At 43.3% G+C, this 576,716-nt stretch overlaps 7 protein-coding genes, 2 long non-coding RNA genes, 2 other non-coding genes and 5 pseudogenes across 31 annotated transcripts; 8 read left to right on the top strand and 8 right to left on the bottom strand.

Moving 5' to 3' along the window:
* Positions 1–15,681: 15,681 nt before the first annotated feature.
* On the top strand, positions 15,682–22,887 carry LOC122235399. Of its 2 annotated transcripts, none has more exons than XR_006213461.1 (4): positions 15,682–15,759; positions 19,470–19,616; positions 20,470–20,676; positions 20,835–22,887. It is a non-coding gene; the product is annotated as an uncharacterized LOC122235399 (long non-coding RNA). The 2 variants fall into 2 exon arrangements; XR_006213462.1 differs by having other exon boundaries at positions 19,470–19,750.
* A 30,131-nt stretch (positions 22,888–53,018) lies between these two features.
* Positions 53,019–54,841, bottom strand: LOC102969105 (small integral membrane protein 10-like protein 2A). Its single transcript, XM_015542640.2, has one exon. The coding sequence runs from the start codon at positions 54,625–54,627 to the stop codon at positions 54,400–54,402; it is 228 nt and encodes a 75-aa protein (XP_015398126.2). The 5' UTR covers positions 54,628–54,841; the 3' UTR covers positions 53,019–54,399.
* Positions 54,842–81,945: 27,104 nt separating this feature from the next.
* Positions 81,946–82,018, bottom strand: TRNAR-UCU. The gene has a single exon. It is a non-coding gene; the product is annotated as a tRNA-Arg (tRNA).
* Positions 82,019–111,338: 29,320 nt separating this feature from the next.
* On the top strand, positions 111,339–133,449 carry MOSPD1 (motile sperm domain containing 1). 5 transcript variants are annotated; one of them, XM_042975300.1, is made up of 8 exons: positions 111,339–111,467; positions 122,446–122,938; positions 123,616–123,873; positions 123,985–124,060; positions 126,203–126,420; positions 130,980–131,141; positions 131,236–131,243; positions 133,137–133,449. In XM_042975300.1, the coding sequence occupies exons 3-8, from the start codon at positions 123,720–123,722 to the stop codon at positions 133,281–133,283; spliced, it is 765 nt and encodes a 254-aa protein (XP_042831234.1). In that variant the 5' UTR covers positions 111,339–111,467; positions 122,446–122,938; positions 123,616–123,719; the 3' UTR covers positions 133,284–133,449. The 5 variants fall into 5 exon arrangements, with proteins under 5 accessions (XP_042831234.1, XP_042831235.1, XP_042831233.1 ...); XM_042975301.1 differs by lacking the exon at positions 122,446–122,938 and adding an exon at positions 113,113–113,188; XM_042975299.1 differs by lacking the exon at positions 122,446–122,938.
* On the bottom strand, positions 126,950–218,997 carry PABIR3 (PABIR family member 3). 5 transcript variants are annotated; one of them, XM_042975290.1, is made up of 12 exons: positions 218,891–218,997; positions 215,861–216,047; positions 210,106–210,184; positions 207,931–208,017; positions 189,454–189,522; positions 179,835–179,878; positions 179,677–179,731; positions 178,108–178,197; positions 177,621–177,709; positions 176,954–177,018; positions 173,085–173,181; positions 126,950–127,530 (listed from the first exon to the last, which is right to left on the bottom strand). In XM_042975290.1, coding segments are annotated over exons 1-12 (912 nt in total). In that variant the 5' UTR covers positions 218,940–218,997; the 3' UTR covers positions 126,950–127,529. The 5 variants fall into 5 exon arrangements, with proteins under 5 accessions (XP_042831224.1, XP_042831220.1, XP_042831222.1 ...); XM_042975286.1 differs by lacking the exon at positions 126,950–127,530 and adding an exon at positions 146,364–146,470; XM_042975288.1 differs by lacking the exon at positions 126,950–127,530 and adding an exon at positions 151,622–151,984.
* On the top strand, positions 148,874–149,153 carry LOC102963594 (annotated as a pseudogene).
* On the top strand, positions 159,873–160,469 carry LOC102963322 (annotated as a pseudogene).
* Positions 174,766–174,872, bottom strand: LOC122235663. Its single transcript, XR_006213689.1, has one exon. It is a non-coding gene; the product is annotated as a U6 spliceosomal RNA (small nuclear RNA).
* On the top strand, positions 199,726–200,760 carry LOC122235543 (annotated as a pseudogene).
* Positions 215,265–242,999, top strand: PABIR2 (PABIR family member 2). 8 transcript variants are annotated; one of them, XM_042975298.1, is made up of 10 exons: positions 215,265–215,559; positions 223,682–223,760; positions 227,807–227,863; positions 228,198–228,241; positions 228,343–228,397; positions 228,669–228,770; positions 229,099–229,184; positions 229,896–229,960; positions 232,204–232,300; positions 239,787–242,576. In XM_042975298.1, the coding sequence occupies exons 2-10, from the start codon at positions 223,743–223,745 to the stop codon at positions 239,929–239,931; spliced, it is 669 nt and encodes a 222-aa protein (XP_042831232.1). In that variant the 5' UTR covers positions 215,265–215,559; positions 223,682–223,742; the 3' UTR covers positions 239,932–242,576. The 8 variants fall into 8 exon arrangements, with proteins under 8 accessions (XP_042831232.1, XP_042831231.1, XP_042831227.1 ...); XM_042975297.1 differs by having other exon boundaries at positions 215,265–215,674; XM_042975293.1 differs by having other exon boundaries at positions 215,265–215,803.
* Positions 243,000–245,685: 2,686 nt separating this feature from the next.
* On the top strand, positions 245,686–423,227 carry PLAC1 (placenta enriched 1). The gene is made up of 3 exons (XM_007093583.3): positions 245,686–245,807; positions 393,382–393,453; positions 422,407–423,227. The coding sequence occupies exon 3, from the start codon at positions 422,465–422,467 to the stop codon at positions 423,101–423,103; it is 639 nt and encodes a 212-aa protein (XP_007093645.1). The 5' UTR covers positions 245,686–245,807; positions 393,382–393,453; positions 422,407–422,464; the 3' UTR covers positions 423,104–423,227.
* LOC102969403 lies at positions 309,704–310,091 on the bottom strand (annotated as a pseudogene).
* LOC107180667 lies at positions 372,843–403,018 on the bottom strand. Its single transcript, XR_001511423.2, has 3 exons — positions 402,962–403,018; positions 374,270–374,392; positions 372,843–373,057 (listed from the first exon to the last, which is right to left on the bottom strand). It is a non-coding gene; the product is annotated as an uncharacterized LOC107180667 (long non-coding RNA).
* A 48,133-nt stretch (positions 423,228–471,360) lies between the features above and the next one.
* Positions 471,361–522,663, bottom strand: HPRT1 (hypoxanthine phosphoribosyltransferase 1). 2 transcript variants are annotated; one of them, XM_042973726.1, is made up of 9 exons: positions 522,561–522,663; positions 495,182–495,288; positions 493,106–493,289; positions 482,451–482,516; positions 478,448–478,465; positions 476,435–476,517; positions 472,804–472,850; positions 472,558–472,634; positions 471,361–472,047 (listed from the first exon to the last, which is right to left on the bottom strand). In XM_042973726.1, exons 2-9 carry the CDS (start codon positions 495,187–495,189, stop codon positions 472,000–472,002), a joined length of 531 nt encoding a protein of 176 aa, XP_042829660.1. In that variant the 5' UTR covers positions 495,190–495,288; positions 522,561–522,663; the 3' UTR covers positions 471,361–471,999. The 2 variants fall into 2 exon arrangements, with proteins under 2 accessions (XP_042829660.1, XP_042829659.1); XM_042973725.1 differs by lacking the exon at positions 522,561–522,663 and adding an exon at positions 506,223–506,431.
* LOC102968800 lies at positions 489,490–490,481 on the top strand (annotated as a pseudogene).
* Positions 519,104–576,160, bottom strand: PHF6 (PHD finger protein 6). 4 transcript variants are annotated; one of them, XM_042973723.1, is made up of 11 exons: positions 576,013–576,160; positions 571,876–572,059; positions 571,550–571,651; positions 557,649–557,782; positions 557,338–557,381; positions 544,453–544,622; positions 544,132–544,275; positions 542,666–542,770; positions 539,985–540,118; positions 532,853–532,982; positions 519,104–519,172 (listed from the first exon to the last, which is right to left on the bottom strand). In XM_042973723.1, the coding sequence occupies exons 2-10, from the start codon at positions 572,011–572,013 to the stop codon at positions 532,853–532,855; spliced, it is 1,101 nt and encodes a 366-aa protein (XP_042829657.1). In that variant the 5' UTR covers positions 572,014–572,059; positions 576,013–576,160; the 3' UTR covers positions 519,104–519,172. The 4 variants fall into 4 exon arrangements, with proteins under 4 accessions (XP_042829657.1, XP_007093647.1, XP_007093648.1 ...); XM_007093585.3 differs by lacking the exon at positions 519,104–519,172 and adding an exon at positions 529,341–532,526; XM_007093586.3 differs by lacking the exon at positions 519,104–519,172 and adding an exon at positions 529,341–531,996.
* Positions 576,161–576,716: the final 556 nt, after the last annotated feature.

The raw sequence follows: 576,716 nt of genomic DNA, 5'->3' as shown, positions 1-576,716 counted from the left end.
TGAACCTTCCATGAGGCAGGGGACCTTTAGAATATCAAGGACATTTGCTAATGAGACTTTGTGGTTACCAGCCTCCATTTTCAGGCTCTTGATTTCACTTGATTAGTGAAATCTGGGGCCCACAAAGGCTCTGAGGACACTCTGGGAAGAGAAGGAATCTTGACCTTGGGTGGGCCGAGGGACTTGGAGTGAAAGTTGTGGTAGGCATTGTGGGTTCAGGGGTGTGTCCCCTGCCTTTCTCCCTTCTCACGCACTACCCTGGGGCAGCATAACTGGGGGCGAGGAGACAATGGACATTGGTGGATGTGACATGAGAAACTATGCCAGTCTTGTTGAGTTGACACATTCATTAGGAGAAGAGGGTGTTGTTTTCCACGTTCCACGTGGAGTGTGGGTTTGCCAGCAGGCACGGCTCTGCTGTTTCATCCTTACTCTGTGGTACCGTGGGCCTGTGAAGGAAGGCCACGGGGTAGGGTGCGTCGTCCTTCCCCCTGCTGTCTTGTTGCAGGTGACAATAACCTGAGGCCCTTCTGAGAAGGAACTGCTGTTGCTTATGCCTCTTTTATCCTCCAGGGACATCTTCTTCCATTGTCCCGGATCTGTGTTGGCTCTTGGGCACTGCTTGTGGTGTTTGCTTCCCCCTCCATGTGTCAGGAGGCTGGGTTTTAAAACTGGCAAGAGGCTTGTTTAGCTTTTCAAAAGGTTTGCGAAGAGGCAGAGAGCGCCCAAGGACAAGTTTTCCAAAGTCCATGTTCCCAGAGAAGGGAAGGGGGAGGTCGTGTCCCCCTTTTCAGTGGGGATAGTTTAGCTCTTGTTTCTTATTTTCTTTGCCCTGATGCCATGCTCCCATGAGACACCAGGCCCCATTGGTACCTGCACCCCTTGGGACCTGCACCCTTGGTACCTGCACCTGCGTGGGTGCTGTCAATGAACCTTCCATGAGGCAGGGGACGTTTCGATTCTCATGGACATGTGCAGATGTTTCTGGATGTGCGGGAACCTCCTGGGTCAGGTGTCCAGGTTAGAGGATTAATCCTTCCTATTTTGTTTCCTTGTTACATTTCAGGCTCTTGATTTCTCTTGATTAATGAAACCTGGGGTCCAGAAGGGATATGAGTATTTAATGAAACTTGACAGCGGGGGGTCGAGGGTCTTAATGTGAACGTGTGGTAGGCATTGTAGGTTCAGGGGCAATGGCAGCCTCTGGGGCATGACAGATATTAGGTCCCAGGGAAGAAATGGGCCATGTCTGGTTCTCAGGCTTCCAATACAAAGAAGCTAAAAGAGTTTGTCTACCATACAGAGAGATGGCCTACTAGGAATCGTTAGGAATCCTCATTTTGTGGATGGGAATGTGGTTGGAATTGTATCCAAGCGTTTCCATCTAAGCTTTCTGCACTCTTCTGCTGACCATACTCTGCACATGGCGGGAAGATGAGCGGCATGTGGGTGCTGTCAATGAACCTTCCATGAGGCAGGGGACGTTTAGATTGTCACGGGCATGAGCTGATGAGCTGGATGTCCGGGAGCCTCCTGGGTCAGGTGTCCAGGGTGGAGGATTAATCCTTCCGCCTTTGTTTCTATACACCATTTCAGGCCCTTCATTTCTCGCAATTAGTGAAACCTGGGGTCCAGAAGGGATATATGAGTAAACTCTGGGAGTGTAATGAAACTTGAAAGGGGGTGGGTAGAGTGTCTTCGTGTGAAAGTGTGGTAGGCATTGTGGGTTCAGGGGCAATGGCAGCATCTGGCGACTGGGCAGATATTAGTTACCAGGGAAGAAATGTGTCTCTGGCCTCCAATGCAAAGAAACTAAAAGAGTATGTCTACCATGGAGATCAATGGCCTCCTAGGAATCCTTAGGAATCCTCATTTTGTGGATGGGATTGTGGTTGGAAGTGTATCCAAGCGTTTCCATCTAAGCTTTCTGCACTCTTCTGCTGACCATACTCTGCACATGGCGGGAAGATGAGCGGCGTGTGGGTGCTGTCCATGAACCTTCCATGAGGCAGGGGACGTTTAGATTGTCACGGACATGAGCTGATGAGCTGGATGTCCGGGAGCCTCCTGGGTCAGGTGTCCAGGGTGGAGGATGAATCCTTCCGCCTTTGTTTCTATACGCCATTTCAGGCCCTTCATTTCTCGCGATTAGTGAAACCTAGGCTCCAGAAGGGATATATGAGAAAACTCTGGGAGTGTAATGAAACTTGAAAGGGGGTGGGTAGAGTGTCTTCGTGTGAAAGTTTGGTAGGCATTGTGGGTTCAGGGGCAATGGCAGCATCTGGCGACTGGGCAGATATTAGTTCCCAGGGAAGAAATGGGTCATGTCTGGTTGTCTGGCCTCCAATGCAAAGAAACTAAAAGAGTATGTCTACCATGGAGATCAATGGCCTCCTAGGAATCCTTAGGAATCCTCATTTTGTGGATGGGATTGTGGTTGGAATTGTATCCAAGCGTTTCCATCTAAGCTTTCTGCACTCTTCTGCTGACCGAACTCTGCACATGGCGGGAAGCGGGGCGGTGCGTGGGTGCTGTCAATGAACCTTCCATGAGGCAGGGGACCTTTAGAATATCAAGGACATTTGCTAATGAGACTTTGTGGTTACCAGCCTCCATTTTCAGGCTCTTGATTTCACTTGATTAGTGAAATCTGGGGCCCACAAAGGCTCTGAGGACACTCTGGGAAGAGAAGGAATCTTGACCTTGGGTGGGCCGAGGGACTTGGAGTGAAAGTTGTGGTAGGCATTGTGGGTTCAGGGGTGTGTCCCCTGCCTTTCTCCCTTCTCACGCACTACCCTGGGGCAGCATAACTGGGGGCGAGGAGACAATGGACATTGGTGGATGTGACATGAGAAACTATGCCAGTCTTGTTGAGTTGACACATTCATTAGGAGAAGAGGGTGTTGTTTTCCACGTTCCACGTGGAGTGTGGGTTTGCCAGCAGGCACGGCTCTGCTGTTTCATCCTTACTCTGTGGTACCGTGGGCCTGTGAAGGAAGGCCACGGGGTAGGGTGCGTCGTCCTTCCCCCTGCTGTCTTGTTGCAGGTGACAATAACCTGAGGCCCTTCTGAGAAGGAACTGCTGTTGCTTATGCCTCTTTTATCCTCCAGGGACATCTTCTTCCATTGTCCCGGATCTGTGTTGGCTCTTGGGCACTGCTTGTGGTGTTTGCTTCCCCCTCCATGTGTCAGGAGGCTGGGTTTTAAAACTGGCAAGAGGCTTGTTTAGCTTTTCAAAAGGTTTGCGAAGAGGCAGAGAGCGCCCAAGGACAAGTTTTCCAAAGTCCATGTTCCCAGAGAAGGGAAGGGGGAGGTCGTGTCCCCCTTTTCAGTGGGGATAGTTTAGCTCTTGTTTCTTATTTTCTTTGCCCTGATGCCATGCTCCCATGAGACACCAGGCCCCATTGGTACCTGCACCCCTTGGGACCTGCACCCTTGGTACCTGCACCTGCGTGGGTGCTGTCAATGAACCTTCCATGAGGCAGGGGACGTTTCGATTCTCATGGACATGTGCAGATGTTTCTGGATGTGCGGGAACCTCCTGGGTCAGGTGTCCAGGTTAGAGGATTAATCCTTCCTATTTTGTTTCCTTGTTACATTTCAGGCTCTTGATTTCTCTTGATTAATGAAACCTGGGGTCCAGAAGGGATATGAGTATTTAATGAAACTTGACAGCGGGGGGTCGAGGGTCTTAATGTGAACGTGTGGTAGGCATTGTAGGTTCAGGGGCAATGGCAGCCTCTGGGGCATGACAGATATTAGGTCCCAGGGAAGAAATGGGCCATGTCTGGTTCTCAGGCTTCCAATACAAAGAAGCTAAAAGAGTTTGTCTACCATACAGAGAGATGGCCTACTAGGAATCGTTAGGAATCCTCATTTTGTGGATGGGAATGTGGTTGGAATTGTATCCAAGCGTTTCCATCTAAGCTTTCTGCACTCTTCTGCTGACCATACTCTGCACATGGCGGGAAGATGAGCGGCATGTGGGTGCTGTCAATGAACCTTCCATGAGGCAGGGGACGTTTAGATTGTCACGGGCATGAGCTGATGAGCTGGATGTCCGGGAGCCTCCTGGGTCAGGTGTCCAGGGTGGAGGATTAATCCTTCCGCCTTTGTTTCTATACACCATTTCAGGCCCTTCATTTCTCGCAATTAGTGAAACCTAGGGTCCAGAAGGGATATATGAGTAAACTCTGGGAGTGTAATGAAACTTGAAAGGGGGTGGGTAGAGTGTCTTCGTGTGAAAGTGTGGTAGGCATTGTGGGTTCAGGGGCAATGGCAGCATCTGGCGACTGGGCAGATATTAGTTACCAGGGAAGAAATGTGTCTCTGGCCTCCAATGCAAAGAAACTAAAAGAGTATGTCTACCATGGAGATCAATGGCCTCCTAGGAATCCTTAGGAATCCTCATTTTGTGGATGGGATTGTGGTTGGAAGTGTATCCAAGCGTTTCCATCTAAGCTTTCTGCACTCTTCTGCTGACCATACTCTGCACATGGCGGGAAGATGAGCGGCGTGTGGGTGCTGTCCATGAACCTTCCATGAGGCAGGGGACGTTTAGATTGTCACGGACATGAGCTGATGAGCTGGATGTCCGGGAGCCTCCTGGGTCAGGTGTCCAGGGTGGAGGATGAATCCTTCCGCCTTTGTTTCTATACGCCATTTCAGGCCCTTCATTTCTCGCGATTAGTGAAACCTAGGCTCCAGAAGGGATATATGAGAAAACTCTGGGAGTGTAATGAAACTTGAAAGGGGGTGGGTAGAGTGTCTTCGTGTGAAAGTTTGGTAGGCATTGTGGGTTCAGGGGCAATGGCAGCATCTGGCGACTGGGCAGATATTAGTTCCCAGGGAAGAAATGGGTCATGTCTGGTTGTCTGGCCTCCAATGCAAAGAAACTAAAAGAGTATGTCTACCATGGAGATCAATGGCCTCCTAGGAATCCTTAGGAATCCTCATTTTGTGGATGGGATTGTGGTTGGAATTGTATCCAAGCGTTTCCATCTAAGCTTTCTGCACTCTTCTGCTGACCGAACTCTGCACATGGCGGGAAGCGGGGCGGTGCGTGGGTGCTGTCAATGAACCTTCCATGAGGCAGGGGACCTTTAGAATATCAAGGACATTTGCTAATGAGACTTTGTGGTTACCAGCCTCCATTTTCAGGCTCTTGATTTCACTTGATTAGTGAAATCTGGGGCCCACAAAGGCTCTGAGGACACTCTGGGAAGAGAAGGAATCTTGACCTTGGGTGGGCCGAGGGACTTGGAGTGAAAGTTGTGGTAGGCATTGTGGGTTCAGGGGTGTGTCCCCTGCCTTTCTCCCTTCTCACGCACTACCCTGGGGCAGCATAACTGGGGGCGAGGAGACAATGGACATTGGTGGATGTGACATGAGAAACTATGCCAGTCTTGTTGAGTTGACACATTCATTAGGAGAAGAGGGTGTTGTTTTCCACGTTCCACGTGGAGTGTGGGTTTGCCAGCAGGCACGGCTCTGCTGTTTCATCCTTACTCTGTGGTACCGTGGGCCTGTGAAGGAAGGCCACGGGGTAGGGTGCGTCGTCCTTCCCCCTGCTGTCTTGTTGCAGGTGACAATAACCTGAGGCCCTTCTGAGAAGGAATTGCTTATGTGTAGTTTATCCTCCAGGGACATTTTCTTCCTTTGTCCCGGATCTGTGTTGGCTCTTGGGCATTGCTTGTGGTGTTTGCTTTCCCCTCCGTGTGTCAGGATGCTGGGTTTTAAAACTAGCAACAGACTTGTTTAGCTTTTCAAAAGGTTTGCAAAGAGGCAGAGAGCACACAATGATAAGTTTTCCAAAGTCCATGTTCCCAGAGAAGGGAAGGGGGAGGTCGTGTCCTCCTTTCAATGGGGATAGTTTAGCTCTTGTTTCTTATTTTCTTTGCCCCTATGCCATGCTCCCGTGAGAGACCAGGCCCCCTTGCTACCCACAGGCCCACCCCGACTGGTGAGTCCCGAGGACTGGCCAAAGTTAGGCCTGTGCATAGAGCTTCCTCTAGAGCATCTGTGCCAAGAGTACCTTCACCTGAAGGTTAAGATGCATGAGTAGTGGCTTGTACTCTGGCCTGCTTCTGTTCCTGCCCGTGCCTGTGCCCTCAGGGGCTTCTCTGTGATCCAGAGAGTCAACTGCAATGATCAAGGAAAGTACAAACCTTGTTAAGAGAGGATTTGAGTTACTATGCTGGTGTCAGTGGTCCGCTGGAAGTTGAGCTGTACTGTCCCTCTCGCGACCTCTCTTTCTTGAGTGTCCTGGAGGAGCTGAGGTGTGATCTGTCTTTCTTGTGGCACACAGGACCTGACAGAATACTTGGTGGGAGGGGAGGACTCGGAGCCTGTGTGATGGATACTTAGTGCACAGGCCTCTCGAAATGGGCGGGAGGAACGTGCAAAACGTGTGCACTCCTGGACAGTTTACGTGGTGGCATCTAGGCCCGTCTGCATTTGAGCTTACCCCCTCATCCATTGTGCCCACTCAAGGAGCAGCATATATGGATTGGACCCCTGCCAAGCAGACCACCTGCCGGGTGAGATTAGGGTTGGCCTTCTGAGCTTGCCTGGTCTCTTCTCATTCATATGCAGACCCACTGTAAGGCTTCTTTCCAGCTTCGGAAAAGAATATCAGTGGGATGAGGTCAGTGACTCTGGAGGAGACTCACTGACTGCCTCAGTCTCCCCCATCAGTCAGACACAGCGGCCTCACAGAATGCCGAAAGGCCTGGTGTAGATGCCACTCTACCCTCCGGGTAGATGACGGGTTGTGCCGTTGGGGTGCCGACCCGTAGGATGTGGGATATGGTTAAAGCCGCAAGGAGACACCAGGAGTTCTCCTCCAGAGCTCAGAGTAAATGCATACGGAAACAGTTGCCCTCTTAGGGTAGGTCTTCTGCCTTTGGTTGTCTTCTTATTACAAAGAAAAATACTGATTAGTGAGGGTGAAATGTAACATTGGAGGGGGCAGTTACGCTTATGATATAATTGATGGTGATGGTTGATACATGGATGTATACTGATCCCTCAACTCATTAGGTTGTATACATTAACTATGTACAGCTTATCGTATGTCACTCGTACGTCTCCATACCTCAGTAAAGTGGTTGAAGAAATAATAAAAAAAGAGCCTCCCATGAGTACAGATGAGTGTTCCCCTCCAATGGTTTTAGATCTTCAAAGTGAAGGGGAAGGAAGTGTCTATACAGGGAAAAGGGAGATTACTGCTCCTTTCTTATTGTTTTGCCTTGCTTGTTCCCTTTATATGTCGCATTTGCATTGGCGATGTACAAGGGTGACCTTTATTGTCCATAGGATTTTAAATTTCATTGACTTGCAGCAGTGCTACAGAAGCCATGAACTTCCCCTGGAGGATTTGGACTCAAGGAGTGGCCCCGTGACATCAGCAATTCGTCATATGACAAGACATGGACAGTGGGTTAATGTGATTTTGGTATTGGCGTGCGTTTGGTATGTTGTCATTGTTTACAATTTGTGTTTTTGTGCTTGTGCAAGTAATCTTGCAAACTATTTTGCATATGAGAACATGTCAAACCATGTATGTACAGTGTATTTTTCTCCTACGGGGTGGAGGGCCGTAGTTTCAGGCTGATTGGTCTTTCCAGTCGGCACATTTTCTCTGAGCGTGTCCCAAACCCTTCTGTCTACTGTATGACCCAGTTCACTTGCCACAGCTACTTGCTTTGATGCTTTTCACCTATCATAGTTGAGCCAATGATACTTTTGTTGTATTTAGAGTTTGGGACTAGACCCCAAGAATGTGTGATCTCGTGGGGGCGCCTCCCTGGCTCAGTCAGTAGAGCATGTGACTGTGGATCTTGGGGTTGTTAAGTTCGAGCCCCACATTGGGTGTGGGGATTACTTCAAAAAAAAATTATTACAGGGGCACCCGGGTCACTCAGTCGGTTGAGCGTCCAAGTCTTGATCTGAGGTCAATTCTTGATCTCAGGGTCTTGATCTCAGGGTTGTGAGTTCATGCCTCATTTTGGCTTCCACTCTGGGCATGAAGCTTAAATTAAATAAATAAGTAAACAAGTATCGTTATAAAAAAAGAATGAGTGGTATCTTTTTCTTTTTAATTTTTTTAATGTTTGTTTATTTATTTTTGAGACCGAGAGAGATAGAGCATGAACGGGGGAGGGTCAGAGAGAGAGAGGGAGACACAGAATCAGAAGCAGGCTCCAGGCTCTGAGCTGTCAGCCTAGAGCTCGACGCGGGGCTCGAACTCACGGACTGTGAGATCATGACCGGAGCCGAAGTCGGACGCTTAACCGACTGAGCCACCCAGGCACCCCACGAATGAGTGATATCTTGAAAAGGCTAGTTAATATCCTTTCACTGCAAGCAATATCATTGAGAAGACATACTGTTGAGTTTCCCTGAGCTATGCTCACTTCCGTCTTTAAAATGTATTTCTTGCTTAAGTATCTTGCATTTTGTAAAATACTTGTGTTCTTCCAATAAAATTTATGTGCTTCAGAAAATCTCTCTTGTAGAATTCTTTTATTATTCACACGAACGCCAGCATGGTCACAGAGTCTGTAGCTCTGCTGTGTGCATCATCGCCTGAACCAGGGCAGAGCTCTGAAGTGTGGAATTTGATGCATTAACAACAGGGACTTGGTGCCAGGGGAACGGGGTCTCCAGGCCACAGTGGAAGTTCCCTGTCTTTGTTAAGGTCTCCCCTTTTTCATGCAAGTAGTCCCCTCAAGCGATTAGGTAATCTACTACCTCCCTAGGAAAAGTGACCCTTTCGGGCACTTCACGAAGGCCATAAGCACGTATGTGGGGATTGTGGCAGTTGTGGGGGAATTTGCTGATACTCCCAAGGGTAAGTCAGAAGGAGCAGGACCAGCATGGTTGTACAGAAGGTCAGTCCAGAAATCAGTAGGACCAAAACTAGAAGCAGCAAGCACACAGTGGATGCCCGGCGAAGCCAGCAGTAGAATCTTGGTCCCTTGCATCTGGGGCATCTTTCATGATGGGTCTTACTTCTAAAGGCTCTGTCAACGCAGAGTTAAATTAGTTAAGTGGGTAGTAACGTTTTTTGGCAGCTTGTTCTTTAAACACATGCACACTTTCCAGTTCTTGTATAAAATTTCCAGTAGCTAACATTGCGTGTCTCCCACACAGCTTACCACGGCTGAAACATCTCTGTGGGGCGCCTGGCTGGCTCAGTCTGTAGCCCCACGTTGGGTGTCGAGATTACTCGAAAATAAAATATTTTTTAAAAAACCCAACACATCATCGTGGTCGTTAAAATCTCCCGAGAGGGGATCGAGACCCGGGCAGTCTGTTCTGCCTGTAAATACACTGGGTGGTTGGGCACACGTGTCTCCCTAGGGTTTCATAAAGACTTTGGGTGCAGGTGTCAGCAGCTGTGTTCCTGCCATCCAGTCTAGAGGGGCCCAAGCTGCAATGTCTCACTGTCCTGCCTGAGAGGTTCAGCGGCACGCGGAATTTAAATCACTTCTCCTTTTCTCCACCTGCAGCTGAACTTTATATCCCTTATAGGATCCTCTCTTGTGGTGCAGGCTGGGACCCAATTCCTAGTGGTTCTATTTTAGGTCGGTGGGTATGATTTTACCTGAGGTACTTACTTATTCACTCTTACCTTACCAAACACCACGACATCCCGTTACTACAGTACTACACTTCTAGGCACCAGCAGAAGCGCATTCCCTGGACGCGGGCCCAGGGCAGGAGTTGGGGGGGGCCATGGGCGGTACCCGACGTCTGCGCAGGCTCTGCCCACAAGACAGCTAGCGCACAGGCGCAAGACGAGAGAGGGGAGGGAGGAGCGCCCTGGCCAGAGATTCTGGGGGGAGGGGCGGGCCTAAGGTTCGCGAGAGGAGGCGGGGTCGGAATCGAGGGGCGGGGCCGAGGGGGCCCCCGTTGGACGGCCAGTGAGGGGCGTGGCTGAGGGAGGAGCCCAGGACCCCGGTCTTCTGGGGATGAGGGCGGAGCCTGCTACACGTGGCGAGGGGAAGGTCCCAAACCTCTGGAGCTGGGGTGTCCTTAGCTGACTCTAGGCCTCTGGACGCCCCTTGCGTGAGGTTCTGTGACCACCTTTTCCTGCTTATTTATGTGTCTCTCAGCCAGCGGTTCTTGGCACCAGGCTGCAGATGTTGCCTGCAGCATTAACCCCCATGTTAGCCAACATACACCCGAAATATTAGCCAACAGAATCCAGAGCAGCACATTCAAAGAGTGATGCACCATGATGAGGGGACGAAAGGAGGATTCCATGTTAAGAAATCGCTGAATTTGCTGTATCGCGAGACCAGGAGAAACTCATGTCACCTTCACAGATATTGAAAAGATAAAAATGAGGGATCATTTGATTTTACGAGAGGCCTTTGCTTAGTATATTAGCGATTCGTATATGACATGACTGGGGCATCTAAGAAGAGTTGGAAGAAAGCTAATATGCTATATTAAGAGGCCAAAAGAGAGTAATCTATATGGAAACTGAAAGGCAAGTGAAAGAGTGGTTGGATGCTTTCCAACCATGACTTTTTACATGTTCATGCATCAAGAAAAAAGGAAGAGAATAGGTAAGATTTTCACAAATTGGAAAAGAGTGGCACCTGGCTGGCTCAGGCAGTATAGTATGCAACTCTTTTTTTTTTTTAAGTTTATTTATGTATGGTGAGAGAGTGAGCGAACAGGAGAGGAGCAGAGAGAGGGAAAGAGAGAATCCCAATCAAGAGCCACACTATCAGCACCGAGCGGGGGGGGGGGGGGGGGGGGGGGGGGGGGGGGGGGGCTCATCTCAGGAACTGGGAGATCATGATGCCAGCTGACTGAAATCAAGGGTGATGCTTAACTGACTGAACCACCCAAGCAGTCCACAGGATGCAACTCTTGATCTCAGGGTTGTGAGTTCAAGCCTCACTTTAGGCTTAGGGTGTACTTTTAAATAGTTGGAAAGGATACGGGGAGATTTGCCATTTCAGATTAATATAAATGTATCACCACCTTTCATATATACAGGAAATAATTGGATAAAATGTAAAATGATATTAAACACCCTATTCAGAATAATTCAATGTTAGTAGTACCAGGAATGTATTTTTTACTTGTAAAGAAAACGCATGAGGAAGTGTCTTAAGCTAAAGATGGATCCAAAATAATAGTCTAACAAATGGACTGATATCCCAGATCTGGGATACAATGACTCCACATCCTAAAGACATTAAATTTCCCTAAGTTAAATTATACTTCCAACACGTGCCTAGTGATGGGGTCAGGCTATGTGCGAATACTGCGTTTAATCCAATTATGTGCAGCATTCGCTACCCCCTCCCCCCAAATAATCTTACCAGAAACTCAAAGAGGATATTTTTGATCAGATGAGTTGATTTTGACGTTCATATGGAGCAATGAAGACCCAAAATCAGTGTGGAAATTTTTGAAACGTAAGGGCAATGCGGTGTTTTAACAGATATTCAAAAATATGTTATTATTTACTAGTTGGTGTTTCCTATCTCTTACCCCACCTACAATACAAGATGCCAGCGACCTCAGGTGACCTTGCTGTGAAACAATCCTCTCTGATTTTGTTCTCCCAGGAAATCCCTGATGATAGGGCTTTCCCACACCTACCTCCCAGTCTGGTGAAATAAGCAATGTCCTGGAAGGGGACTTTTTCAGGGATCTGTGCCAGGTGAAATAGTGACAGTGGTCTGGGTGGGGACTTTCACCCTGGTCTGTCACATCCACATGCTTGTACTTGTGAGGCTGTTTCCTTCACTAGAGCCTGCTGCACCCAGATTCCCCTCAGCGGACCTCCGCCTGCCTGCCTCACGGCTACACCGTCATCCTCTTGCCCGGAGCCTGGAGAGCTAACCCCACACGTCCAGGATGAGAGTCCTTTCCTCTCTCCCAGGCTCCACACGGGAGCAAGCCTCAGCCACCCTCTGGGCTTTGGCCTTTCAGGCTGGCAGACACTGACCCAGGAGTCGGTGACAGGGACTCCCTCCTTCAGTGGATATGTCTAAGCATAGGTGATACAAGCTCAAGAGGTAAACAGTGGACCAAAAGACGTGTCATAAGAAAATATCCAGAATGAAACACTGAAAGATAAACATATGAAAAATACAGATTAAGTAAGACACAAGGAGGATCGTATGAAAGAAAGAGATGATATTTCCTTGGGGTTCCAGGCAAATAGGAAAGAGAACGAAGCAAAGCAGTATATGAGCAGATATGAGCTGAGAACAGACTCCTCGTGGAGAAAAATGCAAGAAATCTACACGTGAGCACATTGTAGGAAAGCTATTGAGAACCAAAGGCAAATAGAGTAGTTGTAAGCTTTCAGAGGATGAAAGCAAATTAGCCTGAGAGCTGCCGTCTCAAGTAAAAAATAGAAAAAGCAAAAGAATAGAAAATGAAATATCGTCTTCTATGCGCTGAAAGAATATACTTCCCAGTGGGAAACTCCTCCCCCTGCCACAACATATTTCAAGAATGAAGATGAAATAAAGGTCTTCTTATAAACACCGAAGGGGAAAACCTGAGAGACTTTGTCACCAGAAGATAGTACTTGCAGAAAATACTAACCGATATTCCTCAGGCCGAAGACAAATTTTACATGAGTGAAAAGTAATGAAAAGCTGAATAGTTATGGAATCAAGCTTAGTCAGTGAAACTAAACAGAAAAGGAAGAGATTATTAGGGAAGTCAGGAGATGGTGACCTTTGAGTGGGGGGAAGAATACTGTGATTAGAAGGGGCCAGGTGTGGGCCTCGAGGTTGTTGGCAAGTTGTATTTCTTCTAGTGGACGATAGGGGCAGGCGTTCTTTGTGGTAAGTCAGCGAGTTGTGCCCGTCTGTGAGGTCCTGAGATCTCCGTCTATCACAGTGTCACAATTACATGCGAGTGTGTGTGCATGTGTGGGCGCTCAGGACTTGGAGGCCGACTTGCCTTTCTGGACCACGGCGGGACAGGTACAGCACAGTCTCAGCCTTCGATCTGGTGACTTCTCCCAGCACTCAGCACCCACGGATCCTACCAAGGAAAGTAAATGACTTCCTCGTGTCCTTGGAAAGGTCCCTAGTCCGTTAACCTACCTCCTCTCTCACAAGCCACAGCAAGTCTCAGGGGTACGCACTTCAGCCCGGGGCACGTTCCTGAGAGACTGGCCTGAGATAGGCAACCACATCTTCCCGAGCCCTTTGCCAACTCCTCTATGGGAGCACCTCTCCCATTGTGCCTTCGGGCACAACCCGACGTTGGACCAGAGGGTTTAGGAACTCCTCAAGAGGGAGTATTTCTGGAGATCTCCCGGGGAAAGGTTCTGTTTCAGGACCTACATAGGTACATATTGGATCCCCATATATACCATGCTGTGTACTGAGCTATATTTTATGATTATATATGGGAAACTGGTGATGCATTTAGAAAGGAGATATGAGACAGATGTAGGATCTGTGCTGCTAAAAGGAGCACGTGCTATGAGACATAGGAAGGTGAAAAAATTAGGACTGGTTGATTTATTCACTAGCATGGAGAAATTACCGCAGACGAAAGCAGTAAAGCTGTGGACCCAACAATCGGAGACCTAGGTAGTGTGTTGTAAGATGCGGATTATGTGCTCCGAATAGTGTTTAGAAACTACAGATTTATATGGGCTACATTGGGATGGGAAGGCTCCAGGCAGCAGGAAAGGGCTTTGCGTGAACTCAACGAATATTCCATCAGCCGAGTGAGCTGGTTCTTACTGGCACATTCGTGTACCCGAGGAGAAAATTGAAGCACAAAAGTCATCTGAAGTTACCCAGCTGATAGGAAGAAGAGCTGGTGTATGAATCCCAGCAGCAAAGGTGCAGCCCACAAACGCAACCACTGGCCGTAATGCACAGCAGGGAAGTAGTGATTGCTAGCGCTTCCCGCACAGGTAGAAGCAGCCCAGGGCATTGGCCTGGGATTGAGTGTGAATGGGACAGGAACGATTGGTGACCCAAGGACGAGGGAGACGTAGGCGATTTGAGAAACAGGACGTGTGTGTTATAGGTTATCACGTGCCAGGCACTGAAAGGATCCAGCATGTGTCCATCCACAGAACCAGTCAGAGGGACAAGCCTTAGAGACAAGTGTTGAAGGGGGGTTGGCAGATCCTGGGACGGCATTTACATCAACAGCTCCAGGCTATCTTCCTGTCTCCCCTCTCGTGGATTAACTGCCCCAAACCATCCCTTCACTGGTTGCTGGACAAAGCCTGCGACCACTCTGCTGCCCTCTAGATCTTTGTTAGCCTGTTGCCCCCAACCCAGCTCAACCATAAGCTCTCACGGAGTTTGTAAATGAGCAGCCAGACTCCGTGGATAAGACACCCATCCGGGCCAATGGCTGTGTCCTTAACACTGCCCAACTATCAGGCTGTCTGCTTCTGGTGTCTTCCTTTCATCCCCCGTAGTTTGGAACTCATTTTACTTTATTTGGGTTTGCTGTTGCTCCAGAGTTCTATTTGAGGCCTATGAAGCCATCTGTGACAGCTGCAGCTAGCTGCGATATTCCCAATTTATTAGTCAGCATTCTGCAGACAACAGAACCAATGGGAATATATTATGAAGACTTTGGTTCATACATGTATGGAGGCTGAGAAGTCCCGCGATCTCCTATCTACAAGCTGGAACGCCAGGAAAGACAGTGGGGTAATTCAGTCTGAGAATGAAGGCCTGAGAACCTTCAAACCAGGGGAGTCAATGATATGAATCCCAGTCTAAGAGCAGGAAAAGTGGGGCACCTGGCTGGCTCGGTCACTAGGGCATGACTCTTGATCTCAGCGCCATGAGTTCAAGCCCCACAGTGGGTGTGGAGCCTACTTAGAAAAGAAATAGGAGTAGGAGGAGATGCGATGAAATGTCCCGCCTCAAGTAGTGAGGCAGAAGGAAAGGGGACCATTCTTCCTTCCTGTGCCTTTTGGTATATTCTGGCCCTCGGTGCCTGGGATAATGCTCACTCACAGTGGGCAAGGCAAACCACTTTCCTGAGTTACCGATTCAAATGCAAACCTCATGCAGAAACAGCCTCCCAGACACAACCAGAAATAATGTTCAACTTGGGCACCCACGGACGGTCCAGTTGACACCGAAAATTAACCATCGCAGTAGTTAGGGCAACCTCACAAACTATCGTGTGACAGTATTTACACAATAAAGCCTCGCAACACCCCCGACCCGCCTGACAAATGGGGGAAGGATAGTGCTAGCATGAGAGGGTCTTTGTCAGGGGTGATGTGCACTATGTGAAGATGGGAGGAGTAAGCATGGAAGGCTTCCTGGAGGAGGACGCATTTAGCTAGGTCAGGATAAACTAGGTGAGCCAGATTTCCGAAGTGCGAGATGACTAGAAACAAAGGAAAAGGTATGTGCAAAGGTCTAACAAGGCGGGGGGGTCGGCCTTGAGGGACAGACACGGATGTACAAAGACAAAAATATGAACAAATATTTGAGTAATTTATTTGGACCTGGAAGTATGGCGGTTTCCACTCCTAGACCTAAGAGAATGGACAGTCTGGCTGTCAATCACTGCAGGCCCTCCAAGCTGATGTCTGAAGGCGGGGCCACTGAAGGATGGCAAGCACCCGGCCATGAAGCCCTACCACGTGAGCAGGCCGATGACGGTTTGGATTGTGCAACGAGGCTTCCGTAGACCGTTCCCCTCAGTGATGGCAAAATATGGCGGGTACTGTGGATATATGGCGGTTGACAATGCTCCGATCTCACAAGTGTAAGTTTAATTGACTTTCTCTCATAATTGGCTGTTTGAAGTGTGAGTTTAAGAGAATGGGGGGGGGGGGGCGCAGATGGTGTGTCCTAAGACACGTTGACAGATGTGTCTCATGGGCTTCCGGATTGATGACAAGGGAAGGGCCCTTAGCTGCCTTTGGGGACATTGTTGTGCTTTATGTAACAACACGATGAGTCTTTCAGATCATTTCATTTGTCTGAGTGTGGGTCTCGAACCCCTCCCCCCCCTCCCCCCCGGATTCGTGGTCTTCATGTTTTGTGGTGTTTGCAGCTTAAAAATGCAGAAAAAGGGGTGCGGTTGGCTGAGCCTGAGTGGGTCCCAGACAGGACGATGGCTGTTGGCTGCCTGGGAGCCGATTTTGGTTTCCACGGTACAGTGTTTGGGGACGGGACTTGTCACCGACTATTGTTTACATCTGGGTCTTGGCCATTTGTGTGAGGTGTCTTGGTGACAGGCTATCTCTTATCTTGATCTGAAACGAAAGGAGAGTGAAAGTAAGGAAAGGGGAGCATGTGTGTGATTACGACAGCCGATGCCTGCCTTTGAGGGCAGTTTTGTCTTTCATTTAACATGACTGTGTGTTTCCTATCAGTTGTTCAAAATTTGGAATGGTCTTCTGCATATGCTGCCTTGAAAAGGCGGGGGGAACCCCCTGATAATTCCAACGTGAAAGTGGGGAAACAGATGGCGTGGTGGGCTCGGGGCTTGTTCACTGACCACCGGGAATTGTCTTCAGTCACCACTGAAAGCTGCATTTTTCTGTAACGTATTCGTGTTTTTCCTATCATTGTATCCAACCAATAGCGGTCCGGAAGCTTTTCACGTGTTTTCCATAAAAAAAAAAAAGGTGTTCTATTAATTGCCGTCTTCGAATAAGAAGGTAGTCTATTGGGTCTGCTTGGCAGGGCCCTGGTGCTTTAAGTCCCCGATGGGAATGATCTGCTCGGGATCTTATTTCTTGTTTTTCCTGTGATAACGTAATGGCAGTGGGGTGTGTTTTCCCTGTGATATTGCAACATTGCATCCATTTGAGTTTGGTTTTTTATTTTGACTGTGTTTCATACGTGTTCTCCAAATGTGAAAGTACTTTCAGCGTGCACTTTGGAACAATTTGTCCGGCTGGACACGTGAAAGTTTCACACGCCGAATGTCTCCTAGCGGCTCTTGTTAGCCAAGACTGAACACTGTTTTGGCATTTAATTTTCCATGTTCGTCTTAAGGCAGCCAATTGAATTTTGATGTTGGCGCTCCTCATATATTTCCTTTAAAGTGCTTGGTGTAAATTTCAATTTACAGAGGAGGCATTCAACGTCTAATGGGGTGCCTTATGTTTCCAGTATAATGGCGTGTTTGACATAATTTGTTTTGCTAAATCCTGGTCTTGTTCCCTATGGATAAATTCTCTTAAAAACAAAGGTTTTCTGGGGAAACTGCCTGGCTCAGTGATAGAACCTGTGACTCTTGATGTGGGGGTTGTGATTGCAGGCCCCACACTGGTGTGGAGAGTGCTTAAAAATAAAGTCTTCAAAATGAATAATAATAAACGTTTTGAGGTGATCTCAAATTACAATTCAAAACAATCTGGTGAATGCTTGCCTCTCATACAGTTGGGGATTTGGGTGTACAAAAGAATTGGGTCTCCTGTGACTTTGTTCCATTAAATGTTGTTCCAGGCCCTTTGCGTAAGCTTTGTGTTAACCATTTTTGGCGTTATCGTTACTTTACAAACGAGGAAGAGATTGTTTTAATTATGTGTGTGCTTCTTGCTTTATGACAGTGACTGGCTCCCGGTGGCCCGGGAGCCCAACCTTTCGTCTTATTTGCTATTAAAATGTTTCTGAAAAACTGGCTCTGTGTGTTTTATTTCATGGGCCTACTTAAAATTTTCTTTTCAATGTAAAAAATAGCAGGTATTGACCATCAGGCTGACGGTGCTGTTTCCTGACCGCGAATTCCGGGAAGTGCCTGTCACCGGCCATCCCGGAATTCCGTTGGCTTCGTTCTGGGTTTCATTTCTCATAATAATTACATGACACTTATCAACTTTATTCAGGTCAATTCTGTACTTCGTCTTTAGTGCCTTTGCTTTGAACGTCACGGGGCATTTTCAATTTATTTACAAGCAAATTCACCCCCAGAAGTATTGCTCTCTGTGTTCTAGAACTGAATGGCCCTTGCTGGTCACAGTGCATACTTTTGAATATTATATTAGAACCCTGATTGTGCACGTGACATAGTGGTATTTCTTTTCTTTTCTTTTTTTTATTGTTGTGTCTTTAAATGCTGACCCAGGTGCTCCTTCCTAGGTGTTCTGCCATAGAAAAAATTACTTTGTGGTATCCTATTTACAAACAGTCTGTTCCCTGACACCTCCAGTCCTCCTTGTTAGGGGTCCTGGGCTAGACTGGACATGCTGCTCTCCCTGCACCCTACTCCACCCCAATCGCAGAGGGTGCTGTCCCTGCCTCTTGAGCCACAAGAGCTGACCGTGCCTTAATGCCCCAAGGGCTAGCATATTGGCTTAGGAAATAGTCAGTGGCTGCCTGCTTCTCCTCATACACCTCCCTTCCTGTGTCAGACCTAATGTGTATGCAAGGGGAGAATTCAATGAGAGGGAAGCTGTTGTTTTGCTCAAAACCCTGAGCGCCCTAATCCCTGAGAGTAATCTGATACTTGGTACAACAGGGACTTCCTTTTGATAATGGTGATAGCTGGGTTTGCCTTATCAGCCTTTTTGCTGATTGATTCTTGATATTGACTTGAATTTGGTATCTTAGCTCACATAGAAACGATTTAATGACTCATATCGGTGACACGTTGAAGGTCTGTAAAATGTACTTTGATTACATTTAGACCTGTGAAAGATCCACTGCTGGTATTTGGGTTTTACTGTCTTCGGTACTGACAGCAAAGCAGACTTCAGGAACTGGGACACTCAACTAGCCTCACCAATCCTGACTTTTGAGACAGAGTCCTAGATCTTGAACAAAATCTAAGTGTGGAATGAAGGTGCTTTCATTACTTGCCCATTCCATTGCCTGTAGTATCCTAGGGGCATTCTTGCACACTGAGAGCAGATTCTCCAGTGTGTATGTAACCAAATGTCCAATTTGTTCCCGTTGTTTCCTCCTCGGAGACCTGTGTTCAGTGTCAGCTGGTAGGGACATTATGCAATGTGTGAAATGCTTCGTGAATTTGTTGTGATTAACTTAGCTCATTTTGCTTTTTAGCAGTTTTGGAACTTACTGTGTTACCGATTAAGAAGTCTAGTATAACAGCCCAGCCATTGTAATGTGCATTTCGTGGTCTATTAAGTAGAGCACAAAACCCATTTGAATGATTTGTTACCCATCGTGTCTTGCGTGGTATGTCAGTGTCAGCAATTGGTAACAAAGTGAGAACACCACCACCCATTCCAAAGGTTTGTTACCCCCAATTGTGTACGAGTGGATGGCTTCATTAGTGAAGAGCGACATGGGAGTTCTGAGACACCCCTTCTCGCCACTGAGGGGCGATACCTCTTAACATAATATTTAATAATTCCCCTGTGCTGGTTGATGAAGGCGGGATGCACCACGGTTCGTGCTGAGGGGACAATCAGCCTCTAAAGCCGCAATCTCACCTTGTGGGTTGATTCATGCAGTTCCTGCCTTACATTCTCTTTCACTCTTTTGGCCTACTTCACACAGGCTGCATGATTGGGTCCTCTGGCCCCACCAACCACTTTGAGAAATTGCTCTGGATGAGGGAAAGAGGAAGTTTGCCCCATCCACTCGTGTTGTGAGTTTCCAAGTGGCCTAATTTTCCTGCAGTGGTCCCAAGCTGACCTTCCACAGGTAAGTCTCTTTGTAGATTTGTACAATCATCACCTCCCTCAGGATCTGTGATGGGAACGTCCAGTTCTGGTCAGCCGGTGGGCCCGTTGTGAGAGGAGAGGACCCTGAACCAATCGTCAAGGCCAGCCGTACAGGTAAGAGCAACCTTAGGCTGTGCGAGGCCAGAGGTGTTGGGTGAATAGCACTTGTCTCCTGTCAGCTGTACCTTTATTCCAGATGGTGTGGAAATCCCATCCCTGAGTCTCTAACATGGGCGCTTCCCACAAGGTCGGGGTCACCGCCTAGACACTACTTGTTAACTCCGTGGTAGAGACTCCATGTCTTGAGTCAATTTCCTCAAGGAGTCAGTGGCATCTTTTTCCCAGACCTTCTTCGCGTTCCTCTGCTTACTGTTGCGTGCCACTGTTACACACACGTTGGCTTTATTAGAATGTCAGATGTCCAAAAAACCCTGATCTTGAGCCTTTTTATCCTTTTGGTAATCGCTTTCTAATACCATGCATGCAGAAGCAGGATGGCCTGGATGGGATGGTCAGACACAAACTTCAGGAACTCAGAGATTGTGGGAGCACTGCTCAGGTGCATTTCTTCAGGTCTGGGTGTAACTTTTTTAAGTCATGGATCTGAATTAATTGAAAGCCAGGCGTACCTAGGAGAGGCGAGAAAGATGAGACCTGTACACCAAGCGGGTGCCAGAGGGTGACAGTCTGCCGGTCCACCCCCGCTGGGGTGGGTGGGCATTTATGTGGCAGCCGTCCTAGAAGCACAGGCTAACAGTTCAAGCAACATGTGGGTCAATACTTCTTTGCGGGTTTCCCCTTCCGTACATTCTAGCGATTTTTTGGCTTTGCAGATGTCGCCGAGACCGTGTCACCCATCGTGTTTCGTTCACAATAAGTTTCCAGCATGTGAGTCTGAAAGACCCTCGGCCCTTTCTTCCTGTCATCTCTGAGCCTCAGCTTCCACATCTGCAAAATGGAAATGACACCTTGCTCTTGCTCTCAGGCGTGGTGTGAAAATCAAGCGTGATCATCTTTATGAAGTGCTCAGCACACAGGAGGTACTGAAGAAATCGGGACACCGTTTCCAGAATGTGTTGAGGGGAGCAAAAGATCATGGCTTGGTTTAGATCCTCTTGCCACCTGTGCAGACCCCACTTGCACTTCGTTTCTTGAGCCTTTTGCTGTAATTTCAGCTACGTTTTGTTTCCTTTCACAGGGCCAGCCACTATTCTCAGAGGGTCTTGGGCATCTCTTTGGAAATGGACCTCTTTAACTCTGCTGTGATGCCAGGAGGTAGCCCAGCATCCCAGACCCTGCCTTTCTCTGAGCTGCATTCTTTCCTGGCTGCCTTGGACGTCTGACATTGAAGCTGATGTCACTCAGCGTCAAGCTGGGGCTGGAGGGTGCCTGGTAACTGGCAGTGCCCAAAGGTCTCCTCTCTTTCCTTCTCTGTATAAAGTTACTTCTTTTCTGGGCAGTGGTTAATTTGGGGAAAATCAGGTGAAGACTTTGACGGTTGGGTGTGAGAGTGTTAAGCATAAAGACGAATGGCTCTAAGGTGCATTCAAAGACCCTTGTGACCTCTAGTGTCAGACACACCTCTGGTTCCTCTGTTGCTTTGTTCGCACCAGTTCTATCCAGAAGGTGGCATCACAGAGCCTGATGTGCACTCCCCAAAGTCCAAACGATCCACATTTCTATGTGGTTAGACACTAACGTATGTAGCCTTTACACAACATGTTGACATTTCAAAGACTTTTCATTTATCCCTGTACTTGGTTCGGTTACTTTCAAGCCGTGGGAGATGGGGGTCATTACGACTTCCTACCCAGTGAAAACCTGAGACGTGAGGTACTTGCAAAACTCTGTGCCCCAACGCATGTTCCTTCCCCAGGCGGTAGGTACAAAAGTGAACAAGAATGGCTTGTCTGCTTGTCAAAAGCAGTTGTACAACTTAATAACCGTGATGCCTCCTCCTTCTTCCACACACACTTGTGCCCACTGCCCATCAAAGTCATGTTGGGTCATTTCACTGGGGGGAGGGATGCGGAAGACGTAGATGAATGTTTTGTGGGTAAGACTTCTGAGTACTGGCACTTAACAAAATAAGACCCAAGGTTGAAGCTTCCTAAAGGGTGACTGTTTAATTGGTGGCATCTCAAACTCAGGACCCTGAGGGAAAGACAAGGTGACCCTCTCAATTTAAGGTGGGGTCTGGCTTGGTGGCTCTTTCCCAGGAGTCCACTCTGGAGCCTGCCACATCAGTTGCGTTATGAGGCCTGTACTCCGTGAATGTGTACTTCCCAGCGGGGATGTTAATGAGTTATGAATTCTTGGTGTGAAGTATTTCATGTCAAACCCTGTTAGCCTGAAGTGGATTTTCATTCCTCTTATGGATGTGGGTGACAGAAGGGGAATGGATATCGAACACCTGAAGGTAAGGCCTTTGCACTTGTGCTGCCGAAGGAGCACGAGGTAAGGCCTTTGAAATGCAGTGTATTCGTTGCTACACTGGTTCCCTGTTATAGGCGCACTTTTCCACGGATGAATATTATTTCATTGGATACATGTACCACATATTCTTTATCCATTTATGCTGTTGATGGATGCTCACAAGTCTCTCATGTCTTACATATTGAGAATACGACTGTAGTGAGTATATGGGATGAGTATGTGTCTTTGACATAGTGGCTTCCTTTCCTTTATATAAATGCCCAGATACGGGATTGATACATCATATAGGAGCTCAATTATTAATTTTTTGAGAGGCCATCCTACTGTTCTCCGTAGTGCTACCTAATGTAGTGCTGTCAGGTGGTCAGACTCCCTATACAAAGAAGCTGAAAGAGTACGTCTACCATGCAGAGCAATGGCCTACTAGGATTCACTGGGAATCCTCATGTTGTGTATGGGAATGTGGTTGGAATTGTATCCATGCGTTTCCATCTAAACTTCCTGCGCACTTCCAGTGATCATACCTTGCCCGTGGCAAGAAGACGAGTGGCATGTGGGTGCTGTCAATGAACCTTCCATGAGGCAGGGGACGTTTAGATTGTCACAGGCATGAGCTGATGAGCCTGGATGTCCGGGAGCCTCCTGGGTCAGGTGTCCAGGGTGGGGGATTAATCCTTCCGCCTTTGTTTCTATACGCCATTTCAGGCCGTTCATTTCTCGCGATTAGTGAAACCTAGGGTCCAGAAGGGATATATGAGAAAACTCTGGGAGTCTAGTGAAACTTGAAAGGGGGTGGGTAGAGTGTCTTCGTGTGAAAGTGTGGTAGGCATTGTGGGTTCAGGGGCAATGGCAGCATCTGGCGACTGGGCAGATATTAGTTCCCAGGGAAGAAATGGGTCATGTCTGGTTGTCTGGCCTCCAATGCAAAGAAACTAAAAGAGTATGTCTACCATGGAGATCAATGGCCTCCTAGGAATCCTTAGGAATCCTCATTTTGTGGATGGGATTGTGGTTGGAATTGTATCCAAGCGTTTCCATCTAAGCTTTCTGCACTCTTCTGCTGACCGAACTCTGCACATGGCGGGAAGCGGGGCGGTGCGTGGGTGCTGTCAATGAACCTTCCATGAGGCAGGGGACCTTTAGAATATCAAGGACATTTGCTAATGAGACTTTGTGGTTACCAGCCTCCATTTTCAGGCTCTTGATTTCACTTGATTAGTGAAATCTGGGGCCCACAAAGGCTCTGAGGACACTCTGGGAAGAGAAGGAATCTTGACCTTGGGTGGGCCGAGGGACTTGGAGTGAAAGTTGTGGTAGGCATTGTGGGTTCAGGGGTGTGTCCCCTGCCTTTCTCCCTTCTCACGCACTACCCTGGGGCAGCATAACTGGGGGCGAGGAGACAATGGACATTGGTGGATGTGACATGAGAAACTATGCCAGTCTTGTTGAGTTGACACATTCATTAGGAGAAGAGGGTGTTGTTTTCCACGTTCCACGTGGAGTGTGGGTTTGCCAGCAGGCACGGCTCTGCTGTTTCATCCTTACTCTGTGGTACCGTGGGCCTGTGAAGGAAGGCCACGGGGTAGGGTGCGTCGTCCTTCCCCCTGCTGTCTTGTTGCAGGTGACAATAACCTGAGGCCCTTCTGAGAAGGAACTGCTGTTGCTTATGCCTCTTTTATCCTCCAGGGACATCTTCTTCCATTGTCCCGGATCTGTGTTGGCTCTTGGGCACTGCTTGTGGTGTTTGCTTCCCCCTCCATGTGTCAGGAGGCTGGGTTTTAAAACTGGCAAGAGGCTTGTTTAGCTTTTCAAAAGGTTTGCGAAGAGGCAGAGAGCGCCCAAGGACAAGTTTTCCAAAGTCCATGTTCCCAGAGAAGGGAAGGGGGAGGTCGTGTCCCCCTTTTCAGTGGGGATAGTTTAGCTCTTGTTTCTTATTTTCTTTGCCCTGATGCCATGCTCCCATGAGACACCAGGCCCCATTGGTACCTGCACCCCTTGGGACCTGCACCCTTGGTACCTGCACCTGCGTGGGTGCTGTCAATGAACCTTCCATGAGGCAGGGGACGTTTCGATTCTCATGGACATGTGCAGATGTTTCTGGATGTGCGGGAACCTCCTGGGTCAGGTGTCCAGGTTAGAGGATTAATCCTTCCTATTTTGTTTCCTTGTTACATTTCAGGCTCTTGATTTCTCTTGATTAATGAAACCTGGGGTCCAGAAGGGATATGAGTATTTAATGAAACTTGACAGCGGGGGGTCGAGGGTCTTAATGTGAACGTGTGGTAGGCATTGTAGGTTCAGGGGCAATGGCAGCCTCTGGGGCATGACAGATATTAGGTCCCAGGGAAGAAATGGGCCATGTCTGGTTCTCAGGCTTCCAATACAAAGAAGCTAAAAGAGTTTGTCTACCATACAGAGAGATGGCCTACTAGGAATCGTTAGGAATCCTCATTTTGTGGATGGGAATGTGGTTGGAATTGTATCCAAGCGTTTCCATCTAAGCTTTCTGCACTCTTCTGCTGACCATACTCTGCACATGGCGGGAAGATGAGCGGCGTGTGGGTGCTGTCAATGAACCTTCCATGAGGCAGGGGACGTTTAGATTGTCACGGACATGAGCTGATGAGCTGGATGTCCGGGAGCCTCCTGGGTCAGGTGTCCAGGGTGGAGGATTAATCCTTCCGCCTTTGTTTCTATACACCATTTCAGGCCCTTCATTTCTCGCAATTAGTGAAACCTGGGGTCCAGAAGGGATATATGAGTAAACTCTGGGAGTGTAATGAAACTTGAAAGGGGGTGGGTAGAGTGTCTTCGTGTGAAAGTGTGGTAGGCATTGTGGGTTCAGGGGCAATGGCAGCATCTGGCGACTGGGCAGATATTAGTTACCAGGGAAGAAATGTGTCTCTGGCCTCCAATGCAAAGAAACTAAAAGAGTATGTCTACCATGGAGATCAATGGCCTCCTAGGAATCCTTAGGAATCCTCATTTTGTGGATGGGATTGTGGTTGGAAGTGTATCCAAGCGTTTCCATCTAAGCTTTCTGCACTCTTCTGCTGACCATACTCTGCACATGGCGGGAAGATGAGCGGCGTGTGGGTGCTGTCCATGAACCTTCCATGAGGCAGGGGACGTTTAGATTGTCACGGGCATGAGCTGATGAGCTGGATGTCCGGAAGCCTCCTGGGTCAGGTGTCCAGGGTGGAGGATTAATCCTTCCGCCTTTGTTTCTATACACCATTTCAGGCCCTTCATTTCTCGCAATTAGTGAAACCTGGGGTCCAGAAGGGATATATGAGTAAACTCTGGGAGTGTAATGAAACTTGAAAGGGGGTGGGTAGAGTGTCTTCGTGTGAAAGTGTGGTAGGCATTGTGGGTTCAGGGGCAATGGCAGCATCTGGCGACTGGGCAGATATTAGTTCCCAGGGAAGAAATGGGTCATGTCTGGTTGTCTGGCCTCCAATGCAAAGAAACTAAAAGAGTATGTCTACCATGGAGATCAATGGCCTCCTAGGAATCCTTAGGAATCCTCATTTTGTGGATGGGATTGTGGTTGGAATTGTATCCAAGCGTTTCCATCTAAGCTTTCTGCACTCTTCTGCTGACCGAACTCTGCACATGGCGGGAAGCGGGGCGGTGCGTGGGTGCTGTCAATGAACCTTCCATGAGGCAGGGGACCTTTAGAATATCAAGGACATTTGCTAATGAGACTTTGTGGTTACCAGCCTCCATTTTCAGGCTCTTGATTTCACTTGATTAGTGAAATCTGGGGCCCACAAAGGCTCTGAGGACACTCTGGGAAGAGAAGGAATCTTGACCTTGGGTGGGCCGAGGGACTTGGAGTGAAAGTTGTGGTAGGCATTGTGGGTTCAGGGGTGTGTCCCCTGCCTTTCTCCCTTCTCACGCACTACCCTGGGGCAGCATAACTGGGGGCGAGGAGACAATGGACATTGGTGGATGTGACATGAGAAACTATGCCAGTCTTGTTGAGTTGACACATTCATTAGGAGAAGAGGGTGTTGTTTTCCACGTTCCACGTGGAGTGTGGGTTTGCCAGCAGGCACGGCTCTGCTGTTTCATCCTTACTCTGTGGTACCGTGGGCCTGTGAAGGAAGGCCACGGGGTAGGGTGCGTCGTCCTTCCCCCTGCTGTCTTGTTGCAGGTGACAATAACCTGAGGCCCTTCTGAGAAGGAACTGCTGTTGCTTATGCCTCTTTTATCCTCCAGGGACATCTTCTTCCATTGTCCCGGATCTGTGTTGGCTCTTGGGCACTGCTTGTGGTGTTTGCTTCCCCTCCATGTGTCAGGAGGCTGGGTTTTAAAACTGGCAAGAGGCTTGTTTAGCTTTTCAAAAGGTTTGCGAAGAGGCAGAGAGCGCCCAAGGACAAGTTTTCCAAAGTCCATGTTCCCAGAGAAGGGAAGGGGGAGGTCGTGTCCCCCTTTTCAGTGGGGATAGTTTAGCTCTTGTTTCTTATTTTCTTTGCCCTGATGCCATGCTCCCATGAGACACCAGGCCCCATTGGTACCTGCACCCCTTGGGACCTGCACCCTTGGTACCTGCACCTGCGTGGGTGCTGTCAATGAACCTTCCATGAGGCAGGGGACGTTTCGATTCTCATGGACATGTGCAGATGTTTCTGGATGTGCGGGAACCTCCTGGGTCAGGTGTCCAGGTTAGAGGATTAATCCTTCCTATTTTGTTTCCTTGTTACATTTCAGGCTCTTGATTTCTCTTGATTAATGAAACCTGGGGTCCAGAAGGGATATGAGTATTTAATGAAACTTGACAGCGGGGGGTCGAGGGTCTTAATGTGAACGTGTGGTAGGCATTGTAGGTTCAGGGGCAATGGCAGCCTCTGGGGCATGACAGATATTAGGTCCCAGGGAAGAAATGGGCCATGTCTGGTTCTCAGGCTTCCAATACAAAGAAGCTAAAAGAGTTTGTCTACCATACAGAGAGATGGCCTACTAGGAATCGTTAGGAATCCTCATTTTGTGGATGGGAATGTGGTTGGAATTGTATCCAAGCGTTTCCATCTAAGCTTTCTGCACTCTTCTGCTGACCATACTCTGCACATGGCGGGAAGATGAGCGGCATGTGGGTGCTGTCAATGAACCTTCCATGAGGCAGGGGACGTTTAGATTGTCACGGGCATGAGCTGATGAGCTGGATGTCCGGGAGCCTCCTGGGTCAGGTGTCCAGGGTGGAGGATTAATCCTTCCGCCTTTGTTTCTATACACCATTTCAGGCCCTTCATTTCTCGCAATTAGTGAAACCTAGGGTCCAGAAGGGATATATGAGTAAACTCTGGGAGTGTAATGAAACTTGAAAGGGGGTGGGTAGAGTGTCTTCGTGTGAAAGTGTGGTAGGCATTGTGGGTTCAGGGGCAATGGCAGCATCTGGCGACTGGGCAGATATTAGTTACCAGGGAAGAAATGTGTCTCTGGCCTCCAATGCAAAGAAACTAAAAGAGTATGTCTACCATGGAGATCAATGGCCTCCTAGGAATCCTTAGGAATCCTCATTTTGTGGATGGGATTGTGGTTGGAAGTGTATCCAAGCGTTTCCATCTAAGCTTTCTGCACTCTTCTGCTGACCATACTCTGCACATGGCGGGAAGATGAGCGGCATGTGGGTGCTGTCAATGAACCTTCCATGAGGCAGGGGACGTTTAGATTGTCACGGGCATGAGCTGATGAGCTGGATGTCCGGGAGCCTCCTGGGTCAGGTGTCCAGGGTGGAGGATGAATCCTTCCGCCTTTGTTTCTATACACCATTTCAGGCCCTTCATTTCTCGCAATTAGTGAAACCTGGGGTCCAGAAGGGATATATGAGTAAACTCTGGGAGTGTAATGAAACTTGAAAGGGGGTGGGTAGAGTGTCTTCGTGTGAAAGTGTGGTAGGCATTGTGGGTTCAGGGGCAATGGCAGCATCTGGCGACTGGGCAGATATTAGTTACCAGGGAAGAAATGTGTCTCTGGCCTCCAATGCAAAGAAACTAAAAGAGTATGTCTACCATGGAGATCAATGGCCTCCTAGGAATCCTTAGGAATCCTCATTTTGTGGATGGGATTGTGGTTGGAAGTGTATCCAAGCGTTTCCATCTAAGCTTTCTGCACTCTTCTGCTGACCATACTCTGCACATGGCGGGAAGATGAGCGGCGTGTGGGTGCTGTCCATGAACCTTCCATGAGGCAGGGGACGTTTAGATTGTCACGGGCATGAGCTGATGAGCTGGATGTCCGGAAGCCTCCTGGGTCAGGTGTCCAGGGTGGAGGATTAATCCTTCCGCCTTTGTTTCTATACACCATTTCAGGCCCTTCATTTCTCGCAATTAGTGAAACCTGGGGTCCAGAAGGGATATATGAGTAAACTCTGGGAGTGTAATGAAACTTGAAAGGGGGTGGGTAGAGTGTCTTCGTGTGAAAGTGTGGTAGGCATTGTGGGTTCAGGGGCAATGGCAGCATCTGGCGACTGGGCAGATATTAGTTACCAGGGAAGAAATGTGTCTCTGGCCTCCAATGCAAAGAAACTAAAAGAGTATGTCTACCATGGAGATCAATGGCCTCCTAGGAATCCTTAGGAATCCTCATTTTGTGGATGGGATTGTGGTTGGAAGTGTATCCAAGCGTTTCCATCTAAGCTTTCTGCACTCTTCTGCTGACCATACTCTGCACATGGCGGGAAGATGAGCGGCGTGTGGGTGCTGTCCATGAACCTTCCATGAGGCAGGGGACGTTTAGATTGTCACGGACATGAGCTGATGAGCTGGATGTCCGGGAGCCTCCTGGGTCAGGTGTCCAGGGTGGAGGATGAATCCTTCCGCCTTTGTTTCTATACGCCATTTCAGGCCCTTCATTTCTCGCGATTAGTGAAACCTAGGCTCCAGAAGGGATATATGAGAAAACTCTGGGAGTGTAATGAAACTTGAAAGGGGGTGGGTAGAGTGTCTTTGTGTGAAAGTTTGGTAGGCATTGTGGGTTCAGGGGCAATGGCAGCATCTGGCGACTGGGCAGATATTAGTTCCCAGGGAAGAAATGGGTCATGTCTGGTTGTCTGGCCTCCAATGCAAAGAAACTAAAAGAGTATGTCTACCATGGAGATCAATGGCCTCCTAGGAATCCTTAGGAATCCTCATTTTGTGGATGGGATTGTGGTTGGAATTGTATCCAAGCGTTTCCATCTAAGCTTTCTGCACTCTTCTGCTGACCGAACTCTGCACATGGCGGGAAGCGGGGCGGTGCGTGGGTGCTGTCAATGAACCTTCCATGAGGCAGGGGACCTTTAGAATATCAAGGACATTTGCTAATGAGACTTTGTGGTTACCAGCCTCCATTTTCAGGCTCTTGATTTCACTTGATTAGTGAAATCTGGGGCCCACAAAGGCTCTGAGGACACTCTGGGAAGAGAAGGAATCTTGACCTTGGGTGGGCCGAGGGACTTGGAGTGAAAGTTGTGGTAGGCATTGTGGGTTCAGGGGTGTGTCCCCTGCCTTTCTCCCTTCTCACGCACTACCCTGGGGCAGCATAACTGGGGGCGAGGAGACAATGGACATTGGTGGATGTGACATGAGAAACTATGCCAGTCTTGTTGAGTTGACACATTCATTAGGAGAAGAGGGTGTTGTTTTCCACGTTCCACGTGGAGTGTGGGTTTGCCAGCAGGCACGGCTCTGCTGTTTCATCCTTACTCTGTGGTACCGTGGGCCTGTGAAGGAAGGCCACGGGGTAGGGTGCGTCGTCCTTCCCCCTGCTGTCTTGTTGCAGGTGACAATAACCTGAGGCCCTTCTGAGAAGGAACTGCTGTTGCTTATGCCTCTTTTATCCTCCAGGGACATCTTCTTCCATTGTCCCGGATCTGTGTTGGCTCTTGGGCACTGCTTGTGGTGTTTGCTTCCCCCTCCATGTGTCAGGAGGCTGGGTTTTAAAACTGGCAAGAGGCTTGTTTAGCTTTTCAAAAGGTTTGCGAAGAGGCAGAGAGCGCCCAAGGACAAGTTTTCCAAAGTCCATGTTCCCAGAGAAGGGAAGGGGGAGGTCGTGTCCCCCTTTTCAGTGGGGATAGTTTAGCTCTTGTTTCTTATTTTCTTTGCCCTGATGCCATGCTCCCATGAGACACCAGGCCCCATTGGTACCTGCACCCCTTGGGACCTGCACCCTTGGTACCTGCACCTGCGTGGGTGCTGTCAATGAACCTTCCATGAGGCAGGGGACGTTTCGATTCTCATGGACATGTGCAGATGTTTCTGGATGTGCGGGAACCTCCTGGGTCAGGTGTCCAGGTTAGAGGATTAATCCTTCCTATTTTGTTTCCTTGTTACATTTCAGGCTCTTGATTTCTCTTGATTAATGAAACCTGGGGTCCAGAAGGGATATGAGTATTTAATGAAACTTGACAGCGGGGGGTCGAGGGTCTTAATGTGAACGTGTGGTAGGCATTGTAGGTTCAGGGGCAATGGCAGCCTCTGGGGCATGACAGATATTAGGTCCCAGGGAAGAAATGGGCCATGTCTGGTTCTCAGGCTTCCAATACAAAGAAGCTAAAAGAGTTTGTCTACCATACAGAGAGATGGCCTACTAGGAATCGTTAGGAATCCTCATTTTGTGGATGGGAATGTGGTTGGAATTGTATCCAAGCGTTTCCATCTAAGCTTTCTGCACTCTTCTGCTGACCATACTCTGCACATGGCGGGAAGATGAGCGGCATGTGGGTGCTGTCAATGAACCTTCCATGAGGCAGGGGACGTTTAGATTGTCACGGGCATGAGCTGATGAGCTGGATGTCCGGGAGCCTCCTGGGTCAGGTGTCCAGGGTGGAGGATTAATCCTTCCGCCTTTGTTTCTATACACCATTTCAGGACGTTCATTTCTCGCAATTAGTGAAACCTGGGGTCCAGAAGGGATATATGAGTAAACTCTGGGAGTGTAATGAAACTTGAAAGGGGGTGGGTAGAGTGTCTTCGTGTGAAAGTGTGGTAGGCATTGTGGGTTCAGGGGCAATGGCAGCATCTGGCGACTGGGCAGATATTAGTTACCAGGGAAGAAATGTGTCTCTGGCCTCCAATGCAAAGAAACTAAAAGAGTATGTCTACCATGGAGATCAATGGCCTCCTAGGAATCCTTAGGAATCCTCATTTTGTGGATGGGATTGTGGTTGGAAGTGTATCCAAGCGTTTCCATCTAAGCTTTCTGCACTCTTCTGCTGACCATACTCTGCACATGGCGGGAAGATGAGCGGCATGTGGGTGCTGTCAATGAACCTTCCATGAGGCAGGGGACGTTTAGATTGTCACGGGCATGAGCTGATGAGCTGGATGTCCGGGAGCCTCCTGGGTCAGGTGTCCAGGGTGGAGGATGAATCCTTCCGCCTTTGTTTCTATACACCATTTCAGGCCCTTCATTTCTCGCAATTAGTGAAACCTGGGGTCCAGAAGGGATATATGAGTAAACTCTGGGAGTGTAATGAAACTTGAAAGGGGGTGGGTAGAGTGTCTTCGTGTGAAAGTGTGGTAGGCATTGTGGGTTCAGGGGCAATGGCAGCATCTGGCGACTGGGCAGATATTAGTTACCAGGGAAGAAATGTGTCTCTGGCCTCCAATGCAAAGAAACTAAAAGAGTATGTCTACCATGGAGATCAATGGCCTCCTAGGAATCCTTAGGAATCCTCATTTTGTGGATGGGATTGTGGTTGGAAGTGTATCCAAGCGTTTCCATCTAAGCTTTCTGCACTCTTCTGCTGACCATACTCTGCACATGGCGGGAAGATGAGCGGCGTGTGGGTGCTGTCCATGAACCTTCCATGAGGCAGGGGACGTTTAGATTGTCACGGACATGAGCTGATGAGCTGGATGTCCGGGAGCCTCCTGGGTCAGGTGTCCAGGGTGGAGGATGAATCCTTCCGCCTTTGTTTCTATACGCCATTTCAGGCCCTTCATTTCTCGCGATTAGTGAAACCTAGGCTCCAGAAGGGATATATGAGAAAACTCTGGGAGTGTAATGAAACTTGAAAGGGGGTGGGTAGAGTGTCTTTGTGTGAAAGTTTGGTAGGCATTGTGGGTTCAGGGGCAATGGCAGCATCTGGCGACTGGGCAGATATTAGTTCCCAGGGAAGAAATGGGTCATGTCTGGTTGTCTGGCCTCCAATGCAAAGAAACTAAAAGAGTATGTCTACCATGGAGATCAATGGCCTCCTAGGAATCCTTAGGAATCCTCATTTTGTGGATGGGATTGTGGTTGGAATTGTATCCAAGCGTTTCCATCTAAGCTTTCTGCACTCTTCTGCTGACCGAACTCTGCACATGGCGGGAAGCGGGGCGGTGCGTGGGTGCTGTCAATGAACCTTCCATGAGGCAGGGGACCTTTAGAATATCAAGGACATTTGCTAATGAGACTTTGTGGTTACCAGCCTCCATTTTCAGGCTCTTGATTTCACTTGATTAGTGAAATCTGGGGCCCACAAAGGCTCTGAGGACACTCTGGGAAGAGAAGGAATCTTGACCTTGGGTGGGCCGAGGGACTTGGAGTGAAAGTTGTGGTAGGCATTGTGGGTTCAGGGGTGTGTCCCCTGCCTTTCTCCCTTCTCACGCACTACCCTGGGGCAGCATAACTGGGGGCGAGGAGACAATGGACATTGGTGGATGTGACATGAGAAACTATGCCAGTCTTGTTGAGTTGACACATTCATTAGGAGAAGAGGGTGTTGTTTTCCACGTTCCACGTGGAGTGTGGGTTTGCCAGCAGGCACGGCTCTGCTGTTTCATCCTTACTCTGTGGTACCGTGGGCCTGTGAAGGAAGGCCACGGGGTAGGGTGCGTCGTCCTTCCCCCTGCTGTCTTGTTGCAGGTGACAATAACCTGAGGCCCTTCTGAGAAGGAACTGCTGTTGCTTATGCCTCTTTTATCCTCCAGGGACATCTTCTTCCATTGTCCCGGATCTGTGTTGGCTCTTGGGCACTGCTTGTGGTGTTTGCTTCCCCCTCCATGTGTCAGGAGGCTGGGTTTTAAAACTGGCAAGAGGCTTGTTTAGCTTTTCAAAAGGTTTGCGAAGAGGCAGAGAGCGCCCAAGGACAAGTTTTCCAAAGTCCATGTTCCCAGAGAAGGGAAGGGGGAGGTCGTGTCCCCCTTTTCAGTGGGGATAGTTTAGCTCTTGTTTCTTATTTTCTTTGCCCTGATGCCATGCTCCCATGAGACACCAGGCCCCATTGGTACCTGCACCCCTTGGGACCTGCACCCTTGGTACCTGCACCTGCGTGGGTGCTGTCAATGAACCTTCCATGAGGCAGGGGACGTTTCGATTCTCATGGACATGTGCAGATGTTTCTGGATGTGCGGGAACCTCCTGGGTCAGGTGTCCAGGTTAGAGGATTAATCCTTCCTATTTTGTTTCCTTGTTACATTTCAGGCTCTTGATTTCTCTTGATTAATGAAACCTGGGGTCCAGAAGGGATATGAGTATTTAATGAAACTTGACAGCGGGGGGTCGAGGGTCTTAATGTGAACGTGTGGTAGGCATTGTAGGTTCAGGGGCAATGGCAGCCTCTGGGGCATGACAGATATTAGGTCCCAGGGAAGAAATGGGCCATGTCTGGTTCTCAGGCTTCCAATACAAAGAAGCTAAAAGAGTTTGTCTACCATACAGAGAGATGGCCTACTAGGAATCGTTAGGAATCCTCATTTTGTGGATGGGAATGTGGTTGGAATTGTATCCAAGCGTTTCCATCTAAGCTTTCTGCACTCTTCTGCTGACCATACTCTGCACATGGCGGGAAGATGAGCGGCATGTGGGTGCTGTCAATGAACCTTCCATGAGGCAGGGGACGTTTAGATTGTCACGGGCATGAGCTGATGAGCTGGATGTCCGGGAGCCTCCTGGGTCAGGTGTCCAGGGTGGAGGATTAATCCTTCCGCCTTTGTTTCTATACACCATTTCAGGCCCTTCATTTCTCGCAATTAGTGAAACCTAGGGTCCAGAAGGGATATATGAGTAAACTCTGGGAGTGTAATGAAACTTGAAAGGGGGTGGGTAGAGTGTCTTCGTGTGAAAGTGTGGTAGGCATTGTGGGTTCAGGGGCAATGGCAGCATCTGGCGACTGGGCAGATATTAGTTACCAGGGAAGAAATGTGTCTCTGGCCTCCAATGCAAAGAAACTAAAAGAGTATGTCTACCATGGAGATCAATGGCCTCCTAGGAATCCTTAGGAATCCTCATTTTGTGGATGGGATTGTGGTTGGAAGTGTATCCAAGCGTTTCCATCTAAGCTTTCTGCACTCTTCTGCTGACCATACTCTGCACATGGCGGGAAGATGAGCGGCGTGTGGGTGCTGTCCATGAACCTTCCATGAGGCAGGGGACGTTTAGATTGTCACGGACATGAGCTGATGAGCTGGATGTCCGGGAGCCTCCTGGGTCAGGTGTCCAGGGTGGAGGATGAATCCTTCCGCCTTTGTTTCTATACGCCATTTCAGGCCCTTCATTTCTCGCGATTAGTGAAACCTAGGCTCCAGAAGGGATATATGAGAAAACTCTGGGAGTGTAATGAAACTTGAAAGGGGGTGGGTAGAGTGTCTTCGTGTGAAAGTTTGGTAGGCATTGTGGGTTCAGGGGCAATGGCAGCATCTGGCGACTGGGCAGATATTAGTTCCCAGGGAAGAAATGGGTCATGTCTGGTTGTCTGGCCTCCAATGCAAAGAAACTAAAAGAGTATGTCTACCATGGAGATCAATGGCCTCCTAGGAATCCTTAGGAATCCTCATTTTGTGGATGGGATTGTGGTTGGAATTGTATCCAAGCGTTTCCATCTAAGCTTTCTGCACTCTTCTGCTGACCGAACTCTGCACATGGCGGGAAGCGGGGCGGTGCGTGGGTGCTGTCAATGAACCTTCCATGAGGCAGGGGACCTTTAGAATATCAAGGACATTTGCTAATGAGACTTTGTGGTTACCAGCCTCCATTTTCAGGCTCTTGATTTCACTTGATTAGTGAAATCTGGGGCCCACAAAGGCTCTGAGGACACTCTGGGAAGAGAAGGAATCTTGACCTTGGGTGGGCCGAGGGACTTGGAGTGAAAGTTGTGGTAGGCATTGTGGGTTCAGGGGTGTGTCCCCTGCCTTTCTCCCTTCTCACGCACTACCCTGGGGCAGCATAACTGGGGGCGAGAAGACAATGGACATTGGTGGATGTGATATGAGAAACTACGCCTGTCTTGTTGAGTTGACACATTCATTAGGAGAAGAGGGTGTTGTTTTCCACGTTCCACGTGGAGTGTGGGTTTGCCAGCAGGCACGGCTCTGCTGTTTCATCCTTACTCTGTGGTACCGTGGGCCTGTGAAGGAAGGCCACGGGGTAGGGTGCGTCGTCCTTCCCCCTGCTGTCTTGTTGCAGGTGACAATAACCTGAGGCCCTTCTGAGAAGGAATTGCTTATGTGTAGTTTATCCTCCAGGGACATTTTCTTCCTTTGTCCCGGATCTGTGTTGGCTCTTGGGCATTGCTTGTGGTGTTTGCTTTCCCCTCCGTGTGTCAGGATGCTGGGTTTTAAAACTAGCAACAGACTTGTTTAGCTTTTCAAAAGGTTTGCAAAGAGGCAGAGAGCACACAATGATAAGTTTTCCAAAGTCCATGTTCCCAGAGAAGGGAAGGGGGAGGTCGTGTCCTCCTTTCAATGGGGATAGTTTAGCTCTTGTTTCTTATTTTCTTTGCCCCTATGCCATGCTCCCGTGAGAGACCAGGCCCCCTTGCTACCCACAGGCCCACCCCGACTGGTGAGTCCCGAGGACTGGCCAAAGTTAGGCCTGTGCATAGAGCTTCCTCTAGAGCATCTGTGCCAAGAGTACCTTCACCTGAATGTTAAGATGCATGAGTAGTGGCTTGTACTCTGGCCTGCTTCTGTTCCTGCCCGTGCCTGTGCCCTCAGGGGCTTCTCTGTGATCCAGAGAGTCAACTGCAATGATCAAGGAAAGTACAAACCTTGTTAAGAGAGGATTTGAGTTACTATGCTGGTGTCAGTGGTCCGCTGGAAGTTGAGCTGTACTGTCCCTCTCGCGACCTCTCTTTCTTGAGTGTCCTGGAGGAGCTGAGGTGTGATCTGTCTTTCTTGTGGCACACAGGACCTGACAGAATACTTGGTGGGAGGGGAGGACTCGGAGCCTGTGTGATGGATACTTAGTGCACAGGCCTCTCGAAATGGGCGGGAGGAACGTGCAAAACGTGTGCACTCCTGGACAGTTTACGTGGTGGCATCTAGGCCCGTCTGCATTTGAGCTTACCCCCTCATCCATTGTGCCCACTCAAGGAGCAGCATATATGGATTGGACCCCTGCCAAGCAGACCACCTGCCGGGTGAGATTAGGGTTGGCCTTCTGAGCTTGCCTGGTCTCTTCTCATTCATATGCAGACCCACTGTAAGGCTTCTTTCCAGCTTCGGAAAAGAATATCAGTGGGATGAGGTCAGTGACTCTGGAGGAGACTCACTGACTGCCTCAGTCTCCCCCATCAGTCAGACACAGCGGCCTCACAGAATGCCGAAAGGCCTGGTGTAGATGCCACTCTACCCTCCGGGTAGATGACGGGTTGTGCCGTTGGGGTGCCGACCCGTAGGATGTGGGATATGGTTAAAGCCGCAAGGAGACACCAGGAGTTCTCCTCCAGAGCTCAGAGTAAATGCATACGGAAACAGTTGCCCTCTTAGGGTAGGTCTTCTGCCTTTGGTTGTCTTCTTATTACAAAGAAAAATACTGATTAGTGAGGGTGAAATGTAACATTGGAGGGGGCAGTTACGCTTATGATATAATTGATGGTGATGGTTGATACATGGATGTATACTGATCCCTCAACTCATTAGGTTGTATACATTAACTATGTACAGCTTATCGTATGTCACTCGTACGTCTCCATACCTCAGTAAAGTGGTTGAAGAAATAATAAAAAAAGAGCCTCCCATGAGTACAGATGAGTGTTCCCCTCCAATGGTTTTAGATCTTCAAAGTGAAGGGGAAGGAAGTGTCTATACAGGGAAAAGGGAGATTACTGCTCCTTTCTTATTGTTTTGCCTTGCTTGTTCCCTTTATATGTCGCATTTGCATTGGCGATGTACAAGGGTGACCTTTATTGTCCATAGGATTTTAAATTTCATTGACTTGCAGCAGTGCTACAGAAGCCATGAACTTCCCCTGGAGGATTTGGACTCAAGGAGTGGCCCCGTGACATCAGCAATTCGTCATATGACAAGACATGGACAGTGGGTTAATGTGATTTTGGTATTGGCGTGCGTTTGGTATGTTGTCATTGTTTACAATTTGTGTTTTTGTGCTTGTGCAAGTAATCTTGCAAACTATTTTGCATATGAGAACATGTCAAACCATGTATGTACAGTGTATTTTTCTCCTACGGGGTGGAGGGCCGTAGTTTCAGGCTGATTGGTCTTTCCAGTCGGCACATTTTCTCTGAGCGTGTCCCAAACCCTTCTGTCTACTGTATGACCCAGTTCACTTGCCACAGCTACTTGCTTTGATGCTTTTCACCTATCATAGTTGAGCCAATGATACTTTTGTTGTATTTAGAGTTTGGGACTAGACCCCAAGAATGTGTGATCTCGTGGGGGCGCCTCCCTGGCTCAGTCAGTAGAGCATGTGACTGTGGATCTTGGGGTTGTTAAGTTCGAGCCCCACATTGGGTGTGGGGATTACTTCAAAAAAAAATTATTACAGGGGCACCCGGGTCACTCAGTCGGTTGAGCGTCCAAGTCTTGATCTGAGGTCAATTCTTGATCTCAGGGTCTTGATCTCAGGGTTGTGAGTTCATGCCTCATTTTGGCTTCCACTCTGGGCATGAAGCTTAAATTAAATAAATAAGTAAACAAGTATCGTTATAAAAAAAGAATGAGTGGTATCTTTTTCTTTTTAATTTTTTTAATGTTTGTTTATTTATTTTTGAGACCGAGAGAGATAGAGCATGAACGGGGGAGGGTCAGAGAGAGAGAGGGAGACACAGAATCAGAAGCAGGCTCCAGGCTCTGAGCTGTCAGCCTAGAGCTCGACGCGGGGCTCGAACTCACGGACTGTGAGATCATGACCGGAGCCGAAGTCGGACGCTTAACCGACTGAGCCACCCAGGCACCCCACGAATGAGTGATATCTTGAAAAGGCTAGTTAATATCCTTTCACTGCAAGCAATATCATTGAGAAGACATACTGTTGAGTTTCCCTGAGCTATGCTCACTTCCGTCTTTAAAATGTATTTCTTGCTTAAGTATCTTGCATTTTGTAAAATACTTGTGTTCTTCCAATAAAATTTATGTGCTTCAGAAAATCTCTCTTGTAGAATTCTTTTATTATTCACACGAACGCCAGCATGGTCACAGAGTCTGTAGCTCTGCTGTGTGCATCATCGCCTGAACCAGGGCAGAGCTCTGAAGTGTGGAATTTGATGCATTAACAACAGGGACTTGGTGCCAGGGGAACGGGGTCTCCAGGCCACAGTGGAAGTTCCCTGTCTTTGTTAAGGTCTCCCCTTTTTCATGCAAGTAGTCCCCTCAAGCGATTAGGTAATCTACTACCTCCCTAGGAAAAGTGACCCTTTCGGGCACTTCACGAAGGCCATAAGCACGTATGTGGGGATTGTGGCAGTTGTGGGGGAATTTGCTGATACTCCCAAGGGTAAGTCAGAAGGAGCAGGACCAGCATGGTTGTACAGAAGGTCAGTCCAGAAATCAGTAGGACCAAAACTAGAAGCAGCAAGCACACAGTGGATGCCCGGCGAAGCCAGCAGTAGAATCTTGGTCCCTTGCATCTGGGGCATCTTTCATGATGGGTCTTACTTCTAAAGGCTCTGTCAACGCAGAGTTAAATTAGTTAAGTGGGTAGTAACGTTTTTTGGCAGCTTGTTCTTTAAACACATGCACACTTTCCAGTTCTTGTATAAAATTTCCAGTAGCTAACATTGCGTGTCTCCCACACAGCTTACCACGGCTGAAACATCTCTGTGGGGCGCCTGGCTGGCTCAGTCTGTAGCCCCACGTTGGGTGTCGAGATTACTCGAAAATAAAATATTTTTTAAAAAACCCAACACATCATCGTGGTCGTTAAAATCTCCCGAGAGGGGATCGAGACCCGGGCAGTCTGTTCTGCCTGTAAATACACTGGGTGGTTGGGCACACGTGTCTCCCTAGGGTTTCATAAAGACTTTGGGTGCAGGTGTCAGCAGCTGTGTTCCTGCCATCCAGTCTAGAGGGGCCCAAGCTGCAATGTCTCACTGTCCTGCCTGAGAGGTTCAGCGGCACGCGGAATTTAAATCACTTCTCCTTTTCTCCACCTACAGCTGAACTTTATACCCCTTGTAAGATACTCTCTTGTGTTACATAATGAGCCTCACATTAGGTTGGGACCCAATCCCCATTGGTCCTATTTCAGGTGGAGGGTATGATTTTACCTGAGGCATTTATTCACTCTTACCTTACCACACACCACGACATCCCGTTAGTACAGCACTACATTGCTAGGCATCCGCAAAAGTGTATTCTGCGGACGAGGGACCAGGGCAGGAACTGGGGGAGAGGTTATGGGCGGTACCCGACGTCTGCGCAGGCTCTGCCCACAAGACAGCTAGTGCGCCGCGCAGGCGCAACACGAGAGAGGTGCGCCAGGGCCAGAGATACGGGGCGGGGGCGCCTAAGGCTCGCGAGAGGAGGCGGTTTCGGAATCGAGAGGCGGCCGAGGGTCCCCCCCGCGTTGGACGGCCAGCGAGGGGCGGGGCTGGGGGAGGAGCCCAGGGCCCTGGGTCTTCCGGGATGTGGCGGAGCCTGCCACACGTGGAGAGGGGGAGGTCCCAAACCTCTGGAGCTGGGGTGTCCCTGCTGTTGTCTCAGCCTTTGTAATTCCTTAGCTGACTCTCGGCCCCTGGACGCCCCTTGAGTGAGGTTCTGTGACCACCTTTGCCTGCTTATTCATGTGTCTCTCAGCCAGCGGTTCTTGGCCCCAGGCTGCAGATGTTGCCTGCAGCGTTAACCCCCATGTTAGGCAACATACACCCCAAATATTAGCCAACAGAATCCAGAGCAGCACATTCAAAGAGTGATGCACCATGATGAGGGGACGAATGGAGGATTAGATATTAAGAAATCGCTGAATTTGCTATATGGTGAGATCAGGAGAAACTAATCATGTCACCTCCACCGATGTTGAAAAGATAAAAAGAAGGATTATATGATTTTACGAGCGGCATTTGCTTTTAGTATATTAGCAACACCACAACATTGAATCAGCACTCTGATGATGTCATTACCTTCTCTAACATCATAATCACATGTATGCACATAACTTAATTAGGGCCGTGACACTCCAGTGTCCTTCAGAAATCATGTGTTTTTATGAGATAATGCTACAGGTCATGCCCCTTCCCCGCTGCCAAAACAGCTTGGCCCAAACATGATGTGGCTCCTGATGTTCCAACTTAAACTATGCAATCGAATCATGGGTTTGGAGTTGGAATTTTAAGTAGAACTCTTACTAAGTTTTGATATTGCTTGTATATTGGAACATTTAAGGGAAACTTAGTTTCACTGATTTCATAGGCTTACTTTTTAAAATAAGTTGAATTATTTAGTATTTGTGATAGTTTTATTCAACGCTCTGTTTTTTTCCCTCCCATGCTTGCTCTTTCTGTTTTCCCTCCTTGGTAAATGGTAACTACTTCCTTTCTATTGCTCAAGACAAACACTTTGGTATCTTACTTGACTCTGTTTCTTTCATGCCCATCAGCAAATCCTCAGCTCTGCCTTCAACATGCAACCAGAATCTGACCACTTTCTTACACCTGCACTGTTACTACCCTTGTTCAGACTCCCTTTACCACTCTCCCGGATTCTTCTAATAGCCTCCTTACTGGTCTCTCTGCTTCTTTCTGTGCTCTGCACAGTCAGTTTTTGCACTCACGTTTTGCTGAATACCTGTACATATTTCTGTACGGTAAAGAACTTAGAGTTACACTTGCTGGGTCACAAGGGATCCTTGTGTTTAGCTTTGGTAGATACTGCCAGTCAGGTTCCCCATTTGTTGGGTCAATTAACACGCCTATTTTCAGTTTAGCTTCACAGTAAGGAGAACAGGAATTGGTGAGGAAGAAAACCCGACCACGATCCCACCTCATCAATGCATCAAGTGTATTCATTTTTCCTCAGTCCTTTATATTTGGGACATGATTTCTTTGTGCCATTGGGATGACACATTGGCGTCTAGAAGATGTGTATGCAGCCATTGGTGGTAGATCATGAGGAGTTCCAGACCATAAAACAGAGCAGATCAGGTCCTGTGAGCCAAGATGGGTAGGGCTGCCTCTTCTGGGATGTTAGGGTCAAGGCCTAGTTTCAGGGAGGGCAGAGCCCAGGCTGACCACCATGTGTACTCCTTCTTTCCTCTCCGCCCTGCCTACTCATGCACACATTTATACGATGGATTTCTGGTGATAGTAAACCTGCAGGGCAGCTTTGATAGCAAGAATCCAGAAAACAGCAACGGGCAGCCTGAAAAATGTGTATGGGAGAGAGCCCGGCCCCAGCTCTGCACCTCGCCCTGAGGAGGGTTTGTGGACTGCTTCTATGAAGGTGGGGATCAGGGACGTCTCTCTGCCCTCCTGGAAAACTCTGAGTCACTGCCCAGCTGCCAGCAATATGGGGCCCTGGAGAACACAGGGCCAAGAGCCATTGGTCCTTTGTGTCAGATCCAGATAGCAAGTCAGTATTTTCCAGGGTAGCTTTAGACGGGGGGTGGGGGTGGGTGTCATGGGTGAACATGCCTGGCCCAGCCTTGTGCTCAGTAGCTCCAGTCGCACTGTGGCTCAGGACTGTATATATTTCACAGCTCCCAGGAGATTTAGGCTCCCAGGCTTCTTAACATTGAGGTCTTGGGGCTCCAGGAGAACAAGAATGGAAGCTTCCAAGTCTCCTTGATGAGGCTCCGAAATCCCACAGTGCCCCTTCCACTGCCTTCTATAGGTCAAGGAAGTCACGGGCCACCCCAGATTCAAGAAGGTGGAGAAATAGATTCCTCTTCCCAATGAAAGGAGTGGTGAAGTCCCAGCGCTGTGCACTCCGAAGGATGGGAGGGACTGCTGTGGCCTTTGTGATCAATCTACCACAGTCTGTGTATGGAAATATGAGCCAATACCTAACGCAGAGTCTCAAAAGTAGAATGTGGACTCACGAAAGGACATGAGCTAATACATAAGAACAATGTGTGTGGGATATGAGCTTACTCAAGGTGTGTGAATCCCTTCTGTGGGTGAAAATGGAATAAAAAACTGGATGTAAAGGAACCATCTGTGAATTTGCAAGGAGTTGGAATTTCAGCTCGGTCTTTTCTCTTTGGACCCAAAAAGGAAGAAAAAATAAAGGGAATCTCCTGTCTATCCTCCAGGAGAGCGGAAGGGAAAACGAATATTTAGCCCACAACTTGAATGTTGTGCAAAGTTCAGATGCAGGAATGGGGTTTTATTTTTTTAATTTTTACTATTTAAAAAAATTTTCTTGATGTTTATTTTTGAGAGAGAGAGACAGAGTGCTAGCAGGGGACAGGCAGAAAGAGAGGGAGAGACAGAGTCCAAAGCAGGCTTCGGGCTCTTAGCTGTCAGCACAGAGCCCGACACGGGGCTCAAACCCACAAACCATGAAATCATGACCTGAGCCGAAGTCAGATGCATAACTGACTGAGCCACCCTGGTGCCCCACAAATAGCGTTTTAGACCACTGTCTGGGATCAGTAAAACTTGTTGCTTTGTGATGATAAATAAGGCATGGCTTGGCTCCATCTAGGTTAGAAGTGAAGATGGGATATGGACCTAGCACTCCGAGCAGGCTTAGAATATTGGTTCCTGTTGGTCATCACAGTAATACATTGTTCTTTGGCAATATCCTTCATCAGAGGCAATGAGAACACTGAAAATACACTCCTGTGGGGTCAGTTGATGCTATTTTCCCATGGGAAGTTCCTTAATATCAGGAACAATGATTCATCAAAACATAATAGTTCACTGAGAATCCTAAACTGGAGACTCAGAGTAGCCTTGGATATCTCCTACTACTATAGCTTGACTTGTGTCCCCCACCCCCAATTTCATATGTTGAAGCCCTAACCCCAACATGATTGTATTTGGAGATAAGGCTTTTAGGAGGGAATTGAGGTTATATGAGGTCATAAGGGTGCTGTCCTAATCAGATGGGATTGGTGTTCTTATAAGAAGAGGAAGAGAGGGGCACCTGGTTGGCTCAGTCGGTTAAGCGTACAACTTCAGCTCAGGTCATGATCCCGTAGTTCGTGGGTTCAAGCCCCGCATCGGGCTCTGTGCTGACAGCTCAGAGCCTGGAGCCTGCTTCAGATTCTTGTCTCCCTCCCTCTCTGTCCCTCCTCCACTTGCACTCTATCTCTCTCAAAAAATAAACACTTAAAACAATTTTTTAAAGAAGAGGAAGATATCTCTCTCTCTCTCTCTCTTTCTCTCTCTCAGCTCACACACATGGAGGAAAAGCCATAGAGAACATAGCTAGAAAACAGTCATCTACCAGCTAGGAAGAGGGCTATCAACAGGAACTGATTTGGCCAGCACCTTGATCTTGGACTTCTAGCCTCCACAACTGTGAGAAGTAGATTTCTGTTGTTTAAGCCACCCAATCTATGGTATTTTGTTTTGGCAGCCCGAGGTCACCAAGACACCTAATCTAGGGTTTTCCTGTGATCTGAGAAACACTGGTGTGTCTGAACTATTAGTAGGTGTTGGTTCTGTGGTCAAACACCTCTGAGAATGCTGCATACCATTAACACCTATTGGAAATCCACAGTGTACATTCGAAGAGTAAAGGTTTCCAGAGCCCAAGACCAAGGAATTATGGTTGGCATTGTTGGAGAAGCACCTATTCCCATGTACATCACAGATTTCTAACATAGGAGTACTTTGGAAGCACCTGTGGAATGTTTTTTGTTTTTGTTTTACACATGTGTCCAGGCCCTGACTCTGCCCCATGCTTAGTGAACCAGAATATTTAGGGGTAAAGCATGGACATATATATATATTTTTTTTCAAAGATCATAGGTAATTCTGATGAGCAACCCAATTACAAACCACTAAAGGAATAGATGCCTTGTGGGGGTGAGTTTGGGAACCAATGATCTAGGACCACACCCTTATTTTATGGGCAAGGAAATTTAGGTTTGAATAGGGAAAATGATTTGCCTAAGTGTGAACACAGCAAATGCTTGAACCCTTTTTCCTCTGCTATAAACGACCTCAAGATGGCAGTCTATTTCTTGGTTTAGTCAGTGCTTGAAGGGAGAAAAGTTGAACAGTTACTGGATGAACTTGAGTGTGGTAGTACACGGTCTAGTCAAATGAGTGTCCTTCATGATATGTTGCCTTGGACCAGGGAGTTCCTGGGCTGTTTCTGTGTATTCCTCACAGGCCAGGTTTCCAGCCTGGGAAGTGGAGATCTGAGGGAAAATGATGTGTAACCAGGGAGGGGAGAGGTGAGAGGGCAGCCATCCTTTTCCCATGGAGCCTCTTGTGGCCATGAAGCCAACTACTCTCCCCACAGCACCGTCTCCTCAGACCTGACTGACGGGCACAGAGATATGTCAAGCCAAGACAGCCGGGTTTTCCCAGACCACCCACCAGTTGATACATTCTTCGAGAAGGACTACTTTGAAAACTATATCTGATGAAGAACTATTTAGAGAGATGCTTTCTGAAATCCTGTCATTTCAAGAAACCTTTTCTCTCATCCCTACTGTTCGTCATTAGAATCCTAAGATATTTGGAGAGTTTCAGACTCTCCCAGGCCAATAACAGGATTCTCATCTAGCTGCTAACTTCCAAAGTGACGTTGGGCAAGTCACTTCCCCTTCCTCAGCCTCAGTTTCATCGTCCTATTTTCATTAAACGCCTTCAATAAATCAGTGACAATCTGAATGCTGGTTTCAACTTCAGCAACTCAAATAATTCGTGTTGGGCAAGATCCAGCATCTCACACACACTCATCTTACACACTTAGTAAGAGCTTCTCTTTTTTTAGTATCATCAGGGAATTATTCCAGAAGTATAGCAGGCTCCAGACACAGAGCTCCAGCTCTAGCTCTTTGCCATTCCTTTGGATCTGTCACCCTCCAGGACTGGGTTCCATTGTCGGCTCTTAGTAAGATGGCTACAGCAGTTCCCAGGGGCCATATTCAGATCTAAGATGTCTGCAGCGGGGGTGGGGGGGCGTGGGGGGGGGTTGTGGAAACCATGCCTCCTTGCATTTACTTCTTAGGAGAGAGGAAAGCTTTCTTGGTAGCACCGTAGTGCACTTTTCACATTTCACTGGTCCTGATTGGATCAGTGGGGCTTTTTTCCATCTTCTGACAAAGGGAATGGTAGAATCATTATTAGCTTGCATTAATCATTGTGTGTGTTGGGGGGACAATGGATATTGAAGTCAACTACTTGTAACCGGGACAAGGTTTGGACAGGGTTGTTCCAAATCCCCCGAGGATTAAATGGTCATTTAATTCACGATGTCAGTCAGTAATTGCTGTCTGTTCTGTGTTTTGTGTGTGGAGAGGGAGGAGCCACCTTATGGAGAATATAATTACTCACGATCCAAAGATTCTGTCATCTTTCTAGATCGACTCAAGGCATGTCATCCAGGGGTCGGAAGTGAGATGCAGTGTCAGTCAAGGAACAGAGTTAAATGCAGAATGAGTGGTAGACATTCATGAATTTTGTTCGCTGTGATGGGCTTAAGCAGCAGGCTGTGGTTCTATTTTCTGGGCTGTCTAATGCCAATCTGGACCAGATGCTAGCCTGTGATATGTGGCATTGAGGGGCTAGGACCCACTGGCATCATGTAGGGGAAGAAATTCAAGACTTCTGAACATGAGAGTACAGTATTGGGTCCCATGAGCATCTACCCATTCACTCCCTGGCTTTGCCCTCCAAAGAAATGTAAGTGTCTGTCCTGTAACCTTGGCCTCAAGAAACTAGTGAATAAGTGAAGCATCAGAAGCTTTCAAAAGCACTTCTGCTAGCTGTCCTCTCTAGACTGAGGATGCCAGCGAAAAGTAGGTGCCATTAAAATGGGCTCTCTGGTTTGTAGTGTGCTAGAGCCAGGAATAGAGTCTAGGAGGTGGCAGTTAACATCAGCAGCAAAGTGGGTATTGTTACCCTAACAGACATCCGGGAGTCTTCTGCCATGCTGTTATACACTGAATTGTGTCCCTCTGGCCCCCTCAGTGTGAATGTTGAAGCCCTAACTCCCAATGTGACTCTATTCAGAGATAGGGACTCCAAGGAGGTAATTAAGGTTAAATTGAGGTTATAAGGGTGGGGCCCTAATCCTATAGGACTGGTGTCTTATAAGAAGAGGAAGAGACACCAGAGATCCCTGTCTGCGCACACATAAAAAAAGAAAACACCATGTAAGGACACAATAAGAAGGCAGCTGTCTATAAGATCGCGTTGGGAAGAATTTTTCTCTCCTTCAAGGGTCTTTCTAGATGGATTAAGAATCAAATTAACAGGGGCGCCTGGATGGCGCAGTCGGTTAAGCGTCCGACTTCAGCCAGGTCACGATCTCGCGGTCCGTGAGTTCGAGCCCCGCATCAGGCTCTGGGCTGATGGCTCGGAGCCTGGAGCCTGTTTCCGATTCTGTGTCTCCCTCTCTCTCTGCCCCTCCCCCATTCATGCTCTGTCTCTCTCTGTCCCAAAAATAAATAAAAAACGATGAAAAAAAAAATTAAAAAAAAAAAAAAAGAATCAAATTAACAAGAGACAGATTGACAGGAGAAAATCAAATTGAATAGAAATATGAATGGGGAATCCACACAGACATGGAAATTCCAAAGGCAGTCAGGCAAAATGAGGTATACATGTGATCCTGAACTAAGGAGAAGGGGCAGGGGTCTGGGACTTCAGAGAGAAGCAGTGCACTTCACAGGGCGATAAGAACAGCAGATGTTGGTAATTAGATATTTGCCTGCCATACAGATGGGTCACTCAGATAATATTCATCTCTGGTAATAACCCTCATTGTGGGAAAGACCCCCAATTTAGATTCTTCTGTGTAGTTAAAGGAGGGACAAGAATTTCTCTTGAGCCCCCAGGGTCTTGACTGCCTTCAGCTTAGAATAATCTTCATACCAGGGTGGCCCATCTTGGGATGGCCTGCCTTCAGTTTCTGTAACAGAAAGAGAGGCCTCACCAGAAACCAACGTGCTGGCACTTTGGTCTTGGACTTTCTGTCCAAGAGGGGTACGAGAAAATAAATGTTTGCTGTTTAAGCTACCCAGGCTGTGATATTTTGTTATGGCAGCCTGAAGAGACTACTACCCACGCAGAGATCTCTGACTATGGGTAATTAAGCTTGGAGTTCCCAGGAATGAAATCTATAGACATTCCGCCAAGGATGATGGTTGATTTGTATAACCACAAAGTTTCTTAAGCCTGGCCAGCAGAAGTGTCTGGTATTTGAGTCGCCATACCAGCCTAACAGCTAGAGGAATAGCTCACATACAATTCCCATGCATGAATCATAATTACACAGATCCAGAATCCTTAGAATGGGGAGACAGTCAGGTGCAAGAAATTTGTTATCACACTTGTGAACATTTCCCTTGGCCTTGCCCTGAAAGTGCCTGTACCCACTGACCTTGGCAACTTGCAACTGGGAGCAGGACAGCCCCAAACCTTTCAGAGGCTAATGTAACTTCCTTTAAGTCAATGCTAGTGTCCCGGGACCCAGAGAACCCCTGCAGTGGTACCTACCACAGAGTAGAGGGGGTGCTGATGGAGGTTAGGGGAAAATGGAGTTCTTCCCTGGGTCTGCCACTCAGCAGGCCGAGTGAGACTCTGTACGCCTCCTCTGGGATGATTCTACCAGTTCCTGGGTATACTTAGCATCGGGCAGCATCTACACATTTCTGAGTCCATACTTTTTGTTATTGTTGTTGTTGATGTTCAATCTCAGGGCATGCCCCTCACCCCCTACTGTGGCTGAGAACCCTCTCAGAGGGGGTACATTTTGGTGTCTGTTTGTTTGTTTAAGCTCTATGCCCAACGTGGAGCTTGACCTCACAACCCTGAGAGCAAGAGTCACGTGCTTTACCAACTGAACCAGCCGCCAGCCAGGTGCCCGGGTGTCCTTTGAAACCCACCAGACCAAGTCCCCCAGTCCTCTCTCCAGATGGAGTGAGTGTTCCTTCTCTGGCTGGTAGCTGTCAGGGTTACCCTGAGGTTCTGTTGGTTCTTCTAACCTCCATGCTACAGCACATGGTGTCACGGAAAATACTAAGGTTATCTTCTGCACCCCCAGAGGGTTGCAGAGGCATGGAGTGGAGGATTGTCCCACCCTTTTCTTCCTATTCACCCCGCTGGTACAGGTGGCTCCAGCAAGTCTCCTGACTTCAGAAATCTCCAGCCAGAGACCAGTGCCTGCCTCCTATATACTGCCACATTGGTTACCTGGCCCCTGGAGAAGGGGGTAGAGGGGAAGAAGGGGCAAATGGAATCAATTAGAGCTCCACCTCCTTATGAACAGAGCAAGTAAAATTGATAGCTAATCCTTATGGGAATTGCAGAGATTTTTGCCACCATCCCAGACTTAAACAGATGTTAGCCCTACCACCCAGGGGCTAATGTGGGCCGACTGCTAAAACAGGCTCTCCAAGCTGGTGTAGGCAACCATGCCAGTAAGTCTGCACCTTGGCCTTTATCATCTAGCTGATCCAATGGTGCCCAAAATGTTTGGGGGTAAGTCAGTATGTTGTATGGAGCCTGTGACACACCCTGATAGGAGAATCACAGCAGAGACTGCGAGGATGTAATAAATAGTATGAACCAGCCGCCAATAAATAGTATTGTTTCTCCCACTACCGAGATTTGCAAGCCGGGGAATGAGGGGGTGGAAATAAAGGTCATTACACCTGGCTCCTCTGCAACATTTTACTTCTAGCTCCTACAACTCTGCTAGTTTAGAGGTTTTAGTTCCCTAGAAGAAACACACCCAAAATGCTACGAGACCTTGGTTCCACCAAATTTGAAGCCACTCTTAGCTCCTGAAGCCACTCAAAACAGGTGATCATGGTGTTCATGCTATAGAATGAGGACGAGGAGGAATATGGATGAGACTCAGGGAATCCCTACATGCATTGCAACCCTACCAAGGACCATCAAGGGCTCAGACTCCTCAGGAATGAAGGACTGAGCTTCCCCCATAAGAAAGACAAAAATAACGTGAGATTGATAGAGAAATCATAAATGACAGGACCTCGTGGCCATCGCAGAACTGAGGACTTTACTCTCTACCTGTATTTCCCTAATGATTACCCTCTACCTGTATTTCACTGATGATTATTTGCTTTTTCAACTCTCTCACCTCTTATTTAGTCTTGCAAATAGGATAGAGTGGTGGTGATGAATTCACCATTTGGCCATAGAATTGCAGAATATCAATATCCTGTTGGGATAATGAGAGAGCTAGAGAAGAGTCATCACCGGGAGAAACTGAACTATAAACAGAGGCCCCATGACCTCACCTACAACTAAAAATGTTTGTATGGGTAGTTCTTGGTTGTACATGGAGTAATTAAGTTATGCCAGGAGGGAGTATTTTTGGAATCCTTTGAATGGAAGAAGGGTGTTTGTACATGCTAAGAATCCAAGGAGTAGAAGGTTATTACTGTCTACATTATCTTTCTACTTAACATCCCCACCTTTTGGGAACTGCCAGAAATCACTGGGATTCAGTACCCCACACCACAGGAGTACTTGGGGTAGAAATACAGGTGATGGAAAGACATTAGCATCCAGTAAAGCCCTGGAATATTGGATATCCTTGCTCGTCCTGGAGCCTCCACCTTATGAGACTTTGGTTACCTTACCCAGGATCATTTAGATTCCTTGGTTCAACAAAATTTGGCTTTATAAACCCGACCTCCAGGTTCTCAAGCACTTTTCAGGGAGGATTTGAAGTGAAGCTCTTAGATTTGCAGTAAAAACACCCAAAGGGGGACTTATGGTAAGTCATATCTTGAAAGACAATGCTTACAACTCTCCAACTATTTCCACCCTACACTGGAGACAAGGGTTCTAGAGACAGTGTCTTTGGGTTGCTGGAGAAGAGTGTCAATGCTAGTCGTCATTCAAGTGACCAAAACCAGTGTGAGTCTGAAGGCAGTCATGGAACTGCATCCAAGGAAGGGGGTTCAAGGGTCACAAAAGAAAGCCCAGGCTGAAGAAGTCCAGGGTCTGGAGTCTGCCATCTGTGTCTGTAAAGTCAGATGCTCGGTCTTATCAGGAGAGGACGTGGAAGGGGGAAATGATAGAGTCAAAGTAGAAAATCGTGGGCATTAAGAGAGGCACTCCCTCCCATCTGGTGCTTTCAGAGAATTGCATAGAAAGTTTGGGTGAAAGGATATTTTCTGTTGCTCTACGGTAGTATTAGCAGAGCTCAAGAGAACTGCATCTAACTCTACAACAAGCCTATGCTAAACGATGCCAGAGATATTCAGCTCTTGAAGGTCTGAGGAGCATGGAAAGAGGTTAATAAATCGGAGGATGCTGTCCTTACACTCGTTTTTTTTGTTTTTTTTTTTTAATCTGTGGGATGAGAGAAATTATCCCTGCAGTGAATTAGGAGAAATAATTTGAAAAGTGAAACCAAAAGCCCTGCTCTTTGCAAGTTAAAATTTTAAACTGTGACTGTTTAGAAATGTGCATATTTGATCTTTGATAATGGGCAAAAAGATGTGTTTTCTGAGAAGTGGTCTATAACTAGTTACACTTTCTACATTGAAACCAATTTGCTTTCATTTGAATATCTGCTGTAAAGAATGCTTTTTTAATGTGTATTTTATTTTTGAGAGAGGGAGAGACAGAGCGTGAGTGGGGGAGGGGCAGAGAGAGGGAGACACGGAATCCGAAGCAGACTCCAGGCTCTGAGCTTTCAGCACAAAGCTCGAAGCCGGGCTCGAACTCACAGACTGAGAGATCATGACCTGGGCCGAAGTCAGACACTTAAATGACTGAGCCACCCAGGCGCCCCCCAAGTATTCTTATTTCTATATAAGCGGAGTGCGCAAATGTACACACATATATACATGTGTATATGTGTGTGTGTGTGTGTGTGTGTGTGTGTGCGTGCACTTCCCCCCTCTGGTTCAATCATAAGCCATTTGTGACATGACTTCCCATCTATTAAATTCCTTCCACTTCTATAAAATAGAATTCTTTATTTTTTTTAAGTTTATTTATTTTGTGAGAGAGATTGCGAGCATGAGCAGAGGAGGGGCAGAGAGGGAGAGGGAGAGAATCCCAAGCAGGTTTTACGCTGTCAGTGCAGAGCCTGATGTGGGACTCGAACTTATGAACCGTGAGATCATGACCTGAGCTGAAATCAAGAGTCAGATGCTTAACCTACTGAGCCATCCAGGCACCCCTAGAATCCCTTATTTTTGATGGTTACACAGTACTCCATTATATAGTTGTGCTATTTTTATTCAACCAAGCTTACAGTTGGGAAGTTCCTCTGCCCTTCAAGGTCCTTCTTGCCAGACGAAGAATCAAATCGATAGGAGACAGGTTAACAGAAAATCAAATTTAATAGCAGATATATGGGGAATCCACACACACCTGAGATTACAAAAACAGTGAGGCAACATGTGGCTTATAGGAGCTAAGAAGAGGGGTAGGGCCTAAAAATAAAAGGGGAGAAAGACCATTAGCTGGAAGCAGGGAGGAGATGTTTGGAAAACAAAGGTCACCCTGTTATGCAGAGAAGTTTCTTAAGTAAAAAGGAATCTCTGTTCCCAGCTCTCTTCCCGGTACAGACAGGCAGTTGAGGGGGAGGTGAAGAGTTTTTCCTGCATGCGCTGGGTTTGGATTGCTTTTGACTCAAAATAATGTTCATGCCAAAGCGGCCCATCTTGGGGCGGCCTGCCCTGCGCCCCTACACTAATGGTGGACATTTAGTTAATTTCCACTGTCTCGCTATTATGACCAATACTAAAATGTAGGCATCTTGTCTAAACATCTTGAGGCACTCGTCCAAAAGGCCATCAACATTCTGTATGATCTCAAATGGGGAATCTAAAACAGCCAAACCCACAGAAACAGAATGGGATGGTGTTTACTGGGGGCGGGGATGGGGGGGGGGTGGGGGAAGTGAGGACCTCCGTGTTGGTCCAAAAACACGAACTCCCAGTTAGAAGATGAACGAACTTTAGGGAGCTAAGACAGAGTTGTGATTACAGTTAACAATATTCTGTCATATACTTGAAGGTTGAGAAGAGACTAATCTGGAATGTTTTCACCGCAAAAACAGTAATTATGTGATGTGATAGAGGTGTCAGCTAATGCTGATGGCAATCATATCACGATATAGGAGTGTATCAAATCAACGCACTACACAGCTTACATTTACACAATGTTAGATGTTCACTTATATCTCAACAAAACCGGAAAACAGTTTTCAAAAATTATAAGTTTTATAAAATAAATCTCTCTCTCTCTTTTTTTTTTTTTTTTTTTATCTTAACTGCGACACTGCAGAAATTTGCCTGTGCAGTTTCAGAGAGTGAGGAAGCTCTGGGCTACCTGAAGATTACTGGCCATTTTTGGTTTTAAAGTTTTGCCTTGGGGGTCTACCAGCTCCCCCTCCCCCAAATTTCCTTCTAATTGCAGTAAATGCAGTTTTTAATAAGTTTTAATTTTTTTAAAATGCAGATTCTGATTTAGGGGACTGAAGATCTGCAATTTTTTTTTTTTTTTTACTTTAGAGAGAGAGTGAGCAGGGGAGAGGGGCAGAGGGAGAGAGAGAATCTTAAGCAGGCTTCACCCTCAGCATGGGCCGGACACAGGGCTCGATCCCTTGACCCTGGGATCATGACCTGAGCTGAAATCGGAGTTGGACGCTCAACCGACTGAACCACCCAGACGCCCCAATATGTTTTAATTTTGAATCAAAGCAATCCACACACAGTTTTCAAAAAATCAAATAATAAAAAAGGCATATAATGAAAAGCAGTAAATCCCCGCCCATCCTGTTCAACGCAGTTCCCCCCAGCCAGCAGCAAAAAACGTTTACACGTCTGTTTAGTGGTTACCTTTTTTCTTCCTTGAGAATATGCTTTTGTTACTATTTTTTTACTTGATAACAGGAGGAATTTTTTGACTTCCTGCCCTCCCAGAACCTCCTACCCGCTCAAAATGGCTGAATCACTATTTTTAAATCTCCTGTTAGCTACTTTGTTGACTTTAATAATACAATCCCCAAACCTGCCTTATTCTTTCAACTAGAGGCAGAATCTGGACTTCCTGCTTTCTGAGAATAACACCACTGTTCTATTTCCTCCTCTCTGCCTGCCTGCTTATTGCCTGGACTCCCACACTGTCCGAGTGGCTAACATTGCCGTCTGGTTCTACAACCATAACTGTCTTCCCTTCTTAGCTGACAGATTCAGTCTAAAAATGGAAAACCGTAACTTATATTTCCACTGAAATGATTATTCCGATATCGTTCACTTTAGAGCTGAGTTGAACCGGGTGACTGGTCTCCTCTGTGACCGCAGAGTCATGGTGCACGTGCCAATCAGTGTCCAAGCGGATTCCCTTTCTTCCACTCCTGGCAACTGTTCAAAACCAGGCCCCGTCCGAGGTTGCTTTATATTTGAAGCATGCCTTCCTTGTACATTTTGAAAGGTTCGTTCTCCTCTGCAGTTTCCGTTCGCCATTGGCTTCTCTTTGGGGATGAAGAAATGTATGCCTTCCAGATCATATGCATTTCCTCCAGCTTCTAACTCAACCCATCTATTGCTCAGAATTCATTCCCTTCCGTTGAAAGTCCGTTTACCCCTTTTTCTCGTTTGGAAGATTTGCCTCCTAGTTGGACCACTACGGTACAGTTAGTTTACCTTTAAGTTCTTAGCAACCTTTCCTCTTGTTTTCCCCCTTCGGGCATTCTGTGACCATTGTCATTTCCTACCGTTTGGGCTGTTTTGTGTTTTTATGGATGCAAGAGCCTCTCAAGTATTTGTGAGGATTTTCCGAGTATAAAGTTCTTTCCTTGTTCCTTGAATTATCTATTTCCTAGAGAATCACCTTTTCATTCTACCTTAGGCTTTCCTGGTTGTACTGTGAGCTTGGGGCAAACGATGATTTCTAGCCGCCCATTTACATTAAAAGATAAGGCAGTGGAAAAGCAGACCGGCAAGTCTGCGTGCGGGAGAGTCGAACTGGCCGCTTTGCTCTAGGGCTGGCGAGCCGGTGGGTGGAAGCCAGCCATCCCGCCGGGCCCCCCACCCCGAATGCCACAAAGTTAGTTGCTCTAAATATGTACCTGCAGGCGGACGTTGAGAATCACCGAGGCCACCACGTAGAAGTAGGGGAAGTTCGTACGCAGCCGCCAGGCCAGGTCGAAGAAGGTGATGAGGGTGCGCGTGAGCCCCTTGCAGAAGGCGCCGTATGAGCCGCGGGCCGCCGCCAAGGGCGACAGCCGCACCCCCGGGCCCGACAGGGCCGCCGCCGCCGCCATCGGTCTGGTGTAGCCTCCCATTTGGTGCCGGGAGCCCAGGGCTTTGAGCCGGCTGCACGGACCCACCGATCGACTCACGGAGGGACGCACGGGGCCGCTCTCCGCGCGGGAGGCCGACCCCGTGACCGCAGATGTCACCCCGTGACCGCAGATGTCAGCCGCGCTGCCCGGCGGACGCCCTCCTTCCCCACCGCGTTCGGGCCGCGGCGATCCGCGATCGGTCAGTCCTCCGCGAGGGCCACCAAGCTGAGCTGCCTCGAGGCGGGCGGAGCGCCGGAGATCGCGAGCCCCCGGACGCGGAGGGGAGGGGGACGGGGGAGGGGGGACTCGAGCTGGGGGAGGCGGGGGAGGGAGGGGGAGGGGCGCGCGGCTTTCCCGGGAGACCCAGCTTCCACCTCCCGGTGGGTCCTTTTTTTTTTTTTTAAGTGTTTTAAATTTCAACGGAAGCAAAACAAAACTTGCTCAAAACGTTAGAAAATTTCCTTCATAAACGTGATCTTGAATAGCTTGGAAGCGTGAACCCGTTTTCTGTTGCCTCACATCCCTTTAGGAATTTTTTCAATCCTCAACTGGGAGCGAGTACGAACACACAAAACCTACCCATTTTCTCCACTGTAAAATGTGTACATTCTGTTTTAATGATTCAAGCGACTTTGGAAAATTTTGTTTTAGATCTTTACTATTCTTCTAACGGGAAAAGTTATACAAACAAGTTGCTAGAGGTTTTCAACAGCACAATTAGAACAATGGAAATCAGAGTCCCTGCTAAGTTGCACATTCCTCACCCCGCCCCCTCCATGAACTCCTGTTGGGTTTTCTGTATATACTTTCAAACCTGATATGTTCATGTAGTGCTCTTACCATGTCAATAATGTATAAGTACCTCACTCTCTTGGACGACTGATCACTACCCCAATATATATGCTGACTAATAATGTTCAATAATTTATTTAACCAGTCCCCTATTGAATGAACATTCTGAATGTTTCCAGTTTTTCTTATGCGGTATGCATCATTGTATGCATGAATTTTCAAGTGGCAGAAGAGAATGAGGAATATAAGCCCATCTTTATTTATAAAAAAATCATATAAACATATATGTATATATATAGAGAGAGAGTGCTCAAGGTCAAAAAGTTTTACTTTTTAATATATGTGCTTGATCAAAGAAGTTTAGAGACCCGGGCTCTACGAAACATTGAATTGGAATTTTTTCTGCCAATATGAAAGGCAATAATTATGTCTCATTGCTCCTCTAATTTGCATTCATTCAATTATCAGTGAAGCTGAGCAAATTTTCTAAACTTCTTAATCTTTCAGTATTATTTTACTCATTGCTTGTAAAACATTAAAACATTGTAAATATGTATTATGAGAAAAGTACAATTCTTCAGATCACAACCCCCAGAAAGACTATTAACGGATTGGTATATGTTTTATCAATTATTTACATTTTTAATAGCAAGGCATATATACATATATCACACACAAATCACAAAACAAGAAATGGAATCATAAACATACTGCCCTGACAATTGTTTTTAAACGTAACGATGTATCTTACATATCTTTCCATGTTGATACCTTATGGCAACTGTGTATTATTCCTTATGGGTGGCCAATAATTAACTGATGGATATTTGGATGGTTTCAAATTTTTCACTAGCATAAACAATGTTGAGATTAATATTTTTGCGTGCACATTTTTGTATGCTTCTCTGATATTTCCCTGGATTACATTCCTAGAGGTGGAATTCTTGGATCAAAAGGTTTTCATCTGGGGTGCCTGGCTGACTCGGTAGACCATGCCACTCTTGATCTCGGGGCTGTGAGTTTGAGACCCATGTTGGGTATAGAGATTACTTAAAAATAAAATATTTACAAAAAGGTTTTCAATAAGAGACTCTTAAATATGGAGAACAAACAGAGGGTTACTGGAGGGATTGTGGGAGGGGGGATGGGCTAAACGGATAAGGGGCATTAAGGAATCTACTCCTGAAATCATTGTTGCACTATGTGCTAACTAACTTGGATGTAAATTAAAAAAAATAAAATAATAAATAAAATAATAAATAAATAAAGGTTTTCATCTGTTTATGAATTTTGATACATGTTGTTAGAACTGCCTTCCACACAGCTTGTACTAATGTACCTATGAAAACTTTCAACTTTCCTAATAATGGGCATTCACTTTCTTTCAAATCATTGATACCAAGATATCTCACTGTTTTCATTTGCATATTGTGATTACTAGCAAGGTTAAACATTATATGTGCATATATCCTTGCATGTTTGCATAAAAGGAATTACCGTGCCAAAGTTTTGCAGGCTTAATTTTATTCAGTATTTCCCACTCCCCAGTAAAAAGGTTGTACCAATGAACACTCAGGCTAATGGATCCCGGAGACCTCAGGGTCAGGGGTGACAGTGAGGAAGGGGATAGTTAGGCAGGCTTCTCCTCCCTTTCCCTTGTCTCCCTGCCCCACAGGCTGCCCAGGTCGTGACCCCTTTGTTTATTTTTATATTAAATTTTTTCCTAAGGCAGGCAGGACAGCACAAGCAGACTGATCATGATAAAATCTCAACCATAGCCCTATGAAAAACCAGAGTAGACAAAATAGCCTCAGGTGATGTATTAAGCAAAATGCCTCCTCCCTCACACCACACACTAAATATGAAATAGTAGCAATGGGCCAAAATTATTGTCTTTAGGAAATTATACAAGTCTCCTGGTTCTTCTTACCCACAATAGAAGGCATATGCCTTAATTCTTCTCTCTGAATCACCCACTCTTAACGTATATGGAAAGAACACATTAACTGCTATATTGGTCTAGAGGTAATAGATTTAAATGTAATCAGAGGCTTTTGTAGCAGAAGGCACTGAATTGAACGCAGGTGTTTCCCCCTCCAAATCAAATAGAAACCATTAGAAAGAAGTGCAAAGTAAATTGATTCATAAAATTAATGAAAGGGGTGAGGATAAAGGACCAAGAGTTTGAGAAATTCCCCAGATGAATGCGGATTGGCTCAATCTGAAGACTCAGTCCTGGTGGAGGGCACCACAGCCCAGCGAATCTCAGGCAAAGCCTGGGTGGGGCAGGAGCAGAAGTCGGTTTCATGGAAGAAGCACCCTCACATTGCCTGGTATGGAGGGTTGAAGTGGGAGGATGGCATTAAGGGAGCTGTTTATGCTGAATAAGGGCATTTCCACCACCTCCCCTCCACTGCCCCCCACCTAGTGGAGGAGTTTATCTCCTGGATGAAAATGGACAGTGTTTCTCTAAAGAAAATGAGTGGGGCCACTTGGGTGGCTCCGTCAGTTAAGCAAGTGACTCTTCATTTCAGCTTAGGTCATGATCTCATGGTTCATGGGATTGAGCTCCGTGTAGGCACGGAGCCTGCTTGGGATTCTCTCTCTCCCTCTCTGTCCGTCTCCTGCTTGCTCTCTCTCTCTCTCTCTCTCTCTCCCAAAATAAATAAATAAACATACAAAAAAAGAAATTAAGTGATGTGTTTAAAAGGGCAAGGGCTCTGGAATGGGGTGGGGTGGGGTTGGGGGGGTGGAATTGGTGACTGTGGCAGAGAGTAAAAATAGAGACAAATGTTTCCCCTCCCTGAATCCCCTAACTTTGCATTGACTTTGCAGATCCTCTCATCAAGAGGTGGCCTGTCTTTTTTTCTTGAATCCGCTATATGACTTGCTTTGGTCCATAAGACCTTGGCAAAGACAGTGCAAGCAAAAGCGAGGAAGGTGTTTACGTGCTGGGGCATGTACTCTTGCTAGTCTTGGAACCCCGGCGCCACGTGATCAAAGCAGATGAGCCTTATGCCCCAATCATCCCTGTAGCCCCAACTGATGGCCAACCAACCCCTAGAGGTCGTGTCGCCAAGACCACCAGCAGCAACTGACCACAGACACGTGACAGTCCAGCCAACACGAGCAGAATAGCCCAGCCCAAGCTGTCAATCACCAACAACTTGTTAAGTAAATGAATGGTTGTTTTAAGCCTCTAAACTTTGAGGCATTGTTTTCATAGCAAAAGCTAACTGATAGCCATGCTCGGGAAGAGAGCTACAGGGCAGACTGTCAATCAAAATGGTTTGGTCAACAGTGATCTTTGGTGGTGGTTACTAGATCATGGGAGCCCTAGGACTGAAACAGAAGCATGGCCCATTTAATGAAAAGAATTCTGGCAAACAGAAAGTTGGGTCACCAACCCCGCAGGTCATATCCCCAGAGTCCCTAGGATGAAGTGGAGGCCAGGTACCACAAGGAAGGCTGCTATGGTAACATCATAATTATGTACTGTAAATCTTCCTAGCTATCCCCCAAAGGACCTGCAGTGATTTCCCAAGGTAACTGTTCAGTGGAGAAATAAAAATCCATACTGTCCAGGGATTATTGGACTATGGCTCTGGGCTAGCACTAATCCAGGGGACTCAGAGCAACACTATTGCCCACAGAGCAAGGGCTAAAGGAGGGCAAGTGATAAATGGAGTTTTGGCTTAAATCCAACTCATAGTGGGCCTAGGGGGCATACAAATTCACTCTGTAGTAATTTCCCAAGTTCCTGGGTTTTCTTTTTTTTTTTAATGTTTATTTGTTTTTGAGAGAAAGAGAGCATGAGTGGGGGAGGGGCAAAGAGAGGGGGACAGAGCATCCAAAGGCTGCTCCCCGCTGACAGCAGCAAGCCCAACTCGGGGCTCAAACTCACGAACCGCGAGATCATGACCCCAGCCGAAGTTGGACGCTTAACTGGCCGAGCCACGCAGGCACCCCTCAAGTTCCCGGGTTTTCAGTTGTAACAGAGGTAACCCCCAACTGGCAAAACACCCCAACTGGCCTCCTGACCTGTGGGGTGAGAATTTTTCTGTTAGGAAGGCCAGATGGAAGGCTGGAACTTACTCTCCTTTACAATCCTAGCAGTAATAGCAAACATACATTATTTTGTGTCAGTCAGTCTTCCAAACCCTTTACATATACTAACATATCATTCCTCAGAACAACGTTACCAAAACAACAACAACAACTATAACAACAACAACAACAACAACAACATTACGAAGTAGACACTATTGTACACATTTTACAGAAAATGAAATCAAGGCATTGAAAGTTTAAGCAACTGGCCCAAGGTTGTTTGTAATTGGTGGAACCAGAATTTAAACCAGAATCCATGCTCTTAACCACTATGCTGTCCTCTCCAAAGAGCAGACCAAAACCAATATATATGCATGGAGGACTCCCAGAAATTAGGGCTACCATCGAGACTAAAAATTCCACGGTAGTGATCCCCATCACATCCTTGATGGATGTACTTGTTTGGCTAGTGGAGGATACAGGAGGATCCTGAAAAGAAGTGGTGTATATGACTTGGCCTTCAGCTGGTTCTAGGGGCACACGTAAGGTTCATGAGCAATGGTTCACACTCCTCGTGTGTCTTTGTCTGCCACACTGCCTTCCTTTCCTCGACCCACACTTATGGTTTCATGGGGACTCTAGCGGACTGAATTGTGTCCCTGCCACATTCGTACGTTGAAGTCCTAACCTCCAGTATCACAGAATGTGACTATATTTAGAGATGAGGCCTTTAAACAGGTAATTAAGGTGAAACGAGGTCATCAAGGTAAGTGATAATCCAACACGACTGGTGTTCTTATAAGAAGAGGAGATTAGGGCATAGATAGGCCCAGAGGGAAGACTGTGTGAAGATACATGAAGAAACCAGCCAAGGAAAGAGGGCTTCAGAAGAAATCAACTCTGCCGATATCTTGATCTCTGACTTCTAAGCTTCCAGAACTATGAGAAGATAAATTTCTGCTTTTTAAGCCACCCGGCATGTGGTACTTTGTTATGGCCACCCTAGCCCGCTAATACAGGGACCTCTCTATAACCAGTTGTATTAGTCAGGGTTCCCTAAAAATTTAACCAATAAAAAGTCATATGTGATGGGCCCTCTAATGGCCACAGGGTATAAACACATTTGTGTTCCATATAAATGCCCACCAGAGGTCATGAACTGTTGACGAGGACTCACAATTATCATGTGAACAATATGGCTCGCTCAGGAGCCCATGTACAAAGTGGCCATGGTTGCAGAGACAGAGGCTTTCCATGGGCTCAGTTATATGGACTTCCCCTCACCAAGTCTGATCTAGCTATCAGAACAATTGAGTGTCCAATTCCAACCTGCCAAGAGCAGAGGCCAACGCCGACCACCCCCCACCTCCTCCAAATGTACCATTTTCTTTTGGCGGGAGGAGGCTCCAATCAGCCATCTGCTGGGAGGGTGATTACAATGGGCCCCTTCCATCACGGAGGGTGCTGCAGTGTGGATTTATCTTCCATGCCTACAACACCTCAACAGATACCACGTTTGTGGGCCTACGCACAATCACGATATCCCATACAACACTGCTTCTGCCAACAGAACTCATTTTACAGCAAAATAAGGCAAGAAAGAGCTCAAGAGAATTCACACTGGTCATACCTTATCCCGGCCATGTCTTATTTTTCATCATCTGGAATGGTGGATTGCCTGCTCAACATCCATTTGCAGGTAGTTCCTTCCTGTTCCCTTGATTTTAGCCTCTGCTGATTTAGGGGTCTGATTATTAGTCTACCAGTAGAAACTACAAGACTCCATTGAACTGAATGAATGTTGAGACTGCAGCCGAGCTATTTAAGCTACACATGTCACTGGACCAACGGGAAAAATAGGACTTTGATTGGTGTGATTGATCCTGATCATCAAGGGATGTTTGGTTGCTTTTATGCAATGCAGGCAGGGAGGATTAAGCCTGAAGGTGCGCCCCCCCCCAATACTGCAATGTTCAGTGGTAAAAGTTGATGAAAGATTACAGCAACACCATATAGGCAGGACTACAAAGGGCTCATATCTCTCAGAAATGAAGCTTTACCTCAGTCCACCAGGCAAAGAGAACTTGGTAGCTGAGAGACTGGTTGAGGGCAAGAGAAAACAGAATGGGTAGTAGAAGAAAAGTTATAAATATCAACTACGGCCTTGTAACTAGTTTCAGAAACAAAATGGAAGTGGTTGTTCATATGTTTTTCTTTCCTTATTTTGGAGTGTGTGTGTGTGTGTGCGTGCGCACGTGCGTGTTGATGGTATGTTAATGTATTCTCTTTGCCCCGCCCCTTATATAGGGTGTGTTGATGGTAGTTGAAATTTACAGTTTAGCCCACAAATGACAGAATATCAGTACACGATTGTGACAAACTTAAAGAAGGATGAACATTGTTCAGCTATCATTTTTACATTTTTTTTTTGAATAAGCTCTATGGCCAATGTGGGGCTTGAACTCTGGACCCCAAGATCAAGAGTCACATGCTCTACTTACTGAGCTAGCCAGGCGCCCCGCCCCTCAACAGTCTTGAATTTAGAACTGGATGTGATCATGTGTGAGACTTTTGAGAAGAAGTTGAGTGGGATTTGTTTTGTACAAAGCATAGTTGTACAATGCGAAGTGGGAGCATGTGATTGTAGGAGAGGAAAAGTTTTCCCTTCTTCCCTTCTAGATTCCTGGGCTGGTCTAATAATTAAATTGACATAAGACAGATTAACAAGAGAAAAACAAATTTCATTTCATACATACAGGAGCTCATAAAAACACAAGACTCAAGAAATGACCAACGTAGGCAGCTTTTATACCTTTTAAAGAAACAATACATTTGTGAAGAACCTGATGAGACAAAGAAGTTTGGGATTAGGGTAGTGAATTGGTGAAGTAACAGAGTTTGTTTAAAAAGCCTTCTTGGCTCTGAATTCCCTACTTCTGGGGATAAGGATGCCTTCTACTCTCCTGGTACAGGGATGGTACCTTTCACATGGGAAATTAATTTCCTGTTTTCAGGGGGGCAGAGGGGGGTCAGAGTGTACTTCTCGCACTGGCTGTTTCTTAAGTGACTTTATTATTTCTTCCCTCCCACCTCCCCTGCCTATGTCCTCTTTTATTTTTCACTAGGTTTTCACGCCCAACATGGAGCCCATACCCCTCTCTTAAGTAACTTTAATTCAAAATAATCAATATGCCAAAGTGGCATATTTTAGGGCAGACTGCCCTGAACCATACCTTTTTTAAAAAAAGTAATCTCTACACCCAACATGGGACTTGAACTCACAACCCCAAGGTCAAGAGTCACATGCTCTACCAACTGAGTCAGCCAGGCACCTCTGAACCCCAACATTGTTGTTGCTGTTTGTTTTATTTAGAATTTTAAGTGTGGAAAAAGACTGTATAGGCACTCCTCATTATTTGAAACTAATCTATTACTGGAAATATGTTGGATGCCACATTTTTGGATGGCAGAATTCTATCTTTTGTTCATTTATTATTTTTTAATTTTTTTAAATGTTTTTATTTATCTTTGAGACAGAGAGAGACAGAGCGTGAGGAGGGGAGGGGCAGAGAGAGAGGGAGACACAGAATCCAAAGCAGGCTGCAGGCTCTGAGCTGGCAGCACAGAGCCCGACTCGGGGCTCGAAATCACGGACCGTGAGATCATGACCCGAGCTGAAGTCGGACGATTAACCGACTGAGCCACCCAGGCGCCCCTCTTTTGTTCATTTAAATGGGAAAAATAATAATGCTTCTCATCTCATCCAAAACAATTTTCCCAAATATCACCAAAACATCAAAGTTTTCTGCATAATATAAAGCATTTATAACCCAACCGTCTAATTATTTAATATTTCATGGCGATTTCATACAGTGTGCAATGTGAATTATATTCTCCTTCCACACTGCAAGAAACACATTCTGTAACATAAATAGGACGAAGTCTTATGTTTGCATTTTATCTATTTTATTTTGTAAACTACCATACCATAATGTAACAGCGTGGTATTGAAGAAGAGATAAACACACATATCAATGGAACAAAATAGAGTCCAGAAATCGACTTACACATATATGGCTAGCTGATACTTTACAAAGATGAAGAAGCAATTCAAAGCTTTTTTGCCTTTCAGCAAACATGTTGAAATAATTGAACGTCAATAGTCAAAAAAAAAAAAAAAAAGAAAGAAAGAAAAAGAAAAATTGTGCCTTGACCTAAAAAATAACACCTTATTCAAAAATTCATCCAAACTGGATTACAAATCTAAATGTAAAACATAAAGCTGCAAACATTCTCAGAAGAAAGCACAGGAAAAGCTGTGTGTGACCTGGGATTGAGCAAAGAGTTTTTATACATGACATAAAAGTATGATCCACAAAAGAAACAATTGGTAGATTAGACTTTATCAAGATGAAAAACCTGTGCTCTTCGGAAGTCGCTGGTAAGGAAATGAAAAGACAGGGTGATGTCAAGAATTCTACCAGCTCTGAGAGTTTACCATAGGTATAGGCTAAAAAGTTAACTTGTTACTGCTTCGCCGATATTGGCAAAAGACTCCCAGCAAAGCAACTTCCAGGGGATCTGCCGAGAGCCCGTGCTGGCTTCCCACGCTCCCGAAGTCCCACGGAGGTGATGCAGCAGGCTTATCATGGGTGTTGGCGCACGCAGTGGACTCCAGTATCGGACAGCAAGTGGAAACAAGCCTTGTCTGTGTGGGGGGGAGACATCACCTCATCCCTCAAGGCTGTTTGCCGTGACGCGAAAACAATCTCGAGAAAAGCCAGGTAAAGAGCAGTCAGGGCCTTCCAGTCTTGGCATGCCCGGCAAAAAAATGTGCGAAGGCACCGACGGCCCGGCCCGTGGTGGATTGTCTCCCCCAACACTGCACCCTTTAGCCCATCACATTCTTAGCCAAATTTGAATTTTTACATGAGCATGCCACTGATTCATCAGAACACCAGCGTGTGGGGTCAAATCTGCTTAATTTGTCTTATAAACGATTTTCATCCCTGCCTTCCAGAGTCCTGGTCTCACCCAATTCTGAAAAAGTCCCCGGGGACTAAGTCTACTTTGAAACTGTAAGGATATAGTGCAAGGCCAGACTGTTAGCCATCACACATAACCCAGGGCCACCCAAGTGTCACAAGCATAGGAATTGTACTGCATCCCGTGTTGACACGTGTGACTTTTCAGGAGCTGCCATTCATGGCATCAGGAATAAAATAGTCTCCGGCCAGCATAGGCACACGAGTTTTTCTGTTTTCATAGCACGTGGAAGGAGACTACAGACTCAGCAGCAGGTCGGAGTGCCAGTGCAGCTGCTGTTTGACTCCAGTGGCAATGCCGGACCCAGGGAGCAAAAGCAGTATTAATTGCCCCCTATCCTTCAGAGGTCTAACGGAATTCTCTCCCAAGCTCCTAGCGTTGGCACTTTTCCTCCACCGCTACACAGTCGCTATGTCCCGTACAAACACCTGTAACTTCGTCTTACCTTCAATCAGCCCCTGCTGTTTTCATCCTAAGCGTTGCCAAGAGATCCCTTGCTGGGGACCTGCATTCAGTGATCAAATTGCCCCACTAAGGTGTGAGGACCCAGAGGAAGCAGAGGCAGGTAGCGTTCCAGAGCTCCACGATAGCAGATACTAATGCAGTGCAGAAAGTGCATCAAACTGTTTTGACTATTGGCCCGTTCCGGGGTGACGCCTGAGGAAAAAAGACGCACCGTTTGTCAGGCTGCAAGTGGATTGGAGAGCGGAAAGCACGCCACAGATAAGACTGACGGAAGCCGCAACAGCGTGCTGGGAGTCAGCTGATCAGACCAGAACGGCAACGTGTGACCTGAAAACGTATCAAAAGTGGTGAGACCATTGGTAGCACCGAGAGGTACACACAGTCCGAGGTCTGATGTAGTCAACCTGTCAGGGTCAATGCTGAGTGCAACGTGGTCTCCTTAGTTGCAAGAGTCACAAATGTGGCCTGTCGCAGTGGCTTCTGCATCAGAAACATAGGGTCCTGTACTTTGTGCCCAGTCCCTGATGGTAGATGTGCCACCGTGTCTGATGGCAATCTGGGTAGTGCAGGCTTGATCAGCAGCTTGATTTTAGTTGGTCTCATTGGAGAACGGCCCTTTACTGTGGGCATCTCTGTGAGTGACCCAGACAGTCCCATAAGCATCCGTAGTTGGTTTCCACACTCTGTGACTCCAAAGAGAGGTGTTTTTTTTTTTAAGTAGTCTCTACACCCAAAGTGGGGCTCGTACTCACAACCCAGAGATCCAGAGTCACATGGTTTTCCAACCGAACCAGCCAGGTGCCCCAAGAAAGGTGTCTTTTTAAAAAATAAAGTTTATGTATTTATTTTGAGGTGGGGAGAGAGAGAGAGAGAGAGATAGTGAGCTCAAGTGAGGGAGAGGCAGAGAGAGGGAGAGAGAATCCCAGGCAGGCTCTGCACTGTCAGCGCAGAGCCTGACGTGGGGCTCAAACGCACAAACCACGAGATGACCTGAGCTGAAGTTGGACACTTAAGTGACTGAGCCACCCAGGTGCCCCGAAAGGTGTCTTTAATCTGCCAGTCTAACTCTTTCAACTGGCAGATTAAATGGCTAGGCCATCAACAACAGCCCCAGAGTCAGTAAAAATGTAACAGGTTTCATCAAGGGAAGGATTGGCCGGACTTGTGAGAGCAGCCGAGTCCTGCCCATGGAGCGGGAGTGTGGAGCCAGGGAGTTGATCACGCTATATACTGACAGCCACCCCCTCACACGCACTGTAATAAATCACAGGGGAATTTGTCGACTTGTGTCAGTGCCCTGAGCGGGAGATTCTCTTCTGATGCCTTGTGAGCATTTGTAGTACAAGCCTGGAACACATCACTGTCCTTATACATTTTCACAACAGTAGATTGAATTGGTACAGAGGGCCCCATCCACAGGGTCACTTGAAGTGCTTTTCTTCACTGAGAGCTTGATCCAGACCCTAATCAGTTAAATTCAGCAGCTCTGGGCATTTCTGCCTGGGAGGAGGGAATGGGGAGGGGACAGGACTGGAGGAGGTCAGCGTGAGGGAAAGGGCTGGAGGCTTTTCCTCCTTCCTCTCCTAGCCCCAAGAGGTACCTGCACATCTCTCTCCTCCCCCTGTGTCTCCTCACACACGGACACCTCAAGCAAAGGCCACGTCTGTGACCAGCGCCCTTTGCTGGGGACTCGGATGCTTGTTGCCAACAGTCGTAAAAGCTGAAGTCCTCCCCCCTGCAAGTTCCCCTCTGTACCCCTTTATAAAGCAGCTGAAATCCTGGTGGAGGAGGAAGCAGTCATCCGGGGGTGTGGAGGGAGACAGAGGTCTGCAACAGTAAGCCAAGCTTCCGATTCTGAATGGCTGCCCACTTGGGCTCAACAAATGAACATCTGATGTTTTTCATTATTTACCTACCTACCTGTTCATCCTTGGTTCTGACACTGTATTTCGACTTCGGTGACCCCTTTGAATCAGCCACCATAGTCATAGTCACTTCTACGTAGGGCTCCATGGCTTGCTGTACTACTGTCATGGTAACAACCCTTCCTCTGCCCACCCAGAAGGCAGGGATCAAGAACTAAGGTACTCAAGTTCCAGAAAAAGAGATCACACTTGTAATTACCAGAGGCAGGGGTGGTGGCAGGGAGGTGCCCTTGGGGAAGGTGCTCAAAAGGTGCAAACTTCCAGGTATAAGACAAGTAAGTACTAGGGATGTAATATACAACATGATGACTACAGCTAACACAGCTGTGCGATAGGGAAGTTGTTAAGAGAGTGAATCCTAATTTTACTGACTGATCCATCATGGCTACTAACTCTGGAAATGGAACAGGTGAGCCCTTGTGCTGTGGGGCCAACTGCTCTGGCCCAGAGAATCCTGAGGGTGCTGGACAAATCGAGACCACAGCTCCTGGTAGGGTTTGCCAAATTGTTGCCAAACAAACTCTGATAAGTTCATCACGAGAGAAGCCAAATAACTCAAGAGACAAATGTTTGGAAAAGAGAAAGAGAGAAATGTATTTCAGGTGCCAGCATCGGCGGGTGGGAGGGAGGTATGGGGGTGGGGGCGCGGTCCGTATGTATTCAGCCCATGATCACGGGCAGGGAAGGGGATGCTTTGGGTGTGGTCTTCTAGGCATTCATTCCACTGCTGTCGGGGCTTTTCTGGTCTGGCGGTTGGAATGTTCCAGTCGTTGTCAATGCCCCAAGAAAATGCAGTAAGAAATAAGCGCAATGGGTTCTAGTTGAAGCATGAGTTAAGCGGTCTTGTCTCTTTTTGATTGTAACTGTTGGGGTCTACAGATGAGCAGGAGGGCTCGCTAACACTAAGAGTTCTGTCGTCACAAAGAAAACATTTTTTTCTCCATTTCTTTCTATTGTATCTATATGAGATGATGGATGTTAACTAAACCTATTGTGGTAATCATTTCACAATATATGTAGGCCAAGCCTTTATGCTGTCCACCTGAAACTCATACAGTGATCCCACTAAAACCACAGGAGCAGAGGGAGAACTATGATACCCAGTGGAGTTTTCCACAGTTGGAGTGTGCATTGATGTGGGAAACAAAGGCAAGACAAAAAATTCAATTTCCTTACTACTTACAGCCCACTGACAAGTCCTTGAAACAGGCAGACTGACCTCCCTCTAGGAGCTCAGCTGCCTCGATGTTGACACTTTGCTAAGGGCAAAAGGCAATCTTAGCTTACCATTATCCTGATCTCCAGGATCCTGTTAAGTCTTCTTTTTTTTTAATTTTTAAAAAATGTTTATCTTTGAGAGAGAGAGAGAGAGAGATCGAGCAGGGGAGGAGCAGAGAGAGGGAGATACAGAATCCGAAGCAGGCTGCAGGTTCTGAGCTGTCAGCACAGAGTCCGATGCGGGGCTTGAACCCACAAACTGTGAGATCATGACCTGAGCCGAAGTCAGACGCTTAACCGACTGAGCCACCCAGGCGCCCCATAATATACAAAAACCCTTTGGAAACTTCCTTTATCTCTACACGCCCCCCCCCCCAGATATATGTGAACAATTATCCTCCAAGCATACGGCCCACTGACATATATCTGAAGGGTCTCATGACTAACAGTTTACTAGACACTAGTAAATGACCCCTCAAGGTCCTGGAAACCTTGCTTCCAAATTCCTTAAAGACTTAGGCTATCCCTAACTCCCTCCCAACTTGCAAGTATATAATCAGCCATGCCTCACAACCCCAGTACAGCTCTTTCTGCCCACAAGTCCTGTGCCTGTACTTTAATAAAACTGATGGGGTTTTGGAGTGGTGGGGGTCAGGAGCTGACAGCCAAAAAGAACTTTGGAGACGTCTCTGGTGCAAAAAGGTGATCTTATTAAAGCACGGGGACAGGACCCTGGGGCAGAAAGAGCTGTACTGGGGTTGTGAGGAGGGACTGATTATATACTATGGAATTGGGAGAGAGGAAGGTAAAAGAGAGGCCTCCAGAAGGCTTTGATATGCTAAAGAGGACTCCTAAGGTGCCAGAGGCCTTGCTATTGTCAAGAAGCTAAGGTTGTTTTCTGGGTGGTAAGGTATTAACATTAAGACAGTAGGGAGTTCTGGAGAAATGTTATACTCTGCCTATCTCAAGGATGTGTCAATGGGCTGCAGGCTATAAGGAAATTTGATTTTACCTGCTATTTCCTTCTTGCCTTTGTTCCCCACATCACTATGGAGGGGAAGGTGATATTGGAGCTCCAGAAAACTGAGTCTGTAGGTTTCTGGAGATTAAGCTATTGACAAGATTGCCTTTTTCTTGTAATGTACTAAGACATTTGTAAACGGATGGAGACTTGTCCTGCAGGACTGTGAACTCTATCAGTTAACTATTGGTTTTTCCCTTTCCTTAGTTCTTGGGCAGCCAGGAGTGCCCGAGGAAAGTCACATATATCCCACCTGGGCAGGGGGAGGCGGGTTGCGGGGTATCAGCTTGCCTTATGCTCCCTCATCAAAACCGCCTGTTTGCACCGAAGATGTCTCAATAATTCTTTCCTGACCTCTGAACCCCAACCTTTCCACATCATGCGCTGTCGTTATAATTATAAATGTTCAGGCTTAAAGCCTCCCACCTGTGAGTCCGTGTGAGGATGAAGAGAGAGCCCGGGGCTTCTGCTCAGGGGCTTGGGGTGATCATTTCCTTCTGGCCATCCCTCATCACAAGCAGTGGCTTACCCTGGGTGTGTGTGTGTGTGTTGGGGGTGGTGTGTACCCATTATGGGCCTGATGCACTTGTGTCTGCTTTTGCGGTGAGACAGGAGGCAGGCCACCTCAGCATTTCACTGTTGCAGCCCAGAGAGAATGGCCGAGGAGTGGAGCGTGCACTTTCCAAGATGTAGGGCATCCTTATCATGGCAGCAAGCTTCTTGTCAGCTTCCCTTTACCCCCACTCCCCACCACACCCCAGTTCACGATAGAAGAAACAGGGTAGCTGAAGAGCCTAAGGGAAGGCAACGTTTAACCTCATCAGCAGTGACGGGCAGCAAATTTTGCCACCCCAAAAGATGCTTCTTTGGCATATTTATTATTCTCCCCAAACCCAGTTATAAGTTACCATTTTGTGATGAGGTTTTTGGGGTGACGGGGTTGGTTCGGAGCCGACGGCCAAAAAAAGAATTCTTGAGACGTCTTTGGTGCAAAAAAGGTGATTTTATGAAAGCACAGGGACAGGACTCGTAGGCCAGAAGAGCTGCCCTGGGACCATGAGGAGAGACTGGTTCTATAGTTGGGAGTTGGGGGACCTAAAACCTAGGGGAAGTTTCCAGAGATTTTCATATGCTAAAGAAGACTCCCAGGCTACTGGAGGCCTAGCTATTGTCAAGCTAAGATTGTTTTTCCCTCTAGTTAGGCATTAACATTAAGACAGTAGGGGGTTCCCGGAGAAAGGTCACACTCCGTATTTGCCTCAAGGATGTGTCAAAGGGCTGCAAGTTATAAGGAAATTTAATTTGACTGCCATTTCCTTCTTGCCTTTGTTCCCCACATCACTATGGAGGGGAGGGTGATGTTGGGGCTTCAGGAAACTGAGTCCACAGATTTCTGGAGATTAGGCTATTGATAAGATTGCCCATTTCTTGTAGTTTACTGAGATATTTGTAAACTGATGGAGATTTCTGTCCTGCAGGACTGTGATCTCTATCAGTTAACCATTCGTTTTCTTTCCTTTCCTTTGTCCTTGGGCAGCCAGGCGTGCCTGAGGAATATCACACATATCCCAAGGCAGGGGTGGCGTTTGTGGGGTATCAGCTTGCCTTATCCCCCTCATCATTTTGTATCAGACATTTCCATTTATAGGAGAAATCTCCATTTGTAAGAGTGTCTCCTCTGTTCCAGGAAGAGGGGGATGGCTCGAAACCTATAGAAACTTTTACCAGTGGAAAGGGTAACGATTTAAATCTGCATAACAAACTTAACAAACTTACCCTTGTCCACTGTACTTTTCCCCACTGTTAGCCTCCCCAAACTGACTCCCCACCCCCAACATCTTCCTCTTTTTTAGTTTATTTACTTTTTTTTAATTTTAGTAATCTCTATACCCAATGTGGGGCTTGAACTCACGACCCTGAGATCAAGAGTCACATGCTCTCGTAACTGAGCCAGCAGGCACTCCCCCCTTTTGTCTTCAGATGAAGGCGGTAGTTAAGGTGATGCCTTCAGCCATTTTGCAGAGTTACCTTGGTTTCCTGGGTCTCTTCCCACATACACCAGAGATACACATTGTTAGTAACAAAACACCAAGTCCATGTAAAAGATTCAATTGGCTTTATTAAACGATTCATGAATTGGGCCCCATCCCATCTAGCAAATAGAGGGCGCTTCAAGGAGTCCCACAACGTGGAAGGTTTTAATAGGGGGGTGGGGCAAGATGTCACTAGGGAAAAAACAAAACCAAAAAAACCCAAAAGATTGTTCCAGACCAGGTGGCTTTACTTTCGGGGGGGGGGGGGGGGGGGAGAAGCAAGGGGTCTTATCATGCAGATTACCTCACCTTTCTTTGGAGAATCTGGACGCTGACTCTTTGGTGCTGACCGAAAAATTCCTGACTGTTTAAGACCACATTTCTGCCGGGAGGCTGAAACTGCTGTTAGATTAGGTATTCACCCCAGTTCGGGAACTCGGTCTACGTGACACCAATTTGGGCCTGGGATTTTCTTGTTAAAGAACATGTTATTAAACTTTCGTTTTTTCTCCTGCTAGTCTGTCTCAACCAAGAAAGAATCCACTGAGAATATAAGCAAATGGGCATTTAGTTGGGCAACTAAAATTGCAATTTGGGAGACACAGACTCCGGTAGAGAAACTAGATTCGTGTTCGCAGGAAGATTAAGAGGGGGCCGAGTTCCAACGGCGAAGTGACAAGCCTAGTTCTCCTGTAGGTCCTCAAAGCAAAACAGAGATTGAAACTAGGTTAACTGGGATTGGTTGGGTTAATATGTAAATGTGGGACTGAAATTTGTTGCCGGGTTGGCTTTCACAGTGGAGAATGTGGAGGGAGTTAAGTCCAGGCTGAGGGCTGCACCCGGCTTGAGAAGTTTATCGTTTACAGTTTCACCCACTGAGGACGCGCATAAATTCTGCCTCCTTCGTGGCCTCCCTACCCTATTTTAAGAGAGATTCTCTTCGGTAGGCTGGCTTGCTCGGTTTGGAAATCTACTTTTACATCTGTTTTACATCAATTGAATTAATAGACCAGCCAAAGAACCTAGAAGGTGGAAAGGAATTTTTGTTTTCTTCCCAACAGTAGCTAAGGAGCATGCCCCTTACATTCTATTACACACTACCCGGTTTATTTCCTCTGCAACCCGTATCTGCTGGCTTATTGGTGTCTTATTCCCTGGGTTTCCAGTGTCCGGAGCGTGAGACCGAATCAACGCTCAGTAAATATTTGTTCCACGTCTGATTGTTGAAGAGGTGCAATTTAAACCAGCTATGATGTAATATGTTGCCTGTCAAATTGGCAGAGATTTCAAAAGATAGTGCTACAAAGAAAACCGCAGGGCCATAATGGAGCCACTAAACTAAGGCCCCAAGTCAGTAAACCCAGGATTAATACCCAACCCGACTGCAGCTTCCACCATCCTAGGAATGTAACCTTTCGCCAGTCAACACGGGAATTTCCCGGTCAGCACTAGGAAATTTACTGATAGACGCTTTCCGTTTCCTTTAGGAGGATGACCTTGCCTAAAACAATGGATTCTTTGCTAATAATTTCCTTTTTTCCCCTGCTCCCTCTTTACTTTTAAAAACCTTTCCCGTTCCGTAGCCCTCTGGATCTCCTTTCTGTTTGCTAGATGGAATGCTGTCCGATTCGTAAGTAGTTTAATAAAGCCAATTAGACCTTTAAATTTTACTGGGTTGAATTTTGTTGTTTTAAAAATAGGAACAGCGTTGCAAATGACAGGGCAAAGAGTATCTGTCACCCTCTTTGTGGAAAGTAACTTGGCAATGTGTGTCCCAAACCTAAAAGGATGGCATTGCCTTTGAGTCGGCAATCCCTCTTAGAGTCATCGATAACTTACAATGAAGGGCTTATCAATGATGTTGAAGGGGAGCAGACTTTGCTATCCCCAATTATTTTGCCTCTTTGGCATATTTATTTTGGGCTGATTATTTTTGAGAGGCTGCAGACATAGGAGAGGCTCTGAAAACAAAGAAGTTACCCCTTCATAAAAGACATTTACATTTACTTATTTCTAAATGTTTATTTATTTATTTTGAGAGAGAGAGAGAGAGCACAAGCAGGGGAGGGGGAGAGAGAGAGAGAGGAGAAAGAGAATCCCAAGTAGGCCCTGCAATGTCAGCGCAGAGCCCGACAAGGGGCTCGATCCCACGCACTGTGAGATCATGACCTGAGCCAAAAGCAAGAGTCAGATCCTTAACTGACTGAGCCACCCAGGAGCTGCAAGAGACATTTACATTTATAAGAGAAATCGCCATTTTGGAAAATTTTTTTTTATTTTTTATTAAAAAAAATTTTTTTTTAACATTTATTTATTTTTGAGACAGAGACAGAGCATGAACAGGGGAGGGTCAGAGAAAGAGGGAGACACAGAATCTGAAACAGGCTCCAGGCTCGGAGCTGTCAGCACAGAGCCCGACGCGGGGCTCGAACCCACGGACCGTGAGATCGTGACCTGAGCCGAAGTCGGACGCTTAACCGACTGAGCCACCCAGGCGCCCCAACATTTTTTTTATTTTAGAGGGAGCACGTGTGTGTGTGGGAGAGGGGCAGAGGGAGAGAGAGAGAGAGAGGGAACTCCAAGTAGGCTCCATGCTCAACATGGAGTCCAACATGGGGCTCGATCCCATGACCCTGGTATCAAGGCCTGAGCTCACATGCAGAGTCACTCAACCAACTGAGCCACCCAGGCACTCTAGAAATCTCCATTTGTATGGGTTTCTCCTTCGCTGTACCAGGAAGGGTATGACTCTGAATCTCCAGAAACTTACCAAAGGAAAAGACAGCAACTTAAATCTGCATAATAACCTTATCCTTGTTTACTGTGCTTTTTCTCATAGCCTCCCATAACTGGCACCTCCTACCTCCAACATCATTATCTTTAGCTGGAGATAGTATTTAAAGTGGTAGCTTAGGCCATTTGGGGGAATCAGTCCATTTTCCTGGATATACATATTATTTAAATTGTTTGTTTTTCTTCCGTTAATCTTTTATTTTTTTAAGGTTATTTATTTGTTTTGAGAGAGAGAGCACTAGCAAGGGAGGAGCAGAGAGAGAGGAGAGAGAGAATCCCAAGCAGCCTCCACACTGTCACTACAAAGCCCAACTTGGGGCTCGAACTCACAGACCGTGATATCAGGGCTTGACCTGAAATCAAGAGTCGGATGCTTAACCGACTGAGCCGCCCAGACACCCCTCTATCTTTTGTTATCAGGGAGAGTTCTGAACTTATAATCTAGAAAGTTGGAGGGAAAATTTTTCCTCCCCTTCTGTATGTACAAAAATTTAACCACAATGATGTTAGATAGGGTTTTTTTTTTGGATAATTAAATAGCAAATAATGCCATAGAAGGATACATAACACCTAGGAAAGATTTTTACAAGATTTTGTTACAGAGTAGAAACAAGATAGTATGTAGAGAAATAGTACATTTAAAAAGTTTTATTTACATTTAGGTAAAGGGGAAAAAGAATGTAAACAAAATGTTGTAATGTTCTGAGTGGTTATCAGAGGTATGGGCTATCAGGTGATTTTTATTTTCTACTCTTGGTTTATCTATATTTTCCAAATGTTGCATACTTTGTCATAAGAGACAGTTAGTGGGGTGCCTAGGTGGCTCAGTCGGTTGGGCAACCGACTTCGGCTCAGGTCATGATCTCACGGTTCATGGGTTCGAGCCCCACATGGGGCTCTGTGCTGACAGCTCAGAGCCTGGAGTCTGCGTCTCCCCTTCTCTCTGCCCCTCCCCTGCTCATGCTCCGTATCTCTCTGTCTCCCAATAATAAATAAATGTTAAAAAAATTAAAAACGTGGATATTTCTCAAGACATTAAAAAAAATATTAAGAAAAAAAAAGAGAGGGAGACAGAATTTACTAAACTAAGGCAGTTTTGCCCCCTGGTGGCTCATTCAGTAATCGTCTGTCTTTAGTCCGAGGGAGGAATGCCGTCATCCACCCAAATTAGAGAGTAGACAAAACTGCAGGCTTTAATCCCAAGGCAGAACTTTCAAGATTCACAAGTCCTTTGGTAGGACAAGTGGTTGGGCCCTAAAAGAGTGGTTCCGTGGAAGTCTAATTGTTACCTTTGACTATATGACAACATGCTCTCAGCTGCCATGAGACAGAAGGAGACACCAACAGCAGGCAGAGAAAAAAGGTTCCTGAATCAGCCGGGCACTTGCTCCGGGGCCCCTGCAATCCCCGGATAGAGGGGACAGGAGATCGGAATTGGGGCTGGTGCCTTGGGGCTGGAGAAGAGGGGACCCACTGAAGTGAAAGCGGGGCAGAACGGATTTGGGGACTGTCTATGAGGCACCAGTAAGAGCGTGGGCATGAAGAGCACTCCCCCCGAGTGCTCTAATATAGGCCACAAAACTGGGGGCTGGTGGTGGAACCAGCAAGAGAACCGATGGGAGCAAATGGGAAGGTAAGGAGCTCAGTTAAGGACCAGAGGCCACTGAATCCGGTCACGCAACCAAAGCCTTCTCACAGACATGTCCTACATCATCATGATATCAAGGGCCACCTTCCTCTCCTCCAGGTTCTTAGGGGTCCATGGTTCCTCTTCAGGGGCCCAGGGAGACCCTCACATTTTCCATAAATAGTGATTTTCCAGCTGATCTCTCCTTATCCATCGAGTGTAACAGGAAACGGTTAGCACTGGGTCCAGGTCTAGGCCTGGGGATGCCCCTATCTTAGGACTGTCAGGTTTTCCCAGGGGGGGAAACATAAGGGGGAAAGGAGAGAACTCATTGACATAGGAGCACTCTCCCAGGGTTCAAGGTTTAATGTCCTGGCAATGACCTGTGGATCCAGTCCTGCTTGAACCTGGAGAACAGGGGAATGGGGCGGACAAACAATGGCTGCAATCAATGAAGTGAACACGCCAGAACAGATTACATATTGGGGAAGGAATCAGAAAGTTCAAGGTGTCACAGATGTGGCAATTTTATAGTGAAGTTACAATGTGAGCCCAGATAATCTGCTACCTGGCTATGTTCCCTGGAGGGCCCAGGAGACAGTCATTCACCAGGAAGGCACCAGTAAGCAGGGACACCAGTTTCCCTGTGAAGGTCAATGGTGGTTGTCGTCTGTAGACCAGGACTGACAGTAGGAGATGCTGTGGTGGAGCTGGGCCCCCTTACGTCAATGAAGGTTCTGGCAGGAGCCAATGACGATACTTAACTGGCCTAGGCAAGATTGAAGTCATTATCAAAACAGGCCCTGTCGTGGGCTGAATTGCGTCCTCCCCAAGTTCATGTGTGGAAGTCTTAACCCCTAGTACCTCAAACGACTGTGTTTGAAGATAGTGTTTTTGAAAAGATAATTAAGGCAAAATGAGATCATGGAGGTGGGTCCTAATCCAATATCTGGTGTCCTTACAGGAAGAGGAGATCAGGACACAGACACCCACAGAGGGAAGACATGTGAAGACACGGAGAAAGCAGCCATCTATAAGCCACGGAGAGAGGCCTCAGATGAAACCAAACCTTGTGACACCTTGATGTCAGATTTGTAGCCTCCAGAGCTGTGAGGAAATACATTCCTGTTGTTCAGTCACCCAGTCTGTCGTACTTTAATATGGCAGCCTGAGTAGACTAATACAGGCCACAAAACTGGAGAAGCAACCAGAATGCCTTGACCTGCAGTAATCTGTAGTGATGGTAAATAGACATGGTATTCTTTTTTTTTTTTTTTTTTAGACATGGTATTCTTAGGGACAAGCGAGAGTGTGGCCAAGTAGGGTGATAGTTGACTTGTACACGCCCTAGAAATTTCAATGTGGGGAGCAAAAGGCCGGTGTCAGCCATTGCAACAGAAAATCATGATCCTTCGTCCAGTTTTGAGATCTAAGTCAGTTCACAGACCCAGAGTCCAGCAATTGAAGGGAAGGATGAGTACCTTTGGGGAAGCACTCTGCAGTGCTATGGAAATCATATGTAATGAATATTCCCCCAATGCTTCTCCAAAGGTTCCAGTGTCCATTTACCTTCAGTTACACTGGGAAGGAGGTTCAAGCAAGCTGGTTACTCACCAAGGCCAGCACTCATATGACGAGGAGAACAAAGAAGCTGTAGGTGGAAACAGGACAGTAGTATGTTGCCATGGACTGAATATTTGTGTCCTCCCACAATTCATATTTTGAAGCCTTCACTTTCAAGGTGATAGTGCATGGACCAAGAAATGGCTATGTAAGGATATAACCAGGAAGAGAGCCCTCACCAATCACCACCAGAATCTGGTCATGCTGTCTCCGTGATTTGGGACTTCCAGCCTCCAGAGCCATGAGAAATACATATTTGTTGTTGTTGAAGCCACCCAGTCTATGGTATTTGTTATGGCAGCCTGAACCGACTAAGACTTATCTCAGAGTCAGACAAATCATCATCAGTGAGTATCCAGAAGGCAGACATCAAGGTGAGACAGTGCGTCAAAACCAGTTAATACCCAGCAGCACAGAAGTGCGCGTAATTCTTGGCAATTCTGTTACCCGATCGTTTAAGCTCGACTTGTGATAACTTTAAAAAAATATTTGCATGAATTCCTGAGTCTAAAGCTGTCTGATTACATTCTTTTCTATCATTGGTCTCTTGGTTGCTATCAATACCAGGGTCCTGGACTATACAAACTTGAGTGTTGACTCATTTGCAGTCCTTTTGTTTCTACAGTTTGGTTTTTTTTTTTTTTTTGGAATGATGCCACATTCTATGATATCTCAACTGCCTAGAAAGTATCATCATTTAATAAAACCATCTTGTTCATTTAAAATGCAAGCCTGGGTGGTTCAGTCAGTTAAGCATCTGACTCTTGACTTAGGTTCAGGTCATGATCTCATGGTCGTGAGGTGGAGCCCCGTGTCCAGCGCTCTCTCTCTCTCTCTCTCTCTCTCTCTCTCTCTCTTTCCCTCTGCCCCTCTCCTCTCCTGCTTGCTCTCATCCCCCCTCCCCCCGTCTCAATCAATCAATCAATCAAATAAAATGCAAGTAGCTGGAGAAAATAGACCCACAGCATCAAGATGTGGCTTGGCCAATATCTTCACCAAAGAAACAAAGATTATACACAGTGGCTGCAGCATTTTTGCTAATTCATATCAGCTTAACAAAGTTTTATGGCATTTCCTGGCACCCACCTTTTAACACAGAAAATCCTCAGGCCTAGTGAATCCTGATGAGATGATCTTAGCATGGCTTTGGGAGCACCCGTGAAACTGGATTGGCTTAAAGGATGGTGTTGCTCGCAGCTTAAAATCTTCGTAAATGAATGCTGAGTGTTTGTTGTTATTCTTACACGAATGCTCTGAAGAAAGGAATTTTCATATTGACATTAATGGAATTCCTGCAACACTTTAATAAGTCGTGCAGCAGGCACTTAGCAAGGAGCTTAAGGTGGAGTTTTTTTTTCCCCTTCTTCTAGGGCTACAGTAACCATATATATTTTTGAAGATTTTATTTTTAAGTAATGTCTACACCCAACATGGGGCTCGAACTTACAATCTTGCGACCAAGAGTCGCAGGCTCTGCCGACTGAGCCGGCCAGGTGCCCCTATCATAACCATATTTTTAAGATTATTGTTTTCTATCACGGAAGAGAGTTTTGTGCTGTACATAAACTGAGTACCACGTTTGTTTGTTTTTTTAAACCTGTCGACTCATACTGAGTTATGCCCTCATACGGAAGGGAAAACCTTTATGTTAGATCTGAGGGCCAAGGCCCAGTTTACTGCAGTGGGGACACCCAGAAAGTGAAGATCTGGGAAGTAAAGCTGGAGTCTTCCCATAAAGAGTGGCAACAGGCATGAGGGACGGATACAGCTGTAGAGTCCCAAGCAAGGAGGTGGCTTTCGGTTAGGGTGTGTGGTCAGAGTGAGTTGAGGGGTTCCAACTGGAAGTGACAAGAAGTTTATCTTTTTTTAATGTTTATTTTTGAGAGAGAGAGAGAGAGCAGGGGAGGGGCAGAGAGAGATGGAGACACAGAATCTGAAGCAGGCTCCAGGCTCTGAGATGTCAGCACAGAGCCCGATGTGGGGCTCGAACTCACAAATCATAAGATAGTGATGTGAGTCAAAGTGGGACGTTTAACCTACTGAACCACCCAGGCACCGGGAAGTATATCTTGACAGAATCTTAAAGCAGGGAATGAACCAGAGCCTGTGCAGATTTATTCTGAAGAAGCAGGCCCCTGGTAGCTAAAGAGGGAGGAAAGTCACCAAATGGGAAGGATACAGACACCTAACACACTGGACGCCCTTGAGTCTCCACTGGAATCTCACTGTTACCGCATGATGACGTCTTCTCCTCCCCACGTCCTTGACACACACATGTCATGGACGGCACATAGGTCTCAGGGTTGAGTGGACCTGCCTTCAAGTCATGGTCCTGTCATTTATTTATCTCCTCTGTGACTTTGGACACACTACGTGCCCTCTCTGTTCTTCAATTCCTTCATCCATAAACTAGGAATAACAAGAATACTTACCTTATAAGGTGTTTTTAGGATTAATAGAGGCATTGAAAGTGTAACAAATTGGGATGCCTGGGTGGCTCAGTCGGTCAAGCGTACCGCTTCAGTTCAGGTTATGATCCCACGGTTCGTGGGTTCAAGCCCTGCATCAGGCTCTGTGCTGACAGCTCAGAGCCTGGAGCCTGCTTCAGATTCTGTCTCTCTCTCTCCCTCTCTCTCTCTCTCTCTCTTCCCTTACCCCACTCATGCTCTATCTCTCTCTACCTCTCTCTCTCAAGAATAAATAAACATTAAAAAAAAATTTTTTTTTAAAGTAAGTGTAACAGTTTATTGAGGTGTCTCAACTCACTGGGGTTCATATGTAAAATGGTTTCATTTTATTTATTTCCTATTTCCCAGTAAATATCCCTCAACTGCGCTGTGCCCCTGATGGAGGCATAATACCACATTCTGTTGAGGTGTGAAACTCATTGCCCTCATACTATGGTAGTTTTTGGCCAGACCATGGGTCAATCTGATCTATCCTTTTGGGACAATTCCTGGCCTTGCAGACATAAGCCATATACGCAAGAATCAGGACATCCAGGGGCCTATTCTTAGCCCTGCCTGCCAATCCCCCAGGCCTCCACTGCTCCAGAAGCTTCTTCCTCTCTGCCCCGGCAGCAGCAAGCACAGTGCCAGCGCGTTCTCTTCACAGGTTTCAGGGAAACCCCGTCTTAGTAAGACGCTGGGTCACTTCCAAGCCTTATTTTTATGAGCAGGTCTCTTGGAGTGTCTCCTCTCTCTGCTTGGGGAAGGAAAACATTGTGAAGCCCCAAATTAGACCTCTTATATCAGCTGGACACTGGGGCAGAGAGCTGGTTTCTCCCCAGCGAGATCGGGGGGCTGGTGGCTGGTCCTAACAGCTGCTGGTCCTCTGAACTCAGAATATGGGGTGATGAGTGTCTTTTGCCTCAAGTTTTGGGCCCTGAGCTGCAGTCCCTGAAATATAGGCATCAGACCAGTAGTCTCCAGGGGCTCCAGATGGGGCTAGGGCATTGACTGGGAAGGGGTGTGCAGAAACTTCTGGAGGTGATGGAACATTCCACATCTTATTCTGGTGGCGATTCTGTGATACAATTCACGGGACTGTGCACCTAAAAAGGGTGAATTTTATTGAATCTAAATTATACCCTAATCAAAGGGAAATAAAAAGCCAGGGGACAGGGAAAATCGTCTCTTCGGAGAACAGTATCCTATCACAAGGGCAAGTGCTTGCACCTGGCACATAGCAGTCAAGAAATGGTGGCTCTTGTCCCCGGTGTGGGCCAGCTGTACTCCTCAAACTACGCATCTAGTCACCCTGTCGCTGCCTCTCCTGGGCTGTCCTGTGATTGTGAGAGTGGCACCTCTAATGCCCACGCTGGTGAGGTTCCTATTTCGGTGTGTCTCTGGCAGAGGGAGGGCCGCTTCAGCGTTCCTGCAGGGGGTTCCTGAAGGCTGGGAGCCGGGCGGAGGTGCAGAAGCCCTCCAAAGAGGAAACAACCCTGCCTACGACCTCCCGGGAGACCGGCCGGGTCGGTACTTTGGGCCCTGCCCTCCACGCTGCCTTTCCCGACCCTCCTGCAGAGACGCAGGACCTCACCCTGAGCCAGACCCACTTATTCTCATATGGAGCATGCCGTTTTCAACGGAAAGTTTAAAATATTTTATTTCCATATTTCAAGCTCTTGAGGCTTGACACTTTGGAAAAGGAGGCCTTGCCCAAGGCTTTCGAAGAGCAGTTATAGAGGAAATGAGTGACCGCCTGGGGCGGCCAAGGGGTCCGTAAAAGTCAGATGTCAACTGGGATCACCCTGTCACGTGAGATTCTCATATAATTGGCTTAACCCCCTGTCCCACATCCACAGGGACCCTACCATGTGTCTGCGCACTCTGAGGAGAACCTGCTTTTCTCCTAATTATACGCCTCTGGCTCCAAGTTCTTGCTCGGGCTGAGTTAGCTCAGGGAACAGATGTTCTCACCATCTCACCCACACTAACCCTGTTCCCCGCCCTGGTGACTGGGGACTGTAGAAATTAAGAGCTCTGCCCTGGCTGCACATGTGCGTCACCTGTGGAGCTTTTAAAACTCCCAATGCCAAGGCTGTAACCTGAGCCGGTTCCATCAGAATCTCTGGCAGTGGAACCCAGGCATCGGTATTTTTTAAAGCTCTCCAGATGCCAGTGTTGTGCAGCCAAAGTTGAGAAACAGTGGTTTCGAAGTTCAGACAGATTTGGGTTCTGTTTTTTTTTTTTTTTTTTTTTTTTTTTTTTTAAGTAGGCTCCGTGCCCAACATGGGGCTTGAACTCATGACCCTGAGATCAGAAGCCACATGCTCTACCGACTGAGCCAGCCAGGCGCCCCGACCTGGGTTCATTTCTTACAACTACAAGTGAATCTATAATTAAGTCAAAGTGAAAAGTTCTTTAGAAAGCCAATTTCACAGAGAAATAAGTGTGGGATGATTGATTCGCTTTCTATTCATGCCCTCAAAAGGATACACACATAGATATGTGTTTCTCTATGCTTAAAATTTTCCAGAAGGCCATACAAGGTATGATTAGTAGCAGTAGTTTTGTGGCCCTGTGGTAAGAAGGAGACCTCCTTTTCAATATATATCCTCTTATACTCTCAATTAGTTTAACAATGTGTATATTTCCTTTTTGATTTTATCCATTTTTTAAAGATTTTTTTAAAGTAATCTCTGTACCCCAAGTGGGGCTCAAACTCACAACCCCAAGATCAAGAGTCACACGTCCCCCCCCAACTGAGCTGGCCAGGTGCCCCTCCTTTTTAATTTTAAAGAAAACTTAGGGACGCCTGGGTGGCTCAGTCGGTTGAGCGTCCGACTTCAGCTCAGGTCATGATCTCCTGGTTCGTGGGTTCAAGTCCCACGTCAGGCCCTGTGCTGACAGCTCAGAGCCTGGAGCCTGCTTCAGATTCTGTGTCTCCCTCTCTCTCTGCTCCTCTCTTGCTCATGCTCTGTCTCTCTCTGTCTCTCAAAAATAAATAAATGTTAAAATAAAAAAAGAAAAATTAGTTGCAGAGAAGAAATTGTTGTAGTCACTGGAGTCAGATGTACTGCATCATCAGAGTACCGGCATCTGATTCCCCTTGCTTTGCTGCACCCTGAGTAGTAACTTTCATTTTTGCATTGTTGGATGAGACTCTGACGGCCTGCTGACGCTCTATGGGCTGAGACCCATCTCTGATAGATAGTTTTAATGTAACCTATGCCCTTTATGGTTAAAAGTAGTAACCCTCTGGGGTGCCTGGGTGGCTCAGTCGGTTAAGCGTCCGACTTCGGCTCAGGTCATGATCTCGTGGTCTGTGAGTTTGAGCCCCGCATCGGGCTCTGTGCTGACGGCTCAGAGCCTGGAGCCTGCTTCGGATTCTGTGTCTCCCTCTCTCTCTGACCCTCCTCCGTTCATGCTCTGTCTCTGTCTCAAAAATAAATAAACATTAAAAAAAATTTTAAAAAAAAGTAGTAACCCTCTTCTGTTTAAGTGGATAAAAATATTGGGTGGTTCTATAAAGGATGTTATTAAAAAATATATATATATGAAATTTATTGTCAAATTGGTTTCCATACAACACCCAGTGCTCATCCCAACACGTGCCCTCCTCAATGCCCATCACCCACTTTCCCCTCCCTCCAACCCCCCATCAACCCTCAGTTTATTCTCAGTTTTTAAGAGTCTCTTATGGTTTGCCTCCTTCCCTCTGTAACTTTTTTTTCCCCTTCCTTTCCCCCATGGTCTTCTGTTAAGTTTCTCAGGATCCACATAAGAGTGAAAACATATGGTATCTGTATTTCTCTGTATGACTTATTTCACTCAGCATAACACTCTCCAGTTCCATCCACGTTGCTACAGGGATGTCCACTCTCACCGCTGTTGTTTAACACAGTGTTGGAAGTTCTAGCATCAGCAATCAGACAACAAAAGGAAATCAAAGGCATCAAAATTGGCAAAGATGAAATCAAGCTTTCACTTTTTGCAGATGACATGACACTATACATGGAAAACCCGACAGACTCAAAATATATATATATATATTTAAATTTTTTTAATGTTTATTTATTTTTGACACTGAGAGAGAGACAGAGCATGAGCAGGGGAGGGGCAGAGAGAGAGGGAGACACAGAATCCGAAGCAGGCTCCAGGCTCTGAGCCATCAGCCCAGAGCCCGACGCGGGGCTCGAACCCACAGACTGCGAGATCATGACCTGAGCCCAAGTTGGACGCTTAACCGACTGAGCCACCCAGGCGCCCCTCAAAATATATTTTTAATCGAAGAAAAAATAAAGTTACAGAACCATGTTATGTTTAAAAACATCTGCATATGTGCATGAATTGTGAGCACTGCACATGAATGAGCACTTGTATATACATAAAACATTTCTGAAAAAAACTATGAGCGGCCACCATTAAGGAATAGTGTGGTAGGCAAAATAACGTCCCCTCAAAGATGTCCATGCCCTCATTCCCACAACCTGTGAATATGCTTTGGTACATGGCAAGGGGCAGTTAAGGTTCTAGATGGAATTAAGGTTGCTAATCAGATGACCTTGAGATGGGAGATTATCCTGAATTTTTCAGGCACGCCCAATGTAATCACAGGAGTCCTTATGAGTCAAAGAGGGAGACAGGAGAATGGGAGTGAGGGTGAGAGAGACTTGAAGATGGAAGAAAAGGCCACGAAGCAAAGGATGCAAATGGCCTCTAGAAACAGGAAAGGCAGGCGAACAGATTCTCCCTAGAGCCTGCAGAAGGAATTCATTACCTTGATTTTGGTCCATTGAGAGCCATTTTGGATTTCCAACCTACAAAACTATAAGATAATGAATTGTTGTTTGAAGCCACCAAGTTTGTGGTAATCTGTTACAGCAGTGATAGGAAACTAACATAAATGGACATCAAGGCAAGAGGATACACTGGGATATTTTTACTTTTCGATTTATATCCTTCTTTAAGAGAAAACGAAACACATTCATCAAATTTAAGAGCTAAGTGGTGACCTGAGACAAATGGTTTTCATCAAAGCTCTGGGGCCCAGAAGGAGACAGGGGCTCTGAGTGGATGGGTCTGTAGACCCACTCAACCGTGTCAGAGCTGAAGCATTTTCACTGGTATCTGTTATTTATATTGGGCTTTGGTGGCCGTATTAGGCCAAGTTCTCTAGGTAGAGGGGGAGAGAGAGAGAATTGGACAAACCTACAGTTTTCCTTTTCTCCTTCTGCGTCTTTCCTTACTATCATACAGAATATTCACAACACCTCTGACACCAGATATGGTGGGGTTTTCCCCTACCTAGCAACTCTCTGTGACACCAGCTGGGTGTCCTACAATTAAACTCAATTCTGACACTATCTACCTGGATGTGGCATTATATCCCACAGGTTAAGGGCTTAGTCTCACAGGACTGCTCGTATCCCACTTCAGATACTGTGCTTTTAACAACTAGGCTATAAATTGCGGGTTCCAAAGACTCCCTTCCTTGGGTTTGATTAATGTGCTAGAATGGCTCATAGAGTTCAAGAAAACATTTATATTCACCAGTTTATTAATGGATATGATAAAAGGACACAGAGGAACAGCCGGATGAAGAGATACATTGGGCCAGGTCTGGGAGAGTCCTGAGCACAGGCACTTCTGTCCCTGTGGAGTTGGGATGTGTCACCTTTCTGGTATGTGGATGTGCTCACTGACTTGGGATTTTATGGAGGCTTCCTCATGTAGCCATGATCAATAATTAACTCCATTTCCAGCTCCTTTCTCCTCTCTGAAGGATGTGGGGGTGGGGGGTAGAGTGGGGCAGGACTGAAAATTCCAAGCTTCTAATCTTGGCTTGGTCTTTCGGGTGACCAGTCCTAATCCAGGACCCCAACCAGAGTCATCTCATTAGAACAAAAGATACTACTAATGCTCAGGAGCTTCAGGAGCCCTGTGTCAGGAATGGGGACAAAGACCAAATATATATTTCTTATTATGAATCACAATATCAGAGACATCTGGGTGGCTCAGTTGGTTGAGTGTCTGACTCTTGATTTTGGCTCAGGTCATGATCCCAGGGTCATAGGATGGAGCCCTGCATTAGACTCCGTGTTGAGTGTGGAGCCTGCTTAGGATTCTCCCTCTCTCTCTCTCTCTCTCTCTCTCTCTCTCTCACCCCCTCCTTTTCCCCCTCCCCCCACTTGCACAATACTCTCTCTCTAAAATAAAAAAAAATCACAATATCAGCAAGAGAGAGATTTATCATAAGGAATTGGCTCACATGAATATGGAGGCTCATCAGTCCCAAGATCTGTGAGTTGACAATGTGGAGTCCCACAGGAGCTGATGGTTTAGTTCCAGTACATGTACAAAGGTCTGAGAACCAGGAGAACCAATGATATACTTCTCGTCCAAAGGCCAGCAGGCGTGAAGCGTAGAAAGAACAGCTACTTCAATTTGAGTCTGAAGGCAGGGAAAAAGCCAATGTCCCAGCTCAAAAACCATTAGGTAGGAAGAATTATCTCTTACTTGGGAAGGGTCAGCCTTTTTGGTCTATTCAGGCTGTCAGCTGATCGGGTGAGGTTCACCCCCACTAGAGAAGACAATCCGATTTTATCAGTCTACCGATTTAATATATGTGCTGCTGAAGCAAGCACTCAGTCTACCAAATTAAATGGTAATCTCATCCAAAAGTATCCTCACAGCCACATCCAGAATAGTGTTTGACCAAATATCTGGGCATCCTGGGGTCCAGTCAAGTCAATACATAAGATTACCCATCACAGTGACTAAAAAAGATTTGAACATCATTGATCTATTAAAAATCCACCATTTTGCTGATGAGAAATTTGAAGCCAGAGAAAGGAAGGCCCTTGATCTTCTGAATCTTCCTTACTGCATTTACTTTTGCCGATTCAATTTAGGTGCCCAGCTTCATTCCCTTGTGGAGGTTCCAGGGTAGAATCTGTTTCCTTGCTTTCTCCAGCTTCTAGAGCCCATCACATTCCTTGGCTTGTGACCCTCTTCTTCTATCTTCAAAGGTAGCAAGATGGGTTGAATTTTTCTCATACCAAATCACCCCAACACAGACTTCCCTGACTCCTCCTTTCACTTATAATCTTGTGATTACTTTGGGCCAACCTGGATAATCCAGGATAATCTTCCCATCCCAAAGTCAGCGAATTAGCAACCGTAATTCTGTCTACATCTTAATTCCTCCTTGCCAAGTAATATAACATATCCCCAGATGCTGGGGATTGGGAACTGGACATCTTTGGGGGTACATTATTCGACCTACCACAATACTACTGCCAGAAGTCTCTGCAAGAACCCCTCTCTTCACACTGCTGACCTGCGTCCAGAGGGACACTAGCTCCCTGGATCAACACTGAACCCTCCCAGGGCACCTGGGTGGCTCAGTCGGTTGAGCGTCCAACTTCGGATCAGGTCATGATCTCAGAGTTCGTGAGTTCCAGCCCCCCACATCGGAGCCCGCTTCGGATCCTCTGTCCCCCTCTCTCTCTGTCCCTCCCCCACATGTGCTCTCTCTCAAAAATAAAATAAACATTAAAAAAAAAGACAACCTTCCCAACTCTCTAGCGTCCAGGTCCCTGCTTAGCCAGCATTACCTTCTCAGAATTTCTTCTTGTAGTGATTGCCTGCCTGGAGAGTGGTTGTTTCTTTTGGGGCCAAGATTATAGAACCCAAACCAACCAGCCAACCTAAGGGCAGCTGACCTGCATTAAATGGCACATCTAATCAAAAACTTGGCGTTGAGGCTTTCCATAATTTGGTGCCCGTCCACTTGTCATTTGATCATGAATTAAGCGCTTCATGAGCACCTACTCAATGCCAGAAGCCGTTCTAGAGGCACAATAGTGAATGCAACAGAAAGCTCATAGGACTAGCTCATAGGTCCTGAAATTAACAGATATGGAAAACTGAGTGCGTTGAGGGATGGAAGTCAGAGTGGAATGGCTGAAACAGAAGGTGTAAGAAGTAGCATTGGTAACCAGCACCCACCCCAGTGACTGCTTTCTTTACAAAGCAAAAAATATACCTTGGGGGGGGGGCTCAAGAATGAGTACTGGGACCAGGGAGAGAGGCAGAACAGAGCCTTCTGACCTCCACAGCAGCCCCAGAATTAAAGAAGAAAAGAAAGCAGCACTCAGGGATAAAATGAACTAAGAATCAAGTCCACCTCTCGTCAGCAGTGCGGTGTTGGGAGAATGACCCGAGCTGGCTGCTCCGCCCATTACCCAAAGGAAAGCCTGCTTGCTGGGGACCCATTTACTTATACAGAGCCTGCAGTCAGGCCGTCCTTTCAAGGCAGATGATCTTGGGGTAAATAGTTCTATTCAAAGGCAAAGCTGTATCTCCTATTCATCAAAGTCCCCCAGTCATTAATACATAAATATAAATATAAGTATAAATAGCCAACGAAGGAACACCAAATATTTGAAAGAAATGGCAACATAAAAGAAGTCCAAGATGGGGCACCTGGGTGGCTTAGTCAGCTAAGCGTCCAACTCTTGCTCTGAGCTCAGGTCACGATCCCCGGGTCATGGGATCGAGCCCCACGTCGGGCTCCACACTGAGGGTGGAGCCTGCTTAAGATCCTCTCTTCTCTCTCTCTCTCTCTCTCTCTGTCTCTCTCTCCTTCTGCCCCTATCCCCTGCTTTCACTCTCTCTCTAAAATAAAAAATAAAAAAAGAAGTCCAAAATAAACAAAGAAATATCCTGAAGGGAGCAGATCAAAGGATCTAAAGGATCAAAAATGATCTTTAAAAAGATCCTTTATTGGGGCGCCTGGGTGGCTCAGTTGGTCACGTATCTGACTTCGGCTCAGGTCATGATCTCGCAGTTTGTAAGTTCGAGCCCGACGTCAGGCTCTGTGCTGACAGCTCAGGGCCCGGAGCCTGCTTCGGATACTGTGTCTCCCTCTCTCTGCCCCTCCCCCGCTCATGCTCTGTTTCTCTTTCCCTCTCAAAAAATAAACATTAAAAAATTGTTTAAAAGATACTTTATTTAGCACCCCCAGAGAGATTAGAAAACACATCACGTGGATAAAACCAAAAAGAGCAATCAGAAAACAAGAAAGCTCTTAGATAAAGATATGATCAGAAGGTACAACAAATATGTGTGAGACAGCACAAGAGCGAAATTGGATTCTCAGGGAGACATAAAAAGTATGAAATAGATTTTACCTGTAACATCGAGCTCGTGGAAGGGAAAAGTATTTTCCAAGCTGTTGCCACAATTGTTCGGAAAATCCCTGCTTCTGTACTCAGTGTTGATGGACTCTTGCCATTAACTTTTAGGCCTACAACTTGTTTCCATATTTGATGACACAACACATCATTGTGAAAACCAGCATCCCTTAAATCCTGAAGATCTTTTTGACAGTTTCACTCCTCGTATCACAGGCAATATTTAGAATTAGTAACTGGTAAAACAAAAATTAGCCATGTATAAGGAGTAGAATTATCCAAGTATTTAAGAGAATCCAGGAATATTTCAATTTATACCAGTAGGTCTGGACAAAATCTTACTATCTCAGTTTTAGGAAAAGAAAGCTGAGGACCATAGAGAGTAGTGCTGAGACGGGCTTTCAAATTTCTAGCCCACTGCGGAATGGAAAACAGTTTAAAGTTAGCTTAAAACTGTCTCAGAGTTTCTAAATCATATGCTTTTCAAAACTTTGGGGACTGATTCAGTTGAACAGACTTTTAGTAATAGAAAAAACAATAGCTACGTTACAAAATAACTTCTTAAAAAATGGTTTTATTTTTTTAGGTAATCTCTACACCCAACATGGAGCTTGAGCCCACAATCCTGAGATCAAGAGTCGCATGCTCCACGACCAAGCCAGCCAGGTGCCCCCAACATAAATTTTAAAAAGGACCCATACAGGGATGCCTGGGTAGCTCATTCAGTTAAGCATTTGACTCTTGATTTCGGATCAGGTCATGATCTCATGTTTCATGAGTTCGAGCCCCACATCGGGCTCTGTGCTGCCAGCGCAGTGCCTGCTTGGGATTCTCTCTCCCTCTCTCTCTCTCTCTCTCTCTGCCCCTCTCCCACTTGCACATGCGCGTGAACACGCACTTCCTTTCTCTCTCTCTCAAAAATACTAAACAAACTTAAAAAAAAAAAAAAAAAAAAGAAGGACCCGAAGCACCTGGGTGGCTTAGTTGGTTAAGTGTCCAACTTCAGTTCGGATCATGATCTCGCGGTTTGTGGGATCAAGTCCCGCATCGGGTTCTCTGATGTTAGCACAGAGCCAGCTTGGGATCCTCTGTCTTCCTCTCTCTCTGACCCTCTCCCGCTTGCTCTCTCTCTCTCTCTCTCTCTCAAAAATAAACAAACATTTAGGTGGTGCCTGGGTGACTCAGTTGGTTAAGCGTCTGACTTTGGCTGAGGTCGTGATCTCACAGTTCATGAGTTCAAGGCCCGCGTTGGGCTCCCTGATGACTGTGCAGAGCCTACTTGGGGTTCTCTCTCTCTCCCTCTCTCTCTGCACCTCCCCCTCAAAATAAAGAAAGAAAGAAAAAGAAATAAACCCTTTTTAAAAATGTAAAAAACTTTTCAAAGGACCCATACGGATAGTGTTAGAGAAACAGAAACAATTCAGCTCAACTGTTATGGGGCTGACAGGGATGCCAATAGCTCTTGATCAGGAGTTATTTACATATTTTTTCACATAAGTTTTTACTCTAATTTTGAGAGAGAGTGAGCAAATGTGAGCAGGTGAGAAGGGCAGAGGGAGAGAGAGAGAGAATCTTACACAGAACGTGACCCGAGCCAAACTTAGGAGTTGGATGCTCAACCAACCGAGCCACCCAGGCGCCCCTTGACCAAGATTGAAACGTCTGTTCTCACATAAATGTGCACATTCCATATGACATTCTAGGGCTTGTGGTCACGAGTTCCCACAGAACTATGATGTCCTGTGAGAAATCACTTGTCAGTGCCTTTCACATTTTACGAGTGATGTCTGTATAAGCTCATCATGTGGGCTCTACCTCTGGGTCTGATGTTAAAGACTATGAAGACTGGGCAAGTGACCTCTCTGAGCTGTTAGACAGTCAAGAAGTTGTAGCTGTTAGTATTATTACTATTATGATAAATTCCTGCTTCAACTGAGGATAATTAAGTACCTACCTCAGAGGATTGTTCTGGTTGTGACATGATGCACTTAGCACTCTGGTGTGTAGTAATCGCTCAGTAAATGGTAGGAGTTATTAGTAGCAGTAGCAGTGTTCTATCTAATGCCAAGGTTAAGTTACAAAGTCAGCATGTCAATTCCAAGTCACATTAAGACTATTCTTGAAGAGTCCTACAAATTTCCCAAAAAGCGTGCTTTTGTGTGTGTCCTGTCCAGATGTTTTGCTTCTATCTCCGGCTCATCCTGTGGCATCCACTTACGGAATAGGATGGCAAGTGGAATTGTTTTTGTATTTCTTTTCTTTTCCTGCATTGGCTGGAGACGGAGGGGCGGCATGAACCCACAGTTAAATTTGCATAAATTAAATGCAGTAGATGGGACACCACTGGTTTATTAGTATTAGGAAGCTGGCTCCCTTCGGTGTCATCTACGTGAGAGCCCTACACTTTGTTACTTTCTTGTGCTCTGAGATGAAACAGACTAAACGTTTTAAAAGGCTGGCCATGAGACTCCTTTCTATAGACATCACAGAATTTTAGCACTGGAAAGGATCTTGAAGGTGTTGACCAATGCACCACATGGCAGAATATCAGAGCTCCAGATGTGAGCGTGCTACTTATAAGTAGAATTAATAAGTATAATAATTAATTAGTAATTAATAAGTAATTAATAAGTAGAATTAATAAGCCATTTAACCCCTCTTTCACTATGCTCACAGGCGAAATGTTAGCCTATGCTGTCTGCTTTCCAAGGCTGGGGAAAAGACTCTCTGAGATAGCAGTTATCAGTAAAGACACCAGCAATAACTAACACTTACTGAAGGCTAAGTTATCTCATTTAATTCTTACAATACTCTTGGGGTGCCTGGGTGGCTCAGTTGGCTAAGCGTTTGGCTCGGGTCATGATCTCACGTTTCATGGGCTCGAGCCCCATGTCGGGTTCTATGCTGACCCAGGAGGCCTGTTTGGGATTCTCTCTCTCCCTTTCTCTCTGTCCCTCTCTCTCTCTCTCTCTCTCTCTCTCAATAAATAAATAAACATTAAAAAAAAAGAAAAGGAGGGTGGAACACTTTCAAGGTCCATCTAAAACTGCAAGGGTCTAAATACAAAAGCTTGCAGTAAGGTCTGTTACCTGTACACCATAAAGTAAATTATTTCAAGAACAAATCCTAATAAAGTCACTTGTCAAGGTCTCTGCAGCAGGTCTATTAGGTTCACGTGTTGAAGCATGCATGCCATTTCACCCATTGCCAAATAGCCCCTTTCTTTTATGTTTAATTGACAAGCATGAATGCTTCAAAATGTTCTGCATATTTCCTCCTTAGAGCATAATAAAAGGACCCAGGAACATTCCCAGTAAAGCCTGCTTAGTGCCGGATTATACTTTAATAATACATCCTTGGTTCCTTTGGTGTGCCTTACTGAAATATTTACTGTGCATTTTTCTGTAAGACCGACAGAATGTCTTTATTTTCCCATGTTTTAATTATAAATGAAACAGTAAAATTTTTCAGAGAGACAGACAAGAGGGAAAAAAGGAAGAAAGGAGAAAGGAAGGAAGGACAGAGGAAGGTGGGGTGGGGGGGAGAGAGAGAGAGGGAGAGAGAGAGAAAGAGAGAGACCAAGACCCTCTGCTCTAACACATTCCCAATATTTTTCATTCACAGATGCTTCCTTCAGTCCCTGTTCAGCTGCTTACAGATTTTTCCACAGTTCGTTCGTTCATTCCACAGGTATTTATTAGGCCATATCATGTACCAGGCACTCACTGTTCTAGGAACTGAATATGCAACAGTGAGCACCACAAAGTCCCAGCCCTGACTGTAAGCCCTGGGTCCAAATGCTTTTCCTCCCCCACACCTTTCTTGGGGGGGTGCTTAATATGACACCATAAGCATTTTTCCACGTGTCTGCTTTCTGGTTCTTCCTTAGGGAGCTTTGATTTGGTTCCATTTCTTTCTCTCTCTTTTTTTTAAATTAAATTTAATTTAATTTTTCTTTTTTTTTAATTTTAGAGAGAGAAAGGGACAGAGCACACGAGTGGGGGAGAGAGGCAGAGGAAGAGAGAGAGAGAATCTTCAGCAGGCTCCATGCTCAATGTGGAGCCCGACGTGGGACTTGATCCCATGACCCCAGGATCATCACCTGGGCCGAAATCAAGAGTGGGACGCTCAACTGACGGAGTCACTCAGGCGTCCCCGCGTCATTTTTATTTGGATAAATAAGTGAGAAAATAGTACAGTCTACTACCAGTGGCAGAAAACGCAAATTACTAAGATATGGTAACTAGACTCGTGAGTTGAGGAATGCCAAAGACCCACAGCTGCATTGCATACAAGTACCAGTGGTTGAAGAGGCCAGGGTCACCTTGCACCCTTGAGATATCTCCAAGGTAATGACAGCAACAAAAACAAAATTCCAATCGCAGGGATCCCTGGACACTCATGCAACTCTTTACAGTCTTTAACACCCTGTACGGCAGCTTCTCAAATATGAGCAGTGTGTGGATGCTTTCTATTGGGAAAAAAAAATGCTTCGGACCCTTGGTGTTGATTTTTTATTATAATATTACTTAAATATACGCTAACGTAAAATGAGACATACTCCTTATGCTTACAATAGTTAAACAACTTTAAAACCAGAAGGATTTTGCATATTAAATGCAAACAAAACCATAAAATCAATAAAATTCAAAGTCACTAACATTAACTTGATGGATGATGGTGTTTTGCTGAAACTACATCACTTTCCCCAAGTGTATATTGGTATGTGCATTATTAAAACACTGCCTCTGAATTAACTATGATATTATCTGCCTTTGTTTGGAGCAAATACATCATTTACACTTTAGATCTGTTATTTTCTCTTGGATCCAAAATAATTAAGACAGTACTCTTTGTATTATTATGACTGTAGATAGAAATGCAAATTATGAGGCTGAAATTGCATGACAGTACAGTTGACCCTTGAACAACGCAGGGGTTAGGGGCACTGATTCCTGCACAGTCAAAAATCCACATGTAACTTTTGACTCCCCCAAATTTAACTGCTAATAGCCTACTATTGACAGGACGCCTTACTGATAATGGGAACTGTTGATTAACACATATTCTGTATGTTCTATGTATCACATTGTATTCTTACAATAAAGTTAGCTAGAGAAAAGAAAATGTTACTGAGCTAGAACAAACAATCTCAAAATCTGTATGGAACCACAAAAGACCCCAAATAGCAATCCTGAAAAAGAAAAACAAAACTGGAGGCATCACGATTCCAGAATTCAAGATATATTACAAAGCTGTAGTCATCAAGACGGTATAGTACTGGCACAAAAACAGACACTCAGATCAATGGAACAGAATAGAAAACCCAAAAATGAACCCACAACTATATGGTCCACTAATCTTTGACAAAGCAGGAAAGAATATCCAATGGAAAAAAGATAGTCTTTTCAACAAATAGTGTTGGGAAAACTGGATGGTGACATACAGAAGAATGAAACTGGACCACTTTCTTACACCATTCACTAAAATAAATTCAAAATGAATCAAAGATCTGAATGTGAGACAGGAAACCATTACAGTCCTGGAGGAGACCACAGGCAGCAACCTCTTTGACCTCAGCAGGAGCAACTTCTTGCTAGATATGTCACTGGAGGCAAGGGAAACAAAAGCGAACATGAACTATTGGGACGTCATCAAGATAAAAAGCTTCTGCACGGCAAAGGAAACAATCAACAAAACTAAAAGGCAACCTATGGAATGGGAGAAGATACTTGCAAATGACATATCTGATAAAGGGTTAGGATCCAAAATCCATAAAGAACTTATCAAACTCAACACCCAAAAAACAAATAAGCGAGTTAAGAAATGGACAACATATATGCTAACTAATTTGGATGTAAATTAAAAAAAATAAAATTAATAAAAAAAAAAAGAACTGGGCAACAGACATGAATAGACACTTCTCCAAAGAAGACATACAGATGGCTAATAGACACAAGAAAAGATGCTCATCAGGGAAATACAAATCAAAATCACAAGGAGATACCACCTCACACCTGTCAGAATGGTTAAAATTAACAACACAAGGAGCAACAGGTATTAGCCAGGATGCAGAGAAAGGGGAACCCTCTTGCACTGTTGGTGGGAATGCAAACTGGTGCAGCCACTCTGGAGAACAGTATGGAGGTTCCTCAAAAAACTGAAAATAGAACTACCCTACGATCCAGCAATTGCGCTATTAGGTATTTACCCAAAGGATACAAAAATGCTGATTTGAAGGGATATATGCACCCTGATGTTTATAACCACATTATCAAACTATGGAGAGAGCCCAAATGTCTATTGACAGATGAATGGATAAGGAAGTTGTGGTATATATATTATATATTATCGTGTATATATTGTATACACAATGGAATATTACTCAGCCATCAAAAAGAATGAACTCTTGCCATTTGCAAGCACATAGATGGAGCTAGAAGGTATTATGCTAAGCAAGATAAGTCAAACAAAGATGAATACTATATGATTTCAGTCATATGTGGAATTTAGGACACAAAACAGATGCATATAAGGGAGGGGGGAAGGAGAGAGGGAAACAAACCTCAAGAGACTCTGAACGATAGAGAACAAACAGAGTTGATGGAGGCAGGTGGGTGGGGGATGGGCTAGATGAGTGATGGGTACTAAGGAGGGCGCTTGTGATGAGCACCGGGTGTTGTATGTAAGTGATGAATCACTGAATTCTCCTCCTGAAACGAACATTGCACTGTATGTTGGCTAAGTAAAGTTTAAATGAAAACAACAACAACAAAAAGAAAATGTTATTAAGAAAGTCATAAGAGAAAATCCATTTCCAGTACTGCACAGTATATTTATAAAAAAAAGGGGGCGCCTGGGTGGCTCAGTCGGTTGAGCGTCCGACTTCAGCTCAGGTCACTTCAGCTCAGATCTCGCGGTCTGTTGAGTTCGAGCCCCGCGTCGGGCTCTGGGCTGATGGCTCGGAGCCTGGAGCCTGCTTCTGATTCTGTGTCTCCCTCTCTCTCTGCCCCTCCCCCGTTCATGCTCTGTCTCTCTCTGTCTCAAAAATAAATAAAACGTTAAAAAAAAAATCTGTGTATAAGTGGACCCGTGTTGTTCAAACCTGTGTTGTTCAAGGGTCAACTGTACTTGTTTATGAGGTGGCCACCCACTTAATACAATTCTGGGAGACAAGTTGAGGACCACAGGTTTAGAAACACTAGTGATCAAGAGCATAAGTTTTGGAGTCCACCAGATCTGAGTTTGTACCCTGGCACTGGCGTTGCCACTTTCTAGCTGCTTCCTTTGACTCAGACAAGTTATTTAACCTCTCTGTTCCTCAGGGTTCCTCCTCCATAAAATGGAGATGATAATAATAGTCCTTTAATTTTGCCAGCAGAAACAGACACCATGACCCACTTTCTAGACATGCATGATGTTGAAGCCTGAGACTGTAGAGACACTTCTGAGCAGCTCTAACTTATTTCGGAGCTCCTCTGTAACTTGAGCACTCCACGGAGTTGGGCAAGTTGAAAAACAAAATGTTTCTCTGGCCTCCCACTCTCCCCTCCCGATATCTGCATTCACTGTCCCAGGTTCACGCTTAGAGAGGGAACGGAAAATATGATTGAGCCTAAAAAGGGAAACAACTAGCAATGCCAGTAAACGGACAGTCGAGACTCAGCTGAGGCCATGCCACAAGACAGCTGTTTTTATCTGAAGCCCACCGATAAGGGCTTGCTTTTTTGCTTCCTGGTCTGGCATGAATCCCTTGATTCCTGAGGCCCCCAAGGTTGAAAATAGCCTAGCCACCTGCCAATGGTCGGTATATTTTTAGGACCAGCAGGATCGGAAACAGGGCTCTGTATGCCTGGAACTCGAGCCAGGCTGCTGGGTGGGTCTCTCACCTCCATTGGGTCACTAGGTCCAGAGCTGTTGGATCAAATCCAGCCAGTCACGGAAGAGAAGAGGGAGTTCTGAGAGGAGGTGAGGTTTGTCCATGTTAGTGGGGGGAACGCAGGGAGAAGAGGGTGGGTAGGAGCCCTTCGCTGGTGGATATTTGGATAAAGGATGTAGGAAGATTGTGTAAAGGGTAGGACCCCACAGCAAGCAAAATGCACAGCATTAGACACTTTCTTTGTTTAAAAAAAAGTATAGTTAGGGGTGCCCGGGTGGCTCAGTCGGTTAAACGTCTGACTCTTGATGTCTGCTCAGGTCATGATCTCATTGTTTGTGAGTTTGAGCCCCGTGTTGGGCTCTGTGCTGATGGCACCAGAGCCTGCTTGGGATTCTCTCTCCCTCCCTCTCTCTCTTTCTGCTCCTTCCCCACTTATGCTCTCTCTCTCTCTGTCAAAAAAAAGTTAAAAAAATGTAGTTAAAATTGATCTTATTGTCTTTTACCAATCTCTCAAACAAAAAGGCCAATGCACTTGAAACTGTCCAAATACTGGGTGTTTGTCAAATTATAACAGACGGATCCAAAGATTTTGTTCTCTGCTTCCTCTTATCCCCATCTCGCTCAGGAGAAAAACGAATCCTTCTGGTCTCACCGTGGTGATTTATCTCATGAGCGATTTCTCCAAGTCATTCGCCCAAACCAACATAGTCCTCGTAAGCAAACACACATTTACAGAAAGGGAAGACATGAATAAATGAGAGTAGAACAGGAGGGCCGCAGTTAATCTGGGAGATAGAACACATTTCCAAGAAAGTAATAGGATTAAAGCTAATTGTACACAAGTGTTCATGGCAGCTTCAAACTAGAAACAGCAGCTTCAAACTAGCTTCAAACTATAAACAGCAGAAATGTCCACCAACTGGTGAATGGATAAACAAGCTGTGGTGAGTACATACGATGAAATACTACTCGGCAATAAAACGGAATGAACTATTGATACACACAACAACACAGGTGAGTCTCAAAATAATTACGCTGTCAAAGAAGCCAGAGCAAAATAAAAACAACACACTGCATGACCCCGTTTACGTAAGTCTCTAAAAAAGGCAAACTATGTATATTAAATATGTACAGTATTTTGTATGTCAATTACATCTCCGTAAAATCATTTAGAAAAATTTTCATTCCAGTCGAGTTCACGTAGTGTCATATTAGTTTCAATAAAGTCATTTTTCTTTTTCTTTTCTTTTAGAGAAAGAGAGAGTGAGCAGGGGAGGGGGCAGAGGGGGACAGAGAGAGAGAGAGAGAGAGAGAGAGAGAAACTTAAGCAGGCTCCATGCTCAACATGGAGCCCAATGAAGGGCTCGGTGCCCCCGAGTCATTTTTCTAAAATGCAAACTAATCTACAGTGACAAAAAGCAGATGAGTGGTTGATTGGAGAGTGGGGGAAGCAGGGAAGCAGGGACTAAACAAGGTCATGAAGAAATTTTGGGGCGGATACATATACGTTCATTGTCTTGATTGTGCGGATGGTTTCATGGTTGTGTACAAATGTCAAAACGTGTCAAACTGTACACTTGAAGTAAGTGCGGTGTATTGCACACCCATTATACTTTAATGGATCTATTTGGAGAACATTGTTTTTAAATTGACTTTGACCCCCGAAGGATGCATAGTGGGAAGTCATGGTGCTGATGTGTAGCATAGGGTGACGTGGGAAGAGAGCACTCCAGGCAGAGGGAAGGACACGCGAAGTTTCTGGGTGGGGGACCGGGGATTGACACATCTGAGGAGTTCAGAAAAGTTCCGTCTGGAAGGAGTTGAGAGATCCAGGGGGAAAGTGGCAGGAGATGAGGTGAGTGAGGGCAGCAGGGGCTGGGTCGCGGAAGGCGGCACATTCATCTCTTCTTTTAGCGAATGTTTGCCGAGTGCTTCCTATGCGCCGGGAGCTCTTCTGTTAGGGACTGTTTCAGTTTTCTAGGGCTGCCATAACAAAGCACCTCAGGCTGGGGGCTTAGATCGCAGAAATTTAATTTCGCAGGTTTCTGGAGGGAGAAGTTGGATGTCGGGGCGTCAGCAGGGTTAGTTGCTTCTCAGGCCTCTCTCCTTGGCTTGGAGAGAGCGGTCTCCTCCCTGTGTCCTCACGTGGTGTTCCTCTGTACACATCTGTGTCTTAATTTCCTCTTCTTGTGAGGGTACTAGTCATGTTGGATTAGGGCCCACAAATGTGACCTCATTTTACCTTAGTTACCTCTTTAAAGGCCCTCTCTCCAGTACGGTCACGTTCTCTGGTACTGGGGGTCAGGATTTCAACATACGAATTTTAGGCAGGGCACACTTCGGATCGTAACAGGGATAAAGCTGTGTACCCAACAAAGATTCAGGGTCTCCTAGAGGGGGTATCATTCTACAGGTGGGAGACAGAATAAACAACAGTCATAATAAAGTACACGGACTGTTGGAAAGTGATAACCACGATGGGGGGAAAAAGCAGGGCAGCAGGATGAGAGATTGGGAACATGAGCTGTGTAACAGAAGGTGGAGGGGGGACGGAAGTAAAGGAGAGTTACAAGTTTTGTTTTTTATCCTGGAGGAAAATGGGAAGCTATTGAAGGGGTTTACACGGCAGTGTGACATGATATTTGTTTGTTGAAAAAGATCACTCTGCTCATAGAAAATAGAATGAAGACTTGGGGAGGCAGGTGGGAGAATATGGCAATAGCCCAGATTCAGGGTCATACCGCCCTGAATCAGGGTGGTAGTAGGGGATGGGATGATGTGAATAGATTTAAGATATGTTAAGAAAATTGAACTAATAGGATTTGGTGATTGATTGAATGTGGAGGGTGAGGAAAATGGACTAAACAAGGATGATTCCTAGGATCGTGTCTTCCATAACCATCTGGATGATGGTGTCATTCACTGGGATCAGGAACACTGAAAGAAGACCTGGTTTGGGAGCGAGGATCATGAGTTTGATTTTGGATGTGGTGAGTAAAACGCCTGTATTTGGATATCCCAAGTGGAGATATCCGATGGTCAATTAGATATGTGGGTCTGGGGGTGCCTGGCTTGCTCAGTCGGAAGAGCATGTGACTTGGTCTCAGGGTTGTGAGTTCAAGCCCCACGTTGTGTGTAGAGACTACAAATAAATACAACTTAAAAAAAAAGAAGATACGTGGGCCCGGAGGTCAGAAGAAATGCATGGACTGGAGGCATAGGTCTGGGAACCAGCAACATAGAAATGGTAGAGGCAATGGGAATGGATGAGATCCACCATGCCTGGCAAGACTACTCTATTTCTCTATTCTACTTGCTTTCCCAATTTCAGCAATGAAAACTTCACACTTTCTCCACCTTCTTCAAAACTCCTACTACCCCTGCTCAACCAACACACAAACACACCACCTCCATCATCAACTGAGTCCCAGATCCCAACCTCTTCTCCTGAATCTTGCCCACTACTCCCTCTCTCTTCTGTATCTTCAGTCAATACCTCTTAATTTTCTCCATGCCATCATGATTTATACATGCTCACGCCTTTCACGTGTCTAGAACAATTTTCCTTGACCCTACTTCCCCCTCCAGCTATTATTCTATGTTTTCCCCTTCATTGTTTTTTTTTTTTAAATGTTTATTTATTTTTGAGAGAGAGAGAGACAGAGAGATGAGGGGAAGGGCAGAGAGAGAGAGGGAGACAAAGAATCCCAAGCAGGATCTGTGCTCGAACCCACAAATTGTGAAATCATAACCTGAACCGAAATTAAGAGGTGGATGCTTAACCGACTGAGCCACCCAGGCATCCCTCTTCATTGTTAAACTTCTCCCAAGAGCTGTCTATTCTCACTGCTTCCTTTTTCTTTTTCATTCGCTTCTCAGCCTACCTTAACCTGTATTCCACCCCCACCATTCACCAAAATTTTTCAAGAAAGATGGCAGGACCTCCATGTTCCTACATCTACTGGGAATTGTTTGATTCTGATCTTTGATATCTCAGGGGCATTTGTCACAGTCGATAGCAGTTCAGAACAAAGACTGTTCTCTGAAAGTACCAGACGCACACTATTAATTTATGCAAAAAAGTATCTGACAAATACTCAAGTCCAAATGACCACAGCTTGTCATTCTTTCAGGTGAAAGTCAAGTTACATGAAGAAAGCAGCCAGTGGAGTTTGCAACTCCACTGAGCCAGTTCTGTTTTTTTGAGACTACCATCATACTTTCTATTTTTAAAAGATTATATTTCGGGGGCGCCTGGGTGGCTCAGTCAGTGGTTGAGCCGCTCAGTCGGTGGTTGAGCGTCCGACTTCGGCTCAGGTCATGATCTCACGGTCCGTGGGTTCGAGCCCCGCATCGGGCTCTGTGCTGACAGCTCAGAGCCTGGAGCCTGCTTTGGATTCTGTGTCTCCCTCTCTCTCTGCCCCTCCCCTGCTCATGCTCTCTCTCTCTCTCTCTCTCAAAAATAAATAAACATTAAAAACATGTTTTTAAAAATGTCCACACAGGAACAAAAAAAAGACTACTATTATGCAAATAGTTTCGACCTTGTGGGACTTTGGAAAGGGACCTCCTGGGGACAACAATTTGAAAATCATTCTTTTGGATTCATCAAGGTTTACCCCCAAACTGATGAGTCACATTCCCTGAGAAGTGGATAGTGGAAAACAGTGGGTTCTGTTAACATGGAAGAAGGAACAGGATCGTGTTGATAGTGTTAAACAACAAAAATTCAACTGAGTAAACTCAAGGATGTAATTGGCTTTACTCAGCGATTTCATGAATCAGGCAGCATCCTTCTAGCAAACAGAAGCATGCTCCGGGTAGTAATACAAAATGGAAGGCTTTTATAGGCAGAAATGGGTGGGACAAGGAAGTTATTAGCAAAAGAAGAAAAGATTTATTCCAAGCAAAGTCACTTTTATCGTGCAGATTACCTCACTAGTGCTGATCAGGACATTCCAGACTGATTGGTTTAAAACTCCACTCCCGGGAGAGGTTGAAACTGTAATTAGGTGTTAAGGCCTGGTGGAGCTTAACATAAGTGACTTCATTTGGGACCTTTGGGCTTTTGTTTCTTTCTAACAACAGCCACTCAAACGTCCCTTCATTGTGAAACAAAACCAAACAAAACAGGTGGTGTGGGATAATTAAGGGGACAATGGCCTAATGAGATGTTTGAATTAAGATATATTTCTGCTGCTTACAAGAGTAATCTAGAGCATAACTGTTGGAGTGGGTGGCTGAGTGGAGGAGAGGGGTCTTTGGAAACAAGGAGATCAAAGGTAATGGGTGGGTTGGCCATGTGGACGTTGGAGGCCCCCAGGAAAATGGCGGCAGGGCTTACAGTAGTAAGGAAGACTAAGAGCCAGTCGTTAAAGTCTCCAGTGGATATAGAAGAGTGGCCAGAAGTTAAGTCAGTAACAGGGACCAAGATGAGGAGGCATTAGCACAGCTGAACAGAATGGACTTCAAAGGAGGGAGCAATGTTTGACAGCGGTGTTCCCCAATGTGGAGGACACTAACCCCACCTCCCAGCCTATGGACTATGTTGTGTTGTGAACGCTGCAAGGGAAATGGTGTCCTCAGAGGGAAATTAGGTTTCCATTAAGGTAAGGGGGTGGTGGGGCGCCTGGGTGGCTCAGTCGGTTGAGCCTCCGACTTGGGCTCAGGTCATGATCTCACGGTTTGTGAGTTCGAGCCCCGCGTTGGGCTCTGTGCCGGCAGCTCAGAGCCTGGAGACTGCTTCAGATTCTGGGTCTCTCCTTCTCTCTGCCCCCCGCCCCCCCATGCTCATGCTCTGTCTCTCTCTCAAAAATAAATAAACATGAAAAAATTAAAAAAAAAAAGGTAAGGAGGTGGAAAAAATTGTTCAGAAAAGGTGTTGAGAATATAAAGAGTGATAGTTATGTAGCGGCCATTCCAGAATAGGCATGATGGAAGTTTTTGGTTGCTGAAAGAAGAGTAGAACTTTGGGTAACAAGAGAAGAAACAGTATTATGTTGAGGAGTATACTTGGGAGATGGGGGAGAGGGAATACATGACTAGAGAGACTTAGATTTGGGAAAACACCTCTGAAAATAAGTCTGTAACTACCCTAGATTTAGCCCTGACAGCCTCCGGGAGGACCAGACTATAAAAATTAATAAAGGGAAACCTCACTAAACTAGGGTCAGGAGGTTGGACCGGGTGGGGGTGGGGGGCTCTCACGCCCTACCATTCCTCTCAATTACAGGCTCAACAGGAAGAGAAGGACCTTGCACATGGCTGCTGGTTTACTACCCCAGCAGGAGGAAGGAAGTCTTCCTCTTCCCCTTACACCCCGGCAACAGCCCAACCAATGAGAGGCAGTCACAGCTCAACCAATGAGAAGCCACTATACTTCCAACTCCCAGTTTACTCCAATGGACTTCTTGTTTACAACCGCCCTTCCAACTGCCCCCTTTACTCTATAAAAGAGCCTTCCTAAGCTCTGTTCTCCGGACTTGCCTATGGTTTTGCTGCAGCTTCCTTGTCCCAGATTGCAATTCTCTGCTATTCCTGAATAAACACATTTTTTTTTTTTTTGCTGGTAAAATAACTGGCAGTTTATTTTTTAAGGTTAATGAGACAGACCTCCAGAATTCAGCCTAGATTTGGAGAAAGAGGCCATGAGGTTACCAAGGCCTGAGGATTTTGGGGTGGGATGGAGTGGGATAGATGGGAGCTGACAGGCTTGTATTTTGTTAGACTGAAGGACACTTCATTTGTTTTTTCAGAACAAAGGAATATCTGCCTCAGAGAAGTATGCAAATTCATACCTCTTAAAAGATGGAAATGTTTCCAGCTTTGAAATGAACTTGTCCTGTTTCTAACAATCTCATTCAAGTTATTTAAAATTGTAGGGGCTTCTGCCAGAGCACTTATTCAGTTACAACAAATCACCATTAAGTGCTATAAATTGTTTTAAGACAGACTATGAGACTATTGTCCTCAGTGGGACCAAAAAGATCCAGGATTGTCGTCGGTTTAAATATTTTAAGATAGTGCTCCAACCTACCAAACAAACAGACAAAAAGGATTTGTTACGTATATCTAAATCATCTCTACAGATTTAGCCTGAATAAAGTCACTTGGTTTGTCATGATGCTTTAAGGTAATATGACCACAACTAATTACTTCCATAGTGGTCAATGTTACCTAAAATGCTGCTGCACTGGTAGATGACTAAAGGCAAGGAAGTGGTTTGAGTTCCTGATGAGTAAATTACCATAGCAGTGTTTTCTTGCTTATTTTCAGAGGCTTGCTAATGTGGCCACAGATGAGTAGCAAAGAACCCAAAACTCCTTGGTCCTTTGCAATCACAAACAGACAGGCAATCATGGGCTCTCCATCACTGCCAAGAATATACAGTTCCGGAAGCTTGAATACCACTGGCCAAAGTGTATTTTGATGACATAATCATTTGTAATTTTGTTTTTATGGGTTAAATATAGTTTTATTTGGAGGTTTTGCTTCAAAGACTAGGTGCTTATTTGGGTATGCGTAACCAGATTAAGCCAGAATTGGCTTCATTTTTTTTTTTTTAAATGTTCATTTATTTTTGAGAGAGAGAGAGAACATATGAGAGTTGAGAAGAGGGCAGAGAGAGAGGGAAACAAAGGATCCGAAGCAGGCCCTGCGATGACAGGACAGAGCCCAATGCCGGGCTCAAACTCATGAACCATGAGATCATGACCTGAGCTGAAGTCGGACACTTAACTGACTGAGCCACCCAGCTGCCCACAAACCAGAATTGGCTTCTTAAACATGGACTGTGGGTGTTTTCAATGTTGGAGTTCATTTATTTAGTAACGTTACTCATCCAAATATATATCTAAACTTTGATTTTACTCCCAATGCCAACATTAAAAATGACTTTCATGGTGTTATATAGAGAACCTCAACAGTTATATAATCACTCCCATTTTACAGATAAGAAAACTGAGGCTATAAGAGGCAAACTCGCCCAAGGTCACACACAGCTCGGCAAGGGCCAGAGATGAGGTTTTCACCCAGATCTGAATGCTTCTTGTCAATGCTCTTAACCACGGCACTGTGGCATAGTGTGCCTGCCTCCTGTAGTGGACATTTGGAAAAATACTTAAAACCGGATTACAGGGCTGTCACTTTTGAAGTACGAAATCCCATGGTCTGGAGTGAAGTATAATTACATACAAGCTACGTCTTAAGTATGTGTTTTGCAGGATCTCCTTGCCATGGTTTACTCATCCCAGTCGTTAAACTCATCTGTGTGTGTGTGATGAAATGTTCCCAGATGTGCTGTGGCGTGCGTGCTTACCTTAGAAACATTGTTTTCAGGTATATTAGTGCAGTCTGCCTTCCAAGTTTGCCCATGAAGTGAGCAGAGGAGCAGGTGGGTGTGACAAGTTAAACATCTGGGAGCCCTGATGAAATTTTAGGTGCTGCCTTTTGGCATGTTCCCTCAACAGGGTGTCCCCAAAGTCTAAGCGCAGCTTAAAAAATATATATAAATATATGTTATGGAGTACCTGCCAGCTTACTAGATAGAAAAGTCCCAGATTGGCCTGCCATTGATGAGAGAAGCCAAGGAGTTAAGCATGAAGCGTTGGGTCACAAGGAGTGCAGGCTTTGGAAAGGAGCAGAGTGAAAAGGTGAAGACAGCAGGAGAGCAGGAAGCTACTTCGTACCATGTGGGATCTTCCCGACAACCCTTAAAATTTTCAGCAAAGTTACCGAATTTGGAAAATGCTGAGTGTGTCAGGATTTCATGTGGGAAGTGGTGAGACCCATCTGGGTTTGCTGTGGGAACCATGTTTCTGTGCTTGATTCTAGAAGAAACAAAATGGCACATACAAATGTCAGGGAGCACAGAGGCGCTGATGTATGGAGGATGTAAAAGCATGGAGATCCCCCGGGAGAGTCCTGAGATATAAGCTGGAATCAGGGGTAACCTAAGCCAGTGTCTGGGCTATCCCACCATTAGATAGTATGGACCCCCCTTGAGTTTTTGTTGTCGACTTGACCAGTGTCGGTAGCCCGTGGTTTTTATTTCTTCCTTCATCATCTCTCAGATTCTCCATAATAATAACTAACGTGTCCTAAAGGCCTTCGATGTTGTAGTCTCTTTATAAGCATGCATTATTTCCTCTCTTCAGGCCATCTGAATGAAAGTTTTACAAATGAAGGAATTGAGCCCAGGGAAGTTAAGACTTACCCCAGTTTCCATAGCTCATGACTCCACGCTTCTTCCTGTAAACCACACCACCTCACACGCGTCATTCCACAGTCGTCGTCTACAGTCAAAAGGAACTCCTGAACTTTGCATCTTTCCCCTGAACACTATGCCTAAGACCATCTCCTTGTCTTGGTCAATTTTCTCTAGTGTGGTAAACAGAGAGCCTTGTGTAACAGTGTTGTAACCTGACAGGTGCAAAGAGTACAGGTGCCCTGGTTGCCACAACAGAAGGTAAAAATCATCCCACAGGCTAAGTCACAGGCTCCTCTTGATGTCACCGAGGCCACGACAAGCTCCTGGAGCATGAAAAATGCCCCCACCATTTCAAGAATAAAAAACAAAATCATTCATACGCAGTGTTGACATCGAGCAGGCAATTCAGTAAATGTTCTTGACTAATTGGTAACTTCGTAATTTTTATAATAAGGGTCATTGGGTGAAGGGGATGGGAAATACAGAACCATGTTTCTGTGCTTGATTCTATATGTTTGGGTGAGGGATCAGGGCAGGAGAGAGTCTATTTCCAGGACCTCGAACAGATATTTCTGGCCAGGCCTGCCACAGACTCGTTGTAGTCCAACAACCTCATTGTACAGACAGGTAAATTTCGAGGCCCAGGATAAAGAAAGGGATTTATACAGCTAAAGAAACTCATACAGCTAATTAGCGGGACAATGGAACTCAGTTCCTTCCTTTGCAAAAAAGTACTCTAGGTGATTCAAACTGTCTCTCTTCTCTGCCACCAAATGCCTGCTATTAGGATTCCTTTTTTTTTTTTCCAAAATGAGTTATGGCAAGAATGAACAGGAGAGGAGCTCTGGGCAAAGGCTTCCAAAAGGAATAGCAACACACTATGTCTGAACAGTCTAGAAGTAAAGGCATGGCCTTTAATGCCTTTGTATGCCTGGATTTGCCATGTGTCTGGACTGTCAGCAGGTAAGAATGCAGTTGAAGCCTTGTTGATGTTCGACACTGTTTTAGCGACATCTTCCAGCCCCAGCCCCTGTCTCAAGGTAATGGGAGAGCCAAGCAGTATTCCCCACCCCTTTCAGAAGGCCTTTCTCAAACTGACCTCAAAAGGCTATGAGCAATCAGTTTCCCCCGAGTCCTAATCCCAAGATTGCCAGTGCCGATGCCTAGCAAGCAGACTGCCTCTCTCCCGAATTAGTTACCCTCGGCTCTCCCAAAAGGGAGACCATTCGCTCTTGAACAGGCAGTTGCTGACCGATGACTCTGTGTGGCATGAGGCGAGGATGTGAGGATACAGAGTTGACTTGTGGCTGCCCTCAATGAGCTCCCAGTCAAGTAGGTGAAGCAGACAGTAAGCAATTTCACAGATCAGCCCAACATAAGTAGTTACAATACATCAGGCACAATGCCACGTCCTTTGGATGCAAGGATGGACAAGACCAAATCCAGCCCTCTTCACCTCAGAGACAAACAGGAAAACAATGACAATAACAGTGTTTAACTGCCGTGAAAGAGCTCAGCTCAGGAGCTGGGGGGAAGGAAGTCTGAAGAGAGGGATCTAAAGGGAGTGTTGTTCACAAAACCACCGTGGCGCTGAGAAAATTCTGGGAAACCACCAATTGGACTGAGGCAACAAAGGCCTCCAAATGAAAGGCTTAACACTTTGTCTTAAGTGTTGTCTTAAGAGCTGCAAGCTATATGACCCCAAGCCAGCTTCTTAGAGCTCCAGGCAAGGACAAGGAACTTCAAGGGGAAGGTTTTGCCGATACTAAATTGCAGGCACAATTGTGACGCAGGCTGAAATCTGTCCTTCTGGAGCCTCCTCCAAAGTTCTTCTCCAGTTGTGATTTCTCCCTGCCTGAAAAGACCTGTCCCAGAAAGAGTCCTAAACTAATTCATTCTGATAGGTGAACAACTGGTAAATGCTGTGTCTCCCAGACCTGCCTGGGGATAAACCAGTCACCTGGTGTCACTCCTGACGGTACTGTTGACCTTGTTTTTCTCCTGGTGTAATATTGCGAGTTATAATAAGAAATATATTTTTGGTCTACCTCCCCAATTCTGGCACAAAGCTCCTAAAACTCGGAATTTCCTAGGTGATGAGAGTGATAAAGGTGTCTTGATACTTATAACAACCCCCCTTCAACCACCCATGAGCTTGTGTTAATGAGGTAATTTTTGGAAAGCACTAAGGACAGGGGAACCAACCACGTGACTGGAAGGTTGACCCTTTCAGTCCCACCCTGCTGACCTCTCCGGATGGGAGAGGGGCTGGAGGTTGAATCAATCACCAATGGCCAGCGAGCCAATGATTTAATCAACCATGCCTGTGTAATGAATTCTCCACAAACCCCCACAAGGACAGTGTTCTGAGGACATCCAGGTTGGTGAACTGGAACACTTCCACATGTCACCATGCTGGGCCCCAAACTCCACAGGTACAGATGCTACTTTGTGCAGGACCTCACCTTAAGTATCCTCTCATAGCCTCTGTAAGACACTGGTAATCTAGTAAACTGGCTTCCTGAGTCCTGCGAGCTGCTCCAGCGAATCAACTGAACCCAAGGAGGGGGTCCCAGGAACCTCTGATTTATTGCCAGTTAGTAAGAAGTATAGGTAACAACCTGGACTTGCCACTGGCATCTGAAGTGGAGGGCAGTCTTGTGGGACCGAGCCCTTACCCTGTGGGATCTGCCGCTGTCCCCAGGTGGTGTTACCCTTAGTAAATAAAAATACCCATTATTCTGCTAACAAAAAGTGGGCTTATTTAGGAACAGCAGAGAATTGCAACCTGAGACAAGCAAGCCAAGACAAAAACCATCAGCAAGCAAGTCTAGGGAACAAAGCCAATGAAGGCTCTTTTATAGAGGCGGGGGGGGGGGGGGGAGGGGGGGGCGGGGCAGTTGGGAGGGCGGTTGTAAAGAAGAAGCCCATTGGAGTAAACTAGGAGTTCCAAGTACAGTGGCTTTTCATTGGCTGTGTTGTAACAGTCTCTCATTGGCTGGGCTGTTGCCGGGGGAGGAGGAAGCCTTCCTTCCTCTGGCCCGAATAGATAGAAAAGTAGTATCCACAGTGCAAGGTCCACCTCTTCACGTTGGATCCACAATTGACCAACAGTGGTAGGGTGCGAGAGCTGCCCCTGCCAAACCTCCCGCCTCCATCTAAGTGAGGTTTCCCTTTAATGATTTTCACAATAGTGTCAGAATTGAGATGAACTGTAGGACACCCAGCCGGTGTCAGAGAATTGCTTTGGTGGTGTTGAAAAAAACCCCGCTTTAGAATTGTTGGAGCAGAATCTTACCCGGGGATTTTTATTGAGTAGATCTGGGGTAGGTTCTGGGAATGTTTTTAACAAGGGCTCCAGGTGATGAATCTTCCCTTCAGGCAAATTGTGGAAACCATGAAGTAAAGCATTATCCTCAGGAATTTGCAATGAAGGCTTTGATTCCTAACGTGGGATCTCAAACACACCTACCTAAGTAGTAGAGTGTAAAGGTTTTTAATAATAAAACAGAACTTACATTTGAAGAGCATCCTATAGTTACATTATCACACCTGCTATAAATATTACCACATTAGAACCTCCTAAGAGCCTAGTAAACTGGGTAGGCCAGGGATTCTTGTCCCCATTTTAGGGATGAGGAAACCCGCCGAAGTGTAGCTTGTAATATAATTGGAGCAAAAACAAATACGCATTAAGTGATGCAAGAACAACACAAAGCCAGATGCCTAACTTTGCAAAAGCATATTTTATAACACGGTATTCAAAGTCCGAAGGGATATAGAGCCCAAGGGTAGCCTGAAGCAAATAGGAATCCAAAGCCTCCCAAAGGGGGAGAGATTTCTACATCTGGAAACTGTTATTTTCTATGTCACCATGAAATTTGTCTACACTGACTTCTCATGTGAACTGTACCAGTTACATTTTCCACAACCACATATTATACCACAAACCAGTCTGACCTGCAAGGGAAGTACAAGCTTTGGGCCTTTTGCAATTGCAATGCTCTGCTGTCTAACCAGTTTGTTTTTGCAGAATGACATGTGGCTGGGTCAAGATGAAGACGTCCTAGGGAAGCCTTGCCTAGGCTCCCTTCTGGGCCTACTTTGGGCTTCAGATACAGTGGAGTCGAAGGATATCATTTCATCCAACTGTACTGATGTCTTTTCTGGATTAGGCATTGTGCCGGCAGCTGTGGGTCACTCTGAGGAATTCATAGTCTAGGTAGGAGAGAAAGGAAGACATAATACACAACCAGTGATTGCCTAAGTCAGGAAGAATTGCAAAGCAGAATAAGCAACGTTCTACGGTGATGGAGCAGGAATCAATAGTTCTCATGGAAGATCCTGGAAGGCTTATTGGAGGAAGTGGCATTTCTGCCGGGCCTTGAAAGAGAGGTAGGCATTCCAAAGAGAGAGAAGGGAATCCAGAAGCAAAGGCATCAGAAACCTGAGCCCAAAGGAGATCTACTGGCAGCCTATTGCACATGTGGGGCAAGTGGGGGGAATTCTTTGGGCCTTATACTTGTGGGTAGGGAACTTGTGGCAGCTGTACCTTACTTATCCTTTCTGAACATCATTAACATTTAATTCCGAGCGTTCCATCTTTAACGATATTTCAAGGGGCCTATGGACAGTACAGTGTGGCTTCCTTTCAAGGGGGAGTGTTTCGGGCAGGCAGTGCTGTCCCAGGCCCCGCTGTCTTCCAGGGATGCCTAGTTTATTGGGTTAGAGCATTGTGTGCATCAGAAAAGGATTACAGAAGTCCTTCTATACCACGCTGAAGGATTGTAGGGACTTGTGACACATTGAAAGGTTTTTTTTGTTTTTGTTTTTTTTTTTAACATTGAAAGGTTTTAAGCGGATAAGTAACAGGTCACCTATACATCTTAGGTAAGATAAATCCCTTTGGTTGCAGTCTGGGAGATGGCGTGAGCCAAGGCAAGAGTGGAAGGAGAGAGCCCAGCCGGGAGGCTACTGTAGAGCTCCAAAGCAAAAAGTCATGGGGGCTGCACGGAGCCCATAGCACTGAGGACAAAGTGGAGAAAGGCGGTCAATAAGACGTGTCTCAGAGGTAGAATCAATTAGCCTTGGGTACTCACGGGATGGGTGTGTGTGTGTGTGTGTGTGTGTGTGTGTGTGTGTAGGGAAGAAGGGGGAGGGAATCAAGCGTGACTGCCCGACAAGTGCAAAGAGAGATGAGCGGCAGGAGGGGAGGGGAGGGAAGAGGAAGGACAGGTCCTAGGCAGCAGGAAGAAATCCGGGGCGCGGATTAGGAAGAAACTCAAACTCCGGAGGCCAGGTGGCAGTAAGGAGGCTCCGCCCCCGGCTCCGGTCCCGCCCCTGGCTCCACCTCTTCTCCCTCTTCCCACCCACCCCCAACCGCAGCTCATCCTCGAGGGCGGAGAGAGGTGGCATTTGAGTCCTCCGGTATCCCAGCAGGCAGTGCAGCTTAGAGACGCTGACAAAGGACCGGAGGAGCAGTCGCAGCTGCTTTCCGAGGAGCCGGTGTTGCCGAGGTGAGTTCCCCACCCCCCTCCCGTCCCGTCACCCACTTCCTCCGACTTCGGGAAGACGTGGAAGTTACGTTGGCGCGAGACCCCGCGCAAAGAATGAGCCGTACCCAACCCCCGGGTTTGGCTCTGCGACTGACGGCGGGGCTCCGCGGCGCCGGGATGCGGGTGGGAGGTGGGAGCGGGCAGATGGAGTCCTTTCTGCCCCTTCTCTGACTGTCAGCTGCCCGGCCGCCCGCGGATCCCGGCTCCGGGGTCGGGCCGGCCCGTGTGTGCCTTTTTCGTGCCCGGGCGGAGGCAGCAGGCTCGGGATCCTCCCGGTGCCTGCCCGGCAGAGTTCGGTTGCCCCGGGGATGCGACTCCAGGGACAACTCTTTGGCGGATGTTTCGAGGAGGACTGCGGGAGGGAGGTTGACTCCCCATTCGGGGTGACACCGACCTCGCCCTAACTCCTCCTTCCCCCCCACCCAGTCGGTCCCCCCCGGCGAGCAACTGGAAGGAAATCGATGGGGCCGGAGCGAGGCGTCCCGGGATGGCCGGAGGGAGGTGAAAGTGGGGTGGCGAGGCCGGGAGGGAGAGCGAACGCCTTCGTGGAATAGTGACGGGGGGCGGTAGTGGAAGGGGTACGTGGCCTGCATCCGTCCCCTTTCCTGGACCTCCGCACGGATCCTGATGGTTGCACCAGCTGCTCGGCTGTAAACAGGCTCACATGACCGGTTTCACATGGAGCCGGCCGGTGTGGGGACGAAGGCTGGAAAGGCTGGGCCCCAGTCAGGTGGAGCTGAAGTCCTAGAACGGACCGTTTGATACTCCCTCTCCTGCCCTCCAGCCCTTAATCAATGTTCTGCGGTTTCGAAGTAACTGACATCTGCCCTCTCCGGACCGAAGTTGCATTTCTGCCCGAGTAGAGTCTAAGAGACCTCACAGCGGGGAGCGAGAGGGCAAATAATAAAAACGGTCCCGATTGTTGACCTCTGAGGGGAATCAGAGATGGACGCAGACCTGGAAAATGGGATCCTTTGGATCTTGCCTAAAAAGCAGCCCTGTTCTATCGGAATGCATTGCGTTCTTAATGTGAATTCCAGACAGACGGGGAAAAGTCTACTTTTTCAGCCAGGGCACACCTGGAATTTAATACATTCTTGATGATGAAAACCGTGTCCACATTTCCTTTAAGTGCTTGGAAATCTGCCTGTAAAATGCTATATACAGGATACTGACCAGGGAGTGAACACCAACTTTTAGATTACATACATATTTGATAGAAAGCAGTGGGAAGTTTGGAAAACAGGAAACGGGGCCAAAATGTGCCTTTCAAGTTGTTCACGTCTACATACCCAAACGGCATACAAGATCAAACTAGTTTCTGAAGCATTTCTAGAGCTCTCAAAAATACCAGGTTTACTCAAATACCAGGATGTTGGAAAATCTGGAGTTTCTCAAATCTGTAAGGGGTAGTGGTGATAGATTCCCTTTACATGTAATATGTAATTGGATGTAATGGACAACATTCAGTGCAAAGTTACCCCTTTGTAGGCAAAGACAGAAAACAGAACAGATAGCTTATAAAAGAATGCATGTTTCTCTCCTTGAATTGTTCATGCACATTTTCTTCCCCAATTTTTAATTTTTTAATTTTTTTCGCCTGAAGTTTTGACATTTAACTCTAGTTTCTGAAAACGAGAAACTACAAGAAAAGCTTCCCCATCCTCTAATGGCCCAATAAAGTAAGTAATTTGCTACTCTTCATTTTCTGTTTTTAAAACGTTTAAGATGGAAAATAGAGGAATTTTAAATGTTGTCTAAAATTTAAATGAACCGATTATCCATCCGTGTTGCTCTGAATCTTGTTTTGCCACCTTGTAGTATTCTGGAAAAGCTTGCCCTACAATAAATAGATGAAGTGATTTGCTCTTTGAGGCCCTCTGTTTCCTCATCTATAGTATGAAAGTTTTGTTTTAATCTCCAGGGTGCCTGATTGCTCTCAACTTCCATAAAACAGTGCAGTTTTTGATCGGGAACTATTCTTGGACAAAATAAGTTGGTCAAATAAGCCAAGATATTGATATCAGCTGGAAAACATACAGTACATAATGAGAGGTATCCAGAGTCCTAGTAGAAATAGGAATTGTGCTTAAATTCTCATTAGGTAAATTAGCCATGTGGGTTGTCCCTCTCACCTCTCGATCAGGAAATGGAAGATTTAGCCTCAGCTAAATCCTGCCTCCAAAGTTAGAAATAACAGGTACACCCGACTTTCTTGACCTTCCGGGCATAGTACAAAGTGATTCTTTCATTCATTCCAGCTTCTTCCTGAATTAAGTGGACTGTGTGATCAGTGATGAAGTTAGGATGAAAAGAAGGCTCTAGCAGGGTCTCACCTCGTCCGTGCCTTGGTTGGTTCGATCACCGGAACCGATGCCTATTTTCAGCTTTTCAGCGCTTGAAATTTAATTTTGCCAGCACATCCAGAAATTGTCAGTCAGTCTCAAGGATTGGATTCACACTAACCAAACTCACAAAAGATTTTTATGTTACTATGAATGCCAGTTTACTGACTTCCAGTGAGAAGTCAAACTGCCCAGCTGACCGGAAGACTCGTGTGGAAGCCAGGGCACCGTTTGTTTTTGACCCTGGAAACACAGACATTGCGCTCCACCTCCCCTTTTGCTAGGGACCGGGTGGAACACTTTCAGGAAACGCCTAGTGAGTGGTTGATACCTCCGGCAAGGCTGCAGCTTTTATCTAAAAACCATTTCAGTCACACCTTTGTATGGATATATCCTCGGCACCTGATTGAATCTGGGCCACCCGTAAAAGATCTCTAAACTCTGTTTCCTCCCCATTCCTCCTGCCTTCATCTGGGCCCTCGTCTCTTCATGTCACATTTATTCAAGCGTCGTTTGTATTTTCCTGTAACTACTCCGGAGTTGGGGGCCGTGCTTGCCCCGGTGGCGGCGGCAACTGGTGTTCCTGCTTGAGATCTTATCCAGGCAGTTCTCTGCTCCAAACCCGTCAGAGCATCTTCTCATCGCCTGCAGCGTGGTTCTCCAAGCGCCGCCTGCGTCAGAATCATCCGGAGGGCTTGTGAAAGCGCAGATGACCGGGCCCCACCTCCAGAGCTTCTGGGTCAGTAGGTCTAGCTTGGGACCCAAGAATTTGCCTTGTTAACGAGATCCCGGGTGAAGCTGCTGCCGGTCCAGTACCACATGTTGACAACCACGGGCATCCAGGATCAAGTCTACACCCCCGAACGTGGCTTACAGGATTTTTCACCATCCCTTGCCACTCCCCCATACATGCTATTTTTTAACCACACGCAGTGCCAGAGCTTCATCTTAAGAGTCCCTTTCGTGCTTCGACACATGTTCTTCCGGGAACTCACCCCCCTCTCCACTCCCACTGCAAACTCCTATTTAAGGCACACCGTCACTTTCTTTAGGCCCCTAGAGCTTTTTAATCCACCAGCATTTTAACACGGTCACATGATACCCTAATTACTATGTATATCTGGTTTTTGTGCTAGACGGAGTTTTTCGAGGGCGGAGACCATGTTTCCATCCTTGCTCCACCTTCCCTAGCACGGTGCCTAGCGTATAATAAGTGCTCAGTTAATGGTCCTTGAATGACTTTGTGACTCTAAAACGTTGGAGAGTGCCGTAGGTAGCAACATAGGTATTTCATATAATGAAGTAATTAATGTGGATTAATAGGGATTTCGCTTTGAGAATTGCACATACATCTCGAAATAACGGAAGATCTTGAGATCTTGTAAAACAAAGGTTGGAAATAACTAGTTTAAGAAAAATGTGTTTCTTTAAAAAAATGTGTATTCGGGGCGCCTGGGTGGCGCAGTCGGTTAAGCGTCCGACTTCAGCCAGGTCACGATCTCACGGTCCGTGAGTTCGAGCCCCGCGTCAGGCTCTGGGCTGATTGGCTCGGAGCCTGGAGCCTGTTTCCGATTCTGTGTCTCCCTCTCTCTCTGCCCCTCCCCCATTCATGCTCTGTCTCTCTCTGTCCCAAAAATAAATTAAAAAAAAACGTTGAAAAAAAGAAAAAAAAAAAATTAAAAAAATAAAAAAATGTGTATTCATTTTCAAGAGAGCGTGAGCAGGGGAGGGGCAGGGGTGGGGGGGGACAGGGGATCAGAAATGGGGTCTTGGCCGACAGCAGCGAGCCCCATGCGGGGCTTGAACTCGCGAACCACGAGACCATGACCTGAGCTGAAGTTGGACGCTCAACTGACTAAGCCACCCAGGCGCCCCTAAGAAAAATATTTTTAAAAAGATGCTACTGGAGGGCATCTTTATTATTTTTTTTAATCTTAAAACATACACTACTCAACTTTTACAGTGTATAGACTGTTGTGAAGTCTTTTACTTCGGTAAGACCTCAAAGTACGTGGAAAACCTAGAAAATGTGTAAAAACCAAATAGCCTAATATTTGTACAATGAACCATTTAACCTATAGTGAACAGCACAACAGTGCCTGTGAAACACCTGACTTCAGGAATGTACCAGCCCTTAAAAATCCTAACAGGCAGTACTGGAAATTTAAAGAGGAAGAGAGCCGAGTCGATGAAATGGGAAGGAAGAAGCGGTTTTAACACTGGCGAGACTAGAGCAAAAGAACTTATTGCTCTTAACTGTTTAGTATTTAGCTGGCCACTGGCAGGCCTGCACCAAATATGGCAGAAGGAGATAGTTCCTGTGCCCAGATAAAAGGGAGCGGGCCCAGGGGTGGAGCCAGAACCCTAATCAGAGTAAACACGAGAGCCGGAGAGAGGGGGTCGGTAGCTGGTACACTGGAGCCAAGCAGACGGGTCACTTCACTTGTTTCTGGGGAAGTCTGCTTCAGGTTATCCTTAACCGTTTCAAACCTCAACCCACTTTCTGCACAAGAATCCCCAAGGGCCACTTACTCCATTTGATTTTCTCGCAGCCTCCCGTTTCCCCCCAAAAGGGGGGGGGTGCAAATGACACTATGCCTTTAAAGTGGTTTCTGTTTGCAATCTCCATTTTGAGTCTGTAGTGGGCAAAGGTTTGGAAATTCCCACTTCTCTCCGAGTCTTCTCTTTTCCTTCTGGTCAATCGAAAGGGAGGAAAACAGAAAAAAAAGAAAAAATCACACTGTGGGGGGTGCCGGTCTCCCTGGACTGATAGTGGAGAGTGTGTGAGGACTTATGTGTTTAGACTTTTGTGTGAGTGTGTGTGTGTGTGTGTGTGTGAGAGAGAGAGAGAGAGAGAGACAGAGGGAGGGAGAGAGAGTAGTTTACAAACTGGTCACAAGGTGGTGTACAGACATCGGATTTTCTTTCAGATTTTCATTCATGGTTGTATCCCTGTGCCTTTGTACAGAGGAAAAGGACAAGGCCGTTCGTGCATCGCCAGCTGCCAGCTGCACTGTCTCCCCGTAAGGCTGGGGCTCTTCGGGAACCTAGGCGGCCACTGAGGAGCCAGGGCTGATGACAAGGGAGAGGGGCAGGAGAGCGGGCGGGAGGTGTGGGGAGAGACAGCTGGGAGCGCGCGTTCTCTGTTCTCTCACCTGAACCCCTGGCAAGCAGCCACCATAGATTTACTGCTCCCTTAACTGGGATCCTTTCCGTCTTTTATGGACAAAGTGCGCTCAGCTATGAGGTACAGGAATGTTCCTTGATGGGGGAGACTGTTACCAGTAGACGCCCGTAGGCAAAGCTGCTAAGTGCCCGAGGTTGGGTCCATGTAGGATGCCCCCAAACCCAAACCGACAAAAAACCCACAGAAACACGATATGGCATTATGCTTGAAGTCTGGGCCGTCAGAAGTAATCCACACAAAGCCAATGTCAGGATATGCCACGAATACAGTAAGTACAGTAAAAGATCACGTGACAAAATTAGTGAGATCTGTATAGATCAGGGACATAGAGGGGAGACCACAAAGGGGAAATCTGAAGTAGGCTTTGAAGAAGGCAGAACATTTTGGTGTCCAGAGAGGAAGAATAAAATGAACCTTGGGTACCCATGCCCTAGTGAATAGCTACCAACAGCCGTAACTGTTCTTTCATAACCCGGAAAAGAAAGCGTGCTCAACTTAGTAAGTGAAATCGGCTCTCAGTTTCTTTGTAAAACTGAAAAGGAAACACACACATCAGGACTTGAATTTGGGATCCTCCTTTTGAGAGCTCTTCTCTCCTGGAAAAGCAGGGAGATTTTGTAGAGATGAGGGCACGTGTGACAGTGAGCACACCGGAGGCAGGACTTTGGGAATGAGACCCAGAGGAGATGGTTACTGTACAGGGAAGTGTGGGTCTGGAGACCAGAGATTCGCCACCAGTACCCTGTGCAACCTCGGGTAAGTCCCTTAACTCTCCTGGGCGTGCTCCCCTCTTGGGTCAAATGAGAAGGGCTGAGAGCTAACGTTCTTTGACTTGGTGTGTCTTTGATTTGGGGAAAGCGACCTCCTCAACCGATCTGTAGTGAGGTTTTTACCGGCTTTAGTATATCATCTCTCCCCGGAATTTTTGCACTTTATCATTTTGCGATATGGACAGAAGCAAAGAGAAAGCGTTAGTCTCTGGAAAACCATCAGTTAGAGGCGGGTGTTAGGCTTCATTATGTTTGTTGGCAAAGTCTCTAACGTTGCCCTTGGTGACCTGGTGCTAATTCCTCTCCGGTTTCCATTGGTTGGAGTTCGGGAGGCAATTTATATCTTAGCCAAGGTACGTGCGAAATGGGAACGGGGCTACAAAAAAGAAATAATAAAGTGCTAAAGCCAACGAAACACTTCTTTCTTTAATGGTGACTGGGGGATGGACAGCCTATTCATAATTCATGGGAAAAGGTGTACGTATCCAACTCGTAGAGAGAAAGTTTCAAAATGAGAAGGATAAGAATTCTGAGCCATTATGGAGAGCTAGCAAAACTTGCACTCCGACGTATGCCAGTGAACCTCCCCCTAGGGTTAGAAGCAAGAGTTTAGTGCTTGTTCTGTGTGGTTAACTCTGACTTCCCAGTCAGATTTATAAAGCGTGTCCTACTCCTGTGTAACAGAACATTGCACGTTTTCCTCAGGCTGCCAGCCATCTTAAACCTTTGTTTTTCTCACTGTGATGTGTTTCTGTTGCATATAAAATTATTTTAGGGCCTCCTGGATGGCTCAGTCGGTTGAGCGTCCGACTTCGGCTCAGGTCATGATCTCGCAGTCTGTGAGTTCGAGCCTCGCGTCGGGCTCTGTGCTGACAGCTCGGAGCCTGGAGCCTGTTTCAGATTCTATGTCTCCCTCTCTCTCTGCCCCTCCCCCGCTCATGCTCTGTCTCTCTCTGTCAAAAAATAAACATCAAAAAAAATTTAAAAAAATTATTTTAAAGAATTGCAGTCGTTGTATTTAACAGTTGAGGTCTTTCAGTGTTATTAAAGGATCATGAATTGGAAAATGCAATTAACAGAGACTTGTCACACATTGTCTCTAAATTCCTTCTTGAGTTTCAACACTGGCACCTCTTCCGAATTAGGCCCTGGTATAGTGGTTGTTTAATTCGAGTTTTAATTTAATTTAATATAACTTAATCTAATTTTCTTTTATTTATTTTTTATTTTAGGGAGAGAGTGAGCACACTCAGGGCGGAGGGAGGAAGGGACCGAGAGAGAGAGAGAGAGGGACAGAGAGAGGCAGAGAGAGAGAGAGAGAGAGAGAGAGAGAAGGAGAATGAGAATGAATGACTCTCAGGCAGGTTCCATGCTCAGTGCAGAGCCTGATGTGGGGCTCAGTCCCGCAATCCTGGGATCGTGACCTGAGCTGAAATCAAGAGTCGGACGCTTAACCGACTGAGCCACCCAGGCGCCCCCTCAAATTTTTGTTTTAAACTTTTGAATAGGTATTCAAGGGTTCAGAATTCAAAAGGTACAAAAAGTCATCCAGAGAAAACTTCCCCTCCAACCCTGTCCCCAGCCACTCAGTTTGTCTCTCCAGGGGCCGCCCTGGCTATCCTTCCACAGATACTTGACCCATGGCCAGGAACTGTCCCTCTACCACACAAGCGGCAGCATACTGTATACTCTGCATCATGCCTTGCTTTCCCCACCTAACGCTACCCTTGAAGATCAGTCCATATCCACACTACACGAAGAGCTTTCTCCTCTTTTTTTAAAAAGTTTTTTTTAATGTTTATTTATTTTTGAGAGACAGAGTGCGAGCAGGGGAGGGGCAGAGAGAGAGGGAGACGCAGAATCCGAAGCAGGCTCTGGGCTCTGAGCTGTCAGCACAGAACCTGACGTGAGGCTAGAACTCAGGGACCGTGAGATCACGACCTGAGCCGACGTCGGACGCTTAACCGACTGAGCCACCCAGGCGCCCCAAGAGCCGCCTCTTCTTGACAGACGCCTCGTATCCCAATGATTGGCTGTATCATACTTTATTTTATGAATCCCCTATTAATGGACAGTTGGGCTGTTTCCAGTCTTTTACTATTGACGATGGCTAGCCCTTATTGAGTGTTGGGCTTTGTTCTGTGTGCTTCACATAAATTATTTAATCCTCAGTACTGAGGATTAAAAAACCTCCACATGCATAATTTCACACAAGAGGAATATTTATGGTGGATAAATTCCTAGAAGCAGAGTCTCTAGCACCAAGGACATGTGCGTTCATTTTTTACCAGCTATAGTCAGTGAGCCAGTTTATAGCCCTGTCAGCAATGTTAAGAGCGTGCCTGGTTGCTTCCACCATGTGCTATCAGACTTTTTAAAAAATATTTTTTAAATGTTTATTTATTTATTTTGAAGGAAAGAGCGAGACAGCATGTATGCACGAGCAGGGGAGGGGCAGAGAGAGGGAGAGAGGATCCCAAGCAGGCTCTGCGCTACCAGCAGCGTGGGATCGAGCCCCGCATCGGGGATCGTGAGATCGTGACCTGAGCCGAAATCAAGAGTCAGATCCTTAACTGACCGAGCTACCCAGGCACCCCTCAAACTTTCTGATTTTTGCCAATCTGACAAGTAATAACATGTGTTTCGGTATAGCTTTAGTTTGTATTTCTCTTGTGAGTGAAGTTACATGGCCTTTGGTAAGTTTAAAAACAATTTGTATCTTTCTTTCTTTCTTTCTTTCTTTCTTTCTTTCTTTCTTTCTTTCTTTCTTTCTTTCTTTCTTTCGAGAGGGCTCAATTAAGTGAGGGGCAGAGAGAGAAAAGAGGGAGAGACAGAAGCAGGGCTCACCCAAAGTGGGGCTTGTGTTCACCTGATGTGGGACTCGAACTCCTGAATTATGAGATCATAACCTGAGCTGAAATCAGATGCTTAACAGACTGAGCCACCCAGCACCCAGTATGTCAGTTTCTGTAAAATATTGTAGCATTTGCTCATTTTTATAGAGTGCTTTTTCATAGTGATTTATATTTCCTCTACATACAGTAGGGGAGTTAGACATGGCCTGTGATTGAAAATGTTCTTTTGGCTTCGCTTAAAAGTTTTCTTGTCTTGCAGTGTTTTAAGAGTTTTTATATAGTTGAATTTATCAATATATTTTGGTTTCTGGTTGTTAGAAAGCCTCAGATTATATAAAAAAAATGACCCATGGTTTCTGGTGTTTTATGGTTTTGTTTTTCTACATTTAAAACTTGGATCCATTTGGAATTTACCCTAATAAAATTTTAGAATTTTACAAGGTGTTAGGAATAAATTCAACTATTTTCCTCCCCCTAGTTGGATTCCTGGTTTTACCAACATTTATCGACTAACCTATTTTCCATAAATCAGATGCCATCCCACCTTTTACCATAAGCGAAATTCTCATCCTAACATAGTTTCAGAATGAGATGTTGCATATTATTTAGTGAGGGCAAACTTGTTTGTTCTGTTTCTAATAGCCAAGCTTACTAAGCAAGTAATAGAGCTAACAATTTTCTGTCAAAAACAATATGCCAGACTTCTGAGAGCACATTATCCAAATAGAAATGTGTATGGCTCTTAGCAGACAGAAAAGTCGTGAAAGAAAAGACAGAAAGTCGTGGCAAATAAAAACTCAAAATTAGAATGATTTCACCAGATGTTCTTCAGAATGATCTTACTTTTATTGTACTACAACGGGCAGTTTGGTAGAGTGGAGACGCCGGACTGAGGGCAGGAGGCCTGCTGACTTTATTGTCTCTGTCTAGTCTCTTCCTCATCTAATAACCCCAGCAAACACTTAGAACATTGCCTGGCCTACAGTAAGTGCTGAAAGCATTGCATGTATTAATTAATTCAGTATGTGTAATTAATAAAAAGTTTGTAATCTGTTATGAATTATACACACATCAAATGTTATTACTAATAGAAATGTCAATAGGCCCTTTCAGCTTGGTCAAAAAAAACCCAAACCCAAAACCAACCCACAGCTGTCATGAGCTACATGTGTGCCACAAAGTGTAAGGATAAGAAGTCAAATGATGATCCGGGAAAGCTGGGAGATTATGACCTTCCCAGCGTTGTCCCTCACCTCCACATTTCTGTGACTTGGCATAGGCCGTTCCCTAGGCCAGAGAGCCTTTCCTACCTGTGGCCCCCACCCTCCCCCCAGACACAGAAGTATATATCTTTTTTTTCTTTAGGAACTACCTCAAATGTCGTCCCTTGGCCCCTCTTCCAGGTGGACTAGTTCAGGCAGTCTTGTAAAAGCCTAACACTTTTATATAGAGTGGTATGCCTCATGACAGGGGTAGATTAAATATTGTCCCATCAGTTAGACTCGAGTCTTTTGAGGTCAGGGCCCTCTGTGTATCTCTGCACAGCTCCTGACATAGTTGCTGGCTTATAACAGGTGTTCAACTGAAAGGAAAGAATAAAAACGTGTATCCACGATTACACAGTATCTTCCTTGATAAAAGTTAGAAAGGCCTCAGGCAGAATCAGCACACAGGCCCCTGATAGCGGGTAAAACCAAACACCTTAATCTTCTGTTCTGTTTCTCTTTGACCGTGTGGGAACCTGAACACAAAGTATTAAGTGGTTTATGGCCTATTTTAAAGGTATGCTCTACCGAGTGAAAAATCAGACCTTTCCCGTGATCGCATTGTTCCAGCTTGTGCATTTTCAAAAGCCATATTCTTAGGACGGTAGCTAAACGGAACGTTGTTGATTAAAATTAGCCCGAGAAGTAAACACAGAAACATCACACACACCAGACCGTCAGACTTCTGCCAGCCACAACTATTCAGAACATCCTCGAGAACCCCAGAAGGAATCCAAAAGGTCTCTAAGTTGGAAGCAAATAGTTCTCACGAAGCCTGTGTACTTGACGTAGGAGGGGAGGCACAGTGTCACTTGCGTGCCACAGCCTATTTACTGACTTTGAATTTTCATAGAAGACTCCCAAGGACTCCTTAATAAGTCTGGATATTCAGCTTCCTTTCAAGACATTTTTGCTTGTCTTGGGTTTTCGGTAGAAAAAAGATGAAAAGAACTCTTCCACCCATGCGGCCAGAAAGCACTAACTAAAGCATGGTTGAGATGAGTGTGAAAGTAAGTCTCATGTTTTTCTCCCACAAATCACGGAAACTTTCTTTGTTTTATACTTTTTAGTCTTTAAGAAGTCTGGTTAGCTCACATAAAGTCAGTTGTGACAATACTTGATTTATTCTTTTTTAAAGAAGTTTGTTTATTTGAGAGGGAGTGTGAGCAGGGGAGGGGCAGAGAGAGAGGGAGAAAAAGAGAGAAAGAGAGAGGGAGGGAGAATTTCAGACAGGCTCCATGCTCCGCATGGAGCCTGACATGGGGTTCAGTCCCACAACCCTGGGATCGTGACCTGAGCCGAAATCAAGGGTCGGATGCTCAACCGACCGAGCCACTCAGGCGCCCCTGATTTATTCCACTTCTTAAGAAACCCGAGGTTTTAAAAGAGTGCTGTCTGTGATCGCACCTCTTTGAAAGAGGGTGATTAATTTGAGGTAGAAACACTTCTTTATCTAGCATTTATGTAATTTATCATAGGTTGAAATCTTGAATGTGAAGGAGTGTGTGTAAATTTCTTTGCCTAGTTTGGTACTAACCGTATAAGTAGGCCAAGAGGAAAAGTCAAAAGGTATCTTTAAAATGATTTGGGGACCTATTTTAATGCAAGCTGAACATGCTTTTTTGTGGAGGGACAACAAATGAAAACAGGTATCATTCGATTTCCTTCTCTCTTCTTCTCTTTCTAGATTGCCAAAATGCTTTGGAGTTTTTAACTAACTGACTTAAGAAAAGTCCAAAATAGATTTGAGACTGTAAAAACAGAAGCTGCAGCAAGGGGGATTCAGTGCCAATGCATCAACAAAAAAGACAGCCAGAGTTAGTGGAAGGAAATCTTCCTGTTTTTGTGTTTCCCACGGAGCTAATATTTTATGCAGATGACCAGTCAACACATAAGCAAGTGTTGACTCTGTATAATCCCTATGAGTTTGCCTTAAAGTTCAAAGGTGAGTCTCCCAGGTCTATTTCATGGAGTTTTAACTAGTCCCTACTAATTTTTTACTTGTAGAAACTAATTTTTAAGAAACACTAATGGCCATTGTGACTTTTTCTTTCAGTTTTGTGTACTACTCCAAATAAGTATGTTGTCGTCGATGCTGCAGGTGCAGTCAAGCCTCAGTGTTGTGTGGATATGTAAGTCGAAATCACTTCCCGGTAACAGTTTTAAGTGTGTTCATATTTATGTGTTTAACTTGAAAAGGCTCTCGTCCTGAAGCCGTTCCCACATAGGCATTTGATATATTTTGAATTTCTGCTGGAAGTTTTAGTCTCAAAATTCTTAAGAAGTCCCTAAGATTCCAAACAGGTTGACCAAATACTTAATAGTATTTCATGGTGTTGGAGCTGATATGTGTGTTAATACTTCCACGAACATTTCCTCATTGTTGTGCTTTTAGTCAGAGCAGGGTCATTTATGAAGGTAAACTTCTGACTTATTCTTTTAAATTTCTCTAGCTATAATAGGGAATTTAGCTTTCTTCGGAACATCCTATTATAGCGGCATTTGGGAAACGAATAACACTACGTTCACAGAACGATGGTAATAGGAGTTCATCTGAAATGATTCAGCTAATAAGCCTGGAAGTTAATCTATACACACAGGAAGGAAGTGTGTGACTACTCATCTGTAAAAGGTTATCTGAGCTCTTCCAGATAATTTCGTCTTAGGGTGTCAGATAAATGATTATTTGTTCAAGCTGTTCATATTTAATTTTCACTTTGGAGCCAGTGGTGACCAGGTGGATCCATTGACCAGCTCTTTTTAAAAAAAAATTTTTTTAATGTTTTATTTATTTTTGACAGAGAGGGAGAGAGAGACAGAGCATGAGCGGGGGAGGGGCAGAGAGAGAGGGAGACGCGGAATCCGAAGCAGGCTCCGGGGCTCGAGCTCGTGAACCACGAGATCGTGACCTGAGCTGAAGTCGGACGCTCAACCGACTGAGCCACCCAGGAGCCCCGCCATTGACCAGCTCTTAATTTAAGCTACCGAGTAAACCATATTTGTTTAAATCTTCCATGAGAATGAGAAGCACACGTGTTTTCTGTCCGAACACATTTTCATCCTCTCCTGTCCGTAAGATGATATATCTTTAGAGGACGTGTTTTCACAGGTTTCTTTTGATTTTCATTCAATACACAATAAGCAAAGGACTACTCCAAAGAAATGTAGTCTCTTGCCCAATAAATGTGTTATCTTTGACCTAATCAGTTTGTGTTCTCTATTAACAACGAAGCAAAATAAATGGAATTGCAGATAACTCTCATAAAAATTGAAGTGCTTTAGACTCTTTTCAGAGGAACACGGAAGTGCGTTGTCAGCCTTCTGGTTAGCCTTCTGGTTGACACTGGTCATACTGGGTTATTTACTTATTCAATTGCTTGTTTTTACCTGTGTGCACAGACTTGCAATTCTGAGTCTAGGTGAGGTTTGTTACGTGAATGATAAGTGTCAGTAGAAGTCGGTGAGACTTTTGTGAGGAAGAAACCATCTTACATATGTCCTATTTAGTAACTTTTGCTGCCCACAGATATCAAGGGGGAAAAAATGCCATTGCTAAAAGGAATTTTCTTTACCTATGTTTTCTTTTACTTCAGACTTTAAAAACATTTTTTACATTTACTTATTTATTTTGAGAGAGAGAGAGAGCAAGTGGGGTGGGGGCAGAGAGAAGGGAGAGAGAGAATCTCAAGCAGCCTTTTCAGCGCAGAGCCGGATGCGGGGCTCGAACTCACAAACCGTGAGGTCACGACCTGAGTCGAAATCAAGAGACCGATGCTTAACCAACTGAGCCACCCAGGCGCCCCACTTAAGAGTTTTATTCTATGTTGCAGAGTATGTGTTCTCATCAGAGATTTTATTAAAACATTTTTTTAAGTTTATTCATTTTGAGAGAGTGAGAGATTGCACAGCATGAGTGGGGGAAGGGCAGAGAGAGGGAGAGAGGGAATCCCAAGCAGGCTCTGCGCTGTCAGCGCACAGAGCCCGACACAGGGCTCAGTCTCATGAACTGTGAGATCATGACCTGAGCCAAAATCCAGAGTTGGACCCTTAACCGACTGAGCCACCCAGGCGCCCTGTGTTTTCATCGAGTATTTTAGAACCACCCATTTCCTTTTGGTCTATGCTATGATTTTGTTTTAACATCATTAGCCAATTTCTGTATTTGAGTATTTGGGTATAAGTCAGCTAATGTTCTCTTGTATGAAATCTCTGGCTGAATTCCATTTGACAGGCCCCCAGAAACCTAAACAGCATTTATTTTTTAATGTTTTCAGTGTGATTCGTCATAGAGACGTTCGATCCTGTCACTATGGTGTAACGGACAAATTCCGTCTCCAAGTTTCCGAGCAAAGCCAGAGGAAGGCTTTAGGAAGGAAAGAGGTTGTGGCTACTCTTCTCCCATCTGCAAAAGAACAACAAAAGGAAGAAGAGGAAAAAAGGATAAAGGAACATTTAACTGAAAGTTTATTTTTTGAGCAGTCCTTTCAACCAGGTAGTCTTGGTTTGCTTTGAAAGCCCTTTGGAGGTCTTATGCATGTCTAACTTGAAAACAGGGAGCTAAGAATCATTACTAGAAAAATGATCTGCCCCCTTAAACCTAATTAACTACTTCCAAACCGAACTTAGAGATCTGGTACCCTAACGTCAAGCAAGAGGCCTCGAGCTAGCCTTGAAACAGGGAGAAAGCGTCTCGGCAGCAGCCGAGGCCGTCAGGACAGGGTGCTATAGCCTTTTACATGTGTGTGGCCTGAGAATGCAGCGACCGCGCTCGATGGGGCTAGCGCGATTTGGCAGTTATATACTTTTGTTTCTGTGACTTTCCCGTATCCTTTCTCATTTAATTAGTTCGAAGGAGGAGAGAGATTGTGTTTGGCAATAGGCCAAGCTTGGTGCACCGTTCATATTATTTTGAAAAAAAAAAATCTCATTAAAGTTGAAGTTAATTAAACTAAGTAGATTATAATATCCCCTGTGGGCTATTAATTGAATCCCTCTCCATTCCTCATTTCCTTCCAGCTTAGATATTCAGAAGCGTTATGATATATTCTTTCAACATTGACACTATCCTCATATTCAACTCTTTGGACGTCAGTCCTCCTGCCTCTTAACTTCTCATTATCTTCTTCCAACCCTATTATAAGAGGAGGAAGATAAAATTTTCCATAGAAAAACATGGAAACTTTTTGATAGTGATAGATGAATGTGATAGCAGCTGTCCTTGAAATTGCAACATTATCTATGAGGAATTAAAAACAAATCTACTTGTCATTACATTAATTCACAGATCCCTATCAGTTTGTTCATCCTAGAGTGTTTATTTGGATACCACAGGGAGTAATGCCTCTTTGATTTACTGTAGGCAAGAGTCTTCTCTGTCCATGCAGGCAGTGCCCAGATTTTCTGCTGTACCAAGACCAGGGACTAGGTAGCAGCCAGTAGATTGCTTTCTTCTCAGCAACTGTCATGGACTGACAGGACCAGATTTTCAGCTTTTGAAGCTGAAAGAGAACCTCTGGTAAATGTCGCTTTGATCTCCGATCAGTATTGCGAAGTTGACTTATAAATATTTATGAAATGCAAGATTCCCCCTGTAAAATGCCTTCTGTAGAATAAGAAGAGTCATATAATGAGTATTTGTTTTTTGATGTTAAATTCATAAATGCATAATTGGTTCATTTCTGTTTTTAACAGACCAGTTTATTTTATTAAAAAAATTTTTTTTTAGTGTTTATTTTTTGAGGGAGAGAGAGAGACCAGAGCACAAGCAGAGGAGGGGCAGAGAGAGAGGGAGACACAGAATGCAAAGCAGGCTCCAGGCTCTGAGCTGTCAACACAGAGCCCGACATGAGGCTTGAACTCACAAACCGTGAGATCATGACCTGAGCTGAAGTCAGATGCTCAACCGACTGAGCCACCCAGGTCCCCAACAGACCAGTTTAATAGCCAAAAAACATAAGGGTTAAAAGTTCAGTTTTATCTATCTATCTATCTGTCTACCTATCGATAGATATTTCCTTTAGTTTAAAATTTATTACAGTTCTGGTGAAAATCATCCTAAAAGGTTAAGTAATTACAGCGTGTATTAATTGAGCATTTTATTCTTATTTTACTTTGATAATGATCCTTTGGTATCTGAAGTGTATTAGGAAATTCTTCTAATTGTGAAATCAAAGTAGGTAAATGAATGAGGTGATTTCTGTTTTCAAAACAAAACAAAACAAAACAAAACAAAACAAAACAAAACAAACCTCTCTAAGCCAGCCATGTCGGGAAGCTGAAGGAAGGCAAGCACCTTCCTTGTCTCATTGACCGTCATGTCCTCGGCACCTAGCACAGTGCCCGGCACAGGGTAGTTACACAGGAAGTGTGTACGTGGCCTTCACTAGGAGGCCTGGACTTCTCATCTGGCAGGGTCTGTTGGCTTGGTTTTCTTTGTCTTACAAGGTTTCCATGGCTCTCACCAGTCTTCAGAGCGAAGGGGATACTGCAGTAGAGCCCCATATGAAGTCCTGACCGAGCTGTCCAGTTAGCGAGTAGTTACCCCAATGTTTCTAATGTGGCAGGAAACCAAGTAAAGTTTTCTCCTCTAATAGAGTATAAGGGTGACTGATGGAGTCTGTGTTGACAAAGTAGTATTTGTCACTTCTCCTGTTTATTAAATTCATAGTAAATTATGTCTGGTTTCCAGTATGTAGAATTCTACACTTTTTCATTGAGTTTCTCTAAGCTGAAATGTCGAAACGAATCGAGATTGTTTGGGGGAGGTTTTGAACTGTCCTTATTTTTGCACATCTTTGGCTCAGAAAGATGTTTATTAGACATATTACAAGGGCAACAACGTTGTGAGCCTCCGCGAACCAGCCAGAAAATGGTCAAAGGCTAGATCATGAAAGATTTGGGTTTTATAAATGTATTGAAAGGCAGTAAAAATGAGAAATGTCTTCTCGAGTTGATTGTACTAGAAAAGGCATAGCAGTAACAAATTCAAAAAGGAAAACAGCACCTACAGTCCCACACACTTCACAGATCTGCTTATGTAAGTGTTCCGTGTTACTTTCCAGACCTCGTCTGTGTGCGTGAATACACTCATACATACATTTTTTTCATTTAACAGAAATTTAAGAGAAACCCACAAAGCATACTTTTACAAACGACCACAGCCCAGGTTTATTAGGAAGATGTTTTGAAAAGATGCAGCTGAACCTTAGTGGGTCTGTCTTAATGATATTACTAATGAACTGCTATGTCTATGCAGTGTTTGAGTCTGTGCCCTCTGGCTTAAGAAAATTACAGTCGTCATTACTGTTTGTAACAGTGAAAGACTGAAAATGACCTAAAAGTCCATCGATTGGGGATTGATTAAATTATGAGCGTTCATGAGATGGGATGCCAGGCAGGCATTTATTTACAAGGATCTGATAGAATGATAGATGGTTATACATTGACTTACTAAGAGGCTCAAATATATTTCTGAGAGGAAAAAACAGTTATAGAACACTGTGTATATTATGGTCTCATTTATGTTAAAAAAAGTTTTTACATGTTTATATGGGTATTTATAAAATCCGAAAGGATCTATATCAAGCCTTAACCGTGTTCCCTCTGGGGGGATGGGACCGGTCAGGAAACTGTTTTCTCCATCTCTGTAAAACCTTTGCAACAATCTTGTAGTTTCAGCAAAAAAGCAATTCCCCTTTTGAAAGATTTCAAGCATCTATGCAAATGTCTTTGGAATTTTTCTAAATACTAAAAGTTCCTTGAGATGATCTTTATTGTGGGTTTGTAGCCAGCAGTGTAGTTTTCACAAACAAATGTTTTCCTTGAAAGCCTATCTCTGCAGCAGATATAAAGATATTTCATTTATTAACTAACATAATAAGACTTGTTTTTCGGTATTTATGCTATGGTTTCATCTCATGCAGTAATCACTACAAAATCTGAATTTGTTTTCACCTGTATGGCTTTGGCAAGGCTCCATTAAACTTCATGCAACAGCTAAGGTGTTAATAATTTAGAAAAGCTGCATTTAATAATAAAATGAACAGCGTTATTTCATTAATAAAACACCAGATTGTGTTGCTGTTGGCTATTCCTTTTAATGAAAGAAGGGTGGTGCGAAAAACTAGATGACAGAATGTACTGTTACTGGGTTTCTTAAAAATATGGCCATGAATATTGTACACATACAGCCAGAACTGTTGAATAGCAGGCCTGATCGTGTTTTTTTTTTTTTTTTATTTGATCGTGGTAAGAACACTTAACATGGGATCTGCCCTACTCACACATTTTTAAGTGCACGATACAGTAGCGTTAACTATAGGCACAATGTTGTACGGCAGATCTCTAGAACTTACTCATTTTACTTTATGCCCATGATTAGCGTCTCCCATTTTAAACACACACCCCCCAGTCCCTGGCAACCACCGTCCTACTCTCCGATTCTGAGTTCGGCTCTTTTAGACACTTCACGTGAGTGGAATCATGCAGTATTTGTCCTTCTGTGACTGGTTTATTTCATTTAGCGGGATACTTGCCAGATACTGCTTTTACTTTCTTCTTGGCTGTAAATGGGGTAGAGCAGAGGACAAGAATCTTCACAGGTAGCTTTAAAACACTCAAGTAGTGCCTTTCTGCTGCTTTAAACATTTTCAAAAACGGTAGCAGGATGCTACAGTTATTAGGACCACACTTGTCTGGAGACCTACCTAAGATGCTCTCAGAAGGCAGTGCGCTCCAAAAGGAGTAGACACAAGAAATACGTTGGGGTGAAACTGATTAGGGTGAGGTTGGGGGCGGGGTAAGAATGGTGACCTTTCGGCAGGAGCTCGCTACCTCATAATGCCACTTCACCACTCTATTCTGTAATGGCCCAGCAGTTATGGGCTTCCAGATAAGTCCAGCAGATAGGTCCCCATGGAATGGAAATGTTGGGGAAAGAGAGAAGTCAGACAAAACCAGAATCCTGGTGAGTGGTGGGCAGTTTATGTGAACCAACTTTGGTCTTAAGTCCTTTTCAAACAAGCAGGCTCGGGGATTTTTGTCTTTTTACAGAAAACAGAACTGTCTCTTCAGGACCTAGTTTACTAACTGTCTTCCTGGGAGTGGTGTGCATTGCGGCTTTGATGCTTCCTACGCTGGGGGATGTGGAATCGCTGGTGCCTCTCTACCTCCACTTAAGTGTGAATCAAAAATTAGTGGCTGCTTATATCTTAGGTAAGTGTTTGGAGGATGCATTTGGGTCCTATGTGTGGGCTCAGAGGTGGCGGTGGTGCTGACACCTGTTTAATTTTTTTTTTTTTTTTTTTAGAAAAACAGGTAAGATTGCTTCAAAAGCATGTGTTGAGGTGTTGAGGTAATGTGCACTTTAAGATTTAATTTTTGGCTTTCACTGAGTTCTTTTTTTTTTGAAGGTCATTTATTTAAGTAATCTCTACACCCAACGTGGGGCTCGAACTCATGACCCCAAGATCAGGAGTCGCCCGCTCTTGTGACTGAGCCAGCCAGGTGCCCCTACAATTAGTTCTTTGTAGCCTATTGATCTAGTACCTAATACTGTATTCCGTTATCTTCATTTTGCTGACTTTCAATGGTATAAGACATGTAAAAGATGTAAAATGCATATATTCCACGATCCAGCATTTCTACTTCTAGGGATTGTAGGGAATCACCTCGACGTAGTGCATACAGTGACCTAGGTGAACACTGCAGCCTTGTTGAACCTCGTGAGCCTTTCTCTTTAAGCCCGTTCCCATATTTCCTGTTAAATTATTCTTTCAGCCATCCTAGCTTGAAATCTTATAATTACCTTAACCGAACAGGCACTCAGTACCTGCCATGTGTCAGGGATCAGGGTTCTGGTGATGACAGACCCTGTCTTCGTAGTCTCCCGGCACCTCTTCTGAGACGCCAAGTCATCAGTATTCTTTCAGTGTTCCTTGGAATGCTCTTCTTTTTTTTTTTTTTTTTTTTAATTTTTAAAAAAATTTTTTAGAGAGTACAGGTGAGCAGCAGGTAGGGCAGGGAGAGAGAGAGAGAATCCTAAGCACACTCCATGCTCAGTATGGAACCCGGTGCGGGGCTTGATCCTACAGCCCTGGGATCGTGACCTGAGCTGAAATCAAGAGTCGGATGGACGCTCAGCCGACTGAGTCACCCAGGCGCCCCCTTGTCTCTTTTTTTTTTAATTGAAAAATTGTCTTCTAAATATGACCCCCTACCTTCTGTCTGTGTCCCTTCTCTTCCTATTCTCCCCCCCACACACACACCCTTGCCCTTTATTTTCTCCCAAATGCTCCATCACATTGCTGTTAGACCGATGTCCCTTCTGGTCTGGTTTTACGGACACCACTCCCTACTGAGGAGCCTTCAGTGGTTCCCCAAGTCCATAGGAAGAAGTAGGAGTCCACAGTTTGGCATCTAAGGCTCTCCACACTCTGTGACTTCTTTGAGCTAATCTTGTCTAGCTGATTCCCTGTATAAATCCTGGATCGGAGCCTGTCGGATTATTTATTGATTCCCCGAAAAGCTCATTCTGAGAGTCCGCTCAACCTCCTTGTGCTCGCTCTTGCCATCTTCCCTCACCTGAAATGCCCGCCGATCGCATTCTCCTTTATCATTCCTGTCAGTCTTTTAGGCTTATTTCAGCTTTACCTTTTGGGGCACCTTTTCTGACTGCCCTGGTCCTACGCAATTATTCTCCTTCTCTGTACTTTATCACTCACTTTTTTTCCTTAGGCCACTTATTTAGGACTGAGCATATTCTTCTGTTATTACATTTTTATGGTTTTACGTATGGAGTCTCTTCAAAAGAGGCCAAACAGGAATACTATGCTTCCGTCTCTTTGTGGTCCTAGAGCCCCAGGATGGGCTCGGAATGTGTTTGTCGATGAAGTTGGCGGGCTTTACTGATACTTGAAAATGCTGTGTCTGCTATGTGACTGGATAAAGCGGGAGGTATATTTGATGGTTAAAAAATTAGCTATGGCCAGACATTAGTGATTTAATTAAATCTGTCCAGTGACTGCCCATTGCTATAAATTGGATTTCTTCTGTATAATATCAGCTGTTCACACTGACTTTGAATTCTTGGTAGAGTGCCTGTCCATGTGCTGTCTTTTATTTGCTCATTGGGGCCTAAACAATTACTTAGTGAATGGAAGATTTTGTAAAATGCACGGCTTTAACTTTTCTTCAATTTTTTTCTTTCAGGTCTTATCACAATGGCCATACTTAGAACATGAGCAAGGAATTCAGTTGACTTCTGAAGTAAATTTATCTTGCAAATATGAATGTGGACTGCCTTTTATCTCTTTCACTCCATTAACATGCTACAAACTATTGAGTGATTTACAATAATTGCAAATGTATAATTGCAAACGTATAATATATATTTTAAATTACTCTATAATTTTATTTGAAGGACTCTAGCACATTATGATACAGACAGCAAGGATGCCTCAATTACGCCTAGGAAATTATTTGAAAAAATTCTTTTTATATCTAAACCGATTATGCAAAAGACTTTAACCATCTGTTATTTTCTCATCTTTTTTTCTAATTTACTCTGATTAAGGTCGTATGTCCTTCACAGTTAAAGGCCTGAAAGAGCAAACTGACCAGCTTAAATGTAAAATGACATTTCCTAACTACAAACATCAATGTTCCTATGTAAATTATACCTTGTCCTCTCATTATAAACAGTTGCCATGGTGTTTCTAAAATAAGTTTCACGGTTAATGTGTGGAGGGCACCAAGAGAAAAAGCATAAAGTGCTGAGGGATCATGCTTATCCTATCCTAGGATCTCACAGGAGACCAGACATATTTCATTCATCTGGTGAACTACAGCACAGGTTGTGGTCCAGACACAAAGCATGTGGGGGTTTTTTGCAACCCTCAGAATTAGGGTGACTTCTCTATTTGGCCTAAGAAGTCTAAAGGAAGGTAGGCATTTGTTTAGTTAATTGGTTCACCCTGGCTTTACCTCTGGATAATGCTTTCTGTCAACAGGAGGAAAAAAATCACTTTATCATTTCTTCCTAGCCCTTTGCCTGACTGTAAGCAACTAGCCCGGTCTGGGGTTACCAGATGCCGGGTGGTTTACACGGAGATGTTTTTCACCTTTAAACTCCAAGCCAAGTATACAAAATCCTTGATACGTGTCTATTTTATAACAGTCACGGAGATATTTTTTAAGTTTGTATTTATTAAAACAACTTTACCAAAAAAAAGCCCCTAAAGCACAACTATTTACATTTCTTTGTAGCGTCTCTGATCTTTAACCACATATATGCAGTTTGAACTGTTCTTATCATAATAACTGATCTTTTGACTTAGGGTTTTTTTTTTTTTAAGTTTATTTATTTATTGCGAGAGAGAGTGTGCACGCGAGCAGGGGAGGGGCAGAGAGGGAGAAAGAGAATCCGGAGCAGGCTCCGTGCTGTCAGCGCAGAGCCCAATGCGGGGCTCGAACCCATGAACTGTGAGATCATGACCTGAGCCGAAAGCAAGAGTCGGACACTTAACCAACTGAGCCACCCAGGCGCCCCTTGACTTAGGATTTTTATCTGAGAGCACAATGCCTTGAGTCTCTTGAAAATCATCTTTCAGATCTTTTTACAGAACAAACTTCTGCACCTGCTACTGTAGTATTCTCAAGGAATTTACATAAACACAAAATGTATGCCTGAGGTTGGTTTTTGCAGGAAATAGTACTTTGCTTCTAAAGTAAAAGCTACATATACTCTTTCAGAGAAAATCTTCACTGTTTAACCATTTGGGGAAGATAAATCATTAAATGGATCATGTCTGTACATTGTGTAATGACTGAAAAGCACATAAATGTAATCTATTTTGAACTTTGTAAAAAAAATATGTTTGGAGGCTATCCTTGTTTCTCTGTCCCTTTCAAGTCCTCTGTGTGTATGTGTGTGTGTGCACGTGTGTGCATCCGCGCATGCGTGCGTCTGTGTGCAAGCGCACACATGTGCGTGTGAGATAACCCGTTGTAAAGGACAAAAATTACTTTTAAAAAATAAAAGAAAATGGAGACCTCCTGAGTTTCACGTTGACTTCCACATTTTATTTGAGTTACCTCTGAGGAACTCAGTTTTAGTCTCCTGTTTCTTAAAGCTGTCTCCTATTCCTGCGAGTTAAATAGGAAAAATAAGGAGTGAGATGTGAGCTAAAATGTATTAAGTTTCTTAATTTGCCAAGGGAATTCATTTGTTTAGATTTTTTTAATAGGTAAGAGTCACATGCTTCAAAAATCAACTATAAAAAGGTATACAGGGGCGTCTGGCTGGTTCAGTCAGTGGAGCATGTGACTCTTGATCTGGGGGTTGGGAGTTCAAGCCCCACCTTGAGTATAGAGATTACTCAAAGGTGTACAGTAAAAAATCACTACTCGCCATCCCTGTCCATCCCATTCCTTGTCCCCTCAGCTCCTTTCAAGTGACCACTGTTGTTTAAATATGCTTCCACCGTTTCTATGTCCAAATACATTTCTTGTGTGGCTTACAGCATAATTCACTTATGGTATTTTTACCATGTAAACCTTATCCTAGGGTAGTTGAATTTATGAATCTTTTATGGCTTCTGGATTTTGAATTGTAGAAAACCCCAGACCATTCCAAAGTGCCAAATCATGGATACACACACAAACACCAGTTTGAAGACCTAATGAGAATAATCCATTTAGAGTAACAAACTTAAAAAACCCTAGGTTTAAAGTCCATAATCTTTTATAAGGCAAACTAAAAGACACTCCTGGTAAAACCAAAACTAGAACAAGTAGACATCTTTTTGTTCTTGGACATACAGTGTTGACGTGAAAATTTCCCTTGTTTGTAAGTTATATAAATTTAACATGGTTCCAATAAGAATACCAAGAGGTTTTGGTATCTCTTTTTTTACCCAGACAAGTTGATTCTAGATTCATATGGAGAAGTAGGCACAGCTAGGAAAACTTCTGAAAGAAGATTAATGGGAGAAATTCCACCAGAAATTAAAACATTTATATAACCCCCATAATTCTAGCTGTGGCACTGGGCCATGAAGAGAGCAATCGAAAAGAGTTGGAAGTACAGAAATAGACCCAAATACATCTAGGAATTTAGTATATGCTAGAAGTGTCATCCCCAAACAGAAAAATAATACACTGGTCAATAAATGGCATGAAAACAACTGGATAGCTATCTAGAGAAAAACTGAAGTCGGAATGACGCATTCCATCAAGATAAACCAAATGGATCAAACATTTGTAAAAAAAAAAAAAAAAAAAAAAAAAAGTGAAACCATAAAGGTGCTAGATCACCATGTGGGGGAATTTATTCCTTTATCATCTTGGAAGGGGGTTATTTTTGAAGACTAAATCTGTAACCAATGTCTTTCGTAGGCAGCTTTCCTCCTCTCTTCAGTGTGTCCTTTCCCAGTTTTGTAAAAGGACGCCCCCCCCCAACCAATGAGTTTCCAAAGTAGATTCCCAGAATCATAAAGCAGTTTTGATTAATTCAACTTTAGTCTCAAGTCCTTCCCTTTCATTCGAAACCTGTCACATTTGGACAGGCTGTAATCACCGAGAACTGGGTGACTGGCAGGTGATCACACACTGTGTGTCTGCGCTACCGGGATTTACAGTGCGTTGGAGTGTGGTGGGATGGGGGAAGGGAGGAACAAGATGAACCTCAGTCTTGGACCCAGTTCCGCGCTCAAGCGTGTGGCACACCCCACAAATGCTGCAGGAGTTGGAAGGATCTGAGCTGGCACTTAAAGGGTGGGCTCGATTCATATACAGAGTTGGGTTCACAAGAAAAGGCAAGGATGAGTGTGCCACAAGAGGAGGCCAGTTGTTTTGAAATAATTTCCAGGGAGATATTTGAGACCGTGATGTATGTGCCATTATTTCCTGTCTGCCATGATTGAAGGCACTGACCACGAAGAACCAAACTCTCCAAGGGGCCATAGGTATTACAGAGTTTAATCAGGAACAAGGTAAAGAAATAGTTGTCATCGTGAAACAAATATGATTCATCCTGAAAGCAGCCGGCAAACAGGAAATGCACAGCAAGAGTTGTAATTATCTGTCGCGGCAGGTGTTTGTCACCTCGAAATCGTTAGGCCTGCACAATTCTGCCACCCAAGTTAACTTCAAAAGGACTCGCACAAAGTCGGCATGGAAAGTTCAGGTTTCTAGAAGGGATTCTGGAAATGAGCGTCTTTGCTAGATATTTTCATTTGCGAACATTTAAGGGGAAAGACAGCACAGCGGCTGCCGAGAAGACACCTTTGGGGTTTCAACATGAACACGGAAACAGCGCTGACATTTCAAAACGTTGTTATTATGAAAAAGATGGGACATTTCCCGTAGCACCTAAAGCCCTGGCATTTGGAGAGAATACGCTTAAAAGGGACAACTTAAAATGGACCGAAAGGAAATTGGAGGGAGTGGGTTGGAACTAGAAGATCCAGACGGAGAGCCCCACAGAGCCTAGCTGTGTTAGCCCAGAGGGAGAATGCCAAGTTCGTGATTATTTCATTAGGAAAATATTTGCTACACCTATAATCTGGAAGTGATAAACAACATACCAGGGCAGAACATTACTCTCCAGGATTAAATACCAAACAAAATAACAAAGAGTTGACCCAGCTACAGGCTATCGGGATGAGGCCTTGTCCAGTTACCACATCAAAGACCCTGCCATCGGCAGAAAAAAGAGGAATCAATTAGGACACTGGTTGGGAGAGGCTTTATACTTTATGTAACCAAGAGGAAAAAGAAATGCAAACAGACTAAGCTCAAGCTGGCTGCTTCCTTATTTTGTTCATTTAGTTTCTTTCTGACTTGCCCCCATCACTTGGTGAATCAAAAGACGTCCAAAAATTTGGGGGCACCTGTCCTGAACTGTGTCAGCTCAGTACCTAATAAAAACCAGGCCCACTTCAAGGGAGATGATGAAGATTGTCCAGCTCACTCTGTGTGTTTTCCAATTTTGCATGGCAATTGTTTTGTGAATCATGGACTTAATGAACGCGCAAGCTGGGCAGTTCCGGATGTGATCCGGGTAGGTGGAGAAAAGCCCTGGTTCAATAAAGTGAAAAGAATAAATGATGTTATGAGGATGTGGACAGACTTTAGTCCACCAAGGTAGAGAAAAACAATGCAAAAAACATTGTGAGAAAATGAAGTGTGAGTTGTGCTAATAGTAAGGGAAAAAATGTGCTAAATCCTGGGGTGGATGGGGAAATTACTTTTGTACAATCATAGGTCACAGAAGGCAAGGTTATGAATGGATTTATTTGCAGAATTGGAAAGAAAGCTTTGTGTCTTCTAATGAACATGTTGTTGGAGGTAATCACTGTACTAGGCAACCTGTATCTCTTGTGGCTCTCACGCTGTTAGGAAACAGCTCTCTTTTGTTTGTGGGTTTTTTTTAATATTTATTTATTGTGGAGAGACAGAGAGAGACAGAGCATGAGCAGGGGAGGGGAAGTGAGAGAGGAGACACAGAATCCGAAGCAGGCTCCAGGCTCTGAGCGGTCAGCACATGAGCCCGACGCGGGGCTTGAACTCAAGAACCGCGAGATCGGGGCGCCTGAGTGGCTCGGTCGGTTAAGCGTCCGACTTCGGCTCAGGTCGTGATCTCACGGTCTGTGACTTCGAGCCCCTCGTCGGGCTCTGTGCTGACCACTCAGAGCCTGGAGCCTGTTTCGGATTCTGTGTCTCCCTCTGTCTCTGCCCCTCCCCTGTTCATGCTCTGTCTCTCTCTGTCTCAAAAATAAATAAACGTTAAAAAAAAAAAATTAAAAAAAAAAAAAAAAAAAGAACTGCGAGATCATGACCTGAGCCGAAGTTGGACGCTCAACCAACTGAGCCCCTTGTGGGTGTTTTCTTGATTAGACTTCATCATTTAGAACAGTTCTGGGTTCACAGCAAACCTGAGCTGAAAGTACCGAGAGTTCCCATATACCCCATGCCCCCTCCCTACATGCGTAGCCACTCCACTATCCATATCCCCCAGTTGTGCATTTTTTTCAATGCGTGGACCTCCACTGACAGGTCATTATCACGCAAAGTCCATAGCTTCTATTAGGGTTCACTCTTGGTGTATATTCTGTGGGTTTGGACAGATGTATGATGACCTGCATCCACCATTATAGTATCCTACAGAATAGTGTCACTGCCCTAAAAATCTGTTGGGGTTTTCTTCTTGGAAAATGTTAAACATGTACAGAAGCAGAGAGAATAGTATAATGAACCTCTCCCACGTACCGATTACCTGCCTTCAGAAATGACCAACCATGGCCAATATCAAAGAGCCATTTTGCAAAGGCTATGGGAACATAGCTATAGGCAGATTGGTATTATGTTTGAGGAAAAAGGGTTTCTTCTCAGTAATTTTTAAGTGAGAGATTGAATTATTTTGGGGTGCTCATGTATTAAGGAACTAGCTGTGCTGGCCACTTTGCAGATGACTAGCAGCATGGCCATCACCTGGGAGCTTATTGGCCATGAAGAATCTCCCGCCCACCCCAGAACCTACTGAGTCAGAGTCAGCAGTTCAACAAGATCCCCAGGTGATGTGTATGTACATTAAAGTTGAGAAATACTGACTGCCTGACCTAGGCCAGACACTTAAAATAGCCTCATAATGATCCGACAACACTTCAAGGCAGATGTTATCTTGCCCAGTTTACAGATGAGATAACTGAGGCTCAGATAGATTATTCAGTCTTCCCAAGAGCTCACAGCTAAGAAATTTAGATCTGTCTGGCTTCACAGTTTTTGATTTTACCACTTAGAGCATGCAGCCTCCCCACGAGGGAGTTTACTTTTGGGGCAACTCAGTAAAAAAAGAAAAGATAATAGTATGTGTTTACACAACACAAAACAACGAGCCATCTCAGCAACAACAACAGCAAACAACAACAGAAAACCACACGGTCGGCTATTACGCAAGCAATCGCTTCCTCCACTGAAAGACCTTTTCGCTTTCCAATCCACTGTTATGGCATCACGTAGACAGCTCAATATTTTAGAGTGGTCACAAAACAAAACAAAACACTGGAGCAGCGATCAAAGGTACTCCCCCTTGACAGTGACTGTGGACCCACATAGGAACGAGACTGCAACCACAGTCTCCCAGCACAAAGGGAAGATACATTATCGACCCGCAGAGCTGGGCAATGAATTTAAAAAAAAAATCAGCCAGACTGGTTTGACATCACATGGGCAGGAAGGGTAGGCTGTTGACTGACTGCTATTGCACCTTCCAACCAGCTGAGTGGTCTGAGCCTATCAGACCTGTGCAGGAGAACTGCTTCCACGGAGAAGGGGCCCTTAAGTGGCTGGGTATTGCTGGGCAAGGCCACAGGACATTTTGTTTTCTGAGGAGCTTTTCGAAAAGGAATATTACAGGAAAAGGTAGAAAAAGCACAATTCCTGGATCATGCTCGTCTGAGAACTCATCAGATCTCAGGAACTTCTCCCCTGTAATCCTGGGAGATGAGGCCATCTCCTTCTCTTTCTGCTGTCCTAATGACCCTAGGGACCTGCGTTAATGGGTCAGCACGGCTACTTGGTTTTGCAACGAGTCGATCTGCCGATTAATTAGCCAGTAGCAGGAACCCGATGAAGTTCTCAGCTCAAAGCCCCAGGGATCCAGTTCAGGGCACGCTGCCCTCACAAAGAAAGATCAGGTGAAGAGGCACACAAACTGGCCTGGTCATAGGCACCACGGGGTTATTCTGATTGACTCTCCACTTTACAACCAAATGACCTGGACACAACTTGCTGTTGTGAAACAGTAATCCTACTGAAAAGTAGTAAACCTATTGGCTCCACAAAGCTAATTGCCTTTATGGCTGAGATCAAATTCCTAGTATTTGGATGACTTTATCCCCCACTCTTGTTTTTTTTTTTTTAACTCTGCACTCTAATGATTTCATAATATTTTATGGCCAACCTCACCCTCTTGCTAAAAAATATAATGAACCCTAAGAATGGAGTCATGATCGGCCAAAAAACCCGGCCTAAGGTAAAACAGATAAGACTTTAAGAATTATTTTAAGAATGTTTTTCTATTTCAAGATTGCTCTGGCTATGCAGGGTCTTTCGTGACTCCATACAAAATTTAGGATTGTTTGTTCTAGCTCCATGAAAAATGCTGTTGGAATTTTGATAGGGATCGCGTTAAATCTGTAGATCACTTTGGGCAGGAAAGACATTTTAACAATATTTGTTCTTCCAATCCATGAGCCTGGAATGTCTTTCTACTTCTTTGTGTCACCTTCATCTTCTTTCATCAATGTTTTATCATTTTCAGAGCACAGGTCTTTCACCTCTCTGGTTAAGTTTATTCTTAGGTAGTTTATTATTTTTGGTGCAACTGTAAATGGGTTTGTTTTCTTAATTTCTCTTTCTGCTGCTTCATTATTCGTGTATAGAAATGCAACCGATTTCTGTACATTGATTTTGCATCATGTGACTTGAATTCATGTGTCAGTTCGAGTAGTCTTTTGGTGGAGTCTTTCGGGTTTTCTATATAGAGTATCATGTCATCTGCAAAGAGTGAAAGATTTACTTCTTCCTTACCAAATCTGCATGCCTCTTACTTCTTTTTGTTTGCTGTGGCTAGGACTTCCAGTGCTATGTTGAATAAAAGTGGTGAAAGTGGACACCCTTGTCTTGGTCCTGACCTGAGGGGAAACGCTCCCACAAAAGACCTCGAATAGCCAAAGCAATCTTGAAAAAGAAAAAACTGGAGGTATCACAATTCCAGGCTTCAAGTTAGGTTACAAAGCTATACTAACCAAAACAGTATGGCACACAAAAGTAAACACACAGATTAATGAAATAGAATAGAAAACCCAGGAGTGCCTGAGTGGCTCAGTCGGTTGAGCATCTGACTTTTGATTTCAGCTTGGGCCATGATCCCAGGGTTGTGGGACTGAGCCCCGAGTTGGGCTCCATGCTGAGTGTGGAGCCTGCTTGGGATTCTCTATCCCTGTCTCCCTTGTCTGCTCTATCAAAAAAAAAAAAAAAAAAAGAATAGAAAACTTAGAAATAAACCCATAATTGTATGGTTAATTAATCTTTAACAAAGGAGGAAAGAATACGCAATGGGAAAAAGAGTCTCTTCAACAAATGGTGTTGGGAAAACTGGGCAGCTACATGCAAAAGAGTGAAACTGGACCCCTGTCTTACACCACACACAAAAATCAACCCAAAATGGATTAAGGACCTAAATGTTGAGACACAAAATCATAAAAATCCTAGAAGACAGCACAAGCAGTAATTTCTCTGACATTGGTTATAGTGACACCTTTCTAGATAGGTCTCCTTGAGGAAAGGGAAATAAAAAAAAATAAACTATTGGAAATGCATCAAAATAAAAGCTTCTGCTCAGCAAAGGAAACAATCAACAAAACTAAAAGAAAACCCACTGAATGGGACAAGATATTTGCAAATGACATATCCAAATAAGGGGTTATTATCCAAAATATATAAAAAACTTACCCAACTCAACACCTCCAAAAACAAATAATCAAATTAAAAAACGGGCAAAAGACATGAAGAGACACTTCTCCAAAGAAGACATCCAGATGGCCAACAGACACATGAAAAGATACTCGACGTCACTCATCATCAGGGAAATGCAAATCCAAACCATAGTGCGATATCACCTCACATGGGTCAGAGTGGCTAAAATGAACAACACAAGAAACAACAAGCGTTGGTGGGGATGTGGAGAACAAGGACCTTTTGTGCACTGTTGGTGGGAATGCAAACTGGTGCAGCCATTCTAGAAAACAGTATGGAGGTTCCTCAAAAAATTAAAAATACAACTACCCTATGATACAGTGGTTGCACTACTGGGTATTTCTCCCCCAAATACAAAAAAACACTAATTCAAAGGGATATAGGTACTCCTATGTTTATGGTAGCATTATTTACAATAGCCACATTATGGAAGCAGCCCAAGTGTCCGTTGACAGATGAATGGATAGAGAAGATTATATAGATATAGATATAGATATAGATACAGATACAGATACAGATACAGATATAGATATAGATATAGATATATCACACTGGACTATTATTCAGCTATAAAAATAATGAAATCTTGCCATTTGTAACAACAATGAATGGAGCTAGAGAGTATAAGCTAAGTGAAATAAGTCAGAGAAAAACAAACACCATATGATTTCACTCATAGTGGAATCTAAGAAACAGAAAAATGAGCGAAGGAAAAAAAAGACAGAGACAAAACCAGAAACAGACTCTCACCTATAAAGAACAAACTGATGTTTGCCAGAAGGGAGGTGGGTGGAGGGATGGGTGCAGTCGTTGATGGGAACTAAACAGTACACTGATCATGATGAGCACTGAATAACGTATAGACTTGTTGAATCACTGTATTTAAGAAAAATTTTAAATGTTTATTTAAAAAATTTTTAAAAATGTTTTATCTATTTTTGAGAGAGAGAGACAGAGTATGAGTGGGGGAGAGGCAGAGAGAGCAGGAGACAGAATCCACAAAGCAGGCTCCAGGCCTGCTGAGCTGTCAGCACAGAGCCCTACGTGGGGCTCAAACCCGTGACCATGAGATCATGACCTGAGCTGAAGTCAGACCCTTAACTGACTGAGCCACCCAGGTGCCCCATTGAATCACTATATTGTACACCTGAAACTAATATAACACTGTATGTTAACTATACTGGAATTACAATTAAAAAAAAAACTTAATAAAAAATAAATGAAAGTAACCATTTGAATTCCAAAAAAAGAATGTTTTTCTAAACACTGAAGAACATTTTTGAACTATTTTTGATACTGTATTGGAATGTCTTGATCACTAGATTTTCCCTCTGAAACTTTCACAAAGATGTTGCTGATGTGTTTATGTAAATGACCTCCTTTGTTAGGAGGACAGTCATTATTTATCCCTCCTTTGCAGATGAGGAAACTGAGGCTGGGAGAGTTGAAGTTACTTGCCGTCCACAAGAAGGCCTCCCAGTGAGCAAGGGTCAGAGCCATGATCAGCTTCCAGACCAGGGAGTGGCCTTGTGTTCTGTGCATTTACCACAAGTTGAAGAAAAAGCCCAAAAGTAGCCACAGAAATTACCCCCTTAAAAAACCAAAGCAGCCACGCCCGTGCCAGGATCATTAAAGCAGTTGGAGATACCTTTTCACTTTGGAAATGACAAATTCCACACACAGGCTATTTAGTTAAGGGGAAAACATTGAGACACGAGTAGCTACATTCACCTGAAGCACATATTTCAGGCCTTTTAGCCTTTGGGTTGAAAGCTGTGACGTGGACCCAGAGCCATGGCACTTGGGGTGGGGCACACAGCTAGCTGTAGTCTTTCCTTCCCTTCCTCACTGCTCATACGCTCTTCACCTAAGGGGAAGTGAGGGTTCTGGAAGGCAGGAGCCCCCACTCAGAAAGTGGTGAGCTAGGGTCCTCTTAGCCATATTTCAAGAAGGAGGAGGGTATTCATTAGCTTGCAGTGTCTCCTGGCCCAAAGTCAGATGCCCTCCCCACCACTACCCCTTGAAATCATTTCTTCTAAAGGCCACATCCTAATGGGTCTGAGTCTGCATTTGTGTAAGTGCCGCTGTTCAGTTGAGGAGAACAAGGTGCTCTTTGTGCAGAGCAAGTTCGGTTTGTGCAAAGTGGAAAGATTTCAAAACAGTACAGGGGAGAGGAGGTGGGGGATCCAAATTAATCCCAGCCATGGAACCCCCATGGCTTGACTTCTGCTAACCCCTTCTGGTCTTGGCATGCTTTTGAGTCATTATTTTCTGATGCTATGGGCTATAGAGTGCCTTGCAAAATTCTCTTACCCACCACAAGTGAGTCCCGAGGAGTTGGACTCCAGGGCAGTTGGGTTCCACGGATTATCTCCCCGGAATGACTTATAGGTATCATGTAGATAACAACAGCCTGGGAAATAAATTCCACACAGGCACCACTTACGTTTGAAAGGCCCCAACTGCTGGAGGCCAGACTGTTTCATCTATAGTTAAGGAAGGGATTTCTGGCATTTTCTGTGAGCCTTCCAGGCCTCCTGCATCTCATCCCACTCACTAGGTAAAAGGGTGGAAAGAGGAGGTGCTTGTTTGGGATAGAACAGGGTGTGATGGGAAAATCAGCACAGGAGAGGGCCTTTTGTAATATTTAGTCTAAGGGTAAAAGTTTTGACAGTTATTAAATAAGTTTGCAGGAGGAAACAATGTCCTTGCTCTAAATATTTATATCACATACCGCAATATCCATAAGATCCTGAAGAAGGTTCTGGTTTGCATGTTGTAGCAGCTGGATGGACACTTGGAGGAAGTGGAGAGGGAATTTGGGCATGGAGTGGGAAATGGGCTGGAGAAGTCACTCCTTCAAGCCTGAGATTCTGTGAACACTGGAGGTGCCAACCCATTTTTGTAAGGGAACTGTACTTTTTAAAATACGAGATCTTTTTTTTAATGTTTTATTTATTTTTGAAAGAGAGAGCACGAGTGGGGGAGGGGCAGAGAGAGAGGCAGAGAGAGAATCCCAAGCAGGCTCCACGCTGTCAGCCCAGAGCCCGACACGGGGCTCGATCCCACGAACCACGAGATCATGACATGAGCCGAAATCAAGAGGCAGATACTTAGCTAACTGAGCCACCCAGGCGCTCCTTTAAAGTACAAGATTATAGAGATGGGAGAATAAATTAATGGCTACCAGAGATTAGGGATGGTGATGGGGGTAGAGGGCAGGGTGGGTGTGACTACAAAGGGGTACACAGGGAGATCTTTGTGGTGATAGAACAGTTTTCCTCTTGATTGTGATGGTGGTCACACAAATCTACACATGTAATGAAATGGCATACAACTATACATACACATTGTACCTATATCCATTTTCTGGGTTTTATATGGTACTATAATTATGTGTGATGTAATCATTGGGGGAGACTGGGTGAAGGGCAACTTCCTGTGACTCCATACTTATTTCAAAATCAAAAGTCTTAAAGGGGCGCCTGGGTGGCTCAGTCGGTTAAGCATCCGACTTTGGCTCAGGTCATGATCTCGTGATCTGTGAGTTGGAGCCCCACGTCAGGCTCTGTGCTGACAGCTCAGAGCCTGGAGCCTGCTTCGGATTCTGTGTCTCCCTCTCTCTCTGCCCTCCCCTGCTCATGCTCTATCTCTCTCTCAAAAATAAATAAAATTTTTAAAAAAAGTTAAAAAAAATCTGAGCACAACTCTGCATTTCTTGTAAGTGACCTACAAAAACTTTCATTTATCCCATTTTTCTTTTGAGAGAACCCTCCCCCCACCTCCCCTCCCCCCATATACCATGACTCTTTGACTCTTGAGAACTAAAACTACAGACTTAAGAAACTTATTCTTTTCACTGGGTAGAGAAAAAAGTCCGAGAATGCGTGTGCCCTTCTTTTATTTTAATCTACAGATCTGATGTTTCAGATGAAGGCTATTTGATTGGCAACGCCTTGAGCAGACTGGGAGGATTCTATATCTGACTAAGCCAGCTCTTCTCCCTGCCATGGAAAAAAAAGCAGAAACACGTTCAATTCCTGCCATGCTTTCTATGTGAACAGAAGCGTAAGGGGAGGAAAGGAGGGAGAGGGGAGGCCACGGGGGGTGTGGGGTCTTGTGGTTCTCAAAAGAGAGGCTCCTCTCGGCTCAAAGGGGGCTATGCTTCTGGGTTGAGAAACGTGGAGAAATTGTCCCACAAGGTCAGGCACTTGGATGGTTAACAGTTCAGCCAGCCTCAGAGAGGGGGCAGTTTGAGTTGAAGGTAGAAATGTGAACTGGCTTCTCTTCCCCACCTTCCCAAGTACACCAGAAGAGAAGATGGACGGAGCCTGAGCCCTTCAGGGAACAGGTGGTTGTAGTGGGCAAGTTATAAAGGGATTTGGTATGGGAGCACCTGCTGCAGGCTGTCAACTTCCTGACACAGTCTTATCTCCCAGAGGCCCCATCCTGGCCTTCCTAGATTCCATGCATCTCACTGAAACTTCTTGAATGCATCTCGTCTGGCCCATGCAAGCAAGTGCTTGCCTATAAGCCATCTCATATTATTCTCTTTTGTTGAGTCACAGGCCTGCTGGGCTTGAAGCCTGGTTCTACCACTTACTAGCTATGCGATCTTGGGCAAGTTGTCTCAGCCTCTCTGTTCCTCAGTTTGCTCATCTGTTATATAGGGGTAATATCTGCCTTCCTGGGTTCGTCAAGTGACTGGCACCTCATAGGTGCTTAGGAAGTGTCAACTTCTCTTTGGTCACTGTTTCCCATGTGGATGCCCACATGGTTCCCTTAGACTGGAAGATCCTTGAGAGAGCTTCCTTCTCTTCTTCCCCGACCTTCACTCCATCACCTAGCCCATGGTTGGGCACACAGCACATTGTTACTGAGTCCTTGTTGGATGGAGCTTTCCCGGCTCCCTCAGTGATGCTGATGGAAACCCAGAAATGGGCATGAGGGAATATCAATCTTCCATTTCTGAGTATGAAGGTAACATGTTGAATTCTTTACTTCCTTGATATATTGTTATAGGAAAAGTGTCCCCGTGATAAGGCCTGCCTTTAGTGCAAATATAATTTTAGACAATTATGTAGCTCAAGTAAAATTAAAGCCAATGCCTCAGTATCTTGACAAAATGGCCTCTTGATTGGTGTATCAGAAGAGGAGCAGGAAAAGAAATCAATTAGGCTGGCATGCTCATTACCACAGAATTCAGAAAGTTATTAAATATAGCAACAGAATCTGGAATTGACCTGGTCAGATCTATACTTCATTGTCTTGGGACCACACCTCAGTCTTCAGTCATTTGTGAGGTACAGTGGAAAGAGTAATGGATCAGGAAATGGAGACCAGAGATACTGTCCCAGATTGAGTCATTCATTCACTCATTCAGGCAACAAATATTTACTGAAATTTAGTATCAGTAGTTGTGTGACTTTTTTGAAGTCACTTCATCTCTCTGGGTCTCGTGCTCCCCATCGGTCAAATGGTAACAAATCTATTTATATCATAAGTATGAGAATTCTGTGAAGGAATGCAGGGGCCAGAGCCTCGTAGACTGTTCCTGTTCTCTACTATTGTCTTCTATGCAATGGCATCTACGTGCATCGCTTGTGGTCATTTGAAAATTAACGTCCAAAGCCTATTTCAAGGGGGCTGAGGATGTTCTGCCTGTCTCATTTTCCTTCCTTACATCTTGGCAAGCCAACCAAGACCAGAGTGAGCAGGAAGGACAGAGAGCTCTGTTATACTGGGCTGAGGCATTATAGGGAATAGCACTCCACTTTGTGTTCCCAAATGGGCTGGACTTCAGACATGGCTCCTGTTATGGGTTGAGTCAGGTCCCCCAAAAAGAGAGGCTGAAGCCCTAACCCTGGGTACCTGTGAATGTTAGGGTCTTTGCAGATGTAATCAAGTTCAGATGCGGTTATTAGGGCGGGCCCTAAACCAATATAACCGAGGTCCTTATAAGAAGAGGGAAATTTGAACAAAGACACAGACACAGAGAGAATGCCATGTGAAGGCAAATGCAGACACACAGGGGAGATGGCGGCAGAGACTGAAGATGTGCAGCCACAAGCCAGGAAACACCTGGGGCCACGGGAAGCTGGAAGAGGCAAGGAAGCATCCTGCCCTCGAGGCTTCAGGGGGAGCATGCCATGCCCCTGCCACACCTAGATTTTAAACCCTAGCTCTTGGAACTGTGAGAGAATAAATTTCTATTGTTTTAGGCCACCCTGTTTGTGGTATTTTGGTACAACAGCCCTAGGAAACTAATACAGTCCCCGAACAAAAATAACTCCACCATGTACTTCCCTCTGCCTTCCATGTAGTCACGGTGCCTTTCGTTTTCTGTACAAGAACCCACATGAACATGATACCTTGGCTCCCTGGGCTCCGACCTAGCTCGCAGCGACATGGCTAAATGCACCACGAAGGTCGGAATCGTCGGTAAATACGGGACCCGTTGTGGTGCCTCCCTGAGGAAAATGGCGAAGAAGCTTGAAATAGGCCAGCACACCAAGTAGCCTTGCTCCTTCTGTGACAAAACCAAGATGAAAAGACGAGCTGTGGGGAATCTGGCATCGTGGTTCCCGCATGAAAACTGTAGCGGGTGGTGCCTGGACCTACAACACCACTTCTGCCCTCACAGTAAAGTCGGCCATCAGAAGCCTGAAGGAGTTGAAAGACCAGTAGAAGCTCCACCATTTAACACATTGCTAGCCTATAATAAATAAATTTGTGTGACAAAATTAAAAAAAAAAAAAAAAAAAAAGCAATGCCTCGATCCCACCGTCTAAAAATGTGGTCTCCAGAATGGCAGAAAAGGTTGGGTGGAATCCTGAATTCTGCTTTCTGTTTTTCAAATAAGTCAAAATGGAAGGCAAGAGTGCCCCCCATCTTTATCCTCTCTGCTCTCCACTTTGATGGAAAATAGTAAGAGTAGGCAGGCATGGGTCCTCAGGCATGGGGCTGACTAAGCAAGCCGCTGCTGCTGGGCCTCAGCATGGCGACCATCTTGGGAAGGCCACGGAGTCCATGCGGGGTCCTGATACAGGCCAGCAGGGCTTGGAGCAGAACTGACCTCATTTAAGTTTTCCAAGCACTGCCAGCTTGTCTCCACCTAGACTTCACTCTTGCAGCCAACTAGAAGCTGCTGTCCTAGCAAAGGAGGCATCCCTTCTGTAGGACAAATGAGCAATTCATTTAACCAATGCATAGATGTTATGTTGAAAATTACTCTTTGACGACCACCATAGTAAAAACTGTTCAGGCAAGAGTCATCAATGGATCCTAAAAGTAGTGACTGAAAGTTTTATGAAAAACATGTTATTTACATAGTCTCAAAGTATCTCCCCATACATTAGTTATTCAGTACAAAAAGAAAAGTTGTATCTTTACACTGGAAAAACATGGCAGACGTCATCTTAACAATTAATCAAAGTTAACGTCACCGACAATCACTGGATCCCTTTTAATGTTTGACTCATGCTAGAAATGCATGACCTCTCATCATGAGGACACATCAGGCAAGCCCCAACTGGGGACCGTTCTGCAAAATAACTGGCCCGTGCTCTTCCAAGATGCTGATGTCTTGAAAGACAAAGAAAGGCTGAGGGCTGTTCCAGATGGAAGGACACTTGAGAGAAGTAAGAGACGTGACAGCTAAATACAATGTGTGATCCTAGACTGCATCATGGACCAGGAAGAAAATAGCTGTGAAGGACATTCTTGGTACAATGAGCAGAATCGGAGTATGACCTGTAGATTATATAATAGTATGTTGTATCTAATGTTATATTTCTTGAATTTGCCAACTTTACCATATGTTTATCTAACAGAATGTCCTTGTTCTTAGGAAACACATATTGATGTCTGCGATTTACTCCCCAGAGCCTCACACGCAAAAATGTGTGTATGAGTGTGTGTGTGTGTGTGTGCATGTGTGTGTGTAGGGAGAATGGTCAATGTAACAAGATGCTAACACCAGATGAATCCTGATAAAGGGCACGTGAAAGTTCCTTCTGCTATTTTTGCATACAATTTTCTGTACGCCGGAAGTATTTCAAATTAAAATTGTAAAAATGTATTATTTCGAGCATTTAACCATGTGCCCGATGCCGTGCTCGGTGTGAGATATTCAAGGGAGAACAAGACACAGGCTTGATCCTTAACCCAGGAGCTCGTAGTCTGGGATGGACAGGACAAAAAAAAAAAAAAAAAGAGGCCAGCACATTTTGGCGTCACAAAGGAAGTTGTGAGAGCACAGAGAAGGTATGCCAAACCTAGACTGCCTGAGGAAGGGGGTCATAGGAGGCTGTTCCTAGAGGAAGTAAAGGGGAGGCTTCAAGTTGGAGGAACCGATTAAGTTTGGGGGTACTAGGGGCATACGCAAGCAGAGTTGACCGACGGACTGCGGGGCACAGGGAAGATGCCCGGACCTGTAGGCAGCAAGGGGAAGCCACCTGCCTCCTGAGGACAGACAACAACGCATGGATTAGCAGGTGTTGGGGGCCAGGCCAAAGTCCCCGTAGCTTCCTAGGTAACAGAAGAAGCGCAGACAGAAGCAAAACAACTTAAGGCTGTATACTGAATGTCCTAGAGACATCAGCCCCCAGACGGATAAATATATGCAACCTGGACAAATGCATGGCCCCAAATTAGGTAGGATTGCTAATAATAGACCGTGAGGCAGGAAGAGAACATCAAGTGATCATAAAAAACTAAAGACGTGATTTTTTGAGAACAGGATGAGCTTCACCAGCAATAAGGATAAGGTGGTACCCAATTAACACACAACAGGGTGGGGAGAGGTTGCTGTTAACAGGAAAAATCCTGAAAATAGTATCGGGTCCCAGAATAAAGGGAATCAGAGAGGCAGCACGCTGTTTCAGAAGTTGACAGGGGAGGGGCGCCCGGATGGCTCAGCCGGTCGAGCGTCCGACTTTGGCTCAGGTCATGATCTCCCGGTTCGTGAGTTCAAGCCTCACATCGGGCTCTGTGCTGACAGTTCAGAGCCTGGAACCTGCTTCGGATTCTGTGTCTCCCTCTCTCCCTGCTCCTCCCTTGCTCACACTCTGTCTCTCTGTCAAAAATAAATAAAGATTTAAAAAAAATTAAAAAAAAAAAAAAAGAAGTTGACGGGGGAATGGGACTTTATTCCCATTGAATTATAAGATACAAGAGCCGGGATGAGTATTCCTAGCAAGAGTGTGGAGGGAGCTCACCTGTTTTTCTGTCTTTGAAAACTTTTGTATTGTGGAAAATTTACAAAAAATGAGAACAGCATTAGCTTAAACTGCATGGAATTGCCGCCACGTGGGCATTTTTGCCCTACAAGAGCGGCGATTTCGCGTTTCAGATGAAAACGAACCCCCACATACCCGTCACCCAGCCTCAGCAATTACTGGCACATGGTCAGTTTCATGGCATCCAAATTCCAACCTATCTCCGGGGCAAACTGACTGGTTCGAAGCAAACTCTCTGGTGGGAGTTTTCGTTGTGCTTTTATTTTAATGATGTCCTATCTATAAAAGAGATCCAAATTACATACAGATACATGGATGTCTATATATAATGTTATCAGTTAATTATTTTTATTCCCTCACTGAGTAATATATTCACGTGGCTCCAAATTCAAAAGCTACATCACATTGTATACCTCGAATATATACAATTTTTCTCTGTCGCTTATATTTCCATAAAGAAAGACGAAAGCTACACAACAGAAACAGAAGGGCAAATGAGAAGTTGCCTTCCAAACAAACCCTGTCATCCAGCCAACAGCTCTCCCTCCTCAGAGGCAACCTATATGAACAGTTTTTATGTATCCGTCTGGAGAGGTTTTACGCGTGGGTTAGCAAATAGACTGTGAACTATTCCCACTGATCGGTGCCTTGCCTCTTCCACTTAGCAAGAGAAACGTCCTCCCTTCTCCAGCCTCCTAGCGTTCCATTTTTATGAACCACAATTTATGTAACCAATGAAATCACTATCGATGGACTTTTCGGCTGCTTCCAATCTGTGGCCGTTACAGACAGCGCCGTCCCGACTCACCCTCAACACTCATCTTGCACAAAAGCAAGTAAGTATATCTGGACGAGACACCCCTCAAAGCTGAACTGCTGGACGAACGGGAACGTGCCTTTGGAATTTTGACAGATATTGCCAAACTGCCCTCTATCAGGTAGGCGTTATTGTACCGCTGTCCTCACCCCTCCGTCCGCACCGTTTCCTTGCTGCACGTCCCGCTTCCCCCCAGAGCTCCAGAGGAGACAGTTCAACGTGTCAAACTCAGAAACACCCCTCCGACCTCAGTTTCCTATTGGTCTCGCTCTACACTCTCTGGCCCACACGGCCACCAGCCTGTCCTTCCTCCCTTCTCCTTTCCCAGACGCCATCAGTAAGCCTGCTGGCATCCTTTCCTCCTTCCAGGTCAGCCCCATTTAGCCATGCTAGCATTGACCCCTGGACTCGCTCTCCCCGTGTCCTTCTGCAGCACCTGCTCTGCCAATCCCCAGCCCTGTGAAAATCCCACCACCCATTCTCTCCACCCCCCACTCCCGGGCTGCTGGCTATTGCTGGAGAAGGTCATGAAGTTGGCTCGGCTACAAAGCCAGGCCAGCCAGCCTCAGCGGGGCCCCAAGGGCTGCGAGGCAGTCCTTTTATATATCTGTATCAAATTTCTCTCAGTGATTGTTCCAAATCCTCTCCCTCTCCTCAGATCCCCTACCCAACCCCCTCTGCCCGACCCCTCAGTAGAGGGCCAGCTTTGGATTTCGATGATAGGACACAGGTCATTGGGCAGGAGCTCTCAGTGCTCCCTCTTTCCCTAGCCCTGCGCCAGTTCTCTGCCTTTCCCCCGGCCCCCCGTCTGCTTGTCCCCCACCCCTCAGCCTCATGGAGACGAGGGACTTGCTCCTCAAGGTTGCCTCTTCCACCAGTGCCTTTGACACTTCGCCTGCACTTGGCCCCAGGAGCCATCCTCTTTCCCTTTGGGCAATCTCTCCCTCCCCACTGGTGTTTTTTTTTCCCTCTCAGCCTAGAAACGCTTCCCACAAATCTGTGTCACTGTTCCACACTACCGCCGAGCTTTTAAAGATGGAGCCATCTTTAAAATTACACAAGTAATTCACGCCTCCTGGCGGGACTTCCTCCCTCCAAGTCAGCCCCAAGATTTGACAGAAAAATCAGGAAATTATAAGCAAAAGGAAGAAAAGAGAAACCACCCACAATCGCAGCAGCCGACTGTTAATATTTTGATATATTTCTTTCCAACCTTTTTTTAAATGCACATCTATGCACTTACATATCTATGTGTATTTTTTTTCTCATAAAAGTGGATCGTAGCGTACATATTGTTTTGTCATAACATATTTCAGACATCTCAGCATTGCTCCGTATTAGCAATTGCTACGGATTACTGACCCTGGGTAAGTAAATTAACCTCCCTGAATCCATTTCCTCCCGTGTAAAATGAGGACTATTATTTATTATTATACTATTATAGGAACTACCTCACAGGGCTGTTATGAGGATTAAATAAGATAAAAATATATAAAAACACTTATCGCAGTGCCTGGCACGCAGCATGCTGCATTAATGTTAGCTCTTCTGATCTTCCCACATCAATAAATATAGCCCCACATAATAATTTAATGAGTTCTGTCACTGCTGTGTCTAGTAGGAGTGACGAGTGCACTTGAGTGAGCCACCAACACACGCTCATTTGGTACATGAGCAAGTATATCCGCGAGATAAACTCCTAAAAGCGGAATTGCTCCTTCAAAGGCTATGTGCATTTATAATTTTGGTAGATAGTGCCGGATTGTCCTTCATCCAGTGAGAGTCACCATGAGTTCTCGAACTGAACTCTGATTGATGGATGTTGAGTCTGTTGCAAAGTCTTCACTGCTACAAACTCAAGATGGTGATGGACATTTTTGTAACCAAATCTTTGAAAAAAAATTTTTTTACATGTATTTATTTTTGAGAGACAGAGAGAGACAGAGCACAAGTCGGGGAGGGGCAGAGAGAGAAGGAGACACAGAATCCGAAGCAGGCTCCAGGCTCGGAGCTAGCCGACTCAGGGCTTGAACTCACAGACCGCGAGATCATCATATATTTAGTGACCATCTCCAAGGCCATGCACTGTTTTAGGCACTGTGCTCACTTCATGAACAGAACCAGTAAAAGGTTCCTGCCTTGGAGGGGCTTACATTCCAACAAAGAGACACAAAAAAGAAAATAAGTAACCTAGGGGCGCCTGGGTGGCTCAGTAGGTTAAGTGTCCGACTTAGGCTCAGGTCATGATCTCGCAGTTGGTGGGTTCGAGCCCCTCATCGGGCTCTGTGGGGCCAGCTCGGAGCTTGGAGTCTGCTTGGGATTCTGTGCCTCCCTTTCTCTCTGCCCCTCCCCTGCTCACTCTCTGTCTCTGTCTCTCTCAAAAATGAATAATTAAAAAAAAAAGTCACCTATAGAAAATGTTAGAAGGTGATACATCCTAGAGCAAAAAGAAAAAGCAGAGCAGGCTAGAGGGGATCAGGAGTACTGGGAGGCAGGGGGGGGGGGAAGATAGCAATATTAATAGTTAATATTAATATTAATATTTCACAGTACAATATTAAATAGGGTGGCCACTCCAGTACGGTTTGACCTTATTCTAGTGATGAGGAATCACCGGAGGCATTTACTTATATTCATCAACATCTTTGCCACATCCACACACCACGTGACACCTAACAATTCTGTTTAAATCAACTTACTTTTCCCTACTCGGATTTCTTTGTTTCTTTTCTTAAGTAGACCTCACGCCCAGTGCAGAGCCCAACGCGGGGCTTGAACTCTTGACCCTGAGATCAAGATCTGACCTCAGGTCAAGCATCAGACGCTTAACCGACTGAGCTACCCAGGCATCCCTTAAACTTACGTTAAAGGAAGCTTTATAACCCATGTGTAAATAAAAGCCAAGAATGGCATGCCGAATGTCTAGAAAGGGAGACTGGAAGATACCTAGGATTGGCCTCTTCCTTTCCTTTTAGAGACCAGCTGGTAAATAAGAACGATCACAACAAGCACTTATAAAATTGTGTGCTTATGATTTGCCAGGAAGCTTAGCGTTTTGCATGTAGCAGATAATTTTGTCTTCACAACAACGTCCATGCTATCGGTGCCATTATTGTCCCCAGGGAGAAACTTGGGCACCGCGTAAGCCTCCCAAGCGTCAGTTTGCTCCTAAACAAATGGGGACGATAATGGAGAGAGAGGAGAGAAGGCCTGTGGCTTCTACCCACTCTTCGTTGTGTCTGGGGAGCGCTGGAGAGGGGGCAGGAAGGGGATGGACCGTCCCATCTACGTCATCTCCTGACCACTACGCCCCAAGTTCCAGTGATGGAGATTAGAGCTAAATTGTTGCTTTAAAATACAAACAACCCTCCCCAGGGTTAAATTTATTGGCCACTTCCAACTTCCTGTGAAAAACTTTAATCAGGACGTCCAAATTGATGTCAGACTGGCTAGGATGGGAGCTTTTCTTTTCCAGTCGAGTTAATATACAGTGTTATATGAGTTTCAGGCAAATGATATAGTGACTCAACACTTGTATGCCTTACTCGGTGCTCATCAAGATAAGTGTACCCTTCATCCCCTTTACCTATTTCACCCATCCTCCCTCCTACCCACCTATTCTCTGGGAACCACTATTTTCTTCTCTATAGTTTTTCGGTTTGTCTCATTTTCTTTGTTCGTTTGTTTTGCTTCTTGGATTCCACGTATGAGTGAAATCGTGTGGTATTTGTCTTTCTCTGACTTTCTCACTTAGCACTATACCCTCTAGATCCATCCATGTTGTTGCAAATGGCAAGATTGCATTCTTTTTTACGACTGAGTAACATTCCATTAGAGATACATACCGTGGACACTTCGGTTGCTCCCATACTTTGGCTATTGTAAATAACGCCGCTATCAACACAGGGGTGCAGGTGTCCCTTTGGGTTAGTGTTTTTGCATTCTACGGGTAAATCCCCAGTAGTAGAATTACTGGATCATAGAGTAGATCTATTCTTAATTTCTTGGGAACCACACTGTTTTCCACACGCAACGCACCAGTCTGCATTCCCATCAACAGTGCATGAGTGTTCCCTTTTCTCCACATACGATGGGAGTTTTGATTAGAAGAGGGAAGAAGTGTCTCTGGAGCATCGGCCCTGGCCCCTTCTGGAAGGGAGCCGACCTGGGCAGATACTAGTGGAGGAGCGGGCACCTGGACAGCTGGAAGGAAACAGGCAGCAGAAAGCTGGGTGGGAAGAAACGATGACAAGCTGTATCAACTTCAACGGTCTCTGCTTCAAGTCTTTAGGGAGAGAGGAGCAGAATCTAAATACGATCAATAATACATCAGCAGAGACACAGTGCCTAGGTGCTCTTAACCTGCTTCGTATCTCAAAGTGTGCTCCTGCTTTTCAACTTCCTGAGAAGTGTGCTGCATTTCTAAAAAGAGCCGTTTCATTCACATGAAACAATACAGGACTCTGAACCACTCAGTCAAAGAATTCGAACCAGAAAAACGTCTGGTGCAGTTACCATTGAATAACAATTCCACAGAGTCACAGAGATGAATCCAGGTTCCTTGAAAGGTTTACGACCAAGAAAAGTTCAATATAATATAGTAAACCTGGAATGTATTTGATTTATAAAGGAAAGACGAGCTCTTGTATAGAGTAAATGATATTTTTAAATGGCTTCGAGAAAATTGGAGACTAAAGAAAAGCTTCTCATAGCAACAAAAAAAAGCTGGGAGCAGAAGGGGTTAGTTCTCTGGGGCAGAGCGGGCACTGCCAAATGACCCCAAATAGCCCACAAATGCAATGTGTTAATGTGGGTCCTATATCACAGAGGAGAATAGCACTAAATCGGTTCTGTGCAGATCATCTACGATGGGATAGAAATCCTAGAGGCAAGCACACTACTCCTGATTTTACAGTGTAGAAAAGGAGATAGCAAAATCCTCTAGTCGAGAGCCTGGTGAACGTGGCACCACATTTTCTAGTATACAAATGGCTTCCTTCTCATGCCCAGCATTTGAGGAGTCCCAGACAAGACTCAAACAACCCTGGAACTTACACTAGAGTTCCTATATGCTAAAGTGAGATTAGCAAAGCTTGTTGCTTGGCAACACGTGCTCTATAAACCCTTGGATCTTGGGTACGGTGAAATAGACAAAGTACATCTAGTGTTTTGTTTCATTTAATTTTTTTAGTGTTTATTTTTGAGAGACAGAGAGACAGAACACGACTGGGGGAGGAGTAGAGAGAGAGGGAGACACAGAAGCCGAAGCAGGCTCCAGGCTCTGAGCTGTCAGCACAGAGCCAGACGTGGGGCTCGAACTCACGAACTGTGAGATCATGACCTGAGCTGAGGTCGAACGCTTAACCGACTGAGCCACCCAGCGGCCCCTGTTTTGTTTCATTTAATTTTTTTTTTAATGTTTATTTATTTTTGAAAGAGACAGAGACAGAATGCAGGTGGGTTAGGGGCAGAGAGAGAGGGAGACACAGAATCTGAAGCAGGCTCCAGGCCCCGAGCTGTCAGCAGAGAGCCCGACGCGGGGCTCGAGCTCACAGACTGCCAGATCGTGACCTGAGCCGAAGTCGGCTGCTCAACCGACTGAGCCACCCAGCCGCCCCCTTGTTTCATTTAAAAAGAATTTCTTCTTTGTCACCAAGATCCAAAGGCTGATACCATGCTTCATAGCTTTCCAGATGCTCACAGCCCCTAACCAACAGGACACTGGCCAATATCTATAAAGTCAGACTCTTCACCTGCCAGTAAGGAGGGAGTATGGGAGGCTACATACACATTTACTACGTCACTGGGAGTTTAGCGAGCCATAGCTTCTCTGAGAATGATTTATCTATGAATTTATCTCAAAGTTAACTAAAAAGAAGTGGGAAGTCATATGAAGCTATTCCTAAGAATTTTAGAAGACTCTGGAGAAAGTCAGGTCAGTTTATTTTCTAAATCAAATAGGATTATCTTTTGAAGGAAGTATGCCCTTTAGCTGATCATTTTAAACAGTGATGAATAATTGCATTTGGCCAAATAACAAAACCCAAGATATACAGGGTAAATTCTTTGAAAACAAATAAAATCCAATGAGCGTTTTTTAAATAAAATAAACGTATTTAAACATATTTCCTTACTCTCACTGATGGCTTTCTTATCTTAAGGGAGATTTAAACACAACAAATCCTCTAGAAAAGCAGGATCTCAAAATGCAAAACACTGTTTAAATGAACCACACACATGAAGTACTCAAATGAATATGCATTGCGGGTGGGAATACAAAATGGTAACATCACTTTGGAGAACAGGCTGGCAATTTCTGAATAAAGTTAAACATGCACTCACCATTATAATATAGCAATTCTACTAGATAGTTACTCAGGAGAAATTAAAGCATACATCCACATAAAAGTTAAAACACAAATATTCATAGCAGCTTTATTCGTAATGGCCCCCAATTGGAAACAACCCAAATGTCCATCAAAAGGTGAATGGACAGGGGCGCCTGGGTGTCTCAGTCTGTTAAGTGTCAGACTTCAGCTCAGGTCATGATCTCACGGTTTGTGAGTTCCAGCCCCACATTGGGGTCTGTGCTGACAGCTCAGAGCCTGGAGCCTGCTTTGAATTCTGTGTCTCCCTCTCTCTCTGTCCCTCCCCCACTCACGCTCTGTCTCTCCGTCTCTGTCTCTCTCTCAAAAATAAATAATAAACATAAAAAAAATTTTTTAAAGGTGAATGGACAAATTGTAACATATACATACAATGAAATATGACTCACAATAAAAAGTAATGAATCACTGATACAGAAAGCAACATGGATGGATCTCAAGGACATTCTAATCGAAACCAGCCAGACACAAAAGAGTGCATATTATGTGATTATACATGTATGTGAAACATCATAAAGAGAATCTAATCTATGGCGATAAAGAAAAGGAGACCAGTGATAACCTGAAGCCAGCAGCAGGGGTTGAGATTAACTAACTACAAGGGGGCATTCTCTCTGGCAATGGAAGCGGTCTGTATCTTGACTGCGGGCTTAAACTGGGTGCAGTTTGTGATAAGTATGTAAATTATATCTCAGTAAAGTTGACTTTAAGCATAGTATTAATGGAAAACTCTTCAAAAGTTGAAGATTTTTACAAACATTTTTATTTTTTAATTAATTAATTAATTAATTAATTAATTTTTTTAAGTAATCTCTATGCCCAACGAGGGGCTCAAACTCAACGACACCAAGGTCAAGAGTCACATGCTCTACCGAACTGAGCCAGCCGGATGCCCCCAAAAGTTGAAGACTTAAGGTTACTTCTGCTTAGCAAGTATAAGCATTAAGCATCCTGTTGGAAACTATGCACCAAGATGCAGTCCTTGCAGTGAGGAAACTACTCTCTTGAAAACACTAGGCACACAGAACAAGGTAGCTGAGTGGGGCGGTGGCAGCAGCCTTGTGGACACAGAGATGCAGATCTTTGTGAAGCCTCTGATGGGTAAAACTATCACCCTCACGGTCAAGCCCGGTGACACCACTGAGAAGGTCAAAACCAAAGTCCAAGACAAGGAGGGCATCCCACCTCACCAGCAGCGTCTAATTTTTGCGGGCAAACAGCTGGAGGATGGCCGCACTCTCTCAGGCTACAATCTCCAGAAAGAATCCACCTTGCGCTTGGTGCTTTGCCCGTGGGGGGGCATCCCTGGGCCTTCCCTCCGCCAAGTGGCCCGGAAATACAACTGTGACAAGGTAAAATGTGCCGTGTTATTCTCGTCTGCACCCCAGCGCTGTCAACTGCCGCCAAGAAAAAGTGAGGCCACACCAAAAACCCGCGTCCCGAGAAGGTCAAATAAGGCCCCTCTACTGACTCTTACTTTGCTTGTAGGGCAGGCTCCTGCCCGAGCCCCAAGACCCTGTGCCCTCAATCAAGTTTCCCTTCCACTGACTGGAACAGTGAAAAAAACAACAACAAACAAACCCACAAACAAAAAATTAAGCACACAGGCACATACGCACGGTGGAAGGCACTGGGCTGATGCTATTTGGAGCTGGTAGGTACAGTTTACCAGGATCATTTAAATAGTGCCTACCATGTGGGAAGCATGGCGAAAGGGATAAAAGGCAAAGGAGTCATTAGGCTGGAAAGAAGACCAACGTATAGCTTAGGTTGGTCAGGAGAACTGGGATCAGATCAAGGACAAGAAATGGTATTCTACATCACTATGAACCCTAGCTTGTCACTGTCATCTTGTTAGGTGCCTCTCAATAGAGAGGCCAGTCAATCTGGATGCAGCTTGACTGTGTCTAAAAACTGGTACAACGATCGGGACAAAGAGTGGAAAATGATGTAGGACAAGAGGTTCTTCAGATTCCTTGGCCAGGCTGTAGGGACTCTCTTTGCCCTTCCCATCAGCATGAAAGCCCTCTTGTTCTCTCCTTTCAGTGTTTGATAAAAAGTTCTACTAAGGTTTTAACAAATACAGGAGATTGGATAAGGAACTTATCTGGAGTGTTTTATTCATCTATGTAGCTTTAGAAATTAAAAGATGGGGAAATAGCTAATTGAGTATCTACCATATAATCTTTTTGACAAATTCCTACCACAGTATATTTATTTTAAACACTGAAAAAAATATTTGAAGCAAAATTTTTGCATTGAATATACAATTTGATAAGCTATTTTTGGGTTTACATTATATTATGAACATTTTCAAATGTCAAAAATAATATTTAAAATATTATTTTAAACACATGCCTAATCGTTTTTATAGTTATTCAGTTATCTTTATTTTTATTATTTTGTTTTTACTTTTTTTTAACTTGTTTTATTTTTTATTTTTTTAAATTTACATCCAAATTCGTCAGCATCTAGTGCAACAATGATTTCAGGAGTAGATTCCTTAGTGCCCCTTATCCATTTAGCCCAACCCCCTCCCACAACCCCTCCTGTAACCCTCAGTTTGTTCTCCATATTTAGGAGTCTCTTCTGTTTTGTCCCCCTCCCTGTTTGTATATTATTTTTGTTTCCCTTCCCTTATGTTCATCTGTTTTGTCTCTTCAAGTCCTCATAGGAGTGAAGTCATATGATTTTCGTCTTTCTCCGACTAATTTCACTTAGCATAATACCCTCCAGTTCCATCCATGTAGTTGCAAATGGCAAGATTTCCTTCTTTCTGATTGCCGAGTGATACTCCATCGTATATATATATATACACCATAACTTCTTTATCCATTCATCCATCGATGGACATTTGGGCTCTTTCCAGACTTTGGCTACTGTTGACCGTGCTGCTATAAACATGGGGGTGCATGTGTCCCTTCGAAACAGCACACCTGTATCCCTTGGATCAATGCCTAGTAGTGCAATGGCTGGGTCGTAGGGGAGTTCTATTTTTAGTTTTTGGAGGAACCTCCATCCTGTTTTCCAGAGCGGCTGCACCAGCTCGCATTCCCACATAATCTTACAACAGGATTCAGAGTACAGTCACACCGAACCAGAAGTATTCTGAAATTGCTTTAATTAGAGAAATCTAATATCACATTTTTTGAAGGAACTCATAATGAGATGCAAAAAAAAAAAAAGTGTGGTGTGTGGTGGTCATTTGTCGGTCCCACACTTGAAGGATGTTGACGAACTGGACAATGTTCAGAGGCCAACGGCTAAGATGGTAATAGGTCTGGAAACCATCTCATAAAGACTAGAATGAAAACACAGAGAAGAAAACATTTGTGGCGACATGGCCACTGGTGCCAAATATCTGGTGATGGACCCTTGAGTTGTTGCCACCTTTTGGCTGTCGTGAATAATGCCACAAGGAGGATTAGCATACCTGTATCTGTTTGCATCCTGGTTTTCAAGGAGTGGAATTCTTGGATCATCTAACAATTCCATGTTTACTATTTTGAGGAACTGCGAAAATGTTTTCCACAGTCACTACATTCTAGCCAGCAATGTGCAAGGGTCCTATTTCCACATCCTCACTAATACTCGCATATAGCCTTACAAAGTTTTTTTCTGTTATATATCCACATAAAATAGCTACCTATGCCTTTTTAGGTTTAAGGCATACCTATACCTTTTTAAAACAAAAATGAGGTCCCATTAATCACGTTGCTCTTTCACTTGGCAATCTAGCGTAAACATCTTTCCCATGTCGAGTGACATATGACCACGTTATCATTCTTAATGGGTGCACAGATTTCCATGGAGGGAACGTACTGTAATTTGTTTAACCCAACGTTTTCCAAAGGCTGTACATAACATAGATCCCACAAGATCGCCCTCAAAAACAAGAACTTAAGTTAAAAAGTTAAAGATGCTTCATACCCTACCTCTTTTGTTGGGCTATCACAATGTTAAAGAAACGATTTTAATGGGTTTTCCTAAACTTCCTTAACCATCTTTTATTCTTCAGGACACTTAACTTATTCATATTTTATAAAACACCCTGGGAAATGGTGGCTTAACTGATCTGTGGCAAATACTAGGTTTCTTGTTTTTTACATTGAACTTGCCACTTCAACCACTTTCAAGCATGCAATTCTGTGGCATTACTTACATTCACAAGGTACACCATTCCCATGATCTATTTCCAAAACTTTTCATCATCCGAAGCAGAGACTCTATGCCCATTATGAATGACTCCCCATTACCCCCTCCCCCCAGCCCCTACTATCCTGTAATCTACTTTCTGTCTCTATGAACTTATCTCTTTTAAATATCTCACTTAGCATGTTCTCAAGTTTCATTCACGCTGTAGTATGTACCAGAATTTCATTCCTTTTCATAGCTGAACAACATCCCACTGTATGTATGATGTAATTACACCGTATCAACCGGTGATGAACACTGGGGTGGTGGCCACCTTTTCGGCTGTTGTGAATAACGCCACGAGGAACAACAGCATACAAGTATCTTTTTGAGTCCTCGTTTTCAAGGAGTGGATTGGAAGATCGAGGATCTTATGAGAATTCTATGTTTCATATTTTGAGAAGCTGCCAAAATGTTTGCCACAGTCAGTGCACTATTTTCCATTCCAACCAGCAATGTACGAGGGCCCGGTTTCTCCACCTCCTCACCAACACTTGTTAATATCTCTTTTATTACAGCCATCCTAGTGGGTATGAAGTGATACCGCTTTGTGGTTTTGATTTGCATTTGTTTAATGACTAATGATATTGAACATCTTTTCATATGCTTATTGGCCATATGTAAATCTTCTTTGGAGAAATGTCTATTCATAAAGTCCTCTGCCCATATTTTAATTGGGTTGTTCGTCTTTTTGTGGCTGAGTTATAAGACCTGTTTACATATTGTGGATTAAACTCATCACATATGATTTACAAATTTTCTGGTTGTCTTTTCACTGTCTTGTTAATGTCCTTTGAGGCACGAAAGTTCTTAATTTGATAAAGTTCAACTTATCTATTTTTTCTTTAGCTGGTCATGTTTTCAGTGATATATCTAAGAATCCATTGCCCAATCCAATATAATGAAGATTTACCCCTGTTTATTCCCTAAAAATTTAATGGTTTTAGATCTTACTATTTAGGTCCTTGATCCATTTTGAGCTAATTTTTGTATACGGTGGGAGGTAGGAATCCAACTTCACTGTTTGGCATGTGGATATTCAGTTGCCCCAGCCCCATGTGTTGAAAACATTACGTTTTTCACAACAGTAAACATCCTTTTCAACCTGTCCCATATTTTTCCCTAAGAAAAATTTTTAGAAGAATTGCTGTGCCAAGAGAGGTGCACATTTTGAAGGCTTCTGATACATACCACCAAATATCCTCCACAAAGGACATTAAGAACCCACTGCAGTGAATTTAAACACCACTTTCCCCATACTCTCAACAGCCGTGTATACTACAAACACATTTTAAATCTCTGCTAGTCAGGGGCGCCTGGGTGGCTCAGTCGGTTGAGCGTCCAACTTCGGCTCAGGTCATGATCTGGTCGTTCAAGAGTTCGAGCCCCACGTCGGGCTCTGTGCTAACAGCTCGGTACCGGGAGCCTGCTTCAGATTCTGTGTCTCCCTCTGTCTCTGCCCCTCCTTCACTTGCGCTCTCTCTCAAAAAAATGAATAAACATTAAAAAAGAAATCTGCTAATCACTGTGGCATGGGAATGTATTCCAAATAAAGTTTAAGAGAGGTTTAGCTGAACTTCCCTTGATAGTCCCAACATGCTAGCCTCAGCACCTTCCTTTCCAAAGGCTTCACACTTATGAAAAGATTGTCTAAGGACAGGACTCAATGTAAACTACTGCAGAGTTTAATATAAGTCGAGTTAAGGAAGCAAACTAAATCCTCCCTTTCAGAAGAGTGAGACTCGAAATGGAAAGTATAATTAGGTTCCTCTGCTAGATAATGTAATTTCAAAATATTTCCCTCCTCAGGGGCGCCTGGGTGGCTCAGTCGGTTAAGCGTCCGACTTCGGCTCAGGTCATGATCTCGCGGTCCGTGAGTTCGAGCCCCACGTCGGGCTCTGTGCTGCCAGCTCAGAGCCTGGAGTCTGCTTAGGATTCTGTGTCTCTCTTTCTCTCTGCCCCTCCCCCACTCGCAGTCTGCCTCTCTCTCCCTCTCAAAAATAAACAAACATTTAAAAAATTAAAAAAATATGTATATTTCCTTCCTCAGCACAAAGTCACAAACCAGCTATTGGCGACTTTCAAGTGTGCCCTCTTTTGTGTGTGTTCAACGGAGAGTTACCAAGCACAAGAGTCATGCCATGAAATCAACTAAACCGAAGTTAGAGGGTTTTTCTTATAGCCATATCCTAATTATCAAGGAAAAAGAAAAACTATTTTGCTGGTGGTCTGCTATTTACTACGAGTTGAGCACTTCCGAACGTGAACTGTGCCAGGGCTTTTATAGTTGATGTAGCTTTTTGTGCCCTGTCTCCTTTGCTTCTCTGAAACAAAAACGCCAAGTGTATCTTTATTTTGTTTTGTCTCAAGCTGTAGTCACTAGAAAGAAAATTTTACGGTGAGTGCTTTGTCAGTGGGAACCTGTATTAATATGGAAATCCTGAGAGGATCATTTATCCACCCAAAACAAGAAACCAGGGGGAAATGAGCTTTCCACATTTCATCATAAAGCATGCATAATTCATACAAGAGAGGCAACTATTGATGAGGCTGAACAAAATGAGTCTCTTGTTGCCAGAAAGAATCAAAATATTAGGAATCAAGCTCTCTGATTTCCTAAATACTTTCTTAAAGCCCTCAGAAGCTCAATGCCATCATGCATCTGTTACAGTAGCAAAGATGAAGGCAAATGTTTTTACAGAATCAATAAAATTTTAAGTGGCAGACCGGACCTTGTAAATATCTAGTTCAACTGTATTTTACAGATTGGAAATCTGAAGCCCAGATTGGTGAAGTGACTCTGCTGAAAGTCACACAGAGCAGTGACCGAGCTGGAGCCAAAGTCAGGTCTTCTGACTCTTATACTCATAATATAATTGGGTCATTCCCCTAAAAGTTTGACATAAATAGTTATGTTAATTGGGTCATTCCCCCTAAAAGGTGGACATGAATAGTTATGTTACCAGTTTACTTTGAAGTCAGTGATGCCACGGAGATCTCCAATTTCATATATATATAGACTATTGGTCAATTTGTAGGATTCAGTTAATAAATGCATTAATTTAATGCATTTCTTCTGAGAGGCCATGGTCATTAAGGTCTCCCACTATTAAGAAAGTTGAGCAAGTTTCCAAGATTCCTATATATGACTCTCTCTACCCATACATTCTAGACATTTATAAAAATCAATCTCATTTACTCTTGGGTTAAGAACCACAGTGGAAGAAATCTGTAAGATATCATAGAGTTTAAGGGAAACAAAGTTACCTTTTTGCCAGAGTACTTATTGTTCTTGGGCCTTTTCTAAATGCATAGTTTCAATGATCTGACAGTGAAGTCTACCTATATGATATATTTTTCAAGCTCAACTTTTAAGATCTAAAATATTTAAAAACACTTGAGGCAAATTGTAATTAGTTTTCTCCATAGATATCCAAAGTATCATATGTGCATTTTCATCGTGGATATTTATATATAGTTGCTTCTAGGTGAATTTTAAAAATTCATTTAGGAGATGAGATTAAATATATCTTGTAGTAGGAGTGGTAATAATTCAAGAAGCAGGGACAAAGATTAATGCAGAATTAGAATCTTAACTCATCTGCTTTTAATAGCACATTTGATTTGTCTCTGTTCTAAAGAGCCAATGAAACAGGCCACCTAGATACAAATTCTAACCCCATCCCCCCTTTTTTAACATAAGAGCTTTCTGATAGTGAGAGTTGTCCAACAGCAGAATGAACTGTTGTGTGAAAGTCAGTTGATTACTATAAGATTTCAAGCTAAGGCTAAAAGATCATTCGAGTGGAATTCTTAAAAGGATTTCTGCATTGAGAGGTACATTAAAAGGCTTCTAAAATCCTATCATTCCAATATTGTGTTTCTCTCCTACTTTTATAGTTCAGACATCCTTTCATACGTGTATCTGTAGTCATCTTAGATTGCCTTGTCTTGTATCATTATTATTTTTGTACTTATTCTGCTTGAAGGTAGGGATGGCATTTCACTCATCTTCATATATCTTACAATTTTAAATAGAGTTTCCTGATACTTAATTCAATATACTTGAAATTATAAGCTTGACTGGTCGATTTAGTCATAAATCTTAAGAACTGTAGTTTTTACCCTGACCTGAGAATCTGACTTATTACCAGTGAGTCCTCATGTCAGGATGAATCTGGAGTGCTGCTCTTTTATAATGTTATAAGTAAAGTAGGAATATTTGATCAAACATGAATATATATTTAAGGCATAAAAATGATACTCTGAAAATATTTTAAAAACAGGGGCATCTGGGTGGCTCAGTTGGTTAAGCATCCAACTCTTGGTTTTGGCTCAGGTCACAATCTCAAAGTTTGTGAGATCAAACTCCACATGGGGCTCTGCCCTGAGCACGGAGCCTGCTTGGGATTTTCTCTCTCCTCCCCTCCTCCCTCTGCCCCTCCCCCATTCATATTCTCTCTCTCTCTCTCTCAAAATAAATAAACTTAAAAAAATATTTTAGAAACATACTTCTACTTTCATTTATCCTTTTATTGACAATGTGAAAACTGGTGTATATGTACATAAACATACATATATATTTATAAACAAGCATATATTTATAATATATAAGAACAAGACAGGAGCGCCTGGATGGCTCAGTCGGTTGAGCATCCGACTCTTGATTTTGGATGTGAAAACTAATGTATATGTACATAAATATACATCTATATTTATAAACAAGCATAAATTTAAAATATATAAGAACAAGACAGGAGCACCTGGATGGCTCAGTCGGTTGAGCATCCGACTCTTGATTTTGGATGTGAAAACTAATGTATATGTACATAAACATACATATATATTTATAAACAAGCATAGATTTAAAATATATAAGAACAAGACAGGAGCGCCTGGATGGCTCAGTCGGTTGAGCATCCGACTCTTGATTTTGGATGTGAAAACTAATGTATATGTACATAAACATACATATATATTTATAAACAAGCATAAATTTAAAATATATAAGAACAAGACAGGAGCGCCTGGATGGCTCAGTCGGTTGAGCATTCAACTCTTGATTTCGGCTCAGGTCATGATCCCAGGGTCATGGGATTGAGCCCCGCATCGGGCTCTGGGCTGAGCGTGGAGCCTGCTTAAGAGTCTCTCTCTTTCTCCCTCTGCCCCTCTCCCCTGCTCACGTGTGCACTAAAATAAAATAAAAAAAAAAAGAAGACATACCAATGCTATGTTCAATACGGTCACCTCTTATTCTGCTATTTTTTAAAATGGGTTATAAGATAGATGATTTAAAAAACTAACAAGAAAAATAAGTCAAAATTCTAAAAGTATCCTGCTGCGGGTTAAATTGTGTGCACAAAAAGATAATGTTAAAGTCCTAACCCCCAGTATCTGTGAATGTGACCTTATATGGACAGAGGGTCTTCGTCGATGTAATCAAGCTACAATGACGTCATAATGGATTAGCTTGGACCCTAAATCCAATGACTGGTGTCTTTATAAGAACCACATGAAAACACAGGGACACAGGGAGAAGCCCATATGATGACAGAGACAGAGACTGGAGTGATATGTCTGTAAGGCAAGGATTTTTGGCAACTGCCAGGAGAGAAATATTAACAAATTTTCCCTCAGAGCCCCCAGAAGGAAGATCTCTGTTGACACCTTGACCTTGGACCTTCAGCCTCCAGAACTATGAGATAATCTATTTTGACGGTTGAGGCTACTCAGTTTGTGGTACCTTGTTATGGCGGCCCTAGAAAACAAATACGTGCCTTTTACTATGAAAACTGACATTATAATCCTTTGGCATGTTTAGGATGACAAAATAATAGTCTTACAATAATTTTAAAAAATCAACCAGTCTGACAGGTATGAGGTGGTATCTCACTGTTGTTTTGATTTGTATCTCCCTGCCCAGCAATTGCACTACTAGGTGTTTACCCAAAGGACACACAAATACTGATTTGAAGAGACACATGTACCCCGATGTTTATAGCATAGCAGCACTATCAACAATAAGCAAATTATGCGAAGAGCTAAAATGTCCATCAAGTGATGAATGGATAAAGAAGATGTGGTGTGTGTGTGTGTGTGTGTGTGTATATATATATATATATATATATATATATATAATGAAATATTACTCAGCCATAATAAGAATGAAATCTTGCCATTTGCAATGAACTAGATGGAGCCAGAATGTATTATGCTAAGTGAAATAAGTCAATCAGAAAAAGGACAAATACCATATGATTTCACTCATATGTCGAATTTAAGAAACAAAACAGATGGACATAAGGGAAAAAAAGAGCGAGAGAGGGAGAGAGGGAGAGACGGGGGCGGGGGGGGGCGGGCAAACCATAAGAGATGCTTAACTATAGAGAACAAACTCAGGGTTGATGGAGGGAGGTGGGTGGGGTGATGGGCATTAAGGAGGGCACTTGTAATGAGCACCGGGTGTCATATGTAACTGATGAATCACTAAATTCTACTCCTGAAACGAATATTGCACTCTGTTAGCTAACTAGAATTGAAATAAAAACTTGAAACAAACAAAATAAATAAATAAAAATCAACCACAAAATCTCATCATGTGAAAGTCAGAACTACTTTGGTCTCAAAATCATTTAAGAAATGAAAAATCATTGGGGCACCTCGGTGGCTCAGTCGGTTACACGTCTGACTCTTTGTCTCAACTCAAGTCATGATCTCAGGGTTCATGGGATTGAGCCTCATGTCAGGCTCTGTGCTGACAGTGTGGAGTCTGCTTGGGATTCTCTCTCTCCCTCTGTCCCTTCCCTGCTCTCTTTCTCTCTCAAAATAAATAAATAAACATTTAAAAAAATAAATGAAAATCATTTAAACAGATCCTCCTAATGCCAAGCCTTAAAAGGCAACAGATGGGAAAATCGACTACAAAGTCCTTGATTCTGAGCATATTATAGTAAGTGTGGCACCCTGGAGTACAACTAAATAAAAACTAACTGAACAGAGTTTAAAGGAATTGTCTGAGTTGAAAGAAGTGTATTGAGAATGTCCAGATTACCAAGATTTAATGATCAAAAGCTCCTTATACAACTGAGTAGTAGTCCCGCCCCCATTGTTCACTTTCTCCATCCTTGGTTTTTGTACTCCAAAGGTTTTGTATTTTGAAAGACTTTTTTTTTTTTGGCTAAAGTGTCAACCATACAGGAGGACACTATTGTCTGTCAATGATCTACAAATTCAGCAAGGAACATCACTGCCATCACACCTCATCTCATGAGGGCCCCTGTATCTGTTCACAACTGGTCCACCAAGGGTCAGGTAAGTATAGAAGCTGAGTAACGAGGGCGATATTGATAGTTCACTTGTCCTTGGCCAATTTGTAGAATCGTGTCTCAGTTTCCAGAGACCATCATGACCTCAGTCATCTCATAAGTATTCATTTACTCATAGGTTGACAGAATCTTCCCCCACATATGTAACCATTAATTCCACTGGGGCCACTGTCAAACAATTCTTGGTGGAACAGTCTTTTTCCTATGTGGGGCATACCTACATCAGATTTTCATCATTCTGATGACTTCTAATGACAAGGAAAAACTTTTTATAAATATTTTAGATAACCATTCCTATTTTGTTAGCTGAGGAAATTTAAACTAATTCTCAACTTCATTTCATGAGGATACATTTCTATTTTTCAAAATGCTAGTGCTATCCTTAATTACTTAAAGCACTTACTTTAGATTTTATATTTTTAACACATACTTTTTCTTATTCAGAAAACCCTTAAGACTTTTAAATACAAAATTGGGGTTTAAACAAACATTTATAGCCCTTAGGGAACAACTGGAGGCATATGATTCTTGCAGAAAAACCCTAACATATTAAGCCTTATTTAATCAAATGCATAATTATGATCATGAATAAAAAGTAATTCATAGAAATGTAAAAGACCACCATTTATCAACATTGTCTTTTTTCCACACTTAATTAGAATACAAAATTGATCAGGGATAATCAGGTTAAGTACAAATTGAGTGAAGTCCCAATTACATATTATTTTCTTGCTATTCAATTAAATTTTTTTCATCTTGTTTCCCCTACCTATTCCTTCCAAACAAATTAAACATCCAAGGATTCATGTGCAAAATAGGCAATCCTTGCATCAGCATGTATAACTAGCTTAGTTTTAAAAATAAGTTTTTTTGGGGGGCACCCGGGGGGCTCAGTCGGTTGAGCGTCCGACTTCGGCTCAGGACACGATCTCGCGGTCTGTGAGTTTGAGCCCCGTGTCAGTCTCTGTGCTGACAGCTCAGAGCCTGGAGCCTGCTGTGGATTCTGTGTCTCCCTCTCTCTCTGCCCCTCCCCCGCTCATGCTCTGTCTCTCTCTCTCTCTCTGTCAAAAATAAATAAACATTTTAAAAAAATTAAAAATAAGCTTTTTAGGGGTGCCTGGATGGCTCAGTCGGTTAAGCATCTGACTCGATTTCAGCTCAGGTCATGATCATGACCCGCATGGAGCCCCAAATAGTGTTACATGCTGGCCCTCCCCAACACGTGTGTGCTCTCTCTAAATAAATAAACATTTTTTAAAAAGTTAAAAACTGCTTTAAGACAGGTGATTTTTCTAATTATTGAAAATATCATTAAGAACTAGCACAGGCATTCAGTACAGAATTTAAAAAATTATTTTACTTGTTGATTAACGGAACAATTCTATTTCATCCGAACTTAAAATTTTATTTATTCAGATAAATAAATAGAGTTCTGAATTATGTTTTTAAAAACTCAAGGTGCAGCATGTTTCTACACATTAGCAGCTTGAAAATGTATGATTGTATCTTCAATATAGTTCTTATTTGGAAAACATCTTTGAAAATATCACTACATTGCTTTTAAGGGCAAACACAGGAATTAGACATGCAAGTTCTGTAGATAAAGAGAATTTTAGGAAATTGAGAAAATAAGGTAATAGGAAATAGCCTAAATTATATCTTGCAATTATTTTTTTAAGTTTATTTATTTATTTTGAGAGAGAAAGAGTGAGCACACGAGCAGGGGAGGGGCAGAGAGAGAGGAAGAGACACAGAATCCCAAGCAGGCTCTGCACTGCCAGCACAGAGCCCAATGCGGGGCTTGAACTCACAAAATATGAGATCACTACCCGAGCCAAAGTCAGACGCTTAACCGACTGAGCCACCCAGGCACTCCTAAAACACACAATTCTGTTATTGCTCTAACGTGTGTGTGTGTGTGTGTGTGTGTGTGGGGGGGGAGAGAGAGAGAGAGAGAGAGAGAGAGAGAGAGAGAGAGAGAGAGAGAGAGAGAGAGAAGCAAATGTGTGTTTCTCCATTGGTGAGAAAGTCTTGGGATGGGTGAATCACTTAGCGGAAAGTTCGTCTACTACAATAAATGGAGAACGAGAATCAGAAGACGACACGGGAGTTTGTGACGGTGCTGATGCTAACTGGTGAGTTATAAGAAGATCCTGTGCTGCTACTGCTTCCACCAAGAGTATCTGAAGATAGACCAGGGAAGAAAATACCATTCACTGACAACAGAATTCAAAAGATCTCTGTGTACTCCGCTTTGTCTACAAACAAATACAAAATATGTGAAGCAAAGAACTGGCCCTAGTTACAAGAGTGATTTCATACGTTCAGCCTAACAAAGCACACAAAAATCCAAGGTAGAAAAGATGGGCAGAAGATAACTTTTTTCCAAGCTTGCATTTTTATGTATTTCTCTGATACCTCTTAATCAAATGCCAAAACCCCACTTCTAAAAATGTATCCAGCATATATTAGTGTCACACATAAACGTTAGGGAGAAGAACTAAGGGTAATAGCATCCATTTGGGATATTAGTTGGATGACTTCTAAAAATATTTAATAATAGACCAGACTTCTGAATATATACAATAGTAAAAACAGACTTAAAAACCAAGTGAAAAATGGCCAACGAATGTTTAAAAATTCATGTTAATACTCACCAAACATTCACATCAGACTGTTGGGTAGTATCGGGAGAAAGCATGTTGGTCGTGCCTTCGAAAAATCTCTTAGGCGGATCTTTAGCTATCATTTCACCTATGACGAGAAAAGCAGACCAAGGCAGAATATGTTTTATCTAGCATGCTTTTTGCTTTTAGTTGCAAACAATTATTATAAAATACATAAAAACACAAAGAAAAAACTTTTACTGCCCCATTACCCAGAGATAACCACTTTCCAGTAATTCCTAAATATGTGTGTATATACATGATTGTTTTTAAACAAAATTGGATTTGTATTGAATATAATACTGATACATCGTCTACTTTTTGTTTTTAATGAGTATAATTTTCTCATATTATTTACTAAATTCTACAACGTCATTTTATAGAGCTATGTAGTAAGGCTGTATCATAATTTAATCTCATTCCTTATTTTAAATGTTTAGGTTATTGCTGTCTGTATTTTGCTAAAAATATACAATGAACTAAATAGACCAATTCTTTTATAGTATGCAATGAACAAAATAAATATATTTTTAAAGAATAAGGAGAAGCACCTAATGTCAAAAAACTATACTGCTGTAATCTTAAGTCAAAGTAAATGGTAAAATCTGCACAGTGTTACATAATCGTGTGATAACCATGTCTGGATGAGAGAAAACTAATGTTCAAGCCCATAACTCGTAGAGTGAAATATATATGAATGATGAAACACTAAGGCCACCTACTCATTAAAAAATATCTCTAGGAATAGGAGTGCCTGGCTGGCTCAGTCAGTAGAGCGTGCAACTCTTGGTTGTGAGTTCAAACTCCACGTTGGACACAAAGTTTACTTAAAAATAAAATTAAATTAAAATTTAAAAATATACCCCTAGGAATAGAAATTCCACAGACCTTCCTTACGAGTATAATCATGGCTCATAAAACTCAAAAGAGGTCTGGGTATCCTGTCCCATGCCAGATTACAACTATACCATTATGGAGAAATTACTCACCTCTCCTTTGGAGTTTAAATTAAAAGCAAGACAAATCAAAACAAATTCATCATAGAAGAAAATGGAAATTTTCTTTGCTGAAACCATTATTACTTGTAAAATTCTCTTTACAGATGTCTAATTTCTGCAGATTTCTCAGGATTCCCACTTGAAGCCTTATTTGCTCTTGCTTATTCCCAATGGAAGTAACTGCCTTCATATGCTTCGAGATTCTAACAGTGATCTCATACTCTCTTCCATTTTTTAGAGTTCTCATTGTTTTTCCTCCCTCACCCAGGACCTCTTTGGATTTTTTATACCCTTTTCCCCCATATTTCATTAATAGGCTCCAAAGAGGACATCACTTATTGTTTCCCAAATGGATATTCATATTCTAAAATAGATAAATAAAATTAAATTTCCGTTTAATCTGTTACTATCTCTAAAATGCCAGATGAATTTTGACCAAACTTGTATAGGCTACCTTCAGACTATGGTCTGACTTAAAATATAGACCACGTAGTACATATAGAATTTGCTTTGGAGTTCTTACGGACACTTCAAAGAAGTGAGTGAGGCAGTCATCCTCCAGAGCAACTGAAAACCAGGTACAAGAGGCTTGTGTGAAACATGACACATCCACCAAGACACTGGACAGAAACCAAGTCTATTATGTCAAAATTGTATTATAAAAATAATTTTTTTTTAAATATGGAAGCTTCACGAATTTGTGTGTCATCCTTGTGCAGGGGCCGTGCTAATCTTCTCTGTATCGTTCCAATTTTAGTATATGTGCTACCAAAGCAAGCACTAAAAATAACTTTTTAAGTCAAATTCTGGGGCACCTGGGTGGCTCAGTTGGTTAAGTGTCTGGCTCTTGATTTCGGCTCAGGTCACGATCTCACGGTTCAAGAGATCAAGCTCCGCGTCGGGCTCTGTGCTGACAGCGTGGAGCCTGCTTGGGATTCTCTCTCTCTCCCTCTCTCTCTACCCCTCCCCCACTTGTGCATGCATGTGGACTCTCTCAAAATAAATAAATAAGCCTAAAAATAAATAAATAAATAAATTACAACTTCTAAGAAAATTCCAGGAATTTTCAATGTCATAAAAACATTTTATGCATAAGTGTCTTAAAAGGAGAATTATTTTAATTTAGTAAAACACTGTCTTTAAGTGTATTTTATTTATTTATTTACTTACTTATTTATTTTAAAGATTTTATTTTTAAGTAATCTCTACACTCAATGTTGGGCTCGAACTCACAACCCTAAGATCAAAAGTCACACACTCCACTGACTGAGCCAGCCAGGTGCCCCTAAGCATATTTTATCTGAAATACTGAAATGACCCCAACTTCCTAACAACTCCTAAACTATTAATATATTTAAACGCTTTCTCAACACTAGCCCCCAACTTCACAGCACAGACAAAATACTCCAAAGCTAGGTCATTGATCCATCATCATAAAACGATGTGCTTAGTTTGAAAGAGTGTTTTCCAGAACTGATCTTGTCTTAGTCCTAGGATACAGGAAGTACATACTTAGTTAGATGTGTTGTTAGGGCAACTGCCATTAATTTATCCAAAAATACATGGAAGACTGAAGTACATTTCAATTTCTTTCCCTATAGTTTGCTCTCCTTTCCCTTCCCCTTCTCCTTCTTTTCTTCCCCCCTCCCTCCTCTTTTTCTTCTTTTCCTTCTTCTTTCCTATCTTCTTTTTAAAGCTACTTTTTTAAAGTTTATTTTACTTATTTTGAGAGAGAGAGAGAGAGAGAGAGAGAGAGAGCAAGCACAGGAGGGGCAGAGAGAGAGAGGGAGAGAGAGAGGGAGAGAGAGAGAATCCCAAGCGGGTTCCATGCTGTCAGCGCAGAGCCCAATACAGGACTCAAACTCACGAACCGTGAGATCATGACCTGAGTGTAAATCAAGAGTCAGAAACTTAATCTACTGAGCCACCCAGGCGCCCCTCTTTTTTCCTATCTTAACGGAATTTTCACGAATACACATTTTAAACTTTTAACCTTCTTTCCTATTTATCCATTTTCCCTCCTTATTATGGTTAAACTTTGTATTAACTTTAAAACTCAGTAGTGGTATTAACGAAAAAGGAAGAATAACCTAGCTTAGTGAGGCAGGATTGAGAAATGGGATCCAGGGCTGTGGGAGTTAAAAAAAAAAACAACACTACTGTTTTTTCCACTGTCCTTTTATTACTGAGTAGGTGGGTATTTTTCATTAATTTCATTAATTTCCAAAATTAATCCCCATAAAGAAGTGAACCATCAAAGAACACACACCTTAGCATATATTTTAAGTGTAGAAAGTGGGTCTGATTTGTGTCAACTTACTCATACGATGTCAACAAGTAGGTGTGGCGGCAGGTAGGGCGGCAGGGCAGGGGTCGAGATTTAGCAGAATACTAGATGACTGATTCATTCTATCTGTTCATTCACTCATTCCCCACTTTGTTTTCACAAGTAGTTAAGGCAGCTAGCCTGGTGAATTATACTTATATAATGAAAATCCTAAGAGTTAACTAAGCTGGAATTAAATTTCTCAATTCACATTTATATGGCAGTTTATGGCTTTTAAAAAAAAATTTTTAAAGATTTTATTTTTGAGTAATCTCTACACCCAGTGTGGGGCCTGTATTCACAACCCTGAGATCTAGTCGCATTCTCCACCGACTGAGCCAGCCGGGCACCCCAGCACCTTATAGCTTTTAAAATTGTCTTTACGTAGTTTGAGTAAAATGAAAGGCCTCTAGTAACTTCTCAAATATATTTTAAATAAATCCTTTAAAATGAAATTTTTATAGCACTTGATTTTATATAATACTTTATAAAAATAATTCAAAGTTATATTTATTTTTGCTAGTAGATAAAAGTACCTTTTCTTTTTAATGATCCAAAGATACTTGGTCTAATAGTGTTGGTGGGGCTTTGATTTCTTCTTCTAAAATAAAATTATCACAATCATTACCAGAAAAAAATTTGAACAAAATCAGCTATGACTATTTCATTAGAATAGATCTAAGGACATACACTAAAAAAGGACTATGTAGTATCACATCATTTTATTGCTTTTCTCTAAATCTGGGTTAAACACAGGAATGCCTCAGGATAGCAAACTGTCTTACGGTTTAGAAGGATTCAGGATTTTTTGAAATTATGGGGGGAAAAAGCTAGAAAGACCTACTGTTCTGGTTGTGACTTGCCTTGAATCAAGGTGAGAATCATCGGTAAATGAGCAGGTGCAGCTGTTTACAGCTCAAGAATTAGCTTTGATCCTTATCAACAAGCTTGGAGAGGAAGACTATGTTCACACAGGGTTAATGAATTACTGATTCTTCATACATTCACATGTTCTCGCATGTCCTTAACTCACTTGATTCTTTTCAATATACAAAATGGTAAACCAAAACAATGACATCTTAATTTAGCAAAAAAACACATTACTTCTGTGGTTGTCATAGAACCTGGAGCTATAATTTCTTGTAAGTTTCTAAAATTCTTATTTTATAAGCACTTTGGTATTTTCATACAACATGAACTTACATTGGAAATTGTTGCGTAGGACTGGGACTAGGACTTGGAGACAAAGCGGTGTAACTCACATAAGTTTGTAACGATGGAGAAAAATATTGCTAAAACCAAATTAGAACAGAGGGTTTAAAACCACCACTCTTCTCAGAAAGCAGATCAGTGGTTTCCTAGTGGGGGCAGGGGGTGGGGGAGAGAAGGCAATGGGCTACAAAAGATCACGAGGACATTGTCTAGAGCGTGGGAACGGTTCTACATCCGGGTTACGGTTACGGCTACAGGATTATACACAAGTACCAAAGTTAATGAAGTCACATACTTCAAAGTTGGCGACTTTTGTTATATGTTAATAATAGTTCAAGAAATGAAAAGGAAGGGAAAACTGTCGTTTAGGATCAGATGTGCTATAGCAAAATATATCCCCCCCAAAGTTTGGGTGGTGAAACGTTAATATCTCATAGGTATTTCAAGGGACACAGATTCTTAGGCTCTCCTTTCTTACCTTCCCAATCCCCCTGGTGGGAGAAGGTGCTGGGGGTACTGGAATTAAACCAATGCACTTTGAAGATGGTTTCTCTAAATCACTGGCACTCTGTGTAGGCAGAAAGCAGTGTACAATTGGAGCACCAATTGCGTCCCTATCAAACACTTAAGGAGATAGCTGCTGCATGGGGAAGGGAACCCTTACTGAATCAGTGAGCGCACCACAGTGAGGAGCTCACATCATCCTAAAACAAGCAGGGAACCCACGATTCACCTCAATAAGCCAAGGCACCCTTTCCCCTTTTAGAAAAAAAGAGTCACATGGCAAGTCGAGGGACTTCCCTAGTGTCTCCAAAGATGTAGAACGTGAATACGTGATATTGAGCAATACTTACTAGTATATACACAAATCCTAAATTAAAAATTTTCTCTTCCGGTTTGACCTGTACCTTGTTTTTGAAGACTACAATACCATTTCCAGGAAACAATCAAAAAGGATTTGGTTAGAACTAAGATACAAATGAGGCAGCAACGATATCTACAGCTATAAAAAATGTTGATAGATTTTATATAGACAGAATCAGTATTGCATAATTCGGGGCCTTGAAATGTGCTCTTTTCTTTTCCGAGACGCAGGTAAAGTTACGCTACGTGTTCCCTTACACATCCTAACACATTCACAGATTCACTCCCTCGTGCCAACACCTGAAGTAATTAGAAGTGGGTCAGTTAAGGGAATGCAGCAGCATCCATAAATTGTGTTGGCCCCAAATATAAAAAGGGGCAGACTCCACAGGCTATCTACTCATTCTTTAGGACCCACTCCCAAACCAGGGATAGATGTCCATCTAAGGCACTCAGGGCTCAAAGGAACATAAGATGCCACTGTTTCTGCTGATGACCCATTTCCTAATCTAATCATTCCCAAATCTGGAAACAGCCATCTAACCAGAATCTCTCCTACTCAAATTTCAGCTTAATTCCTGTTCTATCATTATCTGAGATGTCCATGGAAAAGAAGCCGAAACATCACTCAACTTCTACAACTAAGTAAGACCATAATGTGTACAGAGACATGGAAAAATGTTACCAGGGGATGTAATGAAATTCCAAATATGTTCAAATTAAAGGTTGCATGTTAAAATGTTAGTGTGAGTATATACGTTACAGGAATAAAAATGCAGTATTTATCCAAGAAACCCACTGTCTGTGGTTTAAGACTCTAATATGTAGTTAATCAATTACGTAGAAAGGAGTGAAATCATTTATTGTTTTGTCATGTGAGCAATTTGACCAGCAGAACTGAACTCTTCTTAGACTTACTAGGACAGAGAGGAAGCTGGTCCAAAACAACGATGGTTTTGTATCAGACAACTATTTACTGTGAACCCCACTTTCAAATGATGTCAGTTATTTTTACGAGTAAGTCATAAACTGTTTCTTAAGAGCGATCAAAAATGATTTATGCAGCATATAAATTTCAGTTTCAAACGAGAGCTTGGATTTCTAGAAATTACAGCAGAAGTAGGTATCGCCAACACCGAAAATCAGTAAAACTTTCAATAGAAGTGTAATGTTAATACCATACCAGTTTCAAACTTTCTTCCCAAGACTGACTTATCTGTTTTGCAGTTTGTACCTCCCTACAAAAGAAGAGATATCAGTACTGCAGTTTGCCTAACCAAAAGAAAAGACATAACTGAATAGAGAAATGATCAGAATAGTAATTCAAAGTACACGACTCACCATTCATGCATTGCTTCTCTATTTACTAAATCCATGCCTTCTTCCTGAAAGGCAGAACATGAGAATAAATGAATACCCGTTCCTATGGTTTTACAAAATTGTTTCATTTGGTTGTACCTTTATCATTATTCACTGGGCTCTAGAAGAGCCAGAGTGTAAACAAATCTCTAAACACGTGTCTAGTTCTCTACTTTTCATTATTGAACCTACTACATCAAAGATCTATTACTAATGCATTGCAGCACATCAGATATGCAGAAACTTCTTAGATGAAACACTTTGTACCTTTCCTCATGCAAAAGAGAAAAGGTCAAACATTTATTATTAGACTATTTTTCCTACGATTCATACTATGATACTCACAAATATTACTCATAGTCCAAAGCAAACTAAATGTCTATCAGTATGGGTTTAAGTAAATGATGGTGCAAACATGGATTTAGATCTAGTCGTTGACATTGAGAAACACGTATTACATATCAAGTAGGAAAAATCCTCACATGCTATTTATGTAAAATTATAAACAAGAGGTGTTCAGAAGGATATTCACCAAAAAGTTCACAGTACTTATCAATGAGTAGTGCGGTTTAGGGTAATTTGTTCTTTCTTTCTTTGTACTTTACCATAGTGTTTGACCTTTTTTATAAATGCAAGTATAATTTCTCACATAGTTACTTTTATTTTTTTAAATTTGTTTTAATGTTTTATTTATTTTTGAAACACAGAGAGACAGAGCATGAGCGGGGGAGGGGCAGAGAGAGAGAGAGGGAGAGGGAGACACAGAATCCGAAGCAGGCTCCAGGCTCTGAGCTGTCAGCACACAACCTGACGTGGGGCTCAAACTCACAAACTGTGAGATCACGACCTGAGCTGAAGCTGGACGCTTAACCGACCGAGGCACCCAGGTGCCCTCACATAAATATTTTTAAAAATAACCCACATATGGAAAGATATTCTGTGTTCATGAGTTAGAAAACTTAATATTGTTAAGATGGCAATACTATCCAAAGTGATCTACAGATGCAATGCAACTCCTGTCAAAATCCCAGTGGCATTTTTTTGTTTTGCAGAAATACAAACACCCAACCTAAAATTCACATGGAATCTCAAGAGGCTCTGAATCACCAGAACAATCTTGAAAAAGAAGACTAAACGTGGGGGATTCACATTTCCTAATTTCAAAACTTACTACAAAGCTATAGTAATCAGAACAGTGTGGTACTAGCATAAGGGCATATAGACCAAAGGAACAGAATAGAGAGCTCAGAAATGAACACTCAGATACACGTTGATTTTTGACAAGGGCGCCAAACCATTCAATGGGGAAAGGACAGTCTTTTCAACAAATGGTGCTGAGAAAACTGAACACCCACATGCAAAAGAATGAAGTTGAAACCTTTCCTTATACCATATATAAAAATTAACTTGAAATGGATGAAACACCTAAACATAAGACCTAAAACTATAAAACTCTTACATGAAAACATAGGGCAAAAGCCTTATGAATTGGATTTGATAATGATTTCACAGATATAACACCAAAAGCACAGGTAACAAAAGAAAAAAACAGACTTCATAAAAATTTAAAACTTCTGTGCAACAAAAGACACGATCAAGAGAGTGAAAAGAATCACAGAATTGGAAGAGATATTTGCAAATCTTACATTTGATAAGGGATTAATATCCAGAATATATAAAGAACATTTACAACTCAACAACAACAACAACAAAACAAACAACAAATTAAAATATGGGCAAAGGACTTGAACAGGTATTTTTTCAAAGATATACAAATGGTCAATAAGCAGGGCGCCTGAGTGGCTCAGTTGGTTGAGCCTCTGACTTTGGCTCAGGTCATGATCTCAAGCTTATTGAGTTTGAGCCTCACATCAGGCTCCGTGCTGATGGCTAGGAGCCTGGAGCCCACTTCCGATTCTGTGTCTCCCTCTCTCTCTGCCCTGCCCCCACTCTCTCTCTCTCTCTCTCTCTCTCTCAAAAATAAATAAACATTACAAAATTAAAACAAATGATCAATAAGCATGTTAAAAATGTTCAACATTTGTCATTAGGGAAATGCAATTCAAAACTGCAAAGAAGCTAGCACTTCACACTCATTAGGATAGTATTTGTTTATTTGAGAGTGAGAGAACATGGGGGGGGGAGGGACAGAGGGAAGGAAGGGGGGAGAGAGAGAGAGAGAGAGAGAGGGAGAGTAAGAGAGAGAATCTTAAGCAGGCTCCATGCCTAGTATGGAGCCCAATGTGGGGCTTGATCCCACAATCTTGGGATCATGACCTGAGCTGAAATTAAGAGGTGGATGCTCAACCAACTGAGCCACCCAGGTGCCCCAGAATAGCTGTTATTTAAAAATGTGGAAAATAACAAGTGTTGGTAAAAATGTGGAGAAATTAGAGCTTTTAGACATTGCTGGTGGGAATGTAAAATGGTGCAGACTCTGTAGGAGACAATTTGACAGTTTCTCAAAAAGTTAAACATTGACTTACCATATTATCCAACAATCCCGCTCCTATGTATATATGCAAAAGTATTGAAAACAGGAACTCAAACAGAGACTTGTACACCAAAGTTCATAGCAGCACTATTTATAATAACCAAAAGTTGGAAACAACCCAGTGTCCACCACCAGATGAATGGATTAAAAAATGTGATATAAACACAATTCCATACAAAGGAATGAAGTTCTGACACATGCTACATATAACATGGTTGAATACTGCAAACATTATGTTAAGTGATATAAACACAAAAGAACGAATATTTTGTGGTTCCACTTATATGTGGTACCTAGAATAGTCAAGTCTTCATAGAAATAGAAAGTAGAATAGAGGTTACAGGAGAAGGAGGTTAAGTAGGAAGTTACTGCTGAACGGGCATGGAGTTTCTGTCTGGCAGGATGAAAAATTCTGGAAATGAAAAGTGATGATGATTGCCCAACACTGTGAAAGTACTTAATGCCACTGAATTGTACTCTTAAAAATGGTTAAAATGGCTTTTAAAAAAATCCTACAGTCCAAATTCACCCTGGTCTTCTTAAAAACATATTTTACACATAATAAAGTACCTAGGACACAGTTGGGCAAATATGGTGCTAAATATGATGGGGAACATGAAATAAGCAGATGAGCTTTCCCGAAATGACCTAGAATCATATTTGAGAGACAAGTTTTATATACATCAGGTTGGTGCTCTCCAAAGTAAGCATGATCATAGCCCAGGAAGTATACATGGTGATTCACAGAGAAGCAAAAAAAAAAAAAAAAAAAAAAAAAAATTCAATTTACACATTTTAAATCTAAGATAGTAAGAAATGAAGGTTTACTAATATTAGATATACAGACTGACACAGGTGCTCTCACTCAGCCCATAGAGACCAAAGATCTTGCAAAAGAACAGCATTTAGGGGGAGGCTAGTTGTAATGAGTTGCAAGTTAGGTGGCCATATGGATATATTATCTAGTTTTAATTAAACCGAGTTCCACAAAATAGACAAGTATCTTAACAAGATTACTATAAAGAAATGTCGGACAGAAGATTCATAATACAAGTCTAAGCAAGTGACAGGGAGGTGACAAAGGTGGCGCTTGTGCTACTCCTAGCCCAGCACATCACCTTCCACCTTCTTTTGAAAACACAATGCTGAACTAGTCTCTGTCAAGGAGCTGGCTAAAATAATTTGAGGTCATGAACACTACTAGAAATATGGAGCCATATTCCCTCTCAATAATGACTCATAATTAATAAAATACATTTTAAAATGTCTTAAAAACATCATTTCGTCTTTATCTCATCCTTTCTGTATTTGGGTTGCTCATATATTCTATGACTCACGTTACATACCAGCTTGGAAGTACATACCCATAATGTAAATACAGTTTACATGTACTGGAAGGATGTGCTAAAACATTTTGCACTGATGCAGTGTATGATCAAAAGAGCTTAAATATTACCGTCTATATAAACAATACACGTTACGGGTAGTCTGGAATAGAAGAGTGGCGTGAGTTGTGTGAATGAAAATTTGACCTAGGCCCTGAAAGTGGTTTAAAATCTGGACAAGCAGAGGGTGGAGGGGAAGGCATTCCAAGCAGAAGGAAGCATGCGAACAAAAGCTTAGAGGAGGGAACGAACATGGCAGGTCTGAGGGGAGGGAAACGGTTTGACTGAAACAGTTTGTACTGAGAAGCGATGAGAGCTAAAACTGGAGAGGTAAAATAGGGCCAGATTTCTAGGATCGTAAATAATTGAAGGGTTGGGACTTAAAGAGTTTGCGCAGAACACCATAGTTGTTAGGACCACAGGCTTTGGAGCCAAATAGAACTGGGTCGAATCTGGGCTCTGTAACTTTTTAACTGTCAATCCTAGGCAAGTGAATTAACCTTAGCCTCAGTCTCTTCATTCATATGAAGATGATAATACAGACTGAGGCTAACGAAGTGGTTGTACAGTTGTTATCACAGCGCCTGGCAACCTATGTGAGTAAGTGCTCGCTACAACCTAGCTATACTTAGTCTTACTCTTATTCAGTAGGTAATGGGAAGCCACTATAACTTTCTGCACAGGGGAGAAAAAGGTGAAAATGATGTCTCAGAGAAGTGATCTTGCTGTTGGTTGTGGAAGTCGGATTAAACTGACAGAGATAGGAAATCTCTTAGAATATTTCTACAGTAATCTGGATGGACCCAAGGGACAGAAGGAAGTGGGAACAGAGAGGATGTGTCAAGGAAGAATTAATAGGATTAGATGCCTAATTAGATACAGTAGAAAAATCAGGAAGAACTGAAGGTGAACCTAGAGCTTTGAGTTCTTTTGATGTCATTATGGAAAGTGAGGGAAATTGGGAAAGGAAGTTTAAGAAGTTAGTCTTTAAAAACAATGGAGTAACAGTAAACCTTTTCAACAAAATGTAAAGTTAGTATAGTCCTTCCACCTAATACTGATGTAGACGTTTTCCTGTAGTGAGAAGCTCAAAGTACTTTGTAATTTACTCAACGACCAAGAGCAATTTTTCCCAAAGTAGGACAGGATTTTGCTCACTGTTCCGTTGGAATTTGGAGCATTACCCAACATCAGCTATTTTGAAGGTTGTTAGTAAAAGCAGGTTGACTCTTTTATCATTTATATCTTGCCTGTTTCCAAAATGGATATGAGATGCTTATAATGAAGTCTGATTGTTAAAATAAGGATAAAAAGTCAAGAGGGGTACCTGGGTGGCTCAGTTGGTTGAGCGTCCAACTTTGGTTCAGGTCATGATCTCACAGTTCGTGAGTTCGAGCCCCACATCGGGCTGGCTGCTGTCAGCCTGTCAGCGCAGAGCCCGCTTCAGATCCTCTGTCCCCTTCTCTCTGCCCCTCCCCTGCTTGCGCTCTCCCGAAAGTAAATAAATACTAAAAAAACAAATCAAGAGCCACATATCTCTGAGGGACAAAGAGTGCTGTCTGCTAGAAACCCAGGTTAAGGAGAGTTGTTGCACTTGAGCACTGAACTTAGCTTTCAGCTTTTTAGGATCCAAGGTAAAAATGGAAATGGTGAGCTACCCACTGTGCTCTCTGAAGGTGAGTATGCCTGAAAGATTTTGGTTGCCCGGTGTCGGCACAGGGCTTAACAAATGCTTGCTGAAAGAATGAACAATTTGTGAGTTAAGGTCAAATTAAATTTCCTTTAAAACAAGTTAGGCTATTCCCTTAAAGAACATCTCTTCATAAAAAAGACCAGGTACTTAGTAGGTTCCAAGGAAGACCGAAAAACACAGAACAGAAATCTAATGCCGTTGCTTTCCTAGACTAGAAGTGGTAGCAGAGTCCATAAGACAAAGTAACTGTGAAACTGTGATAACTGATATTGTCCTTGTTAAAATCATGCCCTCTACTCCAGCTGGCACGATGTTTTAAATGGCTGCATTTCATAAAGTTCCCTTACATTTGTGTCTAAACCCAGCTTAATTTATCCAAACCAGCTGAGATAAAACAAAGACTATAATACATGATGCTAAAGTTTACATCTGTGAAGATATAAATAGGAGAGATGCTAGAAATGCAGAGGTAGTGTGCAAGTAGGGAATTAAACTGATGTTACTTAAGGTACTGCAGAAAAAGTCAAGTTCTTACTAGGTATCAATGATTTTATATCCTATTTGACAAGTCAGGAAATAAATGTAAAATTATAGAACCATATACCATGAACAAACTGTTATGGGTGGAATAGTGTCCCCCTAAAATCCATATGTCGAAGTCCTAACCCCCAGTGCCTCAGAATGTCACTTTATTTGGAGATAGAGCATTTGCAGAAGTAATCAAGTTAGGACTAGGTTACGAGGGTGGGCCGTAATCCAATATGTCCTTATAAAAAGGAGAAATTTGGAAACAGACAAATGTGTAGGGAAAACACCATGTGAACATGAAGATGGCTATTTATAGGTCAATGAGAGAGCTTGGAACAGATCCTTCTGTCACAGCCCTCAGAAGAAGCCAATCCTGCCAACACCTTGATCTCAGACTTGTAGCCTCCAGAGTGGTGAGAAAATACACTTCTGTTTGGTGAGCCCCCCTGTGTGTGGTACTTTGTTGTGGCAACCTTAGAAAACGAATACACAAACTATTTCAGCAGCGCGGTTACTTATGTTTAGGGCTTTGGTATAGGGAACTAAAAGCCGAGTGCTTCCAAACCTCTTGAAACATAAACTCAATTGGTATTAGGAAAGGAAAAGTTACATGAAAAGAATAGTTCCTAGGGGCGTCTGGGTGGCTCAGTCAGTTAACTGTCCAACTTTGGCTCAGGTCATGATCTCGCAGTCTGTGAGTTTGAGCCCCGCGTCTGGCTCTGCGCTGACAGCTCGGAGCCTGGAGCCTGCTTTGGATTCTGTGTCTCCCTCTCTCTCTGCCCTTCCCCTGCTCACACTGTGTGTGTGTGTGTGTGTGTGTGTGTGTGTGTGTGTGTGTGTATGTGTTTCTCTCAAAAATAAAAATTAAAAAAAAATTTAAGAAAATTAACTTCCATGGTAATCATCTCACAATACATAAATCAAATCATTACTGTACATCTTATACTTATACTGTATACTTATACTGTACATCTTATACAACCTTATATGTAAATTACATCTCAATAAAACTGGGGGGTGGACAGAAAATTAACTTCCAGCTTCATTTTCTCAAGCTCTCTAATACCTAGAAAACAGCTAACAACCCCTGTAGAGAAAAAATTACCCATTAGCTGCCTACTAGGAAAGGGGCAACTTAAACCACACATCTACTTAAATGTTGACCCAGGACCTAATATTGACTTGGTATGTGTGCTTATTTTTTTTTTTAACGTTTATTTATTTTTGAGACAGAGAGAGACAGAGCATGAACGGGGGAGGGTCAGAGAGAGGGAGACACAGAATCTGAAACAGGCTCCAGGCTCTGAGCTGTCAGCACAGAGCCCGACGCGGGGCTCGAACTCACAGACCGTGAGATCATGACCTGAGCCGAAGTCAGACGCTCAACCAATTGAGCCACCCAGGCGCCCCAAGTATGTGTGCTTATTTAAAAGTAAAAGAAAATTTATTCAAATCAGTTTATAGGAAATACAGGAAATAAAAGGACATATTAAACAACATCACACAGAAGCAGAATCAGAATGTAGGGTAGTCTACATGACAAATGGCCTGGTTTCTTCAAAAAATAAGTGGCATGAAATAAGAACAGGAGGAAAGGCTATTTTAAATAAAAGAGATCTGAGAGATCATAGTTGGAACATGTTTGAATCAGCAGAAAAGATACTTTTGGGAATAATGAAATTTCAACATAAACTGGTTATTAGATGACAATACAGAATAACTTAATTTTGCTAGATGTAATGATGGCATTGTGATTATGTAGGAAAAAAGTCCTTCTCAGAGATTCATACTGAGTGTTTATGGGTAAAAAGATATCAGGATTTACTTTCAAGCATCCTCCTTCCCAAAAGGTTAATAAGATCAATAGCTAAAAAGAAGCCATAGTTAAAGCATACACATAAAGAAATATGCAATTTAAGATATGTGTAAGGGGGTGGCTGGGTGGCTCAGTTGGTCGAGTGTCCGACTCTTGCCTTTGGCTCAGGTTATGATCTCACAGTGTGTGAGATTGAGACCCTCATCAGGCTTTGCACTGACAGTGTGGAGCCTGCTTGAGATTCTGTCTCTTCCTCTTCCTCTGCCTCTCCCTCGCTCATGTTCTCCCTCCCCACTCAAATATTTTTAAAAAATATTTTAAAAATTAAAAAAAAGATATCAGACCATTAAGTTGCTGAAAATAAGTCTTAATTTTCCATTCAATCAGTACCCAGATTGAAGTATTTCTGTTTTCCCATTTAATTCACTTTCTACTTGTGTTTCATTTTAAATGTTTATATAATGTATATTCTGTCACTATGGAAACAGAGTGCCTTATGATTTATATTACAAACCAATTAAATTAATCTTGATTTCAAGCTTCATAATCAAATAGCAACATGTAATCAATTTCTAAATATTGGTCTCATTTAGAGGAAGCAACAAAGCAAATTGCACAGATAAACCAGAGGTCATCTCACCTACTAGTTTTAGGCTCTTTTGAATTTCTAAAATAGCTCCATACTCACAAAGACAAAGAATGTTTTATCTACTAAAAAGTAAAAGAATCTTTTTACCATACTATTTTGCTACTGGATGATAAACTGGACCTTAGGGAAGTCATGGCGTGAGAGGGCGAGAGGGAAAGGAAGCAGAAGTTGGAATCCTAAACACCAGGCTCATGAGATATTTTGGCTTTTTTGCCACTGAAATAGGGAAAGGGTAGCTGGAAAGGAATCCAGTAATTTGGGGCTAAATCTGGCTCTGATAGTCACTAACCCTGGACATTGGGTAAATTACTAAATTTCTCCCATCGTTAGATTCTGATCTTATAAGGTTGTTGCGAGATAAAATGAGACCACACATGTGAAGTACCTGTTACAGCACTAAGTGAATAATAAGTGCTCCATAACAGTTAAGCCCCTCTTGAACAAAAGTCTGCTTGTAGCTGGGTCAGAAAAATCCCACCACCTGTGGAGGAGTGGGGATTTGATCTTTTGAGCTCTGTGGCTAATCTTTGGATAATTAAAAGGTTTAACTGTATTAGGCGTTTGCAATTAAACACACACATGCACACACACACACACACCTGCACAAAACGTAAGCCAGTGAAGTACAATGTGTCCCTGAACTCAGATCACTAAGAAATGAACACAGAACGATAGCATAAAGGCTGTTCATCTGTCAAAAAATTTCATCTGGCGGTTTAAAAAACACCATGATAACTATGGTTATTATGAACCTAAAAAATTAATTTTTCTAGATAGCATTCCTTTTCTTTGAGAGCTCTGAAAGAAGCCAGATTCAAGGTAGAAGAATACACTGTCTTTCTGGAATCTATCAGTTTATAACCCGAAGAAATACAGGACTCCATAGTTGCTTTTGTTTTAGAGGAACCATTCCTGGAATTAAAAACAGAATCACATGTGACCTCACTTGGAATTACTGAACCCTAGGTATTTTTCTAAAGAAAAATAAAGTTTCCTTTTTTTACTGAACAGCTATGAGTTTCGAAAGTCTTCTTACCTGTTTGATTTGGTGAAGGCGACCAAAGGAAGCATGAATAGGAATGGGAACGGAAGAAGGTGGCAAAAACTGAAATTTAAAATATAAAAGTCAATACCCAAAACTAACATAACATTGTTAGTTACACTTCAATAAAAAATAAATAGAAGTCAAGCTGGCTTTAATGTTGCTGATTAATTATTTCTTTGAAAAAAATGTTAAAGCTTATTTATTCTTGAAAGAGTGAGCGAGGGAGGGGCAGAGAGAGAGGGAGACACAGAATCCGAAGCAGGCTCCAGGCTCTGAGCTGTCAGCACAGAGCCCGACATGGGACTCAAACCCACGAACTGTGAGATCATGACACGAGCTGAAGTCGGATGCTTAGCCGACTGAGTCACCCAGGCGTCCCTTCTGATTATTTCTAAACATGAATGAAGTCAATGTTGAATTATCTAAAGTATCTGAGTGTCTAATCCATGCTAGCAACAGTATTCGTTAAGTTTAAAATTAAAGAAATAATAAAAAATCCCACTGACTCTTGACTGAAAATTATAGTAATCAAAAGTCTATATACATCAAAACAGAACAAAATAACTGTTAACATAAGAAATACAGAGCAGAACATCAATAGAACATTTTGCTTCTCTCTACCTTTGCTCTCCCAAGGCACTAGATCTTAAAATCACCTGATTTTTTCTTGCCAGTTTTGCCTTGCAAAAAACAAACAAAAGAACCCTATCCAGTATCTTGGAACCCAGCTGAGAAAAACATACTTTCATAATATGGAAGGACTTAAGGCAATCACTTCCAAGTAGCCCAGCACATTTTACTCTTGCTTGTTCAGATACGTGTTGTCTAGACTACTTTTTCCCTTTCTGCCTTATCTCAAAGCTTATGAGGACCCACACAAGAGAGGCATGAAAGAATGGAGGGATTTAAAGCTAACTGTGAAAAAGAGGCTTGCAAATTACCTTTAGAATTCATTGATCCATTCTCCCTGTATCCTGGTTAGTCCTTAAAATGCCGGATAATGAATCTACCATATCTTACTTCTACATTATATCTCAAGAGCACACTGAGCTGTGAATTTGGAAATACTTGATGAGGTAAAGCACTGTGCTAGGCCCTGAAGACTCAAAGGTAAATAAAACATTTTCCTATCCTTGAGAAATTCAAAGTGTAGGTAGGGAAAACTAGGCCAGTGCCAGAACGAGTTATGATAAGTGAGAAATCAAAGCACAAGAGACTATATCTCTGCCTGGGGTCCTAGGGAAGGCTTCCCAGAGGAGGGCAGGGATTCAGCAGAGAAGAGGAAGCAGGGTATTTCAGGGAGTGGGAAGAGACGGGAAGAGATGCTTAGACAGAGGCATGTTTGGCGAACAGAGACATTCAGGGTGGCTGCAGTTTGGTACACGATAGAGCATGAAAGGAAGCAAATTTGGGGAACTTTGGCTGCAACCAGATGGTAGATTCTGGACTTTAGCCTTTGAGCCCAATAGGAAACCTAAAGCATAGGTCCTTCTGAGTTCTTCAAACCCAGAGGTATTTTAAATGTTTATTTATTTACTGAGAGAGAGGGTGCGCACACACGTGTGTGCCCGACGGTGGGGGAGGGGAAGAGAGAGAGGGAAAGAAAGAAAGAGAGAGAGACAGAGAGAGAGAGAGAGAATATCCCAAGCAGGCTCTATAATGTCAGTGCAGAGCCCGATGTGGGGCTTGGTCTCATGAACCATGAGATCATGACTTGAGCTGAAATCAAGAGTTGGACACTTGACCGACTGAGCCACCCAGGTGCCCCTCAAAGGTATTTTAAACAAGATCATATCTGTTTTGGAAAGGCAACCCTAGCAGCATATACATAACAAACTGAGAGTGGAGGGACAAGGGAGCAGAAGCAGGATCAAAGACCAGGTAAAAGATGAGAGTCTGAATAAAAAAGGATGGGAGAAGAGGAGGCGGCAGACTGGGGAAACGATCAGAAAGTGAAGAGGGGCACCCGGCTGGCTCAGTCGGTGCAGCGTGCAACTCTTGATCTCGGGGTTGTTGAGTTCGAGCCCCATGTTGGGAATAGAGATTACTTAAAAATAAATTCTTAAAAAAAAAAGGAAAAAAGAGTGAAGAGCTGAAGACCGGCCCGAGGTTCCTAGCTGAGACCTATGGGTGGGGGGTAGCCAGGAAAGGGAGTAAGAAGAGTGAGTTGGTACATGGGGAGAAGATGTGTGCTCAAAGAGAGTGTGTTGGACAAATGTTTTTATGAAGTAGTACCTGGTCTGAATTTTTATTCCATTTAAAAACGTATCATATGACTTTTTAAAGGAGCATATTACCTCACTAGTTAAATTTTGCTTAAGAAAATATTAAAACCAGAGATTGGAGGGAAGATGGCGGCGTAGGAGGACGCTGGGCTCACCGCGCGTCCTGCCGATCACTTAGATTCCACCTACACCTGCCTAAAGAACCCAGAAAACCGCCAGAGGATTAGCAGAACGGAGTCTCCGGAGCCAAGCGCCGACGAGAGGCCCACGGAAGAGGGTAGGAAGGGCGGCGAGGCGGTGCGCGCTCCACGGACCGGCGGGAGGGAGCCGGGGCGGAGGGGCGGCTCGCCGGCCAAGCGGAGCCCCCGAGTCTGGCTGGCAAAAGCGGAGGGGCCGGACGGACTGTGTTCCGACAGCAAGCGCGACTTAGCGTCTGGGAGGTCATAAGTTAACAGCTCTGCTCGGAAAGCGGGAAGCCCGGAGGACAAAGGGAGGGAGAGCTGCTGAGCCCCCAGACGGCAGAGCTCAGCTTGGTGGGGAACAAAGGCGCTCGCCAGCGCCATCTCCCCCGCCCATTCCCCAGCCAAAATCCCAAAGGGAACCAGTTCCTGCCAGGGAACTTGCTCGCTCCGCGCAAACACCCAACTCTGTGCTTCTGTGGAGCCAAACCTCCGGCAGCGGATCTGACTCCCTCCCCCTGCCACAGGGCCCCTCCTGAAGTGGATCACCTAAGGACAAGCGAGCTAAGCCTGCCCCTCCTGCCCCCGTGCCCCTTGCCTACCCACCCCAGCTAATACGCCAGATCCCCAGCACCACAAGCCTGGCAGTGTGCGAGTAGCCCAGACGGGCCACGCCACCCCACAGTGAATCCCGCCCGTAGGAGAGGGGAAGAGAAGGCACACACCAGTCTGACTGGGGCCCCAGCGGTGGGCTGGGGGCAGACATCAGGTCGGACTGCGGCCCCGCCCACCGACTCCAGTTATACACCACAGCACAGGGGAAGTGCCCTGCAGGTCCGCACCACTCCAGGGACTCTCCAAAATGACCAAACGGAAGAATTCCCCTCAGAAGAATCTCCAGGAAATAACAACAGCGAATGAACTGATCAAAAAGGATTTAAATAATATAACAGAAAGTGAATTTAGAATAATAGTCATAAAATTAATCACTGGGCTTGACAACAGTATAGAGGACAGCAGAGAATCTCTTGCCACAGAGATCAAGGGACTCAGGAACAGTCACGAGGAGCTGAAAAGCACTTTAAACGAAATGCAAAACAAAATGGAAACGACGACGGCTCGGATTGAAGAGGCAGAGGAGAGAATAGGTGAACTAGAAGATAAAGTTATGGAAAAAGAGGAAGCTGAGAGAAAGAGAGATAAAAAAATCCAGGAGTATGAGGGGAAAATTAGAGAACTAAGTGATACACTAAAAACAAATAATATATGCATAATTGGTATCCCAGAGGAGGAAAAGAGAGGGAAAGGTGCTGAAGGGGTACTTGAAGAAATTATAGCTGAGAACTTCCCTGAACTGGGGAAGGAAAAAGGCATTGAAATCCAAGAGGCACAGAGAACTCCCTTCAGACGTAACTTGAATCGATCTTCTGCATGACATATCATAGTGAGACTGGCAAAATACAAGGATAAAGAGAAAATCCTGAAAGCAGCAAGGGATAAACGTGCCCTCACATATAAAGGGAGACCTATAAGACTCGTGACTGATCTCTCTTTTGAAACTTGGCAGGCCAGAAAGGAATGGCACGATAGCTTCAGTATGCTAAACAGAAAAAATATGCAGCCGAGAATCCTTTATCCAGCAAGTCTGTCATTTAGAATAGAAGGAGAGATAAAAGTCTTCCCAAACAAACAAAAACTGAAGGAATTTGTCACCACTAAACCAGCCCTACAAGAGATCCTAAGGGGGACCCTGTGAGACAAAGTCCCAGAGACATCACTACAAGCATAAAACATACAGACATCACAATGACTCTAAACCCGTATCTTTCTATAATAACACTGAATGTAAACGGATTAAATGCGCCAACCAAAAGACATAGGGTATCAGAATGGATAAAAAAACAAGACCCATCTATTTGCTGTCTACAAGAGACTCATTTTAGATCTGAGGACACCTTTAGATTGAGAGTGAGGGGATGGAGAACTATTTATCATGCTACTGGAAGCCAAAAGAAAGCCGGAGTAGCCATACTTATATCAGACAAACTAGACTTTAAATTAAAGGCTGTAACAAGAGATGAAGAAGGGCATTATATAATAATTACAGGGTCTATCCATCAGGAAGAGCTAACAATTATAAATGTCTATGCGCCGAATACCGGAACCCCCAAATATATAAAACAATTACTCATAAACATAAGCAACCTTATTGATAAGAATGTGGTAATTGCAGGGGACTTTAACACCCCACTTACAGAAATGGATAGATCATCTAGACACACGGTCAATAAAGAAACAAGGGCCCTGAATGATACATTGGATCAGATGGACTTGACAGATATATTTAGAACTCTGCATCCCAAAGCAACAGAATATACTTTCTTCTCGAGGGCACATGGAACATTCTCCAAGATAGATCATATACTGGGTCACAAAACAGCCCTTCATAAGTTTACAAGAATTGAAATTATACCATGCATACTTTCAGACCATAATGCTATGAAGCTTGAAATCAACCACAGGAAAAAGTCTGGAAAACCTCCAAAAGCATGGAGGTTAAAGAACACCCTACTAACGAATGAGTGGGTCAACCAGGCAATTAGAGAAGAAATTAAAAAATATATGGAAACAAACGAAAATGAAAATACAACAATCCAAACGCTTTGGGACGCAGCGAAGGCAGTCCTGAGAGGAAAATACATTGCAATCCAGGCCTATTTCAAGAAACAAGAAAAATCCCAAATACAAAATCTAACAGCACACCTAAAGGAAATAGAAGCAGAACAGCAAAGGCAGCCTAAACCCAGCAGAAGAAGAGAAATAATAAAGATCAGAGCAGAAATAAACAATATAGAATCTAAAAAAACTGTAGAGCAGATCAACGAAACCAAGAGTTGGTTTTTTGAAAAAATTAACAAAATTGACAAACCTCTAGCCAGGCTTCTCAAAAAGAAAAGGGAGATGAACCAAATAGATAAAATCATGAATGAAAATGGAATTATTACAACCAATCCCTCAGAGATACAATTATCAGGGAATACTATGAAAAATTATATGCCAACAAATTGGACAACCTGGAAGAAATGGACAAGTTCCTAAACACCCACACTCTTCCAAAACTCAATCAGGAGGAAATAGAAAGCTTGAACAGACCCATAACCAGTGAAGAAATTGAATCGGTTATCAAAAATCTCCCAACAAATAAGAGTCCAGGACCAGATGGCTTCCCAGGGGAGTTCTACCAGACGTTTAAAGCAGAGATAATACCTATCCTTCTCAAGCTATTCCAAGAAACAGAAAGGGAAGGAAAACTTCCAGACTCATTCTATGAAGCCAGTATTACTTTGATTCCTAAACCAGACAGAGACCCAGTAAAAAAAGAGAAGTACAGGCCAATATCCCTGATGAATAGGGATGCAAAAATTCTCAATAAGATACTAGCAAATCGAATTCAACAGCATATAAAAAGAATTATTCACCATGATCAAGTGGGATTCATTCCTGGGATGCAGGGCTGGTTCAACATTCACAAATCAATCAACGTGATACATCACATTAACAAAAAAAAAAGAGAAGAACCATATGATCCTGTCAATCGATGCAGAAAAGGCCTTTGACAAAATCCAGCACCCTTTCTTAATAAAAACCCTTGAGAAAGTCGGGATAGAAGGAACATACGTAAAGATCATAAAAGCCATTTATGAAAAGCCCACAGCTAACATCATCCTCAACGGGGAAAAACTGAGAGCTTTTTCCCTGAGATCAGGAACACGACAGGGATGCCCACTCTCACTGCTGTTGTTTAACATAGTGCTGGAAGTTCTAGCTTCAGCAATCAGACAACAAAAGGAAATCAAAGGCATCAAAATTGGCAAAGATGAAGTCAAGCTTTCGCTTTTTGCAGATGCCATGATATTATACATGGAAAATCCGACAGACTCCACCAAAAGTCTGCTAGAACTGATACATGAATTCAGCAAAGTTGCAGGATACAAAATCAATGTACAGAAATCAGTTGCATTCTTATACACTAACAATGAAGCAACAGAAAGACAAATAAAGAAACTGATCCCATTCACAATTGCACCAAGAAGCATAAAATACCTAGGAATAAATCTAACCAAAGATGTAAAAGATCTGTATGCTGAAAACTATAGAAAGCTTATGAAGGAAATTGAAGAAGATATAAAGAAATGGAAAGACATTCCCTGCTCATGGATTGGAAGAATAAATATTGTCAAAATGTCAATACTACCCAAAGCTATCTACACATTCAATGCAATCCCAATCAAAATTGCACCAGCATTCTTCTCGAAACTAGAACAAGCAATCCTAAAATTCATATGGAACCACAAAAGGCCCCGAATAGCCAAAGTAATTTTGAAGAAGAAGACCAAAGCAGGAGGCATCACAATCCCAGACTTTAGCCTCTACTACAAAGCTGTAATCATCAAGACAGCATGGTATTGGCACAAAAACAGGCACATAGACCAATGGAATAGAATAGAAACCCCAGAACTAGACCCACAAACGTATGGCCAACTCATCTTTGACAAAGCAGGAAAGAACATCCAATGGAAAAAAGACAGTCTCTTTAACAACTGGTGCTGGGAGAACTGGAAAGCAACATGCAGAAGGTTGAAACTAGACGACTTTCTCACACCATTCACAAAAATAAACTCAAAATGGATAAAGGACCTGAATGTGAGACAGGAAACCATCAAAACCTTAGAGGAGAAAGCAGGAAAAGACCTCTCTGACCTCAGCCGTAGCAATCTCTTACTCGACTCTCACCCAAAGGCAAGGGAATTAAAAGCAAAAGTGAATTACTGGGACCTTATGAAGATAAAAAGCTTCTGCACAGCAAAGGAAACAATCAACAAAACTAAAAGGCAACCAACGGAATGGGAAAAGATATTTGCAAATGACATATCAGACAAAGGGCTAGTATCCAAAATCTATAAAGAGCTCACCAAACTCCACACCCGAAAAACAAATAACCCAGTGAAGAAATGGGCAGAAAACATGAATAGACACTTCTCTAAAGAAGACATCCGGATGGCCAACAGGCACATGAAAAGATGCTCAACGTCGCTCCTTATCAGGGAAATACAAATCAAAACCACACTCAGATATCACCTCACGCCAGTCAGAGTGGCCAAAATGAACAAATCAGGAGACTATAGATGCTGGAGAGGATGTGGAGAAACAGGAACCCTCTTGCCCTGTTGGTGGGAATGCAAATTGGTGCAGCCGCTCTGGAAAGCAGTGTGGAGGTTCCTCAGAAAATTAAAAATAGACCTACCCTATGACCCAGCAATAGCACTGCTAGGAATTTATCCAAGGGATAGAGGAGTACTGATGCATAGGGGCACTTGTACCCCAATGTTGATAGCAGCACTCTCAACAATAGCCAAATTATGGAAAGAGCCTAAATGTCCATCCACTGATGAATGGATAAAGAAATTGTGGTTTCTATACACAATGGAATACTACGTGGCAATGAGAAAAAATGAAATATGGCCTTTTGTAGCAACGTGGATGGAACTGGAGAGTGTGATGCTAAGTGAAATAAGCCATACAGAGAAAGACAGATACCATATGGTTTCACTCTTATGTGGATCCTGAGAAACGTAACAGAAACCCATGGGGGAGGGGAAGGAAAAAAAAAAAAAAGAGGTTAGAGTGGGAGAGAGCCAAAGCATAAGAGACTGTTAAAAACTGAGAACAAACTGAGGGTTGATGGGGGGTGGGAGGGAGGGTAGGATGGGTGATGGGTATTGAGGAGGGCACCTTTTGGGATGAGCACTGGGTGTTGTATGGAAACCAATTTGACAGTAAATTTCATATATTAAAAAAATAAATAAATAAATAAAAATAAAAAATAAAAAAAAATAAATAAATATTTGCCAATTAAAAAAAAAAAGAAAATATTAAAACCAGTTTGCTTTTTCCTAATCATCTGCTGGACGGTGGAGGAAACAGCAAAGGTCGAGAAGTAAGAATAGAAAAGTGATGTGCAGTAACTGAAAATTCACTATATCTAAATTACATTTGACAGCCACAACTACTTCATTATAATAATTCACTGACAGACAAATAGGGCTAACCATTAAGTATTTCAATATTTACTGGGCCCTTATTAGATTTAAGGAACTGCTTTTCTGCTCAGAGGGGAAGAAAAGATTAAAAGAAAAACTAATAAGTCATAGTTATTACACTCAGACACCTTCCAATCCAGACACGAAAGCAAATTATTATATGAGAGACAAGGAAATACGTGTGAGATAGAGGCAAAGCGGGGTGGGAATAGAAAGCAAAGATTAAGGGAATGGGCATAGGGAGTGGGAGAGAGGAGACAGATAAGGCACAAGGTGGCATTTGAGTTGGGACTCATAGGACAAGGAGTTTGACAGCATAAGCAATAGAAAAGGGAAAGTATACAGCATGTTTTAGGAAATGTGTTTTAGGAAAGATTGTTAGTTTCGTGCGAGTGCAACACCAGGTATCTCTGGAGGGATGGAAGATTCCGAGGTCGAGAGGGCAAAGATGCTGGAAAGCCTTGAATGACACACTCAAAAAATTTGGACTGTGGCAAAATGATCTACTTTAGTATACACAGACGAGCAGATGATACCTAACAGCATTGTCTATTTAACTTTGGAAGAGACACACTCAGATATTCATCAGCCCGGAGCCTGGTCCACTCTCTATCCAGAGGATGGGTATAAAGAAGGAGGTATCGAAGAGCCCATGACTGCTGACCGGCCAGAAATTCAGACTAGCCTGTTCTAAGCATGTGCCACAGTTGACAGTTCAAGAAAATTCCTAATTCAAATCAATAAGGCTACTAGGTGACCCTTCTTGCCAAAGTCAGGAAACTTTTCTCCATGAAACTTGCATAAAAGGGATATGTTGGACATTTTATTATTATATGGAATAGTGTTATGAACAATGTAACAAGACTTTCTCTTTCAAGCACCTATTTGTATGAACTGTGATAATGGCAATAATACATGTGATATGCTTAACAGAACACCTGGCACATAGTATGTGCTCAGTAAATGGTGCCTATTACTACCACTACCACCATTATCACTACCATCATCAAATATTTCTAGAATTCAATGTTTAATAACATATCAACAACAACTGGGATTATATATGGCAGCTTTATAAGACTCGGATGTATCTATTCCTTCCTACCCAGCATTCTTCATTGTTTTCCCCATGTGATCTTTTAACTAATTTATTTGTAATAGACTATTTTTTTAAACAGTTTTAGGTTCACAGCAAAACGGAGTGGAAGGTATAGAGATTTCCTCTCCTCTCACATAAGCATGGCTTCTCCCACCACCAAAATCTGAACGCAAGTGGTAAATTGTTGTAACAGCTGAACCTAAATTGACATATCACCACCACCCAAAGCTCCTAGTTTACATTAGGGTTCACTCTCCATGTTATACACCCTATGGACTTGGACATACATATAATGGCCCATATCCATCATTACAGTATTGGACTGAGTAGTTTCAATGCCCTAAAAACCCTCTGTGCACCACCTATTCATCCTGATCTTTTTTTTTTCAACGGAAACTGACTCACTTTTTTCTCATGATAAAACAAGATATACTCAGTATCTTTATACTTTATCTTTATACTCAGTATAAAATATAATGGGAAAAAACCTAGCAACACCCACCATCCAGACATGACCATAGCAAATATCTCAGTGTTTATTTTTCCAGACCTGGATCCTACCACACATACTGTTTTGTGGTTTGGGTATTTTTTTTCTTTATAATTTAATATATTCTGGTTCTGCATCTGGGGATGCTCGCAGCTTTCAGCTCCTGGGCCAGCATCTTATCAGAATGTCTACTGTTCACGAAATTCTGCACAAACTCAGCTTGGAGGGTGACCCCTCTACAGTCCCCAAATGCACACAGGATGGTCAAAACATACACCAAGTGGATGCTGAGCAGAATCCTTTGAACAATGAAATGGCATCAAGACTAAAGGTGTGGATGAGGTCACTGCCATCAATATATTGACCAACCGCAGCAATGAGGAGAGACAGAATATTGCCTTCGCCTACCAGAGAAGGGCCAAAAAGGAATTTGCATCAGCATTGAACTCAGCCTCCACTGGCCACCTAGAGAAGGTGATTTGGGGCCTACTGAAAACACCTGCTCAGTATGAGGCTTCCAAGCTGAATGCCTCCCCCCATGAAGGTGCTGAGGGCTGATGAGGACTCCCTCACTGAGATCATCTGCTCAAGGACCAATTAGCAGTCTACAAGGAAATGCACAAGACTGATCTGGAGAAGGACCTTCTTTCCAACACATCTGGTGACTCTGCAAGCCCATGTTTGCCCTTGCAAAGGGTAGAGGAGCCGAGGATGGCTCATTGATTACGAACTGTTTGACCCTAGATGCCTATGATCTCTAATGCTGGGGTAAAGAGGAAAGAAACTGATGTTCTCAAGGGGATCAGAACCATGACCAAGCAAGTGTGTGTCACCTCCAGAAAGAATTCGAAAGGTACAAGAGCTACAGCCCTTATGATCAAGGAGTAGGTCAAAGGAGACCTGGAAAATGCTTTTCTGAACCTGGTCCAATGTATTCAGAACAAGCCCCCCTATTTTGATGACTAATTGTGTGATTTCCTAAAGGGCAAGAGGGTTCATGATAAGGCCCTGATTAGAATCATGGGTGTCCACAAGTGAAGCAAGGGGACATGTTAAAAATTACGTCTGAATTCAAGAGAAAGCATGGCATGTCCCTGCACTACCACATCTAGGGAGACAGCAAGGGCAGCTACCAGAAGGTGCTGCTGTGCCTGTGTGGTGGAGCTGAATGAAGTATGAACATCCAGAAGTGGTGCTCCTGTGCTTCCAGTACCAGTTCTAGAAAATCAACTTGCGACTAAAAGCCCCTTTGTGCCCATCCCTATGAGGATGACCTTAGCACTGCCTCCCCACCCCGACCTTATTTTAGTTGCCTAAGCATTGCCTGGCATTTCCCCATTAGCCTCTCCTTGTATTGTATTTTTGTAAAAAAATGTTTACTTATTTGTTTTGAGAGAGAGAGAGCTAGCACTGTCAGTGCAGAGCCCAAAGTGGGGCTCAATCTCATGAATCAGGTGATCACAACCTGAGCCCAAATCAAGAGTTGGACACTTAACTGACTAAGCCACCCAGGCGCCTCTAGTCTCTCCTTTTAGTGAAAGAAATGAACAGTTCAAGGAGTTAGAAGTGAAATCTATGATGTGAAACACTTTGCCTCTTATATACTGTCTTATAAACAGGTGAATAAACTGCATTTTTACTGTCGAAATAAAATAAAAATAACCTAATATATTCCACATATCTTTCCATGTTAAAATTCACCTGCAATACCATTTTTATTATTATTATTTTTTATTTAAAAAAAATTTTTTTTAACGTTTATTTATTTTTGAGACAGAGAGAGACAGAGCATGAACAGGGGAGGAGCAGAGAGAGAGGGAGACACAGAATCAGAAGCAGGCTCCAGGCTCCGAGCCATCAGCCCAGAGCCCGATGTGGGGCTCGAACCCACGGACCGCGAGATCGTGACCTGAGCTGAAGTCGGACGCTTAACCGACTGAGCCACCCAGGCGCCCCGATTTTTTTTTTTAATTTTTAAGTAGGTTCCACACCCAACGTGGGGCTTGAACTTATGACCCAGAGATCAAGAGTCACATGATCTATTGACTGAGCCAGCCAGGCACCCTACCAGCAACCCCGTTTTTATTGTTTTATTTTTCAAAGTCTATTTATTTTTTGAGAGACGGAGAGCGAGGGAGAGAGAGAATCCCAAGGAGGCTCTGTGTTGTTAGTGAGGAGCCCAACGCAGGGCTCGAACTCATGAACCATGAGATCATGACCTGAGCCCAAATCAAGAGTTGGATGCTTGACTGAGCCACCCAGGCGACCCCTGCAATACCATTTTTAAAGGCTGAATATTATATGAATGTACCATAATAGGAAGCACCCATTATATGCCAGGCATGTCTTATTTCACTCAATTCTCACAACAACCCCTTACGTAGACATTATTATTGTCCCCGTTTTATTTTTAAAAATTTTAATGTGTATTTATTTTTGAGACAGAGAGACAGAGCACAAGTCAGGGAGGGGCAGAGAGAGAGAGGGAGACACAGAATCCGAAGCAGGCTCCAGGCTCTGAGCTGTCAGCACAGAGCCTGATGCGGGGCTCAAGCTCACGAGCTGGCAGATCATGACCTGAGCCAAAGTCAGACGCTTAACCAACTAAGCCACCCAGGCACCCCAATATTGTCCCCATTTTAAACATTAGAAAAGTGAGGGGTGCCTGGGTGGCTCAGGTGTTTAAACTCCCGACTGTTGGTTTGGGCTCAGGTCATGATCTCATGGTTCATGGATTCAAGCCCCACGTCGGGCTCCATGCTGATGGTGAGGAACCTGCTTGGGATTCTCTCTCTCTCTCTCTCTCTCTCTCTCTCTGCTCCTCCCTTGCTTGATTTCTCTCTCAAAATAAATCAAGTTAAAAAAAAATTTTAAAGAAGATGAGAAAAGTGAGGGCCAGAGAAATTAGGCAACTTGCTCAAGTTCATACAGCTAGTAATTGCTAGAACTGGGATTCAAACTCAGATAATGAAGGCACATTCATTTAACCTATTCCCTTATGTTGGACATGCATACTGTTGCCACATTTTTTTACTTACTCTTATAAATAATGTTGTGATAATAACCTTTAAGCTAATCTTTGCACATATCCTTAATGAATTCTTTAGGAGAAATTCATAGAGATGGAATTTCTAGATCACAAGGCTGTTGATACACACTGCCAAACTGCCCTCCAGAAAGCTTATACAGATTTACTGTCTAGCAGTGTATGAGAACATCAATCTCCTCCTCTCTCTCCAACATTAGATATGATTACTAATTTAAAAAAACTGTATGCCCGTTCTTAGAGAATACTATGAAAATAATCGACTCTCCAAAGCAAGCGGAAAATATTGTGATTTAGCCACAGTTTTGGATATTCTCCCCCAATGCTTCCCTTTATTAGCATTGATCACTGAGAAGTTGTTATACAGTGACATGCACCAAAACTGAAAATATAGGTTTGCCCCTAAAAAAACCCCATCAAATACACACACGCACCCACACCCACCCCCACCACACACACACTTTGAACAAGCAGAATTTTAATACATTTAATTCATGCTACTGATTCTCATATTGTCATCATTCAAATGCCCAGAAAGGTAATATAAAATGTGAAACACTCAGGTTTATAAGATTTATAATCTAATTGGAAAAACACGCTAAGCTGAATGTAAATATATACATATGCTCTATATAAAGAAATTACGGTACTTGAGCTACATTATGACGACATATTATTAAAAACAAAATAAGAGAATTGCATGGTGTGGCAAACTGTTCTGAACTATGAAAGACTTCCCGGAAGAGATTATTTTTAATTGATATCTAAGGGTTGGGAAGAAACTGGTTAGTTTCAGGTAAAGGCCTAGAATTTCCCATTGTGGGGTGCCTGGGTGGCTGGGTCGGTTAAGTGTCTGACTTTTGGTTTTGGCTCAGGCCTTGATCTTCTGTTTTGTGAGTTCAAGCCCTGCATTGGGCTCTGTGCTGACAGTGCAGAGCCTGCTTGGGATTCTCTCCCTCTCTCTCTGCCCCTCCCCTGCTTGCTTGTGCACACTTGCTCTCTCTTTCAAAATAAATAAATAAACTTAAAAAAATAAAATTTGTAAAAAAAAAAAAAGAATTTCATATTGGAAAACTTTATCTAGGAAATCCTAAGAAGACTGCCTGACTGCAACTGAGGAGATCAACAGGAATGTAGTGTGAATGTCTCAGGAAGGTAGGATTTGAATCATTAGCCACAGGAAGGTTCTTACACTGGACAAAATGTGGACTGGACTTGGCTGATTCTTTTAGGAATGACATGGAAAATTAAATGGAGAAAAGAAGGCTTTTGGAAGAGAATCTCCCACAGGTTAAGTACTACAGGTGGTGTTTGCAAGGGAATTACCTTAGATAATTTTACCACACGAAACAAGGTACTAAAATAGAAATAAAGCATTTCCTGAGATCTCAATAAACCTCACTGGTATCTTTTGTATCAATTTCTCATTGTGCCTTTCTCTCACACTCTAGGGGGAAAAAGTCCTTGGGAGGAAGCAAGAGTATCAGCACCAAGGAATGATGTCATGGGGGTGGGGAGGAGGAGGGGCATTGGGGTGGGTGCTGGGTGAAGCTGATACCCAAGCATTACCTCCAGTGAAGGAATTACGATAAGATAAGAAAGATCAAGCTCATTTCCATTTAAAAGAGAAGCCACAGAAAATTAATATTGTAAAGACATCAAATTCTTTGGAAAGAATTTTAACTTGACTACAGTTGCTAATCTTAACCCATTTTCCTTCTGTAGTTACTAGAGATAAAGCACTTAAAAAATCCTGAACAAGAGTTGTGTGCTGTGTTTACGAATGCCTCTGCCTAGTTCCTGCAGTGACTGATTCTGAACATGAATTGAATGCAGGCTAGCAAGACCGAGCATAAAGCAGGGCCAGGAATGTATTATACACTCACTACTGAGTGGGCCATAAATTAAATTTAGTTTGTAGTTGCCAATGTGAAAAGCAAACCCTAATCAGACAAATATCAGTAGTCATGACATTAAAATGGACAAACTGCTCAAGAAAAGCACAATCATTTCCAAGAGGAAGATGAAATATTTCTCCTGCTCTGTTTTGAGAAGGTGGGGGTAGAGATGAGGAGATGTAGCTAAACCAAATTAAACAGGGGTGCCAGGAAGTGAATTCCTAGTGGAAGGGTGGGGAACAGGCATGCAAACCCTGGAGATACAGCGAAGGGATAATTTGGGGGGACGGCATGGTCCCCACAGTCAGAAGAAGGCCTCAGGGGGCACCTGGGTGGCTCAGTTGGTGAAGCATCTGACTCGATCTCAGCTCGGGTCTTGATCTTGGGGTTGTGAGTTTGGGCCCCAGATCGGGCTCCATGCTAGGCGTGGAGCCTACTTTAAAAGAAAAAAAGAGGGCCTCAAGTTTCTGATCATCAGAAGTGGGGTGGAGTGATTTTCTGAGAGTGGGGAGGAAAATATTGGCATTTAATTCAGAAAATAATTGTGAGACAGCAGATTTTTACAAGGTTTGGAAATATACATCTTTATCTGCATGTTAAAGGGCACCCATTGTTCTTCAATACCTTCTACCACTGCAATTTTTCCTAAAACACTTTCACCTTCACTGAAATACATGAAAAAAATTTTTTTTAATTTTTAAAAAATGTTTATTTATTTTTGAGACAATGCAAGAGACAGAGTGCAAGCAGCGGAGGGGCAGACAGAGGGAGACACAGCCCTGTCTGAAGTGGGCTCCAGGCTCTGAGCTGTCAGCACAGAGCCCGACGTGGGGCTCGAACTCATGAACCGTGAGATCCTGACCTGAGCCGAAGTCGGACGCTTAACCGACTGAGCCACTCAGGTGCCCCTGAGAAATTTTGATGGTGATAAAATACACATAAAACTTCCCATCTTAACCACTTTTAAATCTACAGTTCGATAGTGTTAAGTACATTCATATTGTTGTGCAACCAGTATCCAGAACTCTTTTCATCTTGCAAAAGCGAAACTCTATGCCCATTAAATACTTTTCATTCCACCCTCCTCCTAGCCCCTGGCAGCCACCATTCTACTTTCTGTCTGTATGAACTTGGCTACTCTAGGTTCTTGCCACGCCAATTTTAAGGACAGTCCAGTATAGGGTAGGACCCTTAAACTTATGATTCATGTTATCACTCAATAATACATGTATTTTTTCAAGAATGATGTTTCTAATTTGTGATGTGATATATCAGCTAGAAATGAAAACACCTGGGGGTGCCTGGGTGGCTCAGTCGGTTGAGCGTCCGACTTCGGCTCAGGTCATGATCTCGCGGATCGTGAGTCCGAGCCCAGTGTCGGGCTCTGTGCTGACAGCTCGGAGCCTAGAGCCTGCTTCGGATTCTGTGTCCCCTTCTCTCTCCGCCCCACCCCTGCTTGTGCTCTGTCTCTCTCTTTCAAAAATGAATAAACATTACAAAAAATTTAAAAAAAGGAAATGAAAACACCTGTATTGTTGATGCTTTGTGAAAAGCAAATAGTATAGAAATGCTATAAGTTAATAGTCTTCCTATAATTCCATGCTCCAGAAATAACTACTGATAGATTGACACATATCCTTCTCGACATCTGTAAATACATGCAAGCTCATGCTATACATAGGATTCTGAACCCTACGTCTAATTACTAGGTACAAAGTTTAGTGAGGCTGCTGAGGGTAGCAGAGTGGAAAGACGGAAGGAACCTGGGTGTCTGATGACATCACTGAGCCACTGAATTAACCAACCCTGGAAGCTCCTTTCCTTAAGACTTCTTGTTATTGGAGATAATAAATTCCCTTAGAGTTTAAGCTACTTCTAACTGGATTTTGTTACTTCTGCCAAAAGCATCCCAACTATCTGTCATTCTCCTAGACAATTCGGCCTATCTATCCCGAAAGCAAGTATAAACCTACATAAGTCTCACAATAATAATGAAGTGCAGACTTTGAACAAAATAAAACCTCATGCATCATGCTGTTACAGCAAGTGAAACCAATAAGCCTTGAAACTCCTGTCATCAGGTAAGTGTAAATGACGTCAGTTGTGCCAAACACAACCTGTTATATAAGATGGTTTGTTTTAAAACACACATTATATTAAACTGAACGTTATGCAAATTAAAAGCCTAGAATTCCAAAGGAAAATTATGCATTTAAAAAAATGCCAGGTACATGTCTGTTCTATATATGTACCATTACTAATAAAACTAAAAAAATTAATAATATTTGTGGAGCACTTAGTATGTGTCAATGCTGTGCTGAGTGCTTTACACTGATTTTTTTTTTACATGCTGTGAGCATTTTCCCCCTTTAAACTATGTTAAAATACACATAACATAAAATTTACCATCTTAGCTGTGTGTAAATGTACCAGTTCAGTGGTGTCAAGTATATTCACATTGTTGTGCTACGTGCTGTAAGTTTCTCTTTTTCTTCCAGTTTTATGGATATATTTCACACTGATTAATGTACTCACTTCAACAAACCTATGAGGCAGATACGGTTACATTCCCATTTTACAGATGAGGAAATTAGCACATAGAAAGGGTAACGTGTACCCGAATAACCAAGCTAGTATATACGATGCCATTTGTAAGTCTTTTCTTCTCAGTCATTCTTCAACCCAACCCAATCTGGCTTCATTTCACCCCACCCCTCTCTCCACAGAATTTGCTGTCAAATACAAGCAATTCATTAATAATCTCCATTTTGGTAACTCAAAGGACATCCTTCAGTCTTTATAACTTAATACTTAAGTATTACTTAAGTACTTGCTCTCTGGCCACTCGATAGCATATAACTTAATACTTTTCCGTGTCTTTTCATGGTACTACTGGTGATCTTTAAAGCTGTTTCCTGTAGCCTCTTTTCTTCTTTTATACTTTCTGCATAGGTCATAGCATGCATTCCCAGAGCTTTAATTAACGATCCAGTGATGGTGCCTAAACATGTGTCTTTAGCTCAGATCTCTATCCTGGGCTTCCAACCGTTCCTTCAAACTGAGCTTCAAACTCAGTGGTACTGAGATCAGTACAACTAACATCTTCACTTAGAGATCCCAGAGAACTTCAAATTTAACATGTCCAACACTAAACTCGTCTTCCCTCCAAATCCATTCTTCTGCCAATGTTCCCTTCTTCTGTGGCCCCACCGACCCATCAACTGCCCCAGCCAGAGGCCTAGCAGTCATCCTTGCCTCCACCGTTGCCCACCCTCCACCAAATTTATCAACAATTGAGTCTACCTTTCAAATATCTCCCGAATCTCCTGCTCTCCTCCATGCTCACGGCCATGGCAGTAGCCAGGGTCACCGCAGCTGCCTCCTATCTGATCATCCTGTATTTCCTTTTGCCCACTTCCAATCTACTTACCGCTTTGCAGCCAGGGTAGTCTTTCAAAGATGCAAATCTGGTCATGTCAGTCCCAGACTTAGAATTCTTCAGTGGCTTCACATTGACCTTAGAAGGACAAAGTGAAAAATCTTTAGCATGACTTGGAAGGCCCTACGAGATTGTGCACTAATCTATGTGTCCAATCAATGTCATCTCTCCCCACTTCATCCTTACTTCCACTTTAGCTAGAATGCACTTCTTTCAAATTCTCTACACACCATACTCCTTTTCATTTCCAGGCTTTTACACGTGTCATTTTTTACCTGGAGTACTGTCTGCTCCTATAGTCCATATCCCAAGCTAGCTAACTCCTACACATCAGTAAGATCTCAACTAAGAGAGGTCATTTCCTCCCTCAACCCCTCAAACTAGGTTAGATCTCTCTGGCAACTAGAGCAGGGCTTAATACATAGGAGGTTCCTAAAAATATTTGTTGGCTTGGCTAAGTAGAAAAGAAGAGTGAATAGGTAGGGAGGGCTTTGATGGAGAAGCAAGCAGTCAATAAATATTGTTAAATGAATGAGTAAATAAATGAATGAGTAAAAGCAGGAAGATTTGTTTAACGAACAATTCTATTTTTTTCCTGGTATAATATTAGTGCATTGGGGGAAATAATATTGGATACCATTCTACAAAGAGGAAAATACCCAGTTGCAAGATCAGGAGGCATTATTTTAAAATGGGTTCCAAGCTATAACATTTCACTAAAAAATCACGTAAGAGAAATCTATGAACGACTATACGTCAACAAATTAGGTAATCTAGAAGAAATGGACAAATAAAAATCACATAAATTACCAAACAAACTCAAGAAAAAATAGGAAACCTCAATAGATCTGTAAACAAGTACAGAGATAGAATCTGTTTCAAAACCCTCCCAACAAAGAAAAGTCAGATATAGCTTCACTGGTGAATTTTACCAAACATTTAAAGAAGAATCAACACCAATCCTACTCAAACTCTTCCAAAAATAGAAGAGGAGGAACATTTCCTGACACATTCTATGAGATCAGCATTACCCTGATACCAAAGCCAGCAAAGACACTACAAGAAAAGAAAACTACAGACCAACATTGCGTATGAAGAATACAAATGGAAAAATTCTCAACAATAGCAAACCAAATCCAATAGTACATTAAAAGGATCATACAGCAAGACCAAGTGGGATTTATCCTAGGAATGCAAATGTGGTTCCATAAAAGAAAATCAATGTAATGCATCATGTTAAAAGAACAGAGGGGGGGAAAAACCACATGATTATTTCAATAGATGCAGGAAAAGCGTTTGAAACAATCCAATGCTTTGATGATAAAAATACTCAAGTACGTAGGAATAGAAAGGAACCTCCCTAACATGATAGAGGGCATTTACCAAAACCTATAGGTAATATCATACTCAGTGATGAAAGACTGAAAGCCTTCAACCTGGAAAACAAGATAAGAGTGTGTGCTTTTTGAAACCAGAGAGAGGTGGTAGTTGAACAACACTGTAAATGCACTAAATGCCCCTGAATTGAATACTTTTCAATTAGTTAACTGTATATTATATGAATTTCACATCAATAAAGAGATTCATTTAGTAAATCATTTGTTCATTTTGGTTTACTGATCTACAAGCTATTACCTACATTTATAGGATAATTAGTTAAGTGAGAGTAATAATTTAGAGATTACATTTTAACACCATGAAAAACAAACTTTATTTTCAATTCAAGATAAATGTGAGATAAAAGTCAAACTAAAAGCCTAAAAACTATTCTTAAGAGAGCCTGCAAATTTTCCTCTCAAAATTAGAACATTCTTTTAAAAATTGGAAGCCAGATGGTCTTATACATAAGAACAAATCTCAATGTTAAATCCACATGGGATTTAAAAGTTAACTCTGCCGCAGCTGCAGCAAAGCAATCATAACTGTAGTCACCGTGTTTATTTTTCCTTCAGTGATGTTTAGAGCTGTGTTTCTCAAATTGGGAACTTGTTAGAAATACAAATTCTCAGGTCCCGCCCCAGATCTCCAGAATCAGAAACTCTGGGGTTGAGGGCCAGTAGTCTATTTTAATAAGCCTTCCAGATGCACACTCAAGTTTGAGAAGCACTAGTTAAAACCAACTGCACAAGTCTTGGCCAAGTGAGGCTGCTACAAGCATTTTCTTACCAGACATTGTTGGGTCATAAGCGTTGTGCTATTTCTTCTAGTTGTTAACGTGTCAGCTTGGAATACCTGTGAATTATCACTATGAAAAAAAGGAAAACATTTAAAATCCATTACAAAACTTTTTTTAAAGAATTAAGATTCCAAATACTTAAGAAACCATGCCATTAACGTAAATGGCTTCTTTGGGGAGCCAGTTGTGCAGGTGGATAAATTGCAATATGTGTGCACGTGCACACGCACAGCCTTAGTTGGCTGAGCCTAAACAAGTGTCCCTGTAAGGGAAGAAATTTTCAAGCATGCCACTTTACCTCTAGTCATGCTACTAGAATAAGTATAATTTATTGTGGCCTTGGAAATGCATCATTTTCTGTGTAAACCTGTAACTGACTTAAATTTATGACTGAAGCTACCATGTGCGATACCAACTCCCTCTCGACTGTGAAGCTTTCACACGAACAAGAGGGATAACCGGTAGAGGTCGACAGAACTGAGATTTTCACAGATATCTTTTGTTTGATGAAAATGTTTTTAACGTAGTTGCACACACTCAAAACATTAAGAGGGTTCACGCAAATAATCCAGATTCCGGATTTCTAGCTTCTCTCGAAAACTCTGCAAGACGTGGCCACACCAGGCCACGTTCCCACATGGCAACCACAGGCTGAAGCCAAGCAACCGCTGCCTGCTGAAGATGGGGCTCGTCTTTCTCTGCGTCGATGGCGACTCGGCCTTATTTGGGCTTGGGACCCTGAAAACATCTTCTCCTTTTTATGTCTTTTTTTTTAATTTTTAAAAATGTTTTTATTTATTTTTGAGACACAGAGGGACAGAGCATGAGCAAGGGAGGGGCAGAGAGAGAGAGACACAGAATCCGAAGCAGGCTCCAGGCTCTGAGCTGTCAGCACAGAGCCCGACGCGGGGCCCGAACTCCCGGACTGTGAGATCATGACCTGAGCCGAAGTCGGACGCTCAACCGACGGAGCCACCCAGGTGCCCCTTTATGTATTTTTTTAAAACTTTTTATTTTGAAGCAGTTGAAGACTCACAAGAAGTTGCTAGACTACAGAGGGTTCCCGTGTACCTTTCACCCAGGTTTCCCCAAGGAGGATAAAAGTCATTGGTAACATTTCCTTCATTTTTGCCATATCCACTCGGGTGCCAAGTCTTTCAGGTTTTGCCTCTGTAGCTGCTCATAGGGCCATCCTATTCTTTTTAGGCTCCCTGCCAAAAACCAATTCAAAGCCTTTTTACTTTCCTGCGGACTTTGCAATAGTCTCATTTGTCACTTCATCTCAGTTTTGCCCCTGACACAATCTACCTAACAGACTACCAGGTCACCTTCCTGAAGGACAGCTTGCTCTCCTGCTCACAATATTCAGTAATTCTCTTCATTACCGTGGGCTGAATTTAATTACATTCATTACTATAACATTCAAAGCCCTCCACACTTTAGCTCTAGACTTTTGGATGTGATGAACTAGTAAGATTTCAAAACAAAATCTTGGCACAAACGTACAGTTGCTACCAACTTTCTGTTGTGAAGTCAAGTCATCAAAAAAAAAAAAAAAATCCCAGGGGCGCCTGGGTGGCTCAGCAGGTTAAGCGTCTGACTTCGGTTCAGGTCATGATCTCCCAGCTCGTGAGTTCAAGCCCCGAGTTGCGCTCAGTGCTGACAGCTTGGAGCCTGGAGCCTGGAGCCTGCTTCGGATTCCGTGTCTCCCTCTCTCTCTGCCCCTCCCCGCTTCATGCTCTGTCTCTCAAAAATGAATAAACATTAAAAATTTTTTTTTTAAATCCCACCATTTACCAACACCATCACTTCACTTACAAGAGGACATTTTTTTTTTGAGCCTGCGTGAGAGTGGGGGAGAGGTGCAAAGGGCAGAGGGATGGAGGAGAGGAGAGAGGGAGAAAGGAAGACTGAGAGAGAAAAAGAGAGAGAGAGAGAGAGAGAGAGAGAGAGAGAGAATCTTCAGCAGGCTCGAGGCTCAGCATATTCTTGGAATGCTGTCCCAGCTCTCCAGCTCCCCTCTTCCCATCTGTATCCTATCGATCCATCAGAATCCATCTCATATGCCTCGTCTCCAAGAACATTTTCCTTATCCCTCAATCCTACTGTCATTTCTCACTCCCTTCTTTGCATCTCCCTAGCACTTTCTTTCCCTCCCTAAGCACAGATCTTAGTCTATCATATATTTAAATCCTTTGATTATTTATTTTCCCTATTAAATTAAAAGCTTACTGAGTCGTAATACATCTTTGCAGCATAGTAATTTGTATATAACAGGTAGTAACTCAATATTTTATGAGGGGATATGTGGTATGGGTCTAATGTTTACTTCCTTTTCCAATCATTTTTCTCTATGAGAACAGGAAAATATTCTAGCAGTCACAAGAAAGCTGGAGGGACACTAATGGGTTACATATTTGCACTCTTGTATGTGAGGGTAATTCTTAAGGCTGGCAATTATATTCTCCCCTAAATTTTTGTCACTCAATTTTAATACGACTATAACTGAAAGAAATCATTGAGGAAGCATAGATTTCAATAGGTAGGAGTCACTCAACATGAATTCATAAAATCCTAGGTGATACCTACAACTGAGTTAAGTGCTACAACTTAAAGTAAAGACACTATAACTAGATACAGGTTCAATGCACCACATCAGATGAGCAATAAGCAGCTCTGTCTAAATATCTAAGCTACAAGATGTTTATGCTAGTTATATCCCCAAAGCAATCATTCACTACAGCCACTATTGTCTTTCCAGGTTTGTACGAATTTAATAAGCCAGATAGTTGGCAAATTTCTTCTGCAAAGGGCCAGACAGTAAATATTTTGGGCTTTGTGGGACATACAATCTCTGTGGCAGCTACTCTGTCATTGTAGTAGGAAAGTGGCCATGGGCAACAAGTAGGCAAATGGGCATGGCTATGTTCCAATAAAACTTTATTTACAAAACCAAATGGCAGGCTGGATTTGGCCCACGGGTAGTAGTTTGACTTTCAAACAGTTTAAATGCAGGGCCAGACTAGAGGTATTTACAGGGGGAAGGCACTGGCAGAAATCCCAGAACTTACTAATACTCAAAGGGCCAGAGAAGTAAAAGGAAAAAAAAAACTACCTTTAAATAAGGTTATTGACACCAGTAGTGAAGTCAGACAAGTAGATGGCTAAAGGGTATAAAGAACCAAGAGGTTCAAAAGTTTTGACAACAGTATTTTTGATTTAAAAAAAATTTTTTTAATGTTTTTATTCATTTTTGAGACAGAGAGAGACAGAGAGCAAGCAGGGGAGGGGCAGAGAGAGAAGGAGACACAGACTGGGAAGCAGGCTCCAGGCTCTGAGCTGTCAGCACAGAGCCTGACACTGGGTTCGAACTCATGGACGGTGAGATCATGACCTGAGCCAAAGTTGGACACCCAACCGACTGAGCCACCCAGGCGCCCCTGACATCAGTATTTTTATTAATACAAGATGTACACAAAACAGTGCAGGAACTTTTTTGAAAAAAAACCAGTAATTCTTATATTAAAGAGTTAATATTTAAGGAACAAATTCTGCGAATACTGGTGCAAGAGATTGTGTTCATACACAGGAAGCATCAAGCAAAATTGGAAAATTACTTGAAAGAAGTGCAACAATATTTAATGAGCAGTGAAAGAGGCAAGACAACAAGTATTAGAGGCTCAATTTAGTGAGAAAGCGAGGGAAGTGAGCAGTGTACATATACAACCAAACAGAATGGAGGTGAACTTGAATTCTAGTGTAATTCTACTCCAAATTGTTTTCCCTGCTGTGTCACTTTCCTGACCATGCTCTAAACTGGCCATAACAGCACAAAATCTGCCCTCAGGAGATCATTTGGCCAAGTTCCCTGACATCAGGCATGTCACATATCATCTTCGGGTTACTTCTTTATGACACATGAGAGTCCCTGGACTTGGTCCACCTTGTGGTTTCTTTATCTTTAACTCCTCGTAGATAAATAGGTAAACTGATTCTCACCTTTCTGTACCAATTTCGCTTCATGCATCAGGAGCTTAAGCTACAGAATTTGACACTGTAAGCATGCTCTAATATGATAAAAATAAAACCTTTAAATCCTTCGCAGAACAAAACAAAGCATGAAGGGATAACTGCGATCACTCTCCTTGTTTCTAGGACTGCTTGCAACTTGTTTTTCATTTCATAAAGGCTTCCAGTAAAACCAACATTCTCCTCAAGTGCTTTCTTCTAGCAGAGTGGGTCCACAGCAATTCATTTTTTCATACAATAGGATTAGGGTCTATCCTGAATTTATAGAATGTTCTCGTTTTCAGCTCAACATGCACAGCTGCCTCCCCTTTATTTTTCTATCTGCCTATTAAAAAAGATAATGCATTATTTTTTTGATTAATCTTAGTTTGCATTTCCTTTTGGAACAGTATATTCTCCTTTGCCTCAAATGACCAGAAAGCTGTATTTGGTTAGTTAATGAGCTTAGAAGTTGATTAGTAGTGGACAAAACACTAGCTTAGGAGTCAGGAGACACAGGTTCCTAGTACTGGCCCTACTACGTCATTTTAGAGACTTATGGGCCTCGGTTTCCTCATACATTAAGTAAGGAGGGTATATCTGGTCTCTGAGTTCACTTCTAACTGTTGTGATTTATACCTATCAATTAGTATGATGCTAGCAAAAACGAGGAACAAAGTTACTAACACAGGAAGTGAATGAATTTTTCAAACATTTTTACAATACTGATAAAACTTTATGATACTATGATGTGAGATCCAAGATCTCACTTTCAAACCCTATTTTAAGAAATTATAAGCTTGTGCCATGCCAGATATTGGATATGTGCAGGAAAAACAGTTAACCATCAGGACAGTGTTTCTAAATCTTATGTTTTCCATTATCAGTCCTCAAAGGTGTCTTCCCTCCCCCTTTTTTTAGAGAGGGTAGGGGCAGAGGGAAAGGGAGAGAGAGAATCTTAAGCAGGCTCCATGAGATCATGACCTGAGACGAAATCAAGATTCGGATGCTTAACCGACTGAGCCACTCGGGCGCCCCTCTAAGGAGCCCTTTTTTTTTTTTTTTTTTTTTACATTTTCCCTCCAATTACTCCCTCTTGAAAATTCACACAAAATTTTTGTATGTATAGCTGTGGTTTGTACATAAAAAGGCAAGATGTTTTTCACCACCCTCCCCCCAAGAACGAAGTTGGGGGCAGTACCGGCCATTGAGGATGCAACATTTAGGAGATCAAGTTTCTCTGGTACCTAAACTTTTTGTTCAGATAAAAACTAGGTGTAAAAAAAGGTCCAAGCTTAGTTGCTTGGCAACCTTTTATGATGGCTGGAGGTGAAGGTCAGAGGTGACAAAGCAGCTGAGAGAATGACAAAAAATTAGTCATTACAGAAGATCTGGAGGCAAAGGGTGGGGAACACTCAGTTTCTTCAAAGGAGTGGGTAAGAGATGGGGTGAAGTTAGAAAAAGTCCTGCTCCACACCAATAGGTTGCTGCTTTTGGGTCCCTGTGGACTGTCAGAAGAGCACGTTCAGGTTCACGTGTGTCAACCTCAGGGTAGGTGTGCGCTCTCCCTTCGGCCAGCCCAACCCACTCCTCCCCAAGGCTGAGTGTGAGATCTCCAGACAACAGGAACACGGGAGATAGCTGCAGAAGCTCGATGAAGAAAGGGATGGGAATGCTATCGTAAGTCACTGTCCCCAACTCCTGCCACCCACCCCCTGCTATCTCAAGCCTGCTCACCCAAGCCCACTGATCAAAGGGGCGCTGTTGGATCGTTTCAGCGAGTCGTCTGTTGTGGCTGAACTCGGCAGCAGCTCCGAGTCTAGGTCCATTTTCTCTTGTGCCATGTCCACGTCGAGGAAGAAGCTACTGCTTGGTCCGAACTTCTCAAGGTTTTCTGGCTCCCATTCACATAAGGACAAGTCAACTGGTTGAGGAGAGCAGGGAGGGAGGAAAAGGGGAAAAAGAGAGGAAGCACCACCTTTAGACGAGTGCTCACCTTTGCAGCCCTACCATCCCTAATACCAGTGGGCACAAAGCGTGGCAAGACTGGCTCGACCCTCGGACCCCCCACAAGCTCCGGGTCCCTAACGCTGAGAAGATACTCCACCTCCAAGTCTATAATGAAAGTGGGGAATTTATCTTAGTCACCTCCACAATTGTTCGCCCTTATTTCCCTCGGCCAAGGAAACCCCAGGGGACCCTTTCCGGCCCAAGCAAAAACTACAACCTGTCGCCTCCGAGAATCAGTTGGGTGCCGCCCCTCCGCACATGCGCCGGACGCGCGGCCCGCCGACGCACACTTATTACGCAAGCAATGAAGGTTAATGAGGGCGCTTTCGCCAGCCTTGCGGGGGCGGGGGGGCGCACGCGCAGTCAGAGCCGCTTTTTTTACCCTTAGCCGGGTTCTCTCTTCTCTCTTCCTAGGGGCGATTCACCGTGGTTGTTCCTCCGCTCCCATGTGAACCGCGGGATGGTTTCGCTGACCGTTATTTAGGAAAGAAAGGGTGGGGAGGAGTAAGGGGTACGGGAGCGCCGTCTTTTCTGCTGTGTCTAAAATAATATTGTTTTCTCAGATTTGATTAGCCAATTATCCCCTTATAATTGAGACCTACAAGCTTGTTACCTCTGTCCTGTTATAGCCAACACTACACATTTGTAGTTTTAAAATAATGCAATACGTCTGGGGGGGGGGAACAACCCAAGACCTGCCACCTGCTCCCAAAGTGTCCTGGTAGGCAAAACATAAGAGAACATAAGGGAAGGGAAGCAAAAATAATATAAAAACAGGGAGGGGGCCAAAGTGTCCTGGTAGGGCGCTAATCCAATTGAATCAACTGTGCAGACAAATCACTGTTTTCCATGTGGTTTCATTGTTTTTGTTTTTTACCGTAATCATAAGTGTATATTTTTACACTAAATACCATTTATCTTCTCAAAGCTATACATATAAGAAAATGATTTGAGTTAAAGTAGAGAAGCTTGTTTGCTCAGAACAAATGTCTCAATTTAATATTCATCCAAATCAGTGTTTCCATTTAATAACGCTGTCATGGCTCAAACATTTTAAGAAGTGCTCTTTTAGAATTTTTCACCAGTTTAATGAGCCACGGAATACTGAAATCGTAACTCCATGCTAATAATTTTGTAAAACCATACCTTTTAAGAACCGTATAGAGAACTGGCAGAGAAGGCAAGTGAAACTACTGAAATGATAGTTATTAATTAAAATAGTCACTACATGGTATAGCACTTCAGAGTTGAAAAAATGTCTTCATATACTTGTCTCAATTGGTTCAATCATGAACCCTGCTCAGCTAATTACTGGTGAATGTAATGGGATTATCTTGAAACAGTTCATGACAAGTTAATGACATGAACGATCATAATCATTCTTCATTCATTCTGAGAACAGAATAAGAAAAACTTAATTATATTACCAGACATGAGGATGATTTGGAGTCTCCTGACGTAAGACAGGTTAACAATAGCTACCATTTTTTTACGCACTTAATTATATGCCAGGTACTGTCCTAAGCACTTATTAAAAAATTTTTTATCCATTCTGAGAGAGAGAGTGCAAGCATGTGCATGTGGGGGAGGAGCAGAGACAGAGGGAGAGAGAATCCCAAGCGGGCTCTGTGCTGACAAACGCAGGGCTCAATCCCATGAACTGTGAGATCATGATCTGGGCAAAATCAAGAGTTGGAGCCTTAACTGACTGAGCCACCCAGGCGCCCCATAAGCACTTTAAATATGTGATTGCATTTAATGCTTACAGTAATTCTGTGAGGTAGGCACTATCACAATGCCCATTTTTCAAAGGAGGAAACTGAAGCCCAGAGGAGTTACTCAAGTGACAACTGCTAAGTGGCAAAGCCAAGAGTCCTCTGCCGTTCTATTTAAGTGAAAAGACAGATGAGGTGCGTCTGGATATTTCTCTGGATACTATTTCTGTACTCATAAACACTTGATAAATCTTTTTAAATTATTTTATGAATAAATGCAAGTTTAAATAACCTGCCATTCACAGCCATCTTGTAAAGAAGGCAAGTTACTTCTATTTTACAGTCGATAAAATTCCAGAGAGATTAATGGCACATAATTAGGTAGCAGTAGAATCTGAGCTGGTACCAAGGTCTCCTGAAAGCCACTGTTAAAGTTCCCAGGGTACCTGGAAAATTTACGAAAGATGGTAGTTAAAGCTGAGTAAGTCAGGGTGGATGTCAAAGGCTGTGGTTAAATACAGAATGGGGTCAAAGCCAAATTGAATAGCAGAAAAATAGAGAGGGAGTACATGAGAAAAGAACTAGATCTTACTCCCACTCTGCTGCTCATTTTACTTTTCAAAGAGTTTGTTGATATTCGTGGCAAGTAATAAAGTTTAATAGATATATTTTGAATGAACAGACAATATCATCATGCCTAAGCATTACAGATATCTAATTTTTAAAAATCGAAGTACAATAACACTAAGACAATAGATTATAACATGACAAGGAAAGAGCAACCAAGAGACTTGCAAGAAAAGGGGTAGTAATATGAAACAAATACGTACCCAAGATGGCAGGAAGTTTTCAGCTATTACCAAAGAGGAGGAACTCTCTAACTAAAGTGTAGCTAAATGCCAGGAACCCATAGTACATGCATAAGTTAGAATGTCAAAAGGAACGAGTAGTACAAAAACAATTCTGTATACTATAGTGGCAAACACAGTATTTGAAGAAATTATTTTTACTTATTCCCATTTTTATACATGATTATACCAACCTAGCTGTGTTTCATGATCAGCTCCTGCTGTTCCATAGCAATATGCCATGATCTCAGATTGCCATTTTGCTTAGATCTATACCTTGCCACTTATGCTACTCCTGTCTTTGAGTGTCCCAGTCTGCTGCCATCTGTACCAGGCCTCTTCATTATAAAAGGTGACCCACAAATATGTGATAATCAGTTGTCTAGTTTACCAGTTGTTATGGCAACTTTTAAGCAACTGCTTAACCCTTAGTTATCATAAGGGTAAGTCAGAGAAAAGTTGAGTCCAAGGCCACAGGTTACAAACACCCCAAATCTCCCAAAAGATTTCCATGAAGTGAAAGAAACTAGGTAGGCAGGAATATGTGAATTGAACCTTGAAATGATGGCCAAGGTAGCATCCATATCCTCACATGTCCTTAAGTTTCTCCTAATCGTTAAGCTTCTGAACGTTAGCAATTCTACTAAATTGTTGGACTCCTCAGAGTTAGGGACTCTGCATGTGGTCAGCGAATGACTGTTCAGTAGCTTTTGTGAACCCGAGAATGTACTTTTTTTTTTTTTTTGAGCAGATGATGGAGTTGCTATGACCTTGAGATAAAAAGAGATAAATAAATTGATCAAAAACAGAGTTTCTAATCCAGTTGGCAGGAAGATGTAGGCAATCTAAAGGAAACTTTCCAAAAGAGCTTTAGAAACTCTGTATTACAAGGAGCAAATATTAACATTGAGGAATAAAATGATTGAGCTTGGCAGGTTTAATATGGGATAACTAAATTGAAGAGTCAGGTAAAAGTAGTTTTGCTAAATTTTGAAACCAATTTCCTAACTAGCAAATTTCCTATATTTCTTTGTATGTATGATTAACACAATACAATGCCATCTTTATCCTAGGGTCATTCAAGTAGTGAGGATTACATGAGTTAATATTTCTAAAGCTCTTATTATTGGACCTAGCACAGTAACTGCTATGTAGGTGTTTGTTAAATAAAATAATTCCAGGCCTCACACGTGCCGAATGGCTATTGTTAGGGTCTCCATAAATCCTAGAAAGAAAAAAAAAATTCTGGGTCTGCTACTTGTTCTTCAGGACTTTTCTTAACATCGTTGAAGCCTTGCAAAATGGAGATGACTCCTTGCCACTCGCCATATGAACTTTCATTATTTTTTCACTTCCGTTTTGTCTAGTGCAACCAAATGGATGATCTGAAAAAGAAATCAGCCCCTCCAAAGGCCAACAAAATCAAGGGATTTAAGAAACGAGCAGGGATCACAGAGGTCAGAGCAAACAAACTGGGAGCGAAAAAACGTGAAAACCACAAGTTTCCATTTCCCTCGAATATTGGCCCAAACTCCTCCTGAAAGATGATGCTCCAGTGTCTCCAAACTATTGGTTCTTTTCAAAATCGGGCGCCAGGGTCCCCGGGCCAATGCCATAGAGGAAGGCGCCGGGCCCCCTGGAAACGCTCCTCCCACTTTGGAGGAGGTTTGCGGGGCGGGGCTCCCACGCATGCTCCGTGCCCGCGGGCTCATTGGCGCTGCCGCCGGGCGCGTGCGCAGGACCCGATAGGTGCCCGGACGCGGAAGACTTGGCCCGGTGGAGGTTCCCGCTTCTGAAGCGTGGGAGGCGGAAGAGGCGGCAGGTTGTAGATTTTGGTCTTGGCCCCAAGGGGTTCCCCCCGGGCCATCAGAACCCAAGAGAGGAAGAGGAGGCACCGCGGCGGCGGCTGAGGGGCCGAACCCCCCACCTGTCCTCCAGGAGGGGAGGGGGGGTTGGGAGGGGATAAGCACCCCTCGCAGGGCTGAGGAGCCCCTAGGACCGGGTCCCAGAGCATGGGGGGCTGGACCGGGTCCCCGAGCATGGGGAGCTGGAGCCGTCGAGGCCGCCCGGCCAGGCCCTGCCCGACTGTCAGCTTTACGGTGGTGTTAGCACTGCCCGGGCAGCTGCGGTGTCTGTAGCCCGGCCCCACTTGAGGTCGTCGGCCGAAAGATAGCAACATGAGTTTCGCCGCTGCCTAGTTTCCTCCCCCTCCTCTTCTCCCTCTGTCCGCCTCCTTCTCCTCTTCCCCATACTTCGTCTTTTCCTTTCCCTCTCTCGTGCTCTTTTTCCTCCACCCTGCCCTCCTTCCCTTCCGTCCTCGTCCTTTCCCCATCTTCCTTTCCCGATTCTGTCCTCCTTGTACTCTGTTTTCCTGTTTTTCCATCTATCCCCTTTCCCTTCCTCTTGCTCTTTTCCCTCCATCCCTCTCTTTTCTCCATCGTCTTCCCCTTATTCTGTCACCCTCCACCACCACCTCCTCTCGCTACCGTCTCCCCTTCCTCCTCCCCTCACTCACTATCAGCCTCCCTTCCTCATCCTCATCCTCCTTCCCTCCTCCTCCTCCTCCTCTCCTGCTTTTCTCCGCCCCAGCCCCCGCCCCCAAGCCTCCGCCCCTTAGCCCCCGCCCCCAGCTGCCAGTCCCCAGCAGCTCAGTCCTGCAGTGAGAGTCTTGGGAGTCCATAGCTAAGCACCAGGAGCTGAGCACTGCCCGCTGTGCCTGCCTGCAAGTCTCCGACATGGCTCAGGAGAAAATGGAGCTGGACTTTGAGCCTGACACATCTGATGGGGGCGCCCTGAGGAGATCCAGCAGCGCTCCCCTGATCCACGGGCTCAGGTGAGCGGGGTGGGGGACGATGAATAGGGGGTTCAGGGTCTCCTCTATTCCCTGCAAGCAATCTTGCTTCCCTAAAGTGAGACTTGGAGCTCATTTGGGTTCTCCAAACTGGGGGGGGGGGGGCTTGTTTGCTTGACAGTGACTTGGGTCCCAAGGTGGAGTGAAAGTTTGACCCCAAACTCTGGGAAGCGTGGGGGAAAATGAGGCCCTCTTTACCTGGGGCTCTGTTGGCTCACTCTGAAAGGAACTACAAGGAGCTTCTGGCTCTTCTAACAGGTTGCTTGCCCTGCCTAATTTACACCACTGAATGTCAGACTGAAGCCCCTGGAACTAGACTTGCAACTTGACACCTGTCTCTAAGAGCTGCTATTTCTAAGCTCGGTTTAGGAACCCTGGCATTAACAGAGCATTTACTTTAATAAATCACAATTTATCTAATAACTTGTACTCAAGTGGCGTGTTCATGTCACATTAAGTGATTCGGATTTGTCCTAATGTTTTCAGATCCCAAAACTGCCTGAAATGCATTCCAGTGAATAAAAAAAAAAAAAAAAAAAAGGGTGTCCTGTAGCTTAGATCAGTTAAAGAAAACAATGTTTTAGAAAACAATGGGAACAATCAACCCTTGAATTTTAGTGGTAGGGTCTTGTATTGTCATGTGAATAAGTCACCAGAGGGTCTATTTTCAGGTAGAATTTTGTGATGGTGAAGGAGGTTGGCAGACCTCCTGAGCCTATTACATTTCACTCTTAGAAGTAAGACAATTCATCTTAGTAGAGAGCTAATTTGTGAGACCCTGTGGAAATGGAATTAGTCCAAAAAAGGGGATGGGAGTAGAATTAGCCAAAATCATTAATCAAGCACAGTGAAGGCAAAGAAACAGGTAATCCTTGTCTGTCAAACTGATTTCAATATCTGTATTTTGGGGGGAAATGGATTTACTTATTTTCTTTTACTAAATTTTGAAACTGGGGGGAGGTTGGAGTGGCTCCTTGCTTTCCTAATGCCGTCCTCCGCTCTACATTTATTTTTGATACTATAGGAATAAATTGGTCTTTGGGGTTGTCTTTTAAAATCTGGTAAGCAAAAGCAGTTGCTAGGGGGTCGGGGCCATCCCACTGACCTGCATTTAGACTGTTGTAGAAATAATGCACTGTTTTTTGAATCAGTATCTAAGTAAATACTTGCAAGGTAGCATGATGTGACAGAAGCAGGGGTGAGGAGACTAGGCCTCATCCCAATTTTCTCCCTGATTGTGGTCATGAGTGTCAGTTTTCTCATTCAAAATTTAGGAGAGCTGGATTAGGTGATTTCAGCGGTCCCTTGGAACCCAATTCAGTTCAGTCCTGAAAATCCTTCTTGCCCTCTTATTATGGGCATGGCACTCTGCTAGGCAGTGCGGGGAGATTGTGCAAAGATGAACAAAAGACCTCTGCCCAAGGAGTTTGAGACACACGCACACTTTTCTTTAATAAAAGGTAAAGTGGGTATCTCAAGAAGAATCTCATTTCCCATTGTGCTCTTTGGACTCAAAGGAGGGATGATTGCGTTAGGTTTGTGTATTGAAGAGAGGCTTCACAGAGGGCACTGCATGGAAATGGGTGCTCAAGAAGAGGAAGGATTTGGGCCGATGGTGGTGGGGGGGGGGGGGAGACAGAAGAGACAACATGAACAAAACCCCAGGTACGTTTATTTAGCTGCGCAGCGGGTTCAAAGGTAGAACATATTTAGGGTAGTAGTGGGAGAGGTGCTAACTGGGCTCATACTGTAGAACAGGGCCCAGCCCTTCTCACCGTCATGGCGCACACAGAAAGCAGCAACACGTTTAGGTGCTCTGGGGTAAACAGATGAGGCTGCTCTTGTCTGGTGGGAACCGGTTTGGGGGCGTGGGCTCTGGCCAGAGGCAGCTGGAAGCAACCAGTCTGGAGCTCCGCCCCATACCTCTCCTAGCTGCCCCCCAAGCACTGAGGAGATCAGTATCTGGGTAGACCTGTGATCCACAGCAAGCCACTAGGAAGGCCGGTGAGGAGTTTATTCATTGTTTGGAGTGAGGAGCCATCGAAGATTCATTGTTAACTGGAGAGTGGGCGTTAATACAGTTGAAGGATGTCTTAAAGGAAAAGACATTAATCATTTTATTTTTATTTTTTAGTGATCTTTCTCAGGTTTTTCAACCTTACACATTTAGAACTCGGAGGAATAGTACAACGATTATGAGCCGTCATACCCTGGTAAGTATAGAAGTAAGTATTTTTAGTGGTATGGATTGGGGAAAATACTTCCAGACGTAGTTCGTTCTTAAGATGATGTGCTATGTACCATCGTTCACTAAAGAAAAAAAAATAATTTTACCTATCTTGCTCATGCTGTGGCCCTTGTCAGCTTTTGGTGCAAAACAGAGATCTGCTTAAGACTTTTTTCTTGGCTGTGGGACTTTGTGTTTTTAAAAATTGTTCGTTGTTTTTTTTGTCACTGCTTGCATGATGGTTATGAGGGAAGTCAGGATTAACTTCTAAATATAGCTGAGAAAAATGGTCTTTATTTATCCCAGGAAGCAAAAAATTGTTTAGACATTAGCCGAGTATTTCTGACACTTACCTGTTGGACAGTGCTATGTATCCAAAGTGAAATCTCCTTTAAAATGCGTGTATTTATATTCTCGGTAGAGTTGCTAATTGTGACTGTTCTAAATAGCCTGAGCTGTCAGGGGTCACCCTATTAGTTGGGCGCATTGGGAGAGATTATGATGAGGTTTTTAATATAGTAGCACTTCACATGTGGAGCCCACTTAGCCAGTAGCTGCATCACTCTGAAAGACATCTGAGATGTAAGCAAACAGACCTCTGAATGGCCGCACTAGATTTCCATAGTCTGTGCACAAAGGTTCATCAGTTTGTTTACAGGAGAGCCTCTGACCTCCAAATCATCTAAAATTATGCACAATCATAATAAGCTTCCAACTCAGTAGTGTGTGAGAAGCAGCAAATCAAAAGAGGTGCATTCGGGCTTAAGGTATACTAATAGCTGCTAGCAGAGGAGGAGAGGGGAAAACTGAAAAGCAGACCGGTTTTTAACAACGCAGTCTGTGGCTTAGCATAAGGGCTAAGAGCCTGTTAATGGTCCCTGAGGGTCTCACTGGCACTGAACTGTAAAATACTTGATGTTCTTAAGGATACCTGGGTCACTAACCTTTTTTCAAATTGTAGTGTACCATACCCTGTGCCTTCATGGTATTCTACATGTTACCGAGTCCTTTCACATTTCTAATCCTCATAGCCACCCCCTGCGAAGTAGGCAGGGCCAAAGATGTCCTTACCAGTTCAAAGAGGCAGCAGCTAAGACTCAGCTGATAGAAATGACTTGCTCAGAATCACACAATTGCTAAGTGGCAGAGCTGGGATTAGAATAGAGATAGGTCAAGGCCATTCTGGTTGGTAAAATCTGTTTAAGAAAGGAGAAATAAAATACACTTTTAAGGAAGATTTCCAGCTGAAGTGGCTAGAAATACTTAAAAGGGGGAAATGTTAGCTGTCTGGAGGTTTGATTCACCTCACATTCTTCCCCGAGGATACTGGAAAATAGAACGGCTTCATTTCGCCCTGTAGATGAGAAATGTTTCTGCTTGTTACACAGCCATGCTCCCGATATCAGTAGTATAGCAAAGAAGGGAAAATGAATTTGCCTCTGTACACTTGACTTTGCTCTTTTCTAAGATGTGAAAATTCTTATCAACTCTGTCTTGATTCCTCTCTCCCTACTCCCTGACAGATACGTTTTGCTCTGGCTGCACTAAAATGCCTATTTCGCTGAAGGGGCCACGTTGGTTCACTTCTCTTTGTGGATCCTTACGTTGTCCTTCCCTCCATCCCCTTCTCCTTTTGAGCTTCCTGGTTTGGGATGCCTTCCGGAGCACCCTTCGGGTACTTCGGTCATCGGATGGGTTATACCACGTGTGTTCAATCACAGTGTCCTCTATAAATCTTAATACGCTTACCCACCTCTCGGATTAACCTGCAAAAAGCAAGGTGTTGAATGAAATCGAAAGGAGCGACGCAAGATCTGCAGGAGTTGTCTGTGCAGGATCTGACAACTGATTAGGTGTAAATGCAAGGGGAAGGAGGACTCCAGGGGACTGAACTTTTATTTCTTAGCGGCCAGGGGAAAAGCGTTGCCTTTATTATGAGTAGGGAAATTTCAAGGAATTGGTCATCTGAACGGCCGGGAGATAAATTCTGGGCATGTTGGGCCCAAGGTGCCTGCCACTTACTCTGCACTGTTCTCCGAAGCAATATTCTAATTAAAAATTGCGAGCTTCCTAGACCTTTCACTTTCAGTGGCTGACCCTTCTCTGTGAAGGCAGACGGTCATCTTGTATAAACGTCAGCTTTCTTACTCTTAAGATGTCGTTACCTTCACATGTGATGTTTTCTCCAATGGTTCCTAGATTTTCTGTCTCTTGTCACTTTGCTTGGTCTGTTGTCTCCTCTCTAGTCCCCTCCTCCCTGGCTTTTTCGCTCCTGCCTTCTTCTCCTGACTCACACATTGAATATCTGGAACACAAACTTGTCTTTTTCCCTACGTCTCTCTTTGTTTTCCCTTGACCCCTCCGATCTTCTACAAAGCCTAATCTACACCCAGCTGCCTCCAGCTCCTTGTTTCCCAATTTCTTGCCAGCTACTCGACCAGTTTGTGATCTCACTGCTCCTACCACCATGCTATTAAAAAACTTCTTGCAAAAATCACCAGTGCCCAGTGGCAGGGGCCTCTTTCCTTCTCCTACTTAGGCTCTTCGCTTTACTTAACACCATTAACAGCACCTCCTTGAAGTGCTTGGCTTTCTTCTCAGTTGGTACATTGCTCTTGTTTCTGGTACAAGACCCAGCATTTCTCCTCCCTGTCTTCCTTTTGGGTCTTCCTTCTAGTTCTTAGTTGACAAGTTGTACATTCTATAGATGCAGCATCTACATTTCTGACTTCCTCTACTGTCAGCTTTTTGCACTCTTTACTTTGGCTTTCCTGATGATTTCGTTGCCCCTGGGGTTTCTTTTGTTCTCTGCCACGTCCATGTTCTCTGCCACGATATCCTGTTAGTGTTTCCTGCCTTAGAGACTTGCCTCGTGGCCCAGTGCTTTTCAAATGGCCTTATTAAGAGTTTAGTGGTAAACACGTGTTATTTTTATAAGTGGAAAAAAAACACTTTTGCAAAGGATTTTATTTGTAAAGTTTTTCTATTTTCAGAGCCTAGGAGAGGAAAGAGAAAGAGAAAAGGGTGGGTACTGAAGAGATATCCTTTGAGGTCAAATCATATTTCAGTGTCTAACTTTTAAAAATGGCACCTGGATTAGCTTTTGCCTAAAAAACTTGGAACAGTTTATCACCATTTTATTCTACTAACTACATTAGGGTTTTTAGAAGTTTTAATAGGATAGGGCCTCTCGTAACTGGATTGTTGTCTTATTTGTCTTACAGCATTACAAATTTGTTTGCGTTTCATTAGGGAGTAAATAGCAGTTGTTTACATTATGGCTATTAGAACCCTGTAAGGTCTCTTGAGATGAATTCTACCTTTCATTCTGGGATCAGATTGTGTTTATTTTGAAGGAACATGATTTGGCCCCCAGGTCATTTTAGCCTTGTGTTGTCAAAAAATGATGCTCTAAGGGAAAGGAATGGTTATTTGAAAAATACACATTGCCGTCCACGTTGATTTTTTCTTAACTAGTAAGGTTTGTGGTGTATATTCTACCACAGTGGTATATGTAGTGGTAGTGACCAAATTTTAGAAGTGATTTAGAGCATACAAACAAAATCTCCCTATTGCAGATTTGAAGTGTTTTCGATAAACACTAATCATAGACAAAATACTATACTGGGCTTCTTTGCCTATCTTCCTCCATGGGTGCATTGGTGTTAAAAATGACTACAAGTTTTTTCTTTCCCTTCTTACCTAGTTCTTTATTTTAGATAAGTCGGGTAATGGATATTTCTAAGGCCTGGAATCTTTTTTTACATGAACGTACACAGCTCTGCATTCATTTGGGAAAAGTGTTAAAGTCAGTGCCTGTCTTGCGACAGATGGTGCTTTGAGGTTGGACACCTGGTGTACTTTCCAAAAACCGAGTGTCCTGCCTCTGGTGCATTAATGTTCAGTGATCTAAAGAGCTAGATCTCTGAGAAGAATGTGAAATCTTATTTGGGGGGAGGTTGGACACTGGTACTGACAGCAGACACTGCTTTGTGATTCAGAAAGTAGTAAGTGTTTACTTTTCCTTTCCAGTTGCTGTCGTCGTCACCAAATCGCGTTCCTAGTAGCAGACTGCATCAGATCAAAAGGGTAAATTCTACTTCCTAGCTCAGCTGCAGTTGTCTGAATCTTCCATTTGGATTTTATTTTCATTCTGAAGATGTAGATATTAAAAATGAGCCCACTCTGGGTGGCCATAGCCAGATGCAAATTCTTCTGAGTGTGCGTGCAGGTGAAACACAGATGTGGCCTGGGCGACAGTCTTAGCATGTGCTGCTGTACTGTAATTATGTCAAAGATGGTAGAAAAGTCTTTTATTTGTTTATTTTTTGGTAGAAAGAAGTCTTTTAAATTGTACTTTGAAGTAGAGAACCGTGTGGATGTGGGTAAATACTGTGTTTTCAGCATGTGCTTGTCTTTGTAGGAGGAAGGCATGGATATGATGAACAGAGAAACTGCACACGAACGGTTAGTGCTTCACAAAGAACAGAGCAGTGCTTCACAAGAGCAGAGCCTAATGTATGTCTTGCTTCTGAGCACTGACGGCCTCTCATTTTTATTTGTTTTAGGGAAGTGCAGACAGCAATGCAGATCAGCCAGTCATGGGACGAGAGCTTGAGCCTGGTAAAGTTCTCACATGTTTGCTTGGTTTTGATTTTCTGGAAACCTTTATGTCATTCATTGGCTTCATTAATTTTTTTCAGACACTTCTGTCTCCCCCATTTCCAAATTTGTATTCGGTTTTTGATCTCTGCTTTTCCGCCAGGATATTAGATTGCAACTGTTTAGTGTCTGTGCATTTCTATTCTAAAAGTGTAGGCGTGTTTGAGTAGTAAAGAAGAACTGCGATGGGCTGAATTGTGAATTACAAGGAAATAACACTTTATGTTTACAGAGTGATAGCGATTTTGAGAAGCCGGAGAAACTATATTCTCCTAAAAGGATTGACTTCACTCCAGTTTCTCCGGCACCATCACCCACCAGAGGGTTTGGAAAGGTAGGCTCCTTGACAAGGTGTTAGCTGTCTTTCACACACTGAGCTGTTTACTCTAAAACACACACACACACACACACACACACACACAAATCGCCTCATTTTTTAAAAAATCCAATGACTGGAAGGAAAATCCATGAAAGTTTCTGATAGTAACTTGAAGAAAATGGTACGTCAGTCTAGGTACATATTCTCACGCGTGTGTTTCTGCGTATGTAAAATATACACACACAGCTAAGCAGTTCTAAGGATGTCGTTTCTATTATTTTGAGAACTTTTTGAAAGCCAGAGCACTAGAACTATTTTAATATTAAATATGCTTTTTTTCTAGCAATGTTTTTCACCATCCTTACAAATGTTTGTGAGCAGCAGTGGGCTGCCGCCAAGTCCCGTGCATAGTCCAAGACGCTTTTCCAGGTAAGTCAGCCTACTTTTCAAAAAATGTGGTTGAAATGCTACACGTTCAATTTGTGTCTCCCGATGACCTTTTTCCCCAACATTTTCTTACGGAAATTTTCCAACAGACAGCAAAATTGGACACAATGAACATCCATATACCTACCACCTGTATTCTAGCAGTAACGTTTTACCAGAGATGTGTTTTTTGAGACATGGTGCCAGAGAACGAACACACGTACACACGCACACGTGCATGCGCGCAATAATCTATCCTTTGTAAGGATAAGGAAAAAAGTTTGTTAAAGATTGTATACCAGTCAAATCCAAATAGTTTTTTAATAAGGTTTATCTGTTTTGAAAAAACTTGTGGATATTTTGTCTTATAGAATTATTTTTTTTAAGTTTTTTTTTTATTATTATTTAAGTAATCTCTACACCCAACGTGAGGCTTGAACTCATGACCCTGAGATCAAGACTTGCGTGTGCTTCCGACTGAGCCAGCCAGGTGCCCCTAGACGATTTTTTAAAATAGCTTAAAATGCCGTGTTTTTTCAGATTATCATATTCCAGGTCAGATCATGTATTGGCAGTTCAGTTACTCAACTTATAACACAGGCATTTTCCATTTTTTTCTACATGACTGTCAATTTTATTGATTTATTTGGGCTATAACGTTTATCTTGCATCTTAAAAGTACTTCACATCATCCTGTTTGTTTATTCTTTGAAGCAGGAGGAGTCAGAGTCCAGTCAAGTGCATTAGGCCCAGTGTTCTTGGTCCTCTTAAAAGAAAAGGTAAGTGTCCCACTTCTGATATTAAACCTAGTTGAGCTTGAATGACAAATTAGAATTTCTGTCTGAAATTAGCTCAAGGCGTGATTCCTTTTTTCTGAAGAAATAGGAAATATTCTTCCCAACGTATGCTTTACTGATTCTGAAGTTTGTAAATTGGTTACTTAACACTGTCCATATTTTTTACACTTCACAACTGAATCTTATTCATATGTTCATATTACCAATATATATTCCAAAACTTTTGCCTCTCAGTGATCTGAATAGAAAACAGATGCAAGTTAATATGTTGCAGAAGTATGTGCTTATGTCATAGCGAACAGGTCTATAAACATGCTGTATACTCAAATGCCTAGCCCCCGGAGTCTATTTTCAAAAGGCAAAAAAAAATTAATGCATGTTTAGTCATTATTCCTGGGCCTGTATCTATGTGATTGCAAGTGTTGGGGGTCATTTTAAATGAGAGTTTTAGCAATAATTTTGAAAAAGCAATGCACTAAGTGATTTCTTTGTGTAGATCTCTGTGGAGGCCAGGAAACAAGTCGCTCTCCTAATATTAGGTTAACAGGTACTTGCAGCTTTAGTGGAAACTCCAGCGATAGCATCATGCCCAGATTCCAAAAGTACGATATTTTAGATAACTTAAAATTAAAGATGGTGTACTCTGGAAAATAGATTTTGATATGGTGACAATGTTTGTATTCAGCGAATAAATTTTATTTTATGAACTAGTAGCCTTAATGCCTCAGAGAATTATTTACAATCATAGGAACCCTCTCAGGAGGTATTACGTGACACTAACACCTGGAAACAAGAGCCATCATTATTGTTATCAATTTTAAATATCTTGCAGGAAATTGGTGGAATTAGTATGGTTGTTTAGTTTGAAAGCTATTCCAAAATATACCAGCAGATGGAGGGATTCTTTGCTAAAAAGGGCTAAAGTCTTTTGCTAACAAGGTGTTGTTGAAAGTCCAGCAGTAGCTTTTAAAAGCTCCATATTAAAGCTTGGAAGAAGCAGATAAAGATATAACCTTTCCTGAGTTTCAGCGATTTTCAGAATAGTTCCAGAAGAGAGGTAATATGAATTAATTGATAATATGAAAAAAAAATGAATGTTGCATTTGTTCTTTCTTGATCTTTCTCCATCCTAAGAATCTTGTACAGCTTTAAGTTCACAGTTACTAATTTTCTATTGGAGTATAGTTAGGCCCAAGAATTGAATTTTGTTTAATCTTCCATTGTAAAGCTCAGATAAGGAGACTCAAAACTAAGGTATTTATTTGTGTGTTTTAGATCATGACTTATTTGGAAAGGGGCTTTTTCGGTCTAACCGAGGGTTTTTAGTCTTAGCACTCCTGGGGGCAAAATGTTATTGTGATGGATGCAGTTTTTCTGCTAGCTTCTAGATGTTCTGAGAAAATCTGGAAAATTGGGGTAGCCAGTACACCACCAATTTTGTGAATTGACTAATAATTGCTTTCGATTACAGATGGGCGTTCAGTTACTATTTTTTTTTTAAAGAACTCTAGCGAAGAGTAAAAGTATGATTTTTTCATGGGATTTTCTTCTTCCATGCCACACATTTCATTTGTATGTAAAGATGTCAAAGGCTTCCTTAAACCTTACCTGGGCCTCATCATGTGTAACATCTTAGAAAAATTAGGTTCCGATTTTCAGTATTTTCTCTTAACAGAGTTATTTTTTTTTTAGTCTTCATTTTACTAAGTAGTCTAAAGCAACCTTTGAGTTTATTAGACTACATACGTTTCAACCCATTTGACTTCGACTCGGGAAATGTTCCACTATTAAAATAATATAAAATCAATGGACTTTCCTAATTCTCTAGGATAAATCATTATTCACTGTGAGCTTCAGCTATTTGGGGAGTCTTTATTTCTGCTGTGGTAAGCCTTGATTCATTTTGCCCGATGCAGTCAGTGTTCTTCTCTTCTGTTAAAGAACATGACTATATCCGTAGTGTGCTAAATAAGAAGGGCTTTTTCTTTTCTTTTCTTTCTTTTTTTTTTTTCTTTTTTTTTTTTTTTTTTTTAGGGCTGCTTACTTTTTGGTTGAGGTTCTATGGAAGCATGTTTCTTCCACCTTAAAACGCATGGAAAAATAGCTTTGAAGTAATGGCTTGAAGAAGTATTCTGAGCTTTGGTTAAACAAAGATCATCCCATTTTAGCACCACACCCGTATCTGTAAAATTGTTTTACAGTAGCATCATCTCTTTCTGTTTTAGGTGAAATGGAAACGGAAAGCCAGCCCAAGAGGCTCTTCCAAGGCACTACCAATATGCTGTCTCCGGAGGCTGCACAACTGTCTGATCTCAGTTCATGGTAAAAAATGAAATAAAATCGAAAAGATGTTAGGGTATGATCTATTTAAAAAGAGCCACATTAAAAGTACATTGGGATCATTTGAAATAATATTCAGCTTTTGATTCATGCTCTGTAGAAGGGAAATCTCCATGGAGGTACAGATACCGTGGAAAACCAGATCATTTGAAAGTCATTGAGTACTTTTTTGGGAATGTGTGTTTCTTCTTGGCACCTTCATTCCTAGCTCCTGTCAGGTCAGCCTCTCTCAGTGGGTGCTAATGGTGTGGGGGAGGGGCAGCAGCTGGCTGGCGGGAGAAAGTTTTCCTGGGTCGCTGTGGACAGTGTGCATCGATCGTGGCTGTTCTGCCACGTTTTGTAGTATATTCTTTTAACTGAGCAGAGGATACCGGCATCCTCTTAAGCATGGCGTTTTCTAAATAGCATTTCCTGTTGTTGTAAAAATCTTTTGGAAATTTTGGAGGTATTCTGTCATAATCCTAACTGAGGTTTTGTTGTATACCAATACTTCCTGACTCCTGTGGTCTGTTCACATAATTTCTTTTAGTCTTACTCATCCAAGTGTGGGTGTCTAACTTAAGACCCTTCAGTGTTTTTGTGCAACAGTCAACTTCTCTTCATCTGCCTGAAGTTGAGTACTTGGATGCTGATGTACATATTGGAAGGAAGGGGAAGGGATAGTGGCAGTGGCCAGGTAATATGTTGAAATCTTTTAGCATGTATTTCTAATCAACTCACTGAGCACCTGTGTTCTAGACACAGTTGTGTCTAGACTTTTTGTTTGGCACCTTTTGTCAGGATCCTGAGTTTATAGCCGAGGGTCTTTTTTTTTAAGAGCCCAACAGTACATTCACTTCAAAAAAAAAAGGATGGGAATACTTATTTAAAAAGGGGGGGATTGGACGCATGGGTGGCTCAGTCGGTTAAGCGTCCGACTCTTGATTTTGGCTCAGGTCATGATTTCACAGTTTGTGAGTTGAAGCCCTGCATTAGGCTTTGTGCTGACAGCAGGGAGCCTCCTTGGGATTTTCTTTTTCTGCCCCTCACACACTTGCGTGTGCATATTTTCTCTCTCTCTCTCTCTCTCTCTCTCAAATAAAATAAATACTTATACAAAAATAGAAGGCTGGTGCCCTCTAAATGGAAGAATTGTGTAATCTACTTATAAGGTATAAGGATTAGCGATTCTTTCTTTCCAAATCAGATACTTGTTTTATGTAAGATAACCTGTACTTCTAGTTGACCAAGAAGTCACAGATTATTCTAGTTTATTAGACTCGTCGATCAGTGCCGTTCTAATGTTGGAACAGATGTCTTTTAGATTGTTCTAGCTATTTTCAGCCCCACAGTCTCTCTTCTCTCTCATATGTGTCTGTCCTTGATGGCTCAGTGTGCTAATTTCGGTATAGAGTGCTTTTCCAGGTATGTAGATGATTGCAAAGAGAAAACTTCTAAAGCTTGTCAACAGGACTAGTGGATGAAACTCTATACTTAGTGGAAACTGCCTATCACTTTTATGGTAAAGTGTGTTTTAATATAGGCACATGACATTATAAATAGCTTTGCTTACCCAGTTACTAACCAAGCAACCAAGTTAGGGAAAAGATACGAAAGCATTTTGCCGAGCTGAAAACATACAGGGTGCGGTGGAGTTTTTAAATATTGTCATGGACTCTACAGGATGCCATAAAACAGGTTCACACAAATAAAAAGGGAAAGAGAGGGTGTTTACCAAGGGTCCCTACCCCTCCTTCAGACGTTTATTCCTCTGAGCAGCAAAACGTACGTTGTCGACCATGGTGGCTGCGGTGAGGGTCCTATTTCTGTCCTATTTCTGTTGCCACTACGCTCATTCTCCTCCGACCTGTGACTAGCTATGAGAGCCCTGGGGACACTGACATTGGCGATCAAGGGCACTTTGATCCCTAAAGGCAAAAAGTGTTGCTTCACCCTGGAAAGATTTGTTTTATTCACATGAGACCAGTCATCGAGCAGTAACAAGCCAACATGTGGCTCAAGTAATATGTTAAAAAGAAATTTATTGCTCAAAACTCAACAAAACTAAGTGTGAAAGGTATGTAAGCAATTAAGCTTTAAAAGATGTTTTTAGTAAGTTCGTAGCATCTGGACTTCTGAGAATATTAAAACTTAAAATTGCACTGACTTTTGGGACCCCTTGTATACTAGTATTGCTGACATGTAGGCCTGCAATGAAGAGATTTTAAACATGAGTTATTCATGATATATAAAAATTAGATCCTGCCTTTGCAGAAACTGTTTTTCCTATCTCTGTAATGCAGTTTCATTGATCAGACATCCGTATTCTTAGAAACGGGGACAGAGATGGAGACTAACTGTGTTCTGGTTTCTGTTGCCAAGGGTAACAGTATACTTGATCGCTGAGGAAACCATATTTATATATTTTAGGGAGCAGAAAAGGTACCACCAGATCATAAGTAGATGTTATCTCATCATTTAAGTTATTGTAATTTGTTCTCTGCCCCACCCCATAAAGAAGAGGTGGGTTTTAAAACTTTAAGTTAAACTTTATTTTTTTAAATATAATTTATTGTCAAATTGGCTGACATACAGTGTGTACATGTGCTCTTGGTTTTGGGGGTAGATTCCCGTGATTCATCGCTTCCATACAACACCCAGTGCTCATCCCAACAAGTGTCCTCCTCAATGTAAATTAAGCTTTATATATCGGATAATAGTCTTTAAAAATCTGATGTCTGAAGTGTAAATTAAGTGTGAAGTTTGAGTATGGACCCATTTGGGGTTTGTGTCCAGTGTGTTAACTGCCACGCAAAGGAATAGTAGGCCTGCTCTTCGTATCATATTTTTTACTCGATGAAAATTCTGAAATCTTTGCCAACCAAATCTGGGGAGCATTGTTAACCACAAGGCAGGAATTCTGTCATTCTGGATTTAGTCCTTTTGAACATCAAGAATTTTTTTTAACATTTTTATTTATTTTTGAGAGGCAGAGACAGAGCACAAGCCAGGGAGGGACAGAGAGAGAGAGGGAGACACAGAATCCGAAGCAGGCTGCAGCCTCTTGAGCTGTCAGCACAGAGCCTGTCGCGGGGCTCGAACCCACCAACCGTGAGATCATGACCTCGGACACTCAACCGACTGAGCCACCCTGGCGCCCCTGAACATCAAGAATTTGACGATAGCTTGGAAGTTCACCTTTCCATGGTGCTTTGATTCTTTTTGTGTCTTGAGAACCCTTGTTCTGCTCCTTGTCCTTTTGGGGACAAGATTATCTGTGGCACATTACATAAAGGAATTTTGAGGGCCACCAGTCATATAGTGAAGATTAAGTGGTAGTCTGTTTCTCGCACAGAAAAGGACAAGTTCTCCCATGAAATTTTTCCCCACTGCATCAGTGTTATTGTGACTGCTAATTTAGCCTTTATAGTTTTATTTTAACATTTTTCATTAGATTTCACTTAGTGACTTTAACATTTTTAATGGTATATGTGTCATGGCAAGAAAATTTAATCATGAATATGTGATATGTGCAAAGAATAAGACTTAATCAAGATTTATTTTATAACAGAACTGTATTCGTATACCTCGAACATGGTTATGTGAGCAGCTTAGACATCTGTGCTGATACTTTAAAGCTCCTGTCCCCAAGGTGACTGGGGAAATGATAATATTTAAATGTGTGATCTTAAAAACTTAGAAGTTATGCAGAAAGATAATGCTGGGTCTTCTTCAGGTGAGACGGTAGAGACCAGAGAATGTACCCTAGGGACCAGTTTAACCCACACCAAGGGGTAGGGGATGCCCTGTAAGTCTTAGCTTATACCAGGATCTGTGCTGGGGTTGGTAGAGCTGTGGCTTATTTCTAGTGCATTTACCTGCCTGCCAAATCTAATCTGATAGAGTCCAGTTTATTGACCGCACAAGGCACCAAGTGGCTGACCCAGATGGATAATAGTGTGAGACACGCTGGACATCCTGATTTTGTTGTTACCTTATTATTTGAATGTTTTAATGATTCTCTTATGCTTTCACCCTTATTTTTTTAGGCAGAGGGCACTACCGTAATAATTACAACTATTTTTGTGTGATTTAGATATTGCGTCAATATGTATACACCATGGCTAGAATGAATTAGAATTCGTTCACTGTTTTTAATGTTTATTTTTGAGAGAGAGCACGAGCAGGGGAGGGGCAGAGAGAGAGAGGGAGACACAGAATCCGCAGCAGGCTCCGGGCTCTGAGCTGTCTGCACAGAGCCCGACAGGGGGCTCAAACCCACAAACCGTGAGATCGTGACCTGAGCCGAAGTCAGACGCTTGGCCGACTGAGCCACGCAGGCACCCCATCGTTCACTTTTGATTTGTTACCCCTGTGTCCAGTTTGAACTGTCTAGGTCCTCTGCTTTCCTTGCATTGTCTGGCTTTCAGCCATTAGTCTGAGGCTCATTAACACCTCCATCAGAGCTTAAGCTAGGAAGGGAAAAAGATAAACTCAAATTGGACCATATGTTGTTGCTTTTAGAAGGCCTGGTAGAAGGTTTAATAGTGAACACTATGAAAGTCACTTTTGTTCAGTGATCTATGAATAAAAAAATCACGTAAGTCTTGCTTTACATGGATATACTGTGGGTAGTTTGTGACTGTTGGATAGAACGGGTTTTAGTTTTGTGAAAATATCCGGAGTAAATTCTACTGGAGGCTAGATGGAGGTATGCTATTGTACTATAAAGGAACAAAGTTTTATGCATGTTCGTATTTAAGAATAGAGAAGAAATTCCTGAAAAGGAATAAACGAAACGAAAAATTCAGATTTGTATTTTTCTCTTGGTAACTTCCCTGTTAGCTTATTTCTCTTAAGGTAATCAGTGGTGTTAGGTGAGAGCTCTCTCTGCATGAGTCATGTTCTGTGTTTTTGAATGAATGCAGGATTCACCTAAGCAAGCAGGTCTTATTACGAATGGAATCTTTTAACCCAGGGCTCACCATAAGTCTGGTGGCTGGAATAAGAAAGTCTTTATTTATATTCAGATTATCTGCTTGGTGGCCAAATTTTAATCTAAGTCTGTTTTTTCCTGCCAAGTAGCACAGAGCGTGTCCTTCGGCTGCCCGGCCAATATGTGCTTTAGGAAAGTAAATTCATTTTAATATTAGTCTAGGCAAAATGCTGCAGGAGGAAAAATCACATATGTTCCAAAGGCAAATATAAAGGCCTTTTGATTTTCCAATGTCTTAGATTATCTGTGTAACTTTCTTTCAGTACTTTGAATAATTCATATCTTAGACCTATTTTCCCATTGGGTTGAAAAAATATCAGAGCCAGCTAAATTTTCCGAACTTCTTACTTAAAAGTGGTATTATTAATGATGCATTTCACAGCAGTGAGCATAGACTGGGAGTACTGTGGACTATACTGTTTCCATTTTTATTTTTACTTTTCCGAAGCTTATTTGTATTCTGTCTCCACCTAAAAACAATCCACAGGCAACAGAAATGACATTTTGAAGAAAAATAGCAGAGAAGTGTGTGGAGGGGAATGTTACATGTTGTTGAGGTGGGGGAGGTATAGGGCCCAGAAACTTCCGAATGTACCATGGGTTAACACTGGAACTACATTAACTTGGAAATTCATAAAAATGATGTTAAATGCTCTTTTTTTAAAAAAAATTTTTTTAGTGTTTATTTTTGAGAGAGAGAGAAAAATAGCGAGCGAGCGAGGGGCAGAGAGAGAGGGGACAGAATCCGAAGCAGGCTCCAGGCTCTGAGCTGTCAGCACAGAGCCCGACGTGGGGCTCAAATTTGCAAACCGCAAGATCGTGACTTGAGCTGAAGTCGGACACTTACCGACTGAGCCACCCAGGCGCCCCGATATTAAGTACTCTTAATATTGAGCCTCAGAGCACTTTAGACCAGTGCGGGCTTTTGTAGAAGAGCTAGTAACCAGACTTCATTTAGAATCCATATTTCCTGATCATTAATCCTTCTCCAATTCTATGCTTGCTTCCCTTTCCAAAATTAAAAAGTGTGTGTGTGTAAATCCTAAAACTGCCTGACTACCTCTCCAGCTTTGTCTCTCATTGTGTTCTTACCCTTTGTGCTTAACAGCCACACTAGCCTGCTTTTGGCTCCTAAAACTACCCTTGCTTCCTCCCAAACCACACCTGGTTAATGCCTACTCATCTTCCAAGTGACAGCTCACGTATCACTTTTGGGGAACGTGTTCCTCCCTGTTCCTCCAAATTAGATCAGGTTACCCATGTTATGTACTCGCAGAGCCCTTTGTATCTTGCTTTTATTGCTTTGATCACAAATTATATATGTATTAGCAGAGTTATTTAAATGTCTGTCTCCTGTACTGTACTGTAAGTTCGATGAGGGCAGGGACCATGTCTGTCTTAGACACCACTGTATTTCTAATGTCTAGCCTACTTCCTGCACTTGGTAGGTACTCAACAAATACTAGAATAAATGAATGTGAGTGAATTCAGGCCAGATCGAGAGCATAGAACTTCACTGTTGGATCAGTGGGAATCTGAACCAGAAAGGCAGCCTGGTGTGCAACTGTGAAGGCTCTTAATTGTGAATACTGAAGTATGAAGCCAGGTTTGTGAAGCAGGCCAGATGGGTGATTGGCAGCCATGAGAGCCTGGGCTGGATGGATAAGGAAGGCATCCCTGGGCTGGACTGTAGAGGCCCTGATGCCCACATCAGGTGTTTTGGTGGAAGGATAGGCGCAGAAGCTAGTTGTCAGAATCAGAGAGGCAAGTGGAGGGTGGTGAGGGTATTGGGTCTGTGGCTAGAGAGCATTCCTTTTAGCAGCCTAACTGGACAGTAACTGAAGGCAGCTTGTAGAGATAGCAGGGACACCTTTGGGTTTTGAAAGCAAGAGAAAAGGAAACGGTATAAGAAATTCACAAAATGAGAAGAATAGAAAAGACCAAAAGTGGAGGGGGAAATCAGGAAACAAATGTGTTTGAATTGACAGCACCTTGGGAATGGGGAAGCGGTCAAATCTAGAGTAGCCGAACACCTGTTGTTCTGGAGTAGAGGAACCACGAAGCAGTGTACTTAATACACTGTTCAGACAGTCCAGGGTACCTCAACCAGTAACCATCGCTCTTACTCTAAGGCTGATGGCAAGGGAAGAAGGTAAATCTAAGGGTAGCAATCTCTTGAGCTAAAGGTAAGGGAGTTAACTCCCTCACAAAAATCATGACCTGTCAAGGGGGATGCTGACATTCTGGTGCCTCCACGAGAGCACTAAAATGCTACAGAACCTTGAACGTCTTACTTTGGATTTCTGTGACTTTGTTTTTGCAGGTATCTGAATATAGTCCATTATGTAGTTCATTGCTGTTGCTTTTGTGCTTTTTATCATTTACAAATGCTCTTACCGATTCGTGAGTTCTTGAAACTATGTCGTTGCATGTTATGTTTACCTTTACCCTGATAGATGCATCTGCTTATAATTCTTTTTGCTTTGTCCTCAGTTCAGATATTTTGGATGGCAGTAGTAGCAGCAGTGGCTTATCCTCAGACTCACTGGCTAAAGGCAGCACAACCGCAGAGTCTCCAGTAGCATGCACCAATTCATGCTCTTCGTTCATCTTGATGGATGATCTCTCACCCAAGTGACTTACCCATTTCTGATTCAGTGTTTTAACTGCTGTTTCCTACACAAAACATTTCAGTGAGGAACGCAGACAGCTTTGATCCATAACGAGGATTAAAGTGTGACAGACTTCAACCATTTCGATGCCGTTCTTTTTTGGCATCTCTCTCCTCTAAAGTTCAATTTTACGAGTGTAGTGACCTGACTCATGTCTCTTCTTGCTGATTTCGTTTTGGATCTAGTGACTAAATCTCAAATAACTCATTTTTGATTGCTTAGAGTATATATTTTTTCCCTCCGTGCCTCAGAGAGCACCTATTTTCGAGTCTATGCGTTTAATAAAGGAAAGCACTGATGTGTATTTTCAACAGTGGTTCTTTTTCCCAGCAGTGACATGACAGCTAAAGTTGATCAGAAATTCTCTTGCTTGAGAGATTGTTTTTGTTGTCTGTTGACTACATAGTTTCAAATCTCTTTATTCCACGATAATAGATGGATTGCTTTCGATTATATTAAATTTTTATTTTTCCGCATCAGCTTAAAGTACATTATTTTGTTTCCCTTTCCTGTTTGAGCTGCTTACTTGCCATTTCTCACCGAGGGGAGGGAACACGTAGTTGCTTTCATTACTATCCATGTCGCTTTGCTGGTGGAGTGTATGACGTGAGGATTGATTTTAGTGCTGAGAATGTAAATGGACTGACGGGATGCCTGGATTAGTCACCAGAGGTTCTTATGCCTTAGCTACCGCGGTTGATGTTTTTCTCCCCAAACCTGTTGCCCGAAGGAATATATAAAATATTGTTAATGTTTCTAGGTGGTGTTATCAAGGAGAAGAAATCCCTGCCTTGACCAGATGTGTGGAGCATCTACAAATGAATGAATAATGTTATTTACACACAAAGCACTGTGTAGAAAAGCGTACGCGGAGCTTGACAGCTTGTTTCGGGTGGTATTACGAGGCCTGAGGTGCCTTGGGGTGCAGTGTTGTGCTGTAAAGGTGTATGTCATAAGGTAGGCTAGAAAAGGGGGCTTTATGTGTCTTACTGCCACACGCTGTTTTGATTGCTGCTTTTTGCTGATTCCTTTCTCGTCCTCGGATTTGTTTGTTTTGTCGCGTGGTGAGTGCTGCTGCCCACTGTGTTTTGGTTATTGTGTTTTTGCCGCTAGAGTCAGAATCCAGTTCTTGTTGATGCTGCCTTCTAGCGAGGGCAGCTTCGTATCTCCGAGGAAGCTCTCAGGAGCCGCAAAAGTCCACGTTACTGTACATTCTGCTTTTAAGAAGCTGTTGAGCTGTGAACAGTGGACATGATAGTAAGTCTGAGGTACCGTAAGTTATTTAATTTCTAAAAGAGGAAAATCCTGACAGAGCTATTTAAAAAAGCTGAGTGTAATCTATCGTTGTGTTATTTATTATTTAAAACTGTGTTAAAATGTTGTGAGAGATTTCTTTTAATGTTGAGACATCGTGGTTGGGTTGTCTGTGTTTAATATGCAAATTTTCCCGCTAGGATCATAATATTCCACGTTTTAAATGAATGTAAGAAATGGAAACTACTGCCTTTGTGTCCTTTGAAGGCAAAGATTCTTGAATTCTGAAGGAAGATGATGCGCTTTGAGGGTACTCACAGAGTAGTAACACTGTATGACTTGAAGGGAAATCTATCCTCTTTGAATTCTGAGACAGCGTCGCTTAGCTTGCAGTAAGTTGTTCTGTTACAGCATCACGTGTGGTGTTGATTTTCAACTGTAATAACCACCACGATGGCCACGAGTGGCTTTGTTTCTCACATTGTTTTCCCCTGTGCAGAGTCCATAATCTTTCAATCCTAACATAAATGTATATATTATGAAGGTCGTTCCCTAGTGTGCCATTTTAAAGAGAAGTTACTTCGAGGGTATTCAGTGTGTTTATTCCGCTTGTGAAAGAACCACGTGAAGATGTTTCTGCCTGTATAATACCGAGAGATGGTTTTCTCTTACAGGATACTTACCCACCTTTGCTCTACTGTCTTCTTTGCCTTAAAGGGATACTTTTGGCCATGAATTTTGGGCTCTAATTTAGGACTCTTAAGAAACAACCTTTGGAATGTGTTGATATTGAAATTTCTTCTTGAAATTCAGTGGTGGGTTAGAATTGGGACAGGAAAATGAAGTTGTTCCAATAGTAGGAGAACTAGGAGACCAGATGATTCACTTTATTGTTTAAACCGAAGTTCGTTTTTGTTGCTTAAATTGACTAGAAAGTTAAGTTTATGCAGGGATTGTTTTGGAATAAATAAAAAGAGATGCTAACCTTCAAATGAGCTCTGGTGACAGTACCCCTTTATTTTTATATAAAGTCTAATATTTGAAAAGTGGTCATTGTTATAAAATAAAATTCTCTCTTCCTATTCTAATATATCCTGTTTCAGGCTTCTATTTGAAAACAAGTACAAGAGATGATACGATAAGAAAATCCTATAGACGCTCTTTTTGCTTGACTAACTTATATAATCACTGTGTTTCATGATAACCGCTTTTGGAATAAATTCTAGAAAATTTTGTGAAATGCTGACCTTGTGTATATCTTAGAATGCAAATTTAATAAAGTGTGTACACATGCATAAAATTCTGTAAAAGTTGTTAAAGGCTCTTTTATTCTTCTGAATAATTAATTTTCTGCCTCCGTATCCCCGTATATTGCATTCTGTGTGTCTCGTCGCAGTCAAGTTCGGGATGAAATGATACCAGGACCACAGAAGAATTAGCTGCATTGAAGTTGGGGCTGTTTCCCAAAACGAAAAGGAAACCGCTCCACACGGTCTGTCAGACTTTTCACGAGCATTCTGTAGAACGGGACGATTGAGACTGTTTTTGCCAAGGCCACTCAGACTTCTTCTTTTTCATTTTTCTCTTGCTGTTTGTTTTTGACCTATTCATAAGACTAAATTGTTTTGGAACAACATGGGTGGGTAGACAGGTAAAAAATAAAAGCCTTGTATGCGTGACTCAGGCCATAAACACTCCATTTTCTTTTCAGTATCTTAAAAACATGAACTATTCTATTTCCCACTTACGGAAAAGTGGCGACAGTAGCACGAAGAATTCCCGCACGTCCTTCACCCAGATTCCCTAGTTCACATTTAACCACGTTTGCTTTAGCATTCTCCCTGTTTCCCCCTCTCTTCTGTATGTGCGAATACTTCATACTTAAGAATTCACGTATTTCTTTCTAAACCATCTGAGAAGTTACAGAAATGACACCCCATTACCTTTACATGCTTCAGTGTACTTTTCCCAAAGACTGGGACGGTCTATGTAGTAAAACTATCGAGATCAGGAAATTACCTTTGATAGAAAACTACCATCCAATCTGTAGACTCTATTCAAAGGTTTCCCGTGGTCCCAATAATGTTCTTTTAGCAAAAAGGAAAAAAAAAAATCTTTTCTTCTGACCCAGGATTCAATCCAAGATTATGTGTTACACTTCGTTATGTGCCTTTGATCTCCCCCAATCTGAAGTCCCCAGTCTCTCCTTTTGCGATTTTCATATTTTTGAAAAGTACTGGCCAATTTTGAAAACTGTGCCTCAATTTAGGTTTGACTGCCGTTTCCTAGTTATTAAATTCAGGTCATGCATTTTGGGCAGAAATACCACAGAAGTGACACTGCATTGGCAGTGTGTTCTTGCAGGATACACGTGACATCACCATCCTTTTGCTGGTGATGGGAACCTTGGTCCTTTGGTTCAGGTGGTACCTGCCAGGTTTCTTTTGTACAGTTAATGGTTTCCCTTTGAAATTAATAAAATACTTTGTGTGGAGATCCTTTGAGGGTATATAAATATCCTGTTTCCTCAAACTTCCCCTCACTGGTTTTAGTATCCATAGATCATTCATGCCTGGTGGCATTATGATGGCCAACTGATGGTGACTCTCATTCTATCATTCTTTCTACATTTACTGGTTGGCGTAATACCGTAAAAAAAAAAAAAAAATTCCCTTCACCATTTATTTGCATCAGTGTGGGACTCATGGAGTCCTGTTTTAGTCCGTGGGTTTTAAGTCATTTTCGTTATTTTGATAGTCACATCGCAGATTTGGACAGTGGAGAGAGCCCCTCCAAGCTGGCTCCTGTGTCCTTTTGACCAATCTCTGGTTTTTTTGATCAGTGTTTCACTATGTGGCTTAATATGCCCCAGAATCCTACGTTCCCTGCCCCAGCCTTGAGATCAGACATTTCTCTAAGGAGCCTTGATTCCTTTAATCTTTCAAAGCCAAGGTGTAGGCACTAGGTATCATCATTACTACCTGGATATCCTGGTCTAAAGGCAGCATAGAGAAAATATATGTAAATGTGTGTGTGTGCATGCACACATATGTATCTGTCTTAAAAATCATGAGTTCAGACTGGTACCTTCGATTCCCGTTAAACACCACAGGGTTCATTCCAGGGTCCACCCTATCCATATTTGTAACTCCGATCTCTGACAGTGAGGACCCCGGCTCCCGTCATCCTCAATACGGTTGTTCATTTCCCCTGTATGTAACCGGTTTCTGACCCTGCCTGCCTCCTCAGTTCCAGCCATCTCCCTGCTCTGACCCTGATGGTCCCTTCAGTCCCACCAGCCCTGGCTGCCTCTGCAGAAGGGAAAGGGAAAACGGGCTTAAATACTCAGGTCTTAAATCTCCCTGGCTCACACCCATCCCAGTCACCACCCCTGAGCTCCTCTCCTGCGTTGAATTGCTCACAGCTCAGGGATTTCTTATGTTCATCAGTTTGACAGATTGATGACAAATTGAAGTCAATTTGACAAATTGACTTACTGAGCCCCGTGCTGGGAACTAAGTGCAGGTTAAGTTCGTGCCTTCAAGTAGACCAGCCTGGTGGCATAAGCGGAAGTAATCTGGAAGCCCTGGTGTCGTGCGGTGAAGCACCCAGTGTGGTGGGGAACACCAAGGGAGAGTCCCTCACAACCTGGGCTGTGCTTCTGGAATGCCTCCCAGAAGAGGTAACACTGAAGCTGAATCTTGAAGAACAAACTTGGGGTGGAGGTGGGAGTCAGGTAGAGGGAAATAGGATACAGGTGCTACCACAGAGACCGGTAACTTGCTAATAGAAGAAACGAGGCTGGAGAGAGAAACATCTGGTATTTCAGGACTTGAGAGTCACGTTATGGGGGTGGAGGTTATGCGCATAGATGGAAGTAGTGGGATTAGCGGAGAAGAGGGTGAAGGACCAAGTCCTGACCAGCACCAACACCGAAGAGACAGGTTGAAGGAGAGATGGGGCGGCGAGAGAGGTAGGAGAAAAACCTGGAGACAGGAGCTAACACTATCAGCGAAGCTAAGGAAGGCGTTGTCTCCACGGTCACTCAAGATGAGGACTGAAACTCTTCCCATTGGATCCGATAATTCCGGTCCCCGGGAGACTTTCATTAGTGCGCTCTTGGGGAGGTGGGCGGGGCAAAAGCCAGATTGTCGTGGCTTGAATGAAGCGGGGAGTTTAGGAAATGGAGACAGACAGCACAGGCGGTGCCGGAATCTTCTAACTCCCTCCTTCCCTTCTCTCCCAGCCCTTGCTCAGTTACAACCCCCACTCGTTCCCCATTTTCTCCTCCGTATCCCCAGCAGCTAGCACTGTATCCAAAACATAACAGTCACTCAATAAAATTTTGTTGAGTAACTCCACCCTCTAACCAATAGGGGGAGCTAGAGGAAAGTCACTCTAACCTGTAGAGGGAGCTGAAAGGAAGTGTTCCCCTACAGAAGGAGCTGGAGGAAAACCCCCAGGGAAGTGTTAACCACACGCTCTGACCTCTAGGAGGAGCACCAAGCTTCTGGTCTTGCCGACATTCCTGAGGAAAACTTGCTTGAGGAGTCTGCGTCAGGGAGTCCAACCTTTTAATATATACCTAGTAAGTTCTGTTCGTTGCATGTGGTGCTGATTTTCCATTTATGATAGTGATGTGAAGTTTTCTGTTAGAGTTAGCACATATTTTAAAACATATATTTAAGAAATGAATATAACAAAAAGTGAGCTCATTTAAAGAAACATCTTAAATAAACAATAGTATGAGTGATAGATACCCAAGTTACTGCCCAGATCTTCAAAGTAAAGTTGAAATCAGAACTTAGATCCAGGAAAGCACTGGGTCACCGTGGCGTGTGGAACTGATGGTATGAAGAAGTTAAAGGCTGTTGAATCTGTGTGGAATGCTCTTTTTGGGTGCCTCTTGGATCCTCTCTTTCTGAGACTCTGATTCTGATTTTCCGTGAAGTGTGGTAAGAGAAGTCTGGTGCCTTCTGAGGAGAAGACACCCCTCTCAGCTTGAAAGTTAAGGGTCTGAGGAGAAGACACCCCTCTCAGCTTGAAAGTCAAGGGGGAACTTGGTTGGGGCTCAGGAAAAAGGAGCCTAAAGAGCACTTGACGCCTGGTTTGTTAGGTTCTGGTTTGTTTGGAATTGAGGTGTTTCCTGGGGACTTTCAGTGCTAAAACAAGGAAAGTCTTAGGCAAAGTAGGGCCATTCAGTTACCCTGAGAGGTGTCTTGCCTTCCTCAGGTGTGGTTTTCCTTCAGTTTCTTTCCTTACCTCTCTTCTGACTGAAGGAGTGTTTAGAGCTCCAAAGCTAAGGTCAGAAGGTCACCCTCAGAGAAAGAAGGTTCAAGTCTAGGTCACTGAGGCCTATTTCGGGCAAAAGGAATTTTTAGTCTAACCCGTTTAGTGACTACACTGAAGTTTGAGGTGAAAGCCTGAGCTGGTCAAGTGTTTCTTTGAATCTGTTCTTCGGGCATTTATCTCCCTCCAAGACCTGTGGGGTACGGGGAGCGGGAAGGGGGACACTGATTGGTGGTGGTGGTGGGTCAAGGATTCTAGGATTTGTAATCCTGATGGTGTATAGTTTCTCTTCAAGGAAAAAACTAACGTCTCATAGCAGTATTTAAAGTTATTTTTTGGGTATTTTTCATCACTTTTTATTCATTTAAAAAGTATCAGTTATGAAGGGGAAAAAGCTCATTATAAACATTATAATTATAAATAAAAACCTTATAGAAGTATGCAAAGTAAATAAAAACCCCTTTCCCCACAGCCTTCTCATCTGTAATGTAAGTTTGATTTGTAGACCTAATTAGCCTTTTTATACATATGCAAGCATCTTTATAATAGGCTCACATGCATGTTGTAGAGCTTTTTATTGAAGTATACATACAGAAGAGTATACTGCTTGATGAATGATCACAAACTGGATGTCCTATGGAATGTTCTGGAAAACATGTCCTATGGAATGTTCTCTATGACCTGGGTGATAGTTACATGTGTTTATTGTTTGTGAAATTCACAGTGTGAATGGCTAGAAGTGGGCATTAGGGGGCGCTTCAGGAGTTCTGGACTGTTCGTGACATGGGTGATGGTTAAATGGGTTCGTTCAGTTTGTGATAATTGATAGAGTGTTAAATGGCTGGAATTGGCATGGGGGGGGTTCTTCAAGAGTTCTGGAATGTTCTATGTTGATCTTGGTGATGCTTACATGGGTTTATTCAGTTTGCAATAATTCATTGGGCATTGGGGAGTACGGAAGTGCTTCAGGAGTTCTGGAATGTGCTATGTTGACCTGGGTGATGGTTTATGGGTTCATTTTTAGCAACTGTATATTATTCCCTTGTACAAACATTCCATAATTTATTTAACTAATCCTTAATTGATGGTCATTTAGGCTGTTTATAATTTATTAGTATACACAAGTAATAACATACATTTATTTTTGCTTCTGTAAGTATTTCTGCAGGAGAGATTTTTAGAAACGATAAATTATTGGGTCAAAGGCTGTGTGTATTTTAGTCATTATTTTCCTTTTGAAAAGGTAATATAAGTTCAGGGTAAAAAATTCAAATAGTGACATGGGCATATAGGGAAAAGTCAGTCTTCCTTCTGCCCTTAACCCCCCAGTTCCATAAGGTGCTTCCTCAGAAGCAACCGGTGTTACCAGCTTTTGGTGGTTTTTTTCCAGAGACAGTCTGCATTGCATACGTATTTGCATATTTTATAGGCACTGCTTAAAACCACACATCCACCCCGCCAAGATTATCCCAATTTATAATCTCTCCTATAGGGTATGAGAGTTCCCATTACCCACTAGAGATGATTCAAGGGTTCTAGAAAGATTTGAGTGAAAGAAACAGATTTTATTAATTCATTGGAAATACAGGTTTCAAAATTCTACAGGTACAAAAGAGCAGTGAAGTGTCCCCCTCCCATCTTCATCCCCTAGCCACCCTAGCTTTTCTTCCCCAAAACAGTTGTGTTTCCAGTTTCTTGTGTGTACTTACAGAGAGTTTGCATATGCGAACAAATGCATCAGTATTTTTTCCCAAAATTTTACACAGGCGATAGCATTATTTTTATGAACTGTTACTATGTATTCACCCCCCCCCCCCCCGCCGCCTTCTCCGCCCACCCAAAGTAAAACCTTTGTGACTTATAATAATAATTGTTCGTTTTTTCTCATGAGTCTAGGGGCAAGCTAGAAGGTTCCACTGATCTCAGTCGATCAGTTGAAGAGTCATCTGGGGATCAGTTCATCTAGTATGGCCTCAGCTGGGATTATTCAGCTCTATTCCACAGGGTCTTTCACCTTCCAGCTTGTTCTTATTGTGGGGTTAGGGATTCATAAGAACAGAAACCACAGGCCTCTGGAAGCCTAGGCTTGGATCTGGCGCACTGTAACTTCTGTTATATTTTATTGATCAAAGCAAGTCACAGGCTAGCCCAGATTCAAGGCCTGTAAGGAGCTGTAAAGTCACCTTGCAAGGGATGTGGGTTTAGGGAAGGGAAGAAGTAAGTTATTTATTCCATCAAACACAATGCTATAGGTAGGTATTGTTCTGTACCTTACCCTTTTTTCCTAACAATGTATCTATCCTATATTTTGAAGATGACTTCGTATTAGTCCTCAGAGTGCTTCGTCGTTTCTTTTTCCTTCCAAGATTTTCTTTAAATTCAAGTTAGTTAACATATAGTGTAGAATTGGTACCAGGAGCAGGATTTAGTGGTTCATTGCTTATGTGTAACACCCAGTGCTCATCCCAACAAGCGCCCTCCTTAACGCCTGGCATCTATTTAGCCCATCCCCTCACCCACCTCCCCTCCAGCAACCCTCAGTTTGTTCTCTACAGTTAAGAGTCTCTTATGGTTTGCTTCCCTCTCTGTTTTTATCCTATTTTATTTTTCCTTCCCTTCCCCTATGGTCATCTGTTTTGTTTCTCAAATTCCACATACGAGTGAAATCACATGGTATTTGTCTTTCTCTGACTGACCTATTTTGCTTAGCATAATACACTCTAGTTCCATCCAAGTTGTTTCAAATGGCAAGATTTCATTCTTTTTGATGACTGAGTAGTATTCCATTGTGTATGTATATATACCACATCTTTATCCATTCATCAGTCGATGTCATTTTTTTATTCCATTTTATTTTGCTAGTTCCCTGTTGGAGGAAATTTTGATTGCTCCCAATCTTGTTATTACCTAACATTGCTGCAATGAATAACATTGATCATATGTCAGATAAATTTCTAGAAAGGGAACCACTGAGACAAAGGGTATGTGTATTTGTAATTTTGACAGGTATGGCCAAATTCAATTAAATATTTTTTCAACTTTTTACTTGGAAAAATGTCAAACCTATAGAAAAGTTGAAAGAATAGTTCAACGAACACCTATCTACCCTTCACCAAGATGAAACATTTTGTTCAGATTTGTTAAGATTAAACATTTGTTAGCATTTTGCCACCTTTGTTCCCTCTCATGCCCACTGTCTCTTCCTCTCCACTTTCTCCTCCTCTCCCTCCTCATATATACACACATATTGTTCTGAACCATTTGAAATTAAGTTACAGCCATCAAGGCACTTTTTCAAACACTTTTTCATCCTACATTGCCTAAAAACAGGGAGGTTTGCTTACATAATCACAATTTTGTCAGCATACCCAAGAAATGTAACATTGATAACATAACTTTATTTAATTCACGGTCCGTATTCAAATTTCCCAAATTGTCCCAAAAATCTCCTTTAGGGCTTTTCTTTTTTTAATTGAGGATCCCAAATTCAGGATCAAAGGTCACGCAAATTTACCTAGGTGTCATGTCTCTTTAGTTTTCTTTAATACAGGACAGCCCCCCACTTTTTTTCATCTTTCATAAAACATTTATTTTGAAGATCCTGAGCCAGTTATTTTGCATAATGTCTTGTAATTTGGATTTTTTTAGACTGTTTCCTCAGGATTAGGTTCAGTGAAACATTAGATTGAACATTTTTGGCAAAAATGCCACCACATAGGTGATTCCTATTGCACCACATCAGGCAGTACATGATGTTGGTGTCCCGTTGGCGATGCCAAGTTGGTCACTTAGTCAAGGTAGTATTCTCCAGATTCTTCCACCACCAAGGTCCTCTTTCCCCTTTGTAATTAACGGATTAGCATTTAAACAGTATGTGTGACCGTGGACATGTCCTGTTCCCTCAAAACTTGAACCAAATAGTTTTCATATTCATTAGTGATGCCTATCTGAGTCAGTTTTTTTTTAAGTTTATTTATTTGAGTAATCTCTACACCCAACATGGGGCTCAAACTCATGACCCTAAGATCAAGAGTCTCATGCTCTTCCAGTGCCAGCCAGGTGCCCATGAAGCAGTTATTTTATTTTATTTTATTTTTATTTTATTTTAAAGATTTTATTTATTAAAAAATTTTTTTCTAATGTTTATTTATTTTTGAGACAGAGACAGAGCATGAATGGGGGAGGATCAGACAGAGAGGGAGACACAGAATCTGAAGCAGGCTCCAGGCTCTGAGCTGTCAGCACAGAGCCCGACGTGGGGCTCGAACTCGCGGACCGCGAGATCATGACCTGAGCCGAAGTTGGACGGTTAACCGACTGAGCCACCCAGGCACCCCTAAAGATTTTATTTTTAAGTAATCTCTACAGTCAATGTAGGGCTTGAGTTTACAACCCTGAGATCAAGGGTCACATGCTCTACCGACTGAGCCAGCCAGGTGCCCCCCGAATCAGTTTTTAAATGGTAGCTGCAAAATGGTGTTCTCCTAATTCTCTCATTCCTTCCACATTTGCTAGCGACCATTCTGTTAAAGAAAGCTGCACCCTTTCTTTTTGCGTATCACTTCAAATTCTTTTGTTAAATTATTATTCAATGTTTATAACCTGTTGCTATTATTGTACTGGTGCATGAGCAGACAGATCAATGGAATAAAGCAGAAGGTCCGGAAGTAGACCCAGGTATATATAAAAATTAAAAAAATAATAATGTTTATTATTATTTTTGAGAGAGAGAGAGACAGAGAGACAGACAGACAGAGCATAAGTGGGGAAGGGGCAGAGAGAGGGAGACACAGAATCCGAAGTAGGCTCCAGGCTCTGAGCTGTCAGCACAGAGCCTGATGCGGGGCTTGAACCCACGGTTGGACTATCGACGGGGAGATCATGACCTGAGCTGTAGTTGGACACTCAACCAACTGAGCCACCCAGGCGCCCCTGAAAACTTAATATATAATAAAGGTGGTACACCCAAATCATTGGGGGCAAAGATGACCTTTTTAATAAATACTATGGGATAACTGGATAGCTGTAAAAAATAGATAATTTGGCTCCACACCTCACACTGTATACTGGAATAAGCTCCCACCTGAATCTAAATGTAAAAAATAAAGCCATACAAGTACTGAAAGAAAACCTGGGTATGGGGAAAGCCTTTCTACGTATGACTCCAAATCCAGATGGAATGAAAACGATGGATAAATTTCAGCCACATAAAAATGAAAGTAAAAACCTTTTGCATGGGAAAAAAAAACACATAAGCAACGTCAAAAGCAAGAGAGATGCAAGTATGATTTTGAAAATACGCAGTCACCTTGACCATGTGGCTCACTTGGGGAGAGGGGTGAATAACTGAATGAAGAAATTACTGGTTCCTGTCACTTAATACTTGAATGAATGACTGGGTGAATAAAGTGGAGGCAATATCCATATTTTCATTAGTTCCCTCTCTCCATTCTGTTTCGATTCCTACCCAGTTTTTAGAGCAAAATCTCTCTTAATTTTTCTCTCGAATTTCCCATCTCTTGTCCTTTTGTTAACTAAACTAAAACTTTAAGCAAGGCCCATAAGCATAAAATCAAAAAGTAAGAGAAGTTGCAAGTTTTAAAGGGAATTTTAGATGCTAACAATGAACAGTACTGGAAAATGTCCTCTTTCTTATCTTCCTAGAATTATTTTCTCAGGCACCAAAACAAGAAAACTAAAAAGTAGTCTCTTGCTAAGACCCTACCTACATTTGTTTGATCTTATTGCTCAAATTGCTTCCTAGAATTTCGTTGTAAACCTACAACATCTTAGCTTTCCTTTTGTGAGTTAACTTGTTACTCTAACAACCATAACTTCGGTTCTTCAAGAAAATGCATTCCAGGCACCAAAAAATAAACACATCAATAAACATTTGCTATGTAACCCAACTGTAAGTTGGGGGGGGGGCTCGGGGGAGGGGGAAATGCATGTTTCTGAGTGCCTGTGGATGAAGTTTGCTAATGAGCCCTTCAGCAGTTGCACTTTCTCTGCTATGACTCGAAATCCTCCGTGTGTTTTTCTATTACACTTAATTTTTTAACATGTAGAATAAGGCTTTCTTCAAATGCTGATTTTTACCTCAGACCTTGAATGAGTCACTTGATTTTTCAAGCCCAGAAAAGCAGGCTTTCCTCCAGATACTCATTGTAAAAGGAGCCTCTTGGTAGTAGATCCTATTTTCTCTGATATTGCAATGATAGATGGATCCAATAAATGTTACTTGGAAATTTTGCTCAGTTGAAAGGTACTGTAGAAAAATCACATGGATTAGACTATGGCAGTTTGAGTCTGCTACAAATCTGTTTGTGCGTATTTAGTTTTGATAGCCGTATATAAATAAGCACACTGCCTGGTGGCAGTTGAATACAGTAAAACAACACTCTGCAGGGTTTTATCTTCAAGGCTCTGATGAATGTGAATACAAATTAAATTGGGACAACAAAGGGTTTGAGGGTAAAGTGAGGTAGCCAGAACGTAGTGTTAAAGTGCTGTATGATCGTTGGAGAATAAATGAAAAGCAATGGAAAATAGAAGAACAATTTAAAGTGAAAATAAAAATCACCATAAAGACACCAGGTAGAAATAGCTATATGTTTGTGGGTTTTCTCTCCATAATTGAGTTCATACTCTATCTAGACAGTATTTTAAGCTATGAAAAGGCTTAAACAGTGAGAGCATTTTTTAAAGAAACGGCCATCCAGGGTATTTCAGTTTTATGGGTTCACACACTACTGTGATGAATGGTTTGAGAATCTGTGTCCAGAAATTAATTCACAGAAGTCCTGTTTCAATTACCTGCAGATGTCAGTGTGGATCTGAGTGTGGTTCAACAGTTTCTTCCAGGATTGGGGGGTAGTTGAAGTCCAGTTGTGAACCAGTTGCTTGTTAGACAAACACCAGTGTAGTTTGTGTGAGAAATATGAACCGCGGGGGCCTTGAGTTGCCGAAATTTCTTTTTACAAAATGTTCATAAGCACAGATGTATTCTCTGGTTACAGACTTCACAGAAGATTATGCCCTCCTTTTTTTCCACCCCTGATTCTTTGACGAGGCTTGCTTAAATTTGTTATAGTGCTAGAGAAGTGGAGTTGATGTATTTGGACTTATTAAATTTGACTTCAACCCACATGGCAAGTCTCAGGGATATATTATGAGCTGTGTTGGTTTACTTTCTGCTGTTATCATATATTTAAACACAAAGTTTAAAACCAATAATTTCGAGTCTCAGAGAGCATCCTCTTTGCCATTCCTTCCTGTTTCCTTCTTTTCTACATGATTCTCCTCTCCTCCAACTTCACAACATAAAAAGTCAGGGTGTTTATTAGGCTAGGAAATTATCAGAGAGACTTGGGGTGGCTCATCGTGGCAAAACCCTGTTCTTTCTTGGGCCATGGCACAAATCTACCATCTGTTTCATAAGCTAGCAAGCTTCCTCTCAGCTACAATTTGCTGTATATATTGGTACATAAATTGTTGGTAGCTTATGTTTACCTAGCAACAGAATCTGTTTAGCAGAAGGCTGTGGGAAAGGAGACTTTTCTTTTTCTTTCTTTTTATTTTTTTTAAAGCAGTTTCTTCATCTATAAATTTTCTTCAAGTGCAAAAAAGGCAGATATAGTGGCCCAAACAATCTGCCTTTTATATCATTTTAACCCAAATTGCTTAGTAAATGCTTACTTTGGAGATTCTTGTTGCCACTTTGATTACCTTATATATAACTGAATGGCCTCTTTTAAATTTGTTTTTCTTTTATAAGCAAACTTCATACAAATCACTGTGAAAAACTGTCTTTGACCTTGTAGCTGTCAAAGATCCCTGAGATTTGGGACTACTCACCTCTGTCCAGTGTAAATTTCTCCTGTTTCCCAGTGTTCTTAGCATCACTTATGCATTTTAGATGTTGAATATACATTTCAGGAACATTGACCAGGAGAGAGAGCGAGACAAATACTGTATGGTATCACGTATGTGTGGAATCTGAAAAAAAAAAAAATGCTGCGCTCATAGGAAGAGTAGAATGGAGGGTAGCAGAAATGGGAAGATGTTGGTCAAAGGGTACAAACTTCCAGTTATTGGATGAATAAGTTCTAGATACCTAACGGACAGCATGGTGACTGTAGTTAATAGTAGTGTGTTGTGTACTTGAAATGTGCCAAGAGAGGAGATCTTAAGCATTTTCACCAGAAGAAGTAACTGACCCCCGCTCCTGTACAAAAATCCATGGGTAACTTTTGATTCCCCCCAAATTTAACCACCAATAGCCTACTGTTGACCAGAATCCTTACTGGTAACATAAAGTTGATTGACACACATTTTGTATGTTTTACGTATTATACGCTGTGTTCTTAAAATGAAGTAAGCTAGAGGAAAGAAAATGTTATTAGGAAAGTCACAAGGAAGAGAAAATACATTTACAGTACCGTCCTGTAAAAAAGTCTGCATATAAGTAGAGCCCCACACAGTCCAAACCTGTGTAGTTCAAGGGCCAAATGAATATACCTCAATAAGGCTAGGGTGGGGGCAGGGGAAGTACGTTAGTCAGGAACTAGTTGTCTTTAAGTTAAGTGTGACCAACTCAAGCACCGTGCACTGTGTTGTCTGCATTACTTTAATTTTCCTTTAGTTGACTGAGCTGTGTATTTCTACCTGATCACTTTCTTAGCTTTCTCATTAGCAGAGCAATGTGTCTGCTGAAGAAAAAAAAAAAGGCCAAAGGGAGAAAACAAGTTCTGACTTCCCTTCACATTAGTTATAGACGTCATCTGCTGTTAAAGGTTAGAGTGTACTTTATGCGTTCATTTTGAGAAGGGAAGGAGGTGTTGTCCTGTCAGCTTCCTTCACACAACACCAGGGTGTAATTCGCTGCAGGCTTATGACATGCTATTGCCTTTGTGCAAGTGACTGCTTTTCCATTTTGGTCTACAACTATAGTGTGCTACGAAGTGGCAATGTGGAGGTTACCGACTCACCCCTCCCTCCATAAAAAGGAAGAAGAAGAAATCAAAAGGCGAAAGAACTTCTATCCCATCTTGAGACTTTGGAATTAGCCATAAGAAAGACTATGGCAGAATTATTATATAGACAAGTTCCTTGGGCCAGAGCCTTCCCATATCTTTCATTTTCTAGTGTTGGTTTCTGCCTCCTTCAGTCCCTGGCTCTTCACGTGCCCAGTGTTGTGAGGGACATGGGAATGAACTAGGATGGGGAGGTAGATTTCTCTGCACTCATTGGTTAAGTGGGGGCATTCACTGATATTATAAACATGCATGCTGGGTGCTCTCCCAGTAATGCCAGGCATATAGGTGAGAAATTAGCGTCTTGAGCCATGAGATTGAATCCATTTTCGTGGGGTCGATAGTTAACGGCGAACAAGGGAAGATGAGCTCATCAGAGGAGGGCTGGCAGAAAGAAGAAAAGAGGACAGGGCTTTGGGGACAGGAGGGATACATAACAAGGATCCTGGATGAATGAATGATCAAGGAGGGAAGCTCACTGTCTCCTCTTACCAACACTTCAGCAGTGATGCTGTGCCAGGGACCGGAGGTTAGAGAAAGAGGTTAGAGAGAAGAAATTTTAAGAAGGTGATGACTGAAAAAAAAAATGGTGGCAGATACCCCAAAAGTCTTTGGTGGCGTCATTTCTTAAAGAAGGTATAGAAGTCAGATTGCAGAGGATCGGGAAAGGAATGCAGTCCTGAAGGCAAATTTCCATTCTAAAAGTATGACAGAGGGGCTCGTGGCTAGCTCAGTCAGTAGAGCTTGCGACTGTTGATCTCAGCGTTGTGAGTTTGAGCCCCACATTGGATGGAGAGATTACTTAAAAATTAAAAAAAAAGTTTGGTTACATTTAGAGACTGGTAGCTACAAGGGTAGGTGGACCAGTGTAGGTAGTTGGTACTGTTGTTGTGATGAGATTGAAGAACCCATGGGATAGGTAAGGAATCAGAGGATCCTACTGATCATCACTATCCACTAGAACATTCTGCAGTTATGGAAACATTCTGCCTCTTTGCTGTACCATACAGTAGCCACTGGCCACATGTGGCTACTGAGCACTTGAAATGTGGCTAAGGCAATAAGCTAAACTGAATTTTCAATTTGATTTCATTTTAATTTATTTACATTTAAATTTTTTTAAGTTTATTTATTTTTGAGAGAGAAAGAGACAGTGTGAGCAGGGGAAGGGCAGAGAGAGTGAGAGAGACAGACAGAGAGAGAGAGAGAGAGAGAGAGAGAGAGAGAGAAAGAATCCCAAGCAGGCTTCACACTGTTAGCACAGAACCCTACATGGGGCTCAAACCCATGAAACCATGAGATCATGACCCAGGCAGAAACCCAGAGTCCTACCCTTAATCAACTGAGCCGCCCAGGCGCCCCATTAATTCATTTACGTGTAAATAGCCACTTGTGGCTGGGAGCTACCAATAGGACAGTGCAAGTCTCGAGGGAGAGGATAAATGTGGAAGGAGAAAGGTGGAAAGGGATGAACTTTAAAGCAGAGAGGGAGGGATAACTTTGAGAATCTTGAGAGAAGAGTCTTCATGCGGTGTGGGAGATACCTCACATGTCCAATTGCTTTAAAAGAGTTCTGGCCCATAGCTTCAGTTTTTTTCAGCAACCTTTGTCAAGTTCATCTACTAAGCATGGGGAGTTGGGAGATAGAGGCCTGGGGGTGGGGGCTGAGGAGAAAGAGTAGAATATTCACAGCATAAGGTGTGTAAGCCGCAACCAGCCGTGGTGGGAGCCAAGCTGCAGTTGACAGAATGAATTTGTGGTGGGACATGTCTAAGGGGCTTGGTCTGGGCCAAATTTGTACCGGGCCAGATGTGTGCAGTTCCATATAAGGTTCTTTTTGGACTAAGACGTGAACTAAAAGGATCTGGAAAAGATTATTATGCAGTTTAGGCTTAGAAAGTTACGTTCAAGTGTATCTTACTTATATTACTCCACCTTACACGTTTCCTGATACATTTCATTGTTGTTGTTGTTGTTGTTGATTTCTGGTGAATTCAAGCCTTGATAGTATAAAATGTGTTTGAAAGAATCTCACCAGACAGGTTGGGCCCCTTCTGCCTGGGTCGTGTTTGGTGAGGGTAATCTGCCAGATTGTTCTCCTCTTGGAAGACTTTTGGGGCAGCTAACTCCTCTCTGGTGTAGGAGTGGCAGTGGCGGCTCCTGATAGCTATAAAAATTACAGCACTGTGCAAACTCATTGCTATTTAACACCATTTCCAGATTCCTTGGGGGGTGGGAACAAGAGATGTTTATGGCAATAGAGACTCTATTGGTGGGAGAGGAGAATTAAAGCAATGGGCAGATAGGAATGGAAACTGATGAGTGAAGGCTTTTGTGTGTGTCAACAACATCAAAAGAATTATGAACTAAAGAGAGTTAAAAAAATGTTTTTTAATGTTTATTTTTGAGAGAGAGAGAGGAGCGGGGAGGGGCAGAGAGAGAAGAGACACAGAATCTGAAGCAGGCTCAAGGCTCCGAGCTGTCAGCACAGAGCCCGACGTGAGGCCTGAACTCACGAACTGTGAGATCATGACTTGAGCTGAAATCGGACGCTTAACCGACTGAGCCACCTGGGTGCCCTAAGAGAGCTTGTTTGTTTGTTTTTAAGTTTAGGCACAGACAGGTATAGACAGCAGTTTAAAATCTATTTTTGTAATAGAAGTATCTCACCAAGTCCAGAATTTTAACTTCAGAAAAAAAGCACATATTCTGGCTAACTAGTCTATCCTGTGGATATTTCTTCATAATTGATTCTTGTCTTTATTGTGGCCTAACATTCTTGGAGGACACTAGTTTATGTCAAAAACCCATGACAAATAACCCTGATTAGAACTGCCTCTCACATTAAGATTTAATATGAGCAGGAGCACCTGAGTGTTTCGGTCAGCTAAGCGTCCAACTCTTGATTTCGGCTCAGGTCATCGCAGTTTGTGAGTTCGAACCCTGTGTAGGGAGGGCTCTGTGCTGACAGCGTGGGCCCTGCTTGGGATTCTTACTCTCCCTCTATGTCTGCCCCTCCCCTGCTTGCTTGCTCTCTCTCTCTCTCTCTCTCTCTCTCTCTCAATAAATAAATAAATAAATAAACATTTAAAAAATAATTCTTAAAAAAAGATTTAATGTGAACACAGTGTGTTTCATTTAATACATTCCAGTGGCCATAAAGGGGCAACTTGACTAACCTATTCTCTAGAATTCCAGCCAGGGCTTTCAGGGGGAATAAAGATGTTGGATCCTCACCTTGCCAATATCAGGTCTAGGTAATTGTCAGTTGTTTCATCCATCGAGAAAGACGATCTGCTATAAGATATCAAGACATTCCCCCAATTTAAGTCCTCATATCAGAGTATTTCAACCTGCCTAAGTAATCCCAATAGCTACAACCAAACGAAATTTCCAAATATGGGGATACACTCGTGGAAAGTAGACTCTGGCATACCGCTAAGGTATAAGCAGTAGCTCAGAAATTTTAGAATTTCAATCCATTCATTCTGGGCATTTGTTAAATACCTTCCAGGAACTCCTAACATTGGTGGTGAGGTGGGGAGAGGATGGAGATTCAAAGGTGGTATGGGATGTGAATTTAGTCCCCAAGGACCTTGTACTCTAGTTGATTTGAAGCTTCTAAAGCAACTTGAGAACAGTTAGTTGCTAAGTTACATAGTAAGGACCAGAAGATTGACTAGAATATATCCCCTTAAAGATAAAAGATGTGTGATAGCTTGGAAAGAGCTGGGGACTAGCATGTCAAAGGCCAGTTTTATCATTAATTGACTGTATCATCTTGGCCCAACACTCTCTAGTTCCTCAGTTGGTTTTTCTATAAGATAGAGATGTTACAACCTACTAAGCTGGCTTCCACAGAGGGCTGCTTTGAAAGTTCAATGAGTGGAATTTTGTAGGTGCCCGTCTTGCCTGGGGTGGGAGGCCACACTGGAGAATTCCCAAAGTCCGGGATAAGTCTTCAAGTCCTCCTCGTAAGATTCTATGATTTTGTGGTAGCAAATGTGAAGTACTTTGAAGAGGGTAACGAGGTATAAAAGGTAACACCTGTGTCGTCATCATTATAAATACTCCTTGTGGGTTCCCAGAGGCTGATGTTCTCCCTACCTCTGCTAAATGGCCTACCCCACAGCACATTTCCTGACTTTTGGCCAGGGTGCTCTTCCTGACCTTGGAATGTCTCTTAAAAATTAATAAGCTGAGTGAACAGCAGAGAATTTCCCAAGGAGGTCCCCACTATTTCCCCACTCCCACAGACATTTATTTTCTCTTCCTTGGCAGAATATAAACTTCACTACAAGCCACTGAACAAAATAATGTCTTCTTTTAAGATTGTTAAGCTGAGTGACCAGGCAACTCAAAATACAGCAGGGTGTTTCCCAGGGAGGTCAGGTCACCACTATTCCAACCTTCTTCCACATTTATCTTCCCTTCCCCATCCGAATGCAAGCTGCCACGTAAACCCCTGGGCAGACCCTCTTTTGGCCTCCTGGAGAGTCCAATATTAGCCCCCGGAAGCAAGCACCTGAACAGGGCACTCTTGGTGCCTATTGGCAACGGGTTGATGAGAGGTTTCCTTTAACTCTAGATGGTTGCTGTTCCACCCCACCTCTCCCAGTGCATGTCATTGTCCTGATTGAAAAGGCCTAAGGGCAAGGCTTAGAAATGAGTTTAAGCCGTTAGTTATACATCAACTAAGGATAAAGTCCTCTGTGCTGCTGTTACACTTACAGCCTGCTCTGTACCATTCTTTACCATTCCTTTTGACTTAGCATATACTACCTTGGATTGCTTATAATTTTTCCAAAGCATATGGCATGTATCCCTTACTAAAACCCACATAGCCCCTTGAACATGGAGCACAATGTTCTGTATACAATATTCACTTGATTTGAAAAACAAATTCCAAGTAATGTAGAAAATATGATCTTTCGAAGTATTTACAGTCCAAAAGAAATTATACTGCTACTAATCCAAGAAACTTGGAAGTCTGTTCACTTCCACCTTTTCACCTCAAATAATGCAGATGGGTTTAACAGTCCACCATGTCTCACTAATGTTAACGTATGGTTACCTCTGGCAGTCGGCACCAGGATCTAGGAGTGGGGTTTGGGCATTAGTTAGCTTTGCCAATGACTGTGATATATCATCTATATTATATATATATATATATATATATATATATATATATATATACACACACACACACACACATATATATAGGCTTTCTGGACAGAAAAGGTGTTGGGTCAAATCCAAAAACAGCACTGAATTTTCCTACTCTGTGCGCAGCAAGGAAAACGAAGGCCAAGGCGACCACAATCCTATCTACCCTCTATATCTGCATTTACCAAGATGTTTTTAAAGTCCTTGATGTTAACTCCAGAGAGGCAGTGAAAATGGACCCAAACTGGAGAGCTGTAAAGGGTGCCTTTCTGTCTCTTGGGACAGTTAGGCAGCCAGCCAGCCTGGCCAGCTGCAGAAGAAAAGACAACCTGCCCAGGGAGACCAGGCAGAGGTCAGGCAAGGAATCAAAACTGTTCTGCAAGAGGGGTGGGAGTTTTGAAAACTTAAAAACAGGTCAAAAAGGAAGCCAGCGATGGGAATGGAACCTTGTGGCACAGGCCTATGGCTATATACCTTCCAGAACAGGGCGTCACGCTGAACTCTGCAAGTAGGCCAGCCTCAGCTGTGCCAGTGTATGGAGTCTTCAACCTTGGCTTAGATGAATCTTAGTTTCTCAGGCTGCTTCATTTTAAATTCAACACAAACATTAGGGAGGTGAGGAGGGAAACTGATTTTCGGGCCTCCTTAGCTCCTTCTGAACCTGCAGTGAGTGTTTTTTCACCCAGCACCTTCAAACAAAGGGAGAGCCATGTTAGCTTCCTTCTGGGAAAGGAAGGAACTGGGCTCACTGTGGCTTGGGTCGTGCTTGCTACTGAGGCATTAATCAGGGTCCTGACAAACCTGGAAAGGGCTGGTTTCCTCTTCATGTATAGAATCATAAAGGGGGCACAACATTCAAACAAAAGGCCAAGGAAACCTCTCCCAAAGATCCTATCAACTGCCGTTATGGACCAAGAAGTCTGGCCAGAAGGGAAAGCCCATTTTAGAAAAGGACCCTGTTTTTCCAGGCAGTGACATTCCTGTTACTCCGGATATGACTATAGTTCCAAAGAGGTCACTGGGGTAGACCTTAACTTCAACTAGCTTTCGGGGAGTGGCCAATTATTTGTGGTAGGGTTATTTTTCATTATCTCTAGCATTAGGGAGCACGGATATCCTATGCTTAAAATGGTGGTGCATTGTGGGTTGATATCCTACCATCGATTCTACCTCTCTCACATTGTTCACCACAAGTGTAGTTTCGAGGATTGCTTCCAGTTTCACTGGGTGGAGCCTAAGTAATCTAAGCCAATCTTGGTAATGCTGTGCCCCTGGGTGTCTCAGATCTACCTGGCTATGACGATTCATTTGGGAATGGGCACATGACCCAGTTCATATCAACGAGAGAGGAAAGAATGTTCTCTGTGGGCTTCTAGGAGAGTTTCCTCAGTGTTAAGAGGTCAGTATCCTTCTAATCTGCTGTCCTGTGTGGAGGTGAGGTCGGAAAGTGCCACGTGGTCTCCCGTGAACTTGAGGACATAGTCAACTCGGGGAGGAGAGCAGGAAAAAGGAGCTATGGCCACAGTAATCCCAGTATTCACTCTGGACTTGGAGCCTTGTGGGCCCAAACCTTTCTTATTCAGCGGGGTAGATGGTGACAAAAGAGGCTGGCTGGTCGCTGAGACAGGAAATCCCAGATCATCCATGGGGACTCTGGAAGACTGATCTAACTGGACTCAGAGGAGACTGTAATTCAGAAGAGCAGTTTATTCATTGACAGTGGAAGGTTGGCCTTTCCAGTGCCTGGAATACTTGTGTCTTCTAATTTCCTTTCCCACTCTTAGGGTACCTGGGAAACGAAGATGGTAGTAATAATAGCCACAATGGCAAATAATAATAATAATAATAATAATAATAATAATAATCAGCCTAATTTTCCCACAGTTACATAGTAAATAGCAGAGCACTGGATTTAGACTCTAATCTGAGTCCGAATCCCAGACTCTTAACTATGAATTTATCTAGCCCTTGGTGGCAATCAGGAGGTTATTATGATTAAGGAAAACAATAGCAAACTTTTACTGTGCTCCTGCCATATGGCAAGCCCTGTGCTAAGCACTCCACACATATAACCTAATTGACTCCTCATCAGAATCCAGTGGGGGTAGGTACTATTATGATTATTTCCATTTGAGGAAACTGAGACTTGGTGAAGTGAGGTGAGGCCACGTGGGTAAAATACATGGTGGGGTCACTCGGTCTGACTCTAAAGGAACCACTACGTTTTGGGGAATCATAACCAAGGGAGGAGAGAGAGAGTAGTATCTGGATTGTCTCCTCTGTTTTGACCTAAAACCTACCTTTGTGATGGCCCGAAGAACTTAGGTCTGCTTCTGTAAACAGTGCCGCGCACTTACCAACAACTTCTTCTGATCCAGGTTTTCTTAGGTAGTATCCACACACAGTTACCAAAGACTTTTGTCACTACCACATCAAGATGACCGATTTTGCATCAGTTAGCCTTTTAAATTGACACCTTATGGTAGAGAGTTTAGAAGCCGTTCTTAGTCTTTTGTCGATTTGGAGACAGTACCCTGGTCTCAACAGCACCAACAGTTGAGAGTTTTCTCATTACTGTCAGTTTCAGAGCGTGACATTGGCTGCCGCCCTTCCTACAGCCCAGGAGTCTCCCTTATTTGTATCCGGTGGACCACTCCTTACGATCTTTGGCATTTTTGTGGTGTTGAATTGCCCGTTCTTGCCCGAACCGTGCATCTTTGCCCTGAAGTATGTTTCTCTTGGTTCTTTATTTTGGCCTTTATTTTCTAATTTAATTGTTTGCACTGTTCTATGTTTGGAAGTCTTCTCTCCCCCAACAAAATGGCAAACTTCTTGCAGGCATCACCCGTGTTGTCTGCTTCCTACACATTGCCCGCAGCACTACACAGAATGTTGAGCACGTACTAAGCATTCAGTGAATGCTGATGGAATTGAATTATGAACTATTGTCTCATGTTCAGTCTGTCCTCAGGGGTTTTGGTTAGAACATTTGGCCGGAATGCCATACAGACGAAACTGAATTAGGAAAAAAACATGCAATATATGTTACAGTCAAGTCTCAGGATTTCACATTAGCTGATGTTTTTTTAATTAATTTTTTAAAATCCCACTGTAGTAAACCTACAGTGTTATATTTATGTTGTGACTTCTTTTCAAATCAGTTAGTTGTTATCTGGTCTCATGAACATTGCCTTTCTTTTGGTATCTCCTAGGTAGGCATTTTCTTCTTTTTCGCCCCTTATTTCACATTTTCCCCTCAAACAAATCCTTGAGTGAAGTTTTTCTTCTTGCCGAAGAAGTCACTGTTGTGGCCATCCCGTAGTGGCCTAATTTGGAACATGTGCCATTCAGTTCTGTCTTCACTTTTCTTTTTTCTCTCTCTCTTTCATTTTCCTTTGCATTCACAGCTGCGTGTAGATGGCAGCAGCTCAAAGGTGACAACAGAAACGGAGGGCTCGGCCCTTGCTGTTTCTTCCACGCAGAACAGAGCACGCGCATGTGAGGATTTGAGTGCAGGAGGGAACCTAGAGAAGTCATCAATTTTAACCTGATCTGGCCCCTTAAGGAAGTCAGCACCCAAACCGTCGCGAAAACTTTGTTTATTCCCACTGTGGACTTCAAAACCCCTCTCAGGGTTGGAAGAAGACCACGTTGTCTTTGCCTCACACTGCATACCCCAGACCGTGTGGCCACAGTCCCATATTGTAGGTGCCTTAGCAGGGCTAATGGGCGAGGGGCTGCTCCCTGATGGAGGACACAGTAGGCCTGTCTGCTCACCTTCAGTCACGAGGTGTCCTCGAACTAGAGATCAGTAACTGGATTTAGGCAGCCGTGGCCCCCTTTAAGTAGACATGTGTGAAAGCTGACTTTCATGAGGACGGAAGAGGGCCTTCCCTGGCACCCCATCCCCTGCCCTACGCCTCTCTGCACCTGTGACCGAAATCCCCACCCTGCCAGCTTTGTTCCTCACTAATCCCTGCCGAGGGAATCTGGGCCTGCTCTCCACAGTCCCTTCCATCTGCACTTGGCTTTTGTCTTGAGTCCACAGTCCTGGCAAGTACTGACTTCTTCAAAGCCAGCGTGAGGGGAGTGCATGTTCAAAATCCTCGCCGGGGGTCGGAGAGGGTGGAAACTGGAAAACACGCTCGTTTTGGAGGCATCTCATTCTTTTGGGAAAAATCTGAAACTTCCACTGGTTCGCTGTTTGTAAGCTGCCAAGTGTGGTTTTTGTCTGTGTGTTTGTTTGTTTGTTTGTTTTTCAAGACCGAGGGAACTGTCTTTAAGTGTCACTCTCAACAACACACGAACTACATGCCACGCTTCTCCCGCCCACTGCAAAATTTCCAGATGAGGTGGAGTTACGGTTTGGCTGCTTCTTGTTGTTGATCACAAAAGGCTTACAGCTGACCCACCCTGAGCAGAAGTAAGGTATTGGTCTTTCTATCATTACCCCAAACTTCCAGACAGTTCCAGTCCTGGAGATTTGTTATCCCTTAACTCTCCTGCCACCTACTTCAATGAAAAAGGAAAATCTGAAAATGGATATCTGCTGGATATTCTGACCTCGTGTCTTCCAAAGTTCCCTCACCATGCTTCAGTGGAAAGAAAGACTATGAGTATACATTTGTTAGGGGCATACTTTTTGATTTGGTGAAATGCCTTCCTTCCTGTTGTGAAGCGAGGCTTGAATATTAAACAACGAAACCTCATAAAGCCAGCCTCTCTTTACTCAAAATGGTGGGTAACTGGAACCTAGATTATTGAATCATAGATTTTTTTTAAGGGAATGACTTATTGAAGTATAATACACACGTAAAAAAGTGCACAAATTATTAGTGTACAACGGGCTGGATTTTTACAAAGTGAACTTACCCATGTAACCAAGCACCCCAATCGAGAAAGAGAACACCTTTCCCGTATTAGTTTCCTAGGGCTGCCATGACAAATTACCACAGATTCCATGGCTTACAACAATAGAAATGTTTCTTTCACAGTTCTGGAAGCCAGCAGTCTGAAATCAAGGTGGCAGCAAAGCCATGCTCCGTCTGGGGAATCTAGGGGAGAATTCTTCCTTGCCTCGTCCAACTCTGATGGTTTCAGACCTTCCTTGGCTTCAGGCTGCATCACTCTGAATCTCTGCCTCTGTCTTCACAGGGCCCTTCTCCTTTTTACCCCTCTTCTCTGTCTTCTCCTCTTCTACCTCTTATAAGGACGCTTGTCACTGAGGGCTCAGCCAGATAATCCAGGATGATCTCATCTTGAGATCCTTAATTTAATTACGTCTGCAAAGACACCCTTTTCCCTGCAGAAGTTCACATTCACACGTTCTGGAATGTGGATATATCTTTTGGGGGGCCACCGTGCAACCTACCACACCTCCTCATCTCTCCCAGCCACTCCCTGTCAACACTAACCACTGTCCTGACCTCTCACGGCATAGACCAGCTTTGCCTGCGCTTGAGCTTTATTTAAATGGAACCATACAGGTCTGGGCTCTTTTTGTGTCTGGCCGATTTGCTCGTCATTGCCCTTGTGAGATTTATAGACACGTTTGCTTATAGCTGTAGACCATTCATTCTCATTGCTGTATAGTATTCCACCGAATGACTGTCTCAGTGTCTATCCATTCTACTCTTGCTGTGCCTTTGAGTTATTATCAATGTTGGCTCTTATAAATATTTCTGTGCATGTGTCTTGGAGCATGCGCACGTGCATTTCTGTTGAGTATATTGGACTGATATTAGCACGCTGGCCTAGTAATTCTGAGTGTATTCAGAATTTTTATAAATATTTATAAAATATTTATAAAATAATTATAATTATAATTCTGAGTACACTCAGAATTACTGAGTCCGAGGTTGTGTGTGTTCAGCTTTGGTAGATAATGGCAAGAAATTCCAGAATTGTAAAGTTGGAATGACTTTTGGAGATCAAGACCCGATGCCTCACTTAAATAAAACGCAAATATCCCAAATGCAATGAATTCAAAGTCCACTCTTTCCCCTGGCCCCAGACCTTTTGAACTGGGTGGGTACTATTGCAATTGTCCTTCTGGCTGGGTACGCCATCAAGGTGCTGGGCCCAAATCACGTTCGTTGCCTTTGTCAGATCACACAAGTGAAAGACAGCTTGGTGGCACTGGCCATGGGGGAGGCAAGAAGCAGTTTGGCCTCCTGTTTGCTCCAGGAGTCAGCTGTCTCAAGATTAAATGTTTCAGGCAGGCCCTTTCATCCTCCCTTGTGTGGGCCGAGGACTTAACGTGTGCCTAGTAAAGAGCATTAGACACGAAGCTTTCCTTTAAAGAAATGTATGTTTCAGAAAAGAGTCCCATCTCTTGGACCCCGAGCTATGGAAAGCCAAAGGCAGCTCAACGTCAAAACAGCAACTTAACAAGGTGGCTCCTGCCACCCCCCGACCCCCACCCCACGGTGTTATTTTTCAAAAACCATTTAGTGTAATTAAGCCGTTGCCTCATAAAGTTGTTTCACCAGGAACTTCAGTTTCCCCAGGAAGAGATGAAAATAAACTGAACGTTTCATGTCACTGTTCCCACGATTCTTAAAAAATCGTGTTTGTCTTTAACAGCATGATATGAAACATCTCTCATCGATAAAGTATTGTTTTACTTCAGGGTAACAAGGCAATGGAATCTAGAATGACAATTTTTATGCACATTTAAAAAATGAATTCTTCATATAGATAGATTACCAGGCACGCTTGACTCCAGCTATATTTTCCCACATAATTATTTTGCTTAAATCTCCTAATTATTCCATTCTGTTGAATACCATCTGTCCTGCTAAGGGACAATTTGTGTCTAAACAAATCAACAGGTTTTGCGTCATTGTCTAGATATGAGGGAGAAGCAGCCCCCAAACTATACTCTGGCAGTTGGGTGGAAATTAACAGAGGTCTAAATCCCACATTGGGAATGCCTCATCTCTAGCTCCCCTGGAAGCTAACTTTCATAACTTGTAGAGCCTAAAACAAAGCCAAATGAATTTTGGAAAGGTCAGTGGGAAAGGGATGGGGGTGGGACTTTCCCAGAGAATATTTGAGCCTCTGCTCCATGAGCTATCTGGTCACCCAGGCAGCTTATACTTCTCAGGGAGGGTGGAGGAGAGGACAAAAGCCATTCTGTCTTGGTACCTAGGTCTGGGATGGGGGTGTGGACACCTGGGGTTTGCCCAGTTGGCTTGCGGGCAGCCATCTCATCCTGGGAACCCCATGAATAGTGTAGTTATGTCAGGAACCTTGGACGACGAGTGCGTTTGTGGGAAGAAAACTGCCAAGGATTGCCTGCCTTGTGTCTTGTTATCGGGAGAACCGCTGATGTGTTCCAAATAATCAAATACCGTGCACTGGGAAAGTACTTCTCCCTGAAGCCAGCTTCAGGCACCCCAGAGCTCCGGTGCTTCTGCGAAGGGCCTGTAGATGTTGCCGTTAGCACTCTACCTTCCAACAATAATTGACCTTTCCCCTTTTTTTTTAATTTTCTTTTTTCTCACCCTCTCTGTCTTGCTCTCTCTACTTACCCCCCCCCCCCACTTAGTTTTCCCTTCATATGTTTTTTTTTTTATTTTTATACGCTTATTTCTTCCCTCAAACATGTGTCCAAGAAGCCCCTATGGCTCTCAGGGTTAGAAAGGAAGTGAAGTTCGCTGGTCTGAGGCTAGTCAGCAGTTCTGAGAAATCAGTAAGTCCCGGGAGATCCTTTTCCTCCCTCTATGATTGTATCAGCCTCCCTCTCCCCTGCTTGTCTATGTTATTGTATTGCCTTTTTATACATGTTCACTTCTAAATCAGCTCATTCAGAGACTGGAAGCATCTGCCTTCAGCTAATGAACTGATTTGATTTGAAGCCCCATCAAAAGGGACCAGATGAAGGAGTGGAGTAGACTGTCCCCCCACCCCCCCGCCCCCGACCCCCTGCCTCATTTCCCATAGACGGAACTGGCTCCTTCAGAGGCCTTGGTGTGATTAGAGACTCCGTGTCCCCTCCCCCCATGGCCCCATGCAAAGTCAGGGGGAGGAGTGAAGGAGCTGCCATTATAGTGTTGGGAATTGGCAGCGCTCCCAATCAGGTGGTGGGGCCCATTAGCACACACACATTTCCCGGACTCTCCCCTGGCCCCTGCCCAGAACCCCAGCAAGCTAATCACAAGGCAAATGTGTGTGCCTGAATGTCAGGAGTGAACAGGCAGGTGGCTTGCTTCAGAATTAGCCTGCGGCATCTCTTTTTCTTAAAAAAATTTTTTTACATGTATTCATTTTTGAGAGACAGAGAGAGACAGAGCACAAGCGGAGGAGGGACAGAGAGAGAGAGGGAGACGCAGAATCCGAAGCAGGCTCCGAGCTGTCAGCACAGAGCCCGACGCGGGGCTCGAACTCACGAACCGCGAGATCATGACCTGAGCCCAAGCTGGACGCTCGACCGACTGAGCCACCCAGGCGCCCCGCAGCATCTCTTTTTCTAACTGTCATCCAGTATTGGACATGGCAACCACACCGGTTAACACCCCAGATCGGCTTGGGATTATGAATGGAGGGAAGGGAGATCCCCATGCAAGCAAGCAGCTGTCCCCTTGGTTAATTATTGGGATCCACAAGCCCATCCCCATTGCCAGGGCTCCAGTGTCGAGATGATGAAATAGGTGATTAAGGGACTTGGAGGCCAGTCCACACTGCAGCTTTGTCTGGAGTGTTCCAACGACAAGTGTTATTAGTCCACTAATCATAACATTGCCTGCAGTGGAATTTCCTTGGGAAGGAACGGGGCAGAGCCTCCAAGCCAGAGGGCTGCGCTGCATGAAAATACTAACACATCACAATTGGCTGTGCTGTGGGAAGGCGATTCCAACATCCAATTCAGGAAATAGGTCACCAGGCTGCTAGATGCACTGTTATTTTGATTTACTTCCTTAGAGTCTTGCAGTTTTTATACACTTCTCTCTGGGTAGAATCAAACTCCTCCGAGTTAGCTGGCTTCTGGACTGCCACGCAGGGCAAGATACAAGCAGGTTCTGCAAACAGAGCCTTGTGTTTTCCGTGGCCAGATCTGCAAGACCACTTGCTTGTGGGACTCTGACAGGATGCCCTTCAGGTTCATTATGCTCACCTTGACTCCTTCCTGTGGGGTCTCCCGGAGGAGGTCTGAGGCCGTGGCTTTTAGGAGCCTGCAGCTGTGCCTGCAGACAACAAATGTTTAGAGAGAGGATGTAGAGATACAAATGGGTTGGAGGGCGCCAGAGCCTTCTCACTAATGAGCATAGCGAAGCTTCCATTTCCAAGGATCTTGGGAGGACGAGATGTACTCATTTGGAGTGTCACGCTGCCAGGGCTGTTAGTACCAGCTGTCGGATTCTGGGACCACCCTGTCTGCGGGGTTAGGGGCTCAGCCAACTCTGTCTTTTATTCTATATCTCTGGTCACTTGGGCCTTAAGAAGCAGGAGTCATGGGGGCTCTGGGGCTCTGTCACCAAGCAGCTGCCTCCTCTTTCCTGGATCAGTCTAGAGTTCCCCCGGTTTTTCCTAAACCCAAGCAGTTGTCCGCTGCCTTGGAGTGTCAGCAAAGGGTATTTGTGGGTCCATTGGTATTTGCAGATTTCACATCAGGCAAAAGCTTATATTTCTTTTTTTTTTTTTTTAAGGTAGACAGATGGTCTGACACTGGGGGCTTGGAACTTACCCCCTGCTCCCTTTTTGTCTTTAACCATTCAACTGCTGGGTATTTCTGGACTTGTAACATCTTTCTTGGTACCCAGAGACGTGCTCTACTTTATTGGGGCGTAAACTCCGGGCTCCGGCTCAGCTGCTCGGAGATGCCCTCCCAACACAGTCTTTAAGGTGGTAAAGGGTTCCAGGGGTTCTTTGGGGCATTGAGATACCATGGGAGGCTTTGAAGAGGTCTCTCTCGGAAAGTACAAGAGGGCTTACTGGGCTTCTCTTCCTTTCCTTCCCTCTCCTCCCCCTCTCCCTCCCTCTCTCTCTTCCCCTCTCCCCCTCCCTCCCCCACCCCCATTACACCTTTCCTCACCTATCTAGACAAATAGTAAGAGGGAATCTTTGTGATCAACTCCCCTAATATCCTCCTATTTCTTTGCGGGTCTGGACTGGAGAAGAGTTTCACTGCCTTTTAAAATTGCAAGTAGCCCATTAAACATCCTCTCTACCCTTAGGTTTTGTTTGCTTGTTTGTGCTGTAACTGTGTAGAGCAGAGATTGCCACACTGAAGTGACTGGAGTCGAGTTTACTGCCCCCCCCCCCCCGAACTACCACATGGTGACTGCAGACGTCACCGAGACCAGGAAAGAGGGGACTCCAGAACCGTGAGAACAAGTGCGGAGCAGCGGTACAGCAGACAGCAGTGCCGAATGGCCGCGAAGGCGCTGATGTAAGCCTGCCGAGTTTCATTCCCAGCTGGGCCGCTTCCTAGCTGTGGGGCCAGGCCAGTTCCTGAGCCCCTGCTTCCTACCCTCCAGAGGAAAACAAGAGTTCTTTGGCGCAAAAGGGTTGGGAAGGCTAAATGAGAAAATGTAGGTGCCGGTGCCTTGTTAGGTCAGTCCTGAAAATTTCGCAAAGTGGCCGCTAAACATTGACTTTTGTCATTATGAAAATCACCTCCCTGGCTCCCTAGTCCCGCTTCCTGTTGAATAACAACTGAAGGAGCCACAGGAGCCACCCCCCCCACCCCCATCTGAGTCTGGCGATGATTTTCGAGGCTCCCTTTGGAATGGGCCGCCCAGGCGGTCCAGGGGGTGGGAGGCAGGGAGGGAGGCAGGCATTATTCTCTGGGTTGCAGCTGTAGCAGCCAGTACAGTATCCCCCACATGCCAGATGAATCAAGCTGAGGGCCAGATCTGGGCTGTGGGCCAGAGGCTCCCCACCCTGATTTATAGTGTGGACAGAGATGTGGGTGTTTTGTGAATATATTTTGATGATGATAAAAAAAGAGAGAGAGAGAGAGAGGGAGAAGAAGAAAAAAACACCCTTCCTAAAAAATGTGCTGAGGGAAGGAGGTTCAGGCCTATCTGTAAGATTAGAGCAGCTTGACCGTGAGCAGGAGGAACTCGTAGGAAGGAGGCCCTGTGGAAGAGTGGCCTGTGATAGGCAAGGCCCCTTGAAACGCAGTGAATTGTGAATGAGGCCCCTGTATGCCAGCCATCGGGGGCACACCAGGCCTGCTGTCCCTCCGCAGGTGTGGAGTGGGGGACTAAGCCTGCATTTTAACTCCCCACGTGCAGACCCCACAAGCTGGGACAGAGAGCACTGGGTTTGCTGGGCTCCGGGGAGAGCCCTGGCTCCCATGCTCCCCTGGTCCTAACACTTCTCCAGAAACCAGCCAGCCTTTGCTTCGGGGGGCAGGGGTGGGGGGGTCAGGCCTAGGTCATTGCCAACGGGCTGGGGACAAGAGGCTACGTGTGAGAAGGTTGCCCTGGATGGCGCTTGGAAAAAAACCATATCCAGGGTTTATCTGCAACCTTCAGCCCAACACATTTGAGAGGGCTCCCAACTCTGGGGCCGAGAGAGCAGAGTGGAAGCAGGGAGGCCCAGCAGGGGCTGGGAGTGCGGGCTCCTTCCGGAATGTTTCCCCTCCCAGACAAGGCAGAGCCAGGCACAGCCCCCCTTGCTTTGCTCAGGAAATGTCAGGCACAGCTGTCCCGGCTTACTGTATTTCATCTGAGAAACAACCTCAACCAGGTTCCCTAGGACTCATACGGATCTCTGAAGACAAGAGATGTATTTCCCAGAGGTGACACTGCTGTGCAGACATCATGTTGGGGTGCGCAGCGCTTAAACTCACACGGGTCTGCAAACATTTTTTCCCTGAGGGCAGGGCAGGGAACACTCTCATGCCAACAACCTGTAGTATCTGACACGTACAGTCTGTTGGTTTGGGTTTTTTTTTTTTTTCACTTCCTCACCTCTCTATGCTCCTGGCCTGGGGCCTTCCAGTCACATCAGGCCTCCTCTGGGTACCTAGTACCCCTGCCACCCACCATGCTCCTTTGTACCTTTAAGCTTTCACTCTGTCTGCAACCCTCTCACCCCTTGATGATCCAAAGCCTCCTTGTCCAGTTTTTGGAGGAAACAGCCCCAGGCTCCCCCTGGTGCCCCCATTGTTGCCGAACCCAGCTCTTTGGGTGGGGGGGAGCACATACTACCTGTGTGCATATCCTCACAAACTCCAAATATGCCAAAGAAGTCTAAAGGAGAAAGGCGAGCCTCTCTCTGTTTGACTGCCTCTCCAGACCCAGCTCAAGTGGGTGTTTTTGGAGCTTTGCCTGTGATTTTTTTTTTTTTTTTTTTTTTTTGCACACACTCACCTCTTTTATGCGTTCACTTCATCAAAACACGGATTCACCACACCCGCAAGGCCAACCCTGGGTTACTTTCAGAGCCTACAGGCTTTTCCCCATCAGATGAAGCTTCTCCTGTGCTGAGCCCTGCGAGTTCTCTGCTTTATATTGGGAATGAAAAATAAGACTCCATGAGAGGGCCTCCAGTCTGTATCACTCGGGGCTGGCTCCTTTGCAGGATGGTGAGAAGCCCCCTGAAAATGAAATAAAATGGCTTCTCAGGCTCTTCTTTTTAATTTCCCATTTCCTGCCTCAAAGCCCAACAAAGGACTTGTGTGTGTGTGTGAGTGTGTGTAACCATGGCCGGAGAGCGCACACAGGATCCTTGTTGTGCATTCACTTTTCCCGGGAGGAAACCGAAGCGGGTATCCTGCCAGCTTGCTTGGGATGTCTTTTCCTAACAGTTTCGTTTGACGTAACCAGAAAGTTGCATCTCTGACTCCGTCCTACTGCCAACTAGATGCCCACCAAAAAAAGCGTGTTCAGTTGATGTTTGGGAGACTGCGTATTTCTAGCAGATAAGGGAGCTTGGGGCCGTTCTGGTTTCAGGGTGCTGATGCTTCATTCTAACAAAGGTCAGGGTTTCGTCTCCCCCACAGTGCTGCTTTTGGATGATCTGGCTCCAGCCAACCTCAGTCGCTGCTTTGGATGCCCCTACCTCAGCATTTGGGAGCATCTGCTAGGGGCGAAGCTTCATAAAGATTGAGTTTGCTTTGAGATCCTGTTAAAAATGGAGTAAGCATCATGGGTACATGCTCATCGCAACCCTGGGAACAAACTGTTGGCTAGGAGTATAGCGGGGCCCATTTACAGACCAAATGTGCTAATTATAAATGGTTCTTATCTTGTCATTAAACAGATCTGGCAGGCCTGGGGCTTGGCAGCCCTTGGGTTAGCTATTAGTTCCATGCTACTGTACCGGCTGGGCAGTCATAAAACTGTATCTTTTTGAAAAATGGTCTATAATGTAGACTAGCCTCCTCTGCACCCATTAGGCCAAATTGGTATGACTTGATGGTCCAATCTTGGGCTGCTCAGATGCTGGATTTCATTTCTGCCCGGAGCTTTAGGCAGACTGGAGGGACAGTCACCAGGGTTGTGTGCAATGTCAGGGAGGAGACTCTGGCCCCCAGTTCCCCACCTCCTTTGGCCTCACTTGCCTTCTTGCTGTGAGGCAAGCCCTCTAGCTCACATACTGATTTTGTGTCCCACTCTGTCAAGTCCTGCTAAGGATTGAACTGCAAGTTGGAGGTTAGTTGGTAAGAGCCTGGGGCATCACAGGCACATGTGCATATTAACAAGACTCTAAGGGGACAAAAAGCCTCCTGGGTAGAGGCCACAGTGCTAGGATGAGAGCTGATAGGGTAGATGGTTTTTTTTAATGTCTATTTTTGAGAGAGAGAGAGAAAACGTGAGTGGGGGAGGGCAGAGAGAGAGGGAAACACAGCATCGGAAGCAGGCTCCAGGCTCTGAGCTGTCTGCACAGAGCCCGACGTGGGGCTCGAACTCACAGACCACGAGATCATGACCTGAGCCGAAGCCAGACGCTTAACCGACTGAGCCACCCAGGCGCCTGATAGGGTAGATAGTTTTGTATTAAGTTTCCTCAGACGACAATGTGGACATTTCAGGCTTCAGGAAAGACGTGATTGGGAAAACAGGGTGTGGGGTGGACCAGTCCAAATAGCCCAGAAATCCCACCAAATAGACCACACTGAGTCTCCTGTCACGTGGTGCCAGTCTCTCTGCTCCACCCTGGCAGCGGTAGAGAACATTTATGAAGTACCAGGTGGCACGTGTGCCTTTGCCAGTTTAGGGACGGGTCCCTGGGATGGCTTATAACGTAGATGAGAAGGCTGAAGGCTTTACCCAGCATTTCTAAAGCTTTATTTGGCTTTCATTTTATTTAAATATCCCCCAAATAGAGAAAGGGCCCAATCTTCTGCTGATACAAAAACATAAATTTGGGAATCAAATCCAACCATTGTTCATTTATTCACTTTTACATGCACGTTTTGAGCGCTCAGTATGTGCCAGGTGCAGGGCTTAAGGCGCAGGCAAGCAAGATTATATTCCCATTTTATAGACCAGGAAACTGAGGCTCAGGTGCATTATTCCAGGTCACATAGCTCTGAAGTGTGACCCCGGAATTAAAACATGGCATAGCAAAGAGAACAGATTCCAAGGTCAGACTGTAGGGAACATTCTTTGTCTTTGTTTTAAATGTTTTTGTTTGTTTGTTTGTTTCTTTTGAGAGAGAGAGCTAGCGAGCAGGGAGGGGCAGAGAGAGAAAAGGAAAGGGGGAATCCCAAGCAGGCTCTGAGCTGTCAGCACAGAGCCCAATGTGGGGCACGATCTCACGAACCATGAGCTCATGATCTGAGCCGAAATTGAGAGTCGGATGCTTAACCAATTGAGTCACCCAGGTGCCCCAACATTCTTTGTCTTATAGAAGGATATATGAAATTAAAGGATGTTTAGTTTTGTAAGTGTTCTCTGGAGGGGAACCTGGCCCACCTAGGACAACAGCTCTAGCTCAGCCGGGAGATTTTAGTGTAAGGATATAGGGACAGGAGCCATCAGTATATAGAAAGCATGTAAGATCTGTGGAGAGAAGGAACCAGCCAGAACGACTCGCTCAAGGTTATACAGTCATCGAAGGCAGAACCGAGCCCAGACAAGACCTCTTTCCCCACACTACTCCCTGCAGCTGGGTAGAAAAGCATAGCTCTCAGCTGCAACCTCCATCCCTCCCCTTCCCCGGGAGGCTGCACCAGCCTTCCCCCAACCTGCTCATCAGTCCCCTTCCTCTTACTTTCAAACAGGAGTCGTTTCGCAGGTAGCAGTAACAGTATTGGCAGTCAGAGGAGTTTGTGCTGAGTAGCATCTCAGAGCTAACTGAGGGACTTTCAGGATAAACAGACAAGTCTGGGTTTTCATCACCACCTCCCCTTGAAGAACTTCGCTCCAAAGGCTCCCATGTGAACGACTCTCCTTCTCAGAAATTCAGTGCTGTCTGTGAGGATGTTTGCAGAGCAATAACTGTCATTTGACCAAGGCTGGTCCTCTCCAAAACAATGACATTTGTCTATTGCCGGTCTCTACCTGTTCCTTTCTCCTTCATGCAGCCTCAGGCCCTCATGCTCCTGTGTTTTTCCCTTCTCTGGCCATGATGGCATCTTATGTTGCCTATCTATATGGGCACAATGAAAGCATCCCTCTGGAAGGAATATCACAGTGGCTTATGCGCTCTTCCCTAGGCCATCGTTTCAGGGTACGGGAACTTAAGCCCAAGGAATAGATCATTATCAGTGGAATTTCATGCGTTGGTCAGCAAGTGGGAGGGTTGTTAAAGGGATATTGAGAGAAGGTACCTTTCTGGCACTTCCGAAATCATACTACTGGCTCTGGATGTCAACTCATTTGGTAACTAGTATCTATACCTGGAAAATTCTCAGAACTCCTGACATGGTCAAATGGAGAGAGCACGGGGGAGGTCACATTCAGGCTCTGCCACTTACCAGCTGTGGGACCTTGCTTAAGTTATTTAAGTGTTTGGTGCCTCAATTTCCTCATTCTATAAGACAAGATAGTTCTGGGACCTAACTCTCAGGGTTCTTATATGGATAAAACTAGGTAACTTGAATGCATACAAACACTTGGCATGGTGCCTGGTAAAATGGGAAACACTTAATGAATAATATTTAGTCTTGCCATTCCCTTGTTAAAGCTGCCTTGTCCCTAGGTCCCTGAACTATGTAGATCACTCTGGGTGAACTCAGTTCAACTGGAATTATTGAGTATCTGCTGTGTGCCTAGCCCTGTGCTGGGGGCACTGTGAGTAATATAATAGAAATCTATGAAGGAGAAGCTATTTTCAAGAACCATCTTCGGTGGGATGTTTTGAGCTTCTTCCCTCTAGCAGCTAGGTGGAGAGGCAGAGCAAAGCAAAAGGTTTAAGCTCATGGGCTCTGCGATCAGGCAGACGTGTGTTCATTTCTGGCCTCCACCTCTCGACCGTGGTGTGACCTTGGCAAGGCTCACTACCTCCCCATGCCTCAGTCTGGGCATGCCTTGGTTCTTTATCTGTAAAATGAGCATCATAATTACATCCTTATACATGATATGCCCATAAACATAGATTCATAATTATTGCTTTATGCAGTTGTCTTTTCAATCAGGTGGAAAAAAGGAGTTACAAAAATACATTAATACCTTTATATTTACCCATAAATATTAATATTACATGCACTGGGGCTCTTTCTTTGTGTGGATTTGAGTTACTATCTAATGTCCTTTCATTGCAGCCTGAAGGATGCCCTTTGCCATCTTTCCCCTCTTTTTTTAATTGAGGTATAATTGACATATAATATTGTATTAGCTTCAGGTGTACAACATGATTCAACATTAGCATATATTGCAAAATGATCACCACAGTAAGTCAAGTTAACCCCTGTCACCATACCTACTTACAGAAAAAGTTTTTTCTTGTGATGAAGAATTTTAAGATCTACTCTCTTAGCAACTTTCAAATATGCAGTACAGCCTTATGAACTATAGTCACCATGCTGTACATTCCACCCCATGACCTATTTATTTTATAACTGGAAGTTTGTATCTTTTGACTCCTTCACCCATTTTGTCCCCCTCCCCCCACCTCAGGCAACTGTTCTCTGTATCTGTGAGCTTGGGTTAGTGTTTTTGGTTCTACATATAAGTGAGATCCTATGATATTTGCCTTTCTCTAATTTATTTCACTTAGTATAAAGCCCTCAAGGTCTATTCACGTTGTTGGAAATGGCAAAATTTTATTCTTTGTGTGTGTGTGTGTGTGTGTGTGTGTGTGTGTGTGGCTGAATAATAGTCTCCTTCATTTGTAAGGATAATTTTTCCTGGATATAGAATTCTTGGTTGACAACTTTTGCCTTTCAACACTTTGAATATATCATCCTACTGCCTTCATACCTCCCTGTTTCTGATGAGAAATCAGCTGTTAATCTTATTGAGGATACTTTGTATGTGATGACTGATTTCTCTCTTGCTGTTTTCAAGATTCTCTCCTTGCCTTTGGCTTTTGACAGTGTGCTTATGATTTGTCTAGGTGCAGACCTTTTTGAGTTTATCCTACGTAGAGTTAGTTGAACTTTTTGGATATGTAGATGAATATTTTTCATCAAGTTTGGGGAGGTTTTGGCTATTATGTCCTCAAATATTCTTCCTGCTTCTTTGTCCTTTTCTTTGGAGACTTCCATTATGTATATGTTGGTACATTTGAGGGTGTACCATGAGTCTCTCAGGCTCTGGTCATTTTTCTTTATTTTTTCTTTCTGTTTCTCACATTGGATATCAGTATCTTCAAGTTTGCTGACATTTTTCTTCTGCCTGTTCAAATCTGCTGTTGAAACTCTCTAGTAAATTTTTCATATCAGTTATTGTACTTCTCAACTCCAGAATATCTATTTGGTTCTTTTAAAAGATCATTTCTACATCTTTATTGATACTCTCTATTTATTGAGATATCATTCTCACGTTTTCCTTTAGTTCTTTAGACATGGTTTCCCTTAGCTCCTTGGATATATTTAAAATAGCTTTGTCTAAAAGGTCCAACATTTTGGCTTCTTCAGGGACAGTTTCTATTGGTTGTTCTGTTTTTTCTTGGGTATGGTCTATTTCTTTGCAGGTCTCATAATTTTTTGTTAAAAACTGGTCATTTTGAATATTATAATGTAACTCTGGAAATCAGGTTCTTTCTCCTTCCCAGTTTTTTTGTTGTTGCTGCTTGTTGTTGTTTGTTAGGTGACTCTTTGAACTTCCACCAGAGCTGGTTGGCTCTCATAGTTACACTTTACAAAGTATAGCTCCCCCTACTGTTTGCTTTGGCTGAACCACAACTCTTGATGAAACTTGAGATGAGTCATTGGGAGAAGCAAATTATAAATATTAAACTTGCCTTATGCTTCTTAGATCTCAGCTGAGCAACCTCTTTTCAAGGAACTCATAAATCACAAGGCCATCCAGCATTCATTATCTGCCTTCATGTCAGAAAAAAAAATAATGAGAAATGATCCTGTTCCATTCTTCTAAGAGGGTGAAAACAACTGCCCTGAAGAGAATAAGCCACAATCTGGAAAGAGAGTTGAAATCTATGTCACCCAGGATATATGGCCCCAGCCCTCTCCTTCCATTCCTGATTTTCCCTACTTTTGAGGGAAGGGGAGCACACCCCTGCAAACTGAAGTTGGCTAAGTCGTATAGTGTTGCCAGAGATAGGTTCTCTCCCCACACCATATGGGGGCAACTTTAATGGCAATCTGGAGGCAATCAGAGACTGGGGCAGAAGGACTGGAAATGTAGCCCCAGGAGCATGGTTAGAATATCTCCAGCACTGTAGGTGGAGTTGGGGAGGAAGAGAAAGAGTGAAAGGGAGATAGGCAATGGGAAAAAGAATGGTTGATAAATTCTGCGCCACTGGGACAGGCTTACAGAAAGAGACAGTTTGCTTTTTCTGATTCTATATTTTCACCACATAGTTTTTATTTATTTATTTTTATTAAAAATTTTTAAAATGTTTTATTTATTTTTGAGAGAGAGAGAATGAGAATAAGCAAGTAAGAGACACAAAGAGAGGGAGACACAGAATCCGAAGCAGGCTCCAGGCTCTGAGCTGTCAAAACAGAGCCCGACGTGGGGCTCGAACTTGTGAACTGTAAGATCATGACCTGAGCTGAAGTCGGACGTTTAACCGACTGAGCCACCCAGATGTTCCTATTTATTTTTAAGATTTTATTTTAGTAATCTCTACACTCAACGTGGGGCTCAAAGTTACAACCCCAAGATCAAGAGTTGCATGCTCTACTGACTAAGCCAGCCAGGCACTCCTCACCAAACAGTTTTTTAATATTGTTATTTGGGTTCTGTGATGTTCCCCAACCATCAACCTTGTACATTCATTTAACAAACATTTACCACATATCAAGTGCTGGGAATACTAATATGAATAAAAACAGGTCCCTCATGGTTATAGGAGAAATCACTATATAGAAAAGTACAGTATAGTGAGAGCAGGAAGGAAGGCCAGAGAACTGGGAGCCCCAAGGAGGCCTGTCATTCCAGCTTGGAGCGGGGGTAGGAAGTAGGATCCTGTTAAGTTTCTGGAAGGAAGTGATGCTTGAGCCGAACCTCTAACCTTAAAGCACAAGAAGTTAGTTAAGTTTGGCAGGAGGAGCATGTGAAGGTGCAGCATCCTAGAGAGAAGCAATAACAAATGCAGACAGAAGCCACAGAGAGCTTCTGGTACCTTCTGCAGTGGAAGAACAACTTTGGAGGATGGACATGTGGTGTATGGAGGGTACCAGAAGGAGATGAGATTAGAAAGCTAAATACGGCCAGATCGTGAAATGCCCTGTGTGTTTTAAGGAGGCATCTGTGTTTTATCTTAAGGTTATGGAAGAGTCAATGAAGAATTTGCAAGAGAGTGACCTGGGTAGTGTAATAAGGTGGTTGGATGTAGAATCATATACTATTGATGTGCACAGTTGTGGCCCTTCTACCAGCAGCAGCAGCAGTATCAACAGGGAACTCATTAAAAATAGAAGTTCTTGAGCCCCATCCGAGACCTACTTACTCAGAAACTCTGAAGGTGGGACCCAGTCATCTGTGTTTGAATGAGCTCTCCCGTTGATTCCAGGGCTTACTCGAGTTGGAGAACCACTGCCCAAGACAGACTACCTAGGTTGGAATCCTAGCTTTCCCAGTGTATAACCATGGGCAAGTGAGAAATTTTTCTGAGCCCATTTCCTCAGCTGTAAAGTGGGGATTATATAGCTGTTGTGAGGATTAAGTACATTAATATATGGAAAGAGCTTAGCGTCATACCTGGTCCTTAGTGTGTGAGCCATTATCACGAATGTTATTGTCACCCCAATTCCTTCTGAATGGCTGAAAGTTTTTATCCGACCTGTGGGCCTTAGTTTAGTGTCATGGCTCTTCTCCTCCCTTCCTATTCCTTCCCTCATATGTAGAACAATAACTATTAAATGTGTATTACAAGCAAAGGGGTGGTTGAGGGTAATCCACCTGGAGATAATTCTAGCACCCTAATGAGAATCCAGGTTTGCTGACTATGGAAGAGACAGAACTCAGGGTGTAGCCTTGGACAAACCCCCTTCCCCAGGCTTGCCCTCAGTATGTTCATCTGTGGAGTGAGGGGGTTGGAACAGATGCTTTTGGATGACTTTTTAAAATGTTTATGTATTTATTTTGAGAGAGAGAGAGAGAGAGCGAGCATGTGCACATGTGAGGGAGGGAGGGACAGAAAGAGAGGGAGAGAGAGAATCCCAAGCAAGCTCTGTGCTGCCAGCACAGAGCCCAGCCTGATGGAGGTTTGATCCTGGGAACCATGAGACCATGACTTGAGCTGAGATCAAGAGTTGGGCGCTTGACTGACCGAACCACCCAGGTGCCCCAATTTTGGAGGACTTTGATATTCAGTAGTTCTGCTTACCTTTAAATGTCGGATTCAGTAAACATTTATTGAGTGTTCTTCGAGGAACTTTTCACAAGCCTGTGAGATAGGTATTACTGCTGTCCCCCAGTTGAAAATGAGAACATGGAACCTGAGCTTGTCCCGGACTATAGAGCACCCAATGGCAGGGCTGAGATTTGAGCCCGGTCTGGCTGATTCTAGGGTCTAGGTCTCTTCTGCTTATTACACTGCCTCCTATGGCACACTGAGGCTTCCTTCAGAGAGATGAATGGGCTTGCCCAAGGTCACACAGCTAAGCAAGGGGCAGAGAAGGGACCAAAACCCAGGTTTTCTGACTCTAGGGCCAGTGTTTGGTCTACAAATCACAGTGGCCTCTAACAATGAAGGCTAACAGCATGCTAAGTGCTGGACAGATTAATGGCCCGCCTCTTGCCTACAGGCTCCAACAATCTAAAGTCAATAGACAACACACCAGCAGTGTAACGAACGACCGTGTGGCACAGAGGTCACCAGTCCTCTGCAGGAGCCAATTTGAAATGCCTAGAGGGGTCCAAGAGGCTTTGAGGTAGACTTCCTGACTGAGGACTCTTTCAGGAGCTGTTTGAAGGTGTTATGACAAGTGACATGCTGCCTTTCTTTCCAAGCAAGTAATGGATAGAGTTGAAGATCTCTCCATTCATCCCACTCCATCTCCAAAGTGGAGTGTGTGCAGGAAGAAAATATTAGAACTTCTGTTTCCATTGCCTCTTTATTTTACCACTTTTAAATTTCTATTTTCTGTATATGCTTTATGACATAAAACAGACACACTAAACAAACTCAGGAGTGTATGTTTATAATTTACAAATTACTCATCCATTATTTATAAATAATTTTCTGGTTTTGTGTATATTATATAATGTCCATAATTCGTATATTAGTATGCAGTACATTAATGTAATTTGTAAACCAGCAATATATATGTACTTAAGTATATGTTCTTAAATATATAAATAAATATATTAACATTATATATATATGATATTTGGAGATAGACTCAAACATTTTTCTAAATAAGGGTGCAGGGAGATAGGCACCACAGCTCACCATCATCCACTAGGAAGCAACATTCTGAGGCTTGCTTATATTTTGGAAGAGCAGAAACCCTATCTTCTTATTAATTAGCCATCAGTGTTTCTTGGTTCATTTGGCTTGGTCTCATTGCCTAGCCTGCATGCAGAGATTCTGGCAGAGACAGGGCCCCTGGCCCTGTAGGGTTGATGAGCATAAAATCCAGTAATAGGGGGTCAGTAACATCAGTTTTGGTGCTTCCACACAAAGGAATTTTATCTTGTGACTTAAAATGTAGGAGAAAAACGTCATGATGTGGAGAGATGGTCTTTTATTGTAATTATAAAGAAAAGTAGTTTACAGTTACGTTGGGATGATTCATATTTTTATTAAAAGAACTGCCCCCCCCCCAACAAATCGTGTATGTATGCATGGAAAAAGACTAGGAGGAAATAGCCCAACGTACTCATTGTAGTGTGCAATTGCAGGCATTTTTATCTTCTTGTTTGTAGTTACCTTTGTTTTCCAGAACTTTTGTAATCAGGAAGAGCACTCTTTTAAAAAAAAAAAAATAAATTGAGCCGCTGCACTTGAGAGAGATGTAAGCATCCTCTCAGTGCACAATGTAGACTTGCAGAAAGAAAAATGAGCCCTACTTGTTGCTGTTTCCTGCAAAAGGATGCTAAGGACTTGATCACATCAGTGCGCGGTGAGGACACCGGGGGAGAAATTTCTCTCAGGTCTCAGAACCAGGAAGAGTTGCACTGGTTTGCTTTAGTCTCATGGGTGCTGTGACTCATGTAACTCAATAGTCATCAAACATTTTTGCCCGAGAATCCCCTGTGATTTTCTTTTTATTTTGAAGTAATTGTAGATTTATGTGAAAGTTGAAAAAAACAGTACAGAGAGTTCCTATATACCTTTCACCTGTCTTCCGTAATGTTAACGGACTTAACCATAGTACAGTGATCAAAACCAGGAAATTAACATTGGCACATAATACTGACTAAATACTGACTTAGTTCAGGTTGCTATAACTAAGTACCACAGACTGGATGGTTTATAAGCAACAGAAATTTATTTCTCATAGTTCTGGAGGCTGGAGGTCCGAGAAATGGGTGTCAGCATGGTAAGGTGAGGGCCCATTTCTGGGTTGCGGACTGCCATCACATGGCAGAAACAGGGAGAGAGAGCTCTCTGGAGTTCCCTTTATAAAGGCACTAATCCCATTCGTGGAGGCTCCACTCTCCTGACCTAATTATCTACCAAAGTCCTTACCTCTTAATACCATCACGTTGGGGGTTAGATTTCAATATACTAATTTTGGGGTGGACATATTCAGTCTGTTGCACTAAACAGCAGAGTTTATTCAGATTTTCCCAGCCTTTCCACTGATGTTTGTTTGTTTGTTTGTTTGTTTTCTGTTCCAGGATCTAATCCAGGATCCCATATGGGATTGAGTTGTCATATCTCCTTAATCCCTTTCAGTCTGTAACAGTTCTTTAGTCTTTCTCAGTCTTTCATGACCTTGACACCTTTTTTTAAAGATACTGGCAAGCTACTTTGTAGAATGTCCCTCAATTTAGGGTTGTGTGATGTTTTTCACAATCAGATTGACTTTATGCATTTTTGACAAGATTACCACGTAAAAGTAAACTTTTATTTAAGTGCATCTCTTAATGAAATGGATGGGATTTTTTTCAGGTATCCATGAATAAATATTGCTTTTTGCTAGAAAGACAGTACTCAGCATCTATTCCATTTCTAGTTTTCCTTCTTTATATACATAAGGACTGAGAAATCTTGTTCATAGAAATAAGAAGATGAGAGTTGAAAAGTTTTATTATAACGTGTGACATAATTCCATGAGTTCCTTCTGAGTTACATACCAAAAATCAGAGTGATCTCCCCAAGAAAACTTTTTTCCATTTTTTATTGCAGTATAATTCATATAGCATAAAATATACTCTTTTGAAGTATAAAATTCAGTGGTTTTAGTATATTCAAAAAGTGGTACAACCATTACCACTATCCAATTCCAGAATATTTTCATCACACCAAAAAGACATTTCTTACACATTAGCAGTCCCATACCAGGCCCTGTCCTAGCCCCTCCCAGGCCTTGGCAACTACTAATTTTCTCTCTGTCTATGGATTTTGCTATTCTGGGCACTTCATATAAATGGAATCATATAACGTGTGGCCTTTTTTGTCTGGCTTATTTCACTTTGCTTAATGTCCTTAAGGTTTATTCTTTTTATGGCTGAATAATATTTCATGGTATAGATATATTAAATTTCTTTATCCATTTATCAGTTGACGGACATATGAGTTGTTTCCACCTTTTGGCTATTGTGAATAGTGTTGTCATGAACATTTGTATACACCTTTTTGAGTGGATATGTTTTCATTTCTCTTGGCTATATATACCTGGGAGTGGAGTTATTAGGTCTTATGATAACTATGTGTAACCTTTTAAGAAAGTGCCAGACCAGTTTCCAAAGTGTCACCGTCATTATACATCTCTGCCAGTAGCATATAAGCATTCCAATTTCTGCACATCCTTGCCAACGCTTGTTGTTATCTTTTTTTATTGTAGCCATTCTAGTGGATGTGAAATGGTATCTCTTTATAGTTCTTATTTGCATTTTCTGGGTGGCTAATGATGCTGAACATCTTTTCATGTACTTATTGGCCATTTATACAGAGCACTGTCTTTTCAAATCTTTTTTCCACTTTTAATTGGGCTATTTGTCTTTTTGTTATTAAGTTGTAAGAGCTCTAAGTCCCTTATCAGGTATGTGACTTGCAAATATTTTCTCCCATTCTTCATGATGTCTTTTCATGTTCTAGATGGTATAATTTACAGTATGACAGCTTTACACTTTTATGTAGTCCAATTTATCTTTTTCTTTTGTCACTTGTGCTTTTTGGCCAATTTAAGACTCCGTTGCCTAATCCAAGGTCACGAGAATTTATAGCTATGTTTTCTTCTAAGAGTTTTAGTTTTTATAGTTTTAGCTCCTAGTCTCTTGCCATTTCCATGTGAGTTTTAGAATCAGCATGTCAATTTCTGAAAGAAAAGCCAGCTGGGATTTTGTTGGGGCTTGCAGTGCATCTGTTTGATTCAAATTAATTAATCTGGGGACTATTGACATCTTGGCAATGTTATTTCTTCTTTTTAAAATTTTTAGAAAATATTTGTTTATTTTTGAGAGAGAGTGCAAGTGGGGGAGGTGCAGAGAGAGAGGGAGACAGAATCCGAAGCAGGCTCCAGGCTCCGAGTTGTCAGCACAGAGCCCCACGCAGTGCTTGAGTTCATGAATGTTGAGATCAATGACCTGAGCTGAACTCGGCCGCTTATCCAACTGAGCCACCCAGGTACCCCGACAACGTTATGTCTTCTAATTCATACCCAAAGAATGTCTTTACATTTAGTTAGGTCTTCTTTTATTTTGTTCGATAATGTTTTATAGTTTTCAGTGTGCAAGTGTTGTACTTCTTTTGTTAAATTTATTCCTATTTTATTACTTCATTATGAATGGAATTGTTTTCTTTCTTTATTTTTTTATTTATTTTTAAAAATTTTTTTTAATGTTTATTTATTTTTGACAGAGAGAGAGAGAGAGAGAGAGAGAGAGAGAGAGAGACAGAGAGAGCGAACATGAGCGAGGGAGGGGCAGAGAGAGAGGGAGACACAGAATCCGAAGCAGGCTCCAGGCTCTGAGCAGTCAGCACAGAGCCCGACGCGGGGCTCGAACCCATGAACTGTGAGATCATGACCTGAGCCGAAGTCAGATGCTCAACGTACTGAGCCACCCAGGCACCCCTGGAATTGTTTTCTTAATTTAATTTTCAGGATGTCCATGGTTTGTGTATAGTAATACAATTGATTTTTTAAATTTTATTTTATTTTAAATTCCAGTATAGTTAACACACAGTGTTAGAGTAGCTTCAGGTGTACAATGTAGTGATTCAACAATTCCATACAACACCCTGTGCTCATCACAAGTGTACTCCTTAATCCCTTCGCCTATTTCACCCATCCCTCCTCCTGCCCTCCCTTCTGGTAAACATCAGTTTGTTCTCTATAGCTAGGAGTCTGTTTCTTGGTTTGTCTCTGTCTCTCTTTTTCTTCCTTTGCTCATTTTTTGTATGTGTGTTTAACTTGTATCCTGCAACCTTGCTGAGCATGATTACTAGCTCTAATAGGTTATCTTGGTCGATTCTTTAGAATTTTCTACATATAAGATTATATCATCTATGAGTAGGGATATTTTTACTTCTTTCTTTCTAATATAGATGCCTTTTATTTCTTTCTCTTGCCTACTTGGCCTGGTTAGGACCTCTGGTACAATGTTGAATAGAGTAAGAGTAGAAATCTTTGTCTTGTTCCTGATCTTAAGGAAAGAGCTTTCAGTCTTATACCATTAAATTTTGTTAGTTGTGGGTTTTTCATAGATGCCCTTTGTCAGATTGAGGAAGTTATACAGTATAGCAGTGTAAATGTATTTTTTCTTATGATTTGCTTAATAACCTTTTCTCTAACTTTATTGTAAGAATACAGTATATAATAATATGACATACAAAATATGTATTGATCGACTGTGTTATGGGTGAGGCTTTTAGTCAACAGTAGGCTATTAGTAGTTAAGGTTTTGGAGAACCAAAAGTTATATGTGGATTTTTAAATGCAGGGAGGGGTTGGTGTCCCTAACCCTGCATTCTTTAAGGGTCAACTGTATTTTGTTGAGGATTTTATTATTGTGGTAAAATACACATAACATAAAATTCACCATTTCAACCATTTCAAAGTGTCCAACTCAGTAGTAGCATTTAGTACATTCACACTGTTGTGCAATCATCACTACTATGTAGTTCCAGAACATTTTCATCACCCCAGAAGGAAAAGCCATACACATTAATCAGTCACTCCTCATTCTCCTTTCTTCCTAGCCTTTGGCAACCGCTAATCTACATTCTGTCTCTATGGATTTACCTATTCTAAATTTTTTGAAGATTTTTACATCTATATTCATAAAGAACATTTGTCCATAGTTTTTGCTCAGGTGTAAGGTGAAAATGACTTGGGTGAAATTCTTTCTGTTTAGAGAATGACTGTTATAAATTCTTTATCAGTAAGGAGCCCATAAAGAGGGGGCCTAACCTTTCTGCAAAACACAATTATTCACAAGCCCCTTTGTACCCGATTCATTTGGCAAGGGAGGGAGGTGGGCAGAGAAAAGGAGGTAAGCAGTCTTTGAGCTTTGTCTTCCTTCTGTCTGGTGAAAAAGGACTCTGTCCAGCATGACTCCAGGCAAAATGCAAACATTTGTCTTCTTTACCCCCAAATCTCCCTTTTCTGCTGCTCTGTCCAGCCCCCCAGTGGCCTCAAGTAGCCAGGTTCTGGGATTATATCTCTGAGGTCTCTGCCCCCCAGCTGGGACTTTAGGCCCTGAGACTACTCTCATAATTGGTTCCCTGTTGAGTGTCCCTTGCCAACAATTGCTAACTGACCAGATGGCATCCACTTGCTTGAGTCACGTGTTCTTGTTTGCTAAGGCCCCTCCCTAAGTTACCCTGTCCGAATTCTCTGATCAAGAGGAATGTCAAGCCCCAAAGCTGTAAAAAAAAAAAAAAAGATGGCTTGCTAGAGGCCAAGAAGGAGGTATTTCTGGAGAGCAGGTTGTTCTTTAGGTACTTTTCGAGTAATGTACACAGGCAAGTTCATTATTTGGTGAAGCAGGTTCAGGGAATAGGGAGTGAAAGATTAGACTTTTACGCTCACAGTGCCCCTCCTGGCCCAAGTCTACCCCACAGCTTTGTTGAGAGCTAAAAGTCTCTGGAGAGAATTTGTGATGGGGAAAATTTTTTTCTCTCCATGGAAGCTTCCTGGCTCACACTTCTCCAGACCCCAAAGACACTCCCAGACTCAAGATGATGTCATTGGAGTGTTTTAAAACAGATAGAGAATTTAAGAATTTCTCTGACCTCATGTGCTTTGTGTTTACAGATGAAGTCAAACTTTACAAGACTTAAGTTCATTTACCTTTAGTCCAAAATTCCCTTTCTTGGCTCCATTTCTAAATACACATGGGCCTCTAAGTCTTCTTGGCCATCAGGTACCTGTTGATCAAAAGTGCCACATACTTAGGTGGGACTAATGTGGTTGACATGTCCTTTGAAGTTCAAATAGGGTTGGAAATGAGTGCAGTATTGCTCACACGATGTCAACTTACATGTTTGAAATATAGCGTGTGACACTTGACAGACTGAAAAGCACATGGAAAGACCGTCATTCTTCTTATAGAGCCAAAGACTCCATCAAGAATAAGGGAGTGACTTCTCATCAGGGTCTGCTTCTTTGATGAAGAATACTGTTTCCAACCCTTGGGCAAGTAGTGGGCTATTTGAAGGGTTTCAGAATTTTAGTAGGCAGGCCTACCCTCCACCTTGCCCTTACTGTGGGGGGCAGTCCCCGCTGAAGGCATATGTTTTTTTCCTACACCTGAATGGTTGATAAAAGCAATTTGCCATATGTACATGATGTACTTTTCCCTGAAGAGTATTCCAGATGGTTTGGGGTTGGCCATTTTCACAGCCAAGCCAGAGAAGGCAAATCCCCTGCGAGTAAGCTCCCATTTCTCCTGTCTTCACTCACAGCAGGCCTTAAAGCCCTCTTTTCCATCGAGTCAGGTTGAGACCACAGAATCTTTAGTTCAGCACCCCTGGCAATCTAGACCAGTTGCCTCGAGTTGATGTACAAAGAAACAATAATAACTAACAGTTTACTGAGGACTTATGGGTCAAGCACTGGCTAAGTGCAGTACGTGCATTATTTTTTTTTTAATTCATGCATTAGTCTTTTTATGATACTATTATTTTATAGACAAGAAGATCAAGGCCAAGGAAAGTTATCTTTGCCAAGGTCAAACTGGCAGAACCTGGGCTGGAATTCTGGTCTGACTTCAGAGACTGACCCCTAAGCCATTACATTATGCTAATTTATTCATTCTATCAACGAGTATTTAACCAGCACCAATGATATGTTAGCACTGTTCTAGGCACTGGGGATAGAGCAGTCAGAAGACCTCCACCCGGTGGAACATGACACCGTGTAGGCCTCCGGAAGGAAGAAGCCCTCTGCGGATCAATGACACAACAGCGGGTGATATATCCATTTGCCAGCAGGATTAGGGCTCTCAAAAATGTGAGAGCTCCAAATTTGAGCACAGGGAGTGTATGAAAAACGCAAGTCATGAGGCAAAGGGGCAGTGGTGGAGTTTGAGGTCAACTCTGGTTCTATCAGGGCTCTGTGTGCTTAATATAGGCTGTGGCTCATGTTCCAATGCTTGAAGTGGAGAACATGCCCATTCATCTCTGTAACTCTGTAAAGGTCAGCCACCCAGGGCCCCTCTAACCATAGGCCAACCGTAAGCTTCTCAAACACCCCACGTCTGCTTGTCTTTTCTGCCATTAGCAGCTGGATGTGTGAAACTCACAGATCCCTGCAAGAAACCCTGGACGCAGGTCACAGGTGGGGCTGAGCTCACCCTTCCTACAGATACATTTCTCCCTTGTGAAGGGCAAAGGAGATAGATTAAAGGACACCTGGGCCCATTTGCTTGATAGGGAGACCCGGGGGAGCTGGAAAGGAGGAGGGAGGAGGGGACTGGGGCAGGCTAGAGCTGCACCTTGATTTATTGGCTTGTTTTGCTCCTGTACTTCTGTTTACCCAGCTGGGCCTGCTGCTGCCCAGGGTACTGGCATGTGCACAGCCACTCTGGCCAGTCTTTCGGGGTAGTGTCAGAGAAAGCTATGGACTTGGCCAGCTCCTGGCAAAATGGAGGCAGTTGAGTTTGTGTTTTCTATCTGCAACTTCCCTGCCCCATTATGCTTTTTCTCACCCCCATGGGGCACCCCTCCACACACACCCCAATCTCAGCCACAGGGTCCCTCAGCCCGTCTTTTCCTCGGTAGAAACCGGTGTCGCTCGGGCATCTAAGACACGCTTACATTAGCAGGTGAACATCTGCCAACAGCCTCAAGCCTAATTCTTCTAGCATTTTAAAATGCTGGGCACCTCTTTAATTAATCCATTCAAGAGCAGATTGCCCCGGGAGAGGAAACGAAACAAATAGCTTGCGGAAGAGTAGCAGATCCAAGAACATGAACCAAGTCCCTCGTCTAGACCAGTCTTCTTCTACTAATTGATGAACAAACAGTCTCCAGAGTAGAATGATCTCGGAACGCAGTGTGTGTGTATGTAGGCATGCATGTGCGTGCGCAAGAGGTGGTGGCCAGGATTTGAGGATTCAAAGGGCCCTTCCAGGCACATGTGGTCAGTGGTCTGTCAGTGTGTGGAGCAAGCTCTACTTTTCTTCCCAACCAACCCAAGCTGAGACCAAACCGAAGGAAGTAGCAACTGGTGGCAAAGGTCTCTGGGCCTTGGGTGGACACTAGGAGTGGTGGTTCTCAGTAGGGGCTTTGGAGCCAGACAGGCCTGACTGGGGGTTTCAAATCTGAGCTCTGCTATTTCTTAACCGTTTGACTTTACGCAAGTTGCTTAGCTTTTCTGAGACTCAGTATCGCCCTCTGTTAAATGGGAGCAACACCCGCCTCACTGCATTGTTGTGAAGATTAACCGCTATAAAGTAAGCCAACCCACTTAGGAACTGATCTGTATAATCAATACCTGGGGGCTGTGATGATCAAAGATGAGGATTCTGGAGAACAGAGGATGGGGTACCTGAGAGCTTCAGCACTTTGGGTGTTCATTCCTAATGTCTCCACAGTTCAAGGGAAAGATTGGAAGGCAGAAGCAACCCAAGTGTCTGTCAACGGATGAATGTAAACAAAAGGTGGTACGTCCATGTAATGGAATATTACTCAGCCGTAAAAAGGAAGGACATTCTGACACCTGCCACACCGTAGATGAACCTTGAAGACGTTAGCCTAAATGAAATGAGCCTGTTACAAAAAATAAACACTGTGTGATTCCACTTAGGCGGCGGACTTAGAGTAGTCACATTCATAGAGACAGAAAGTAGACCGTAGTCCTGTGTGTTGGCTGCTCCACTGTCCCCTGCCAGCCTGCAGGAGGACAAGCAAGGATTACAGAAAGATGCTCCCTCAGACAGAAGCAGCACTAAAAGCACGCTAAATCAAGATGAGTGGGAAACTATCCCAATAAATGCATTCAGGATTTTATTTTTTTTTAATTTATTTTTTGAGTGTATTTATTTTGAGAGAGAGAGACAGAGAGCGCAAGTGGAGGAAGGGTGGGGGGGGGGGTGGGAGAGAGAATCCCAAACAGGCTCTGCGCTGTCAGTGCGAAGCCCTACGTGGGGCTTGAACTCACGAACCGTGAGATCATGACCTGAGTCGAAGCCAAGACTCGGATGCTTAAGTGACTGAGCCACCCAGGTGCCCCCTGCATTTTGGGTTTTTTTAAAAATGTAGATTTTATGTTCTGTGTGTATCATCGCAATTAAAAAGAGAGAGAAAGTTTGAGAATTAATGGGATTTGGGGGCTACCCTTGAGGAGCGAGAGAAAAAAAATAAAAGCTCTGGCAAAGGGATGAGTGGCCCAGGGAAAGCGTCGTTGCTGGGATTCTACTATAACCTACCCTATGGAGGGTAGCTGATTTCCATAAAGGGACAGAGAGACTGAGACAGAGAGAGAGAGAGAGAGAGAGAGAGATGCAGACAGACAGAAAACAGAAGCAGGAGAGGAGGGTGGCCCGGGGCCATCCGTGTAAAACAAAATCTACAAAGGAACGGAAATTTCTGAGCCCCCAAAAAGGCAGCAAGCAAGCACAGAAGACCCCACCCCTAGACTGTGGTCACATGGGGTGGGTGAGCCCCCAAGCCCATTTGGGCCTCAGCTGCAGCCAGACAGGGAGACCTCAGGAGAGAAGCAGGCGGTGATTTGGGCTGGCCCGAGGGAAAAATGGTGGAGATGCGCAAGTGCCATGGGTTCAGCTCCCCACCTCAGCCGAGGCAGGGACCAGCCTCTTCCCTTTCCCGCCGCCTCCCTCCCTCCAGGCTCCACAGGGCCCCTGGAGGCTGCCTTCTCCTTGGGTTCGGCTGCCTGATTTCCCTGGATAGGAGGTTGCAGGGGTGGGGCTGCCGGTCCTCACATCTCCGGGCGCCTCCTTCCTCACCAAGCCACGCTGGCCCCTGCACACGTGGCCCCTGGCCGTGTGGACACACCCGAGTCCAGGAACGACACGGCAGGGAACCCAGCCCAGGCACGGAGGTAATTAGGCACGTCTTCTCCGCTCCTGAAGTAATGTTTGTCTTTCAAATTCTGCCAACCAAAATGGCTTGGGCTGTGATTTACCATCATAACGTTATGTCATACTTCCTTGCTGCTTTTATGACCAAGAAAGACTCCAGGCACAGTAGCCATATTATGTACCAGCAAACTCCTGCCTAAATTAAGTCACTATTTCTGGTCCCTGTCGCTGGTCAAAAATGACATCCAAGGGGTAATTGCTGTTTTAGGGGCACATTTTAAGGCAAATGCAAAAAAAAATAATGAATGTACCTATTTTCTGACTGAAATTTGCATCTGTCTTTTTACCCTCCCCTGGCAAACATGTTTTATGTTTATTTAAACGGCCCTTAATAAAAATGTACAGCTGCAAAGCATCTTACTTCTCAATGCTTTCTGGTTAAGAAAATTGCCCATAATCACAGTTGACTTTCCTAGTCGTAACAGAATATTATTTTTCATCTGTGCATGGCTGTGGCCTGATGTGTGAACGTTATTAACGCGGTGGGAGGCTTATCTGAGGTCGCAAGCACTTCATTCGTTCATTCCTTCAGTCAATCAACAAGCTTGTTTTGTGGACTTATTATGTGGGGTTTTAGACCTTTTGAAGCAGAGGGAAAAGCATGTGCAGAGGCACGAGAGAGCAGGCCAGGCCACTGATGTGACGTTGTTAACCACAGCTGATGGGTCATGATTGGCTGTAAAGTGTAGCGTAGATAATTTGTTACTGATAGTAGTGAAGTTACCAAAATTGCTGAATGATTTACTTGAGTTATGAGTTGGAATGGGTTCAAGGTTATCCTTATAATAACAGCGTCATTCTTGCTTGTTTGCATTTCGGTATCTTTTTTTTTAATGTTTTATTTTATTTTTTGAGAGACAGAGAGAAACAGAGCACAAGCAGGGAGGGGCAGAGATAGAGAGACAAAGAATTCAAAGCAGTCTTCCCGCTCCGAGCTGTCGGCACAGAGCCCGAGGTGGGGCTCGAACCCACGGATGTGAGATCATGACCTGAGCCGAAGTTGGACGCCCAACCAACTGAGGCACCCAGGTGCCCCAACATTTCAGTATGTTTTAATGAGAGTTAGAGACAAGGGCCCAATTAATTGCTGGCATGCCAAGAATTGTGTAGTCCCCAAGTACACCCATGGGGTATGTCATACATATGAACATCTATCGGTTATATCACAGTTTAGAACTGGAGTGGCCCACAAGGTGTGTGGTATCTGGGAGAGCGGAGAGAGATGAACTTGGGGGGCAGGATGAGTAGGGGCAGCTTCTCAGGACTCAAGTGAACACTTTTTCATTTGGACTGCCCCCAAATTTTGCATAGCAAATTGTCATTGATATCAGAGAGCTACCGCTCATTTGTCAGATTCCAGTATTTCCCCCGATACAGAGATGGGATCTTAAAGTAGTGACTATCGACCCAGACTTGCACATTTAGCCTGTCTTGGAGAACCCATAACTATACTTCTTGCAATCAACTACTTCTAGCACTGGCTGCATTGTATGTTGAGCTCCTTAGAAAAGAGAATGTGACCCGAGAGGCAGGAACCAGGTTAGGTTTCCTGGAGTGATTATATCGGGGACCTCATATGTCTTGGAAAACAGATGGAAAGGCTCAGTAATGAGTCAAACTAGAAAAAGGAACTTACTAATAATGAAGTTGATATACTATCTCTACTAGGCACACGGGGGGGCTGTTGGGGTACAGAGAAAAGATGCCTATGTTGCCTTACCTTTCCAATATAAAATAGATTTCTGTACTTGACCGGAAGATATTAGGAATGATACCTCATGTGATGTGCCAATAGAATAACTGTTTGGCTTGGTGTTCTGATTTGAAGGGTACTCACAATGTTTCCCTGCCCCTGAAAATACTCTCCCACTGGTGCTTGAATTTCTACTAGTAGAAATTGTGGTAGAGTCATTTGTTTAAAAATCATCCTTTGTTCTTTTAACGATTTTTCTATTTTTCCTTTTTTTTTTTTAAATGTATGCTTTGGGAAAGGAGGGTAGTTCTTTTAAAAATAAAAAGCACATTCACGAGTGAACTGGAAGCCTGCTAGGATTGCTGTTAAGAAAACCAATTGTGTGTCGATGCGGCCTCAGTAATTAATCAGTGAGCATCTAGCCGCCAAATATCTGATGGGAGGGAGGAGGCCCTCTCCTTCGAGAGGGGGAAAACGACTCCCTTCTGATTGAAAAAGCACCATCCCAGACCTTCTTGCTGCTGACGTGCAGATGTGCATCTGGCTGTAATCTCTCACTCCCTGCTAGCCTTTGCCAAACTGTGTGGAACAGCAATCCAGTTTCTCCCCCATGTAAAGAGACAGAGAGAAATTGAATAGTGAGATAGTTAAAATTCTGAGCGCTGGCTGGGAGAAGGAACATGCCCAAAGCAATAAAAAGACTCTCACTTAAAAGCTGTGGCTGCAGAAAGATTCGAGCAGTTTAAACAACTGGCAGAGTTGACGGGGGCGAAGGGAGTTAGGAGTGTCCAAGCTATGGACAAGACTTGATGCTCCGCAGACAAGCCAAGAAATATTTAAATTGTGTTCAGTCTACTCAGGGTTGATGAACACAGTAGAATCAATGCTTCATAAAATTGGAGGGGATTTGCAGGTAGGTGTCCGTGTTTCTATAAATCTTGCTTCTATAAATCATGTTTCTATAAATTTTATTTTATGGGGAGTTGTTTCAAGTCCAGTTTTATTTATCAAGAATGGAAGCCTAATTGAATGGGGGGAAATGTGCCGTTCTCTCTGAGCTGTCCAACCTAACGGGAGCCTATCGTTCTGTCAAAGTGGCAGCGACTGTACCCAAATTGCAAGACTAGTACATGGAAGGAAAAGAACTCCCTTTGAAGTTTTGTCTTCAAAACTCTGTAGCTCACGATTCCTAAGTGACAGCAAATACCACAGTGCCTTGACCTTTGGATTAAACATTGCAGCCTTGTTTCAAAATGAAAATGTCTCAGGGCGCCTGGGTGGCTCAGTCGGTGAAGCGTCCGACTTCGGCTCAGGTCACGATCTCACGTTTGTGGGTTCGAGCCCCGCGTCGGGCTCTGTGCTGACAGCTCAGAGCCTGGAGCCTGCTTCGGATTCTGTGTCTCCCCCTCTCTCTCTGCCCCCGCCCCGCTCACACTCTGTCTCTCTCTCTCTCTCTCTCTCTCAAAAAAAAAAACAAAACAGTAAATAGACATTGTGCAAAACACTGAAAATGTCCCTGGGAAGGTTAACACATTAAGTTACTAGTACCTATATGGCAGTTCACCAAACTCAGTGTTTCTCAGAAGCAACTGATGCCACACCTTTCATTTCTATTGAGAACTTTCAAAATACAGGAAAGTTCAGAGAAGAATATAGCAACCACTTGTGTCCTTGCTGTGCAGAGTGGAAATGCAGTACTATATTTACTTTGACTTCCATTTTTTAAAATAAAAAGAATAAAATACTTAAGGAGAAGTTGAGGTTCTCTTTATTTCCCACTTTCTGTCCACGCATTCTCAGTATTGTGTTCCTGAGATGAGTCCATGTAGGTACATACTGAGCTAGGCCGTTTCACCGCTGAACAGCAACCTATAGTACAGCCGTGACGCACTTAACCTATTCATTCCCCAGTTGACAGATATTTAGGTTGTTTCCAATTTCTTACTAACAGCCCCACCAGTTGTCTACGTGCTCCCATGACACCATACAACTGGCAACGTTTGAGTCTTAAATTTGTCAATCTGACCAGTGTTTCCCTGAATACTAGCGAGGCTGTATTCAATCTTTTCAAAGATTGAACAAAGATGTTCAATCTTTTCATATATTTATAGATCATTCCAGTTCCTTCCGTCCGTTGCCTGTTGGTATTCTTTGCACATTTTTCTTTTGGGTTGGTTGCCTTTTAAAAACGTATTTGTTATGTATCTTTTGGATACGGTTTCTTTTTCAATTTTCGGTGTGGTGAATGTTTTCTCCCACTGTATGGTTTGTCTTTGTAGTGTCACTTTTTTCTATAGGCATTTTAAGATTTATTTATTATTTTTTTAATGTTTATTCTATTTTTGAGAGCAGGAGAGAGCAGGGGAGGGGCAGAGAGAGAGGGAGACAGAGAATCCCAAGCAGGCTCCCCGCTGACAGCAGAGAGCCCGACGCGGGGCTCGAACTCACGAACGGTGACATCGTGACCTGAGCTGAAGTCAGACGCTTATCCGACTGGGCCACCCAGGTGCCCCGATATTTTAATATTTAACGCAGTCACATTTATCAGTCTTTTCTATTAAAATGTGTGAGGTTTTTGTGTGTGTGTGTGATTAATAAATTCTTCCTTACTCCAAGATCATAAAGGTATTCTATATTTGCATCAAAACGTTATAAAATTTTGCTTTTAACATTTAGATCTTTGGGGCACTTGGCGGCTCAGTTGGAAGAGCGTGCGACTCTTGATCTTGGGGTTGTGAGGTCAAGCCCCACATTGGATATAAAGCTTACTTACATAAATGAACTTAAAGAAAACTCATCTAGGGGCACCTGGGTGGCTCGGTCGGGTGGGCATCCGACTTCAGCCCAGGTCATGATCTCACAGTTCGTGGGTTCAAGCCCCGCATCGGGCTCTGTGCTGACAGCTCAGAGCCTGGAGCTTGTTTGGAATTCTGTGTCTCCCTCTCTCTCTGCCCCTTCCCTACTCACACTCTGTCTCTCTCTGTCTCTCAAAATTAAATAAACATTGAAAAAAAAATTTAAAAAGAAAAAAAGAAAAAAAAAGAAAACTCATCTAGATCTTTAATTCATTTTGAATTCTTACATAGGATCTGAAGATGTTATCATGTTTTATCTTTTCTTACATGGATAATTTTAACAACATTTATCGAATAGTCTATATCATATCTTCCATGATTTATAATCAACGTCTGTTATATACCTACTTCCCACAGATTTATAAGAGTTACTTTTAGGCTTTTTTTTTTTTATATTTCACTGATCTATTGATCCATCTGCCAATACCACACTGTTTTAATTGCTATAACGTGACAATAAGTCTTGATAATCTGTCTCTGTTGCTCTTCTCTGAAACTGTTTTGTCTATTCTGTTCTAGAATCAGCTTGTTAAGATCCATTAAAAAATCCCATTATGATTTTGACTGAAAACTGATCTAAATTTATAGATCAATTTGAAGAGAATTGACATCTTGATGTTGAGTCTTCTCATACGTGATCATTGTATATCTCTGCTTTTTGAGGTTACCTTTTTTGAAAGGTCTTATTTCGATGTAATTATAGATTCATGGGAAGATGGAAATGTAGTACAGAGACATCCTGTACTATTTGCCCATTTTCTCACAGTGGTTACATTTTGTTTTTTTAAACAGTTTTATTGAGGAAAAAATTGATATACCCCAAACTGGACACACTTAATGTGTACAATTTGATGAGTTTGAAGATATGCATATACCTGTGAAACTAAGACCACGATCAGGTAATAAGCATATCCATCACCTCTGAAAGTTTCCTCCTGTCCCTTTTTCTTTTGGTTGGTGTTTTCTGGTAAGAAACTTAACATGAGATCTACCCTCTTAACAAATTCTTAAGCGGAACATGCAGAATTGTTAACTCTAGGCAAAATGTTGTACACAGGTGCCTAGAACTTATTTTTCTTGCATAACTGAAACTTACTATCAGCAATTACATTTTACATAGCTAGAGTACACTATCAAAACCAGGAATTTGAGACTGGCACAATGTTTGTGTATAGTTCTAAGCCATTTTATCACGTGTAGCTTTGTCTAACCACCATTGCAATCAAGATACAGAACTAGTCCATCACCACAAAGAGATCCCTCATGCTGCCCCTTTACAGTTACACCCACCCCGTCTTTAACTCCCAGAGACCACTAATCTTTTCATCTCTACAATTTTGTCATTTTAAGAATGTTATGTAAATGGAATCATACAGTATGTGAACTTCTGAAATTATCTTAAAAAATGTTTTATTAAAAAATTTTTTTATTAAAAATTCTAATTTATTTTGAGAGAGAGACAGAGAGACAGAGTGCAAGCAGGGGAGGGGTAGAGAGAGGGAAACACAGAATCTGAAGCAGGCTCCAGGCTCTGAGCTGTCAGCATAGAGCCCGACGTGGGGCTCAAACTCGTGAACCGCCAGATCATGACCTGAGCCGAAGTTGGATGTTTAACCGACTGAGCCACCCAGGTGCCCCTGAGATTATATTTTTTTAATCATCTTAATTCCCTGGATATTCATCCAAGTTGTGTGTATCAATAATTTTCTCCTTTTCATTGCTGAACATGAGTCCATGGTATGGACATAGCCCAGTTTTTTGAACCATTCACCTGTTGAGTGACATTTTGGTCATCTCCATTTTTGATGTTTTCTGTTTTTTCTATCTTTTGTTTCTATGTTTTTATTTTTTTATCTTCCCGTGGGTTACTTGAGAGTTCTTTAGAGTTTCACTTGATGTATCTACAAAATTTTTATTTATTTTTATTTTTAAGTTTATTTATTTTGAGAGACAGAGAGAGCAGGGGAGGTGCAGAGAGAGAGGGAGAGACTCTCAAGCAGGCTCTACACCGTCAGTGTGGAGCCCAATGCGGGGCTCAAACCCACAAACCATGAGATCATGACCTGAGCCAAAATCAAGAGTCGGAAGCTCAACCAACTGACCCACCCAAGCGCCCCTATCTATAGGTTTTGTGTGTGTGTGTATCTCTTTGTATAGGTATATACATAACTCATTACAGTCTACTGCTGTCAACATTTTACCTAGTAGAGAAAAATGTGTAAACTTCCTTCCTTTATGTCCCCTTACCTCCTCCCCAGTTTAAAATTGCCCTAAATATTTCCTCTACATACATTGATAAATGTATTAAGACAGGGTTTTATTTTATGATTCAAGCATGAAACATAATTTAGAAAACTCAAGAGAAGGAGACCCATTGTATTTACCCTTATGTTTTGCTCTTTCTTTGTTCCTCTTACTTCCTGATGTTTGTAGATCCTTTCTTTCATCCTTCTTTCTTTCTGAAGAACTTCCTCTGGCCATTCTTTAAGTGTTGGTGTACTAGTGACCAGTTCTTTTAATTTTCTTTTATCTGAGAATGCCTTGATTTCTCCTTCATTTCTGAAGGATACTTTTTCTGAATGTAGAGTTTTGTGTTGGCAATTCTTTTCTTTCAGCACTTGAAAAACATTATGCCACTTTCTAGTGACCTTCACAGGTTCTGATGAGAAACCCACTGTCACTGGAATTTGTTTTTCCCTGATAGGTAAAAGTATTATTTCTCTGAAGACTTTTTTCTTTGTTTTTAGTTTTCAGAAGTTTGACTATGTATCTAGAATTAGATTTCTCTGGGTTTATCTTCCTTTCTCCTTTTTTTTTTTTTTTTTTTTTTTTTTAGAGAGCATATGGGAGCTGGGGAGGAGGTGAGAGGGGAGAGAGAGAGGAAGGGAGGGAGAGAGAGAATGAGAATGAATCTTAAGCAGACTCCATGCCCAGGACAGGATCTCACAACCGTGAGATCATGCCCTGACCTGAAATCAAGAGTCAGATGCCTAACTGACTGAGCCACCCAGGCACCCCTAGATTCACTAAGCTTCTTGAATCTGTAGGTGTATTTGTGTCTTTTGCCAAATTTGAGAAGTTTTCAGCCAGCATTTCTTTGACTACTTTTTGAGCCCTGTCTTCTTTCTCCTCTTCTTCTGGGATTCTGATGCCACGAATATTATATCTTTAGATATAATCCCATAGGTCCTTGAGGCTCTGTTCATATTTTTTGTCTACTTTCCTTCTGTTGTTCATCCTGAGTAATTTCTATTTTTTTTTATCATCAAGTTTACAACTATTTTTTCCTGCCTCTTCCATTCTGCTATCGAGCCCACCCACCGAGTTTGTGTTTTGTTTTTTGCTTTTGGAGCCCTTCCACTGATTTTTTTTTTATTTTGGTTATTTTGCTTTTTCAGTTCTGAAATTTCCATTTGGCTCTTCTTTATATCTTCTATTTCTTTGATAAGGGTGTTTTACCCTTTGTTTTTATATTTGTAATTATTGGCTCAAACATTATTTTTAAAGGTTTATTTATTGAGAAAGAGAGAGAGAGAGCACGTGTGCGCGTGCATGAGTGGGGGAGGGACAGAGAGAGGGTGCGTGAAAGAATCCCAAGCAGGCTCTGTGCTGTCCGCACAGAACCCGATGCGGGAATCGGACTCATGAACCGTGAGATCATGACCTGGGCCGAAGTCAAGAGTCAAGCGCTTAACTGACTGAGCCACCCAGGCACCCCCGGCACAAACATTTTTGTGAAGGCTGCTGTAAAATCTTTATTGGGTAATTCTAACAGCTATGGCATCTCTGTCTTGGCATCTGTCGATTGTTTTTTCTCCTTCATGTTAGATTTTCCTGGTTCTTGGTGTGACAAATGATTTTGATATTTTGGGCATATATTATCATTCGGTATATGTTCTTGAAATCTTGTGGTTTAGCAGGCCTTCTCTGGCAATGCTGCGGTGGAGGACGAAGATGTACAGCCTCATTACTGTCACTTACTCCACGTGAGGAGGGACCCTGTTACAATCCTGGCTTCCCACTCAGCCCTTTATGAGGTTGTGCTGCCTCTTTACAGTCTGGGGGAGGGTGAAGTCCAGGCTCTCTAAAATCTGCCTGTGCTGGCAGAAGGGGAAGTGGTACCCCAATGTTTTTGTTTTCCTGCGGGTATTTAGCTGGCGTAGGGAACATTACTGTATTGTTAAAAGTTGTCTGTTCTACTACATTGCTCCTCTCCTGGTACTTTGGCTAGAGAGAGCGGGCTTTGTTGGGACTCGTTTTGGTCTGTCCTTGTGGGTGTTTTGGGGTTGCCAGTTTCTCTGGCACCCAGTCTGGGATAGACGAGGCCAGAGAAACACAGAAGGGACTTACCGATGTGGCTCGTCAGTTCCCCAAATCCGGAGCCAGTCTATTTGAGCCTTCTCTCCACCTATCAGAGGCTTCTTATGTTTATTTTATGCATAACATCGACAGGTTTTACCTGAACCTAGTGGGACAAATAGGGAAAATTACTTCCACCTCATCTTGTCCTGGAACTGGAAGTACAAGGTCATCTTTTGTGAGTTCCAAAAATCTTTCATAAAGGTCTTACCGAAGACCTGTGTGTATATGTATTTCTAGATCCTTGCCAAGAATATATACTCTGACTAGTAGAATTCCTTTTTAAACACTACCTGCTCTAATTGGTTGTTTTCGGTGAAGTGAAACGATACTGATTTTTCACACTACTAGATGCAGCACACTTGTTGAATCCTCACAGTTTTAATGGCTTGGAAATTCTATTGTATTTTATATGTAGGCAACTGTATCGTCTGCAAGTATGATCGCTTTTTCTTTCTTCCCAATCCTTGCATGTCTTATTTCTTTTTCTTATACTATTGTGTTTGCTGGGTCTTCGATTACAATGTCAGGCACAAGCTTGTCTTCTTTTTCTGAGTTTAAAGTAAATGCTTGTATTCTTGTATCGTTAGTATGATTATTGTAGGGCCTTTGACTACTATGTAAAGAAAGGAGTGCAGAAGAACAACAGGGGAAACTGAAAGAGAAATTAGGAAGCTAATGCAGTAGCCTGGGTGAGAGGCTGGAGTGGCCTGGATTCAGATGGTAGCAAATGAAGGTGGCAAATATAGAGAGAAAGGGACAGATCTGAACTGTGTTTTGGAGATAGTCTTGAAAACATTTGAAAGGGGGCTGAGGGTAAAGAAAAGAGGAGAAACCAGACTGATGCCTTGTTTGGGGCCCGAATAACTGCATGGTTGGTGATGCCGTTGTCTGAAGTATAGAAGGCCAAGGTAGGAATATATTTGGGGGACAAAATTAAGGGTTCTCTTTTGGTGACATTAACTTTGAGATCCAATGCCAGACATACAAGCGGAGATTCTAAAAAAAAGACCGTTGGATAGGAGTCTAGAGCTCCAGAGGAGATATCAAAATTGTAGATATAAGCAGCATATAGATACTGTTTAAAGCCATGGGATTGTATGAGATAATCTAGGGGGAGGTGAAGCTAGAAAAGAGGGTGAAGGGCTTTAACATTCAGAGATTAATCAGAGAAGGGAAAGATAGCAAAAGAGACTGAGAAGAAACAAGAAGTGAGATAGGAGCAAAACCAGGAATTTTTCCTAATAAGATGATTGGACGAGCACGTAGAGATATACACGTACAAGTATACTCATTGCTCTGTTTTTTTTACAGTAGCAGAAATGGGAAATAAATGTCTGTTGGGGAGATGATTAAATAAATTGTGGTGCGTATATACTATAGAATATACAAGGTCGACATTAAGAGGATGACGTAAATCAGTACTTGATGACGTATAAGGAGGTCCGTGACACATTATTCCACGAAAGAGCAGGTTACAAAATAGCGTGTCTTGTACGAGCCCATTAACGTAAAATTCTATTGTGGATGGGTTTGTGTGCATATGTAAATAGAGCCATGTAGGTAGTTTTGTTTTTCTACTTTGTTTACAGATGCATTCCTTGAGCCTCAAACAGTGTTTAGCACGTAGCAGGCACTAATACGTTGTTTTTGAAAGAATGAATGAACAAATGAATATTGAAAAATGCTCTCTAAAACGGCCAGAGTGGTTATCTCTAGGTCTTGTGATTAAGGGTATTTTATTTTCCTTTCTTTTACATTTTGTTTGGATTCTTTTACAACGAGCATGCTTTCTTTTTTATCAGGAAGAAAATTCTTTTAATTTTTGAAACCACCTCCACCCTTGTCAGTTACCTATGACCTCCACGTACCCCTATTTGGTTGAATTCAGGGCAAAGTGGTTGCTTTGCCATTGTAAATCCATATTTGGGCAGGAAGATCAGAATGATAGCAGAGAGATATGTTGGCTCTTAGAGAGCCGGAGGCTGGAAAAGTGGACTAGGAGGTGAAGACTGACAGGAGCCATGGGGAAAAAAGACTTGCGCCTTGCAGGAAAGAAAGGAGTGAGGCTGGGTTTTTGCAGAGCAGAGCAGCATAGCACAAGAAGCCGGGAGCCCCTTGCACAACCTGACCTGGGGGGGAAAAGGAGCCCGTGGAACCCAGAGAGCACAGTGAGTTTTGCAATCTAAATTCTTAACTCACAATTGTGGATGGACATAGGAGATAATAAAAAAGCCAAGCTACGGTTCCGAGATTGTGCCTTTTGGTATAGAAATGCCTCATTCCCTTTGATGGTGGCGGTGGAAAATGACAGAAGCCTTCTGTGTGAGGAGGTCCTTGGTTCTCTATTTTTTTTCTGCGGCTGCAGGAGGAGCAAGTTGGATTATGTGTGTGTTTGCCCAAGCACGCTCTGTCCTCCCCTCCATTCCCCTCCATTTGCCTCCTGCTCCCCATCCCCAGAATATGCCTGCATTTCTCCAGCGTGGAAGGTTAATCCCCTGCTAGCGTTTCTCCTGTCCTGCATTATGCTAAATGAGCGCTCATTTCCTTCCCGGCCTTGAGTTACAAAACGCTCTCTTCTGTTGCCCAAGTCTTGGCAAGTGCAGGCTCCAGGAAAAGGGTGGTGGTAGAGATAGGGCTGCCAGATAAAATACAGCATGCCCAGTTAAGTCTGAATTTCAGATAACCAATGAATTTTCAGGATGAGTATATCCCAGATATTGCATGGGACATACTTACGCCAAAGAATTAGTCACCCTTTATCTGTAATTCAATTTTGTTGTGTGTGCAGACTCTGGCAACCGTAGGTAGAGAAAAAACTCATCTTGTGATGCAAGCATTTTCCCCGTGCTTTTCATCCAAATTTGCCAGATGTTTCTTAGACGGGCTTTCAATTGACAAAGGGGGAAATGACTGACTTATTAAGTTGAAACTAGACTGCAAATTAGTACTAGAGCTGAAATTTTAAGTTTTCAACTTCTTCAACCCACAATTTAAATCCATGACCTCCATGCCAGTCATTTATGGGCTAGAAGGAAGCAGGAATAGACTCAGCAGAAAGGCACAGATTCCCACGAAAAGTAAGATTTGAAAAGAATTTAAGGGCAATGGCTCTCAGGATTTTAATTTCCTTTGGACTGTGGACATGACTATGTTTAGTCTCTAAGGTAGTGTTTCTCCAAGCGTGGTGCCTGAACTACCTGCCTCGGAATCATCTGGGAAGCAGTCTGTAAATACAGACAGAAAGTAAAGCCAACTGATCCTTTTAAGGATTGAGCCTATGGTCTTTGTCTCGCTGGCACCACAATCACTACCCTTTTCATCTCCAGAACTTTTATTTGATTCCACTAATAGCTTTTATCTGGGGGATCTCAATGACAGAGGGGTTGTTAGTTACTTTTAAGGTTTTGTTTTTTTCCAGTGTGCATGACAAAAGCAAAATTATGAAATGGCAAAGTTATTAAAAGGCAAAATTGAAGACGGGTTTGACTCCTCCCCTGACACACTCTTGGATAAAGGAATCCCAAATAACTATGCGTTGTAAGAGAAGAGATGATTGGCCTCGCCTGCATTCAGTCACCAAATTGAATTTGATCTTGGAAGCTGAAGAAATCTCTATCATCATCATCTTGCCTTGGTACCTTGCCATTCCATAAAATCTCCTCTACTTTTTCTGGGCCCAACTCCAAGAGAACTAATCATATCTTAATAATTTGGTACAGAATCACAGTATAATTCCTGCAGGTCAGTGTTGAACCCTATCAGATTGGAGAGTAGAAACTATTACCCAGAACTGGAAAGAATGAGGTCCAAGAGGTACAGCTTGACTTTCAAAGCATCCCTAGGACATATGTACAACCGGAATGGCTTTTTAAATTAAGGAATTACAATTATTCTCTATTAGAGCAAAGCAAAGCAAATGTGTTCAGTCATTCCGTCATTTCACATTTATAGCAAACAGTCTCACATTGGGTCAATTCCTTAATCGCATGCTAATAAAAATAACATAAATAGTTTGGTAACTCACCCCATGCTACTAAAATGCAAGTAACCCAAGATGGCTTGGCTATGTTGTTCTCATCTCATTTTATCACCAGGGACTCGATTCTTCTTAGTTGGCCTTCTGTGCTGCCAGTTGATACTTGCCTAAATATTTCCTTCATACTCAGAACGTTATAGCTCCTTTTTCAGGCTTCAAATATTTCCACCTAATTCTAGAAATACGTGAGGTACGCCTGAAACGCTGACAGCTGTAACTCAGACCCGAAATAGTCAGGCCTACTCTAGGAGGCACACTGAGCAAACAGAACCAGGAGTTTGAAGGTGACAGCTGAACAGGCATCAATAGGAAACTGCCAGGTGCTCGGTTGACCCAGTGAGGGATGGGAACAGACAGATTCTATTTCTAGAAATAGTACAGAGAATGCCAACGAGTCATGGGATAGACACGGTAGTACAAATCTTCTCTTCCATTTTGTGGGTAGCTTGAGAGGATATCTCAGTAACCTTAAACCTGCTGGGAAAATTAACATGTCTCATGAATAATCTTTGACATTGATTTGTTCAACTCCTATTATTTTCAAGTTACTTTGCTAGGCACTTGGAAGGAATATAAAATAGTTTAGGATAGAGGCTCTACTCACATGGAGTTTTCACACCAGTTGGGGAATCAAGACAAGTATAGGAAAGTCATATCTTATGAGGGGTTAGGTTCCTGGTGAGCAAAAACATAACAATTTATAGACGAAATACCCCTCAAAAGTTCCTTTGAAAGGTGCTACACTGGAGACAGATATACCATTTTTGGTAAGTCCAGCACGGGCTTGTCTTTATTATTTCCTCCAACGTTGTACCAGATCACTCTTTAGTTGAGAACCATGCCAATCGGCTTGCATTTAGGGACCATATTGAATTTCGAAAGCATATATGTTTAAGCATGAGAATCATTCATGAGAGGCTCACAGGAACCAACACCATATGAGGGAACAGCAGATTCACATCTCTCAGTTTAAGTTAACTCCAAGGCAAAGCAAAGTAGAATGGTGGATAGAATTACCCACACAATTTCAACTGTGTGCCCACTCTCTCCCTCCCTTGCTCCCTCTTTCTCTACCCTCTCTCTCAAAGTTTCGGAATATGGATGGATTCATATAAGAATGGTTTGCTTACATTGTACCTCTCCATACCTATGTGCCCAGATAGGAGAGGCCACAAGAAGGCGAGTTTCACCACTTACTGATTGTATGACGTTGGCCAAGTGAACCCCACAGAGCATCCAGTCCCTCATCCATAAAATGAGAATAATAATTGCATCTTCCTGACAAGATCGTTCTGCCAATCAAATGCAATGCTCACAAAATGCTTCACCTAGTGCCTAGTAACATAAAAGCCTTAATAATGGTTAACGTGTGTGTGTGTGTGTAATTGCTTTTATTTTTCAACTTTATTGAGGTATAACAAGTAAAACTGTAAGATATTTAAAGTATACATCACAGCCATTTGATATTTTTTTAACTTTTACTTATTTTTGAGAGAGAGAGAGGGGTGGGGGAGAGACAGAGAGAGAGGGAGACAGAGAATCCAAAGCAGGCTCCAGGCTCCGGGCTGTCAGCACAGAGCCCGATGTGGGGCTCGAATTCGTGAACCATGAGATCATGACCCAAGTTAAAGTTGGACGCTCAGCTGACTGAGCCACCCAGGGGCCCCATCAGCCATTTGATATACAGTGTGAAAGTGATTCTCATCATCTGGTTAGTTAACACATCCATCACCTCAGGTATTTATCTCTTTTTTTTTGTAGAACATTTACATTCTACTCTCTTAGCAAATTTCTTTCTTTTTTTTTTTAATTTTTTTTAACATTTATTTATTTTTGAGACAGAGAGAGACAGAGCATGAACGGGGGAGGGTCAGAGAGAGGGAGACACAGAATCTGAAACAGGCTCCAGGCTCTGAGCTGTCAGCACAGAGCCCGACGCGGGGCTCGAACTCACGGGCCGCGAGATCACGACCTGAGCCAAAGTCGGCCGCTTAACCGACTGAGCCATCCAGGCGCCCCTCTCTTAGCAAATTTCAATGATATGATACAGTGTTACCAACTATAGTCATGATGTTTTACATCACCTCCTCAGACCTTGCTCATCTGATAGCTGGAAGCTGGTATCCTTTTACCAACCTCTCTCTGTTTCCCCTACCCGCCCCCCCAGCTCCTGGCAACCACTTTTCTACTCTCTGTTTCTAAGACTTTGACTTCCTTTTAAAGTATTCCACATATAAGTGATACCATACAGAATCTGTCTTTATTTGGCTCATTTCACTTAGTATAATGCCCTCAAGGTCCATCCGTGTTGTCACAAATGGCAGGATTTTTGCCTTTCTCAGGGACAAATAATATTCCTGTGTGTGTGTGTGTGTGTGTGTGTGTGTGTGTGTGTGTGTGTGTATCACATTAAAATGTGATGGGATTGCTGGGTCATATGGTAGTACTATTTGTAATTTTTTGAGGAAGCTGCATACTGTTTTCCAGAGTGGCCGTGCCAATTTACATTCCTATCCACGGTGCACAAAGGTTCCCTTTGCTTCACATCCTTGCCAACACTTGTTATCCCTTAACTTTTTTTAAATTAACATTTCTTTTTTATGCTTATTTATTTGTTTTTGAGAGAGAGAGAGAGCAAGCAAGTATGTGCACGTGCAAGCAGAGGAGAGGCAGAGAGAGAGGGAGAGAGGGAAATCCCAAGCAGGCTCTGCAGTGTCAGGGCAGAGCCCAATGCGGGGCTCTATCTCATGATCTGTGAGATCATGACCTGAGTCGAAATCAAGAGTCAGACACTTAACCAACTGAACCACCCAGGCGCCCCTCATCTTTTTGATGATAGCTATTCCAACAGGTGTGAGGTGATATCTGATTATGGTTTTGACTTGCATTTCCCTGACGGTTAGTGATGTTGAGCACCTTTTCATGTACCTATTGGGCCACTTGTATGTCTTCTTTGGGAAAATGTCTATTTAGTTGCTCTGCCTGTTTTTAAATGCAGATTGGTTTTTTGCTATAGAGCCGTGAGAGTTCTGTTTATATATTGGTTATTAACCCTTTATCAGATATGATTTGCAAACATTTTCTCTCATTCGGTAGGTTTATTTTCATTTTGTTGATGGATTCCTTTGCTGTGCTAAAGCTTTTTAGTTTGGTGAAGTCCCACTTATTTGTTTTTGCTTTTATTGCCTTTGCTTTTGGTGTCAAATCTAAAAAAATTATTGCCAAGACTGACGTCAAGGAACTTTTTCTGTTTTCTTCTAGGAGTTTTAGGGTTTCAGGTCTTATGTTCAAGTCTTTAATTTATTTTGAGTTGATTTTTGTGTATAGTGTAAGGGTCCAGTTTCATTATTTTGCATATGGCTGTCCGGTTTTCTCAACACCATTTATTTTTTTATTTTCATTTTTTCTTTAATCTTTATTTTTGAGAGAAAGAGAGAGAGACAGAGAGCAGGGAAAGGACAGAGAGAGAGAGAGAGAGAGAGTGGGGAAAGGACAGAGAAAGAGGGAGACACAGAATCGGAAGCAGGCTCCGGGCTCTAAGCTGTCAGGACAAAGCCCAATGCGGGGCTCAAACTCACAAAGCGTGAGATCATGACCTGAGCTGAAGTCCGCTGCTTAACCGACTGAGCCACCCAGGCGCCCCTCTCAACACCATTTATTGAAGAGACTATCCTTTCCCCACTGTGTATTCTTGACCCCTTTGTCATAGATTGATTGATCATATATGTATGAGTTTATTACTGGGCTCTCTATTCTGTTTCATTGACCTATATGTGTTTTAATGTAAATACCATACTGGGTTTCTTTTTGTAGTTTTATTAACACAAATGCAATGTGCACATAAGCTGTCTGTCTAGTAATTTTCTCCACTGTGCAGCCTGGCATTGGGATTGGTGACTCTGATGGCCAGCTGGGCTGCCCTTTACACAGTGGCTTTGGAGGACACATTGTGAGCAGTCTCTGCACAGTAAGATTTGTTGCACATCAGCAGCATTTCAAGCTCCTTGACGTTGTGGGCTAGGAATTTCTGGAAGCCACTGAGCAGCATGTGCCTTGTTTTCTTGTTGCTCTCATAACCAAATGTTGGGCATCAGGATCTGGCCCTTGAGTCTTCTGTGCACTCTATTGTCAATGCCTCTGGGTTTCTGCCACTTGGCGTTTAATTTTGACTGGTGCGAAATGAACTTCTTGGTTCTCTTTTTAATGATTTTGGGCTTCACCAGAAGTCTGAGGGCAGACATCTCTGCAGGCAGTGCAGTGCCAAGGTCATACTGTCTTGATAACTATAGCTCTGTAACATAGCTTAGAATCAGGAAGTGTAATGCCTCCAACTTTATTCTTTTTTCTCAAACTTACTTTGGCTCTTCTGGGTCTTTTGTGGTTCCATATAAATTTTAAGATTGTTTTATTTTATTTATGTGAAAAATGCTGGTAGAATTTTGATAGGGATTGCATTGAATCTGGAGATTGCTTTGTGTGGCATGGACATTTTAACAGTATTAATTCTTCTCATCTATGAGCACAGAGTATCTTATTTATTTGTGTCATCTTCAGTTTCTTTCATCAGTGTCATAATTTTCAGTTTACAGATCTTTCACCTCCTTGGTTAAATTTATTCCTGGGTATTTTATTCTTTTTGATGCAATTGCAAGCAGGATTATTTTCTCGATTTCTTTCTGTTCATTTTTAGCATACAGAACTGCAACTGATTTTTGTATATTGATTTTGTACCCTGAAAGTTTATTGAACTTGTTTATTAGTTCTGACAGCTTCTTTGGTAGAATCTTTGCATTTTCCATGTATAATATCATGTCTTCTGCAAATAGAAAAAATCTTTCTCTTTTCCAATTTGGATGTCTTTTATTTCTTTTTCTTGTCTAATTGCTGTGGCTAGGACTTCCAGTACAGTGTTGAATAAAAGTGGTGAGAGTGGGCATCTTTGTCTTGTTCCTGATCTTAGAGGAAAAGTTTTTAGCTTTTCACATTGAATATGATACTGGTGGTAGGCTTGTCATATGTAGCCTTTATTATGTTGAGGTATATTCCCTCTCTACCTGTTTTTTTGAGTGTCTTGTTTTATCATGAATGGATGTTAAATTTTGTCAAATGCATTTTCTGCATCTATTGAGATAATCATATGATTTTTATCCTTCATTTTATTAATGTGGTGTATCTCATTGATTTATTTGTGGATGTTGAAACATCCTTGCATCCCTGGAATAAACCCCACTTGATCATGGTATATTATCCTCTTAATGTACGGTTGAATTCAGTTTGATGATATTTTGTTGAGGAGTTTTACATTTATGTTCATGAGGAATATTGGCTTATTTTTTTTCCTCTGGTGTCTTTGTCTTGTTTTGGTATCAGGGTAATGCTGACCTCATAAAATGAGTCTAGCTAGAAGTGTTCCTTCCTCTTCCATTTTTTAGAAGAGTTTGAGAAGGATTGTTATTAATTCTTTAAGCTTTTTATAGAATTCACCCCTGACACCATCTGGTCCTGGAGTTTTCTTTGTTGTGAGGTTTTTGATTATGGATTCCTTACTAGTAATCCATCTGTTTAGATTGTCTATTTCTTTATGATTCAGTCTTTGTAGGCTGTATATTTCTAGGAATTTATTCATTTCTTCTAGGTTGCACAATTTATTGTTTCATAGTTACCCATTGTAGTCTTTTATGATTCTTTGCATTTCTGTGGTATCATTTCTAATGTTTCTTGTTTCATTTATGTTTATATATTTGAGTCCTCTCTCCTTTTTTCTTGGTAAGTCTAACTAAAGGTTTGTCTGTTTTATTTATCTTTTTAAAAAGCTGCTCTTAATTTCACAGACCTTTTCTATTGTCTTTTTAGTCTTTATTTCATTTATTTCTGCTCTGATCTTTGTTATTTCCTTCCTTCTACTGATTTTGCACTTAGTTTGTTGTTTTTTCTTCCAGTTCCTTGAGGTGTAAAGTTAGGTTGTCTATTTGAGCTTTTTCTTCTTCCTTAATGTAGGAATAAATCACTATGAATCCCACTAGAACTGCTTTTGCTGCATCCCATAATATACTACTGTTAACTCTTCTAGCAAGTGGTTTAGATGTGGTGTATCGGATGAGAGACATGCCTTACGTGTTGAGGAATTTCAGGGGAGGGAGACATAACTGGATGTGTGTTGGCAGGGATGAGTCAAGGGTGAAGTGATTTTGAACTTGATGAGGAATAGGTGACATTGGAGAATTGGAGGGGAGGGAAGGAGTGAAGGTGGAACACAGAGAAAGCCAAGGTATAGACATGTGGGGATGCTCAAGAGACCAAATGTAAATGGGGGTGGGTGAGGAATCCTGTGTAGCAGAACATTAGGAGTTACTAGGGAAGTGGAGCCATATGACTAACAGCCTTGAATGCCAGGCTGTGATTCTGGAGGAATTGTTTGAGATTTTTCAGGCAAGGGTGATAGGATGATAAAACTTATGTCAATATATTTTCTAAATGTGGCTTATCTGTCCAAGTCTAGCTCACAGCCACTTCCTATTGGAAGCCTTACTAGACCACTTCCCCCTCCTGAATTTCACTGTTCCTTCTCCAAATTCTGTTGACACTGATTGCTCTTCCCCTGCAGTAATTTTGACTTTAACCTTCTACTGTCTCCTTTTGGGAACTAACTATGTTTTGTGTATGTGTGTTGTGTAGGGAGAGGATATATTTTCTCTGAATATATAGCCTTGCCTTTCACTTCCTCTTTCCAATATAAAGCTTAGCACATTGTGAGCTCTGAAGGAATAGTTTGAATTAACTCAGTGATTGATTATGGACATGCCTAATTGGAGTAGGGAAAACAAAAATGTCCCACAGGCAGGATGTGTACTGGCTCTGTGAGGAAAGTAGTAAAATTTTAAAAAGGTGGACAGGATTCACTGTCATAGACTCATTCCTGAAGCCCCAGAGTCAAGTTTTGTAGACATTTTTCGAAATATCTTTGCCTAAGTTACTTGGGACCTTCCAAGCCAAACCTTCCAAGGCTGGCTAGCTGGCTGGCTGGATTAACTGGTGTAATGGCCTCAGAGAATGGAGGGCTGACCAGGAAGAGATGCCCCAAGTGCAGCCCTATGTGGGAAACCAGCTTCCTCACAGCCCAGAGAAGGAAGAGAAAGGGCCTCTGTCTTTAATCGCAGCTATTCAAGAAACCAGCTCTGCTGAGAGCAGCAGACGCTGGGAGACAAAAAAAAAAATACATAGTCTTTGCAAAGGAAACTTTTTTCCAACCTGAGGTCAAGCCCAAGAGTCAAACTGCAAAGGGGCTGGGAGGGAGAGCCTGGGTATGAAATGACCAAGAGAGCCTGTTACAGGCCAGTTTCCAAAGAACCACATCTCTATGCCTGTCACAGTCCCTCTTCCCAAACACCCATCAAATGAAATAACCCATGTGTACCCATCATTTGTTCAGCGTGGAAGCTTGATGCTTTTCTAATAGAAATCTGTAAGTTAACCTGGTTTGCAAAGGCCTCTAAACACATCAACAGAAGAAATTATTTGAAATTGATTCTGGTTAGGACTTGTCTCCTTCCTTGTGTTCACAATGACATTGTCATTGGCAGTTTAGAGCCTTGATACCTGCTGCCCTCCCTGGGCCCCCGCACCGCTTTCTGGATTCTCAGCTGGAACTGTTCCTGGGGCTCCAAAATGACCCTTTCCTGAGCCTCCACCAATCAGAGTCCCATCCCTCAGCCCACCCATCTCGTCCAGATGTTGAGGAGAAAGCATTCTGATTTAACTAATGCACACTAAGGTGTAAGTGAGGTCATATACAAACTAACCCAGGTGTGTTTGCATTTCCAGAAGAGCCATCATAAGGAACAGAATTCTAAACAGTCAAATTTCCAGTGTTATTTTGGGGCGTTGTGTGATGAGACGAGTCTTATTGGGCCAACTCAAATATACCACATGGGTAACCGCCTCAGCCACGTCTGATGCCATTCCCTGCTCTTGGAATGTTCTGGCCTCTTCTGTCTCTCTCTGTCTCTAAGGTCTGTTTTTCCTTCAGGGCTCAGCTCAAGCCTTGCCCATGAAGCCTGCCCAGAGAGCACCTGGCTTGAATTTCTGCCCCACTCGGAAGTCCTTGCTTCTCACTTGTTCCATCTGGGTTAGTTTGGTTTCCTCGAGCAGATCCTGAGCTCTGTGAGAACGGGAATCATGTTTTAAACTTCTTGTCTGTCTTCCATAGCCCTTGGCATGATGCTGGGCTCAGAAGAAGTGTACAAGAAATTTTTGTAACAGTCATTGCTTTCCCACATATTATCCAATTTGAGTCACAGCTACCCCATAAGGTAGGGTGTCATTATGCCTCTTTTACAGAGGAACTTGTTGCGGGGGGGGGGACACACTGCTGAAAAGAAAAAAGTTAATTTAAAATTCCATCTCTTTTCTATTTCTGGAAGTTCTCAATTTATCAGCCAATATGATATTTTTGAGTTTGACCTCTGTGACCAGCACTGTGCAATTGGAAACGTAAAAGAGGCATAGATAGGGGCATCTGGGTGGCTCAGTTAATTAAGTATCTGACTCTTGGTTTCAGCTTAGGTCAAGGTCTCACAGTTCATGAGTTCAAGCCCTGCATCAGGCTCTGTGCTGACAGCACAGAGCCTTCTTGGGATTCTCTCTCTCTCTCTCTCTCTCTCTCTTTCTCTCTCTCTCTCTCTCTCTGTCTCTCTCCCCCCTCCCCCATTCATTCTCTCTCAAAATGAATAAATTTTTAAAAGCTTTTTAAAAAGTGGCATAGACCTGGCACCCTGCCTTCAAGTCAGTTGTGGGGTAGTGCCCCCAAACCTGACTAATCATCGTGAACACCTCAGGAGCTTGTTCACACACAGACTCCCAGGCCATCCCCAGAGATTCTGATTCAGTAGGTCTGGGATAGGCCTCAGGTCTGTTCTCAAAACCACTTGAAGCCTCCTGATAATCAGCCATGTTTGAAAGCCATTGATGCCCTGAGGCATATATTTTTCGCGCTTGATAAGCCTGTGAAGATGATTGAGTCAGGTGTTCCCTGAAAACGAGGCACACACTACTGACGGGACTGAGGCACACAAACTTTATTTTTATTGTTACATATTTATCTTAATGTATATTAGAAAAATATATAGCCATTCCATAAAATCATGACTTCACAGATGTGATCATTTCCTTTTATGAAAAATGTACATGATTCTGACACATGCTACAGCATGGATGAACCTTGAAGACACTATGCTAAATGAAATAAGCCAGAGACAAAATAAACAGTTGCTCTATGATTCCACTTATATGAGGTACCTAGAATACTCTCAGAGAGACAGAAAGTAGAATAGTGGTTGCTAGGGACTAGGGAAAGAGGAAATGGTGAATTATTGTTTAACGTGTATGGACTTCCAGTGTTGCAATATTTGGGAGAGAGTTCTGGAGACGGATGGTGGTGATGATTGCACAATAGTGTGAATGTACTTAATGTCACTTAACTGGACACTTAAAAATTATTAAAATGGTAAAGTTTATGTTCTATATGTTTTACCACAATGAAAAATGTATTTCTTTTTTTTTAATTGTTTTTAATGTTTATTTTTGAGAGAGAGAGAGAGAGAGAGAGAAACAGAGCGTGAACAGGGGAGGAGCAGAGAGACAGGGAGACACAGAATCAGAAGCAGGCTCCAGGCTCCAAGCACAGAGCCTGACACGGGTCTCGAACTCACAAACCACAAGATCATGACCTGGGCTGAAGTCGGACACTCAACCGAATGAGCCACCCGGGCTTCCCAGAAAAATGTATTTCAATCAAAAAGAAAGATAGGAAACTTCTACTTAAATAAAAGTAGAGATTGATTGCAGGTACAGCAAATGTGAAGGTGCTGTGCAAATAACCTGTACCTGAGAAACAGTGTTGTGGTTTCACTCTCTAATTTTGCTTAGGAGAACACCAACACCCAAAGAAGGGGAGTGACTGCCCAATGTCCAATGTCGCATATTGAGTCAAAAGCAAGGCCGGGACTAGCACCCAGGTTTCCTGACTCTTTCAATATTTTTTCCTTTATATCATCTGAATATTTGCTAAAATATCATGGTGGAGGCAACAGGCACAGAGGGTAGTGCATATATGCTAGATAAGTCAGGGAGAGCTTGCTGGAGGAAGCGGACCTTGTCAGAGGCCCTCAGAGATACGAAGATGTGTAAATTCGGGGCGATAGAAGGTGGGCACAAAAACAAACACAGGCCCGGAAGCAGGAGTGAATGTGGTTTGTGGTTCATACCGATACAAGGAGGATGGAGCCCCGGCCGGAGCTATGGGTTCGTTCTGAAAGAATGTAAGGTTCCTGAATGATAGGTCAATTTAGATTCAATACAATGAGCAATAGGGCAACCCTTCTGGAATTTTGGGCAGAGCTGTGGCAGTGGCAACAGAGGGGCGTAGGCAACTCAGAGGCTGATTTAAAGGCAAGTCATGAAGCAGAACAACCAGAACTTAGTCATCTGTGAAAGGGCAGATGAAGGAAAGAGAGAAATCTAGGATGAGCCCAAGGTTTCTAGGCCTGGCTGTTTGAGTCATCGTACGTAGTGCCCTCACCAGAAATGAAAAAAAAGTAGGAAAAGGAGATGCTTCGGAGCAAAGGTGAAACATTTGGTTTGGGGCGTAGGGAGTGGGACGTAATGGTGCAACATCTGAGTGGAGATGGTCTCCAAGTAGCTTGAAATTTAAGATATGAGATTGGGGTGAGGTTAGAGGTGATTGGACTCTTTTTAATTCTGGATACTTTACACAAGAATGATCTTCCAGTGACATATTCACTTTTATTTATCATTAATTTAAAAGACATATTGTTTTCATAAAGAAATTGTGGTGTAAGACTTTGAACGCGAGGGAACAGCAACTTAAGTGCCTTCAAAGCCAGAAAACATCAAGGAGAGGGTGGGAATGGCCCAAGTGAGTAATTATGTTTTCTCTTCTGGAAAGAAAAGAGAGGAAAACCATGGTGTAATTTCCAGTTGTCCTTTCTTGGAGCTCTAACGCATAGAAGGATTTAGTGTCCTTGTCACCCAATGCAACCTTTCAAAGAACTGCTGGAGGAGTATTTAGTAATGAACCTTTGGGAACACCTTGTATGGAATCCAGCTCCTCTGCAATTAATGCAGTATGGCAGCTGCCTGAATGATTCATATCACAGCATCACACAGCACCACATCATTTGACAAAGTGGGAACGGGAGGATTGACACTCTTTGCCGTGTTGTCTGTTACAGACTTGCTCAGCGTCTGAAAGGCTATACCCCCTTAAGCATGACTGACAAAACACTTGGATTTGCTATAAAAAAAAAACCCTAAAAAATCTCATCTCTGATTTCTGTGAGTCAAATGAGTGGAAAATGTCCGAGTTGGGGGAAAACGGCAGGTTTAGCAGATGTTCTCGTGCACTCTTAGAGCAGGAGGGAAAACGGTCCGCTCTGGCCACATTTACAGAGACGACTGGGGGAGCCCTTTCTTCTAAACTTGTTTCCTGGAGTCAGGGCTGGCCATTAGGAAACAAGAGAAGTTTCTGCTTGGCCCCTTCACTTCTCTTCCTGTCTTCTGTTTCTCTCCTCACAACTACTTTCAGTAGTCCACAGGCTTACCTCCAAGTGCCCAGAGCTATCACACAGCCCCACTGTGAGGCCTCTCTAAAACTAAGAATAACTACTGTGTATTGAGAATCGACAGTGTGCCCAACAGGCACTATGCTAGGTGCTTTATATATGCATTATCTCATTTAGTCCTCAAACAAAATTATGAGGTAAGTAGCTATTATTCCCCTCATTGTACAGATCAGGAAAGTGAAACTTGATGAAGTTAAATAAATTCCACTAAGGCACAAGCCCAAGTCCAGCACTCGTTCCACTACATCACACTTTGTCCAAGAGTGAGAGGAGGAAAGGGGGCATAACCTAGCCAGCTAAAGCAGCTACATTAACTCTAGCAACCAGTAGACTCTCACATCATATACTGAGCAATGAACTTCCCAGAAGACTTTAAATCTACCCCCTAAGACAGACTCCACTGATGGTCTGAAAGAAACTAGAAAGACCTTTTCTGCCTTTGACAGGGGTAAAGGGAGAGTTTTGATTTGACAAGAAGTTTATGGTCACTCTTCAGATGATTTCAGATGAGAAAAGCATAACACACATTTTCCTTAGGCTTTGTAAATGATTTTGAATTCGCACTTTGTTTCTATCTAGCTATTCCCATGACTGATCTGTGACAGAATCTTAATGCTAATATTCCTTTCATGATCTCTTTCTGTTGATACATCACTCTTAAGAGTGGCATAAAATTAGAGGGGCACTGGGAAATCTTTATGATTTGTAATTATCCCCCTATTACATTGTAAGCCCTCTGGAAGAGTAGGCTATCATTTCTTCTTGAATTATTGCCCAATTTGTTATTGGGATTAGTTCATCCCATCGGTTTCTAAGATGAAGACTAAAAACCAGGATTCTTGGTCATGCTGAAGAAGAAAAAGGGCAAGGGCCAAGCTGCAGTTGGGGTCCTGGAAGGGGCAATTGGTCCAGCAGCAGGCAGGGCTCATACTGAGTACTTCTCATTCTCTCACCTAGTCCTCCCTGTGCCAAACGAGATGGCTGGCTGAGGCGAAGGGAGATGTTGAACCAGAGAAAAGGATTTTTCTTTGTTTATTTAATATTCAATAAAAAGTAAACCACTTTTGTATACCCTGGGTTTGGCATCGTACCCTGCAAGAGATACTCTTGGCCACCAACTTTCCTATCTTCAAACCATAGGAAGACAGGGCTGGAAAGGAACTCCTAACGCATCTAGTTCTACCCTGAGTTGCACAGATGGGGAACAGAGAGGCTCAGAGAAAGAGATGGATTTGCTCAAGGTCATGCAGTGAGTTAGTTGTGGGCCAGGACCCAGATGTCCTGATTCTTGGATGAGCATTCTTCCACTTCACCACATTGTAACCTCATCAACAGCAGACCTCCGATTAAGGACCTCTCGGCTTACATCCATTTCAGGTTCCAAAGTATTCTCCTAGCTGGCTTTTGGGACTTGCTTGGTAATTCAAGACCGTTTGGATAGTGCCTGAGTGTCATCCTGGATTATTCTTCCCAGATCAGCTGCAATCCAGGTCAGGATGGAACGCTGCCACCAAATCAGTCCTCCCTGGCCTCTGCATTATGAGTAAAGGAAAATGAATGTCTCCGTCTTCTGTCTGGGGCTTTCAGATTGCTGAACAGATGTCTGTCTCAAAATGACTCCTTAGCTACCAGGCAGGGAAAAAGACCGGCTACAAGCCCTGATAAGGGACACAAGCCTTTAGAGTGCAAGAGAGCTGCCGTCGTCTACCTCCCTCTTCCCCACAGGACCAAATGTACAACATGTTGAATTTTCCTTGTCAAAGAGGATGTGTACAGACTCCCCTGACTTGAAGCAGCCTGGTGAGCCCTGTGTTTTGGAAAATTGGCTTTTAAGTCCGAGCTTGAGTTCTTCTCAGAAGACCTTAATCTGTTCTTCTATCAGGTACTAGATTCAAGACAGTTTTTTCCATTCACATGAAATAATCAATATTTTCCCAGTCCTGACCCAAAAAGGGAATGATTCCATTTCATCCCGCCTGCTATATTACATGTATTTCCATGTTTTACATCTCCTTACCCACCAGCCTGTGGCCCCACATGGGCACTATTTTTGGAACTAACCTAAGAGAAAGGTTGGTGGCACTGGGGTGAGGAATCTGAGAAGGGATTCCTGTGTCTCTAGTGCTTGGCCCAGTAAAAGTAACAATCTGGGTTACCACTCAGTGCTGCAGGTGTTTAGCTCCTGCTGGGACTTTCAATAGCTCAAATATAGCAGGGGACACAAGTTGGAGCATGTTCCTCAGGAAGGGCACATGACACGTGGCCACTCACTCAGCGGGGCCAAAGTTACTGCTCTGTAGAGAATGACAGCTGTTCTGCTGAGGCCCTCTGGAGGGGCTAGGCAGCCTTCCAAGATAAGAAAAGCCATTTAATCTCCACTACTACCTTCTGCCATCAGTAGAAAACTCTGGTGAAACTGTCTTTCTCCTACATAGTCCACGTCACTAATGGCCCTCTGTATACTCTATGGGATTCGAGGGATATGCCTAGGGCCAGCTTTGGGCAAAGCTGCAATCAGTGACCATCACACACTCTGATGCAAAGGGTGTCCGGTAGGGCCTTCATTATCTCTTCCTCAGCCATTATGCCGTTAGAAATCTTAGAGCAGACATGCCAATTACAGTCGGCCTCTCCACCATTTCCTTCTAAGGGAAACTACATGGTCCACACTCCCTTGCTGAAGAAAATGGCCCTGGACTATTCTTCAAAAATGGAATGGTGACTTCTTAGGTCATGGATGGGTACCTGACCCAAGGACAGTCGATGTATCAGCTGATGGATGACCTATGTATGAAGTGGCCTAGCAAGAAAAAAGTACTCAATAGGGCAATGGGGAGTAGCTAGGACATACAACTTGTCTCCCTAGAATGTAAGTGGGGAAAATGCTGAGATTTTCAGTTTGTTGGTAGCAAGAGTAGAAGAAATGAGAAAATACTAGATCAAAGCAGAGACCAACTACAGTGGTGTTTTGTTTTGTTTTGTTTTGTTTTTTAATGGTAGAGCATTGGATAACATTCTGGCTATTGAGGAGATAATGAGATTTAATCCCTAGAACTCTCTCAGTTCCTGAATGATGCCAGATTCTGAGTTCCCATGAGAAGCTTTGGAGGGACATTCATTTGCCTTCATGTAGTTGGGGATCAGGCTGAAGTATGCAAAAAGGAATCCTTCTTTTGTTGAGGGTGATGGGGGAAAATTCCTAGTAAGGTGGGCTCCTTTCCCTTGGAACTCAATTTGCACTATTGGTAAGGCTTCTTAGGTGTTGTATAGAAGTCCCATCCTTAGTCCTTTTCTCCCACTCCACCCTTCTGCCCAATTCTAGTCCAAGATTGATCATCCTCTGATGTGGCCAGCTTCTCATCATGCTGACAAAAGACCACTCTCTAACTTTCTTACTGGGCATCTCAACCCAGGTCAGTCCAGACAGGCAGTGTACAAAGGGCCTCTGTCACCTTGCATGTAGTGGGCACGCCAAATTCACTTTCCCTTCAGATCTAGGCCAACACTATTGCAGATGCCCAACTCAATTTTCAGGCCTTAAACATGGTACCCACACAGACTGATGTGAGCACCAAGAAGGGTTGGGCACAAAGCCCGTGTTGACTTGTGGAAGCTACAGAAGCAGGAGACCTTGAATGAGAGAATAAGCATCCTTCCAAGCCTCTTGCCACAAAAGCTACCATGGATGGTTTTGCAGTACTTTGCAAATCACATAGACACTCTACATTTGGGCTCAGTGTTATGGGCAGGACTCTGGAAGAACCCTATCTCTGACTTCACCAAAAGCCAGCCCTATCATCTGTTTTTAATCTGGGCTGAATTAGCCTGTGATGGGAAGCAGAGAAAGATAAATGAGACAAGGCCACTGTTTGCAAACCTCTGGCAATCCTTGGTGGAAAAGATTTGTGGCACTCAGATCTTTGTGCCATCAAGTGGGGAGAACAGACTAGAATTTCTTCTAGAAGAGGAACCTAGATTCTAGACTCCTCTGAGTGGGCCCATCTGAACCAGCTTGTGTAACTAACCTCCCCATTTTTGCTGTTTACGATGGAAGGTGGGCAGACCTGCGATGATGGGGAAAGGGTGCTCTAGCTGACATCTCTAGGATCTCTGCAGGTGGTGCGAGAAATGGCCATGGAAGTTCTGGGATGATTCCAGGGCCCACTGAACTAAGCCAAATCCCATTTCACTGCTGAACACACACCCCAAGAATCAATTTTACAGCTTCAATCAGAGGAAGAATGAAAACTTTGAAGCTAATGTACCCCTTGATTTTTCTTAGTGTACTAGGACTTCATGGAAAATTCTAGAAATGGAGGAAAGGAAGAAGAGAGTGTAGAAACTGAACAAGTAAATCACACACAAAATAATACTGTGCATATTTCCTGGGCTTTTCTCTCCTACTTATGAAATAGACAAGGATGAAAATGACTCTTGTCACAATTGAAGAGTTCATATGCCCTTTTACTGTATCTTCGTTTACTGTCTGAGTTTGACTTTACAAAGATATATGTCACACTTTTTCTTGGGCCATCTGAGTAGCTTACATCCTAGAGTCAAGAGCAGATCGGGAGGCAGCATGTGAGTCACCTATGGCAAGGCCAGTCTTCAGTAACTCTGATCAAGACAAGAGGAGTCATTTGGCCAAATGGTTCTTCCTTCTTCCTTGAGCACCTCAAAATCCATCTGACCTTGCTTGCCTCCCTCATTGGCTCAGCAGCCTGGGCTCTGTGCCCCATCCAACTGTTCTGTGAAGAGCTTCATTAGTCAATGGCCCTACTACTCTCCAATGTCCCTGCTACCAGATAAATTAAATCAGGTTCAATGATAGAAGCACAGAACATCTGGGTCAGAGAGGACTTTAAAAATCATTTTGCCCAGGGGTGCCTGAGTGGCTCAGTCGGTTAAGCATCCAACTTCGGCTCAGGTCATGATCTCATGGTTTGCGAGTTCAAGCTCCATGTCCGGCTCTGTGCTGACAGCTCAGAACCTAGAGCCAGCTTCGGATTCTGTATCTCCCTCTCTCTCTGCTCCTCCCCTGCTCATGTCCTCATTCTCTCTTTCTCTGTCTCAAAAATAAATAAACATTGAAAATTTTTAAAAAATCACTTTGCCCAGAAGAATGCCAACAAATATAGAAGGAATCACAGAATTAGGAGGTCACCATTTTGCAACCACCACCTTAATAATGGATTCAGGCAATGGCCATCAATATATGCTGAAATGCTAGGGCATGAGGGTATGTTAGTTTGATTTCTTGTGTATGTTGGTGTCTGCCTGATTTCTCCATTGTGAAATTATCTTTTCCCCTTTGAAATTACAAGCCTAACATCACCAACAGTCGAGCAAACTTACATAATGTGTCTTCTGATACAATGCAATGAGGACACAACATCCTTTATGTAATGTTTTTAAAATAAAAATCTGAGAAAAAAAGCACCGTTCTGCACACAATGGGAAATTAAATGCCCCAAAAGGAGAAGGAACTGAGTAAAAAATTGGAATTGAGGGTGCCTGGGTGGCTCAGTTGGTTAAGAGTCCAACTTTGGCTAAGGTCATGAACTTACAGTTTGTGGGTTCGAGCCCCACGTTGGGCTCTGCACTGACAGCTCAGAGGCTGGAGCCTGCTTTGGATTGTGTTTCTCTCTCTCTGTCTCTCTCTGCCTCTCCCCTGCTTGTGCTCTGTCTGTCTGTCTGTCTGTCTCTCTCTCAAAAATAAATAATCATTAAAAAAATTGTAATTGGAGTCCTTTCTCCATGATCTTTTGCTGAGCCACCTGGTTCTGAATATGAGGATGATGATGATGTTGCTGCTGCTGCTGTTACGTTCATTTTTTTCTCAACAAATATTTTTATGAGTTCCTGCTGTGTCCTAGGTACTGCGCTTGGAACAATGGAGTCGTTAGTGAGTAGAACAAAACTTCTCTGCATTCATGGGGCTTCCATTCATTGTCATCTTATTTCATCTTTGCCTTCTTCATTCCCATTCTCATTATTGTCATTTCATAGTATTTGCCTTCTTTTATTTTTGTTTTTAACTTCAGAAGTTCATTTCATCTACTCCTCTGCCCCCAGTGGGTTAAATGCTCGCTTTCTTTTAAATTTGTGGTCCTTTGCAGAGACACTCTTAAATGGATATATCTCTAGGACCGGGCACAGAGTAGGAGCTTAATAAATAGTAACTGACGTACATTCTACGTCTGTACTTTAGCTCAATCTATCCCCCTTGCTTGGAACAGCATCTCCCTTCTCTCTTATTATCCTTTAAGGCAGCCTCATTTCCTCAATTACCTCTTCCCAAGAGGATCTCCTCCTCTTAATGACCGGAGCATTTACTACTCATTTGATTCCTCATCACATACAGTATTGTGACAGCCTGAGGGACTGTGGTTTGGTTATTTAACTCTGTTAACGGCCACTGAAGAATTCAGGTGGGTTCCTTCAAGGTAGAATAATTTCCAGCTTCCCAGGGAGCCTGTGAAAACAACAATGATGCCCTAACAAAAGAGCAGCTAATACAATTTTAGGCCCTGAGAAGAGGAAGTGACCCCTTGACATGCTGAATTTTTGTGGCCTGGTCACAGGAGACTGCTTACAAATCTTCCCCCAATCTGCTCATATGACTCTGGGGAAGTCTTAGGCCCTTGAAATTCAGTACGTTCACCTGTACAATGAAGGGGTTGACCTCTGGGCACTGGAATCCTTTACACTTTTCTATTAGGCTTGATTCCTCCTGACTTTAAGAAGGGAAGAAATAGCCACGACTAAAGCGACTAAATAGCGACTTCTCAAATGGCCCTCCGCATCACCATGTCTGTGCCCTGTTCTAATTAAAAGTGCAGTGCAGAGACACTTGGCTATTGGCCTTAATTAAGGCAGCCAAATGAAAAGTCTAGTATTACAGCCAACGCCCCACATATAAAACAGATTTTGCAAGCCTTGAACTGTGTAATTTTCTTGAGAGGCCTCACACAAGTGCCATAGGGATCGGGAAAGGTGTTTTCCCTTTTTAGAATGCTGGCTCATACAGAAGCCCTTCCGGAGACCAGGAAATGGCTAACATTTGAGGGCGTCCTTGTTTCTCTTTTCCTCTCCCCCTACCGGAGAGAGCTTCCCCTCTGGAGCTCAACAGCTCCAGAGTATATTGGAAGGTGATGTGACGAGCCAGGTGACAGAGTAGCTAAGATGGCACACTCTGGCATCGGGCAGACCTGGGTCTTCACTTCAGCTCTATCATTTGCTGGCTGGGTGACCTTAGCCAAGTGACTTAACCTCTGACCCCTAGTTTCCTTATCTATAAAAAGGGAATAATAGTGGTCCTGCCTCCTAGGGTCAGTGTGATAGATTAAATGATATGATGCACTTAGAATAGTGCCTGACACTTAAGTGCTCGTTCAGCATTAGGAAAAAGGAATTCTAAATCCAAATATTGGGACACAAAAGTACCCGTGGATGTGCTTGTAGGGATTCAAGGTGATGGATGTTTGAAATTGGGGCTGTCCTAGAAAATGAAGTCTCTGTGCCTAAGGTATCTTACATTCTTCTCTTTGCCCGTGAGTGCCGGGAACTCTGCTCAGGGGCTTGACCCAAGCGGGGATTTACCTCTCACTGGGGGTGGAGAACAAACATGCAGACGCTGGGGCCTGGCAGAAAGCTCAGAGAGCAGCTAATGCCATCAGCCTGCTCCCCGCCTTCTCCCAGAGCCACCCAAAGGACCCAGAAGCTTAGAAAAAGGAAGTAAATTGCACAAGGTCACACACAATAAGCCAGTAGTGGGGAGTTGGTTGCCACCTCTTGATCTTTTTTCTAAATCTTTTATAAATAAGAGTTTAGAAAGAAAATGTGTACAGCACAAAATAGGTTTAAAAAAAAAAGAAGAAGAAGAAACCCACAACACTAGGAGACTTAAACCAGTCCCTATATACAAAGGTTTCTCATCTTCAGTGCTACAAACAGTTCGGGGCCAGATATTTTTTTTTGTTGTGGGGCTGTCCTGTGCATTTTACGATGTTTAGCAGTGTCCCTGGTCTCTACCCACTAGATAACGGTAGCATTCCCCCCCCCACCTGTGGCAACCAAAAAATGTCTCCAGACATTGCCAAATGTGCCCTGCTGGGGGAAGGTAGCAAAATCACCTTAGATGGAGAACTACTGCCGGATGGAAACAGCACTGTAAATGCTTCCTCCTCAGCCTTCTCCTCAATCTGAACTATTCTGCCTCCAGTGGCGATACTGTCTAGCCCTGTGGTTGATGACCCCCAAGTGGGATGTCTCTAGCTTTGACCTCTCCTGTCTCATATGCCCACTGCCTACTGGACATCTCTCTTGTACATGCGATGGGCATCTCAGACGATATGTCCAATACCAAGCTCCTGATTCCTGATCCTATCCTGTTCCCATCTAGTTCTTGCCCATATTCATTCATTTATGCATTCATTCTTCCATTATACGGCATTGCACACCTACTGTATCAGTTTCTTGTGGCTGCCGTAACAAATTACCACAAACTCAGTAAGGCTTAAAACAACTGGAATTTAGTCTCTTGCAGTTCTGGAGGCCAGAAGTTCAAAATCAAGGTGTCAGCAGGGTGTCAGCAGGAGGGAGGGGTCAGCCTCCCTCCACAGGCCCTACGGGAGGATCCTTGCTTGCGTCTTCCAAGCTTCCGGTGGCTGCAGGCCTTCCTTGGCTTGGGGGCTACATTGCTCCAGTCTCTGCCTCTGTCTTCACACGGCCTTCTCTTCTCCGTGTCCCTCTCTGTGTGTCTCTTGTAAGGACACTTGTCACTGGATTTAAGACCCACCCATATAAACCAGGATGATCTCATTTCAAGATCCTGAATTACATCTGCAAAGACCCTTTTTCCAAATAAGATCACATTCACATGTTCTTGGGGTTTAGGATGTAGACATCCATGTCTTAGTATGCCATGGTTCTCATTCAACCCACTAGGCACCAGGCATGTTATAAATGCTGGGGATACAGCAGAGAACAAAGTCCCTCCTCTCATGGAAATTATACTAGATTGTAGGCAGTTGGATAATAAATGGATAACTATATAATATATAATGTCAAGTTATAATACAGTATGGTATAATATAATGTAATATAAAATTGCTAGGAAGGAAAATAAAGCAGGGTAAGTAGATAGAAAATGACAGCGGCTGCTGCTTTTGATACAGTGCTTGGGGAAAGGCTGTTGGAAGAGGCAACCTTCAAGTCGGAACCTGGAGCACAGAAGCAGGGCATGAGAAGGTCTGGGGGAAGGTGCTAGAGGCAGATGCGACGGCAAGTGCAAAGGCCTTTAGAAAGGCTCTTCCTTGGTGTGTTTGAAAAAGAGGCTGGGGTGACTGTTGCATGGGGAGTGGATCAGAACAGTGGCAGGAAATGAGCTTGGAGAGGTTAGCTGGAACCAGAGCGCCTGGGAAACTGTGGGCCTTTCCATGGTGTGATGGGAAACCGTTAGACTGAGGCTTGAGATCAGGGGAGTGACATGGCCTGATCTACATTTCAAGAAGGTCAGCGTGGCTGCTACGTGGAGAGCAAAGCATAGCAGCAAGGCACGCATGTAGGGACAGGTTGTGATTCCAGCCAGTGGCAAATCCCTTTGGCTTCATACTCAAAATATATCCGGGGTCTGACCACTCCTCAGCACCTCTGGGACTACCCTCCTTGCCCAAGCTATAGCCATCTCTTGCCTGGACCACCACAACAGTATCCTAACTGGTCTCCCTGCTTCACACCCTGCCTCCCTAGTCTACCCCAAACACAGAAGCCAAATCGATCCTTTAAAAGCATAAATTAGGGGCACCTGGGTGGCTCAGTTAATTAAGCATCTGACTTCAGGTCATGATCTCGCGGCCGTGGGTTTGAGCCCCACATTGGGCTCTGTGCTGACAACTCAGAGCCTGGGGCCTGCTTCGGATTCTGTGTCTCCCTGTTCTCTCTGTCCCTCCCCCACTTGCGTTCTCTCTCTCTCTCTCTCTCTCCCTCTCTCTCTCTCTCTCTCTCTCTCAAAAATAAATAAATGTTAAAAAGATTTTAAAGCATAAGTTAGAACATATTACCCCAGGCTTAAAACCCTTAATGGTTTTCCAGTGCACTTAAAATCCCAACACTCTACCATGGTCCCGTTATCTGGCTTCCACCTACCCCCCGACCTCATTTTCTGCCATTCTTATCCTCACTTGCCACATTCCGGCTACTCTAGTCTTCTTTCTGTTTCTTGAACCCTTTCAGCTTGTTCCTACCTCAGGGCCTTTGCACTAGCTCTTTCCCTAGATAGTAACATAGGTGTTCACAGATGCTATCACCTCCTCTAAGAGGCCTCCCTGATTACCCTCATGAAAGTAGGACCCCAGCAGTCACCTTATTTTCTTTTGTTTCCTTCAGAGCACTTATTACTCTCTGAAATTATATCAGGTGTTTATTATGTATTTATGTGGTTACTTGTTTACACTCTGTCTCTCTCCCCTAGAGGGTGAGCTTCTTCGAGGCAGAGTTCACATCTGACTTGTTCGCTGTTGTATCCCCAGCACCTAGCCCAGTGCCTGGCACACAATGGTCCCTCTGCTAACATTTGTTAAGTGAACACAGCTCTCATGGTGCACAGCTGGATGCTTAGGGACCATCTAGTGTCTGGGCTTCAGAATCACCTGGAAAGCCTTTGAAAGATCCATATTGTCCTGGCTCCTTCCAGACCCATTGCATCAAAATCTCCCAGGGCAGTGTCCAGAAATCTTCATTCTGGATAAGTTTCCTTATGTAACAAATGCTTACATAGCTCTAACCACTGCTGTTCTAAGTAATTTACGAATATTAACTCATATGACCCTCACAATAGTAATTTTAATATTCTCATTTTACTCAGGAGGAAGCTGAGGCACACAGAGGTTAGTAAGTTGCCCAAGGTCACCTGGGTAGGAAGCGGGAGAGTCAGAATTCAAACCCAGGCCATCTGGACCGGTAACTGACATTCTACGCTATCCCTGCACAGTAGATTCTGTGAACAGCTCTATTTGGGACCCGTGGATAAATTTTCTCTGATGAGGACACTGAGCCCCGGACAAGACAATGGATCTCTCTCTCTTTTTTTTTTTTTTAAGTTTTAAGTGTTTTAAGTTTATTTTGACAGAGAGAGAGAGAGAGTGAGAGTGAGCAAGAGAGAGGAGGAGCAGAGAGAGAGGGAGAGAGAGAATCCCAAGCAGACTCTGTGCTGTCAGCACGGAGCCCGACACGGAGCTCGAACTCACGAACCATGAGATTGTGACCTGAGCTGAAACCAGGCGTCAGACATTTAACTGACTGAGCCCCCCAGGCGCCCCGAGAAAGGACCTCTTTAAAGCCACAGTCAGGGATGAGCCGGGTTTGGTATCTCCCTATCTAAAGAGCGTTCCATTCTGTCCAGTCATTCTGTGTTCTGTGAGGAGCAGGGCCTGGGAGCATGTTGCTCACATAAAAATCCAGTCACAAGATGTTATCTAGAAATGTTTGTGCTATCAGGGCTTATTGTCAGGGAGTGCGGGAACGCACCCTGGTACGGGCTTCTCTAACCATCTTTCTGGGAATACAGGCTTAACGTCAGACACCCCGTTCCCTCAGGATGCAGTCCACAAAGCCAAAGGCATGGCAGCCTGGCTCAGTGGGGCGAGGACTCGTTGAGACGGTGTGCCACAGCAGTCCCCGTAATATCCGTAGAGGGAGCAGGTATGCGCGGCAGAGCTTATCTGCCCCAGTCACCAAAAGGGCACCAGGCCCAGGCAGGCCCCACTCCCCCGCCCTGGAGTCCCCACAGAGGATGGTCCAGCCAGATGACACGCATCAATTACTCTGCAAGGCGGCCCTGGGCCAAACAGGCTTTTCAATTTCCAGATGCTTTTCAATTAAAATAAAGGCCACTCTGTAACCTGCCTTTGAATGGACAAAGTTTCCATAGTAGAATAACTATACAAGTTCACCCTTTTTCCATTACTTTTCATTGAGCAACTGAAACGTTTGTAACCAATAAATTATGGCTTGAGTCACATGGCAGCAAGGGGCATGGAAGGGTTAAGTGACTTATGGAAGGTCACTCTGCTAAAGAAAGACTCCTTTGTTTCTGCCTCCCCTTTTGCTCCTGCCTCTGCTAGTGTGCATTCTACCTTTGGGGGAGACAGAGACGCTGGGCTGCCTTGCTCAGAACAACAGAGGGTTGAGCAACGATGGGGTGACCTTGTCCATCTGGGAATTCGGGCTCTCCATCTCTACCCCGAAAGGAACCTTGTGAGCTCAGATTTTCTGTATTGGCCGTCCACACTGTAAGCTCTGACTCTGCCTCATCCTCTGGGGCCAGAGGCTGTAGAGGGGGGAAGAGGCCACTTTTATTTCTCTCCAGGCCACACTTAGAGGAAATGTCTGCGGAGGCCTGTGGGGAGACCGGCAAACCTCACCAGTTTTTATCTTGGGCTTGCCTTTTCTCAAATTCCAGCGTAGTAAAGAAGGAAGAGGCCAGACAGTATTTGTCGCGGTGGGTCTGTTGAGATATGACAGCTTCCTCGTTCTTCTTGATTATAAATCAGCTCAGCCCTTAACAGAGTTCAGAGACAGTGGCTGTCTACGGGCCCAGAACAAAGCCTGTTGATCGTAGATGGCAGAGGTGGATGTGGTCTCAAGTGATCAGCAACCCTGCCTCAGACGAATCAATGATATTGTGCTCCACATAGCACGGACAGGACAATTGAGGTCCAGGGTGTCCCCTGCTAAGAATTGAGGAGAGTAAAGAGTCAGTGTTTCCTTGATCATTTTTTCTCTTACTAAACACCCCCAAACTCCTATCCTGTGGATCTATTTATGGGAGCAGAGCTGTTCCCATGTTTGCTTTTCCCCATGCTGCTGAAAGATTGGGTCTAATCCGTATAATCTAATCGGGACTGCCAACTATAGAGACAGGAAGAGGAGGGAATGAGAAATCAGTGAGGGAAAACCCATTTTCAAGTTTTCCTTGAATTCCCCCAAATAGTTTCCTCCCCCACCAGTGCCAAAGCACTTAGTGCGGTCCACCTTGGACCACTTGGACCTGAAATTAACATAGCCAGTAGAGAAGAGGAGGACCCAGTCACCTCCTGTTTGAGAGACTGGTGGTGTTTGTTTTTTACAAGTCTAAATTACTCATGTCAGTGCACCACAGAAACTTGGGGGAAGAATATTCTAGGAACCAAGTGTATTTTGTCTTGGGTCATTTCCCACTCTGGCCTTCTTTTATTGGATGTGTGAGCTTTTCTTGTTTGGATATACGGAAGACACAGAAGCTACCCCCTCCTGTCTACCCCAGTCCTACCCATTTCTCTCCTGGATGGCCTCTGGGCTGGGATGGAGACTCTCTTGGCTTTGCAAAGATGGAGGGTGTCTCCCCCAGTCCTTTTGAAGCTTCCCAAGAGACTCTGAGGCGTGAGGCTGTGAAAACGAGTTTTTAGGATTTAGTGCTTAGAATATTTTTCCACGTGTCATCCTGAAGCTAGAATTTCCAGGGAAGCTCCATGATATCAGATCCCTTTGGACAATCTCGGTGTCTTCCCATACCCATTAAACTTGTAAAAATATCACAAAAAAGGCCATATCCTCAATGGCTCCCAAGTGGGCTCTTGGGCCAAGATTTTGGTGTCCGAGGCAAGCTTCTTGTGTTTCACCCCATAGGGGATTGTTGTAATCATATCCAACAGATGTGTAGCTTCAAAAAAAGCAAAGGATGGTAGGCTTTAGAAATATCCATCTGTTGAACATTTTCCCTTTCATCTCCAGAATAGATAGAAACTGTGTGAACAGTGCTGCCCGGCTCTGCACTAGATTACACTCACATTTTGTCTCATTAACGGAAGAGTAAAGACAAGGAACATTTGGGGATTGGCCAGCAGTACCTAGCTCACATAGTTAGAAGCTCTTTGGGCCCTCAATCTGAGATTAAGCTATATCAGAACAAGGCGAGCCGAATTCCTCCCTCTACAGATGGAGATCAAAAGGCGGTGTCCGCCTGGCCCGCCACAAATCTCTCTGGCATTTGACACTCACTGGAACAGCCTCCTTCACCCAGAGGGCCTGGGGACCACGGTGGGCGCTGCTTCCTCTGCCATTTCTCATTTGGGATCATTTGGCTCACTGAATCTCTCTGTAGAGTTTAATTTTTAGGACTGCGATGAGACTTTCACATGGGAGAGTTCCTAGGTGTAAAGGAAATGGCCACAGAATAATGGGACATTTCCTTTCCCACATACTGTCTTAAATCCACTTAGCTTTTTCTTTCCCTTCTCCCTCCTTCCTTTCCCTTTCTCCTTCCCTCCGTCTTCCCTCCTTCCTTTCTTTCCTCCTCTCCTTCCTCCCCTTCCTTCCCTCTTTCCTTCTTTCCCTTCCTCTTTCTTCCTTCCCTCCTTCCTCCCTTTCTCTGTCTCTCTGTCTCTCTCTCTGTCTCTGTCTCTGTCTCTCTCCAAATAAACAAACCAACAAACAAACCTGCAAAAGTTCACCCAGTATAACTTCAGCAGGTTCACAACCCCTGGATCTTTCTCTCTGTCTCTCATCCTTGCTTCTGTCAGCACTAACCAGATTCCCCCAAAAGGACTGTTTTGGCTTAAACAGATACAGAGGAGGAAAAATCCACCTTTTCATAACTTACATAAGGAGTTTGAGCCTCCTCACAGCCCCCAGTAAGTCTTGAGTTTGCCTCTAGGAGTATGGCTGAAGGAGCCTCAGGAATGACGAGAGGTACGGGTGTGCCTGGCAGGGTGTTCAATAGAGAAAACTCAGCAGCTCCAGTCTCTGAAATCCCGAGCCTGACCCCTCTCCTCACCCACCAGCCAGCTACCTATTACAGGGCACTGGTCAGGCAGCGACTTCCACACAGTGAACGGTCGCTTCTCATTTGTCACTAGTATATTGTGAATTGGGTTTTTTTTCCAAATAAAGCCCCTTTGGGGGTAACAAAGTCTCAGGACTTCTGACAGAGTCACTGGCTCTGTTTCATCAGAATCACGATTTTAAGGTTAGTATTTATTCAGTGTATTTTCTTCAGAGTGGGGATGTACCTCCAAGCAGCTGGTGAGATTGGCCACACCATCATTCTCGACCACTGAGGAAGATAACAGAGTATTGCCTGATTTTAGTACAGGTACCCCAAAACACTCTCGAGACCCCATTTAACTGCAAAATGGAAGGGAAGAGAGAGGGAGTAAGTAGGTATGTGAAAGAATGCATGCTTCCTATGGCTCTGAGCCCACAACCAGCTAGGGTATTGAAACCACCCAGAGGCACCGTGTCAGCCTCTGCTTTTCCCACAGGGAGTGTTGTTATACGCCCTTGGGACTTGGGAGGTGTGCTTTAAGGTCATCTAAGGACCCTGAACCCCTTCTACAATCCCCACGCCAATGGCTATCCAGCCTCTTCTTGTACTCCTCCAGTGGGAGGGACCTCACCTCCAGAGCTGGTTCGGCACTCTTGAGTGGCTCGGACCAAAAAAAGATTTTCCCTTCATTTGTTCAGTCTCTCGGTTCTGTTCACTGAGCACATGCTTTTGTGACAGGCACCATACTATGTACTAGGGATCCAACAGTGGATGGAACAAGTGTGATCCCTGCTCTCATGGAGTTCACAGTCTAGTGGGGAGATAGATAATAAAAGAACAAAACTCTCCCTATCCAGCTCAACACTCTACCTCCTTACCCACCAGTTTGCCCCAAATGTCACCCAATGACTCAGGAGGATTTTGCTTGATCTATGGGGCCAGAGAAGACCTCCTTTATTCTGAAGACTAGACTTTTATGAATGCAACCTAAAACTACTTTTTCTTTTTGGTTTACTGGCCACATCACACATCATCACCAGATAACTGTCTGTCTGACTGTCGCCAGAAACTTCTAAGCATCCCCCGTTATTATTATTTTTTTGCATATTATACCTTTCAGCTAGTTTTCTCCTGTCCTGTATTTGTGCAACTGACTTTTTGGGACTAAGTTACAGGACTTTATGTTGATTTCTGTTCAATTTTATTTTCCTAAAATACCCTGTCATTCCAGTCTATTGAGCTAGTTTGCCATTCACCAGGATAGGAAGTCCTTTGCAAAATTTACTCAGGGGCCTGTACATTAAACTAGTAACACTGGATTATCACAGGGAGAGACTAGGTTTTAGCCAAAGGTCAGAGGCCTGACAAAAACCAACGTGTCACAGGAGTTTCACCCCGTGGGGTTATACTTTTTTCTTAAACAAAGAAGCAAAGCGACCGTATTCTTCTTTGGTTCAGTGAAATAGTGCCAGAAGTCCAAGGCAGAGCATAGATCACAGCCTTCTCAGAAAAATCCCCAACTGTTCACTATGCGGTTGATACTCAATTGGGTCTGTGAACTTAAAACTCAGCAGTGTCTTTGTTAGGTGACGGCGGGGGAAGGGGATTTTCAGATGCCAAATCTTCAAGACCATGGGGACATTATTGGAAAAGGTGCCCACGACCAGTAGCTCTTGATATGAGTTAGGGCGCCTCCTTGTCTTGTTTGCATGGCAGGGCTAGAGGCTACACGGTGACTTGGGTGTTCTATGGGACAAAGGAAAGACTAGCCAGTGACCTTCCTTTGGAGGCCAGACTGAGCAGGTTCCTTGGGTGGTGTGCTGGGGGGTCGGGGGATAGATGTGTGCTCAGAGACTGGGATTCAGGGGGCTAGCAAACTCGGCCAGCTAGGCTGGCTGGCAAGCCTCACTTAGGCAAACACCCCTAACCTCCTCCACCCCTCCCACCCGGCTCCACATTCTTGAGGTTTTTGTTCACCAGACCTGAGTGAAAGACTGACTGCCTGACTGCTAATTATTCCTGGAAGTGGCATGCTATGAAGTCTGCAAACATTTTCTGCAAACATTGGCCCATAAGAGGCGAGCTGTTGAGTTCTGGAAGCCATGAGGATGGGAGGGAGCATTCCTCAAGCATGAGGCAGTAGGCTCCCTTTGCCTGCTGGATCTCCGCTATAGGGTCGGTGGGAAACAGATGCACTGAGGACAGTCCCCAGGTGGAATGGGACCACCCTGGGGGCTTGGGCTTTTCGGACTGGTTTTTCAGGTGAACATATGAGGCTGGTTGGGGGCTCTCACGTAGCTGCACTGTTGATGGCTTTCTGTTGTAAAAAAAAAAAAAAAAATTCAATTCATCTGCCACCCAGCCAAACTTTGCTTGCACACATGTTTTCCAGAGACAGAGACAAAAATGTGTTTCGGGGGGTAAGGGGGGAGGGAGACTAGAGTGACAGTTACATTAGCCGTATGCAGGGCCATCCTCATCACCTCGGCATTTCCTGGAGATTGTTGCAGCCTCCTGTGAACCCCAGCCAAGGTTCTATCGAGATCCAGGGCAAGCCCCATGGCCAAAAGCAGGCTGGCCTGGCTCAGAGGGAAGAAAAGGAGACTTCAAGGGGAGCATTCAGGTTTCTAAGGCCCTCTGCGCCCCCAGCTCCAGTGACACCACACTGCACCCCCGGCACCTTGCTCGTGCCGAGCAGTGTCCAGCCTCTCCACTACAATTCGTGCTCTTTCCTCTGTCCACAACGTTCTTCCCCCCACTGCTTCTCCATCCTAATCCCTACTCATCATTCGAGACTCACTTCGCTGTCACCTCCTCTGGGAAGCCTTCCCTGACTCCCTCTGAGTTTGGCCCTCTCCTCTGTGCTCCCACAAAACGTTGTATTATAACAATAGCTCACATCTATCTTGGACTTAGGGTGCATAAGTCACTGTTCTAAATCTTTCACGTGTGTTAACATTTAACCCTCACAGCCCTACTGTGAGGTTGACGTCCTGACTTTACTGATGAGGAAACTAGGAAACCAAGAGAGGTGAAGGAACTTGTCCAGTGTCACACAAGTAGGGGGTGGGGGGAGGTGGGGATCTGGACCCAAGCTGTCTGGCTCTGGAATCTGTCCCACTGGAAAGTGAACTCTTTGAGGGCGGGTGAGTAAAATCATACCTGAATTCTCAGAGTAGACACTCCAGAGATGTTGGATGACCTTAATTGACCCACATGTGACTGCTAAGCCCATGGGGGAAGATCCTGGAAGAGTGGAAAGGGGTCAAAAGAAGAGGTGGCCCCTTGTAACACACATCTGTTTCCTGACCTTGTGAACAGATGTTCAAGCCTAGCAGACCCCTCTGTGGGTGAGTTCCCTCTTCCCAGCCCATAGCACAAAAGCCAGAACCAGGCTGTAGGTCCCACCTTGGGAGGCAGTCTCTGGGAGGCCATTGCCCAAAGCCAGACCCATTTCCACTGGGCCTGTCTTCCTCATTGACAACAGTGTAACCGTGACTGCTCATTTGGTTTTGGTTAAGGACAACAATGTACTTGCTCACTGGGGGAGTAGGTGGGGTGGGAGAGGGCTTTGTTTGGAGGAGTCACACTTAGCCCATCCTGCCCCAATCTCAGGGAGGGATTTGGAGCAGCCAGGAGGAAATCTTTCTGAGTTCTAGAACTTTCTGTCATCAGCCTTGAAGCCTTCATGTGAAGACTTCACCTATGTGCAATTTCTATAGACAAGTATAAGCTGGGCATTATGACTGGATTTATACCTACCGCTAGTCCTCCCCAGAATTCTCAGAGGATGTTTTGAGGAAATAAACAGATATTCCTATAAACAATAAAAAATAGAGCATGATGCTCAGGACCCAAAGCACTGGATCGTGAGTCTCAGCATTCAGCTCTGGGGAGAGTGGCTATGTGCGTGGGTGCTGGGGTAGGACTGCCTGGACTGGCAGCTATCTGGCCTTAGGTTCTGCATCTGTAAAATGGGTCTGATAACAACAGCCACTCACCTCATAGGGTTAATGCGAGCATTGGATCACATAACTGAAAACAGCTCCTGGCACGTAATACATGTTCCAAGATGGCAAACTGTTACCAGTCTTGGTTCTTACGCCAATTAGCTTATGGACAAGTCTTGAATTTCTTCGGTTTCCTCATCTGTAAAAGGAGGGGTTGCACCTTCTCCGTACAACCCCTTCCAGCTCTCACTTTCCATAACAACATAGTTTTGCCACCTCAGTTTACATTTTTCTATATATTTAATTGAGGTACACTTGATATTCAGTTAGGTGTTCAAACCTCACGGTACAGCTCTGTGAATCGTGTCCCCAGGTACGCATCTGTCTACACCATTCAGATCAAGATCTAGAATGATTCCAGTAAATCACAGGCTTCTCCTGTCCCCTTCCAGTCAACACCTGCCCCCAAAAGTAACTACGATCCTGACCTTCATCACCGTAGATTGGTTCTGCCTCCTTTTGTACTTTCTAGAAATGAAAACATAGAATCTGTAGCATGCTTTGTGTTTGGCTTCTTTTGCTCAGCATTCTGTCTCTGAGCTGCATCTGAGTTGTTACATGTACTAGGAGGCTTTGTAAAAATTGCTGAGTGGTGTTCCACTGTACAGCTATATTACATTTTATCCTTTATCCAGTTGATGGACATTTGAGTTGTTTCTAGTCGGGAGCTATTATGAATAGGAATACCGCGTCCATTCCTGCACATGCCTTTTGGTGAACATTCTTATGCATCACTATTTGGTGTATATGCAGGAGTTAAATTGCTGGGTCATAGGGTGCGCATCTGTTTAACTTTAGTAGGTATTGCCAAACCGTTGCAAGAGTGGTTTTACTGATTTCCAGTTCCATTAGCAACATATGAGCGTTCCATTTACTGTAAATCTTTGGCAACGCTGTGCATTGTCAGTCATTCTATTTTCTCCATTTTGGTGTGTGTGTTCTTGACTATAGCTTTATCCAAGTTGCTATAGACCTGTTAACACTTGAGTATCATTGCAGTTTCTTCAACTGGGCAGATGTGACTCTTCAAGAAGGAAGCCACCCTTAGCATAGCCTCTGAAGTAGGCACTACATTCAGGGTAAAAAATATCCAAGCGACATATGTCCAAATTGGCCTTCTGACAGTGGCTGCTTCAGAATAAAGGCTGCACTGTGCTAACATCATTGAGAAAAATGTTACTTGGGAGCAAAAGACAAAAACAGCTCCAACCTTAATTCCTAACTTCTGACGGTACAGGCCCAGGAATTTAGAATTGAATAAAACTGACCACCCATCCAGGACAGCTAGAAGAATCCAAAGGTGTGAGTACCAGGTGATTAGGCATCCACAGGATTTTTAATAGATTCATGGAGATATAATTCACCTACCACAGTATATTCACAGAGCTGTACAACCATCACCAGTGCTCTGGAATATTGTCATCGCTCCAAAAAGAAACCCTGTAGCCTTTAACAGGCAATCTGGTTCTCTTCCCTTCTAGCTCCTCCCAAACCCTAATCTACTTCCTGTCTCTATGGATTTGCATATTCTGGACATCTCCTATAAATGGAATCATACAATATGCGGTCCTTTGGAATTAGGCTCTTTCACTTAGCATGTTTTCAAGGTTCAGCAAGTTGTAGCATATGTCAGTGCTTTATTCCTTTTATAGCTAAATAATACTCCATCGTGTGGGTGTACCACATTTTGTTCATTCATTTGTTGAGGTGGACTTTGGTGTTGTTTCCATTCTTTGGCTACTGTGATTAATGCTGCTATGAACATCCAGGTACAAATTTTCATGTGGCTATATGTTTTCAATTCTCTTGAGTATGTACCTTAGGAGTGAAACTCCTGGGTCATGGGGTAACTAACTCTATGTTTCACTTTTTTCGGGAACTGCCAGGTTGTTTTTTCAAAGTGGCCTCACAATGTTATAATCCCACCAGCAGTGTGTGAGGGTTCTGATTTCTCTACATCCTCACTGACGCTTACTATTTCCCATCTTACCTTCTATTATAGCCATCCTGGTGGTTATGAAGTGGTATCTCATTGTGGCTTGATTTGCATTTCCCCAATACTAGTGAAGTTGAGCATCATTTCATCTGCTTATTGGCCATTTGTATATCTTCTTTGGAGGCCTGTCTATTCAGATCCTTTGATAATTTTTGAGTTATTTGTGTTTTTATAATGGAGTTGTAAGTGTTCTGTATATATTCTAGATGCAAGTCTCTTATCAGATACATAATTTGCAAAAATTTTCTCCCATTCTGTGGGTGGTCTCTTCACTTTTTCTTGATTGTGTGCTTTGAAGCACAAAAGCTCTTAATTTTTATATAGTCCCATTTATCTATTTTTTCTTTGGTTGCTTGTGCTTTTGGTGTCCTATCTAAGAAACTGTTGCCTAATCCAAGATCAGAAAGATTTATACCTATGTTTATTTCTAAGAATTTTATAGTTTTAGCTCTTCTATGTAGGGCTTTGATCTGTTTTGATTTAATTTTTTATATATGGTACAAGGTAAAGGCCCAACTTCATTCTTTTGTGTGTGGATATCCACTTGTCCCAGCACCATTTATTTAAAGGACTATTCTTTCCCCATCGGATTGTCTTGGCACCCTTGTTGAAAGTAAATTGACCATAAATGTGAGGGTTTGTTTCTGGTCCACAGCATTTTTAACTGACAGAAATGAATGGTCAGATATGAAGGGCCCACAATAGTCTCAATGTCTCAGGCTAGCATACCCAGAGACCTCTGATCCCTCCACTCTGCAGAGAAAGGGCACAGCCTAGGGAAACAGTAGTCACCGAAATTAGGTCTAATGACTCCAACCTGGAAGCGAATCGTGTTGGAAAGTTACACGTGTTTCCAGAACCAACCTTACTTTCTCTGAAAAGTCACACTTCAATATATATCCCATTCATCTTTCTGAGCATGCTGCCCTGAGTTTAAGAAAAGTCTTTCCCTCTGACTGAGGCCCCTTTCCCCTCAGTGGGGCACTTCATTCAACGTTAACCCTCTTAAGACTGCCCACTCTGAGTTTAAGCTATAGTTGGAGCCCAGACTTTCAGAAAGAAGAGGAGCTTGCCTTCATTTGTTTCTCAAAGGAAAAGGCTCTTGCCCATGACTTGTTTGCCTTACATGCAGCCTCACACTTTGGGCAGCACCCCAGCAAGTGGCGATAGATTTATCTTGAACATGTCCTTCCCACTTCTGCTGCCAGGACTCCTCCAATTGATGGTGAGCACCTGAGAGTTGGAGCAAACTGCAAAGGACAGAAAGAAAATCAGACCTGCCCCCAGCTTTGGCTTTACCTAGCACCTAATGACCAGGGCTCATGCTGTGAAGAGATTCTTTGTCTTGACTAGAAGAGTTTCTTGACTTGGGAAGGCAGTATGCCAGAGTGGAAAGGGGGACAGACTTCGGCTGCAGGTAACTTGGGTTTGAATCCTTGATTCTGTATTTACTTGCGATGGCACACATGGAGATGCTCTGCTCAGAACCCCTGTCCTGAAAGAACCCACTTCCCAGCTGTGAGTACTGTGGTTAGTTGACAGCCTCCAGCTGTTAGTTCCTTCAGGGTCTGTGTCAGCTTTGGCGCCAAGGTCATCCTGTTCTTGGGGTGGCCCCCAGCCAATGACTGATCAAGGAGAAGATCCAAAGCCCATTTCCGCCACACAGAAGATTCCTCTATAAGGCAATCTTTGCTCTGGAGCTCCCCATTTGGGCTGGTAGATTCTGACAGGTCTCCACCATGATATGACAATCCCCTTGCCCAATCCTGCTCCCTCCCCTTTTCTTTCACAGGTACTATTTCCCACTAAACTGTTTGCACTTCTAACTGTTGCAGAATCTGGTCTCCAGAGAACCCGGCGTGTCTCTCTCAGTTTCAGTTTCCTCTCCTGTGAAAGAAGAATAATGGCATTGTCTCACCCAGGGCTATTAGGATGACTGGAACTAAGTAAAATATCTGGCACAAAATAGGCATTCAATAAAAGAGTGCTGTTACTATTAAGCAATCTATCGTTTCCACTGCTACATCCTAACTTTTGAAAGAAATAGATGGGATATCCATACCAGCTCAGACCTGGAAATAACCTCAATGATCATCAATAGGAGAAGGGATAAATAAATTACGGTGTTTCTATACAATGGAATTCTAATTAGCAATAAAATGGAAGGAACTACTGTTATAGGCAACAACCTGAGTAAATCTTACCAGCATTATATTGAGCTAAAGAGACTAGACACAAAAAATACATACTATGTGATTCTATTTTTCTGAAGTTCAAGAATAGATGAAACTAATTGGTGATGGTAGAGGTCAGTGACTCAGTGGTTACCCTTGGGGGATATTGACTGGAAGCATGAAGGGGCCTTCTGGGAAGTTGGACATATTCTCTATCTTGGTCTAGATCCTGGTTACATGGGTATTCTCTCTCTCTCTCTCTCTCTCTCACACACACACACACACACACACACACACACACACAATCATGAAGCTTATACTTAAGGTTAAGGCAATTCATGCACTTAATTATATATGTCATGCATCATTTTTTTTTAAAAAAGGGAAAAACAGGGGCGCCTGGGTGGCTCAGTCGGTTAAGCGTCCGACTTCGGCTCAGGTCATGATCTCGCGGTCCGTGAGTTCGAGCCCCGCATCGGGCTCTGTGCTGACAGCTCAGAGCCTGGAGCCTGTTTCAGATTCTGTGTCTCCCTCTCTCTGACCCTCCCCTGTTCATGCTCTGTCTCTCTCTGTCTCAAAAATAAATAAACGTTAAAAAAAATTTTTTTTAAAAAGGGAAAAACAGTGAGGAATTTTTTATGAGCATATATACATGTACGTTTTTTACTTAGAAAATGCAGAGAAGTAGAAAGAAAAATATCACCTGTGGCCCCACCCCACAAAGATAACCGCTGGAGACATTTTAGATATTGCATTACACTCTCCAGCTCTCCTATCACTCCACCTCTCTAGGGTGCTACTTTGGTTCAAGGAGACAGGAAGTTCCACCATCACTTCCACTTTCTTGGGAGTAGTGCTGGGAGGATTATTTCTAGGCTCACTTTCTAGCCTCTCTTGCACTCCTTCCCCAGATAGAACCTGAAGCTAACTAGTGCCAAAATTTTAATCTCCTAACCTACACCTCATCCCCACACTGCAGCTGGGATCCCCTAGGTCTCTGGATCCTTTCTAGAACAGTACATATCAAGGGCTCAGAGTCACTGGATCTCTTGTCTTAACAGGAGTTGAAACACTAACTCAAGCCCCAAAGGGCTTTCTGATGGGAATGGAACTCACTTTCCCCAAGGCTGAAATGATCCAGGTTCAGAGCAGCCAAGCCTTTTGCCTATTTTTGTGTGAGTTGTAGGAGAAAGGCATTTTCCAGATTGCTTCGCTGACCACAAACTGTCGAAGTGACACTGCAGGGAACATCTTAAGAAAGAATTTAATCAAAACCAGGCAGCTGGAACACAGGGGCTTTCTTCTTAGACAACTGGTTCTCAAAGTGTGGTCCACAGACCAGCAGTGTCAGCATTACCATCACCATCACCTGTGAACTGGTTATAAATGCAAATTTGGGGCCCCCACCGTAGACCTGGTGATAGAGACTCAGGGGTGGGACCTGGTCATCTGTGTTTCAACAGCCCTCCAGGTGATTCTGATGCAGTCTCAAGTTTAATAACCTTAGTTCTAGAGGTTTGTAAATTCCACTGCCAAAGAAAGCAAGAATTTACTCACATGTACTCTTTCATGCTCATAACTGGTGCACTGGGTCTTTAGCATGACTTAGGGGCATGTGCCAGATCCATGTAACTTCAAAGTTTCTTTTTCTTTATATCTTGAACTCAAGGAAATGCATTCCTTGTTTCTGTTAGCTGAACAAAGATGAAATATAGCCCAATGTTCCCCAACAAAAAGATTTATTAATTTGTACTAATGACTGTTTAGAGAAAACCATAAAAACCAATGTCCTTGTTGAGTGCTCCTTCTCGAGGGCAAAATGTGGATGTTATCTGTAAAATCAACAAATTTGTCACCAAAGTGAAATGTTATCTTTTCCCAAGGATTTTCCCAGGCAGCTCAAGGCCTCAAGGACTAGACAGCCTCCTCCCTCCCCATGATCAGATGAAGAGGGTTAGAGTTTGCAGCCATAACTCAAATGCTTTAAGACAGCTCAGATGTAAGTTTGTTTTCAGGTTAGTAGCTTTGCTCAGATCCAGCTGAAGAAAGGAGACTCTGAACCTGTTGAAAGCCTTAAAAAAATCCCCATAGACCTTTATCTCCTTAAGATATGAACAGAGCAATGATCTCTTGGCTAGGACAACAAAGGCACAGGCAACAAAAGCAAAAATAGACAAGTGGAATTGCATCAAACCAAAAAGCTTCTGCATGGCAAAGAAAACAATCGATGGAGTGAAAAGGCAGTCTATGAAATGGGAGAATATATTGGCTAACATTTATCTGAGAGGGTTTAATATCCAGAAAATATAAGAAACTCCTAGAGCTCGATAGCAAAAACAAAACAAAAAACAAAACCAAAAGCAACCCAATTTAGAAATGGGCAAAGGACCTGAATAGACATTTCTCCAAAGAAGACGTACAAATGGCCAACAGGTCTATGGAAAGATTGCTCAACACTACTAATCATCAGGGAAATGCAAATCAAAACCACAATGAAATATCACTTCACACCTGTTAGAATGGCTATCATCAAAAATGAAAAGATAGCAAGAGTTAGCAAGGATGTGAAGAAATTGGAACCCTTGTGAATTGTTGGAACGTAAAATGGTTCAGCCACAATGGAAAACAGTATGGAAATTCTTCCAAAACTTAAAAATGGAACTACCATATGATCCAGCAGTCACACCTTTGCATATTTATCCAAAAGAATTGAAATCAGGATCTCGAAGAGATATTTGCATTCCCATGTGCATTGCAGCATTATTCACAATAGTCAAGATGTGGCAACAGCCTAAACGTCCATTGATGAATGAATGGGTGAAGAAAATGTGGTATATACATACAATGAAATATTATTCAGCCGTAAAAAAGAAGGAAATCCTGCCATTTTCAACCTAGAGGGCATTATGCTAAGTGAAGTAAGCCAAACACAGAAGGACAAATATGATGTGATTCTACTTATATGAGATATCTAAAATGGTCAAACTCAAAGAAGCAGAGAATAACATGATGATTGCCAGGGGCTGGGGAAGCAAAGGAAATGGGAAGTTGCTAATCAGCAGTTGCAAATTTCAGTTAAGCAAGATGAATAAGTTCTAGAGTTCTGCTATACAACATTGTGCCTGGGGTTAACAACACTTTACTGTACACCTGAAAATTTGTTAAGAAGATAGATCTCATGTTAAATGCTCTTACTTCAATAAAAAATAGTAACTAAATATGCTATCAAATTCATAAAATATACTATACTATTTATAACATATAAAAGATATAATTTATAAATATATACTATTATTTATAAAATAAACTAGAGATCTGAAAACAAAACCAAAGATATGACCAGTACTGCACTGTTAAATGCTTAATAACCTGCTCTCTGAAAATAAAATATATCTATATATCTTGATTATAAATGTGTGGCACACAGTTGACAAATAATAATAAAACATGTCATATTCATTATTACAAATTTCACCAAATAACCCTTACAGAATGCTTTCGTTGATTTTTCCCTGACTCTTGTATCTATAGCCAACCTAAGGTGGCAATTTACAAACAAGTGTAGTTCCAACATGAGTATCGGTAGATTTGTGTATTTGCATTAATGAGTAAGACAAAACTGAAACAACAGAATGTAGGTTGAAATGTCGCTCGTTCACATCGGTGACGTGAGGGACTTCTTTACTAAATCTGGTAACAGTCTATGAATATACTGGAGGAATATTTCCTACATTTTTTTGTATTATTTAAAATGTAACAGCTACAGAGACAGTGCAATTTTAAGTTTAATCTGTACTATTAACATTTCTCCATCAGTTTCTTAAGTCTAGACCAAGGGTCATCAAAATTTTTCTGTAAAGAGACACATGACAAATATTTTAGGTTTTGTGGCCACATAGGGTCTCTGTTGCATATTCTTTTTTCAGGTTTTCTACAACTCTTTAAAAATCTAAAAACCATTCTTAGCTTGTGAGCTGTACAAAAACATGCTGTGGGCGGAAGTTTGCAGACCCCCGATCAAGAGAATCAAAAATAATAGATGAAACACTGATTTGTAGCATTTGATAATTTCCAGGATGTAAATACTCTTACCATGGCTGATTTCAAACTACCGACTTGACGTCACTGAAGGTGGAGTTGCAAAGAGATGAACGGTTGCAAAGCATATATTATTTCCGCTTTGTATCTGGATACAAAGGACACAAAAAACCTCAAGAGCACGGATAATAGATAAGTGTAGTAAAATAATTAGGAAGTGATGAGTTTGAGTATTTATTAGCTTTCTTTTCAATCGTGTTGATTTCATTGTAAGTTTCTGTAGTTTAATTTTTAATAATGGCTGTATTTAACAGCCAGTCACAGTTTCTGAAAAATTTAATAATTGGCTCTCACGAGGTGATATGAGCAACTGCTGTGACCACACCAAATTTCAACCTGTTTCTTTTGGTTCTGTTGGATAAAAAGAGAATCTTCACTCAATTTGGTCCATTATTCCATGCAACAAAAGGATTTACTACAAGGTTTCTTTGAAGCTGGCAGTTTCCTTGGCTCTTCTAAAATAGGAAATGATTTTAGATGTTATTTTTACGTATTTTCAAGAAGAGGTCTGTGTCTATTCTCAACAGCTTCCTGACCACCTTTTGCTTCCAAATAATAAGAACTATTTAAAGGAAAAAGGAACTACTATGTTGTGGTTTTAAGAAAAACACATTGCTTTGCTCTTTCAGAAGTAGTTACACAACAGTTCTGCTCATAAACTGGGGAAGAGTTAAAATAGCTTTTCCAAGGTCCCTCCCAAGGCTGTGATTTTCCTCTCATCGGCTCAGGTGATAGCCACTCATTGTACCCATTCATTTATTCAGCTATTTGAGCATCTGCCACGTGACAGCCACTGCCCTGAGCTCTGGAGTCATAGCAGCATGCAAGAGAGACAAGGACCCAGATGAATCAATAATTACACAGATCGACATTTACTTAGACTTTTCATAAGTGCATTACAGGAGATCATATAGCATAGGTGCCTGACCTATTTGGGGAGGTGCGGGATGTGATACTTAACCTTGACACCTGAAGAATGAGTAGAAAGCCAGGCAAAAGAGGAGGGAGCTGTTACAGTAGCAGTGCTAGAGCTAAAGATGCTGGCCTCCTCCGTGGGGACTGATGACCTACCTGCGGGCTCCTGAGCCTGATACTACAACAGGAAGTTAGAGCACTCCTGGTTTTCAAGAACTCTGGAAATTCCCCCCTATTATCTTCCGAATGCTACCTGTTCTCCATTCCCTCTATTCTCTCCTACCGGAAACTTGTTAGAACTTCTCATTTTAGCCTCCAAGTAGTTTCATGTCTCTTTAATATCTTCCGCATCTTTATTCCTCTGCTTTGCATTCCAGATGATTCCCTCAGACCTATCTTCTACTTTACTAATCCTCTCATCAGCTGTGTCTTGTTTGCCATTTGCTTCGTCTAATTGTGTTCTTTTTTTTCCATTTCCATGCCTATAGTTTGGTTCTTTTGCAAGCCCACCCATATTTTTTAAACTGTTCTATTATTGCCTTATAATTCCTATTCCTTTTTAAAAAATCTTTGGAACATTCTAAGCATACTCACTTGAAATTTTTTATTTTATTTTATTTTATTTATTTATTTATTTAATTAATTAAGTTTGTTTCTTTATTTTGAGAGAGAGTGTGAGTGCATAAGAAGGGGAGAGGCAGAGAGAGGAGACAGAGAATCCCAAGCAGGCTCCGTGCTGTCAGCACAGAGCCCCACGCAGGGCTTGAACTCACCAACCGTGAGATCATGACCTGAGCCGAAATCAAGAGTCCGATGCTTAACCAACTGAGCCACCCAGGTGCCCCAGCATACTCATTTCAAAGCCCCTTTCAGATTTCTCTATTAGCTATAGCTCCTAAGAGGTGAATTCTTCCATTTGTTGTGCCAGTCTTGTGGTGGTTTATTTCCTCATAGACTTAGAAAGTTTGAGTTATAAATTCATTTTCAGAGTCATAATTACGAACACAGACTCGCACCATACTACCTGGGTTTGAGTTTGGATTCTGTCACTTAGTAGCTGTGTGACCTTAGGCAAGTTTCTTAATCTCTCTGTTCCTTAGTTTCAGTATCTGTAAGATAGGGCTGTTCTAAGAATGAGCTAATATAAGCAAAGCACTCAGTACAGTGTCCAGCACATAATTAAGCAAATACTGTGATTTGGCAAGAATTACTTTACCTGGGAGGCCTCCCTGCCTGCATACCCTGGGTTATGTGGCTCTCTCCCTGCGCTCTACTCAAAGCAGCCACTACACTTCTGAACTGCTTTTTGTTTTCCTATCCCGGTCCCTGTTTATGAGTTATCCTTCCAGCTGCTGGCTTTCTGTAGGAGCTCAGCTCCTACTCCCATCCCCACTCTGCCATTAATACCCGGCACCCAGGATGCACGTCTACTTTTGATTCCTCTGTGGCTTGCATAAATGCCAACTCTTGCTCACTGCTGTGGCTTTGAGCTGCCTCTCCAATTCTGGCACTAGAATTTGTTTGTTTGGTTTTGCTTTTGATCTCCACTACATATTGAAAAATATTTTCTTCATCCTTCAAAATCATTTATTTATTCACAAATCCATTTGGCAAAAATATTAATTGTGATATTATGCTCAGGGCACCTTGCTAGATTCTACAGGAGAATGAAAAATTCCAATTTCTTCCCTCGGGTAGCTGACACTCAAATATATAAAGCTATGCAAAGTCAGTTGCTATCGTGGGCCTGGGGGTTTTTTATTATTATTATTATTATTATTATTATTATTATTATTATTTTAGTTTTTATTTTAATTCCAGTTAGTTAACACACACTGTTATGTTAGTTTCAGGTGTACAATACAGTGACTCAACACTTGCACACGTCACCCAGTGCTCATCATGACAAGTGCCCTCCTTAATCCCCATCACCCATTTCACCCATCTCCCCACTCCCCTCCCCTACATACTGATTTTTTTTTTCCAAACAACGTGCTTGGAGTGGAGGAGGAGCTTCCTGCAGCAAACAGCTCCAGTGACCAAGATGACCAGAAATCCCTGAATGTTGTTTCTCAAGGAGCTTACCTCTTCCTTGGACATGAGATCCTTAAGAGAACCCCGGACAAGACGGGACATGTTTTATTTGCTTTTGTATCCCATGTCTAGCACAGGTCCTGATACATTTGACATCCGTTTGCTGAATTCAGAAATGAAAGGGTACACTGGCAACAGCAAGCCCTGCAAGTGGCCAGCTCACTGCTTGGTTTCTCTAAGAATTACCACCACCACCACAGGACCGCCCCTCCACCCTCCTTGTCGCTGTGAATGAGCTCTGTCAAAGCGATATGGTTTCTAACAAATGAAAGTAGGTGCAATTCATTTAATCAGTGACTGTCTCAAGGGCAAGCACCAGATGTGGGCTTCTTTGACTCTCAAAGCAAAAATTCTAAACTAGAAACAGTGCAGAGACAACAGATTATTCTGATTTTCAGACTGGTTTAAAAAAAAAAAAAACACCAGGGTAAAATGTTAAGCAGGTAGCTGATGCAATCTGGCAAAGTGAGTGTATAGCTCTATTTATATAAAGACACACATATATCAGGCCATCAGCAGTATTTGTATAAACAGTGACTCTCCTGTGAAGGTAAAGGCCACCCCCCTTCAGTTCCAGTGACTGAGATACATTTTTCCAATCCTGGGGGCAAATACAGACGCAGCAAGTTCCTTCTTCCCCTTGGAAATTTGGCAGGCACACCAACTCTGCCTCTGTTGCCACATTCCCTTGGGGTTTTATGACTCTGTACATATGGCCTGTGTGAAGGCTTCACTTAGGTCACCTTATGCCTTTGGCGGCCAGCATGGTATATGACGATTCAGGACGACCCTGGTGTTTCCCAGATGGGTCCAGATCTGGCCAGGCAATTACTGCCCTCCAGCTGGGAAATGTGACGCCAGGGTGATGAAGTGGCTGCCGAGAAGGAGGCAGTGTGACTCTGAATCTGGTCTGTTCTTTATTTAAATCCAAAGATTGAACAAACACACACACACACACACACACACACACACACACACACACAATTCCCCAGCTGCAGGGGGTTGTTTTTTAGGATTTCATGCGGGATTCCCCTGAACACATATTTCCTAAGCTAATCTCCTATCCTGTCCCCTGTTTACTTGCCATCTTATCATTCTCTCCTCCTTTGCTCTCCTACTTATTTCCTTATCATTACTTTTAACCCTCTGGGAGTTCCCACTAACCCAGATGGTCTGTTTAAGGCCCTTTGAGACAGAGATGGGGCCCCTAAATCCTTTTCCTGTGTGAGCTGCTTCGTTTCATTCTCTCCCATGGCCACAGAGAATCCTGTCCTAGGGCCTCGATTCTGAGGGAAGATGGATTCATGGAAGTTGCTCCACTGCTGGTAATACAACACTACCATCCGGGTGGACATTCTCCTTGATAAAGGAGAGTACTGGAATAAACTTGGTCCTAATCACAGTGGCCCTTGTAACTCGCCCTTCCTTCCACCAACACACCTACTATTCGCTGCTGCTTCTGAGGCAGCAGGGAAAGAGTATGGGCTCTGTATTTTGACAGATCTGGGTTCAAATTCCACCTTCAGCAGTTAATATGTGGGTGACCGTGGGCAAGTCACTTACCCTCTCTGAGCCTCTGCTTCTCGAACTATAAAGTTGGAATCAAACAGAATATATATGCAGACACACCCTAGGCACTCTATACATAGGAGCAATGACTGTGGCATACTTGGATGATGGTCACAGTCCTTGGTCCTTCTTGTCTCACCCAAGACAGAGATTCTCATATTTTCTCAGAGTTAAAAGGAGGATCTTGAACATTCACAAAGCATCTTCTCACAGAGCACCGCCCCCCTGAATGCTGAGAGCTTAGTGCAGTACTAGCTCTCTGAGCTCTGGGAGAAAGAACAGACAGACCTACGCCTGCCCTCAAGGGGCCCCAGCCATCTAAACTAGCAGATAAGATGAAAATGTAAACATTGGAGTTAGTTTTCAATATACGAACGGGGGGGGGGGGGGAGCACAAACATTTAGTTCAGAGCAACTGGCATCTGCTAAATCATTCCCTATAGACCACAAGAGCTATGGGAATGCAGAGCAGGAGGGCTGCTGTGGATAAGAAGCCTTCCTGGAGGAGGCAGGGCTTGAGCCAAGACTCAAAGGGCAAGATTTGAACAGACCGTTAGAAGAAGTGGGGGCTCTGGAGAGATGCACGCTGGACAAACTCGGGAGGCAGGCACAGTTATTATTTCCATTTACAAATAAGCAAATGGAAGGCTAGATAAGCCTAGTGACTTCTCCAAGGCCACTCAGCAAGAAATTGGCAGCGCTAGGATTTAAGTAGAGATGTGTCTCTGTGTTCAAAGCTGGCTGTGACAGAAAAGATGGACTTTTGCTGGAGAGTAGGAAATAGGGAGCTATTGATGGTTTTTTAGGGAGGAATGACATGATGAAGGCAGCAGCAGACATTTAGGGGAAGATTCTAGCACTAGAGAGAGGTCAGTTAGGAAGCAGTTACAGTAACTTAGGGGTGAGGCACCGAAGTCCTGACTTCGGTGGGCAGGGCACAGTGGGACTGGAGAAGGCATGACAACATGAGGCATGCCAAAGGGCAGAGCCATAGACTGGCAGGGAAGGGGCTTAAAGAATCAGGTCTGAGGACCAGAACACTGGGCAGTGCCACTGCGGGAGATATTAAGAAGGTGAGCTGATTTGAAGATCTCTGTTTCTATAACCCAGGGCCTGATTTCCTTTATTACTATTGCCTTTAAATCTTTTTATTGAAGAAAATAACGTATACCGAGAGGAAACCAACAAATTCAGAATACGGGATATACTATGACACAACTGCCCTGACCTCTTCAACAAGTCAGGGTCACACACACGCAAAATCAAGAGCATGCACTGACGTAGATTAAATAACACCAAAGAGACATAAGTAAATGCAACGCACAAATCCTTTGCATGTGGATTCTTCTTCTGGATTCAAATCAAAACAAAACAAAAACTTCTAAAATGCATTTTGAGGATGTTGGGACAATTTGAACGTGGACTGGCAATTAGATATTAGATTATTCTGTAGGTGTAATAATGGTTTGTGACGAGGAGGGAAATTTTCCTTATTCTTAGGACAAGAATTCTGCAGAATTGAGGGTAGCGTATCGTGATGCCTGTAACTTACACTCAAGTGGTTCAACAAAGAAATATACATACATGCACGCACATACAAATATATAACACATAGGTCAAAATGTTGAGTGGGGAACCTTGATAGGTATATGCGTGTGTTCACTGCACTACTTTTTTGATCTCTGTATTTTTTACAATTTGGAAAATAAAAATTTGGGGAAACTACTTCATGAACATAGTGAAAAGTTAAAACAGTATAAAGGGGTATGTAGTGAACCTTTCTACCCCGGGCACTCAGTACTACCTTCCCAGAAGCAACCGCTGTTCACACTTCCTGAAATTGTCTCTGTATTTACCAGCCTGTATATGTATTTGTAGATCCTTTAAAAAAAAATAGTCAGGTTCATGCTAGAAATCTTTTTGTTAGCTACAGTAGACTCTCTTTTATCTATGCAACTGGGGGAGAGTTGGTCAGTTAACTAAAAATCAGTTAAAGCAGAAGTGCCTGGACATACCAAGGACAGACGTAACAGGGCATCCAGTGGCAGCGTCTTTTACGGAGGGTGTGGACAGCATCCTTTAATCCCGAGAGGTGGCTCCCAGAGGCCAGGTAAGCAAGCTTCCACTGTCCTGTTGGCAGCTTGCTTTTTTTTTTTTTTTTTTTTTTTTAATCACTTCACAAGCCTTCTTCGGAATTGTTCATGTGACCAAGTGTAGACCTGCCTCATTCTCTCAGCAGTGTTTTGGATGTGTTGCTTTTAAGATGAGTGTGGTCGTAATCATATTGTGCTTGAGGCTATGGGGAGAGCGCACCTGAGTGGATACTGCCTGGGGCTTCCTGAAGTTGCTTGATCCGAGACTTCACTTGGGGATTTTTCCAACAAGCACCCAAGCTTGAGCGATGCCGCCCTAAGCAGGTGGAGAAGCGCGGCTGGAGCTCCAATGGCAGGACCGCTCTGAGGGATGGCAGTTCTACCAGTGGTAAAGGCATGAGAAACCGACAGAGAGAAGGCAAGATGCCAAAGAAATGCTGAGGTCCAAGGACAGAGCCCATAAACTCCCCTAGGAGCTTCGGCCCCTGCCCCCACCCCCCACCAAAGATGATTTGCCTCCTGGTCCACAATCATGGGGGAGAGGGGGGGTTCACATTTCCAAAGTATGTGCCACGTTGCCTATGAAAACCGCCAGCACCTGGGCACGTTCAAATCCCACACTCGAAGCAAGGCTCCTTCCTGCAAATGGGAAAGATTTGATTGCAAAATGTGATTCAAGAAATCAGATCTGGGATTGAACTGAAATTGCCTGAAAAATGAAAGCATTGGCGCAATTAACAAAAAGGGACTGGATTCCTTTATTTGTTTATTTTTTTTGCAGCTAAATCCTGCACAGCTTGCGAACCTTGGGAGGCAGCCATCCTATTATCATTCCTGATATGGACTTGAATTTCTAAGAAATGCCTTTTTTTTTTTTTTGAGAGCTGTGGAATTGAACCTCCACTACAAGCAGTCCTAGGAGTTCCAGTCACAATGTTTTCAGGAACAATGCTGAGATAAGAGCCAGAGCTCTGGGGGCTTGAGCGCCCACAGACCCATAAGGCTGTGTACTAACCCCAGATGGGTCCCTTCAGGAGTCCTGGAGAACCCAGACCTGCATCTAAACGGCCCTCTGAATTGGTACTGGGTAGAGTAGCAGCCAAATCTCTATGTCATTTGAGGGACCCAAAATGCCAGAGGACCCACTGGCTTGTCACACTGCCTGAAAGGGTCACACTGCAACGTAAAGCACCGAAGTCCCTGTCTTCTCTAAAGCAAAATGTCTCAGAGATAGAGACATCCCCCATCTTTAAAGAACATCATCAGCTTTTTATTTAGAGCAAAAAGAAACCAAATGGAAAGGGAGGGCAGTGCTCAGTCTAGTCTTTGGTGTGAGCCCAGAGGGTAGGCAGCGGGTGGGCCGAGGAAAGGATGCCAGGAGGGCCCAGGGCCTTGCGGGCACGGCCCCTGAGTTGTCGGTAGAAGCTTTGGAAGTGAGCAGGGCGAGGGATGGGGCCCGGGGAAAGGCAAAGTCAGCCGGGGCCTGGGCCAAGACTCTTGTATGTGGCCCCACAGGTACACACTGGCTCTAATAACTGTGACATTGGGAAGCCATCACCACGAGTCTCCAATTCCCTAACTCTGTTGTTGCCATGACCTTTCAGGGTGCGTGCCCTCTGCGTTTGCTGCGAGCCTGCTCAACCCACAGACACATCCCATTATTTGGTGGCACAGGTAGATGGACCACAGTGGCAGGGGGCAGCCACAGATATCACAGCTGAGGATCTTGCGATACATTTGTTCCAACTCTGGCAGGTCTCTTAAGAAATCTACAATTCTGATTGTTTTGTAAAACTTTTAACTGCCCCTGCAACACTCTTTGAAGCACATACTACGTGCCAAATGCTGGAGTTAACCATATCGGATATATCGTTGATCTAATCCTTACCACAGCCCTTAGTAGATGACTTTCCCATCTAGAAGTCATGTGGCCTGCTGGAATCTTGGAGATTACTTTTCCTAACTCAAACTCACTTCTGAATTGTCTCTTCCTATTGATTCGGCTCCCACAGTGAGAGGTTTTTCTGCAAAGTGAGGTTGCCTGGGATAGCTCTGTTATGGAGTCAGCCTGACCAGGAGCCAGCCTCACCACTTGCTTGGGGACAGTCACCTGTAGAACCAAAGAAAAGAAATAACCAACCTCACTAGGATTGGCCACAAACCAAAAACTCCATTAGAAGGACCCCAAAATGCCTCTGAAAACCAATAGTCAGATCGTTTAATTTGCCACCAGAGAGTGAAAAAGCATCATCAGAGCAAGTATCCATCCATTTGAGCTACTTGAACTGCCAATTTGGGTTTTTTTGTTTGTTTGTTTTTTGTGTTTTTTTTCTGACAAAAGCCTTCAGTTAATCCAGCAATTCTGGTCTAGGCTCCTCTTGGAATCTGCCTAAAGCAGCCAGATAGCTGCATCTGGGTCACTGTAACCCAAAAAGTCTTAATTAAAATCAGGAAATATGTTCAATCTCCTCTTCTGCGATGCTATAAAGTCTAGATACAGCAAATTATCTTATGAGAAAGTAGAAGCATAAAATGGGCTTTGGGCACAGCATAATCATTTGGGACACACACACACAACACACACACACACACACACACGCCAGTATAAATTGAGAAATAAGAAAAGGAAAGTATTTGGCTCTAGATGAGTTTCCTTTTGTAAAGACTGTAGACAAAGGGGCTTGTCTACTAAAGACACTTTGTTTGGGTATGGGGAGAGCAATCTCCAGCCCACAGGGCCTCAGGCAGGATTTTGCATGGGGGGTGTTTAGGTGGGTGGGGAGGGGCAGGTGGGCGATGACTGACAGGATGAGGGCATGAGGAGGACAGAGGAAGAAAAGGGGGGCAGAAGGAGAGGGTGACAAGGGACTGGAAAGGGAGCAGGCACAAAAAGGAGGAGAGGAACAGCAGAGATGTTTGTAGTAGGGGCAGTAAGGGGAGGGCCTTTGCCACTGGCAATCTGCTCACCATCTTGATGAAGTAATTTCCTGTTTATCAAATACCATTGGGGCATTAGAGGTCTTACACCAATGCCTTATCCAATAATGGACACTTACCGCCTTCACGTATCAATACTTTTGTAACTGAAGTTTGCAGAGATAGCTTTTCTTTTTTTTTTTTTAATTTTTTTTTAACGTTTATTTATTTTTGAGACAGAGAGAGACAGAGCATGAACAGGGGAGGAGCAGAGAGAGAGAGAGAGAGACACAGAATCTGAAACAGGCTCCAGGCTCTGAGCTGTCAGTACAGAGCCTGACTCGGGGCTCGAACTCACAGACCTTGAGATCATGACCTGAGCTGGTCAGATGCTTAACCGACCAAGCCACCCAGGCGCCCCAGAGATAGCTTTTCAAAATGTATTTGTACTCTGTTGCTTTCTGAAACAGAAACGTCCCGAATTACCTTTTCTGGAAATCATGGTAAAATAGGCAAGGAGTTTGCTCATGAACATTGGTTTCATTCTTTCAACAAATAGTTATTAAGGGCCTTCAATATGCCAAGCACCGTGCCAGGTTCATCCACGTGGACACTGGTGGGCACCACAGACCTGGAGCCTTCCAACAGACCTTGTTCTGCCTGCAGTTTACCCCATTTGGGGGTGTCATAGGATCAATGCTACTACTGCTAAACTGTGGGCAGTGACGCGGGTCTTAGGAGTAAGTTGGGTTGTTTGCCCTTACAGTAGAAGGCTCAAGACTGTGATGCTGGCACCACCCAATGCCAGCTGTCAGTTCATGCTGTTGTCACTACGTTCCTTCTCATCTGCCATGCAATTTAACACATATTTGCCTGGGCTGGGGCCTCGCAGCCACTTGTCTCTTCCACAGAGTTAAGTGTATGTGATTTGTGATGGCGGTCATTCAGCAGCATTTCTTCCCCCTTCCCTGCCCCCATTTCTAAGCTGCAGGTCTAGTTGAGGTTGCCGGAAGTATAGCTTCTGGAAAAGCGAGGACTTACAATGTGGTCAGCAGTGTGCTGGTGAATGTTTAACCATTGGCACTCTCAGTCGGTGGGGGAGAGGGGGGCTGATTTATAGTGTTTGCTGATTGCCGTGGTGTCAATACTTCCACCATGGGCAGTTCCAAGCTCCCAACGTGATGTCACTGAACAATGAGTAGAGAAGCACATCAGTGCACCGTGCTACAGTGTTTCCCCCACACAGACACAACAGATAATAGTAAAGAGTAGCAAAACAATTAGGAAGAGATGAACATTGGGCATTCATTAGCTTTCATAGAACTGAATTGTAAGTTAATTTTTAATAATTACTGCATGTAACAAGTCAACTCCCAAAATTCACATTGAACGATTGAACAATTCACTATCAGCTGAGTGGGGCGGCGGGGGGTGGGGGGGGTGGTACCTCACCTTGCTCTTAGGCTCAGCAGTGCAAAGAGAAGCTAATTAGAGCCCCAGGCCCTCACCCCAACTTTAACCGGGGCATCCCCACTTGTATTCATTTTATGCATAATGGGATTCTGTGTTTGAACAAAGGGTTCCGGTATTTTTTAAATGTGGTTTTCTGGTTTTGTTTTTTTGAAAGGCACCGGTATAGACGGTCTGTGAAGCTCCTTCCAGCTAGGATAGCCTAAGTTAGCCAAGTCTATGTACTCTCCTGTTCCCCCTTTCATTCCCTTGTCCCCTCTTGTCACTCAGGCTTCCTGTTCCCCTTGAATCCTTTTGTCCCATCCCATCTTCACTGAAGAGAGAGCTGTTATCACCTGATTTAAAGTGAGATCCCTGCCTGGCATAGTTTACTCTTTAACACATGAGTGTAGAAGCCTCTAAAGTTCTTTCAGATACAAAGGGATGAATTTCTAAAGGGCAGATTTCCAAGTAGGGAGAGGGTACCCTTAAAATTTACCTGTTTTATATTTTGCATTCCCCTTCAAAAATCTCTGGATTTCAGTGGATGGCTGGGTTACCCCCAAGTGCCAAATAGTATATCTTTATTTTTCTTTATACAACACAGTTTTCTTTGAGTAAAAACTAAAAACTTTTCTTAGCACACGTCTGGTGGCTCTTCCACTGAATGCAAGCTTTTCAGCCATGGAAATGCATAGAAGGGGCCGCAGGAATTATGAATATGACACAATCCTTTTCTGAAGACAAATTCACTCTCCTTAGCCTGCCAGAGAAATTATTTTTCCAGGAAAACTAAACAGTAAGCACATACTTGGATGTTCCTTTCAGGCAAGAGAGGAGCCCTTTCTATCCCATTAAGGTCAGGCAATTGCCCAAATGCTTTGCTTCACTGCCTATCATAACGGGGAGTGTGGGACAGAACCAGCAGGGGCCTACACTCATCTCTCTCTGTCCAGCAGTCACAGTGGAGCAAAGTTCATAGTCACAGGCACCCTCTGAAGCCTGCAGTCGGAGAGGCTGAGGCTGGGGCCTCTCGAGAACCAACCCCCCTTGCTACATACACACACACACACACACACACACACACACACACACCCCTACAATGTTCCCACAACTCAGTGCAGCAGTTCATCAGGGTCAGTGTTCTAGAACCCAAAGTAAAGTGATGGGATATGGTGCATGGAAGCCGGTGGCCTAGGACCATGGGGTGAGGCACAAAGGTGAGCTTCCTGGTCAACTGCCAGATCTGCAGGGTGCACACTGTTCAAATGCAGATAAGATAGCCAGTAGCCCAGGAGCCAGGGGACAGTGCAGCTTGGCCTAGGGGTATACTCCATAGCTTTGCTTCTCAGGTTCTGTCCCTGCTGCTGACACCAGCAGCAACCTCCCTTTGTTCCCTTTCCACTGAGAGTGATGGCTCCCTATCCGAAGGCTCCAACTGTAAGGAGGTATGAATTCATGCCCAACACATAAAACAGACCCAAAGCCAAGCTCTGTCCATTCTAGGCCAACTTAGGTGATAAATCTTGCTCAATTCCCTGGTCCGAATACCTTTGGCTACCTCTGCAAGCCCAGTCTATTCTTGATCCAAGACCCTTTGGCCAAGGTCCCTGCGCAGTCGGCACTTTCTCCTCTTCTCCGTCCAAGCTGAGCTCACTCTCCCCTGGCTCCCCCCAAAGTCCTTCGCTTTCAGAATCGGAATTTTTTGAACCCAAACTTTCTCTCTTAAAAAATTCTCTTCTTTTACCTCTAACTTTATCCCATCCTGGGCTCCTAAATTCTCACGAGTCTTCCAACTCTTGAATTCTGGAGGAATATCTAGGGGTTTCTCTAGGGGAATCAGAGGATCTCCTTATTTATTTAGTAACCTCTGATGGCTGGTATCATGTATAGATCATCTACAGAAGACAGCAGTCTCAGAGTGTATCACTTGCTCTTGACCTTGGAGAGAAGTTTGAAATCTAAATGCAAGCCACCAACGAAATACTGCCTTGTTAATGCACCAAAAGGAGAGAAAGTTAGCTTATCTTTCAGAAGTCTCCAGAGTATCGTGGACTAGCTGAGTAAGTGTAATTAGAAAAAGGAAAAGGAAGTCAAGGATAAATTCACATGTAGCTGAAGAAGTTTCATGATACAGTGAACTTTTCCCAAGGTTTCCAGAAAGCGAGTCTTGCAACCTTTGGGAAATGGTGAGTTCAAGAATGTCCAAAGACTCCCCACCCTTCACCTGGCCAAGGCCTTGATATCACCAAATAGCTCTGATTGCTCTACTCCAGGCTCGAGAAGCAAGCTGCTTTTCTTTGCTACTTTCCAAAGTGTGGTCATATCCATTATCTCACTTGATTGTTACCATGACCCTGTGAGGTAGGTAGGATAACTGTTCGTTTTCCCCAGGCTTACTTCTGGAAGATTCCCAGGAGTCAGATTTTGCACCATGGTAAGTTGACAGCGTTGGCTCCATTTTTGCATGCTAACAAAACCTGGCCTGGTCTAATCCTTATGTATAGGGAAGATTCATCATGCAACATTGACTTAAGCTAGGCAGAGAGAAGCCTGATCATCAGGGAGTGACAGGATCGGGAGGAGGGTGATCTTGAAAATTATAGTAATTCTACTCCCCCATCCCCTTCCTGGAGCTAAAACCAAGGCTTTTGAATGGGGAGGGCTTGTGTCACCTTCAAGCTACATAAGCCTTACTCGAAGACTGGATGCTAAGACCAAATTTCTGTATATCTATCCATGTTTGATCAACCCTTACCAATTAGTCAAGTGCCTACTGTGGACCCAGCTCTGTGGGAGCACAGAGAAGTATGAGATGTGGGCCCTGATCTCCAGGGGCTCACAGTTTTGCTGGGAGCTAAACTTGTACGCACCAGACAGCAATGCACAGTAGCCAAAGTGATGAAGAGAAGGTCAGTGGGATTGATGCAGCCAGGGGAGGCAGCCCAGAGAGTCCATTAGGAGCATAAGTTCTGGGTTGGGCGATAAACACAGCTTTGAATTCCAAATCCACCATCACCAGAAATGCGAGCCTTGAGCAAATCACTATACCCAATCCATAAAACAGGGTGAAAATTAAGAAATACTTCTCATATAAGGCTACCGAGAAGATTAAATGAGCACAATACCTGGCACATAGCAATTAACACTGTTAAGCATTCAACAGATGGTATCATTAAGGCACTATATAACTTTTAATGTTTAGTTTTGAGAGAAAGAGACAGACAGACAGACAGAGCGTTAGCAGGGGAGGGGCACAGAGGGAGGGAGACACAGAATCCGAAGCAGGCTCCAGGCTCTGAGCTGTCAGCACAGAGCCCGACGCGGGGCTCAAACTCACAAACCGCAAGATCATGACCTGAGTTGAAGTTGGACACTTAACCGACTGAGCTACCCAGACGCCCCTGTTAAGGCCCTATTTAAGCTGACCATTGAACAATAGGACAAGACTTGGAGACAGTGAGGGAGAGAAAGAGGAAAATCCCAGGCACTGAATTAAAGGCACTAAATTAAAAAAGAAAGGAGGTGTGTGAGGATGTTGAGGGTCCTGGTCTTACTAAAGCAGAGGGTACACAGTAAGGGAGCAGGAAAAAAGAAACTTTGTTAGGTCGGGGGCAGCTACATGGTGAAAGGCCTTACCACCAAGTGGAGGAGTTTAGTCTGGATATGGCAGGAAGTGAGAAGCCACCGGAGACTTGCAAGCAAGAGACTAACTTGAGGATAGTGGTCTTAGAGTAAATACTGGCCTGTGGTGTGCCAATGACTTGGAGAGGGACTGAGGGGGTAGCCACTGCTTCAGGTATGAGCTGAGACAGGCCTGGATGAGAATGAGAATATAAACCATTTGAAAAACATTTGGGGAGAAAAATTAACTAGACAGACTAGGTGATTGGGTATGAGAAACAAAGGAGAAGGAGGAGTACAAAAGAGTTCCAAAGTTTTGAGTCTAGAAGACTTGGAAAGTGGTCGTACCATTGACAGTAAAATGAGAGTCAAGAGAAGCGGGCATGGGGGGAAGATATTGGATTCAATGTTCAATGTGAGATGATGGTGAGATATCCAAGTAGAAATGTCTAGAAGAGAACTGTGATGCCCAAACGTCCTAGAGGGCATAATTTTTTTTTTTAACTTTTCAACCCCCTTCACCCATTTCTCCCACTTCCTTTTCTTACTTCCTCCCTGAACAGAGGCCAACTTCATTCCTGGTTAGACTTGTTATATGAATGTTTTGACAGTCTTACTCCTTCCTTTTTGGTTCTATTAATTATTTTTCTTGTTCTATTACATTAGCTTGGACCTCCAGTAAAATGCTGAATAGAGTAACTCGTACTGGACATTCCTATCTTGTTCTTAAATGTGAGAGAAAATACCTGTTTCAAAATTTATTAACAAACGCTTACGTAGTGCTTCTACGTGCCAAGCACTTGACAAATTATTTAATCCTCCCACAATGATATATATATATATACATATATTATTATTATTATTATTATTATTATTATTATTTCCATTTTACAGATGAGGAAACTGAAGCACAAAGAAGCTGTCTAACTTGCCCCAGGTCACACAGGTAGCAAGTGGCAGAATGGAGAATCACACCTCCACTATCTAGCTTCAGAGACTGTATTTTTAACCACTCTGCTATGCCTGCTACCTCCTGAAATATGGAGTTTTCTATAGATTTCTGGAAGGTACTCTCTATCACATTAAAGTTTCCTTTTAGTCCTAGTTTCTTTAGAGCTTTCTAAAAGCAAATGGTGCCAAGGTGTCAAATACTTTTGCTATATTTATTGAAATGATCGTGTAGCTTTTTTCCCCCTTTAATATGCAAATATGAGTTATATTGATATCGTTTCTAATGGGGAATCAGCCTTGCATCTCTGGGATTAAACCCTACTTGGTTATGTTATATTTTTCTTTTGCAAAAGTGCACGACTTGATTTGGTAATAATTTATTCAGGGCTGTTGTATACTGTTATTTGTCCTCATAAAATTTGGTGTTGGTGTAATGATAGTTTTGGAAAATAAGTTGGGAGCTTTTCAACTTTTTCAATGCTCTGAAGCAGTTTGTTTGATAAAGGGATGATTTGTCTCAAAGGTTTTGTGCAATTTACCTTAAAAATAAACCTGTGTGTGTGCGCGCGCATGTGTGTGTGTGTGTGTGTGTGTGTGTGTGTGAGAGAGAGAGAGAGAGAGAGAGAGAGAGAGAGAGAAGAGGGCTTATGTGTATGCATGTTTGATTCTATTTCAATTTTTTCTCTATCGGTGTAGTCAGATTTTCACCTTGTTCTCAAGCCAGTTTTGGTAATTTATATTCCCCTAGAAAACCATCCATTTCATCTGGGTTCCAAATTTATTGGTATAAATATTAATACAAAATACCAATTATTTATAATTTTATATCTATACCACAACTTCTAATTACAGAGGTAGCCAAAGGTATTCTGACCAGGGAGTTGAGCAAGATTTATCACTAATTGCTAAGAGTATTTAATCTTTCCTATACTCTTTAATATATTCTCAGTGTAGTTCTCTCTCTCTCCTCTCTTTCCTTTTCCCTCTTTTCTTTACCCCTCGGTGGTTTATTTATTTATTTGTTTGCAAACTTCCTAACTGTGCCTAGTTTAATGTTTCCAAAGAGCCAGCTTTTGCTTGTATGGATCAACTTTCCATTTTTTGTGATTGTGTATTTTATAAATTTTTGCTTTAATCTCTATTAGCAAGCCTATTCCTGCAAAGCCCATCTGTCTGGAATATCCTTTCCTCCTTCCCTTTCACTTGGCTAACTCCTACTCATTCTTCAGTTTATGCATCATGTCTTTTAGGAAGCCTTCCCTGACCTTCCAGCATGATTTAAATGCTCCTCCTCTGTCCTCCCCCAGAGCTTCCAGCGCTCATTATTCTATGTTATCATTAGCCGTCTGCTTGTCTCTCTTCTCTACTTGACTGTAAATTCCTTGAGGGCAAGGACCGTGTCTAGTTCATAATTGTACCTCCAAGTGCCTAACATAGTACTTGGCATCCCCAGTGGGAATTCAGAGGTAGCAACCCAAGAGCTGGCAGGCTGATCTAACAAAGGGGCTCCCACTAGCCTATTGCCTGAGGTTTGGGGTCTTACAAAAAGGAAGAGCAATGATCTCTGGTAGAACTTCTTTTCTTGTTTTTTAAAAGAACCAAGGGGCACCCGGGTGGCTCAGTCTGTTAGGCGTCCGACTTCAGCTCAGGCCATGATCTCGCAGTTCATGAGTTCGAGCCCCGCGTGGGGCTCTGTGCTGACAGCTCGGAGCCTGGAGCCTGCTTCGGATTCTGTGTCTCCCGCTCTCTCTGCCCCTCCCCCACTCACACTCTGTCTCTCTCTCTCTCTCAAAAAATAAATAAACATTAAAAGTATCAAAACCCTTCGGATGTGTCATTCCAATGGTCATCGCTTGGGGGAGGAGTCCTTCTCCACTACCCTCTCAGCCTTGCACTCCAGGAAGGATCTAGAAGGTTTAACTCCAGAAGGAGCCAAGGCAAAGAATTAGACATAAAGGAGCTAAGACTAAACCGGAGTTAAAAGGTCTATAGATTGCTTCAGGGCGTTTCCCTTTACAAGCAGCTTTCCTGCCCAGGGGCACTTTCCTACTCAACAGTGGAGGTGGGGCATCCTCATCCCACACTTCGGCTTCTCTGGTTTCCAGTCTAATCTGAAACACCTTCCCTCTCTATTCATCTTCCCCCTCAATGCCCTCCTTTTACTCACCATTGACCCTGTAGTTTTTTATTACTTGTGTCCAGGAGGTGTTTCGAGAATATGAACTGAAGTAGTAGTTTATGAAATTGGCAACCTCTATGCGTCGCTGCCCTAGGTTTTCTTCTGGAAACTTCTGTGGTTAGCAATCAGGTCCAAGGAAAGCAGAACACAGGCCGAACTGAAAGAGAAGTATACCAAAATCATGGAACACCATGAGCTTTAGGGCCAGCTCCTGCCTACTTCTCGGCCCCTTCCTCCACCCTATCAGCCATGGTCTGAAAGCAGACTCTTTCTAGAGACAGAAATCAGACTGGTGACCAAGAGTTTTTCTGCTCACCGTGAATGTACTCCCTGGGAAAGATGGTCTCACTTCCTCATACAATCTAGGTTCCTCTTTGAAGAAAGGATCATGAAACTAAAAATATAAAAACACTTTCAAAAGAGAACTCATCCTGAAATGGAACAGAATCCAGAGGAAACAAGGCTCAACGTGGACCCACTCTGGGCCACCTGCCTAAGACAGGACTAAGGGAAGAGAGATGGCCTACACAGAGCTATGTGGGCCCCATGGGTGTTGGGACAGGGCAATGGGCTGAAGGGCAGCCTATTTCAGACCCTTCTGAGGTTGCTTTGCTGGTAGCAAATGTGTTCCAGGCACTCTGCTAGGCTCTAGGGATATAGCAAAGCACAGTTACCACCCTGAGGAGCTTATAGCATGGTGTCTATGTGGGACACAATGTCCACAATTGGAACCCTCCCGGCTACTGTGACGTCTGGCACCTCAAAGATGGGGACTGCGTCGCATTGATCTCTGTACCCCCAGTATCCAGCATGCTACTTAAAATATGGTAGGCACTCAATTAATATTCATGACATGAAGGAAGGAAGGAGAGAAGAGGAGAGGGACAAAAAAGCCAGGGATACCTAGGTTAACTTCACGGAAGCTGGTGACTTGAAATTGGTCACTCTTGTTGTTGTGTTTTACGAGTCCTTGAAGGTATTAAAATAACAGGGTAGGAAAACAGTTGGTGGCTCCCGAAACAATTAAACATAGAATTACCAAGTGAGTCCACAATTCCACTCCTAGGTATATACCCCAAAAGAATTGAAAACAGGGATTCCCACTAGCAACACTACTCACAATAGCCAAAAGGTGAAAACAGCCCAAAGTTCATCAGTGGATGGTGAACTTAAACGGTATGATACAAGGGGTGCCTGGGTGGCTCAAGCGGTTAACCATCTGGCTGCGGCTCTGGTCATGACCTCACGGTTCCTGAGTTTGAGCCCCGCACGGGGCTCTGTGCTGACAGTGTAGACCCTGCTTGGGATTCTCTCTCCCTGTCCCTCCCCGACTTGTACTCTCTATCTCTAAGTAAATAAATAAACTTAAAAGTGTGATACATCCACACAATGAGATGCTATTCAACCATAAAAAGGAACGAAGTGCTAATACCTGCTACAACGTGGCTGAACCTTAAAGGCATTATGCTAAGTGAAAGAAGGCAGACACAAAGGCCACATATCGCATGATTCCATTTTTTTGCTATATGCAGAATAGGTAAATCTATAGACAGAGGACATGGATTGGTGCTTGCCAGGGGCTGGGTGAAAGGCGAAATTGAGAGAATGTGCTAAATGCGTAAGGGTTTTACTTTGGAGTGATGGAAATGTTTCGGAACTAGATAGATGTGATCGGTTGTACAACATGTGAATGTGCTAAACGTCACTGAATTGTTCAATTTAAAAATAGTTAATTTTATGTGAATTTCACTTTCATAAATTATTCTTTCCAGTAACAATATTAGGGTAGCCTTAGGAAAAGTCAGGCTAGAGAAGCCCCAGTGGTGATTCTGGGCAGAGTGACTAGTTGTGGAAAGTGGTAGGCTAGGTCAGTACAGGGTGGGAACTATAACCTTCTTCATCCCCTGCTCCACCACGTTCCAATGCTTGTTTCTTTCCTACTCAACTAGGTCAAGTGTTTATTCCTATCTCCATTCCTGTCCATATCCAAGAATTGTCTGGAATTATTATTAAGACTATTCCATTTCTCCAAGGACTGTTCATCATAAAAAAGCAGTTGTTGTTTGTTAAGAGCTCTTCCGAGAAATCCCCAATATCAAGATGTCAGGAACGCAGGAAGCTGGCATGAAAACATAGGTCAGTTTAAGACGATGGACTTTTGAAGAAAGTCTTCAGAAAATGTTGGGCTCAGGTGACGGGTGGGCACGAAGTGTTGGGTACCCGGGGAATGCTAGGAAATGCTTGTGAAATGACTGATTCCTTGATTGAATAAATAAAGACATTTACACAAAGGATCTCACACTAGTGATGGCCCTGCCTTGTTTACGGTCTTCAGGCCACATTTTGTGTAAGAGCTTTCATTCATCCATTCTTTCTTCCATTCAACAAATATTTATTGAGCATCTCCGATGTTCTAGGAAGTACAGTGCTAGGTACTTACCATCATCAACACGGATAAAAGAAATTCACATACACGAATAAGTCATAGGTATGAAAGGTACAGCATAGGGAATATAGTCAATGATATTGTAATAGTATGGTGACAGTTGGTAGCTACACTTGTGGTGAGCACAGCATAATGTATCGAATTGTTGAATCACTAGGTTGTATACCTGAAACTAATGTAACATTGTGTGTCAATTATACTTCAATTTCAAAACAGAAATTCACATACAGTTGTAAAAAATAGTTTTAGGCATAAATTCAACCTTTTATCATCTCCAAACCTTGAGCTCGAGTAAACTGATGGAACAGTTTACCGATGGATCCAACTGATAGAACAGGGCAAGTTACGGCGATGGTGTTTCCACAAACTAGAATATGTGGTCCAACAAGTATGGTTCAGGGGCAACAGAGCAGAGTACTTGAAAATAAGGCCATCTAAGGCAATGGCCGTGGCACAAGGCCCTGGGGGAAAGCCTGAGCAATGTCTTCTTCCCATCTTTCCTGTCCTCTCTGTTCCCCCACCCCAAGCCTGGACCACCAGGAGACGATGAATTGAAGCAGTGTTCCTCTAGACTGCCATGGCTACACACACTCTGTGTGCAGCAGATGCTTTCTCCCACCCCCAGCGTAGCTCATGAGGGGCTCCGTGTGAACACTAGGTTGCCTGAAATTGAGGGGAGGCAATCTGGTCAGAACTAAGGAGGGTCTGCTTCTTGCCGTCTATGCTACAGTTAATCCATTGCCATCTGTCTTTATTTTGCTGACTCACTGTTTTCATTTGGGTTGGCAGTTCTTTTGCTGTTGGCTGCAGTCTTTAACTGTTTACAGAGGGCTGAGATGGATGGAGAATTAGGGGCTTTGCATTCATTCCCTGGATGAAATCCTACCCAGGTACTGTGGGCCTCTTGTTGAGGGGCTGGGGCCAAGGCCCCTGGATTTTGATGGATGGTGGAGATTAAGTGTAGGGTAACACATCATTTAGTCTGATTGCAAGGCCAGATTTCTCCCAAGTGCTGCCAAATGAGCTGGGAGGTCATGTGAATTGTCTGCCCAGGCACAAGTGAGCACGGTGCCTTTTAATTAGAACAAGGATGAAGGATATTCAGGACCTTGGTCTGTCAGGGAACTCGGAGGGCCCAAATCCTATACTTCGTTCAAGGTTCTCTTTAGACCTCACCTCATCCATGGAAGCCTTCCCTGAATAAACTTCCATCCAGCCCTTCCTCCAAAGTATACTTTTCCTATGCTTTGAATCGCATCAGCATTTGGTTTCTATTGTATATGACCCTGGCTCACTCTGTCATTTGGGAGGCAACCTTCAGCAGGCTTGAGAGATCCTTTCTTTCTCCCAATGAGATATAAGTTCATCAAGATATGAAACCCTGTAGCCTTTATAGCTCTGAATGGGATGCTGGGTATTACATCTTTGCAGCATACAGTTGAGGTGACCATACAGTTTATTGTCCAAACTGAGACACTTTTGAGAGCGCCATTAATAATAACACTGGAATAGCAAGTATATACTGGGACCATCCTGGGCATACCAGTACATACGATCACCCTACCTAAAGCACTTGTTCCTTTTTGATTTCTTTTGTTCCTACCCTAGCTCCCAGGCAGGACTGGTGGACACTGACACTGAGGAGGCAGATATACCAAAACCCCCTCCACTCCCTCTACCCCAGAAATGATCTAATGCGGACAGAAATTACCTTAAAAGGGTTAAAACTGATACAAGTCCACCATACATCCATGGCATCTTATTATAAGCCATCTGTCAGATAGCCTGGAAGTGTTTCCACTGAATTCCTGTAGATTTCAAAGGCCAACAGTGGCTTCCCCTAAGTCACCTTCTCCTAGGATGTAATGGCCATATTATAAAGTGGAGGGGACTTGCTTGTAAAAATTATCCCCTTGAAAAGTTAACATTACATGGTCAAACTATCCCAAGTAGATGGTTTCTCCAAGCCATCGACCCTGGAAAATATTCTCTACCAACATGACAGGACTAAAATGTAACCTCCAGAAATTGGAGCCCTCATATACTGCTGGTGGGACTGTGAAATGGTACAGCCACTTTGCAAAACAGTCTGAAAGCTCTCAATTAAACACAGTTACCATAGGACTCAACAGTTCTACTCCTAAGTACATACCCAAATGAATCTAATACAAATGTCCAAACAAAAATGTGTACATGAATGTTCAATAGCATTATTCGTAGTAGGTTAGACATGGAAGCCATTCAAATGTCCATCAACTGATGAATGGATTAAACAAAATGTGGTGTATCTATGCAATGAAATGTTATTCAGCCATAAAAGGAATGAAGGACTGATCCGTGCTACAGCATGGATGAACCTTAAAAACATTATGCCAAGTGAAAGAAGCCAGTCACAAAAGACAGCATCATATGATTCCATTTCTATGAAATGTCCAGAATGGATGGATCCATAGAAACAGAAATATTAGTGGTTGTCCAGCACTGTCCAGGGTGAGAGGTTTGGGTGCAGGGGCATGACAGCTAAAGGGTACAGGGTCTCTTTTGGGGGTGATAAGAATGTTCTAAAATTGATTTTGGTGATGGTTGCACAATCGATTAAAACCCACTGAATTATACATTTTGAAGGGACGAATTGTATGGTCTATGAATCCTATCTCAGCAAAGCTGTTAAAGAAGTAGACTCCAGGCCTAAGCAGCACTCACAACCAGCTACCCAGGCCAGACTTGTGTTCCTTTAGTAAGGACATGGGCACTCTCTTTCAGGCCATTCTTCTCAGGCTTCAGAATGACCAAGCACCAACTTGGGCAAATGCCTCTTAAGGGCAGAGCACAAGGGAGAAGACTTGTCAATACTGGCAAGGCTTTGGCATTTGCTTGATTAGCCTTTGTAGAAATACCCACCACGAAGTCATAGGGTCCAATAATATTTGAAAGGAAAAAGCCTTAGGGTGTATTCACTATACTGGTCCCTATGGAGATGCTCAGAAAGAGGAAGTGACTTGCCCAAGTCCCACATTTGGTCAGTGGCAGAGCAGGGACCAAAACCCAGTGCTCTTCTCACTCCAGCACTCTTTCTCCTGCTCTGGCTTCTCCATTGCCTCCACTTTCCCTACCCTACCCACCACAGCCCCTTTGGCCCTTCCAGCTAAAATACGGGAGGAGTCAAGTCTGAGAATCGAAGCTCAAAATCAGGGTGAATTTGCAATTTTGGAAATATGGTACAACTATGGAAATATGGTTGACTAAATAGCAAGTCAGGAAATCAGCATTATAGGTCTCCCAACATCAGGATGTGGACAGAGTACAGGATTTGACCCCTGGTACAACTAAATTTGTGGAATAATCACATGCTTCTCTTTATACTGTATTTGGCAGTATTAGAAGAGAAAAATAATATTCATCTTAGGAAAACCTTGGTAACTGCAAATTTGCTGGCAACCTTATTTCCTCTCGCTTTCTTGGAAGAAACCAAACGAAAAAGCAGCTGTACAAATTAGCCCTGACCAACAGGCTCAGGACCAAAACAAAACAAAACAAAACAAAAAAAAAATAAAGCCAAAAACAAATCAGGCTAAATGTTTAAATCAGAATGGAAAATATATCCAACTATACGCCTACTGGAGCTCTTGAAACTGCTAATCTCCACTTGATTATCGACAACATCCTCTTTCCAAGAGGTCAGGACAAAGCTGGGGACAGTGTGACCCAAACTCATCAGCAGTTTTCCAACCCCCTTCATCTACATTCACAGATTTTTCTGATAGCCCTAACAGAAGTGAAATTATTTATCCTGCTTTGTGAGAGGCAGATGAGTACCGCAGTGAAAAGAAAATGTAGTTAGTAGGTCATCAGTCAACAGATACCATGTATCAGGTACTGTGTTGGCGCTGGAAGAAGACATGAGAGGTGAGGGGGAAGACACGATGCCTGGCCAACCGCGGCCATACACCTCCAAAATAAGACAAATCATGGCCACGGGCAATAGTAAAGTTGAGGAAGTAGGAGAGTTTATATATGTTGAATGAGTCAGGGGACCAAGTCGTTCTGGATTAGAGATTTCTTTAAGGGGGGTCATGGGATATTTGGCTGAAAGAGAAAGTTGGAGTCTGACTGTGACGGCAGTGTAGGGTTTGAGGTGAGTGGCCAGATGAAAACCACATCAGGGGAATCTTCTCTTTACTCTCTCCTCAGTGCTAGGTTAGGTGCTCTCTCCTCTAGGCTCCCATAATCCTCTGGGCCCAGTTGTAGCACTTTGCAGGCTTTCCTATTATTCTCTGCTTCCTGGCCCCTATTCCCCTTGAACTGATTTTCTTGTGGAAAGAGCCTGTGTCTGGTTGATGTGCATATCCCTGCTGCCTAACAAAGGGCTTACCCAATGGCCAGCTCTCAGGAAATGTTTATTGATGGGATGGGATATAAGGTCACATCTCTGAAAGAGCAATCTGGAAGAGTGAGCAGGGAAAGGAGACCAGTTGGAAAGATGGTGCCCTGGTACAGACAGGAGGAAATATGGCCCTAACTAAACAGTAGCCATGGTGACAGAGAAGAAGGGAGGATGTCAGATACACTTTGAAGGCAGAATGGACAGGACTTGGGAACCTTATTTTACACCAACCTGAGGAGATAAAACAAAATGGCTATCAAACTGGAGTAGGTTGCCCACAAGGTAGTGTGGTAGGTCCTGAACACCCTACCAGGATTAGCCAGCCCCTGCTTCCACTTTGTGTGCCATTGGTCACAGACCTAGATGTCTATGGGGACCCTGGCCCTTCTGTTCTTTTCACGTTGCAGAGTCCCCAGGGAGCTCAGGCTGACCAGTAGGATGAGGCTCCAGAGTGATGAACCAGCATTTGGCCGTCTTAATCCTATGGTCTCAGCTCAGCTCCCACCACCTGGAGGTGTCAAACAAAGCATTGCCAAACAAAGACATGAGAGTCTCCTTTTCCTGGCCGTGCCTGTTTCGTTCCACCTCGGTCTTTCTGCAGCTCAGGAAGGGAGGGGTGAGAGCAAACCACGGAACTTTTCAAAATCCCGTTTTCCAAAAGCTAAATCAGATTCATTCTGTGTCTCCTGCACAGACTGCATTAGTCTGGGTAATGTAAACACTGTGAGGCCACAGCTGTCTGCCAGCTGCAATGCTGAAGCCCATTTCGGGGGGCATGAAAAAACCTGTCTGTAACTATCACAGACGAGAAGTGTTAGCTAATGAATGGTCCCTGCTGAGTCCAGAGCCCAGCTGAGTTATTTCAGTCTTGGGCCTTAGCAGAGATTTTTATTGGGTAACAAATCTCAAATGCTTCAGTCACCCTCTAGACCCCAGATTGGAGCCAGTCCCTCAATCCCCCCAAAACTAATTCACTCCAGGGACATTCCTGGTTGCAGCTCAAGAATCTTAGCATTTGGAGTGTTGGGTGATTGCTCAAGGAGGGTATGGCGGGGCCTTAATAATCACATGAGCCCTCTTAGGCTCCCCGGAGTAGTGTGGACAGTGGTGTTTTCCAAGAGTAGGACTGTCAATGGCTTCCACCAGGGCCAATCAGCTTTGAGTGGCCTGACCAAAGAACAGTTGGCTTTGAGTTGAACATCACTGTTTCTGCTAAGCCTCAGCCTAATCCTTTGGTTCTTGCTGGCACCCTTCCTACTGTTCTTACTCCTCCTACATGGGCTTAGGTCAGGGGAAAGGCCACAGGGCCAACATGACACCAGATTGAAGGAGATGAGGGCTAGGGCCCAGCCATTTTGTGGGACATTGGCCTAGAACATGAGCACCTCATAGCTGTCCCCTCTAGCCTGCTTGGGGTAGAAGCAGGTACCCAGTTATCAGCCCCTGTACATGTGCACTGTCCTAGGGCTGTCTGTGAATTAGAGTCACACAAAAGACAATCAAATGCTAAACCCAAGCCAATGAATTTTTTATTGTGGTAAAATACAAATAACACAAACTTATGACCTTAACCATTTTTAATTTTTTTTGAATTTTTTTCTTTTTGAGAAGGAGAGAGAGTGAGCAGGGGAGGAGCAGAGAGAGAGGAGAGAGAGAATCCCAAGCAGGCTCCACAGGGGAGGGACAGAGCACGACACAGGGCTCGAACTCACAAACTGTGAGATCATGACGGAGCCAAGATCAAGAGTCGGACGCTTAACCGACTGAGCCACTGAGATCAAGAGTCAGGTGCTTCACTGACTGAGCCACCCAGGTGCCCCACTGTGACCATTTTAAAGTGTATAGTTCAGTGGCATTTAGTGTATTCACAATGTTGTGCAATTGTCACTTCTGTCTAGTTCTGGAACATTTTCATCACCCCCGAAGGAGACCCCATACCCATTAAGCAGTCATTCCCCATCCCCCTCACCCTCTAGCTCCTGGCAGCCGTTAATCTGCTTTCTGCCTGTATGGATTTAACTATTCTAGATATTTTATTTAAGCGGACACATATAATGTGTGGCCTGTTGTATCAAGCCAGCGTGTTTTTGAGGACCTACAATGTGCTAGTCACTGTAAGAGGCATAAGGATCCAGCCTCAGATGCACACCAGGTATCCACAGCTGCTATGTGTTTTGGAACACTTAGCTCACTCAAGACACGCCGGGTGATTTATTTGCACCATCCTGTTTAAGCCACACAACAACTCTCAGAAGTAGGTGATAGTAATGTCTCCATTAAAAAAAATTTTTTATGTTTTATTTATTTTTGAAAGAGAGAGAGAGAGACAGCATGAGCAGGGGAGGGACAGAGAAAGAGGGAAACACAGAATCCGAAGACAGGCTCCAGGCTCTGAGCTGTCAGCAGAGAGCCTGACGCGGGGCTCGAACCCACCAACCGTGAGATCATGACCTGAGCAGAAGGCAGACGCTTAACCAACGGAGTCACCCAGGTGCCCCAGTAATGTCTCCATTTTAAAAGCGAATAGTCCGAGGCTCAGAAACATTGAGTAACTTAGCCAAGGATGCACTAGTAGTTAAGAGTCCAACTTAAGTCCTTCTGTTATTTAGCCCAACTTAGAGCCAATCTGCTTACTTAGAGCCAACGTACTGCCTTTGTGGTATGTGTTGCCTGCCTTGTCTTGCCTGCCCTTAAATCCCCGCTGTGACAGACCCCATAGGCAGGGGATAATCTCATGAGGCCCTTGTTAAAATATACATTTGCTGCCAGATAGGAAGCCTGGCATGAGCGCCCCTAGTGTTCACATGCACTTGGGCACACCCAGAGTTCTCTTTAGTTCCCAGAGCACTGACTAAAACCCCACCCCTTTCTCTCCCACTCATGAGAGCATATGGGGATGTTAGAGTTATTTATAGAGAAATCCTTGAATCTGCTTGAGTTTATTTTTCTAAGTAAATCACATACAAGTTTGCCATTTGATTATTGGAAATGAATAATAACTGATTGTCAGATACCAAGGTGTCCTGACATCAAAGATGAGAGCCTCTGGTCCAAAGACATCCTCCTTTGTGACCTATCTGGAGGCCCCAGGGAGGTATAACTCAGCTCCGCGGGTTCCAGTTTGCAGGTGAATTCCTGGATCAGTCAGGTTCCCCCTGGGAACTTGCCTGTTTCAAACAAAGGTCTGGAATGGTCTTCATGAGGCAGCCTCAAAGTCTGTGCACCTGATGTCTAGACTTTTGAACAGTGATTCTGGCTGCATTTGACAAGGACCCTCCTGTCCCAAACACGTGTGCAAGCAATAGCCAGAGCCTGACCCAAGTTCTACAGCAAAAGTCGGTGAAAATGAAAAGGAAAATGGGAGTTGTTCCGCTGTTTTATAGACTCCAGGATGTATGTTTAAAAGATCCACAAATGGGAGTGGCACCCCAGAAAGTTCAATGGAACTGAAAGAGACAAATATTGATACTCAACAGTCAGCTTCTACAATAATAATGGCACTGCCTGAATTCAAATAAGCAGAACAGATGTTCCTCATGTGTTATGAGTTGAAAATCATTCCTTCATGTGGGATCAGTTAAAATCAAGCTTGAGACTTAGTGTATGTTTAATATAAAAACTCTCAATAAAGAGACTTTGGAGGCAAAATCCAAGCGAGGGCATGCTACAGTCATCTGTGCAAATAATCAACTATTCAGCATTTGCCTGGAAGACATCCAGGATGTAAACGTGTGATGATGGCAATCACCAGAAATGGAGGTGGTAATGAGAGACATGTTCTTTGCCATCAAGTCTGACCGGAGCTCAGCATGTATGGTTTTTCTCAGCATAAGTGGAGCTTGGAGCTTGGTGGTAAGGTGAGCCCTGGAAAAAAAAAAAAAAAAAAAGGAAATTCTTTTGACATTTAATATACCTCAGAAAAATTTTCGAGAGATAGGCTCTTGGAAAATGCATGCAACTGTCCCACGGAAGAGCTCATTTCAACTTGAATCAGCCCAGCCCAGGCACTGGGGTGGGTGTAATGAGAGAACTTTGCCATAGTCTTTGCCTTCAGGACCCATCCAGACCACGGAAGCACCTACAGCAGGGCTGGAAGACACAGTGGGAACTATAACCCAACACTCTCATTTCACTGATGAGGGGACAGACGCAGGAATCTCTTAGACGTGCCTCGGGTCGCACAGTGAGTCTGTCCCCAGGCAAAGTTGAGACCTGAGTCTTAGCCTTCATGACTCCACTCTGAGAGCCCACTCAATGAAACAGGTAGAAATCCAAATTGAATATAAAAACATCATTTCCCTTTCACAGTAATGGCATAAAATTAGGATATTACAAGAAAAAACAGAGCTGGCCTGCCCTTTCATTCCACAGCACGGGCTAACAGCCCTTTTTGTTTTAAAGAATTAGTGGAGTAAAATAGTCACCCGATCCCAAAGGAAAAAAAAAACAAAACACAAAACAGGCAGCCACAAAGAAAATCTTAATGAGGCCAGGAAAGGGCCGAAGGCATTGGGATGCTGCCCTCCAAGGCAGGCAGGAAAGATTAGAGCCAAATAGTTGGAGAAATGAAGGCATAGGAGGGGTATCATGTGATTGAAGTCCGCAGAGAAACTCTTGAAGGTGATGGATCCAAGGGACTTAGACTCTTCCTCCAGATTTGGGGGTACAAGAGAAAGGGGCAGCTTCTGCAATGCATATCAGGGAAAATACACAAGAGGCGGCCTCACTGTATGCAGCGGGTTCTAGATGTCCAGTAAACATGAACGAAATATGGGAACCTTCTTCTTCCAAAAGGTGTTATGAAGGTACAAAGCCACTCTCAAAGAACTTCAAATAAACCAATTTGTGGTTTCATAACAAAAATGACAATACTAATAGTAGCTGGCCATTTGTTGGGCCAGCATGCTGAGCTCTTTACATGGTTCCCTCGTTCCATCCTCACAACCACCCAGTGTCCATTTTGCAGATGGAGAAACTGAGGCTCAGAGGGGTTAAGTCAAACAGCTAGTCAGGGGTGGTAACCCACCCTCCAGTAAGATCTCCCTTAATCCCCGAACATGGCAACACTCCACCAACCTGCCTCCTATAATTGTGATGCTTGCTTGAGACTCTCCCTCTGGCAGTAAAGAGCGCTGGAAAAAGTGATGCTTTAGAACGTTCGTTCTGGTCGGTGGGAAAGATGACCTGGAAAGAGAGACCCTGGGACCAGGGAATCAGTTAGGAGGCTTGAACCAGTGAGAGGAAATGACAAGTCGGATTTTGTGAGATTGCTTGAAGGAGGAACTGACAGGCTCTGAAGACATATGGGATCCTACCGTTTTAGACTTCGCTTTTTTCATTTAGTACATCATGGAGATCTTTCCGTGACAGCACATACAAATCCATCTTGCCCTTTTTTGTGACGGCTTAGCTAAGATTCCATTCTTTGGGAGCACTGCTATCATAAACACTATTTCGGTGGGCACACTGGATGTACGTGTACCTTTGCATCCTGGTATATATACAGGATCGTCTCCAAGGGGTGGAATTTCCAGGCTGAAAGGAACATATTTTAAATTTGGATAGGCTTTTTGGAGAAGATTTTCATCGTTGAGGTGATTCATATTTTAAAATAGAGATGGGGCAAAACCTTCCTTGGTAGCGTTCAGGAATAACCGGGTTGGTCACCATTCCGAAGTGTAATCAGAAAGCACAGGGCCTTCCATGGCTTTCTAAACCGGACAAACATCAATATTATTGCAACTAATGACAGGAAGAAAGAGAACAGAAGGCATGGTAACCCTTTGGGAACCATTTTCGAATGTTGGCGATCTAGCAACTCATCTGTCTTCATTACTTAATGTTAAAGGAAGGGGACCTGAGCAGCTGGATGGCTGTGACTAGAGCAGACGGCCTTTCCCCAAAAGGGGGACTGGCAAATTGAATGGAAGGCGATTTTCAGACATAATAGCAACTTGACTTTATTTGTAGTTTCGAGGCGATTGGCTATCATTTATAGTCAGGGAATCCAAGTAACCTCTTAAAAATAGCTCCCAAAGGGAAGAGAAGGTAACCGTGAATAGTATTGTTAAGTATAATGGTCTAGCCTCCCCACCCCCAAATGACGTTTCGGTACTCTGCTGGCAGGGTCAGTTCTGGGTGACAAATTTCCAGCAATGTCTCCGACCAAAACACTGCGTAGTCCTGGTGCCCAGATCCTGGGCATCATGAACCAAGTAAGAAGTAAGAAGTGGGCAGGGAAAGGGGTAGCCTTACTCTGAGAGAGAGGGCTAGTTCTCTCTCTCTCAGAGAGACAAGTGGTAACAAATGCAGGCCGTGTTTAGGGAGACACCTATGTATGGGGATAATAAGCCTACTTCTTAAAGTTTTTTCAGACTGGAGGAGAAAACAGAATACCACCCTTTTGTTCATTCACTCAACAAATGTTTCCTGAGCATTTACTGTGGATAAATACATAGATTCAAATGGTAATGGGTGCTTTAAGCACAAAAAAAAACAAAAACAAAAAAACTAGTTCTGTGAGAGAGAAAATATGGGTCGGGCCTGGGCTGCGGAGTCAGGATGGCCTCACCAAGGTGGCCTGACATTTAAAGTGAGTCCTAAGTGAAGAGAGGGGGATCAGTCGCTTAAAAAGTCAAGGGGAGAGGGGCGCCTGGGCGGCTCAGTCGGTTGAGCGACCGACTTCAGTTCAGGTCATGGTCTCACGGTTTGTGAGTTCGAGCCCCGTGTCGGGCTCTGTGCTGACAGCTCAGAGCCCGGAGCCTGCTTCGGATTCTGTGTCTCCCTCTCTCTCTCTGCCCCTCCCCTGCTCATGCTCTGTCTCTCTCTGTCTCAGAAACAAATAAACATTAAAAAAAAAATTTTTTTTTATTTTATTTTTTTTAAATTTTTTTTTCAATGTTTTTAATTTATTTTTGGGACAGAGAGAGACAGAGCATGAACGGGGGAGGGGCAGAGAGAGAGGGAGACACAGAATCAGAAACAGGCTCCAGGCTCCGAGCCATCAGCCCAGAGCCTGACGCGGGGCTCGAACTCACGGACCGCGAGATCGTGACCTGGCTGAAGTCGGACGCTTAACCGACTGCGCCACCCAGGCGCCCCCAAAATTTTTTTTTTTAAGTCAAGGGGACAGCCTTCAAGGCTGAGGGAAATGTGTGTAAAAGAACTTGGGGGAATCAGACTCTTAGGGTTACCGGTCAGGCAGGAGACTACCTGGGAGGTGCTCCCAGGCTTCCCACCGGGCAAACCAGAGTGCTCCAGGCCTTGTGGTTGCTCAGAGGCCCAGAGACCCAGGTGGGTTCCAGAGATCAACCAGAACAAGTTGCCCAATGAGGATCCATGGTAATGGCCTGCGTATAGCTTCAGCCAGTTCAATAAGGTGAGCTTCCAGTGTATTCCCAGACCCCAGGGCCTCAGAGAATCGTGTCCCAGTGATTTCCATTTCTGCTCATTGCTTTCCGTCAGCAGAGAATGGCTGCTTGCTGAAAACCTGGGCCTCACCTTGGTTAGGGTTAACGACTGAGGCAGCTCTGGCCCTCAGGAAAAGAACAAGCAGCAACGGAGAGCGAGAGCAGTAACCGGAGCCAAGGAAGCAGCCCCTGCCAACAACTTCCGTTCCTTCTCTTTCCGTCGGCATGGCTGCCCAAGGAGCCCCCAGTGACTGTTTATGGTGATCTGTTTGTTTCGCAATTGACAAAGAAGGAGGGAGCCCTTTCTGACATTTTTGCCCAGAGGCCCCAGATTTTTCAGTATGAAACTGCCAAATACGCAATTTGGGGTGGATATTTGGCTGAATCACTTTGAAGGGCCTGTCAGTGCCTAAAATGGAAATTGTTAGAAAGCAGAGGCGGTCGGTTGCCAGCAACCATGAAATGGTAATGACCAAATCATTTATTTTTGCAACGAAATGTCATCCCCTCACACTACAAAGGCAGGGTTTTTTCTAGTTTGAGAGTACCGACTACCTCTAAAAAACCTTCCAAAGCGATTCTGTGTGCCACGCACGTGGGCACACGTGCCCTGTCGCCCTCTCAGCCTCCGTCTTCCCGCCTCACCAAGCCTCCTCCATGTTCCCGGAGCCCAGCTGCAACCTGGGATGAATTAAGAGGTTGGCTGATTGTGAAAGGTAACCAGGCTTTAGCCACCCTATAAAACGAGGGGGAGTTCATTTGGCTATTTATAAGATGGTGTGTGGCCGACTTTACCACATGGCAAGGTCAGTAAGCAGTAATAGACTATGCCCAACAACATGATGTAGGTCTTTTTAACAATCTGTTTGAGTCCAGCTCGAGGAGACATGACACTTCATAAGGTTTTACTGTACGTATCTGCTCAAGTAGCAGGCGAATCAGGCAGGAGCTCTAATTCTGTATCTTTTATTTTTAAACTCTGGTACTTTCTTTTTAGCTTAGGAGGAAGAGGCTGGAAAATACATTGTGGGCTCACACTGGGGAATGAAAGGAGATCCTGCTATTTCTTTGAAAACAGCCATTAAGATACTGTTCCCGAGGGCCGGTTCCTGGCGGCCTCAGGTCCTTCTTTCCTTTTTTCCATATTGACTCTTTGTGTTAGGATCAGTGAAAACTTACACTGCCATAAGATTTCTTTTAAAATAATACTTTGCAAGACTTTTGGCCTGAAAACATTTCAATAATGTCTGCACATTCAAAACTGAGAACTAAGACGGTTCCGTTTGGCTTTCACCGTAGTAAAAGCTTTGAGAGTCATATCTTTGGATCCCGGTCATTAGTCCACGAGTTTCGTGACCGGCTTCTTTTTCCACAGAAGTGGTTTTCCCCGAAGTCGTTTGTGATTGTTAGTGTGGGATCCATTTCGTAAGTAGGTCTGGTTTTAAAAATAAGTTTAAAAATAAGACCTTACCATTTAGCCGGGGACCTTGGCCGTCTGAATGGGGCAGTCTCTTGGTATCTCGCTACCTTTGAAGCCCACGCTTGCGGAATCCCTGTTATGCAAGGGGTTATGGCTCTGATGTGTGGGTGAATCCCTCCTTCCAATTCCCTCACAGGGTTGGCTCCAAGGGGAATTATAAATTAGGTCAAGTCTGTAATCTCTGTCCCTTTCCCAAACTTTTAAGAGCCATCTAACCCTCAGTCCACATGCATCTGATCCCATTATCTCAGCTTCAGTCTCCTTATCTGTAACATGAAGGGCTTTCACTATGCAAGCTCTGAGTTCTCCCCCAACTCTGACATGTGACAAATCTAATGGATTTACCAGCGCAGAGGAATATGGCCATTTCCCAACACTTTCTTTCGTTTGGGTAAACCCATTTTCTAGAACGATCTTTCCCTAGGTTGCCCTTGTAAGAGGAAAACATGACTCATTTCCAGTGTCTTAGAGTCCACACTTGGCAGTTCTGCGTGAGGAAACTTTGCTCTCTGTAGAAGGGGCACAGAGCGCCCTGGAAACCAAGCCGGGCACATGTACCTCACAAGGAATGTAGGCACATGAGGCAGGTGGGGTGGGCAGTCCTCACAGGGGCCAGAATCATCCGTAACATCTCATCCCTCCCATGAAGCTGGCCCCACTCAGAAGCGTGATGGTTCAGAGCTGAGCCCTGGGCCAGAAGAGCAGCTCCCCTGCTTACTAGAAGTTTAACCTGGAGCAAGTTAATTAACCTCTCTGTGCCTCAGTTTCCTAATCTGTAAAACACGAATAACAGTTGTACTTTTGTAAGGATTAAATGAGGTCAAATAAGCATGTAAAGTGCCTAGAACAATGCCCAGCACACACAGAACAAGTGTTCGGTAAATGCGAACCATTTTCATCGTTGGGCACACATGTCCAGATGCAGTCCCAGGAGTGGAGAGGGTCACCTTACATGAAGCTGTTCTCTCTCTCAGAGGTGCCCCAGACTCTCTGTGCTTTAGAACAACTTTTGTGAGGTATCTGATCTGAAATAAGTGACGTCCTCCTCTCTGCAGAGCTAAGTGTCCGACGGATAGTCCGTCTATCCCAGCCTTAGTCCGCCTAGGTTCACAAGTCAGTGATAACAACCAGAAGGGTGGCAAACATCTGATGAGAGGAAAACGTGGTCATCTGAACCTAAGCAATTGCCTCCCTTGCCCGCAGAGGATTTATCATAACTCCGACCTGAAGGCTCTCGGAGGTAACAAAGGATCTTTTAGAAAAGTGCGTTCCCTAGGGCTTCTCCATGTCTACAGAGGTCCAGACAAGAGAAAACAGATTGCAGTTAGATCCAGGGAAGACATTTGTAGCACAGATAGATAAAACACTGGGCCAGATTCCCAAAGCAGGTTATATGGTGTCTTCCCTTGGTAATTTCAGAAGAGAACAGCTGGTCATCTGTCCTAGATTGTCTCGGACTGTCAGAGCAAGCAAGAACACTTAGAGGTCATCTTATCCAAGCCTTGGTTTTAAGCCTGAGAATTCTAAGACCCAGAGAACGGAGACAATGACCCTATAGTCACATAGCTAATTATTGGCAGGGCCAGTACTTAGGTCATAGGCCAACAGATCACGCCATTGCACCATACTGGTTTCCAACTGCTGTCCCTTCTAGTTCTGGAATGCTCTGTATTGCCAACATACTAAAAAGTAATTGAGGCCCACCCAGAAGGACTCAAAGGTATCGAGCAGTGCCTAACTTCCAGCTCCTCCAATGTATCCAACCTGATTTTGGAGCTCTGGCTGTCAAAGCATTTCAGCCAAGCCTCCTCGCTCAACTAACTGGTCTTCTAAGCTTACCATTTGAAAGCAGCTGTGGTTAGAGCAGAGCTTGCTGACTCAGCCCATGGAGTAAGGATGACTAAACACAAGAATTTCCTGTTGGGGGGGGGATGGAAAATATCTTTCAAATGCATTTGTTTCAGGGAACCATTCTGATCAGTCAGGACCTGGCCCACCGTGGGCCCATGAGGAAAAGCAGCAGGCTGTCCCCGCTCAGCACCAATGCAGGATTTGCAGATGTTTCCTTTCTTTTTGCTAAACAACCCTGTGGCTGTCTCGGCACCATTTTGGTCTGGCCAGCATTCGCATAGAGCGATATCTGCCAACTGGTACAGCCCAAAGCCAAGGGGAGCGGACGTCTCCCCTGACCGGAGGGGCCTTTCACATTCCCCTGCTCAGAGGCCTTCCCCCCCAGGGGTGAATGGGGGCTGATCTGCTTTATCTCAAGACAGCTTCAACTCTGAGCCCACCTTGAACTCAAAAGAGAGGATCATTTATGCTGACTGATCACAAAACAGTGTGGGCTGGCTTCCATCTCCAGGGTGCACTCTGGGGAGTTTGCAATCTGGAGTAAAGTCATCATTTTCAGGTCTAAATACCACACAGACATTGGACAACTTTAGGAAACGAACATTGACCTTCAGTTGGATTGCTCACCAGCTTAAGGCATTAATTCAGTGAAACTAAAATTTGGATAAATATTTCAAGGCTCTTGGCTGGGAAAGAGTCTGCCTTGCTCAATTAGAAAGTTGGAGACACCTGGTGCATTTGGGGGCGACACATTTTTACAACTTGCAAATTAGAAAGGGGGGCGGGGAAAGAGGGAGAGTGAAGTACTCGGCCATCTTCTCAAAGCAATACATAACTCGAACAGTTCCAACATAGAGGAGTTGAGTCTAAGGCGCTGCCCCATCCTCTCTCTCTCCCCTCCTCATCCCCAGCCGCTCTTTCATAAGGAGGAAACACCACCAACTGCCTTGGAGGTCTCAAAGAGGGTCAAGGATTTATTTTTCATAAGTGAGTAACAATCTCTTATTCCAATGGGGGGAATGTCCTGGGACAGGCAATGTGGAGTAATGGAAAGCAATCTGGTCTTGGGGGAGGGGGAAGGGAGGAGAGAGAGTGCCCCAGTTCCTTGCCACCTAGCAAGGTGAGCTTGGAAGTGTTATCTGACTTTTCTAAGCCTGTTTCAGATCCTGTAAGCATGTAAGGTACATAAAGTACCTGGGAATAATATGGCCTTGATAAGTGTTTTCTGAATTTCTAAATTTCTTGTAGTTATGAATTCTTCTGTTTGTCTAACGCTTTACAGCAAATACACTATTTCTATTTTCACTATCTTATTTGGATCTTACAAGATGCATGTGATGTCAGCAGGGTAAAGACTGTTACCTGTCTGATAGAGGGAAGTGAGGCTCAGAGAGGTCAGGAGGCAGTGTATGAAGGAACAAGGGCTCTAGATCCAGTGTTCCTTCGAACATACCACACAACATCTCATTTTAAGGTGCAAAGGTTTTTAAAGGATAAAGGACGATAGGATCAATGTATCAGATCTATGTCTTGCAACTAAGCACCCTTTGTATGAGGGCTCAAACATTGGAGGAGGGCTCAGAAGAAGCAGTATCAGGCTGTGACTAACAAATAGTATTAAAGATTACAGTAAGACCTTGTCTACTCAAAACACAAGAGGCCAGGGGGAAGTGGCCTTGGAATGACTTGGGTTGGGATTATCTAATATTTTTGTAAAAGAACAATAGGACCTCTGGTTGGCGGGGAATGAACAGTTGCTATTTGGAATAACATGGGCCAGTGTAAAGAGGTTGACTGTAGACTCAGGTGAGTGAGCCAATATATACTTAGTCCACCCCCTTCGAGTACCTGGCTTCTCATGGAGCCATCAGCTGCTTAACAGTAGTGGACTTGTGGCATAAATCTTCTTCAGGTTTCCATAGGTCTTAGAACCCTTGACTCATGGTGCTGATTGGGGCCATTATAGGTCATATAGTCCAATCCCCACCAGTGAAGCCACTCCTGCTGAGTGACTACCCACTCTCTGGTGACAAAAAACTTCTTACCAGCTCTATGTGTCATTTCTAGCTCTGTGCTCTGGCCAGTCCTGATGATGGTCATCTATGCCATCGTCATTTCTTTTCTTCTGTTTTCTTTTCTTTTCTTTCTTTTCTTTTCTTTTCTTTTCTTTTCTTTTCTTTTCTTTTCTTTTCTTTTCTTTTTTTTCCTTCCCTTCCCTTCCCTTCCCTTCCCTTCCCTTCCCTTCCCTTCCCTTCCCTTTCCTTTCCTTGAGAGAGAGTGTGAACTAGGGAGAGGGGCAGAGGGAGATAGAGAGAGAGAATCTTCATCTAATGCTCAGCATGGAGCCTGACATGGGGTTCAATCCCATGACCCTGGGATCATGACCTGAGCCAAAATCCAGAGTCAGACGCTCAACTGACTGAGCTATCCAGGCACCCTGTGCCATTGTCATTTCTGACGACATGGGGCTCTAGGGGAATACAGAGATATTGATGGCAAATGCATCTCATGTAGGCAACTAGGCATAATCCTGAAAGTTATATGAAAACAAAATGTCCATAAAGCAAATCCTGTTTTTTGTGTCTTAGGTTGGCTTGTTATTTAAAGGAATCATTGTTCCCTAACTTATCACTTTTTAAAACGTAGTATTAGATTTGCATAAAGCAGGGATTTTTTAACCTAGGGTCTGTAGTTCTTGGATGAAATACAGGAAGCTCCATGAATTTTTCTGAAACTATGCAAAATTATGTGTTTGCATTTACACATTTCTGTAAGAAGAGAGTCTACAGCTTTCCTCAATTTCTCAAAGGGTCAGCCTCCCAAAAAGTTAAGAACTATTGGTTTACAGGAAGGTAGAACTGTAACTGTGTTCATGAACATCAGCTTGCAACTCTGATTACAGTTTAGTGGGACGGTGGCTTTGTCTTTGTCCATTTCCAGTGTCTGGTTCTCTTCCCTTCTGCTGCCACTGAGGGATGGGTACCCCTGGGGCATGCTGCCAAGCTTTGATCATCCGCCTGCCCTATTTGAGAGGATTTGAGTGGTGATTGGCCATACAGTTTAAACTTTGGAGGCAGACAGCTCTGTGATGTGGGGCAAGTTGCTTAATCTCTCTGAGCCATAGTTTCCTCATCTAATAGATAGGGATAATAACAGGTTATTGTGAGGATTCTAAATGAGATGATGGCTATAATATGCTTGACACATAGTAAGTGCTCAATAAAGAAAAATGTCAACAGTATCTGTACCAGGTGACCAAGTCCTTAAGAAGACCTAAAGCTCTTTTCTGACTACATGGATAGCTCTTTCTGGGGGCCACCTTGCTGCCCAGGACCATGCCCAGTGGCCCATTCGTGGGCATGAGCACAAAACCGATCGGACCTTTGCCATTTTGTCAAAACACAGGCTTTGGCCCGTTCAGTGCCGGTCCTCTGCTGTCAAGGAGGCTGAAACCGTGTTTGATTATTGAACATGGGAATTCTATGTAGGGATGCAGGCTGTGGCTACAGGAGGCCAAAACAACTGGTGCAGTCAAATTGGCTCCAGACCTTGGTCAGTGCTTTGGCATGGCAGCAATGACAGTATCCAAAAGGCTTTCTCTCTCTTGTTCCTGTCTGAGTCTCAAAACAGCCAGATGAGGTCAGCAGGGCAGGTGTCAAAGAAGCCATTTATGGGCAGCAATCATAGAAGCCAGTCTGGGAGTTTCAAGGACTTGGTGAAAATGTGAGGTTTTGCAAAAAAAAAAAAAAAAAAAAAAAAAAAAAAAAAAAAAAGCAAAACGAGTTAGCAAGAAATGTTTACTGAGTATCCGTTTTTGAGTTTTTTGAGTTTATTGGGAACAAATGAATATAGCACAGAACTAGGCACATAGGAAAGGCTTATATAGTCAGGTTGGGGTGTCAAGAATTCCATGAGAGGGAATCTCGTGAGACAGTCTAACAAGTCATTGGATGCTCTGGTACAATCAAGGGCTGTAAGACTTCAGAGAAGGGAAGACATAAGTCAGTGACAAATGAAAGCTTCTTTTTTTTTAATGTTTATTTATTTATTTATTTTTATGAGAGAGCGCACGAGAGCGCAAGGGGGGGGAGGGGCAGAGAGCTAGGGGAACAGAGGACTGTGCACCGTCAGCACAGAGTCCGATGCGGGGCTCGAACCTACAAACCATGAGATCGTGACCTGAGCCGAAATCAAGAGTCGGTCGCTTAACGCACTGAGCCACCCAGAGGCCCCAAAACGCTTCTGAAAAGAGGCAGGCCCAGGGCGTGGAGGCGCTTACACGGTGGCGAAACAGGGGGCTGCTTTTGGAAAGTAGCAGGGATTTTAGTTGAAGGGGTCATCGAAGGCCTCAAATGCCCAAACACGAAGGGAAGGGTGTGGACTTGATGTGGTAGGCAGTGAGGAGCGGCTAAGTGTGGCAACAGAGGGGCAAGGAGGGGGAATGGAGTCAGAGTCCGACGGGGAGCCACGAAGAAGAATCCGGACTTAAATGGGCAGAACAGTCTGGGCTAGCAGGAGACCATGGGAACGAGGAGTGAGAGCCTGCTGGTCTCCAGAGCCTTTGCTTCGAATAACCCCAAGAGTTTTCTCTTTGTTTTTGTTCCTTTCTTTTCTTAAAGTATAATTTATTGTCAAACTGGCTTCCACACAACACCCAGTGCTCATCCCAACAAGTGCCCTCCTCGATGCCCGTCACCTTAATTCCAGTATGGTTAGTATACAGTGTTGTATTAGTTTCAGGTGGACAATACAGTCATTCAGCGGTTCCATACATCCCCCGGTGCCCATCACGGCAAGTGCCCTCCTTAATCCCCATCACCTATTTCACCCCTCCCCCCACCTCCTTCCCCTCTGGTAACCATCAGTTTGTTCTCTATAGTTAAGAGTCTATTTCTTGGTGTCTCTCTCTCTCTCTCTCTTTCCCTTTGCTCGTTTGTTCTGTTTCTTAAATTCCATGTATGAGTGAAGTCATATGGTATTTGTCTTTCTCTGACTTATTTCACTTAGCTTGATACCTTCTAGATCCAGCCATGTTGCAAATGGCAAGATTTCATCCTCTTTATGGCTGGATAATATTCATCGTATGTATACCACGTCTTCTTTATCCATTCGTCTATCGATGGACACTTGGTCTCCTTCCACAGTTTGGCTATTGTGAATAATGCTGCTCTAAACGCAGGGGTGCATGTATCCCTTTGAATCAATGTTTTTGTATTCCTTGGGTAAATACCCAGTAGTGCGATTGCTGGATCGTAACGTAGTTCCATTTTTAACTTTTTGAGGAAGCTCCGTACTGTTTTCCATGGTGGCTGCACCAGTTTTCTCTAGCATAAGTAACACCCCTTTCATACAGGCACACGTGACCTGCTTTGTTAAGACAGCCAGGCAAAATCACTTTCAAAGGAGAAAAACTGAGAGGTGATTCTCCATGTTACAAAATGGTTCTTCACCAGAGGATGCACAGGAGGTTGTTTGACTTAGAAACTCCCCTCAGTTTAGAATGCTTTTGGATTAGAACGGTAGGCTTTTTTGGATTTAGGAAGAACAGCCAAAAATGATAGGGGAAAAGTTTTTTTGAATAGCTAAAGAGGGCGGGGTGGGGGAAAGCAGTCAAATAGTGCCAGTTGTCCTTGCTTGCGATACGTGGGAACTATATAAAACTTACAACTTATGAAAATACTAAGCTGCAGTAATTTTTAAAATAATTTAGTAAGTTGCAATGTATGAGGATTAACCAATAGTAATAATAATCAACATGGATCAAAGGCTTGCATATTACTAAATGATTTAAAGCCATTACCTGTCTGATCCTCACAACAGTCCTTTGAGATATATTTTACTATGTTCCCCCCATTTCAGAGACAAGGAAAATGATGCCTTCAGGGTAGTTAACCCAAGTACACAGTATCCTTAAAATAACAAGAAAGAAACTCCCCTAAGTTACGTGCACGGTAGCGCCCGCCTCCCAAGGAGGCTTTGGGGTGCAGCATAACAAAACACCCCCACAGTCCCGCTCCTCAGCCCCTGCCCAGGGTTCCACTTGATGTAGCAGGTCTTAGGAAGCTTTTCAGGTGGAAGAAACGCCTCTCTCGGCCTGCACAGATTGGTCATGGACCTGGTCCAGCAGTGAATGGATTTTGTTGACATTTCAGCATAAAAGGTACAGAGAGAGAGAGACAGAGAGAGAGAGAGAGAGAGAGAGAGAGAGGGAGAGAGAGAGGTCTGCAAAGGGGAGCTCGGGATTCAGTTCCCTGGGTTGTCCTGAGAATTTCTTTTCTAGATTTGAACATTTTCCTTTGGGGGAGAAAACCCAGTGCTGTGAAGCAGCCCCTCCATCTAGGTGCTTATTTCTGAGCTTATTTCTTGAGGGGTCCTGCGCTGTCGTGTTTGGGGTCCCCAGGCTAAAACTAAGATCCTGATCTTGTTGAAACTCTTGGACAGAAGCTAGGAGTAGGAAAATCCTGTTTAGTTGCTACAAGCAGTTTGTAGCTTATAAGAGATAAAACCTTTGATATTCGTTTAGAACAAACTACAGTTAACTCTTGAGCAGCATGGGGGTTAGGGGTGCTGACCTCCTGTACGTTGAACAATCAGCGTATAACTTTTGACTCCCCCCAAACTACTAATAGCCTGTTGTTTACTGGAAGCCTTACTGATAACAAAAAATAAATAAATAAAAACAGTCGAGGAACACACATGATTTATTTAAGAAAAAAAAATCTGCATATAAGTGGACCCGTGCAGTTCAAACCCATGTTGTTCAAGGCTCAGCTGTATTCCTGTTCTAATGATGACGTCAGGCTCCTATATATTGAGAGCTTCCTATGTACATAATATCATGTAAGTTTCACAAATCCTTAAAAGTGAGGTGTCAGTATTATCCCCCAGATAACGGAAGAGGACAGTGACAGAAAGAGAGGTTAAGAGACTTGACCAAGGCAAGGCAGTTAGCAAGTGGAGTGCTGGGATTTGAACCCATCATGTTCATGAGCGTGAAAACCTTTCCCCTGGAAACTGCAAATTCATTTCCCTGCAAATTTCAAGCAGAGACCCTACTGAAAACTAAAGTGTGGTTCAAGAAGTGAAAGTGGCTTTGCGAGGAGAGAGATAGGATGTTGTCTACATGGGAGGCGGGGAATCATGTCTGCAGACTGGTTTGCTATGGGAGCAATTATATCTCAACCGGGGAGAGAACAAGGAAGCTGAGGGGATAACATGGAGTCCGACAGCCAGTCCCTTTAGCTGGGCTTGAGCCCTGAGGGGAGAGGGCCAAGGCCAGAGGCTTATCGGCTCCGGAAACTGCATCACCAGGAATACTGTTTCTAAACCCGGTTGTGGTAGAGTCGGGCAGAGGGGACACTCGGCTCATTGCACTGACCTACGCTGCTCTTGTGACTGGTATCTTTTGTTCCTATTTTCGAAGTGCTAATTGCTGGTATCGAAGGAAGCTTTTGATTTCTGTGTGTTCACTGTGTATCTAACTACTGTACTGAACTCTCATTAATTCTGATTTAAAATTACAGCTCACATCTCTTGGGTTGTGCAGATATGCAAGCATATCGTGAATGTATACACACACACACACACACACACATCTTCATTTTACAGATTAAAAAAACTGAGTTTCGGAGAGGTTTAGTAACTCCCTCTAGGTCACACAGCTAATAAGTGACTGCACAGATTAAACAGTAGACCTACCTTCAGATCCTGAGACCTAAATCACTATACGATAACATTTCTCTTAGGGGTGCCTGGGTGGCTCCGTTGGTTAAGCATCTGACTTTGGCTCAGGTCATGATCTTGTGGTTCATGGGTTTGAGCCCTGCATCAGGCTCTCTGCTGTCAGCATGGAGCCCGCTTCTGATCCTCTGTCCCCCCTTCTCTCTGTCCCCCTCCCGCTTGTGCTCTCTCCCTCAAAAATAAAAAGAAACATTAATAATAATAATAATATCTCGCTTATTCATGTGACTTTTTTGTAAAAATGGGATGAAGCTCTTCATGTTCTTTGTAATCTCTTTCTTTCACTTAATACACTGTAATAATTTACTTATATGCCTAAGTATTATTCAATAACATTTTAATGGATGCATAAATACCTTTGCCATGAGGGTAATAATTAACATTTATTGAGTACTTACAATGTGTCAGGCATCTTGACATAGACTATTTCTTTTTTTAAAAAAATTTCATGTTTATTTTTCAGAGAGAGAGAGAGAGAGAGCATGAGCAGGGGAGGGGCAGAGAGAGAAGGAGACATAGAATCTGAAGCAGGCTCCAGGCTCTGAGCTGTCAGCACAGAGCCTGACGTCGGGCTTGAACCCACAAACTGCGAGATTGTGACCTGAGCTGAAGTCAGATACTTAACCAACTGAGCCACCCAGGCGCCCCGACATAGACTATTTCATATAAGTTGTATCTACATGACAGCAGGATCACTGGTTGTTGCAATCACATCAGTTCAAAAACTCTGGCCTGCTACTCTCCTACCTGGTAGTGCCCTAACCTGTCGCCCCCAAGCAGCTTTGGGGCGATGGGATCTGCATGGATTGCTATGTCATGTGATGCAAAATGCCCATGTCTTATTGACATGAGTAAAAAGCAAACAGCAAGCATCTGGGCTGGGCAGAGGGCATGGCAAGGGTGACAAGAGTGACCCTTGGTGTTGGCAGGGCTTCCTGGGGGGAACCTAGTGTTACTAGTATAAACAAGGGACAGAGAAAAACTATACTCTAGTTTCTTGGAAGCTTTGAGATGATACTGCAAGGAAAACCACGTCAGGGAAGAGATTTTAGGGGCTTCAGGAGCCAAAGAGGAGCAGGCACCATTGGTGGGCTAGAGGGAGAAGATATAGTGAAGATATGAACATCAATATCTTGCTCATAAATGTGATCCTTTCCCATTGATGTACAATGACTACCTAATGCATCCTGGCTGCTATGGACTGAAGTATGTGCCCTCCCCAAATTCCCGTGTTGAAGCCCTCACCCCGCAATGTGATGGTATTTGGAGACGGGGCCTTTGGGAGGTAATTAGTTGAGATGAGGTCATGCAGGTGGGACCCTCACGATACGATTAGTGCCCTCATAAGAAGAGACACCAGAGAGCTTGCTCCCCCTCTCTCCCTGCTGGACATATACTTCAACTGATTCCCTACATTCTGAAAATGTTAGAGAAAAGTGGTTTATGCTTCTCCAATGGCTCTCAGAACAGCATTAGAAAAATATATTTTATTCGTTCTTTTAAAGAACTCCATAAATAATTATCGAGTGCCTACTGTGTGCCAGGAACACTTCTCAACAGTGACCAAGGCAGGTGCGATGCTTTATTTTCAGACAGCAGGAGAAACCCGTGTACAATTTGGCAGCATGAACTCCATTCACAATGCCATGCAGCCCTCACTGCTATCTAGTTCCAAGACCTTTTCATCACCCCTAAAGGAAATCTACCCGTTAAATACTCCCCCCCGCACTTTCTTCCTCCCCACCCTCACCCCCCCCCCAGCCCTATGAACCACTAATCTACTTTCTGGCTCTGTGGTTTTGCATAATTCTGGATATTTCATATAGCTGGGATCATATAATATGTGTCCTTTTGTGTCTGTGCTCTTATTCTAGCCGTGTTTTCAAGGTTCATCCATGTTGTAGCATGGATCACTGCTTGCTTCCCTTTAGGGGTGAATCATATTCCATAGTATGAGTAGACCACGTTTTGTTTATCCATTCATCAGGTGATGACATTTGGGTTGTTTCCACCTTTTGGCTATTGTGAATGGTGCTGCTGTGAACATTGATGAACAAGTTTTTGTTTGGACATAGATTTCAGTTCCCTGGGGCATATCCCTAGGAGTAGAGTTGTGGGTCATATGGCAATACTGTGCTTACTGAGGAATCAGGGAAAGGGCCCACTTTTATACTGAAGACGAAAAACCACCCAGCAACCAAAAAACTAATCATTTGAAACTTTTTGTTTTTTAACATGTTTAAACATTGTAAGTAGTCTGGCCACATTTGTGACAAAATGGATCCTCCTCTCAAGGAGGCTCAAAGTGAGCCATTCAGTGCATGCTCGTTTCTACAGTTAGAAAAACCACACAAACACCAGTTGCTATTGGCCGGCCACGGTGATACCCTCGCAATCTGTGAACACCCTGAGGACAAAGGCTTATCTGAGTCACCTCTGTTATCCCAGCGCCTGGCACAGTCAACATTTGTTGGTGGAAGGGGACAAGAATGCCACCCAGCCCCCTGGGAGAGGTGATCTTGGGCACCCTCTCTTGTCCCCATGTCTTCACAGGGTCAAACCGGGCTTGATAGCACATTCCACATACACAAATGGGCAAATCTCAGAAACTGATGCTTGTCAGACCCGGGTATCCTGAATCTTGTTTTGAACAACATGATCGTCATTCCCTTGGGCGATCTCCTGGTGTCCAATGGTTCGTCTTTCTCCACTGTAACATGGGAATCCTGTTACTGGTTTCTAGTCACCTCACAGGATGGTGGAGAGACTCAAAGCAGATATGGAAGCTGGATGTATGAACATCCCTGGGCCTGTGGAGTTCTCCCCAAGTGGGCAGTGACTGGGCATGATCCCCTTTGGAGCCTGTCACTGCTGTTGACATCGAGAATACTGGTGTGGGAACAAATGCTGTCTTTGTCACGAGCTCAGCTACAGGGGCCTCTCCTTCCCTAAGCTGGCAGCTGAGGCTAAGCACTTGAGATCCCTGGGCCAGCTGTTGTGAAGTAAATGCCAGGCAGTAGGTAAGGCAGGATTCAGAGCTGGGCAGACAGCCAGGCTAGAGTGAGAGCACAGATGGAGGGGGGGGGGACACAAAAGTTGGCAAACAAGTATTTTCCAAGGGGGGTTAAAAAATACAATTTTGCTTCTTAAGTAGACAAAGCACCAAAGGGGGCAGGGAGGAGGGCTGCCTAAAAATTCCTGTTTTAACTCACTATCAGCGAAAGAAGATTCTAGTACCAGAAAGGCACTGTGAGCCGTGTTTCCCGAGGAGGCTTGCCTGGGAACACAGAAAGATAGCCACACCCTTTGAAGTTTGCTGGGAGCTTACAAAGGGCAGCGTTGTTTCCACTGAGGAAGAATGATAGCCCCGCATAATGGTGTCCTTCTTCTCCAAACCCCAGACCTTATGTGATGAGGGGCAAGTGAGCCTGCAGGCCCAAGCAAAGGGGGAGGGGGGAATGCTCGGCAAGACATGCATGCTTTTAGCTTGCTTCCGAGTCAACATGGAAGGTCTTCCTAGGAAGATGGTATGGTCCAAGTCAGGAGTCTGGTTCCGCTCTATTCCTAGGAGGACTGCTAAACCATACCAAGATGCCTTGTTCATTTGACGATGGCTGATAAAAATTTCCAGGTGGACATATCTTCCATCATGCTTGATAGACGTCGGTGAAACATGGTGTGAACTTAAAGGTTATAGGGATAAAAGATCATTGAGAAAAAAATGGCTAAACCCATGGTTTTAAATCAGAATGGGAATGGGTAGGATTTCCAGTGCTGGGATTCCTATCGCACAAAAGGGGAAGGTCAGTAGGCTGGCAATAGCTGTCAAAGGCAGCTCGTCCACCAGTTATTAGGAAACAGAGCCCCCAAATTGAGCTTTAACATCGCCCTGACCAACTTCAGGATGCCTGTGGTATTGCATCATGCATGCGTATGTCAGGGACCACTTCCAAAATTCTGACTCATTTCCCAGGCCAATGAAACCATGTCAGCATATGAGTTTCATTCCTGGTGTCATCCCAGGGAATTTTTGTCAGCCCTGGTGCCTGGGAATGATTCCATTAGACCTGGGAGGAGCGGTGTGGTGCCATGGCAAGAGCCAGGCGAAGCCCTAAGCTCCAGCCCTAGCTCTGTCGCCAATTAACTGTCATTCCGAGTGAGTCTTTTAACCAATCTGTATCTTGGTTTCTTCAGCGGTTAGAAAGAGACTGTTTAATGAGATGATTTCGTCCCTTCTGGCTTTAAAAATAAAAACGTCTGTTTCTTTGTGCTGAATTTGACAAAAGATCGTTGTGGATATGCAGATCATCTGTTTGATCATTTTTTTTTTTTTTTGGTCTGTAAGGAGTCTTGAAGATCATCTAGTCCAACAACCCCTTTGTCGTACAGATGTAGAAACCAAGAGCCAGAGAGGAGAAGGGAGTTGTTCAATTAGTGCAGAATCAAGGTTTAGAGATCAGGTTTCTCGATTCCCAGTCCAGTGCATTTTCCACTACATTTATTTTTAAATCAGAGTAATGCATGAGCATGGTTCAAAAATACCAAATAGTACAAGAGAGCTTGGAACAAAAAACAACAGTTCTCGGCCCCACCCCTAGTCCCACTCCTCAGGGGCAACCATTTTTAACAGATTCTGTTTTCAGTTCATCTGGTGGTTACTTCGGCATCACTAAATAATATGCCTCTACTCCTATTTCTTGGTTTATCCATTTTGGATCTTATCTACTGACTCCCGGCTATAAAAAAAAAAAAAAAAAGGAGCTCACTTAACATTACTCCCAACCTCCCCTCTTTCCTCCACCTCCCCATGTTTGATAGTGTTATCTTTATGAGATTTTTTTCATTCACTTTTTAAAGTAACATATGGTAAAATTTACTATTTTTGGTGTATAGTTAGTTTTATGAGTTAAGACAAGTATATAAAGTCATGTAACTACCACCACAATCAAGATATAGAACAGTTCATTACCCGCCCTGTCCAAATTTTCCCATGCTGCCTTTTGTAATCAGTCCAGCCTGCTACCCCCAACCCCAGATAACCACTGCCCTGTTTTATGTTGCTATAATTTTGCTTTTTCCAGAATGTGATAGAAATGGAACAACGGAGTATGTGATCTTTTGAGATTGCATCTTTCACTCAGTATAAATACTTTGAGATCCATGCATCAGTAGTTCATTCTTTTGTATTACTGAGTAGTATTCCATTGCATGGATGTACCACAGTTTATGCATTCACCAGGTGAAGGACATTTCGGTTGTTTCCAGTTTGATAGTATTATTTTTAGCCATTCCATTGGCTACCTTTTAAGTTGCAATCGTATTCTTAAACCCATATTTCTTGAGCCATCATCCACTATCTATGAAGTAGATCTTCTTCAGCATAGTAAATGCTTTTGATTGGATTTTAAACATGATACTTTCATTCATTTACACTCGGTTTTAACTCAATTTCATTTGAGGGTGTAACTTTTCATGGGGGTCGGAGGGGTGGATTAAATGCTATCCAGCAGCCCTATTCAGGGCTACAGCTCTTCTAAATGGCTCCTGTAGCATAGACGGCCTTCTCTAGTACCAGACGTGCTTGTTGCTGGGAAGATATACATGTACTTTCTTTTCTGACCATTGCTAACTCAGACAGTAATTTTGGGGAAAAAGACCTTTCTTCATGTGGATTTCAGCTTTTGTCTGTCATGCTTTTTCTGTTCCAGCTGCCTTCACCAGCGAGCACAAAGCCACATTTCAAAGGAGACTGACAAATTATCCCCAGCTGCCAGAAGGAGGTTAGCTTTCTGTGTGTTCTGTGTCCCCCTTCTCCGATAACCAACAGGTTAATTTTCTAAAAGGAACTGACAAAAGCAGAAATTGTCTTTTTACCCCAAATGGTTTTTTTTTTTTTGCTCTTTTAAAAGATGTGAATTTGTAATATTCCTCTCCATTCATGCCCAAATGTATGCTGGGAAATACAGCATAAATGATCACAACTGAACGTTTATTATTTGCAAGATTCATATTAATGCATTTTTAAAGTGTTTACCAGAGCCAAATTATTTTTTAAATTTGTTAGCACAGTGTCTTTCCTCAAAGAGTAGCCATTTAAAGACTGAATGATATCAGCCTTGGCTATAGAGATGTGTATGTTGTTCTATTTCACTTGCTTTTTAAACCATCTTTGTGTATGTACCTTATCTACTTAGCATTTACACTGCATAACAGGAGTGAGTCTAATACCTGCACAGTACCCTACACATAATAGGTGCTCAGCAAATGCCTTTTAAATTAAAATGGTCCAAAATAGTGTTATGTATACATGAGGGTGAAGTATTCTGGATTAATGCAATGAAGCAGGCACTCTCGAACACTACTGGGAATGCAAATTGGCACAACTCTCCCACAGGGCACTTTGACGACATGTGCCAAAACCTTAACAATGTTCTTCTTCTTTCACCCAGTTATTCTCTTTCTAAGGACTTATCCAAAAAAAAAAATAATAATAGAGATGCACAAAAAATATATAAATATGAAGAGATTCATTGTAACATCTTTTAAAATAGAGGGAAAGTAGAAGCAGCTTAAAAGTTGTCCTTACTACGAAATTCTATGCAGTAACATTTATACCATGAAATGCTACATAGTTATTTACAATCCTGTTTAGAAGATACGCAATGAACATACAGTATGATCCCATGTGCGTGCACTCGCTCATGTGTGTGTGTGTGTGTAGAAAAAAGAAGACTGAAAAGAAATAAATAGAAATATTAATACGGGTTACCTCTAGGTTGTAGGATTATGAGTGACTTTCATTGTCTAATTTCTGTAATTTCCAAATTCCTTACAATGAGCTTGTATTACATTATAATCTGAAAAATATCTTTTCCACTTGAAAGAAATAAAGACTATTTCTGATAGATTGAGGGCTTATACTCATAAAGCCCTAGCAGTAAGATATGGAACCATTTCTCAAACCAAGATCAACCCTTCAGATGTCACGTGGAAAGTCACAGCAGCGTTTAGTTTTCAGAAAGACAAAATGAAACCCAGAAGTCTCGTGTTTAAGCATTATGAGCCCAAGTTTGGTATTGAAAGGCAAATGTGTTCATCCTTTTCTCTAGGCCTAGTTAGATTTCATCCTTCTCTCTTCTCATCCGCACCCCTTTTTCAACTGTATAGATATGTGGAACAAATGTTGAGCAAACTGGAAATAAATAAAATCCAATGGCTTTAAAATACCACAAAACCCTCCCTTCCTGTGTACTAATGGCTACCTGCCCACTGTACTCCCCAGAGTATAGGGCTGGAATCAGCCAAAATGGAGGCTTTTCTGATTCAAGCGTGAATACTGCAAATGCTCACAAGAGAGAAAAACTTCTGTCCGTAAAGATTGAGACACAACACGTACAACCTTCTCTCTCCCCTGCGTTCTTAGTTTCATACAATATAAACTAGTGAGCTCTGCTGGGGGCAAAAAAAAAAAAAAAAAACTAAGTAAAAAATCATAGAAGGTGATACAGTACGGACTATTCAGAGAAATCTCAGAATCCTAGAGCTTGAAGGAAAACATTCCAACAAGCATAGGGCTCCTTCCAAATACCAGACACTATGCCAGCTTATCTCATAACAACTATCTAGCAATGCATCCCATTTTACAGATGAGGAAATCAAAGCCCAGGGAGGGGTTGTAAATTGCCTTAAATCAGTTTGTTGCCTACAAAGTTTGGGCTAGTCCTACATCTTCTGGAGACTCAGATGAAAAGGGGTTTTCTAGTATAATCTTCCCCTCAGTTCCAAACAGTCCAAATATTTACTGTGCAGTTGTGCTTGGGTATTTTGTTAATAGCTCGGGCTAATCAGGTCCAAAATCAAACTCACAGCCTTCCCCTTGTCTCCCAGTCACCCAGAATCCAAACCAAAATCTGATTGTTTTCTTACTCTCTTTCACCCCACTCTGTAAACAAGTCCTGTCAGTTTTTTCCTTCAAAAAAACCTCCAGATCCTATGCAACCCATAAGACAACCCAACCTTCACCTCCTTAAGAAATCTCTCATCCGGGAGCAGTTAGCATTTGGTCAGCAGCATTCCTTCATGTGACAAACCTATATTGAGTGTCTACCACACACCAGGTCCTGAGATGGATAATTCGCTTGTTGTATCTCCCCAACTAGACATTAAAAACTCTGGGAGTCTAGAGTATGAGTTTTTCCACAGCCTTTTACATACCTATTGCAGCTCTGGGCATGTATTGAAGACTTGTTTGTTCAAGAGTAGAACAGATTTAAGGAATCTGTCACCAGCTTGGCAGCCGGAGAACTCTGGGGATGCCTTAATCTGTGGTTCTTCCTCAACATCTCACAAGCTACAAGGGTATGATCCACTCATTCAATGAAGACAGCATATCCAAATGTAGCTTTTTAACACCATACCTTAACAAATAAGTAATGAGATTTAACTAATATGAGATGTGGGATCCTCAAAGTCAACTGGGGACTTCTGCCTCCAAGAAGATGGAGTAGATACACTGTTCCCCATTCCTTCCACTAAGTACAACTAAAAACCCTGGACGTTATATGTAAAACAAACATGAGAAGACCAATAAAGATGCAGAGAAGAAGGCCGACTGGCTAAGGACCTCACGAACCAAAGAATGACATGGTAATGCGTTCAACAATTACTGTTCTATACCACAGGAAAAACTGTGACTCCCACCTCACCCCTGCCAGCAATGGCCAAATGAGGAGCCTGACCTTCTACTCCAACCCGACAGTAACAGGGCAATATCCCCTCCTTTCCCCTCCCAGAGTAGCATCAGAAAAAAAAAAAAAAAAAAAAAAAAAAAACCAGCTAAAACAGGGGGTTTGAATAAGATCCAGGGTTTCATTACATAATACCCAAAATGAACAGTATTCAATTTAAAATCATTCATTACACCGAGAACCAGGAAGATCTCAAACTGAATGAAAAAACACAATCAGTAGATGCCAAAACCAAGATGACAAGGATGTTGGAATTATCTAATGAAGATTTTGAAGCTGCTGTCATAAAAATGCTTTACTCAGCACCTACAAACATGTTTGGAACAAATAAAAAGAAAGTCTCAGCAAAGAACTCTAAAGTCTCAGTAAACAAGAATATACAGAGGAGAACCAAATGGCAATTTTAGAACTGAAGACCTCAGTGGCTAGGCTCAAAAGAACAGAGGAGACAAATGAAAGAATCAGAGTATTTGAAGATATAACAATGGAAATTACGCAGAGAGAAAATAGACTGGAACTCAAATGAATAGTGCTTCAGGAACCGGTGATGCTGTAAGAAAAGACGAAAAAGAGAAAAGCTGAACATTTCCAAATTGGGGGAAATGTAGAAAAATACATTCAAAAAGTTGAGAGAACCCCAAACAGGATGACTCCAATGCACACTCAGACGTATCATAGCCAAACTTCCGAAAACTAAAGACAAGGAAAAAAATCTTGAAAGCAGACAGAGGAGAAAAGATATTACTTACAGGAAAACCATATTTTGAATAAGGAAATTGGCACCTTTTTCAAGTGCTAAACCTGCCAACCCAGAATCCTATATCATGCAAAAGTATCCTTCAGGAATGAAAGGGAAATAATGACATTCTCGGATGAAAAAACTCTAAGAGAATCTGTCACCATCGCACCTACCCTAAATGAGCAGCTAAAGGATGTTCTCTAAACAGAAATGATTAAAAAAAAAAGAATTTCTTGGAACATCAGGAAGAAAGAACACAATGAAAATGTGAATAAATTAAATAGACTTTCCTTCCCCTCTTGAGTCTTCAAAATTATGTTTGGTGGTTGAAGCAAAAATTATAACACTGTCTGATTGAGTTTTAAATGCATGTAGAGGAGATATTTAAAATAATTATATTATAAACTGGGGAGGGCAAAGGAACATAAATGAAAGTAAGTTTTCTACACTTCCCCAAACTGGTAAAATAACACCACCATTAGACTGTGATAATTTATGTATATACAATGTAATACCTAAAGGAACCACTAAAATCTATACAAAGATATACACTCAAACCATTACAGATAAATCCAAATGATATTCCAAAAAATATGCAAGTGACCCGCAGGAATGCAGGAAGAAGAAAAACAGAGAAATGAAAAACAGAAAACAAAAAATGAAATGGCAGACACAGACCCTAATATATCAACAGTAATGTTAAATGTAAATCATCTAAATGCATCAATTAGAAGACAGAGATTGGCAAAGTGGATAAGAAAAACATCACCCAACAATATGCACTCTAAAAGAAACTCACTTCAAATATAATAATATAGGGAGATTGAGAGTAAAATGATGGAAACACATATCTTATGCAGACATTAATCAAAAGACAGCATGGGTGTCTCTGGCTCTATTAATATCGGATAGGCTTCGGGTTGAAGAAAATTAGCAGAGACAGAGTGGGACATTATATGTGACAATGATATAATGAAAAAATGGTCAGCCCATGAGGAAGACGTAGCAATGCTAAATGTGTATGTGGCAAACAACTGAGCTGTTTTTGAAGCAAAATATGTGAAGCAAAAACTGATAGAACTGAAAGGAGAAACAGATAAATCCCAATTGCAGGTAGACATATAAACACCCCTCTCTCCATAATTGATAGAACAGCTAGGCAGAAAACAAAGACATAAAAGAACTTAACAATACCATCAACCAACAGGGTCTAATCGACAGTTATAGCACACATTATCCAACACCAGCAAAATACACATTCTTTTCAAGTACCCATGGAACTTGATGGACCACATTCTGCACTATAAAACAAACTTAAACATATTTAGAAGAATTAAAACCACACACAGTGTGTTCTCTGACCATAATGGAATCAAATTAGGAATCAACAACAGAAAGGTAACAGGAACATATCCAAATACTTGAAATTAAATGACATACTTCTAAATAATCCACAGGTCAAAGAGGAAGTCTCGAGAGAAATAAAAAACACATTGAACTAAATTTCAAATAAGAACGCAACATTTCAGGGGCACCCGGGTGGCTTAGTCGGTTAAGCATCTAACTCTTGATTCTGGCTCAGGTCATGATCTCACACAGTTCGTGAGTTTGAGCCCTGTGTCAGACTCCACACTGTCAGTGCGGAGCCTGCTTGGGATTCTCATTCTCACTCTCAATCTCTCTCTCTCAATAAGTAAATAAACTTTAAAAATGCAACATTTCAAAATGTGCGGGACACAGCAAAAGCCATGCTGAGAGGGAAATTTATAGCACTAAATACATACATTAGAAAAGAGGAAAGGTCTGAAATCAGTAAATCTAAGCTCCCACCTCTAGAACCTGGAAAAAGAAGAGCAAAACAAACACAAAGGAAACAGAAGGGAGGAAAAACCATAAAGAGCAGAAATCAATAACATTGAAAAGAGGAAGACAATAAAGAAAATCAATGAAACAAAAAGCCATTCCTTTCTAAAAATCAATAAAATCAACAGATTTCTAGCAAGACTGACAAAGATAAAAGAGAGAACAAATAACCAGTATCAGGCCAAAACAGAAGATATTACTATCGACCCTGCAGACATCAAAAGGATAATAGGGGACTCTGAAAAGCACAAGCTACCACACTCACCAAAAATAAATATAGTTAGTAGCCCTATAACTATTAAGCAAGTTAAATCCATAATTTTAAAGCTCCCCCAAAAGAAATCCCTAGGCCCGGATGGTTTCACAAAGAATTCTACCAAACATTTGAAGAAAAAGTAATGGCCATTATACATAATCTCTTCCAGAAATTAGAAGTAGTGGGAACATTTCCTATTCATTTCATGAAGCTAATATTACTCTGGTACCAAAACCAAAGCTAGTGTGAGAAAACTACAGATTAGTATCCCTCATAAATATAGATGCAACAAATTCTTAACAAAATATTAATAGCATATATTCAGCAACACAAAGGAATTATATGCCATGACCAAGTGGGGTTTATTCCAAATATGCAAGTCTGGTTCAATATTCAAAAATTAATCAATGTAAACCACCATATTAACAAGCGAAAGAAGAAATATGACATGATTGCATCCATTGATGCAGAAAAGGCACTTGGCGAAAGTTAACATCCATTCCTGATACAAATCTCTCAGCAAATGAGGAATGGAGGGGAACTTCCTCAACTTGATAGAGGGTGTCTACAAAAATACCTACAGCTAACATTACATTTAATGATAAAAAAACTGAATGCTTTCATCCTAAGAACAGGAAGAAGGCAGGCATGTCCACTCTTACCACCATATTCAACATAATGCTGGAAGTTCTAGCCAGTACAATAGGGTCAGAAACGAAAATAGAAGGCATACAGATTAGAAAGGAAGAAATGAAACTTTTCCTATTAGGTGATAACATGATTATCTATATAGATAATTCCAAGGAATCTATTTTTAAAACTTCTAGAACTAATAAGTGAGTTCAGAAAGGTCACAGGATAAAAGATAAACATATAAAAATCAATTATATTTCTATATAAATGCAATTAATACATGGACACCAGGATCAAAAATACAATACCATTTGTAATTGCCAAAAAAAAAAAAAAACCACTTGGATATATCTAACACAATATACACAAGACTTATATGCTGAGGGGTGCCTGGGTGGCTCAGTCGGTTAAGCATCTGACTCGTGGTTTCGACTCAGGTCATGCTCTCACAGTTCGTAAGTTCAAGTCCCGCATCAGGCTCTGTGCTGACAGTGCAGAGCCTGCTTGGGATTCTCCCCCCTCCCTCTCTCTCTGCCCCTCCCCTGCTCTCTCTCTCTCTCTCTCTCTCTCTCTCTCTCTCTCTCTCAAATGAATAAACTTAAAAAAAAAGACTTACATGTTGAAAACCACAGAATGCTAATGAAAGAATAAAAGATCTAAAAAAATAGACATAGCACATTCATGGGTTTGAAGACACAGCATAGTAAAACTATCAGTCTCCCCAAATTGGTATACAGGTTTCACATAATTCCTACTCAAAATCCTGGCAAGACTTTTGTTGGATTTTATCTAAAATTTATACAGAAAGTCAAAGGAACTAGAATAGCTAAACTTTAAAAAAGAATGAAGTAGGAGGAATCAGTTGGCCCTATTATCTATCTATAGTCTGTGTATTATTGGCAGGAGAATAAACACACAGACCAATAGAACAGAATAGAATCCATAAATAGACTTACATAAATATGCCCAACTGATTTTTTAAAGTACAGATGCAGTTCAATGAAGGAAAGATAGATTTTTTGACAAACAGTACTGGAGAAATTGGATATCCATAGGCTAACAGAAAAAAAAAATAACCTGGTAGTAGTCAGGGTTCTCTTGAGAAACAGAACCCAGAGAGAGGGAGGAAGGAAACGAGGCAGGGAGAGAGAGAGAGAGACTAGAGAAAGAAAGAGAGATTTATTTTTAAGAGATTGGCTCATGTGATCGTGGAAGCTGGTAAGTCCAAATCTTCAGGATAGGCCAGCAGGCTGGAGACCCAGGGAAACACTGATGTTGAAGCTAAAGTCCAAAGACAGTCTGCTGGAGAATTCCCTCTTCCTTAGGAGAGGTCAGTCTTTTTCTTAAGGCCTTGACCCGATTAGTTGAGGTCCACCTATATTAAGGAGGGTAATCTGCCTTATTAAAAGTCTCCTGAATTAAATGTTAATCTTTTCTTTATTTTTTTTAAATTTTTTTAACGTTTATTTATTTTTGAGACAGAGAGAGACAGAGCATGAACGGGGGAGGGGCAAAGAGAGAGGGAGACACAGAACCGGAAGCAGGCTCCAGGCTCTGAGCCATCAGCCCAGAGCCCGATGCGGGGCTCGAACTCACAGACCGCGAGATCGTGACCTGAACTGAAGTCGGACGCTTAACTGACTGAGCCACCCCGGCGCCCCTTAATCTTTTCTTTAAAAAAAAAACCTTCACAGCAACATCTAGGTGTTTCACCAAATATCTGGGTACTGTAGCCTAGCCAAGTTGATACATAATTAACTGTCACAAACTTCGTCCTAAGTCTCATACCTTATACAAAAATTAACTCAAACTGGGTCATGGACTTAAATGTAAAAAACTATGAAACTTGAAAAACATAGGAGAAAATCTTCAGGATCTAGGGCTAGGCAAAATTCATAGACTTGATCCCAAAAGCATCACGTATAAAAGGAAAAATCAATAAATTAGACCTGATCAAAACTGAAAACTTTTGCTCTGTGAAAACCTTGGTAAGAGGATACAAGGACAAGCTACAAAGTGGGCAAATGTATTTGCAAACCATATATCTGACAAATGACTCCTATATGAAGAACTTTAAAAAACTCAACAGTATAAAAACAATCCAATCAGAAAATGAGCCAAGGACATGAAGAGACTTTCCAGCAAAGAGGAAATATAGATGGTAAATACATGAAAAGATGGTCGCTATCATTAACCATTAGGGAAATGCAAAGGTGGACCCCAATGAAGTGTTACTTCACACCGATTAGAACAGCTAAAACAAAAAATAGTGACAATACCAAGAGCTGGCGAGAATGTAGAGAAACCAGATCTCTCAGGCACTGTTGGTGGGAATGTGAAACGCTGCAGCCACCCTGGAAAATAGTTTGGCAGTTTCTTATAAAACTAAACATGCAATTACCATAGGACCCAGCAATCATGCTCCTGGGCATTTATCCCAGAGAAATGAAAACTTATGTCCACACAGAATCTTATACATGAATGTTTATAGCAGCTTTATTTGTAATAGCCAAAAACTGAAAACAACCAAAATGTCCTTCAATAGGTGAATAATTAAACAAATTGTGGTATGATGAAAAGGAATGGCCACCAAGTCGGATGGATCTCAAGGGTATTATCCCGAGTGGCAAAATTGTTTGCACGAAGATCTCCATCCCTCACTCTCTACCCCTCACCCCCACCCCCCCCCAATTGCAAACATTCTAGATTCAGTTCCCTAGGATTTAAAAGACAAATTAGCCAAAAGAAGCACCCCAAGTGATTTCAGCTTTGTGGCAATCTCTAAGGCAATGTTTCTTATATATTATCATTATCATCCCTCATCTACAAGACATACACATCCAAGATGTCAGGATTTTCATGCTATGAGATCCTGCTTCTTTTGACTCATTTTCAAAGATGAAAGATGGATGGGGCGCCCGGCTGGCCCAGTTGGAAGGGCATGAGACTCTTGATCTCGGGGTCTTGAGTTCAAGTCCCACGTTGGATGTAGAGATCACTAAATTAATTAACTAACTTTAAAAAAAAAAAGATGAAATACAAAGACCCACCTGAATTGTGCTGAGATGAAGGGAGAAAATGATGGCCAGTAGCAGCACAGGAAGAAGAGTAGCAGGAAAGAAGGGAAGATAAAACCAAAAGAGTTGCAGGGACAGAATTGTGTTGACCTGTGCTCCAGCTCTGTAGCTTTGGTCTTAGGCATTCCACTGACACGTGCTCGCTATCTTCCCCATCTGCAGCCCCAGTTCTGAGTCTGCAAGCTGATATGGAAATGTCTTTTCTTCAGGGAAGCCTTGCCAGACCCCAAGACTGGGTTAGATCCCTGTGTTATACACTCTCATAACACTTGAACCTAAGCTTGGTGTCGTTTATCACAGTTGTAATGACATGTTTTGAGATTAACTATCTGATGTTATATAATGATGTGTGAGTTTTTCTATTTAATGTGTCTCTGACTTGGGACTGCAAACTCTATTAGCATAGGAACCCTGTCTCGGTTAACACTTTTTTTTAAGTTTATTTATTTGTTTAATCTCTACACCCAACATGGGGCTCAAACCCATGGCCGCGAGATCAAGAGTTGCATGCTCTTCCAACTGAGCCAGCCAAATGCCCTGTGTCTTAGTTCACTTTTATATATTCCAGCACCTAAAACGGTGCTGGTCTGGAGAAGGTGCTCAGTACATATTTGTTGGATGAGTGAAAGGGAGGTAACAAGACCCAGATTGAATTAAGCGTAGTTACTTAAAATCATATTAAGGAATATAAACTTTGATTTGTATTTATTTTCTGTCTTACAAAAATAGGAAAAACATTACTTACCCCACTTACCACATCAGATAAGACTGAGTAGATATGAAAATGCTCTGGAGTAAAAAGCACTGTTCAACGACATGGGCTAATACTAATAAAGTGATGGCTTCATACCCTTTGAGCTTTGCAGGCCCACTGCACATTCTTTGAGGCATGAAACCCAAGCCGTGGATGTGTGAGGAAAATGTGGACGTCAGTGCTCGTGTGGCCATCACTGGGGGGTTCTTTCCACCCACCAAGGATCCCTCCAACCCCTCCAGTAGAGCCCAAGGGTTGGTGGAACCATTTGCTAGTTCAGAGTGCCTGTCCAGGTTAAATAAGGACTGGTACGTATCAAAAATTATGGTTTCTATGACCTATATTTATTTCCCCCAAGGGAAGAACTGAGTTAGTTGCAAGACCACAGAAGATGCGAGAGGAGACTCTCCTTTAGATTTTGATCTTAGGATCCAAATGCTGTCCATCAGGCTTCTCCAGATTTTCCATTCCCTGTCACTCACATTGGAGCCCTCCCCACCAGCCAGTAAGGAAGCACAGATTCTCCCAACGGGAGGGAGGGGGGAGGAGTCACATGTTACACGTCAGTACATTTCAGGGACAAGCCCAACCTGTTTAGCCTTTAACACATAAGCTTGGCTTTTCTTCTCAGTATCCCATGATTCAGCCCCAGGCCACCTAGGCTTCCCCCATGCCCTAGTCCCTTAGGAGAAACAAGGTCCTTGCTGGCTGAGTTCCACATTCGGTCCCCAAGTTACAGTGCACACTGTAACTCCCCACAGCCACCTGACACCAGAGCTGTTGCTCAACCCTCCCTGTTCCCACGCCTGTGGTGCTTGAATTAGCTTCTCCCTGCACCCCCCCCCCCCACCCCGACTAAGTCAACCTCTTCCCAAGCTCCTCTTCTGCTTTCTGCTGTTCTTAACTGAATCCGTCCCAGGTTTCTCCTCACCTTCTCCAGCCCGAGCTCTCTGTGTCCTTGAGTATTCCTCGGGCCCCCTTTTCCTTTGCTGACCAGATGACAGTGGTTTTCAGCAAAATAGCTAGAGCCGGGAATGACGAATCAAATCATACTCCACGACAATCTATGCAAGGCCATTTTATGCTACTTTTCTACGTGCATACTTTTTGTGTATGAACCTTATTCCAAGCGCTCTGGAAAAAAAAAAAATACAAGCACCAGAGCCTTATACATTGGGCTTTTCTAAGCTCAACTGCATTTTTGTAAGCAAGGAAAAAAGCGTATCAGTTCTTAAAACCAAGAAATACGTTGGCAGTTGAATGAAGTGAGAGAAAAGGATAATTGGGAAGCATCTGGCTGGCGCCACCCCTCACCCCTGGCCCCTTTCTGTGGTGTGCCTGGGCCCTCTCTTTATGAAACTGTCCGAGAGAACCAAGGGGTTTATCCTGTTGGGACCCATGAGGGGAGGCTTCATGAGAGAGGTATCTTCCATGACTTCTGGGGGAGAGAGAACCAGCTCTGGAGCCATCTCACCAGGCCTCAGCCCTGGTCACTTGCTAGGATGTGACCCACAGGCACAAGTGATGTAAACTCTCTGGGCCTCGGTTTCCTTCTAACACGGGGATGATAACAGTGCCCACCTGAGAACGTCCTGGACGGTAAATGAGGCAAGCCTCGTAAAGCCCTGGGTGCTGTGCTTGGCATATTGTAAGTGCTCAATAAATGTGAGTGAGGAGGAGTGGGGGGGGGGGGGAAGAAGGAGAAGGAGAAAGTGAGGAGATGACCTTGGATTCCACCAAATCAAAGGGGCCTGGCCACCCCTCTGTCTCCTTCCCCTGCTCCCCTCCCTCGACTCAAGGCTCCCTGCCTTTACCGGCCAAGACTGTGCTCCTGGGTACAATGTCACTCTCACCCTCCTGCAATGACCAAATCGCTTTAAGGCGGATGCTGTGCATTTTTGCAGATGAAGCCTGAGCTTGTGTTGGCTTATGGCGAATTTTAAAATTTCGAAGATTATGAGCTTGTTTACTAAATAAATATGTGCATTTGGATCTGTCACGTCCTCCCTTGCAGATGCCTTGTCCCCCTCCCGTTGCTGTGGGCTCCAGAAGCGGGGAAGGGGGGGGCAGTGGGGTGTGAAAATGCCAGTTGTTGGTCTTCTTGGACCCAAAAATTATTTACAGAGCTCAGGATTTATAGTCAGGAAGGAGTTCTTTTTTTTTTTTTTTTTTTAACAGAAATGGGCAAATCCTAGATACTCTGTGTATACAAACCTCCTTTCCAAAAGTTATGAAAGGACATTTTAACTTTAAATGAGTGCCCTGTTGGTGATACATTCTCACTGCTAAGTTCCATCACAACGTGGCCTTGAGGGGAAGGTCACACGGAAATTGCCACCTTTGGGTCCTGAAATCCCCCAGCGATGCTGTGCCTCCGGAAGTAGGCAGAGGTCCTTCTCTGTGCCTCTGGTTCATTCTCCCACCCCTTTTGCATCTAATGTCAAAGCATAAGCCGGTAACATATACCGAGGGATGGAATTCAACCCAGGGTCAGGTCACCTTGAACAGTTCTGTACAGAAGTCCAACTTTCAATTCTACCCCCCATGGAAGTTGTCCCCTCCTGCAGCTGCTCTCCACCAGCTGCCTGGCCAGCTGCTATGAGGCCCAAATTACCTCCACCTCCGGGTCCCATCCACACACTCCCTGGGGCTCGTTCGCCTGGCCCATGAGCTGGAATTGCCCATATCGGAAGTCAGCCCTGGTTTTCTCCAGTATTTTTTATTTTCACAAAAAAGGGCAACTTCCAGACACCCCACACTCTCAGCACATGGGAGATGAGATAAAACGAAAGCTTGCTGAATCAGACCCCAAGAACCAAATCGAGCCAGAGATGATGTGAGCGTGGAACCAATCAGGAAGTTACATGTGTTCAAAAGGACTGGCTTAATGGGGCTCTTTAAAATATATATATATTTTACTTTTAATCGCATCATGTAGGGTAGAACCCTCACACTCCTTTTCCAATTCCTTGTTGGGTTTTTTTTTTTTTTGGTGGGGGGGAGATGTTTTGCCTGCTTTCATGTGCCATGTGTAGAATTTGTGGGTAACCAGAGGTTGGGTACGAAAACGAGGCTGGGAGCTCACAGGGAAAACAAGAGGTAAAGAATTAAGGATTCAGGATCCAAATCCCTGTTGCTACTGTGTTGAGAGGTTGTCACACAGGCAATTAAGTGTTTATTAATTTCCCAGCAACGTAGTTTGAAAATCAGCACATCAAATAAAATATTTAACACCCAGGAAAAGCCAAATGCATATTCTGCATGTGTGTCCCTAAGTGGTATTTTTATGGAAGGAAACCTTATTTGAAACAAATGTCAGAACAGAAGTCAAGCTTATGAAAGGCGCTGAGAAACCACAGCACATAAGGTTTTAAATGTGGCCCGTAAAAAGCATCACCCTCGGCCTCAGTCCCGTCCGTGGTCAGCATGTGTATCTGAAGCATGTGTTCATCTACCTGTGTGTACAGGTGTCTGTACTCATTTGCGTATGTTTCACAGCCAGACCAGGTGGTCAGGTTGCTTCCGTGTGTAAAAGACAAATGGAAGTGGACCAGTGGATCCGTCCCTTCGCACCCGACTGCGTGGTCTCGGGACGAGGAAGGAATCTCAAAATGGTGGAAGGGGTTGTATCTGGAGATCCCTTGAGGAGCTCGCTGAGACCAGTCTGAGAATGAAGCCGTTTTCTGCCCACAGCAGAGAGACACAAGGGCCCTAGCCCCAAAGTGGGGAGCCCTGATCCAGCCTCAAGCCTCTGTCTGGGTATCTTGAAGGGTATTGCATGTAGCCTGTGCAAGAGAAAGGAGAGATTCGGGGTTGGTCACGGTCCACGACCAGGGGAGGCCCCCGAGACAGGGATGGTGTGCAGGCCGAGTCGGGGAGAGCCTGCCATTTCTTTCTCTCCTTTCCCGGATGCCTGCCTGCCACCTCGCTTTTTTCATTCATTTGTACATACATTCCTCAAGTATTTACCGAACACCTATTTCAGGCATACGCCTGGGCTCGCCAGGGCAGGAGTATACAGAAGACGTTTGTTTTCTCCTCTCCCTCTCAATGGTTCTTCTCTCCTTCTCTCCCCCCATAATTCAGTGGTAACAGGGGTGGACGGAGGAATATCCAAAATTCATCCCTGTAGGAGATATCTGTGCCAGGAATTTCCGGCAACCCCCAAGGAGAGTGGCAGATTGATGGCACTCTCGTTGGGACTAACAAGGGGGTGGAGGGAGGTGGCGGCGGCGGGGGGGGGGGGGGTGGAAGGAAGCCTGTAGCCAGGCCGTCTGCCCAAGCCTATTCTATAGTTCCCATTTATCGGGCCCTTGCTCTGTGCCAGGCCCCATACGTGCAGTTTCCCATACCTCGTTCAATCCCCCAGACCACAAGGTATTTGTTACAACTGGCCCTGTTTTAGATGAGGAAACTGAAGCCAGGAAGGGGAAGTGACTTGCCCAAGGTCACACAGCTAGGAAGCGACAGAGCCCCATATCTCCAACTCCCAGGCCTTTGAAAAACTCAGGTGTGGTTTAGACTTCAGCACAAAAATAGCTGAGGAGCTTCCAAAATGTGCTGGGAAATCTGTTTCAATGCAGTTGCTTGAGTTTCTGTATTCAACAGTAGTAAGTTTGTGGCGCCTGGGTGGCTCTGTCGGTTAAGCGTCTGACTTCGGCTCAGGTCATGATCTCGCAGTTTGTGAGTTCGAGCCCCGTGTCAGACTCTGAGCAGATGGCTTCAGATTCTGTGTCTCCCTTTCTATCTGCCCCTCCCACGCTCACGCTCTCTCTTCCTCTCTCTCTCTCTCTCAAAAATTAATAAACATTAAATTTTTAAAAAAAAACAATAATAATTTTAACAATAGCTAATATTTGTTGAGTGTTCCCATGTCAGGAACTCTACAAGACAGTTTTAGACTCATGGTCTTATGTAATCATCACACAAAACTATGAAGAATTATTATTATTATTATCCTCATTTTACAAATGAGGAAGACAAAGCTTAGAAAGTAACATGCCCAAGGTTCCACAGCTAGTAAAACCAGGCAGTTTCATCCATGTCTCTGTGACACATCAGAGCCACTTAGCTACTATGACTGTCCTGCCTTAAACCCACCAGGACCTCATTACTTTCAAATAATGACTTCCTACTCACCCCTTTTCTGTCCGTATAACAGTTTCACCCAATTGTGCTCTATAAGGTGAGCTAAGTCATTGTCTCCTCCGTAACCTCCTCACCAAGACCACTTACCATCCCCAATATCCAATTAGCCCAACCTGAGGTCCCAGGGATGTGTCCATACAGGAGCATTAAGAACCAGAACATTACAAGCACCAAATTTCCAGTCACCCTTATAGGTTCATGGAATCTTAAGAAGGTGGCAAAATAAAGCCATAAGTTCTTAAATTTAGAAGTAATAAATGCTACTTAAAACTTGATTTAAATTTTTTAATGTGTATTTATTGTTGAGAGACAGAGACAGAGCATGAGCATGGGAGGGGCAGAGAGAGAGGGAGACACAGAATCCGAAGGAGGCTCCAGGCTCTGAGCTGTTGGCACAGAGCCCCACGCGGGGCTTAAACCCACAAACTGTGAGATCATGACCTCAGCCGAAGTCGAACGCTTAACCGACTAAACCACCCAGGCGCCCCTACTTAAAACTTGATTAAAAAAAAAATACCCCCCCAGGTCTACAAACTCCCACAAGCAGAATCTCAAAAAGGGAGACAAGAGAGAAGTCTTCCTCTCTGAAAATCAGTTTATTTTATAAATAATGATAAGGTGGCCCTTTTGAGAGTGTTGCTTATCTAAGAGACTCAGAATCTAAAGGTACCTCATACTGATAAATGAACGTATCCCTTGAAAAAGACCATCCTTTATACTTCTTTAATCCTTCATTCTCTTTCCCCCTTGTTCTATAGAACAGCCCCGGAAGAGCCAGGGAAGCTGCCATTTTGTGCCAAGAGATTCTCTTTCCATTTTCCAATAAAGCAAAGAACAAGGAGTATCTCCCTTATCTCCCCATCCCCTGTCTGGGGTCATGCCCTCGAGGACTTATTCTATTTCAGCTTCTACCTCTAGGCAGCCAGAAAAATTACTCTGAACCACCCGTAGAATGAGCACCTGCTTCGGTTATTGTCCCAATGTGAACATGCTAATCCCTGGGCTTAGGAGAGGTTCGCCTTCCACGCAAAATGGTCAGGCCCTTCTAATGGGTCAACACTGCTGATCTTAATACCCCAGTCTTGATTTGGAACAGGTGGATGCCACAGTTGTTCAATTCTTGTTATGAGCCAGAGCATGGCTCGAACAATATAAGATTCTTCATAAAGAGTCTGACAGAATGCCAGATGGTATTATTGAGGGAAATAAACTCAATTCCTTTCTGTAACATCTCCAGCTAGTAGCTTCAACCAGGAATAAAGAGCACCCAGCCCTACTGCTTTCTTTATACTCACTAAGTAGGCTTTTTTTTTTTTTTTTTTTTTTTGAACACCAAAACGTTGGTGAAAACCTGCCTTTTGTCAGGGCACCAGGGCTGCCTAGCCCTAGTTGTGTAGAACATGGTACTGATATAAAATTACCCACTGAATCTATATTTGGCTGTCTGTTCCCCTCCCCCCACCATTCTCATCCAAGCCCTGTCTGGAGATTCACGAATGTCCAGGCTTGGTAAATAAAGCCCAGCATTCTTTTTAAAGACGTGATGAAATCAGAAAAAAACACAGTCTCTGTCCTCGGGGCGGAATCGGGAATATGTGATTCCCCACTTCCGTAACAAATGTAAGACTTTGGGAATGTGTGGTACCCTTTTTCCATTCAGAAAGATTTATTGGGTGAGCCTGCAGGCCATTCTTCATAGTTTGGGGCTGCCATATTTGGTTGCTTTGTACAGAAGCCATATACATGTCCCTTGTCAAAATAGATTGGGAGGGCCTGGATATACTGTGTATCCTCAAGTTCATTATGTTCTGGATATACATGCAGCTTCTGGAACAAATGTGTTACATGGAAATCAGGAATGACTGCTTGTTCTCAAGAAGCCTAAAATATAAGGAGCGATAAAATATAAACAGTGATTTTGAATTATCTTCTCTGAGTGCCTCTAAATTTCTGTCTCTCGTTTATGGCCTTTTTCCCCCCTCCATTTCCCCTGCTTGAAAAGCTATTAATTTCCCCACCTCCCCATCACCCTAGACTCTGATCCCCATAAACAATCTACGCTTTTCACGTCCTCTTTTTTCAACACTCCCTGTGTTTACTTTCTTAGAGTTGGCATATACTAGAAAGAAAGGTATGGAAGCTTCGTGAGCATCGCAGACGCTTTCAGTCCTGTCTTTGCCACTTACTGGTTCTGTGTCTTCAGTGAGTTTTCTAACTTCAATAAATGTTCATTTCCTTCCTTCCTTCTTCAAAAGAATTTTAGTTTCTATGGTCAGGCAGCTGCCTCTGATGAATGGCCCCGTCTAGTGGGTAGACTCGGTTTCCATCTTTGTTTCCCATAACTCAGGAGTGAAAAGAAAACTTTACCGAGTGAGGGGGGCCAAGGAAGCACACACTACCCGCTCAGCTGTGTCTGACTGGATCTGCCCTCTCCGGTCTGTGAATACTCCATCCTTCCTCTTGTCTTTTGCGAATCTTGGGCTATTCTAGAAAGCTTGGTCCTTGCCCCTCACTGCCACTTGCCATCTTAGAGCTTCACTCGGCTCTTCCCAGCTCTGGGATGTTGCTCCTGGATGCCCTCTGTGCTTTGGTTTGCTCAGCAACCTCGGCTGAGTTGGAGTTAGCTGTGTCTCCCTCTTCTGAGTAACTGGGCCACCATCAGATACTGGAGCAGAACTCCGCCACGTATCTTGGTGCAGTAGTCCCTAGGCCAGGCCACTCCAGGGCTTTCTCTTCTTTTCCACAATGGTTCACTCATAATGAATACAACATACAATGTTGTATACGGAATAAAGGGGAAGAGAAGCCAGGTAGGCTGGTGGGAAGGCCTGAGGCCCAAATCTACTTAGCCAAACTTGATCTTGGCCAAGGCTTTCTGCCCTTGTGGGATCCCATTTCCACGGTTTTAACATGCAATGCCTGTCTTTGGGGACCTTACAGGAGAGCTGCAAGGATCTAGGGAGATAACTGGAGAGAGCACACGCTGTTGGGGGTTTTCTATGCAAAGAAAAGATATCCAAACTAAAGAAAATGTTTGAGGGGCACCTAGGTGGCTCAATTGGCTAAGCGTCCGATTCTTGATTTTGGCTCAGGCGATGATCTCACAGTCGTGGGATCAAGCCCTGCATCAGGCTCTATGCTTGGTATAGAGCCTGCTTGAGATTCTCTCTCTCTCTTTCTCTCTCCCTCCCTCCCTCCCTCTGCCCCTTCCACCCACTCTCTCTCTTTCTAAAAAAAAAAAAAGAAAAATGTTTGAGACCTGTTGCCATATGTGACCCTTATATGTTCAAACAAACTTTTAAAATTCTTTGAATTCTGCAATTGTTAAAACATTGCTAAGAAGCATAAGTATAGAAAAGAAGCCATGACTACCTCCCTCCCTTCTAGGTTAAATAGAAAATGTTTATACTCTGGACCACTTGCCCTACAGCTGTGCTGGAGCCTCCATGGATGTAGTTCCAAGGAGCAGAGCCCCAGCCTTTGCAATCCAGTGCAAGAAGTTTGGAAAAAGAACCCTTGGTGAGGAGCTTTCAGAAATCATGCCACTTTTTTTTTTTTTTTTGAGAGAGACAGAGAGAGAGAGCAGAGAGAGAGAGGGAGAGAGAGAGAGAATCCCAAGCAGGCTCAGCACTGTCAGCACCAAGCACAACACGGGGCTCGATTTTGGGAACTGTGAGATCATGACCCGAGCCAAAATCAAGAGTCGGACGCTGAACCGACTAAGCCACCCAGGAGCCCAGATCGTGCCGCTTATAGAAAGGCCATGTCAGCTCCCCCAACATTTAGAGCAGAGCGGTGAGCCTCATTCTGAGTATCTTCCTTAACACTGTGACCCGCCGTCCATCTCCCCTTCCACCTGCCTCTTTTAAGCCCCAGTCACAATAAAAACCTGACTGGGGGCTCAGTCCCTGGTAGGTCGTATTCCATAGTCTTCCATGTGTCAGGTTTAGAGGCTCTGGGCATCAATGACATTGTGAGACTCTCAAAGGACCTATATATATAACCTATGCACACATGGGGTGTGCGTGCGTGTGTGTGTGTGTGTGTGTGTGTGTGTGTTCTCCCATGCCTGTGTTTATAATATACATGCTAATTATGAGCACATTAAGATACATAATTCTGAACACTATGAATGATGATATTATGAATGCACACATGGGAACGCGCACGCAGCATCCTGTAATCGAACTTTAAAGACCCTATGATCTCCCGCCTGCCAATAGGACAGAATGCCCTCTCCAGTCATCCTGACCAGTGCCCATCCCGCCTCTACCTGAATGCCTCCTGAGAACCAAGAAAGCTTGGTTTCATCCCTGCTGTCTCCCTTCACTTTTGGACAACTTTTAGAATAAGAAAGTCTTCCTGCTATGACACTAACCCCCCACCCCGTTCGGTTTCTCCCGTAGACGTCCAGCGCCAGCACCCCTTTGACTGGCTCCTCTTATCTTCACGTTGTCTCTGTTCCTTGTCTCACCATCTTTGTAATTCCGAATGGAATTTAAGGCTGTAGCAAGACACAGAGTCAGAACATACATAGTTGCAAGCTCTTATCTCAGGAAGGAAGCATGTGTGTCTGCTCAGTTGGTTGGGAAAATATATTTATTAGTTTGCAAGGGCCGCTGTACAAAGCACCACAAACTAGGTGGCTGAAAACAACAGGAATTTACTCTCTCAGTTCAGGAAGCCGCAAGCCCAAGATCAAGTGTCAGAAAGGCCATGTTCTCTCTGGTGGCTCTAGGAGAGGATCCTCCTTCGCCTCTTCTAGTTTCTCATGTTTGCCGACAATTCTGGGTATTCTTGGGCTTCAAATGCCTCATTCACTCCAGTCCCGTGGCTGTCTTCTCCCATGTGTCTTCACGTTGTCTTCCCTCTGCAGGGTCCCTGTGTCCAAACGTCCCTTTTTTGTAAGAACGTCAGTCATAGTGGATTAGGGTCCACCCCAGTGACCTCATTTTAACTTGATGATTTCTGTAAAGACCCTATTTCCAAATAAGGTCACATTCTGAGGTACTGGGGGTTAGCATTTCAAATATGAATTTGGAGAGACACAATTCAACCATAAATATATATCTATCTCTCTCTATATATAATATAATATAATATAATATAATATAATATAATATAATATATATTAGATACATATAGAAAGAAGGAGGATAGGAGTGCCTGGGTGGCTTGCTTGGTTAAGCATCTGACACTCTATTTCAGCTCAGGTCATGATCTCACGGATCATGAGATCAAACCCCATGACGGGCTGTGTGCTGATAGCATGGGGCCTGCTTGGAATTCTCTCTCTCCCTCTCTCTCTGCCTCTCCCCTTCTTGCACACGTGCGTGCTCTCTCTCTCTCTCAAAATAAACTCTTTTCAAAAAGGAAAGACAGTGACCAAGGGTGGGGGTTATATATTATATTATACATATTGGCATATAGTGTATACATATGCATATGTTTGCATATATTATATACATATATTTCAAGTCTTGGCCCTTGAGAAAAATGTCATGAGGATCCTTTATTCTTTGTTAAGGGAATGATAGATTTCCAGGGCAAAGGAGACTTCTTTTTGTCATTAATACATATCATAATAGTATTATATGTCATATATGTATATATCATCAGGGATAATAATATAATAAGTCAGCATTTTGTATTTATTTTAACGTCTGTATGTTACATATTTTTAATGACTTATATGTTACGATATACAAATGATGAACACCAGTTCAACCTATTAAGTATATATATTTTTTGCAATGTGTTTTTTAAGTATAGCTGACCCACAATGTTACACATTATTTGCATATTTTAACCAAATATGAGTTGCATAAGAACGTGCCAGGCCAACTCCTTGCCCCAACGATTTGGGACTGCTAGGATAAGGGGCTATCACACTCAGTATCAAACCTTTGTTATATAAAAGGTACGGGTAAAAGAAATGGAGAGTGATATTTACCAATAAAATATGTGAAGATGGGGTCAACTTCGAAGCATTTTAGGGAGCCCTGTGGCTAGGGGACACTGAAACAAAGCCTGAAGTTGGCCTGGATCTCTCTCTCTTAGTCTGAAGTTGCAGAGTGGCGGGTGCCAGCCTAGCTCAGAGTGAGCCCAGGGTCAACTTGTGGGAGGGGAGACTGAACCCATTTTGCCTCCGATTTCCCAGGAGCCTCTGGTGTTTTGTGATTTCTACCTCTGTGCTCGGGTCTGGCAGCGGGCACGTAGATGTGCCCTGAGGAGGAACAGATACACAGCCCGTGGTTTAGCTTCCTCCTTCTGGCGGACGGAATCCCCTCCACGGGCAACTTCAGGGGGCCGTGACCATGTGCCTCAGTCAACCCAGTGACTCCAGCAAGCCCCTTGCAGGCTCTCCCAGGACCTTGTAGGCCGGAGGCTTCCCGTTCTGACTACACCGTCTCTCGGTTGCCTGGACTTGGCCTGGCTGGGGCTTGAGAATTTCTTTCTTCCCATGTAAAGCCAGACCAGAGGAGAAGAGCACCTTGTCTTCTCTCTAGAGGTTGACTTAGTTCACTTGCCCGAGACCATCAGAGTGGGGATAGCCTGTGACTCTGTGGCTGAATCCATTCATGCTGACACTGGTTGTTTGGGTTGACAGAAGGAACGAAGAAAGTGACTGTGGCAGGGGGGCGAGGAGTGTAGTATAAGGAGTTCTGGCTCTCTCTGGAGTGGCTGGCTAAGAGCTCCTTGAGAGGGAAGTGGGTACCATTGTGCTGAGCAGATGTGAAGCCCTTGGCATCAGCAAGCCAAGTAGGCAGTCAGGTAGGCAAGTGGGCAGGCTGGGGACCTTGACCCTTGACCTCTGACAGGGGCCCTGCACTCTACCAAGAAAGACTCTGCTGCTATTCCAGGCCTTCAGCTGGGAGTCTGGGGAAGAAGTGGTGCAGGGGATTAACCGATAACCAGACTCAGGCCCTTAGGGACCGGGCAAGGAGGCACAGGGGCAGGTGGCTGGTGGTCATTCATTCAATAAATATTTACTGAGTACTTACTATGTACCAGACACTGTAGTAGACCAATACCCAGTTCCTTAAGGAATTTACAGTCCCAGGATTAAGGAATGGAGAAAAATAGGAGGGATGAGGGCAATAGAAGGGAACGGGTCTGGGCTTTCCTTTCTCCTTAGTGCGTATGTCTGTCTGTCCATCCGTCCTCTGTGTGTGTGCGCGTGCATATGCATGTGTGAAATTCGGTCTTCCCACAGCAGCGTACTGGCCACCGAGCAGTACATCTTCAACTACTCCAATATACAGCATGCCTCCCAAATTATAGGCTCTGTAACAATGACCGTCGGCCTTGCTATCAGAGGACCTTTTTCTAAACCTTTGCTCCCGTTCAGGGCCCCAGGGATGGTGAACAGCCTCAGTCAGGGTGTGCACACACGCACCAAGTCGCTACATTTTGGGTGGGGCGTACATAAGATAGCTCTGGATTTGGGAAAGATGCATGTTGCTCAAGCCAGTTAAAAATCAGCCAGGCAACCTATAAAGTCAACTGTGGTTTGATCTGGACTCAAGCCATCCTTCTGCTGGGGCCGTATATGTGCACCTCGCTTTAAGAAAACCTGTACCCCAAAATCCCGACTTTGAAAGGGAGAGAGGAATGTGCCTGACCATTTCTAGAAGGCATCTAGAGCCCTCATTTATTGACACAGGTGTATCAAAGAGGTGGTGAGGCCCTTGAAGGAGCATCTGATTCGATCCTCTGCCTTCTGTTGGTAACATCCGGAAATCATCTCAGGAGAACAGGCCTTTATCTGGTTTGGGCAGACCCCCCGAGACTGCTGATGGGTTACAAACGCAGCCCCGTTGCTGTGGGCTGGGAGTCCTGCACAGACACGAGCTCACCTTGTCTTGTAAAATGAGAAAGGACGCTGGGACTTCGTGGCAAAGGGTGTAGTTTTTCGGAAAAATCAAACTCAAATAAATTATTAGATTAAAACGTAAACTGAATTAGGGGCATGGCTTTGGGATTTTCCTTACATTGTACGGAAATTATGAAATACATCCTTTCATTCAACTTTAAAATTAAACCAACTCAGCTTCTCTGCACGAAAGGGAAGGAGTTCCCATGACCTGATATTTGCAATTTCCACTAAAGTACAGCTTTCTGTATTTATTTGGAAATACTTACGTGCAGTCAGGGTATGGTTTACCCTTGTTATGTAGCCTTATTATGGTTTGATTTCACATTGGACTCCTCACCTTTTAAGCAACTAAAGTTGTGACCCAACAGAAACTTCTCTTACAAGAGATCTTGGGCTCTTACTTATTTCGCAACCTTTATTTGTGCAGGAGATGAACCATGACATTTAAACTATGCTTGATAGCTTAACAGATTATAAGAACAAAACCAGATGGCCCAAACAAAAATAATGCTTTGATTGCTTTCAAATTCAATGTCAAAAATTAAGAACAGCTTTCAAAAATCCTTGACTTTTTTTCCAGAAATGACTTTGGATTTTACATACATATATATACATTACATATTATACATATGTGTGGATTTTATACATAAATATGGATTATATATATATGGATTTTATACATATACGGATTTTATACATATATGTGGATTTTATATATATGGATTATATATATATTATATATGGATTATATTTATATTTATATTTATATTTATATTTACATTCCCCCAAATCAGAAGTATATAAACCAAAAATTTAACAATGGTTACTTTGAAGGTTAAGAAATGTTTTCTTCTGTTTTCTGTATCTCTCCACTTTTCTACAGTTACTCTTAGAATCAGTGAAAACTTTTTTAATGACTACTCTTTCATTTAATTTGAACGAAGTCTTTTCTAAGGTTGAGTCAAGGTGTTTTCCTCTGTTGAGAAGGTGGACATTGTTAAGCATTAGCAGTTCATAATTCTTCTTCCGCGCACAATGATGAATAGCGTGCGGTAACTTAAACACCATGCTTCGCCAGCTTGCAACACTGAGCTGGACCTGGATTCTTTAGAATTAATGTAAATTCCACCAAAGTAGTTATTTAATTTTCTAACTCACTTTAATGTACCTTCAACATCATTAGTACAATCACAATCCCCACTTTCTTTGAGAGCAGTGAAGCAACTAATTCTTTAAAACTGGGCTTTATCCAAAGAATTCAATTTTAAAAGCCTCCCAAACCTCGAGGTAGCTGGCAGGGCAAAGTCAAAATGTGACTATTTGAGTTTCTGGGCGAAAGAGTTCACAAAGTGTTAGGATTCTTTTTTCTGTTCTTGTTTTGTCAAAGAATCTTTGCTCCGACTCAGATTCTTTTTTCTTCAAATCAGCTGCAAGAGAATGAACAAACTTTGCTGCAAATCAAAGCCCTGACAGTTATATTTCCCTGAGATAATTGCATACTGCTTTGGAGTTTCCTTTTCCCCTCTGTTTCCTTTTGTTTTGACAACAAGATTCTGGGAAAACAATATACAATTGATAACTATGCTGTCATGAGTATACTGAATTTTAAAAATAAATAACTGTCGACCCAAAAAGCTTCCAGGAGCCTATGGAGCGAGTTCTTTTTCCAAACCGTTCCAAAACCAGATGTGGAAATGTTTAGCTAATTCCCCTCCCCAATCCCCATGCAAAGAGTTCATATGTGTCTCTAACGACATCAGAGGAGATGGGGGGGCAAAAATCCCGTCTGCTTTCACAAAACACAAACAGCACAAAACTAATTTGGACTGCAACTTTTGTCTCTTTTAAAAAGGATCTTTTCTTCCTGAGATTAAAAATGCTCTGTGTTCACGCCAATATTCAGTCTCTTTCCTGTAAGACATTAAGAAATAGAGTTTACATTCCCAGAATGAAACAGTTCATGATTTTTTTTAATGTAAAAGATGAATGAATGAATGAATGAATGAGACCTATTAAGAATTAAGCTTATTAGGGAGTTCTTGAAAAAAATAAAAGGAAGGAGGAAAACGCTGTCAGAGGAACTAATGGAAAATATATATGCATAGACCACATTTAGAAAAACAGAAAGCTACTGTGCTCTGTAGCTACAGGGAAAGCAAACATTTTGCATCCAGGTGCCATTAGTAGCTCTGGGTTTGTCCGCCTCTATAGCTCAGTTCAGGACAGCTTGTACCAATAGCTGAGCCCTGCTTGGCTATACAAATGCACCTAAGCCCAGTGCTTCTGGAATGTCACAGGGATGATTTGCAATCAAGTCAAAATGGGGCTAGGGTAACGCAAACCTTGAGATCTGCTTTCTAAATGCCCAGCTGCCAATGCCTCCCCCTCCTCCTCCCCCCTCCTCCTCCCCCTCCTCCTCCCTCCTCCTCCCCCTCCTCCTCCCCCTCCCCCTCCCCTCCCCCCTCCTCCTCCCCCTCCTCCTCCCCCCCTCCTCCTCCCCCTCCTCCTCCCCCCTCCTCCTCCCCCCTCCTCCTCCCCCTCCTCCTCCCCCTCCTCCTCCCCCTCCTCCTCCCCCCTCCTCCTCCCCCTCCTCCTCCCCCCTCCTCCTCCCCCTCCTCTTCTTCAAGAAGCTGGACAGTAATCCCAAGGTGAGCACTCCCTTCTCTGCATATATTTCTTCCATGTCCTCAGCTCCCTTAGCTCTGAAGATTTCTGGAGACTTTAAATGGGATTCTGTCCACAGCTCCCAGGATGCAGTGCACAGCCCCAAAGATCCCGTCCTGCCAGCACATCTCAGAAGTTAGAAAGGCCAGTTGATTTGATGATTCCACACTGTGTTGTGAATGACTTATAACCATCCCCCAACACACACACACAGCCTCTACCCTTCCTGGGAATGGCAGGTAGCGGCGGGGCGGGGGGGTTGCGAAGGGAGGGTGCCCAGTTGTGATGATGCCTGTACTCAGTAAAACGGAGCAATTCCCAAAGTGTGGCATCGGTTAGCGAGCTCATTAGCAACTACATTCTGCTCTCCTTCCGGCCTCCTCACTCCTCCCTGCCACCTCAGAGATGCAGGGTCTCGAATGTGGGTCCCACTGACTTCATTTTCAAGTTTTATCTGCACTCAAAGGCATGGTGTCACACACATGGGCATCTTCATTTATGTCTTCCCTCATGTGGCAAGCTGTTCCTGGCTATAAATAAATAAATAAATAAATAAATAAATAAATAAATAAAACAGGAAAGAGAGACTGTCCTGAGTTTGGAAATTTGTACTAAATGAACCCCCAAACTTAGTGATGTTACTAAACCCCTTTTTTCAAGACCGATTTGGTGCAATGTCATTCAAAAGTGGGTGTAGAGGTGAAGTGGCCTAAAATGATTGCTTGGTGGGGGGGGACTGTCTTGTTTCTCAGAGGCTCTGGGCTTTTTATAACCCTTTTTGGATTATTCCTGAGAGGGCAGAGGGGGGTGAGGGATAGGGAAGATGCTTGAGAAAGGGAGCAGAAATGGAAGGCAGGACTCCCTGGGCCAGAACCTGGCCTTGAACTTGGGTCTCAGTGTTGGGTCTGAACAACCAAAATGCAATGGAAGGATTGTTTCTTTGGCCTATTCCAGGAACTACTCAAAGGGGAGGTTTTTGTTCAGGGCCAACAGATCCAGGCTATGAGATGATAGTAAGCACAGAGAGGAGAGAGAGGGAGAGAAAGCCACTCCTAAAACATGCTCTGGGTAGGGTGGACTTCACCAGCCCAGGACAGTAGTGAATAGTGTGGTGGAGTGATTATCTCAGCAAATATCAAGCATCATTCCAGAGCAAGGGGTTTGTTTATTTAACTGTTGAGTCATTATCCAAGACCAGCTGGCATCAGAGTTTACTTGTGTTTTGTTGTTGTTGCCGTTTCATTTTGTTTGTTTTGGTTTTTTTTGGAGGGGCAAGAGGGTCAGGGTTTTTTTGTTTGTTTGTTGCTGCTGCTTCTGTTTTTTGCTTTGCAAGAAACAAACAGGCAATCCCAGGAGGGATATTTCAGAAAAAAACCAAGAGGAAAAGGAGGATCCAGATAGACCCCTTAGACTTCTCTTTACACCCAACAGAATGAGAAGTCACTAATGAGAGAGGTAGGGAGGCCCAATCCGTACCAATCAGAGCAAGTGTCTGAAACAAAGCATTTCATCCAGGCCAGTGCACTTTTCTAGTGGGCCCATTATGCCATGGTTTCCATCAAAGAATGCAGCAAATTCATCAATATCAAAGGAAGAGAAAGTTGCATTTTTGCAGCCGGGGAAAAGAGGAGGGTAGAAATGGCTTGGGATGCTTTTTAGTACAATGCTGTGCACATAGTAGGACTCAATAAATAATAGTCGAAGGGTGAATTCATATATGCAGGGGTCACTTAACCCATCAGAGAAGAACAAACGTAAAACCCTACAGTTGTGCATATACATTTTCCTTCGGAAGTTTAGGTTTGTTTCTGTTTGGTTTATGTCATTTTCACTTTTAAGATGAGACCTGGGTTGGGCAATATTTGATGATATTCCTCTTCCTTCCTTCGTGTTTCACTTGTCTTCCCCTTCTGATATTGTGTTTTAGACATATGTTCTTAGAATTGCTCTACCTGCCACTCCTTAGGAGGTAAAAGGCCTAGGAAGTGGCTGCAGAGCTTCCCATTGGAAAAGAAAAGAAATAAAAAGCTAGTGAAAATCAAATAAAACCGTAAAGCAAAGACTATGACTCAGTGAGGTGGAAACCGTGGCCGCAAAGAATATTTCAGGAGATACCTCGTCAATCATTACATGAAGTATAAAGCAGCATTTTTTGTTTCTGTGATTTCACGATTTTACAACGTGGCCTGACTGAGATATCAGGGAATCCGTCGGTCGCAACAATTGATGACGCTGCTGCTAGAGTTTATGAAGTATCCACTGGCTCAATTCAAGTGAGCCACTTGCGGAGATTGCCATATGTGGTTGTCAGTAATAAACCACAATTTCTTCTCCGGCTTTTATTGAGTTCTGTTTGTTGCTAAACCAAAAACAAGGCAATGGGGGGGAGGGTCGTTTGTGGTACATGGGAGGACACTGGGGCTGCCAACTTGAATTAAACTGTCACCTTATTTAATGTGTGGCCCAAAAATCATTTCATCTTCTTTTTTGTTGGGGTTACACACAAAAAAGGATGCCATTGCTGACCAGTGTAGACACTCATTCTGTATATGGGGGATATGTGTTTTGTATCAAAACAGTATGGTAAAAACCACTTAGAGAAGCCATTTGTAGTCATCCATCAACATGTGAGTTCTGACAATGAAAATTCAGTTCTCTCTCACAAGAATGTTTTCCTTTTCTTTGTTTTCTTTTTTTTTCAGTTTTATCGAGGTATAATTGACAAATAAAATTATAGGATATTTAAAGTGTGCCACATGATGGTTTGACGTACGTATGCGTCATGAAAGAATTCGCCCAATCAAGTTAATGAACACGTCCATCACCTCACATATTTACCCCTTTTCCTTTTTTGAGAACATTTAGGTTCTACTCTTTTAGCCTTAAAAATACTTCTGTTTTAAAAAAATGATTGTGTTTGAACTTCCAATAGGAAATAAGATGATTTGCCTTTTGTGTTTTTGTATGCTCTAGAAATCCTCACCAGACAACTTCCTGTTTCCTGAGAGTCGTTACCTGATCAGCTACAGGGATGAAAGTTTTGGAGTTGATAGGAGGGATGGTCATCCTCACCTCTGTGTTTTCGGCCTGTTCCGCACCAAGTCCGATGACTGTACTGTGCTCCGCAGACTGGTTCGTGGTCACAGTACACCCCTTCATGTTGAATAATGATGTATATGTTCATTTCCATGAGTTACACTTGGGCCTGGGTTGCCCTGCCAACCACGTTCAGCCACACGTGTACCAGTTCACCTACCGTGTCACTGAATGTGGCATCAGGGCCAAGGCTATCTCTCAGGATATGGTTCTATATAGCACCGAGTTGTACTATGTTTCAAAAGTTACCTCTTCTGAGCAGGTGATCCCAGTGTCATGTGCAGCTCCCCAGCAGTCCCCATGGCTTACTCGGCCCTGCTCCGCGAAAGTAGCCAGTGACACAGGAACCACAACCCAGAATGGTGAGGCATGCGGTGAGGTGTTCACCTTGTCACAGTCCAACCAGAGGCCCAACTGCGATTGCCCACCTTGTGTGTTCAACGAAGAAGAGGGTGCCCAGGCCCCGTGTCACCAAGCAGAGGCTCAGGAGGGCCAGCTTATGCAGCCATCTTCGCTTGTTAATATTTCTGAGGATTGGTCTCTTCACTCAGACGATCTGATTGGGTCCATGTGATCCCCAGGTTTGAGGTCTCCTGTAGAGGCTCTTTATGACGTTAGTATATAATATTTTCTAGTATCAGACAAATAAGTGTTCTGGCATCCCCTTTATGAGTGCTTTTGAGAGAGGACAACTCATAGTAACTTCATGAATAAAGCTTTCTTATATTTTTATATCTTTTTCTAAAAGAAAAAATAAAATTTTGATGGCATAAAAATATCAGTTCAGCTCTTTTTATTTAAGAAACACACACATAACTTTTACTATGGGCCACACACTGTTCTAAGCGCTTTACAAACATGCACGCCTGGTGTCTTCTGACTGGGATGATTGCGCTCTCCTTGAAGGCCCCCAACTGAATCCCTCCCTCTGTGTCCCCATTTCACTGAACACGCTGCACCACTCAGCCCTAGCGCCGAACTGCACACTTTCTTAGTTTGATCAATGGCCGTATCACTTTTCATTCGGGGGAGGCACGGATTCCAACCTGGTGATTTATAAACCACCAGTGGTTCTAAGAATTACTCAAGTCACTTCCCACCAACTAGATGGTAAGCTCCTGAGGCCAAGGGCTGGATCTTATGTTTAGCCACAGACTGATAGTACTTTGGAAGGAATTTTATTCCCCGACTTACATGATCAGAAAGCTTTCACCCAGGTTTGGCTGTCCATTAACTTTCTCAAATACTTGGAAAAGGAGAATAAATGCATTCAACAAACATCCACTGAGCGCTAGTGCATTTCAGGTACCGTTCTAGGCATTGAACTAAGACAGTGAATTGAAACTGAGCCTCAGAGAAATTGAGGTCACACAGCTAATAAACAAATAAGTAAACAACGATACATCGCGATAGCAACGAATGCCATGAAAAAAACCTTAAAACCAGGTAATACGAGAGAAGCTGGAGAAAGGGTCAGAGCAGACAGGGACTCTGAGGAGTCATTTAACCTGAGTCTTGATGTGAAGAAGGAGCCAGCCCTGGCACGATCTGAGAGAGAACATTCCAGAGAGTAGAAGCATCTCATTTAATCTTCACCACAACCTTGAGAGAAGTACTCTTACTATATCCATTTTACAGGAAACAGAAGCACAGAATGATTAAGAAACTCGCCCAAGGCCACATACCTATTAAGCAGCAGGCACTGTTGGGGCTACCTGGGTGGCTCAGTCAGTTGAGCATCTGACTCTTGATTTCAGCTCAGGTCACGATCCCAAGGTCATGGGATTGAGCCCCATGTCGGACTCCGCACTGAGTGGGGAGCCCGCTTAGGAGTGTCTCTCTCCCTCTGCCCCTCTTCCCCACTCATGCTCTTCTCTCTGTCTCTCTCAAATAAATGAATAAATAAGTAAATAAATAAACTAACAGACAAACAAATAATTAGAAAGCAGTGTTAGCACCATGTACGTGATATTATACACAGTGGGCATGATATTATAGTCATTCAGCACATGAGTAGACATCAGAAATGCAGTCATTGTCTTAGATCTGTCCAGGCCTCTATAACCAAGTACCATAGACTGGAGGGCTTGTCAACAACAGACGTTTCTTTCTCATGATTCTGGAAGCTAAAAATTCAAGATCAGGCCTGGTGACGCACTCTTCCAGGTTGCAAACTGCTGTCTTCTGGTTGTGTTTTCACGTGATGGAAAGACAGCGAGTGAGCTCTCTGGCATTCCTTTTATAAGGCACTAATTCCATGCACGAGGGCCCCACTCTCACGACGGAATCACTTCCCCAGGGCCCCACCTCTTAATACCAGCACCCTGGGGGGGTGAGGATTTCAACATATGAACGTGGGGGATGCACAGTCCATTGCAGTCGTGGTATTGAAGACACAACTGTTCATTTAAAAATCTCCTGCCCCTTTCTGAGGAAAACCAGATAACCCCCAAAGCACCATATTCATCCAACGGACGTTTATGGAGCTTGTCCTCTGTTCCAGACATTCTGATAGGTGCTGAGTGTGCAGTGGTGAATGAAACCAGCAGCCTGGTCAGGAGGAAACGAGTATTCTAGCTCAGAGAGAAGCTGTGCAGCGGATGTGAGCTATGACCATTACAAAGACCACAGGTAGTGGGCGCCTGGATGGCTCGGTCAGTTTAGCGTTGTCTGACTCTTGATTTCGGCTCAGGTCATGATCTCACGGTCATGGGATCGAGCACCACATAGGGCTCCGCGCTGAGCGTGGAGCCTGCTTAAGATTCTCTCTCTCTCCCTCTGCCCCTCTCTCCTGCTCTCTCTCTCTCTCTCTCAAATAAGAAAAAAGAAAGACCACAAGGAGTTTAGTCCAATATGATGGGGAGGGGCAGTTGATAGTGGCAAGAAATGAGGCTCAAGAGGTAGCAGCGCTTCCCTGCCTCGTCCTCTCTTCAGAAATTCCCAGATTAAACGCCACAACACACAGAAATAACTCAATGCTGGACACATTAGACCTGGGTCGCCACGTGCGGGCTGTGTGCTTCACAAATGCAAGGAGCACTTTTCACCGAGACACCCCCTGGGGTTGTGCAACGAGTCAGCCTCGGAAGAGACTCCAGACGCACACGGTAATAAGAGTCGTTTCCGTGTGCCAGACACCTTATATGTATAATCTCATTCAATCCTCACAATAGGGCTGCAAGAGAAAAATTGGTTTCTCGGTTTTATAGATGAGGAAACTGAGGCTCAGACAAATCGAGGCCATGCAGTAAGGAACGTCACGCAGATTCAAACCCAGGTTTGTCTGGCTCCAAAGTCCACTTTCTCCCACTGTACTCAACACGCCCTCCCCGAGAAGAGAAGCCTCTAGCTGGGTTGGAAGATCCAACCCAAGATCCAAGGAAGATTTCCTTGTAGAGGTGGGCAATGACCCCACTCTTAGAAAATGAGGACGAGTTAGCTGGGCAGAGAAGAGGACGAAGAACATTCTTGGTGGGCACAAGCACTGGGGCAGGGTGAAGAAGCACACTGTTGGAAGGTGGACACTTGGGGGCTATAGCTCCAAACCAGGCGAGAAGACGTGTGGAGCCAGATGGCGAACGGGTCAAAGGGTGGGAAGAGATGAAAATGAGAACTATTTCAAGTGAAGAACAACAAGACTTCGTTCCTTTTAGCCTACAAAACAGTTACATGCGGATATAAGCCCCATTCATGATTAAGAGATCAATTGAGCAGTGTAGGCAAATTTGGAGTGTGGAAAACTCCGGAGCACAGAGAGCAGCCTTCATGGAGGGCATCAGACTTGAGCTGAATCCCGATCTGTCTGTGACAATGAAGGATTGAATCAAAGAAGGTATCACCATTTCGAGCCTGAGAAGCTCAGAAGACATGGTGAGCTCTGGATTTAAGTGAGGAAATTGGAGAGAGGAGAGAGGACAGGGGTGAAGATGAGTCCAGATTAGATGTGTGGAGTTTGGTAGATGATAGTAACATCCCAGTGGATGAGACCAGGAATTAGCTCAAGAAGTCGGAAGGGGTAATTCCTGGGAGATACGGCCTTGGAGAGGTCACGTGCATACAGGCAATCAGGACCACAGTGTCAGAATTCCCTAACACTTAATATTCAAGGCACAGTTAGGAAAAGAAGCAGATACATCAAAGGAGACCAAGCAAAAGTGATCAAGAGATGGAAGGAGATGAGTCAAGGTGGAGTAAGCCTAGTCACCATGGAATTGGGAGCCTTTGAACTAGGCCATAAAGCCAAGAGAGAGAATTGCACTAGGGGAAGTTGGAGGGGAAGGGCATTCTAGGCAAAGGAAACAGCAAGGACAAACACACAAAGCAACATGGTGGTCAAGAATCAGATCTTGCCCGGTAAACGTCTCGGTATAATTAGGCACGAGTTGTCAGAATTCAGTAGTCTGCACTCGTTGACTTGGATGTGTCATTAGTTAGGGAAAGCGTACTGTGGCCATCTTGGCTGCGTGTCCCTTCTTCTGCACTGGACCGCCTCCTTCTTGAGCACGGGGCACCCTCTCCTACTTGTTTGCTTCTTTGGTTCGCCTTTCTCTTACATGGCCCTTGGTGAAGGTACTCAGTCGGTGCTCAGTCCAGTTGACTGGTACTGAAGAAGGGGCGGAGAGTTCCTAAGCATAGGAGCCATCCCAAAGACGGGAAGATAAAACTGTTGTAACCAAAAAAATGCACTTTGAACTGGCTAAATTATGTACCTTTTGAAAGGTTTATTTCTTTATTTTTTTGGTGGGTGAAGGGCGGGCAGAGAGAGCAGGAGAGAAGATCCCAAACAGGCTCTGTGCTGTCAGTGCAGAGCCTGACGCAGGACTCGATCTCACGAACCATGAGATCAGGACCTGAGCCAAGACCAAGAGCCGGAGGTTTAACCAACTGAGCCACCCGGCACCCCTATTTACCTTTTGAAATGCCACGCTTAAAAAAAAGTATTTTCCTCCTTTACTGTGGTAATATTCACTCCATTTTGAAGGGGGTGCGACTTATAAAAAAAAAAAAAAAACCTTCCACATAGTGTTCATCATATTTGTAGTAATAAGAAGAAATGTTTTATTGCCATCAAAGGAAATGAGAGTTTTCATCTTTCTTTCCGTCTCTGGAAAGCCAAAATTATCTGAAACCGTTTGTTATGGTAATTGCTTGTCAAATATTTAAAAATTAGAGCCATGGGGCACCTGGCTGGCTCAGTCAGAAGAGCATCTGACTCTTGATCTTGGGTTGCAAGTTCAAGCCCCATGATGGGTGTAGAGATCACTTTTAAAAAAAATTACAGAGGGTTCCTGGGTGGCTCAGCCGGTTGAGTGTCGCACTCTTGATTTTGGCTCAGGTCATGATCGCAGGGTCGTGGGATTAAAGCTCCATGTGGGGCTCTGCACTGAGTGTGGAGTCAACTTGAGATTCTCTCTCTCTCTCTCTCTCTCTCTCTCTCTCTCCCTCCCTCTACCCCTCTCCCCCACTTGCACTCGCTCTGTCTCTCTAAAATAAAATTTAAATTTAAAAAATTAGAGCCATAATCTGTACACTGTACACTTAAAAATGGTTAAAATGACAAACATTATATTTATTTTCACACAACTTTTTAAATCACCAAAAAAGATTAGAGCCATAATGAGATTTTTCATGCATAAAAGGAGACTCAAAAGTAACATTAAATTTTTGGTTCCTATAACCTGAAAACAGCAAACCAAATTTTTTTAAGTGTGTAAAGTATATGTTAATGTCAAGGGCAAAAAGTCTTTTATCCCTAATTTTAACCAATAGCACATTTTGGAGATGCACGAAAGTCCCCCCATCCCTGCATCCGTCCACCAGTAATGATAGCCTGGTGGGGCATTACACTAAGACACTGCTGTTCAGACACACACGCGCACACACATACACACACACAGAGGCACACACACTGTGTGTGTTTATAAGAAACGCATTATCAAGGGACAAGTGTTTATTATAAAGGGAAGACTTTCAGAGAACCCACTTTAATTCTAAGCAGTATTAATCCCTATGATTGATCTCTATGATATCCCACTTAAATTGTAATGATAGGGACGCCTGGCTGGCTCAGTCAGAAGAGCGTGCGAATCTTGATCTCGGGGTGGTGAGTTTGAGCCCCACGTTGGGTATAAAGATTGCTAAAAAACTAAATAAAATTAATAGAAAGTAAATTGTAATGACAGTTATTTCCAAAAAAGAGAGAAAGAGAGAAGAGGGGGAAAGAGTGGAGTTAGAGGGAGAGGGAGAGAGGGAGGGGGAGGGAGAGAGAGAGACTCAGTTTTGTGATTTTCTACAACTTTTTCAAAAGAAAATAAAGTATTGGGTCAGATTTTGGCTTACCAACTTAATGTCGCTTATACAATCACAAGACATTCTGTACTCGTTATCTATTACTGAACAACAAATCACTCCGAACCACAGCCATTTGTGATCTTACAGCATCTGTGGGTCGGGAATCTGGCACAACTTAGCTGGGGCTTCTCGCTCGGGGCCTCTCAGGATGTGCAGCGAAGCCCTCAGTGCAGCTGCATTCACCTCAAGGCTCAACTGGGGTTGCAGGATCCACTTCTAAGCTCACTCAAGGGGCTGTTGGCAGGAGGCCCCAGCTCCCCTCTGTCGGCCTCTCCGTAGGCTGTCTGAATGTTCTCGCGGTTTGGAAGATGGTGATGATGTTCCCGATCATGATGATCATCGTGGTGATAGAAGGAAATGAAGGGGAGGGGAGGGGATGGAGGGGAGGGGAGGGGAGGGGAGGAGCCCACACTAGATGCCACAGGCTTTTTGTAATCCAAACTCAGAGGTGACATCTCGCTTCTGCCATATTCTGTTTGCTAGAAGCGTGTGTCCAGTTCCAGCCCGTGTACAAGGGGAGGGGATTACACACAGCGGGGAACACCAGGAGGTGGGGATCACTGGGGACCGTGATACAGGCAAACCACAAATACAACATTCTTCAGCTTATTTATGAAAATACAGTGAATGGCAGGACACGGACCGGGTAGAGAAACACATCATCTGTCACTGTACCCTTGCCTTGGTCAGTTCTATTTTCCTTCTCCGGGGAAAACAAGTCTTACAAGCCGCAAGTTGCAGGACTGACTGATTGGTGAAAAGCATCCCAGAGGAAGCTTCCATATGTTTTTACAAGGGGACATTGATGACAACAGTTAAAGCCAAAGGAAAACAGTATACGAGGTAAATCAAACAATATGCACGGTGATACCGGGTAGAAATTCTAATGTAGTTTCCAATGTCACCCATGTTAGGGATCATATAAATTCTGTCAACAATCCTCTAACGCAGTACAACTCAGACCAGGCCAACAGTCTTCCAAATCAAGAGGCAGGGGGTTTTGCTCATGGATTTCTATATTAAGAGTAACACAATTTTTCCCCATCACTTCCTACTTCCGGTTTTGGCTTGCCTCTAATCCAACTCACCAGCATCTGGCTTGGCCTTCGGGGAAGTCCTTGTGACTTGCCCGAAGGGTGATGCGTGAAATGCGACTAGCTCACAGGTTGCTAACCAGCACTGGCTGAGAGGCGCTCTGGGGTCAGGAGCAGGTGGGAGGATTGGGGGCGGGCATTCCTAAACAGGTTTCCAGAAGGGAAGTGACAGGCTGGCCTTTTCCTCCTTTGTCAGCCTTCATTTGTAGGTGTCCTCCGACTGGTAAGGGGGACTTGCTCTGAGACAGAGAAGTAAATGCTAGTGCCAGTTTTCAGATGTAAAGGAACATACAAACGCCCTGCCATTCTCTCCAAACGACTGCCATTCGAAGGCACTTATGGTCTACAGTTACTAGGAGGAATATTTAAATTGCCCAGGCTATTTTCAGTGTTATTTTAACTTTGTCACACACGCCCTATTATATAAACACCATGCTAATGTAAATTATTCACCTCTTAAAGTTGCTTCAAAATTTTTGACTTTTAGCCAAATACCTATTTCAATACACACACACACACACACACACACACACATCTTTAAAAGAAAAGTTTATTTTCCAAGTAATGCCCATAGAATATTTGGTCTGTTTTCTAAGCTGCATTTACGTAACAAAATACAAAAAAAAAAAAAAAAAAGGCTGGTGACCAAGTCTATGCAGCGAGTGAGACTGGTTTCTTTGGGGCTAGAGGAAGTCCCTCCCCACTACAGAGGATGGGTCAATTTAGGGACAAACTGACCCAAAGTCAACCTCCATGACCTTCCCACACCAACTCCCTATAATAATTTACAGTCTGCAACCAAAATAAAATAATCTCTTCTCAAAGCTGCCTTCTTAAGTGACCCAAACTACAAATTAATTCTCGTTTTCATTTCGCATTTCATTGTCTGCTGAAGTTGTGCTCCATTGGGGTGGAGATTCTATTTGGATTATATTCTGATTATATTCAGATGCACCTGAACTCTACATAGCTTGTGATATTTCGGTCACAGCATCTATGGGGACACTCCATTCCATCAAATCGGCACATGATGCGAAGTTTCTGGATCCTTTCGGTGATTTTTTTTTTTTGCCTGATATTGACTGGTATTTCAAAACATATTTTTATGAGTCATTTAACAAGAAGTTGATCAACTTTGAAGGACAGTCAAGTTCTTGTTGGGGAGTATTTTGACGTGTGCACGCGCAGTGTGTGAGAGAGGGAGGGAAGGGGGGAAGAGGGAGGGAGAAAGAACACTATCTGTTGTATTTGCATGCCTACTATGTATCAGGAGATGGGCTAGACGTGCAAATACAACAGATAGTGTTTTTCCATCGTGTCTCTTCCCTAAGAAGAAAACTCACTCCCGTGTGGCATGGAACATAGCACATTCCGATTATTCAGGTCATCGGAGGTTTGCCACGGTTCGAAGTTTGTAGAGTGACCACGTAAGCCAAGTGAATCTGTTGCAAACACTGCTTTGTTACATCACACCCCCACTCAAGGCCCTTTGGAGGCTTTCACATCACCTTGCAAGTAAAGCGAAAACTCCCGTGCCTGCTTGCACGCCTCCCATAGTCTATTTGTTCTAGATTGGATGGACACTATTTGTCCTGCCCAATCTCCAACTAATTCCCCAGTAGATATCCTCTGTCCAGCTCTTCTCTGTCTCTTGGCCTCTGACCACATCGTTTCCCCCATTCTGGCCAAACTCCATCTTCCCTTCAAGGACCAGCTTGACACCTAAAAGTATATGATGATGGGCCGCCTGGGCAGCTCAGTTGGTTAAGCATCTAGACTCCTGATTTCGGCTCAGGTCGTGATCTCACGGTTCATGAGACCAAGCCCGGTGTCAGGCTCTGTGCTGACAGCAAGGAGCCTGCTTGGGATTCTCTGTCTCTCTTTGCTTCTCCCCACTTTGAGTGCATTTTCTCTCTCTCTCTCTCTCTCTCTCTCTCTCTCTCTCTCAAAATAAACAAACATGAAAAAATTGTTAAGTATAAAATGATGATGACAGGTTTTCAGGAGAAGGTTTACAGGACTGAGTAGCTAATTTAAAAGTAGATTAATTCCATATTACTAAAGGAGATGTGTTTCAGATTCAGTCCCAAGGGCACCAAAGGCCACCGAAGCCAACTGTTGAGGATGTTGGCCAAAATCTTTACCACCAGCAGGAACCTTCTCACTCCCTCCACTTCCTCTTATCCCTTCTCAGGTGTGCCTTTATTTGGCCAATAATATGTACTGGACACCAGATGAGGGTGCGAGGTAAAATTGTGCAAAGTGCCAAGAGATACCCATAGATAGACATGTCCGATCCTCTGGGAGCTTGTCATCTGCTAGGAAGAGACTCAGAGTAACTAACTTTATTAACGTGCTCAGACAGGGCAGGGCAGAGGCAGTTAACTCCACTCTGAGGTCATATGAGAAGGCTTCAAGGAGGAGGCGGCCTTTGAGTTGGGCCTTGAGGGATGAGGAAATAGGAAGAACAGACATCTTGGGCAGGGAAACACAAAGAAGGGGCGGCCGGAGGGTGGGGGCACAACCAGAGGGGCAAATTGGAGCCAGGCTGAAGAGGGCCCTGAAGGCCACATTCAAGGGTTCCCTTTACTTGTGTGATTTTTGTGCCAAGGATTACATTTCTTACATCGCTTACATTTAAGCAGAATTGTGTTTTCAGAGTAGAACTTAGGGGACCCCTAGGAGGGGGGCAAAACTCAGCTGGGAGATGAGTGGGGAGACTGAGAAGGTGACCTTGGTGACCCAGTGGCACAGATCGAGGGTTTGAACTAAGAGGCAGGAGTGGAGGAGAAGGATTTGGTTTTCTTTTTTCTTTTTCATCTTCTTTTGGTCTCTCTTCTGCCCTGGCTCTCTCTCTCCCCCTCCTCCTTGTCTGTGGCCTAGGTATCCCCTGGGGACACTGGACTAAGAAAGATGCTGAGCCCTGGGTTTAGGGCAAATGCTAAAAATGAAAACCGGGTCTACACGTCCAGCTGTATTCCATGCCGATGGATGGGGCTCACTCTGCTCAGTAGCTACTACAAAATCCCACCCAATTTTAAACCCAAGACTTATTTTAGGAGACAGGAAGTGAAAAAAAATGACATTTTCCACCAGTCCTAGAAATTCTGCCTATTAAGTCTTTTTTTTTTTTTTTTTTTTTTTTTTTTTTAATGCCAGCAGTTACGTTACGGGGACAAGAAGGAGAGCTGCCTGTGAGTCCTGGATCGTTCAGTGTTAACAGCTTTAATGTAAATGTTTCAGTTAGACATATTGACTTTTCCTCCTTCCCTATTTCAACAAAGTATTTCATGGTTTGGAAAACACATCTCGGTTTGAAACAAAGATAGCACCCCTTAGCACCCTTCAATTTCCTGTTCCCTCCTCCTCCCTCTGCCCAGCAAGATCTTATTTGCCCCCAGGAGCGTTTTCCTTTATATAGCAAGATCCTAAAAGTGAAGTCATTCAGACTTGGCAGAGCTCTGTGCTTTTTTACGGGACCTCCTTGGTGCTGATCACTTTGGGGCTTTTAAAACTTTTTTTGTATAAATGGAGCAACCAACTGTCCGAATGCACTTCAGCTTCCTGAACACAGTCACATTTGACGTGTTGACATTGATCTATACTGGTTTTTTTCCCTTCTCTCTTTTTCATAATCGGGTAAGACTCAAGGAAAGTGCCAGAAGTGTAAGGTTAGAAACTGATGATCATAACGTTTAGAGTGAAAGCAAGTGTCAAAATCTAGCCTGGGACTACGCTTGAACTCCTATCCTTGTACATAGGAGATGGGTTTTCTATTTCCACATCCCTCTCATTGCACTTTGCTCTATCAGTTCATACGCTGCACAAAGTCATGCTCACTTGTAGGACAGTGACACTGTAGGGCCAGCACGGAGAAGCGAATGAGGCCACCCTGTGCCCCTTCATTGTGGCCTTCCTTTGCGTGAAGGTCCGATCATTTCTGTCATCTGAGACAGTCTTTGATTCAGTGGGCAAAAATCCAGGAATAATTAAGACAATAATAGTACACACCCAACAAGAAAAACATGCTGTGTTTAAAGAAGAAATCCCTGCAGCACTCAAGGCAGTGATTCTGCGTCTTTGAGGATGGAAAAGAGACCTTGAAATCAAAAGCAACAGCCATCAAGGATTTACTAAGCTCCTCTTTGGCAGAAAGGAAAAATGTACTAATTCATTTTACTTTTTCCTGGTGAGATCATGGGGGTGGGAGAAGTTTAAGATTTGAATTTTCCCCCCAAAGTTCTAAGTTTTGCAAAAAGCAATTTTTGTATCATAACTAATTTCATAAAGTGCAAAAATTACCAAATGGCCCTATCTTTTTTTGTTTAATCTGACAGATTACTGCTCGCTACTAGCCTTTACTTGAACCCTGAAAAAAAAAGCCTTTACAAATAACACAGTAGAAGCTTCATAACACGATCCCGGTTGTTTTCTTTCTGTTAAATCTGTAACTCTATCCTGATTTTATCTCTCCGAAGACTTCTGGATATTTACAACATAAGGAAAGTCTTGTTTACCTAACTCAAGGCCTTCATGAAACACGTAATCATAAGAGACATTTCTATTTAAAATGAACATGCCAAGATACAGACATTTTCTTTACAACTCCTTTCTTTAGTACCTATTTCCAAACATCCATTCGCAATGGCTTTTCAGAAAACACTTTTCCAGAGATTACTCCAAATACCTTGTTGTGCGTAACTTCCTTGCTGAGTATCTCCAGTCTAGAGCTAATTTATTTTTCTCAGTTGCACTTTCAGACCCTTCAAAGCTATTGCTAAATTCCCCTCCCTCCGCTGACTCTAAGTATTTCTTAGCAAGGTAATTTCTGAATGTTTCATGGTAGACTCCAGGAAGAAAAAATATGTGCTATTTTCCTGAAAACCACTAGCTTGGAAACAGTCCTTTAGAGATGACAATAAACAGTGGCTGACGTCCCTTTCGTTTTGGGGTCCCAGTGGCCCAGTGAGAAGTTGCCTCACTAGCGGTGGAGGGCCTCCCTGACGTGGGGCCCGGCCGCTGCTGAGTCGAGCAGGGTTCTAATCCCAGGACGAGTTTCTAAGCACTTCGGAGGGCAATTTAAGTCCTGCGAGTTTGTCCAGTTGGGAAGGGCCTACTAAAATGAGAAGCCATTTGCAGAATTAGGGTTTGCTCCAGAGGTCCTAAGAAAACCTAAGAAAATCCTTGAGACATCATATTCGAAAAATATTTGAAGATTGTTCACTTGAGTAAATACTTAAGCCTGCCCTCCCTCACTTTCTGCGGCCTGGGGCCATGTTACTCACCCTCAAAGAATTCATCAATATTCAACTGGCTCTCTAATTTGCTGATGTAGCAAAGAGCGGTTAATAAAGAAAGCTGTTGCAATTTTTCTTTACAGGACGTGCCACAAACTCGACTTTTGTCTTAAGGTGCTGGAATCTTCTGCCCTGCTACTAATCTAGGTAGGAAAATAAATGCTTACATGCAGTTAGATCAACATAAGCAAATTTACCCACGAAGCCGAGCCTTAAAAGCCCAGAGAAGTCTTTCACCCCAAGGACACTGGAGCTTTATAAATGATCTGAGGATTTAGAAGCTTGTTCAGTCACGTCTGACGGACCGGCAAGCTTTCAGCCTGTCCACGAAGAGTTCTGAAGACTTTAATAGGGAAACTGTAGTTCAGTAATAAGTTTTTAGCGCCCACCGAAGCCGTACAAGTCACTGCAGTTTTAAAACCCTTCCTGAAAACCCAATCTTAGTCGTACAATCCTCTTGGATATTTTTTTTAAAGCCTTTGCAGACCCTGTTAGACTCCATTCTCCCTCCCCCCCACCTCTAAAAAAAAAAAAAAAAAGCCGCAGACACCAGCGAAAGGCCGCGCAGCACTTGCAACGCCTTGGGTCTGCGAGATCGCTCTGGCAAAGAAATTAAACTTTTTACATCAGACCTACAGAAACATGACAGTAAAATGCATGCGAGAGTTAAGGAGCTCAAGAAACTCGAGAGCCGAGCACGGTGGAATCCGTGGTTCTATTTCTGTGTACTGATTTCCTGCGTGCGTGTGTGTGCGTGCGTGTGTGTGCCACTGTTCTTTCTTTCCGCACCTGATTTTTTTTTTTTCCAGCGCCCGCGCGCGCTCCTCCACCACCCCGCTCTCAGGCGCTGGACGCAGGCCGCGACAGCCTCGGCCTCCCTCGGGGAGTGCGGGGGACCCGGGCCGCGGCGGCGGTGTCAGCGCGCGGCTCTGCTCCCCGCGGCCCACTGCTCTCCTCGCTCGTCCGCGGCGCAGGCGGCCAGGCACGGCGGAGTCCACCCAGCCGGAGTGGGACCCGGGGTCGCCGAGAGCCGCCGGGGCGGCCCCGGTCCCAGCGATCGCGCCGGGCAGTTCCTCAGCCGCGCGGTGCGCCTAGCTGCCCACCTGCCCCGAGGGCCCCGGGGCCCCAGCCCTCCTTCGTGCGGTGTCCCGGGCTGTGGCCGCCGCGGGCCGCGCTACCCACTGCCCTTCCCGTCCAGAGCCGGCTCGCTTGGAGTCCTGCTTGCTGGCGGATTTGTCCCACCCGGGACGGGCAGAGAGAAAGAAGCCGCGCTCATAGACAGCGTTTAGGCACTACTTCATAAGGATGGCTCACAAAATGTTTATTTTGACACTTTGCAAATATGCAGAAAAGTTGAAAGAACAACAAGAGGAACGGTCTGTTTACCACCCCCCCCCACCAACTTGGATATAACAACTGTTGCCCTATTGCAACACTTGCTTCCTCTGTGTGTGTGTGTGTGTGTGTGCGCGCGCGCGCGCACGAGCGTGTGTTCGCTGCATCATTTGAAAATTGCAGACTTTGTGACTTTTCACCTCTGCACTTCAGCGTGCATCTTCTAAGTGTAGGGACGTTCTCGTACTTGTCTTCACCATTCTCACACCTAAGGAAATTAACTCTCCGTCCCGAACAGCACCCACAATAAGGGCTCTTCCCCTCCTGTATCCCCACTTCGTCTTAAAATCAGCTTCCCTTCTTGGAATGGGGCTTGGGTAGACAACTGCTCCCTCCCTCCGTGCTATGTCCCCCAGTGCGGAAGGCCAGCCTGTTCGGGGATCCCCTCGTGCCAGGGGCCTCTCTCCCTGAGAGCTTGGCCAGACGGCGGGGGCCGGGGAGTCCCAATAAGTCTGGACTCGCGTGGGGAGAGCCCCACTCACGCGGTCCCAGACCCCCATCTCCTCCCCAAACCTTTTCAGGCACCCCCAGCGAGCTCAGCGCCGGGAAGGGGGGGGGGTCTTTGCTCAGCCACCTTACTCCCTTCCGGCAGCTCAGAGGGCACCGCGAGGGGACCGATGGGCGTGGGGCGGCGACCGTCTTGTCGGTCTCTGGGTGCACGCCGCGCTACCTAGAGCCCCTGGCTTTGCCATTTTCCACACTCTTTCTTTTCTCCCTGAAGCCCGCTACTCGGCTCTGCATCGGCTACTCCGCGCGCCCAGTGCCCCCCTCGGCCCTTGGCGGCTGCGGGCCCAGGCTGTGGCGTCGAGCGCCCGCACCCCCCCCCCTCCTCGCCGCTCCCCTCGCCCCCTCCCCCCCTTCCGCCCCCGGGCCCGGGAGAGGCGCGCGGGACGGGGAGGGGTTGGGGGGGGGGGGTGGGAGCGTGAGCACCGCGTGGCCACGCCCCCGGAGCCGGCTTTTTCTAGGGCCGCTGCCGGAGGCTCTCCGCTGGCTCCCCGCTCGCCTCCCGTGCGTGCACAGCTCCGGCCCTCGCTCCGCTCCGCCTCCGCCACGCCGCTCTCCGAGCTTCGCCGAAGCCAGCGCGAGAGCGCGCCCTCAGCGCCGCCACCCCGGCTCCCGGCGCCCCGGTCCCCGTTGCTCGGTGCCCGGCCCCCGCGCCCCGCGACCTCGCGGTCTCCCAAGTCCCGGTCCTGCTCCCCGCCTGGCCCCGCTCTCTCACTGTCTGTGTGCTCCCCCCACCCCCACCCCGTTCCTCCCTCTCTCTTTTGCTTGCTTGCTTGCTCGTTCGCTAGCTCTCAGACCAGGCGAAGCAGCTTCGCAGGAAAATCCCAGAAACCTTTGCAAAAAGCTGACAATGAAATTTAAGAAGTTCTTCGATTTCGGCGCCATTTTCGAGTGGAGCGAGAGGTGACATGCGATTTTTTTTAAAGGGGACTTGTTGGCTGGCGTCTTCCCCGCTAGTAACGTTGGTTACGGCAGACTGGAAAAAAAAAAATCTGGTGACAATGCTGAAAAAGTTCAGTGTTGCTTTGGGGTTGTAAAGCGCGTTGTGGGCCAGGGTGCGGGCGAAACAGACCTTGAAAGTGTTTAGCACACGACCACGGCAGGGAAAATTCTTAGGAAACGGGCTGGAGAAAAGCTAACATGGAGGGGTGGGGAGAGCAAACCGAGTAGAGGGGCAGTGACCGACTGTCAGCCTCGCCAGGGTCGGGAGCCACCGGTTTTGACAGACTGTAAATGGACTTTTCGTGGCTCTTATATGCAAGCAGGCAAATATGTGTTAGAAAGAAATGTGGTTAATTTCGCATTGTCTTTTCCCAATTAAAACTTTCAAAGATGTTTAGTTTTCCCTGGAGGAAACTTGACATTAGGAAAGTTTGGCAGGAACGCGCCAAGGGAAGGTACATCGTGTGTTTGGGGCGTGGGGAAGAAGGCATTTGCAAAATTAAGACAAAACGTTGTAAAATATGAACGGAAGAAGAGGCGTATTCTTTGGCTCTTAAATGATTTGGCCGAACACAGTTCAGTTCGTCAGGGGGTGGGGCTATGGGCCACTCGAAAGTATCGATTCTTTGTCTATTGTATCAGCGACTGACCATCTCCTGAAGTGACCAGACGCCTCTTTGTAATCTGTTTTCGTAAGTAAATTTCAGTCTAAAGGGAAATCTGTAAAGTAGGGGATCGAGGTGCCTCTTTAGGAATGTAAGTCGTTGTCCTGTCACTGGGAGAGAAGAAAGGGGTTAAGTGAAAGGTACAAATGAATTCAATTCCAGTGAGTTTGCAGAGCGATCTGGACGGGTCCTTCGCCTTTGACACCATTGCTATTTCGAATAAACTTTTGTTTTGCTAAGTAGTCAACTAAGGAAATGTGAAATTAGGGATGACTTTAACATCTGATGTGATGGTTCACATGTTTGTGTGGAATGTAAATATTTAATTGGGAGAGGGTTGTGGAGTTTCAAAATATAACTGTACATTTGCTAAACATGTTTTTCTTTCTTTTTAAGGGCAACCAAGGACGTTTTTCACCATTAATCCCAAAAGTCACTATAAGAGTTGTTTGTACATAACATAGCCAGAACGAGATGGAATTTAGAAACACTTAACTGTATGTCCCAGTTGAGGGAGTGGAGTTGCTATATTAATAACCGTGTTTACCGTGACATAAGCAGTGTAATTGGTAACACTGGGTCTCTGTCTGGTGTTAGGAATGTTGTTGTTAGTCTGATTAAATACTCTGCTCGTTTTACCAACCAGTAAGTAGGACACGACATCCCTTGTACTGGCTCTGAAACACCGACGTGATTTTTAAATGAACCAAGACACTTAGCAGATTTGGTTGGATGCTTCAAGTGTCCGCTACTTGTATTGAAACGTATTTTAATTTGCGAACCCATTAGAGTTTTGTGGTGGCTTTGTTGTTTTAAATTTTAGGTGTGTGGTTGAGGTTACAGAGTAGTTTCTTCTCTGCTTAATTGACTATTTCGTTTAAAGGAGGGGGAGTGGGTGCCTTGTAACTTATTGCTGATGGGTGTCCATTTTAAGAAGGGAAAAAAGTGGTATCTAATGAGTTAATCATTAAGGAGTATGCACTGTGCCGGCCATTTCAGGACATGAAATAGTTTCTGTGGAACTGCTTGACACAGGAAGGAGTGAATTGACATCAAGTATTTAAAATGCTTTGATTTATGTTTTGATAGGTGACATTGAAAGGTATAAATTATTTATAAATAACTTTGAATAGCCAGGTTTATACGTAAACATCCAGGTATCTTATTTAGGGGCAGTTATCTCTCATTCTTTGGTGCCTCGAGGGAAGAGCTCAAAGCAGGGCGTTTGCTGCAAGAATGGGGCACTGGGGGGTTAAAAAGGACCTCGGATGCTCGTATGGACCAGCTGTGTTTCCCAGCTCTCTTATGTGTTAGAATCAGCTGAAGCTGCCAGAGACATTTTGGTTATCACCTTTAATCAATAAGTGAAAAGTTTCTTTTTTTTTTTTTTTAATGGGGACATTAAATGAGACTTACGGTTCATAGCCTGCAGCAGGAAGACGTTTCCCTAATACTTTAAAGCTGGCAAGAGTGACCCGGATATTGCCAAAGCGCCTCAATTTATTTTATCTTATTATTATTACTCTCAGAGGTAAGATTCTTTCCCACCTTCATTCCTGACTCCCACCCCTCTGATTTTCACCCTACACTTTTCCAAGATTCAGCCTCTGGGAAAAAAATACTGAGAGCCACACCCTTCGCTCCACCTGCCAGTCCTGGAAGTCACGCGGTGAAGTTCTAAAAAGTACGTCGATCTGGAATGACGTGTCTTAGTCCTGCGTTTTGCTTTGTTCCTCGCCTTCGGGCGGGACTTGACGGGGCTTCCTTCCAGTCATCATGTCTTTCTCCACCTGCAGGTACCCCAGAACGATCCCCCTTCGTTGACTCCGAGGGGATGCAGCAGCAATTCATGTTTTGAAGTGCTTTAAAACGGTTCAAAACGTGAGGCGCTGCTATACCCCCTCGCGGGGAAGTTGGAAGGTTGGGTTCTGCTGGACGTGGGCTCCCGCGGGGCGCCCGCTCCCAAAGGCCAGTTCGGGAGCAGGTAGGTGGGCGGGGGCTTTGGTCTCTCTTCCTCTTCCCTCTACGCCTCTCCCCGCCCTCGAGGCACCGCCATAGTCCGGGGAGAGGGCCAGGGCTGTGCGACGACTTCGGGGAGGGGGGTGGTCGACGGCTGCGCGCAGGCGTTGAGCGCCGAGCAGGGACGCGGTGGCCCGCTCTCAGCCGTGCCCTAGCAGCGGGAACAGTACTGCAGTGGGCGATCGGTGCTCTGGAGTATTGTTTCTGCTGCCCGGGCAAGGCTGGGACAGCCGCACGGGCCCAGCCGCCAGGTAAGTCCTAGTGCGGCGCCTGCCGTGTCCGCCCCGGGAGGAGCGAGCAGCTAGGCCCGGGACTAGCGCGTGGCGCGTTTGCTGTCCCTCAAACGGTTGCCCGTCTTTGAATACGTAAATGGCTGTGAAAGATGCTTCCTCGTAGCACCCCTTTCCCTGCCCAGGTAAAATGTAAACGATTGCAAAGATCCCTTCCCGATCACTTAGAATACCACCCACACGACAAAAAGGACTACCTTCAAGGCCCAACAAGTCAAGGAGGGCTGGATATTGGAAAAGGAGCGAGAGGTGGCAGGAAGGGTGACCCGCTGCAAGCAGTTCCCAGGCCACTCTGTGGCTCCTGGGAACCGGGCTCACATCCTGCATGTGGAGAGGGCTTTGGAGTGCAGGAAAGATTCACGTTTCCGCCCCTTCCCGACACCCTCTTTCCCTCCCGCCCCCTCCCCAGCTGTGTGGCGGGGACCTTCCTTGGGGTTCGGGCAACGAGGGATCGGGGCGAGGCCTAGCATGCGGGTGGGAAGGCCCTGACCTGCCCGATCTGAGGCCTGCAGCAGAGCAAGGGCCGGAGCGGGGTGGCTCCGGGATGAGGCTCTGCGTTTTCTAGCTGCTTCTTGCCTTATGTCGCCAAATCTGGTCCCAGAATTCCACTCTGGAGGCGCTGCCCCAAGGCCACCTTTGTCGCTCCAGGGGCCTCACAGAAAAGAGATTGTTACCCCGCTGGCAAGGTACTGGCTTGACACTTCCCAAGAAAACGGCAGCACCCGAGCTGTCGATCCAGGGGCCCTTCGTGCCTCCAAACTCCGACACTGCGGCTCGTTCGTGGCGCACAGCCATCGACCTCTAGAGCCACCTGCACCCCTCACAGGGGGTCCCGGTCGGCTAGGGGCGGGATAGAGCCGGGATAGTCGGCCTAGAGAAAAGACGGCTGATCCCCTGGTTGAGGCCTTACTTTATCTGTGGAAGCCACTAAAGCTGTGCAGGGCTTTTGACCTGGCGCACGGACAGGTAGAGGACAAAGGGAGGTGTGGCGTCCTCCCCACACTTTAGGTCCTCTTAGAAGAAACAAAACACCAAAAGCCCCCCTGGCGGGCGCGGGCTGCCTCGAACTGGCCTCGCGGGGGCCGGGGCCGGGGCCGGGGCCCTGGCAGTCTGGCAGATCTGCGGTGCGGGGAGGCCGGGGTTCCGGGGGGTTCCGGGCGGCCCCGAGCGAAGAGTCGGTCAGGCCCCGGCGCCCACGCGGCCGCGCTCCCAGACTCCCTTGCGCCTGGGGCGGGCGCGGGGCGCTTTGGGGCCCTTCCGGCCGCCGCGGCCCCTCGGGCTCCCCGGGGCGCAGCCACCCGGGCCCCGCCCGCTCGCCGCCCCCGGGACCCCTCCGGCGCGCGGTCCCGGGGCCTGGCCGGCGAACGGGTTCCAGCGCCCGCCTTGCCTCTGCGCCCCCCGGGGGGTCGGGGAGGCACCTCGCAGCGGCCTTCCAGCCTCTCACCGGCCTCCCTTCTCCCCCTCTCCCCGCTCTGTACTGGCGCCCCTAGGGCCAGAAGGAGGCCCGGTGGCAGCCGGCGCCCAGCCTCCCCCCCCCCCTCCCCCGGGGGACGGTGCCCGCGCCTTCTGGCTCCCTCCGGTGGGCAGCCGCAGGACCCAGGTGAGCGGGTGGCCGGCGGGGAGCCGCGCGGGGCGGAGGGCGGGCAGGGGCGGGGGGCGTTGCCTTCCCGACGCCGGGCCTCCTCTCCATGCCCCCCCCCCCCCAGGGGCCTCGAGGTCCAGGGCGTCCACTCCGCCCTCGGACTGCGCGGTGCCCTTTGCTGACTTAAAACATTCATCTCGCACCATTAGCCACGCGGTCCAAGTTGCGGTGTGCCTAGATTTTCCTCCAAGGACAAAAATGTGAATAAAGCAATATTTTAGTCAAACATTTCGGTGTTAATGAAGAAGATGGCAATTCGTTCCGGACTATAAATTCTCTTTAGCAACTCTCCAAGGTATTCTTTAAAATTGTTTTTTCAACACTGCTGAATGTGCATCATGACGTGTGGGAGACTTGTGTAAAGCGAATCAATTTATAGTGGGCTGATCCCTCGATCCAGTGTTACACCTTCAAGGAGGCACCTTTCCATTGTTTTCTCGGTTTTTTCCCAGCACGTGTTATCTGTTAGTGAGGAAGCTCCGTGCACACAGCACTGTATTCGGTCTGTTAGGCAGACGCGGCTCTCAAACTAGGAAAAGCCTAGTCTAGCTCTAAATTCAAAAATGGACATTAAGTTGTGGATTAAGATATACAGGTAGCTTTTATGATCTATAACTGAACATAATCTTAAGACAAATTTAATCACAGGAATTTTTTTTTGAAGGCATCCAGCATCTCCAGTTAGCAGTACTGACTCCCCCCCCCCCCCCAACAAAGGCACACTACGTCAACACTCTTGGCCGGGATCTGGACGCAGAAGACTCCTGTTTCAAGAAAATACAATCGTCTCTTAAAGTCTGTAATTTATATGCATTTTTAACTCACTAGGTATTGAAAACCACCCAAGTGTCCCACGACATGGGGTAAAATATAATCACTGAGTGTAATATTATACATCCCTTAAAAATGTTATTGGAAAATGTTTTATGATCTGTAAGACAAAATACCCTCTCCCACCATTTCTTTCTCCCTGCTGCTCCCCCATACCCACGCATCTTTGTTCCAACTGGCATGTTCAACTTGGTTTTCCCGCCAAATGAGTCAGTTATGATGGGAACGTCAATTGATTTGAACAGATGTGTGTCAGTGTTACTTGGGAAACTAGATGCCAATAACCAGGGCCACACAAAAAGGCAGTGGTTGCAACTCCGTACAAATTTATGCGGGCGTGCAGACAAGGACTAAAATGGAACCCCAAACAGGAAAACAGTTGGATACACTCCCGTGCTGAGAGATTGAGTGATTGTATGCTGCTTTTGATTTCCTTTAATACAGGCAACTGTCCAATTAAAAAGACCTAAGAAGGACTCTGCAGTTCAAATTATTTTGCTGTTTTAAAACACCATACCTATGCAACCCTCGAGGCAGATGGGGCAGCAGATTCATTTCTCCCGGATCCTGGGCCCTAGAGCTCAGGGCAACACTTGGAAAAAAGTGCTCCCACGCAGGTGGGAGTTCACTTCTACACAGCTTTGCCAAGAGACAGTGCAAGAGGAAAGTAAAAATAGGTTCAAAAAGCATTTTGGGGGCGGGGAGATCAACGAGTTTATCGATAGGCCTGAAAGACTTGAACCGAAGGCTATATCCAAGTTGGCATAAACTTTTAGAAATCTGTTTTCCCATTGGCCTGCAGCATAACTTAGCGTCATAACCCTAAAATTTTATATATGCATATGTATTTTGAATGATTACATTAATCTTAAAAAAGTATATATGTATACAGATGCATCTATATTCTTACACACACACCCCAATTCTAGCAAATGTATATCTCCTTGCCCCCTCCGCCCCACTCACCCTGCCCACTAGTTACTGCTCAGTAAATGAACAAAGATCTGTCATCTCTAACACCCCATTTCACCTAGCCACCACCTTAGCCTCCCTCCCCTCCTCCACAATTGATCTCTTTGGCAAGTTCAAAAAGCCTTAACCACCCCCCCACCCCCACCCCCGCAGGATAGTAAATCGAGCCATTAGGGAGGAGCCCTGAAAAGATCTCCATTTCCTGTAGTGGCTCAGGCTTTGGAGCTCTCCCCCTTACTAGCTCAACAATCTGGGCAGCTGGTGGGGGGTGGGGTTGGGGAGGGGGGGGAGGTGGCCGGGGCTTCACCGCCGCCACCCGCTACCGCTGTTGGTCTGGGAGCTGAGAACAGAGCTGGGAGTCCTCATTGCTTTGAAGTGTGATTCTGCTGAGGCAGCTCCTTCACCTGTTCGCCTTTCCCCACCTCCACCCGCTCTCCAGACCGGACCGTTCTCCCAAGACCAGATCTTTTAAAGGTCTTGGTTACAAAAACCGCAATAGTCAGAATCCCAGTAATCCCAGCACCTTGCGGTTGTAGCGTGCTTTTACATGTTTTTGCAAATATTTTCACATTTTCTACTTGTAACAAGAGAAAAATAGGATAAGGCAGTCGAACCAATTACAAACAAGAAGACTGGGGCTTCTGGAGGTTAGGGATTTGGCTCAGGCTGGTCTCAAGCCTCTCCCTCCAGACCTCATGCGGTGCTTACTTATATACCCTCTACACAGTAGTGACTAGAGTCGGAAATGAATTCGTTTGGTTAAAAAAATTCAAGGTGATATTGATCAGTCTTATAATGAGCTTTTGCCTACACCCTGAGCACTTCCTGGGGGAGGCCCAAGATTTGGCCCCAGGATGAGGAAATAGTGACTAAAGTACCCAGCCGTGTACAAGTAGATATGTACAACCCACAAATGCTTGAAGTTCATTAGAATCTGTGGCCCATGTTGTTACTTTCTATAGATTCAACCAAATTAACCTTAAGGAAACAAGTGGAATGTTCAACCATAGGGGTTAACTTAATGTGGTCACTCACTCAGTGGAACCTTTTTCGGCTGTTACAAGTAATAATTATAAAGCCTATGTGGAAACCTGGAAAATGCTTATGATAACCAAGTTTTACAAATCAGGACATAAAATCATGTGGACACCATGATGGAAATGTAGGTCTAAACAGGAGCAGACACTGACTGGAAAGACCATGCAAGACAAACATACCTGTTGCCTAAGGTGCTGGGATTTGAGCTGGAGTCTCTTCTTTCTCTCCTTTTCCCTGTGTGTTTGTTATGCCGTGTTGTTTTGTTATGTTGTCAAACATAATTCTCTAAAAAGCCTTTAGGGGTCACGGGCAACCCAGAAAATTTGGGTCAAGGATGCACAGACCTCAGACATCTCGGGGATCATCATGTCACGAGAGACCACTGTGCACTTGTGACAGATTGATAACTGAAAGGTCTGGGAGCCACTCCTCTTCACAGCAATACGGCTGGTAAGTATTGCAAGACCAGCTGATGAAAAGATCGGGAAAAAGTGGGCCCTAAGCAAGGAAGAACGTGGCTGCCACGGCAGGAGAAGGGGCTGAGTTGTATTTTCGTAGTTTCATGGGAAGCGGGGGTCAGACTTTAAGTTTCTTTCTAATGAATGGAAACTTCTATATTCGTGCCAGAATGTTAAAGGATTTCTGCTCAAGCAAACAACTGGAAATACATTAGCTGTAAGCACTGAGACATAAGGGGGCTCATCGTTAATATGTTGACCCTCTAAAAATGGTCAAGAAACAACAAAAACTGCATGAACAAAAAGCCACAGAAAAAGAATCCATAAAAAAGCTCAGTTTAGGATTTGTAAGGATGGAAATTAGGAACATCCTGGTGATCAACAATGAAGGATGGGGTAAATAAAATATGGTGCATCTAGTAAGTAACACGAGACTGTGCCCCTGACGAAATACGTGATGCTAACAGAAACATGCAAAGTGCTCGCAGTTTCCATCTATGCAATCTAGGAGTATAGGGAGCATTCCGTGTGCAGTTTTGTTTCAATATGGAGATAAAAGGCTGGAAGGAAATAGATCACAACCTTAATAGTGGTGATCTCGGGCGGCACACATGATCAGAGGAAGATGCTGAACTATTTTTGCGATGTGTTCCTAATATGTAATATAAATGTATTGGGAACATTTTGCATTCATAGTCTTGCATCAATAATATGGAAAGAAGGCTAGGAGAAAGTATACCAAGAGTCTGTCAAAGAAAGATGCTGAACTATTTTTGCGATGTGTTCCTAATATGCAGTATAAATATATTGGGAGCATTTTGCATGCATGGTTTTGTATCAATATACAGATAAGAGGCTGGAGGGAGCACACCAAAAATCCTATAATGCTTATCTGTGGGTTGCGATATGATAAAGTAATAAAAAGTAAGGTACAAAATTATTTTTGCAATATGTTCCTGAATATGTAATATGAGTGTATTGGGGACATTTTGCATCCATAGTTTTGTATCAATATTTAGAGAAAAGGCTAGGAAGAAATATATTAAAATTTAATAGTGGTTATTTGTGGGTTCTAGTATTATAGATGATATCTGTTCTTCCCTTTATACTTTTATGTATTTTCCAAGTAATACTTGTACAAACAACAAAATTCATTACTTTTATAGCGATAATAAAACTTCCTTTTTTTTATAAAGAGTTTGTATTTATTTTTAAAAAACATCATAGCCCCCTGACCTGGGGATAGGGAGAGACTTCCTATTTGCAAGTCTCTAGCAGACTTGCAAGGGCCTAGCAGACATTTGCAAACCTGTCTGGGCCAACCCTACACAGCTTTGGTTGGTTTTGCAGTGCAAATGTGTGTTCTCCTTTGCTCTTGGCAAAGGGTAGAGAAAGCATAATTTAAAAATATAACCATGACAGAGTAATAATAGTAATATCGTTAAACACACTGCTATCTCCTGTCTAATCAAAGTAACACTTTAAGAAGTATAGAAAGTTGAAACAGCCTCCTTTTCCTGTAAGAGCAATTCACGATGGTGCGACTTGGACGCTTGCCTGGGGCCTCAAGACACATGGGCCCATCTGGGACATGCCTGAGTCAGGAAAACACCCTAGAGGAAACCTAATTCCACCCAGCCGATCTTTTGCAGAGGCAGATAAAGCCCCCTGCATCTCGCCACCAGTTCTGCTGAGCTCCAGAGCTGCCCTGGTGTTGGGGAGCCCATGTGACACCCAAATTTAGGCTTTCCCTGTTTTGTTAAGAGAGACATAACCATTTGGAAACATACCAGGCCCCTGGCCTGAGAAGACACCGGCCAAGGGCTCGAGCATTCCTCCGTTGCACTTCTTTGAACGGAGATACCGCATGAGAAGAGGATGTACGGCCTCTCCCACCCTCTTCGATGCTCTCTTGGGGAAACAGTTTCCCCCAAAGAATTAGTCGCACTCTGGAGCAAGACCCTATCACTGGGCATTACTCTCAAAACCTGTATCTTAGTCTTTAAAGCAGAAGCTGCAGTCACGAGGCAAAAATATACTTGAAAGAACATTCTTCCCATTTCCTGGTGTCCTGCCTTTGTTCTGCTTAAGAACAGTCATACAGCCAAAGTCATCCTTGGCGACATGTGTACTCCTCTGTATGTCTTTTTTTTTTTTAAGTTCATTTATTTTGAGAGAGAAAGCATGAGCGGGAGAAGGGCAGAGAGAGAGAGAGTGTGTGTGTGGGTGGGTGGGAGAGGGGCAGAGAGAGAGATGAGAGAAAATCTCAAGCAGGCTTCATGATCAGTGCGGAGCCCTACGTGGGACTCAATCCCAGGATCTGTGAGATCATGACCCGAGCCGAAACCAAGAGTTGGAGCCTTAACCGACTGAGCCACCTGGGCACCCCCTCTGTATGTCTTGTATGTCTTTCATAAACATTTTTCCCCACCTCATTCCATCAATCTGAGCACATTTTCTGGAGGCCCGGCTCTGTGCTGCTGACTTGGGAGAGAAGAGGACAGGAGCGAGGGGTAAGGGGATTCTGAGCCAGAGAGGCCTCGAACGCATGAATCCTTTCCTGCATCTGCCATTGGGTGTAAAACTGGGATCAGCTGGTGCTTTGACCTTCTTCTGAGCCAGGTCGGACCACACAGAGAATCTGCTTTGTTCAGCCAAATTATCCAGTGTCCTCCTTTCCCTAGGCTTCACTGTAGTCCCTGCTAGACAGAGTGTAAAATAGGGAAGAGTGTGGGAGGGTCCCCTTACTAAATGGAAGGCCTCATGCCCAGCTGAGAGAGAGAGATCTTTAATATAAGCACTGACCTTAACTCTCTTCATTTACCAGTGAAAAAAAGCTCTAGGCCCTGAATTTCTGGACCAATAAAATGTCCTAGAATTTGGCCAGTGGAGAGACCACTCCCAATTGGGGCTATGCCAAGAAGGGCTGGGTGGGGGGCAGGAGCAGGCGCCGAACGAGCTGGGAGCTGCCCTTTGCTCACGGGGTCAGTGCAATCCCTCATTTTACAGAAGAGGAAACTGAGTTGCCGAGAGAGAGGAAATACCTCGTAGAGAGGTCGTGCAGAGAATCGGTGGCAACGTTAGAACCGGAACCTTGATTTTCGGGGCTCTCTCCACCGTAATACGCTGTGTATAAAGGACACAGGGAGCCACCCAGGCAGACACTATAAAGAATGTGGGGCCTGATGAGCACCTTTGAAGGTGGGCAAGGCCAGAAGAGGCGGAGAGGGCAGGGGAGGACATCCCAGCAGGGGAGGACGGCCCCGCACAGGCACAGGCAGGCTTGGATATGGCATGGCACCGAGGCAGTCAGGAAATAGGTCTGGAGGAAATTGTTAAGGTCAAGTCTGGCCTCTCAACGTGAGCTCTTCAGACCATTGAGGGTGTCCCAAGGGGTACAAAAAGCCACAGAATACTTACGGCACAACTTCCTAGAGCGCAAATTTGATCGAATCGTTTAAAGCCTCGTTTTCCTGTGGAAAGCAGCACAGATCCAAAAAGATAAAACTGAGACCTCAAAAGCATTTCAAGGGTGTTGCAGGCCCCTCCGGGCTGTCCCACAGTCCGGGACTGCTTCCACCCCAGTCCCATTGCAAGTGAGTATTCAGGCACTGGTCCCTAGACATTCTGGCTTTTTGTTTGTTTTTCCTACCGGTACCAGGGTCCTCAACTTCTCCTGATAACAGCTCTCCTGCTCTTTCCTTGGGTGAACTGCCCCTGCCCACACCGTCGGCAACAAACTGCTTAGCCTCCAGCCAAGCACATGACCCAGGTCAGGTCAATCGTAGCGACTCGTGTCCCCTTCCGTGCCAGCGGTGCTACAGAAAGCTCCCAGCCTCACCAATGAGACTACTTCCCTGGGATTTTTTTTTTTTTATTGTGAAATGGAGAGAGTCGTTTCTTCTTCTGCAGTTTCTAAGCTTGGAGCTCTATGTGGCTACGGCCTTACTCACCCCGCTTGACCATGTCCATCACTGGGAGGAAGCCCACCTTCAGCAGGAGAGAATGATGATGTGTACATAGAAACACATAGAAACACAAGACAGAGGGAGATTGAGGGAAACGACGTCTTGAGTCCCTAGACCCAGGTCTGGAGCACATACTGTGCCTTTATCTTGTTAAAGTCTTTTTTTAAAGTTTATTTGGAGAGAGAGAGAGCGCACTTGTGCACGCGTGTGAGCAGGGGAGGGGCGGCGGGGGGGTAGAGAGAGAATCCCAAGCAGGCTCCACCCTGTCAGCACAGAGCCCGTCGTGGGGCTCGAACTCACAAACCGTGAGATCATGACCCGAGACACAGTCAAGAGTCGGACGCTTAACCAACAGCCACCCTGGCGCCCTTTGTCCCTTTTTTAATAGCTGGTTTCACTTATTCACTCACCAAGTGCTTACTGAGTGCCTACTTCCATGGAGTTTACATTCTAGGGTGAGTTGTGCTTCTGTCATTTGCAACAGAAAACAATGCTGCCTGCCAGATCTCAGAATTTACAAGCTAGGATAAGGATCAGAGAGAGAGAGTCTATACTATAAACAAGGGAAAGTCTGAAGTTTCTGGAGCAGGGGAATCACGTGATCTTTCACAGCCCTCTGGATTTGAGGCAGACCAGGTTGGAAACAGGGACTTTGAAACGGCTGGAGTGGCCGGGACTCTGACTTGCTCCATTTTTAAAAGCCCCTCATGAGTCAAGCTTCCCGGGAGGAAACTCAACTTGGAAGATAAAATGCTTCCAGGAAGTGCTCCAGGCCCCGCTCTTGCGGTGCTCCCACCGTCACCTTCACGGATGGTTCGGTTCAGCCTTCCCCCGCCTGCTCCATTTTCCAGCCCTTTGCCCGTTTGCTGCCCGGACGCTCATCTGTACGTGCAGCACCCGCCACTGGCGGGGACATATTAGCTGGAGGGAAGGCCCTTAGGAACTCCCAGCTGGGCTGCTCTCTCCCTGCTCCGACCCACTGCACCTCTAGGAGCCATCCCGGGTGCTTCCTTCTCCGGAGGGCTCCCCGGACGGCCCCCCACCCCCGCCATGCCGAACCTCCTCGGAGTTTCTGCCACCCCCACGTCCGGGCACCTGCTCACAGAAGTGGATTTTTTTCAGGTGTGCCTCGTGCGATTCAGTAGCAAGCTGCCTGAGGGCAAGAACCAGGCTCCCCTTTACCACCATCCCCCCCCCCACACCCGGGAGCCTAGCCCTGTGCCTGACACAGCAGAGGGGGTGCTCGACCCAGGTTGGTTGAGGGACTGATGGTGGAGACAGCTCAGAGATAAGGGGATCTGAAGTCCTTTTCCCGGGAACAGTCTGAGTTTAGGCCGATTTTAGCGTCATTGTTATTTCACAGCATCTTCCTTCACTCTCCAAAGTGTCTTATGATAAAATATACCGTCACCTACTTATCTGGAGAGTACCAAAGGGGCCGTTGACACAGCCAAGTTGAAGCGGCTCCCGACCTAGGACAAAATATTTATAAAAGCCAAACAGCGGCATATTGCAATGCCGTGCTCTGTCGCTTGGAACTGAACATGCAAGGAACAACTTTCCTTCCAGAGCTCCGGAAAGTCTTGCCTGCTCGACTGCGGCCGGCTCCCACGCGCTCTCCGGCACACAAAGCATTAGAGCCACAGTGCAGCCTGTCACAAGATGCACATATTTCCCCCACCCATTTCATGCCACGGGCACGTAAAACAGCACGGTTGGCCCCGCAGAGACTGGAAAGGCACACGGGCCCGGCCCAGGAGCGGAAAGAAATCAAAGGCAGTCATGAATGGGTCGGGAGCCAAACAGACGGGGCGAGCTGCCGCAGGACGGGCGTTTTGGGCCCCCAGAGTCATGGCTTCGTCCTGCCACCACAGTGGGGTGCTCTGTCTGCCTAGGACACTCACAGTCTTCAGAGTGGAGAACACCCGTGCCTAGCAAGTCTCTCTTTGACGGGCTAACGATGGTCATGGATTCTTTGACGCTCCTCCCCCTGGGGTACGGGGTATGTGTTCCCTCCCCTCGAGCTCGGGTTGACCTCAGTGACTTGTTACCCCATGTGGCAGAAGTGGCCTCAACAGCTTCCAGCCGGGTCTCTTGGAGCCCCGAGCTTCTACGTAGAAGTCCAACTACTCTGAGGACTCCGTGCCGGAGAAGCCATGTGGGCAGATGCCGTGGAAAGGCCCTGAGACCCCCATAAGGAGGGACACAGAGGCCCAGGGGGCCCATTACTGTTGCAGCCCCCCGTGGTTCAGGGTCATCCCTGCCCAGTCCTCGGATATCACAAGCCATCCCGGCCAAATCGCACATTCCTGAGCAAAACAAATGATCGCTGTTGTTCTAAGAGACGTTTTGAGGTGCTTAGGTAGCTAGTAATTGACAAGCAGGACACTCCCTCCTGCCGGTGTTGGTCTAGCGCTTTGTGTAGCCTAAGTGGGCCGTGCTATTTCAGCCCTACAACCAAATGTGAGGCAGGGGAAGGGAACAGCATGTGGAGGGAACAGAGGACCCTGTACTGCTGTGCCCCGAGTTCATAGAGTATGATACTACTGGTGGGTGGGAGGGTGGTTAGTAGAGGAGACCAATGTATTTAGCACTATGTGCTCATTTTTCCTTTCTTTTTATTTCTGGCGAGTGAAAATGGCTTTTGTTGACCATAGAGAGACACAATTATACTTAAAAATAAATTTACGTCACACTCATTAAGATGGCTACTACGAAAACAACCCGGAAAACAACAAGTGTTGGCCAGATATGGAGAAATTGGAACCGTTGAGAGTTTCCTTCTCTTTTTTAAAGTTTATGTATTTTGAGAGAGAGAGAGAGCACATGAGAGGGGCAGACACAGAAGGAGAGATAGACAGAAAATCCCAAGCAGGCTCTGCACTGTCAGTACAGAGCCCAACGTGGGGCTCGAACCCACGAACCATGAGATCATGACCTGAGCCAAAACCAAGAGTCAGATGCTTAGCCAACTGAGCCACGCAGGCGCCCCAACCATTGAGCATGTCTTAAGCGCTATCGGCAACAGCCAAAGTATGGAAAGAGCCCAAATGTCCATCGATGGATGAATGGATAAAGAATTTGTGGAGTATTACTCGGTAATCAAAAAGAAGGAAATACACACAGTGTAGTATTATATACACACACAGTGGAGTATTACTCGGTATACACACACAGTGGAGTATTACTCGGTAATCAAAAAGAAGGAAATCTTGCCATTTGCCACTACGTGGATGGAGCTGAGGGGATTATGCTAAGTGAAATAAGTCAGTCAGAGAAAGACAAATACCATATGACTTCACTCATATATGGAATTTAAGATACAAAACAGATGAATGTAAGGGAAGGAAAGCAAAAATAATATAAAAACAGGGAAGGGCACAAAACATAAGAACCTCTTAAATACAGAGAACAAACTGAGGGTTGCTGGAGGGGCTGTGGGTGGGGGGATGGGCCAAAAGAGTAAGGGGCATTAAGGAAGACACTTGTGGGGATGAGCACTGGGTGTTATACGTAGGGGACGAATCACTGGAATCTACTCCTGAAATCATTATTGCACTGTATGCTAACTATTTTGGATGTAAATTAAAAATAAATCAATAAATAAGTAAATAAGTAAATGTATGATTAAGCCTCTAACTGTATTAAAAAAAACAAATAAATAAATGCTCCAGCTTCTTGTTCTTGGTGGTCAATTCTGGGAGGCCTCTGGGTGCTTCTTTTTTTTAAGTTTATTTCTTTATTTTGAGAGAGAGAGAGAGAGAGCACAAACGGGGGAGAGTCAGAGAGAAGGAGAAACAGAATCCCAAGCAGGCTTTGCACCATCATTGCAGAGCCCGGTGCAGGGTTCAAACCCATGAACTGTGAGATCATGACCTGAGCTGAAATCAAGAGTTGGATGCTTAACCGACTGAACCACCCGGGTGCCCCAACCTCTGAGTCCTTCTAAGGACTAGGGGAAGAGCTAGGGGAAATAAAACCCATGTTTTCCACGGGGATGACCTCAGTCATGCACACACTGATATTGGCTTTCTCTCTTGCCCCGTGTCACTCTCTCAGCTCCTTGACTCCAAATTTCGGAGACCAATGCCCAAATAAACTACCTTCTCTCAAACCCTTTTCTCAGCCTTTGCTTTTCAGAAAACCCAAATTAAGATGCTGTCCATGTGAAGATGCCATAATCAAATGTCTGTGTCCTGGTCCAGGCATTCTAGAGTGCAGCCAGTGGACAGGCCTGACCCATGCCACATAGCTTCCGTGGCATGGGTCATTTCTCATCCTTAATGAGACTCATCCGTAATGAGTATGTTCATTTCTCATCCTTAAATATGGATCAGGGTCCACAGTGGGGACTAGAGTAAGGCAAGGTACCCAGCGTGCATAATTTTAGGAGGCGCTCGCCCTCTCGTGCTGACCCTGCATTTGGATGAGCCTGAGAAGGGAGTGCTTCCCGAAATTTTGTACCCTAGGCGTACCTCATCCTGGTTCTGGCCAAGACACTAGTAAAAAGCTTCTAACAGTAAAAGAAACAAATAGGAAAAAATAAACTCAAATGAAAAGGAAGTAATGCACACTGCAGAATGTTTAACAATCCACAATATCCTTGGAGACCTAATTCATCAAGCGGGAGCATTTAGAGAACAAGAAAGAACTCCTGCAAATTAAAAGTTTAGGACGGCTCTCAAAGAGTAGAACAAAAAGGCAAAAAGTGGGAAAATAGGACCAAAAAGAAAAAGGACATTACAGAATTGTTCCAGGAGACAAATATTATATAGACATTCTAGAAAGAAAGCAGGAAAATTAAAACAAAATGGGGGGAAGGGGTGCGTGGAGAGGAGATTATCCAAAAAATATTACATGAAAATACCCAGAGCTGAAAGACATGAGTTTCCAGTCTGGAAGAATACAGTGTGCCCAGCACAGTGAGTGAAAATAACCCAACTCAAAGCAACGTCATCATGAAAACTTCAAATACAAGGATAAAGAGAAGATTTAAGAGCTTCCAGGGGAAAAACAAGAGATTAGATGAAAAGGACCAGAAATCAGAATGGCTTTGGATTTTTCAAGGGAAATACTGGCCGCTAGAATACAAGGAAGGAATGCGTTCAATATTAAAATTCATATCCAACCTAGAGTTCCAAATCCAGCCAAACCAACAATTATGAGGATAGAATTTTCAAACATACAAGGCCTCAAAAATTAACTCTTGGGCACTTTTTCTCAGGAAGCTACTGGAGGATGCATGCCGCCAAAATGTAAAAGAGAGAGACTTCGCTTCTGTAAATGGCAGACTAGGCAATGGGGACCAACACTCCTGCTGAAAACATCAAAGATGGTGAACAAAATAATTTTAGTGAGAAAGTAGTGAGTCAAGACCCAGGAGAGGACAACAAACCAGTGAGATAAGACCAGCTCTTTGGGTCACTTTGGCTCAGGGAGATTTTTCTAATCAGCAAGAAGCAGCCAAGAGATCAGGTACTTCTGGTGGACTCCCAGGGACAGGGAACAAAAGTCAGAGTCCAGGTTCAGGCCAGAATAAAAAGTCTGGTAAACCATCGCCTGCCTTGGACTATATCCTGAGAAATGGTGCCCTAGGAGTAAGGATGAATTGGATGTAAATCATGTCTCACATGCCTGTCTTCCATTCATCTGTGTAACTCAGAAAGTCTCATACCCTGAAATCAGGTTAAGTTTATTTCAGATAGCTGGGAGCCCCAGGCACCTAGGGAAAACAAATCAAAATGTTCTTTGGAGGAACAACAATATCTTAGTCTTCAAGTTGTTTCTTTAAGACCGAATGTCCAACACAAAGACACGTAAAAATTTAAGACACTAAGATGATGAACCAGTAGAAATAACAGCCAGTAGAAATAAATGCAGAAGAACCTCAAATACCAGAATTTTCAAGCACGACTGCAAAACAATGCTACTTATTTTGTTCGAGAAGAAAATGCCAAGATTTACAATTGTGGCAGGAATCGGAAAACTATACAACGGGACACAGATTAAAAGAGAAAGAAACCAGAACGTGAGAGGAAACCAATTAAGACAAAGATATGGGATCCATCAAATAGGGGCACAAGACAGGAGAGGTACAAAGGCAGTTCCCAAGGTCATAGTGGAGGAGATGCCAGCATGAAACCCGTGCACTAGACCTTGAGAGCTACAAGTTCAGACCGGAGCAGGGGATGGAAGGCTTCAAGAAGGTTGTTTCCCTAGAGGGAAAAAAGTAGAACTGATAGGTTATCAACTGGGTTGAAAGCTGGTTTACAAGGTTAGTGGACACTATGAGACCACTTAGCCAGGGATTTGAACAAACGAGAGAGACAGACAGAGGGGTAGAGGCAAGTCAATGGAAAATATTCAAAATTGTAAAATCAGGTCACTTACTTGCTATTTCCAGCACTCTACATACCTTCTTGCATACCTGGCTTTCCTTCTGGCCTTATTTCTTTTTGGTCTGAGGGCCCTCCTTCAATGGTTTCTTGTAATGAAGGTCTGCTAGGGACACATTTTCTCACCCTTGGCTTATCTGAAGCCATTTCCCACTCATTTGTGAAGGCCAATTTTGGATGGATGCAGAATTCTGAGTTGACAGGCTTTCTTTCTTTCCCCAGTTTAACAAAGTTGTTTCATTCTCTTCTGACCCCTGTTGTTTCTCAGGTCAGCAAGAAATCTTATCCTTGCTTCCCTATATGTCATTTTGGGATTATTTTTTTATATTTGGTTTTTAGCATTTGACTATGATATGCCTAGCTGGGGTTCACTGAGCTTCTTGAAACTGTAAATCAATGATGTTGTTGTTGGTTTTTATTAATGTGGGACATTTTCAAATGCTTTCAAATGCTTCCTGCCTGACTCTCACTCATTATTCCCGAAGACTCCAATTACACCTACGTTATATCATTTCATATTGTCTGACAGGGCCCTAAAACTATGGTCATTTTTCTTCTTTTTTTTAATCTTTCAGATGGGGTTATTTCTCTTGGTTGCCTTTAAGTTTAACTACTGTTTCTTCTATTTCTTTTCTATTTTAAGCTCATCAAGTGAATCTTTTATGTTACTTGTACTTTTCAGTTCTAGAATTTCCCTTTTTTCCCGGGGTTTTGTTTTTCTGCTAGGATTCCTTATCTGTTCACTCACTAAAACCCTAGTTTCCTTAACGTTCTTTGACCATCTTTGTAAGTGCCGTGATCTTTTTCTGTTAATTAGAGCATCTGGGCTCCCTCAGGTTGTTTACAGTCACTTTTTTTTATCTTGATAATGAGACCCTTTTTTTTTTTTTTTTGCTTCTTTGTGTCTGTAGTATTTTTGATTGAATGCAGGACATTATGAATACTATATTGAAGATATTCTGAATTCCATTATCGTCCTCTGCAGAAGAAATAGGCAGGTCACTTACCAGCTAATAACCATTATGCTTGTGTAGGGTTGGTTAGGACTGGGGCTGGGCAAGATGGTGAAGGAGCCAATGTGCCTGCAACTCGGTCCTGCCCACACCCTTTTGGATGAGAGCACTGCTGAATAGAATTCACTGTCCTACCCCCTTCTTACAGAAGGAGAAATTTGAAACTAGGAAGGGACCTCTCCAAGGCCACAAGGAGATGAATGGCAGGGAATGGGCTACATGCCCTGACTCCCAGGCCAGTTCTCTTCCTCCCACATCCTTGTGTTTATGGTACTCTACCTTGTCTTTTAGAGTCTTCCCGGTTTCATGTTCTTAAACTAGATGAGACAATAAAAATCCAGGTGTACAGCCAAAGCCATAGCTCAGGAGAAGATGATGGGCCTGATTTTGGATGGCAGCAAAGAGCTAGAGAAAAGCAGACACATTCAATAGGTATTTAGGAGGTCACATTTTTATTGTAAAAGGGATGTCCCCCTCCCTTATCCTTGTTTGTCCTCTGAATAAGGCTATGAGAGCTTCCCTCCATCACTCCTCTCCATGAACAGTGGTTCCCTGAAAGCCTGAGGGCAGTGAATGATCTGGGGACATTTCGAGACCCCGACAAAGTGATTTTCGCACTCACAAGACAACAGGACAGTTAGCAAAAGTAATGACCACACTCACAAGGTGGGCAGTCTGTGTGGTCCTGCTATTCTTGGATTATGGTGCTGGAGGGACTTCCTCAGGCTCACGTGCTCCTGGGCAGATAGATAGTGCTCTAGACTCAAGCTCTGCCCCTATTGACTGGACCCAGCACTTTCTGGGTCACCAAGTGAAGACGGGAGCGCGTTGAAGAATGGTACTGGACACCTGAATCCCAGGCCTCCTCTTCCAGTCTCCCCACAGGCTCCCGCCCACTTTCTCATCCCTCCCACCCATAATGCACTCATTCTTTTCCCTCCCAGTAGAGCAAAATGGCTTCTGAAGCCATTGCCAGCAAAGATCCCCAGTCTTTTTTTTTTTTTAATTTTTTTTGATGTTTTTATTTATTCTTGAGACAGAGGCAGAGCATGAACAGGGGAGGGGCGGAGAGAGAGGGAGACACCGAATCCGAAACAGGCTCCAGGCTCTGAGCTGTCAGCACAGAGACTGAGGCGGGGCTCGAACCCACGAACTGTGAGATCACGACCTGAGCCGAAGTCGGACGCCCAACCGACGGAGCCACCCAGGCACCCCAATCCCCAGTCTTTCAACAACACACAACTTGCTCACTCTCTGGATGGTAAGGAGGTCCCAGACCTTAAAAACCCAAAGGTGTCTTCTAAAGCACCATAGCCACAGGGGTGTCTGGCTGGCTCAGTCGGTAGAGCACGTGACTCTTCGTCTTGGGGACATGAGTTCAAGCCCTTCGTTGGGTCTAGAGCTTGCTTAAAAATTTTTTTAAAAATTTAACATTTATTCATTTTTTGAGATCGAGAGAGACAGAGCATGAATGGGGGAGGGGCAGAGAGAGTGGGAGACACAGCATTTGAAGCAGGCTCCAGGCTCTGAGCTGTCAGCACAGAGCCCGATGCGGGGCTCGAACTCACGGACCGCAAGATCATGACCTGAGCTGAAGTCGGACGCTTAAGCGACTGAGCCACCCAGGTGCCCCCCCAAAAACCTTTTTTAAATTATAATAAAAATAAAGTGCCAGAGCCACAGTAACAACAAACTGAGTTTTCATACTGTGATAGCTATTCTTACATTAAGAAGGCTCTTGAGAATATATACTATTTCTGTTTTAAAAGTCCTATCATTTAAGAAAACACAAATGTATATGCAGAGAGAAAAGTCAGGAAGTATGTCCACCAACTTTTAAATTGTGGTTCTCTCTGGGATGGGTTTCCCTGGAGATTTTCACTTTCTTCCTTTAAACTTAACCTATCATATGTATGTATTTTACATTGAGAATGTATACCTTCTACAACCAGGAAAAAATGATAAAGCTATTCTGACTAATAAATGAATAACTTTGGTTAATTTTTTAAGACAGAGAGTGCAAGCTGAAGATAGGGTCAGAGAGAGAGAGAGAGAGAGAGAGAGAGAGAGAGAATCTTAAGCAGGCTCCACGCTGTGTGGAGCCTGATGCGGGGCTCGATCCCACGACTCTAGGATCACAACCTGAGCCAAAATCAAGAGTTGTACGCTCAACCGATGGAGCCACCCAGGCGCCCCATTGGGTTAGTTTTTAAAGAACATTCTCAGCATTGGGTGTATGGTTCAAATGTACATCCTACCGTGGAAGTTTTCAGCCATCTCGGCAGGGCTGTGAAAGGGACTGCTTTAAGCCAGGGCCTTCCAGAGACCACACACAGGGAAATAAAGAGCTATTTTGATTTTGAAACAGTTACTGTTTTTAAAATAGCATACAGGTGTTAAGAAGACTGGCAATAAAATTTGGGCAGCAGTTGTATTAAGAATTACCATTTAGGGGCGCCTGGGTGGCTCAGCCAGTTAAGCGTCTGACTTCGGCTCAGGTCATGATCTCGCAGTTCGTGGGTTCGAGCCCCGCGTCGGGCTCTGTGCTGACAGCTCGGAGCCTGGAGCTGCTTAGGATTCTGTGTCTCCATCTCTCTCTGTCTGTCCCTCACTTGTACTCTGTCTCTCTCTCTCTCTCAAAAATAAATAAACATTTAAAAAAATTTTTTTAAAGAATTATTTGCTGACTACCTACCCCATGTTATTGGAAGTGGACTCTCAGTGGAAACTGAGGCCCAGAGAGGTTGAGAGGAAGTGTTGGTCTTCTCATGCAGTAGCCTGGAAATGTGTGTGACACACACACGCAAAAGCAAGAAGTCATGGTAATACATAAAATGTGATTACAATTAGGATAAAAAACACTGTGCGCTTACAATTGTATTTGGATGACTTACCTTCTACGTTTCTGTATTTCCCACATTTTTGAAACTCAGAGAACATTAAAAACCATAGCACAAATTGAGGCTTTCTTTTTGATATAATCAGAATGATAGAAAAATCATGATTGAAAAGATACGAAAAAAAATCAGAGTGCATTAGCTTCCTTTAAAAAATAATCCCCTTTCTCTGTTTTAGTTTCATCAAAAATAATTTCATGTTTTCTGATGATACACATTTAAATATATACATAAAAGTTCAAGAACCAAGCAAACGACCTGATTAGAAAATGGGCAAAGCACTTGAATAGACATTTCTCCAAAGAAGGCATACATTTAAATAACGAGGCACACCTGGGTGGCTCAGTTGGTTAGGCATCAGACTTTGGCTTGGGTCACAATCTCACGGTTCTCGAGTTTGAACCCCGCATTGGGCTCTCTGCCGTGAGCACAGAGCCTGCTTCGGATCCTTGGCCTCCCTCTTTCTCTGCACCTGCCCCACTCGTGCGCATTGTCTCTCTTCCAAAAATAAATAAACATTTAAAAATAAATAAATAGGGCGCCTGGGTGGCTCAGTCGGTTACATGTCTGACTTCGGCTCAGGTCATGATCTTGCGGTTCATGAGTTTGAGCCTCACGTCGGGCTCTGTGTTGACAGCTCGGAGCCTGGAGCCTGCTTCGGATTCTGTGTCACCTTCTCTCTCTGCCCTCCCCTGCTCGTGCTCTGTCTCTGTCTCTCTCTTTCTTTCAAAAATAAATAAACATTAAAAAAAATTTTTAAATAAATAGCTAATAAACACATGAAAAGATGCTCAACATCACCAATCTTTAGAGAAATGCAAAACAAAAACCACAATGAGGGGCACCTGGCTGGCTCAGACTCTTGATCTCAGGGTCATGAGTTTAAGCCCTGCATGGGGCAAGGAGCCTACTTAAAGACAAAACAGGAGTGCCCGGGTGGCTTACTCCGGCTTCGGCTCGGGTCACCATTTCACAGCTCGGTGAGTTCAGGCCCCACGTTGTGCTCTGTGCTGACAGCTTGGAACCTGGAACCTGCCTCAGATTCTGTGTCTCCTTCTCTCTCTGCCCCTCCCCTGCTCACCCTCTGTCTTTCTCTCTCTCAAAAAATAAATACACTTAAAAAAAAAAAAGACAAAACAAAACTAAACAAGAAGCCCACAATGAGATACCACTTCATACCCACCGGGATGGCCATTATCAAGAGATCAGGGGGCGCCTGGCTGGCTCAGTTGGAAGAGCATGCGGCTCTTGATCTGTGTTCTGAGTTCGAGCCCCACGTTGGGGGTAGAGTTTACTTAAAATTTTTGTACGTATTAAAAAAAAAGAAAAGAGACAATGACAAGTGTTGATGAGGACGTGGAGAGACTGGAACCCTTGTGCACTGCCGATGGGAATGTTAAATGGTGTAGTCGCTGCGGAAAACAGCATGACAGTTCTTCAAAAAATTAAACGTAGAATTATCGTATGATTCAGCAATTCCACTTCTCGATATGTACCCAAGAGAGTCGAAAGCAGACTCCCATAGATATTTGCACACCCGTGTTCACAGCAGCCTTGTTCACAATAGCCAAACTGTGGAAGCAACCCAAATGTACTCATTTGCTAGGGCCGCCATAACGAAAGACTACTGACTGGGGGGGCTTAAACAGGACATTTATTTCCTCACAGCTCTGGAGGCTGGAGTCTGGGACCAAGGTGCCAGCAGGGTCAGTTTCTCTTGCGACCTCTCCTCACGGCTTGTAGATGGCCTCCTTCTTGCCACGTCGTCACGTGGCCTTTTCACACATCCTTGGTGTGTCTTCCTTTTCTTACAAGGACACCAGTCCTATCAGACTAGGGCCCCATCCTCTGACATCATTAAGTCTTAGTTACCTCTTCAAAGTCCTATCTCAGTACAGTCACATTGGGGGTTCTGGGCTTCATCGATGGACGAATGGATAGATTCTGGCACCTGCTACAACATGGCTGAATCTTGCAGACATCACGCGAAGTGAAAGGCCAGTTCCAAAGGGGCAGATGTTGTACGATTCCACTCACATTCAACCACGTAGAGCAGTCACATTCACAGGGCAGAAGGTAGAACGATGGCTTCCAGAGGCGGGGTGGGGGGGGTGGGGGGGGTGGGGAGGGCGGGGTTGGGGGATTATTGTGTAGTAGCATGGAGTGTCGATTTCGGAAGATGAAAAGGTTCTAGGGATAGATAGTAGTGATAGTTGCCTCACAAGGCAGATGTACTTAAAGCCACTGGATTGTACACTTAAACATGTTGAAATGGTCAATTTTACGGTCCATGTATGTTACCACAATAGACACACGAGAACCTCCCTGAGATAATAATCATTACAATTTTGGGAACTGAACTTCGGCCTCTTTCTCTACACTCACATATACACATGTCACATGTTGTTCTTTCTTTTTCGTCCTTGGAGAAGCCCCATTAATCAATCTTACAATAGTCTAATTATATCTCAGATGTCTAGAGAATCCCTTCAAATATAAAGCACAGAGAATCAGAATGCAGATGGCTGTGTACCCACCACTCAGCTTTAACAAATTTTAACATTTCCCCGTGCTTGCTTGAGAGCTTTTAAAAAAGTCTTTTTTATCACGTGATATTTAGTACCGACAGTATTGTAAAGTGCAGGCAAAATAAAAATGCACAGTTGAGAACCCACATCACCCAACCTCAGCACGAGGCCCTGTGTTCTTCCCCGTGTCATCCCACCTCTTCCTACCTACATCTCCCTCCCCCAGGAAACACTATCCTGACTTCCATGTTTATTATCCCTTCATGACATTACCCCTAAGTGACAACCTGTCACTTAGATAGATGGCTCTGTTCTGGCCACCTTTTGCTGCCTCAAAAACTTCCTCAAAACATAGTGACTTAAAGGATCAACCATTTAATTATATCTCATGATTTTATGGGTCAGGAATTCAGGCAGGGTTCAGCGGGTGATTCTTTTATTTCACATAGCAGACGGGCTGGTCTGGAAGGTCCGTGTGGGCTCCACTCAAGTCTGGAGACTTGGTGGGGCTGGGTAAAAGATTGAGTACAGCTGGGACTCTTTATTGGAAGCTTCCCAAATGACCGACTCTGGGTGGTCAAATTTCTCATATGGTAGCTCAAGTCTTCCAGAGTGTTCTAAGAGAGCCAAATAAGGCTTACAAGGCTCCTTATGACTTAGCCTCAATAGTCCTTGAATATCACTTCTGCCGCCAATTGTCGAGCAACTCTCTAAGGCCAGCCTGGATTCCAGGAGAGGGGAGTTTGCTCCACCTCTTAAGAGCAAGGTTAGAAAGAATTTTTAGCCATCTTTAATCTGTCACAGTCCCTGGATAATATGTTTTTTAGTATTCTTAATGCCAGATGGTGGCAAGGGCCCTGTCCGCCTTCTCACTTAGGTTTATCCTGATAAGTTGTTTTTCTTCCTTTTTTAAAAGATTTTATTTTTAAGTAATCTCTTCACCCAACGTGGGGCTTGAACTCACAACCCCGAGATCAAGAGTCGCATGGTCCGCTGACTGCGCCAGCCAGGTACCCCCTTTTCTTCCTTTCTTAAAAACAACTTATGATGAAAAATTTTAAACACAGAAAAAGGTAGAATGGCATCATGAACTCCGCATATACCCATCACCCAGCTTCAGCGATTATCAGCTCATAACCAATCTTGTAGTCATGACCCTACCTATTTCTCCTGACTCCTGTATTATTTTGAGATAAATCCCAGACATCAAACCATTTTCATCTGTAAATGATTCAGCATGTATTTCTAAAAGATAGGACTCTTTTTTTTTTTTTGCCATAACCACAACATATTATTCCACATTTTAAAAACCACAATAATTCCTTGGTATCAACGTATGTTCAAGTCAGTGTTCACATTTCCAATCGTCTCATGTCAGAGATGTGTATTTTAAATTTTTTTTAATGTTTATTTATTTTTGAGAGACAGAGAGCGAGACAGAGTGCGAGCAGGGGAGGGGCAGAGAGAGAAGGAGACACAGAATCGGAAGCAGGCTCCAGGCTCCAAGCTGTCAGCACAGAGCCGGACACGGGGCTCGAACCCACGAACTGTGAGATCACGACCTGAGCCGAAGTCGGACACATAACCGACTGAGCCACCCAGGCGCCCCAGAGATGTGTATTTTAACGTTTACTCGAATCGGGATATAAATGAGGTCCATATGTTGCTACTGGTTGATATTTCTTTAAGTCTCTCTTTATAGGTTTCCCCTTTCGTGTTCTTCTTTGCAATTTATTTGTTGAAGAAACCAAGTTGTTTGTCCCGCTAGACAAACAATGGATAGTATCTTAGATGCCCTGAAAAACAGGAATATTTTTACTTTATCAAACTTAAAAACTTTCCACATTCCCCAGTTTTCACTTAACGAGCACAAGACTCCTTTCTTGGCACTTGAGGCCACAGAGGTTGTTGGTTGCCTCCCCAGCACCAATTCCCCGTTACTTCACTTCCTCTTTACCAAGTTCTGATTTTGTCCTATGGGTCCCGAGGGAAATGCACTCTATAATCTTAGCTCCGGAAGTGGGTCTGCCGGGGCAAAGGGTGATCCCACCCCCAACCGCCAGTGACTGGTTAAGAAGTGGACATTTGAGCCCATTCTGTCTAGTGAGACCCAAGGAGGGATTTGTCACCACTTCTAACAGAAAGTTGACCCAGAGAGCCATTCTCCACGAAGCTCGCACTCAGCTGATGTCATCTGATGGCGGGAGGGCCGAGGATGAAGCTGGCAGGACAGACAGCGGAGTATGGGATGGAGACCACGTGGGTTGGCATCAGAACGGAGCAGTGGATCAAACTGATCAGGCTTGAGCTACCCCTGGGCTTCCCAGTCCCATGGCCAAGACGCCTCCTTATTGTCTAAGCCAGTTTGAGCTGGGCCATCTGACTGGAAGTCTAGAACATCCTAACAGACTCACAGCCCTTAAGAGGACCCCAATCCACCTCTCTGGCTGTGTCTCCTATCGCTCCCTTCTACATCCTTTCTGCCACGGCCAAAATAGTCTTCTCGCCATTTCCCACGCTGCCCTGTGATTTTTTTTTTTTTAACCCGTGCCTCTGCTCAGAGACCCTGTGGCTGCAAACTGTTTCCCAGTTTCCCTTCCTCTCTATGTACCTATCCAAACCTTTCCCTTCCTCCCACGTTGCATGTGAAATGTTGCTTGTCCCTGAAGCTTCTTTCAGAATGCCGCCTGCCGTCCCCTCCTCTTTCTGGGTTTTCTTTGAACCCGGGTTACATTATGTGCGCCCTCTCCTTCCAGCACAATGGAGCCTTGCCTTGCAGGACAACACCCGTAAACTTGACCCCTCTCCCCTCCTAGACCTTAAGCCCCTCAAGGGCAGGGACCGGCTGCATTCCGCTCTATCCCCGAAATGCCCAGCACAGAGCCTGAGACACAACTGTTTTCTAGGAGGGCTCAGTGGCCTTTGAAAGAAATTGGTAGATTTCCAAATTTGCCCGTAACACACGCAAACACAGTTTGAAAATGGGGAGGGTGGGATCAACTGAAAGGCAACATCTTCCCCCAGGTTCCAACCAAAGGCCGGGTGGCCCCTTGGGGACTTTGTCTGACCACACCTGAGTAACTCGAGAGAGGGTTCCAACAGTTAACAGAAAGGTGACTTCAGACACGCCGAGCTTCAGGGAGACCCAGTCTGAGGAGGGACCGGACAATTTTAAGGAAGAGGTGTGGCACAAACGTCGGTCCTGGGGTCCGATCCCAGTTTGGGAGGACTGGTTATGTTCCAAGACGTCACCTTGGACACCTTCCTCACATCTGTGGGGCTCAACCCCCTCATCTAAGAAAATGGCGGGAACGAGAGTGCCTACCTCGAGGGTCTGCCGCGAACAGGAACGAAGCAACGTGGTCGACGTGCCTATACCCGTAGTATGTGTTCGGTACGATCGCAACCGCCCCTCAAAGCAAGGAAGACGGTGCTCACAGAGTGGGCGGGAGAAGGGAGTGAAAAGCAGGGGGAACGGGAACGGGACGGTGGGGGTGGGGAGGGAACAAAGTATCTCCGAGCAGACCTTTCTGGACTGCTCTCTTATTACGTTCCACCCTCGGAACGAACTGCAACTAGGACACGGGGGCCTAAACAAAAGACACTAACAAATCAAACTGCCTCACAGGTGAATAACACAGCCACGCCGAAAGGGAGGCAGAAGAAAATAACTCCGGGCAACAGTATTTCAACCGGATGCTGTAAGGCTTGCGACAAAGCGATCTGCGCCCAGACACTGGGCTCTTGTTAGGTAAATCTGTTACGGGCACCTGTAACCACTTTTACGATCCTGGGGTTGGACAGGGTAGTGAATTGAGCCAGATTCTCCCAAAGCAAAAGGGTTCACAAGGAAGGGAAGGAGAGGGCTAGAATGAATCCTGCCGTGTGGATTAGAGCAGACACCAGTGGGAACTCCTCATTTTCACACGTAGATGGATACAAACATAGACACGTGTGTGAGTGTGCATGCTTCGTCTTCTAGCTCTGCCCACTAGGAGGACCCGGAGGCAGGGACACCCCAGCGGTACTGAGGACACCTAACTGCCACATCCTGGTGTCTAACGCCGTTCTTCAACACCAGCCGGGGCTCCTTGAGGTGACGGCTGATTCTGGCCCGGGGCTCCAGGGGAAGCCGTGGGCAATAGAACTGAACCATAGCTCGCAAAGGTCGTCGTAATGAATGAAAGAGAAAAAAATGTTGGGAAAGGGAGCTTCGCTGTAAAGCCACCAAGTTTGAAAGTCACTTCGGTCATGAGTCACAAGGACGAGGCTCGCTGTGAAGTGCACCCAGATCGTGTAAAGAGAAAACTTGAAAGAATCTGGCAGTTTTTACCAGTAATGCTTGAAGTTACAAATAACAAGGAAAAACCATTAAAAAAAAATCATTACTCTTTCAAGTGGTTTGAAGTATCTATAAAATTCACATTTAAAAATGGCAAAGAGCACACACACAATCCTTCATGCCAGGAAGTTATTTTGTCTGAAGCTGCCCATGGGATCGTAAAAGGAGCCAGCAGAACAACTCGAAGATCACGTTGGAAGAACTCCGTAACTGTCTTTGAAAAGGGTTCCTAGCGCTGGAGGAAGTCAGTTTACATTCCTAGTGATCGGCTGTAACCTCAAAAAGCTGCTTAATGTTCAAGTCATTTGGAGTTATTACCTTCAATGAGCTTAATATTTTTCTCTATGCTGTCAGTGTATTCGTTTGCACATAAAAGCTGGGCATTAACGTTTAAGTGGCAATGAACTAAGAGGGCAGGTTCTGGAATAAGACTGCCTGGGTTCAAATTCTTTTTCTGCCCCTCTAGCTGTGTGATCCTGGGCAAATTACGCAACCTCTCTGGGCCTGCATTTCTTCATCTGCAAAATCGGGATGATCAAAAAACATCTGCCTCGGGGCGCCTGGATGGCTGTCGCTTAAGCATCTGACCTGATAAGGGATCAGGTCGTGATCTCCAGGTTTGTGCGATGGGGACTCAGTCTGGTTCTGTGCTGACAGCACAAGCGTGCTTGGGATTCTCTCTCCACCCCTCCCCTGCTTGCGTGCATGCACGCGCACAGTCTCTCTCTCTCGGTCTCAAAATAAATGAATAAACATCTTTTAAAAACACAAAAACAATCTGCCTCATAGGGGTATCATAGAGATTCAACAGTGCTTACTTAGTATGACTCCATTCCGTATGGTAATCATTCAGTATTAGCTGGTATTAACAAGAAACAGAATTTTCTGTTTCTTGGGTTTTTTTGCTCACCCTGAAATGTTGAGCATTTTGCTTCTAATTCTAGGTGATTCACATATCATTTTTCAATAGTTTGCTTTTTGAGCTCCTATCACTTATCCAACAAATACTTAGCACTGTAGCAGCCAGGCACGGCTGCAGGTGTTGGAAATACGGCGGGGAAAAGACCGGCGAGGTCCTGCCCTGACAGGCCCAAGGGTCTATTAGGGAAGCCAGGCAGGAAGCAGAGAAAGATCGATCGGCAGGTGCTTCTAAGGGAACCCCTCTGCCACAGACGTCACCACGTAGGCCACGTAAAGTCAACCGCTATCCGACCCCAGTGACCCTCCCAGGAAGGAGGTAAGGCGCGCTGCCTTGCGAGGAGCCGTGCCCAGGCTGTCACCCACCTCGCGTTGCGGGGTTGTGCCGTGTGCGGCAGTTTCTCATCCCTCCCCCGCCCCCGGCTTCGGGCTAAGCCATGGGACTTGCCACCTTGCCTCCCGAGTGGGGACAGAGCTGCCGGCTAGAAAAGCATTTAGTGGAGCGTAGAGGCGGCTCCTCCACGACAGGGCAACTAGCCCTTGTGTCATCCGCCCTCTCTGGTTTGGTGTCATCCTGTGGGACTGGGGATGCGGGCAGCTGCGTGGCGCCGGTCTCACTTTCGCCGAGACCGCATCCGCCTGGGCTGTTTCCTCCCCAGCCCGACAGTGCTGAGGGCCACGAGGAAAGTGAAACGGAATGTGGCAGAGGGCGACTTTGAGGCTGTTAGGGGAGACCGGGGAAGGGTCCACTGGGGTGGTATGTGAGCCAGCCCGGCTGATCTGGGGGAACGGAGTGGCAGGCAGAAGGAACAGCAGTAACGGAGGCCCTGAGGCAAGGTGGGGGGACTGGCAGGTCTGAGGAACTGAGAGAAAAGCAGCGAGGCTGCAGTGAAGGGAACAAGGTGCACGTGAATTTTCCAAGGAAGAGAGATGCTTACCCCTTCCTTAAGCACCAACATTGCCTTGGATGGGAACGTTCCTTTTGTTTGTTTGGTTTTAAGTTTCTTTCTTTTGAGAGACAGAGAGAGAGAGAGACAGAGAGAAAGAAAGAGAGAGAATCCCAAGCAGGCTCTGTGCTGTCAGCACAGCACGAACTCACGAACGGCAGGAGCGTGACCTGAGCTGAAACCAAGAGTCGGACGCTCATCCGACTGAGCCGCCCAGGCGCCCCGTGGGAATATTCCTAAAACAGACTCCATGTTCCCGTATCTCCTAAAATCAAGCAAATGACATTTCACTTTCCTCTCCTCATGCACCTCCCTTATTATACAAGGCTGTAACGAAAGTGCAGCCGAGGACTACTGACGTGTGCCCTGTATGCCCATCTGCTCCTCTAAATGACTAAGCGACCCCAGAAGGCTTTGGCTTTTTTGCCGTTGGTGCTCTTCCTCTACCTTGACAGACCGTTATTCCAGAAATTACTGATGCTCCCATGGTGTGTCCCTTCTGTCATCTTATGAACGGACTACACGTAACCTGTTCTAAATTGGTTAAAGAAATAAAATGATTAGAAGCGTATGCCCGAAAAGCGGGTGAAGTAAGCGCTGAGAACTCTTATGAGAAAAATGCATGAGGGGCGCCTGGGTGGCTCGGTGGGTGGAGCGTCTGACTCTTGGTTTCGGCTCAGGTCATGATGTCACAGCTCGGGAGTTCAAGCCCCGCGCTGGGCTCTGCGCTGACAGTGTGGAGCCTGCTTGGGATTCCATCTCTCTCTGCCCCTCCCGCACTCCCTCTCTCTCTAAAAATAGATGAACTTTTTAAAAAAGCATTAAAAAAAAAAAAGAAATAAAAAAGAAAAGTGTGTGAGCTCCCGGGGCCTTCCTTCCTGGCTGCCAGCTGGGCTTCCTGATGGGTTTACCAAGCAGCTCAAACATCGCCCAACCAGAAACCAAGGCGTTCCGGTGAATCAGAAGAAAACAGCTGAGCTTCTTCATGACACTGTAGCAAGAATCAGACCTTATTTTAATTCTCTGCCACTTACCGGCCATGCACCTAAGTTCTCAAAACATTCATTTCTTTCAGCATCAACTAATGTTCACGGAGCCCTTGCTAGGTCCCAGGCCACACCGTCCTGTGTCACCTGCACTACCGCATCTAACTAGCCTCACGGCACGCCTGTGGAGAGCCAGCATTCCCCCCGTTCATGAGCTGGAAACGGGTTCCAAGGTTCAGTCACTCAATGTCATACAGCTAATAAGCAAAGGTCAGGGTGGTCTAACCCAGGGCTCTTAGCCATTCATCCATTCAACATCACCTGAGTTCCCGGTAACTTTGAGACACTGAGTCTACATCAGTGCACGAGACAGATAAAAATTCTTGCCTCCCTAATGGGGCTCAAGTTCTAGAAGACTTGGATGGGGGAGACAAAGAGTAAGCAATACATACAAATGTAGATAACGCAGCACGTTTTTACTTTATACCACTTGAAATTGCCAACAGCCAATAATTTTTTACCTGCAAGAACGGTCATTTCACACGGTTCAACCTGACCGGAGGTGGGAAGTGCACCCGAAGAGGTGGCGGGGGAGAAGCAGCGGGACGCAGCCCATGGGGTAGCCCACCGGGAGGTGACGTGTTGACGGGAGGAGAGGAATCGGGACTCGCGGCGGGTACTCCGCTTGCGTGCACCAACGCCAACCTCGACGTCACAGGGTTATGAGGATCAAAGGAGAGAACGGAAGTGAAAAGGCTTTCTGCGAGTTCTAGGACTGCGACAAATGATTACTTGGTATTACTTAAAGTTCTTCCCTACTTCGCTCCCGGGAATTACAGCAACTTTTTAAGGCATCGATACGGCTAGATGGCTCACAGGGTTGCCGGTTCATACCCTACCTGGGGCAGAGAAGCCACTGAGAGTTTGGGTTTCAAACTTTTCTTCCTGCTCCCAGAGAACAAGAGGTTTTGCTGCTGCTGGTCTTTAATCAGTAAGGTATTGTCTACATGAGGAAGGGAGCATCACGTGTCTGCAGGCAGACTGCTGAGCCGCATGCGAGACTGCGATGTGAGCCATCTAACACAACTCCGAGACAAAGCCGTGTTGCGTTAACACAGTGAGGTGTGAGAAAGCACACCGTGTGTCGGAAATTTAACGTCCCCCGGGTTGGTAAGGATTTCACCAGCTCCGCCAACCCACTCTACCAGGTAATCAGTATTTGCTATGCTTGGTAAAGATTACAACTAAAATAGCTGCTAAAACTTAACAGACAAGGAAAAGGTAACCGACACAAAAACTACACTAGATTAATTTGTAGAGAAATGATAGGTATGCATAGTTTCTTTTAAAGAGACAGCCTTTATTGTAAGGATTTTTACACTGAAGAATTCAAAACGTGGTCAAGTTTTCTGGAATTTGCAGATTTGTATTTAAAAGGAACTGTTGACAAAGAGTTACCGGAAATCATCTGAACAAGTGAGAAAATACAGTCGATACTACTGAAACAGTAAAATAATTCCAGGACGTATGGCTTATCCAACACAACAATACCTTAGATGCTGTCACTGATAGGAAAACTGTTTCTTCCTCTTCTAAATACACAGTAGTATAATTACCAATATTCAATCACTTCTGTTCTTTCCTGAATATATAAAAATTAAAATACCAATTAAAAAACTAATATATCTTCTCTTTAAATGTTTCTTACAGATACAATTTCATTATTTTCATTCAATAGTGGTGTGGTTTAAGAGATTTTTCATTCACAAGTCAAACACCAATCCACCCAAAGGGAACTGATAGTCTATATGCTTATAGTGCAAATAAAGAACTGACATTTCTAAAATACAAAACAGATAAAATTCTTAGGAGATACATGCAAAAAGCTCTACTAGGCAGCTGGCCACAGAACTAGAACACGGGACTGGTGATTCCAAGGGGACTCCAGGCGCTTCCAAACTCAACTTGAAATCTCATCTTACGCTTTGTATTTTGCTTTTCCAGTTTCACTAATGACACAAACGTGCTGTAAAACAGAAAGTCAGAAATCCACATCAGAAAAGCGTATTCTGCAACACAAGGCAAGAAGCGCGTTCTGCATCGTGCCGCGGGGCTGTTCGCTGGACAGACAGATGTTCGCGCGGCCTGGCTAATCTCCCCCGCCCGTGTGCACCAACGCGCTCTCGGGCCTCCCGCCTACCGAGCAGAGGCGGGGATCTGAAGGAGAGTGAGTGCAAAGACTTGAACCAGTTCGTTTATTTCGTACTTATGACCACATCTATCATCCGCAATCATAATGGGACAGTGACTGTGTACTAAAGCTGCTCAACTGTTGCAGCCAGCAAGAAGTGTCGCGCTAGCCTGGCCACGTTCCAGCTCTCAGGACGTCTGCACTCGACTACAGCTTTATGTGACTAATGGGAACCATCAGTCTGTTCCAATGATGAGGTGCTGGAAAGAGAAAACAATTCTTCTCTTTTGTAAATTTGTATACGGGTTCTGAAAAATGAGAGCGAGGAAAAGAAGCATTACTTACATTCAAGTCCCTGAAGTATTCATTGTAGTCAAGGGCATATCCTACGACAAACTTGTCTGGGATTTCAAATCCGACAACTACAAAGAATCACAGTTCATCACTTAGATACAGCACATCACTTTCCGATCCAATGCTTACAAATGTGCCTTCTCCGCAAATATTCTCTAAAGTAACTCTACACCATTTCCTACAAAACTCGTTTGGGTTAAAGATGGTTCAATGATTGACAAAAAGTAATTCACTTACAGTCTGGTTTATAGCCAACGCTTCGAGGGGTCCTCTTCACCAGCAAGCTGTTAGTGACAAAATGTAACATGTGACATACGGAGACATGACAGGGCACCACACAAGAGAACATTAGTGCTCTGAAACCTGCTTTCACCTGCATGTAGAATATACTACGTTCGGTTTCAACACACCCCAAGGCACACTGTGCAACGGCGAGCTGGGTCACAGGGATCGCTGGGCAGGAGCAGCAGTGAGTTCACACCACAGATGAGGCCCTTGACTGAGCCCCACCTGGAACACGATCGACTGTCCTGAGAGCTGCACCCCGAGCGCCCGTGCACCCATCGAAGGGCGGCTAATCAGAAGGATGAATGGATGGGGAGTGCCAACGAGTGGTTCAGAATCCCTGGAAATCCAATCCTAACGCTGCAAACGGGTAGGAGATGTGAGCATCACCTTTTGAGACCTTTCATTCGTGGCTTACAAAGATCTTTAGGCTGAAATATAACTAGCATGCTGGAGGAGCTAGTATTTACTTCTGAGAGCAAAAATCACAGGTGGGATAAGCCACCTCCAACATAAGCCAATCTTGTAACTCAAGTGCCTACTACCTGCTGAAGATCTTCAGCCATTAAGAAAAGTTGTAGACGGTGTTTCGACAGCCTTTACGCATGTTAAGGGCAGTCCCGATACAACTTATGATTTTATACCTTCCTAGATAAATATATTTAAAAAGCTGGGAAGGACAGGAAGCGATTCTCAACTTTAGCTGCACATCAGAATGACCTGGGAACTTTAACAAAACAACACTCAAGATACCCACACCACACCCCTGACCCATACATCAGAACTGCTACGGATGGGACACCGACATAGGTTTCTTTTTGTTTTGTTTTGTTTTAATTTTTACAGTCTGTAGAAGTGGGTAAATTATATAGACATAGCTCAGAGATCTTGCAGGTTTGGTTTCAGAGCACCACAACAAAGCAAATATCGCAAAAGAGCGAGTCAAATGAATTTTTGGGTCTCCCAGTGCACAAAGTTATGTTTACACTGCGCTGTAGTCTATTAGGTGTGCAACAGCATTATGTCTAAAAAGTGTTCATACCTTAATTTAAAAACAGTGTATTGTTAAAACATGCTAAAACCATCATCTGAGCTTTCAGAAGTCATAATCACCGATCGCAGATCCCCAAGGCAAGTATACGATAATAATGAAAAACTCTGCAACATTCCAAGAATCATCCAAATGTGACACAGACGACATGAGCAAATACTATTGGAAAAAGGAACGGCGCCTGCGTACCGACTTGCCCGATGCAGGGCTGCCACAGGCCTTCAGTCTGTAAAACACAGCACCTGCAAAGTGCGATGAGGCACAGCACAACAGAGTGAGCTACACCTGTATTAAAAGCTACTAAGCGGCTAGAGAGTCCAACGTTAACAGCTTTTTCAAAGTTTTCATTTTGAAATAATTATGGATCCCCAGGAAGCCACAAAAGTGCACGGGAGGTCCTACGTGCCCTCTCCCCAGGTTCCTCCAGTGCTGACAGCTCACGTCGCTAGGAGCTTGCCACCACCAGTTCCCACACAGACTCTGGGGAACCGACCTTCTCCAGATTCCACCAGTCACTCACACGTATATTTGTGTGTGTGCGCGTGCGTATACTTCTTGGCAATTTCATCACACGCGCGGATCCATGTAACCACCACCACACTGAAGATACAGAACTTTCCATCACACGAGGCTCTCTCTGTCCACCTCTTTATTTCCAGTCACACCCACCCATTACCCCCCTCACCCCGGCAAGCACTAATTCGTTGTCCGTTTCTATCATTTTGTCACTTTAAGGGGGTTGCGTAAATGGACTCACACAGGAGGTGAGCTTTCAGGATGGGCTCTTATCAGCACAACCCCCCCGAGGCTCAGCCAAGCGGCCGCGTGGCTCAATGGCGCGCTCCTCTGTCCCGCTGAGCGGGGCTCCACAGAAGGTGCACGGCGGTCTGCTTAGCCATTCACCCACTGAGGGACATTTTGGTTGTTTCCGGTTTGGGGCTATTACAGATGAAGCCGCTATGAACTTTCATACACAAATTTTTGTGAGAACGTGAATCCTCATTTCTCTGGGATAAACGCAGATGCTGGAGTCCTATGACAGCTACGTGTTTCGTTTCTCACGAAACTGCCAGACTATTTGCCAAAGCAGCCATTCCGTTTGACATTCCTATCGGTTCATAGTTTTTAAGTGTTTTATTTTTTATTTTTTGAGAGAGAGGGCATGAGCAGGGGAGAGGGGCAGGGTGGGGGAGAGAGAGAGACAATCTCAAGCAGGCTCCATGATCAGCGCCTGGATGCGGGACCTGAGCCAAAATCAAGGGTCAGATGCTCAACCGACTGCACCACCCAGGCGCCCCAATAGTGCTTACATTTTGAATTAAACTTTTAAGTTAAAATGGTTATCTAGTCATTCTTAAAGCTGCACTGAATAACAAAAATAAGCTCTCATGCTTACTCTTCTTATGTATAAAGCACAGATACACACATACTGTAAACAACGTATTTGAGATATTAAAATTCACCGGTGAGGGAGAGACTAAGAAGAAAAGGTTAAGAAACACTGACTTAGGCCAAATGCATCAGTAAGAAATGACCTAAGTATTTATTCTTTGAGCACGTCATACCTCCAGCAACACAAAATCCCTCTTTCATGAGGCATTCTCAATTCCACAGCATTCTCCGGGAAAGAGGGACAAAGGAACATTCAGAAGCTACAGGACATCCTAGGTCACAGTAGGTTGACATCTACAATCCTAAAGAGCACGTAGAGAAATAAGCAAGAGCCCCGATTGGCTTCTAGGGTACTAGTGCCCTAAGAGTGCATCATTATACACTCTTGTCACAGAAAAATTATAGCATGGTCAATGATTTCAAAATAAACGCTGAAACTGCAAAAATATAAAACAAGAAAACAACAAAAACCAAAAAACCATCTGGGATGTTACCCTACCGAAAACTTAAGGCGGTAAAGCACGAACTCTGAGCCGGCTCACCTGGCTTCAAATCTCACCTCTAGAGTGTGCTAGCCAGGCTGTGTGCCTTCGGCCAGCTCCCTACGCCTTGGTACCCTTATCTGCAAAGTGGGAGTAAAGTGCTATCTCCCGGTTGTCAGGGATTACACTGTAATTATAATGAAATACAATTATAATTAAGCTACAAACAAAGGTAGAACTAAGAAAGCAAAAGCCAAACAGCACAGGCAGGGCCCGGAGGTGAGGCTGGCACGTGTCGCCACTACCTGGACCTCGGAACCCATCCCCCTCCTGCCACCTCCGAACCTCAATTTGGGATCCTTGGTCTCATTTTTTCAAGAAAGTCCCAAACCATCTACCATGCTACCTGGGACAAGTTGATACCATTATCAGCATGCTGAAAAACCAAATGTTAATGATATTAGGCAAAAATGACTGCAATGAAGGGCTTTGTTAACACATGACAAAATTATTTACAAAGGATATTTACTGAGTCTTATTTGAGATCACATTACTTTTTGAAGACAACACGACTCGAGCACATTTACCGTTACAAAGAAGCAATTACTTAATCCTGTTTCAAATGAAGAAAATGCCCCATGTCATGTTATATACATACCTTGCAACCTTGACCATCTTTGGATTATGCTGCTTGACCATGGAGAGCAAGGTTTGCATTGTTTTGCCAGTGTCAATTATATCCTTTAAAAAAAAGAGAGAAAAGACATTTATATAGTTAATAAAACTGAGAAATTATATAAATACAAAATGCCAAAGTGCTGTGTGTAAATGGAATAATGCTTTTTTTTTTTTTTTTTTTTAGTGTAACCAACTCTCGGATGCACGTGGTTAATAGACCACATTCTGAGAAACACTGCTTTATGCCATCTTGAAAGTATCCAAAAAAATAAGGTTTTACTATATAAAATGACTTTACATGAAGGTGAATCTTAGCTATTTAGTCAACATTAACGGGGCGCCTGGCTGGCTCAATAGGCACAGCACGTGACTCCTGATTTCAGGGTGGTGAGTTCAAGCCCTGTGGTGGGTGTGGAACCTACTTAATTTAAAAAAAAGTAGGACATTATCCAAAAGAAACCCATCTCCAGTTGAGAAAAAACTTCTTAAACCATAACCCTAATGCTCTGCAACGAAAACCCTCCACAGATGGTGTAAAGCTTCACAAAGTGGTACCTGTGAGTCATCAGCAACGTCAGGGCCACAGACCTGAGAAAGAGGCGGATTTCCGGGCCGCGGTGGCTAGAGTTCGGATGGCCCCCAAGACTCCCACTGCCCAGTGGACACGCCCAGGATAACCCCCACCCCCAGCATGAGCAGGCCTGTGAAAATGAGGGGGACGGTCACTCTTGTGATTAGCTCTATGAGACAGCGCACCGGAGAGAGGATCTCCTGCTGGTTCCGAAGAAGTCAGCTGCCAGGTGAGAGGGCCCCGTGCAAGGGCGCGAGGTCGGCCTTTAGAAGCTGGGAGCCGCCCCAGGCCAGCAGCCAGGAAGACAACGGGGCCCTCGACCCTGCAACCACAAGCACTAAATTCTGCCAACCACCTAAATGAACTTGGAAGATTACCATGGGCCATGGGTGAGACAGGAGCCCCGGCCTTGATTCAGCCTGATGAGACCGAGCGGAGGACCCAGCTAACTGGTACTCAGGCCCCTGCCCCATGAAAGCGGAGAGACTACACGTGTGGTTTTCAGCTGGATTTGCAGTAATTTGTTAGGTGGCATTACCCCACACAAAATCAATCTGAAGTGGAATTAATCTACATTTACAAACAAGCAACCGGTTCCCAGGGATGTTCCTGCATCCTTGGAAAAGTGTTATCTGTTTAGTTTTTAATCCACAAGCTAAAGTTTCTAAAAACCTTAGAAACAACGAAAATGAATTGGGGGATACTGTTGCTCTTAAGCCTTAAACATTTTACATACAAGAATGAGAACTCATTCTCCTGGTGAGAGTGAAAAAGCATACAACCGCTCTGTTGAGTAATTTGGCAATAACAGTAAAACAAAATGTACTTAGTATGGTCACTGCACGCCTGAGTGCCTGTATACAGACGGAACTCACACACGTGCATGTAGGGTGCCGCAAAAGGATGCTCTCGGCAGCCCTGTAGGAAAAATGGAAGGGCCACAAACCGGTGGATTTGTCACTGCAATGCGATGTTGCACTTTAAGGCCAACGAACCGTACGTCCCAACACGAACAATCTCAGAATGTATTGAGTGAAAATAACAAGGGGTGAGAGAGAATATGTATAGCGCAGCACTACAGAGATCATTAAATCACAAAATATGTTTTGGATATGGATACACATATGCAATAGAAGTATAAAAAAACATACACGGGAATGATATATATAACTTTAAAAGAAAGAAAAAAAATTTCAAGCCCAAAAGAGAAGGGTAAGAAATATACCAACATTTTTCCATTATCCAATAAAAATAAATTACTAAGTATTTCTCCCAAAAAAACAATCTTACTCCCTTTTACATAACACAAGCCCACCATTAAAATTGATGAAGAGGAATTTCTTTCCCTGGATTACCTTTAGGACTATGCAAACTAAGTCAGAAAAGTCATAAATAACTATATTAAAAGAAGGTGGAACTTACCTCAACAATCAAGACATTCTAGAAGAAAAAAAAATGAAAATCAGTACAATGAGTCAGACAGTGTTTCCAATTATAACTCGAATCACATCATAACAAAGTCATCATCCAAATTCCTATTTTAAGATACCTTCCTATATCAAACCCTGATTTAAACAATGGGCCGTCTGCTGGGATATGGAACTCTTTAATTAGAAATTTTCACTATAATGGAATTTTTAAAAATAAAATTTGACCTATATGTTCATTTTTTTAAAAAATCCTCATTATTTTAGGGGCACGTGGGTGGCTCAGTCGGTTAAGCGCCCGACTTCGGCTCAGGTCATGATCTCACGGTTCGTGGGTTCAAGCCCCGCGTCCGGCTCTGTGCTGACAGCTCAGAGCCTGGAGCCTGCTTCGGATTCTGCATCTCCCTCTCTCTCTCTGTTCCTCCCCTACTCTCACTGTGTCTCTCTCTCTCTCAAGAATAAATAAAGATTAAAAAACATTTTTTTAATTCTCATTATTTTAAACAAATGTCTAATCTTGGGCAGAGAGTGAAATTTCTCTGGGCCTCAGTTTACCATGTGTAAAATAAGGGACTTGAACTAGTATGTCTCTTCCAACTCTAACATTCAACAACTGTAATTTTTACTGTAACTCCAAAATCATGCATTTAACTTACCATACGGAATCCAACTCAAAACCCATTTTCTCATTAGGCTGAAACTGATCTGCATTTTCTGGATGTGTTCGTATTCTTGGACTCAACTAAAGAAAGGTACCAATGCTTTCTTCCACCATAAACCCTCAGCCCAGTTTCTACCTCTCAGAATTTTATAACTGGAAAAGCCCTTACAGGAGAAACCATCTAACAATGACCTCCAAGGTAGAGAAGAGCTCTATCTATTCTTATGTCAGTTATGGGAACGAGGCAGCATTTCACATACTGGTTTAATCATTGTCATAAGAAAGATTCATGCTATACTGTGTATTTGCAGATCTCATTTCTTGGTTGCATACCTATTGCATCGGAATTTTAATGTTCTATATATTCTTCTAAGTCAGTGGTTATCAAGGTAGGGCACACGAGATCCACAGGGTTGCAAGAAAGAAATATTAGAACTTTCTTTAACCTTACCCTGTTTAACCTGTAATTTTGTGTGTATTTTGTAATATACGTAACACTCTTACCACAGTCTGTATATCATTTACCCCTTTCCTCACATCACAACTAATTTGTCTCTTTTCAAAAGATACCGCAATCTCAATCACTACTAAAGCCGAATATAAGCGGTTATTGGACCCATCATTGTTTCACCACCTACCATGTGGTTCTGTGCTGGTACATGTGAAGGACAACATTCTCCCATCCTAACTGCGGCTCACTGCTGCAGCAATTTACACCACAGGATGGAGTTATAGTTTGAAAACAGAACTGAATCATGAGACACAAACTGTATTCTAGTCTTGGCTCTAATTCTAGCTGCACAATCTTGATTAAATCATAACCACTGACTTCTGGTATTATGATATAGTTTGTACAAATCAATCAAAATCCAAAGCGAGTAAATATTTACCCGATACAAAATCGTAGTATCTAGAGTATGATCTCAATACTGTTTTAAAAATAAACAACGAGGGGCGCCTGGGTGGCTCAGTCGGTTAAGCGTCTGACCCGGTTTCAGCTCAGGTCATGATCTCACGGTTTGAGTTCGAGCCAGGCTCGGGCTCTGCACGGATAGCAAGGAGCCTGCTTAGGATCCTCTCTTTCTCTGCCCCTCCCCTCCATGTGCACCAGCTCACTCGCTCTCTCTCTCAAAACAAATAAATAAACTTAATTTTAAAAATATTTAAAAATAATGAGAATTTCTACCATTATGGAGAGCTCATTTTATGCCAAACAGCTACATCCTTACTTCATAAATGAAAAGAATGAGACTCAGAGGTCAAATAATTTGCCTAAAGTCATAAAACTAGTGAAGTGGTAAAGATCTAAAGAAGTGTTTTCAGGGTCCAAAGCCCATATTCTCAAGCACTAACTGGAAAAAAAGAGGAAAAATATTTATATACCTATGTATCTGCACACACACAGTATCCCAAAAAGAACTGAAATAGAAAGTCTAAACAATCTCACCACCATGAAATAGCTTCACCCAACTTACGTGTCTTGTTTTTTTTCCCCACAATAAATGTGTTCTACTGTGATGATCGTGAAAAGAAATTTATCTTAGAAAGAGACCTTTAAAGATCACAAAGCCACATAATAGGATAGAGCCATTAGGCGGGAAAGGCAAGGTCAAATGGAATCCCAGGAGGCTTTGAAGGCTAGGCCCCTTCCAGCACTAAAAACTGATTATAGGAGTAAGGACTTCAAATGACTTCTAAATATGGGCAAAGCACGCTAGAAGGGAAGAATAGGTTTGGCAGTGGTATATAAGATGGGCAGGAAGGGGAAAAAGTCAACAGATTATAATTTCTCTTTTGAAGTTTTCAAAAGATGCTGAGGAAGACAAGATTAGTTTGGCATGACACTGACATGGGGCAAGGGGATTTGACACCAGTATTGCATGCTAAAGTTTCCTAACAGATAGTCAAGTAAGCTGTAACCATTAAAACCTAAAAGCCAGAGGAAGAAAAGAGCTGTGGGGCCAGACAGACCTGCATTTAGTCAAGTTCTGCCACTTAGCAGCAGTGTGACTCTGGACAAGTCTTTCAAATTTGCTGAGTCTTAGTTTCCTGATCTGTAAAATAGGGGTAACAGTATTTACCTCATGGGATGGTTGCGATACTTTTATGAGATTATGCCTTTATATTTGGCAGTGTTTACAAATAAAAAAATAACCAGCAGCTGAAAAAAACTGTAACATTCCATGATTTATCACTGGTTACTCAAAAATCATTTCAATGTATCACAAGAATAATATTCAAATATCTTAATATCTCTATTATTTCGGCCAACTGTCTACACTGGAAATATCTTGATGCATTTTAAAGAACTCTTTTTGAGATTTCTTAAAATAGTAGTATGTTTGAATTTATTGAGTATTCTAACTACCAGAAACTGTTGGAAGAGGTCTAATGCACTATTTCACTTAATGCTCTTAATTCTATGAGGTACCTGCCATTACTGTCCCCACCTTCCATATGGGAGGACAGAGGGATTAGATAATCTGCCGAGGGTCACACAGAGGAAGTACCGAACCAGGCTTTGGATCAAAGCTGCCCATCTTAGGCCTGGCTCAGATGGTAGAGCATGGGATTCTTCATCTTGAGCCCCATGTTGGGTGTAGAGTTTATTTAAAAACAAACAAAAAAAAGCTGTCCATCTCTAGAACCCACACTTTCACAACTACTACATGTTTTGCTGTGTGAATCTATTTTTTTTTTTTACTTTAAGGCTTTATTTATTTATTTATGTAATCTCTATACCAAACATGGGGCTTGAACTCATGACCTTGAGACCAACAGTCACCCATTCTACCAACTAAGCCAGTCAGGTGCCCTTGAGTGAGTCTGTTTTTAAAAAGAAGACTGTTTCTCGCCCCCGCCCCCAATATATATATAAAGCTTATCTATTTTGAGAGAGAGAATGTGCATGCAGGGGAGGGGCAGAGAGAGAGAGAATCCCAAGCAGGCTCCATGATGAGCTGTCAGTGCAAAGTCCAGCATGAGGCTCGATCTCACGAACCATGAGATCATGACCTGAGCCGAAATCCAGAGTTGGACGCTTAACTGACTGAGCCGCCCAGGAGATGCCCAAAAATATATTTTTGGACAATTCCAAATTAGATCACCACAGAGAAAGTACTTTGTAACATGGACTTTAATGTTGGATTCTTCTGCCTCTCTTGCATATGACCTAGGGAAAGAGAGCTAACTTAGATTGCTTCTAAGAGTTAAATAACCCTTGTTTAGGTGTATAAATAACCATGTAAACTGCCTCTTAGTGATAAAGCACAGTGTTACTAATTGACTCTTGGCATGAGGTCAAGAGAACTCTTTTCTTCCCCTTCAAGACACATACCTTTCCAGTTAAAGTTGAGAGATCATCTCCACCAATTACTTTTATGTCCCCTGTTGACTGGTCATTCTAGTTAAAAAAAAAAAAAAAAAAGATATAAATACATATATGTATATCCTTTTGCGTACACACACACACATTTCAAATTATCAAATGGGACCTAGAAGATTTAAGAAGTTAGCTATCTAATGCCATAGCATTATGATATTCTAAATGATACAAATTATTAAGAATTATGTTTCAAGAAATGAACAAGGTAACTCTCAGCTAGACATTAGTAAGAATTTTAAAGTTCTAATTGGCCATTACTGATTTGATGCTTTTAAGAGTCCTAAAAAATAGGAGACACACATTGTCAAGTGGGCAGTATTATAGCAGCCACCCATATTCAGTCACAGTAATTTCTGAACCATGAAGGAAGTTATTAGCATGACAGATGTCTGGTTCTGGCCCTGGACCATTCCCATGAGTCAAGCAAGCTGTAGATTCTGGTCTAGATCACACTCAACCCCCAAAATACTGCCTTCAACAATCTAGGCAAGATCCAAGTCATCTTCAACACAGTCTGGAGAAACAGGTCTGATTAGTAGTCCTTTAAGGCATACTTCTTACGCTCCCAGTTTTCTTCTGTCACAGAATCCAGCAGAGACCCTTACAGGAGTTCAAAGGGAAATCCTCCTTATCCACTGTAGTTAGTGGTGATAATCATAATTTGGCTGTGCTAGAGCCAACGAGCAGGTGAACGAAAGAGCTGAGCTACCCTACCAGAGAACAGACCATACCAAACCTACAGCAATTAAAACAACGCTGTACCAGCACAGTTACGAAGAGCCCACGGAACAGAACAGAGCCCAGAAACACACCCAGAAATATATGAGGATTTAGTATATGATAAAGACAGTATTTTAAGTCAGTAAGGAAAAGATGAATTATTCAATGAAGTAGTTATCCATTGGGGGGGGGGGGAATAAAGTACGATCCCTACCTCACAGCATACCCAAAAATAAATTCCAGCTGAATTAAAATCTAAATGTAAAAAATAAAACTATAAGCAGACCGGAAGAAAACGTAGAAGAAATATTTCTACATTCTTAGAAAGCGTAAAAACCCAGGCATAACATGAACCCAAACTGAAAGAAAAGATGTGTAACAAATATTCCCATTATATGCTGGATTCCAAGAACAAGAATCCAATAGAAAATGAAGAACAAACACAAATAGGCAATTCACAGAAGAGAAGGCCGTAACATATAAAATGATATTGAGCTGAGAGACAAACACTAAAACAATGTGATTCTACCATTCATCCATTCACACTGGCAAAATTTAAGCCTGATGATATATGTTGACAAAAGTGAGGGGGAACAAGCACTCCCAGTGAGAGCATAAACTGGTACAAGCCTTTTTCAAAATGACATAGCAATACCTATTAAATTGTAAGCATGTGGGGCTCCTGGGTGGCTCAGTTAGTTAAGCGTCTGACTTCGGCTCAGATCATGATCCCACAGTTTGTGTGTTCAAGCCCCAGTCGGGTTCTGTGCTGACAGTACAGAGCCTGCTTGGGATTCTCTCTCTCCCCCTCTCTCTCTGCCCCTCCCCTGCTTGCTCGCTTTCTCTCTCTCTCTCTCTCTCTCTCTCTCTCAATAAATAAAACTTAAAAATAAATAAAAAATGAAATAAAATGAAATCGTAAGCATGTGTGCCATTTGCCCCAGCAATCCTACTGATGCTATAAAAACACAACTATGCAAAGATACATATAAAGGAGGTTCACTGTATCAACTATTTATAAAAAAGAAAAACTGGAGACAACCAACATGTCTATTAACAGGGACCTATTTAAATTAATTTCATCTGCAAAAGGTAATACTGTGCCACTATTAAAAAGAATCTGAAAATCTATACATGCTGACATGAACAATGGGAATTAAAAACACCAAGTAGTAGAGCAATGTGTTGCCTATGAAACCACTTTTGTTCAGCATTTTAAACAAGTTTATAACATCAGTTACGTCTCAGTAGTGAGAAAGGGGATAACAAGGCTTTTTACCTTTATATACTTCCATTTTCGTCATATGCTTCTTTACACATGTCCATTTTATATGGAGCATCATTTTAAAAAAAACACAACTGGGCCAAAACTATTCAGTGTTGCAAACTAAAAAGATCTAAGTATGACTTCTGATATGAAAAAATTCAAGCATATTACTTTTCAAGGAAATTAATAGACACCTTTTATTCAACTAACTTAAAACCTAGAATTTCAAACAGAGAGAAATGATTAATACCAAAAAAAAGAAAGAAAAAAAAGAAAGACTGTACAAAACCTGAAGCTTTCTATGAATGAATCATATTAAATGATTTACATGGTACAGCAAAGCAGACAGTGACATCTTCTGTACAAGTTTGGTATTACAGTCCAATTCCAAATGCCATCCCCCCCCCCCCGCCTTTTTTTTTTTTTTTTTTTTTTTTTTTAAACAGAGAAAGGAGAACTGAAAAGTATGGAGTCAAGGGGAAAAAAACCCATGATTCAAAGACTATGGTGACGCGCTAAGAGAAAAGAGAACTCTAAGCATGTAAGACACTTGCTCCACTAGCATCCAAACAAACCTCCATATTCCTGTTTGCCTCAAGAGACTTTTTTTTTTTTAACGTTTATTCATTTTTTGAGAGACAGAGAGAGACAGAGCTTAAGTGGGGGAGGGGCAGAGAGAGAGGGAGACACAGAATCCAATGCAGGCTCCAGGCTCTGAACTGACAGCACAGAGCCCGACGTGGGGCTCGGACTCATGACCTGAGCCGAAGTCAGATACTTAACCGACTGAGCCACCCAGGCACCCCTCAAGAGGAGAATTTAGTTTAAATCTCCTTTTCACGTGAAAAGCCACCTTGCCAATGGAGGCTACTAAAGAAGATGCGTTTAAGAAAAATATTCCAGCCCAGTGTGCTAGGATACAGGCGTTAAATGCCCCAATCGCACAGAAATGGCATCCATGGATCAAGTGTCCTGCCAGAGGAACCTGCCTCCCCCCCTCTCCCGGTGCCACAAGTTTCCCCCTGGATCCCTGCTTTGTTACATTACTGAGTTGACTCTCGCAAGCCTCATCTTTAACGAGATGATGGGGCTGGCATGGGGGAGGGGAGAGTCCCCCTCACGAGTTGCTCTTCCCTCTTCTCAATCACCCCATCCCCTCATTCGTCCCAGCCAGACAGCCCAATCTGTCCTCAACTGAGAGTGTCATCGTCGACTACATATCATTCCCAAAGAAACTCTCTGGGTCTACAAATACCTACCCTTAGCAACTGTGTCTACCTTTTTTTTTTAAGTGTTAAGACTGGCAGTTATGATTTTTGCTTTTTTTTATTCAGGTATAATTAACATACAGTGTTATAGCAATTTCACATGTACAATTACCTTTCATGAGTCTAGGTGAGAAAAATGAGAAAGGAATTAGGAAGGAACTTTGTTTATTCTTAGTTGTACATGGCTAGGGATTTTGCAGCCTCTAGGCGGCAACAAGAACCGCAGCCTGGTACAGGAAAGCAGGAGAGAAGGCTGTGCGAGAACACACAATGAACGGGCTGCAAAAGAACGGCTTGGAACAAACAGGAGACCATAAGAAGAGGATGCAGAGAGGCCAACCCCCAAAGCTGAGCTCCCAAGAGGGCAAGACTAGGAGTCGTACTGAGGTAGGACGTCTGGGCTTAGCACCACGGGGATTGCTCGTTGCAGCGAACTCCAGACAGTTCTTTCAGAGCCCTAGAATGGAGTTGCCGGGAAAGTCACTCCCTCTACGTCCAGCTCGGCCCCGGTCCACCACACTCAGGCAGGCGCTCCGCACATCCTAATCACAAGCATCCTCTGTCTTTCCCCGCTTTCCTGTACCGTGATCAAATATCAACAGCAGTGACAGTATTAGAATCATATACCTTTAGAAGTAGACCACACCTCAAACGAAAAATGGCAGATACCCAATTTTTGGAAAATATATACAGAAAAAGTAGGTCTGGAAGGATATACACCCAGGGAGTAATTGATTTACCTGTGTTTTATGAGTTTTTTGAAAAAATACGTTCCTTTTAAAAAAAGTTATTATTATCAATTTAAAAAATGATGCTAATAGTGAACGACGCCTGGCCGAATCAGTCGGTGGAGCTTGGGACTCTTGATTTTCGGGTCGTGAGTTCAAGCCCCATGTTGGGCCCAGAACTTACTTAAAAGGTAAAAGAAAATAGGGGCACCTTGGTGGCTCAGTTAAGCGTCTGACTCTTAATCTCAGCTCCTGGTTCATGAGATTGAGCCCCTCATTGGGCTCAGCACTGACAGTGGAGAGCCTGCTTGGGATTCTCTCTGCCCCTCCCCTACTCATGCTCTCACTCTCTCTCAAAATAAATAAATGTTTAAAAATAAAAAATAGTAAAACAAATGTTTTTAATGATGCTAATGAAGCAGGGCTCCTGGAGCATCTACTCCTGCACCATCCGAGACAGTAGCCGCTGAGCACATGTGGCAATTACAGGTGACCCCGGAACAACACAGGTTTGAACTGTGCAGGCCCATTTATACATGCATATTTTTGATCAGTACAGTGCAGAACTAGAAGTGTATTTTCTCTCCTTTGTGGTTTCCTTAGTAACATTTTCTTTTCTCAAGTTTACTGTGAGAATACAGAATATAATACAAAAAACATACAAAATATGTGTTAATCAGCTGTTTATGTTAGCAGTGAGGCTTCTGGGCAATAGCAGGCTGTTAGTAGTTAAGTTTTGGGGGAGTCAAAAGTGATACAAGAATTTTCGACTGTGCAGGGGGTTAGCACCCTAACCCCTGTATTGTTCAAGGGTCAACTGTTCTTAAAATTACATAAAATTAAAAATTCAGTTCTTCTGTTGCAGAAGACCTAATTCAAGTGCTCAACAGAGTGGCTCTGTATTTGACAGCACAGATACAGAACACTTCCATCATCACAGAAAGTTCTATTGCTCAGCACTGCTCTAATCAAACCAAAGATACCATTTGCACAACGTAATACTGAAAAAATTGAAGAGTTAGTGCTGACATTTAATATCTAGTGTTTTCGGGGCACCTGGGTGGCTCAGTTGGTTTAGTCTACGTCTTCAGCTCAGGTCATGATCTCACGGTTTGTGGGTTCAAGCCCCGCTTCGGGCTCTGTGCTGACAGCTCAGAGCCTGGAGCCTGTTTCAGATTCTGTCTGTGTCTCTCTCTCTCTCTCTCTCTCTCTCTCTCTCTCTCTGCCCCTCCCCCACTCATGCTTTGTCTCTCTCAAGTAAATAAACATTTAAATTTTAAAAATCTAGCGTTTTCAAATACAGTTTCTACAACCTTGAGTAGTTATTGCACCCAATCTTCATGCTTTTCATTCCAGGTCTGGTTTGGAGCAAGGATCTGAATCAATAAACAGGTTCAACAGAACCACTTTGCATGGCCTTGTATACAACAGATGGGCAATATGTTTGCTGAGTGAATTATTTTCCTTCATTTTTTGAATATAAAATTTGTGGGTTAGCAGGGCCAAACTTGAACACTACCTTTATGTTCTAAGAAACAAGGTGTTTATATAATACCTCAGCCTACATCCAAGTGAAAACCCACAGGAAATGGCTAGAGTATACTTTTGATACAGTTCTGGTAGTTGCTTATACCACAGATAGTACACATCCCCTTTCCTGCCAATTTATACTGAACAAATTCTTTCCCCCATACATGTCTATGGTCTTAAATGAATAAGCAGGAAATAGAAATCGCTCCACTTGCTTTATAGACAGATAGATAGATATTAGATTTATAGAAGATTTTTTAAAAAGCCAAAAGATTAAAAAAAGAAAAAAAAAAAGCAGACCTGAAAGCAATCGACTAAATAAAGGAAAAGGTCAGACTGAAAGCTACTGACCTCTTCCCATAAGAGGCACTTTAAGAAACTACTCCAATATTTTCCACATTTTTCGTTAACAAGTTCAAATAGCCACCCTCTTACAAATTACAAGGTAATTTGCATCTTTGATACATTAAACAGCTTAATCAAGCTACTAACCAAGCGACTTCCAAGATCAAGACTGAAAGTTATAGCTTTACACACCTTGACTGCAACTGACGAAAAGAAATCTCACAACTGGCGAGATAACTTGTTTGCATACAAAACTTCTGACTGGTAGAAAATGAAGAAATAAAAGGAAGCCATATCAGAGGATTCAAGTCAGTTACAAGTTTTCCCAAACGAGACTCAGTTCTGCACAATTAAAGGTGTGGGTTCAATTCAAAAAACCTGTATGATCTTGGGCAAGTCATTTCATCCCCCTGCACCTCCCTGTTCTCAAGTGTACATGGAGATAATAATTCAGAACTCAAAAAATTTTCTCCAAGATTTCAAATCGTAAGAACAATTTCATTTTAACGTAAGCCACTTTGTCCGGACACGATAAATCAGGTTAATTTTCCCTTTGTTTAAGACCCATACAAAAATATTACCACAAAAAATTTACCTGACAATTTTTCCCCCTGAGGCTTCATCTTTTTTTTTTAATTTTTTTTAACGTTTGTTTATTTTTGAGACAGAGAGAAACAGAGCATGAATGGGGGGAGGGTCAGAGAGAGAGGGAGACACAGAATCGGAAGCAGGCTCCAGGCTGCGAGCTGTCAGCACAGAGCCCGATGCGGGGCTCGAACTCATGAACCACGAGATCATGACCTGAGCCGAAGTCGGACACTTAACTGACTGAGCCACCCAGAGGCTTCATATTTTTATGATGAAAAAAATTATTTAAAAAATTACTATGAAATTAAACTTATAAGAAAACACATTTGCATACTTATCAATTATTCCATTCTTCTGAATTATCACAGAGGCTTAAGGATAGAAAAGGTCTTTGAATATACAGTACTACATTTCATTGTTCTAAGCTGCACACTCACATTTTAATACCCTTGAAATTGATGTATTACAACTGATGGCAACTTACAATATAACTGACAGTGTCTTCTTTTGTAGTGGTACAAAAAACAGGGGTACGTTAACATCAGTGACACCTTACATTTAATGAAATATGGTATTTGGAATCCCCAGGCAATTTCCCATCGAGGCACTAAGCAAATAAAATCCTACCTAGCTACTCTAAGAGTATGTAAACTACGCCCTTTTGGCTCCCTGAGCAGTGCCATGGCGGCTGGCAAGAAAAGTGCCTTACAAAAGTCGGCAAAAAGGGAGCCAAGAAGAAAGTTGTTGATCCATTTTCTAGGAAAGACTGGTATGATATGAAAGCACCAGCTATGTTCAATATAACAAATATTGGAAAAACACTAGTCACAAGAACTCAAGGAACCAAAATCGCATATGATGGCCTCAAGGGTTGTATTTTTGAAGTGACCCTTACTTATCTGCAGAATGATGAAGTTGCATTTAGAAAATGCAAGCTAATTACTGAAGATTTCCAGGGCAAAAATTGCCTAATTTCCACGGCACAGATCTTACCCATGACAAAATGTGCTCCATGGTCAAAAAATGGCAGACCAGGACTGAATCTCATGTTGACGCCAAGACTAGCAATGGTTACTGGCTTCATCTATTTTGTGTTGGTTTTACTAACAAATGCAACAATCAGATTCAGAAGACCTCTCACGCTCAGCACCAACAGGTCCACCCAATTCAGAAAAAGATGATGGAGATCATGACCCGAGAGGTGCAGACAAGTGACTTGAAAGAAGTCGTCAACAAATTGATTCCAGACAGCACTGGAAAACACACAGAAAAGGCCTGTCGGTCTATTTATCCATTCCAGGATGTCTTCGTTAGAAAAGTGAAAATGCTGAAGAAGCCTAAGTTTGAATCGGGAAAGCTCATGGAGCTTCATGGTTAAGCTTCTGAAAAGCTACTGGGGGTGAGGCTGGCGCTAAAGTTGAACGAGCTGATGGATACGAGTCGCCAATCCAAGAATTTTTAAAATTAAGACATCTGATGGTGACAAAAGATCTTATTGTTTGTGATGTTTAAAAAAAAAAGACTACGTGTAAACTCGGATATGTATGCACGTATAGTCAGAGAGAAAATTCTTTTAAATGTGAGAAATAGGGGCACCTGGGTAGCTCAGTCAGTTAAGCATCCGACTCTTGATTTCGGCTCAGGTCATGACCTCACAGTTCGCGGGTTCAAGCCCCGCATCGGGCTCTGTGCTGTCAGTGGGGAGCCTGCTTGGGATTCTCTGTCTCCCTCTCTCTCTGCCCCCTCCCCGCTTGCATGCACTCTCTCGCTCTCTCAAAATAAATGAACATTTTTAAAAAATTTTAAATAAAAAATAACATATTAGAAATAAAAGTGGTAGTGGAAGTCAGGGTAACTTCATTTCTTCATTTCTTTACTTCCTGTAATTGTATGCTTTTTCGTAATAAACATGTATTCTTTAATCAAAAAAAGGCAATTTTTATTTTGGAGGAAAACTAGATGCAGTGTGCTGTTACTGTTACTGCTCTTTACATATTCCAGAAACATTTAACAGTTCATGGAGCATTACTTTAGGATTAGTACAGATCAGTTAAGGTTTAATTCACTGTTTCAAATTGGTCAAGATCAGCATGTAAAACTACACTAACATCAATGTTACTGACACTGCAACAATTCTAAATTTCCATCTCAGGATTTTATCAAGTTAAGCTGCATGATTTTTAATATGTACGTGTGAAGATCTTCCATGACAAGCTGATGAATTATTAAATAGGGCAGAAATGTTACTTCAAATCAACAGTAAGTATATGGGTTTAATTTTTTGTTGTTTAGTAGTAAATTTACACAGAATTTCACATAGAACAGATATGATTTTTCTCTATGTAAAAACTAACCTAAAAACTTGCTTTGCTTATGCTTAAGACTTCATTCTTTTTTTTAATATGTGATTTTTTAAATGTTTATTTATTTTGAGAGCGAGAGAGTGTGCATGTAAGCAGGGGAGGGGCAGAGAGAGAGAGAGAGAGAGAGAGAGAGAGAGAGAGACAGAACGAACCCCAGTCAGGCTCTGCACTTCAGCCCAGAGCTCAATGAGGGGCTGCATCTCCCATGAACCATGTGGTCATGACCTGAGCCCAAATAATAGTTGGCCGCTTAACCGACTGAGCCACCCAGGTGCCCCTAAGATCTCATTCTTTTTATCAGCTCAGGGCTTAAGCTTAATAATCCACTAAGATTTAAAACTAATAGGAAAAAAAACCTGAAAGGAGAAAATGGAATTAAACTGTCAAAGTATTTCCATGGCTTTATACTGTTCTTATAACTATAAAATACTTTAAAGAAGAAAATATTAAGTTCCCCTCATTTTTTTCACAAGTTTTCAAAGAAAAAGCATTCTATGCAAATCCTGAAAGAAATTAAATTTAAGGCATAAAGAAATAAGACTGATTTTTATGTATATGTGTGTGGAGCGGGGGCAGGGGGACTCCAGAAGATCAAAAGCGAAATCATACCATGGACCAGAAGTACCTGTTTTGACTCTAAGCCAACAATCAATTAAAGGCTGGGTAGCTACTGCCAGCAATTACACTGACTAGATTCCAATCTTAGTGTAAACCAGCTAACTAACTGTAACTAACTTCTGTTAGAGTGAAATCCAAACTCTTCATTTAAGCAATTCTTTAATTCATGCAAGACTTTGACAAATTAAAAGGAGCTTGTAGTTATGAAGGAATGCCATGGTGTATGAGCACAAAGGGTTTTCGGGGGATAGGGAAAACGTCTTAAATCGTTCTCCAATCACCCACAGGACTGATGAAAATGTGGAAAAGGTCAAAAAACTTGGGTCAAATAGATGATTAACTGGGAGAATGAAGGTTGAAAGTTAAATGTAAGTAGCTTTATTCTCAATGAAAATATAAACATAAGGCTAGTTTCTACAAAGATGCACAATACAGATTCATGAAACAACAAAGACCAGACATTTATTCTAATCTTTGAAGAAGCTAGGAGAAACCCCACTTGTAAGGAAAATAGTAAACCCGCAGGAACTACAGCGCCCACAGGCAACCAGACACAAACAACACTATGAACTAATAAAAATCACACATTCACATGCTCAAAGAAATTATGGAGGATGAAATTCACATGTAAAGATCACACGGACTCTGGCTCATCTGACAGTGTCAATAATGGTTATTGTGTCAATATTCTCAGACATTTGAGATCCCGTGACACCGGCAGAGTAACTGAATCCAAAGTGGTTTCTTCAGTGGGCCGGTGCTTTCACTCCACATGTGCTTTCTAGGAAACAACTGTTGGCCCACCTTATTTATCAGCTGCAAACTGACTTTCAACTCCCTGGAAAACCAATCTAGCTCCAGAGAAGAGAAGAGATCTGCCAACACTAAGTATAGTCAAAAATGTAACTCCAGGTCCCAACAGCAACTCCCAAAAGTGGTCTTTAAAAAACCAGAAAAACAAAACCAGATCAAAAATCCTTTAAAAAAAAGTGACTAGTCTAAGGTGATTAGTTTGAAAAAGACAATATTCACTTGTATACAAAGTAGTAGTGAATAGATTAGAAAATGTCACTGTAACCAAGTGCAATGAACATGTAAGTATGGTTTGTAGACTTTCAAACACACACAGAAAAACGTACAGTTACCAAGGTTTTTATAAGCATATATTAAGTATACTTACACAGTAGCTCTTCAGTCTGATGAAATCTACAGTCATAGGAATGGATCCATCACTATTTCTGTTCAGTGCTTTGATATAATCCAGCAGGTCAGCAAAGAATTTATAGCCCCCCTTGAGCACACAGAGGGCTACGATGTGATGGCCACCCATCTCCTTCAACACGTCTCGGGCAAGACGCTCGGTCCTAGAGAAGTATCAGGAATTTAATAGAAATTAATTTACAATATAATAGAAATATATTTAGCTTTATACCAAACATCCCCTTTAGGCATTAAACTTCCACCAAACACATCCTTTGCCCCCCCATGAAGTATACCCTTGCTTCATAAAGTAAAGATAAACTTCAAAATACAGGTATACTGTAACATCTATCATAAATATTTAAGGGGCGCCTGCGTGGCTCAGCCGATTAAGAGTCTGACTCTTGGTCTCAGCTCAGGTCATGATCTCACGGTTCATGGGTTCGACCCCCGCATCAGGCTCTGAGCTGACATCGCAGAGCCTGCTTGGGATTCTCTCTCCCTCTCTCTCTGCTTCTCCCCCACTTGCTCTCTCTCTCAAAATAAATAAATAAACATTAAAAAAATAAATATTTAAAATGCAAATTAAAATACCATTGTCACCTATCAGAATGGCAAATTCTGATTAAATGAGATTTCCCTGATAATAGGCAATATTGTAAGAGACTGCGAAAAAGAGCACTGTCGTATACCACTGTGAGTATAAATTAAAACAACGTTTTGGAGCATAATCTGGCGGTATCAGAAGCATTCAATAAATACCTTCCCCTTGACCCAGATCTTCCCCATGGATAAAGCTGAAGCAAGTGACCAAATGTGTATAAGAGGATGTTCCCTTCTAGTATGGTCTGTAAAATAATGGTGATATCTTGCATGTCCGTCAATAAAGGACTGCTTAGATCAGTTATGGTACAATCAGAAAATGGAATGTTATGCAACCTTCAAAATATAGGATAGCTCTAACCATACTAGTATGAAACAGTGCCCGATAAATTTCAGACCTGTATGACAGTACCACCTTCAAAATATAGGAGAAAGCTCTAAATATACTAATATGAAAACATCTCCAATACACTTCAGACCTGTATGATAGTACATGCCTATGTGTTAAAATATACGCAGTTGACTCTTGGACAACACAGGTTTGAACTGCACACACAAGTCCACTTACGCATGGATTTTGTTATAAATATCACACTATAAATATATTTTCTCTTCCTTATGATTTTATTAATGACATATTTCTCCAGCTTACTTTATTGTAAGAATACAGTATATAACACATATACAAAATATGTGTTCATCAACTATATGTTATCAATGAGACTTCTGGTCAACAGTAGGCTATTAATAGTTAAGTTTTAAGCGGAGTCAGAAGTGATACACAGATTTTGACTGCGCAGATGGTGGCATCCCTAACCCCCACATTGTTCAAGAGTTACTGTACATATATTTGCATACAGCATATGTGCATAGCCAGTGTGTACGAAGGACTATGCAGGAGGCTGAGAGGAAGAGCTCTACTCATTTAAAGCCTCAATCCTTAGAATATTTTACAACAGCTATATATTGATACTATAACCTTAAAGTCAAAAACAAAATAGCCACACAAGGCAAGCATTTAAATACCAAGTAAGGTCTCTCACTGCAATTCATTTAAGGGGAACTTTTCAAGCTAGACATGCATAATAGTCAAAACATTACCTTCCCCTCCTGTGATTTAGCCCCAGCCCATTATCCTGTTCAAGGCTGAGCAATCAAAGACTGTTACTAGAGTTCATTCCTCCAATGTCCCTTCAATGTTTACTTTATTCTACTCCCTACAGATTCCTAGTATACCATGACTTACACTGGGTAATTAGCTCTCCCCCCAACTTTTTTGTAAAGAGGGCCCTAAAACAGAAAACCTCTATTATTCGACAAGCTGGCCTAGTTTATGTTCAAACATCAATGCCTTAAAACAGTTGCTGACACTTGAAATTAATAGAAAATTAAGAAAAAACAGAAATAGAAATTAAGAAAAAAACCAAAAACTTCAATTTAAGATCTTACTAACCTGTCCATAATTAGTCCATGAGGAATAAACACCTTTTCCAAATCCTCAGCGTAATGATGAGGTATACAGAATAAATCTAGGTCATAACCTGGTTCATCATCACTAATCTGAAAAAGAAATATGACTGTTTCAGTGACAGCATTACACGACTGAATTTAGATGTTAAAAAACCTTAGCCTATGAGAGAAATTTAGGGGCGCCTGGGTGGCTCAGTCGGTTGGGTGTCTGACTTCGGCTCAGGTCATGATCTCACAGTTCGTGGGTTCAAGCCATGCATCAGGCTCTGTGCTGACCGCATGCTCAGAGGCTGGAGCCGGCTTCGGATTCTGTGTCTCCTTCTCTCTGCCCCTCCCCCGCTCATGTTTTGTCTCACTCTGTTTCTCAAAAATAAATAAATGTAAAAAAAAATTTTTTTTAATAAAAATAAAAACAAAAAACAAGAGAAATTTAGGTATGAGACATCAAGAATTTTCTGTAACTTTGTAGGTATGACAATGAATTATAGTTATATAAGAAATGAACTGTATGCTTTAGAGATGAATAGTTAAGATTGTATCAGTAAAATGACATGTATGAAATTTCCTTTAGCTCCGCAAAGAGCTAACGAAACGAAAAACTTTAAAGAGTTAAGACAAATGTAGCAAAATCTTGCTAACATTTTAAACACGGCTGATGAGCATATGGGGATTCAGTATACTATTCTCTCCACTTTTGAGTATGTTTGAAATTTTAGTAAAAACGATTTTAGTAACACTGTAGAAAAAAATTTTCATACACTGTAGTCTAACAAGTTAAAAAATCACACAGAACAAAAGCTGTTGTTTCCTACCCCAAATACAAACAGCCTCTCTCACCTCAGAGTAGGGGAAAAAAAAAATCACCAAGAAAGCTAAGTGATTTCTTAAAAACCCAAACTCTTAGAAGTCTGAGATTGTTATAATCAATCCATGAGGTGCCTTCCTAGCAGATACTCCACGATTGCTTGAGTAGAACCATATTTGGCTGTCTTTGTATGCCCAATAGCTGGCATACAAACTATTGAATAAAACCGATGATGTGGTACCTGTGGTGGTAAAATGTACTATGATTATAGTTTTATAAATATTATACATGTACCTATACATACAGAAAAAATATAATAAAATCATAACAGCTATTATCTCGGGGAAGAGAGTTATAGTGATTTTACTTAGTTCTTTATACTATATATTGCAAATTTCCTTCATTGAGTATATACTGCTTTTTAAAAAAATTCAGTAGTCTTTCTTTTAAATTATTTGTGGCATTATGTGTTTTTTTACACACATATAAAAAGTACAGGAATTCTGAAAGATGTATGAAAGTAAAATCTACAAACAAAAATTGTAATCCCAAAAAATAAAAAAGAAGTGAGGAGGGGAAGGGGGAGGGAACAAAGGAGGAAAGGAAGGAGTGGAAGAAGGAAGAAAGGGTGAGCATGAAGGAATATACCAAACAGTGGTCAACTACAAGAAGGGGGAACTCGCTGAGTTGCACACTTTAATATTGACCTGGCCTTTTTTTTCATTGTCAATTTCACTTTTTTTTTTAATCATAGGTGATTTATAATTTCTACTCACCATTATATTTAAAATTCAAAGAAATAAACCAGTTATAATACTCTACTTCACATGATATTCAAGACTAAATATCTTCCAAATCACATTCAAGAAGATGATGATAAGAGCTTTGGCAGTTTTCAAGAAATACTGGTCAAACCATAATTAAATCTCAAAGTATCAGCCAACATCTATTGAACACCTTTCCGTCAGCACTATGTTAGATGCTTAAGGACAGGTAGCTAGGCTTTCAATAAATTTTAAAAATACATACTTAAGATTTATAATATTATTCACAGAATTCATAATTATATTCTGAAAAATCTGAGGTTCGTGTTACTTTTTCTGTCCCAAAAGGTCAGTTTTGAGTTCTCCTGACTTGGGTGGAATTTTAGGTATTGTTTTATCCAGCTGGTGTTACCTTCACACCATTTGCACCTATGCACACGGCCAGGAAGCTGGCAGTGATTCAGGTAGGTAGACCAGGACATGAACACGGGCATGGCCCTGTGGCATGGAGTGCCCAGGCACTCGCTCGGCAGCCAGTTTGAGGGTGGTAGGAAGTCAGTACTGACTTGTTTTTAAACCAACACATGTTACTTTCATACACAGCAAGAAAAATTATATTCTTGGGGAAAAAAGATGATGCCAGATCTTAAGATCTGGCATAAAGTACTAATGTGCCTGCTAAACATTCACATCATGTGTATTTCAGAACACTTTCACTACAAAAAGAATGGAAATGGGACATTTGTGTCCCCTATAGGAATATTTCTAAAAGACTTTCTAACAAGCAAATATTACTTTTCTAAATTTTATAAACTGAAACTCAGTTCAAGTTTTGGGAAAAGACAGACCTTGCTAGATCCTACAAGATGAGAGGATAAACATTCAAGTCTGGCTCAGAATATATCTGCTATTACCTGACAAGAATGAAAATGTACCACTTCATACTGCTTTAACACTAAGAAGATCCAGAAAACCAAACTGGCTTCCCTGAAGGTTACTCACCACTTCTACCAACTTACTCACTGCTCCACACAAGCATAAACCAGGACCCACCCAGACTCTTTGAAACATGCAACATTTATAAAGCCTATCTATGGCTTCTGTGAAAATGGCTCAGTGCCTGGCTATAGGTTTTGCAGGCAGCCTAAGAACTTCATGAGTCTGATTTGTTTCAATCAAAGCCAATGTGAATTCTGCCCAGAGTTCATCCTAGACATGCAGTCTAATATAGACAGAACAGCTGGGATGCACACCAAAATAGGAATTCTACCTCTGTCAAAATACCAAATTAATTTCTAATTCAAAAGTTTCTATTTTCAATCAATACTATTAGATTTATAAATCACATTTAATGTCAAAAGGTTGATTTGTGATTATATGAGAATATTACAAAAAATTACATGCCAACAAACTGGACATCCTAGAAGAAATGGATACATTTCTAGCAACATATAACCTCCTAAAACTGAATCAGGAAATAGAAAATTTGAAGAGACCAATTACCAGCAATGAAATTGAATCACTAATCAAAAAACTCCCAACAAACAGAAGTTCAGGACCAGACGCCTTCACAGATAAATTCTATCAAACACGTAAAGAAGAATTAATACCCATTTTTCTCAAACTATTCCAAAAAACAGAAGAGGAAAGAAGAAAACCCAAATTGCTTCCATGAGGTCTGCATTACCCTGATACCAAAACCAGATAAAGACACTACAAAAAAAGAGAACTACAGGCCAATATCTCTGATGAACACAGATGGAAAAATCCTCAACAAAATATTAGCAAACCAAACCCAACAATACATTAAAAAAATCATTCACCACGATCAAGTGGGACTGATTTCTGGGATGCAAGGGTGGTTCAATATTTGCAAATCAATGTAATACATCACATTAGTAAGAAAAAGGATAAAAACCATATGATCATTTCAATAGATGCAGAAAAAGCATATGACAAAGTACAACATCCATTCTTGATAAAACTGTCAACAAAGTAGTTTTAGAGGGAACATACATCAACATAATAAATGCCATATATGAAAAACCCACAGCTGGGATGCCTTGGTGGCTCAGTTGGTTAAGCATCTGACTTCAGCTCAGGTCATGATCTCACCGTTTCTGAGTTCGAGTCCCGTGTCGGACTCTGTGCTGACAGCTCAGAGCCTGGAGCCTGATTCAGATTCTGTGTCTCCCTCTCTCTCTGCCCCTCCCCTGCTCACGCTCGTGCGCGCTCGCTCTCTTTCTCAAAAATAAATAAACATTAAAAAAAAACCCACAGCTAAAATCATACTCATGGTGAAAAACTGAGAGCCTTTCCCCTAAGGTCAGGAAAAAGACAAGGATGTCCACTCTCACCACTTTTATTCAACATAGTACTGGAAGTCCTAGCCACAGCAATCAGACAATAAAAACGGAATAAAAGGATTCAAATTGGTAAGGAAGAAGTAAAACTTACACTATTTGGAGATGACATGATACTATATATAGAAAACCCTAAAGACTCTACTGGAAAAACAACTAGAACTTCAGTAAGGTCGCAGGATACAAAATCAATGTAGAGAAATCCATTGCATTTTTATACACTAATGATGAAGTAACAGAAAGAGACACTAAGAAAGCAATCCCATTTACAACTGCACCAAAAATAATAAAACACTCAGGAGTAAATTTAACCAAGGAGGTGAAAAGATCTGTACTCTGAAAACCATAAAACACTGATGAAAGAAATTGAAGACAACATGAACAAATGGAAAGATATTCCATGCTCATGGATTGGAAGAACAGATATTGTTAAAATGTCCATACTACCCAAAGCAACCTACATGTTTAATGCAATCTCTATCAAAATACCAACAGCATTTTTCACAGAACTAGAGCAAATAATCCTAAAATTCATATGGAACCACAAAAGACCCTGAATAGCCAAAAAAAAATCTTGAAAAAGAAAAGCAAAGTTTGGAAGTATTATAATTCCAGATTTCAAGTTACACTACAAAGTTGTAGTAATCAAAATAGTATGATACTGGCACAAAAATAGACACATAGATCAATAGAACAGGATAGAAAGCCCAGAAACAAACCCACGACTGTATGGTCAATTAATCTTCAACAAAGCAGGAAAGAATATGCAATGGGAAAAAGTCTCTTCAAAAAATGGTGTTAGGAAAACTGGACAGCCACATGCAAAAGAAGGAAACTGGACTACTTTCCTACACCATACACAAAAATAAACTCAAATTGGATTAAAGACCTAAATGTGGGACCTGAAACCATAAAAATCCTAGAAGAGAGCACAGGCAGTAATTTTTCTGACATCAGCGGTAGCAACTTCTTTCTAGATAGGTCTCCTTGAGGCAAGGGAAATAAAGATAAACTATTCAAGTTTATCAAAATAAAAAGCTTCTGTTCAGCAAAGGAGACAATCAATAAAACTAGAAGACAGTCTACTGAATGGGAGAAGATATTTGCAAATGACATATCCAAAAAAGGGTCACTATCCAAAATATATAAAGAACTGACATAACACCCAAAAGACAAATAATCCAATTAAAAAATGAGCAGAAGGGGCCCCTGGGTGGCTCAGTTGGTTAAGTATCCAACTCAGGTCATGATCTCACAGTTTGTGAGTTCGAGTCTTGCATCAGGCTCTGCACTGACAGTGCAGAGCCTGCTTGGGATTCTCTCTCTGCCCCTCCCCTACTTGTGCTCTCTCTCAAAATAAAGAAACTTCTAAAAAATGAGAAGACATGAACAGACATTTCTCCAAAGAAGACATACAGATGGCCAACAGACACATTTGAAAAGATGCTCAACATTACTCATCATCAGGGAAATGCAAATCAAAATTACAGTAAGATATCACCTCACACCTGTCAGAATGGCTAAAATCAACAACACAAGAAACAACAGGTGATGGCTAGGATATGGAGGAAGGGGAACCCTCTTGTACTGTTGGTGGGAATGCAAACTCATGCAGCCACTGTAGAAAACAGTATGCAGATACCTCAGAAAGTTAAAAATAGAACTACCCTACGATCTAGGAATCACACTACTGGGTATTTACCAAACAACAAAACAAAACATTAATTCAAAGGGATACATGCACCCCTATGTTTACTACAGTATTATTTACAATAGCCAAATGATGGAAGCAGCCCAAGTGCCCATCGATTGATGAATGCATAAAGTGTGTATATATATATATATATATATATATATATATATGCATATATATATGCACACACACAGATGTGTAAAGATGCTGTATACGTATATATATGTATATATATATATATATATACATATATATATACATATATATGTGTATATATATGTGTATATATATATATATATATATACATGTATATATATACATACAACGGACTATTATTCAGCCATAAAAAAAAGAATGAAATCTTGCCATTTGCAACAACACAGATGGAGCTAGAGAGTATAATGCTAAGTAAAATAAGTCAGTCAGAGAAAGACAAATATCATATGATTTCACTCATATGTGGAATTTAAGAAAAACAACGAATAAAGGAGAAAAAAAGACAAACCAAGAAAGGGACTCTTAACTATAGAGAACAAGCAGATGGTTACCAGAGGGGAGGCGGGTAGGAGGGAGATGGGTTAAACAGGTGATGGGGATTAAGAGTACACTTACTGTGATGAGTACTGAGTAATGTACAGAACTGTTGAATGACTATATTATACACCTGAAACTAATATCACACTACACTAATTATACTGGAATTAAAATTAAAAAAAAAAACAGTACCATTTTTAAAAAGGGTTGATTTGTGCTTTCAAGCATAAAAAACATGTTAAAATATAACCCTTTCCAAAAGCAGAAACAAAAAAAAATCTTAAAACTTGTATCACTTGAGGTACTTTAGGCATGAATTCACAACTCTATTAAAATTAACTATAAATAAAAGGGGTATATTGATGGAGGTCCTAATTTAAGAAATATATGATTGGCCATAGGTAGATAGTTTGTTGTCAGAACTGGGCAATGGGTATATGATGGTCTGTTATACTATTATGTCTACTTGTAGATATTTCAAATATAAAGTTAAATACGGAGCAATTTATTTAAATGATGACAAGGCACCAACATCAACTTTTCCCAATTTTTACATGTAATGAAAAGTCCAAGTCTTTCAAATCCATATATAATGACCAAATATTAGAATACTAATTTTAAAATGGTGAGGACCTTATCCAGAACCTGTATTATTACTAATACTCAAATATTTATTGAGAATCTACTGTGTTGTACATACTAGACAGGATTAGATAAATTTGACATACCTACCCTCAAAGAGCTTACAGTATAGAAGACATGACATGCATATGAATAACCATAAGGCAGTGTTAAACCGCTATGAAAAAGATATAGGTGAAGCATGCTGGGAATTTAGAGAGTACTCAAACTCTCAGAAGCCTCACGTGCACCTGGACCAATGATAAGAAATAAGATATAATTCAATGAACACGAATGTGGTCTTTTTTTTTTCATTTTACTTATTTTAGAGGGAAGGAAAGGGGCAAAGGGAAAGAGAGAAAGAAAGAAAGAGAGAGAGAGACAGAGAGAGAGACAGAGAGAGACAGAGAGAGAGACAGAGAGAGAGAGAGAATGAATCTGAAGCAGGCTCCACACTCAGTGTGGAGCTTGATGGGGGGCTCAATCCCACGACCCTGAGATCACGACTTGAGCCAAAATCAAGTCAGACAGACACTCAACTGACTAAGCCATCCAGGTGCCCCCAGGAACTTGTTCTTAATCATCCAAAACACCAAAACTTCATATTAAATGGGTCCAATAACTCCAATCTCCACAAGAGCTAGATAGAAATATACTCGGTGGCCTTTAATCTTATTAGCCCTTATTTGTCTGATTTGATATTAATATCTGATATCAACCTCATCTGATTTGGATTAGTTAACAATCCAGTGGCTGCTTTGACAGGAAGGGATTGCAATATATTAAATTACATAAAAATGCATTTAGCATTCACTTTGGTAAGGCACTGTGCAGTTAATTTTGTAGGGAGCATACAAAGATGATTTTAAACTGAGAGCCCTCACAGAGCTTATACATAATCTAGTAGAAAAGACATACATACAACTATACAGCACAATAAAGCTTGTCATTTGTACTTGAATCTAATTTGACCAGCCCACAAATTTGTGATTATCAACAGCAGTTATACATGCACTAAAGATAAACCTGGAACCCATCACCAATGACTCCCCCTACAGCCTACCGAGCTTCAAGTAGTCTGTTGCCTGGTTGTAAACAGAGTCAAGTACACTGGCATGTCTCTAATACTGAATTAGCACAGTTTTCTAAATCAACCAGGCAATAGTTGATTATGAATGTAAGTCGCACCTCGAAATGAATGTAAACCACATCTGTTTTATTGGTGACTTGGTGTGGCATGTCTAAGCATGTGGTGATTACCGACATCTTCTAAAACAACTGTATTAGTCTGCTGGAGCTGCCCTAGCAAAATCCCACCAGCTGGGTGGCTTAAACAACAATAATTTATCTCTTGCAGTTCTGGAAGCTGGGAAGTCCAAGATCAAGATGCCAGCAAAATAGGTTTCATCCCGAGGCCTCCTCTCTAGGTTTGTAGGCAGCTGCTTTCTCCTAGCTATGTGCACAGTGGAGGGTGGGGAAGGGAGCTCTTTGGTGTCTTTTCTTAAAAGACCAGGACCCCAATCTCATGACCTTATTAGTAATCGTAACTACTCCACAAAGGGCCCCATCTCCAAATACCACACAGTGGGCAGTTGGGGCTTCAACATATGTACCTGTTGGCTATTACTGGAGATACAAACGTTCAGTCCATAACAAGAACCGGACATAAAATGGCTAAAGAAGATCACAAAGAAGGTTCTGGATGGCTCTGGGAAAAGCCCAACCCGAAAACATTTGGGGAAATGGGACACGTGAGTGGCTCACTTGGTTGAGTGTCCAACTTTGGCTCAGGTCATGATCTTATGGTTCGTGGGATGGAGCCCCGTGTCGGGCTCGCTGCTATCAGTGCAGAGCCTGCTTTCGATCCTCTTTCTCCCTCTTTCTCTGCTCCTCCCCCACTCACGCTCTCAAAAATAAAAAAAATCTTAAAATATTTGGGGGCACCTGGGTGGCCCAGTCGGTTAAGCATCTGATTCTTGGTTTTGGCTTGGGTTATGATCTCATGGTTGGTGAGTTCGAGCCCCGTACTGGGCTCGGTGCTGTCAGTGTGGAACCTGCTGGGGATCCTCTCTCCCTCTCTCTCTGCCCCTCTCCCCGCTCTCTCTCAAAAATAAATAATAAAATCTTTTTCTAAAATGGAGATGTTAAAAAGCACCTGGGTGGCTCAGTCAGTTGAGCATCTGGCTTTGGCTCAGGTCATGATCTGACGGTTCCTGGGTTTGAGCCCCATGTCGGGCTTTGCACAGACAGCGCGAAGCCTGCTTCGGATTCTGTCTCCCCCCTCTCTGCCCCTCCCTTGCTCTCTCAAAAATAAACATTAAAAAATGGAGGTTAAGAGCAGACTCTGGGTCCAGATAAGTCAGATTCAAATCCTAGCATTGCTGGGTGATCTAGGATAAGTTACTTAACCTCTCTGAGCCACATAAATTTATTTTTAAATTTAAAAATATCAAATCAGTTAATATACGTAAAGAGTTTAGAACAGAAACCAGAACATACTAAACACTATACGAGTGCCTGTTATTACTAACGTGCAATTTTTGGCAAGGAAATAAAAAAAGAACAGTACTTTGCAAACCAAAAACACAAGGAAGATCTTAACGTTCAAATGAAACTAACAATAGCTAGTTCTAGCAATAATAACTCACTGTATGCTGGGGCAGGCATCACACCCCAAAGCTAAAAACATCTAACTTCCTCAGCAACTGAGTAAACACAAAAGCCCCCACCATTTTTTGAGTACCTACTATTAGCATACCACTTAAGGGCATGGACTCTTGAGAGAGACCTAGGCTCGAGTCGGAGTTTCTCTTTGCAACTATGTGACGTGGGTATGGCAAGAAGTAAAATTACTTAACTTCTCTGAGGCTCCAAAGGTTCCTCCTCTGTAAAATGGTAATAATCATGCTATTGTTACAGAGTTGTTTCGAGGAGTAAGTAGGACTATGTAGGTAAACACGATGATAGCTATTATTACTATTCCCAGTCAAGGACCACGGAAAGGTTGTTTAAGCAGACAGTCTTACAATATTTCAGTAACACCCAGGGGTAGCTAGTACCTCAGTTATACATTAGGGACACTTAAGCCCAGAAAAGGGAAGTTACCCAAGGCCACACAGCTAGTAAACAGCCCAAGCAAGCAGGATTCCAGGCCAGACTCCACGAAGAACTCTGCCCTTTACCTTAAGCCATCATTCCCAATATCAATAGAATCCTTCCTTTCGGGGGGCTCAAGTGGTTAATTATTTATTCACTCAACAAACCATTATTGAGAATTTCTTACATGCCAGGCACTGTCCTATATGCTGTGGTTATGGTGGCGATTCCTGACCTTATAAAGCTTCTGTTTTAGTGGGAGAGACAATCAACAGGTAATCAGGTAACTGCTAAAATATAATGATGACGATGATGCAGAGTGAGGCATGTAACTATTGGGAAGGGTGTTGGCCGTTTTAGCAAGCATGATCGGAAAGGCGGGGGGGGGGGGGTGCAGCTTGGCTTGTTCCAGAAACAAAAAGAACCAATGAGGTTGGAGACAGGATACAGAGGCTGGTGATGGTACGAATGTCCTTGAAGGTAAGGACCAGATTCGCACTTTTTGTCCCCGCAGCATCAAAGAACGTAGGATCCGGATCGAGGCACACCTGAATTCGAGGCCTAGCTCCCTCTGGGCCGAGAGAAAATTACCTAATACCGTGTCACTATTTTCCTCGTGTGTCAAAACGCGGGCATGGTTACCGCTACCAAGGCTGCTGTGAGGGTTCAAGCAGGCAATGCGCATTCGCACGGTCATTATGGCATTTGCGGAACTAGGTGCAAGTACCAGTCCCCGCATGCCCTCCCACGTGGCCGCTCCCGTGCCTGCGCCCTCTATTACAGGGGCCCGGAGGACCTCAGCGGCATACCCCCGGTTTAGAGAAGGGCCTCTCCGGACAAAGCCCCCACCCGCGGCGCGCCGGGTCATTCCCGAACTGGCCCGCGGGCCCTCCCCGGCCGCACGAGTCCGCCAAAGCGCCATCCCCACCCTCCCCTGCCACACGCAGCCCCCCTCCCCCGGGCTGTCCGGAGGCACCCACCCCGCACCTCGCCACGCATCCCCCACGCCACCCCGTGTGACGTAAAGCCCGAGCCGGGACGCGGCGGTCGCCCCCCCCCCCCCGCCCCTCCGGGCTTCCCCGGGCCACACCGGCCGGCGCCCGCACTGCGGGCCGCGAGCCTCAGGTGCCGCGGGCCGAGCCGCTCACCACGACGCTGGGGCTGCGGGTCGCCATAACGGAGCCGATGGGCGCGCGCGCTGAGGGCAGCCGGAGGAGGAGGAAGCCGGAGGCGCCACAGAGGAGGAGGCGGAGGCTCCGCAGAAGGCGGCGACGCGCGGGAGAGCGGAAAGAGCCGCTCGCTCGTGCACTCTAGGCCGCCGCCGCCGCCGCCGCCGCCGCCGGAGCGAAGGCAAAACCGGCCCCGCCCGCCCCCGAGGCTCCGCCCACAGACCGCCCGGGCGCCTCTGCCGGCGCCTGCGGGTTTCCACGCGCCGGAGGTGGGAATTTTCCTCCGGAAGGAGCGGAGACTCCTGGTGCGCAGCCTCCGTCCAGCTTTCCCTGGGTCTCCCAGCCTGAGGGCTCCTGGCTCCTCGCACCTGCCTCCGCCCGGTTTCTTCCTAGTGCCCCTAAACTGGGCGCCGGCTTTTCGGCTTGCCGTCACCACGTGCTTCTGTCGCCCGGCGCCCCCTTCCCAAGACTCTGGACTGCATTGCGGATTCCGTTTTACTAATTCTACCAAACATCTTTAACTGGGTGTGAGAGTTGAGACCAAGAGCCCTAGAGTCAGCAGGTCAGGGTGCAAATCGGACGGGAGACACCTAGCTGCTCTGTGACCTTGTGCAAATCAGACTCACTGAGCCTCTCTTTTCGTCTCAGTAAAATGAGGGTATTAACAGGATCGTTGTGAGAATTAGACATGGTATCCCTGTGTGTGTGTGTGTGTGTGTGTGTGGTACAGTACCTAGGACGTTGCATAATCAGTAAATGGGAACTGTCACTATTACTGATCTTTATTTTTGTCTCCACAAGTCCCTGTATGGAACTGGGGACAGGAATCTTACCCTACTCTCAAATAGGTCAGGTAAGCAAACAACAGTTGTTCGTTCCTAGCATTCGTAGGACTCCAGAACCCACCATAGTGCCTGGCACACAGTTGGTGGCCCCTGTTAAGGCTGCCGAGAGATAGGTGATGGTAAGAGATTTGTGAAACTGGTCAAATCATTGAATTTCTCTGAGCCTCAGTCTCTTCATCTAAAAACTGAGAATAATAATTCTTGCTATGAAGGGTTATGAGAATTGTAAAAATAATTTATGTAAAGTACCAAGCATGGTACTTGCCTCATAGTAGGTGCTCAAGAAATAGTAGCAGTTATAATTTTAGAATGTATGAGTGTGTGAACACCATACTGTCCAAGTTTCTCTGCCTCCCCTATCTATCATGGAAAGAAAACAGACTATAATGGAAAAGGTACATATGACCTTTGGATTGAGAAAGATCTGAGTTTAAATCCCAAGTTTATACCTTGGGCAGAATCCTTGACCTCAGTGTGCCTCAGTTTCCTTATATGTCAAATGAGGCTAATATCTCCATCACAGGGCATGGCGAGGATTAAACAAAATAACGCAAGAGTGCATAGCATAGCCCTTGCTCCAAAAAAAGTTCAGGGGCACCTGGGTAGCTCAGTCCATTAACCATCGGACTTTCGCTCAGGTCACGGCTCAGGTCATGATCTCATGGTTTGTGAGTTCGAGCCCAGTGTCAGGCTCTGTGCGGACAGCCTGGAGCCTGCTTCCGATTCGGTGTCTCCCTCTCTCTCTGCCCCCCATTCCCCCCCCCCTTTCCACAACAAGTGCCTTAAACTTGCCTTAAACAAGTCTTCACTCTATTTATCCTTCTAGTCTCTAAGACATCCATTCTCCTGTTGATGGGCATGTGGGCAGTTTCCAGGTTTGGTTTGTTACAAATAGTGCTGCTATGAACATTTTGTATGTATCTTTACATATCTTTTGGTAAACATACGAATGCACTTCTTTGGACATAGACTTTGAAGTTCATATCAGCACATGTTTATTACTTATCCTTTTACCAAACACTGCGTTCCACCAAGAGTTAATTCAGAGCACTTCTAGTTATACATTTGGCCCCTGACATGTGGACTCGACTACCCACATTTGTGTCTAAATTAGGTGTCCCAACACTTCAGAGCCCTTCCAGTTTGTTTGTGGCTTGCAGTTTCTTTCTGCAACACCCGTGGTAGCACATACCCCCGTATTGTCACAGAGGTTTGAACTAAACAGTGATAGCCTGGTGATTGTAAAGACAAAGAAACAGTACTATCATTTCATTCCTGTCATTCTAGGACGACTTGGAGCTTTTATTTGTGTTTAAAATTTTAAACAGCGGGGACAGCTGGGCGGCTCAGTTGGTCAAGCACATCTGACTTCATCTCAGGTCACGATCTCACGGTTTGTGGGTTCGCGCCCCACATCGGGCCCTGTGCTGTCAGTGCAGAGCCCGCTTCAGATCCTGTCTCCCTCTCTCTGTCCCTCCCCTGCCCGTGCTCTCTCTCTCTATCTCTCTCTCAAAATGAATTAAAAAAACTTAAGAAAAATTTAAAACAGCAAACAGTGCCATTTGTAAGATGGGATACTTTTATTTGGTAAGTGAAAATCTGGTTCACATGTGAAATATTTTGCTGAATTTGGACAATATATTTAAAATCAAAATGTGTTATTTTAAAATTATAATTGTCTTCAAAAATAAAAAATAAAATAAAATTATAATAGTCTTGAAAGCAAAAAAGAAGTCAAGAAAATAATAATTGTTACTCATTATTACAGAAAATAAAACTTTCATAGAGACAAAATAATTTTGTCTTTTTTTCTCCACCAAATTTGTATTTCTATGAAAAAAATAATCACCACCAAAATACTCACCCTAAATGTTGAATTTTTTTTTTATTTTTTTGATGTTTATTTTATTTATTTATTTATTTATTTTTGAGAGAGAGACACACACACAGAGTGTGAGCGGGAAAGGGTCAGAGAGAGAGAGGGAGACACAGAATCTAAAGTGGGCTCCAGGCTCTGAGCTATCAGCACAGAGCCCGACGCAGGGCTTGAACCCATGAACCGTGAGATCATGACCTGAGCTGAAATCTGATGCTTAACCAACTGAGCCACCCAGGTGCCCCATAAATGTTGAATGTTTAAACTGAATTTACAGTAGCTTTCTCAATAATCTTGTATATTTCCCCCTCATCAGAATAAATTTCTGTAAGCTTTGCTTTGATTCCATGAGCTGGATGCAACAGTGAAGAAGTATTGGAATTTATTAACGTGACGGTTAATTTTATGTGTCAACTTGGCTGGGCCACGGTGCCCAGATAGCTGGACAAACATTATTCTGGAAGTTTCGGGGAAGGTGGTTTTTGGAGAAGATTAACATTTAAATCATTTTAAATGAGTAGAGCAGATTACCTTCCACGATGTGGGTGGGCCTCATGCAATCATTTGAAGGCCTGAACAGAGCAAATGCTGACCCTAATCGAGAAGGAATTCTGCCAGCAGACTGCATTTGGACTGGAACAGCAACTCCTCCCTGAGTTGTCCGGCCTGCTGGCCTACCCCACCAGAATTTGGACTTGGGAAGAAGCCTCCACAATCGTGTGAGCCAATTGCTTAAAATAAATCTCTCTCTCTCTCTCTCTCTCTCTCTCTCTTTCTTTCTCTCTCTCTCTCATACACACACCCGTCCCATTAGTTCTCTTTCTCTGGAGAACCCTAATTCAACTCATTTTCTATTTGAAGCATCTAATGATATAGATGACATCACATAAGTGGCATCATCTAACTGTGAAGTCCTTCTGCTAACAGAGCTCCTCATTTAAAGCTATTTATTGCTTCACTCTTTGTCATGTACAAGGAAACTTGAAATCAAAACGAGCAAATGAATTTTGAAGAGAAGTCATTGGATCAAAACAAGTCGTTCACAGAGCAATAGATAAATACCCTCTTGGCAGCTGCATCCCCTGAAATCCTCATCTTTGAGCACAGTCTTCTTAAAATAAGTACAAACTTTTGAGGTAGATGCTGACGCCGTCTCTGCAGATTTATGTCTTCTGGTTTTCAAGGGGTCAGTGACATCGATGTAGGTGATAAACGTGGACAAGTGTTTTGTTCGTGTTACACGTTCATGATCAATTTTCTTGAGTAACAAATATGGTATTTAATTGCACATTAACTAAGCACTTTAGTTTCTGAACTCATGCTGAAAGGGTGGATTGCAAAATTTAAAAACATAACGGGTTGTAGATTTGCACCACGTAACGAATGACATAACCATTGTACGAAGACCATTCAGACTACTCGTACGGCAGGACTCCTCAGCCTCCGTTTCCTAAACATATTTTATGTACACGTGAAGGTGTAATTTCCTACATCCACGGGCCTACCAACTCGTGGCCTGGCAGCTTCCTGTGTCTCGTAGGCTTTGGCATGGGCACAGCTGGCCGGCACACCCTGCTGTGTGTGTCCAGCAAGGGGCACAATGGTGAATACTCCCCCCTCCCCATCCCTGCCTGGGACAAGAATGAGTCGGTTGTCTAATATCTGAGTGCACTTGCTTTGTTATCAGTGAATACCCAGCACACTGTCCTTGACAGGGTTATGTTGTATTTGGAAAAGATTAGAAAGAGGGAGAAGGGGGGCGCCCGGGTGGCCCGGCTGGTTAAGCGTCCAACTTCAGCTCAGGTCATGATGTCACAGTTTGGGTTTGAGCCCCGCTTTGGGCTCTGCGCTGAACATGTGCCTGCTTGGGATTCTCTCCCTCTCCCTCTCTCTCTACCCCTCCCCCGCTTGCACTTTCTCTCTCTCTCTCTCTCTCTCAAAATAAATAAAAGAAAAAGAATTTAAAAGAAAAAGAAAAAGGGAGAAAGGTTATCATCGGTTGCCGTTTACGTTTAACTCTGTGTCAAAGTGAGAATTTGCTTCTCTGTACAGGCCTCGCACAAGCCAGCAGACGAGACCAAGGCAGAAGCTGGAATTAAACAGTGGTGGTCCCACAGACCCATCTGGCTTGCTTATATCAATTTAGTTGTTAACACTTCCTCCTGGTGGGAAAATGAAAACTCCGGGACAACCGCTAAATCGGACAAGACACGGGGCAGCTGGGTGGCTCGGTCCATTGAGTGTCCGACTCTTGATTTTGGCTCAGGTTGTGATCCCAGGGTCGTGGGATCGAGCCCCACGTAGGGCTCCACGCTGAGCACGGAGCCTGCTTGGCATGCTCTCCCTCTCCCCCTCCCCTGCTCGTGCTCGCTCACTCTCTGTCTCTCTCTCTCTCAAAATAAATAAACATTTTTCAAAACTTTACATTGGACAAGATGCTGGGTTAGCGGTCCCCGGCACATGGGAGCATAGAGCCCCCTGCAGCGGTGCAGGGCCAGGCAGGGGGGACGCCTTCCAACGCTGTTGCTGGCGGCTCTTCACTACAGTATCCCAATCTCCGACCACAATTTTCTTCGTCCCTAGTTGTCCCTGGCCACCCTGCCTGGCATAATTGTGCTTCAGAGTCATCGGGAGACCTCCAAGTCCCCCGTCTACCACTCCGCTCCCGCCTTCCCTTACTTCCCGCTTCCGTGTGGATCCCACCTTCAGTGTGGAGTCCTTTGCACCCTCCTAATTCTGCTCTGCCAGGGCGGCAAAGCCACATCTTGGCTCCACCCCCCAGCCTGTCTGATCTACCCCCGCTAGGCTGCAGAGTGCGGCTGGAGAAAATCCCACAACCACGGAGATTGGTTCCTCTATACATTCGTGGGCCCGGGTCTCAACTAGGCCCTAAACACCCCTCCACAATCCTTTCCAAGACCTTGGTCTGCCCCCCATCATGTCCCCCCTCAGTCATGTTCTGTACGTCTGTCCCCCTTCAACTTCATCATCCTCATTCTCGAAGGATAGACTCAACTCATTAACTTACGAAGAGAGTGAATGAAACAAGGATGCAACACGTCAGTCCCGTCCACCCACGTCTATGCTGTGTCCTCTCTCTCCTCCGGGCCCAGAGGTGAGGAGTCCCTCCTCTGACTGGCAGATCCAGGTACACCCTGCGATCCATCGCCTCTGGTACCTGTCTCTGTCAGATAGCTACTTTTATTCTCCCATACCTCTTGTCCTTCCTTCTAGTCTTTCCCCGTGGGCCTGTACACAGACTCAAGTTTCTCCCATCCTAAAAATAAATAAGTAAATGCATAACTGAATCAATGAATGAATGAGCGAATGAACATGTTTAAAGCCCTCTCTTTTTTATTTAGTATCTATTATTTTTTAAAGAGGGAGAGGGTGAGCCCAGGGGAGCGGCAGAAGGAGAGAGAGAGAGAATCCCAAGCAGGCTCCACAATCAGAGCAGAGCCCGATGCGGGGCTCAGTCCCACAGCCCTTGAGATCATGGCCCGAGCCAAAATCAGGAGTCCAACGCTCAACCAACTGAGCAACCCAGGCGCCCCTAAAGTCCTCTCTTAATGCCACATCTCAGGTTCTCAGAAAAATGTCCATGAGGTTCTTAGAAAAATTTGTGGTTTTTTTAAAGTTTATTTTTTTATTTTGAGAGAGAAAGAGCGAATGGGGGAGAGCCAGAGAGAGAGAGAGAGAGAATCCCAAACAGGCTCCACATCATCAGCTGGCTCGAACTCATGAACCACAAGATCGTGACCTGAGCCGAAATCGAGAGTCAGACACTTAACTAACTGAGCCACCCAGTCACCCAAAAAATGTTTGTTTTAATACATTTTACGACAGGAATGTCTACAGCAAGTTAAGTGCTATTGTAAGTCATGTATGCTGGCTTTAGGTGGAACACAGAAATGAGTTTATAACAAGTAAGGCCAGATGCTATTATAAGACCAACGTATTCTTCCTGAGTTCTTTTAAAATGCTGTACCTATTCATCTGAAAATTGTCAGCCACCAATCACCCAGAGTTTCCCCCATTAAATCGCCATTCTAATGTTCTATGTCTATATCAGGGTTTTCTTAATGACAAACTATTTTCAGGGCATAAGGCCGTCTGCCCTTGTCTTACACCTTTTATAGCCTTCTGATATTACTGCAAATAGTTTTTTATATAAGACTAATTTCTAGAGCTTTCAAAATCCCACACGGCTAATGGAAGTTGCTTTCTGCTTCCTTATGGTTTTTAAAAATAAACTTTAATTAAAAAAAGTTTTTTGGGGGGCACCTGGGTGACAAAACCCGCTCTGGATCCCCTGTCTCCCTCTCTCTCTCTACCCTACCCCTACTTGCTATCTCTTTCTCAAAAATAAATAAATATGAGAAACTTAACAGAAGACCATGGGAAAGGGGAAGGGGGAAAAAAAGTTACGAGAGGGAGGGAGCCAAACCATAAGAGACTCTTAAGGACTGAGAACAAACTGAGGGTTGATGGGGGGGGTGGAGGGAGAGGGGAAAGTGCATGATGGGCATGGAGGAAGGCACTTGTTGGGATGAGCACTGGATGTTGTATGGAAACCAATTCGGCAATAAATTATATTTTTAAAAAATTAAAAATAAAACTATAAATAAATAAATACATAAATAAATAAATTTGTATGGAACCAGAAAAGACCCCAAATAGCCAAAGCAATCTTGAAAAAGAAAACCAAAGCAGGAGGCATCACAATCCCAGACTTCAAGCTATACTACAAAGCTGTAATCATCAAGACAGTATGGTACTGGCACAAGAACAGACACTCAGATCAATGGAACAGAATAGAGAACCCAGAAGTGGACCCACAAACGTATGGCCAACTCATCTTTGACAAAGCAGGAAAGAATATCCAATGGAATAAAGACAGTCTCTTCAGCAAGTGGTGCTGGGAAAACTGGACAGCGACATGCAGAAGAATGAACCTGGACCACTTTCTTACACCAGACACAAAAATAAACTCAAAATGGAGGAAAGACCTAAATGTAAAGACAGGAAGCCATCAAAATTCCCGAGGAGAAAGCAGGCAAAACCTCTTTCATCTTGGCTGCAGCAACTTCTTACTCAACATGTCTCCAGAGGCAAGGGAAACAAAAGCAAAAATGAACTACTGGGACCTCATCAAAATAAAAAAACTGCACAGCGAAGGAAACAATCAGCTAAACTAAAAGGCAAGTGACAGAATGGGAGAAGATATTTGCAAATGACATATCAGATAAAGGGTTAGTGTCCAAAATCTATAAAGAACTTGTCAAACTCAACGCCCAAAAAATAAATAATCTAGTGAAGAAATGGGCAAAAGACATGAATAGACACTTCTCCAAGGAAGACATCCAGATGGCCAACCGACACCTGAAAAAATACTCAACATCACTCATCATCAGGGAAATACAAATCAAAACCACAATGAGATACCACCTTACACCTGTCAGAATGGCTAACATTCACAACTCAGGCAACCACAGATGTTGGCAAGGATGGGGAGAAAGAGGATCTCTTTTGCACTGTTGGTGGGAATGCAAGCTGGTGCAGCCGCTCTGGAAAACAGGATGGAGGTTCCTCAAAAAACTAAAAATAGAACTACCCTACGACCCAGCAATTGCACTACTAGGCATTTATCCACGGGATACAGGTGTGCTGTTTCGAAGGGACTCATGCGCCCCCATGTTTACAGCAGCACTATCAACAACAGCCAAAGTATAGAAAGAGCCCAAATGTCCATGGATGGATGAATGGATAAAGAAGATGCGGTATGTATGTATAATGGAGTATTACTCGGCAATCAAAAAGAATGAAATCTTGCCATTTGCAACCACGTGGATGGAACTGGAGGGTATTATGCTAAGGGAAATTAGTCAGTCAGAGAAAGACAAAAATCATATGACTTCATTCATATGAGGACTTGAAGAGACAAAACAGATGAACATAAGGGAAGGGAAACAAAAATAATATAAAAACAGATAGAGGGACAAAACAGAAGAGACTCATAAGTATGGAGAACAAACTGAGGGTTACTGGAGGGGTTGTGGGAGGGGGGATGGGCTAAATGGGTAAGGGGCACTAAGGAGTCTACTCCTGAAATCATTGTTGCACTAGATGCTAACTAATTTGGATGTAAATTTTATTTTTTTTTAAATTTTTTTTAATGTTTATTTATTTTTGAGACAGAGAGAGACAGAGCATGAATGGGGGAGGGTCAGAGAGAGGGAGACACAGAATCTGAAACAGGCTCCAGGCTCTGAGCTGTCAGCACAGAGCCTGACGCGGGGCTCGAACCCACGGACCGCGAGATCATGACCTGAGCTGAAGTCGGCCGCTTAACCGACTGAGCCACCCAGGCGCCCCTGGATGTAAATTTTAAAAAATAAAAAATAAAATTAAAAAAATAAAAAATAAAATAATTAAAAATAATTAAAAATAAAAATATAAATAAATAAATAAATATTGTTTGGTTACAGCCCTAGCTTATTTTTTTTAAGTTTATTTATTTATTTTTATGATCCGTGAGATCATGACCTGAGCTCAAGTCTGACGTTTAACCTACTGAGCCACCCAGGTGCCCCAAAGGTTTCTTTCATTTTTTAAGTAGGCTTCATGCCCAGTGCGGAGCCCAACACAGGGCTTGAACTCACGACCCTGAGATCAAGACCTGAGCTGAGATCAAGAGTCGGAAACTTAACTGATTGAGCCACCCAGGCTCCCGATGGACACTATTTTTGACCTTCTATAATTGTTCTCCCTGTTGCATTTGATGTATTTACCACTGTGTTCTCTTATTCTTTAATGTTTATTTATTTATTTTGAGAGAGAGAGGGAGAGAGCAAGTGGGGGAGGGGCGTTGAGAGAGGGAGAGAATCCCAAGCAGGCTCTGAGCTGTCAGCACAGAGCCCAACGCGGGGCTTGTACCCATGAACTGTGAGATCATGACCTGAGCTGAAATCAAGAGTTGGATGCTTAACCCACTGAGCCACCCAGGTGCCCCTATCACTGTGTTCTTTTTGACTCTATTCCTTTGGCTTCTGGGACAACACCCTCCTGATTGTCCTACCTCTCTAGTTTTCTCTCTCAAACTTCTCAGTCCAGATGGTTCCTGACTTACAATGGTTCAACTTACAAATTTTCAACTTTATGATGGTGAAAAAGTGATACACATTCAGTAGAAACTATACTTGGAATTTTGGATTTCAATCTTTTCCCAGGCTAGTGACGTACTGTATGGCCCTCTCTCGTGATGCTGGACACAGTGGCAGTGAGCCACAGCTCCCAGTGAGCCACGCGATCACGAGGGTAAACAACCCATACACTGACAACCATTCTGCACCCATATAACCATCTTTCTTTCACTTTCAGTACAGTATTCAACACATTACACGAGATATTCAACACTTTATTATAAAATAGGCTTTGCGTTAGATGATTTTGCCCAACTGTAGGCTCATGTAAGTGTTTGGAGCACGGTTAAGGTAGGCTAGGCTAGGCTAAGCTGTGATGTTTGATAGGTTAGGTGTAGTAAATGCATTTTTTTATATCCAATATTTTCAACTTACAATTGCCCATTGTAAGTAGAGCAAGATGTATATACCCTTCCCCAGTGTTAACATTCAACATAACCACATCTGGTACAATGATCAAAATCAGGAAATTAACACTGACATAACATTTTTAACTAATCTGGAATCCTTATTTAAACGTCACCAATTGTCCCATTAATGTTCTTTTCTGGGCCAAGATCTGATCCAGGAGCACACATGCATTTCCTTAAATCTCCTTAATCTCCTTTACTCCAGAACTGTTCCTCAGTCTGTTATGACCACATTTTTGAAGGACACTGGCTAGTTATTCTGCAGAATCTCCCACGATCTGGGTTTGTCTGAATTTCAGGTGTTCCATTTGGGGCCAGAAACTCCACATACTTTGAGACTATGTAAATATTCTGTTCCTCATCAAACTTTCACTGACTAATTCTAACGTGCATTGGTGATTGTTCACTGAAACAATTATTACTGGGGTGTTTCTCGAATGTTGATTTTTTTCCCATGAACATCATTCCTTCTTCACATATTAGTTGGAATGCTACTATAATAAAGAGCTTTTCTTTCTCCCTATTCATTGTTTTTTAAATTATTTAAATCACGACGGACTCAGGAATTCTATCCTATACATAATGATCCACTAGTAGCATTAATTACTCTGTTGCCCAAATTGCTTCACATCTGGCTGTTGGGAGTCCCTCCATGTTGGTTCCTGTATCTTTGTGGTTATTTCCCCATCGTTCTTTGAGCACTTCCTTAATTTCTGGCACCACAAGATACTCCAAGGCTCATCTTGTACCTTTCCTGTCCTAGCCTTGGAATCTGCTGTTTTTCCAAAAAGCCCTGGTTCCTTCCATTGGAAAGTAGTGTTAAAAGAAGTAGAGGGGAAAAAAAAAAAAAAAAAAAAAAAGAAGTAGAGGGGCATCTGGGTGGCTCAGTCAGTTAACCGTCTGACTTCGGCTCAGGTTATGATCTCACGGTTCGTGAGTTTGAGCCCAGCATCGGGCTCTGTGCTGACAGCTCAGAGCCTCAAGCCTGCTTCAGATCCTGTGTCTCCTTCTCTCTGCCCCTTACCCACTCACACTCCGTCTCTTTCAAAAGTAAACATTAAAAAAATGTAAAAAAAAAAAAAAAAGAAAAAGAAAAAGAAAGCAAGCTCTGGGCATTGGGTTATAACATTTAAATCATGATGGTAAAAATCAACAATGTCTTAAGAGTAATTATATTTTAAAAACTAAGGTTTAGGGGTGCCTGGCTGGCTCAGTCAGAACATGCAACTCTTTTTTTTTAATGTTTATTTATTTTGAGAGAGAGAGATAGATAGCGAGCAGGGAGGAGCAGAGAGAGAGAGAGGGAGACAGAGAAGTCCGACGTGGGGCTCAAACTCACCAACTGTGAGATCATGCCCTGAGCCAAAATCAAGAGTCTGACATTCAACCGACTGAGCCACCCAGGTGTCCCGAGCATGGGACTCTTGATCTCGGGGTTGGGAGTTTAAACCCCAAGTTGGGAGTAGAGATTACTTACAAAAGAGGGGAAAGAATTAAAAAATATAAAAACTAAGGTTTAAAGCTTAAGTAATGCCACCTATCATTATTTACTATGTGTATGTATGTTTAAATTCATATATTCAAATATGTATATATTGAATTCTTTTTTGGAAACAGAACCTCATGTTCTGATCAGGTCATGATCTCCCGGTTCGTGAGTTCAAGCCCCACATCGGGCTCTGTGCTGACAGTTCAGAGCCTGGAGCCTGCTTCGGATTCTGTGTCTCCTTCTCTCTCTGCCCCTGGCCCGCTCACGCTCTCTCTCTCTCTCAAAAGTCAATAAACATTAAGAAAATTAAAATAAAAAGGCCTGCTGACTTTCATGCTTCTGTGCTGCATTTGAGTGTTTCTGCTAGAGCCAACGGTAGAAAAATCAGCAAATAAAACAGGATTTTATAAGGGTTCTTTGCTTCTAAAGAAGCTAGAAGTCCCTAAGGTGAGGTCACCTCCTGTCAGGGCTTTAAGGAAGCACTGTTACTCTGGTTATTAATATAGCTAAGGCCGTGGCTACTGGCCGTGGCCGTATGCTGACATCTCTTTCTTTTTTTCCCCCCAAGTTTTTATTTACACTCCAGTTAGTTAACACACACCACGTGGTCTCACAAGCAAAGGTGGGGAGGGGTATGTTAGAAATAATTAGGTATAATAGGTATGCTTCCTATATTTTTAATGAGATCAACAGTAAACTATCTTATAGTTGAGGCTCACGGTATAGGCAAAGTTGTCAAGTACAAAGCAGCTCAAGTGACTTTAGGTTACTTTTTATTAGTATAGGGAATTGTGCATCTTTTCAAGCAGAGTAGTGACAGGTTCCCATTCACGTGTGTAAGGGCTAATGAAGGGACTGTTAACAAGTTGCCTTGTAACAAAGGTTTTACTGCCCAGTTTAAAATAGCTCTATTGTTCCATAGCGATTGTAGCACACGACGTACTGGACAGATTGTAACACCCTGAACATTTACCCAACGCCTCCTTCTTCATAAAGTGTTCTCGCCTCAGGGTTATCGTACACTAATAGTTACAAGCTGGTCCGTTCCCTCGTGTACAGCTCCCTAATAAGATATTCCGCTTTCCTCCATTCTGACACTTTTGGTTACTGTAAGAAACGAACAGAACAATTTGGTCTTTCAACCTGTGGTCTCTGCTCTCCCTTCAGGCTTGCCTAAAGGTCCCTGCTATCGTTGAAAATTTTCTTTTAGTGTATCTATTTTGGGGGGAGAGGGAGAGAGAAAAAGAGAGAGCATGTGCAGGGGAGGGGCAGAGAGAGAGGGAGAGAATCCCAAGCAGGCTCCATGCTGTCAGTGCAGAGCTCGAGACGGGGCTCAAACTCATGAACTGTGAGATCATAACGCGAGCCTAAATCTAGAGTCAGACGCTTAACTGACTGAGCCACCCCCAGGGCGCCCCAAGGTCCCTGCTGTAGTTTAGATAGAGATGTGCCATCCAATATAGTAGCCACCAACCACACGTGGCTATGTAAATCTAAGTTTAAATGAATTAAAACTTGGGTGCCTCAGTCCTACTAGCCACATTTCAAATGCTCAATAGCCACTTGCAGCTGGTGGCTACTGTATGAGCACAAAGAACATTTGCAACACTGTAGAAAGTTCCGTAGATTAGCTCTGGGCTAGAGAGTGAGACTTCTAGAAGGAATGACAAAGAACAGTCTCAGAGCATCGGTGGGAAGGGCTCTAGTAACCGAAGCCGGCTTCTCCGTAAGCTGATACTGTGCATAAAACTGTCAGACTGTTCCAGTACTCCTAACTCTTAGGATTTCCAGGATTATCTTAGCCCGGAGGCAGATGACTTCATGAGAGTAGACTGCTACTCTGCGTAGAAAATGGAGTAGGACTGAGTGAAGTTGATGAGAAATCTAGTCGCGGTTTGTCTTAGAATCTTATCGGAATTGTTTTGAATGTTCCGTTTCTGGCAGACATGGGCAAAGTCCCCTTCCTCTTCTCTCTCCTCTAACCCTGTTTAGCAAGCTGTATTGATGCCATTGGGGTGCACACATTTGCTCAAAGTTCATTACCAGTGGACTCCCGACCTAAACTTCTAAACCAAGAGCATACCTCTTTCCTTGACTGGTAGGTTATTTCAATGATCTGATTTGTGGAGGGGTGCTTTTAAGGAAAACCTTGCAAGGGAGGAATCAAAGCAGGATAGGGACAGGGAGAGAGCAGAGCAAGGGTAGGGCCTCAGGTGAGGTCTAGCCCTGGCCAACTCCCAGGGCCTACTCACGTTGGTCTCCTCTTGAGCTAGGGGACAGGGACGTGGTATCCTAGTACCATTGGTTCCCTGGGAAGGGGGAGAGTGTAGCCTCCCAGGCTCCCATAAGACAAGGGCGAGTAACCAGAGATCGCAGGCGTCAACCATACAGCAAGCAGATGTGGGATGAGGGCACTAGCCGGTAAAGGGACCCAGAGAGGGCACCAACACATCTACCACACCCATGTCCACAGGCTACACGAAATAGCTACCAGTGAAAAGGAGTTCTCATGAAATTTGTTGGAAACATTTTCCTAACCTAGGAATCAAGTTTCAAGGAATATTACATTATCACGAATATAAATAACTTTAATAATGACCTTGTGTGCTACAGAATTAAGACTATGTCTAATTTCCACCATTTGTGAAAAAATTTATTTTTTTACGTTTATTTATTTTGAGAAGCAGGGGAGGGACAGAAAGAATCCAAAGCAGACTGCACTGCGAGCGTGCACCCTGATGCGAGGCTGGAACCCACAAATTGTGAGATCATGGCCTGAGCCAAAATCAAGAGTCAGGTGCTTAACCGACTGAACCACCCAGGTGCCCCTATTTTATTTTTAATGTTTGTTTTTTTGTTTGTTTGTTTATTTGAGAGAGAAGGAGAGAGCATAGGCGCATGCAGGAGGGGCAGAGACAGAGAACCCAGAGCAGGCTCTGCACTGACAGCAGAGAGCCTGATGCGGGGCTCGAACTCACAAACCGTGAGCTCATGAGCCAAAGTCGGATGCTTTAACCCACCAAGCCACCCAGGCGATCCCATTTGTTAGAAATTTAAAAAGCAATTGATCAGGCAACAAATTAATTGAATTTTCTCTGGTAGCTAGTTAGTAATAATTTGTTTAGCTGAATCCAGGTAACATTCTGAAATTTACATGAGTATCTAGAAATGTTTCCACTCGACTTTGTGTGAGGACTTTTAAAGGCATACTATCTGCTGCATGTTTGTAAAGATCATTTAGCAACAGTATTTTACCTCTATTTTATATCTCTTAATATTCTTAAGTGTCTTCGGGGAGTTCAAATCAGTATAAAACTACATTAATAAGCATCTAATTTTATACAGTCTACTAGGATTGCCCGGAATGTATGCCTGTATCACATATAATATAGAGACACTAATAATATATAAAGTGAGTGCTGAAATTAGGATTGTATCTTAGAGATATATAATTGTAAATAAATACATAAAAATGCTATGTCTGTGATTTGCTTTAAAATCAATTATGGTGTATGGGAGGGGAACAGGTAAGGGTATATATGAAACAAGTCTGGAAATTGGCTGACAACCGTTGAAGCTGGGTCATGTGTTCATGGTAAAATCTTTCTGCAGGGCATTTCACAGTATGAATTAATGGACTTTTCGAAAAATGTGCCCAAAACTTTAACTTGGGAATCTCTGTTTAGAAATGTATCTTAAGGATACAATCAGACAAGGGCAGAAAGCTATATGTATAAGAATGTTCATCTCAGCATTATTTATTTTTAAATATTTGTTACCCATGCTTCCTATAAGAAGAAAGGAAATGTTACTTCAACAAAATGAAAAAGGAACCTAAGATAGACGAGGACATTGAAATATAAACAAAGCGGTGGTATCTGAAGGGTGAAAACAGCTTGAAAGGTCAATTTCCTGTATTTTGGGTGTACGTCAGCAGAAAACATTGGGAATCACCCTGAGTCATGGGGAGGGAGAGAGTTCTCTCTAGGCCACTTGATCTAAATATAGTTCATGCTCTTTCCTCCAGAATGTGGTTCCTCTCCCCTCCCCAGATCGTTGTTCCGAGTTTGGACCTTCTTCAGGCTCCCTTAATAATTGCTGCTATTTCTGTTGGTGTACTTGAAGTTTTTTTTCAAAATTATAGAAAAGTTGCAAAAATAGTACAAAGAGTTCTTGCTTTATCTCTTTACACACACACACGCACGCACACACACGCACGCACACACATGCACACATTCTTTTCCTGAACCAGTTAAAAGGTAGACATGACCCTTTACTCCTAAACACTTCAGTGTATATTTTCTAACAAGAATATTCTCTTACATAACCACCATTATCAAAATTAACATTGACATAGTAATATCTGATCTTCAATCCGTATTTACATTTACTCAATAGTTCCCCAAATGTCCTGCCCAGCAAGAATTCTGTTTTCCCGAACCAGTCCCCGATTCAGGATCACACATTACTTTTAGTTGTCACGTCTCTTTGTCACCTTTGCTCAGTGTGTCTTCGATCTTCGAGACATTCACTTCTTTGAAGAGTACCGGCCAGTTGTTCTGTAGAATATTCTTCTCTGCTGTTTCTTCACCATTGCATCAGCACCGTTTTTGCAAGAGCAAAATAATAGCAACCACGAAACCTGGAAACGGAACTATCTAATGATAGGGAAATGGCTAGCCTATCATACATCCACAAAAGGGAGTCTCATGCAAACAATAAGAATGGTAGAGTGCATTTACTGAACTGTGAAGATATTTCCAACTTTTAAATGGAGACAGCAGGATACAACTTAGCAGGTATAACATGCGCCCATTTGATATAACTACACATACGCGCAGAAATGTTTGAAGGTTTTACGGGAGAGAGAATGGTGACTTGATGCTTCGTAAGATTATGGGAGCTTTGAAATTTTTATGTCTGCTTGTGTGTATTTTCTCATTCCGGTATAATGAGCGTCAAGTCAGGTGTGAATAGTGAAAATCTAAAATGTTCCAAGTGACAGGATAGCTTTACTTTCGTATCTGAAGGATCACGTGTGGAAAGGGGACTAGGCGTTTCCGTCTTGGTCCCTGTCATCTAATGTGTTACTCTTATTCCCGGGTTAGCCGCAAAAGCAGACTAGCAGAGGACCGCGTGACAGGGCTTTGGCCACTCGGGGACGTTACAGTCAAGGGGTCGAGGAAATAAGAACCGAAGGGTAGCCGCAGGCTTTGGCAGCGGCCACGGGTGGGCTTTGCTGGAGCAGTTCCAGGGTAGCTGAGAAAGCGGAGGGGTGTGAACAGAAGTGAGTGTGGCGAAGCTGGGGGAACGGGTCGGAACAATATGGAGGCGGAGACGCCACGTGGGGACTTGACTTTCAAGAACATCATATGAGAAGAGGAGAGGAACAGGTCAAACTAGAAGGGAACACAGGAACGAGGGCCGGCGTGTCAGGGGACGGGAGAGTCTCGAGTCTCTGTTCTCTCCTTTCATCGCCACGAGACCGTGCACGGGCTACTATCTTTACCTGCATTTTAGACACGGGATCACGGAGGCGGAGATTCCGTTAACTTAATCAAGGTCACGCAGGATCCGCGCCAAGGCCACCAGAACCGAGAGTCCCTACGCTTATGTGTGTCACAGTTTTCTAAGTATAAAAGGAAAGACAGGTAAGTAAAAAGGACTGAAGACCGATGTGGAGAACCTGAGATGAAACACCAATATCTGTCGTGGCACCGGGCCACGCTGTTGCCACCACCTCTAGTGGGTCACCTTTCCCAGATGGAACAGTAGACTGAACTCCAGGCACGGGGGAGGCGAAAGGATGGCCGAGAACTGAGAGAAGCAGGACGCTGAGGCCAGTGATGTCTAGAGGCAGCGGAGGTGATTAACCACCTCACGCAGCCTGAGTAGCTAAGGGAGCGAGGCCAAGAACTGGCCCCCCAAGAAAACGAAGGAACGAAGAGTCTGACGAACATGGGTGCACCGTGGAAACAGAAGTCAGGATTCTGGGCAAAAGGGGAAAGAGAAAAACCGACAAGCGAACGCCGAGTAAAATCCAAACTGGTGTGTCAGCAGCAAGAATGGAGAGGACGGATCCAAAAGGCAGAAGGACAGATGGCGACGAACTTGGCAAGCTGACGCGGACCAACCGTAGCCCTATCGACTGAGGGCGTTGTTGACAAAGAGAGAAAACTCAGGCGAGGACAACTCAGGGGGGGACTCGCGCCGAGCAGCCAGCAGACCGGGTAGACGTGTCCGGGAGACTATTCAGCGGGTGGAGCCGACTGTGCTCCGGGATGGGGCCTCATCGGCAGAACACACGGCGGACCGCTGTAGCCGATCACGGTGATAAGTGAGAACAATACGAGAGGGCAAAGACTGGAACAGTGTGGAACACTCACATCAGGCTAGGGAGAATAGTCAGGAAAGGAGCAGCGTTCATGGGGCGGGGGGAAGATCACGGGAATTAAGGTAAGAGAGTTTCCAGGAGGGCATCAAAGGAAGAAAATAAGGAAGTGAAATGTTCCAGGTTCTGTGTCGATCTTTCTAGGAAGTGGCCCACGGCTAGCTGCATTTCCAAGTTTCATGGAATGAAGTGACCCCGGTTATGAAATGCCGTGAAGGCTGCCAAGCCTTTCCCTTAAGCAACATATGTTTTCTTTAACCCCTCTCCCTGTGTCCCCACCCCCAACCCCCGCATACTGGATAGCCGCCCTGAGCGGTCTGGGCACACGGATAGGCTGAAATGCTTAAGAACAACTCTTCTAAGGGAGGTCCGGAAAGACTGTCCTATTTGAGGATAATGCCAAAATTCCAGCTCTGTGATGTGCAAACTTTCCAGAAACTGCTTATCTTTTGTGCTTGCTCTCTAACCGAGAACATATGAAACCAGGGTCCCGAGAATGATTGCTTCCTGGTAATACTAAATCAATACTAAATATAGAACATAAGCCTATTTGGGCTTAAGGATCAGGAATGTTTGAAAATAAGCCTTTGTGTTAAATTGTCTGGCTAACCTCTGAAATGAAAATAATAGCAGTCTCCATGACCACCGAAGTTCAAAGTTACAAGAAGAACTCTCTAATGCTACCCCTCTTTAAAGACTTCATTACTTCATACATATATGAATAAAAGGGTGGAAGGAAACATGATCAAAGGTTATTGGTAAAATATTGAAAAACTATTTTTGTAAGGTTACACACAGGATTAAATCCTTTTAAATAAAATGGTTGTTTGGCTAATATCATAAATACCCAATTAGCACAAAAGGTGATTTTGAGAATTAGGAAAAACTAGTTTTCGTGTGGTATCAATCATCCTTGACTACATTCAATTTATTCTTTACTTAGAAACTGGCGTGTTGACTGACCGGCATAACTGAATACTTGTGTTATTTTTACCAACAATTTATTTTCAGACGTGCAGGTAACTTGCTTGAAATTCTTAAGTGAGAACAATCTTCTTTTTTTTTTTTTTTTTTTTGCAAATGAGCTGAAAGCATGATATAGATAGATATCTATACATAGATATCTATAGATACATCTATATATGTATCTATAGATATATCAAGTCAATTTTTCTGGTTTGTCTTACAGTTTATTCATCCAAGGACAAAACAACTAGTTGAAAAGTGAAAAGTTCAAATGGTTTCATCTTGTTTCTACATAATTGACCAGTCGTTAGACACATTCATGATTTGGGGAGTAAGAACCATCACGACACATAAAGGTCATAGGAATTCTTCAACGAAACACTGCACGACCCCTTCAAGTGCACTGAAGCAAGACACCCATGACCCCGGACATACAGAGAAGCAGATCCATCTGGCCAAAAATGAACAGCTATGAACAATCTGTTACTTTTCAGAAAGCGGGAGGAAGGGAGAAGATTCACCAATTACTACTGTTACTAATACATATGAAACAAAACCTTTTGACTTAATCGATTGTTTCCCCCAAATAATCCATATTCTACTTTGAAATACAGTCTCTATGGGCTTTACCACAAAATCAAGACCCTACAGAGTTTTCTATAAGGCATGTATTATGTTTTTTAAAAGAAGGTACCAGAACGCTTTCCATTAAAATGCATTCCTCGGGGCACCTGAGTGGCTCAGTCGGTTGAGTGACCCACCTCGGCTCGGGTCACAATTTCGTAGTTCGTGAGTTTGAGCCCCGCGTCAGGCCCTGTGCTGACAGCTCGGAGCCTGGAGCCTGCTTCGGATTCTGTCTCCCTCTCTCTCTGCCCCTCCCCCACTCACGCTCTGTCTCTGTCTCTTTCTCTCTCAAAAATGAATAAACGTTAAAAAATATAAATAAAAATAAAAGGCATTCCTTTTGGAGTGGAAAAGCAGGGAAGCTTAATCCCTATAGATGACCTTCTTAATTGGTGCAAATTTTTTGGATGGCAATTTTTATTAAAACTTTAAATGTATATATATTTTATGTTGCAGTTCCACTGCTGGAAATTTGGCCTAATAAATGCCCCCCTCATAAGGGCATGAAGAAGGATGTGAGACCTGACGGAACAATTTCAGTCCAGCCACACACTGCAATGGAGCGGAGCCTCTAAACAGAACATGAGAAATCTAGTTGTTCAAAGGAAAAGGACAGGTGCAGAATTGCGTGTATTGCATGATCCTATTTACTCTAAGAAGTACATAAGTTATATATGTACACAAGCATTTAGAGGGATACACGTCAAATACTGGGAAGTAGGCTCGTGGAGAACGGGGATTTTCCCGTTTTGCCCTATAGATCTTTGTAGGTTTTAATTTTGTACGATGACTATGTATTATTTTTAAATGGAAGTAAAATTCATAAAATATAACTCACCCTTTCAAAGGGTAGAACTCATGGTTTTTAGTATATTCACAAAATTGTGTAACCACCACTGCTGCTTAATCCAGCCATTTGCATCCCCCCAAAAGAAACCCTGTAGCACCTGGTAACAGTCACTTCCTAGGGCCCCCTCTCCGCATCTCCCCCGTAACCACAAATCTGCATTCTGTCTCTGTGGATATGCCTCTTCTGGACATTTCATGTAAATGTCATCATACAATATGTGATCCTTTGTGCCGGGCTTGTTAGCATTATGTTTCCAAGGTTCATCTACATTGTAGCAAGGGTCAGTACTTTCTTTTTAAGGTGATGTGTGACTTTCATAAATAAAAAAAAATTTGTAAATAGCTGATTAAAAAAAAAAAACTCAGAAGAGGAAAAGCCTCATCCTTTTGTACAAATCACTTTACAGAAAAACTCAGTACCTCTAAATCCAATGTCCATATTAAAGTTTACTTCTACCTTCCCGCACCCACACGTCCTTGAATATGCGCTCGCTCTCTCTCTCTCTCTCTCTCTCTCTCTCTCTCTCTCTCTCTCGGGTCCCATTTCAAAGGTTTGTCCCTTCAAACAGTATTTTCGTTTCCATGTTAAGTCTGTTTACTAGATCATTATCATTCACACAGCAGATCTAGTTAGCTCTTTGCCCAGCTGCACCTTCCCGATCTCCCTGGCACTGCCTCCACCCACAGCATAAAAACACATTTATAGCCAGAGAGGTAGAGACGAAGGCATAATTTGGATGTATATGGACCCCCTATCTTTTGACAAAGATCCAGGTCTGAATGACTTCAGTCCACTAACCATGTTGCAGAACGTGTCTGCTACAGAGTCACACTTTAAATGCTGTCATTAACTTTCATAAGTAACTGGCATTTTAGGTTTTTCATCTTCTGAATAAAAATCAAGAGTAAATTTTTGCCTTATATCCTTATATATATAAAGTATGTACGTATGTATATATATAGATACATATCTATATAGATATCTATAGATATATCTATATAAGATATAGATCTAGATCTATATAGATATCTATATAGATATATAGATAGATGTATATATAGATAGATACAGATAGATATCTAGATAGATATAGATAGATATCTAGATAGATAGATATCTATATATACTGGGTAATTGCCCAGATACTTCATTATCTCAACATTGCAAAATTATGTAACATTGGTTTATATATAAAGCAGCATTGTCTCTGCAACCGAAGACTCTAATATACAAACATAGACGGTTTTCCCTTAAAAATATGGACCGGCCATAGAATTTTGCTGGCCATAGAATTTTCCTAGAAAATTCTACCAGGTTTACACTTTGGAATGACCTGAGCAATTGCTGATGACTGCAGCTGGAAAAAGAAACCAGAACTCCCCCCACCAAAGTCCCCAGCTGTCAATAGTTTTAGTTAGCTAAAGAAAACCACATAACCCCCTTCTCCATATTTTTATGGTGGTAAAAAAGATAAAATCTTTTGTTAAAAAATTAAAAAAACAAAATGAGAGTAAAGAATGGATTTTAAACACACACACGCTGGCACATGGATGCATGTGTGACGAGTAATGCCAGGTAACATTTGCAGTGAGGTACACTATCCCATAGTTCCAGCATTAACCAGACCTGTTACATAATGTGTAAAAGTTATTTATTTATTTTTGAGAGAGAAAGACAGAGAGAGAGGGGGAGGAGCAGAGAGAGACAGAGACAGAGACAGAGACAGAGACAGAGACAGAGGATCCAAAGCAGACGCCACGCTGACCGCAGACAGCCCGATGCGGGAGTCGAACTCAGGAAACATGAGATCATGACCTGAGCTGAAGTCGGACGCTTAACCGACTGATCCACCCAGGTGCCCCTAATTTATTTTTCCTCTAGAGTAGGAATGCAGGTTAGGAGTTGTGTGTATGGAATGAGCACATTCCACTAATTAAAACTTTCATTTCTGCCCTGGACACGACTACCTCAATCTCCAAGCACTGTACGAGAAGTAAGCTGTCCACGATAGAGGGAGTCAATTGAAATCTGTAAGGTGGAATGCCTTTATAAAAAATATTAATCCTCCTCCGTACGACCAAACAGAGAAACCGCACTAGGAGTTTTGGCTTCTTTTCAAAATCCCCTTTGAACTAGCTTCCAGAGGACCCAATTCAAGCCAAAGGTACCCGAATCCTGTTAATAAGAAAAGAACCAAGGTGTAACACAGTTCTGTTGTACTCAAAAGACGGATGTCTCGCTCCATGATGAGACTCTGATGTTGTGAAATCTTGAACTGGACTCAAATGCACTTTTTGTTCTCTCTCATTCTCTTTATTGACAAGTTACTAAACAAGCTGGGCATTTCGTCTTGAAGGAAGACTAAAGGGAACACAATCTTGCTGCTGCTACAAATGATACCCTTCATTATACCCTTTGACAAAAAAGACATACATACAAACATGAAAGTCATAACTCATTTATTGAATGAATAGTATATGCAAGAATACCAATAAAAGGAAACTAATACTACAAACTACAATTTTGAAAATAAAGCCAATATAACAGGAACAAAATATACATAACATGAGAGGAATGTTTGATTTTGACCCATAATGCATTCCTTATCTTTACAGTTAACCTAAATGTCTGTTAGAACAAAACTGTATACCTTGGTCTAACCTTTAGTGCTTTTCAAAAAAGCAACAACATTCTAGAACACTTTTCTTTTTCTTTGAGATATTTAAGATTCACACATTTGTTCAAGTACATAGATTCTGATTCAACAGTAGATCTACATATCTTGTTATTCTCTTAATATCTTGAGTAGCACGTACTCCTGAGCAAGTACTATCTGAAATTCTAAAATTGCTGATCTTTGAAATAAAATGTATTTCAGCTGTGGGTTTTTAATAAATTGAGATGAAAAGTAAAATTCACACCCCCTCCCCCTCCCCCCAGGAACAAAGAGCTCTTATTAAAGTATAGAAACTCAAGTCTATCTTTCTACTCTAAAGAACATTTCTTACTAACAGTTCTGGTAAGGCAATAAATGCTCCAGAATAATCTTCAATATACGCTTGCAAAGATTACACTGTTGAATATCAATAACGAAAACAAAACAAAACAGAGGGGAAAAAAAAGGAAAGAAAAGACGCTTCAAAATTTCAAGCTAAAATATGCGTAAAAGACAGTCATGGCAGTATTTTTGGAAATGACGTACGTGTTATATACTTATCAAATAATGTCATGCTTATTAAAACTACGGTTAAGGACTTAAGAGATGAACAGTAAATACACTGCTGAGGTCCATTTTTCTAAATATTCATACCACAATGTAATTACTACCCAGAAGATGATGCTGCTACTTGGGAACATAAGTACTGTACAATTTTTACATTGTAAGGCACTTTTTACTCAGCATGTGACGAAGACATGGATGGAGAATCAAAGTATCGGAGGTTTACAACCAAAGGTGATTTTTCATGTGACTTCAATTTACATTTCATTTCAACTTTTAATGAAAGACTGTTTAGCCAATCACACCACAGTGAGAAAGATAGGTAGCCAGCCACTTATTCTAGCCAACCAAAAGGTAAAGTGCTATTCTGGTTGCTAGTGGCAGAGAAAGGGTTGAAGACACCCATACAAAGGTATACACTTGATTACATAGCAAATCCATCGACTGACAGCTAAGTATTTGAAGTCCATGATATGATCATCGACTGGCCATTTTTACCCCGGCACCTTCCATTTTTCCTAAGAACATCATTACAGTAGTTGTCCAAAAATGAAGGTGCTCTATTGTTCCGTGGGTAAGTGTATGGCACACCATGTAAAAATGATCAAGACACAGTGATTCAAAGATTTAAAATAACAGGTTTCAAGCTGTTGTAAGGAAATAAAGTACAGATCCTTTGGGAAAAGTCACATAGCTTGGTAAACAAACATCTAGATCTGTCGTTGCACTTCAAGTCATGGTGAATTTTGAAAATTCATCACATACACACAACATAAAAAAAAAAAAAAAAACAACACCCAATGGCATATTTAGAGCAAAAGGAGAAAAACATATAGGGCAACCCCACTAAAGCTAGTTTCCTTCTAAAAATAATAAAAGATGGTTAAAATAAAGCAATCATCAAGTCCCTTGACTTAAGTGAATACACACTCGACAAATGTGACCTTAAGGGACTAGCGGTTAAAAAAAAAATCAGTCATTAAGCACAGTGTAATTTTCCACCTGTTACATTTTAAAAATGCTTTTCCATAAGCTGCAGAATATCTCGATGCACAGTCAAGTTAACACGGTATTTCTTGTTTGCTAATTTGCTTTAATGTGGTAGGTTAACTAATAATTCAGAAATCAGAAGCCCTACCTTTGAATATTGAGGTGCTATGGTAATATTAGGCAGACCACAACTAAAGTTTTTTGGTTTTGCCATAAAGAAATATATAAATGTGCTTCAGCAGGTAAGTGGGAGAAAATATCACGAGCTGGGAATGCCAGTGTGAAAATCCTTTCTAAACAGCTGGGTTCTTAGGCTTCAAAAAACAACTTCGATGATCGAAAAAACAACACCAGGCCCTACCAGAAGAAAAGGAGGGCACGAAAGCCTATTTGATAGATAAGCAAAGCAATGAACGAAAACATTAAAAATATTAAATAATTTTTTTTTTAAAATAGTGGTCACAAAATTAAAAATAAATACTGTTTTCTGCAGGCTGTTTTTTGACTCCTACAGCAGCACATGAGACCTCCTTACATACTCTGGGCCAATATATGAAGTGTTCCACACCACACGGCACTTGAGAGGAACCGATTTCCGACATGGTGGCTGAAGTCCTTAGTGAGTGGTAACCCTTTACATCTTAAAGAGGTTCAATTTGCTGTTGCCAAATGTTAGTTTCAACTTGAGAGGATCCAATAATTTTGCTAGAAGTTCTTTGTATGACATGATAAGAGAAGAGGTTTACTGTCAAGAGAAGTTTGGCAGAGGCGCACCGGAGCTCATAACTTATCACCAGTTGCCCGAGTGCATGCTGGTCAGTGAGAACAACTTTAACAGGGACGAAATGAAAAGCTTTAGCACACTTCTTGGAAGAGATTTTTAGCATGTGCTGTCAAAGCCAAGAGAAAAAGAAGGTTCTCTTCATTTCTAGTATCCATTACTTGAGTGTGGAAAAAAAAAAAAAAAAAGCAAAAAAAAAAAAAGCACAAATTCCCATGTGTCGCCACCAGAGGCGTGTTTGCACTGTAAAGTGAAATTTGCTTATGCTCTCCCTTGAGTATGAATCCACTAAACAAACTTAGACACTCTAAACAGTAGAACTTTGTTCAGTCCAGAAATATAGCTTACTTCATTTCAATGTCTGCTTTAACTGTCGACACTAAACACAGGGTTAATAGTGTTTCAATTGCTTCCCAGAAACTGCAAACTACAGCTACGTAATAGCAACATGTCAAATTCTGCCATCTAGTGAAGGCTCATAAAACAAACAAAAGACGTTTTTAGGCGGTTCAATGAAGGATCTAAGAGTTGGGCAGTAAAAAGTTACAAACCCTTTTTGATTTTAGAAAACAGTGAAAAAAGCATAGTAGTTATGGATGTCTTATTCAATTCCCAGTTTTCTAACTCTGTCCCATGAACCTGTTCAAAAGATGATAAAAAATTGTAAAATATGATGCTTGAGGGGAACACAATAAATATACTGTTATTGAGGAGCGAGAACATCTTATCGGTTTGACATTACAACTATACTTATGGATAAAGTGGAGAGCTTGGTTTTACTGGTACAAAATCAGCTAGTTAAAAAAACTATGCAAGCCTACACAATCCTTTAGCATTCTAGGAACATGCTTAACTAAACATAATAGCATTAAAAAAATCATACTGCATATACCATTACTCCAACATGTTATTTATCAGTGAGTATTGTATCCTGACAACAGATCCGAGAGAAGTAACGTTCATACCTAGTTTCCATTAAGTTGCTGCTGAGTTAGTTGCTGCTGGTCAATTTCTACTTTTCCCCGGCTTTTACTCTCTCGTTCCTCATCTTCTTCATCTCTCTCATCATTTCCACTATGATTTTTACAATATAGTCTACAATGATGAAAGATAAAAATCTCAAAACGTTTTGTCACTGCTGATAATACATTTACACCATTAGCAGATGAGGTTGGTGCCCGTTTAAAATAAAGGTTTCCTCATCCATGCTTTCTAAAAACTCTACAATTAGTTACGGGTCCATTTCTATCTGAAAGATAGGAAAGCACTCTATTAATGAGATAACGCAAGTTCATCGGAAATAAAACCTCTGGTTTAGGGTAAATGTTGTCACACATGCCCAAAGATGAGTCAAGTCCTCATTCTGCCCACTGAGATTAAAAATAAATCTTCCAGCCAACTTGAAAATACAAACTTGCAGGTATACAGATGAAATAATCAAACTCGAGGTTTCAGAAAGATAATAAGAGTACATTTTAGGAAACAATATAAACTCTATATATACTGTTGCTTTTTGCTCGTGTTTCATGAAACGTTTTTATTCAAATTCCTCAAAACGTCTTCCCAGCACTCGTGTCCTGGCTTTCATTAGAACACCTTTATGAGCCCCCTAACAGTTTTCCAGGCCCTGTGTTTGGCTAGGTCTCTCCTGATCTAGACTGGCTCTTCCAACCTCTCTTTCCCATGACACTCACTTTTTGGAAAAAGTTACACCAGCTACCTTTTCAACTACACCACTCTGGACTTGTCTAACTGTGGCACTGCTTCAGTTGGTTCTCTCTTACTCCAGATTCCTATAAAACTGGAAATAAGGTCCACGGGCTTGCTTAGCTCTAGGTTCAACTTTTTTCTTCGTTAGTCCAGGATATTTGCTAGGTGACCCTGTGTACTTCAAGAGGAATGTTAATTTCAGAATGCCCCACTATCAGTGATGCTTTTCGATCACTTGGTTTAAGTGGTGGTGATGGCCAAATTTCTCCACTGGGATGGTAGGTTTTCCCCTTTCAAACCAGAGGATTTGTACCTCTGGAGTGATACTTTGACATTAGGCCGTTCTGACAACCTTTTATGTGGGTAATATACACCGTATACTTGACATTCATTGCTTTTAATAAATAGCAATGTGAGTTACTTAGGACAAGGGTTTAGGGAGGCCAACTAACATATAAGTACCAAATCTGTGTTTTATAGGTAACCACCCCACTGTAATCAGTGGGTGAGCTGATATGAGCTCAGTTTTAAGTCAATTACATATACAAGATGACAAGATGGAACAATGCTTTAAAAATGTTCAGTGAGTGCCCTCTTGTGGTCAGCAACAGATAAGACATTCCTACAGGAATCCTTCTGACACAAAGGATCTAAAACTTGGTTTAACATGAGGAGTGTCTAACATGTGAGTAGAATTAAAGGCAGAGGGGAGGGTGGGGAGCAACAAAAGCAACGGACTTCTGACCTAGTTTTGCTTATTTTTTTATTCTTAAAATATTTTCAGTTACTTCCAAAGAACTATGGAGAATTTGTACTCTTCAAACGCTGCCCACTGGGAATCACTTATAAATTATGGGAAGTATGGAGGCGTAGAGAAACAAAGCAAATGGCATCATGAAAAAGCAAATAGCTAAATCTAGAATGTGGGACTCTACAAGACTTATCGGGCGGGGTGGAGTAGGGATTGCTCTATATCAAGAGAGACTTATGAGATATAGCCATTAAATGCAACGTAGGGACCTTGTAAGTATTGAGATTCGAACAAAGCAAGTCTAAAAAGACATTTCCAAGACAACTGGGGAAATGTAAACGTAGACTTGGTAGGACAGCATACTAAGAACTTACTGTTGATCTTACAAAGTGTGATAATGGCACCGTGATACCGATGTAGGGATAAAATGACAAAAGAGATGTCGGGTTCTGCTTTAACTAAATACATCAGAAGGAAAAACAATAGATGAAAACAAGTGTGGCAGTAACTTGGTAGCTGCTGAGATGGGGAGCTGTTATCCTATTCTATTTTTGTATACTTCTGAAATTTTTCCTAAGTTTTTTCTTTTTTTTTTCCCCGTAAGAGTTTTTTCCTAAAGGGACAAGCCCTTTTTTGTTAAAACAGATTTTCATCTTTTTATGGGATTATTTTTCACCCCCACAGGCCCATTATATGTCCTTCACCAATCTAGACACCGAGATCACGGGTGTGAACCAGTCAAACAAGATCTCTACTGTCACAGAATTTATTTTATGGTGGGTGACTGACTTTTTAGAGACATTCATATTTCAAAGTTTAGTAATACAATAAAGACAATAAAACAGGATAAGCAGAATCACTATGTAATCTTCTCTTGCCTTCTTAATGAACACATTTCATTTAATGAATAGATTACTTAAATAATCTAATGAGTATATTCAGGATCCAGAGCCAATGAAGAAGGAAAGCACATACAGGAGAGGGAAACCCCTTCATTCAGAGGTATTCCTCCCATTTTCCATTCTTCTATCCCCAAACTACTTGCATACGGACTCTGATTTGAGCTCAATAGTCTCTATGAAAAAATCTGGAATCCACACCATATGCAGATTTTAGAAACAAATTGCAATGTGAAAAAAATAGAAAGAGTAATTCAAATCACTGTGGACCCCGGTATAAATACTTTCGTTTAGAGACGGTCACTGGCAACATGGTTCTCTGACAGCTAGAGAGTAAAAACCATCTGAATGTCTAGAAAAGGAAGTGATTATGCAACCATTAAAATGGTGATGTAGAACTGTTTAATGTCACAGAAAAATACCCCAGATATTATAAGAGTATACATAAGAAAATCTTTTTATAAATATGTACATACACGATCACATGTCTAGAAAATATTCCAAAAGATTTCAAATTCTCTCTGCTGGTAAAATTATGGATGAGGTAACAACTGTCCAGCTGCTGAATATGCCCCTCAGAAATCTTTTATGTATACAGGTGTGCATCTGCACATACATGTGCATACGTGTACTTGTTACATGCTAAAGTAGATCATGCAACTTGGGTTTTTCACCTTACTTGATCACAGGTATAATACCTCTCCACGACTCTCCATACGGAGCTACTTCATTCTTTAATTGCTGCAGAGTATTCCACTAAACGCACGTGCTAAAACTTAAGTCTTTTGATAGACATTCTGGTTTTTGGGGGGTTGATTTTTGCTGCAATGGGTGAAAGGCTAAAAATCTTTTCCGATTTACCTTCAGTTAACTCTAGCTATTCCCCTGGCAACTTAGCAAAACTTGGCATGGCGTGCCCGCTTCTGCACTGAGCTGCTACCCCTCGGTTGGTGGACGGTAGCTGGAGCGGGAGAATTATACTCTGAGAAGAAGCTGTATCTCTGTTCCTGTGTGGTGTAACCCGACAATGACCTGTGCCTATAGAACTACAGTGGACCAGGTGCTGCCTCCAAATGCGGTACGAGGCTTTTAAGCTCGGGTGGCTTCCCTGTGGACCTACCCAATGTGAATCCAATCTTACTGGACCTGAGCCACACCGTTACGCTGACTGATGCCATCTGTGGTCATCTCACCAATCCGAAGAACAGGTGAGTAAGATGCCTTAGTGGGTATCGCAGTGAGCACGAACAGTAATGCAACGAAACTTCTCGCATGTACGTTTTTGTACTGTTTTCTGCTCACTTCCCTGGCATAAATCTCTACAAAGCAGACTAGTGGCAAAATATACACACCATTTCGTTAAAGGTTTTGGTCTCCAATGCTATATTGTTCTCCCAAATTGTACCAATTTATAGCCTAACTCAGTATCAAACATGAATGCCCAGGTCTCCAGAACCCAGCTGCCATGTGAATCCTACTAATCTTTGGCCATCAGATAGGCAAAAACTGGTAACATCTTGTTTTAATGTATGTTTTTTCATTACAAATAAGGGAGAATAGCTTTTCACGTGCTTATAATCCACGGCCAGTCCTCTTATAAATTCCCTTTTCATGTCCTTTGCCCATTAAAAAAACCCAAAAAACAAAAAACAAAACCTGGGCTGTTTTTCTTAGGGATTTGAAGTTCTCTTTAGTCTAATTTCAATACAGTCAAAAATTCTGAGTTTCCTATCATGCTTAGAAAGGTCATCTGTACTCAACAGATTCTAGAAAATTTCTCCTACCTTTTCTACTCAGTTTTACATACGATTAGGTTTTTAACCCATGAAGGATATATTCTGGGGTGCAGTCTGAGGTAAGGATCCAACCCGTTTTCTAAATGGAGGGAGAGCCAGTTGTATAAACTGTAGAGATACCAAGTATTGAATAATCCATCCTGTCTCCACAGATCTAGTACTACTGAAATTACCCTAACAGAGACATGGATTTCTTGTGGCCGTTGTCACTGTGCCAGTACCAGGTTTAATTACTATGTCACTGGTTTTGAGATCTAATAGGGGATTTTCCCTCTTGATCTCATTTCAATTTCTTCTTGGCTGCTGTGATCAAGACGTGTTGACTACCCCCGTACCTACTTTCTCCCCTTCCCTTCGTAGTACTGAACCAGATTTGGGTAGCAATATGCCCACCAGGGGTATGTTCCCCTGTCTCCCTGGGACATGGTGACTCAATTCTGCCTAATGGGATGGTGAGCAGAAGAGCCTGTGGAACTTCCAGGAAGGCAGACTAAAAAGCCACTCGGCTGGAGGAATGGCCACCTCACCCAAACACTTTCCTTTGCTCCCACTCCCTCCTAACTGCCTGTGGAAGGGACGCTCCGAGGAGGAGAGAGCCGGAAGATGGTCATCTGGGTCCCCGAGGACACGCAGAACAGCCTACCACATCTGGACTGCTCTCCTTGGGACATATTTCGGGGGAAAACCAAATTTCTATCTGGTTTAAGCTTTCAGTTGTTTCCTATTATATAAAGTAACTCAACCATTACCAACAGTACCCCATTTACTCTTCTAGATAAAAGTCAAAACTCTTTATTTCATTACAATTGTATTTATCGTCTAGATTAATTTGAGGAAGACAGGTATCTTTCAAGGTCGAGTCTCTTCATCAAAAAACATAATATATTTTACTTTTCGTTTGGGTCCTGTGTAAAAACACTTTAAAAAAAAAAAAAAAAGGTTCACCTGTGGTGTGTGTAGGCGTATGGGGAAAGGGGCGGAGGGTGACATTTTTCATTTATGATTTCTAGCTAGTTATTACTGGGATTGTTTCTAAAAATTCATCTAGTATTCAGCAACCCCACTGAGCTCTTACTGATTTTAATAAATTGGGTTGATTCCTTGGGATTTTCTCGGTAGACGATGACACTCATAACAAATATTGACAATTTTATTCTGCTCCCTCACAATATCTATTATACATTTTTCTTCTTTCTCGTGTTGCACTGGCTTCACCCTCCCGAAGAGCGCTGCAAAGTAACACCGGTAGTCGAAAGCGTACTGGTTGAGTGGTTCTCAATTCCAGATGAACATGACAATAACCTGGGGCGTCATTAAAAAACACGGCTTGGGCTTCTACCTAGTGAATTTTAAATCTCTGATGGTGGAACCCAGGCATGAACGTTTCTAAAGCGGGCCTGATCCATCCTCGGGGGGTTGTGAGGCTCAGCCCTGGTTACGAACTGCAGTCCCTTTCCTTTAATAAGGCTCTTTGCTGCCGTTTTCTCATAAATGCTCCATTAGGACCCCTCGCTGCCCGAGCGCACTCTTGGTTCCTTCCTTTAAAATTCAGAGGTGGACGCTGAATGCCATCTAATGCCTTTTCACCATCCACCAGGAAGGCGATAGGATCTTTCTTGCTCTATTAGTTATAATGGTTCACACTAATAAATTTCCTAATTTTGAACAGTCTTTAAATCGTTAGAATACAGATCTGGATTTGATTTTCTAACATTTAGGAATTTGGTATATTGTTTATAAAAGCCAGATTTGGTCTGCGGTTTTCTTGTTTTTGTTTTACATGCCATCTCTGTCAGGTTTAGTGTCACAGTTAATGTAAGTTTCACAGAATGAATGAAGTTTTCCATCTTTCGCCATGTGCTGGACCTCTTTAAATATTAGAATTCCTGTTTCTTAAAGGCTTGACAGAATTCACTTGAAAAACATCTCCTGCCTTCCTTATTAAACAAAGTTTGGCAAACTTTATAATAGAGCATTAGCACCTCATCCAATCACCCAAATACGTGGTGACTGCTTACAATAAACTGCTTCGTACGCAAAATAGTAGGGTGTTTAGTCACTGGCTTATTGCATCCTGGGAATGGAAGGAAGTGCTTTACAACTCGCGAAGGCAAGTCAAAAATCCACGGACCCCCACCAACGTAGTCTCCATTCAGTTAAACGAATGGAACCGTTATACACGTACATGGATATGGAAGACCGATAAAGCAGAGGATAGTAATTCCAAATCTCCAAACCTTATGCTTTCCTCATTCCCCCAAGAGCGTCTCTGGGCTTCTATCTTCACAACCACATCCTATTCTAAGCTGCCAAGAATTCCCACCTGGACCCTGAGCAGCAGCCTCCTGACTCACCTTCCCATTCGCACCCTTGCTTCGGTTCCACCTCAGGGTCTTGCACATGCTGTTCCTTCTGCCTAGAACACGGTCCCAACACCCACATCGATCTACGCCCTTCCTATCTCAGCTCAAGCTCTATTTCCTTAAGGAAATTCCTAAATATTCACTCACTACAGATTAAGTCAGCTCCTTCTCGTTACATGTTCTCATGGTGCTTTGTAACATATCCTTTCTAGCACTGAATGTAGTTTGTAATTGTACATTTACGTGGCCATTTAATTAACACGTCTCTTCCACTAGACTATAAGCTTCGCGAGGACTTAGTCCGTATGTGTACTGATCACTACTGTATGCCCAGCTCCTATCACGACACCTGGCACTTAGTAAGCATAACACACACTGGCTGAGTGACTGCTAATCCAGGGATGTATTGAAAGAGGAAAATGCCAATCATAGTACTTGTTTCTTTATATGGAGTCCTAAGTCTTCTATACTTGGCTAAATACCATCTAGGGACAGTGACCAAGTAAACTGATGTCATCTACTCACGGGCAGTTACTTACTGACAAGTTAAGGAAAACGGACAATTGTTGTTCTCTTACTTGTAAATTCCTCGTGACATATTTTCAATGTATTTGGCTTTGTCTTGTACTCCACAGTGGTAATGGTAAGTCTTAACACAGGCTTTTATTTCACATCCAATAGTAGCACCGGGCTGACTGCAAAGTGTACATTTCTGTTTAAGGGAAGAGAAAGAATAATCATAAGCAGTATTTCAAAGTTTTTGCAACCTTATTTATTCTATTTTACCCATATTTCAGCCAAACATTCCAGTTTACAAAGAAAACAGCCAGTTTTCTATGGAAAAAAAATACACCAAACTTACTGTTGAGCATCTAGATTAAATCACGCTGCAATTTAAACCACACTCTGATAGACTTTCTGATATTAAGTCACTCCCTGATGTTTCCATTATTTACCTATACTAACCTTCCAAGGTCTGACATCTAAACATAAACAAGATATTCCTGAATGCTGCCAAGCACACCAAAAAATGATACTCTAGATTTTAGTGGTTGGCTTCTCCTCCTCACGGGACTAGGTCCTTGGCTATTATGACTAAAGAATGAGAAGACAGGAAAGCGATTCCCCACGGAGGGACTGCTACCAAGTAGGTAAAAGGGCAGAGGGAGTCTAATGGGGCTGAAATCTTTTCAAGACATCACAAGTTGCCCTAGATCTGCCTTGCCTCAAGAATGTTCTGAGATTAAAAGGGTGATTGTTGACAAAAGAGTTTCATAGTCAAGTAAGTTGGAGGAATGCAACAGATTGCTTGATTGCAGAACTTCTCACAGCCTTTCGGCAAGAAGGAGGGTATAGGAAATAGCTCCCGAAGTATTGAACTCCAGGTGCCCTTTTATTTTTGGAGGGGTTGGGGAGCATCTCGATGGACTAATTTCCTTTGGAGCACACTTGGGAAAATGTTAGGTTAGTGAGTACACCAACATTTCACTGCGCAGAGGTAAACAAATAAGTTGACCAGAACGGAACTGTTATCCTGGTCACCTATTTATAGCTGTGCAACAACACTGCTCGGTGTGATACGCGGAAGAGATTTTTCCCTTACATATTTTTGTAGTATTATACATTCTGATTCCAAGGAGTTTTGCTTATAAAAGACTAATCAAAGTATCAATAAACTGAACTGGATTCACATCAACAATCTTCACACCTTCAAAGCTGCAGTTGCACAAAGAAAGGGTCATTTCTAATGGATTCAGACAAAGCTCAGCAAAGCCTGAAACCACTGGATGAAAGGCTGAAGGCGGACTCACGACGGAGGGGCACGGATTACACTCGCCACCCGAATCCAAGGACCAGACATTAGGACTAGTCTGATACTATAAAATGTGGATGATACAGTCCCACCTGTGAAGTATTCTTACCCCCAAAAATCTTGATACCGAACCTAATCAAGCCTTTACATCTAACCTCCACTTTAAAGACAATCTGGCGAGCAGAGGGACAAGTTAAATGGCATCACAAATAAGCAAACCAACAAATAAAACATATCGGGTATTCTACAGGACAGTTAATTCATTTTCTTCAACAGGCCAACGGCACACGACAAAACAGAAAAAGAAACAACTAAGACAAGGGGCGGGGAAGTGCCCTAGGTTACGTATAGAGAACAATCAAATGCAATGAATGTGTCATCTTCCTTTGGATTCTGATTCACACAACTCGACGTTAAAAAGATAGTTTTGAGACAACTGGGGAAATACAAATACGAACTGGGTATTAAATGACACTGAGAACTCATTGTTAATCTATAAGGGGTAATGACACTGTGGTTAGCTAAGAGAATGTCCGACTTTTAAGAGATACATACTGAAATATGTAGAGGTGAAATGATATGAAGTCTCATCTCTGCTTTAAAACACTTCAAGCAACAAGAATAAAAGGCATAGATGAAACGAGTGCCGCAAATTCTTGATAACTGATGAGTCAAGGTGATGGACAGATGTGTGTTACTAGTGTTTCTAATTTTGATAGGTTCGAAAATTTTCACAATTAAAAAATGCTTAAAGTCATCTCTAGAGACAGTTGCTGTCTTAAAGAAAAGATTTTGCATTCCATTGACATTTTATGATATTCACCAACTGTAAAGGAGTAATTGATCAATAAAGATGCCAATATTTCTTAAAGCTATTTATTAGTAATTCAGTGTGTTTAAGAACAGGAGACTTAGGCACATTTTATAAAGAAAACTTTAAAGCTATGATAAACATTTTAAGAGACATAACTGCTTATGTGAACTTTAACTAAACAGAAGGCTCTGAAAAAAATCTTTTCCTTTCATTAAAAAAAAAAAAAAGAAAAAAAAAAAAAGAATGAATAACAACACAGGGAAGTTCCCAATGCTCTATTAGGGTTATGGAGTTGTTCTGTAAGCAAGCTTAAATAATATAACATTTTAAACTTAATTAGGTGTGTCACATTCACATCTTCATTTATTTTATTAAAAGACCCTCAGATACCCTGAAATATAAATCTCAGTGTAATTCTCTGAAGTAATGAAGTTACATAGAAAGAGGAATAAGTTTCAGTAACATCGGCGTCCTTTATTATATTACAAATAAGTCCAATAGATACTTGCTTTAACATATGAACTACTTTATATTAAATTTTTTGGTGACTGGATAAATTTGAGATGTGTTCTAAGTTTAAAGGAGAGAGTCAGAAGAGTAACGTTGCATAGCATAAATATAAAACCACAGACCATTCTTTTTCCTCGCTTAATCTCCTGAAGTACAGTTTTAATATCAAAATCTCCAAATTCTGCCCTTGATGTCGTTGTGAGCTGGACTGTGCCAGAAGAAAACAGCTAGAAAAGAAAAATGCAGGAACATTTAACGTTCAGAATTCTTGTGAGAAAAAGATTAAACAACGTAATAACAAATGTGTTATGTTACTTCAATATCCTGAGAGAGAGGACTTTTCCATAATAATCAAGTACTGACTCAAATACTTTTAATACATTCATCTGTCGGACTAAAATATAACCCAAAATAAGGACAATGAAATGAAACTAATGCTGCCAGCGTGAAGTCAAGATTAGATACTTTATTCCACAATGCAGATTTCCACAATGTTACCCTGTCATCTCAATTGTTTTATTACGTTTCCACAAAGTTTTTTGGCTTTGTGTTCTTCAGTGGGCTTCAGGCACAGCACGAAGCTCAACCGAGGGCTTGAGGTCACAACCCTGAGATCAAGAGTTGGATGCTTAGCCAACTGAGCCACCCAGTACCCTGTTTCCACAAAGTTTTAAAAAATAGTTTAAACTGGCAAATTTCAACCATAGATGTAGATCAAAATTACCTGGGGAATTTTTTTTTTTTAACTAGACATGTTTGGGATATACTGTAGGGTTCAGTATTTTGGAAAAAGCTCCCAAGGTAAATCTGATACACCTCTCTGGTCAAGAACCTCTGATATAAATAATCTAATTTTTAAAATGTTTATTTTAATTCTTTATTTTGACAGAGAGAGAGAGAACAAGCAAGCAGGGGAAGGGCAGAGAGAGGGAGAGAGAGAATCCCAAGCAGGCTCCACACTGTCAGCACAGAGCCCGAAATGGGGCTTGAACTCACAAACCTCGAGATCACGACCTGAGCCGAAATCAAGAGTCAGACGCTTAACCGACTGAGCCACCCGGGCATCCCAATAATTTTTAAAACCTAATCATAAATGGGATGAATAATACAATCAAACTCAAAAATGTTTATGTACACTGTATGTGCGACCTGGATCTAAGGATGCAAAGATATAGTTCTTCTCTTCAAAGAATTAAGAGTCTATTATTAAGGGAGAGAGGCTGACAAATGAGTAAGTGCAATACAATGTGTGAAGCATAACACCACGGATATTTCCAAGGTTGTAGTGGACACCGGACACCCCCCTCACGACAGGTTTATAAGCCGGAATTTGTACAGTTACGACATAGTTAACTACCAATTATCCAGAAGATGGTAACTATAATTAGGACCACCTGAAATCCTACTAAGTCATAAAGGCTGTATTTTTAAAACCCTAAAGTTAATGAAGATTTGGGACTACAGGATATACTATTCATAATTCAAAACCACTAACGCTGGAGAGAAAAGTGCCATATTTGGTTACTAGCTAAATGCCTTTCAAAAAAAAAACTTGGGTTTAAAAGCACATAAAAAGAACCACGCTTACCATGCACTTATAATGTGCAGCTGCCTTCTTGGCGTTAAATATATGCAGTTTTCCTCTGGCTTCATTTTCTTCCTCCCCTACATGACAAAATCCACATTTAGGCCTGGTGTCACTAGGGCTGCTTCTATGTGGAGACCTATCTCTCTGCAAATGTAAAAGGAAAAAAAAAAAACACTTAAAAAAAAAGATCCATCAAAATATGCCATCAGTACCCTCAAGCTTAGTTAACATTTCAAATGATGAGCTTTACCTATAAACACAGTTTAAATGAAATATTCATGGTGCAACAAAAAGTAAAAAATCTCACATTTTCCTACTTACATAGGAACTACTTTCCATTTCATCTGTTCCATGGGAGGATGTAGACCTGGTATCTTCCGACAGCCCTTTAAAATTGGTTTTTCGTGGCCTTCCTTTGCGACTTTTCTTTTTACTTTTAGGTGATGAGGGCTCCAGTTCATGTTCATTAAAACTTTCTTCTAAATCAGCTGCTTAAAAATGAACAAAAAGCTTTACGTGGACCAATCTTAAAATGGGCATTAGTTCATGGGTCCTTAGAATACACATTTCTCCTTAGAATGAAATCCCCTCCAGAAATGAGGAGAAACGGTGTGTGGAATGCTCAATATAGGAACCTTAATGTTTCATATAAATGCAACCAAAATCAAATACCAAAAAAAAAAAACAGTTTTAGGGGCACCCGGGTGGCTCAGTCGATTAAGCGTCCGACTCTTGGTCTCAGCTCACATCATGATCTCATGGTTCATGAGTTCAAGCCCCACATCAGGCTCCACATTGACAGTGCAAAGCCTGCATGAGATTCTCATCTCCTTCTCTCTCTGCCCCTCCCCTGTTTGCTCTTTCTTTCTCTCTCTCAAAAAATTAAATAAACTTAAAAAAAAAACAGAAGACTTCAAAAGTTTTATTATAATCCTTGTAATAATGATTTCTTTTGGATTTATAATTCTATAAAAATGAGTTTTGTGATCTTGACTGTGCACACAAGCCAGTAAACATTTTCAAACTCTAATTAAAGTCCATTTTTAGAATTAGCTCTTGTATTGTTTTTACCATAGATTTCAAAGAGTTTTACCAAACACTGTGAGTGAAATCAGAACACTTACCTAAGAAAATAATCTTACTATAACTTGGAAAACTAAATGAAAATAAAGTAGGTGTATCTGTGCTGTCCAATATAGCAGCCACGAGCAACAAACAGGTGGTTTTTCACAATTTTAGTCGCTTGTAATTAAACACAATTAAAACTTCAGTTTCTCATTCACACTGACCACATTTCAAGGACTTATAAGTCGCAGATGGTGAGCTGCATCTATACTGGCCATCGCAGATACAGAACGTTTCCACCATCACAAAAAAGTTCTATCAGGCATCACTCTTCTAGGATAGCTCCTTAAACTATCATGAAAATCAAATGGGTCATATTCCACAAGGAAGTCATCTATAAATGAACAACAGATCGAGTACTTAAACAAATATTAAGTATGCAAGGAATTTCTAACACAAATGGTAACAAAGCTATGTTGCAAGTGAGGTATATACTTTAATGGATTAAATAACATTTATGTAGAAGTTTTAGAACTGCATTTCCCAGCAATTTGAAAAGAATTTCTATGATTAATGGAACGGTGTTTCATCCAGTTACTCACTACAAACACTTCCTTTATTGAGGGCCTACTGTACATGAGACAAAGTATTTAGTGTTAAAAAGGTATAAAAACCAAATGTTCACTTCTCTTAGGGTCAAACTAAAGACAGTTTTAGGCACAGTTCTCAGGCCTTTGTTTTTTCTTTTAACATTAAGTTTTCAATTCCAGGGATTAATTTCTCAATGAGAAAGCATATCAACTTCTATTCATAGATATCAATGTTTCCCAATAAATACTTAAAATTTTATTGTTTTAGAAATAAAAGCATAATCATTATGACAAGAAAAGGGTAATTCAATTAGTATATTTGAATATATAAATTCAAGGAACTGAAGGCATTAGATTGTTTGCAAAACAGTTCATAAAAATTTATATCAATGCAACTTCACATAACTACAGTAGGATATGAGGGAGGAAAAAGGGGGGAAAAGTAAAAGTTTTACCAGCAATAAGGTAAATTCATATGAATAACTTCCTGTGAAGACCGAGAAGTCAAAGATATCTTCTGATCTTAACATTATAGCAAATTTCATATCAAAACACATCACCTACTTTAAACATTGAAACTGACAATTTTTAAGACACAGAATTTCATTAAAGCTGTTAGAATTACTTGCACTTGCCCCAAATTAAAAATTCTTTAAAAAATGAAAAATCATAAGCAAATCTGTCCATCATTCTGGTACATGCTATACAATACATATGATACACAGAATATTCTGTTACTTACAATGAAAACAAATAATCATTAACACTATAAGATTACATTATTAAACACCTTTAAACAAATTACTTAACTAATTCCATTATCAGGCCAACATGACTAGTTTTCTACATGGCTTTTTTTTTTTTTTTTTTTTTTTTTTTTTGCACTAAATATGGAACCACTTGGTGTAAAATTTTAGGGGACTTTAACAGCAATGGTAAAAATCATAAAAGACTGACAGTTTTAACTATACTAAATTTTCAGATTTATACAGCAAAAAAAAGTGATAAAAAAGTAAACAAATTAGAAGAAACTCTGTTGTAATTGTGAAAAAGGATTAGTATCCTTATGATATAAGCTCATAAGAGATTAAGGCCCCAACTGAAAAATGGACCAAGCAAATGACCAAATAATTCAGAGTATAAGTAGTTAAACACACTTATAGAAAATACGACTTTTCTACAATCCAAGTGTAAATTAAGTGATATATCATTTTCATGTATCATAATAGCAGAGTTTAGTTATAAAAAGCTAGAATAACTGAACACAAGATGTGTTAGAAATAAACATCAAAAAGAAGCCTCACAAAAATATTGAGCTTCTGGAGGAAGAGGGTCAACTTTGGAATGTCAGCTCTCACTAACTTAATTTAATGCAACTCTGATAAAATGGTTGATTCCACGGTTTTCTGGAAGAGTAAATTTATGATATACAACAAGATTTTTTTAAAAAAGACATCAAAATATACAGTAAAGAGACAGCAGTTAAAATACTGGCACAGGAAGAGACTTTTATCAGCAGAAGAGAAAGCAAGGTTGAAAATAGACCCATAAGCATATGGGAATTCCGAGTATAATGGTAGCATTTCAAATTGAGTGGGGAAAAGACATGATGGCATAATTGCTTATCCATTTTTTTAAAACTGAGATTCCTTTCCTCATACCATATAAAAAAAATCTAATCATAAAGTAACAAACTATAAATGTAATAGAAGAAAATGGAGGAGAGTAGCTTTTATAATGTTGGGTCAAACACCTAAGAAGTCATAAAGGGAAAGACTGAGATCTGACTAAAAATTAGAAACCTTTGCATGGCACATGCACCATAATCCAAGTTAGAAGACAAATGATAAACTGGGAAATCATTTGCATTTAGTGACGGAGAATTAATACTTCCATTACAGAAATCACTCGCTACAAATCAGTTTCAAAAGGACAAACCTCAAGAGAAAAATGCACAAAGGATAGCTGGCAATTCACAGAAAAAAGATACATGACTAAAAAAAAAAAAAAAAAAAAGAACAGAAGCCCAATCTTCCTAGAGATGAGAGAAATGGAAATTTAATGTGATAATCAGATTTGCAAAAATTAAAAACTGGTAATGTCCCAGCACAGAGGCAGAAAACTGGACACCCTCATACACTGTTGGTGGGACCATAAACTGGGTACATGAGACAGTACTTTCCCCAATGTTAAAAGCAAACCAAATTTTAAAACTTTACACTACGGAATCACTTGCATAAGTATACAAGCATATACGTACAAGGAAGATAAATACAGTTTTATCCATGAAACAAATAGACGTAAATGATTTTTGATAGAGAAATCCTTAAATAAACTATGGTTCTATTTATTCTATGGGATATAACGGAACAGTTAAAAAGAAAGAGGTCAAATGGGGCACTTGGGTGGCTCAGTCGGTTAAGTGTCCGACTCTTGATTTCAGCTCAGGTCATGGTCTCACGGCTCATGAGTTCAAGCCCCGCGTCAGGCTCTGCACTGACAGTATAGAGCCTGCTTGGGATATTCTCTCTCATTCTCTCTCTCTCTCTCTCTCTCTCTCTCTCTCTCTCTCTCCTCCCTCCCTCCTTCCTTGCCTCCTCACTTGTGCTCTCTCAAAATAAATAAATAAACATAAAAAAAATCAATGGGAAAAAAGACAAATAAAATGCTTCAGTGGATGAAAATAAAAAGAATGATGTCAATCTGTAAACAACAGTGAAGGAGGTCTGTGATAAATCACAGAATAAAAAAAGCGAGTAGCATAATAGTATCTATATATACTATGATGCCACTGTATTTAATAAGTGTGCATATACACTAAATATTTGTATGTAGGTAAACAAGGCTCTGGGAAGATATACATCAAACTGTTATTACTAGTTACTCCTAGAGAATGTAACCTTTTTGCGGCCTTTTTGAACTGCTTTAATGCAACAGTATTATTGTACTATTTTATTTCATTTTATTTTTTTATATAATTTATTGTCAAATTGGTCTCCATACAACACCCAGTGCTCATCCCAGCAGGTGCCCTCCTCAATGCCCATCACCCATTATTGTACTATTTTAATTTTTAAGCAATGGATAATATACTACTTTTGTAATTAAAAGAACGTCTCACATCCAATGTGGTGAAAAGAGGGGTAAACTCATCCACCCCTGATGGGAATATAATCTAGCAAAATCTTTCCAGAAAGTAACATGGCAACATGTGTCAGGAACCTCAAAAAGACTGAACCCTTTGACCCGGTGATCATACTTTGTGGAATTTACCCAAAAAGATAACTGAAAATGCACATGAAAAAAATGAGTATGAGGCTAGTCACGGCACCTTCGTTTAAATTTTTCATGGCTACATGGTTACAGTAGGGTTTTCTTCCCCAATTCAAAACTGTGAAGATGTTTTAACATTTTAACATAAAAAGTGTTTTTTTCTCTGGGGCGCCTGGGTGGCGCAGTCGGTTAAGTGTCCGACTTCAGCCAGGTCACGATCTCGCGGTCCGTGAGTTTGAGCCCCGCGTCAGGCTCTGGGCTGATGGCTCGGAGCCTGGAGCCTGTTTCTGATTCTGTGTCTCCCTCTCTCTCTGCCCCTCCCCCATTCATGCTCTGTCTCTCTCTGTCCCAAAAATAAATAAATAAATAAATAAAACGTTGAAAAAGAAAAAAAAAGTGTTTTTTTCTCCTTCAATGATAATTATAAAAGAACTCTGCATCAAAGAAGTAAAAATCTTCCTTCCCACCTTTTAATTCTGCCTGCGCGGCGCTCCCAGCTGGCACCTGCCCTAGCTTTCCTGCTTCCCTTCCTTCTTCCTCCCTCCTTCCCTCTCTCTCCTTCTGCCTCCCTCCTTCCCTCTCTCAAGTAACCACCATTAAGGGCTTTTCTTCTCAACCTCAAGGGTTGAGAGCCCGGTTTTGAACCCTGGAACTGCCATAGACTGTGTGTCCCTGTGTGTCTTCTTACCTGAGACCTACCCCCCAGGGTCCATGAATGAACTAAATGAATTAGTGTAAAGTTACTTAATTTAGAACAGCGCCTGGCACCTAAGACCCTCTCAATAAATGTCAGCTGTTACTTCCTCTGCGCATGCAAACGTGGTTTTTAAAAGGATACACAAACAAATGGCATTCTGAGCACACTATTCTGCATCTTGCCCTTTTCTACTTAATTTATAAATTGGAAACACGCCAAATCTCAGAGCTAACATCTGACTTTTGGAGTTCTGACTATGCCAGATGGGCCATGCGATTTATACGCACGATCTCACTTGAGCCTCACGACCACCACACGAGCTTGTATCTGTCAGCATCCCCATCCCTCATTTTACAGATAAGGAAAAGTTCAGAAAGGTTAAATAAGTTTAGCCAAGGTCACCAAGCTAAGAAGTGGCAGAGCTGGGACCAACCTATGCTAGTGAGAAACCATATGCTTTTAAAGTGGCAATACCCACTGTCATGGAAATACACAATGTCAAGTGCTCCTGGAAGTCAGAAAAAGGACAGTTTCACGTTTGCTCATGTCTGCAGAGAAATGCTCTGAAAGGAAACTTAAGAAACTGACAGTAGTGGCCGCTTTCAGCGAAGGAATCTGGAAACAGACATAAGGGTGGGAGGAAAGCTCACGAACAACATACACTCATCGGTACTGCCAATTTCTGTACAACGTTCACACACCTAATCAGACAAATGAATGCGATAAGAAAACAAAACCTTACCTTCGTACTCACAGCTCTTATTTCTACAAATCCAGGCTGATAAGGTGACAAAGTGCCACCAAGCATTCCCAACCCTTATGAGCACCGCCCCCTGGATGTCTATGTCACCTTAGAAAGGCCAGGTCCTTCTGTCACCCTTCTGATTGCCACTATGAGGCACAGGAGTGACCACCTTACCAGCACGCCAACTCTCCTCCTCCTAGTATTGGAAAGCCCTATCTGTTCCGTTACCAATTCTCTTCTTTCTAATCACTATTTTTCTCATCTTCCACCTTCCTGGGTTAAGCTCCATTTCCTTTCCTCCCCAAAGTCTCACATCAGTTAACAGTATGAAGTAGAAAGGACCCCTGGACAGAAAGTTTCAAAACTGCCACCTACTAGGTCTTAAACTTGGTAAAGCTAGTTAACACTCACAAGGCAAAGTCTCCTGGCGTATCAAATGGAACTGAGGAGAACACCTTCCTGAAAAGGAAGCCTTAAGAAAACGTGAAAAATGCTTTGTAAACTAGAAAATTCTATTCACTTGTTAGTTATTCCTCTTGTCATACCTTGTGTAGATGGTAAGCTCTCTGTCAAGGGGCTTTTTTTATTGGGGAATTGGCAATTCTCCCACGTGCCCACACCGAGGAGGCACTCAATAAATGTGTGTTAGGATTATTTTTAAAACAGAAGCAAAATGACAAGCATCAAGGTTGCAGTGAGCGTCACTGCCTCTGCTGGGCGCCTGGAGTGCTGCAACGAAAGGAAGATTGGACGCCCTTCGCCCCGCCTCCTCCAACGGAAGCGCGATGCGCGTTTGCCTTGCACGCTCCATGTCACACACAAACCTGCTTTCTTTTTCGGTAAAGGTATCAGATAAATGATTTATTTTATGCATATTTATATGTGTATGCACATATAAACAACACAACCTGCCTCAAAAATAGTCTTTTTTTTCCAAAATATGTATTTATTTTTGAGAGAGCACAAGCAGGAGAGGGGCACAGAGACGGGGACAGAGGATCCAAAGCGGGCTCTGCACTGACAGGCCGATGGCAGTGAGCCTGATGTGGGGCTCGAACCCACAAACCGCGAGACCACGACCCGAGCTGAAGTCTGACGCTCAACCGAATGAGCCACCTAGGTGCCCCCAAAATACTAATTCTTAAGCAAGTGTGCTAAAATGAAATGTGGCTGGGATTCAGTTCAAAATAATCCAGGTGGAGGAAGCAGGTGAGGGGTGCAGATGAAACAAGACTGGCCAGGAGCTGAGGATTGTTAACCCAGGTGATGGGGCTTTTTTTCAAACATATTTTCATGTATGTTCGGTACTTCCTGTAGTCAGTTTGAAAAGTGTGCTAAATGAAAGATGAACGTAAACAGTGCCTAGCGCAGTACTTTTTGCACATGGGTAGTCAACAAATCTGCTGAATCAAAGAAAAAATAAGGAGTCAGTTCTAGCAAAGGGCACAACGTGAACACGTTACTCAAATTTCCCAAGTTAAATCACAAATACAATTTAAGTTCTATTATCTTCCGAGGAAGACCACATGAATGTAGTATTTAGTGAGCACTGAACTATGTGCCCGGAATGTTGCTGAGACCCTTACAGACATTATTCCATTTGATCCTTACAATAATTCCATGAGGGAGAGATTTCTTTTAATTTTTTTTAATGTTTATTTGTTTTTAAGAGAAAGAGACAGCACACAAGCAGGGGAGGGGCAGAGAGAGAGGGAGACCCAGAATCCGAAGCAGGCTCCAGGCTCTGAGCCGGCAGCACAGAGCCCGACGCGGGGCTCGCACTCACAAGCCACGAGATCGTGACCTGAGCCGAAGTCGGCCAGTCAACCGACTGAGCCACCCTCGCCCCTAGGTGGGGTTTTATTTTAATTCCCATTTTACAAATGCAGCATCCAAGGCTCCAGAGATACTAAACGGCTTGCCCAAGACCATGTACGAGTAAGTAGCAGAGCTAAGATTCAAATACGGATCTGATTTCAGAGCCCATGTTCAACCAGTGCACAAAAGTGCCTTTCCAGCACTTCATAAATCTATTCAATGCCACAAAACTTAAAAGGGTTTCGAGGACACTGATGTCACATAAAAATCTCCCCATCTTCCACTTAACAAAAGTAACGAAGACCGAAGGTGTAACACATTGTAGAGAAACAAAGGGAATGAGAATACTAAGGTAATATTAAAGCAGAATGCACACAGAGGACAGCACACTTTCAACACACCTCTAATAGAACTATAGTGACTTTAGTTCTTGAAACACAAATGGAGTTGTATGATTTGATAAGCAATCTCTAATATAAAGTTTCCAGAAAGTCTGTTAGGGGACCCACCAGGTCCCTGAATAAAATCAAGAGTAGGTCTTCCAAGGTTAGGCACAAAAGATTCCTTTATATACTGTCTTTTACAGTCACCGTAATTGTGGCACTTCTCACTAAGCTATTTTTAAGAAATTTCAGACTTATAAAAAATCCCGTTCTATTAACTCATCATGCTCTACTAACACCCGGTGCAAGACAAGCCACAGGACACAGAAAGGTCACACCCAAATAAGGGATACATTCAAAACCATGCTCTGTTTCAAGACAAAGAAAAGACATTACAAACATTTCTTGAGCACCCATACCATGCAAAACATTCTATACTGGGTAGCTTAACAAAAATAATAAGCCACAAGTTTGGCTACTTACAATTTCAAGAACCTAAACTGAGCTGAGGTTATGTTTGTAATCACGATTTACAATCTACACATTCTTGCCGCAAATAGCTAACACTCAGCATCTACTCTAAATACTGTTCTCTATCTCATCACAGATTACTTTGCTCCATATACATTATTAAACAGAAAAGCCTTAACCTCTTAATGAAAATGATTTTAAAAGAACCACAAGACATAATCACAGTTCCTTGTAGGTACTCAACTGTTTACCAATGACAACCTATCATGTTAAGGTACGTCTATAATACAGAAGCTAGCATCAGCTACAAACTAGACCTATCTGTTATTGCCAATGTTGGGTATTTAAAAAATACTGCTTTAAAAAAAAAGGTGAAGAATATATCTATTATCTAAACACATGGGCCAAAGGATGGGGCACGTAAGTTGCGGGATTTAATTCTAGGCTTTTCCTGTCCATTTTTAATGTATAAATTCCTATTAAGAGTAAGGGCAGGGGTGCCTGGGTGGCTCAGTTGGTTAAACGTCTGACTTTGGCTCATGATCTCGCAGTTCATGGGTTTGAGCCCCGAGTCAGGCTCTGTGCTGACAGCTCGGAGTCTGGAGCCTGCTTCGGATTCTGTGTCTCCTTCTCTCTCTTTCTCTCTCTCTCTCTCTCTCTCTCTGCTCTTCCCCAACTCATGCTCTGTCTCTCTCAAAAATAAACATTAAAAAAAAAGAGTAGAAGGGCACTATACCATTTTAAGTGCTCAACGACCACATGTGGCTGGTGGCTATCATAATAGACGGTGCAAATATAGAACACTTCATTGTCACAATAAGTCCTACTAGACAGCCTTGCTGAACCATTTGTTCTATAGCCACTTGTAAAAAGCCCTGCACCTGAGGTCCACGTCATCCAGCTAAAACCACTGCTTCTCAAACTTTCATGTGCAAACAAGTCACCTGGGATCTAGTTAAAGTGGCGATTCTTATTTAGTAGGTCAGGGGTGGGGCTCGAGATTAGGCGTTTCTAACCAACTCCCAGATGATGCCAATTTTGCTGGTACACTGATTATGCTACTTTCCTCCCCTCCTTGTTGCTAACAATTACCAGCTCCCAATCATTCCACCCCATGCATCAGATTCTCCTTAGCACATAGCTTACTGCACTTTCCTCTTTCCAGCCCCTGCTGCATCCTGGGTGATTTCAAAGGCCCATGGGACAATCCAAGCAAGTTCCCTGACCTTCAGTGATGTCCTCCATCAACTACCCAATCCCTATAATCACACCCGGACACCTTTATAATCACCTAAGAAGGGTTCTAACCTCTGAACTCACTATAAATCACACATACTTTGGGACCACAAAATGACCGCTTTCCCAAGCACTTTCCTTCTCACTTATCTTCAATCACGCCCCTCCCATCTATTACTTCCTTCCTGTTTCTTATTTTCCTGCCTTCACTTCCCTATCTAACTTAGATTTCTAACTAGCCACTTTCTCTGTGCTACACACAGGATCCTGAATTGCCGGAAGTCACACAAACTGAGGGTATCACTACATAAATGGTTAGCAACCTTAACTGAACCCTTTACCTGGTCTGGAGCCCTTACATTTCTCCAAACTTCCTTTCCCATCTTCACAACTATTCCTGCAAGCTTTCTCCTCTCTCCTTCAACTTCCAGCCCTCCTGCCTCCCCTACGTTGTCCCTCACAGAGCAAACAGACGAGAGAGGAACTACCTATCTTCTTCCTTCTCTATTACAATGGAAGTGTCCTCCCATCACAGGGCAATTCTGGTTGTGCACTGAGTCTCCCTCCTTCCTGGAGCTTCAATCTCCTTTTGCCTAACAGATCTTTCTCATAAGCATGTATTTATCAACTAATCCACCCCCCCACCCCCACCCCACCCCCACCCCTGCCGCCTCCAAAAAAAAAAAAAAAAAAAAAAGGCCACTAAGTGAAAGAAGCCAAACTGAAAAGGCTACATACTATGTGATTCCAACTATATGACATTCTGGAAAAGGCAAAACTATGGAGATGGTAAAGAGATTTTTGAATTTAATATTTCAAAACAGTTCATATTAGATCAAACTAACATGAACAGACTGAATTATGGCGTATTTATCATTTTAAGTATTAGCAAACTAGGTTATTGAGCCACCGATGGCAAATAATCAAGACACTGCCACAGGTAATCAATTCCTCTTTGCTCTACAAACTACTGCGGTATAATTCTCAAAGATAGTCCCTGAAATACAATCCTATAAACCCCAATCATAAATTACAATCATAAAGTAGAACATATGTTTCCCATTAGAACAATGAAGTAATTGGAAGTTCTGTTTCTGACAAAGCACTCAATGTCAAATACAAGCTAGATAAAAGTGACAAATTGTAAAATTATTTTTCAAGTTCTACAATATGAGTATATACACACTACGTATATATCAATAATACAAGGGGCCCCAAAGTGCTACAAAAATATACAACGAACCCCAAATTCAAGACAATTGTATTACAAATTTGAATAATTTAGGAATTTAGGAATCCTTCCAGTTACATGAAAAAAGTCATCTTGAAAAGCAGTAATTTAGATCTTTCTCAATAAATTTCTCAAAGCAAAAAGGTGGCCAAAATTTACTTTACAGTCTGCAGTGACTTTTCTCTACCACTAGATGGTACTATCAGCTTCAGAAATCTACCGAATAAAAGGGGAGCTGCCTACATTAATCACTGTTGCCACCCTCAAGTATTCTGCCCCAGGGTGTTCATATACTCATCTTCATCAGATCCCAGCTCTTAATCCTTGGTTTACCATAAATATATGGTCACTACAATTTTAAAGAGAATCCAGGGCACCTGGGTGGCTCAGTCGGTTAAGCATCCGACTGTGGCTCAGGTCGTGATCTTGCAGCCTGTGAGTTTGAGCCCCGCGTCAGGCTCTGTGCTGGCAGCTCAGAGCCTGGAGCCTGCATCAGATTCCGTGTCTCCCTCTCTTTCTGCCCCTCCCCCACTCTCTCCTGTCTCTCTCTCTCTCTCTCTCAAAAATAAACAATAAAAATTTTAAAAAACACACTGTTAAAATCTGAAGCAATGAAAGGTGGGAAAGTTTCCTCTTAACCTTTGAACAAAAGGTTTTTGAACTGAATTCTAGAACTAAATGAGGAAAAAACCAAGGAAAACATAAAGGTTTTTTTCAGTTGTACTTGATCACCTCCGAAATGTTCTGTTGTTAACAGCTATGGAATCTGTTTACCTTAAAGACAAGTTTTTGCTGAAGATTATATAACCAGCACTATCCTAAAGTAATGGAACCAATCTGGAATCCCAAAGGGTAGGATACAGCCAAGATCTAAGATATCAAAAAGGGCCACAAACTTTAATATGCTAACACTGATAACTAGGTAAGTCTTTATAAAAGAAACCACTTCCTAAATCAACAGGCTGAAACCATTCTACTGCTAAGCAACGCATTCTCAGAGGCTAACAAAAACTAAAGATCTCTAATCTAAATAGAAGGACAGAACAATCTCAGATTAAATCTAAGCCTTTTTATATTGCTAGTGACAGTATCAAAACCATCTGTTTGTAAAGGTACGAAATAAGAATTCAATTTAAGAACTTTTCCATACCTTTTAAAGACCAGGTACAACTTGGCTAACTATATATAAACATCCCTGACCTTGTTTTATCTAAATTTAAGGAGAAATAAACTATAATTTCAAAAGTTAATATATTTTAAAGTTAATTACTTCTTATGCACATGTCTGTATTTTTAAAACAGTACTACAACATGAAAATCTAACAGAAAGCCTGGTGATCACAAAATGTAGTACCAGTGTCCTTCGTTCACACTTTGCGTATCTGACAGTAGCACAGATCCCAATTATGACCTTTGCAATCTACTACCACTTTCATGATCACAGAAATCCCAAACCCCCACCGTCATGTGTTTCCTAAAGATAAATACATTCTCAACGTACTCTTTACAAGAACTAAATTTAGGGGTAAAATTTTCCTTAAAACTTCAGATCATTTCCACTATGTATATTAGTTTGTCCTAACACTTTTCTTAATTCTTTGAAATGTATTCAATACTGAGATACATCTTATGGCAAAAGTCCGTACAGAATTCACTCAAATTTCTTCCTGATACTGAAAAGGGGCTGAATGACTTACCTTCAGAGTTATGTGCGGTTTTCTTGTGTTTTCGGCAATACACCCTACAAAAAAATGAAGACATCAAAAATTATGAAGTAAACAAACGAAATTCGTTTTTCAAATTAAGAAAATGAGCAGTACACTTCACCCCATTCATAAGCTGGATTCCACAAATCTTATTAAAAGTCCTATGCCATTTCTCTAACCATTAAATTCCTTACCAAAAACACCCTTTACAATGATGATGAAATGCTTTGAAACGGGAAAAACTTTTACAAAAGCCTAAAGTAGGACTGTGAAAAAAACACTTAAAGAAGTTAAATAATTACATGTAAATTCCTTGTGAAGGTTTCTCTCGTATTTGAGCTTTATCATGCAATGCACAGTGGTAGTGGTACGTCCTGTGACAGGTTTTCACATCACAACCAATTGTGGCTCCAGGACAATGGCACAAAGAACACATCTACAGCAAAACAATAAAATAATTATTACTAGCGTGCGATTCTCCTAAGGCCGTGATGTCAGGTTAGAGGCATATCAATCTCTGTCAAGGAAAACAAACTGGTTATTGAAGTTTTGTAACTAATAATGCCATTTTTCTTGTGTTCTCGCCTAGAAATAATTTGAATAAAATTCTACCAGGGGTATTTTCCCCCATGTTAAACATTGACAAAATTAATGGAATATTATTAATGTCTATTGTTTCACTGTGGCCAAGAGAAAACTTGAAATGTTGCATAGCAGGAATGTAAGCTGTGTATAACTTAGCCCTTTCCACAATCCAGATTTTCCTGGAAATGAGTAACTGCAGAAAATGTCTCCTACCAAAAACAATTTGTCCTTCACATCTCCACTTAATGAGAATCTCTGGGGAGAAAAACCTCACATACTATTGGGGAACTTGGTAAAATCAATTTCAAGTGAGGGAAGAAGGATAAAAGAATTAAAGTAGATTTTTAAATATCTCAAGCTCTAAAAATAATTTGTGATGTTGATTCTGAAAACATGCTCATCTATTTTAATTTAATCTGTTACTTACCTCCTGCATTATGAATTCAGGCAAATAGATAAAAGAACATATTCTTAAACAGATTTTAATGTATTTACCTTCTAACTTTATTGGATAATTCCTACTGTTGAACTAGCTCGTGCTCTCAATTTAGGAAAAAGCTCTTTTTTAAAAAAGTACATAAGAATTGGGGCACCGAGGTGGCTCAGTTGGTTGAGCGACAGACTTCAGCTCAGGTCATGATCTCACGGTTTGCGAGTTCAGGCCCCGTGTCGGGCTTTGTGCTGCCAGCTGAGAGCCTGGAGCCTGCTTCGGATTCTGCGGTTCCCTCTCTCTCTCTCTCTCTGCCCCTCCCCCACTCATGCTCAGTTTCTCTCTGTCTCAGAAATAAACATTAAAAAAGAATTTTTTTTTTAAAGTACATAACAATGATTGCTAGTGGTTTTGATTAACGTATCACAGTATACTGGACTGAGTGGACTTTCAATGAGGCTATCTCCGAAGCTACAAATGCCATGCCAAAACAAATTCACTAGAAGGTAAATCTTAAAAACTGCTGGTTTCTAGATACCTCATTTGGAACTGTTCTCACTCCTCTATTGATTTTAACATAAAGAACACTTACCATCCTAACTTTGGGATCACTTGGCCCCTAAGCATTTTTGGTATACGGGGAGGCTAATATAAATTCCAATAAAATTCCTTATACTTCTTTAAGCAAGTCAGAGCGTCAACCTCTCAATCAAGCTATCATTTAAGAAATACTCCTACTAAGTCAGAAGTAGAAACGTTCTCAAGGCAGGTACACCCCAGAAAGCAGGAGGGCCAGTGCCCATTACTAATACTAGAGAAATACTCCATTTCCTTAAATACAGAAACTTCAGAGTATTACTGTTAAAAAGAAATACTGTGCCAAGTTATCAAGCAGGAAAAGCTGTTAAATACTTTGGGGTGGCTTATAAATTCTTGAGGAAGTGCAGCATTTGTAGTGCAGCTTAATTATGAAGTTTTATTATTTTAGCAAATTGTATCTTTCATCAAAAAACACAATTAGAGAAATTTTGGAAAAGACAAGGGCACAAAGGAAATTTAAAAATCACTCATGCTTACCAAGTAGAGATGCCCCGATGGTGCGTTACAGTGTTTGCATGGCAGTATTTCTCTACATAATTCCACACGTACTACTTTACAACCAGTTTTTCTTAACAAGTCAAACATACCCCATCTCATTAGAACTCTACTGCAAGTAGTTCATCTTGAAATTTCATCAAAAATGGGTTTACAGGCACATTTTGAAAAACATTATTGAATTCATTTAGCAAGTAAAAGTGAAAGGAGGGGAGGTGTTGTTAAAAATGCTGTACTTGGCTCAACACTGGCAAAAATAGTGAGATGGGTGTGCTCATATCCTGCTAGAAATCACTATACTCTGGACAGCAGCTTGCCTTATTTATCAAAGAGCTTTTAAAAAGTTCTTATTTCCTGATCCACTAATTTTACTTCTATTACTCTAGTCTTAAAAAAATGAGATTCAGGGGCACCTGGGTGGCTCAGTCACTTGAGCGTCTGACTTCAGCTCAGGTCATGATCTCGCAGTCTGTGAGTTCGAGCCCCACATCAGGCTCTGTGCTGACCGCTCGGAGCCTAGAGCCTGCTTCAGATTCTGTGTCACTGGGTGGATGGTTTTGTTTATACTTTCCCATATTTTCTGATCTTTCTACAATGGACAAAAATACTTTCATACACAAAAAATTATTTTAGGGGCACCTGGGTGGCTCAGTTGGTTGGACACCCGACTCTTGATTTTGGCTCAGGTCATGATCCCAGGGTCATGGGATTGAGGCCCGCCTCAGATTCCACACTGAGCATGGAGCCTGCTTAAGATCTTGTCCCTCTCTCTCACTCTCTCAAAATAAAGAGATAAAATGGGGTGCATGGGTGGCTCAGTCGGTTAAGCATCTGACTCTTGGTTTTGGTTCAGGTCATGATTTCATGGTTCGTGGGTTCGAGCACAACGTTGGGCTCCGCAGCTGGCAGTGCACAGCCTGCTTGGGATTCTCTCTCTCCCTGTCTCTGCCCCTCCCCTACTCACGCTGCCTCTGTCTCTCTCAAAATAAACAAACAAACTTAAAAATAAATACAGGCGCCTGTGTGACTCAGTCAGTTAAGCATCCAACTTCGGCTCAGGTCATGATCTCACGATTCGTGAGTTCAAGCCCCAGATCAGGTTCTGTGCTGATAGCTCGAAGCCTGGGGCCTGCTTCAGACTCTGTGTCTCCCTCTCTTTCTGCCTCTTCCGCATTTGTGCTCTCTCTCTCTCTAAAATAAACATTAAAAAAAAAAATTAAAATAAACTAAAAAATCAACAGTATTGGGAATACTCCAGCAAATGCTTTTAACATCCATCTCTCAGTTTATTGAGAATAAGAAGGAAACCAAATGTCCAAAATATATCAAAATTTGTCTTAACTTGTTCTCAATTTAAATCCACCCAAAGTATAACCAGTTAACTACAGCAATTTAGGACAGATAAAATTTCTAAGTGAGGAAATGCTTATTCTCACTTTTGTTATTTCCTCTCAAGGAAGAAAAAAGATATACCAATAAAAATGGTTTCAAAGAGTGGAAAATTCTTTTCAAGGTTAGGAGTAGGAATTTTTCTCAATTAGAATTTACTGGATCTATTTTAAGCAGCATTCATATAAAAGCAGAAATACCTGCTTGTATATGAAGTTTTGGCAAGGTGCTAACAAAATAGCAAAAATTATCCATAAGACTAAATATAAAATTCAAATGTGTTTGTGTACCTATGAGCACAAAACAGAAACGTAACTGTTACCTTGAAGTGTAGCAGACTACTACACCCCAGCCCCTAAATAATCCTTTCTGCCCTGAACTCCTATGGGACTTAAGATATAGCATTCATTTTGGCTCTTACCATTTGACTTCTTTGTCTGGCTAGTTATATTTATAAATGTATAGATTTTATCCATCAATTGTTTCTAGACTGAGTTTTTGGGAAGATAAACACTGCTTTACAAAGTAGTGTTCGATAAATGTATTGACTTTAAGCTTACTCTGTTACTGAAGATTTTAATATCTTCTGGTGTATTTTTTTTCTCACTCATGGTTCTAATACCTGCAGATTTAACATAATAATCTTCAAGCATGCCTAAAAATTTAAACAGTCTGATCTCGAATTTGGAGAGGTAAAATTGAGGAGAACATTGTAGTTGAAGGGGCACAGAATGAACAGAGGCAAGAATATTTGGGAGGAAAAGATTCGCCCTGTTAGATACAAGGTGGAGAATCAAAAAGAGATAAAAAGACAAAATGAAAGAAGATGGGAAACTAGATAGATGGCTGGTACACTTTCCTTAAGAAAAGCTATGCAAAAGAAGACAAAAGATGATGACCTCTCTGGAAAAAGTGGAGTAATAGGAAAATGGGACCCCAACACAGCTGGCACCAGTTGGCCAGACCCGGGTAATGTTATCCTGTATTCCTCTTGACATAAAACATTTGCCCTCAAACTTGTCAGTCCCTCCTGGGCTCTTAGCAGAATGCCTGTCAGCTGCCATTGAACATCAAGTTTGTACTACCTGTGACTCTTTCCAACGTGGGAAAATGAAAGAGAATCTGACAGGAACATGGTCAACTGTGGACCCCTTCCCCCTGCAAAAATGTCTGTCTGTCCCACGTATCAAATATTCAGTTGAGGGCTCATTTTCGGCCCCCAAAGAAGTATAAATGTTAACTGTCACCTTATCCTGTTCATACCCTGATTTCAAGTTCTTTATGTAGAGGTGAAAATTTGGTAAGAATCATTTTTCTTTTACTTCTACTCCCCTCTTCAGTTTGCTCCCTAGTACACCTAGTACGCCTCAAAACTCAAACACCTCTTCTGACATGGGGAGACTGGAAAAAAAGGCCCTATCCTATTACAGATATTTGCACATCATCTTTACAGTGTGGTTAGAAGCTACACTAGCTCCTAAATTTTTAAAATACAAGTTATGCATATTTAGAATGCATGGCATGATATTTTAATATTAGTGGTTACTACAGTTGAGCTGATTAGCATAGCCACGTATTCATATGCTTACCATTTTCATGTCTTCATACGCTTACCATTTTGTGTGTGTGTGTGTGCATGTGTGTGTGGTGAAAGCACCCGAAATCTACTCTCAAACAAATTTCCAGTATACGACGTAGCATTAACTCTAGTCATCACGCCGTACACCAGGCTTCTAGACTTCTTCACCCTCCCAATTGCAACTTCTTACTCGTTAACCAACACCTCCCCACCGTCCTGCCTGTGGTAACCACTCTTCTACTCTCAGTGAAGCTCTACTATGTTAAGGTTAAGCTGTACCCCACAAGCTTAGTCTCAACGAGCTGACCTAGACTAAAGAGGAACTAAATCACACGAGTGCCGATAAAGGGAACCGAAAGGGCTATGACTTAGCTAAAGTCCTGCGGGAGCCAGAAGCTGGGATGTACCTGCTCCTCAGTCAATTAAACCAGGCAAGCGCTGATATTCAGTTTGTAAAAGGAAGAAATCCTAAGGAATAAAAGGCGAAATACTGCTTTCTCGGGAGCTATGGGCGAAGCTCAGGGAAAACTCAACGAAGACCACAGAGAGACACAAAGTAAAACTAAAATAAGACTGCCAACTTCTAGGACAGGCAGAAAGGAAAGCTGGAATCTGATGGCTAGACAGAGCCATATGGAACCAAGTGACAAAGGGCTCACTTGCTAAGACTTCGCTTTGCCCAGTTTAACTGCTGTGTATCTACCAGTATCTATCACCGACCACCACCGTAGAGATATAAATCCTCACAGCCAAGTAGTTAACTACTCTCAAGACACCTGCTCTAAGAAAAGGGCTACAAAGGTATGAGAATGCAAAAGAGGTTCCAAAATGAGGCCATATTCTGGAGTCTGCAGGCAAGGGAAACATAAAAAGCACTGGAGTTGGGGACAGGGTACCAGGGATATCTGCACAAGAGACAGGAGACAAAAATAAAGTGAGGGCAGTTCACCTTACACTGGTGTCTGGTTTTTTGTGTTGTTTTTAATAACGGATAACACTGCCTTCAATAAAAATGAATGCGGGACAAGGCAGTTAGGGTAAGTTTTCAGAGCTGCCTAAAACATGCTCCTAAACTCCAGGTTCACGGCTTTATTTACAGTAATACCTTACATATCCAACACTGTTAGAAAACAAGAGTGACCTCTGACTTATCTGTTTAAATGACAGCTATCCAATTTACCTGTTAAAAATTCCTAAGAAGAATACCACTGTGTGGTCGGGTGAAACATGAACACATAACTGTATCTGGTTTATACTACAGCTACAGTTAAAAAAAAAAAAAAAACAGTTCAGCATTTTGAAGAGGGTCTCACAAAAACACAAAGTTAACAATAGAATATTATTAATAATCAACTTTATGTAATAATTAGGTCTAAATGGAATGCTGGAAAGCAAAAAAGAAATCTGAAAACCATCAAAGTTATTAAAAAAGGACAAAACTGATAGGTTAGGACCTTAAAATTCCAAGTGCTTCTAAAAAACAGAGCCATTGAAAAGTACTTGTTTTCATTAGAGTAACAGACTAAATCTAAGCAGTTACTGAATAAATGAGTTCAGAAAGCTTTTTGAAATTGGAGGGCCATGAACTAATTAAGCCTATCAAGTTCTTGCTTAACCTGGTCTCCTGACCTTGGTCTGAATATCACAAACTCCAACTCTATCAGACTTTGTGAGTCATCACTGATGAGGAATATGAATTCTCACTGTAGCTTTTGAAGGTTGTTTTTTTTTTTTTTTCATCTGAAACATTCAGATAGTTTTTCTGAGCTCAGCTCTGTAGTTCAGGCTGAGGGTACTTTAAACTGCCGTGTTGCCCACTATATATACTCACTCAGTGGGAAATGTCAAACACATATCCGTACTCAAGTGAGTACCAACACATCCCCCAAAACCAAACATAGATTATTTTACATTACTGGTTTGGGTGCTCCTCCATTAGCACAAATAGATAAGAGGTAGTTACGTAATGACATAAATTTACATTATTCTCAATTGCAAAGAAGTAGTATGTGAAGGCAAAAGAAAAAAATAATTTATTCAGTAATAGTCAAAGAGCTGATTTTCTCCAGCAGTGGACTTGAAGTTTCTCTTTTACCTTACATTCTTTCTCCTTAATCATCTCCAAAGTAAAGCAAAATTCATTTCAATACAAATGACAGGTAAAATACCTACACACATTAATCTGCATGCCATCACCTGAGCTTTTTAAAAAAGTACACATTAAGATGAATATACTCGTGATGCACGTACACTCAGTTACACAGATGACCACGAGGCCAGTGACTCAGGAAGAATTTACCTGTTTTTCCACAAAAATACCCTAAGGCAGGGGTCCTGCAAGCCTGACCCAGCCCACCAGCCATTTTAGTAAATAAAGTTTTATCGGAACATAGACATGCTCATTTCTTTGTGTGTTGTCTGTGACTACCATGGAGACAATAAGGCTGGCAAATCCTTAAGTATTTATTACCTGGTCCTATAATCAAAGTTGGTCAACCCATCTTCTAAGGCACTGGTCCACAGCCAGGAGTGTTCATCCAAAATCATCTAGGAATCTTTTTCAAAAGATACATGCCTGTAATGCCCTGCCCACTCCTCTTCTGATGTAAAAGTTGGCTAAGGACCACTGCTCTAAGGATTTCGTAGCACCACTAATCACCTGGCATCTTCTGCTTCTTTGTATGCAGCAAGCAAGCAAGCAGCAGTAGCATTCTGTGCTCTGTGGGCACCCCATTTTGCCCTTACCGAATGCTAAACGAGCCACTGACTCTAAATAGCACTGCCATTTAATACTTACCTAATACTTTTGACCACTTCCTCCTCCTTGAAACTCTTCCCCCTTTGACTTCTACAGCATCACTTTCCCAGTGGAACACATTTCAAATGTCGCTCTCTGTGAAGCCTTCTGACTTCTCAAATAGAATTCATGATGGTCCCGTATCCCACCTCTCTTGTGGCATTCTTTACATACTCCTAAGGCTAAACTAGACGCATTCATGGTTGTACCCAAAGTGTCTAAGCATCCTGCTTTGGTACAAAGTAGGCACTAAATTAAGTAACTGATAAATGGACAGACAGATGAATTCTAGACTCCAGACGGAGGACTTGACAAATACAATGCCTAAGGAAACAACAAAAATAACACCATACCAGGCCAGGGAATGTTGAAGAAACACGAAAACCCTCCGGTGTGATGAATACGTAGTGCTCTACCATCCTGAACAAGTAACCAACCTGAGTCTTCCCTTTAGATTTCGCTCCTTCCTTTTCCAACTGCTAGAGCTGCAAACAACACTAAAATTTTGATTAACCAAAAAAGAGGAATTTTATGCTACACCATTACCTCCCTAGCCAATTTATACTTAGCCATTAAGGTTTCACACTATTATCCAATTGAAGCTCTTCTCTCCTTCCAATTCAACAATGAATGAGTGCCCATTTATTAAAATGCCATTGAGCACAAATGAGACATCAAGTACCCTGCTAAGTGCCTTCCATGCACTGTCCCCACTGAATCCTGCGCTAGGCAAAGAGAATCGTCTCTACCCTCCCAGAGTTCACGATATAGCAGGGAAGAAACTTGCACAGGTGTAACAATTACAGTGCACAGCATGTTAAACTCAGTGGCAGAGGTAAGGTTGAGCTGAACTCAAAAACAGAACTGACAGCTAGGATAATGTCAGTGCCTGCACAACATTGGGGACAAACAGGATGTATGGGAAACCAAGAGGAGAGAGAAGGAGATCAAGAATGGGAAAGGTGGATTATGACTTCTGAGGGGCAGGCTGAGGCCTCTGGGTATTATTTCATACACAGTAAGGCACCAGTAAAGGTTCGGAGGCAGGGAAGCAGAGATCAAGTGATTACCAGCAGTTATGTTGGAAGGATGGGAAGAGGAAGACTGGATGCAGGGGAGCATCAAGAAAGAAAAGGAAGCAGAGACATCCCAGAAGGAGAGTCAATGTGACAGATGTGGAAGAAGGAAGACTTGAAGGTAAAGGATTTAGAAAGAGAATCAAGGTTCAGTGCAGGGAGATGATGAATAATGCTTTAGACAGGATGCATTTTAAGATGCCCTTGCAGAACATCTATGTATAGCAGACAAAAATGCTGCCGTTATTAGGTTTCATTCTCCGTAGTGACCACTGTATATCCCTTTTCTCCTGAAAAATCCTGCTTTCCCCATCCCCATCCCCTTACTATCCAAGTTGAAATTCCTGTCTAAGGTTTAAAGACCCAGCAACTATCCCACCTTACTCAACTGAACCATTACTGCCGGTCTCAATGACCTGTTCTGGTAGCTAACCTCTTTCCTGGACTCATCCCCCCGTTCCCTCTTTTAAACCTTACCATCTCTAGGCAGCAGTCTTACTTACCTGAATAGGCAAGGCTCCTCCCACACACAATAAAAAGATGTATAAATTGTCATATATGCAGATTCATGGCATGCCCGATATCTAGATCATAAACTCAAAATCAGATACCCCATTTCTCTAGGGCGCCAAACATTCCACTGGTACTGAGGAAATAACAAAGTAAAGACCACCTAAAATTGGTCTTTTCATTTTCAGAGGCCACAAAAGATATCTTGAGGGTAACAGAATCAGAATATTCTCACCTAGTATGTATGTAAGATTTTTGTCCCCCAAACTAACAATGCTATGAAGAGAATATATTAACAGGAGTTAGATTATGTCCTAAATTCAGAAGTATTTCCATATTTATTAGAAAACTCCTAAGCCCTAATAATTACGTTTCTTAAAATATGATTTGGGATTGAGTAGCGTAAAAGGCAGTCTAGTATAACCTAGGGTGATGAAGAGTTCCGGCTCTGGAGTCGCCTGGCCCTAAAGTCAAGCACCAGCTCTGCCGCTTACTAGCTACAGGACCTTCGTCAGGTTCCTGCACTGAGCCTCAGTTTCCTCATCCATAAAGTGAGATTTAACCTCCTATCTCACATTATGACTGTCAGGATTAAAAAGAATCATGTATTTAAGGTACTTTGCCCACATCTTAAGTGTTCAATAAATGTTATCTATTTCTACTACTGGAAAAAGCAGGAAAAACGTTCAGAGGATTTCTTTAGACATGGGAGTAAAATTTAGTTTGTAAAGGGGAAAGTTCAGGAGTGACCTGAGGATAGTCATCAAGTATATGAAAGACTGTCCATTTTTAGTAAAGAAAAAACCCAAATACTTCCTTTAATGGAAGGAGAGAGACCTAAAATAAATGGTTTTAAATTAAGTGAGATAATTAAATTACAAAGAAGGATGGATTCCTCAATTCTGAAGAGTGTAATATAATGACGGTCATGATTCACGTCGCTTGGGTAGAATCACAACTTCTTGATATATTTAATAGCAGAGACAAGGGGTGCCCGGGTGGCTCGGTCAGATGAGAGTCCGGCTCAGGTCACGATCTCATAGTTCGTGAGTTTGAGCCCCACATCAAGCTCGCTGCTGTCAGCACGGAGCCTAATTTGGATCCTCTGTCCCCTTCTCTCTCTGTCCCTCCCCCCACTTGTGCTCTCTAAATAATAAATAAAACATTAAAAAAAAACAGCGGAGAAAAATCTTATGTTGGATGGCTTGTAGGCAATCTTGCATGGGGGTGAGGGAAGAGGAACTAAAGGGCCTTCTGAACTCCTGTCCTTAGAGTGATATATCTGACACAGTTACCAATTGTAACAGTTAACTATCCAACGTAGAACTCTTAAGGATTTCACCACCTATCTTCCTCCAGAAAGAGTATGTTCTTCAAATATACTCAAGTATCTCCTCAAAGAGAATGAAAACAGTCATGATGATTCATAATTTTACTTGGAAGAATGCATTTCTGTGCTAGATGGCTGGAGGGTAAGAGTAGATGGTACAGATGTGGTGTCTTCATATGGCTTCAATAGGAACTGGGAAACCATTCTGGAAAAATATGTATCTGTCTCAACTGCAAAAACAGAGACTCAAATGATAAAATTCTTAGTACTCTGGCCATTCCTGGTCCATCTGGGCGCTCAAAGGTGATGAAAAAGAGATGAATTTGTTTATACAGAATAGCTCTCCTCCCCTCATCTTTGTGACTGACATGAAAACCTTGGAAAACTGCCTATGGCAGCAAGAACATAAAAACCACATTCCTGTAACTCCTGCTCTGTGACCTCCCATTCTCTCAGACTCTGACCCCATTTGGTCACCTATACACTTTCATCGCAGGTCCCAGCCTCTTCTCTCGAAACTTCTCTTTGGTGCCAGGGAGCACCTGTTAAGCCAACACCAGGTACAGGCTGGAACCTCACTTGGAAGCACCTATTTTCAGTGGGTATTCACGACCTACCTTCCCTGCACAGATCAAAGTTAAACATACGAATGCCACTCGAGTCCTATCCCCCATGTAACGTATTTAAATTCTGACATTTGGGAGGAGGAAAAGGAACACAACTATAGGCTCAAATTCTTTCCTTTTGCCCCTATTCCTCACTAATAGATGCCCAGGGCCTCAAAATAGTTTTTGAAACACCTTTCCTAAGGCAACTCTTTCGATCTTTTATAGAACTTTTTAGTCATGTAACATCACCGTCTAGTAAGCAGTGATGCAGCATTATCTGTTTACCACTGGCAAAAAGACAAATAAGTTAACGACCTGTCTAAAGTTACATAATGTGTCAGTGACAGAGTTATTAAAAAAACAAGCCTCATGACTTCCCAGCCCAGCATGCTTTTCATTAGCCTACAATGACATGAGCGGGTTATTATTATTTGTAAACACTAGCTACCAGGGTGGCTACCATTTACCAAGTCCTAGCCACGTGCCAGGCACCACGCTAAGTCCCAGATAGTCTCTCTTTGAATTCTCACAGTATCCCTGGGAGACAAGCACTGCCACTGTCTCCTTTTGGCAGGTGAGGAAAACGTGGTGTACACAAGTAAATAACTTGTCCAGGGTCACCCAGCCAGCCAGCGACAGGGCTGCGATTCAAATCCAAGTCTGTTACCATAGTTTGTGGTCTTAACCTCCGATGCTCTCCCATCCCTAGTTCAAGGGACAAATGCCGTTCTTTACAACGCACTACAATTGAGAAAAAATTAACTCCCTATACTATACCATTAAAAAGTAATCAAAATAATTTATATTAGTGAAACGTGTACAAAGTTCAGATGCTCTCTTCACAAACACGTCCAAATAAATGAAATCTCCACTGGATTTAGCCATACTGCTTCATGTAAAACGAGGCACTGCATTTGTTAATAATCAGTAACACTGAGACCAAAACTGCTCCCGTTCTGACTAGAGCAGCCACGTCAAGGGAGCAAAATGCTCACGAGTCAGGATGTAGAGCATTTTCCAGACATATTCATAATGCCAAGGAATAAATAATGGGGTAATAAGGTTTACAGCACAACCACTTGCAAGTAAATAGTATTCTTTCTGTGCATCTGAATTTGTTTTTAAGGACTAGGAAATAAAAACATACTGCTCTGGTTCTCAAAAATCAGCAAGCCATAAAAACATGAAGAAATCTAAAACCAGCAAATAAAAATCACGATAAAAAAAAAAACACGAGGGGCGCCTGGGTGGCTCAGTGAGTTAAGCATCCGACTTCGGTTCAGGTCATGATCTCACAGTTCGTGAGTTCAAGCTTCGCATCGGGCTCTGTGCTGACAGTTCAGAGCCCGGAGCCTGCTTCGGATTTTGCGTCTCCCTTTCTCTCTGCTCCTGCCCTGCTCACGCTCTGTCTCTGTCTCTCGAAAAGTGAATAAACATTTAAAAAATATATTAAAAAAAAAACCACGAAGCATTCTATTACTACAGCAGTTTTGGGGATGGGGGAATACAAATGCTTTCACAGTTAAGGCCTCACTACCACAAAAACTGACCTCTGAATTCCCACCTGCGCCAATAATGATTCTAGGGTTTGAGATTATTTATCCTAAAGCAAGTCTCAAATCCTTCAATTTCTTCATATTGCTTTTTCCCCTAATACTACAAGACTGACAACTTACAAAAAATGGATTATTCCTGATCATCAAAATGACAGTTCCTACCTCTGCTCATCCTATTCTTTGCGAAATAGGAGATTATCCAGTGCCCAAGAACATACATATATGTTCTGCCAAACCCATCTTTAAAATAATGAAACATCTGAGGGGTGCCTGGGTGGCTCAGTCGGTTAAGCGTCTGACTTTCGGCTCAGGTCCTGATCTCACAGTTCGTGAGTTTGAGCGCCACGTCGGGCTCGCTGCTGTCAGCATAGAGCCTCTGTCTCCCTCTCTCTCTGCCCCTCTCCTGTGCCCGCATGTGTACTCAGGTGCATGTTCTTTCTCTCTCAAAAATAAATAAGCATTAAAAAAATAAAATAACGGCACACTTGAGAGTGAAGCTACCGAAGGTACATTTACAGATGTAATTTCAATAAAGGGCTCAAAGGAGAAATACAATAGCCAAAGAGGGAAAATTGTTTCAATGTAAACCCTACTGCATCATAAGTACAGAGAGCACTTTTCTAAGTCCCGAGGGGAGACAATATTACTTTTCCAAAACAGCAATATAGTATCTTGTCAATCTGGTTACCAGTAGTGAAGACAACTACAGGAAGTTACTGTAGCATACATACCTTCAGAAAAAACAGTAAAATTCATCAAAAGTTACACAAAGTCATAAATGCTGTTACATGGCTGAACGACAATAAAATGCAGCAAGTGGTAACATTGTTTTGCCGAAAGGGTACTGTCACCTTCATTTATGATCACCACAATTACTTGATGACGGAAGAGGAAAACACATCTGAGTTATGAAAATTCCCTTGAATGAATGCTTTAACACGTGATCTATTCAAATTAAGCAAACTGCTTGTTTTCTAAGTCAACACAGCCTCCAAGAAGATTTTAATTCTTTTTGAAAAGAAAAAAAAATCGGAACAATATAAATATTGATTCCCTCCTTTTTTGTCAAGTGATAAATAGGTTAAACCCAGCCTTGGAATTTCTGGTTCGGGGGGGGGGGGGTGGGGGGAAGACTGCAATTTAAAATTATACTGTTAATAATAATGCAATACACTCTAAAATAAGCAATTTCCCCTTTAATGATCTTAAAGTCAGTTTTATTCTCAAGAGGCAGAAATACCAACTTACCAGCTTCGTGCCTCTTTTAATTTCCTTTTGGACATCTTCAATAGAAAATCCACCGAGACTTTCGTTATCAGAGTGTGATGATACCAAAGCAGATGAAAAGAGCTATAAATTACATATAAAAACAATTAAGATTCATATTTAAAGACATTACAGTGAAACAGTCAACAAGATGTTAACTTTAAAAGGAACTTTTCTAGTACAAATGGCATAGCATTAGTGAGAAACCAGATCTTAAAAATTTAACTGACTTTCATCCTGTTCTGGAACAGTCAGTCACTGTCGGGTCCTCCCGGTTTCGGGTCTCTCGGCTGCCGGCCTCTACTTACCATGCACTTATGGTGCGCTGCCACCTTCTGGTTTGCAGATATTAGTAACTGTCCGCATTCCTTGTCTCTATTTGACTTACAAAAGCCACATTTGCGCTGTCTTGTGGGCCCTTTTTTCTGTTCAACTGAGCTTGACATGATTTTTAAATTGCTTTTAGAATGCCACTTTAAGCCTCAAGAAATGCTACAGAGAATGAGAAGGGCAACAAAATGGTTAATTGCGCTTTAATATCCATTTACACAGTCATGTAGTTGTTTAATATTTAACCTAAGTTTTAATATATGCATTTTTAAGCGGGTATTTAGAATAGACAAATGAACATTAAAACCTGAAATGCCTCCATAATGAAAAAACCAAATGTATGCATAAAGATAAGTTACTGAAATAATTCGGAAAAATCAAACGGCTCCCAAATTAGAGGATATGTGAAATAACTAAAACGATTTCTGTGTGGATAAATTAAAAATGTGCAATGTGTGACACTAAAACAGTCATCTGCTCACAATATTAATGAAAAATATTTTTCATGTATAGCTAGATTCCCCTTCAAGGAGACCAAGAATTATATATCTGAGAACAGAGCAGAAACTTGTAAGAGAACTACACAATATCCAGAGTGAACAGAATTCTAGAATTGCACAACTCGTTCAAGTTCACATATTCATAAACCAACAAAGGAGAAATGAATGCACTTAACCGTGACTCTGGAACACTTATTTTTAAAATGTGAATTATTTTCAAGTTTAGAAAAAAATCACGTATACATCTTTAATAAATTTTTGCTATTGTATCCCTCTTTAGAGTAAAGAAAAAATTAAGCTTATAAGTCTATTTATAAAAACCATACTTTAGGAACCGATTATTCATAAAAAACAACTATATTATCTGACTCTGAGGCTTATTCCAAAAGTCTGTAGGTTAAAGTTACAAACAGAGAGTGGTGTTCTAAATGCAGTAACGTTCACATTAAATTAGCAATATTGTATAAAGGAAGGATAATTTTTCTGTGTGACCCTTAAATCTAGTCAAATTATAATTCTAGGTAGTAAAGTCAAACACAAAGAAAGGGAAGAAAAGCTCTAAGATAGAAGGTTTCAGATTTAGATCATCAATCTCAACATGGATTCTTAAGAAGAACCTAAACAAGTGTAAAATCAGTTATGTGATTTGTGTAGTTTTCCCAAAGCAACCGAACTAAGTGGTCCAGGATCCAGGCTGCCACAACAGAAGTCACAATAAATAAAATCTGCAATGTTCATCTTAAAATTTACTAAAATTCTTCCCATTGTTCTATATACTTGAGTATTTTCATAATACTATGTTGAAAAATGGACTCACTGACACCACATTGTAGCTTTGTGAGAAGCACTTCATTCACCAGCAAGAACAGTAGCAGCTGGTGCCAGGAAGGTGTTAGCTGCAAACCACTCAGTGCTTTATAATATAAAACTGCAGATACTTAATCAAAATTTAACGTGAAGCCACAAAGAAACAGGTCTTTTTATCAATTTATACCTAGGGTTGTTTTGTTTTGTTTTTTAAACAAAACTTCAAAGGCCTTGGCAGTCTCTGTGTTGATGGGTTTAACAAACCCTTAATGCTATCTACAATTTTAAATACCTTAGTCTTCCAAACGCCATCGGATACTTTACAACAGTACTGTATTCACAGCACTGCCTATAAACCATGAAACTGATTGAAAACAGGCAGCAAATACTTTTAGGATTAAAGAAAAAAAAGGACATAACAGAGAAACAAAAGAAACAAAAGGGGAAGTGTGTTTGCATTTGTACAGGCAAATATGTGTTCAGTTGCTTTATCAAGAATATAGCTGCCAAAATCTTTAGAATTAACCATGCAAAACAGCAAAATTCAAACAGCACCAAAATCTGCTATTTGAGTTCTAAATTAGCTTTCTTTACGACTATGCAATGAATAGTAGACACTCTGAAACCACTGTAACATATTCAGCATTTCTCCCCGGTCATCCTTGGCCAGTTCAAAGGATAGCACATTATGAATCTAATCTGTACAGTCATCTTTAATGTGTAATTTCTGCACAACCCTAGCATAGGCTATAAAACCGGGTTGTAAGGTTCTAAAAAGTCCTAGAGTAAAAAAGCACTTTTTACTCTTGAAATTGATTCTGAAAATGGTGTCCCTCAAATTGTATCCGTACAGAATTCTGCCTGTTTTGAATTTATAAACAGGTAAATTTGTCATCCTAATTTTGAGAATTCCCTTTTCTAAGATATCAAATACCCAAAAATCTAAGAGAGAAAAAAGGTACGCTTTATTTTGCATTCAAAAATATTCTAGTGTTTTCATCAGTTTAAATTGGTAAAGTGAACAGAAAACACAACAAAGTGCACCAAACCAATTAAAAACTTTCCCCAATGTGCAATGACTAAATGGATTTTTCCACTAAAATTAAAATAATGTATCTGTGCATATCTTGCTAATTTTTTACAGCCTCCTTGTGAAACATGAAGTGGGGAACATCATGGAAACAATGACTCCTCACAAAAATGTCTTTATCATAAAAATACAGATTTTTATCTAATGCTGTCTCACTTGTGGTCTCTCGTTAAGGAGAATAAGGGCATTCCAAGGACCAATATTAAGGGGTTCATAACGATCCACGCAGCTATGTGGCATTTTAATTTCAGCGTAAAAGGTTTTTCAGGGCACGCAGAGATCAAACTTTGATGCTTTTGCCCAACAATGAAACCTTTTCCTTAAAAGAAACATAACATTATGGATCATGTTATAAAGCAGAAAAAAAGAGGCAAAGATAACAGCGTGAGAAACATAATTGAAATGTCTGAAAAAATATAAAAGCTCGATTAGTTAGGCTGAGGCAATCAATTCGTTCCTGATTTTACAAGATGCTGTAAAGCACCAAGGTGGAAATAACCTGAAACATCAAGGAGAGCATTCAAGAACCAAGTCGAGAGCTCATTCAACGTCTCGTATCTGAAAGACCATTTCCACAGAAAAACAAAACAAAACAAAACAAAACAAAAACTGCCGTTCCGGAAGATCAAACAATCCCACACGCAATCAAGCTGAAACATACAGTTGAAAATACATAAACGTGATCCCCAAACAAGCAGTATTTCGGTCAGGAAAGTTACACTGAAGAGAAATAAACGATCGAGATGAACCGGAAGGGCACCTGAATTTGGTTGCACGATATTATTACATGCTTCGCACTGCTTTTTGCGGTTATTCAAAAGGAAACTGAAGGAATTTTCCAGTTGTTTCAAACCCAAGGGTAAGAAAGAATTTGAACTGTCTGAATAAGACCCGATATTACGTAGTAAGCCGATGAAAAGAAAAGGGGTTTTCAAAAAGAAAGGATTTTTCAACTTCCACGCAGAATATCGAAACGAACAAATTTCAAAAGAATGCCGTGCTGTTCGTCCATATAATAAAAGGATGGTATACATAACGTACCGGATCCTCTCTCCGTTATTTATTCCTCAATACACACTAGACTCCGAGACCTCCCTCTAATCAAGCGCTAGATAAACTCGCAAAACTATCTTCCTCTAAAACACTTTAGCAGGTCCTTTCGGTCGTCAAGTCAGGGTCCCCTAATCGTCCTTTTCCAGTCCTCCCGAATCCAGGAAGATATCCCACCACTTTCTTTAACCGTCCTTCCCCAGGAGTTCGCTCTCAAATAGTCTTCGTTTCAGATCTCAGTTTCACCCCTCATTCCCCCCACCCCAGAGTTTTTCCTCATTCCGCAAAGCCAACCCTCTTGCCATCCTGACCATTCCTCCTCTTACGCTTCCCAAACTGGGAGTCTCCCTCCTTCCCAAATATGTCCTAAGCGATGGCAAAGACTAAAAATTCCCAGTATTTTTTCCTCCCTAAATGCTGCGCCCCTTCCCCCGAAGTCTACGCTGGAGCCTAACCGCTCCCTTAGCTCCTCCGAAGCACTTTTCTCAGCCACCTCTCTGCCAAGCGCCTTCAACAAGCGGCGCTTCTGGGGTCCTTGACAATAAAGCGAGACCACCGAGAGTCCCCCTTAACAACGGGCAGGGGCGGCGGCCTGGCCACCGCCATCCTCCTTGTCTTCTCCCGCCGGGCAGAGAATGGGGGGCCCCCGAGCTACCGTGGGGACTCACCGGCGGGGCCCAGAGGCGAACGGCAGGGGAGAAGCGCCAATGAGGGGAAAGAGAAAGAAGTCGGTGTCGGTTCTCCGGCAGCGCCTGGGAGCGGGGCTCTGTCGCCGGAGGTTGTTTCCTTTCATTCGAGGAGAGACGGGCTCGCGGAGCGCCCTTACGTCGCCCCCCTCGCACGCAACGACTCAACACAGCGTTAATACGTCTCCAGCGCGCCGCGAGCCCCGGTTGGCTGCACGGCCGGGGCAACTGAAGCCGCAGAACCACGGCGCATGTGCCGAGGCCGCCCCCAGTACGGATCGGGGCGGCAAGCTCCGCCTCCTGCTCGCGCGCGTACCTTCTATTCTCCGGTCCGCCGCTCAGCCAAGTGTTTGGGGGCAGGCTCCGAGCAGATAGAGAAAGACATTCGAAGATATCGCCGTGGGTCGGGGGGAGAAGGGGCAGGGTTGGGACTAGAAACCGTTGGGCGGGAGCCCTGGGTAACCAGTTTTCAACAGGGATTCAAGTGGGTAGGCCTGATCCCTTGCACTTGTTCACCGAGGCCTTTTCACATCCATTATTTCATTGTACTCTCGTGACATCCCTTTGAGGTCCTCCGTTCTCTCATTTTACTGCCACGAAAGACTGAGAAGCTCGTAGTGGAGTAGGTCGGCCTGGATTTCAATCCTTGGGCAAAGCATTTTCGTCTCTGTATCTGAGAGTTGTTT

Source organism: Panthera tigris, chromosome X, assembly GCF_018350195.1.
Source record: "Panthera tigris isolate Pti1 chromosome X, P.tigris_Pti1_mat1.1, whole genome shotgun sequence".
Classification (NCBI taxonomy): Eukaryota; Metazoa; Chordata; class Mammalia; order Carnivora; family Felidae; genus Panthera; species Panthera tigris.
Note: the sequence above shows the minus strand (reverse complement) of the source record. Positions and strands in the feature narration are given on the sequence as shown.

What these genes read in the sequence shown, in the direction of transcription:
- PABIR2 (XM_042975291.1), top strand. Translation starts at nt 221,432, where the DNA reads ATGGCTCAGGAGAAAATGGAGCTGGACTTTGAGCCTGACACATCTGAT. An exon ending in GACTGCATCAGATCAAAAGG is followed by an intron (nt 227,864 to 228,197) that starts GTAAATTCTACT and finishes TTGTCTTTGTAG; the next exon opens with GAGGAAGGCATGGATATGAT. An exon ending in AGAGAAACTGCACACGAACG is followed by an intron (nt 228,242 to 228,342) that starts GTTAGTGCTTCA and finishes TATTTGTTTTAG; the next exon opens with GGAAGTGCAGACAGCAATGC.
- HPRT1 (XM_042973725.1), bottom strand. Translation starts at nt 506,249, where the DNA reads ATGGCGACCCGCAGCCCCAGCGTCGTG. An exon ending in CCCGCAGCCCCAGCGTCGTG is followed by an intron (nt 495,289 to 506,222) that starts GTGAGCGGCTCG and finishes TTTCTTTTTCAG; the next exon opens with ATTAGTGATGATGAACCAGG. An exon ending in AAGATGGTCAAGGTTGCAAG is followed by an intron (nt 472,851 to 476,434) that starts GTATGTATATAA and finishes TGTCACTAACAG; the next exon opens with CTTGCTGGTGAAGAGGACCC.
- LOC102969105 (XM_015542640.2), bottom strand. Translation starts at nt 54,627, where the DNA reads ATGGGAGGCTACACCAGACCGATGGCGGCGGCGGCGGCCCTGTCGGGC.
- PLAC1 (XM_007093583.3), top strand. Translation starts at nt 422,465, where the DNA reads ATGAAAGTTTTGGAGTTGATAGGAGGGATGGTCATCCTCACCTCTGTG.
- MOSPD1 (XM_042975299.1), top strand. Translation starts at nt 123,720, where the DNA reads ATGCATCAACAAAAAAGACAGCCAGAGTTAGTGGAAGGAAATCTTCCT. An exon ending in CCTCAGTGTTGTGTGGATAT is followed by an intron (nt 124,061 to 126,202) that starts GTAAGTCGAAAT and finishes TAATGTTTTCAG; the next exon opens with TGTGATTCGTCATAGAGACG. An exon ending in TGAGCAGTCCTTTCAACCAG is followed by an intron (nt 126,421 to 130,979) that starts GTAGTCTTGGTT and finishes GTCTTTTTACAG; the next exon opens with AAAACAGAACTGTCTCTTCA.
- PHF6 (XM_042973723.1), bottom strand. Translation starts at nt 572,013, where the DNA reads ATGTCAAGCTCAGTTGAACAGAAAAAAGGGCCCACAAGACAGCGCAAA. An exon ending in TTAAAAGAGGCACGAAGCTG is followed by an intron (nt 557,783 to 571,549) that starts GTAAGTTGGTAT and finishes GTTTTGCTGTAG; the next exon opens with ATGTGTTCTTTGTGCCATTG. An exon ending in AAATGGAAAGTAGTTCCTAT is followed by an intron (nt 544,276 to 544,452) that starts GTAAGTAGGAAA and finishes TTACATTTGCAG; the next exon opens with AGAGATAGGTCTCCACATAG.
- PABIR3 (XM_042975285.1), bottom strand. Translation starts at nt 218,939, where the DNA reads ATGGCATATTGCTATGGAACAGCAGGAGCTGATCATGAAACACAGCTA. An exon ending in TTATGACCCAACAATGTCTG is followed by an intron (nt 208,018 to 210,105) that starts GTAAGAAAATGC and finishes TGTCCTTCTAAG; the next exon opens with GTCAATGTGAAGCCACTGAA. An exon ending in AGAGAAGCAATGCATGAATG is followed by an intron (nt 179,732 to 179,834) that starts GTGAGTCGTGTA and finishes CTTCTTTTGTAG; the next exon opens with GGAGGTACAAACTGCAAAAC.